The 566,803-nt window shown below is 49.0% G+C and overlaps 5 protein-coding genes and 1 long non-coding RNA gene across 11 annotated transcripts; 4 read left to right on the top strand and 2 right to left on the bottom strand.

The window, feature by feature from the left end:
- The first annotated feature begins 132,705 nt into the window (after positions 1-132,705).
- On the top strand, positions 132,706-136,851 carry LOC134933670 (E3 ubiquitin-protein ligase TRIM39-like). The gene has a single exon (XM_063929047.1). The coding sequence runs from the start codon at positions 132,730-132,732 to the stop codon at positions 134,314-134,316; it is 1,587 nt and encodes a 528-aa protein (XP_063785117.1). The 5' UTR covers positions 132,706-132,729; the 3' UTR covers positions 134,317-136,851.
- Positions 136,852-150,622: 13,771 nt separating this feature from the next.
- Positions 150,623-168,637, bottom strand: RTCB (RNA 2',3'-cyclic phosphate and 5'-OH ligase). The gene is made up of 12 exons (XM_063929041.1): positions 168,445-168,637; positions 167,323-167,401; positions 165,568-165,635; positions 164,481-164,580; positions 163,734-163,890; positions 163,466-163,622; positions 163,060-163,219; positions 162,609-162,784; positions 162,334-162,522; positions 154,475-154,585; positions 154,272-154,391; positions 150,623-151,648 (listed from the first exon to the last, which is right to left on the bottom strand). The coding sequence occupies exons 1-12, from the start codon at positions 168,535-168,537 to the stop codon at positions 151,541-151,543; spliced, it is 1,518 nt and encodes a 505-aa protein (XP_063785111.1). The 5' UTR covers positions 168,538-168,637; the 3' UTR covers positions 150,623-151,540.
- Positions 168,638-168,756: 119 nt separating this feature from the next.
- Positions 168,757-182,442, top strand: FBXO7 (F-box protein 7). 4 transcript variants are annotated; one of them, XM_063929042.1, is made up of 10 exons: positions 168,757-168,858; positions 170,547-170,752; positions 170,859-171,120; positions 172,611-172,829; positions 173,000-173,144; positions 173,518-173,592; positions 173,738-173,833; positions 173,921-174,097; positions 180,548-180,585; positions 181,518-182,442. In XM_063929042.1, the coding sequence occupies exons 2-10, from the start codon at positions 170,631-170,633 to the stop codon at positions 181,848-181,850; spliced, it is 1,467 nt and encodes a 488-aa protein (XP_063785112.1). In that variant the 5' UTR covers positions 168,757-168,858; positions 170,547-170,630; the 3' UTR covers positions 181,851-182,442. The 4 variants fall into 4 exon arrangements, with proteins under 4 accessions (XP_063785112.1, XP_063785114.1, XP_063785113.1 ...); XM_063929044.1 differs by having other exon boundaries at positions 168,782-168,886; XM_063929043.1 differs by lacking the exon at positions 168,757-168,858 and adding an exon at positions 168,893-169,008.
- A 19,701-nt stretch (positions 182,443-202,143) lies between these two features.
- SYN3 (synapsin III) lies at positions 202,144-548,539 on the bottom strand. Of its 3 annotated transcripts, none has more exons than XM_063929040.1 (14): positions 548,434-548,539; positions 497,554-497,971; positions 479,045-479,102; positions 453,311-453,402; positions 416,321-416,477; positions 410,268-410,357; positions 278,904-278,966; positions 246,940-247,082; positions 223,190-223,264; positions 222,662-222,764; positions 213,327-213,461; positions 209,331-209,439; positions 205,267-205,561; positions 202,144-204,669 (listed from the first exon to the last, which is right to left on the bottom strand). In XM_063929040.1, exons 2-14 carry the CDS (start codon positions 497,865-497,867, stop codon positions 204,537-204,539), a joined length of 1,767 nt encoding a protein of 588 aa, XP_063785110.1. In that variant the 5' UTR covers positions 497,868-497,971; positions 548,434-548,539; the 3' UTR covers positions 202,144-204,536. The 3 variants fall into 3 exon arrangements, with proteins under 3 accessions (XP_063785110.1, XP_063785108.1, XP_063785109.1); XM_063929038.1 differs by lacking the exon at positions 548,434-548,539 and adding an exon at positions 548,262-548,402; XM_063929039.1 differs by lacking the exon at positions 548,434-548,539 and adding an exon at positions 539,324-539,650.
- Positions 367,408-403,098, top strand: TIMP3 (TIMP metallopeptidase inhibitor 3). Its single transcript, XM_063929037.1, has 5 exons — positions 367,408-367,600; positions 394,180-394,262; positions 397,487-397,598; positions 398,822-398,943; positions 399,103-403,098. Exons 1-5 carry the CDS (start codon positions 367,474-367,476, stop codon positions 399,298-399,300), a joined length of 642 nt encoding a protein of 213 aa, XP_063785107.1. The 5' UTR covers positions 367,408-367,473; the 3' UTR covers positions 399,301-403,098.
- LOC134933664 (uncharacterized) lies at positions 517,650-562,688 on the top strand. Its single transcript, XR_010179752.1, has 3 exons — positions 517,650-517,735; positions 526,616-526,731; positions 561,172-562,688. It is a non-coding gene; the product is annotated as an uncharacterized LOC134933664 (long non-coding RNA).
- Positions 562,689-566,803: the final 4,115 nt, after the last annotated feature.

Here is a 566,803-nt window from a genome sequence, read left to right as displayed (position 1 = left end):
ACATCCCCTGTATTATACACGTGTCAGGATGTCACACCCAGTACTCATACTCGGCAGTCACACACCTTACACATGGAGCTATTTGCTCCAGCATAGGAAGCCTGGTAATACTAATTATATGACGGTAAGTGCAGGGCCGGCTCCAGGCCTACTAGCACCCTGAGCGAGAAGATTTAAGAGCCCCCCCCCCACACACACACATGCGCGCTCGCTCCTGGAAAAGTGGGTGTGGCTTTATAACTTCATATAATCAAACTATAAATAAATATATTTTCACACCCCCTCTATGCACACAGTTTGCAGCCTTATACATAACAGCCACAGTAGTGTTCCTTACACACAATCAGTGCCGTTTCTAGCGGCGGGCGAGCCGTGCAACCGCACGGGGCGCCCGCCGCGGCACTTTGTGACTACTCCTCTCCTCCCTCTCTCTCCCCCCGAGCGCTCCTGCTTGGGGGGCGGGGCTTCGCGGAATGACGCGTTTGCGTTGTGACGTCACGACGCAAATGCGTCATTCCGCGAAGCCCCGCCTCCCCCAGCAAGAGCGCTCGGGTGGAAGAGAGAGGGAGGAGAGGACTGGAGATAACCATCGAAGGAGGAGGCGGCCGGCGCGCGGGACCCGAAGAGCGGCAAGATGTAAGTATTCTCTCTCTCTCTCTCTCTCTCTCTCCCCCCACTTGACACCTGCCGCACTGTGTAAAATGGGGATACCTGCCGCACTGTGTAAAAATAAGAATTTACTTACCGATAATTCTATTTCTCGTAGTCCGTAGTGGATGCTGGGGACTCCGTAAGGACCATGGGGAATAGCAGCTCCGCAGGAGACTGGGCACATCTAAAGAAAGCTTTAGGACTGTCTGGTGTGCACTGGCTCCTCCCCCTATGACCCTCCTCCAAGCCTCAGTTAGGATACTGTGCCCGGACGAGCGTACACAATAAGGAAGGATTTTAAAGACTTATACCAGCCACACCGATCACAGTGTACAACTTGTGATCTGAACCCAGTTAACAGCATGATAACAGAGGAGCCTCTAGAAAAGATGGCTCACTACAGCAATAACCCGAATTTTTTTGGTAACAATAACTATGTACCAGTATTGCAGACAATCCGCACTTGGGATGGGCGCCCAGCATCCACTACGGACTACGAGAAATAGAATTATCGTTAAGTAAATTCTTATTTTCTCTAACGTCCTAAGTGGATGCTGGGGACTCCGTAAGGACCATGGGGATTATACCAAAGCTCCCAAACGGGCGGGAGAGTGCGGATGACTCTGCAGCACCAATTGAGAGAACTCCAGGTCCTCCTCAGCCAGGGTATCAATTTTGTAGAATTTTACATACGTATTTGCTCCTGACCAAGTAGCTGCTCGGCAAAGTTGTAAAGCCGAGACCCCTCGGGCAGCCGCCCAAGATGAGCCCACCTTCCTTGTGGAGTGGGCATTTACAGATTTTCGGCTGTGGCAGACCTGCCACAGAATGTGCAAGCTGAATTGTACTACAAATCCAACGAGCAATAGTTTGCTTAGAAGCAGGAGCACCCAGCTTGTTGGTTGCATACAGGATAAACAGCGAGTCAGATTTCCTGACTCCAGCCGTCCTGGAAACATATTTTTCAGGGCCCTGACAACGTCTAGCAACTTGGAGTCCTCCAAGTCCCTAGTAGCCGAAGGCACCAGAATAGGTTGGTTCAGGTGAACGCTGAAACCACCTTAGAGAGAAAATGAGGACAAGTCCTCAATTCCGCCCTGTCCGAATGGAAAATCAGGTAAGGGCTTTTATATGACAAAGCCGCCAACTCTGACACGCGCCTGGCCGAGGCCAGGGCCAACAGCATGACCACATTCCATGTGAGATATTTTAACTCCACAGATTTAAGTGGTTCAAACCAATGTGACTTTTGGAACCCAAAACTACATTGAGATCCCAAAGTGCCACTGGAGGCACAAAAGGAGGCTGTATATGCAGTACCCCTTTTACAAACGTCCGAACTTCAGGGACTGAAGCTAGTTCTTTTTGGAAGAAAGTGGACAGATCCGAAATTTGAACCTTAATGGACCCCAATTTCAGGCCCATAAACACTCCTGTTTGCAGGAAATGTAGGATTCGACCCAGTTGAATTTCCTCCGTCGGGCCTTACTGGCCTCGCACCACGCAACATATTTTCGCCAAATGCAGTGATAATGTTTTGCGGTTACATCCTTCCTGGCTTTGATCAGGATAGGGATGACTTCATCCGGAATGCCTTTTTCCTTCAGGATCCGGCGTTCAACCGCCATGCCGTCAAACGAAGCCACGGTAAGTCTTGGAACAGACAGGGTCCTTGCTGGAGCAGGTCCCTTCTTAGAGGTAGAGGCCACGGATCCTCCGTGAGCATCTCTTGAAGTTCCGGTTACCAAGTCCTTCTTGGCCAATCCGGAGCCACGAGAATAGTTCTTACTCCTCTCCGTCTTATAATTCTCAGTACCTTGGGTATGAGAGGCAGAGGAGGGAACACATATACTGACTGGTACACCCACGGTGTTACCAGAGCGTCCACAGCTATTGCCTGAGGGTCCCTTGACCTGGCGCAATACCTATCCAGTTTTTTGTTGAGGCGGGACGCCATCATGTCCACCTTTGGTTTTTCCCAACGGTTTACAATCATGTGGAAGACTTCTGGATGAAGTCCCCACTCTCCCGGGTGGAGGTCGTGCCTGCTGAGGAAGTCTGCTTCCCAGTTGTCCACTCCCGGAATGAATACTGCTGACAGTGCTATCACATGATTTTCCGCCCAGTGAAGAATCCTTGCAGCTTCTGCCATTGCCCCCCTGCTTCTTGTGCCACCCTGTCTGATTACGTGGGTGACTGCCGTGATGTTGTCCGACTGGATCAACACCGGCTGACCTTGAAGCAGAGGTCTTGCTAAGCTTAGAGCATTGTAAATGGCCCTTAGCTTCAGGATATTTATGTGAAGTGATGTCTCCAGGCTTGCCCATAAGCCCTGGAAATTCCTTCCCTGTGTGACTGCTCCCCAGCCTCGCAGGCTGGCATCCGTGGTCACCAGGACCCAGTCCTGAATGCCGAATCTGCGGCCCTCTAGAAGATGAGCACTCTGCAACCACCACAGGAGGGATACCCTTGTCCTTGGTGACAGGGTTATCCGCTGATGCATCTGAAGATGCGACCCGGACCATTTGTCCAGCAGGTCCCACTGGAAAGTTCTTGCGTGGAATCTGCCGAATGGGATTGCTTCGTAGGAAGCCACCATTTTACCCAGAACTCTTGTGCATTGATGCACTGAGACTTGGCTCGGTTTTAGGAGGTTCCTGACTAGCTCGGATAACTCCCTGGCTTTCTCCTCCGGGAGAAACACCTTTTTCTGGACTGTGTCCAGGATCATCCCTAGGAACAGAAGACGAGTCGTCGGAACCAGCTGTGATTTTGGAATATTGAGAATCCAATCGTGCTGCCGCAACACTACCTGAGATAGTGCTACACCGACCTCCAACTGTTCCCTGGATCTTACCCTTATCAGGGAATCGTCCAAGTAAGGGATAACTAAAATTCCCTTCCTTCGAAGGAATATCATCATTTCGGCCATTACCTTGGTAAAGACCCGGGGTGCCGTGGACCATACATACGGCAGCGTCTGAACTGATAGTGACAGTTCTGTACCATAAACCTGAGATACCCTTGGTGAGAAGGGTAAAATTTGACATGAAGGTAAGCATCCTTGATGTCCCGAGACATCATGTAGTCCCCTTCTTCCAGGTTCGCAATCACTGCTCTGAGTGACTCAATCTTGAATTTGAACCTCTGTATGTAAGTGTTCAAAGATTTTAGATTTAGAATCGGTCTCACCGAGCCGTCCGGCTTCGGTACCACAACAGTGTGGAATAATACCCCGTTCCCTGTTGCAGGAGGGATACCTTGATTATCACCTGCTGGGAATACAGCTTGTGAATGGCTTCCAAAACTGTCTCCGTGTCAGAAGGAGATATCGGTAAAGCCGACTTTAGGAAACGGCGAGGGGGAGACGTCTCGCATTCTAATTTGTACCCCTGAGATATCACCTGAAGGATCCAGGGGTCTACTTGCGAGTGAGCCCACTGCGCGCTGAAATTCATTGAGACGGGCCCCCCACCGTGCCTGATTCTGCTTGTAAAGCACCAGCGTCATACTGAGGGCTTGGCAGAGGCGGGAGAGGGTTTCTGTTCCTGGGAACTGGCTGATTTCTGCAGCCTTTTTCCTCTCCCTCTGTCACGGGGCAGAAATGAGGAACCTTTTGCCCCTTGTCTACGAAAAGACTGCGCCTGATAATACGGCGTCTTCTCATGTTGAGAGGCGACCTGGGGTACAAACGTGGATTTCCCAGCTGTTGCCTTGGCCACCAGGTCTGAAAGACCGACTCCAAATAACTCCTCCCCTTAATAAGGCAATACTTCCAAATGCCGTTTGGAATATGCATCATCTGACCACTGACGTGTCCATAACCCTCTACTGGTAGAAAATAAGAATTTACTCACCGGTAATTCTATTTCTCGTAGTCCGTAGTGGATGCTGGGACTCCGTCAGGACCATGGGGAATAGCGGCTCCGCAGGAGACAGGGCACAAAAGTAAAGCTTTAGGATCAGGTGGTGTGTACTGGCTCCTCCCCCTATGACCCTCCTCCAAGCCTCAGTTAGGATACTGTGCCCGGACGAGCGTACACAATAAGGAAGGATTTTGAATCCCGGGTAAGACTCATACCAGCCACACCAATCACACCATATAACCTGTGATCTGAACCCAGTTAACAGTATGATAACAGAGGAGCCTCTGAAAAGACGGCTTCCAACAATAACAACCCGATTTTGTAACAATAACTATGTACAAGCATTGCAGACAATCCGCACTTGGGATGGGCGCCCAGCATCCACTACGGACTACGAGAAATAGAATTACCGGTGAGTAAATTCTTATTTTCTCTGACGTCCTAAGTGGATGCTGGGACTCCGTCAGGACCATGGGGATTATACCAAAGCTCCCAAACGGGCGGGAGAGTGCGGATGACTCTGCAGCACCGAATGAGAGAACTCCAGGTCCTCCTTAGCCAGGGTATCAAATTTGTAGAATTTTACAAACGTGTTCTGCCCTGACCACGTAGCTGCTCGGCAAAGTTGTAATGCCGAGACCCCTCGGGCAGCCGCCCAAGATGAGCCCACCTTCCTGGTGGAGTGGGCATTTACAGATTTAGGCTGTGGCAAGCCTGCCACAGAATGTGCAAGTTGAATAGTGCTACAAATCCAACGAGCAATCGTCTGCTTAGAAGCAGGAGCACCCAGCTTGTTGGGTGCATACAGTATAAACAGCGAGTCAGATTTCCTGACTCCAGCCGTCCTAGAAATATATATTTTTAGAGCTCTGACAACGTCTAGCAACTTGGAGTCCTCCAATTCGCTAGTAGCCGCAGGCACCACAATAGGCTGGTTCAAATGAAATGCTGAAACCACCGTAGGGAGAAATTGAGGACGCGTCCGCAGTTCTGCCCTGTCCGAATGGAAGATCAGATATGGGCTTTTGTACGACAAAGCCGCCAATTCTGATACTCTCCTGGCTGAAGCCAGCGCCAGTAACATTGTTACTTTCCATGTAAGATATTTTAAATCCACTGATTTGAGCGGCTCAAACCAATGGGATTTGAGAAATTCCAAAACTACATTGAGATCCCACGGTGCCACTGGGGGCACCACCGGGGGCTGTATATGTAGTACTCCTTTGACAAACGTCTGGACTTCAGGAACTGAAGCCAATTCTTTTTGGAAGAAAATCGACAGGGCCGAAATTTGAACCTTAATGGACCCCAATTTGAGGCCCATAGACAATCCTGTTTGCAGGAAATTCAGGAAACGACCCAGTTGAAATTCCTCCGTCGGGGCCTTTCTGGCCTCACACCACGCAACATATTTTCTCCAAATGCGGTGATAATGTTGTGCGGTCACTTCCTTTCTAGCCTTAATTAGGGTAGGAATGACTTCCTCTGGAATGCCTTTTTCCCTTAGGATCCGGCGTTCAACCGCCATGCCGTCAAACGCAACCGCGGTAAGTCTTGAAATAGACAGGGTCCCTGCTGAAGCAGATCCCTTCTTAGAGGTAGAGGCCACGGATCTTCCGTGAACATCTCCTGAAGTTCCGGGTACCAAGTTCTTCTTGGCCAATCCGGAGCCACTAGTATTGTTCTTACTCCCCTTTGCCGTATAATTCTCAGTACCTTTGGTATGAGAGGCAGAGGCGGAAACACATACACTGATTGGTACACCCACGGTGTCACCAGAGCGTCCACAGCTATTGCCTGAGGGTCTCTTGACCTGGCGCAATATCTGTTCAGTTTTTTGTTGAGGCGGGACGCCATCATGTCCACCTTTGGTTTTTCCCAACGGTTCACAATCGTGTGGAAGACTTCTGGATGAAGTCCCCACTCTCCCGGGTGTAGATCGTGTCTGCTGAGGAATTCTGCTTCCCAGTTGTCCACTCCCGGAATGAACACTGCTGACAGTGCTATTACATGATCTTCCGCCCAGCGAAGAATCCTTGCAGCTTCTGCCATTGCCCTCCTGCTTCTTGTGCCGCCCTGTCTGTTTACGTGGGCGACTGCCGTGATGTTGTCCGACTGGATCAACACCGGCTGACCCTGAAACAGGGGTTTTGCCAGGCTTAGAGCATTGTAAATCGCTCTTAGCTCCAGTATATTTATGTGAAGAGACATCTCCAGGGTTGACCACACCTCCTGGAAGTTTCTTCCCTGTGTGACTGCTCCCCAGCCTCTCAGACTGGCATCCGTTGTCACCAGGACCCAATTCTGTATGCCGAATCTGCGTCCCTCTAACAGATGAGCACTCTGCAACCACCACAGAAGAGACACCCTTGTCCGTGGCGACAGGGTTATCCGCTGATGCATCTGCAGATGCGATCCGGACCATTTGTCCAGCAGATCCCACTGAAAAGTTCGTGCGTGGAATCTGCCGAATGGAATCGCTTCGTAAGAAGCCACCATCTTTCCCAGGACTCTTGTGCACTGATGCACAGACACTTTTCCTGGTTTTAGGAGGTTCCTGACAAGTTCGGATAACTCCCTGGCTTTCTCCTCCGGAAGAAACACCTTTTTCTGAACCGTGTCCAGAATCATTCCCAGGAACAGCAGACGTGTCGTCGGGGTCAATTGAGATTTTGGAAAATTCAGAATCCACCCGTGCTGTTGCAGCACTACTTGAGTTAGTGCTACTCCGTCTTCCAGCTGTTCTCTGGACCTTGCCCTTATCAGGAGATCGTCCAAGTAAGGGATAATTAATACGCCTCTTCTTCGCAGAAGAATCATCATTTCGGCCATTACCTTGGTAAAGACCCGAGGTGCCGTGGACAATCCAAACGGCAGCGTCTGAAACTGATAATGACAGTTTTGCACCACGAACCTGAGGTACCCTTGATGTGAAGGGCAAATTGGGACATGCAGGTAAGCATCCTTGATGTCCAGGGACACCATAAAGTCCCCTTCTTCCAGATTCGCTATCACTGCTCTGAGTGACTCCATCTTGAACTTGAATTTTTGTATGTACAGGTTCAAAGATTTCAGATTTAGAATAGGTCTTACCGAGCCGTCCGGCTTCGGTACCACAAATAGCGTGGAGTAATACCCCTTTCCCTGTTGTAGGAGGGGTACCTTGACTATCACCTGCTGAGAAAACAGCTTGTGAATGGCTTCCAATACCGTCGCCCTGTCTGAGGGAGACGTTGGCAAAGCAGACTTTAGGAACCGGCGAGGGGGAGACTTCTCGAATTCCAACCTGTAACCCTGAGATACTACCTGCAGGATCCAGGGGTCCACCTGTGAGCAAGCCCACTGCGCGCTGAAATTCTTGAGTCGACCCCCCACCGCTCCTGAGTCCGCTTGTAAAGCCCCAGCGTCATGCTGAGGGCTTTGCAGAACCCGGGGAGGGCTTCTGTTCCTGGGAAGGAGCTGCTTGCTGCCCTCTCTTACCCTTTCCTTTGCCTCGGGGCAGATATGACTGTCCTTTTGCCCGCTTGTTCTTATAGGACCGAAAGGACTGCGGCTGAAAAGACGGTGTCTTTTTCTGTTGGGAGGGGGCCTGAGGTAAAAAGGTGGATTTCCCGGCAGTTGCCGTGGCCACCAAATCCGATAGACCGACGCCAAATAATTCCTCCCCTTTATACGGCAATACTTCCATATGCCGTTTGGAATCCGCATCACCTGACCACTGTCGCGTCCATAAACTTCTTCTGGCAGATATGGACATCGCACTTACTCTCGATGCCAGAGTGCAAATATCCCTCTGCGCATCTCGCATATAAAGAAAAGCATCCTTTAATTGCTCTAAAGTCAATAAAATACTGTCCCTATCCAGGGTATCAATATTTTCAGTCAGGGAATCCGACCAGACCACCCCAGCACTGCACATCCAGGCTGAGGCGATGGCTGGTCGCAGTATAACACCAGTATGTGTGTATATACTTTTTAGGGTAGTTTCCAGCCTCCTATCAGCTGGATCCTTGAGGGCGGCCGTATCAGGAGACGGTAACGCCACTTGTTTTGATAAGCGTGTGAGCGCCTTATCCACCCTAGGGGGTGTTTCCCAGCGCGCCCTAACCTCTGGCGGGAAAGGGTATAATGCCAATAACTTTTTTGAAATTAGCACTTTTCTATCTGGGTTAACCCACGCTTCATCACATACATCATTCAATTCCTCTGATTCAGGAAAAACTACAGGTAGTTTTTTCACACCCCACATAATACCCCTTTTTGTGGTACTTGCAGTATCAGAGATATGTAAAGCCTCCTTCATTGCCGTGATCATATAACGTGTGGCCCTACTGGAAAATACGTTTGTTTCTTCACCGTCGACACTAGATTCAGTGTCCGTGTCTGGGTCTGTGTCGACCGACTGAGGTAGAGGGCGTTTTACAGCCCCTGACGGTGTCTGAGACGCCTGGGCAGGTACTAACTGGTTTGCCGGCCGTCTCATGTCGTCAACTGATTTTTGTAATGTGCTGACATTATCACGTAATTCCATAAACAAAGCCATCCATTCCGGTGTCGACTCCCTGGGGGGTGACATCACCATTACCGGCAATTGCTCCGCCTCCACACCAACATCGTCCTCATACATGTCGACACACACGTACCGACACACAGCAGACACACAGGGAATGCTCTATTGAAGACAGGACCCCACTAGCCCTTTGGGGAGACAGAGGGAGAGTTTGCCAGCACACACCCAAGCGCTATAATATATATGGGAACAACCCTATATAAGTGTTGTATCCTTATAGCAGCTCAAATATAGTAATATCGCCCAAAAAAAGTGCCCCCCCTCTCTGTTTTACCCTGTTTCTGTAGTGCAGTGCAGGGGAGAGTCCTGGGAGCCTTCCTCACAGCGGAGCTGAGCAGGAAAATGGCGCTGTGTGCTGAGGAGAATAAGCCCCGCCCCCTATTTCGGCGGGCTCTTCTCCCGGTGTTTGTGAGACCTGGCAGGGGTTAAATACATCCATATAGCCTCAAGGGCTATATGTGATGTATTTTTCGCCATATACAAGGTATTATACATTGCTGCCCAGGGCGCCCCCCCCAGCGCCCTGCACCCTCAGTGACCGCTGTGTGAAGTGTGCTGACAACAATGGCGCACAGCTGCAGTGCTGTGCGCTACCTCATGAAGACTGAAAAGTCTTCTGCCGCCTGTTTCTGGACCTCTTCAATCTTCAGCATCTGCAAGGGGGTCGGCGGCGCGGCTCCGGGACCGGACTCCATGGCTGGGCCTGTGTTCGATCCCTCTGGAGCTAATGGTGTCCAGTAGCCTAAGAAGCCAATCCATCCTGCACGCAGGTGAGTTCACTTCTCTCCCCTAAGTCCCTCGATGCAGTGAGCCTGTTGCCAGCAGGACTCACTGAAAATAAAAAACCTTAAAACTTTTTCTAAGCAGCTCTTTAGGAGAGCCACCTAGATTGCACCCTGCTCGGACGGGCACAAAAACCTAACTGAGGCTTGGAGGAGGGTCATAGGGGGAGGAGCCAGTACACACCACCTTATCCTAAAGCTTTACTTTTGTGCCCTGTCTCCTGCGGAGCCGCTATTCCCCATGGTCCTGACGGAGTCCCAGCATCCACTTAGGACGTCAGAGAAATGGACAACGCACTTAGACTTGATGCCAGTCGGCAAATATTCCGCTGTGCATCACGCATATATAGAAATGCATCTTTTAAATGCTCTATAGGCAAAAATATACTGTCCCTATCTAGGGTATCAATATTTTCAGTCAGGGAATCCGACCATGCCAACCCAGCAGTGCACATCCAGGCTGAGGCTATTGCTGGTCGCAGTATAACACCAGTATGTGTGTAAATACATTTTAGGATACCCTCCTGCTTTCTATCAACAGGATCCTTAAGGGCGGCCATCTCAGGAGAGGGTAGAGCCCTTACAAGCGTGTGAGCGCTTTATCCCCCCTAGGGGGTGTTTCCCAACGCACCCTAACCTCTGGCGGGAAAGGATACAATGCCAATAACATTTTAGAAATTATCAGTTGTTATCGGGGGAAAACCACACATCATCAAACACCTCATTTAATTTCTCAGATTCAGGAAAACTGCAGGTAGTTTTTCCTCACCGAACATAATACCCCTTTTTGGTGGTACTCGTATTATCAGAAATGTGTAAAACATTTTTCATTGCCTCAATCATGTAACGTGTGGCCCTACTGGAAGTCACATTTGTCTCTTCACCGTCGACACTGGAGTCAGTATCCGTGTCGGCGTCTATATCTGCCATCTGAGATAACGGGCGCTTTAGAGCCCCTGACGGCCTATGAGACGTCTGGACAGGCACAAGCTGAGTTGCCGGCTGTCTCATGTCAACCACTGTCTTTTATACAGAGCTGACACTGTCACGTAATTCCTTCCAACAGTTCATCCACTCAGGTGTCGACCCCCTAGGGGGTGACATCACTATTCCAGGCAATCTGCTCCGTCTCCACATCATTTTTCTCCTCATACATGTCGATACAAACGTACCGACATACAGCACACACACAGGGAATGCTCTGATAGAGGACAGGACCCCACTAGCCCTTTGGGGAGACAGAGGGAGAGTTTGCCAGCACACACCAGAGCGCTATATATATACAGGGATAACCTTATATAAGTGTTTTTCCCCTTATTGCTGCTGTATCATTAATACTGCGCTTAATTAGTGCCCCCCCTCTCTTTTTTAACCCTTTCTGTAGTGTAGTGACTGCAGGGGAGAGACAGGGAGCTTCCCTCCAACTGAGCTGTGAGGGAAAATGGCGCCAGTGTGCTGAGGAGATAGGCTCCGTCCCTTTTTCGCTGACTTTTCTCCTGCTTTTTTATGGATTCTGGCAGGGGTTAAAATTCATCCATATAGCCCTGGGGGCTATATGTGATGTATTTTCGCCAGCCAAGGTGTTTTTATTGCTGCTCAGGGCGCCCCCCCCCTAGCGCCCTGCACCCTCAGTGACCGAAGTGTGAAGTGTGCTGAGGAGCAATGGCGCACAGCTGCAGTGCTGTGCGCTACCTTGTTGAAGACAGGACGTCTTCTGCCGCCGATTTTCCGGACCTCTTCTGCCTTCTGGCTCTGTAAGGGGGCCGGCGGCGCGGCTCTGGGACCCATCCAGGCTGGGCCTGTGATCGTCCCTCTGGAGCTAATGTCCAGTAGCCAAGAAGCCCAATCCACTCTGCACGCAGGTGAGTTCGCTTCTTCTCCCCTTAGTCCCTCGATGCAGTGAGCCTGTTGCCAGCAGGTCTCACTGAAAATAACAAACCTAAACTAAAACTTTCACTAAGAAGCTCAGGAGAGCCCCTAGTGTGCACCCTTCTCGTTCGGGCACAGAGATCTAACTGAGGCTTGGAGGAGGGTCATAGGGGGAGGAGCCAGTGCACACCAGATAGTCCTAAAGCTTTCTTTAGATGTGCCCAGTCTCCTGCGGAGCCGCTATTCCCCATGGTCCTTACGGAGTCCCCAGCATCCACTTAGGACGTTAGAGAAATGGGGATACCTGCCGCACTGTGTAAAATGGGGATACCTGCCGCATTGTGTAAAATGGGGATACCTGCCGCACTGTGTAAAATGGGGATACCTGCCGCACTGTGTAAAATGGGGATACCTGCCGCACTGTGTAAAATGGGGGCACCTGCCGCACTGTGTAAAATGGGGGCACCTGCTGCACTGTGTAAAATGGGGGCACCTGCCGCACTGTATAAAATGGGGACACCTTCCGCACTGTATAAAATGGGGATACCTGCCGCACTGTGTAAAATGGGGATACCTGCCGCACTGTGTAAAATGGGGGCACCTGCCGCACTGTATAAAATGGGGATACCCGCCGCACTGTGTAAAATGGGGATACCTCCCGCACTGTGTAAAATGGGGATACCTGCCGCACTGTGTAAAATGGGGGCACCTGCCGCACTGTATAAAATGGGGATACCTGCCGCACTGTGTAAAATGGGGATACCTACCGCACTGTGTAAAATGGGGATACCTGCCTGCGTACTGTGTAAAATGGGGGCACGTGCCTGCGTACTGTGTAAAATGGGGATATCTGCTTACCGTACTGTGTAAAATGGGGACACCTGCCTGCCGCACTTTGTTAAACAGGGACACCTGCCTGCCGCACTTTGTTAAACAGGGACACCTGCCTGCCGCACTTTGTAAAATGGGGACACCTGCCTGCCGCACTTTGTAAAATGGGGACACCTGCCGGCCGCACTTTGTAAGTGGGGACACCTGCTTGCCGCGCTGTGTAATATGGGGATACTTGCCTGGTGTAATGTGTAAAAAGGGGACTTTTTTATTTTTATTTTTTCCCCCTGTGGTGGGTGTGATATCAGACGAGGCCACGCCCACTGTAATGAGACCACGCCCATTTTAATCAGGCCACACAGCCTTGTCGGGAGCGCGCGCACCTTCGGTGCGCGCATGCTTTTTTTCTGGCTATATGGGGGGGCACGCAATTTTTTTTTATAGCAATGGGGGGGTGGCGCATTTTTAAATCTCGCACTGGGAGCCAAATTGTTTAGAAACGGCCCTGCACACAATGTCTCCAGTATAGTGCCGGCTACAAATGACATGCCCCCCAGCAGTGCCAGCTACACATGACATGCCCCACAACAGTGCCAGCTACACATGACATGCCCCCCAGCAGTGCCAGCTACACATGATAGTGTTCACTTTTTAGGGCAGGGTGCTGATCACAGGGAGGACACATTTTTAAGTTAGGATGGCAAAATGATGTACAGTTCATACTGTAATGCTTGGTGCTCACCTACCTACATGCCAAAGCATGGACAGTGCGCACCGAAGGCGCGCAGCAAAAATGTAGGGGCGTTGCTTTGTAGAGAAGGGGTGTGGCCACATAATAGTGGCAATTCGCATTACACCACACAGTAGTGCAGCTAATACACATTGCACCAGGCAGAACCTCCTAGACACTTTGCGCCAGGCAGAGCACGTTAGACACTTTGCGCCAGGCAGAACACGTTAGACACTTTGCGCCAGGCAGAGCACTGAGACACATTGCCTAGCCACAGACGCCTAGCGGGAACACCACATGATATGCTGCCCAGCCGTGCCAGCTACACATGACATGGCCCCCAGCAGTGCCAGCAACATGTGACATGCCCCCCAGCAGTGCCAGATACATAAATGGTCACAGTGCCAGATATGTCCCCACAGTTCCAGATACATAAATGCCCCTACAGTGCCAGATACATAAATGCCCCCACAGTGCAGATATGCCCCCACAGTGCCAGATACATAAATGCCCCCACAGTGCCTGATACATAAATGCCCCCACAGTGCAGATATGCTCCCACAGTTCCAGATACATTAATGCCCTCACAGTACAGATATACCCCCACAGTGCCAGATACATAAATGCCCCCACAGTGCCTGATACATAAATGCCCCCACAGTGCCTGATACATAAATGCCCCCACAGTGCAGATATGCTCCCACAGTGCCAGATACATAAACGCCCCCACAGTGAAAGATATACCCCCACAATGCAGACATGCCCCCACATTTCCAGATACATAATTGCCCCCACAGTGAAAGATATGCCCCCACAGTGCCCCCACACAGAGCCTGATCCATATACTGCTTCACGATACCTGCGGTGGTGGCGGGAGGGGGAGTGCCGGTAAGGATGCGGGCGGCTCTTCTAAAACTCTTGTGTGCGCGGCTGCCTGATGCCGGTATCTAACGTCAGACGCCGGCGCCGCACAGCCGCATGCACAACAATTTAAGTTTAGGCCAAGGAGCACTGCAGGCTGGCTCCAAGCACAAAGATGGCGGCACCAGCGCGCGGCGCCCATTAAGGGTGGCGCCCCGCGCGGCCGCTCTAGTCGAACGTGCCTGGAGCCGGCCCTGGGTAAGTGTAACGTGTCAGTTTATAACCATTGCAGCTCAGCAGAATATGATGTAACCTGACCTTTACACTTTGGGGGTCATTCCGAGTTGATCGCTCGCTAGCAGTTTTTAGCAGCCGTGCAAACGCTAAGCCGCCAAAAAAATTGTGTCGTTTCAGAGTAGCTCCAGACCTATTCTGCGCTTGCGATCACTTCAGACTGTTTAGTCCCGGATTTGACATCACAAACACGCCCTGCGTTCGGCCAGCCATGCCTGCGTTTTTCCAGGCACTCCCTGAATACGGTCAGTTGACACCCAGAAACGCCCACTTCCTGTCAATCACTCTGCGGCCAGCACTGCGACTGAAAAGCTTCGCTAGACCTTGTGTGAAACTACTTCGGCCGTAGTGAAAGCACGTTGTGCGTGCACATTGCGCCGCATACGCATGCGTAGAAGTGCCGTTTTTGTGCATCATCGCTGGGCAGCGAACATTTTCAGCTAGCGATCAACTTGGAATAACCCCCTTAGCTTCATATAGTACTAGCTGGAGTACACAGCGATGCGCGGGATTTTAAGAATGTCTGTTTACAAAAATAGATGTAAATATTAAACACACAATAGAAATAACATTGTAGATAGCGGAATACCCGTGCTCCACTACGGGATGAGGATGGTAAATTAGAATGATAGTTGTTCGTTAATTTACGTTGGTTGGAGATGTAGTCTATAGGCATGTCTTGCTTCCCTGATACACTGTGTAGTGGCCGGACCCCTTTTTGGTCTCCCAAGTGACCCTGCTCTTCCCACTATACATTTCTCAGTCTGTGGCTTATTGCTGCCTCCATTCCCCTCCTTACATCATGTCACTGCCCCTGTGAAATGATCAATTTATTTACAGTTTCTTATATAGCGCAGCACATTATGTATCTCCTGATATACTCTGTGCTGCTGGGGGACCATGCTACTTCCACTATATAACTCTCAGTGTGTGTATATGTGCTACCTGCATTCCCCTTCTCACATCATGTCACTGGCCCTGTCACTTGCAGCCCTGTCCTCACTGACACTTTACTCATCTCCTGACATACTCTGTGCTGCTGGGGACCCTGCTCCTCCCACTGCATACCTCTCAGTCTGTGACTTCCTGCTGCCTCCATTCCCCTCCTCACATCATGTCACTGCCCCTGTCACATGCAGCCCTGTCCTCACTGACACATCACTCATCTCCTGATATACTCTGTGCTGCTGGGGACCCTGCTCCTCCCACTATATAACTCTCAGTCTGTGGCTTCCTGCTGCCTCCATTCCCCTCCTCACATCATGTCACTGCCCTGTCACATGCAGTCCTGTCCTCACTGACACATCACTCGTCTCCTGATATACTCTGTGCTGCTGGGGACCCTGCTCCTCCCACTATATAAATCTCAGTCTGTGGCTTCCTACTGCCTCCATTCCCCTCCTCACATCATGTCACTGCCCCTGTCACATGCAGACCTGTCCTCACTGACACATCACTCATCTCCTGATATACTCTGTGCTGCTGGGGACCCTGCTCCTCCCACTATATAACTCTCAGTCTGTGGCTTCCTGCTGCCTCCATTCCCCTCCTCACATCATGTCACTGCCCCTGTCACATGCAGCCCTGTCCTTACTGACACATCACTCATCTCCTGATATACTCTGTGCTGCTGGGGAACCTGCTCCTCCCACTATATAACTCTCTGTCTGTAGCTTCCTGCTGCCTCCATTCCTCTCCTCACATCATGTCACTGCCTCTGTCACATGCAGCCCTGTCCTCACTGACACATCACTCATCTCCTGATATACTCTGTGCTGCTGGGGACCCTGCTCCTCCCACTATATAACTCTCAGTCTGTGGCTTCCTGCTGCCTCCATTCCCCTCCTCACATCATGTCACTGCCCCTGTCACATGCAGCCCTGTCCTCACTGACACATCACTCATCTCCTGATATACTCTGTGCTGCTGGAGACCCTGCTCCTCCCACTATATAACTCTCAGTCTGTGGCTTCCTGATGCCTCCATTCCCCTCCTCACATCATGTCACTGCCCTGTCACACGCAGCAGCCCTGTCCTCACTGACACATCACTCCTCTCCTGATATACTCTGTGCTGCTGGGGGACCCTGCTCCTCCCACTATATAATGCTCAGCCTGTGGCTTCCTGCTGCCTCCATTCCCCTCCTCACATCATGTCACTGCCCCTGTCACATGCAGCCCTCTCCTCACTGACACATCACTCCTCTCCTGATATACTCTGTGCTGCTGGGGGACCCTGCTCCTCCCCCTATATAATGCTCAGCCTGTGGCTTCCTGCTGCCTCCATTCCCCTCCTCACATCATGTCACTGCCCCTGTCACATGCAGCCCTGTCCTCACTGACACATCACTCCTCTCCTGATACACTCTGTGCTGCTGGGGACCCTGCTCCTCCCACTATATAACTTTCAGTCTGTGGCTTCCTGCTGCCTCCATTCCCCTCCTTATATCATGTCACTGCCCCTGTCACATGCAGCCCTGTCCTCACTGACACATCGCTCATCTCCTGATATACTCTGTGCTGCTGGGGACCCTGCTCCTCCCACTATATAACTCTCAGTCTGTGGCTTCCTGCTGCCTCCATTCCCCTCCTCACATCATGTCACTGACCCTGTCACATGCAGCCCTGTCCTCACTGACACATCACTCATCTCCTGATACACTCTGTGCTGCTGGGGACCCTGCTCCTCCCACTATATAACTCTGTCTGTGACTTCCTGCTGCCTCCATTCCCCTCCTCACATCATGTCACTGCCCCTGTCACATGCAGCCCTGTCCTCACTGACACATCACTCATCTCCTGATATACTCTGTGCTGCTGGGGACCCTGCTCCTCCCACTATATAACTCTCAGTCTGTGGCTTCCTGCTGCCTCCATTCCCCTCCTCACATCATGTCACTGCCCCTGTCACATGCAGCCCTGTCCTCACTGACACATCACTCCTCTCCTGTCTATCCAGCGACCCGTACCCCTGTGTCCAAAGTGACCACTTTCGGCAGATTAGTAGCCATGAGATAACATTGATATCTTCTGCATTCCATGATTAATGAATGAATGGCTCCGTTACTTGTAAATCATAAAAGTAACATGAAAACATTGTTAAAAAATGATATAAGCAGAGGTGTAGCTAGGTGCCATAGTGCCCAGAGCAAGGGTATGTTTCGGTGCCCCCTCCCCTGTACTGAATTGGGGGCCTGGCCAATGTGTGGAGGCATGTTATAGTTGAAAATAAAAAATATTTAAAAATTCTAAATTGGTGACAGGGCCAGTTCTAGAACTTGTGAACTCAGGGCGAAAGTTCCCCGCCCCCCAAGTTTAAAACAGGGTTGTGGTTTCAAATTGCACTGCACAGTAGTTTCCTTTAATCACGTTACACCACACAGTAGAGTCGCTTATACACGTTACACCACAGAAGAGCGGTTTATAAATGTTATGTTGCAGAGTGAGGTGCTGCAGCAGCAGCTGGGGCATAGAGAGGTGCTGAAGCATCAATGTAGAGAAAGGATCTGTACCAGCAAAGGGGTGCTGCAACAGCTGGGGCAGAGAGAGAGGTGTTGCAGCAGCTTGGGAAGAGAGAGGGGTGTTGCAGCAGCCGGGGCAGAGAGAGGTCTTCAGCAGCCGGGGCAGAGAGAGGTCTTCAGCAGCCAGGGCAGAGAGTGGTGCTGCAGCAGTGAGGGCAGAGATTGGTGTAGCAGGAGAAAAGTAATGAGGCTGAATAGCTACTAGCAGACAGTGAGACATATAAAGAGGGTGGGCAGAACTCTGGCATGTGCTGGATGTCAGTGTCTCTTGCTGTCACCACTGGCCTGCCCTGTTCACCACCTAGTCTCTGAGTCTGAGTCAGTGTGTGCCCCTTCTGCGCCCTCTAACTTTTTTGGCACCAGGAGCTCGCTCTCCACAGGAGCCACCCTCGCTACACCCCTGAATATAAGTAAGTAATGATAAACTAGGTGCTTCATCGCGCCCTACCGGCGCTCTTCACACCGTCGCAAGGGGCTACGCCCCCTTAACCCTTGCATGCCTTTCTGGGGACAGAAATGACAGGGACAGGATAGGGGTGACAGGGCCAGGGAAGGGGCGGCAGGACCTGGACAGTGGTGACAGGGCCAGTATAGGGTTGACAGGGCAAGCACAGGGGTGACAGGGCCAGGATAGGGGTAACAGGGCCAGCATAAGGGTGACAGGGCCAGGATAAGGGTGAAAGGGCCAGGATAAGGGTGAAAGGGCCAGGATAAGGGTGACAGGGCAAGGCCAGGGGTGACAGGGCCAGGATAGGGGTAACAGGGCCAGGATAAGGGTGAAAGGGCCAGGATAAGGGTGAAAGGGCCAGGATAAGGGTGACAGGGCAAGCCCAGGGGTGACAGGGACATGACAGAACACAGGGCACGGGAGAGATTGGTATTAGGGACTGAACAGTGGTGACAGACAGATGTGTCTTACCGGAGTCACTGCTGCTGGCTGCTACTGTTCCACTCCAACCTGTTTGGATCTGCTGCTGGTGGAGACTTGTCATGGCTGACTCTCTCATGCTGGAGTCCTGCTTCCTCTGCCCGTCCGCATCCCTCCCCCCTCCTCAGTCACACACCACAGACCTTGCACAGCTGCTGGGCAACGTGGTAAGGGGAGACTGGGAGTGACTGGTTAGCCCCCAGGTAACGCTGCGGCTGGAGGGAGAAGGGGGTCATAGCATGCACGCGGCCTGGACCTCGCGGCTGCTGGGCACTGTGGTAAGGGGAGACTGGGAGTGACTGGTTAGCTCCCAGGAGACACTGCGGCTGGAGGGAGGAGGGGGTCGGAGCCTGCAAGCAGCTCGGACTTCTGCAGTACTACCCGCCGGCTAAAGTGTGTGAAGGAGCTGGGCGCACCTCACTGCGGGCGGCAGTGCTGCAGCTAGCGGTGGGGTTGCCGGGGCTGGAGGGAGATAACAGAGGCAGTACGGAACCTGCACAGCGGCAGGTGCCCCACAAAACTGCAGCTAAGAAGCGTGGAGTGTGCCAGAAAGTGACGCTCCTCTGCGCCAGAGAGACCCTGAGTATGCTGATGTGGGGGGTCAAGCACACAGTGAGCCGGTGCCCATCTGTCTGTACGGCATACCCCCTCACACACCCCCATATCTCCCAACCGTCCCGATTTTCGCGGGACAGTCCCATTTTTTGGGGTCTGTCCCGCTGTCCCACCCGTGGGTCGCAGTGTCCCGCGGTGGTGGTGTTGGGGGGGGGGGGCAGTTGGAAAGCTCCTGTACTCGCTGTTCTGCTTAGCAGAACAGCGTTGAATAGTGGAGACAGAGGAAGAGGGGGCATCAGGGAGTACGGATTAAGGGGGGGTTCCAGCAGCAGAGCCAAATTAAGGGGGGGGGGGGCAGGGGGTACGTACCATTTGCCCCACAGTTTTAGGGGGCCCCCCGGCTCAAGTAGCTCTGTCCTAGCTCAGAAGCTCCCCCGTCCTGCCAGCAACAGCGGCAGCATTGTCCTACAGTCAGCACACGCTGCTGCGTGTTGGGAGGTCTGTGATGTTGCAGGGAGGCAGCAGTCTCCCTGCTTTCTTCTGCCTGTGCGGGTGTGTAGGGGGGAGCGACCACCCCCTCTGGATTTACCCCTAGCTGAGGGGCCAAAATTCCATAACAAAAAACAAACAAAAAAAATATGGGATTTGCATAAGGGGGCGTGGCCTCGCAGGGCCCGATTAGGCCACGCCCCCAACCCCACAGCAGGCACAGCAATGAGATAGGGCTCCACTGTATCAAGTGCCACGGGCCCCCCAGACTCGTAATCAGCCCCTGGGGGCATGCCAGCAGCTCACAGAGCGCTGGGCATGACCCCTCACTGACGAAAACGGGGGCCCTCCCGTGAAGCCACGCCCCCTTTTCTCCGCATGTGTGTCATACTTGCCTACCTGACCCTCTCCATGAGGGAGAAAATGCTCTGTTCCTGGACTTTCCTAGTAATGTATGATTGCAGTCACCTGTGGTGAGCTAGGTAATTGATAAGAAAGGTGTTTCACCACAGGTGATGCAATCATACATTACCAGGAAAGTCCAAGAACAGAGCATTTTCTCCCTCATGGAGAGGGTCAGGTAGGCAAGTATGATGTGTGTCCCTCCTTCTGCCTGAAGAAAGCTCCTGAAGAAAGCTGGGAGGTATGCACCCCGGGTATCGGTGAAAGCCGGACCGGACCAAATTCCGGAACGCCGGACGAGACCCGCTCCCTGCAGCGACCCCTGCCGCTGAGGAGTTTTGTGTGCGCGCGTCCGTCCGGGGGGCGTGACTGACAGGCTGTCAGCGGGGAGACGGGGAGCGAGAGCTTAGAGCCGGCTCCTTTCAAGAAGCTGCGGCTGCTGCTCTCCTGGGTGACTTTGCCCTGTGCACACAGAGGACGGGTGAACGGGTCCGTGCGCTGCTGTGTGCGGGGAGAGATTACAGTCTCCAGACCCCGCTGCTGCTGCTGCTCTGCCCGGACATAGGGAGGGAGGGGGGAGCAGCAGATACTTGTGCTGTTCTGCATACAGATCATTACTTATATATATATATATATATATATATACACACATATATATATATACACATATATATACACACACACACACACATATATATATATATATATATATATATATATATACACCCACACACATATATATATATATATATATATATATATACTAGGTGCTTCATCGCGCCCTACGGGCGCTCTTCACACCGTCGCAAGGGGCTACGCCCCCTTAACCCTTGCATGCCTTTCTGGGGTTCAATATTTGTATTATATAGAGTATTACCTGCATTCCTTTGTTAGTGGTTAAATATTGCACAATGAAAGGGCGTGTAATGGTGAAGGAGGCGCAGCCCCTTGCGACGGCGTGAACAGCACCTGCAGGGCACAATGTACAGAATGTAGCAGGTGCGGGGGGGGGGGGGGCTGTGGATGGGGGAGGGTGTCTGTAGATGCTGCGGGTAGAGGAGGGGTGGAAGCGGGGGGGCCCGGATGGGGAAGGGTCGGGAGATGCTGCGGGTGGGGGAGGGGCAGAGGAGTGGGGGCTGCAGATGGGGGATGGGGTCCGGAGACACTGCCGGTGGGGGAAGGGCAGGGGTGCCAAGGGTGGGAGAGGAGCAGGTGCGGGGATGTTGCGGATGGGTGAAGGGTTCCGGAGGTGCTGTGGGATGGGAAGGGGCGGGGGTGGGGTAGGGGGTCCGGAGGCGCCGTGAGTAGGGGAGGGGCAGGTACAGGTGGTGCGGCGGATGGGGAAGGGGGTCCGGAGGTGCTGCAGGTGGTGAAGGGGTGGATGAGGGGGGCACCGCGGATGGAGGAGGGTGTCTGCAGATGCTGATGGTGGAGTGGGGGCAGGTGTGGGGGGAGACATATATGGGGGGTGGATGGTGGAGGGGGTCTGGAGGTGAGGTGGGTGGTGGAGGGGCGGAGGATTGGAAGCCGTGGGTGGTGTAGGGGGTCTGGAGGCACAGCGTGTGGGGGAGGGGTGGGGTGCCGCATGTGGTAGAGGGGAAGGTGCGGAGGTGTGGTGCATTGGGGAGGGGTCTGGAGGCGCTACGGGTACTGTACCTGCCAAAAAGGTAGTTGGAGGGTATGCAGTAACAGGGCCAGGACAGGGGTGACAGGGTCAGGACAGGGGTGACGGGGCCAGGACAGGGGTGACAGGGTCAGAATATGGGTGACAGGGCCAGGACAGGGGTGACAGGGCCAGGACAGGGGTGACAGGGCCAGGACAGGGGCGACAGGGCCAGGACAGAAATGACAGGGACAGAATAGGGGTGACATGGCCATGGTAGGGGCGGCAGGACCAGGACAGGGGTGACAGGGCCAGTATAGGGTTGACAGGGCAAGCACAGGGGTGACAGGGCCTGGATAGGGGTGACAGGGCCAGGATAAGGGTGACAGGGCCAGGATAACGGTGACAGGGACATGACAGAACACAGGGCACGAGAGAGATTGGTATTAGGGACAGGACAGTGGTGACAGACAGATGTGTGTTACCGGAGTCACTGCTGCTGGCTGCTGCTGTTCCACTCCAACCTGTTGGGATCTGCTGCTGGTGGAGACTTGGCATGGCTGGCTCTCTCAGGCTGGAGTCCTGCTTCCTCTGCCTGTCCGCATCCCTCCCCCCCTCCTCAGTCACACACCGCAGACCTTGAGCAGCTGCCGGGCACTGTGGTAAGGGGAGACTGGGAGTGACTGGTTAGCCCCCAGGAGACGCTGTGGCTGGAGGGAGGAGGGGGTCGGAGCCTGCAAGCAGCGCGGACTTCTGCAGCGCTGCCCGCCAGCTAAAGTGTGTGAAGGAGCTGGGTGCACCTCACTGCGGGCGGCAGCACTGCAGCTAGCAGTGGGGTTGCCGGGGCTGGAGATAACAGAGGCAATACGGAACCTGCACAGCGGCAGGTGCCCCACAAAACTGCAGCTAAGAAGTGTGGAGTGTGCCAGAAAGTGACGCTCCTCTGCGCCAGAGAAACCCTGCTGAGTATGCTGATGTATGGGGTCAAGCACACAGTGAGCCGGTGCCTGTCTGTCTGTACGGCATACCCCCTCACACACCCCCATACCTCCCAACCGTCCCGATTTTCACGGGACAGTCCCATTTTTTAGGGTCTGTCCCGCTGTCCCACCCGTGGTCCACAGTGTCCCGCGGTGGTGTTGGGGGGGGGGGGGCAGTTGTACTCTCTGTTTTGCTAAGAGCAGCGGTGAATTTAGTGGAGACAGAGGGAGAGGGGGCATCAGGGGGTACGGATTAAGGAGGGGTTCCAGCAGCAGAGCCGGATTAAAGGGGGCAGGGGGTACGTACCATGGGCCCCACAGTTTTATGGGGCCCCCCGGCTGGAGTAGCTCTGTCCCAGCTCAGAAGCTCCCCCGTCCTGCCAGCAACAGTGGCAGCATTGTGCTACAGTCAGCACACGCTGCTGCGTGTTGGCAGGTCTGTGGTGTTGCAGGGTGGCAGCAGTCTCCCTGCTTTCTTCTGCCTGTGCGGGTGTGTAGGGGAAGCGACCACCCCCTCTGGATTTACCTCTAGCTGAGGGGCCAAATTTCCATTAAAAAAAAAATCCTGTAATTTGCATAAGGGGGCGTGGCTTCATGGACGCGATTAGGCCACACCCCCAATCCCACAGCAGGCACAGCAATGAGATAGGGCCCCTTGTCTTAAGTGCCCTGGGCCCCCCAGACTCATAATCTGCCCCTGGGGGCATGCCAGCAGCTCACAGAGCGCTGAGCATGCCCCCTCACTGACGGAAACGGGTGCCCTCCCGTGAAACCACGCCCCTTTCGTTGACCACGCCCCCTTTTCGGTGTGGGGGGTGTGTGTGTGTGTGTGTGTGTGTGTGTGTGTGTGTGTGTGTGTGTGTGTGTGTGTGTGTGTGTGTGTGTGTGTGTGTGTGTGTGTGTGTGTGTGTGTGTGTGTGTGTGTGTGTGTGTGTGTGTGTGTGTGTGTGTGTGTGTGTGTGTGTGTGTGTGTGTGTGTGTGTGTGTGTGTCCCTCCTTCTGTCTGAAGAAAGCTGGGAGGTGTGCACCCCTGCCTGTGACATGCCCATACTATCTGCTTCTGCTGCTGGCTCCTATAGATTTGCCCAGTTCTGTGACTCATTTGAATAACTCCACCCACCACTGTAACTCCGCCCAGCGTTACAGCACAGAGTCACAGATTAAGGCAAATATATAGGAGATATATAGCCACTTGCTGCATATGGAGGGGGGGGGGGGGGGGGGCATGTACAGTCTGAAATACTGTATCATATATGCTAAGTTATGAATTACCCCTTACCCATTGAAGGGGGCAGAGGCGGAACTTGCGGCAGTGCAAGGGGTGCAGTGCACTGGGGCCCAGCGCTGTGAAGGGGCCCATAGCCGGCAGCAGTATAATGAGTCAGACTGACTCATTACACGCTGCTACCGCTGAGCTGCTGCTGAGGAAGCCTGATTGCGGTCTCCGGCACCAGTGATGTGAGAAGGGTGATCACATCACCCTTCATCTCGGCTGCAGCTCTCAGCTTCCTGGACTGAGTCACTGCATACTGGACAGGGGGGGAGAGGGAGGGGGAGGGGGAGGGAGAGGGGAGTCACGGCAGCAGGAAGAGTGAGGACTGAGGAGACGTCACGTCAGTGCACTCAGCCCCTGCACAGTGCGGAGCCTTGCCGGAGCCAGAGCTAGCCTAGGAGGTGGAAAGTGTGCAACTTGTGGAAAATGAAAACATATGTAAAGTAAAGAGTTTGTGTTTTGCTGGCAATGTGTGTGTTTAGCTATGGGGGTGTGTGTGTTTCAGTGTATACTCTATATGTATTTTCCTATGTCTGTTTTGCTGTGTGCGTGTGTGTTTCTGTATGTACTGTATATGTATTTTGCTATGTGTGTGTAGCTATATGTGTGTGTGTGTTTAGCTATGGGTGTGTGTTTTTCTGTGTATATACTGTATAAGTATTTTGCTATGTGTTTAGCTGTATTTGTGTGTGTGTGTGTGTGTGTGTGTTTTCTGTGGCTGTGTCTGTGTATTTGTGTCTTGCTTTGCGTATGTTTTACTATGTGTGTGTGTGTGTGTGCGTCATGGCATGGATGGCGCAACTAGTGTGCCCATGTCTATGAAGCGCATGTGTATGTACGCATGCAAGCCATAGACTTCTATGGAGTAAACGGAGGCAGCGACTAGCCACAGCACGGCTTTCACTGCAGCTTGCTGTGATGCGTACGCCAGTTCCAGCACATCGCGGCAACGATAAGGCTGTCTTCATCTGTATCTGTCTCACATTCCTGGTAGTAAATGTTTACGTGTGCGTTGGTCTACTGTGTGGCGTACCGTGTATGAGCCTCTCTACTGTGTGGCGTACCATGTATAAGCCTCTCTACTGTGTGGCGTACCATGTATAAGCCTCTCTACTGTGTGGCGTACCATGTATAAGCCTCTCTACTGTGTGGCGTACCATGTATAAGCCTCTCTACTGTGTGGCGTACCATGTATAAGCCTCTCTACTGTGTGACGTACCATGTATAAGCCTCTCTACTGTGTGACGTACCATGTATAAGCCTCTCTACTGTGTGACGTACCGTGTATAAGTCTCTCTACTGTGTGGCGTACCATGTATAAGCCTCTCTACTGTGTGGCGTACCATATATAAGCCTCTCTACTGTGTGGCGTACCATGTATAAGCCTCTCTACTGTGTGGTGTACCATGTATAAGCCTCTCTACTGTGTGGCGTACCGTGTATGAGCCTCTCTACTGTGTGGCGTACCATGTATAAGCCTCTCTACTGTGTGGCGTACCATGTATAAGCTTCTCTACTGTGTGGCGTACCATGTATAAGCCTCTCTACTGTGTGGTGTACCGTGTATAAGTCTCTCTACTGTGTGGCGTACCATATATAAGCCTCTCTACTGTGTGGCGTACCATGTATAAGCCTCTCTACTGTGTGACGTACCGTGTATAAGTCTCTCTACTGTGTGGCGTACCGTGTATAAGCCTCTCTACTGTGTGGCGTACCATATATAAGCCTCTCTACTGTGTGGCGTACCATGTATAAGCCTCTCTACTGTGTGGTGTACCATGTATAAGCCTCTCTACTGTGTGGCGTACCATGTATAAGGCTCTCTACTGTGTGGCGTACCATGTATAAGCCTCTCTACTGTGTGACGTACCATGTATAAGCCTCTCTACTGTGTGGCGTACCATGTATAAGCCTCTCTACTGTGTAGCGCAACGTGTATAAGCCTCTACTGTGTGGCGTAACGTGTATAAACCTCTCTACTGTGTGGCGTAAAAGTGTATAAACCTCTCTACTGTGTGGCGTAATGTGTATAAGCCTCTGTACTGTGTGGCGTAACGTGTATAAGCTTCTCTATTATGTGGGGTATTCAATTTCGGCTAGCGAAAAAATTGTATAATTCGACCATGGGTATTTAATTGCGGGTTTTTCGCCCATTTTTTAATCCCTTTTCGCCCACGACTTTTCACTTTTTTTGTCGAATAGGCATGGGAGAAAACAGACTCAAAAAAATAAGAATTTACTTACCGATAATTCTATTTCTCGTAGTCCGTAGTGGATGCTGGGAACTCCGTAAGGACCATGGGGAATAGCGGCTCCGCAGGAGACTGGGCACATCTAAAGAAAGCTTTAGGATCACCTGGTGTGCACTGGCTCCTCCCCCTATGACCCTCCTCCAAGCCTCAGTTAGGATACTGTGCCCGGACGAGCGTACACAATAAGGAAGGATTTTGAATCCCGGGTAAGACTCATACCAGCCACACCAATCACACTGTACAACTTGTGATCTGAACCCAGTTAACAGCATGATAATAGAGGAGCCTCTAGAAAAGATGGCTCACTACAACAATAACCCGAATTTTTTGGTAACAACAATTATGTACCAGTATTGCAGACAATCCGCACTTGGGATGGGCGCCCAGCATCCACTACGGACTACGAGAAATAGAATTATCGGTAAGTAAATTCTTATTTTCTCTGACGTCCTAGTGGATGCTGGGAACTCCGTAAGGACCATGGGGATTATACCAAAGCTCCCAAACGGGCGGGAGAGTGCGGATGACTCTGCAGCACCGAATGAGAGAACTCCAGGTCCTCCTCAGCCAGGGTATCAAATTTGTAGAATTTTACAAACGTATTTGCTCCTGACCAAGTAACTGCTCGGCAAAGTTGTAAAGCCGAGACCCCTCGGGCAGCTGCCCAAGATGATCCCACCTTCCTTGTGGAGTGGGCATTTACAGATTTTTTTTTTTTTTTTTTGGCTGTGGCAGGCCTGCCACAGAATGTGCAAGCTGAATTGTACTACAAATCCAACGAGCAATCGTCTGCTTAGAAGCAGGAGCACCCAGCTTGTTGGGTGCATACAGGATAAACAGCGAGTCAGATTTTCTGACTCCAGCCGTCCTGGAAACATATATTTTCAGGGCCCTGACCACGTCAAGCAACTTGGAATCCTCCAAGTCCTTAGTAGCCGCAGGTACCACAATAGGTTGTTCCTGTGAAATGCAGAAAACACCTTAGGTAGAAATTGAGGACAAGTCCTCAATTCTGCCCTGTCAGAATGAAATATTAAGTAAGGGCTTTTATATGATAAAGCCGCCAATTCTGACACACGCCTGGCTGAAGCCAGGGCTAACTCGTCACTTTCATGTGAGATATTTTAAGTCCACAGTGGTGAGTGGTTCAAACCAATGTGACTTTAGGAAACTCAACACAACATTGAGATCCCAAGGTGCCACTGGGGGCACAAAAGGAGGCTGTATATGCCGTACCCCTTTTACAAATGTCTGAACTTCAGGCACTGAAGCCAGTTCTTTTTTGGAAGAAAATCGACAGGGCCGAAATTTGAACCTTAATGGACCCCAATTTTTGGCCCATAGACAGTCCTGTTTGCAGGAAATGGAGGAAACGACCCAGTTGAAATTCCTCTGTAGGGGCCTTCTTGGCCTCACCCCACGCAACAAATTTTCGCCAAATGCGGTGATAATGTTTTGCGGTTACGTCCTTCCTGGCCTTGACCAGGGTAGGGATGACTTCATCCGGAATGCCTTTTTCCTTCAGGATCCGGCGTTCAACCGCCATGCCGTCCAACGCAGCCGCGGTAAGTCTTGGAACAGACAAGGCCCCTGCTGGAGCAGGTCCTTTCTTAGAGATAGAGGCCACGGTTCGTCCGTGAGCATCTCTTGAAATTCCAGATACCAAGTCCTTCTTGGTCAATCCGGAACCACGAGTATAGTTCTTACTCCTCTCCTTCTTATGATTCTCAGTACTTTTGGTATGAGAGGCAGAGGAGGGAACACATACACTGACTGGTACACCCACGGCGTTACCAGAGCGTCCACCGCTATTGCCTGAGGGTCCCTTGACCTGGCGCAATATCTGTCTAGTTTTTTGTTTAGACGGGACGCCATTATGTCCACCTTTGGTTTTTCCCAACGGTTTACAATCAGGTGGAAGACTTCTGAGTGAAGTCTCCACTCTCCCGAGTGAAGGTCGTGTCTGCTGAGGAAGTCTGCTTCCCAGTTGTCCACTCCCGGAATGAACACTGCTGACAGTGCTATCACATGATTTCCCCCCCAGCGAAAATCCTTGCAGCCTCTGCCATTGCCCTCCTGCTTCTCGTGCCGCCCTGTCTGTTTACGTGGGCGACTGACGTGATGTTGTCCGATTGGATCAATACCGCCTGACCCTGAAGCAGGGGTTTCGCTTGACTTAGGGCATTGTAAATGGCCCTTAGTTCCAGAATGTTTATAAGAAGAGATGTCTCCAGGCTTGACCATAAGCCCTGGAAATTCCTTCCCTGTGTGACTGCTCCCCAGCCTCGCAGGCTGGCATCCGTGGCCACCAGGACCCAGTCCCGAAAGCCGAATCTGCGGCCCTCTAGAAGATGAGCACTCTGCAACCACCACAGGAGGGATACCCTTGTCCCTGGTGACAGGGTTATCCGCTGAAGCATCTGAAGATGCGACCCGGACCATTTGTCCAGTAGGTTCCACTGTGCGTGGAATCTGCCGAATGGGATTGCTTCGTAGGAAGCCACCATTTTTACCCAGAACCCTTGTGCATTGATGCACTGGGACTTGGTTCGGTTTTAGGAGGTTCCTGACTAGCTCGGATAACTCCCTGGCTTTCTCCTCCGGGAGAAGCACCTTCTTTCTGGACTATGTCCAGAATCATCCCTAGGAACAGAAGACAAGTCGTCGGAACCAGCTGCGAATTTGGAATATTGAAAATCCAATCGTGCTGCCACAACACTACCTGATATAGTGCTACACCGATCTCCAACTGTTCCCTGGATCTTACCCTTATCAGGGAATCGTCCAAGTAAAGGATAACTAAAATTCCCTTCCTTCGAAGGAATATCATCATTTCGGTCATTACTTCAGTAAAGACCCGGGGTGCCGTGGACCATCCCTACGGCAGCGTCCGAACTGATACAGTTCTGTACCATAACCTGAAATACCCTTGGTGAGAAGGGTAAATTTTGACATGAAGGTAAGCATCCTTGATGTCCCGAGACATCATGTAGTCCCCTTCTTCCAGGTTTGCAATCACTGCTCTGAGTGACTCAATTTTTAATTTGAACCTTTGTATGCAAGTGTTCAAAGATTTTAGATTTTAGAGTTTAAAATCGGTCTCACCGAGCCATCTGGCTTCGGTACCACAATAGTGTGGAATAATACCCCGTTCCCTGTTGCAGGAGGGGTACCTTGATTATCACCTGCTGGGAATACAGCTTGTGAATGGCTTCCAAAACTGCCTCCCTGTCAGCGGGAGACGTCGGTAAAACAGACTTTTTGGAAACGGCGAGGGGAATACGTCTCGAATTCCAATTTGTACCCCTGAATTATTATCTGAAGGATCCAGGGGTCTACTTGCGAGTGAGCCCACTGCGCACTGAAATTCATTGAGAACGGGACCCCACCGTGCCTGAACTTGTAAAGCCCTAGCGTCATACTGAGGGCTTGGCATAGGCGGAAAAGGGTTTCTGTTCCTTGGAACTGGCTGATCTCTGCAGCCATTTTCCTCTCCCTCTGTCACGAGCAGAAAAGAGGAACCCTTTTGCCCGCCTGCCAACCAGGACTGCGCCTGATAATACGGCGTCTTATTTTGAGAGGCGACCTGGGGTACAGCCCCTCTTTTAAGGCAATACTTCCAAATGCCGTTTGGAATCCGCATCACCTGACCACTTTACTGGAATAATTGGACAACGCACTTATACTTGATGCCAGTCGGCAAATATTCCGCTGTGCATCATGCATATATAGAAATGCATCTTTTAATTGCTCTATAGGCAATAATATACTGTCCTTATCTAGGATATCATATTTCCAGTCAGGGAATCCGACCACGCCAACCCAGCACTGCACATCCAGGCTGAGGCGATTGCTGGTCGCAGTATAACACCAGTATGTGTGTAAATACATTTTAGGATACGCTCCTGCTTTCTATCAGCAGGATCCTTAAGGGCGGCCATCTCAGGAGAGGGTAGAGCCCTTGTTTTTACAAGCGTGTGAGCGCTTTATCCACCCTAGGGGGTGTTTCCCAACGCACCCTAACCTCTGGCGGGAAAGGGTATACTGCCCATAACTTTTTTGAAATTATCAATTGTTATCGGGGGGAAACCCACGCATCATCACACACCTAATTTTATTTCTCAGATTCAGGAAAACTACAGGAAGTTTTTCCTCACCAAACATAATACCCCTTTTTTTTTACCCCTTTTTTTTTTTTTTTTTGGTGGTATTCATATTATCAGAAAAGTGTAAACTTTTCCCATTGCCTCAATCATGCAATGTGTGGCCCTATTGGAAATCACGGTTGTCTCTTCACCGTCGACACAGGAGTCAGTACCCTTGTCGGCGTCTGTATCTGAGGTAACGGGCGCTTTAGGGCCCCTGTATGAGACGTCTGGACATGCACAAGCTGAGTAGCCGGCTGTCTCATGTCAACCACTGTCTTTTCTACAAAGCTGACACTGTCACGCAATTTCAACAGTACATCCACTCAGGTGTCGACCCCCTAGGGGGTGACAACACTATTTCAGACACTCTACTCCGTCTCCTCATCATTTTTCTCCTCATACATGTCGACACCAATGTACCGACACACAGCACACACACAGGGAATGCTCTGATAGAGGACAGGACCCCACTAGCCCTTTGGGGAGACAGAGGGAGAGTTTGCCAGCACACACCAGAGCGCTATATATATATAGGGATAACCTTATATAAGTGTTTTTCCCCTTATAGCTGCTGTATTGTTATATACTGCGCCTAATTTGTGCCCCCCTCTCTTTTTTTTAACCCTTTTCTGTAGTGTAGTGACTGCAGGGGAGAGCCAGGGAGCTTCCCTCCAACTGAGCTGTGAGGGAAAATGGCGCCAGTGTGCTGAGGAGATAGGCTCCGCCCCTTTCTCGGCGTCCTTATCATCCTTTTTCTGTATGTTTTGGCAGGGGTTAAATGCATCCATATAGCCCAGGAGTTATATGTGATGCATTTATTTTAGCCATATAAGGTTTTTATATCGATTTATTGCGTCTCAGGGCGCTGCCCCCCCCAGCGCCCTGCACCCTCAGTGACCGGAGTGTGAAGTGTGCTGAGAGCAATGGCGCACAGCTGCGGTGCTGTGCGCTACCTTATCTGAAGACAGGATCGTCTTCTGCCGCCGATTTTTCCGGACCTCTTCGCTCTTCTGGCTCTGTAAGGGGGACGGCGGCGCGGCTCCGGTGACCCATCCAGGCTGAACCTGTGATCGTCCCTCTGGAGCTAATGTCCAGTAGCCTAAGAAGCCCAATCCACTCTGCACGCAGGTGAGTTCGCTTCTTCTCCCCTTAGTCCCTCGATGCAGTGAGCCTGTTGCCAGCAGGAGAGCCCCTAGTGTGCACCCTTCTCGTCGGGCACAGAAATCTAACTGAGGCTTGGAGGAGGGTCATAGGGGGAGGAGCCAGTGCACACCAGGTGATCCTAAAGCTTTCTTTAGATGTGCCCAGTCTCCTGCGGAGCCGGTATTCCCCATGGTCCTTACGGAGTTCCCAGCATCCACTAGGACGTCAGAGAAATGGGCAAAAATGCCTGCAAATTCGTCAAAACACATGGCTCACCAGAAAATTCACAGATCCACGTGATTTTCGTTAGTGCTGGATTTTTTGACCAGTTGAAAAATCCTGCACATGCATTGAATAGGGGGAATGTCATTCGCCCTAAAAATGACCAATAATTGACGATTTTTAGACTGGATGAAAAATCCGTCAATAATTGAATACCCCCCTATGTGTTGTAACATGTATAAGCCTCTCTACTGTGTGGCGCACCCTGTATAAGGATCTCTACTGTGTGGCGCACCCTGTATAAGGATCTCTACTGTGTGGCGCACCCTGTGTAAGGATCTCTACTGTGTGGCGTACCATGTATAAGGCTCCCTACTGTGTGGCGTACCCTGTGTAATGCTCTCTAGTGTGTTGCGTACCCTGTATAAGGCTCTCTACTGTGTGGTGCACCCTGTGTAAGGCTCCCTACTGTGTGGCGTACCCTGTGTAACGCTCTCTAGTGTGTTGCGTACCCTGTATAAGGCTCTCTACTGTGTGGTGTACCCTGTATAAGGCTCTCTACTGTGTGGTGTACCCTGTATAAGGCTCTCTACTGTGTGGCGTACCCTGTATAAGGCTCTCTACTGTGTGGCGTACCCTGTATAACGCTCTCTAGTGTGTTGCGCACCCTGTATAAGGCTCTCTACTGTGTGGTGTACCCTGTATAAGGCTCTCTACTGTGTTGCGCACCCTGTATAAGGCTCTCTACTGTGTGGCGCACCCTGTGTAAGGCTCTCTACTGTGTGGTGTACCCTGTATAAGGCTCTCTAGTGTGTTGCGTACCCTGTATAAGGCTCTCTACTGTGTGGTGTACCCTGTATAAGGCTCTCTAGTGTGTGGCGTACCCTGTATAAGGCTCTCTACTGTGTGGCGCACCCTGTATAAGGCTCTCTACTGTGTGGCGCACCCTGTGTAAGGATCTCTACTGTGTGGCACACCCTGTATAAGGCTCTCTACTGTGTTGCGCACCCTGTATAAGGCTCTCTACTGTGTGGCGCACCCTGTGTAATGCTCTTTACTGTGTGGTGTACCCTGTATAAGGCTCTCTAGTGTGTTGCGTACCCTGTATAAGGCTCTCTGCTGTGTGGTGTACCCTGTATAAGGCTCTCTACTGTGTGGCGCACCCTGTGTAAGGCTCTCTAGTGTGTTGCGTACCCTGTATAAGGCTCTGTGCTGTGTGGTGTACCCTGTATAAGGCTCTCTACTGTGTGGCGCACCCTGTATAAGGATCTCTACTGTGTGGCGCACCCTGTATAAGGATCTCTACTGTGTGGCGCACCCTGTGTTAGGATCTCTACTGTGTGGCGTACCCTGTGTAACGCTCTCTAGTGTGTTGCGCACCCTGTATAAGGCTCTCTACTGTGTGGCGCACCCTGTGTAAGGCTCTCTACTGTGTGGTGTACCCTGTATAAGGCTCTCTAGTGTGTTGCGTACCCTGTATAAGGCTCTCTACTGTGTGGTGTACCCTGTATAAGGCTCTCTAGTGTGTGGCGTACCCTGTATAAGGCTCTCTACTGTGTGGCGCACCCTGTATAAGGCTCTCTACTGTGTGGCGCACCCTGTGTAAGGCTCTCTACTGTGTGGTGTACCCTGTATAAGGCTCTCTAGTGTGTTGCGTACCCTGTATAAGGCTCTCTACTGTGTGGTGTACCCTGTTTAAGGCTCTTTACTGTGTGGTGTACCCTGTATAAGGCTCTCTACTGTGTGGTGTACCCTGTATAAGGCTCTTTACTGTGTGTCGCAACGTGTATAAGGCGCTCTACTGTGTGGTGCAACGTGTATAAGGCGCTCTACTGTGTGGTGTACTGTGTATAAGCTTCTCTACTGTGTGGCGCACTGTGTGTAAAGCTCTCTACTGTGATTTGGGAGTACTACTGTGTGGCGACACCCCTTGTTAGTGAGATAAAACACTGTATTTTGGGCGACGCCATTTCCCTGTTTTTAATATGGGAGGGGGCCCAATGCATATTGTTGCACCTGGGCCCACCATTCTCTAGTTCCGCCACTGGAAGGGGGGGAGGGCGCATTGGTACATGTCGCCCCCCCCCCCCCCCTCCATTTAGTTTAGAAAAGAAAAATAGTTTTGTTAGTTGCTTCCATTATAGCACGGGGGTCGCCAGAATGTGGTTCCTGCTGTGCCCCATCTCCCCCCCTCCCGGGCCGCTATGACTGATCACTGGGCCACGTCTATAGGGTCTGCGCATGCACAACAGACATAATGCGCGTGCGCGACCCTTCTCTCAGAAGAACGCGATCGTTAGGTGATTGGTGGCGACGCGGCATTGCGGGAGACGACATCGGGAAACGCAGACGTGTCATGGACATTTTGGGGGCAGGTCTATGATGTCTCCTGCATTTCCTGCTTATGGAAAAATGGTTGCGGTGCCCCTGTCTGCACAGCCAGGCTCCACAAGCAGGGGTCGGCCTCTAATCGATGCGTTCACAATTAAATTGTGAGCACATCGCAGTTTGGCGCCACTCATGCTGGGCGGCCTTGCCCTATCCTGGGCGGCCCCCAGCATGTAAGTCTATGGTCGCAGATTTTGCTGTGTGTGAAAAAATTCTGCGACCAACTCTGAATAGCTCCCACAGCCTTCAACAATTAGGGGCGTAATAAGGGTGGGGCAAGCGGGGTATGTGTTGGAGGAGTCAGTTGGCGGGCTTGCTTACATGGTCGGAGCTGAGCACCGGCCACATTGTCCCCTCGTATGTCCCACATAGTAGCCAGTGGTGTATTGCCATTGCCCCTGCAGAAATAAGCACTGATATAGCAGCGCCAATTCCTGGCTCCTGGCAGCATCGTGTATCTGCTATAATGAAGACACAATGCTGCCTGACAAAAGAGACGGGAGAAGACAGAAGGCTGCAAGATTCTGAGAGATAGAGGCAAGTGGTCCGTGGCAGAGGTACAGGGGTTGGCACTGTAACCAAAAAAAGGACCGGAGATGAGGGGACTATTAAAAAATCCAGAAAAGTGGGAGCACTTTCCGGTTGCCAGAATAGGGCAGACAGACCACCTTAGATACCCGTACCAGGTGCCGGAATGGGCAGCAGGCCACTTTAGATAGCAGTTCCGTGTGCAGGAAGGAGGTGCAGAAAACCCAGACCACATTACACAGCCATTCCGGGTGCCGGACCAGGCAGCAGATCACCGTAGATAGCATTCCGGGTGCCGGAACGGGGCACAGTCCACCTTAGATAGCCGTTTCAGGTGCCGGAACGGAACGCCAACCACATTAGATAGGTATTTTGTGTACCGGAACGGGGTGTAGGACATCCAGACCACATTACACAGCCATTCCGGGTGCCGGACCAGGCAGCAGATCACCGTAGATCGCATTCCGGGTGCCGGAACGGGGCACAGTCCACCTTAGATAGCCGTTCCGGGTGCCGGAACAGTAGGCGGACCATTTTAGATAGCTGTTTCATGTGCCGGAATGGTGTGCAGGACACCCAGACAACCTTAGATAGCTGTTCCGGTTGCCGGAATAGGGCGCAGACCACCTTAGATACCTGTTCTGGGTGCCGGAACAGGGCTCAAACCATCTTAGACAACCGGCCCGGGTGCCGGAACAGGATGCAGACCATCTTAGATAGCGGTTTCATGTGCCGGAATGGTGTACAGAACACCCAGACAACCTTAGATAGCTGTTCAGGGTGCCTTAAATGGCCGCAGACCACCTTAGATACCTGTTCCGGGTGCCGGAACAGGGCTCAAACCATCTTAGACAACCGGTCCGGGTGCCGGAACAGGATGCAGACCATCTTAGATAGCGGTTTCATGTGCCGGAATGGTGTACAGAATACCCAGACAACCTTATATAGCTGTTCAAAGTGCCTTAGAAGGCCGCAGACCACCTTAGATACCTGTTCCGGGTGCCGGAAAAGGGCTCAAACCATCTTAGACAACCGGTCCGGGTGCCGGAACAGGATGCAGACCATCTTAGATAGCAGATTCAGGTGCCGGAATGGTGTACAGAACACCCAGACAACCTTAGATAGCTGTTCAGGGTGCCGGAATAGGGCGCAGAACACCTTAGATACCTGTTCCGGGTGCCGGAACAGGGCTCAAACCATCTTAGACAACCGGTCCGGGTGCCGGAACAGGAGGCAGACCATTTTAGATAGCTGTTTCATGTGCCGGAATGGTGTGCAGGACACCCAGACAACCTTAGATAGCTGTTCCGGTTGCCGGAATAGGGCGCAGACCACCTTAGATACCTGTTCCGGGTGCCGTAACAGGGCTCAAACCATCTTAGACAACCGGTCCGGGTGCCGGAACAGTAGGCGGACCATTTTAGATAGCTGTTTCATGTGCCGGAATGGTGTGCAGGACACCCAGACAACCTTAGATAGCTGTTCCGGTTGCCGGAATAGGGCGCAGACCACCTTAGATACCTGTTCTGGGTGCCGGAACAGGGCTCAAACCATCTTAGACAACCGGTCCGGGTGCCGGAACAGGATGCAGACCATCTTAGATAGCGGTTTCATGTGCCGGAATGGTGTACAGAACACCCAGACAACCTTAGATAGCTGTTCAGGGTGCCGGAATATGGCGCAGAACACCTTGGATACCTGTTCCGGGTGCCGGAACAGGGCTCAAACCATCTTAGACAACCGGTCCGGGTGCCTGAACAGGATGCAGACCATCTTAGATAGCGGTTTCAGGTGCCGGAATGGTGTTCAGGACACCCAGACAACCTTAGATAGCTGTTCAGGGTGCCTTAGAAGGCCGCAGACCACCTTAGATACCTGTTCCGGGTGCCGGAACAGGGCTCAAACCATCTTAGACAACCGGTCCGGGTGCCGGAACAGGATGCAGACCATCTTAGATAGCGGTTTCATGTGCCGGAATGGTGTACAGAACACCCAGACAACCTTAGATAGCTGTTCAGGGTGCCGGAATAGGGCGCAGAACACCTTAGATACCTGTTCCGGGTGCCGGAACAGGGCTCAAACCATCTTAGACAACCGGTCCGGGTGCCGGAACAGGATGCAGACCATCTTAAATAGCGGTTTCATGTGCCGGAATGGTGTACAGAACACCCAGACAACCTTAGATACCTGTTCCGGGTGCCGGAAAAGGGCGCAGACCACCTTAGATACCTGTTCCGGGTGCCGGAACAGGGCTCAAACCATCTTAGACAACCGGTCCGGGTGCCGGAACAGGATGCAGACCATCTTAAATAGCGGTTTCATGTGCCGGAATGGTGTACAGAACACCCAACAAACCTTAGATACCTGTTCCGGGTGCCGGAAAAGGGCGCAGACCACCTTAGATACCTGTTCCGGGTGCCGGAACAGGATGCAGACCATCTTAAATAGCGGTATCATGTCCGGAATGGTGTACAGAACACCCAGACAACCTTAGATACCTGTTCCGAGTGGCGGAAAAGGGCGCAGACCACCTTAGATACCTGTTCCGGGTGCCGAAACAGGGCTCAAACCATCTTAGACAACCGGTCCGGGTGCCGGAACAGGATGCAGACCATCTTAGATAGCGGTTTCATGTGCCGGAATGGTGTACAGAACACCCAGACAACCTTAGATAGCTGTTCAGGGTGCCGGAATATGGCGCAGAACACCTTAGATACCTGTTCCGGGTGCCGGAACAGGGCTCAAACCATCTTAGACAACCGGTTCGGGTGCCGGAACAGGATGCAGACCATCTTAGATAGCGGTTTCATGTGCCGGAATGGTGTACAGAACACCCAGACAACCTTAGACAGCTGTTCAGGGTGCCTTGAAAGGCCGCAGACCACCTTAGATACCTGTTCAGGGTGCCGGAACAGGGCTCAAACCATCTTAGACAACCGGTCCGGGTGCCGGAACAGGATGCAGACCATCTTAAATAGCGGTTTCATGTGCCGGAATGGTGTGCAGGACACCCAGACAACCTTAGATAGCTGTTCCGGTTGCCGGAATAGGGTGCAGACCACCTTAGATACCTGTTCTGGGTGCCGGAACAGGGCTCAAACCATCTTAGACAACCGGTCCGGGTGCCGGAACAGGATGCAGACCATCTTAGATAGCGGTTTCATGTGCCGGAATGGTGTACAGAACACCCAGACAACCTTAGATAGCTGTTCAGGGTGCCGGAATATGGCGCAGAACACCTTAGATACCTGTTCCGGGTGCCGGAACAGGGCTCAAACCATCTTAGACAACCGGTCCGGGTGCCGGAACAGGATGCAGACCATCTTAGATAGCGGTTTCAGGTGCCGGAATGGTGTTCAGGACACCCAGACAACCTTAGATAGCTGTTCAGGGTGCCTTAGAAGGCCGCAGACCACCTTAGATACCTGTTCCGGGTGCCGGAACAGGGCTCAAACCATCTTAGACAACCGGTCCGGGTGCCGGAACAGGATGCAGACCATCTTAGATAGCGGTTTCATGTGCATGAATGGTGTACAGAACACCCAGACAACCTTAGATAGCTGTTCAGGGTGCCGGAATAGGGCGCAGAACACCTTAGATACCTGTTCCGGGTGCCGGAACAGGGCTCAAACCATCTTAGACAACCGGTCCGGGTGCCGGAACAGGATGCAGACCATCTTAAATAGCGGTTTCATGTGCCGGAATGGTGTACAGAACACCCAGACAACCTTAGATACCTGTTCCGGGTGCCGGAAAAGGGCACAGACCACCTTAGATACCTGTTCCGGGTGCCGGAACAGAGCTCAAACCATCTTAGACAACCGGTCCGGGTGCCGGAACAGGACGCAGACCATCTTAAATAGGGGTTTATGTGCCGGAATGGTGTACAGAACACCCAGACAACCTTAGATACCTGTTCCGGGTGCTGGAAAAGGGCGCAGACCACCTTAGATACCTGTTCCGGGTGCCGAAACAGGGCTCAAACCATCTTAGACAACCGGTCCGGGTGCCGGAACAGGATGCAGACCATCTTAGATAGCGGTTTCAGGTGCCGGAATGGTGTACAGAACACCCAGACAACCTTAGACAGCTGTTCAGGGTGCCTTGAAAGGCCGCAGACCACCTTAGATACCTGTTCCGGGTGCCGGAACAGGGCTCAAACCATCTTAGACAACCGTTGCGGGTGCCGGAACAGTAGGCGGACCATTTTAGATAGCTGTTTCATGTGCCGGAATGGTGTGCAGGACACCAAGACAACCTTAGATAGCTATTCCGGTTGCCGGAATAGGGCGCAGACCACCTTAGATACCTGTTCTGGGTGCCGGAACAGGGCTCAAACCATCTTAGACAACCGGTCCGGGTGCCGGAACAGTAGGCGGACCATTTTAGATAGCTGTTTCATGTGCCGGAATGGTGTGCAGGACACCAAGACAACCTTAGATAGCTGTTCCGGTTGCCGGAATAGGGCGCAGACCACCTTAGATACCTGTTTCGGGTGCCGGAACAGGGCTCAAACCATCTTAGACATCCGGTCCGGGTGCCGGAACAGGATGCAGACCATCTTAGATAGCGGTTTCATGTGCCGGAATGGTGTACAGAACACCCAGACAACCTTAGATACCTGTTCCGGGTGCCAGAAAAGGGCGCAGACCACCTTAGATACCTGTTCCGGGTGCCGGAACAGGGCTCAAACCATCTTAGACAACCGGTCCGGGTGCCGGAACAGTATGCAGACCATCTTAGATAGCGGTTTCATGTGCCGTAATGGTGTACAGAACACCAAGACAACCTTAGATAGCTGTTCAGGGTGCCGGAATAGGCCGCAGACCACCTTAGATACCTGTTCCGGGTGCCGGAACAGGGCTCAAACCATCTTAGACAACCGGTCCGGGTGCCGGAACAGTAGGCGGACCATTTTAGATAGCTGTTTCATGTGCCGGAATGGTGTGCAGGACACCAAGACAACCTTAGATAGCTGTTCCGGTTGCCAGAATAGGGCGCAGACCACCTTAGATACCTGTTCTGGGTGCCGGAACAGGGCTCAAACCATCTTAGACAACCGGTCCGGGTGCCGGAACAGTAGGCGGTCCATTTTAGATAGCTGTTTCATGTGCCGGAATGGTGTGCAGGACACCAAGACAACCTTAGATAGCTGTTCCGGTTGCCAGAATAGGGCGCAGACCACCTTAGATACCTGTTCTGGGTGCCGGAACAGGGCTCAAACCATCTTAGACAACCGGTCCGGGTGCCGGAACAGTAGGCGGACCATTTTAGATAGCTGTTTCATGTGCCGGAATGGTGTGCAGGACACCCAGACAACCTTAGATAGCTGTTCCGGTTGCCGGAATAGGGCGCAGACCACCTTAGATACCTGTTCCGGGTGCCGTAACAGGGCTCAAACCATCTTAGACAACCGGTCCGGGTGCCGGAACAGTAGGCGGACCATTTTAGATAGCTGTTTCATGTGCCGGAATGGTGTGCAGGACACCCAGACAACCTTAGATAGCTGTTCCGGTTGCCGGAATAGGGCGCAGACCACCTTAGATACCTGTTCTGGGTGCCGGAACAGGGCTCAAACCATCTTAGACAACCGGTCCGGGTGCCGGAACAGGATGCAGACCATCTTAGATAGCGGTTTCATGTGCCGGAATGGTGTACAGAACACCCAGACAACCTTAGATAGCTGTTCAGGGTGCCGGAATATGGCGCAGAACACCTTGGATACCTGTTCCGGGTGCCGGAACAGGGCTCAAACCATCTTAGACAACCGGTCCGGGTGCCTGAACAGGATGCAGACCATCTTAGATAGCGGTTTCAGGTGCCGGAATGGTGTTCAGGACACCCAGACAACCTTAGATAGCTGTTCAGGGTGCCTTAGAAGGCCGCAGACCACCTTAGATACCTGTTCCGGGTGCCGGAACAGGGCTCAAACCATCTTAGACAACCGGTCCGGGTGCCGGAACAGGATGCAGACCATCTTAGATAGCGGTTTCATGTGCATGAATGGTGTACAGAACACCCAGACAACCTTAGATAGCTGTTCAGGGTGCCGGAATAGGGCGCAGAACACCTTAGATACCTGTTCCGGGTGCCGGAACAGGGCTCAAACCATCTTAGACAACCGGTCCGGGTGCCGGAACAGGATGCAGACCATCTTAAATAGCGGTTTCATGTGCCGGAATGGTGTACAGAACACCCAGACAACCTTAGATACCTGTTCCGGGTGCCGGAAAAGGGCACAGACCACCTTAGATACCTGTTCCGGGTGCCGGAACAGAGCTCAAACCATCTTAGACAACCGGTCCGGGTGCCGGAACAGGACGCAGACCATCTTAAATAGGGGTTTATGTGCCGGAATGGTGTACAGAACACCCAGACAACCTTAGATACCTGTTCCGGGTGCTGGAAAAGGGCGCAGACCACCTTAGATACCTGTTCCGGGTGCCGAAACAGGGCTCAAACCATCTTAGACAACCGGTCCGGGTGCCGGAACAGGATGCAGACCATCTTAGATAGCGGTTTCAGGTGCCGGAATGGTGTACAGAACACCCAGACAACCTTAGACAGCTGTTCAGGGTGCCTTGAAAGGCCGCAGACCACCTTAGATACCTGTTCCGGGTGCCGGAACAGGGCTCAAACCATCTTAGACAACCGTTGCGGGTGCCGGAACAGTAGGCGGACCATTTTAGATAGCTGTTTCATGTGCCGGAATGGTGTGCAGGACACCAAGACAACCTTAGATAGCTATTCCGGTTGCCGGAATAGGGCGCAGACCACCTTAGATACCTGTTCTGGGTGCCGGAACAGGGCTCAAACCATCTTAGACAACCGGTCCGGGTGCCGGAACAGTAGGCGGACCATTTTAGATAGCTGTTTCATGTGCCGGAATGGTGTGCAGGACACCAAGACAACCTTAGATAGCTGTTCCGGTTGCCGGAATAGGGCGCAGACCACCTTAGATACCTGTTTCGGGTGCCGGAACAGGGCTCAAACCATCTTAGACATCCGGTCCGGGTGCCGGAACAGGATGCAGACCATCTTAGATAGCGGTTTCATGTGCCGGAATGGTGTACAGAACACCCAGACAACCTTAGATACCTGTTCCGGGTGCCATAAAAGGGCGCAGACCACCTTAGATACCTGTTCCGGGTGCCGGAACAGGGCTCAAACCATCTTAGACAACCGGTCCGGGTGCCGGAACAGTATGCAGACCATCTTAGATAGCGGTTTCATGTGCCGGAATGGTGTACAGAACACCAAGACAACCTTAGATAGCTGTTCAGGGTGCCGGAATAGGCCGCAGACCACCTTAGATACCTGTTCCGGGTGCCGGAACAGGGCTCAAACCATCTTAGACAACCGGTCCGGGTGCCGGAACAGTAGGCGGTCCATTTTAGATAGCGGTTTCATGTGCCGGAATGGTGTGCAGGACACCCAGACAACCTTAGATACCTGTTCCGGGTGCCGGAAAAGGGCGCAGACCACCTTAGATACCTGTTTCGGGTGCCGGAACAGGGCTCAAACCATCTTAGACGACCGGTCCGGGTGCCGGAACAGGATGCAGACCATCTTAGATAGCGGTTTCATGTGCGGAATGGTGTACAGAACACCCAGACAACCTTAGATAGCTGTTCCGGTTGCCGGAATAGGGCGCAGACCACCTTAGACACCTGTTCCGGGTGCCGGAATAGGGCTCATAGATGGAATAGGATGCAAACCACCTTAGATACCCATTTCTGGTTCCTGGAACGGGGCACAGTCCACCTTAGATAGCAGTTCTGGTTGCCGGAATGGGCTGCAGACCACCTTACATAGTCGTTCTGGGTGCTGGAAGGAGGTGCATAACACCAGGACTACCTTACACAGCCAGAACGGGTGCTGGAACGGGCTGCAGACCACCTTTGATAGCCACTCCGGGTGCCTGAACAGGCAGCAGACCACCATAGATTGTCGTCCTGGAAGGGGATGAAGAACACAGTCAGAAGGGGTGTTGGAATGGTCAGGAGATTACTGTAGATAGCCAATCCAGGTGCTGGAATGGGCCGCATACTACCATAGATAGGCATTCCTGGTGACAGAGCAGGCACAGACCACCATAGACAGCCATTCCGGGTGCCGGAATGGGGTGCAGACCACATTATATAGCCGTGTCGGTTACCGGAATGGGGTGCAGAACACCTAGACCACATTACGCAAAAAATCTGGGTGCCGGAACCAGCAGCAGATCACTCTAGATAGCCATTCCGGGTGCCGAAACAGGGTGCAGTCCACCTTAGATAGCCGTACCGGGTACCACAACAGGGTGCAGAACACCCAGACCACATTACGCAACCATTCCATGTGCCGTAATGGGCAGCAGATCAACGTAGATAGCCATTCCGTGTGCCGGAATTTGTCGCAGGCCCCCTTAGATGGTCATTCCGGGTGCAGGAAAGAGGTGTTGAAAACCCAGACCACATTACACAGCCATTGTGGTTGACAGACCAGGCAGCAGATCACCGTAGATAGCATTCCGGGTGCCGGAATGGGGCACAGTCCACCTTAGATAGCCGTTCCGAGTGCCAAAATGGGGCGCAGTCCACCTTAGATAGCCGTACCGGGCACCAGAATGGGGTGCAGAACACCCAGACCACATTAAACAGCCATTCCCGGTGCGGGATCAGGCAGCAGATCACCGTCGATAGCCATTCCGGCTGCCGGACCAGGCAGCAGATCACCGTAGATAGCCATTCCGGGTGCCAGAACGGGGCGCAGTCCACCTTAGATAGCTGTTCCGGGTTCCGGAAAAGGGCTCAAACCATCATAGACAACCGTTCCGGGTGCCGGAATGGGGTGTAGAATATCCAGACCACATTACACAGCCATTCCGGGTGCCAGAACAGGAAGCAGATCACTGTAGATAGCCATTCCGTGTGTCAGAATAGGGCGCAGGCCACCTTAGATAGCCGTTCCAGGTGCCGGAATGGTCCACAGGCCACCTTACATAGCCGTTCCGGGTGCTGGAAGGAGGTGCAAAACACAGAGACCACATTACACAGCCATTCCGGGTGCCGGTTCAGGCAGCAGATCACCATAGCTAGCCATTCCAGGTACCGGAATAGGGCGCAGGCCACCTTAGATAGCTGTGCCGGGTGCCAGAATAGGATGTAGATCCCCTTAGATACCCATTCTGGGTTCCGAAACGGGCAGCAGACCACCTTAGATACCCATTCTGGGTACCATGCTGGTGTGCAAAACACAGAGACATCTTTAGATAGCCGTGCTGGGTTTCAGAATTGAATGCAGACCACCTTAGATAATCATTCTGTGTGTCGGAATGGGGTGCAGAAACACACATACATCCTTAGATAGTCAGCACCCCCACAGCCGCGTTCCCGCCGCCGCCAGGCAACCAGGCATTGGCATGCTGCAGTGACTGCATCATTCTGTACAACCTACGCTCTGCCCCTCCCCGAATCCCAATGTCCGCAGTAGGAGAAGAACACAGCGTGGGTGACAGGCCCATAGCCAGGTGGAAGCAGCTGCTCTGGAGGCTGAAGTAAGGATAACACACACACACACACACACACACACACACACACACACACACACACACACACACAAACCAGGGCTGTCTTAACAGCAGTGTAGGCCTCTGAGCACAGCAGTGCACTGGGGCCCCTATCCATCCTGCAGCAGTAGGGGTCGGGGATTGCTATCAGCAGGTGCTTTGATGTCCCATGGGCGGTAGGGGGTGTTCTATGGGCCCGATTCAGGTTGGATCGCAATATGCGATCCAACAGCAAAAATTACTAAAAAGATTTGGGCGCATGCGCAGGGCACGTCCTGTGCATGCGCTCGAATTTTCTGTGGGTGCCCGCAGAAAATGAGACCGCCTCTGCCTGTCAATCAGGCAGAGGTGTTTGCAGGGCAGGGGGGGGCAACGCTCCTTTTCCAAAGCAGGGATGGAGCATTGCGGGGGCGTGGCTTAGAAATGGGAGCGTGCCAGCGTGAACCGGTGGGGCGTGATCGGGGCTGCTGCGTTACAAGAGCCTGCCCTAACCAATATGATGCCCTAGGCAAGATTTTGGCTGGTGCACCCTAGCACCACCGCTGGTTCCGCCTCTGATCCTGCAACCCTTTCCCAGCACCATCACCCCTTACCCATAGCTGTCCTCATTTTGGTGCTCCTACCCACTATATTTTAAATAGGAACACTGCACATTCGGTGCACAAACCAAAGAGGGGTGTGTTCTTTCTGGGAAGGGGCATGACCACACAATAGTCCTCCCAATTCAAATTATGTCACACAGTACTGCAACTTCATTCACATTATATCATGCGATAGAGGGCCTAATTTAGATATGTTCGCTCGCAGGCTATTTTTTGCAGTGCTGCGAACAGATAGACTCTGTGTATTTTAGCTTTGCAAGTGTGCAAACGCGTGTGCAGACGCCCTGTACCAAAACAGCTTGTGCAGTTTCTGAGTAGCTCTGACCTTACTCAGCCGCTGCGATCACTTCAGCCTATTCAAGCCCGGAATGGATGTCAGACACCCGCCCTGCAAACGCTTTGACACGCCTGCATTTTTCCAAACACTCCCAGAAAACGGTCAGTTGACACCCAGAAACGCCTCCTTCCTGTCAGTCTCCTTGCGAACGCCCGTGCAAATGGAATCGACACTAGAACCTGTGCAAAACATCGATGATGTTTGTACCCGTACGGCGCACCTGTGCATTGCTGTGCATACGCATGCACAGTAGTTACCTGTTCGCAGCGCAGCGAAAATTGCTAGACAGCGAAGAGATCTGAATTAGGCCCATTGTCTCTAATTCACGATATATCACACAGTAGTACCACTTACATTACTCCTCACAGTAGTGCCCCTTATTCACATTACACCACACCATATTGCTCTTTATTCACATTAGACCACACAGTAGTGTCGCTTTATATACGTTACTCCTTACAGTAGTGCCCCTTATCCACATTACACCACACTGAATTGCTCCTTATTTTCATTATACCACACCATATTGCTCTTTTTTCACATTAGACCATATGCCGCTTTCTACATGTTATGCCACACAATAGAGCACCTTATACACATATTGCCACACATTAGTAATGCCTTTATACACATTATATAACACAGTAATACCCCTTACACATAATGTGCCTAACATATTATGCCAAACTTTATTAATGCCCTTATACACATAATGTCCCTTAAACATTTGCCTCACATTATTAATGCCCTTATACACATAAGTACACACATTGGGGGCTATTCAATTGTTTGAAAAGTCATTTGGGTGTCTGTTTTTTCCTATCTAATAGACAGGAAAAAACAGACAACCAACTGACTTTTCAAACATTTGAATTCCCCCATAATGTCCCTTACACTTATGCCACACATTATTAGTACCCTTATACACATAATGACAAACATAATGTCCCTTACACATATGCCACACATTATTAATGCCTTTATACACATATAATTAAACACATAACATTCCTTACACTTATACCGCACATTTTTAATGCATTTATACACATGACACACATAATGTCCCTTACACATATGCTGAACACTACTGCACAACCGACCCACCTGCACACAGCACTCACAAGGTTGCTAACACTGTGACCTCTGCCTCTGCTTGGATACAGGTGTGTCCTCCTATATCTTGCCTCAGTACGCGATGCAGCAGGAGATGCCTGGTGTGAGTCAGCTGGCAACTCAGGGCCAGCTCTGCTAACGTCGGATGCCTTGTTTTGATGAAAATGCATATTATTTGCATTACTATGTGGCTAGGATGCACAAGCAGCTTCTGCTGATTAAAATGATATGCTGCATGCCTATAGTCTGTGTGCGACTGTGGCTGTATCTGCATATGAAATGCTACGTTACACTGATTTCCAGGAATACACTGTAATGTAGCATATTGTATGCAGATACAGCCGCAGTCACACACAGAATATAGGCATGATGCATATCATTTTAATCAGCAGAAGCTGCTTTTGCCCCTAGGCATACCAAATTCCCTATGCATTTGTCTAGTTTGCCTATACCTATGGCCGGCTCTGTGCCTTACGTCACACGCAGCCGCCATGATCAAAGAGACGGAGGCTGGACCGCTGCAGGCTGCACCGGCAGGAGTCTTCCTTAATTTTAGCGATCAAGCAGAAATTGTGGTGCGATCGCAATTTTTGCTTGATAAAGGGGTGGGGGGTGGAACCTGAACCAGGCCCTATGTTCTGCTCAGCATGCAGGACCTGGAGCAATGATTTCTGCTAATTACTCTTCTACTGCACAGAAGGGGCGGGGACATTGTGCTGAATGAAGGGGCCCTGGTACATGATTTCCAGGGTGGTAGGGTGTGTTTAATATGTAGCGGATGGGTGGATAGTGGAGTGGGCATAACATTCATCATTTTCTGGTGGGAGGGCAGCTTGCTTAACTGCAGATATCTCAAGTTCCTGGAAATAGAATTCTTAGCTTTGAATGGGATAAAAAAAACTAGAGATTCTCCCCCTTCAGGAGGTGCTGGGTACCTGGGCATCAGAGTTCAGGAGCCAGAGCAATCCACCAATGAATATATACAAATATATTATAATATATATTAGGCGTGTGGAGCTGGAGCCAGCTGTTAGAAGGCTGATATCTCTTGGTCTGGGCATAGTAGAGACAAGCTGCCAGTGTCCACCACATGGGGGGAAAGCCACAGCTTTTCAGGTACACCGTCAGAAAAACTCAAAGTCAGACAGAACCCGAGATATCTGGCTGGGAAAAGCAATGAATAAGCTTGGATGGGGACCACAGCTTTGAAGTCAGATCTCTCTGTTTCCCTAGGGCAGATTCTAAAAAATCTGGTACCCCTGGAAAGAGGGGACCATCAGCTATCAGACTAGGGCCCTTATACACCTGGTGCAATTTGTAAAAGGAAAGTGGGCTCTATCTGGTGCAATGTGTAAAAGGGGGCTCTAACTGGTGCAATGTGTAAAAAGAATGGGGGCTCTTCCTGGTGCAGTGTGTAAAAGGGAGCTCTACTTGGTACAGTGTGTAAGAGGGCTCTACCTGTCATTGTATAAGGGAACTGTACCTGGCATAATGTGTAAAAGGGGCTCTACCTGGTGTAGAGTATATGAAGGCTCTCCCTGGTACAATGTGTATAAGTGGGACGACTGTGTGGCGTAATTTGAATAATGGAGACTACTGTGCGGCATTATATGAATTTGTATTATTTTGAGACCATGCCACTTCCCCCTGAAGCCATGCCCCTATATTTTTACAGCGCACCTTTGTGGGGGGCACCAATTTTATTTCTGGCACCAAAATGTATAGTTGTGAGTCTGGGATCCAGTATGATATGCCAGCGTTCAGAATACCCATGCTGGCATCCCGATTTCTCTTACGTCCTAGAGGATGCTGGGGTCCAATTTAGTTCCATGGGGTATAGATGGGTCCACTAGGAGCCACTGGCACTTTAAGAGTTTAATAGTGTGGGCTGGCCCCTCCCTCTATGCCCTTCATACCAGACGCAGTTTAGAAAATGTGCCTGGAGGAGTCGGTCACAGCTAGGGTAGCTCCTAGGAGATTTCTTAGTTTGTGGGACTTAGTTTCTGCTTCGTGGGACTTAAGGGGGGAGTAGGAACCAACTTAATAGAGAGTTAATGGTTCTCTATCTGCGCTGACAGGACACTGAGCTCCTGAAGGTGATGATCACAAGCCCATGAGGCAACTACTCACTCCCACAGCACGGCCGCCACCCCCTAACAAAGCCAGAAGATAGAAGAGTGGTGAGTATGGTGCCAGCATCACGGTTAGTGGGTCGCCGGCGGGTATGGTGGCACAAGGGTTGGAGCACAGCTCTGAGGGGCTGTGCTCCGGTATGGCTCAGCAACATCTCTGCATGTAGATGCTGGAGGGGAGTCCCCAGTCAGCAGGTTAACCCTACACTGGTCATAGCATTTACAGGGGCTAATCCCACTGTTAACATATAAAATCCTGAAGCCAGTTTAAATAATAAGTGCGGGAAGCCACGCACCAGGTCAGGGCGCGGGGCTTCCCCTCAGAGTGGATCCAGCATTCAACAGCGCCATTTTCTCCCTGCAGATTACACAGAACGCTGACAGGGAGCGCTGCCCTCCACATAACTCCAATGCCTCACGGTACCAGGGTGGAGTGTGATAACAGTACTAACTGTTCTATTAACTAACTGTTCTGTTCTGTGTGCCAAGTGGGCTTGGCACACAGCGCAGTTGCCCTGAGGGCGCATGGCCAGCGGCATGTAATGAGTCAAATTGACTCATTACATGCCTCTGAAGTCTGCGCCGTGGCCGCGCTGTGGAGGACAGCTACAGCACCGGGCAGCAGAGAAGGAGGAGGAGGGAGGGGGAGCAGGGAGCCGCAGCAGCGCTATTTCATTGGTAGTAAGCGCCGCTGCAGCACCCCACTCTCCTTCCGTATTGGCTGCCCGGCGTTGCTGTGGATGCTGGGATGCGGTTCCTCCATCCCAGCATCCACAGCAGCGCCGGGCAGCCAATACGGAAGGAGAGGGGGATGCTGCAGTGGCGCTTACTACCAATGAAATAGCACTGCTGCGGCTCCCTGCTCCCCCTCCTTCCTTCTCCTTCTCACCTGCCTGCACCGAGGAAGCTGCACGAGGAGCCTGTCAGCGGGGAGATGGTAAGTATCTCTCTCTCTCTCTCTCTCTCTTTTAGGAGGACACCGTCTGCCATAATGTGTAAAAAGGGGACTGGCTGCCGCAATGTGTAAAAAGGGGGACTGGCTGCCGCAATGTGTATAAAGGGGGACACCGTCTGCCGTAATGTGTAAAAACGGGGACGCTGTCTGCTGTAATGTGTAAAAAGGGGACGCTGTCTACCGTAATGTTAAAAAAGGGGACGCTGTGTGCTGTAATGTGTAAAAAAGGGGACGCTGTCTGCCGCAATGTGTAAAAAGGAGGACTGGCTGCCGCAATGTGTTAAAAGGGAGACTGTATGCTGTAATGTGTAAAAAGGGGGACGCTGTCTGCTGTAATGTATAAAAGGGGCTCTACCAGGTGTAGTGGCGCTACTGTGCAGCGTAATTTGAATAATGTAGACTACTGTGCACCGTAGTATGAATTGCTATTATTTTGTGGCCACGCCCCTTCCCCATGAAGCTATGCCCCTATAAATTTTTCGCGCGCATACAACGCGCACTGCCCCTATCTTACATGGGGGGGGCGCCACTGTTGTTTCTTGCACACACCGCTAAAATGCCTAGTTACGGCACTGCCAGATGGTTTGGTAAGGCCAATGTTGAACCTAAAGTCATTGAACCCATACTTACAAGTGATCAAGTTCAAGATGGAGTCTCTGAGAGTGGTGGTCTCAGGTCTGGAGGAGGGGGAATTCCTGGTATCCCTGGATATCAAGGATGCGAACCTTCACATTCCGATCTGGCCGCCTCACCAGGACTATCTAAGGTTTGCGATACAGGACTGTCACTACCAGTTCCAGGCCCTGCCATTCGTCCTCTCCACAGCACCGAGGGTGTTCACAAAGGTCATTGCAGAGGTGATGCTCCTCCTCCTCCGCAAGCAGGGAGTAAACATTATTCCATACCTGGACGATCTACTGATAAAGGCATCTTCCAGGGAAAGGCTGTTGCAGAGTATTGTTCTCTCAATTCAACTACTCCTGGATCATGGGTGGATCCTAAATCTTCCAAAGTCACATTTAGAACCAACAAGGAGACTACCCTTCCTGGGGATGATCCTTGACACGGAGGTGCAGAGGGTGTTTCTACCAGTAGAGAAAGCGTTGGTGATCCAATCAATGGTCTGGGATGTTTTGAAGCCAGCCTGGGTGTCGGTTAATCAGTGCATTCACCTTCTGTGAAAGGTGGTAGCCTCCTACGAGGCTCTACAGTATGGCAGATTCAATGCACAGTCCTTCCAGCTGGATCTCCTGGACAAGTGGTTGGGATCGCATCTTCACATGCACCAGCGGATACGCCTATAGCCGAAAGCCAGAATTTCACTCCTCTGGTGGCTCCAAACTTCTCACCTGCTCGAGGGCCGCAGATTCGGGATTCAGAACTGGATCCTTCTAACCACGGATGCAAGTCTCAGAGGTTGGGGAGCAGTCACTCAGGTGGAAAACTTCAAAGGAAAGTGGTCCAGTCAGGAATCTCTCCTTCCAATAAATGTTCTGGAACTGAGGGCCATTTACAATGGCCTTCTACAAGTGGCATATCTTCTGCAAGCTCAAGCCATTCAGGTTCAGTCGGACAATGTCACAGCGGTGTCCTACATAAACAGGCAGGGCGGATCGAAGAGCAGAGCTGCAATGTTAGAGATAACAAAAAAAAAACTCATCTGGGCAGAAAGACACACAGTGGCGTTGTCGGCGATCTTCATTCCAGGAGTGGACAACTGGGAGGCAGACTTCCTCAGCAGACGCGATCTCCATTCAGGAGAATGGGGAATCCACCCAGAGGTGTTCACAGAGGTAACAAGCCAATGGGGCGTACCTCAAGTATACATGATGGCCTCTCGCCTCAACAAGAAGCTTTGGAGGTACTGTTACAGATCACGCGACCCACAAGCAGTGGCGGTGGATGTTCTGGTAACTCTGTGGGTGTTCCAGTTGGTGTATGTGTTCCCTCCACTTCCACTCATCCCAAGGATTCTCAAACTAATAAAAAGAACAAGAGTTCAGGTGATCCTCATTGCTCTGGACTGGCTAAGAAGGGCTTGGTACGCGGATCTTCTGGAATTACTACTGGAAGATCCGAGACGTCTTCCTCTTCACGAGGACCTTCTTCAACAGGGGACGTTCGCTTATCAACACTTACAACGACTATGTTTGATGGCATGGAGGGGTATTCCGAACAATGTTATTCCTACCCTGATACAGGCTAGGAATGGAGTAACGTCTAAACATTACCATCGACTTTGGAAAAAGTATGTGTCTTGGTGTGAATTCAAGAAGTTTCCTATGGTGGAGTTTCAACTTGGACAGTTTCTCCTCTTCCTGCAAGCAGGTGTGGATATGGGTCTGCGTTTGGGATCCATAAAAGTCCAGATTTCGGCCTTATCCGTTTTCTTCCAGAAACAACTGGCTTCCCTCCCTGAGATTCAGACATTCTTGAAAGGGGTTCTGCACATCCAGCCTCCCTTTGTGCCTCCTACGGCACCCTGGGATCTTAACGTGGTGTTGCAGTTCCTGGATTGGTTCAAACCTTTAAAGGAGGTTGAGGTCAAGTTGCTCACATGGAAGGTTGTCACCCTGTTGGCCTTAATTTCAGCTAGGCGTGTGTCGGAATTGGGGGCTTTGTCTTGTAAAAGACCCTACTTAATCTTCCATGAATATAGAGCTGAACTCATGACACATCAGTTCCTTCCAAAAGTTGTGTCAGATTTTCATATCAACCAACCTATTGTGGTGCCAGTTGCTACTGGCTCCTCAAATCCATCAAAGTCATTAGATGTTGTAAGGGCTCTGAAGATCTATGTGAAGAGGACTGCTCGTCACAGAAAGTCGGACTCTCGGTTTGTCCTGTATGATCCCAAGAAAATTGTGTGTTCTGCTTCTAAGCAGACGATCTCTCGCTGGATCAGGTTCACTATCCAGCATGCGTATTCTACGGCAGGATTGCAGTATCCAAAATCCTTTCAGGCACACTCTACTCGTAAGGTGGGTTCTCCCTGGGTGGCTGCCTGGGGTGTCTTGGCTTTTCAACTTTGCCAAGTGGCTACTTGGTCATGGTCGAACACGTTTGCTAAGTTCTACAAGTTCGATACTTTGGCATCTGAGGACCTACAGTTTGGTCAATCTGTTCTGCAGGAGCCTCCGCGCTCTCCCTCCCATTCTGGGAGCTTTGGTACATCCCCATGGTACTAATGTGGACCCCAGCATCCTCTAGGACGTAAAAGAAAATAGGATTTTAATCGCCTACTGGTAAATCCTTTTCTCGTAGTCCGTAGAGGATGCTGGGCGCCCGCCCAGTGCTTCGTTATCCTGCAGTAGCTATTTGTTTCAGTACTGTTTTGTTCTTGGTTAAGTACTGTGTTGTTACTTGGTTAAGTAATGTTGTTCAGATGTTGCTGAGTTTTCAAGCTCCAATATAGACAGTGGGCGCTAGTATACTGACTGTTAGACACCTATAAAAACACTTTAATAGTGACTGCAGATTCACAATTTGGGGTGCTGAACCTCAAATAAAAATGGATATCCAAACAAAAAAACAATAGGAAGCGCTGTCACCAAAAGTATCAAATTTAATAAAAGTTGTTTTTACATTATTCATAATAACTCACACAATATTATAAAACCAACTCTCCTGGTAGTTTTAAACCATTCTACTGACTCAATGCTACAGATACAATGTTACTTTAGATTTTATACAGTAACTTTTTAGTGTCCACGCTAGGAGGCTCTCTTTGATACACTGTATCAATATTGAATTGATCTTTAGTAAGATCCTCAGAGAAGTCTCTAAAATATGCAGGCTCCACGCGTGGGCTAATTAAATGAATGAGCTCACTAATGCCCTTGATTTTATAACAATTGTAGGATGCACATTTTAGATGATTTGTGATCAATTATGCCACAGTGTTCTGTTCAGTTATACAATGAATTAAAGCATACTACTCTTGTCACAGCTCGCCTGACTGTGTGGCCCGGAATTTAAGAGACTTTGCTAGGGTGATATTGATACAGTGTATCAAAGAGAGCCTCCTAGCGTGGACACTAAAAAGTTACTGTATAAAATCTAAAGTAACATTGTATCTGTAGCACTGAGTCAGCAGAATGGTTTAAAACTCCCAGGAGAGTTGGTTTTATAATATTGCGTGTGTTATTGTGAATAATGTAAAAACAACTTTTATTAAATTTGATACTTTTGGTGACAGCGCTTCCTATTGTTTTTTTTTTTTTTTTTGAGTTTTCAAGTTGGTTAGCTTGGTTTGCCTTGTATGTGTGAGCTGCTGTGAATCTCGCCACTATCTGTGTAATTCCTTCTCTCGAAGTTGTCCGTCTCCTCGGGCACAGTTTCTATACGGAGTCTGGTAGGAGGGGCATAGAGGGAGGGGCCAGCCCACACTATTAAACTCTTAAAGTGCCAGTGGCTCCCAAATGACCCGTCTATACCCCATGGTACTAAATGGAACCCCAGCATCCTCTAGGACAGGCCTGGCCAACCTGTGGCTCTCCAGCTGTTGTAAAATTACAAGTCCCATCATGCCTTGCCAAAGTTTTGCTATTAGGGAATGCTAAAACTGTGGCAGGTTATGCTGGGATGTTTAGTTTCAAAACATCTGGAGAGCCACATGTTAGCCAGGCCTGCTCTAGGACGTAAGAGAAATAGGCTTAATAACCGTATACAATGTCAAAGTGCAGCAAAGAAGGCAAGTAAGGTGCTAGCGTGCATAAAACGGGGCATTGAGACAAGGGACGAGGATGTAATCCTGCCGCTGTACAAATCATTGGTACGTCCGCACCTGGAATATTGTGTTCAGTTTTGGGCACCACATTATAAAAAAGATATCTGTGAACTCGAAAGGGTTTAAAGGCGTGCTACTAAATTGATTAAAAGGCTAGAGGGACTGGATTACGAGGAAAGGCTTACTAGGTTGAATATGTATACACTGGAAAAGAGGCATCTAAGAGGAGACATTATTAATATCTTCAAATATGTAAAGGGAAATTACAAAGAGTTATCAGAGGAATTGCTTATTAAAAAAAAACTTTGTATAGGACACGAGGTCACTCGCTGAGGATAGAGGAGAGAAAATTCCGTACGCAGCGGAGGAAAGGGTTCTTCACTGTTAGGGCAATAAGGATTTGGAATTCCCTGCCAGGGAAGGTGGTAATGGCGGAATCTGTAAATGCAGTTAAAAATGGATTGGATAAATTTCTGACTGAAAAAGATATCCAAGGTTATAGAATTTAAAATATCAACTTTGATAATCTGGGATTAACATGATTTATAGTTGTTAACTAGACATAAAACATTACTTCAGCAGGGACATTATAATGAACTCGGCTTAATACAGAATACAGGTTGAAGCCGATGGGCATCTCTTCAACCTCATTAACTATGTTACTATGTTACAGTCCCCTTATACATTGCCAGGTAGAGCCCCTCTTACACACTGCACCAAGTAGAGCTCCCTTTTACACACTGCGCCAGGAAGAGCCCCCATTACTGTTACACATTGCACCAGGTAGAGCCCCCTTTTACACATTGCACCAGATAGAGCGCCCTTTCCTTTTGCACATTGCACCAGGTGTATAAGGGAGCTAGGCTGATAGCTGATGGTCCCCTCTTTCCAGGGGGTAACAGATTTTTAAAATTGGCCCTGGGGAAACTGAGATATCTGACTTCAAAGCAGTGGTCTCCATCCAAGCTTATTAATTGATTCTCCTAGCCAGATATCTCAGGTTCTGTTTGACTTTGAGTTTTTCTGACAGTGTACCCCAAAAGATGGGATTCTCCCCTTTTGGTTGACTCTGGCAGCTTGTCTCTACCATACCCAGATCCAGAGATATCAGCCTTCCAGCAGCAGGCTCCAGCTCCACAAGCCTAATATATATTATAATGTATTTGTATATTTTCGTTGGTGGATTGCTCTGGCTCCTGAACTCTGATCCCCAGGTCCCCAGCACCTCCTGAAGGAGGAAGGGGGGGGGGGGGGGGGGGAATAGCTACTTTTTAAAATCTCATTCAAAGCTAAAAAAAAATCTATTTCCAGGAACTTGAGATATCTGCAGTCAAGCAAGCTGCCCTCCCAGCAGAAATTACTGCTCCAGGTCCTACATGCAGAGTGGAATATAGGGCCTGGTTCAGGTTCCACCACCCCCCTTTTCCAAGCAGAAATTGCGATCACACCGCAGGGGGCCTGCCTCCATCTTTTTGATTGCGGTGGCTGGGTGTGACGTCACGCAGCCGCCCCGATCATGCCCCTGTCATGTCCACCCCATTCATGCTGGCATGCCCCCCAATTCCAAGCCACGCCCCCGCAAAGCTAAGTCTCTGCCTTGGAAAAGGAGCGTTGCCGCACCCTGCCCCACGAACACCTCATTTGCATTTTCTGCGGGCGCACACAGAAAATGCGGGCGCAGGACAGGCCCTGTGCATGCACCGCATCCTTTTAGTAATTTTTGCGTTTGGATTGCGTATTGCGATCCGTCCTGAAACACCCCATACCACCCACGGGACACCAAAGCTGCCGCTGATAGCACCCCTTCCACTAGAGGATGGGTAGGGGCCCCAGTGCATTGCTGTGCCCAGGGGCCTACACTGCTGTTAAGACAGCCCTGGTTTGTGTGTGTGTGTGTGTGTGTGTCTGTGTGTGTGTGTGTGTGTGTGTGTGTGTGTGTGTGTGTCTGTGTGTGTTATACTTACTTCAGCCTCCAGAGCAGCTGCTTCCACCTGGCTGCCAATTTGTCAACCGCGCTATGTTCTTCTCCTACTGCGGACATTGGGAATTGGGAGGGGCCTACGCTCCGTAGGTGGTACAGGATGCTGCAGTCACTGCAGCGTGCCAATGCAGGCTGCCTGTCACTGTGTGAGCAGTAGCCGGTATAGTACAGCACTGGCGGGGCAGCGACGGAAGCACAGCTGTGGGGGTGCTGACTATCTAAGGATGTATGGGTGTTTTTGCACCCCGTTTCAACACCCAGAACGATTATCTAAGGTGGTCTGCGTCCAATTCTGGCACCCAACAAGGATATCTAAAGATGTCTCTGTGTTCTGCACACTAGCACGGTACCCAGAATGGGTATCCAAGGTGGTCTGCTACCCGTTTCGGAACCCAGAATGGGTATCTAAGGTGGTCTACATCCTATTCCGGCACCCGGAACAGCTATCTAAGGTGGCCTGCACCCTATTCCGGTACCCGGAATGGCTATCTAAGGGTGTCTGGGTGTTCTGCACACCATTTCGGCACATGAAACAGCAATCTAATGTGGTCTGCATCCTGTTCTGGCACCCGACACACTTGTCTATGATGGTTTGAGCCCTGTTCTGGCACCCGGAACAGGTATCTATGGTGGTCTGCCCCCTATTCTGGCACCCTGAACAGCTATCTAAGGTTGTCTGGGTGCCCTGCACACCATTCCGGCACATGATACAGCAATCTAATGTGGTCTGCATCCTGTTCCGGCACCCGGACCGGTTGTATAAGCTGGTCGGCACCCTGTTCCGGCACCTGGAACAGGAATCTATGGTGGTCTGCCCCCTATTCTGGCACCCTGAACAGCTATCTAAGGTTGTGTGGGTGCCCTGCACACCATTCCGGCACATGAAACAGCAATCTAATGTGGTCTGCATCCTATTCCGGCACCCGGACCGGTTGTCTAAGATGGTTTGAGCCCTGTTCCGGCACCCGGAACAGGTATCTACGGTGTTCTGTGCCCTATTCCGGCACCCTGAACAGCTATCTAAGGTTGTCTGGGTGTACTGCACACCATTCCGGCACATGAAACCGCTATCTAAGATGGTCTGCATCCTGTTCCGGCACCCGGACCGGGTGTCTAAGATGGTTTGAGCCCTGTTCCGGCACCCGGAACAGGTATCTAAGGTGGTCTGCGGCCTTCTAAGGCACCCTGAACAGCTATCTAAGGTTGTCTGGGTGTCCTGAACACCATTCCGGCACCTGAAACCGCTATCTAAGATGGTCTGCATCCTGTTCCGGCACCCGGACCGGTTGTCTAAGATGGTTTGAGCCCTGTTCCGGCACCCGAAACAGGTATCTAAGGTGTTCTGCGCCATATTCCGGCACCCTGAACAGCTATCTAAGGTTGTCTGGGTGTCCTGTACACCATTCCGGCACATGAAACCGCTATCTAAGATGGTCTGCATCCTGTTCCGGCACCCGGACCGGTTGTCTAAGATGGTTTGAGCCCTGTTCCGGCACCCAGAACAGGTATCTAAGGTGGTCTGCGCCCTATTCTGGCAACCGGAACAGCTATCTAAGGTTGTCTTGGTGTACTGCACACCATTCCAGCACATGAAACAGCTATCTAAAATGGTCCGCCTACTGTTCCGGCACCCGGACCGGTTGTCTAAGATGGTTTGAGCCCTGTCCCGGCACCCGGAAGAGGTATCTAAGGTGGTCTGCAGACTTTTAAGGCACCCTGTACAGCTATCTAAGGTTGTCTGGGTGTCCTGCACACCATTCCGGCACATGAAACAGCTATCTAAAATGGTCTGCCTCCTGTTCCGGCACCCGGACCGGTTGTCTAAGATGGTTTGAGCCCTGTTCCGGCACCCAGAACAGGTATCTAAGGTGGTCTGCGCCCTATTCCGGCAACCGGAACAGCTATCTAAGGTTGTCTTGGTGTCCTGCACACCATTCCGGCACATGAAACAGCTATCTAAAATGGTCCGCCTACTGTTCCGGCACCCGGACCGGTTGTCTAAGATGGTTTGAGCCCTGTCCCGGCACCCGGAAGAGGTATCTAAGGTGGTCTGCAGAGTTTTAAGGCACCCTGTACAGCTATCTAAGGTTTTCTGGGTGTCCTGCACACCATTCCGGCACATGAAACAGCTATCTAAAATGGTCTGCCTCCTGTTCCGGCACCCGGACCGGTTGTCTAAGATGGTTTGAGCCCTGTTCCGGCACCCAGAACAGGTATCTAAGGTGGTCTGCGCCCTATTCCGGCAACCGGAACAGCTATCTAAGGTTGTCTGGGTGTCCTGCACACCATTCCGGCACATGAAACAGCTATCTAAAATGGTCCGCCTACTGTTCCGGCACCCGGACCGGTTGTCTAAGATGGTTTGAGCCCTGTTCCGGCACCCGGAACAGGTATCTAAGGTGTTCTGCGCCCTATTCCGGCACCCTGAACAGCTATCTAAGGTTGTCTGGGTGTTCTGTACACCATTCCGGCACCTGAAACTGCTATCTAAGATGGTCTGCATCCTGTTCCGGGACCCGGACCGGTTGTCTAAGATGGTTTGAGCCCTGTTCCGGCACCCGGAACAGGTATCTAAGGTGGTCTGCGGCCTTTTAAGGCACCCTGTACAGCTATCTAAGGTTGTCTGTGTGTTCTGTACACCATTCCGGCACATGAAACCGCTATCTAAGATGGTCTGCATCCTGTTCCGGCACCTGGACCGGTTGTCTAAGATGGTTTGAGCCCTGTTCCGGCACCCAGAACAGGTATCTAAGGTGGTCTGCGCCCTATTCCGGCAACCGGAACAGCTATCTAAGGTTGATTTGGTGTACTGCACACCATTCCGGCACATGAAACAGCTATCTAAAATGGTCCGCCTACTGTTCCGGCACCCGGACCGGTTGTCTAAGATGGTTTGAGCCCTGTACCGGCACCCAGAACAGGTATCTAAGGTGTTCTGCGGCCTTTTAAGGCACCCTGTACAGCTATCTAAGGTTGTCTTGGTGTTCTGTACACCATTCCGGCACATGAAACCGCTATCTAAGATGGTCTGCATCCTGTTCCGGCACCCGGACCGGTTGTCTAAGATGGTTTGAGCCCTGTTCCGGCACCCAGAACAGGTATCTAAGGTGGTCTGCGCCCTATTCCGGCAACCGATACAGCTATCTAAGGTTGTCTTGGCGTCCTCATGTAAAACATAAAAACAGCGCTAATAAAGAAACTAAAAAAACAGGTGTTTCCTTAAAAAAATTATATACGTTTAATAATACATGTAAATAAAAGAGAAACTCTCATGAATATACACCATAGGATAATGGAGCCTCTAAAACCAGTCTCTGACCCTCGACATTTGGATGTAAATGTACACACCTCTTGGTATTGACAATGTCCCTGTGACCGGTCACAATATCCACAGGATCCTCAATTTAGATATGCAGATGAGTCCAATCTTGTAATATATTTACCAGGATTATAGTGGAATGGCCGGGTATCCCACCTAGCGAAGATTCAGAGGCTGTCTCAGATCCAACGCCGATGTTTATGGTGGTTTTCCCTCTATTAATTTTCCACGTCCATGGATTAGAAATGTCCAAGATGGTGGTAACTGCAATGGTGTCCTGGAGGTGATTTTGAGGTGTCTGGGTCAGGGCTGGTATCCTTACGCGTTTCGCTGGCGTTTGGCAGCTTTAACAAAGGTGCTCTTACTGGGCTCATATGGCTCTTATATAAGACAAACAATTAGCAACCTGGAAACACCTGTTCCTATTTAATTAAATTTATATACACAAAATCATACTAATTATACATATATAGCAGCAGAAAGACAGACATATACTAATGTGAGTGGTTGGATCAAAAAACGAGATGTATAAATACATTAAAACATTGTTTTGGTTCAATATCAGGATAAATGCGGTCACATGACCTCTATCATGTGATGTGGGGTTTGTCCTTATCGTATACCCCTATTGGTCAGCAGTATAAACAACTATGTATCCATAGTAACCGCCCCCTGCTGTTCTCCGGTCACATGGTTACATCTCTCAATCATTGTATTCAAGTGGGCGGTTCTCAGCACTCATCTGGTATTATTTCCTTGAAAGGACTTCCGGAGCGGCACGTCATGTCACCATGTGATCTTAGCTTAGCCGCCCGTCATGGTGACGTAATCTCAGGTCCGTTCACGTGATCATCGGATTACCCAGATGATATATCGGTACCCTATACTGCGGCGGTACAAAACATAAGGTCACATGATAGCATCACGTGATCGCCGCTCGGTATTACACAGTATAGGGGTTCCTTACCGCGTAATCGCGCGGACTTATGATCAGTATTTGATGACATAATGTTGTTTACCTTTTCTAAAAGGAACAGGGACATTTTTCCAAAGAGATAGGAAGTATAGAGAAAACTTTATTTTCTCTATTCTTAAACAATTCTACATATCCCTTTTCATTCCGGATATCCATACAGAAATGGATATCTCTCATGAGCTGAACAATTTACATATAATGAGTGCCCATATATATATATATATAGACATATCAAGCATAGAAATGAATAACGTGACCATTATAGGCAATTAATATAAAAAGATGGGAAGAATAGTACGTAAAGAGCCGCATTAATATATATTTCCCAAATCGTATTTATTTTAATATTTATATATTATTAAGGAAATGGGACGAGAAGAAAGGAGAAACAGAATATTACGGAAAAAGGGGGGGGAGGAAAGGAAGGGTATGGCGGGGGGGGGGGAGTTTGGGGTGGGGGGGAGGGGGGGTTGGGAGAGGGGGGGGCGGGCGGGCGAAGGGTAAGAAAAAGGTGGGGGAAACCAAATCGTAGCATTTTGTTCTTAGATTATAATACTGAATTTAGCTCTAAAGCCTCATTTAGACCTTGGGGATGGAGTGAATTTAGTTTAAAGGTCCAAAAAATTTCCTGTTTACATAACTTACTATATCTATCCCCACCTCTTTCCGTCTGTGTAATATGTTCTAGACCGAGTAGTTTTAACGTACTCGGATCTCCCTGGTGACAGTCCAGGAAATGTCTAGAAACGCTATGATCTATTTTCTTGTTAATGATATTGCGACGATGTTCCATGAATCTAGTCTTCAAATTGCGTGTGGTCCTACCTATGTATCTTAGGTTACATCCACATTGCAGCAAATAAATGACCCAGCTGGTGTCACAATTAATGAAGCTTTTTATGTCAGATGTATTCCCATCACTATCTATAATCACAGTTTTTGTTCGATTCATTACATATTTACATGTTGTACATCGAGATTTGCCACATTTGAAAAATCCATTTGGCTTCGTGGACAGCCAATCCCCCTCTAACGTTTTCTCTGCCGATTTTCGTTCGCTTTTCAGCATACTGGGTGCTAACATTGTTTTAAGTGATTTATTTTTTTTGAAAATAACTCTTGGTTGAGCAGGAAGTTCATTTTTTAACAAAGGGTCTTGTTTAAGAATACTGTAATTATGGTTAAATGCCCGTTTGATTTCTCCTGATTTATTGTTGAACTTGGAAATAAATGCCAAATCGCTCGAAAACGTAGTGGACTTCTTTTCCCTCCCATTAATTAGAGAATCTCTATCTACCCTTGTGACTTCATCAAGGGCTTTAGATAACAATTTCTTAGGGTAGCCTCGGGATTGAAATGATTCTATCATGGATTGTGCTTGATCAAGAAACAATTCTTCCTTAGAACAGTTGCGCTTAATACGCAACAACTGTCCCTTAGGGATGTTCTCCTTCCAGGGAACATGATGTGCACTACTAAAGTGCAGATAGGCATTACTGCTTGTTTCTTTTGTGTAATTAGTTGTTTGAATCTTATTGTCAACAATCTCTAATGTGAGATCCAAATAGTTAATTTTCAATTTATCAAAAGTGTGAGTAAAAGATAAATTAAAAGTGTTTGCATTAAGTGAAGTGACAAATTGTGAAGCTGAGTGAAAATCCCCATCCCAAATGAAGAATAAATCATCAATATAACGACCATAGAAGACCAGGTGCGCGCCGAGGCCCCCCCCCCAAATGAGCTGGTCCTCGACCTGGCCCATGTAGAGGTTGGCATAACTCGGCGCGAACCTGGTCCCCATGGCCGTTCCCATCACCTGTAAATGATAATTGCCCAGAAACAAAAAATAATTATGCTTGAGGATGAAAGTGATGGAATCAATTATGAAATTCCTGTGTGCCTCTGTTAGGTCCCCATCTATTGTTAATTGTTGGCGAATTGCCTCTATTCCCATTGTATGTGGGATATTCGTATATAAGCTCTGGACATCCAGAGTAAGAAATGCAAATGTAGGTTTCCAAACTATTGACTGAATGAGTTTCAGAAAATGAGTGGTATCTCTGATGTGGGACCTCAACAGAGGCACACGTGGTTGTAAGTGACTGTCAACAAAAAAAGATAAATTAGATGTGAGGGAGTCTATACCTGAAATGATGGGACGACCTGGGGGTGCTGTGAGGGATTTGTGAATTTTTGGCAGGTGATAATAAACCGGTGTGGTCGGGTGATGAGAAAATAAAAACAAAAATTCCTCCTTGGAGATGATATCTTCTGATTGTGCCCTCTCTAATAGTGATTGTAGCTCCAATTTGAAACTATTCGTTGGATCTCTGGACAACTTTTCATAGAATTTTGTATCTTCTAGTTGACGTAGAGCCTCTTTTATATAATCATCCCGGTCTTGTATGACTAGGCTACCGCCTTTGTCGGCTTGTTTTATTACAAGGGATGTATCTTTTAACAAATTGTTTAGGGCCTTTTTCTCCCATTTGTTCAGATTTTGATTCTTCTTTATGTTTTTCTCTTTCTTACTGCAAATAGTTTTAAAATCCTCCAGGGTGGTTTTATAGAAACTTTCTATACAACTACTTTTATGATTTATTGGAAAAAATTCAGACCTACGTTTGAATGAGGATTTATCCACATCAAATATCTTTTTGGTTATTGACTCTGGGGGATCAATACTCTCCTTTTGTAACTCTAGTAACATTTGTATAGCTGGGTCATCAGTGGAATCTAGGAGGATGGGTGTTGCGGGGTCATCATTCCTGTTTAATATTTTTTTAGCGAAGTATCGTTTTCTATGCAGAAAACGATACTTCGCTAAAAAAATATTAAACAGGAATGATGACCCCGCAACACCCATCCTCCTAGATTCCACTGATGACCCAGCTATACAAATGTTACTAGAGTTACAAAAGGAGAGTATTGATCCCCCAGAGTCAATAACCAAAAAGATATTTGATGTGGATAAATCCTCATTCAAACGTAGGTCTGAATTTTTTCCAATAAATCATAAAAGTAGTTGTATAGAAAGTTTCTATAAAACCACCCTGGAGGATTTTAAAACTATTTGCAGTAAGAAAGAGAAAAACATAAAGAAGAATCAAAATCTGAACAAATGGGAGAAAAAGGCCCTAAACAATTTGTTAAAAGATACATCCCTTGTAATAAAACAAGCCGACAAAGGCGGTAGCCTAGTCATACAAGACCGGGATGATTATATAAAAGAGGCTCTACGTCAACTAGAAGATACAAAATTCTATGAAAAGTTGTCCAGAGATCCAACGAATAGTTTCAAATTGGAGCTACAATCACTATTAGAGAGGGCACAATCAGAAGATATCATCTCCAAGGAGGAATTTTTGTTTTTATTTTCTCATCACCCGACCACACCGGTTTATTATCACCTGCCAAAAATTCACAAATCCCTCACAGCACCCCCAGGTCGTCCCATCATTTCAGGTATAGACTCCCTCACATCTAATTTATCTTTTTTTGTTGACAGTCACTTACAACCACGTGTGCCTCTGTTGAGGTCCCACATCAGAGATACCACTCATTTTCTGAAACTCATTCAGTCAATAGTTTGGAAACCTACATTTGCATTTCTTACTCTGGATGTCCAGAGCTTATATACGAATATCCCACATACAATGGGAATAGAGGCAATTCGCCAACAATTAACAATAGATGGGGACCTAACAGAGGCACACAGGAATTTCATAATTGATTCCATCACTTTCATCCTCAAGCATAATTATTTTTTGTTTCTGGGCAATTATTATTTACAGGTGATGGGAACGGCCATGGGGACCAGGTTCGCGCCGAGTTATGCCAACCTCTACATGGGCCAGGTCGAGGACCAGCTCATTTGGGGGGGGGGCCTCGGCGCGCACCTGGTCTTCTATGGTCGTTATATTGATGATTTATTCTTCATTTGGGATGGGGATTTTCACTCAGCTTCACAATTTGTCACTTCACTTAATGCAAACACTTTTAATTTATCTTTTACTCACACTTTTGATAAGTTGAAAATTAACTATTTGGATCTCACATTAGAGATTGTTGACAATAAGATTCAAACAACTAATTACACAAAAGAAACAAGCAGTAATGCCTATCTGCACTTTAGTAGTGCACATCATGTTCCCTGGAAGGAGAACATCCCTAAGGGACAGTTGTTGCGTATTAAGCGCAACTGTTCTAAGGAAGAATTGTTTCTTGATCAAGCACAATCCATGATAGAATCATTTCAATCCCGAGGCTACCCTAAGAAATTGTTATCTAAAGCCCTTGATGAAGTCACAAGGGTAGATAGAGATTCTCTAATTAATGGGAGGGAAAAGAAGTCCACTACGTTTTCGAGCGATTTGGCATTTATTTCCAAGTTCAACAATAAATCAGGAGAAATCAAACGGGCATTTAACCATAATTACAGTATTCTTAAACAAGACCCTTTGTTAAAAAATGAACTTCCTGCTCAACCAAGAGTTATTTTCAAAAAAAATAAATCACTTAAAACAATGTTAGCACCCAGTATGCTGAAAAGCGAACGAAAATCGGCAGAGAAAACGTTAGAGGGGGATTGGCTGTCCACGAAGCCAAATGGATTTTTCAAATGTGGCAAATCTCGATGTACAACATGTAAATATGTAATGAATCGAACAAAAACTGTGATTATAGATAGTGATGGGAATACATCTGACATAAAAAGCTTCATTAATTGTGACACCAGCTGGGTCATTTATTTGCTGCAATGTGGATGTAACCTAAGATACATAGGTAGGACCACACGCAATTTGAAGACTAGATTCATGGAACATCGTCGCAATATCATTAACAAGAAAATAGATCATAGCGTTTCTAGACATTTCCTGGACTGTCACCAGGGAGATCCGAGTACGTTAAAACTACTCGGTCTAGAACATATTACACAGACGGAAAGAGGTGGGGATAGATATAGTAAGTTATGTAAACAGGAAATTTTTTGGACCTTTAAACTAAATTCACTCCATCCCCAAGGTCTAAATGAGGCTTTAGAGCTAAATTCAGTATTATAATCTAAGAACAAAATGCTACGATTTGGTTTCCCCCACCTTTTTCTTACCCTTCGCCCGCCCGCCCTCCCCCCAGACACCTCAAAATCACCTCCAGGACACCATTGCAGTTACCACCATCTTGGACATTTCTAATCCATGGACGTGGAAAATTAATAGAGGGAAAACCACCATAAACATCGGCGTTGGACCTGAGACAGCCTCTGAATCCTCGCTAGGTGGGATACCCGGCCATTCCACTATAATCCTGGTAAATATATTACAAGATTGGACTCATCTGCATATCTAAATTGAGGATCCTGTGGATATTGTGACCGGTCACAGGGACATTGTCAATACCAAGAGGTGTGTACATTTACATCCAAATGTCGAGGGTCAGAGACTGGTTTTAGAGGCTCCATTATCCTATGGTGTATATTCATGAGAGTTTCTCTTTTATTTACATGTATTATTAAACGTATATAATTTTTTTAAGGAAACACCTGTTTTTTTAGTTTCTTTATTAGCGCTGTTTTTATGTTTTACATGTTGTTGCAGTATATGAGAGATTGACTATCCCTCACTTTAACAGCAGCTTAGAGAACCAGCACAATCATAGCGCCAGAACGTGTATCAAGTAATTGATACAAATTTAACCCTTTTTTTGTCTTGGCGTCCTGCACACCATTCCGGCACATGAAACAGCTATCTAAAATGGTCCGCCTACTGTTCCGGCACCCGGACCGGTTGTCTAAGATGGTTTGAGCCCTGTTCCGGCACCCGGAACAGGTATCTAAGGTGGTCTGCGGCCTTTTAAGGCACCCTGTACAGCTATCTAAGGTTGTCTGGGTGTCCTGCACACCATTCCGGCACATGAAACAGCTATCTAAAATGGTCTGCCTCCTGTTCCGGCACCCGGACCGGTTGTCTAAGATGGTTTGAGCCCTGTTCCGGCACCCAGAACAGGTATCTAAGGTGGTCTGCGCCCTATTCCGGCAACCGGAACAGCTATCTAAGGTTGTCTAGGTGTCCTGCACACCATTCCGGCACATGAAACCGCTATCTAAGATGGTCTGCAACATGTTCCGGCACCCGGACCGGTTGTCTAAGATGGTTTGAGCCCTGTTCCGGCACCCAGAACAGGTATCTAAGGTGGTCTGCGCCCTATTCCGGCAACCGGAACAGCTATCTAAGGTTGTCTGGGTGTCCTGCACACCATTCCGGCACATGAAACCGCTATCTAAGATGGTCTGCAACATGTTCCGGCACCCGGACCGGTTGTCTAAGATGGTTTGAGCCCTGTTCCGGCACCCAGAACAGGTATCTAAGGTGGTCTGCGCCCTATTCCGGCAACCGGAACAGCTATCTAAGGTTGTCTTGGTGTCCTGCACACCATTCCGGCACATGAAACAGCTATCTAAAATGGTCCGCCTACTGTTCCGGCACCCGGACCGGTTGTCTAAGATGGTTTGAGCCCTGTTCCGGCACCCGGAACAGGTATCTAAGGTGGTCTGCGCCCTATTCCGGCAACCGGAACAGCTATCTAAGGTTGTCTTGGTGTCCTGCACACCATTCCGGCACATGAAACAGCTATCTAAAATGGTCTGCCTCCTGTTCCGGCACCCGGACCGGTTGTCTAAGATGGTTTGAGCCCTGTTCCGGCACCTAGAACAGGTATCTAAGGTGGTCTGCTCCCTATTCCGGCAACCGGAACAGCTATCTAAGGTTGTCTTGGTGTCCTGCACACCATTCCGGCACATGAAACAGCTATCTAAAATGGTCCGCCTACTGTTCCGGCACCCGGACCGGTTGTCTAAGATGGTTTGAGCCCTGTTCCGGCACCCAGAACAGGTATCTAAGGTGTTCTGCGCCCTATTCCGGCACCCTGAACAGCTATCTAAGGTTGTCTGGGTGTTCTGTACACCATTCCGGCACCTGAAACTGCTATCTAAGATGGTCTGCATCCTGTTCCGGCACCCGGACCGGGTGTCTAAGATGGTTTGAGCCCTGTTCCGGCACCCGGAACAGGTATCTAAGGTGGTCTGCGGCCTTCTAAGGCACCCTGAACAGCTATCTAAGGTTGTCTGGGTGTCCTGAACACCATTCCGGCACCTGAAACCGCTATCTAAGATGGTCTGCATCCTGTTCCGGCACCCGGACCGGTTGTCTAAGATGGTTTGAGCCCTGTTCCGGCACCCGGAACAGGTATCTAAGGTGTTCTGCGCCATATTCCGGCACCCTGAACAGCTATCTAAGGTTGTCTGGGTGTCCTGTACACCATTCCGGCACATGAAACCGCTATCTAAGATGGTCTGCATCCTGTTCCGGCACCCGGACCGGTTGTCTAAGATGGTTTGAGCCCTGTTCCGGCACCCAGAACAGGTATCTAAGGTGGTCTGCGCCCTATTCTGGCAACCGGAACAGCTATCTAAGGTTGTCTTGGTGTACTGCACACCATTCCAGCACATGAAACAGCTATCTAAAATGGTCCGCCTACTGTTCCGGCACCCGGACCGGTTGTCTAAGATGGTTTGAGCCCTGTCCCGGCACCCGGAAGAGGTATCTAAGGTGGTCTGCAGACTTTTAAGGCACCCTGTACAGCTATCTAAGGTTGTCTGGGTGTCCTGCACACCATTCCGGCACATGAAACAGCTATCTAAAATGGTCTGCCTCCTGTTCCGGCACCCGGACCGGTTGTCTAAGATGGTTTGAGCCCTGTTCCAGCACCCAGAACAGGTATCTACGGTGGTCTGCGCCCTATTCCGGCAACCGGAACAGCTATCTAAGGTTGTCTTGGTGTCCTGCACACCATTCCGGCACATGAAACAGCTATTTAAAATGGTCCGCCTACTGTTCCGGCACCCGGACCGGTTGTCTAAGATGGTTTGAGCCCTGTTCCGGCACCCGGAACAGGTATCTAAGGTAGTCTGCGGCCTTTTAAGGCACCCTGTACAGCTATCTAAGGTTGTCTGGGTGTCCTGCACACCATTCCGGCACATGAAACAGCTATCTAAAATGGTCTGCCTCCTGTTCCGGCACCCGGACCGGTTGTCTAAGATGGTTTGAGCCCTGTTCCGGCACCCAGAATAGGTATCTAAGGTGGTCTGCGCCCTATTCCGGCAACCGGAACAGCTATCTAAGGTTGTCTAGGTGTCCTGCACACCATTCCGGCACATGAAACCGCTATCTAAGATGGTCTGCAACATGTTCCGGCACCCGGACCGGTTGTCTAAGATGGTTTGAGCCCTGTTCCGGCACCCAGAACAGGTATCTAAGGTGGTCTGCGCCCTATTCCGGCAACCGGAACAGCTATCTAAGGTTGTCTGGGTGTCCTGCACACCATTCCGGCACATGAAACCGCTATCTAAGATGGTCTGCAACATGTTCCGGCACCCGGACCGGTTGTCTAAGATGGTTTGAGCCCTGTTCCGGCACCCAGAACAGGTATCTAAGGTGGTCTGCGCCCTATTCCGGCAACCGGAACAGCTATCTAAGGTTGTCTTGGTGTACTGCACACCATTCCGGCACATGAAACAGCTATCTAAAATGGTCCGCCTACTGTTCCGGCACCCGGACCGGTTGTCTAAGATGGTTTGAGCCCTGTTCCGGCACCCAGAACAGGTATCTAAGGTGGTCTGCGCCCTATTCCGGCAACCGGAACAGCTATCTAAGGTTGTCTTGGTGTCCTGCACACCATTCCGGCACATGAAACAGCTATCTAAAATGGTCCGCCTACTGTTCCGGCACCCGGACCGGTTGTCTAAGATGGTTTGAGCCCTGTTCCGGCACCCAGAACAGGTATCTAAGGTGTTCTGCGCCCTATTCCGGCACCCTGAACAGCTGTCTAAGGTTGTCTGGGTGTTCTGTACACCATTCCGGCACCTGAAACTGCTATCTAAGATGGTCTGCATCCTGTTCCGGCACCCGGACCGGTTATCTAAGATGGTTTGAGCCCTGTTCCGGCACCCAGAACAGGTATCTAAGGTGGTCTGCGGCCTTTTAAGGCACCCTGAACAGCTATCTAAGGTTGTCTGGGTGTTCTGTACACCATTCCGGCACATGAAACCGCTATCTAAGATGGTCTGCATCCTGTTCCGGCACCCGGACCGGTTGTCTAAGATGGTTTGAGCCCTGTTCCGGCACCCGGAACAGGTATCTAAGGTGGTCTGCGGCCTTTCAAGGCACCCTGAACAGCTGTCTAAGGTTGTCTGGGTGTTCTGTACACCATTCCGGCACATGAAACCGCTATCTAAGATGGTCTGCATCCTGTTCCGGCACCCGGACCGGTTGTCTAAGATGGTTTGAGCCCTGTTTCGGCACCCGGAACAGGTATCTAAGGTGGTCTGTGCCCTTTTCCGGCACTCGGAACAGGTATCTAAGGTTGTCTGGGTGTTCTGTACACCATTCCGGCACATGAAACCGCTATCTAAGATGGTCTGCATCCTGTTCCGGCACCCGGACCGGTTGTCTAAGATGGTTTGAGCCCTGTTTCGGCACCCGGAACAGGTATCTAAGGTGGTCTGCGCCCTTTTCCGGCACTCGGAACAGGTATCTAAGGTTGTCTGGGTGTTCTGTACACCATTCCGGCACATGAAACCGCTATCTAAGATGGTCTGCATCCTGTTCCGGCACCCGGACCGGTTGTCTAAGATGGTTTGAGCCCTGTTCCGGCACCCTGAACAGGTATCTAAGGTGGTCTGCGGCCTTTCAAGGCACCCTGAACAGCTGTCTAAGGTTGTCTGGGTGTTCTGTACACCATTCCGGCACATGAAACCGCTATCTAAGATGGTCTGCATACTGTTCCGGCACCCGAACCGGTTGTCTAAGATGGTTTGAGCCCTGTTTCGGCACCCGGAACAGGTATCTAAGGTGGTCTGCGCCCTTTTCCGGCACCCGGAACAGGTATCTAAGGTTGTCTGGGTGTTCTGTACACCATTCCGGCACATGAAACCGCTATTTAAGATGGTCTGCATCCTGTTCCGGCACCCGGACCGGTTGTTTAAGATGGTTTTAGCCCTGTTCCGGCACCCGGAACAGGTATCTAAGGTGTTCTGCGCCCTATTCCGGCACCCTGAACAGCTATCTAAGGTTGTCTGGGTGTTTTGTACACCATTCCAGCACATGAAACCGCTATCTAAGATGGTCTGCATCCTGTTCCGGCTCCCGGACCGGTTGTCTAAGATGGTTTGAGCCCTGTTTTGGCACCCGGAACAGGTACCTAAGGTGGTCTGCGCCCTATTCCGGCACCCTGAACAGGTATCTAAGGTTGTCTGGGTGTTCTGTACACCATTCCGGCACATGAAACCGCTATCTAAGATGGTCTGCATCCTGTTCCGGCACCCGGACCGGTTGTCTAAGATGGTTTGAGCCCTGTTCCGGCACCCGGAACAGGTATCTAAGGTGGTCTGCGGCCTTTCAAGGCACCCTGAACAGCTGTCTAAGGTTGTCTGGGTGTTCTGTACACCATTCCGGCACATGAAACCGCTATCTAAGATGGTCTGCATACTGTTCCGGCACCCGAACCGGTTGTCTAAGATGGTTTGAGCCCTGTTTCGGCACCCGGAACAGGTATCTAAGGTGGTCTGCGCCCTTTTCCGGCACCCGGAACAGGTATCTAAGGTTGTCTGGGTGTTCTGTACACCATTCTGGCACATGAAACCGCTATTTAAGATGGTCTGCATCTTGTTCCGGCACCCGAACCGGTTGTCTAAGATGGTTTGAGCCCTGTTCCGGCACCCGGAACAGGTATCTAAGGTGTTCTGCGCCCTATTCCGGCACCCTGAACAGCTATCTAAGGTTGTCTGGGTGTTCTGTACACCATTCCGGCACATGAAACCGCTATCTAAGATGGTCTGCATCCTGTTCCGGCACCCTGACCGGTTGTCTAAGATGGTTTGAGCCCTGTTTTGGCACCCGGAACAGGTACCTAAGGTGGTCTGCGCCCTATTCCGGCACCCTGAACAGGTATCTAAGGTTGTCTGGGTGTTCTGTACACCATTCCGGCACATGAAACCGCTATCTAAGATGGTCTGCATCCTGTTCCGGCACCCGGACCGGTTGTCTAAGATGGTTTGAGCCCTGTTCCGGCACCCAGAACAGGTATCTAAGGTGGTCTGCGCCCTTTTCCGGCACCCGGAACAGCTATCTAAGGTTGTCTGGGTGTCCGGCACACCATTCCGGCACCTGAAACCGCTATCTAAGGTGGTCTGCCTCCTGTTCCGGCATCCGGACCGGTTGTCTAAGATGGTTTGAGCCCTGTTCCGGCACCCGGAACAGGTATCTAAGGTGGTCTGCGCCCTATTCTGGCTCCCTGAAAGGCTATCTAAGGTTGTCTGGGTGTCCTGCACACAATTCCGGCACATGAAACAGCTATTTAAGGTGGTATGCATCCTGTTCCGGAACCCGGAACAGGTATCTAAGATGGTCTGCCCCCCATTCCGGGACCTGGTACTGATATCTAAGGATGTCCTATTTCGGCACCAATAGCATATAAGTTTGTCTGGGTGTTCTGCACCCAATTCTACCAACTGGAATGGATATAACGGCGCCCCACCCCACAGGGGCGTGGAAAGCCATGCTGGGCCCCAGTAATGTAATGCGGTGGGGCCTAAATTGGGTGCGTATCTACACCTCTGAAAGATATGATTAATTAAAGTATTAATTGTGTGCAATTTATGCAAAGGGGCCAGGTTGCTTAATCGGAAGCAGGTCCCTCCTCTTCGGCCGACGGCGCCATCTGCCCAGTGACATCTGGGAACATGACGCATGTGCACTACAGGACGCTGCACAGTACCGCCAAGCGTAAGTATATTTGGGAAGGGGGATGTGGACTCCCCTGTTGGGCCCCTCCAGCAGCCTGGGACAGGGTAATTAATACCTGATTACCCGCCTCTTGGCACCACTGTATGTGGCGCTGCTCATAAATATTAGTTTTAGAATCCACTGTCGGGCCCCTCCAGCAGCCTGGGACAGGGTAATTAATACCTGATTACCCGCCTCTTGGCGGCACCACTGCATGTGGCGCTGCTCATAAATATTAGTTTTAATTATGTGGTCACACCCCCTACCCTCCCAACAATAACAATGGGCAAGTGGTCATTTATTATTATTTATTTATTTATTTATATATTTATACTGCTCTAAAAAAGAAAGAAAAAAACCCTCCCTATGCAGCCAGTGTGTGAAATAGATGAGCTGCAGCACCAGCAGCTATGTCCGTTCTCCCCCGTCCATCCCTCTGCCCGAGTGTAGTACCAGCGGGAGGCTGTCAGCCCTGCACAGCGGATCCCCTGTGTGACAGCAGCGCACAGACAGCGCCACTGTGCCGGGCTGACAGCCTCCTAGCAGTGCAGCAGCTTCGTGCGGGAGCCGGCAGGGATTTCTCCCTCCCCACTGACAGCCCGTCCGCGGACCCGCCCCCCGGACGGGGACGCGCTTTCACAGCTCCCCAGCGGCAGAGGTCGCTGCAGGGAGCTGATCCGGTCCGGCATTCCGGAATTTGGTCCGGTCCGGTTTTCACCTAATCCCATGCACCCCTGCCTGTGCCATGCCCATACTATCTGCTTCTGCTCCTAGTCTCCTATAGATTTGGCCAGATCTGTGACTCATTTGACTAACTCCGCCCAGTGTTGTGACTCCGCCCAGCATTAGCAAATGAATCACATAGTCACAGATCTGGGCTATTATATAGGAGATAGGCTCCAAACCATTGTTAGGAAATGTCAGCTAAAGCCCAGAGTACGGCAGCAGCTCAGTTCCTGCATGTACTCTGCTGCCCCCTAGTGGCCACTGCTACCAAACCCAGCAACACCTCATACTCTCACACACGGGGCCTCAGCCATGTTTGTACACTAATGCTCTAGCACAGTGGTTCTCAAACTCGGTCCTCAGGACCCCACACAGTGCATGTTTTGCAGGTAACCCAGCAGGTGCACAGGTGTATTAATTACTCACTGACACATTTTAAAAGGTCCACAGGTGGAGTTAATTATGTCACTTGTAATTCTGTGAGGAGACCTGGAAAACATGCACTGTGTGGGGTCCTGAGGACCGAGTTTGAGAACCTGTGATCTAGCATGAGCATACTTGCCTACCTGCCCCTCTCCATGAGGGAGAAAATGCTCTGTTCCTGGACTTTCCTGGTAATGTATGATTGCCATCACCTGTGGTGAAACACCTTTCTTATCCATTAACCAGCTCACCACAGGTGATGGCAATCATACATTACCAGGAAAGTCCAGGAACAGAGCATGTTCTCCCTCATGGAGAGGGTCAGGTAGACAAGTATGAGCATGAGCGATTATCTCGGCTTCGTAACTGCTGATATGAGCAAGCGACGCTGCCGCCCAGACACTAAAAGAGACGTCCACTGGAGCTACTGCAAACTCATTCACAATTGCATACACATTCACAGCCCATATGCAACAACAATGAACTAAGGGTTGGCCTATGGGCTACGCAGCCTGGACAGGGCAATAGCAACACAGGCGCCATGTTTTATATGTACAAGCTCGCAGCTGGTGGCAGATACGCACCTCAACAATAGTATCGGCACGTCTGTGTTTTTGCAACCACTCCCCGTTACCCCCTCCAAGGGGTCACTTCCTGTCAATCACTTTCCCATAAAATCCTCCCTGCGAGCGGGACGGCAGCGGCACCTTCAAGCATGCGCGGTGTGATCTCAGCACATGCACGGTCTGGTAATAATCACTTGCATGAGCAGCGGCCATTGCGCACACACATGAATTATAGCTCGGGTGACTGACGTCAATCCCGGGACCGGACAGGCTGAAGTGATCGTAGCGGCTGAGTAAGTTCAGATCTACTCTGAGCACAAAACTTTTTGGCACAGTTCCCCTGCACATGCGATCGCACACTTGCTAAGCTACAATACACTCCCCCATAGGCGGTGACTATCTGATCACACGGGCTGCAAAAAGTTGCAGTGTGCGATCAACTCGGAATGAGGACCAATGTCGGATTCCTTATGTCACTGAAATAACCTGGAAGTGATAATAGTAATTAGCACCCAGCAGTGTTTATTCCACAGTTATTAGAAATCAGATTTGCATTAGATTTTTGTATCAACAAAATAGGTTAATTCATTAAACAAATGAACATGGCAGAGACAACGCTGATAGGACCCATAATATAATATAATGTAATAATAAGATTTTAAACCTACCGGTAAATCTTTTTCTCTTACATCCTAGTGGATGCTGGGGACTCCGTAAGGACCATGGGGATTATACCAAAGCTCCCAAGCGGGCGGGAGAGTGCGGATGACTCTGCAGCACCGATTGAGCAAACAGGAGGTCCCCGTCAGCCAGGGTATCACACTTATAGAACTTTGCAAAGGAGTTTGAACCCGACCAAGTAGTTGCTCGGCACAGCTGTAGCGCCAAGACCCCTCGGGCAGCCGCCCAAGAAGAGCCCACCTTCCTAGTGGAATGGGCCTTGACCGATTTAGGTAACGACAATCCAGCCGTAGAATGCGCCTGCTGAATCGTGTTACAGATCCAGCGAGCAATAGTCTGCTTTGAAGCAGGGGCACCAATCTTGTTGGTAGCATACATGACAAACAGTGCTTCTGTTTTTCTGACTGTAGCCGATCTGGCCACGTAAATTTTCAAAGCCCTGACCACATCAAAGGACTCGGGATCCTCCAAGTCACGCGTAGCCACAGGCACCACAATAGGTTGGTTCATATGAAAGGATGAAACCACTTTTGGCAGGAATTGAGGACGGTTCCACAATTCCGCTCTATCCATATGTAAAACCAGATAGGGGCTTTTATGTGATAAAGCCGCTAATTCCGACACTCGCCTAGCTGAAGCCAAGGCTAAAAACATGACCACCTTCCAAGTGAGATATTTCAACTCCACCGTTTTAAGTGGTTCAAACCAGTGTGACTTAATGAAACTTAACACCACGTTAAGGTCCCAAGGCGCCACCGGAGGTACAAAAGGAGGCTGAATATGCAGTACTCTCTTCACAAAGGTTTGTACTTCAGGGAGAGAGAGGCCAATCCCTTTTGAAAGAAAATGGATAAGGCCGAAATCTGAACCTTAATAGATCCTAATTTTAGGCCCAAATTCACTCCAGTTTTCAGGAAGTGAAGGAAGCGGCCCAGATGGAATTCTTCCATAGGAGCATTCCTGGCCTCACACCAAGAAACATATTTTCGCCATATACGGTGATAACGTTTAGATGTCACGTCCTTCCTAGCCTTTATTAGCGTAGGAATGACCTCATCCGGAATACCCTTATCCGCTAGGATCCGGCGTTCAACCGCCATGCCGCCCAACGCAGCCGCGGTAAGACTTGGAACAGACAGGGCCCCTGTTGCAACAGGTTCTGTCTTAGAGGAAGAGGCCACAGATCTTCTGTGAGCATTTCCTGCAGAGACGAATACCAGGTCCTTCGTGGCCAATTTGGAACAATGAGGATTGTTCTCACTCCTCTTTTTCTTACTATTCTCAGCACCTTGGGTATGAGAGGAAGAGGAGGAAATACATAGACCGACTGGAACACCCACGGAGTTACTAGGGCGTCTACAGCTACTGCCTGAGGGTCTCTTGACCTGGCGCAATATCTCTTTAGCTTTTTGTTGAGGCGGGGCGCCATCATGTCTATCTGTGGCAGTCCCCACTGACTTGCAATCTGTGCTAAGGCTTCCTAAAGAAGTCCCCTCTTGGATGCAGGTCGTGTTTGCTGAGGAAGTCTGCTTCTCAGTTGTCCACTCCCGGAATGAACTGCTGAAAATGCGTTTACATGATTCCTGGTGGCTTCTGCCATTTCCACTCTGCTCTTTGTGCCGCCTTGCGGGTTTACATGAGCCACTGCGGTGATGTTGTCTGACTGGATCAGAACAGGTAGGTTGCGAAGCAATGTATCCACTTGGTGAAGGGCGTTGTATATGGCCCTCAGCACCAGGATGTTGATTTGAATACAAGTTTTTTGACTTGAGCCAAAGACCTTGGACGTTTCTTCCCTGTGTGACTGCTCCCCAACCTGGGAGGCTCGCGTCCGTGGCTACCAGAACCCAGTCCTGGATGGCGAACCTGCGACCCTGCAGAAGGTGAGCACTCTGCAGCCACCATAGGAGAGACACCCTGGCCCTAGGGGACAGAGTGACTAACTGATGCATCTGTAGATGTGATCCGGAATGGCCCCGTCCATCTTTCCCAGGACCTGAGTGCAGTGATGCACTGACACCTGTTTTGGCTTAATAGTTTTGTTTTTTTCTTTTACCAGAGTCATTAGTTCCTGGGCCTTCTCTATCGGAAGATAAACCCCTTTCTGGTCCGTATCCAGAATCATACCCAAGAAGGGCAGACGAGTCATAGGAACCAACTGTGACTTCGGGATATTGAGAATCCAGCCGAGTTGCTGTAACACCTTCAGCGAAAGTGACACGCTGTTCAACAACTGCTCTTTTGATCTTGCCCTTATTAGGAGATCGTCCTGATAAAGCTGAATATTTATCTTACTTAAATCCCTCAAAAAGGTTAAAGAACACAGTACGCTATTGGCGTATGGAATACCGTAAGGGTACGCACGTTGCGTAACAAACACTTAGCCGTGGTCGAGACGCACGAGCGGCACGGTCGCTCACGGCTAAAGACGTACAGGCTAGCACACTATAGGCTGCCGACTAACGTAATGGTACGCTATCAGCGTAGCGGACGCTTGAGACCACGAGGAGATCACCAGCGGCGCAGACGCTAACAGAGTTAAACCTTAACAACTATACCATAAACAATGTATTTATACTGTAAACCCTTGTGTAGTGATAAGGTGTAAATGCACCTTATATGTAACGATTGTAACAAAATATGTAACGAATGAGTCGCACGCTAGACGGGCATAAACTCTACCGTAAATGCGCACACCGTGCGCCTGCGGGTGCCCGCCAAGGCGAGTATGCGCACGCACAGAAGGGCTCATGCACGTGCAGCAGGCACTCGCATGAGGTGCAAATATGGCAACGTGTGGAGTGATATTTTTCTGACTTTAACAGTCCAAGTATGGGATAATTGTGACTCCTTGCTTGCGTAGGAGCACCATCATTTCCGCCAATTACAATTAAATTGGTAATGACAATACTGTACCGCAATTGTCAGGTACGCCTGATGGGGTGGATAAATGGGAACATGAAGGTATGTAGCCTTTATGTCTAGATACACCATAAAATCCCCCCTTTCCAGGCCGGCGATGATCGCTCTGAGCGATTCCACCTTGAATTTGAACCTTTTCAAGTATAGGTTCAGAGATTTTAATTTTAAAATAGGTCTGACCGAACCGTCTGGTTTCGGGACTACAGCCAAGGTTGAGTAATATCCCCTTCCTTGTTGAAGGAGGGGAACCTTGAGCACCACCTGTTGGAGATACAATGTGTGAATTGTATTTAATATTATCTCCCTTTCTGGGGGAGAAGCCGGTAGGGCCGATAAGGAAAACCGTCGAGGAAACACCTCTTCGACTTCCAGCTTGTAGCCCTGAGAAACAATTTCTATTGCCCAGGGATCCACCTGTGAGTGAACTCAGATGTGGCTGAAGAGTCGAAGACGTGCCTCCACTGGGACGGACTCCCTTAGCGGAGCCCCAGCGTCATGTGGTGGATTTAGTAGAGGCCGGTGAGGACTTCTGTTCCTGGGAACTAGCTGTGCCCTGCGCCCTTACCTCTGATAAGAAAGGACACTCTTCGTACTTTCTTGTTTTTCTGCGACCGAAAGGACTGCATTTGATAATGTCGTGCTTTCTTAGGCTGTGAGGGAATATAAGGCAAAAGATCAGATTTACCAGCTATAGCTGTGGAGACCAGGTCCGAGAGCTCTTCACCACACAATTCCTCACCCTTGTAAGGTAAAACCTCCATATGCCTCTTTAAGTCGGCATCACCTGTCCATTGCATGTTCTACAGGACACGTCTAGCAGAAATCGACATAGCGTTGACTCTAGAACCCAGTCGACCAATGTCTTTTTGGGCATGTCTTATATATAAGACAGCATCTTTTATATATCCTAGGGTCAATAACATGGTATCCTTATCTAGGGTTTCAATCTCCGCTGATAAGGTATCTGTCCACGCTGCTACAGTGCTATAAACACATGCCGACACAATCGCCGGTCTGAGTAGTGTACCAGAATGTCTGTAAATGGACTTCAAAGTACTTTTCTGCATGCTATCTGCAGGATCCCTGAGGGTAGCTGTATCTTGGTATGTCAGCGCTACCTTTTTTGGTAAACATGTCAACGCCTTGTCCACCCTAGAGGAGGATTCCCATCGTATCCTGGCCCTAGCAGGGAAAGGATACGACATGAGAATTCTTTTTTGGGAAACTGCAGTTTCTTGTCTGGAGATTCCCACTCTTTTTCACACAATTCCTTTGGTTCATGAGAGGGGGGAAATGTTACCTCAGCTTTCTTCCCCTTAAACATGTGTACCCTCGTGTCAAGGACAGATGAGTCATCAGTGATATGCAAAACATCTTTTATTACAATAATCATATATTGAATACTTTTCTGCCAGTTTTGGCTGTAACTTTGCATCATCTTAGTCGATACTGGAGTCAGACTCCATGTCGGTATTAGTGTCTATTGTTTTGGATAGTGGGCGTTTTGATACTTTGAAGGTCCCTGCGACATAGGGACAGGCATGGGTAGATTCCCTGTCTGTTCTCTAGTCTTTTGTGCAATAATTTTACCTCAGCACTTAATTCCACATATCCAGTCAGGTGTCGGCGTTGTCGACGGAGACACCACGCACACACATTTGCTCCATCTCCTCCTTAGGAGAGCCTTTTACCTCAGACATGTCGACACACACGTACCGACACACCACACACTCAGGGAATCCTCTTATCTGAAGACAGTTCCCCCACAAGGCCCTTTGGAGAGACAGAGAGAGAGTATGCCAGCACACACCCAGCGCTAATACCCCTGGAAAAAACACACAATGTGTTTACCCAGTAGCGCTGTAATACTATTATTTGCTGCCAATTATGTGCCCCCCCCCCCTCTCTCTGAAACCCCCTTTCACAGTGGATAAACAGGGGAGAGTCCGGGGAGCTTCCCCTCAGCTGTGCTGTGGAGAAAATGGCGCTGGTAAGTGCTGAAGGAGAAGCCCCGCCCCCTCGGCAGCTGGCTTCTGTCCCGCTTAAATATAATAAAACCTGGCGGGGGCTCTTTGTATATACAGTGCCTAGCTGTATATATATCTATTTTGCCAGAAATTAGGTTTATATTGCTGCCCATGGCGCCTCCCCCCCCCCCCCCCCCTGCGCCCTGCACCCTGCACCCTTACAGTGACTACCGTGTGTGAGGTGTATGGGAGCAATGGCGCACAGCTTCACCGCTGTGCGTTACCTCAGTGAAGATCATAAAGTCTTCTGCCGCCTCTGAAATCTTCTTTTCTTCTCATACTCACCCGGCTTCTATCTTCCGGCTCTGTGAGGAGGATGGCGGCGCGGCTCCGGGACGAACTCCAGGGTGAGACCTGTGTTCTGACTCCCTCTGGAGCTAATGGTATCCAGTAGCCTAAGAAGCAGAGCCTTGAAACTCACAGAAGTAGGTCTGCTTCTCTCCCCTCAGTCCCTCGATGCAGGGAGCCTGTAGCCAGCAGCCTCCCTGAACATAAAAAACCTAACAAATATACTTTCTGACAGGAAACTCAGGAGACCTCCCTGAAAAGCACCCAGTCTCCTCTGGGCACAGTAGTAAACTGGAGGAGGGGCATAGAGGGAGGAGCCAGTGCACACCAGATCTAAAGTCTTTCTTAAAGTGCCCATGTCTCCTGCGGAGCCCGTCTATCCCCATGGTCCTTACGGAGTCCCCAGCATCCGCTAGGACGTAAGAGAAATGTTGTTGCATGATCTTTAGGGGCTATCACTGCAATCATGTGACTTCTGTAGCTCTCAGTGACACTTCTGCACCTGTCAGCAGGTAGTTTGGGCCACTCCTCCTGCGCAAACTGCCCCAGCGGTCTCAGGTGTGATGGCGCCTTCTCCAGACTGCATGTCTCAGCTCGTTCTATAGATGTTCCATAGGAGTCAGATCAGGGCTCATAGAGGCCACCTCAGAACCGTCCAATGTTCTTATCCATTCATGGGTGATTTTCTAGCTGTGTGGTTTTGGGTCATTATCCTGTTGGGGGACCCAGGACCTGCGACTGAGATGGAGATTTCTGACACTGGCCAGTATGTTTCCTCCAGAATGTCCTGATAGTCCGGAGATATCATTGTGTCCTGCACAGATTCAGGGCCCCCCATGCCAGACGCAGCAACACAGCCCCTACACATACCCAAGCAGCATGTGTCACTGTGGGTACAGGGGTCTTTTCTTATACAGCTTCATGTCTCTGTCTGTGACCATACTGCAGAGTTTAGGAGACTTATCACAGAGCTCCAATTCTCATCTGTCCACAGGACGTTCTCCCAGGAGCATTGCACAATATACATCCAATTCTCATCTGTCCACAGGACGTTCTCCCAGGAGCATTGCACAATATACATCCAATTCTCATCTGTCCACAGGACGTTCTCCCAGGAGCATTGCACAATATACATCCAATTCTAATCTGTCCACAGGACGTTCTCCCGGGAGCATTGCACAATATACATCCAATTCTCATCTGTCCACAGGACGTTCTCCCGGGAGCATTGCACAATATATTTGCCTTAATCTGTGACTCTGTGCTGTAACGCTGGGCGGAGTTACAGTGGTGGGTGGAGTTATTCAAATGAGTCACAGAACTGGGCAAATCTATAGGAGCCAGCAGCAGAAGCAGATAGTATGGGCATGTCACAGGCAGGGGTGCACACCTCCCAGCTTTCTTCAGACAGAAGGAGGGACACACACACACACACACACACACACACACACACACACACACACACACACAGCGAAAAGGGGGCGTGGTCAAAGAAAGGGGCGTGGCTTCACGGGAGGGCACCCGTTTTCGTCAGTGAGGGGGCATGCTCAGCGCTCTGTGAGCTGCTGGCATGCCCCCAGGGGCAGATTATGAGTCTGGGGGGCCCAGGGCACTTAAGACAAGGGGCCCTATCTCATTGCTGTGCCTGCTGTGGGATTGGGGGCGTGGCTTAATCGCGCCCATGAAGCCACGCCCCCTTATGCAAATTCCAGGCAATTTTTTTTTTTTTATGGCATTTTGGCCCCTCAGCTAGAGGTAAATCCAGAGGGGGTGGTCGCTTCCCCTACACACCCGCACAGGCAGAAGAAAGCAGGGAGACTGCTACCTCCCTGCAACACCACAGACCTGCCAACACGTAGCAGCGTGTGCTGACTGTAGCACAATGCTGCCGCTGTTACTGGCAGGACGGGGGAACTTCTGAGCTGGGACAGAGCTACTCCAGCCAGGGGGCCCCATAAAACTGTAGGGCCCATGGTACGTACCCCCTGCCCCCTTTAATCCGGCTCTGCTGCTGGAACCCCCCCTTAATCCGTACCCCCTGATGCCCCCTCTCCCTCTGTCTCCACTAAATTCACCGCTGCTCTAAGCAAAACAGAGAGTACAGGAGCTTCCCAACTGCCCCCCCCCCCCCCAACACCACCACCACCGCGGGACACTGTGGCCCACGGGTGGGACAGCGGGACAGACCCTAAAAAATGGGACTGTCCCGCGAAAATCGAGACGGTTGGGAGATATGGGGGTGTGTGAGGGGGTATGCCGTACAGACAGACGGGCACCAGCTCACTGTGTGCTTGACCCCTCACATCAGCATACTCAGCAGGGTCTCTCTGGCGCCGAGGAGCGTCACTTTCTGGCACACTCCACGCTTCTTAGCTGCAGTTTTGTGGGGCACCTGCCGCTGTGCAGGTTCTGTACTGCCTCTGTTATCTCCAGCCCCGGCAACCCCACCGCTAGCTGCAGTGCTGCCGCCCGAAGTGAGGGGCGCCCAGCTCCTTCACACACTTTAGCTGGCGGGCAGCGCTGCAGAAGTCCGCACTGCTTGCAGGCTCCGACCCCCTCCTCCCTCCAGCCACAGCGTCTCCTGGGGGCTAACCAGTCACTCCCAGTCTCCCCTTACCACAGTGCCCGGCAGCTGCTCAAGGTCTGCGGTGTGTGACTGAGGAGGGGGGGAGGGATGCGGACGGGCAGAGGAAGCAGGACTCCAGCCTGAGAGAGTCAGCCATGCCAAGTCTCCACCAGCAGCAGATCCCAACAGGTTGGAGTGGAACAGCAGCAGCCAGCAGCAGTGACTCCGGTAAGACACATCTGTCTGTCACCACTGTTCTGTCCCTAATACCAATCTCTCCCGTGCCCTGTGTTCGGTTATGTCCCTGTCACCGTTATCCTGGCCCTGTCACCCTTATCCTGGCCCTGTCACCCCTATCCAGGCCCTGTCACCCCTGTGCTTGCCCTGTCAACCCTATACTGGCCCTGTCACCCCTGTCCTGGTCCTGCCGCCCCTACCATGGCCATGTCACCCCTATCCTGTCCCTGTAATTTCTATCCTGGCCCCGTTGCCCCTGTTCTGGCCACATCACCCCTGTCGTGGCCCTGTCACACCTGTTCTGACCCTGTCACCCATATTCTGACCCTGTCACCCCTGTCCTGGCCCCGTCACCCCTGTCCTGACCCTGTCACCCCTGTCCTGGCCCTGTTACTGCATACCCTCCAACTACCTTTTTGGCAGGTACAGTACCCGTAGCGCCTCCAGACCCCTCCCCAATGCACCACACCTCCGCACCTTCCCCTCTACCACATGCGGCACCCCACCCCTCCCCCACACGCTGTGCCTCCAGACCCCCTACACCACCCGCGGCTTCCACTCCTCCGCCCCTCCACCACCCACAGCACCTCCAGACCCCCTCCACCATCCACCCCCCATATATGTCTCCCCCCACACCTGCCCCCCCTCCACCCGCAGCATCTGCAGACACCCTCCTCCATCCACGGTGCCCCCCTCATCCACCCCTGCCCCACATGCCCCTCCACCACCTGCAGCACCTCCGGACCCCTTCCCCATCCGCCGCACCACCTGTACCTGCCCCTCCCTTACTCACGGCACCTCCGGACCCCCTACCCCACCCCTGCCCCTTCCCATCCCACAGCACCTCCGGAACCCTTCACCCATCCGCAACATCCCCGCACCTGCCCCTCTCCCACCCTTGGCACCCCTGGCCTTCCCCCACCGGCAGTGCCTCCGGACCCCATCCCCCATCTCCAGCCCCCACTCCTCTGCCCCTCCCCCACCCGCAGCATCTCCCGACCCTTCCCCATCTGGGCCCCCCCGCTTCCACCCCCCCTCTACTCGCAGCATCTACAGACACCCTCCCCCATCCACAGCCCCCCCCCCCCCCCCACACCTGCTACATTCTGTACATTGTGCCCTGCAGGTGCTGTTCACGCCGTCACAAGGTCTGCGCCTCCTTCACCATTACACGCCCTTTCATTGTGCAATATTTAACCACTAACAAAGGAATGCAGGTAATACTCTATACAATACAAATATTGAACCCCAGAAAGGCATGCAAAGGTTAAGGGGGCGTAGCCCCTTGCGACGGTGTGAAGAGCGCCCGTAGGGCGCGATGAAGCACCTAGTTGCACAATATACATCCAATTCTCATCTGTCCACAGGACGTTCTCCCGGTAGCATTGCACAATATACATCCAATTCTCATCTGTCCACAGGACGTTCTCCCAGGAGAATTGCACAATATACATCCAATTCTCATCTGTCCACAGGACGTTCTCCCGGGAGCATTGCACAATATACATCCAATTCTCATCTGTCCACAGGACGTTCTCTCAGGAGCATTGCACAATATACATCCAATTCTCATCTGTCCACAGGACGTTCTCCCAGGAGCATCTCCTATATATTTGCCTTAATCTGTGACTCTGTGCTGTAACGCTGGGCGGAGTTACAGTGGTGGGTGGAGTTATTCAAATGAGTCACAGAACTGGGCAAATCTATAGGAGCCAGCAGCAGAAGCAGATAGTATGGGCATGTCACAGGCAGGGGTGCACACCTCCCAGCTTTCTTCAGACAGAAGGAGGGACACACACACACACACACACACACACACAGAGCGAAAAGGGGGCGTGGTCAACGAAAGGGGCGTGGCTTCACGGGAGGGCACCCGTTTTCGTCAGTGAGGGGGCATGCTCAGCGCTCTGTGAGCTGCTGGCATGCCCCCAGGGGCAGATTATGAGTCTGGGGACCCAGGGCACTTAAGACAAGGGGCCCTATCTCATTGCTGTGCCTGCTGTGGGATTGGGGGCGTGGCTTAATCGCGCCCATGAAGCCACGCCCCCTTGTGCAAATTCCAGGCATTTTTTTTTTTTTAAATGGAATTTTGGCCCCTCAGCTAGAGGTAAATCCAGAGGGGGTGGTCGCTTCCCCTACACACCCGCACAGGCAGAAGAAAGCAGGGAGACTGCTACCTCCCTGCAACACCACAGACCTGCCAATACGCAGCAGCGTGTGCTGACTGTAGCACAATGCTGCCGCTGTTACTGGCAGGACGGGGGAACTTCTGAGCTGGGACAGAGCTACTCCAGCCGGGGGGCCCCATAAAACTGTGGGGCCCATGGTACGTACCCCCTGCCCCCTTTAATCCGGCTCTGCTGCTGGAACCCCTCCTTAATCCGTACCCCCTGATGCCCCCTCTCCCTCTGTCTCCACTAAATTCACTGCTGCTCTAAGCAAAACAGAGAGTACAGGAGCTTCCCAACGGCCCCCCCCCCAACACCACCACCACCGCGGGACACTGTGGCCCACGGGTGGGACAGCGGGACAGACCCTAAAAAATGGGACTGTCCCGCGAAAATCGGGACGGTTGGGAGATATGGGGGTGTGTGAGGGGGTATGCCGTACAGACAGACGGGCACCGGCTCACTGTGTGCTTGACCCCCCACATCAGCATACTCAGCAGGGTCTCTCTGGCGCCGAGGAGCGTCACTTTCTGGCACACTCCACGCTTCTTAGCTGCAGTTTTGTGGGGCACCTGCCGCTGTGCAGGTTCCGTACTGCCTCTGTTATCTCCAGCCCCGGCAACCCCACCGCTAGCTGCAGTGCTGCCGCCCGCAGTGAGGTGCGCCCAGCTCCTTCACACACTTTAGCTGGCGGGCAGCGCTGCAGAAGTCCGCACTGCTTGCAGGCTCCGACCCCCTCCTCCCTCCAGCCACAGCGTCTCCTGGGGGCTAACCAGTCACTCCCAGTCTCCCCTTACCACAGTGCCCGGCAGCTGCTCAAGGTCTGCGGTGTGTGACTGAGGAGGGGGGGAGGGATGCGGACGGGCAGAGGAAGCAGGACTCCAGCCTGAGAGAGTCAGCCATGCCAAGTCTCCACCAGCAGCAGATCCCAACAGGTTGGAGTGGAACAGCAGCAGCCAGCAGCAGTGACTCCGGTAAGTCACATCTGTCTGTCACCACTGTTCTGTCCCTAATACCAATCTCTCCCGTGCCCTGTGTTCGGTCATGTCCCTGTCACCGTTATCCTGGCCCTGTCACCCTTATCCTGGCCCTGTCACCCCTATCCAGGCCCTGTCACCCCTGTGCTTGCCCTGTCAACCCTATACTGGCCCTGTCACCCCTGTCCTGGTCCTGCCGCCCCTACCATGGCCATGTCACCCCTATCCTGTCCCTGTAATTTCTATCCTGGCCCCGTTGCCCCTGTTCTGGCCCCATCACCCCTGTCGTGGCCCTGTCACACCTGTTCTGACCCTGTCACCCATATTCTGACCCTGTCACCCCTGTCCTGGCCCCGTCACCTCTGTCCTGACCCTGTCACCCCTGTCCTGGCCCTGTTACTGCATACCCTCCAACTACCTTTTTGGCAGGTACAGTACCCGTAGCGCCTCCAGACCCCTCCCCAATGCACCACACCTCCGCACCTTCCCCTCTACCACATGCGGCACCCCACCCCTCCCCCACACGCTGTGCCTCCAGACCCCCTACACCACCCGCGGCTTCCACTCCTCCGCCCCTCCACCACCCACAGCACCTCCAGACCCCCTCCACCATCCACCCCCCATATATGTCTCCCCCCACACCTGCCCCCCCTCCACCTGCAGCATCTGCAGACACCCTCCTCCATCCACGGTGCCCCCCTCATCCACCCCTGCCCCACATGCCCCTCCACCACCTGCAGCACCTCCGGACCCCCTTCCCCATCCGCCGCACCACCTGTACCTGCCCCTCCCTTACTCACGGCACCTCCGGACCCCCTACCCCACCCCTGCCCCTTCCCATCCCACAGCACCTCCGGAACCCTTCACCCATCCGCAACATCCCCGCACCTGCCCCTCTCCCACCCTTGGCACCCCTGCCCTTCCCCACCGGCAGTGCCTCCGGACCCCATCCCCCATCTGCAGCCCCCACTCCTCTGCCCCTCCCCCACCCGCAGCATCTCCCGACCCTTCCCCACCCGGGCCCCCCCGCTTCCACCCACCCTCTACCCGCAGCATCTACAGACACCCTCCCCCATCCACAGCCCCCCCCCCCCCCCACACACACCTGCTACATTCTGTACATTGTGCCCTGCAGGTGCTGTTCACGCCGTCACAAGGGTCTGCGCCTCCTTCACCATTACACGCCCTTTCATTGTGCAATATTTAACCACTAACAAAGGAATGCAGGTAATACTCTATACAATACAAATATTGAATCCCAGAAAGGCATGCAAGGGTTAAGGGGGCGTAGCCCCTTGCGACGGTGTGAAGAGCGCCCGTAGGGCGCGATGAAGCACCTAGTTGCACAATATACATCCAATTCTCATCTGTCCACAGGACGTTCTCCCAGGAGCATTGCACAATATACATCTGTCAAAGTCAGAAAAATATCACTATGCACACTGCCATATTTGCACCTCATATGTGTCCCCGCTGCGCATGCGTGCGCTCTCCCGTGCGTACGCATACCCGCTGTTATGTGCACCCGCAGGCGCACGGTATGCGCATTTACGGTAGAGTTTATGTGCGCCTAGCGTGCGACTCAATCGTTACATATTTTTACCATATAATGTATTTTGTAGATTATGGTCCCTTTGATAGAATCTGAAAGTTTAGTTAAGGTAGCATGTTCATAGACAAAGAGATCCCTCTTTGTTTGATACGAAGGGTCAGACAAGGGTTATACAGTGGTGTTTAGTATCCATCGGAAGAGTATTTAATTAGCAATATTCCGGTGTTGGTTTGAAGCGGATTAATCGCTCGTGCGAATAGTTATGGACATAAGAAGTTTATGTACTTTTACTATTATTTGCACTCACTTATCCATGCGGCGGGAAACCTAGTTTCCCACCCACCTGAGCAGTTGGAAATAGTCACAGCCCACCTGTATGAATTAACCTATGACCTTTTGTTATAATGCGAAGACGAATTCCTGTGTCCAATGAACAATGAGATTGTAGGGACCATTGTATTGTATTGTGTGTGGGGCATAAATAGACAAGCCGATCTGATCCAGCTCACTCACTCTCTTCAACGGTTCTCATCACTGATAATCGAGAGCTGGATATCCAGAGGCGCATGCGATTGTTTCCTTTGTGCGTAAGTCTTCTCCGCAATCATATTGTCTTAATTGTTATTGTGAGCCATATCTCTCTCTCTCTCTCTCTCTTCTCCCCTTTTCTCTCTCTTTTCCTCTTAAAGTGTTATTGTACTGTTATTGTATTTCATGTGTAGTTATCTGGTTAGTTAGTCTATGTTATATTGGTAGTGTATGACTTGTATTGTATTATTCTTTTGCAAATAAGAACATTCATATAAGGCGTTAGACCCTAAGATCGGTATCTGTGTATTTCTTATATTTCTAAGTATTCCCAGAGCGTCGGAGACGCTCGTACAGCTTTTAAGTTAATAAGGTTACACTGTGTTGCATTTACACTCTATCACTATCAGCAAAGGGCGGGAGGTCATATTCCTCGTAGTGCTGTCTGTATAAGCGTCTGCTTCGCTTAGTAAAGGGTGCTGAAGGAATCCAGAACCAGAGGTAAGAACAAAACGCTAGTTTCTTTTAAAAACCGGTTATTTCTGTCTTGCGCACGCACGCACGCATATATCTGCATTTCTTTTCATTCATATACTTTCATATCATTCTCCTGTTTGCCATTTCACAATTGATAACGTGCTGAGAATGATTTGTTGCTATTAGTAGTAAAAGAGTAAAAATAATACATTAAGGGGTAATTTGTAAAACACACACACAGCTTTGCTTGAGATACAAGGAGAGACCTGTGTGGTGCTCGGTAGATGATTACAGTTAAAAATCATCTACATTGATAAACGTGCTAATTGTATTTTTGTGGCCAGCGTACACGTGTCTCTAACAAAAGGCTGAGACTCGCGTACGCAACACAAAGACCGACGCACGGAGCGTATATTACGCAACGGAGCATCTGGGTACGCCCACCGAAACTCAAATCGCACAATAGCATTGTTTTAGTGGGGGCGGTATAGTATAGCCACGGGATAATAGCACAAATTGATTTCAGTTTCCAAAACTTAGTTTAAATACCTTACTTTACTGTAACGCCTCTGGGGAGAGCTATCAGATTACGGGAAATGATTTTTCTGATCAGAAAACTATAGAACGATAGTGGGTTGAAAACGGTATGAGTGTATTGAAGGGATCGGTATGATATCCCGCCAATCATAATACCGACGGACTATATACCGACACCCATTGACCGATGGTCGATATCCCGACAAGGTCTAAATACCGACACAGACTAAATACCGACATGTGAAATACCGACAAGGTCTAAATACCGACATGTAAAATGCCGACAGGTCGAAATACCGACACAAGTTTTTCATGATTTTTTTGTTTTTTTGTGTGTATGTCGACATAAATCAACATGGACACCATATAAAGTGTACCGCGTCCCCTCGCATGGCTCGCTGCGCTCGCCATGCTTCGGGCACGGTGCCTCGCTGCGCTCGGCACACTATTATATTCCCCCTCCAGGTCCACTGGGACGGTAAAGTATGAACAAGTCGGTTTTAATGAAAAAAATCATGAAAAACTTGTGTCGGTATTTCGACCTGTCGGCATTTTACATGTCGGTATTTAGACCTTGTCGGTATTTCACATGTCGGTATTTAGTCCGTGTCGGTATTTAGACCTTGTCGGGATATCGACCATCGGTCAATGGGTGTCGGTATATAGTCCGTCGGTATTATGATTGGAGGTAAAGTGACTGCATCCCGTATTGAACTCCTCTTGGTGAAGTCTTGGTGAAATCTTGGTGCTAGGTGAATACGTGATGAGCACGGTCTAAGGTGAAAACGTGCGACAGAGTGTGATAAAGTTTTCGTTGTATTACGCTCTGGCTGTTTTGGAGCACAGTAGGGAGACTCCAATGATCCTACCATTTATGGGCAACAAGTGTCTATAAGTGGTACGATTGGACCGCACGGTTGTAGGTGTGACCAATAACGCAACGTGAGGTAAATTGCCCTCATACGTGTTGTGGGAAGCACATGCAAGCGTGATTTGTGTAAAGAAGAGAATTTTCGCTGGCTCAGGAAAATCTCTAGAGGTAGGGCCTGCAACGGCTACACGTGTCTGCTAGAAGGCGGAACGGGGATACCCGGAGCAGAAGAAGCTGGTGGAAGAGCTTGGGTAACTTCCACCGTAGACTACTGTGTTTGGTGCATTTTAGGAAGTTTTTCTGTGTTTAAAGAGGTCCACAATGGCAGCCAAGTGCACAACACAGGGACGTTTAGCAGTCAGAGGTCAGGCTGCAGAGGCTTGCAGACCCCGAGGGTCTACTCGGTTAGTAATGCGGGGGAGGTATGGTCCCCACACTGAGACCTTTTGTGACGAATGGACACGAATGACTGTGGGGGATAAAGCACCATTTCCTGGGATAGGTAGTTTTGACTCAGAGGTATTCCATAATTTAAGGCGAAGGATCTGTCTCATAAAATCCTGGAAACAACGAGTTAAACATGATGATTGTTTGCAGTTATGGCAACAGGAAAGTGAAATGCAAAGAAATTTAACTTACATACCTGACTTTCATCTTGAGAGGAGAGACATGGCAATGGAGAGGATTATGGTTGCGGAGAAAGGCACAATGTTGTAAGATAAAAATGCACTTAGTAACTGTATTAAGGATGAAAGTAACAAACGTAATAAGGTTTATAAAAATGAAAGTGTTAAATGTACAACTATTAACCCATGCAAGTCGCACCCCATGGTAAACTCTCCTCAGGACCACCAACAAGAAAGTGAGCCCAGCACGATGTTGGCGCCTTTTCCAGCAGCCATCATACAAGACATCCAGGTGGACGCGACCAAATCGGTAAAGACTGTAATCAAACCCCCTAACGGAGGGTCAGGTGAGGTTGTGTCCACAGGTACGTATGGTGTTATACATCACGCACAAACAAATGTACCTCATATCGTAGAATCAATTCAGAATGACATTACGGGACTTAATCCTGTCAGAGTAATTGCAGTACCAAATGGGAAAACTGACACCTCAGGAATCACTCCTGTCAGGAACATCGCCATGTACTGCCCCTTTTCCCGAACAGAATTTAGAACAATTTTGTCTGAATTCCCTGATCCCAGGGAAGACTTAGTTGCTTGTCAAAAGTATATTAGAGAGCTAGGAAATACTGCAGAGCCAAATAACAAAGATTGGAGGACAGTTTTGAGGGCATGCTTACCCCCCCGATGTTGATTCGTTAAAGTTTATCGCTGATTGCAAGTTAGATGAGGAAGTACCACTAACAGACAAGTATAACCAAGATAATGTAAAAAGAATCAATCTACAGTTAGGAGTATATTTTCCTGCAGTAGTAAAGTGGAATAAAATCTTTACAAAAAGAAAGTGAATACACACCAGAGTATTTTCTCCGGGCTCTGCAGGATATGGCTAGGTACACTGGTGTAGATGACATTGAAACTAATGTACACCACAGAGAGGTAGCTGTGTCTGTATTAATGGACGGCTTAAAAGACACACTAAAAATCAGGGTACAAACCTCTCTACCTCACTGGAGAGGTATCTCGGTGGCTGCATTAAGAGAGTCCGCTATCGAGCATGGCCGCAATATCCAAAGAACCAGGGAAGCACAGGGAGAGCGGTTGATGGTAATGAGCATCCAAGCACTAGAGGAGGCATCAAGTCGACCGAAACCCCAGGCCGCTAGCACATGGAGGAAGCCAAGGATTTGTTACCTTTGTAAAAGAGAAGGGCATTATGCCAGCAACTGTAACAGCACACATAAAGTTAGACCCCCTAGACAAAGAAATGAGCAAAATTATGACACCCCAAATTATAACTAGGGATCATATAGGAAGAATTTTGGGCCACACCCATAATATATAGTCAGGAAAGGTGATCATTAGGACTGATGGTAAGCCTGAGGTAACGGTTAATAAATTGGGAGGTCATTCCCTGAAGACACAGGAATGACCGGGCGAAACGTTGTAAATGTATCTGTGAAATGTTTCTTTTTCTCTCCCCATCTCTGACGATTATTGGTAGGACTCAACATTACATAGCTACTTGGTCTTTGCAGAAGTCTACCAAACCCCAGCATGACCTATCCGCATCAATGTATCCTGGCCAGATATAGAGGGTGGAGTATGGAGGTGCTGGTGGGAGGGACTGCGCAAGGAAACCATTGGACATGTAGATATGACAGCCTGATGACCTGACAATGTTTTAAAGTGTTTGAAAAATGTTTTTTCCCTATTGTTGTTTATTGTTGATTTATGTGATATATATATATATATATATATATATATATATATATATATATGAATTGTTCTCTCTCTCTTTTGTTTTTTTGTTTTCTCTCTTCTCACTCATGTTTTCATGTGTTAAAGATGGTATGTCACACATCAGTTAGACAAATGGTAATGCAAGATTTTTGCTCCTTACAGAAAGATCGCTGGTTGGGAAGGAATATTGCATCACCGGAGTGATCGTTTAGAAGACTGAGAGACAGCACCTTTGAGATGACAGCAGAACAAGAAGAACAACAAGACTAGAGAACTAATTATCGTAACAAGTTTCTCTCCCCCTCAAACTGTTTTTCTGTACCCCCATTACAAATTTCTTCTTTTCTCCTCCTGTAAGATGGACTTGCCCCAAGAGACTGTGATCCGGATTTTTCTGTTGACCATGATGTTGACCAGAGCAGTCTGTTCCGGCGAGAGTACCATGGAGGTCGAGAAAGGATCCAGAAAGGTTCCGATGACTGAGACGGAGGTGTAAATTTCCAATAGCAACACAACCACCAAGCAAAGGCAAGTACCGGAAACGATCTAGCTGCCATGTTATTTGTAAACATTGTTAGCTGAAAAGAGAACTGTATCTGTAGACTCTGTGACAGTGTAGTAGAGGATGGGTGCATCAAGAAATGTCAGTCCAGTTTTAACATTAACATGAACCGGCATCCATTGAGTGACTATCACTCCTTAGTGGCTAATGTGTTAAATCAGACAGATTGTTGGGTATGCTCTCAAGTACCTCAAGGCCATAGCAAATCAGGATTAGTACCATTCCCTTTAACGGTAGGGGAGGTACTTGAGCTAAAGGGTGGGAGACCGGTGGACAGGAGGTTTAATATCTCCAGTCCTCCTAGTTTGAAGCTCCACCAATACCATGTGGATAGATCCCTAATATGTTTCAACATTTCCAATCCCCGAAAGCCGGGAAATTGGGAAGTGTCATGGAGTAACCAAACCATGACCTTTTCATATAGAGCAGATAGAATGCCCAAAGATACAGAGCTTATACGCCACATAGCCAGTAGAGAAAAATCTTTCCGATACAGGTATACCCTAGGAAATAGGATCATGAGAGTTGGAGAAGTATCACCAGGATACTGTGCACATATCATACAAACAGATACGTGTACTAGACAGATGGGAGAATTAGGGTTAGGAGATTTCACATGGAAGATGTGTAAAATGGTCATGTCCTACTCCGTCCCATATGTTCTCCCCGATGATGCATATTTCATATGCGGGAGGAAGGCGTATAAGTGGCTTGCCCCAAACTCTGAAGGATTGTGTTATATTGGAAAAGTACTGCCTGAGGTAATGACTGTATCACATGCCAAAATGAAAGATATACACCGTGGTGCCCAAGCTCCTTATACTCACACCCATTACGAGCACGTCGTTAAAAGGCAACTGACAGAAAGGACAGAGCATCCGGCCTCTGATCTGATCCATGAATCCACTGGGATCCAGGTTCTACTTGCGTTAGATTTCACTCGCACCGCTAGAGGAGTGCTGAACTATAGATATATATCTGCGCTTGCAAATTTATTAGACAATATCACAGAAATGTATGATGACACTTTTAGATACACCGGAAGGGAGCTTCAAGCTTATAAAACAGAACTGGTTCAGCATAGAATGGTTCTCAATTATCTCACAGCAGTGACAGGTGGATATTGTGTCACACTGGCAACGCAGTACGGCGTGAAATGCTGCACATATATCACAAATAGTACCGAGGATCCGGTCGAGGTCATAGACCAAAAGATGGACGACATTCTCCAATTAAAGTGGGAATTTCGCAGGAGACACAATCTCACCCTTGCTGCTGTGGGTAATGAGCTGACCGGTTGGGTGTCATGGTTGAACCCGCAAAATTGGTTCTCTGGTTTAGGAGAATGGGCTCAAGGAGTCATAATGGATGTAGGGAAGTTTCTTCTATGTATCTTGGGTGTTGTCATAACGATTGGCTTGATATTTAGATGCGGTCAGGCTTTAACGAAGTGCAAACGTAGTACCAGGGTAATGAGTCTAAGGAGTGAGGAAATTGTAATTCCAATGGATTTGATTTATGACCCAAAGATAGAGACAATGATGTGATGAAAATGCGATTCTACGGTCCGTTTCTTTCACCCGTTTCTCCTTTGTTTTTCTCCAAGGTAAAAAGACCCTCTTGGAAGAGGAATTTGACGACCCGGTATACAGACAACAGATGGACTAAAGAAGAAGTTTTGACAACCTTGTACACAGATAACTGATGAACTATGCCATAGACCCCCAGTTTCCCTAGAAATTTTAAATTTACGCTAGCCCAACACTTTTGTAAGTCTATGGACATTGACAAAGCTTTTGCTCGCACCTTTTGGCAAAAGCCCAAAGAAGACTGCATTCAACAGACACCAGACAAGACTTCAACCGACAAATGTTCATTAACCTGACATAGAATACCACTGCATTTACCATAATTGTGTCTTATTTTCATCTCTACAACCTTCAGGTAATGACACACATAGTCGATAGGGAATACAGGCACAAATATCAGCAATCACATATCCCCCCATTCATGTATCATCAACTAAAATGTGCTCCCCCATTTTGTTGCAACCAAAAAGCCAAAACGAGCTCGGTAAAGTTTGACAGCCCATCCACAGACCCTTAATACGGGATAAGAAGGAATTCAAATGTATACTCCGCAATACCTCGAAGCTTGATTTAAAACACGTACGGCACGATGATACATGACCCCCCAAACACGGATTCATACACACATGCTTTTGCTATCTCACTAGGTCATACCCTTTTCACACCTTCTTCTCTCCTCCCTTACCCAACCATGGAAATGTATTTACTCTTGACATATATTTTTCTCTTTTTGAAATGTTTTAGGAAGTGGCAGTTATTGTTGACTGCCAAAGGGTGGACTGTCAAAGTCAGAAAAATATCACTATGCACACTGCCATATTTGCACCTCATATGTGTCCCCGCTGCGCATGCGTGCGCTCTCCCGTGCGTACGCATACCCGCTGTTATGTGCACCCGCAGGCGCACGGTATGCGCATTTACGGTAGAGTTTATGTGCGCCTAGCGTGCGACTCAATCGTTACATATTTTTACCATATAATGTATTTTGTAGATTATGGTCCCTTTGATAGAATCTGAAAGTTTAGTTAAGGTAGCATGTTCATAGACAAAGAGATCCCTCTTTGTTTGATACGAAGGGTCAGACAAGGGTTATTCAGTGGTGTTTAGTATCCATCGGAAGAGTATTTAATTAGCAATATTCCGGTGTTGGTTTGAAGCGGATTAATCGCTCGTGCGAATAGTTATGGACATAAGAAGTTTATGTACTTTTACTATTATTTGCACTCACTTATCCATGCGGCGGGAAACCTAGTTTCCCACCCACCTGAGCAGTTGGAAATAGTCACAGCCCACCTGTATGAATCAACCTATGACCTTTTGTTATAATGCGAAGACGAATTCCTGTGTCCAATGAACAATGAGATTGTAGGGACCATTGTATTGTATTGTGTGTGGGGCATAAATAGACAAGCCGATCTGATCCAGCTCACTCACTCTCTTCAACGGTCTCATCACTGATAATCAGGAGCTGGATATCCAGAGGCGCATGCGATTGTTTCCTTTGTGCGTAAGTCTTCTCCGCAATCATATTGTCTTAATTGTTATTGTGAGCCATATCTCTCTCTCTCTCTCTCTCTCTTCTCCCCTTTTCTCTCTCTTTTCCTCTTAAAGTGTTATTGTACTGTTATTGTATTTCATGTGTAGTTATCTGGTTAGTTAGTCTATGTTATATTGGTAGTGTATGACTTGTATTGTATTATTCTTTTGCAAATAAGAACATTCATATAAGGCGTTAGACCCTAAGATCGGTATCTGTGTATTTCTTATATTTCTAAGTATTCCCAGAGCGTCGGAGACGCTCGTACAGCTTTTAAGTTAATAAGGTTACACTGTGTTGCATTTACACTCTATCACTACACCAAGGTTTACTGCACAATACATTGTTTTATGGTATAGTTATAAAGGTTTAATACTGTGAGCGTCTGCGCCGCTGGTGATCTCCTCGTGGTCCCGAGCGTCCGCTACGCTAATAGCGTATCATTACGTTAGTCGGCAGCCAATAGCGTGCCTGCCTGTGATCTCTTGGCCGTAAGCGAACGTGACGCTTGAGCGTCTCGAGTACGGCTAAGCGATCGTTACGCAACGTGCGTACCCTTACGGTATTCCATACGCCAATAGCGTACTGTGTTCTTTGACCTCTTAAAAGGTTTTAAGTAAGATAAATATTTAGCTTTATCACATCCAATTCTCATCTGTCCACAGGACGTTCTCCCGGGAGCATTGCACAATATACATCCAATTCTCATCTGTCCACAGGACGTTCTCCCGGGAGCATTGCACAATATACATCCAATTCTCATCTGTCCACAGGACGTTCTCCCGGGAGCATTGCACAATATACATCCAATTCTCATCTGTCCACAGGACGTTCTCCCGGGAGCATTGCACAATATACATCCAATTCTCATCTGTCCACAGGACGTTCTCCCAGGAGCATTGCACAATATACATCCAATTCTCATCTGTCCACAGGACGTTCTCCCGGGAGCATTGCACAATATACATCCAATTCTCATCTGTCCACAGGACGTTCTCCCGGGAGCATCTCCTATATATTTGCCTTAATCTGTGACTCTGTGCTGTAACGCTGGGCGGAGTTACAGTGGTGGGTGGAGTTATTCAAATGAGTCACAGAACTGGGCAAATCTATAGGAGACCAGCAACAGAAGCAGATGGTATGGCCATGGCACAGGCAGTAGTGCATACCTCCCAGCTTTCTTCAGACAGAAGGAGGGACACACACACACACACACACACACACAAAACACCACACGGTGAAAAGGGGGCGTGGTCAACGAAAGGGGCGTGGCTTCACGGGAGGGCACCCGTTTTCATCAGTGAGGGGGCATGCTCAGCGCTCTGTGAGCTGCTGGCATGCCCCCAGGGGCAGATTATGAGTCTGGGGGGCCCAGGGCACTTAAGACAAGGGGCCCTATCTCATTGCTGTGCCTGCTGTGGGATTGGGGGCATGGCCTAATCGCGCCCGCGAAGCCACGCCCCCTTATGCAAATTCCAGGCATTTTTTTTTTATGGAATTTTGGCCCCTCAGCTAGAGGTAAATCCAGAGGGGGTGGTCGCTCCCCCCTACACACCCGCACAGGCAGAAGAAAGCAGGGAGACTGCTGCCTCCCTGTAACACCACAGACCTGCCAATACGCAGCAGCGTGTGCTGACTGTAGCACAATGCTGCCGCTGTTACTGGCAGGACGGGGGAACTTCTGAGCTGGGACAGAGCTACTCCAGCCGGGGGGGCCCCTAAAACTGTGGGGCCCATGGTACGTACCCCCTGCCCCCCCTTCATCCGGCTCTGCTGCTGGAACCCCCTTAATCCGTACCCCCTGATGCCCCCTCTCCCTCTGTCTCCACTAAATTCACCGCTGCTCTAAGCAAAACAGAGAGTACAGGAGCTTCCCAACTGCCCCCCCCCAACACCACCACCACCGCGGGACACTGTGGCCCACGGGTGGGACAGCGGGACAGACCCTAAACAATGGGACGGTTGGGAGGTGTGGGGGTGTGTGAGGGGGTATGCCGTACAGACAAACGGGCACCGGCTCACTGTGTGCTTGACCCCCCACATCAGCATACTCAGCAGGGTCTCTCTGGCGCAGAGGAGCGTCACTTTCTAGCACACTCCACGCTTCTTAGCTGCAGTTTTGTGGGGCACCTGCCGCTGTGCAGGTTCCGTACTGCCTCTGTTATCTCCAGCCCCGGCAACCCCACCGCTAGCTGCAGTGCTGCCGCCCGCAGTGAGGGGCGCCCAGCTCCTTCACACACTTTAGCTGGCACCAGCAGCAGATCCCAACAGGTTGGAGTGGAACAGCAGCAGCCAGCAGCAGTGACTCCGGTAAGACACATCTGTCTGTCACCACTGTTCTGTCCCTAATACCAATCTCTCCCGTGCCCTGTGTTCTGTCATGTCTCTGTCACCGTTATCCTGGCCCTGTCACCCTTATCCTGGCCCTGTCACCCCTATCCAGGCCCTGTCACCCCTGTGCTTGCCCTATCAACCCTATACTGGCCCTGTCACCCCTGTCCTGGTCCTGTCGCCCCTACCATGGCCATGTCATCCCTATCCTGTCCCTGTAATTTCTATCCTGGCCCCGTCGCCCCTGTTCTGGCCCCGTCACCCCTGTCCTGGCCCTGTCACCCCTGTTCTGACCCTGTCACCCATATTCTGACCCTGTCACCCCTGTCCTGGCCCCGTCACCCCTGTCCTGACCCTGTCACCCCTGTCCTGGCCCTGTTACTGCATACCCTCCAACTACCTTTTTGGCAGGTACAGTACCCGTAGCGCCTCCAGACCCCTCCCCAATGCACCACACCTCCGCACCTTCCCCTCTACCACATGTGGCACCCCACCCCTCCCCCACACGCTGTGCCTCCAAACCCCCTACACCACCCGCGGCTTCCACTCCTCCGCCCCTCCACCACCCACAGCACCTCCAGACCCCCTCCACCATCCACCCCCCATATATGTCTCCCCCCACACCTGCCCCCCCTCCACCCGCAGCATCTGCAGACACCCTCCTCCATCCGCGGTGCCCCCCTCATCCACCCCTCCCCCACCTGCCCCTCCACCACCTGCAGCACCTCCGGACCCCCTTCCCCATCCGCCGCACCACCTGTACCTGCCCCTCCCTTACTCACGGCACCTCCGGACCCCCTACCCCACCCCCGCCCCTTCCCATCCCACAGCACCTCCGGAACCCTTCACCCATCCGCAACATCCCCGCACCTGCCCCTCTCCCACCCTTGGCACCCCTGCCCTTCCCCCACCGGCAGTGCCTCCGGACCCCATCCCCCATCTGCAGCACCCACTCCTCTGCCCCTCCCCCACCCGCAGCATCTCCCGACCCTTCCCCATCCGGGCCCCCCCACTTCCACCCCCCCTCTACCCGCAGCATCTACAGACACCCTCCCCCATCCACAGCCCCCCCCCCGCACCTGATACATTCTGTACATTGTGCCCTGCAGGTGCTGTTCACGCCGTCGCAAGGGGCTGCGCCTCCTTCACCATCGCACGCCCTTTCATTGTGCAATATTTAACCACTAACAAAGGAATGCAGGTAATACTCTATATAATACAAATATTGAACCCCAGAAAGGCATGCAAGGGTTAAGGGGGCGTAGCCCCTTGCGACGGTGTGAAGAGCGCCCGTAGGGCGCGATGAAGCACCTAGTTGCACAATATACATCCAATTCTCATCTGTCCACAGGACGTTCTCCCAGGAGCATTGCACAATATACATCCAATTCTCATCTGTCCACAGGACGTTCTCCCGGGAGCATTGCACAATATACATCCAATTCTCATCTGTCCACAGGACGTTCTCCCAGGAGCATTGCACAATATACATCCAATTCTCATCTGTCCACAGGACGTCCTCCCAGGAGCATTGCACAATATACATCCAATTCTCATCTGTCCACAGGACGTTCTCCCAGGAGCATTGCACAATATACATCCAATTCTCATCTGTCCACAGGACGTTCTCCCAGGAGCACTGCACAATATACATCCAATTCTCATCTGTCCACAGGAAGTTCTCCCAGGAGCATTGCACAATATACATCCAATTCTCATCTGTCCACAGGACGTTCTCCCAGGAGCATTGCACAATATACATCCAATTCTCATCTGTCCACAGGACGTTCTCCCAGGAGCATTGCACAATATACATCCAATTCTCATCTGTCCACAGGACGTTCTCTCAGGAGCATTGCACAATATACATCCAATTCTCATCTGTCCACAGGACGTTCTCTCAGGAGCATTGCACAATATACATCCAATTCTCATCTGTCCACAGGACGTTCTCCCAGGAGCATTGCACAATATACATCCAATTCTCATCTGTCCACAGGAAGTTTTCCCAAGAGCATTGCACTATATACATCCAATTCTCATCTGTCCACAGGACGTTCTCCCAGGAGTATTGCACAATATACATCCAATTCTCATCTGTCCACAGGACGTTCTCTCAGGAGCATTGCTCAATATACATCCAATCTCATCTGTCCACAGGACGTTCTCCCAGGAGCATTGCACAATATACATCCAATTCTCATCTGTCCACAGGACGTTCTCCCAGGAGCATTGCACAATATACATCCAATTCTCAACTGTCCACAGGACGTTCTCCCAGGAGCATTGCACAATATACATCCAATTCTCATCTGTCCACAGGACGTTCTCCCAGGAGCATTGCACAATATACATCCAATTCTCATCTGTCCACAGGACGTTCTCCCAGGAGCACTGCACAATATACATCCAATTCTCATCTGTCCACAGGACGTTCTCCCAGGAGCATTGCACAATATACATCCAATTCTCATCTGTCCACAGGAAGTTCTCCCAGGAGCATTGCAGAATATACATCCAATTCTCATCTGTCCACAGGACGTTCTCCCAGGAGCATTGCACAATATACATCCAATTCTCATCTGTCCACAGGACGTTCTCCCAGGAGCATTGCACAATATACATCCAATTCTCATCTGTCCACAGGACGTTCTCTCAGGAGCATTGCACAATATACATCCAATTCTCATCTGTCCACAGGACGTTCTCTCAGGAGCATTGCACAATATACATCCAATTCTCATCTGTCCACAGGACGTTCTCCCAGGAGCATTGCACAATATACATCCAATTCTCATCTGTCCACAGGAAGTTTTCCCAGGAGCATTGCACTATATACATCCAATTCTCATCTGTCCACAGGACGTTCTCCCAGGAGCATTGCACAATATACATCCAATTCTCATCTGTCCACAGGACGTTCTCTCAGGAGCATTGCTCAATATACATCCAATCTCATCTGTCCACAGGACGTTCTCCCAGGAGCATTGCACAATACACATCCAATTCTCATCTGTCCACAGGAAGTTCTCCCAGGAGCATTGCACAATACACATCCAATTCTCATCTGTCCACAGGAAGTTCTCCCAGGAGCATTGCACAGTATACATCCAATTCTCATCTGTCCACAGGACGTTCTCCCAGGAGCATTGCACAATATACATCCAATTCTCATCTGTCCACAGGACGTTCTCCCAGGAGCATTGCACAATATACATCCAATTCTCATCTGTCCACAGGACGTTCTCCCAGGAGCATTGCACAATATACATCCAATTCTCATCTGTCCACAGGACGTTCTCCCAGGAGCATTGCACAATATACATCCAATTCTCATCTGTCCACAGGACGTTCTCCCAGGAGCATTGCACAATATACATCCAATTCTCATCTGTCCACAGGAAGTTCTCCCAGGAGCATTGCACAATATACATCCAATTCTCATCTGTCCACAGGACGTTCTCCCAGGAGCATTGCACAATATACATCCAATTCTCATCTGTCCACAGGACGTTCTCCCAGGAGCATTGCACAATATACATCCAATTCTCATCTGTCCACAGGACGTTCTCTCAGGAGCATTGCACAATATACATCCAATTCTCATCTGTCCACAGGACGTTCTCTCAGGAGCATTGCACAATATACATCCAATTCTCATCTGTCCACAGGACGTTCTCCCAGGAGCATTGCACAATATACATCCAATTCTCATCTGTCCACAGGACGTTCTCCCAGGAGCATTGCACAATATACATCCAATTCTCATCTGTCCACAGGACGTTCTCCCGGGAGCATTGCACAATATACATCCAATTCTCATCTGTCCACAGGACGTTCTCTCAGGAGCATTGCACAATATACATCCAATTCTCATCTGTCAACAGGACGTTCTCTCAGGAGCATTGCACAATATACATCCAATTCTCATCTGTCCACAGGACGTTCTCCCAGGAGCATTGCACAATATACATCCAATTCTCATCTGTCCACAGGAAGTTTTCCCAAGAGCATTGCACTATATACATCCAATTCTCATCTGTCCACAGGACGTTCTCCCAGGAGTATTGCACAATATACATCCAATTCTCATCTGTCCACAGGACGTTCTCTCAGGAGCATTGCTCAATATACATCCAATCTCATCTGTCCACAGGACGTTCTCCCAGGAGCATTGCACAATATACATCCAATTCTCATCTGTCCACAGGACGTTCTCCCAGGAGCATTGCACAATATACATCCAATTCTCAACTGTCCACAGGACGTTCTCCCAGGAGCATTGCACAATATACATCCAATTCTCATCTGTCCACAGGACGTTCTCCCAGGAGCATTGCACAATATACATCCAATTCTCATCTGTCCACAGGACGTTCTCCCAGGAGCACTGCACAATATACATCCAATTCTCATCTGTCCACAGGACGTTCTCCCAGGAGCATTGCACAATATACATCCAATTCTCATCTGTCCACAGGAAGTTCTCCCAGGAGCATTGCAGAATATACATCCAATTCTCATCTGTCCACAGGACGTTCTCCCAGGAGCATTGCACAATATACATCCAATTCTCATCTGTCCACAGGACGTTCTCCCAGGAGCATTGCACAATATACATCCAATTCTCATCTGTCCACAGGACGTTCTCTCAGGAGCATTGCACAATATACATCCAATTCTCATCTGTCCACAGGACGTTCTCTCAGGAGCATTGCACAATATACATCCAATTCTCATCTGTCCACAGGACGTTCTCCCAGGAGCATTGCACAATATACATCCAATTCTCATCTGTCCACAGGAAGTTTTCCCAGGAGCATTGCACTATATACATCCAATTCTCATCTGTCCACAGGACGTTCTCCCAGGAGCATTGCACAATATACATCCAATTCTCATCTGTCCACAGGACGTTCTCTCAGGAGCATTGCTCAATATACATCCAATCTCATCTGTCCACAGGACGTTCTCCCAGGAGCATTGCACAATACACATCCAATTCTCATCTGTCCACAGGAAGTTCTCCCAGGAGCATTGCACAATACACATCCAATTCTCATCTGTCCACAGGAAGTTCTCCCAGGAGCATTGCACAGTATACATCCAATTCTCATCTGTCCACAGGACGTTCTCCCAGGAGCATTGCACAATATACATCCAATTCTCATCTGTCCACAGGACGTTCTCCCAGGAGCATTGCACAATATACATCCAATTCTCATCTGTCCACAGGACGTTCTCCCAGGAGCATTGCACAATATACATCCAATTCTCATCTGTCCACAGGACGTTCTCCCAGGAGCATTGCACAATATACATCCAATTCTCATCTGTCCACAGGACGTTCTCCCAGGAGCATTGCACAATATACATCCAATTCTCATCTGTCCACAGGAAGTTCTCCCAGGAGCATTGCACAATATACATCCAATTCTCATCTGTCCACAGGACGTTCTCCCAGGAGCATTGCACAATATACATCCAATTCTCATCTGTCCACAGGACGTTCTCCCAGGAGCATTGCACAATATACATCCAATTCTCATCTGTCCACAGGACGTTCTCTCAGGAGCATTGCACAATATACATCCAATTCTCATCTGTCCACAGGACGTTCTCTCAGGAGCATTGCACAATATACATCCAATTCTCATCTGTCCACAGGACGTTCTCCCAGGAGCATTGCACAATATACATCCAATTCTCATCTGTCCACAGGACGTTCTCCCAGGAGCATTGCACAATATACATCCAATTCTCATCTGTCCACAGGACGTTCTCTCAGGAGCATTGCACAATATACATCCAATCTCATCTGTCCACAGGACGTTCTCTCAGGAGCATTGCACAATATACATCCAATCTCATCTGTCCACAGGACGTTCTCCCAGGAGCATTGCACAATATACATCCAATTCTCATCTGTCCACAGGACGTTCTCCCAGGAGCATTGCACAATGTACATCCAATTCTCATCTGTCCACATGACGTTCTCCCAGGAGCATTGCACAATATACATCCAATTCTCATCTGTCCACAGGACGTTCTCCCAGGAGCATTGCACAATATACATCCAATTCTCATCTGTCCACAGGAAGTTCTCCCAGGAGCATTGCACAATATACATCCAATTCTCATCTGTCCACAGGACGTTCTCCCAGGAGCATTGCACAATATACATCCAATTCTCATCTGTCCACAGGACGTTCTCTCAGGAGCATTGCACAATATACATCCAATCTCATCTGTCCACAGGACGTTCTCTCAGGAGCATTGCACAATATACATCCAATCTCATCTGTCCACAGGACGTTCTCCCAGGAGCATTGCACAATATACATCCAATTCTCATCTGTCCACAGGAAGTTCTCCCAGGAGCATTGCACAATATACATCCAATTCTCATCTGTCCACAGGACGTTCTCCCAGGAGCATTGCACAATATACATCCAATTCTCATCTGTCCACAGGACGTTCTCCCGGGAGCATTGCACAATATACATCCAATTCTCATCTGTCCACAGGACGTTCTCCCGGGAGCATTGCACAATATACATCCAATTCTCATCTGTCCACAGGACGTTCTCCCGGGAGCATTGCACAATATACATCCAATTCTCATCTGTCCACAGGACGTTCTCCCGGGAGCATTGCACAATATACATCCAATTCTCATCTGTCCACAGGACGTTCTCCCGGGAGCATTGCACAATATACATCCAATTCTCATCTGTCCACAGGACGTTCTCCCGGGAGCATTGCACAATATACATCCAATACTCATCTGTCCACAGGACGTTCTCCCAGGAGCATTGCACAATATACATCCAATTCTCATCTGTCCACAGGACGTTCTCCCGGGAGCATTGCACAATATACATCCAATTCTCATCTGTCCACAGGACGTTCTCCCGGGAGCATTGCACAATATACATCCAATTCTAATCTGTCCACAGGACGTTCTCCCGGGAGCATTGCACAATATACATCCAATTCTAATCTGTCCACAGGACGTTCTCCCGGGAGCATTGCACAATATACATCCAATTCTCATCTGTCCACAGGACGTTCTCCCGGGAGCATTGCACAATATACATCCAATTCTCATCTGTCCACAGGACGTTCTCCCGGGAGCATTGCACAATATACATCCAATTCTCATCTGTCCACAGGACGTTCTCCCGGGAGCATTGCACAATATACATCCAATTCTCATCTGTCCACAGGACGTTCTCCCAGGAGCATTGCACAATATACATCCAATTCTCATCTGTCCACAGGAAGTTCTCCCAGGAGCACTGCACAATATACATCCAATTCTCATCTGTCCACAGGACGTTCTCCCAGGAGCATTGCACAATATACATCCAATTCTCATCTGTCCACAGGACGTTCTCTCAGGAGCATTGCACAATATACATCCAATTCTCATCTGTCCACAGGAAGTTCTCCCAGGAGCATTGCACAATATACATCCAATTCTCATCTGTCCACAGGACGTTCTCCCGGGAGCATTGCACAATATACATCCAATTCTCATCTGTCCACAGGACGTTCTCCCGGGAGCATTGCACAATATACATCCAATTCTCATCTGTCCACAGGACGTTCTCCCGGGAGCATTGCACAATATACATCCAATTCTCATCTGTCCACAGGACGTTCTCCCGGGAGCATTGCACAATATACATCCAATTCTCATCTGTCCACAGGACGTTCTCCCGGGAGCATTGCACAATATACATCCAATTCTCATCTGTCCACAGGACGTTCTCCCGGGAGCATTGCACAATATACATCCAATTCTAATCTGTCCACAGGACGTTCTCCCGGGAGCATTGCACAATATACATCCAATTCTCATCTGTCCACAGGACGTTCTCTCAGGAGCATTGCACAATATACATCCAATTCTCATCTGTCCACAGGACGTTCTCCCAGGAGCATTGCACAATATACATCCAATTCTCATCTGTCCACAGGACGTTCTCCCAGGAGCATTGCACAATATACATCCAATTCTCATCTGTCCACAGGAAGTTCTCCCAGGAGCATTGCACAATATACATCCAATTCTCATCTGTCCACAGGACGTTCTCCCGGGAGCATTGCACAATATACATCCAATTCTCATCTGTCCACAGGACGTTCTCCCGGGAGCATTGCACAATATACATCCAATTCTCATCTGTCCACAGGACGTTCTCCCAGGAGCATTGCACAATATACATCCAATTCTAATCTGTCCACAGGACGTTCTCCCGGGAGCATTGCACAATATACATCCAATTCTCATCTGTCCACAGGACGTTCTCCCGGGAGCATTGCACAATATACATCCAATTCTCATCTGTCCACAGGACGTTCTCCCAGGAGCATTGCACAATATACATCCAATTCTCATCTGTCCACAGGACGTTCTCCCAGGAGCATTGCACAATATACATCCAATTCTCATCTGTCCACAGGACGTTCTCCCGGGAGCATTGCACAATATACATCCAATTCTCATCTGTCCACAGGACGTTCTCCCGGGAGCATTGCACAATATACATCCAATTCTCATCTGTCCACAGGACGTTCTCCCGGGAGCATTGCACAATATACATCCAATTCTCATCTGTCCACAGGACGTTCTCCCGGGAGCATTGCACAATATACATCCAATTCTCATCTGTCCACAGGACGTTCTCCCGGGAGCATTGCACAATATACATCCAATTCTCATCTGTCCACAGGACGTTCTCCCAGGAGCATTGCACAATATACATCCAATTCTCATCTGTCCACAGGACGTTCTCCCAGGAGCATTGCACAATATACATCCAATCTCATCTGTCCACAGGACGTTCTCCCAGGAGCATTGCACAATATACATCCAATCTCATCTGTCCACAGGACGTTCTCCCAGGAGCATTGCACAATATACATCCAATTCTCATCTGTCCACAGGAAGTTCTCCCAGGAGCATTGCACAATATACATCCAATTCTCATCTGTCCACAGGAAGTTCTCCCAGGAGCATTGCACAATATACATCCAATTCTCATCTGTCCACAGGAAGTTCTCCCAGGAGCATTGCACAATATACATCCAATTCTCATCTGTCCACAGGACGTTCTCCCAGGAGCATTGCACAATATACATCCAATTCTCATCTGTCCACAGGACGTTCTCCCAGGAGCATTGCACAATATACATCCAATTCTCATCTGTCCACAGGACGTTCTCCCAGGAGCATTGCACAATATACATCCAATTCTAATCTGTCCACAGGACGTTCTCCCGGGAGCATTGCACAATATACATCCAATTCTCATCTGTCCACAGGACGTTCTCCCGGGAGCATTGCACAATATACATCCAATTCTCATCTGTCCACAGGACGTTCTCCCGGGAGCATTGCACAATATACATCCAATTCTCATCTGTCCACAGGACGTTCTCCCAGGAGCATTGCACAATATACATCCAATTCTCATCTGTCCACAGGACGTTCTCCCAGGAGCATTGCACAATATACATCCAATTCTCATCTGTCCACAGGACGTTCTCCCAGGAGCATTGCACAATATACATCCAATTCTCATCTGTCCACAGGACGTTCTCCCGGGAGCATTGCACAATATACATCCAATTCTCATCTGTCCACAGGACGTTCTCCCAGGAGCATTGCACAATATACATCCAATTCTAATCTGTCCACAGGACGTTCTCCCAGGAGCATTGCACAATATACATCCAATTCTCATCTGTCCACAGGACGTTCTCTCAGGAGCATTGCACAATATACATCCAATTCTCATCTGTCCACAGGAAGTTCTCCCAGGAGCATTGCACAATATACATCCAATTCTCATTTGTCCACAGGACGTTCTCCCGGGAGCATTGCACAATATACATCCAATTCTCATCTGTCCACAGGACGTTCTCCCGGGAGCATTGCACAATTTACATCCAATTCTCATCTGTCCACAGGACGTTCTCCCGGGAGCATTGCACAATATACATCCAATTCTCATCTGTCCACAGGACGTTCTCCCGGGAGCATTGCACAATATACATCCAATTCTCATCTGTCCACAGGACGTTCTCCCGGGAGCATTGCACAATATACATCCAATTCTCATCTGTCCACAGGACGTTCTCCCGGGAGCATTGCACAATATACATCCAATTCTCATCTGTCCACAGGACGTTCTCCCAGGAGCATTGCACAATATACATCCAATTCTCATCTGTCCACAGGACGTTCTCCCAGGAGCATTGCACAATATACATCCAATTCTCATCTGTCCACAGGAAGTTCTCCCAGGAGCATTGCACAATATACATCCAATTCTCATCTGTCCACAGGACGTTCTCCCGGGAGCATTGCACAATATACATCCAATTCTCATCTGTCCACAGGACGTTCTCCCGGGAGCATTGCACAATATACATCCAATTCTCATCTGTCCACAGGACGTTCTCCCGGGAGCATTGCACAATATACATCCAATTCTCATCTGTCCACAGGACGTTCTCCCGGGAGCATTGCACAATATACATCCAATTCTCATCTGTCCACAGGACGTTCTCCCGGGAGCATTGCACAATATACATCCAATTCTCATCTGTCCACAGGACGTTCTCCCGGGAGCATTGCACAATATACATCCAATTCTCATCTGTCCACAGGACGTTCTCCCGGGAGCATTGCACAATATACATCCAATTCTCATCTGTCCACAGGACGTTCTCCCGGGAGCATTGCACAATATACATCCAATTCTCATCTGTCCACAGGACGTTCTCCCGGGAGCATTGCACAATATACATCCAATTCTCATCTGTCCACAGGACGTTCTCCCGGGAGCATTGCACAATATACATCCAATTCTCATCTGTCCACAGGACGTTCTCCCAGGAGCATTGCACAATATACATCCAATTCTCATCTGTCCACAGGACGTTCTCCCAGGAGCATTGCACAATATACATCCAATTCTCATCTGTCCACAGGACGTTCTCCCAGGAGCATTGCACAATATACATTATAGCAGATTCCAGTCTGGCCTTTTATGTGGTAGTTTTACCATCCTTCTGTTTAATCTGGGGGTCACTTTCCTCTTGCGGCCACATCCTGATACACGGGGTAATTCAGACCTGATCTCTGGGCAGCTAACTTTGCTGTCCTGCGATCAGATAGTCGCAGCCCCAGGGGGAGTGTATATTCGCCGTGCAAGTGTGCGATCACATGTGTACTCCAAGGTGCAAATATCCACTGTGTGCAGTGTGTGCGCAGCCCAGGACTTACTCCTCCAGTGCGATGAGAACCGGCTGATCGGGGCCGGAGCTGACGTTAGACACCCTCCTTTCCCTACCAATGCTTGGGCATGCCTGTTTTTTTCAGGACACTCCCAGTAAACGCTCAGTTACCACCCACAAATGGCCTCTTACTGGCAATCAGCTTACAAATACCCATGCAATCGGATTTTTCGCACCATCCCGTCGCTGACCGCCGATGCCCGTTGTTATTGTCCGACCCACGTGCGCAATGCGGTGCATACGCATGCGCAGTTATGACCTGATCGCCCGCTGTGCTAAAACGCACAGCAGCGATCAGGTCTGATCACCCCCACAGTCTCATGGACTTTACACTTCTTAATAATATTTGTAACTGTAGTCACAGGAACATGAAGCGGCTTGGACATGGTGAGGGTTGGCGACAGCTTTGCCGGGCCCCGGTACAGGGAGGGGGCATGGCCAATGGGCAGAAGGTGTGGCCAGATGCCCTCCTTAGAAAATTAGAAAAACGATCTTCTGCTATGCCGTGTGTGCCACACAGGGGTACCGGGGTGTGTGGGTGCCATCTCTCCCCTATGCAGGGAGAGACAGGGCTGACTGCTGCTGCCTGTCTACCCAACCACTGGAGTATCTATAATGGGTGCAGTCAGTGTTTGCAGTGCACACGGGCCCCTGGGTCCAGAGGGGGCCCACACCACGCACACTGCACCCATTTCTCCTATACTTACCTTTCTGGCGACCACCGGCGACTGTGTGTGGGCCCCCTCCTCTCCCGTAGCCGTCACCGCCGCTGCTAGCGCACTGAGAGCTAGAGACTCTGCGCATGTGTTGTAGACTCTGGCACTGTGCCAGAGTCTCAGCCCTGAGAGCGCTAGCAGCGGTGGTGACGGTTACAGGAGAGGAGGGGCCGACACACGGAGTCTGCACACGGGTCCCCTCCTCTCTAGAAACGCCGCTGTACCCAGCCCAGCATGCTCGGGAGAGAGGCTTCTGCAGCAGTCGGTTCTCTTTCTCTCTCTGCCCAGAGTGTAGCACACTGCAATGGGGAAAGGTGAGGGGGGCAGCGGGACTCAGGCCCCCGCAACAGGCCTGGGTAAAGAATACACACTCCGCCATCTTGTTGCCAATGGACATGGTCTTGTAGCCTTTACCTTTAATATGCAGGTGTACACTTTTCTTTCTCATCTCAGACTGAATCCTATCCTTTGCTTTCACTGGACCATGCTCAGTGTGGTGCACACAATGATACCAAACAGCAGAGCAACTACATATCTCCATTTATTTCAGCTGAATCACTGATTAGAAGAATGGAGATGGGTGATGCTAATTCAAGAAAGCAAACAGTACAAAATATCAATATAATCCGCAGATGGGTCCCGGAGGTACTGTGAGTTGGGGAGGGGCGGATAATGCTTCTCCTGATTCTCCTCCTGGAAGCTGTCCTCCCTTTGGCAGTGGCTCTCCCGGAGACTCGCACAGCAGCCAGTCACTATTGTTAGCGCCGGTGTCCAAACACACCGTATTACAGGGAAGAAGATGCACTCAATAAACTACAGCTCCCAGCAGCCCTAAGGGGCGGAATGCTTTGGCGCTAAGGGCTGTTGGGAGCTGTAGTTTATTTAGTGCATCTGCTTCCCTGTAATGCGGCGCGTTGGGACACCGGCGCTAACAATAGTGACTGGCTGACAGAACTGACTGACTCGCTGAATCAATGTAAAAGGTGAGAGTGCTGTGCAGAGTCAGTGACACTGCACACCCACTGCACTGCACTGCACAGCACTGTCACCTTTTACATTGATTCAGCATCCAGACATTACCCTCCGCGATATCACCAACTATATCCGTTACATTAACCATCTCCGGGCTTCCAGGCCGCCCAGGTGCTGTGATGGTGAGTCAGGGCCTCTGGGGATCTGGGCGCGGCTGTGGTGGGGAGGTACTTCTGTGACATCACGCGCAGAGGAGGCTCCGGGGCTCAGAGAGTATGCAGCGCAGGGAGGCCTATGAAAGCCTTCCGCTGCGTCACTTTCATACACATCTATTCCGGTGGCTGCAGCAGCTTTTGTTCCGCCTGCGCCGCGGCTAGGGATTGGGGATTGTTGATGCCGGAGGGGGCAGATGGACTGGCAGCAGGACATAGGACGCTGCAGTAAATAAGAATTTACTTACCGATAATTCTATTTCTCGTAGTCCGTAGTGGATGCTGGGGACTCCGTAAGGACCATGGGGAATAGCGGCTCCGCAGGAGACTGGGCACATCTAAAGAAAGCTTTAGGACTTCCCCCTATGACCCTCCTCCAAGCCTCAGTTAGGATACTGTGCCCGGACGAGCGTACACAATAAGGAAGGATTTTGAATCCCGGGTAAGACTCATACCAGCCACACCAATCACACCGTATAACTTGTGATCTGAACCCAGTTAACAGCATGATAACAGAGGAGCCTCTAGAAAAGATGGCTCACTACAGCAATAACCCGATTATTTTACAATAACTATGTACAAGTATTGCAGACAATCCGCACTTGGGATGGGCGCCCAGCATCCACTACGGACTACGAGAAATAGAATTATCGGTAAGTAAATTCTTATTTTCTCTAACGTCCTAAGTGGATGCTGGGGACTCCGTAAGGACCATGGGGATTATACCAAAGCTCCCAAACGGGCGGGAGAGTGCGGATGACTCTGCAGCACCAATTGAGAGAACTCCAGGTCCTCCTCAGCCAGGGTATCAATTTTGTAGAATTTTACAAACGTATTTGCTCCTGACCAAGTAGCTGCTCGGCAAAGTTGTAAAGCCGAGACCCCTCGGGCAGCCGCCCAAGATGAGCCCACCTTCCTTGTGGAGTGGGCATTTACAGATTTTCGGCTGTGGCAGGCCTGCCGCAGAATGTGCAAGCTGAATTGTACTACAAATCCAACGAGCAATAGTCTGCTTAGAAGCAGGAGCACCCAGCTTGTTGGGTGCATACAGGATAAACAGCGAGTCAGATTTCCTGACTCCAGCCGTCCTGGAAACATATTTTTCAGGGCCCTGACAACGTCTAGCAACTTGGAGTCCTCCAAGTCCCTAGTAGCCGCAGGCACCAGAATAGGTTGGTTCAGGTGAACGCTGAAACCACCTTAGAGAGAAAATGAGGACAAGTCCTCAATTCCGCCCTGTCCGAATGGAAAATCAGGTAAGGGCTTTTATAGGACAAAGCCGCCAACTCTGACACGCGCCTGGCCGAGGCCAGGGCCAATAGCATGACCACATTCCATGTGAGATATTTTAACTCCACAGATTTAAGTGGTTCAAACCAATGTGACTTTTGGAACCCAAAACTACATTGAGATCCCAAAGTGCCACTGGAGGCACAAAAGGAGGCTGTATATGCAGTACCCCTTTTAGAAACGTCTGAACTTCAGGGACTGAAGCTAGTTCTTTTTGGAAGAAAATGGACAGATCCGAAATTTGAACATTAATGGACCCCAATTTCAGGCCCATAAACACTCCTGTTTGCAGGAAATGTAGGAATCGACCCAGTTGAATTTCCTCCGTCGGGCCTTACTGGCCTCGCCCCACGCAACATATTTTCGCCAAATGCGGTGATAATGTTTTGCGGTTACATCCTTCCTGGCTTTGATCAGGATAGGGATGACTTCATCCGGAATGCCTTTTTCCTTCAGGATCCGGCGTTCAACCGCCATGCCGTCAAACGAAGCCGCGGTAAGTCTTGGAATAGACAGGGTCCTTGCTGGAGCAGGTCCCTTCTTAGAGGTCGAGGCCACGGATCCTCCGTGAGCATCTCTTGAAGTTCCGGTTACCAAGTCCTTCTTGGCCAATCCGGAGCCACGAGAATAGTTCTTACTCCTCTCCGTCTTATAATTCTCAGTACCTTGGGTATGAGAGGCAGAGGAGGGAACACATACACTGACTGGTACACCCACGGTGTTACCAGAGCGTCCACAGCTATTGCCTGAGGGTCCCTTGACCTGGCGCAATACCTATCCAGTTTTTTGTTGAGGCGGGACGCCATCATGTCCACCTTTGGTTTTTCCCAACGGTTTACAATCATGTGGAAGACTTCTGGGTGAAGTCCCCACTCTCCCGGGTGGAGGTCGTGCCTGCTGAGGAATTCTGCTTCCCAGTTGTCCACTCCCGGAATGAATACTGCTGACAGTGCTATCACATGATTTTCCGCCCAGCGAAGAATCCTTGCAGCTTCTGCCATTGCCCCCCTGCTTCTTGTGCCACCCTGTCTGATTACGTGGGTGACTGCCGTGATGTTGTCCGACTGGATCAACACCGGCTGACCTTGAAGCAGAGGTCTTGCTAAGCTTAGAGCATTGTAAATGGCCCTTAGCTTCAGGATATTTATGTGAAGTGATGTCTCCAGGCTTGCCCATAAGCCCTGGAAATTCCTTCCCTGTGTGACTGCTCCCCAGCCTCGCAGGCTGGCATCCGTGGTCACCAGGACCCAGTCCTGAATGCCGAATCTGCGGCCCTCTAGAAGATGAGCACTCTGCAACCACCACAGGAGGGATACCCTTGTCCTTGGTGACAGGGTTATCCGTTGATGCATCTGAAGATGCGACCCGGACCATTTGTCCAGCAGGTCCCACTGGAAAGTTCTTGCGTGGAATCTGCCGAATGGGATTGCTTCGTAGGAAGCCACCATTTTACCCAGAACCCTTGTGCATTGATGCACTGAGACTTGGCTCGGTTTTAGGAGGTTCCTGACTAGCTCGGATAACTCCCTGGCTTTCTCCTCCGGGAGAAACACCTTTTTCTGGACTGTGTCCAGGATCATCCCTAGGAACAGAAGACGAGTCGTCGGAACCAGCTGCGATTTTGGAATATTGAGAATCCAATCGTGCTGCCGCAACACTACCTGAGATAGTGCTACACCGACCTCCAACTGTTCCCTGGATCTTACCCTTAACTAAAATTCCCTTCCTTCGAAGGAATATCATAATTTCGGCCATTACCTTGGTAAAGACCCGGGGTGCCGTTGACCATACATACGGCAGCGTCTGAACTGATAGTGACAGTTCTGTACCATAAACCTGATGTACCCTTGGTGAGAAGGGTAAAATTTGACATGAAGGTAAGCATCCTTGATGTCCCGAGACATCATGTAGTCCCCTTCTTCCAGGTTCGCAATCACTGCTCTGAGTGACTCAATCTTGAATTTGAACCTCTGTATGTAAGTGTTCAAAGATTTTAGATTTAGAATCGGTCTCACCGAGCCGTCCGGCTTCGGTACCACAACAGTGTGGAATAATACCCCGTTCCCTGTTGCAGGAGGGATACCTTTATTATCACCTGCTGGGAATACAGCTTGTGAATGGCTTCCAAAACTGTCTCCGTGTCAGAAGGAGACATCGGTAAAGCCGACTTTAGGAAACGGCGAGGGGGAGACGTCTCGCATTCTATTTTGTACCCCTGAGATATCACCTGAAGGATCCAGGGGTCTACTTGCGAGTGAGCCCACTGCGCGCTGAAATTAATTGAGACGGGCCCCCCACCGTGCCTGATTCTGCTTGTAAAGCCCCAGCGTCATACTGAGGGCTTGGCAGAGGCGGGAGAGGGTTTCTGTTCCTGGGAACTGGCTGATTTCTGCAGCCTTTTTCCTCTCCCTCTGTCACGGGGCAGAAATGAGGAACCTTTTGCCCCTTGTCTACGAAAAGACTGCGCCTGATAATACGGCGTCTTCCCATGTTGAGAGGCGACCTGGGGTACAAACGTGGATTTGCCAGCTGTTGCCGTGGCCACCAGGTCTGAAAGACCGACCCCAAATAACTCCTCCCCTTAATAAGGCAATACTTCCAAATGCCGTTTGGAATATGCATCACCTGACCACTGACGTGTCCATAACCCTCTACTGGTAGAAATGGACAACGCACTTAGACTTGATGCCAGTCGGCAAATATTCCGCTGTGCATCACGCATATATAGAAATGCATCTTTTAAATGCTCTATAGGCAAAAATATACTGTCCCTATCTAGGGTATCAATATTTTCAGTCAGGGAATCCGACCATGCCAACCCAGCACTGCACATCCAGGTTGAGGCTATTGCTGGTCGCAGTATAACACCAGTATGTGTGTAAATACATTTTAGGATACCCTCCTGCTTTCTATCAGCAGGATCCTTAAGGGCGGCCATCTCAGGAGAGGGTAAAGCCCTTACAAGCGTGTGAGCGCTTTATCCCCCCTAGGGGGTGTTTCCGAACGCACCCTAACCTCTGGCGGGAAAGGATATAATGCCAATAACATTTTAGAAATTATCAGTTGTTATCGGGGGAAAACCACGCATCATCACACACCTCATTTAATTTCTCAGATTCAGGAAAACTACAGGTAGTTTTTCCTCACCGAACATAATACCCCTTTTTGGTGGTACTCGTATTATCAGAAATGTGTAAAACATTTTTCATTGCCTCAATCATGTAACGTGTGGCCCTACTGGAAGTCACATTTGTCTCTTCACCGTCGACACTGGAGTCAGTATCCGTGTCGGCGTCTATATCTGCCATCTGAGGTAACGGGCGCTTTAGAGCCCCTGACGGCCTATGAGACGTCTGGACAGGCACAAGCTGAGTAGCCGGCTGTCTCATGTCAACCACTGTCTTTTATACAGAGCTGACACTGTCACGTAATTCCTTCCAACAGTTCATCCACTTAGGTGTCGACCCCCTAGGGGGTGACATCACTATTACAGGCAATCTGCTCCGTCTCCACATCATTTTTCTCCTCATACATGTCGACACAAACGTACCGACATACAGCACACACACAGGGAATGCTCTGATAGAGGACAGGAACCCACTAGCCCTTTGGGGAGACAGAGGGAGAGTTTGCCAGCACACACCAGAGCGCTATATATATACAGGGATAACCTTATATAAGTGTTTTTCCCCTTATAGCTGCTGTATCATTAATACTGCGCTTAATTAGTGCCCCCCCTCTCTTTTTTAACCCTTTCTGTAGTGTAGTGACTGCAGGGGAGAGCCAGGGGAGCTTCCCTCCAACTGAGCTGTGAGGGAAAATGGCGCCAGTGTGCTGAGGAGATAGGCTCCGCCCCTTTTTCGCTGACTTTTCTCCTGCTTTTTTATGGATTCTGGCAGGGGTTAAAATTCATCCATATAGCCCTGGGGGCTATATGTGATGTATTTTCGCGAGCCAAGGTGTTTTTATTGCTGCTCAGGGCGCCCCCCCTAGCGCCCTGCACCCTCAGTGACCGAAGTGTGAAGTGTGCTGAGGAGCAATGGCGCACAGCTGCAGTGCTGTGCGCTACCTTGTTGAAGACAGGACGTCTTCTGCCGCCGATTTTCCGGACCTCTTCTGCCTTCTGGCTCTGTAAGGGGGCCGGCGGCGCGGCTCTGGGACCCATCCAGGCTGGGCCTGTGATCGTCCCTCTGGAGCTAATGTCCAGTAGCCAAGAAGCCCAATCCACTCTGCACGCAGGTGAGTTCGCTTCTTCTCCCCTTAGTCCCTCGATGCAGTGAGCCTGTTGCCAGCAGGTCTCACTGAAAATAAAAAACCTAAACTAAAACTTTCACTAAGAAGCTCAGGAGAGCCCCTAGTGTGCACCCTTCTCGTTCGGGCACAGAGATCTAACTGAGGCTTTGAGGAGGGTCATAGGGGGAGGAGCCAGTGCACACCAGCTAGTCCTAAAGCTTTCTTTAGATGTGCCCAGTCTCCTGCGGAGCCGCTATTCCCCATGGTCCTTACGGAGTCCCCAGCATCCACTTAGGACGTTAGAGAAAAAGGATTTTCCCCTATCTACAGCGCAGAGACTTGCTGCAGATACAGTGGCATACCCTCCAGCTGCACCTTTTTGGCAGGTACAGTCCCTTTTTTATGGTCTGTACCAATCTTTGGCTCTCCAAACTTCCATTGAAAGTATAGGAAAGGGGGCGTGGCCATGTCGCTTTACCCGTGGCCACGCCCCCTTTTCGAATTTGTATCGGTTTTTATGTGTAAATTGTTGGAGGGTGTGTTGCTGCAGATGTAAAAGGAATGGTTGCCCAAGGGTACTCAGGCGCTAGGGTATGAGATGCTATGTCAAGCAGCGGCCTCAAATAAATACAGGAAGTCACTCCCACAAAGATAAACAAATACAAAACGAAATAGAGGCTGCGCTAGAATTATTATATAGGACAACAGTATTGATGTATCTAGTAATTCAAAATTTAATAATATAAATTAATACACTAAAATATAGGGGTAAATACACCCTAAATGCATGCACCAATAATAAATGTTAAAAAGTACAAATAGTACAGTAGATAAAACAAGGGTTACCCAAACCGCCAGGAATATGGAGAAAGCTTTCAATACAGGAAGTCCGTTCCAAAGTATTTTCCCCAATAATTAGGTCCAGTGTACGCAGTTTAAATGGAGGAATGCAATTGTCCAATGTTGAAACTTTACTGCTAGAGGGTATGTTGCTCCAGAATTTTTGAATAGTGAGCTCCTCATGCAGTGCGGTGAGCAAAGTTCATCGGTTCAGCTAAATGCAAAGTCCTCCAAATGTAGATGGTATTCTGGATTGCCGTAGGGGATGGTTCGGTCTTCAATTAAATTCCTGGCGTGGGTCCCTGTACAACTGACGCGTTTCGCTGCAGTCAGAGAGCAGCTTTTTCAAAGGTAGCATTGGTTTAAGTGTGTGGGGTTTATATACCAATTTCAATATGGTGGCTAATTAGCACCTGAAACTGGTGTTGCATAATTATTTAATAATAAACATATAAATACAACAGAATTGTATAGAAGACAGACCTACTTCTCATATGATGGGAAAAATGTAAACATAATTCAGTTTTGATCATGAAAAATATAAATAAACAAAATGTATTTAATTTTAGCAGATGAAGAAACCAGGAAGTATGAATGTAATTCACAACCAATCAGTGTATTTGTTGTAACTCGTGTCGCTATGGAGGCACTTATAATACACCACTATTGGAAGGGGATAGAGTTGTAGGTAACACAGGGTTATTCCCTGTGAGTATCACATGTTCGAAGACCCGGTCACGTGACCGCCATTGCATCACGTGACCGGTGCTCCGGCCGCACTCACCAATAATAAGATAGTATGTCGGGTACCCGGTCACGCGACCGCTGCGCTCATCGGTATGTGAGGATTCGCACAGGGCAGCCGCCGGGGTAGTCGCTTCCGCCCTCAGTGCGGTGTCACTTCCGTCCTCGGCGGGTATCTGTGTATAGAAAGACAACCAAGGGCGGTGTCAATAAAGTACTTTGGAACGGACTTCCTGTATTGAAAGCTTTCTCCATATTCCTGGCGGTTTGGGTAACCCTTGTTTTATCTACTGTACTATTTGTACTTTTTAACATTTATTATTGGTGCATGCATTTAGGGTGTATTTACCCCTATATTTTAGTGTATTAATTTATATTATTACATTTTGAATTACTAGATACATCAATACTGTTGTCCTATATAATAATTCTGGCGCAGCCTCTATTTCGTGTTGCTGCAGATGCAGTGGGCCTATTTTGGGGTGTGGACCTGGAGCTGCAGCTCCATCAGCCCCATTGTTAATCCTGCTCTGGGAACACACACCAGCCAAAGGGCAGACCCTCCCATTGGATGTAACCTGTGTGGTAGGGCGTGTCTCACCCAATCAGCTGTGGACTGGGTGTGATAGACCTGCTGCTAGCCAATGAGAGCTCCTAGCCACGCCCAGCGTTATACACACAGGCACAGAGTCACAGATCTGGGCTATTATCTCCTATATATTTGCCTTAATCTGTGACTCTGTGCTGTAATGCTGGGCGGAGTTACAGTGGTGGGTGGAGTTATTCAAATGAGTCACAGAACTGGGCAAATCTATAGGAGCCAGCAGCAGAAGCAGATAGTATGGGCATGTCACAGGCAGGGGTGCACACCTCCCAGCTTTCTTCAGACAGAAGGAGGGACACACACACACACACACACACACAGTGAAAAGGGGGCGTGGTCAACGAAAGGGCGTGGCTTCACGGGAGGGCACCCGTTTTCGACAGTGAGGGGGCATGCTCAGCGCTCTGTGAGCTGCTGGCATGCCCCCAGGGGCAGATTATGAGTCTGGGGGGCCCAGGGCACTTAAGACAAGGGGCCCTATCTCATTGCTGTGCCTGCTGTGGGATTGGGGGCGTGGCTTAATCGCGCCCATGAAGCCACGCCCCCTTATGAAAATTCCAGGCATTTTTTTTTTTTAATGGAATTTTGGCCCCTCAGCTAGAGGTAAATCCAGAGGGGGTGGTCGCTTCCCCTACACACCCGCACAGGCAGAAGAAAGCAGGGAGACTGCTGCCTCCCTGCAACACCACAGACCTGCCAATACGCAGCAGCGTGTGCTGACTGTAGCACAATGCTGCCGCTGTTACTGGCAGGACGGGGGAACTTCTGAGCTGGGACAGAGCTACTCCAGCCGGGGGGCCCCATAAAACTGTGGGGCCCATGGTACGTACCCCCTGCCCCCTTTAATCCGGCTCTGCTGCTGGAACCCCCCCTTAATCCGTACCCCCTGATGCCCCCTCTCCCTCTGTCTCCACTAAATTCACCGCTGCTCTAAGCAAAACAGAGAGTACAGGAGCTTCCCAACTGCCCCCCCCAACACCACCACCACCGCGGGACACTGTGGCCCACGGGTGGGACAGCGGGACAGACCCTAAAAAATGGGACTGTCCCGCGAAAATCGGGACGGTTGGGAGATATGGGGGTGTGTGAGGGGGTATGCCGTACAGACAGACGGGCACCGGCTCACTGTGTGCTTGACCCCCCACATCAGCATACTCAGCAGGGTCTCTCTGGCGCCGAGGAGCGTCACTTTCTGGCACACTCCACGCTTCTTAGCTGCAGTTTTGTGGGGCACCTGCCGCTGTGCAGGTTCCGTACTGCCTCTGTTATCTCCAGCCCCGGCAACCCCACCGCTAGCTGCAGTGCTGCCGCCCGCAGTGAGGTGCGCCCAGCTCCTTCACACACTTTAGCTGGCGGGCAGCGCTGCAGAAGTCCGCACTGCTTGCAGGCTCCGACCCCCTCCTCCCTCCAGCCACAGCGTCTCCTGGGGGCTAACCAGTCACTCCCAGTCTCCCCTTACCACAGTGCCCGGCAGCTGCTCAAGGTCTGCGGTGTGTGACTGAGGAGGGGGGGAGGGATGCGGACGGGCAGAGGAAGCAGGACTCCAGCCTGAGAGAGTCAGCCATGCCAAGTCTCCACCAGCAGCAGATCCCAACAGGTTGGAGTGGAACAGCAGCAGCCAGCAGCAGTGACTCCGGTAAGACACATCTGTCTGTCACCACTGTTCTGTCCCTAATACCAATCTCTCCCGTGCCCTGTGTTCGGTCATGTCCCTGTCACCGTTATCCTGGCCCTGTCACCCTTATCCTGGCCCTGTCACCCCTATGCAGGCCCTGTCACCCCTGTGCTTGCCCTGTCAACCCTATACTGGCCCTGTCACCCCTGTCCTGGTCCTGCCGCCCCTACCATGGCCATGTCACCCCTATCCTGTCCCTGTAATTTCTATCCTGGCCCCGTTGCCCCTGTTCTGGCCCCATCACCCCTGTCGTGGCCCTGTCACACCTGTTCTGACCCTGTCACCCATATTCTGACCCTGTCACCCCTGTCCTGGCCCCGTCACCCCTGTCCTGACCCTGTCACCCCTGTCCTGGCCCTGTTACTGCATACCCTCCAACTACCTTTTTGGCAGGTACAGTACCCGTAGCGCCTCCAGACCCCTCCCCAATGCACCACACCTCCGCACCTTCCCCTCTACCACATGCGGCACCCCACCCCTCCCCCACACGCTGTGCCTCCAGACCCCCTACACCACCCGCGGCTTCCACTCCTCCGCCCCTCCACCACCCACAGCACCTCCAGACCCCCTCCACCATCCACCCCCCATATATGTCTCCCCCCACACCTGCCCCCACTCCACCCGCAGCATCTGCAGACACCCTCCTCCATCCACGGTGCCCCCCTCATCCACCCCTGCCCACATGCCCCTCCACCACCTGCAGCACCTCCGGACCCCCTTCCCCATCCGCCGCACCACCTGTACCTGCCCCTCCCTTACTCACGGCACCTCCGGACCCCTACCCCACCCCCGCCCCTTCCCATCCCACAGCACCTCCGGAACCCTTCACCCATCCGCAACATCCCCGCACCTGCCCCTCTCCCACCCTTGGCACCCCTGCCCTTCCCCCACCGGCAGTGCCTCCGGACCCCATCCCCCATCTGCAGCCCCCACTCCTCTGCCCCTCCCGCACCCGCAGCATCTCCCGACCCTTCCCCATCCGGGCCCCCCCGCTTCCACCCCCCCCTCTACCCGCAGCATCTACAGACACCCTCCCCCATCCACAGCCCCCCCCCCCACACCTGCTACATTCTGTACATTGTGCCCTGCAGGTGCTGTTCACGCCGTCACAAGGGTCTGCGCCTCCTTCACCATTACACGCCCTTTCATTGTGCAATATTTAACCACTAACAAAGGAATGCAGGTAATACTCTATACAATACAAATATTGAACCCCAGAAAGGCATGCAAGGGTTAAGGGGGCGTAGCCCCTTGCGACGGTGTGAAGAGCGCCCGTAGGGCGCGATGAAGCACCTAGTTGCACAATATACATCCAATTCTCATCTGTCCACAGGACGTTCTCCCGGGAGCATTGCACAATATACATCCAATTCTCATCTGTCCACAGGACGTTCTCCCGGGAGCATTGCACAATATACATCCAATTCTCATCTGTCCACAGGACGTTCTTCCGGGAGCATTGCACAATATACATCCAATTCTCATCTGTCCACAGGACGTTCTCCCGGGAGCATTGCACAATATACATCCAATTCTCATCTGTCCACAGGACGTTCTCCCGGGAGCATTGCACAATATACATCCAATTCTCATCTGTCCACAGGACGTTCTCCCGGGAGCATTGCACAATATACATCCAATTCTCATCTGTCCACAGGACGTTCTCCCAGGAGCACTGCACAATATACATCCAATTCTCATCTGTCCACAGGACGTTCTCCCAGGAGCATCTCCTATATATTTGCCTTAATCTGTGACTCTGTGCTGTAACGCTGGGCGGAGTTACAGTGGTGGGTGGAGTTATTCAAATGAGTCACAGAACTGGGCAAATCTATAGGAGCCAGCAGCAGAAGCAGATAGTATGGGCATGTCACAGGCAGGGGTGCACACCTCCCAGCTTTCTTCAGACAGAAGGAGGGACACACACACACACACACACACACAGCGAAAAGGGGGCGTGGTCAACTAAAGGGGCGTGGCTTCACGGGAGGGCACCCGTTTTCGACAGTGAGGGGGCATGCTCAGCGCTGTGAGCTGCTGGCATGCCCCCAGGGGCAGATTATGAGTCTGGGGGGCCCAGGGCACTTAAGACAAGGGGCCCTATCTCATTGCTGTGCCTGCTGTGGGATTGGGGGCGTGGCTTAATCGCGCCCATGAAGCCACGCCCCCGTATGCAAATTCCAGGCATTTTTTTTTTAATGGAATTTTGGCCCCTCAGCTAGAGGTAAATCCAGAGGGGGTGGTCGCTTCCCCTACACACCCGCACAGGCAGAAGAAAGCAGGGAGACTGCTACCTCCCTGCAACACCACAGACCTGCCAATACGCAGCAGCGTGTGCTGACTGTAGCACAATGCTGCCGCTGTTACTGGCAGGACGGGGGAACTTCTGAGCTGGGACAGAGCTACTCCAGCCGGGGGGGCCCCATAAAACTGTGGGGCCCATGGTACGTACCCCCTGCCCACTTTAATCCGGCTCTGCTGCTGGAACCCCCCCTTAATCCGTACCCCCTGATGCCCCCTCTCCCTCTGTCTCCACTAAATTCACCGCTGCTCTAAGCAAAACAGAGAGTACAGGAGCTTCCCAACTGCCCCCCCCAACACCACCACCACCGCGGGACACTGTGGCCCACGGGTGGGACAGCGGGACAGACCCTAAAAAATGGGACTGTCCCGCGAAAATCGGGACGGTTGGGAGATATGGGGGTGTGTGAGGGGGTATGCCGTACAGACAGACGGGCACCGGCTCACTGTGTGCTTGACCCCCCACATCAGCATACTCAGCAGGGTCTCTCTGGCGCCGAGGAGCGTCACTTTCTGGCACACTCCACGCTTCTTAGCTGCAGTTTTGTGGGGCACCTGCCGCTGTGCAGGTTCCGTACTGCCTCTGTTATCTCCAGCCCCGGCAACCCCACCGCTAGCTGCAGTGCTGCCGCCCGCAGTGAGGTGCGCCCAGCTCCTTCACACACTTTAGCTGGCGGGCAGCGCTGCAGAAGTCCGCACTGCTTGCAGGCTCCGACCCCCTCCTCCCTCCAGCCACAGCGTCTCCTGGGGGCTAACCAGTCACTCCCAGTCTCCCCTTACCACAGTGCCCGGCAGCTGCTCAAGGTCTGCGGTGTGTGACTGAGGAGGGGGGGAGGGATGCGGACGGGCAGAGGAAGCAGGACTCCAGCCTGAGAGAGTCAGCCATGCCAAGTCTCCACCAGCAGCAGATCCCAACAGGTTGGAGTGGAACAGCAGCAGCCAGCAGCAGTGACTCCGGTAAGACACATCTGTCTGTCACCACTGTTCTGTCCCTAATACCAATCTCTCCCGTGCCCTGTGTTCGGTCATGTCCCTGTCACCGTTATCCTGGCCCTGTCACCCTTATCCTGGCCCTGTCACCCCTATGCAGGCCCTGTCACCCCTGTGCTTGCCCTGTCAACCCTATACTGGCCCTGTCACCCCTGTCCTGGTCCTGCCGCCCCTACCATGGCCATGTCACCCCTATCCTGTCCCTGTAATTTCTATCCTGGCCCCGTTGCCCCTGTTCTGGCCCCATCACCCCTGTCGTGGCCCTGTCACACCTGTTCTGACCCTGTCACCCATATTCTGACCCTGTCACCCCTGTCCTGGCCCCGTCACCCCTGTCCTGACCCTGTCACCCCTGTCCTGGCCCTGTTACTGCATACCCTCCAACTACCTTTTTGGCAGGTACAGTACCCGTAGCGCCTCCAGACCCCTCCCCAATGCACCACACCTCCGCACCTTCCCCTCTACCACATGCGGCACCCCACCCCTCCCCCACACGCTGTGCCTCCAGACCCCCTACACCACCCGCGGCTTCCACTCCTCCGCCCCTCCACCACCCACAGCACCTCCAGACCCCCTCCACCATCCACCCCCCATATATGTCTCCCCCCACACCTGCCCCCACTCCACCCGCAGCATCTGCAGACACCCTCCTCCATCCACGGTGCCCCCCTCATCCACCCCTGCCCACATGCCCCTCCACCACCTGCAGCACCTCCGGACCCCCTTCCCCATCCGCCGCACCACCTGTACCTGCCCCTCCCTTACTCACGGCACCTCCGGACCCCTACCCCACCCCCGCCCCTTCCCATCCCACAGCACCTCCGGAACCCTTCACCCATCCGCAACATCCCCGCACCTGCCCCTCTCCCACCCTTGGCACCCCTGCCCTTCCCCCACCGGCAGTGCCTCCGGACCCCATCCCCCATCTGCAGCCCCCACTCCTCTGCCCCTCCCGCACCCGCAGCATCTCCCGACCCTTCCCCATCCGGGCCCCCCCGCTTCCACCCCCCCCTCTACCCGCAGCATCTACAGACACCCTCCCCCATCCACAGCCCCCCCCCCCCACACCTGCTACATTCTGTACATTGTGCCCTGCAGGTGCTGTTCACGCCGTCACAAGGGTCTGCGCCTCCTTCACCATTACACGCCCTTTCATTGTGCAATATTTAACCACTAACAAAGGAATGCAGGTAATACTCTATACAATACAAATATTGAACCCCAGAAAGGCATGCAAGGGTTAAGGGGGCGTAGCCCCTTGCGACGGTGTGAAGAGCGCCCGTAGGGCGCGATGAAGCACCTAGTTGCACAATATACATCCAATTCTCATCTGTCCACAGGACGTTCTCCCGGGAGCATTGCACAATATACATCCAATTCTCATCTGTCCACAGGACGTTCTCCCGGGAGCATTGCACAATATACATCCAATTCTCATCTGTCCACAGGACGTTCTTCCGGGAGCATTGCACAATATACATCCAATTCTCATCTGTCCACAGGACGTTCTCCCGGGAGCATTGCACAATATACATCCAATTCTCATCTGTCCACAGGACGTTCTCCCGGGAGCATTGCACAATATACATCCAATTCTCATCTGTCCACAGGACGTTCTCCCGGGAGCATTGCACAATATACATCCAATTCTCATCTGTCCACAGGACGTTCTCCCAGGAGCACTGCACAATATACATCCAATTCTCATCTGTCCACAGGACGTTCTCCCAGGAGCATCTCCTATATATTTGCCTTAATCTGTGACTCTGTGCTGTAACGCTGGGCGGAGTTACAGTGGTGGGTGGAGTTATTCAAATGAGTCACAGAACTGGGCAAATCTATAGGAGCCAGCAGCAGAAGCAGATAGTATGGGCATGTCACAGGCAGGGGTGCACACCTCCCAGCTTTCTTCAGACAGAAGGAGGGACACACACACACACACACACACACACAGCGAAAAGGGGGCGTGGTCAACTAAAGGGGCGTGGCTTCACGGGAGGGCACCCGTTTTCGACAGTGAGGGGGCATGCTCAGCGCTGTGAGCTGCTGGCATGCCCCCAGGGGCAGATTATGAGTCTGGGGGGCCCAGGGCACTTAAGACAAGGGGCCCTATCTCATTGCTGTGCCTGCTGTGGGATTGGGGGCGTGGCTTAATCGCGCCCATGAAGCCACGCCCCCGTATGCAAATTCCAGGCATTTTTTTTTTAATGGAATTTTGGCCCCTCAGCTAGAGGTAAATCCAGAGGGGGTGGTCGCTTCCCCTACACACCCGCACAGGCAGAAGAAAGCAGGGAGACTGCTACCTCCCTGCAACACCACAGACCTGCCAATACGCAGCAGCGTGTGCTGACTGTAGCACAATGCTGCCGCTGTTACTGGCAGGACGGGGGAACTTCTGAGCTGGGACAGAGCTACTCCAGCCGGGGGGCCCCATAAAACTGTGGGGCCCATGGTACGTACCCCCTGCCCACTTTAATCCGGCTCTGCTGCTGGAACCCCCCCTTAATCCGTACCCCCTGATGCCCCCTCTCCCTCTGTCTCCACTAAATTCACCGCTGCTCTAAGCAAAACAGAGAGTACAGGAGCTTCCCAACGGCCCCCCCCCCAACACCACCACCACCGCGGGACACTGTGGCCCACGGGTGGGACAGCGGGACAGACCCTAAAAAATGGGACTGTCCCGCGAAAATCGGGACGGTTGGGAGATATGGGGGTGTGTGAGGGGGTATGCCGTACAGACAGACGGGCACCGGCTCACTGTGTGCTTGACCCCCCACATCAGCATACTCAGCAGGGTCTCTCTGGTGCAGAGGAGCGTCACTTTCTGGCACACTCCACGCTTCTTAGCTGCAGTTTTGTAGGCCACCTGCCGCTGTGCAGGTTCCGTACTGCCTCTGTTATCTCCAGCCCCGGCAACCCCACCGCTAGCTGCAGTGCTGCCGCCCGCAGTGAGGTGCGCCCAGCTCCTTCACACACTTTAGCTGGCGGGCAGCGCTGCAGAAGTCCGCACTGCTTGCAGGCTCCGACCCCCTCCTCCCTCCAGCCACAGCATCTCCTGGGGGCTAACCAGTCACTCCCAGTCTCCCCTTACCACAGTGCCCGGCAGCTGCTCAAGGTCTGCGGTGTGTGACTGAGGAGGGGGGGAGGGATGCGGACGGGCAGAGGAAGCAGGACTCCAGCCTGAGAGAGTCAGCCATGCCAAGTCTCCACCAGCAGCAGATCCCAACAGGTTGGAGTGGAACAGCAGCAGCCAGCAGCAGTGACTCCGGTAAGACACATCTGTCTGTCACCACTGTTCTGTCCCTAATACCAATCTCTCCCGTGCCCTGTGTTCGGTCATGTCCCTGTCACCGTTATCCTGGCCCTGTCACCCTTATCCTGGCCCTGTCACCCCTATCCAGGCCCTGTCACCCCTGTGCTTGCCCTTGCAACCCTATACTGGCCCTGTCACCCCTGTCCTGGTCCTGCCGCCCCTACCATGGCCATGTCACCCCTATCCTGTCCCTGTAATTTCTATCCTGGCCCCGTTGCCCCTGTTCTGGCCCCATCACCCCTGTCGTGGCCCTGTCACACCTGTTCTGACCCTGTCACCCATATTCTGACCCTGTCACCCCTGTCCTGGCCCCGTCACCCCTGTCCTGACCCTGTCACCCCTGTCCTGGCCCTGTTACTGCATACCCTCCAACTACCTTTTTGGCAGGTACAGTACCCGTAGCGCCTCCAGACCCCTCCCCAATGCACCACACCTCCGCACCTTCCCCTCTACCACATGCGGCACCCCACCCCTCCCCCACACGCTGTGCCTCCAGACCCCCTACACCACCCGCGGCTTCCACTCCTCCGCCCCTCCACCACCCACAGCACCTCCAGACCCCCTCCACCATCCACCCCCCATATATGTCTCCCCCCACACCTGCCCCCCCTCCACCCGCAGCATCTGCAGACACCCTCCTCCATCCACGGTGCCCCCCTCATCCACCCCTGCCCCACATGCCCCTCCACCACCTGCAGCACCTCTGGACCCCCTTCCCCATCCGCCGCACCACCTGTACCTGCCCCTCCCTTACTCACGGCACCTCCGGACCCCCTACCCCACCCCTGCCCCTTCCCATCCCACAGCACCTCCGGAACCCTTCACCCATCCGCAACATCCCCGCACCTGCCCCTCTCCCACCCTTGGCACCCCTGCCCTTCCCCCACCGGCAGTGCCTCCGGACCCCATCCCCCATCTGCAGCCCCCACTCCTCTGCCCCTCCCCCACCATCTCCCGACCCTTCTCCATCCGGGCCCCCCCGCTTCCACCCCCCCCTCTACCCGCAGCATCTACAGACACCCTCCCCCATCCACAGCCCCCCCCCCCACACCTGCTACATTCTGTACATTGTGCCCTGCAGGTGCTGTTCACGCCGTCACAAGGGTCTGCGCCTCCTTCACCATTACACGCCCTTTCATTGTGCAATATTTAACCACTAACAAAGGAATGCAGGTAATACTCTATACAATACAAATATTGAACCCCAGAAAGGCATGCAAGGGTTAAGGGGGCGTAGCCCCTTGCGACGGTGTGAAGAGCGCCCGTAGGGCGCGATGAAGCACCTAGTATAGAAGATACTTACCTACTTTTTCTGTCTACTCGCTGCTGGCCACTAGGCCCCACCATGGGAAAAATGCTGCAATTTGTAGGTCCAAGGACAGGGACGGGGTATAATTATGCAAATAGCATCATTAAATCCCACCCGCTCTGCCCGGCGCCACGATTCTGGTGATTTTCTCCACATCCTGCGGGTAGGATGCAGGGGGTGTAGTAGGGTATGCCAGCGGCTGGGCTCCCGGCGACCAGCATACCGTCGCCGGAATCCCGACCGTCGGCATACCGACAGCTGGGCGAGCGCTATCTATTCTCCCACCAGGGGGGTCGTGGACCCCCAAGAGGGAGAAAAGGTGTCGGTATGCCGGCTGTTGGGATTCCGGCACCAGTATACTGTGCGCCTGGATCCCGACAGCTGGCAAACTGAAGACCACCCGGATGCAGGAGAGACGCTTACTCTTCTGGGGGTGCAGGGGCTACCCGAAAAATTGTGAGTATCCTGCAACTTCTGAGAGTAGGCGAGTATGAGAGTAGGCGAGTATGATATATATATAGTTTATGCACATTATCAAGTAGCAGTAATATGAGAATTCCATTAGCACAGAGGGACATGTGACCAGGAACTGGGGAGAGGAGAACAGCAATGACGCATACTTACCGACTTCATCATTCTCCTCTCCGGGAGAAGCCAGGATAGGAGTCATTCCAGTCATTTAGTCCTGCCCCCTTCTTGCGGCTCCGCGATTGCCGGTGATTTTTACACCATCCTGACCGCTTCACTGGGAAATATCGGGAGCCTCCCACAGCTTCCGGGAGGGTAGACAAGTATGCAATGAGGAGATGATGCATACCCTCCAACTGTACCTTTTTGGCAGGTACACTACCTTTTTTTTATGGTCTGTAACCGCGATTTTTGACTCTCTAAATTTACATTAAAAGGAAAGGAAAGGGGGCGTGGTCATGCCCCCCCCCCATTACCCGTGGCCACGCCCCCTTTCCAAATTTTTACCGTTTTTTATGTGTAAAATGTTGGAGGGTATGGATAATATCTGTGTCCAGGGTTGGACTGACCCACAGGGGTACGGGGAAACCGCCAGTCTGGGGGCTCCTCCTCTTGGGATCATATTCGAGACACATGACTTATACATTATACTGCACAGGACTATAGCCCTCATTCCGAGTTGTTCGCTCGTAAGCTGCTTTTAGCAGCATTGCACACGCTAAGCCGCCGCCCGCTGGGAGTGAATCTTAGCTTATCAAAATTGCAAACGAAAGATTCTCTAAATTGCGAATAGAAATTTCTTAGCAGTTTCTGAGTAGCTCAACACTTACTCAGCAACTGCGTTCCTGGTTTGACGTCACAAACACACCCAGCGTTCGCCCAGACACTCCTCCGTTTCTCCAGCCACTCCCGCGTTTTTCCCAGAAACGGTAGTGTTTTTTCGCACACACCCATAAAACGGCCTGTTTCCGCCCAGAAACACCCACTTCCTGTCAATCACACTCCGATCACCAGAACAAAGAAAAAAACCTTGTAATGCCGTGAGTAAAATACCAAACTTCTTAGCAAATTTACTTGGCGCAGTCGCAGTGCGAACATTGCGCATGCGCAATTAGCGGAAAATCGCTGCGATGCGAAAAAAAATAACGAGCGAACAACTCGGAATGAGGGCCTATGGTGTATTCTCTACAGTGCATTGCTGTTATTACTCTGGTACATTATCATGCATGCACTAGCTGTATATACGGTATATATTTATCAAGGGGCCCAGACCATGCACTCTCTAATGCAGGCCCGGCGCTACCCGCTCAGCAAAGGGATGCAGTGCAGGGAGGCGCTGGGACGGATAGGCGCTTCCACTGCTCTGCATCCCTTCCCTGCTGCGCCGTCCTGTCCCCCCTGCTGCTGCTGCTGCTGCCACTGCTGTGTCTGTCACTGTATGACAGGCACTGGCAGCGGGCACCTGTAGCATGATACGCCTCCTCCCTTCCCTCACCTCATCTCATCTGTGTGACTGTGAGAGCGCCGAGTACGGGACAGAAGGGGGCGGAGCTACACGGGACGGTAGGGGGCGTGGCTAAACGGCCCATAAGGGGGCGGAGCTACACGGACCTGGCTGCTGTACAGAGAGAGACTGGATTAGGTAAGTGGAGGGTGAGAGAGAAGTGTGTGTGTATATATGTGTGAATTGTGTGTGTGTGTGAGGTATGTCTGTGCGCGCTCTATGGACGCCACTACTGGGGGGGGCATTACGTATAAGGACGCTATTACTACAGGGGGGCATTACGTGTAACAACGCTACTACTGGGGGGGCCATTACGTGTAAGGACGCTAATACTACTGGGGGTGCACTACGTATAAGGACGCTACTACTATTGGGGGGTATTACGTATAAGGACGCGTCTACTACTGGGGGTGCACTACGTATAAGGACACTACTACTACTGGGGGTGCACTACTACTACTGTGGGTGCATTATGTATAAGGATGCTACTACCACTGGAGGGGAATTATGTATAAGGATGCTACTACTACTGAGGTGCATTACATATAAGGACGCTACTACTACGGGTGGGGCATTACGTATAAGGACGCTACTACTACGGGAGGGGCATTACGTATAAGATTAATAAGATTGTGCTACATTGTGGCGTAATTTTAAATGGGGGTACTACTGTGTGGCCATGCCCCTTACTTGTGAGACCACACCCCTTTTCCCGGCGCGCGCCAAAGGAATATGGGAGGGCGCAAATTTATAGTTTGCAGGGGGGCGCCGAACACCCTAGCACCGGCCCTGCTCTAATGGTTACGCAAACCAATGTTGTGGCTGGCCACACCCCCTCTGGAGACTGGCCACACCCCCTCTGGAGACTGGCTACACCCCTAAACATGGACTCCTACCATAGCATTACCCTGGTGGACCCTTCATGCCCCAGTCCGATACTGTCTGTGTCTCCCTGTAATAAATCAGGTATTACCAACAACAAATAAAAGACATAATCAGCATACATTATTATTCAATGCTATAAGGTGACATCAGAGCAGAACACGCCCACTCATGCCAGGAAGAAAATACATATTGTGATTACATTTATCTCCAACTCTGTATAAGGCCCAATGTGTATCTTTATCAGTCATACATATTATCTGTGTCCCTTAAGGGCTGTACACACGGGTAGATGTGGGGGAGATGTGTGCTGAGCGATGGGGGGACGCTCATTTCACCCAGGGGGTGAAATGAGCAATGTGCTAGATTGAGTCTGCATGCAGGCCAATCTAGCACCGGCGATAATGATGCGCGTGGTCGTGCATCGCTATCGCTGGGGGGCACACACACGAGAGATCAGTGCTTAACTTCTAAGTAATCTAGTCAGATTGCTTAGATTTTAAGCATGGATCTTTAGTGTAAAGGGGGGTACTCACGGAGCGATATTCTAAGCAATCTGACTTGCTTAGAATTTAAGCATTATCGCTCCGTGTGTACCCCCTGCATGCAGGCCAATCTAGCGGGACGCTCACTTCACCCGCTGGGTGAAATGAGCGGCCCCCTGTCTCCCCCCGCACGCCCAGCACACACCTCTCCCACATCGGCCCGTCTACATACCCACCAACTGTACCTTTTTTTTATGGTCTGTACCTATTTTCGGCTCTCCAAACGTCCATTGAAAGTATAGGAAAAGGGGCGTGACCACGTCCCCTGTACCCGTGGCCCTTTTTCTAATTTGTACCGATTTTTGTGTGTAAAATGTTGGAGCGTATGCGTCTATATGGGCCTTGACTGAATCTGTAGCTATAATCTGAGTGACAGCTCCCCCTCCCCCTGTGTGCAGAATGTGACCTCACTGGTATCTGAGTGTCAGATTTCACTTTCACTTCCCTCTTCTGCTTCCAGCGATGGCGTCTGCTGATCTGAGACAGGAGCTGGACTGTTCCATCTGCCTGAGCATTTATACAGATCCTGTAACCATGAGATGTGGCCACAACTTCTGCAGGGTCTGTATTGATCATATGCTGGATACACAGGAGGAATGGAAAGAAGCGTATACTTGTCCTGAATGCAGAGCAACGTCCCGAAGACGTCCTGTACTGCAGAGGAACATAACGCTGTGTAACATAGTGGGGAGTTTCCAGTCTACTTGGCCAGATCAGGAGGAGACTGGGATCTTCTGCACTTACTGTATTCACTCTCCTGTACCTGCTGCTAAATCCTGTCTGCTGTGTGAGGCTTCTCTGTGTGATAAACACCTGAGAGTACACAGCAAGTCATCAGAGCACGTCTTATGTGATCCCACCACTGCCCTGGGGAACAGGAAATGCTCCGTCCATAAGAAGATCCTGGAGTATTACTGCACTGAGGATGCTGCCTGTATCTGTGTGTCCTGCAGGCTGGATGGAGAACATCTGGGACACAATGTGGAGTCTCTGGATGAGGCCTCTGAGAAGAAGAAGGAGAAGCTGAGAAATGTTCTTCAGAAACTGACCACAAAGAGAGCAGAGACTGAGAAAAGAGTGCAGAGTCTGCAGGAGTGCAGGAGAGAAGATCAGGGAAAAGCAGCTGGTGTAACAGAGACAGTCACTGCCCTGTTTAGAGACATCAGGAGACAGCTGGAAGACCTGGAGAAGAGAGTCCTGAGTGAGATCTCCAGGCAGGAACAGCGCGTTTCACTCTCAGTCTCTGATCTGATCCAGCAGCTGGAAATAAAGAAGGACGAGCTGTCCGGGAAGATGCGTCACATTGAGGAGCTGTGTAACATGTCTGATCCAGTGACTGTCTTACAGGAACCAGACACCGGGGACTTGTGTGATACTGAGGACACAGGGGGATATGATACCCAGGTCCGTGGTGCAGGACATCTGGATGTGGGTCTCATCTCAGGGTCATTACACACATTATCTGATATAATAACAGGTATAAATACAGGGATATATGTGCAGCAACCTACAGACCTATTACTGGATGTGACCACAGCTGGTAATAATATACAGATATCAGGTGACCAGAAATCTGCATCCTGGTCACATAGAAACCTGAATCACCCAGTAACACCAGAGAGATTTGAGGATGATCAGGTAATAAGCACCAGGGGATTCTCCTCAGGGCGACATTACTGGGAGGTGGATGTCAGTAAGTCAGTGATGTGGAGGGTGGGGATGTGTTATCCCAGTATAGACAGGAGAGAATGGCAGTCAGACATTGGATATAATAACAAGTCCTGGTGTCTGTGTAGGTATAATAATCAGTACTCAGTGATACATGACAGTACAGTGATCCAGTTACCTGAAGATATCCCCTGTGACAGAGTGAGGGTATATCTGGATTATGAGGCAGGACAGATGTCCTTTTATTCTCTGTGTGACCCCATCAGACACTTACACACCTACACTGCCACCCTTACTGAGCCCCTCCATGCTGCATTATGGGTAGGGAGAGGTTCTATAACTATATGTGGGGGAGTCAGGAGCTGGGAGACATTACCATAGGAAATCCTCCCAAAGACTGGTGACATCACAGGGAGGGGAATATGATTAATGGAGCACTCAGCCAATAGAATGCAGCAGTAGGTGGAGCTATAGCTGAGCCCCTCCCCCTCTGTGACCAGTGGGTATGGAGCTGTTCCCTTATTGGTGAGTTGCTGTCATTATAACTATATAAATACACATCTCTGCCTCTGACACCTGTGATTGGCTGGAATATCTGTCAGTGTGCTGATGTCAGTATAGTGTGATGGTGACATTAAGAGTGACATCATTGTGACTACATCCCCGGCCCATCACCACACACCTGTCCATAGGGAGGACAGTCCAGCACTATTTTATCTATGTAATATTTGCTGAATTCCTTAATATAAAACATTTGGCCTCGGAGTCCTGTGAGTAAAATGCTGATACTCTAGGGCGCTGCGATTCAGTAACACTGAGACCACTGGTGCCCCCTATTACTGTAGTCAGAGCTACACTCGCTCGCACTGGGTGTTATGTGTGTAGGGGGAGAATGGGGCGGTGACTGTGTAAAGCTCCGCCTACTGGGAACTGTAACAAAAGCCGATGTTTCTTACATAACACATGATTGGCTGGACAGCTCCTAACTGCATGATGCCTCATTGCTTATCTGTATTATCTTATGCAGGAATCACAATGTATAATGACTGTTTATGTGCTCACCATTATACAAGTATAGTACAAATTATACAGCGCTCTCTCTTTACATCGCGCCCTTTATACTGCCGCCATCACTTACCGCCATGTACACTGTCACCATAATAGCCTTAAAACATACTAATGACATTATACATGTAATAAACAATGTTATAGCGTCACAGTCGGAGACTTTGGGAGACATTGGCCCTCATTCCGAGTTGTTCGCTCGCAGGCTGCTTTTAGCAGCTTTGCACACGCTAAGCCGCCACCTACTGGGAGTGACTCTTAGCATAGTAAAATTGCGAACGAAAGATTAGCAGAATTGCGATTACACACCTCTTAGCAGTTTCTGAGTAGCTCCACACTTACTCAGCATCTGCGATCAGTTCAGTGCTTGTCGTTCCTGGTTTGACATCACAAACACACCCAGCGTTCGCCCAGACACTCCCCCGTTTCTTCAGCCACTCCCGCGTTTTTCCCAGAAACGGTAGCGTTTTTTCGCACACACCCATAAAACGGCCAGTTTCCGCCTAGAACCACCCACTTCCTGTCAATCACATTACGATCACCAGAACGAAGAAAAACCTCGTAATGCAGTGAGTAAAATACCTAACTGCATAGCAAATTTACTTGGCGCAGTCGCACTGCGGACATTGTGCATGCGCATTAGCGACTAATCGCTCCGTTGCGACAAAAAAATACACAGCGAACAACTCGGAATGACCACCATTGATCATAGCTTTCTAACCAACGTCTCTTCGAAATATTTGTTTTTACCGATGTATTGGGGGCGGGATCAGCCAGGCAGGCTTGTGTGATTGGCTTCCACAGCTAAGCCTGTACATATAGGAGATATGTGCTCCTTCCGTTACATCCCCTGTATTATACACATCTCAGGATGTCACACCCGGTACTCATACTCTGCAGTCACACACCTTACACATGGAGCTATTTGCTCCAGCATAGGAAGCCTGGTAATACTAATTATATGACGGTAAGTGTAATGTGTCAGTTTATAACCATTGCAGCGCAGCAGAATATGATGTAACCTGACCATTACACTTAGCGTCATATAGTATTACCAGGCTTCCTATGCCGGAGCATATAGCTCCATGTGTCAGGTGTCTGACTGCGGAGTATGTGGCTGACACAGGGTGTAAGTAGGGTGTGCGGGAGATGCCGGGTGCTGGTGGTGACATCATCTCTGCCCCACAGCACCTGGAACGCCCCCCTGCAGCCAGTAGTGCTAATGCGTAATCGCTTCCGGTTCCAGCTAGACAGAAACCGGAAGTAGCAGAGACTAACCCTGTATAACAGAAGCCAGCAATCTGACTCTATACCTTGACACAGAGATCAGTGCATCTTGAAACGCGTAGGTACGAGAAGCTTGCAGCACCTTTACTCATCCAGTGCCGGAGCGCTATCTAGAGATTTCCGGTGTCTCATTTTCTCACCACCCGGCTCACCCAGTCTGGTGTCTGGTAACAGCGGCCACTTCGGCCCACATGTCATTTTACTTGTACTTACCTGTGAATGTTTTTACTTAGCCAGTTTGATCTGAACAAGTTGATATCATTTGGATGCCACATGTTTCTGAGACCAGTGACAAAGTAGCTGTTGCTAATTGAGCCATAACTATTACACCTGCTGCAGGATCAGTCACTTTGCTTATTATTGACAAACATAGGGAATCATTTGTTTCTAAACTTATTTTTATTGTGTGTATGTAAAGCGGCCGGTGGTTGTTCTTACCAATCAGTGGTTGTGCAATGTAACAATTCCTTTTCTCTTTGTTGCCGGTACGTTGCAAGGGCTGAGTAACCCTTCAGTTACTGGCTGCAGCAGGAATTATTTAGATAAAGTGCCTTGTCAATTGTGTGTTTGACTTTATTTATGACACGTATTTATTAACCAGCGAGTCACACGTGTGATGTCACAAGTCTTATTTGCCTTCAGAGGTCATTTTATCCACCATTGCCGGTAACAATCAGACATGAATAATGCACAGTAATGGCTGATTGCTCACATGCAGGTGGTAATGCGGCTTATGACGGGTCACTGGACTGAGCATCCATTGCATTGTGCATAACCATATTATCCCTTCAGAGGCAGAGATCCTGCATCTCCGCCTACACTAGGGCTTCGCGTTCTACAGCTGGAGAGTAACAGCATACTTACCTACTTACTGGCTGCTCTCTCCGGGAGAGAGCAACCAAGTCGGCTCAGCAGGGGGGCAGGGCAGGACAATGACGAGCAGAGGGGGCAGGATGGAGGTGGAACGGGGCGGGGCGAAGGCGGTACGTGGGGGTTGCAGCGGCCCAACGTTTTAGCCACGCCCCCACTCTGTAATGCCAATATTCTTGCCATTATACTGCAGGGGCGTGGCTATGATGGCGCGATTCAACAAGATTCGCATCACCGACTGCCGGGCCGCCCACTTTACTCTCAAAGTAAATATAACAGTAGTGTAAATATAACAATCTGTGTTATAAATTATACACACCTGCTTTACTCCATTAAAGTATGACAGGGAGAGGGGCTGTGAGGCAGCGATGGATATGCCTCCCCTCTCGGTCAGAAACTACCTGGAGCTGCTGGGGGCGGGGCCATGCCGCAGTTAATAATACTGTATTGAGGACAGCAGAGTTTGAGGCATGCCTCAATGTGGGGGCTGTGCCTACAGACTCACATGACCAGGAAGGTAGCAAATAAGGCAGCGGCGGCAGGTGACTGGCAGTTCCCCAGCCAGACTCGGAAGCTGCACCTGATTTAGCGCTGCAGCGCGTCTCCCGTCCCTGCCTCATACAGCCGAGCCTCTGCATGTCGTGTCCATCCGTTGAGGTAAGCAGCCCCATCGTTCAGACCGCCCCCCCCCCCCCCCATATACACACAGGCGACTGCTGACAGCTGGAGAGCGGGGGGCGCAGGAGGGGGGGAGGGAGCCGGCAAGTGACTGCCTTTGCATCTAGCCGGGAGGCCGGCTACAGTACCGGTAACCCTGTCAGCAGTGAGTGCGGCTCTCCCCTCTCCTTCCTCCTCCGCCGGCTCCGTCCTCCCAGCCAGCAGCAGCAGCCGCATCATAATAATAAGCAGGTATCTCTCTCCTTTTCCCGCTTCTGTGGATGACTTCAGGAACGAAGTTTGTAAGTATAATTTTCATTTTTACAGGTACCCTTATTGGATTCTACATGGACAAGTGGACGTGATCGGCGTGGGATGTAGGCAAGTATGTCTGAGTGTGTTTTAATTAGTGATGAGCGGGTTCGGTTCTCAAAACAGAACCTTATGGGCAATCCAAAACACGTGACATCCGTGAGCCATTAAGATGCCGTTTTGAGAACCGAGTAAAACCGAAACCGCTCATCGCTAGTTTTAATACATTTTTACTTTCACGGTGTGTGTGTTGTGTTTTTATTTGGGTATTTTTTGTTGTAGAACTACAGGTAGCAGCAGGCCCGTTATTTCCACACATGCTGGTACTTGAGGTTCTCCAAGTACTAGCAAGCGGAGAGGCTTGCTGGGCCTTGTAGTTCCACAACAACAAAAAATAAGATTTTAAACCTACCGGTAAATCTTTTTCTCGTAGTCCGTAGTGGATGCTGGGGACTCCGTAAGGACCATGGGGATAGACGGGCTCCGCAGGAGACATGGGCACTTTAAGAAAGAATTTAGGTTCTGGTGTGCTCTGGCTCCTCCCTTTATGCCCCTCCTCCAGCACTCAGTTAGAGAAACTATGCCCAGAGGAGACGGACAGTACAAGGAAAGGATTTTTGTTAAACCAAGGGCAAGATCCATACCAGCCACACCATATAACTTGTGATATACTAGCCAGTTAACAGTATGAAATTCAACCTAGCTTCAGTCGGAAACTGAAAACAACCATAACATAACCCTTATGTAAGCAAAACTATATACAAGTCTTGCAGAAGTAGTCCGCACTTGGGACGGTCACCCAGCATCCTCTACGGACTACGAGAAAAAGATTTACCGGTAGGTTTAAAATCTTATTTTCTCTTACGTCCTAGAGGATGCTGGGGACTCCGTAAGGACGATGGGGATTATACCAAAGCTCCCAAACGGGCGGGAGAGTGCGGATGACTCTGCAGCATCGATTGAGCAAACAGGAGGTCCTCCTCAGCCAGGGTATCAAATTTGTAGAATTTCGCAAACGTGTTTGCCCCTGATCAAGTAGCCGCTCGGCACAGCTGTAGTGCCGAGACCCCTCGGGCAGCCGCCCAAGAAGAGCCCACTTTCCTAGTGGAATGGGCCTTGACTGATTTAGGTAACGGCAATCCAACTGTAGTATGCGCCTGCTGAATCGTGGTACAGATCCAGCGAGCAATAGTCTGCTTTGAAGCAGGAGCGCCAACCTTGTTGGCTGCATACAGGATAAACAGCGCTTCAGTTTTTCTGACTTTGGCCATCCTGGCCACGTAAATTTTAAAAGCCCTGACTACATCCAGATACTCGAAATCCTCCAAGTCTCGTGTAGCCACCAGCACCATAGGTTGGTTCATATGAAAGGATGACACCACCTTAGGCAAGAATTGAGGACGGGTCCGCAATTCCGCCCTACCCATATGGAAAACTAGATAGGGGCTTTTTTGAGACAAAGCCGACAATTCTGACACTCGCCTAGCCGAAGCTAAGGCCAACAACATGACCACCTTCCAAGTGAGATATTTTAACTCTACGGTCTGAAGTGGCTCAAACCAGTGCGACTTAAGGAAACTCAAAACCACGTTAAGATCCCAAGGCGCCACTGGAGGTACAAAAGGAGGCTGAATATGAAGCACTCCCTTTACAAAAGTTTGTATTTCTGGAAGCGAAGCCAATTCTTTTTGAAAGAAAATGGATAATGCCGAAATCTGAACCTTAATGGAGCCTAATTTTAGGCCCAAATTCACTCCCGTTTTGGAAAATGAAGGAAACGGCCCAGATGGAATTCTTCCGTAGGAGCATTCTTGGCCTCACACCAAGCAACATATTTACACCATATACGGTGATAATGTTTAGCTGTCACATCCTTCCTAGCCTTTATCAGAGTAGGAATGACCTCAACCGGAATGCCCTTTTCCGCTATGATCCGGCGTTCAACCGCCATGCCGTCAAACGCAGCCGCGGTAAGTCTTGGAACAGACAGGCACCCTGTTGCAACAGGTCCTGTCTTAGAGGAAGAGGCCACGGATCTTCTGTGAGCATCTCCTGCAATTCCAGGTACCAGGCCCTTCGTGGCCAATCTGGAACAATGAGAATTGTCCGAACTCCTCCTTTTCTTATTATTCTCAACACCTTTGGGATGAGAGGAAGAGGAGGAAACACATACTGAGTGGAACACCCACGGTGTCACTAGGGTGTCCACAGCTACCACCTGAGGGTCTCTTGACCTGGTGCAATACCTTTGCAGTTTTTTGTTTAGGCGGGACGCCATCATGTCTATCTGGGGCAGGCCCCACTGGTTTGCAATCTGTGTGAAGACTTCCTGATGAAGTCCCCACTCTCCCGGATGCAGGTCGTGCCTGCTGAGGAAGTCTGCTTCCCAGTTGTCCACTCCCGGAATGAACACTGCTGATAGGGCGCTTACATGGTTTTCCGCCCAGCGCAGAATCCTTGTGGCTTCCGCCATTGCCACTCTGCTCCTTGGGCCGCCCTGGCGGTTTACATGAGCTACTGCGGCGATGTTGTCTGACTGGATCAGAACTGGTAAGTCACGAAGCAAAGTCTCCGCTTGACGAAGGGCGTTAAATATGGCCCTTAGCTACAGGACGTTGATGTGAAGACAAGTCTCCTGACTTGACCAAAGACCCTGGAAGTTCCTTCCTTGTGTGACTGTACCCCAACCTCGGAGGCTCGCGTCCGTGGTCACCAGGACCCAGTCCTGAATGCCGAATCTGCGGGCCTCTAGAAGGTGAGCACTCTGCAGCCACCACAGGAGAGACACCCTGGCCCTGGGGGACAGGGTGATCAGCAGATGCATTTGTAGATGCGACCCGGACCATTTGGCCAGTAGGTCCCATTGGAAAGTCCGTGCATGGAACCTGCCGAATGGAATGGCCTCGTAAGATGCCACCATCTTTCCCAGGACTCGCGTGCAGTGATGCACTGACACCTGTTTTGGTTTCAATAGGTTCCTGACCAAAGTCACGAGTTCTTGAGCCTATTCTATCGGCAGATACACCCTATTCTGGTCCATATCCAGAATCATGCCCAAGAAGGGTAGACGAGTCGTAGGAACCAGCTGCGACTTCCGGGATATTGAGAATCCAGCCGTGTTGCTGTAACACCTTCAGTGAAAGTGATACGCTGTTCAGAAATTGTTCTCTTGATTTCGCTTTTATGAGGAGATCGTCCAAGTACGGGATAACTGTGACACCCTGCTTGCGCAGGAGCACCATCATTTCCGCCATTACCTTTGTGAAAATTCTCGGGCCGTGGAAAGCCCAAGCGGCAACGTCTGAAATTGGTAATGACAATCCTGTACCGCAAATCTGAGGTAAGCCTGATGAGGTGGATATATGGGAACATGACGGTATGCATCGTTTATGTCCAGAGATACCATAAAATCTTCCCCTTCCTGGCTGGCGATGACCGCCCTGAGCAATTCCATCTTGAATTTGAACCTTTTCAAGCATAGGCTCAGGGATTTTAAATTTAAAATGGGTCTGACCGAACCGTCCGGTTTTGGGACCACAAACAGGGTTGAGTAATATCCCCTGCCCTGTTGAAGCAGGGGAACCTTGACCACCACCTGTTGAAGATACAATTTGTCGATTGCATTTAACACTATCTCCCGTTCTTGGGGAGACGTTGGCAGAGCAGATTTGAAAAACTGGCGAGGAGGCACCTCTTCGAATTCCAGTTTGTAACCTAGGGAAACAATTTCTATTGCACAGGGATCCACCTGTGAGTGGGCCCAGATGTGGCTGAAAATTCGAAGACGTGCCCCCAGTGGGGCGGACTCCCTTAGCGGAGCCCCAGCGTCATGCGGTGGATTTTGCAGAGGCCGGGGAGGACTTCTGTTCCTGGGAACTAGATGTGTTGTGCAGTTTTTTCCCTCTGCCCTTACCTCTGGCAAGAAAGGATGATCCACGGGCTTTCTTGTTTCTATTTGATTGAAAGGACTGCATTTGATAATACGGTGCTTTTTTAGGTTGTGAGGGAATATAAGGTAAAAAATTAGATTTGCCTGCCGTAGCAGTGGAGACCAGGTCCGAGAGACCCTCCCCAAACATTTCCTCACCCTTGTAAGGTAAAACCTCCATATGCCTTTTTGAGTCGGCATCACCTGTCCATTGTCGGGTCCAAAGGACTCTTCTAGCCGAGATCGACATAGCGTTGATTCTCGAACCCAATAGACCAATGTCTCTTTGTGCATCTCTCATTATTAAGACAGCATCTTTTATATGTCCTAGGGTCAATAGGATGGTATCCTTATCCAGGGTATCAATTTCCGCTGATAAGGTATCTGTCCATGCTGCTACAGCACTACACACACACATGCCGACGCAATAGCTGGTCTGAGTAAGGTACCTGAATGTGTATAAATGGACTTCAGGGTAACCTCCTGCTTGCGATCCGCAGGATCCCTGAGGGTAGCCGTATCTTGGCAAGGCAGCGCTACCTTTTTGGATAAGCGTGTCAAGGCTTTGTCCACCCCCTAGGGGATGATTCCCACCGTATCCTGTCCGTTGGCGGGAAAGGATACGCCATAAGAATCCTTTTGGGAATCTGCAGTTTCTTGTCTAGAGATTCCAAAGCTTTCTCACATAACTCATTCAGCTCATGTGAGGGGGGAAAAGTTCTCAGTTTTCTTTCCCTTATACATGTGTACCCTCGTGTCAGGGACAGAGGGGTCATCTGTGATGTGCAATAATCATATATCGAATACATTTAGCCACCTTTGGCTGTAATTTTGCATCATCATATTCGACACTGGAGTCAGAATCCGTGTCAGTATCCGTGTCAACTATTTGGGATAGTGAGCGCTTTTGGGACCCGGAAGGTCCCTGCGACATAGGTACAGGCATGGGTTGACTCCCCGACTGTTCCCTAGCTTCAGCTTTATCCAATCTTTTGTGCAATAAATTTACATTGGTACTTAAAACATTCCACATATCCATCCAGTCAGGTGTCGGCGCCGTCGACACCACATTCATTTGCTCCTCCTCCTCAGTCGAAAAGCCTTCTACCTCAGACATGTCGACACACACGTACCGACACATCACACACTCAGGGAACCCTCTTTTCTCTGACGTCCTAAGTGGATGCTGGGACTCCGTAAGGACCATGGGGAATAGCGGCTCCGCAGGAGACAGGGCACAAAAGTAAAGCTTTAGGATCAGGTGGTGTGCACTGGCTCCTCCCCCTATGACCCTCCTCCAAGCCTCATTTAGATTTTTGTGCCCGAACGAGAAGGGTGCAGGCTAGGTGGCTCTCCTGAGCTGCTTAGAAGTAAAGTTTAAATAGGTTTTTTATTTTCAGTGAGACCTGCTGGCAACAGGCTCACTGCATCGAGGGACTAAGGGGAGAAGAAGCGAACTCACCTGCGTGCAGAGTGGATTGGGCTTCTTGGCTACTGGACATTAGCTCCAGAGGGACGATCACAGGTACAGCCTGGATGGGTCCCGGAGCCGCGCCGCCGGCCCCCTTACAGATGCTGAAGAGTGAAGAGGTCCAGAAATCGGCGGCAGAAGACGTTCCTGTCTTCATTAAGGTAGCGCACAGCACTGCAGCTGTGCGCCATTGCTCCCAGCACACTTCACACTGCGGTCACTGAGGGTGCAGGGCGCTGGGGGGGGCGCCCTGGGCAGCAATGTAAATACCTCCTATGGCAAAAAATACATCACATATAGCCCCTGGGCTATATGGATGTATTTAACCCCTGCCAGTTTTCCAGATAAAAGCGGGAGAAGAGCCCGCCGAGAAGGGGGCGGGGCCTATCTCCTCAGCACACGGCGCCATTTTCCCACACAGCTCCGCTGGTAGGAAGGCTCCCAGACTCTCCCCTGCACTGCACTACAGAAACAGGGTACAACAGAGAGGGGGGGCACTTATTTGGCAAAAAATATATATAAGCAGCTATAAGGGATAGACACTTATTATAAGGTTGTCCCTATACAGTTTATAGCGCTTTGGTGTGTGCTGGCAAACTCTCCCTCTGTCTCCCCAAAGGGCTAGTGGGGTCCTGTCCTCTATCAGAGCATTCCCTGTGTGTGTGCTGTGTGTCGGTACGTTTATGTCGACATGTATGAGGAGAAAAATGATGTGGAGACGGAGCAGATTGTCTGTAATAGTGATGTCACCCCCTAGGGGGTCGACACCTGAGTGGATGGACTGTTGAAAATTACGTGACAGTGTCAGCTCTGTATAAAAGACAGTGGTTGACATGAGACAGCCGGCTACTCAGCTTGTGCCTGTCCAGACGTCTCATAGGCCGTCAGGAGCTCTAAAGCGCCCGTTACCTCAGATGGCAGATACAGACGCCGACACGGATACTGACTCCTGTGTCGACGGTGAAGAGACAACCGTGATTTCCAATAGGGCCACACGTTACATGATTGAGGCAAGGGAAAATGTTTACACATTTCTGATAATATGAGTACCACCAAAAAAGGGGTATTATGTTTGGTGAGGAAAAACTACCTGTAGTTTTCCTGAATCTGAGAAATAAAATGAGGTGTGTGATGATGCGTGGGTTTCCCCCCGATAACAATTGATAATTTCTAAAAAGTTATTGGCAGTATACCTTTTCCCGCCAGAGGTTAGGGTGCGTTGGGAAACACCCCCTAGGGGTAGAAGGCGCTCACACGCTTGTAAGAACAAGGGCTCTACCCTCTCCTGAGATGGCCGCCCTTAAGGATCCTGCTGATAAAAAGCAGGAGGGTATCCTAAAATGTATTTACACACATACTGGTGTTATACTGCGACCAGCAATCGCCTCAGCCTGGATGTGCAGTGCTGGGTTGGCGTGGTCGGATTCCCTGACTGGAAATATTGATATCCTAGATAAGGACAGTATATTATTGCCTATAGAGCATTTAAAAGATGCATTTCTATATGCGTGATGCACAGCGGAATATTTGCCGACTGGCATCAAGTATAAGTGCGTTGTCCAATTCTAACAAACGGCATTTGGAAGTATTGCCTTAAAAAAGGGGACATTTGGGGTCGGTCTTTCAGACCTGGTGGCCACGGCAACAGCTGGGATATCCACGTTTGTACCCCAGGTCGCCTCTCAAATTATCAGGCGCAGTCCTTTGTTGGCAAGCGGACAAAAGGTTCCTCTTTTCTGCTCGTGACAGAGGGAGAGGAAAAAGGCTACAGAGATTAGCCAGTTCCCAGGAACAGAAACCCTTTCCCGCCTCTGCCAAGCCCTTAGTATGACGCTAGGGCTTTACAAGCTCAGGCACGGTGGGGGCCCGTTCTCAATGAATTTCAGAGCACAGTGGGCTCACTCGCAAGTAGACACCTGGATCCTTCAGGTAATATTTCAGGGGTACAAATTGGAATTCAAGACGTCTCCCCCTCGCCGTTTCCAAAAGTCGGTTTTACCGACGTCTCCCTCTGACAGGGAGGCAGTTTTGGAAGCCATTCACAAGCTGTATTCCCAGCAGGTGATAATCAAGGTACCCCTCCTGCAAAAGGGAACGGGGTATTATTCCACACTATTGTGGTACCGAAGCCAGACGGCTCGGTGAGACCGATTCTAAATCTAAAATCTTTGAACACTTACATACAGAGGTTCAAATTCAAGATTGAGTCACTCAGAGCAGTGATTGCGAACCTGGAAGAAGGGGACTACATGTTGTCTCGGGACATCAAGGATGCTTACCTTCATGTCAAAAAATTTACCCTTCTCACCAAGGGTACCTCAGGTTATGGTACAGAACTGTCACTATCAGTTCAGACGCTGCCGTAGGGATGGTCCACGGCACCCCGGGTCTTTACTAAAGTAATGACCGAAATGATGATATTCCTTCGAAGGAAGGGAATTTTAGTTATTCTTTACTTGGACGATTCCCTGATAAGGGTAAGATCCAGGGAACAGTTGGAGGTCAGTGTAGCACTATCTCAGGTAGTGTTGCGGCAGCACGATTGGATTCTCAATATTCCAAAATCGCAGCTGGTTCCGACGACTTGTCTTCTGTTCCTAGGGATGATCCTGGACACAGTCCAGAAGGAAGGTGTTTCTCCCGGAGGAGAAAGCCAGGGAGTTATCCGAGCTAGTCAGGAACCTCCTAAAACCGAGCCAAGTCTCAGTGCATCAATGCACAAGGGTTCTGTGTAAAAATGGTGGCTTCCTAGGAAGCAATCCCATTCGGCAGATTCCACGCAAGAACTTTCCAGTGGGACCTACTGGAAAAATGGTCCGGGTCGCATCTTCAGATGCATCAGCGGATAACCCTGTCACCAAGGACAGGGGTATCCCTCCTGTGGTGGTTGCAGAGTGCTCATCTTCTAGAGGGCCGCAGATTCGGCATTCAGGACTGGGTCCTGGTGACCACGGATGCCAGCCTGCGAGGCTGGGGAACAGTCACACAGGGAAGGAATATCCAGGGCTTATGGTCAAGCCTGGAGACATCACTTCACATAAATATCTGAAGCTAAGGGCCATTTACAATGCTCTAAGCTTAGCAAGACCTCTGCTTCAAGGTCAGCCGGTGTTGATCCAGTCGGACAACATTACGGCAGTCACCCACATAAACAGACAGGGTGCCACAAGAAGCAAGAGGGCAATGGCAGAAGCTGCAAGGATTCTTCGCTGGGCGGAAAACCATGTGATAGCACTGTCAGCAGTATTCATTCCGGGAGTGGACAACTGGGAAGCAGATTTCCTCAGCACGACCTCCACCCGGGAGAGTGGGAACTTCACCCAGAAGTCTTCCACATGATTATAAACCGTTGGGAAAAACTCAACAGGTATTGCGCCAGGTCAAGGGACCCTCAGGCAATAGCTGTAAAGGCTCTGGTAACACCGTGAGTGTACCAATCAGTGTATGGGTTCCCTCCTCTGCCTCTCATACCCAAGGTACTGAGATTGATAAGATGGATAGGAGTAAGCACTATATTCGTGGCTCCGGATTGGCCAATAAGGACTTGGTAACCGGAACTTCAAGAGATGCTCACGGAGGATCCGTAGCCTCTACCTCTAAGAAGGGACCTGCTCCAGCAAGGACCCTGTCTGTTCCAAGACTTACCGCGGCTGCGTTTGACGGCATGGCGGTTGAACGCCGGATCCTGAAGGAAAAAGGCATTCCGGATGAAGTCATCCCTATCCTGATCAAAGCCAGGAAGGATGTAACCGCAAAACATTATCACCGCATTTGGCGAAAATATGTTGCGTGGTGCGAGGCCAGTAAGGCCCGACGGAGGAAATTCAACGATTCCTACATTTCCTGCAAACAGGAGTGTCTATGGGCCTGAAATTGGGGTCCATTAAGGTTCAAATTTCGGCTCTGTCAATTTTCTTCCAAAAAAGAACTAGCTTCAGTCCCTGAAGTTCAGACGTTTGTAAAAGGGGTACTGCATATACAGTTTCCTTTGGCGCCTTCAGTGGCACCTTGGGATCTCAATGTAGTTTTTGGGTCCCAAAAGTCACATTGGTTTGACCCACTTAAATCTATGGAGTTAAAATATCTCACAGGAAAAGTGGTCATGCTGTTGGCTCTGGCCTGGGCCAGGCGCGTGTCAGAATTGGCGGCTTTATCCTGTAAAAGCCCTTATCTGATTTTCCATTCGGACAGGGAGGAATTGAGGACTCGTCCTCAGTTTCTCCCTAAGGTGGTTTCAGCGTCCACCTGAACCAACCTATTGTGGTGCCTGCGGCTACTAGGGACTTGGAGGACTCCAAGTTGCTAGACGTTGTCAAGGCCGGAAAATATATGTTTCCAGGACGGCTGGAGTCAGAAAATCTGACTCGCTGTTTATCCTGTATGCACCCAACAAGCTGGGTGCTCCTGCTTCTAAGCAGACGATTGCTCGTTGGATTTGTAGTACAATTCAGCTTGCACATTCTGTGGCAGGCCTGCCACAGCCAAAATCTGTTTAAGCCCATTCCACAAGGAAAGTGGGCTCATCTTGGGCGGCTGCCCGAGGGGTCTCGGCTTTACAACTTTGCCGAGCAGCTACTTGGTCAGGGGCAAACACGTTTGCTAAATTCTACAAATTTGATACCCTGGCTGAGGAGGACCTGGAGTTCTCTCATTCGGTGCTGCAGAGTCATCCGCACTCTCCCGCCCGTTTGGGAGCTTTGGTATAATCCCCATGGTCCTTACGGAGTCCCAGCATCCACTTAGGACGTCAGAGAAAATAAGAATTTACTTACCGATAATTCTATTTCTCGTAGTCCGTAGTGGATGCTGGGCGCCCATCCCAAGTGCGGATTGTCTGCAATACTTGTATATAGTTATTGTTACAATAACATCGGGTTGTTTATTGTTGTGAGCCATCTTTCAGAGGCTCCTACGTTTTATCATACTGTTAACTGGGTTCAGATCACAAGTTGTATGGTGTGATTGGTGTGGCTGGTATGAGTCTTACCCGGGATTCAAAATCCTTCCTTATTATGTACGCTCGTCCGGGCACAGTATCCTAACTGAGGCTTGGAGGAGGGTCATAGGGGGAGGAGCCAGTGCACACCACCTGATCCTAGAGCTTAACTTTTGTGCCCTGTCTCCTGCGGAGCCGCTATTCCCCATGGTCCTTACGGAGTCCCAGCATCCACTACGGACTACGAGAAATAGAATTATCGGTAAGTAAATTCTTATTATCTGAGGACAGTTCCCCCACAAGGCCTTTAGGAGAGACAGAGAGAGAGTATGCCAGCACACACCCAGCGCTATAATAACCCAGGACAAAAACACAATATTTATGTTTACCCAGATAGCGCTTTTATACTCAATGCGCCAATTATGTGTCCCCCCCTCTACTTTAAAACCCTCTTGTCACCGTGATCTAAGCAGGGGAGAGTAAAATACAAAACTTTGGCGGGGGCTCGTAGGTATATACAGTGGCCAGCTGTATATACCCATCTTTTGCCAGGAGAGGTTTATTTGCTGCCCAGGGCGCCGCCACCCCCCACCCCCCCGCGCCCTTACAGTGACACAGTATGTGAGGTGAATGGGAGCAATGGCGCACAGCTGCAGTGCTGTGCGTTACCTCAGTGAAGAACAGTGAAGTCTTCTAACTTCTCATACTCACGTGGCTTCTACCTTCAGGCTCTGTGAGGAGGACGGCGGCGCGGCTCCGGGACGGACGGCGAGGCTGATACCTCTGGAGCTAATGGTGTCCAGTAGCCTAAAAAGCAGGGCCTTTCAACTCACAGAAGTAGGTCTGCTTCTCTCCCCTCAGTCCCACGATGCAGGGAGTCTGTTGCCAGCAGGCTCCCTGAAAATAAAAAACCTAACAAAATACTTTCTGTCAGAAACTCAGGAGAGCTCTGAAAAGCACCCAGTCTCCTCTGGGCACAGTAATCAACTGAGGTCTGGAGGAGGGGCATAGAGGGAGGAGCCAGTGCACACCCAAAATCCTAAAGTCTTTCTTAAAGTGCCCATGTCTCCTGCAGAGCCCGTCTATCCCCATGGTCCTTACGAAGTCCCCAGCATCCTCTAGGACGTAAGGGAAACTTTTTTTTTTAACACACTTATGGCTATCAGCTCAGCACCCACCGCCCAGGGGTGCTGGGGACAGCCTCGGTGCTGGGTTTAAAAATATGAGGGGACCCCTACAGCTTTTGTTCCCCGTATTTTTGGAACCAGTACCGGACTAAGAGCCCAGTGCTGGTTGTCTAAATACTGGGGGGGGGGGGGGGGAAGGGAATTGGACAGGTGTTTCCCGTATTTAAACAACCAGGACCGGCTCAAAGAGCCCGAGGCTGGTTATACTTAGGAGGGGGCACCTCACTCATTTTTTTAAATTTTTTTTAACCCATTCAGACCCTTCTCCATTAAGTTAATGGAAGCCCTGGACAACAAAATTTCATTCATGTCCTCCTCCCACTCCCTTCCCAATCACTAATTTTTTATTTATTTTTTCTATAAAAATGTACAATATATCACAAGTATGATGAGCGGGCATTGGCGGCAGCGGACTGGGATGCAAATTAGTGGCGGAGGGCTGGGTCAGTTGATGGTGGGCGAGTTTGTAAGCCATTGGCGGTGGCAGCGGGCATCGGCTCAGAGGCAGTAGCGGGCATTGGCTCGGCTGCGGTACAGGTCATCGCCAGGATTCGACGGACATAATGGCTGTAGTGCCTCACCAACCACTGACCTCCACAACATTACTATAAGCTATTTACTAAGAGCCAGCCCTATTCCATAGTGTGACTGTGACACAGGAGCAATAATTTTATAATTAAGACAGCTTGTGAATTATGTTCAATTAACTTTTTTGTTGCCTTTTATGGCAAAAAGCCTATAATAATGTGTCTCTAACCCATCTACTTGGGAGTTGGAAATTTCAGCCAGTCTGAGCTCTACCTCCCTCCCTTCCCTATTTACTGGCACTGGCTGACCCTCCTACCTAAAATCACCCAGCCAGTGACACGGCTTATGTGCTAGGATTCGGGACGACTATTATAGGCAGAGTGCAAAACAAGACACTAAAGAACAAACCCCAACACACAGAAAAAGAAAATACCCTGAAACACCAGCGCATGTAGTGCTTTTAATTTCAGCGTGAGACACAAACAATCTCCAAAAGTTGTCACTGGTGCCCCCAGACACCCCATACAGAGGTCTGTATCTGCTGCAGCACATCGCGTCCTGATTGCAGTTGCTCTCTGATTTGACAAGCTTTGATAAGAGACCGCTGCCAGATAACAGATTATAGTCACCCGGCATCGCAGGGAATAGAACACTCAGGGAACGAAGCAGAAAAAGAGACAGTTCTGAGAACTGGTGCAGAGAAACAAAGGTGCTGGAACGGACAGGAATCGGGAGTCTTTCATGACCAACACCGCACTAGACAAGTGACAGGTGTGGGGAGGTGTCTGCCAACTCCTGATGTGCAGAGCTTTCCAATCATGCATGACGCACAGAATGGAAGTACAGTATCAGGGTTGTATCTGCTGGAACTTCACACTCCCATTAATTCTAATTCATCGGAGAATGACCAATGTGTCCGTCCCGGTACATAATCTACAGAGTGAGCAACATCTGCATCGCAGGTTGTCTGAATATCTCTTAATCAGCAAAGTTGAATGACCCAGGCACTGAGTAAGTCACTGTTTTTATTTTAGGAGATCCTGACAACCTGACCTGTTCTCACAACTTTTCTACTGTCTATATAAGGAAAACTAACAGAATTTTTTTTCAAACGCAAACATAGCGACGGGAGAGCTTGCGGATCTGACCCCAGAGATGCGGAGGTGATATCCAGCACTTCATGGCCAATTCATTGCCAGAGGAAGCAGCCATATGACCCTCATGGATAAATGAAAAAAACAACAAAATATAATGAAAACATGGTCAGGTTGAGGATAAGTGATGATGCGTAAATCAGTCATGTGACCCTGTTCTAAGTGTTGATGTCAGTTCTTTCCGCAGTCCAGAACCCCTGCTGGCTGCGCTCAGCCCTTAATTACAGCAATAGGGCGCAGTTTGATGGCTTTCTTGCTGATGCCGGCATCATGGCACGTGTTCACCACGTCTGTGACGTTCTTGTACGACTCGGGAGCCTGAGAACAGAAAAAGTACTCAGAACAAATCCCTACACACACACAAAGTATATATTTATACAGCGGATATCATTATGTAATTGTAGCAGCAGGAGGGAGGGTGAAAACAATGAGCTCTACAGCAGCCGGTGCTCCATTAATATTACCCCAGAGCTCAGTCTTAGCAGGATATATTATGTGTAGAATGTTGGCTTTTTAATGTTTCTGCTTCTGTTATTGACAGATGATTATGGATTCAAGGGAAGGGGAAAAGGTGTAGAACCTCTGCACTGGATTTATGTCAGATTAATAACACTAATAATAAACTAACAAGTTACCCCAGTTTTCATATTGTGAGCCAATTCATGGTGTTGTGTGGGGGTGCCGCCATAGACAATAAATTGGAAGAGAAGTACTAGAAAGAAAAGGATTGTCTCTTTGTTGGCACACTTACAAGAAAAAGGTAAATATATTTAAAATGTAACTTTTAATTTCATATGATTAAAATGCCTGAGAACGTGAAAAATCATGAGACAACAATTACGAACATTACATATAATTAAATAAAAAATAACAACAGATCCTCCTATGTGTCTTTATTAGATTTATATGGTTTTATAATTCCTAGGTGTGTGCAGTAATGGCTTAAAAATAACCGCAAATTATTGACTACTCAAATTGGACCCTTATTAATTGGGATACCTTTATCAATTCAAATTATGAAGGGGTATAGTGTTATATCCAATGATCTTTAAGAATTTGCGGCTAAGTCTTTATTCCATATCCATAGTTATGCACGCATACATGGAACTGAACTCCATCTATTCTAGACACAGCGACAGTGAACAATTATTACAGCATATGATTTAGCAATTGTAACTCATCTATGGCTCTTCTGTTTCGCTCTCAAGGGTTATTGCAATCTGTGACTAGTATAACACAATCCCAAAAGTTATTTATAACTGTTAGCACTGAGGCTGTAGATTGCTCGTCTGCCCTCGGTTGACCAGTCACATATATGCTACTGTATTTATTGGTTATACAGAATATCTTGCAGAGGGCATATGCGTATCAGAGATACAACTCCACCATATAAATTGTATGAGCTGTCTGCAGTGTGTGTTTATTACACAGAATGTCCTCAGCCTCAGTGTTATACTGGTTAAATTTGACAAAAATGGCTCATTTGTCCCTCATGTGGCTGTTCTGTTGCTGTCCTAAAAATTGCAATAACTTCTATGATGTTATTATGAATACTGCAAGTTATAATTGGTGCTGGAGGTTTCTATTTCCTTTAACAGAGATGAACTGCTATGTCCCTCTCTTGCATAATATATCATGCGGGAGACATTGATATTGGCTTTTACAGGATACACCTCCACCCCATGAGCCTCTGTTGACCAATCATATGTTCACTCCTATATTTATTTATTATACAGAATAACCTGCAGAGGGCATGTGCGTATAAAAAATACAGCTATATCACATAGATTTATGTTGAATAAATATAAGCTGTCTGCAGTGTGCGTTTATTACACAAAGTATCCACAGCCTAAATATTATGCTGGCTCAGTTCAACAGAATGCCTCATTTATATCTCTCTCGTATAACTAATCTGTTGCTGTCTTGAAGATTGCAACAATCCATAACTCTTACGGTGTTGTTCTGAACATTGCAACATTTACAACTGAAGCTGCAGGATTGTACTTTATTTATTGCTAGAGCTGCAGGTTTATACTTCCTTTATTAAAGATGAACTGTGTGTCCGTTTCTAGCATATACTATCCTGCAGGAGATATTTGTATACACTTTAAAAGGATACAGCTCCACCACATGAGCTTTTTGCTGTTTGGATGGAAATAAACTGTGTTTCTATGCGTGTTTGCTGCACAGAATTGCCATGACCTACATTGGGGTATACCGATATAATTTGCTGAGTTAAATTAACAGCATATATTCATATATATGCTATCACTGTGTGTGTCTATTGCACTGATTTCCCATACCAACATTGAGCTATATCTGCATAATGGGCTGGTTTAGGTTAGTCAGGTGTGCTTATACTGGTATGTTAAGATTCTGGTTCTACCTCATATTAAGCATTAGGTCCCGCTGCTGAGCAAATTTTGATTAATAAATTCTATTATAAGCAACGGTCCCATCCCCATCCCTGACTACAAACATGTTCCATGCATTGTACATAATATTAAAGACTACATGAATAGACTAAGCATTGCACATATAATTATTTCTTAATGCAGACACATTAGCAGGTGAGCTGGCGTGCTAGCGCCGCTCTGAAACGCCCACGTGCACGTTTCACTTTAGCTTCGTCAGGGCAGAGTAATAATGGAGGCCTGATCTCTATAGTGAGATGCAGGACACGCACGTACGTTTCACCAAGCTAACCAGGGACACTAGAGCTTATCCCAATTCCCCATCCCTGGACCTTCTCACAATTAGATAAAGCCGCCATATTCACTGATGTATAAACAGACGTCTCTCCGCCGTATCGGTGCTTGGTGACCCATAGCTGTTACCAAAAGCGCGTGTTACCAAAAGCTGGGGCGGGCGACTGCCATCTAGTAACTTCTTGTCAATTAATTACAGTTCTTATAATTCACGTCCTGAACAGAAAACTCACCTCTTCCATGACTAGTTTTGGGGAGGCCACCCGGATGGCTATGCCCATGTCCGCCAGCTTGTCTAGAACATCCTGAAAGTCCAGGTTCCGTCTAGATTTAGCTCTGGAAAGTGCCCGTCCCTTCAGGATAGAAGACAGGTATTAGTAATAAAGACATGAGGGGCTTTGTAAAATAACATACATCATATTATCTTTGTACTTACAGCTCCATGGCAGGTGGTGCCGAAAGTCTCTGTCATGCCTTGCTCTGTGCCAGTCAGTACGTAGCTACAGGTTCCCATAGTGCCACCGATCAGCACTGGCTGCCCGGTCAGCTGCAGTGAGGAGACACAGGCTTATTCTCAGTCACATAAGTGCTCTATGCATCACTACACTCTCACAGGCCAGACATAACTATGCGGGCTCTCTGCCTGAGGAAGGACCATTACACTCACACAGGCCAGGCACAGCTATGGGGGCACTCTGCCTGAGGAAGGACCATTACACTCACACAGGCCAGGCATAAATATGGGGGCTCTCTGCCTGAGGAAGAACCATTACACTCACACAGGCCAGGCATAACTATGGGGGCACTCTGCCTGAGGAAGGACCATTACACACACAGGCCAGGCATAGCTATGGGGGCCCTCTGCCTGAGGAAGAACCATTACACTCGCACAGGCCAGGGACAGCTATGCAGGCTCTCTGCCTGAGGAATGACCATAATACTCCCACAGGCCAGGGACAGCTATGCGGGCTCTCTGCCTGAGGAATGACCATAATATTCACACAGGCCAGGCATAGCTATAGGGGCTCTCTGCCCGAGGAAGGACCATTACATTCACACAGGCTAGGCATAGCTATGGAAGCTCTCTGCCTGAGGAAGGATACATCACAGTCACTACAAGGACCTAATTAGCTTTATCTGGTGGTGTTGTGCTAACCCATACCTCCTATCTTTCATGTATGCCTATAATCACATTGTAAGTAATGATGATGCCTGGTTAGTGCCGACTGCTGCAATATACAATCATCAATAGTCAGCTCTCAATAGTCCCGGATTAAAAAAAGGAAAAAGTAATGAGAGCCCAAAAGGTTTTGGAATAACACTTCCTTACTATTAACTTTTGTTTAAAGACACTTATTTTAGCATTTCATTTGTATTGGTCTAATAAATATCAAGACATGGAAGCATGATAATAAATTAGGGCATCATTTCATTTTGGATGAACCGGGGGGTCTGAGGTTCAGACAAGCCATAGGGTCCCCCATCTTCCATGTGCCCATCACTGCTCCACTTGCTCCCCCTAGATATTATTGGCAGAAAACATGCTCCCTATCCGAAAGAAGCAAGGACTCAGCTGGACTCTTTTCTCCTGACAACCCAATCTCGTCATACAGGCAGCATGTTCAACAAGAGAAGTTGGGGAACCAAAACAGTCATCTCAAATAAGTAACCTTTGGCACCAGGTTGTACGTGAAACATTCCATATAAATCTGAATTTTAAGTCATTTTTATTGACCTCTCAACTGCTCTCCTCACTCGTGTATCCAACTGTCACTCTGCTAACTCTTCTTGGATGTCCCAGCTCTTTCTTAAACTTAACATGTCTAAAACTGAGCTAATCATCTTCCTAGCCTCCCACACACCCTCACTCCCCACAATTTAATTATCTATTGATGGCGCTACTATCTCCTCTAGCGCCCAAGTGCGCTGTCTTGGCATAATCATTGACTCCTCCCTCTCCTTCAAGTCACACATTCAGCACCTCTCACAAATCTGCTGTTTCCACCTCAAATATATTTCCAAGATCAGACCCTTTCTCACCCAAGATGCCACTAAGACCTTTATTCACTCACTGGTCATCTCCCGACTGGACTACTGTAATCTCCTCCTGACTGGCATTCCTGACAAGTACCTCTCTCCACTCCAATCTATCCTCAATGCTGCTGCCCGGATCATCTTCCTCATAAAACGCACTACGTCCACCTCTCCTCTCTTACTAGCCCTTCACTGGTTCCCCTTCCCTTTCAGAATCCATTTCAAGCTTCTCACACTCACTTACAAATGTTACCTCTCCTGCCTACAGATAACCTCCTCCCACTCCTATGTCCAAGATTTTGCACGTGCTGCTCCCTTTCTCTGGTATTCTCTTCCTCTCCCCCTCAGACTCTCCACCTCTCTACAAAACTTCAAATTCTTTATGTGGGAGCTGTGGATCCCTTGTGGCACCATATAAATATAAGATAATAATAAGTTCTTGATGAACAGGACCCAGTGGGTCAAAGAAAATAAGATTTTACTTACCGATAAATCTATTTCTCGTAGTCCGTAGTGGATGCTGGGGACTCCGTCAGGACCATGGGGAATAGCGGCTCCGCAGGAGACAGGGCACAAAAGCAAGCTTTTAGGATCACATGGTGTGTACTGGCTCCTCCCCCTATGACCCTCCTCCAAGCCTCAGTTAGGTACTGTGCCCGGACGAGCGTACACAATAAGGAAGGATCTTGAATCCCGGGTAAGACCCAAACCAGCCACACCAATCACACCGTACAACTTGTGATCTGAACCCAGTTAACAGTATGATAACAATGAAGTAGCCTCTAAAAAAGATGGCTCACAACAATAATAACCCGATTTTTGTAACAATAACTATGTACAAGTAATGCAGACAATCCGCACTTGGGATGGGCGCCCAGCATCCACTACGGACTACGAGAAATAGATTTATCGGTAAGTAAAATCTTATTTTCTCTAACGTCCTAGTGGATGCTGGGGACTCCGTCAGGACCATGGGGATTATACCAAAGCTCCCAAACGGGCGGGAGAGTGCGGATGACTCTGCAGCACCGAATGAGAGAACTCCAGGTCCTCCTCAGCCAGGGTATCAAATTTGTAGAATTTTACAAACGTGTTCCCCCCTGACCACGTAGCTGCTCGGCAAAATTTTAAAGCCGAGACCCCCTCGGGCATCCGCCCAAGATGAGCCCACCTTCCTTGTGGAATGGGCATTGACAGATTTTGGCTGTGGCAGGCCTGCCACAGACTGTGCAAGCTGAATTGTACTACAAATCCAACGAGCAATAGTCTGCTTAGAAGCAGGAGCACCCATCTTTTGGGGTGCATACAATATAAACAGCAAGTCAGACTTTCTGACTCCAGCCGTCCTGGAAATTATATATATATATATATATATATATATATTTTTAGGGCCCCGACAACGTCTAGCAACTTGGAGTCCTCCAAGTCCCTAGTAGCCGCAGGCACCACAATATGTTGTTTCAGGCGAAACGCTGACACCACCTTAGGAAGAAACTGGGGACGAGTCCGCAGTTCTGCCCTGTCCGAATGGAAAAACAAATGAGCTTTTTTTAAGACAAAGCCCCCAATTCTGACAATCGCCTGGCCGAGGCCAGGGCCACAACATGGTCCCTTTCCATGTGAGATATTTCAAATCCACAGATTTGATCGGTTCAAACCAATATGATTTGAGGAATCCCAACACTACGTTGAGATCCCACGGTGCCACTGGAGGCACACAAGGGGCTGTATATGCAATACTCCCTTGACAAACGTCTGGACTTCAGGAATTGAAGCCAATTTTTTCTGGAAGAAAATCTACAGGGCCGAAACTTGAACCTTAATGGACCCCAATTTGAGGCTCATAGACACTCCTGTTTTCAGGAAGTGCAGAAATCGACCTAGTTGAATTTTTTTTTTTTTTTTTCGTGGGGCCTTCCTGGCCTCACCCACGCAACATATTTTCACCACATGTGGTGATAACGTTGTGCGGTCACCTCCTTCCTGGCTTTGACCAGGGTAGGTATGACCTCTTCCGGAATGCCTTTTCCCTTAGGATCCGGCGTTCAACCGCCATGCCGTCAAACGCAGTCGCGGTAAGTCTTGGAACAGACAAGGTCCCTGCTGGAGCAGGTCCTTTCTTAGAGGCAGATGCCACGGTTCCTCTTGGAACAGACATGGTTCTTGCTGAAAGCAAATCCCATCTTAGCTCCCGAGGCCATTAGTCCTCTGTGAGCATCTCTTGAAGTTCCGGGTACCAAGTCCCTCTTGGCCAATCCGGAGCCACGAGTATAGTTCTTACTCCTCTACGTCTTATAATTCTCAATACCTTGGTTATGAGAAGCAGAAGAGGGAACACATACACCGACTGTTACACCCACGGTGTTACCAGAACGTCCACAGCTATCGCCTGAAGGTCTCGTGACCTGGCGCAATACCTGTCCCGTTTTTTGTTCGGGCGGGACGCCATCATTTCCACCTTTGGTCTTTCCCAACGGTTCACAATCATGCGGAAAACTTCCCGATGAAGTTCCCACTCTCCCGGGTGAAGGTCGTGCCTGCTGAGGAAGTCTGCTTCCCAGTCGTCCACTCCCGGAATGAACACTGCTGACAGTGCTATCACATGATTTTCCGTCTAGCGAAAAATCCTTGCAGTTTTGACCACTGCCCTCCTGCTTCTTGTGCCGCCCTATCTGTTTACGTGGGCGACTGCCGTGATGTTATCCCACTGGATCAATACCGGCTGACCTTGAAGCAGAGGCCTTGCTAAGCTTATAGCATTACAAATTTGCTCTTAGCTCCAGTATATTTATGTGGAGAGAATTCTCCAGACTTGATCACACTCCCTGGAAATTTTTTCCCTGTGTGACTGCTCCCCAGCCTCTCAGGCTGGCCTCCGTGGTTACCAGCATCCAATCCTGAATGCCGAATCTGCGGCCCTCTAGAAGATGAGCACTCTGTAATCACCACAGGAGAGACACCCTTGTCCTTGGATATAGGGTTATCCGCTGATGCATCTGAAGATGCGATCCGGACCATTTGTCCAGCAGATCCCACTGAAGAGTTCTTGCGTGAAATCTGCCGAATGGAAGCGCTTCGTAATAAGCCACCATTTTTACCAGGACTCTTGTGCAATGATGCACTGACACTTTTCCTGGTTTTAGGAGGATCCCGATTAGCTCGGATAACTCCCTGGCTTTCTCCTCTGGGAGAAACACCCTTTTCCTGGACTGTGTCCAGAATCATCCCTAGGACCAGCAGACGTGTCGTCGGAACAACTGCGGTTTTGGAATATTTAGAATCCACCCGTGCTGTCGTAGAACTACTTGAGATAGTGCTACTCCGACCTCCAACTGTTCTCTGGACCTTGTTCTTATCAGGAGGTCGTCCATTTTCTTTGAAGACGAATCCTCATTTCGGTCATTACCTTGGTAAAGACCCGGGGTGCCTTGGACACTCCAACGGCATCGTCTGAAACTGATAGTGACAGTTCTGTACCACGAACCTGAGGTACCCTTGGTGAGAAAAGCAAATTTTGGGACATGGAGGTAAGCATCCCTGATGTCCCGGGACACCATATAGTCCCCTTGTTCCCAGTTCGCTATCACTGCTCTGAGTGACTCCATCTGGATTTGAACCCTTGTAAGTGTTCAAATTTTTCAGATTTAGAATCGGTCTCACCTAGCCTTCTGGCTTCAGTACCACCCTATAGTGTGGAACAATACCCCTTTCCTTGTTGTAGGAGGGGTAATTTTATTATCACCTGCTGGGAATACAGCTTGTGAATTGTTTTCAATACTGCCTCCCTGTCGGAGGGAGACATTGGTACAGCAGACTACAGGAACCTGCGAGGGGGGAAACGCCTCGACATTCCAATCTGTGCCCCTTTGATACTACTTGTAGGATCCAGGGGTCCTGTACGGTCCCAGCGTCATGCTGAGAACTTAGTAGAAGCGGTGGAGGGCTTCTGTTACTGGGAATGGGCTGCCTGCTGCAGTCTTCTTCCCTTTCCTCTATCCCTGGGCAGATATCTTATAGGGACGAAAAGACTGAGGCTGAAAAGACGGTGTCTTTTTCTGCAGAGATGTGACTTAGGGTAAAAAACGGTGGATCTTCCAGCAGTTGCCGTGGCCACCAGGTCCCATGGGCCGACCCCAAATAACTCCTCCCCTTTTATACGGCAATACATCTTTGTGCCGTTTGGAATCTGCATCCCCTGACCACTGTCGTGTCCATAAACATCTTCTTGCAGATATGGACATCGCATTTACTCTTGATGCCAGAGTGCAAATATCCCTCTGCGCATCTCGCATATATAGAAATGCATCCTTTAAATGCTCTATAGTCAATAAAATACTGTCCCTGTCAAGGGTATCAATATTTTTAGTCAGGGAATCCGACCAAGCCACCTCAGTTCTGCACATCCAGGCTGAGGCGATCGCTGGTCACAGTATAACACCAGCATGTGTGTGTATACTTTTTAGGATATTTTTCAGCCTCTTATCAGCTGGCTCCTTAAGTACGGCCCTATCTGTAGATGGTACCGCCACTTGTTCTGATAAGCATGTGAGCGCCTTATCCACCCTGAGGGGTGTTTCCCAACGCGCCTTAACTTCTGGCGGGAAAGGGTATACCGCCAATAATTTTCTATCGGGGGAAACCCACGCATCATCACACACTTCATTTAATTTATCTGATTCAGGAAAAACTACAGGTAGTTTTTTCACCTCACACATAATACCCTTCTTTGTGGTACTTGGAGTATCAGAAATATGTAACACCTCCTTCATTGCCCTTAACGTGTGGCCCTAAAGGAAAATACGTTTGTTTCTTCACCGTCGACACTGAAATCAGTGTCTGTGTCTGGGTCTATGTCGACCGACTGAGGTAAATGGGCGTTTTTACAAGCCCCTGACGGTGTCTGAGACGCCTGGACCGGTACTAATTTGTTCGCCGGCCGTCTCATGTCGTCAACCCACTTGCAGCGTGTTGACATTATCACGTAATTCCATAAGTAAGCCATCCATTCCGGTGTCGACTCCCTAGAGAGTGACATCACCATTACAGGCAAATTGCTCCGCCTCCTCACCAACATTTTCCTCATACATGTCGACACACACGTACCGACATACAGCACACACATAGGGAATGCTCTGATAGAGGACAGGACCCACTAGCCCTTTGGGGAGACAGAGGGAGAGTTTGCCAGCACACACCAAAATGCTATAATTATACAGGGACAACCCTTATATAAGTGTTCCTCCCATATAGCATTTAATATATATGTATATCGCCAAATCAGTGCCCCCCCTCTCTGTTTTAACCCTGTTTCTGTAGTGCAGTGCAGGGGAGAGCCTGGGAGCCTTCCCCTCAGCCTTTCTGTGAGGGAAAATGGCGCTGTGTGCTGAGGAGAATAGGCCCCGCCCCCTTTTCGGCGGGCTTCTTCTCCGGAGATTGTGAAGTCTGGCAGGGGTTAAATACATCCATATAGCCTCAAGGGCTATATGTGATGTATTTTTCGCCATACAGGTATTCTACATTGCTGCCAGGGCGCCCCCCCCCCCCGCGCCCTGCACCCTCCGTGATCGCTGTGTGAAGTGTGCTGACAGACAATGGCGCACAGCTGCAGTGCTGTGCGCTACCTGAGGAAGACTGAAAAGTCTTCTGCCGCCTGGTTCCGGACCTCTTCAATCTTCAGCATCTGCAAGGGGGTCGGCGGCGCGGCTCCGGGACGAACCCCAGGGCGAGACCTGTGTTCCGACTCCCTCTGAAGCTAATGGTGTCCAGTAGCCTAAGAATCCAATCCATCCTGCACGCAGGTGAGTTGAAATTCTCTCCCCTAAGTCCCTCGATGCAGTGAGCCTGTTGCCAGCAGGACTCACTGAAAATAAAGAACCTAAAAACTTTTTCTAAGCAACTCTTTAAGAGAGCCACCTAGATTGCACCCTTCTCGGACGGGCACAAAAACCTAACTGAGGCTTGGAGGAGGGTCATAGGGGGAGGAGCCAGTACACACCATGTGATCCTAAAAGCTTGCTTTTGTGCCCTGTCTCCTGCGGAGCCGCTATTCCCCATGGTCCTGACGGAGTCCCCAGCATCCACTAGGACGTTAGAGAAATAAAATATACAAGAAGAGGGAACTTATCTGTAAGATTAGAGTGGGCATTAAATATGGGGCACTGAAGTGGAGTTTGGTGAAAGATACAATTAGAAGGATGACCATACTAAACCATTATCTATTTTCCCTATTTCTTGCTAACATTAATTGTTAAGACTTTTCACCTGGAAATCCACAGCGATAAGCGGGTGGTGTGGTGGGAACGCTCGCGTGGACCCCTTCCTGTGTACCAACAGAGTCCTCTCCTTCCCCTCCACCACGTGTTGCTCCACCTTGGCAATATTATGCGAGACGTCGTAGATCACGTGCATGTCCAGGTCATCCGGCGTCGTGTTGAACACTTTGGCAAATGCCTGAGACAGTACAGAGCAGCGTCAGATAAATCGGTCAATCGTCCGTCTCTCCATTCCCTATCAGCCCCAGGCTCTGCGCCTCATACCTGTCGTGTGAGGAACGTCATGGATGAGCGGTTTACCCAAGCGTAGTTTCCTGCGGCGGCCATGCCTTTCAGGTAGTCCTGCCCTTCATTAGAGGAGATTCTGGCACACGCCAGCTGTCGGTCGTTCACAATGATCTTATCTCTCTTCATGGCTTTCTCCATAGCGACCAGAGCATCTGCAAGAAGACCATCGCAGTCATCATGTAGAAGAGCCAGAGGACAACTTAGCAAAGAACATGGAACCAATATGGTCTCTACCAAAACTACTTGGAAATGAAGCCATGATGAATGTGGGCCCTAAACCCACTTTCTATGCTCATGTGGACATCTCTGAGGAACAATCTATGGGTGACCCATATGTACTGATATAATATCTTTTCACGTACGCTGTATAAATATAATGGGCAGGTTGTGACATAAGCAATGTACACCAGAGGGCATCTACACAAACCTGTTGCCACCTGATGCCCGAGTCCTCGACTGCCGCTGTGGATCATCACACACACCTGACCCTTGTGGTCAATGCCCATTTTCTTGGCAGCGTACTCATCAAAGATCTCATCCACCACCTGGATCTCTGCATAGTGGTTTCCGGCCCCGAGGGTTCCCAGCTGCGGAGAAAGTATGGATAACGAAACTATCCGCCTGATAACCCGGTGGTACACTGACCCAGGGGCAACGGGTACAAGATTAGCAAACATAAAGTTTTACTATATTCTTAGAACAGTATTTTACCCAACTAGAAATGATCCTGGGAGGAGGCAGCCACTCCCTGGGGATAACTAACAGTAGACCGAGTACGACCCTTATGAGCAGGGATCAGAAACGTGACTCGGGAAAACGGAATTAGTAGGCACCTGGGGGAGGCCTCGCTTCTTGGCCTTGGAGGAAACCTTGCTAGGGTCCGCCTGCAACATCCGGCCGTATTCCTCACAGTGTTCCTTGTCCTCAGCCCACGCGTAGCCCTCCCTCAGGGACCAGTCCACACCCATCTCCAGGGCCTCCTCTAGGTCCCTAGAACAACAGAACAGAAAGGTTGGTACACCATACCAGTTACAAGGCTTCATCAGGAACAGCACTTTAAGCTAAACTTCACGTATGAGAATAACTTGTGCCGCTACATACTTGGCGCTCATCGGGATTACTCCCTTTGATCCCACGCCGACGGGAATGTGGTCAAACATGGACTGAGCAAGCTGTTCCTTTACTGGCTGCACATCGCCCTCGTCAAGATTTGTGCGCAGCAAACGGACCCCGCAGTTAATGTCAAATCCGACACCCCCTGCAGGAAATAGAAGGGTCATCGTCAGGTACCGAGTAAGATTTGTCTATTGTTCCAAGTGAAGTGAAAGAATCCTTTAGACATCAAATAAACATTATATTTTAGTAAAAGAGATATCGCCCAAACCATCCCGACAGTCACAATAGGCCGCCACAAAGGGGTGGTCTTTCATCCACTAGTGGACATTTGTGGGCAGGCAGGGGCGGGGCTTAGGCAGATTGGAGATGGGGCTCATTGTGTATGAATGCTGGGAGTTATAGATCATATGTCCTAGAACTGCCTGGTGTATAATGGGGCAGATGTATTAAGCCTGGAGATGGCATAAAGCAGTGATAAACCAGTGATACTGTAAGTGCAAGGTGATACATGCACCAGCCAATCAGCTCCTGTTAATTTACATATTGGAGCTGATTGGCTGGTGCGTTTATCACCTTGCACACATCACTTCCTTATGCCGTCTCCAGGTTAATACATCTGCCCCAGGGTTTGTTACACTATGCAGTGTGCAGGACTGATGACAACACTAGTTAATTATAACTATTGTACAATGTAATGTAAACAGTAAAGAGAATGACAGAATTATAATGTACCTGGGGAGACAACAGCCTCTGGGTTAGTCATGTCAAAAGCCGCCATGTTTCCAATGGCAAATCCATAGCCAGAGTGGACATCAGGGAGCCCAATGGACCTCTATGGGGGAAGAAAACACATTCACGTAATCAGTGCAGAAACGGAACAACCACAGGAGCAGATGTGCGACACTGCAGGATCGCCGTGACCCATGTGACGTCACGGCTGCATATACTCAGCCACCAGGATGGATGGATACGGAGAGGGCAGGTAAACATAACAGCAAACTGTTCGTAATCTTAAGATACTGGCACTAAACCATACGTATTATACATAAATCACATCTATACGTGGGAGCCACAACAATCAGCAGCTATTTCCCTGCACGCTGACATATTACTGCACCTGCTCACAATACACTTCCCCAGCGCTGTCTAATAGAGGTGAACGTTCAGCACAGAGTGATAACTGCTGATCTCTATGGGACACGTCTGTGCTCTCAGGTATTGGGCAGTAGGGGAAGTGCAGGGCCCTCAACCCTCGTGCTCATCCTTCACTTACCTAAACCATCCTCCACGGCACCTAATCCCGCGGTTTTCTGCCACCCCGATACCTACGTCAGTGTTATTTACCCTGCACCTGTCTTATATGGTATTAACTGTAAGTCACTATTGTTCTGTTTTGATTTTACATTTATGTACTGTGTAATGAGGCGCTGCGGATCCCTTGTGGCGCCATTTAAATAAAGGATAATAATAATAATAATAATAAAGAGCGGCATGCCCCAGACAGTGATCCTAAACTCTCCTGACAGTTTCTTTCGTCTGCCCTGAAATGAATGGGAAATTGGATTATAGTCACAGTACAAAGTGACTTCTACATTTCTTGGGTGAAATCTGTGAGACTTGACACGATGCATCACTGATTATACTACTGTATTACGCTGACCGCATACATCAGCTCCAGCGCAGCGTCACATCCAAAATTTTGGCCATTTGAAGTCAAAACCTCCAAGACCCCCCCTCCCCTCCTTCTCCCTTCCTCCCGGAGACAATCCCCGAGTGTAGACTATAAACAGCAGCAAACGGTATGCAATAATATTCTTACATGGATGATTCCTGGTAGCGCTGCCACATTGCCAATCTGCTTCATTGCCGGAAGAAACCCACCGGCCGCTGGAAGGGAAAATACAAATTTACTGCGGAGCTAAATTAAAATAAAATAATAATATATTATAAAAATCTAAATGCTGCAGATAAGGGTCAGGTGTAATAATTTATTATGGGCAGGCAAAGGGATGGCGCAGTAACGGTTCCCTGTTACAAGCAATGTACGTCACACTCCCCCTCTATACCCGCTACATGCGTAACACAGGACGCTACAGCAACACATTCCCAACATGAAAGTAACACAATATAAACCCACTCAAGGGGAGATGTATCAAGAGAGAGATAAAGTGAAGTTGCCCATAGCAACCAATCAGCTTATAACTATCATTTATCTAGCACAGTCTGTAAAGTGACAGCTGCTAAGGGAAACTTCTCCACTTTCAATTTCTCTCTGAGGTTTGATACACCTCCCCCTATAGGACAAATCCTAATGTCAGCTACTATTATCCTAAGCAGAGGAAACGGACATTATGTAAGTCCCAGTAACAGGGGCAAGTACAACAACTGATGTACAGGTGAGGGTAGTGAGGCGATGTTCCACATAGAAACCAATCAGACGCCTGCTGTCATCTGCTAAACTGCGAAGGAAACAGAACCCAATAGGATGCTACTAGTGACACGGACGATTGCACACGGGGAGCGGTTTGCACAAACGCCCTCTGTGTGGCTACAGCAGCATCTCAGGGGAGTAGCAGAGGCTCATATAAGGCTCAGTGAGTCCGGCTGGGCCGCAGCACAATACAGTCACAGTCAGTAACATTCCCAGTACAATAATACAAGTATGAAGTAAGGAGAAAGGAAAGAGCAGGTGATACTACTCACTACTGTGTGGTAATGCAGGTATCAGCTTATCTATGTGAGCGTCCGTGCCTCTAGAGGAGTACGAGTCGCTCCGCTCACTGTTCTTCTGTAGCTGCCATGATCAGTGTCTGGTACAGAGTGCAAAGGCTGTGTCCACAGAGATCCGGGTCCCTCACACACGCACGCAAATTGCGCTACAGGCCCATAAGATGCATCTGTTCCGTTTGTCCGCCACTCATTACACATTAGACTCCGTCCATTCCAGATGCGGCTTGCACAAAGCTACTTACCAATGCAGACGCAACGTCTGAGACCATTTTCGGTTTTCCAAGCATGCGCAAATTGTAAATTGCGCAAGATTTTGCAGATGCTGCGGCTCTGTCTTATGCCAATAATGAACCCACAGTGCCACAAGTTTCCACTATATCAATTGAGAATTTACCACATTTGATATCAACTTATTCCCAGCTGAGTAATTGCTGTTTGGTTTGACGCTGTGACTAACACTGGGAAGGACTTGTTCATTTGTTACTCCATCCTAATAAATCAGGGGGCAATACATTCTCCACAACGTGCTACCGCAATGTCTGGCTGCGCACATCACTGCTTATTATGCTAAGCAATCTTCACTTGTTTTCCTGTGTAACTATGGGACGCCGTGGAAAAATAAGTGAAGATTCATTGACACAGACGGCCTCCACGACCCTTCCGGCCACACAGAGCAGAGAATTCAATCGCCCCCATGTAGGGTACTTTTGATGATATCCATCAGCTAGGGAAACCATACTGTTACCGTACCTCTATGACCAAGTCGGCATGGTAACGCCAGGTGTGACCGGTCTAAACATCATTCTGCGTTAATGCAATATGATAGAATTAGGTGCGGACTTACCTCCTCCTCTGCAGGCGTTTCTCAGCTCCTCAAACATCAACTTTTCCAGAGGGTCATTCACGTAGAACACACCTTCCACCTAAACGCGGCCGCCAGAGAGAGATGTATGTCACATATGAACGCGCTTATCACTTTATTCTTTTGTAAGGTTTCATATGGGGGAATCAATGGTCATATTATATGTACGTACGTGTGTGTGTGTCTGTTTTCCCCTTTAGGTGTTTGAGTGTGAGTTTATCCTTCAATACACTGATTAAGCAGCTCAGTCAGGAAAACAACACACATACCACCAGACAGACTACTGAAGGGTATTTACTAATCCAGGAATCCCATGACAGATTAGCAGCACTAGTTTTTCTTTTTGGTATGAGGAATATAACATACATACTTTTAACCTCCTAAATGTTACACCATTAGGCGCACGTCCTCTCTCTACTATACGTCTTTTTTTGTTTGGAACTGTAATTCACCCGGTCACTAGTCGTCTCTCGTCATTGTGCATAACTCCCGGCCACAACATTGAGAACACCCGCTGCTTGATGCTGCCCATTACCAGTGCCCCAGGGGGATGTAGGGGTGTACAACAGTCGTGTACCCCGGCACCCACTGCGCATAACAGAGACAGGACAGCCATTCTTGATTATACTGTGTGTGTATATACTTCCACAACTGAGGTGGCACTCATGGGACTGTCAACACAATGTATATATATATATAATCTTTGGTGGAAGCTGTCACTGGCAGGGCCCTCTGTCCTTTCGCTCTCCTTAGCACCACCCATGCCACCTCTTCTCCCATCTTTTGGATCTCAGCAACTCGGGACACAGTGCGCTCACCCTAACGTTGGGCACAGGCTCATCGCCCCCTCCTCTGCGACTCACCACAGCATGCCCTAGGCCTACAAGAAGCCGAGAGTTCCCCTACCCTCACCATGTGCTCTCGCCCACCCTAGCCTGCATGTTGCTGTCACTCTACCCGGTGCTGACCCTGCAATGCGCTCTGTGACACGTGGGAGAGAAAAAAAAACAGAAGCAGCTGGTGGTGGGGAACTACAGGTCGCAGCATGCCCTACCAGCAGCTGGATGGTGGGGAGGGGGGTAATCTGGGGCCATGGGACAGCACCTGCATGTTGGGGACGAAGCCCTTGCGGATCCTCCAGCAGTTCTTGTGGATCTTGTCCAGGTACTGCAACTCATCGTTGTAGCTACGGCTCATGGCGGCGGCCCCGCACACACACAGTCAGTGACAGTCACACACACACAGCACAGCCGGCACCGGATCGCACGTCGCAGATTTTCCCCTCACTTCCGCCCACTTGGCTGATCCACTTCCGCCACCCTCTCTAACATGGCCGCCTGGTCCGACGGCGTGCGTCACGTGAGCGCCTGGCGTCACAGCGGCCCGGGTGGATAGAGAGGGATCACTTCCGCCACACTCTCACTCTCGTCGGACCGGGAGATGTTGCCGGCAGTCAGTTGGTGACGTCACCACGCTCTGGCTGCGTCACGCTGAGTTTGCTGCTGCGGCTGCTGCTGGGTGAGTGAGGGCGGCAGCAGGTCCTCCTGTGAGTGCAGACGGTGACGTAGTGACTGAGCAGAGAGGCCTTGGGATGCCCCTCTGAGCTCTGCTCTCACTGTGGCTTGTGTAGGGACTGGACTGAAGAGCTTGCACTCTTACTTGTGTACTGTAGGTATATTATACGATAGACCCTACTGTTTCCCCACCAGGATGCTGCTGCTCCCTCCTTTTCCTTTGTGTCATGTCCTGTATTAGCTGTTTCACTACATCGCATCCACTCCAGTATAAGGCCCTTCCCCCGGCAGCGAAACGCGTCATGGCACACACTAGTCTTGTGAGGCTCTTCTAAAAAAAACTAGGGAAGTATGAGCTCCCTGTTCCCTGCCGAGGTCCACTGATTGCCACTGTTCATCCACAGTCAGGACAGCAGCGACGTATGCTTTTGTCCATACTTGCCTACTCTCTTGGAATGTCCAGCAGACGCCCTATGTTTTTAGGGAGCCGCCCTTGCAGAGAGTAGGCACCCTCCCGGATCAGACTGCACTTTTATTCTTTGTGGGGTTACAAATCTCACCGTTGTGCAGCGTGTAATAGTGTAAAATGCGTCGGTCACTCCCTACTGCCTCTTAGACCTCTTCTCCAAAAGCTAGGCAAGTGTGAGCTCCCTGCGCCCCTCCCGGTGCTGCGGCTGATTCAGGTAGTGGTTCGTCCTGGATGATGGTTTTATATTCTGCTAATTTTCCCAACTCTGCAGATTCTAACAGTCCCCCACCCTCTTGCATCCTTTATCCAGTGTTACTGACATTGGGCCCGATTCTGAGATAGGAACACATTAAAATAAGAAGTAGCCACTTGCTACTGGAACAAACCATGATGTAACGCAAGGGCGGTGGGTGGCGGGGGTAATACATTTATTATTTTGCATGCAGAGTAAATATTGGCTGCTTTCCATGATTAGCCCATAAATGCTGGACAGCTTTTAAATCTTCCCCCACCTGCAGTGCAACATGGTTTTACCAAGGTGCAAATGTGTCCATTTTTGGCTTTGTTCCTAACTGAATCGGACACAGTGCTGTTTTTCAGCAGGAAGTCTCTTCCCGAACCTCTCATTATATGACATAATCAGGAACTCGATTCCTGAATCTGTCCTGGGCCAATATGTATTTTCCATAAGATAAGTTATACACGTATTGGAAATAAAGGGATCATCTCCGTCCCATAACCGCTCCGTCTACCCTGAGTTTTCTGTTCCCAAATCACTATGGGGTCGATTCTATTCGGCAACTGATGAATAGCGCTGGGAATTAGCTCCCGACGCTATTCAATTCAGCAACTAGTTACGTCGGCGATGGCCCATTCTCGCCGACAAAACAGGTTGAATTGTCGGGAGAACGGGCATTCTCCGACTTAACTCCCCGGCGCGAGGCTGATTCCCGACAGAATAAGCCTCGCGCCGGCCGCGAGGCAGCACCTTTGTCGGATTTCTTCTCTCATCCCCCGGGGGTGAGAGAAGAATTCCCGACAATTGTAGGTAATTAGTTGCTGAATTGAATAGCGTCGGGAGCTAATTCCCAGCGCTATTCATCAGTTGCCGAATAGAATCGACCCCTATATATCCAAAAATGAAAGTGAAAGCTGGCTCTGCAGCAGGAGAGTGGTATATACAGAGATGTGTCTGTGACTCAGCAGCTCTTTCCTTTATACAGCTCTGCACCACACTGGCCGGTACTGGGGACCCCCTCCTACGATAGGACAGCGCCGCTCCCTCCAGGAACCCACCGTGTGTGAGGATGAAGCTTAGGGTGAGAGCGGGGAAACAGACCCACCATCTGCTGCTGGAGGAGGAGAAGCCGCTGCTGGGAGACCTGCGTAGGAAGCTGTCGGAGTCTCTGCTCCCCTCGCTGGGGTACAGGTAGGTGTATAGTGCTGGACCCAAGGTGCGGTGTACGGGAAATCACAGTACACGCATTGGATCAGAAACAGTTCTGCCCCTTTGAAGCTCTGAGTTTTCCTTCCAGCTCAGATGCAGCTTTCGCCATCACGCTGAACGGCAGAGACGCCCTCACCGAGGATGACAGTCACCTGGAGTCCTGCGGCATCATATCCGGGGACCTCATTGTCCTTCTCATAGCTTCTGCACCAACCTCACCCCCAGAGCCACCGCCCACCCAGGCCCTGCGCCCATCTGCCAGCTCTTCTGAGGCTTCTGCCGAACCCATCGGGACACCCTCCAAAAGGCAGAGAGACAGTGCAGGTCCGGGGATGGAGAACGTAGCAGAGGTGGGTAATGTGATGGATACACTAGAACCTGTTATATATCCGATCCGCACCTGCACATTATACATCCTTCCCGCAGGATCTGTAGGCGGAATACTAATTGTTAAACAGACCACAGAGAGACGTTCATCTGCGTGACCAATGTGGTTGTCTCAGATCAAATTGTCCTACGGGTGCTGCCACATGTGATCTGGTTGCGTGGCTTCAGCGCTCATCATTAGATCCATGCACATCGGGCACAGATCCGGTTGGTCACGCTTGGGCCTAGGCAATGGCACTGTTCATGTTTGAGAAACCGTATACCAGTTACTGATATTTCCTCGGGACACGAGTGCTGGGCCCACAATACGGCAGCAGCTCTGGGCTGCAAGTTTATGGAGGCAGCGAAATGTGGGAGTCTTGGGCGAATTGAGGTGTTGTAAAAACGTAAATGAGAGGTTTATACATGTATTTGAAGGTGTAATAATGGTGACACTATAGTTTCCACATGTGTACACTGACCTCTGTAAGGTATAAGCTATAACAGGCGCCACGTCATATAGCTGAGTAGTTAGACACACCCTGATGATGTCATATAGTCCGTGACCTCATGTACTTACATGGCAATGTCTGTGTGACTAATAGGAGCCCATTTCTCCCTGTGATAGGGAACGGGAGGAGGGAGGGAGTAGGGATTTTCTCCGATTGCATGTCCATATAGCCAGCATTATGCAACACGTAGGGCGGTATTCAATTCTTTTCACCCCCTTCCACAACTGTTCTGTTTCTGCTAACGGGCGTGGTATAATCCTATCAGTTCGCTACCCCCGTAGTAGCGAGGGCGTCCAACACTTTGCGCAGCTAAACCTGATTGCTATGGGCGCAATATGCGCTATAATGGGGAATACTTTAGAAAGGAGTGATATATCCTTTTAATACCGCCCATAGGGGGTCATTCCGAGTTGATCACTCGCTACGGATTTTCAGAGCGCAGCGATCATGTCAAAACGGGGCTGATCTGTGCATGCGTATGCGCCGCAATGCGCACGCGCGTCGTACAGGTACAACGGCCAATGTGCTTTTGCACAGGATCTAGCGACGCTCTGAGTCGCACTGGCGGTCGCAAGAAGATTGACAGGAAGTGGGCGTTTCTGGGTGGCAACTGACCGCTTTCTGGGAGTGTTTGGAAGACGCAGGCGTGGTCAGGCGTTTGCAGAGCGGGTATCTGACGTCATTACCGTGTCACTCGTCGCAGCCATCATCGCACAGAATAAGTAACTACAGGGCTGGTCTTGTTTTGCACAAAATGTGTTTGCAGGCGCTCTGCTGCACAGGCGTTCGCACTCCTACTATGGTAAAATACACTCTCCCGTGGGCGGCGACTATGCGTTTGCACGGCTGCTAAAAACTGCTAGCGAGCGATCAACTCGGAATGACCCCCATAGTCTCTTTTTGGCAGATGTTTGTGTTTCCTAAATATGAAATCACTTCTCATCTCTTATGTAAATGTAAAGGTTCCTGAGCTGAGTTCTTCTCGAGCTGGCCCGGGGGCTGCCCTGCCGGAAGAGGCCCTGGGCTGTACTCTGGAGCCCATGCTGTGCAGTGAGTCCGTAGATGGGAAGATTCCACACTCCCTGGAGTCTCTGTACTCCTCCGCAGCCTGCGCAAGCGCCAACGACGCACTTATGGTCGTCATCCATCTGCTTATGCTGGAGACCGGCTACGTAGAGCAGGTACTTGTTGGAAGATGAAATGACAAATGACTGATTATATGTATGCCCTGTGGTTTATCTTCAGCAGTTTCATAAATGCAGTACCGTTAGTCTGTCACAAGGGGGCAGGGCAGCTCCTTATCATTGTTATTCTCCCTACATGTGCCTCATGGATATCTCTTGTCTTGCAGAATGTGAGAAGCAAAGTTGCGTCCATGCCGGAGGGTTGGCGCCGCGGCGATGGAGTCTACAAGCTTCATTACTCTCACCCTCTGTGCGGTGACAGTTCCACTGCCCTGTCCTGCGTGCCAATGTGCGGAAAGCTCATTGTCAATGGTGAGCAGTACATATGACCCCATCCGTTTACAAATAGGGCTGCAGTTGGGGAGGATTCTCTTTACCCCTGCTCCGCACTAACTTTCATATCGGATCAGTCTACATGTATTCACACTTTTACACAACCCTTAAAAGTGTCAGTTTAAATTGTGGAGGGAGAGATCTAGCACATTACAGCGATGTCACACAAAGGGGGAGACGTTTCCAGTCTTGGAGAGAGAGAAAGTGGAGAAGTTGCACAAAGCAACCAATCTGCTTCCAACTGTCATTTTATAAACTGTGCTAGATAAATGACAATTATATATTTTTTTTATTATTGATTACAAATCGTGTATTGTGTAATGACAGTTTGTTAATATCTATTTGTTTGCAGCGACCTTAAACATTAACAACTGCATGAAGAGGCTGGTACTTTCCACCAATTCCTACATCTCGTACCCAGAACAAGGTGAGAGCGAGTGTAGCTTCCGGGTCCGGAGCAGTAATATGCTGGGAGCACAAAGCGCCTGTCTGAATACACTGTAAATAAAAGAGCGGACGTGTCTCTATAGTTAGTGAATGGATGGTAATATAGCTACTTGTTTCTTCTGCAGATAATAACGTGGCCTCGGTGTACAGAAACCTGCAGACGTTATCACGCCTCTTTAAAGACCAGATCGTCTACCCGCTACTCGCTGCCACCCGGCAAGGTATTACAGCGTATATATGAACAACCCGCGTACGTGCTTTGTGCGGTTAGTCGTGTAGCTCACTGTGTGCTCTGTTCCCGTCCCCAGCGCTCGAGCTACCGGATGTCTTTGGGCTGGTGGTTTTGCCGCTGGAGCTGAAGCTGCGTATCTTTCGTCTCCTGGATGTTCGCTCCATTCTGTCACTCTCTGCCACCTGCAAAGATCTGCAGGGGGACATCCAAGACCCCTCTCTCTGGAGGTTCCTCTGCCTGCGAGATTTCCGAGGTGGGTACCGCAGCGGTCTTGTAAGAAAATCCAGAATGGCTGTAATAGGCCGAGAGTAATGTATTTTATTATTGGTCTATTTGCGCCACTTGTTCCTCCACTCACTGGTTCAATGTATTTCTGCATTAATTGATTGCAGTGACGCACCTTGGTCCAGTAACACCTGTATGACAAAGCTCTCCTTGCCCTATAACCCCCATCATCTATCACACCAATAGCTGCCCCCTCTCCACCTGTCACTGGAACCAGCCGTCTGATCTGCCTCGTATCTCAGGTCCTGGGCTGTGCAGTGGTTGTGGCTCATCTCGGCCTCATAGGGATTACATAGAAATATCTATATAGAGGTTGTGGAGCCGCCTAGTAGATTATCCAGCTGCTGTACGCCGCCATATATGTGCCACACTGCTGATGAACTGTGTATTAATGAGGCTTTTACGGAATTTTCTCTAACGTCCTAGTGGATGCTGGGGACTCCGTAAGGACCATGGGGAATAGACGGGCTCCGCAGGAGACAGGGCACTTTAAGAAAGAATTTGGATACTGGTGTGCACTGGCTCCTCCCTCTATGCCCCTCCTTCAGACCTCAGTTTGAATCTGTGCCCAGACGAGCTGGGTGCTACTTAGTGTGCTCTCCTGAGCTTGCTATAAGAAAGTATTTTGTTAGGTTTTTTTATTTTCAGGGAGCTCTGCTGGCAACAGACTCTCTGCAGCGTGGGACAGAGGGGAGAGAAGCAGCCCTACTCACTGAAGATAGGTCCTGCTTCTTAGGCTACTGGACACCATTAGCTCTAGAGGGATCGTACACAGGATCTCACCCTTTGTCGTCCGATCCCGGAGCCGCGCCGCCGTCCCCCTCGCAGAGCCGGAAGACAGAAGCCGGTGACAGAAGCAAGAAGACTTCAAAATCGGCGGCAGAAGACTCCAGTCTTCAAACTGAGGTAGCGCACAGCACTGCAGCTGTGCGCCATTGCTCCCACATTAAACCCACATACTCCGGTCACTGTAGGGTGCAGGGCGCAGGGGGGGGCGCCCTGGGCAGCAATTAGGAACCTCTTGGCAAAAAGTGAGCATATATACAGTTGGGCACTGTATATATGCATGAGCCCCCGCCATTATTTTACACAGAAACGCGGGACAGAAGCCCGCCACTGAGGGGGCGGGTCTTCTTGCTCAGCACTCACCAGCGCCATTTTCTCTCCACAGCTCCGCTGAGAGGAAGCTCCCCAGGCTCTCCCCTGCAGAAACACGGTAGAAGAGGGTAAAAAGAGAGGGGGGGGCACATAAATTAGGCGCAAAAGCTTTATATACAGCAGCTACTGGGTTAACACTAAGTTACTGTGTGATTCCTGGGACATATAGCGCTGGGGTGTGTGCTGGCATACTCTCTCTCTGTCTCTCCAAAGGGCCTTGTGGGGGAACTGTCTTCAAAAAGAGCATCCCCTGTATGTGTGTGGTGTGTCGGTACACTTGTGTCGACATGTTTGACGAGGAAGGCTATGTGGAAGCAGAGCGGGAGCAAATGAATGTGGGGTCGCCGCCGACGGCGCCGACACCTGATTGGATGGATATGTGGAAGGTTTTAAATGATAATGTTAATTCCTTGCATAAAAGGTTGGATAAAGTTGAAACCTTAGGACAGTCGGCGTCGCAGACCATGCCTGATCCTATGTCGCAGAGGCCGTCAGGGTCTCAGAAGCGCCCACTATCCCAAGTTGTTGACACAGACACCGACACGGAGTCTGACTCCAGTGTCGGCTATGATGATGCAAAGTTACAGCCTAAATTGGCTAAAGCTATACATTATATGATTATAGCAATGAAGGAGGTGTTGCACATCACAGAGGAAACCCCAGTCTCTGACAAGAGGGTTCATATGTATGGGGGAAAAAGGCAGGAGGTGACCTTTCCCCCTTCACATGAGCTAAATGAGTTATGTGAAAAGGCTTGGGAATCTCCAGATAAAAAACTGCAGATTTCCAAACGGATGCTTATGGCGTATCCTTTCCCGCCAATGGACAGGTTACGCTGGGAATCCTCCCCTAGGGTGGACAAAGCTCTAACACGCTTATCCAAGAGGGTAGCCCTGCCGTCACAGGATACGGCCACCCTAAAAGATGCTGCGGATAGAAAGCAAGAGGGTACCCTGAAGTTCATTTACACACATTCAGGTTTCTTACTAAGGCCGGCAATTGCGTCGGCCTGGGTGTGTAGTGCTGTAGCAGCATGGACGGATACCTTATCTGAGGATCTGGATACCTTAGACAAGGATACTATATTAATGACCCTGGGGCATATAAAAGACGCTGTCCTGTATATGAGAGATGCTCAAAAAGACATTAGCCTACTGGGCTCTAGAATAAATGCAATGTCGATTTCTGCCAGAAGGGTCCTGTGGACTCGGCAATGGACAGGCGATGCCGACTCAAAAAGGCACATGGAGGTTTTACCTTACAAGGGTGAGGAATTGTTTGGGGAGGGTCTCTCGGACCTGGTCTCCACAGCTACTGCTGGAAAGTCAAATTTTTTGCCATATGTTCCCTCACAACATAAGAAAGCACCGTATTACCAAATGCAGTCCTTTCGTTCACAAAAAGGCAAGAAAGTCCGAGGTGCGTCCTTTCTTGCCAGAGGCAATGGTAGAGGAAAGAAGCTGCACAACACAGCTAGTTCCCAGGAACAGAAGTCCTCCCCGGCTTCTACTAAATCCACCGCATGACGCTGGGGCTCCACAGGCGGAGCTAGGCCCGGTGGGGGCGCGTCTCCGAAATTTCAGCCACAAGTGGGTTCACTCCCAGGTGGATGCCTGGGTAATAGAGATTGTGTCTCAGGGATACAAGCTGGAATTCGAAGAGATGCCCCCTCACCGATATCGGCCCTGCCAGCTTCCCCCTTAGAAAGGGAAATTTTGTTAGCTGCAATTCACAAATTGTATCTTCAGCAGGTGGTGGTCAAGGTTCCCCTCCTTCAACAAGGAAAGGGTTATTATTCGACCATGTTTGTGGTTCCGAAACCGGACGGTTCGGTCAGACCCATATTGAATTTAAAATCCCTGAACATATACCTGAAAAGGTTCAAGTTCAAGATGGAATCGCTCAGAGCGGTCATCGCAAGCCTGGAAGGGGGGGATTTTATGGTGTCTCTGGACATAAAGGATGCATACCTTCATGTCCCCATTTATCCACCTCATCAGGCGTACCTCAGATTTGTGGTACAGGATTGTCATTACCAATTCCAGACGTTTCCGTTTGGTCTCTCCACGGCACCGAGAATTTTTACCAAGGTAATGGCGGAAATGATGGTGCTCCTGCGAAAGCAAAGGGTCACAATTATCCCATACTTGGACGATCTCCTCATAAAAGCGAGGTCCAGAGAGCAGTTGCTGATCAGCGTAGCACGCTCTCGGGAAGTGTTACAACAGCACGGCTGGATTCTAAATATTCCAAAGTCGCAGCTGATTCCTACGACGCGTCTGCCCTTCCTGGGCATGATTCTGGACACAGACCAGAAGAAGGTTTTTCTCCCGACGGAGAAGGCTCAGGAACTCATGACACTGGTCAGAGACCTCTTAAAACCAAAACAGGTGTCGGTGCATCACTGCACGCGAGTCCTGGGAAAGATGGTGGCATCATACGAGGCCATTCCCTTTGGCAGGTTCCATGCGAGGACCTTTCAATGGGATCTGTTGGACAAGTGGTCCGGATCACATCTACAGATGCATCGGCTGATCACCCTATCCCCCAGGGCCAGGGTGTCTCTCCTGTGGTGGCTGCAGAGTGCTCACCTTCTCGAGGGCCGCAGATTCGGCATTCAGGACTGGGTCCTGGTGACCACGGATGCAAGCCTCCGAGGGTGGGGGGCAGTCACACAGGGAAGAAATTTCCAAGGTCTGTGGTCAAGTCAGGAGACTTGCCTTCACATCAATATCCTGGAACTAAGGGCCATATACAACGCCCTAAGTCAAGCGGAGACCCTGCTTCGCGACCAATCGGTGCTGATTCAGTCAGACAACATCACCGCAGTGGCTCATGTAAACCGCCAAGGCGGCACAAGGAGCAGGGTGGTGATGGCGGAAGCCACCAGAATTCTTCGCTGGGCGGAGAATCACGTAAGAGCACTGTCAGCAGTGTTCATTCCGGGAGTGGACAACTGGGAAGCAGACTTCCTCAGCAGGCACGACCTCTACCCGGGAGAGTGGGGACTTCATCAAGAAGTCTTTGCGCAGATTGCAAGTCGGTGGGAACTGCCACAGGTGGACATGATGGCATCCCGCCTCAACAAAAAGCTACAGAGGTATTGCGCCAGATCAAGAGACCCTCAGGCGATAGCTGTAGACGCACTAGTGACACCATGGGTGTTCCAGTCGGTTTATGAATTTGCTCCTCTTCCTCTCATACCCAAGGTGCTGAGAATCATAAGAAAAAGAGGAGTGAGAACAATACTCATTGTTCCGGATTGGCCAAGAAGGACTTGGTATCCAGAGCTGCAAGAAATGCTCACAGAGACCCATGGCCTCTGCCTCTAAGACAGGACCTGTTGCAACAGGGGCCCTGTCTGTTCGAAGACTTACCGCGGCTGCATTTGACGGCATGGCGGTTGAACTCCGGATCCTAGCAGAAAAAGGCATTCCGGATGAGGTTATTCCTACGCTGATAAGGGCTAGGAAGGACGTGACGGCTAAACATTATCACCGTATATGGCGAAAATATGTTGCTTGGTGTGAGGCCAGGAATGCCCCCACGGAGGAATTCCAGCTGGGCCGGTTCCTTCACTTCCTACAGTCGGGAGTGACTTTGGGCCTAAAATTGGGTTCCATTAAGGTCCAGATTTCGGCCCTATCCATTTTCTTTCAAAAAGAACTGGCGTCTCTTCCTGAAGTCTAGACGTTTGTAAAAGGAGTGCTGCATATTCAGCCTCCTTTTGTGCCTCCAGTGGCACCTTGGGATCTTACCGTGGTGTTGAGTTTCCTGAAGTCACACTGGTTTGAGCCACTCAAAACCGTGGAGTTAAAATTTCTCACGTGGAAGGTGGTCATGCTATTAGCCTTGGCTTCAGCTAGGCGTGTGTCAGAATTAGCGGCTTTGTCACATAAAAGCCCATATCTGGTTTTTCATATGTACAGGGCAGAATTGCGGACCCGTCCATAATTTCTGCCAAAAGTAATGTCATCCTTTCATATGAACCAACCTATTGTGGTGCCTGTGGCTACTCGTGACTTGGAGGATTCCGAGTTACTAGATGTGGTCAGGGCTTTGAAGGTTTATGTAGCCAGAACGGCTGGAGTTAGGAAAACTGAGTCGCTGTTTATCCTGTAGGCACCCAACAAGCTGGGTGCTCCTGCTTCAAAGCAAATTATTGCTCGCTGGATCTGTAACACGATTCAGCAGGCTCATTCTGCGGCTGGATTGCCGCTTCCAAAATCAGTAAAAGCCCACTCCACAAGGAAGGTGGGTTCTTCTTGGGCGGCTGCCTGAGGGGTCTCGGCATTACAGCTTTGCCGAGCAGCTACTTGGTCAGGTTCGAACACTTTTGCAAAGTTTTACAAGTTTGATACCCTGGCTGAGGAGGACCTTGTGTTTGCTCATTCGGTGCTGCAGAGTCATCCGCACTCTCCCGCCCATTTGGGAGCTTTGGTATAATCCCCATGGTCCTTACGGAGTCCCCAGCATCCACTAGGACGTTAGAGAAAATAAGATTTTACTTACCGGTAAATCTATTTCTCGTAGTCCGTAGTGGATGCTGGGCGCCCGTCCCAAGTGCGGACTTCTTCTGCAATACTTGTATATAGTTATTGCTTAAATAAGGGTTATGTTTGGTTGCATCAGGGTTGATCTGATGCTCCGTTGTTGTTCATACTGTTAACTGGGTAAGTTTATCACAAGTTATACGGTGTGATTGGTGTGGCTGGTATGAGTCTTGCCATGGATTCTAAAATCCTTTCCTTGTACTGTCAGCTCTTCCGGGCACAGTTTCCTTAACTGAGGTCTGGAGGAGGGACATAGAGGGAGGAGCCAGAGCACACTAGTATCCAAATTCTTTCTTAAAGTGCCCTGTCTCCTGCGGAGCCAGTCTATTCCCCATGGTCCTTACGGAGTCCCCAGCATCCACTACGGACTACGAGAAATAGATTTACCGGTAAGTAAAATCTTATTATTATTATTATTATTATTATTATCCTTTATTGATAAAGCACCAGCATACTGCGCAGTGCTGTACACTGAGGGGATTGTAGCGCAGAGAAACGTCATACAGTGGCATGATAGAGAAAGTTAGAATGGGCCAGCCCAGTGAGCTTACAGTCTAATAGGTATGAAGAAGATTTGAATGTAAGATAGTGGAATACAATGGTGGCTAGCGGTGGGGAAGATGTGTGCACTAACTGTACGCGATGGCGGCATCACTATGCTTATATATCATTACTAGGATATAACTGTTCTTGTCTTATGTTACCAGAGAGTATTCCACAGAGCCTGCCGACGGACTGGAAAGAGGTATATTCAACAATCTGTCACCAATATACCAATATCTGTAATGTATGTATGTATGTATGTGTATATATATATATATATATATATATATATATATATATATATATATAGGGGGTCATTCTGAGTTGATCGCTAGCTGCAATTGTTCACAGCGCAGCGATGAGGCTAAAAAACGTCAGTTCTGCGCATGCGTTTGCGGCGCAATGCACACGCACGATGTATGGGTACAACAAACAATGCATTTTCACACAGGGTCTAGCGAAGCATTTCAGTCGCACTGGTAGCCGCAGAGTGATTGACATGAAGTGGGCGTTTCTGGGTGTCAACTGACCGTTTTCAGGGAGTGTTCGAAAAAACGCAGGCGTGCCAGGGAAAACGCAGGCGTGGCTGGCCGAACGCAGGGCGGGTTTGTGACGTCAAATCCAGAACTGATTAGTCTGAAGTGATCGCAAGCGCTGAGTAGGTTTTGAGCTACTCTGAAACTGCATCAAAATTATTTTGTAGCCGCTCTGCGATACAACCGTTCGCACTTCTGCTAAGCTAAAATACACTCCCAGTGGGAGGCGGCATAGCGTTTGCACGGCTGCTAAAAACTGCTAGCGAGCAATCAACTCGGAATGACCACCATAGTACAGTAGATCCTACACTCATCAAAATCTCACATAATTCGGGAATACTCCCCCCATAGAGAGGTAGCACTCAAGGCGATAATGGTGTGTCTCTAGTTTATAATTTAACTCTCAAATTCTAAAAAAAACCTGAAAAACATAATTTTGTTCTGTCTTAAGAAAACAAAGTGCAACGCTGATTGATTCAGAAACACGTATATAATTACCACACTATAGCGTACATGATACTGTAAGAAGAGGCCCATTCACCACCCCATTGTGTCCTCTTGCCTGAGTCCCTCACGTGTCTTTGTTTGCGTTCCACAGCTGTACAAGAAGAACAAGAAGTATAGCGTTCCGCGCTGGAGATTCGATCCCTACCCGCCGGACTTCCCCATGCCTTACCGCCCCGCACCATACTCCCCTGACCTTTACCCACCCAACTTTCCCTACCCACCTGGCATTATTGGGGGCGAATATGACCAGCGGCCCATTCTGCCACTTGCCAGAGATCCCCTCTCTCTTTTGGTCCCGGGCAGAGACCCAGCCACAGGACAATTCCACCCCATCAGGCCTCGCTTTGATCCCCTGTCCCCAGGCCGCATTCACTGCCCCCCCAGGTCCGAGTGGGGGCCGTTCAGCCAAGGGGGATTTTTTTGAACTGTTTGTGATTGAAATGGAGCTTAATGAGGCCAGACAGGTGAACAGCGCATTTGTGGATCTGTTTGACATCTCCGCCCTGTCAAGGTCATGGGTTATAGTATCAGCGACTAACTCTGTTGTGTCTTATCTGCAGATAATAAACATAGTCCTACTGCTTACATCTGGACCCCGGTGCATTATCTAATCCCCTGGGGATGATGAGGGTCATAGCTCCTCTAGTGCTTGTAATAAAAACGCCTCCTAAAATCCTTCTGCCGGTGGTCCTGGGCAATGTACCCACCACTAAATTCAGGATTACGCTTCAAGGATTATAAAGTGGTGACATTTTACCCTCGTTCTACTGGTGAACTAATTCCTCTGCTTTGATGGGCCATTCCCATCGAGCCCCGGATCAGGACATCACACAGGTGTCAGAGTGATAGATATCACTCCGCCACGCCAACCAGTGACTCGCTTCATAAACAGAGGCGGGAGTGTGCGGGGGGCTTTCTAGTGACACGTGCTGTGGAAATTGTATCGATCTCTGCAGCAAACTAGATTGTAAGCTTTTTGGGTGCAACATTTTTCATGCATTAAATTATAAATTGTATCAGTTGTCTCCTAAATTTAATTGTGGGCGTGCTGTCACCAAAAAAGTATCAAGTCAGTGTGAGTGTCTACATATATTTCTCTGACGTCCTAAGTGGATGCTGGGACTCCGTAAGGACCATGGGGAATAGCGGCTCCGCAGGAGACTGGGCACAACTAAAGAAAGCTTTAGGACTACCTGGTGTGCACTGGCTCCTCCCACTATGACCCTCCTCCAGACCTCAGTTAGAATCTTGTGCCCGGCTGAGCTGGATGCACACTAGGGGCTCTCCTGAGCTCCTAGAAAAGAAAGTATACTTTTAGGTTTTTTATTTTCAGTGAGATCTGCTGGCAACAGACTCACTGCTACGAGGGACTAAGGGGAGAAGAAGCGAACCTACCTGCTTGCAGCTAGCTTGGGCTTCTTAGGCTACTGGACACCATTAGCTCCAGAGGGATCGAACACAGGGCCCGACCTCGATCGTCCGGAGCCGCGCCGCCGTCCCCCTTACAGAGCCAGAAGCAAGAAGATGGTCCTGAAAATCGGCGGCAGAAGACTTCGGTCTTCAACAAGGTAGCGCACAGCACTGCAGCTGTGTGCCATTGCTCCTCATGCACACCTCACACTCCGGTCACTGATGGGTGCAGGGCGCTGGGGGGGGCGCCCTGAGCAGCAATATTAACACCTTGGCTGCCAAAAAAAATCACAATATATAGTCCTAGAGGCTATATATGTGAAAAATACCCCTGCCAGATATCTATAAAAAAGCGGGAGAAAGTCAGCCGAAAAAGGGGCGGGGCTATCTCCCTCAGCACACTGGCGCCATTTTCTCTTCACAGTGCAGCTGGAAGACAGCTCCCCAGGCTCTCCCCTGTAGTTTTCAGGCTCAAAGGGTTAAAAAGAGAGGGGGGGCACTAAATTTAGGCGCAGAATTGTGTATTATAGCAGCTATAAGGGAAAAATCACTGTGGGTAGTGTGAATCCCTGTATTATATAGCGCTTTGGTGTGTGCTGGCATACTCTCTCTCTGTCTCCCCAAAGGACTTTGTGGGGTCCTGTCCTCAGTCAGAGCATTCCCTGTGTGTGTGTGCGGTGTGTCGATACGGCTGTGTCGACATGTTTGATGAGGAAGGTTACGTGGAAGGCGGAGCAGATGCCGATAAATGTGATGTCGCCCCCTGTGGGGCCGACACCAGAGTGGATGGATAGGTGGAAGGTATTAACCGACAGTGTCAACTCCTTACATAAAAGGCTGGATGACGTAACAGCTGTGGGACAGCAGACTTCTCAGCCCGCACCTGCCCAGGCGTCTCAAAGGCCATCAGGGGCTCAAAAAAAACGCCCGCTACCTCAGATGGCAGACACAGATGTCGACACGGAGTCTGACTCCAGTGTCGACGAGGTTGAGACATATACACAATCCACTAGGAACATCCGTTGCATGATCTCTGCAATGAAAAATGTGTTACACATTTCTGACATTAACCCAAGTACCACAAAAAAGGGGTTTTATGTTTGGGGAGAAAAAGCAGCCAGTGTTTTGTTCCCCCATCAGATGAGTGAATGAAGTGTGTGAAGAAGCGTGGGTTCCCCCGATAAGAAACTGGTAATTTCTAAAAAAGTTACTGATGGCGTACCCTTTCCCGCCAGAGGATAGGTCACGTTGGGAGATATCCCCTAAGGTGGATAAGGCGTTCACACGTTTGTTAAAAAAAAAAAAAAAGGTGGCACTGCCGTCTTAGGATACGGCCACTTTGAAGGAGCCTGCTGATAAAAAGCAGGAGGCTATCCTGAAGTCTGTATATACACACTCAGGTACTATACTGATACCTGCAATTGCCTCAGCATGGATAGTGCTGCTGCACTGTTACCCTGTCAGGACAGGGATACTATTTTGCTAACCATAGAGCATATTAAAGACGTAGTCTTATATATGAGGGATGCACAGAGGGATATTTGCCGGCTGGCATCCAGAATTAATGCAATGTCCATTCTGCCAGGAGGGTATTAGGGACCCGGCAGTGGACAGGTGATGCTGACTTTAAAAGGCACATCTGCCTTCTAAGGGTGAGGAATTGTTGGGGATGGTCTCTGGGACCTCATATCCACAGCAACAGCTGGGAAGAAAATTTTTTACCTCAGGTTTCCTCACAGCCTAAGAAAGCACGGTATTATCAGGTACAGTCCTTTCGGCTTCAGAAAAGCAAGCGGGTCAAAGGCGCTTCCTTTCTGCACAGAGACAAGGGAAGAGGGAAAAAGCTGCACCAGACAGCCAGTTCCCAGGATCAAAAATCTTCCCCCGCTTCCTCTGAGTCCACCGCATGACGCTGGGGCTCCACAGGTGGAGCCAGGTGCGGTGGGGGCGCGTCTCGGGAACTTCAGCGACCAGTGGGCTCGCTCACAGGTGGATCCCTGGGTTCTGCAAGTAGTATCACAGGGATACAAGCTGAAGTTCGAGGCGACTCCCCCTCGCCGTTACCTCAAATCAGCCTTGCCTGCTGCCCTCGGAGAAAAGGGAGGTAGTACTGGCGGCAATTCACAAGCTGTACTTCCAGCAGGTGATAATCGGGGTACCCCTCCTTCAACAAGGCCGGGGTTACTATTCCACAATGTTTGTGGTACCGAAACCAGACGGTTCGGTGAGACCCATTCTAAAAGTGAAATCCTTGAACACTTATATACGAAGGTTCAAGTTCAAAATGGAATCGCTCAGGGCGGTTATTGCAAGCCTGGACGAAGGGTATTACATGGTATCACTGGACATCAAGTCCCCATTTACCCTCCTCACCAGGAGTACCTCAAAATTGTGGTACAGGACTGTCATTACCAATTCCAGACGTTGCCGTTGGTCTGTCCCCGGCACCGAGGGTATTTACCAAGGTAATAGCCGAAATGATGATACTCCTTCAAAAAAAAAAAGGGAGTTATAATTATCCCTACTTGGACGATCTCCTTATAAAGGCGAGGTCCAGGGAGCAGTTGTTGGTCGGAGTAGCACTATCTCGGGAAGTGCTACAACAGCACGGCTGGATTCTGAATATTCCAAAGTCGCAGCTGGTTCCTACGACGCGTCTACTGTTCCTGGGTATGGGTCTGGACACAGAACAGGAAAAAGTGTTTCTCCCGGAGAAGGCCAAGGAGTTGTCATCTCTAGTCAGAGACCTCCTAAAACAAATACAGGTGTCGGTGCATCAATGCACGCGAGTCCTGGGAAAGATGGTAGCTTCTTACGAAGAAATTCCATTCGGCAGGTTCCATGCAAGGATCTTCCAGGGGGATCTGTTGGACAAGTGGTCCGGGTCGCATCTTCAGATGCATCGGCTGATAACCCTGTCTCCAAGGGCCAGGGTGTCGCTGTTGTGGTGGCTGCAGAGTGCTCATCTTCTAGAGGGCCGCAGATTCGGCATACGGGACTGGGTCCTGGTGACCTTGGATGCCAGCCTTCGAGGCTGGGGGGCAGTCACACAGGGAAGAAACTTCCAAGGACTATGGTCGAGTCAGGAGACTTCCCTACACATAAATATTCTGGAACTAAGGGCCATTTACAATGCCCTAAGTTAGGCTAGACCCCTGCTTCAACACCAGCCGGTGCTGATCCAGTCAGACAACATCACGGCGGTCGCCCATGTATACCAACAGGGCGGCACAAGAAGCAGGATGGCGATAGCAGAAGCCACAAGGATGTTCCGATGGGCGGAAAATCATGTGTTAGCACTGTCAGCAGTGTTCATTTCCGGAGTGGACAACTGGGAAGCAGACTTTCTCAGCTGGCACGACTTCCACCCGGGAGAGTGGGGATTTCATCCAGAAGTCTTCCAAATGATTGTACACCATTGGGAGAGGCCACAGGTGGACATGATGGCGTCCCGCCTCAACAAAAAGCTAAAAAGATATTGCGCCAGGTCAAGGGACCCTCAGGCTATTGGGGACGCTCTGGTGACACCGTGGGTGTACCAGTCGGTTTATGTGTTCCCTCCTCTTCCTCTCATACCCAAGGTACTGAGGATAATAAGAAAAAGAGGAGTAAGAACTATACTCATTGTTCCGGATTGGCCAAGAAGAGCTTGGTACCCGGAACTTCAAGAACTGATCTCAGAGGACCCATGGCCTCTGCCGCTCAGACAGGACCTGCTGCAGCAGGGGCCCTGTCTGTTCCAAGACTTACCGCGGCTGCGTTTGACGGCATGGCGGTTGAACGCCGGATCCTGAAGGAAAAGGGCATTCCGGAGGAAGTCATCCCTACGCTGATTAAAGCTAGGAAAGAAGTTACCGCAAACCATTATCACCGCATATGGCGAAAATATGTTGCATGGTGTGAGGCCAGGAAGGCCCCAACGGAGGAATTTCAGCTGGGCCGTTTTCTGCACTTCCTACAGTCAGGGGTGACTATGGGCCTAAAATTGGGTTCCATTAAGGTCCAGATTTCGGCTCTGTCGATTTTCTTCCAGAAAGAACTGGCTTCACTGCCTGAAGTTCAGACATTTGTTAAGGGAGTGCTGCATATTCAGCCCCCTTTTGTGCCTCCAGTGGCACCTTGGGATCTCAACGTGGTGTTGGATTTCCTAAAGTCGCATTGGTTTGAGCCACTTAAAACCGTGGATTTGAAATATCTCACGTGGAAAGTGGTCATGCTGTTGGCCTTGGCTTCGGCCAGGCGTGTGTCAGAATTGGCGGCTTTGTCATGTAAAAGCCCTTATCTGATTTTCCATATGGATAGGGCGGAATTGAGGACTCGTTCCCAGTTTCTCCCTAAGGTGGTATCAGCTTTTCATTTGAACCAACCTATTGTAGTGCCTGCGGCTACTAAAGACTTGGAGGATTCCAAGTTGTTGGACGTAGTCAGGGCCCTGAAAAATTATGTTCCAGGACAGCTAGTGTCAGGAAAACTGACTCGCTATTTATCCTGTATGCACCCAACAAGCTGGGTGCTCCTGCTTCAAAGCAGACTATTGCTCGCTGGATCTGTAGTACGATTCAGCTTGCACATTCTGCGGCTGGACTGCCGCATCCTAGATCAGTGAAAACCCATTCCACGAGGAAGGTGGGCTCTTCTTGGGCGGCTGCCCGAGGGGTCTCGGCTTTACAACTTTGCCGAGCAGCTACTTGGTCGGGGTCAAACACATTTGCAAAATTCTACAAGTTTGATACCCTGGCTGAGGAGGACCTAGAGTTTGCTCATTCGGTGCTGCAGAGTCATCCGCACTCTCCCGCCCGTTTGGAAGCTTTGGTATAATCCCCATGGTCCTTACGGAGTCCCAGCATCCACTTAGGACGTCAGAGAAAATAAGATTTTACTCACCGGTAAATCTATTTCTCTAACGTCCTAAGTGGATGCTGGGGACTCCGTAAGGACCATGGGGAATAGCGGCTCCGCAGGAGACTGGGCACATCTAAAGAAAGCTTTAGGACTATCTGGTGTGCACTGGCTCCTCCCCCTATGACCCTCCTCCAAGCCTCAGTTAGATCTTTGTGCCCGAACGAGAAGGGTGCACACTAGGGGCTCTCCTGAGCTTCTTAGTGAAAGTTTTAGTTTAGGTTTTTTATTTTCAGTGAGACCTGCTGGCAACAGGCTCACTGCATCGAGGGACTAAGGGGAGAAGAAGCGAACTCACCTGCGTGCAGAGTGGATTGGGCTTCTTAGGCTACTGGACATTAGCTCCAGAGGGACGATCACAGGCCCAGCCATGGATGGGTCCCAGAGCCGCGCCGCCGGCCCCCTTACAGAGACAGAAGAGGTACGGAAAATCGGCGGCAGAAGACATCCTGTCTTCACCAAGGTAGCGCACAGCACTGCAGCTGTGCGCCATTGCTCCTCAGCACACTTCACACTTCGGTCACTGAGGGTGCAGGGCGCTAGGGGGGGGCGCCCTGAGCAGCAATAAAAACACCTTGGCTGGCGAAAATACATCACATATAGCCCCCAGGGCTATATGGATGAATTTTAACCCCTGCCAGAATCCATAAAAAAGCAGGAGAAAAGTCCGCGAAAAAGGGGCGGAGCCTATCTCCTCAGCACACTGGCGACATTTTCCCTCACAGCTCCGTTGGAGGGAAGCTCCCCTGGCTCTCCCCTGCAGTCACTACACTACAGAAAGGGTTAAAAAAGAGAGGGGGGCACTAATTAGGCGCAGTATTAACAATACAGCAGCTATAAGGGGAAAAACACTTATATAAGGTTATCCCTGTATATATATAGCGCTTTGGTGTGTGCTGGCAAACTCTCCCTCTGTCTCCCCAAAGGGCTAGTGGGGTCCTGTCCTCTATCAGAGCATTCCCTGTGTGTGTGCTGTATGTCGGTACGTTTGTGTCGACATGTATGAGGAGAAAAATGATGTGGAGACGGAGCAGATTGCCTGTAATAGTGATGTCACCCCCTAGGGGGTCGACACCTGAGTGGATGAACTGTTGGAAGGAATTACGTGACAGTGTCAGCTCTGTATAAAAGACAGTGGTTGACAGGAGACAGCCGGCTACTCAGCTTGTGCCTGTCCAGACGTCTCATAGGCCGTCAGGGGCTCTAAAGCGCCCGTTACCTCAGATGGCAGATATAGACGCCGACACGGATACTGACTCCAGTGTCGACGGTGAAGAGACAAATGTGACTTCCAGTAGGGCCACATGTTACATGATTGAGGCAATGAAAAATGTTTTACACATTTCTGATAATACGAGTACCACCAAAAAGGGGTATTATGTTCGGTGAGGAAAAACTACCTGTAGTTTTCCTGAATCTGAGAAATTAAATGAGGTGTGTGATGATGCGTGGTTTTCCCCGATAACAACTGATAATTTCTAAAATGTTATTGGCATTATATCCTTTCCCGCCAGAGGTTAGGGTGCGTTGGGAAACACCCCCTAGGGTGGATAAAGCGCTCACACGCTTGTAAGGGCTCTACCCTCTCCTGAGATGGCCGCCCTTAAGGATCCTGCTGATAGAAAGCAGGAGGGTATCCTAAAATGTATTTACACACATACTGGTGTTATACTGCGACCAGCAATCGCCTCAGCCTGGATGTGCAGTGCTGGGTTGGCGTGGTCGGATTCCCTGACTGAAAATATTGATACCCTAGATAGGGACAGTATATTTTTGCCTATAGAGCATTTAAAAGATGCATTTCTATATATGCGTGATGCACAGCGGAATATTTGCCGACTGGCATCAAGTCTAAGTGCGTTGTCCATTTCTACCAGTAGAGGGTTATGGACACGTCAGTGGTCAGGTGATGCGTATTCCAAACGGCATTTGGAAGTATTGCCTTAATAAGGGGAGGAGTTATTTGGGGTCGGTCTTTCAGACCTGGTGGCCACGGCAACAGCTGGGAAATCCACGTTTGTACCCCAGGTCGCCTCTCAACATGAGAAGACGCCGTATTATCAGGCGCAGTCTTTTCGTGGACAAGCGGGCAAAATATTCCTCATTTCTGCCCCGTGACAGAGGGAGAGGAAAAAGGCTGCAGAAATCAGCCAGTTCCCAGGAACAGAAACCCTCTCCCGCCTCTGCCAAGCCCTCAGTATGACGCTGGGGCTTTACAAGCAGAATCAGGCACGGTGGGGGGCCCGTCTCAATGAATTTCAGCGCGCAGTGGGCTCACTCGCAAGTAGACCCCTGGATCCTTCAGGTGATATCTCAGGGGTACAAATTAGAATTCGAGACGTCTCCCCCTCGCCGTTTTCCTAAAGTCGGCTTTACCGATGTCTCCTTCTGACAGGGAGACAGTTTTGGAAGCCATTCACAAGCTGTATTCCCAGCAGGTGATAATCAAGGTACCCCTCCTGCAACAGGGAACGGGGTATTATTCCACACTGTTGTGGTACCGAAGCCGGACGGCTCGGTGAGACCGATTCTAAATCTAAAATCTTTGAACACTACATACAGAGGTTCAAATTCAAGATTGAGTCACTCAGAGCAGTGATTGCGAACCTGGAAGAAGGGGACTACATGATGTCTCGGGACATCAAGGATGCTTACCTTCATGTCAAAATGTACCCTTCTCACCAAGGGTACCTCAGGTTTATGGTACAGAACTGTCACTATCAGTTCAGACGCTGCCGTATGGATGGTCCACGGCACCCCGGGTCTTTACCAAGGTAATGGCCGAAATGTTGATATTCCTTCGAAGGAAGGGAATTTTAGTTATCCCTTACTTGGACGATTCCCTGATAAGGGTAAGATCCAGGGAACAGTTGGAGGTCGGTGTAGCACTATCTCAGGTAGTGTTGCGGCAGCACGATTGGATTCTCAATATTCCAAAATCGCAGCTGGTTCCGACGACTTGTCTTCTATTCCTAGGGATGATCCTGGACACAGTCCAGAAAAAGGTGTTTCTCCCGGAGGGGAAAGCCAGGGAGTTATCCCAGCTAGTCAGGAACCTCCTAAAACCGAGCCAAGTCTCAGTGCATCAATGCACAAGGGTTCTGGGTAAAATGGTGGCTTCCTACGAAGCAATCCCATTCGGCAGATTCCACGCAAGAACTTTCCAGTGGGACCTGCTGGACAAATTGTCCGGGTCGCATCTTCAGATGCATCAGCGGATAACCCTGTCACCAAGGACAAGGGTGTCCCTCCTGTGATGGTTGCAGAGTGCTCATCTTCTAGAGGGCCGCAGATTCGGCATTCAGGACTGGGTCCTGGTGACCACTGATGCCAGCCTGCGAGGCTGGGGAGCAGTCACACAGGGAAGTAATATCCAGGGCTTATGGTCAAGCCTGGAGACATCACTTCACATAAATATCCTGAAGCTAAGGGCCATTTACAATGCTCTAAGCTTAGCAAGACCTCTGCTTCAAGGTCAGCCGGTGTTGATCCAGTCGGACAACATCACGGCAGTCACCCACGTAAACAGACAGGGTGGCACAAGAAGCAGGAGGGCAATGGCAGAAGCTGCAAGGATTCTTCGCTGGGCGGAAAATCATGTGATAGCACTGTCAGCAGTATTCATTCCGGGAGTGGACAACTGGGAAGCAGACTTCCTCAGCACGACCTCCACCCGGGAGAGTGGGGACTTCACCCAGAAGTCTTCCACATGATTATAAACCGTTGGGAAAAACTCGACAGGTATTGCGCCAGGTCAAGGGACCCTCAGGCAATAGCTGTAGACGCTCTGGTAACACCGTGGGTGTACCAGTCAGTGTATGTGTTCCCTCCTCTGCCTCTCATACCCAAGGTACTGAGATTGATAAGATGGAGAGGAGTAAGCACTATATTCGTGGCTCCGGATTGGCCAAGAAGGACTTGGTAACCGGAACTTCAAGAGATGCTCACGGAGGATCCGTGGCCTCTACCTCTAAGAAGGGACCTGCTCCAACAAGGACCCTGTCTGTTCCAAGACTTACCGCGGCTGCGTTTGACGGCATGGCGGTTGAACGCCGGATCCTGAAGGAAAAAAGGCATTCCGGATGAAGTCATCCCTATCCTGATCAAAGCCAGGAAGGATGTAACCGCAAAACATTATCACCGCATTTGGCGAAAATATGTTGCGTGGTGCGAGGCCAGTAAGGCCCGACGGAGGAAATTCAACTGGGTCGATTCCTACATTTCCTGCAAACAGGAGTGTCTATGGGCCTGAAATTGGGGTCCATTAAGGTTCAAATTTCGGCCCTGTCAATTTTCTTCCAAAAAGAACTAGCTTCAGTCCCTGAAGTTCAGACGTTTGTAAAAGGGGTACTGCATATACAGCCTCCTTTTGTGCCTCCAGTGGCACTTTGGGATCTCAATGTAGTTTTTTGGGTTCCAAAAGTCACATTGGTTTGAACCACTTAAATCTGTGGAGTTAAAATATCTCACATGGAAAGTGGTCATGCTGTTGGCCCTGGCCTGGGCCAGGCGCGTGTCAGAATTGGCGGCTTTATCCTGTAAAAGCCCTTATCTGATTTTCCATTCGGACAGGGCGGAATTGAGGACTCGTCCTCAGTTTCTCCCTAAGGTGGTTTCAGCGTTTCACCTGAACCAACCTATTGTGGTGCCTGCGGCTACTAGGGACTTGGAGGACTCCAAGTTGCTAGACGTTGTCAGGGCCCTGAAAATATATGTTTCCAGGACGGCTGGAGTCAGAAAGTCTGACTCGCTGTTTATCCTGTATGCACCCAACAAGCTGGGTGCTCCTGCTTCTAAGCAGACTATTGCTCGTTGGATTTGTAGTACAATTCAGCTTGCACATTCTGTGGCAGGCCTGCCACAGCCAAAAATCTGTAAATGCCCACTCCACAAGGAAGGTGGGCTCATCTTGGGCGGCTGCCCGAGGGGTCTCGGCTTTACAACTTTGCAGAGCAGCTACTTGGTCAGGAGCAAATACGTTTGTAAAATTCTACAAAATTGATACCCTGGCTGAGGAGGACCTGGAGTTCTCTCAATTGGTGCTGCAGAGTCATCCGCACTCTCCCGCCCGTTTGGGAGCTTTGGTATAATCCCCATGGTCCTTACGGAGTCCCCAGCATCCACTTAGGACGTTAGAGAAAATAAGAATTTACTTACCGATAATTCTATTTCTCGTAGTCCGTAGTGGATGCTGGGCGCCCATACCAAGTGCGGTTTGTCTGCAATACTGGTACATAGTTATTGTTACCAAAAAATCGGGTTATTGCTGTAGTGAGCCATCTTTTCTAGAGGCTCCTCTGTTATCATGCTGTTAACTGGGTTCAGATCACAAGTTGTACGGTGTGATTGGTGTGGCTGGTATGAGTCTTACCCGGGATTCAAAATCCTTCCTTATTGTGTACGCTCGTCCGGCACAGTATCCTAACTGAGGCTTGGAGGAGGGTCATAGGGGGAGGAGCCAGTGCACACCAGATAGTCCTAAAGCTTTCTTTAGATGTGCCCAGTCTCCTGCGGAGCCGCTATTCCCCATTGTCCTTACGGAGTCCCCAGCATCCACTACGGACTACGAGAAATAGAATTATCGGTAAGTAAATTCTTATTTTCTCGTAGTCCGTAGTGGATGCTGGGCGCCCATCCCAAGTGCGGATTGTCTGCAATACTTGTATATAGTTATTGTTTAACTAAAGGGTTATTGTTGAGCCATCTGTTGAGAGGCTCAGTTATATTTCATACTGTTAACTGGGTATAGTATCACGAGTTATACGGTGTGGCTGGTATGAGTCTTACCCGGGATTCAAAATCCTTCCTTATTGTGTCAGCTCTTCCGGGCACGGTATCCTAACTGAGGTCTGGAGGAGGGTCATAGTGGGAGGAGCCAGTGCACACCAGGTAGTTCTAAAGCTTTCTTTAGTTGTGCCCAGTCTCCTGCGGAGCCGCTATTCCCCATGGTCCTTACGGAGTCCCAGCATCCACTACGGACTACGAGAAATAGATTTACCGGTGAGTAAAATCTTATTTTATACTAATATTAGGAATGTTGTTTCTGTCTGTTCCAAGTTAGTGCAAAAACCACTGACCCGATTTTCATGAACGCTGCATCGTTGTGTAGTAGAAGCGCCTAGAAATAACCTGCACTTTGTTTCATCTCGATCTGTTACGTTAAAGCTGAGCAAAACAACATTTATGGGCATCATCAATTCAAGAGATAGGTGTGGCACCTTGCGCGTGGCCGGTAGGGGGTGAGGAGACAGGTGTGGCACAATGCACGTGGCCGGTAGGGGGTGAGGAGACAGATGTGGCACAATGCGCGTGGCCGGTAAGGGGTGGAAGAGATAGGTGTGGCACAATGCGCGTGGCCGGTAAGGGGTGGAAGAGATAGGTGTGGCACCTTGCGCGTGGCCGGTAAGGGGTGGATGAGACAGGTGTGGCACAATGCGCGTGGCTGGTAAGGGGTGGAAGAGATAGGTGTGGCACCTTGCACGTGGCTGGTAAGGGGTGTTGAGATGTGTGTGGCACCATGCGCGTGGCCGGTAAGGGGTGGAAGAGATAGGTGTGGCACCTTGCACGTGGCTGGTAAGGGGTGTGGAGATATGTGTGGCACCATGCGCGTGGCCGGTAAGGGGTGGAAGAGATAGGTGTGGCACCTTGTGCGTGGCCGGTAAGGGATGGAAGAGATAGGTGTGGCACCTTGCGCGTGGCCGGTAAGGGGTGGAAATGATAGGTGTGGCAACTTGCGCGTGGCCGGTAAGGGTTGGAAGAGATAGGTGTGGCACCTTGCGCGTGGCCGGTAAGGGGTGGAAGAGATAGGTGTGGCACCTTGCATGTGGCCGGTAAGGGGTGGAAGAGATAGGTGTGGCACCTTGCACGTGGCTGGTAAGGGGTGTGGAGATATGTGTGGCACCATGCGCGTGGCCGGTAAGGGGTGGAAGAGATAGGTGTGGCACCTTGTGCGTGGCCGGTAAGGGATGGAAGAGATAGGTGTGGCACCTTGCGCGTGGCCGGCTAGGGGTGGAAATGATAGGTGTGGCAACTTGCGCGTGGCCGGTAAGGGTTGGAAGAGATAGGTGTGGCACCTTGCGCGTGGCCGGTAAGGGGTGGAAGAGATAGGTGTGGCACCTTGCGCGTGGCCGGTAAGGGGTGGAAGAGATAGGTGTGGCACCTTGCATGTGGCCGGTAAGGGGTGGAAGAGATAGGTGTGGCACCTTGCACGTGGCCGGTAAGGGGTGGAAGAGATAAATGTTTTGCCGCGTGCGCGTGGCCGGTAAGGGATGGAAGAGATAGGTGTGGCACCTTGCGCGTGGTCGGTAAGTGGTGGAAGAGATAGGTGTGGCACCTTGCGCGTGGCCGGTAAGGGGTGGAAGAGATAGGTGTGGCACCTTGCGCGTGGCCGGTAAGGGGCGGAAGAGATAGGTGTGGCACCTTGCGCGTGGCCAGTAAGGGGTGGAAGAGATGGGTGTGGCACCTTGCGCGTGGCCGGTAAGGGGTGGAAGAGATAGGTGTGGCACCTTGTGCGTGGCCGGCAAGGGGTGGGGAGACGGGCCTTGAATAGGATAGGCTACATAGCAGTCTGGGCACGAGACACACAGTGACAGCGGTGTGAGTGATAAGAGAAGGCGCTGCTGCCACCAATCTGTATAGCGCTACTGGTCACATGGTCCACTCCCGCCATAGGGTCCCTGTGCAAAGCAATACATCTATAACTACTGAAATATATGTAATTTGTATGGCAATGTACGGTAAGGGCTGTATCCCCTTCAGTGGATTTTTATGTGTATTATAATATAAGGAGAGTAAAGGGCTTACTGTAAGGATGACTGATCCCTGCTGCAGTTTTGACCCCGGTGTTGATGGGGTTTTGCCCACAATTAGTCACCAGGCCCTGTGTACGCTCTCAACCGAGTGTTATCATTTATTTCTCTTACGTCCTAGAGGATGCTTGGGGTCCATTTTAGTACCATGGGGTATAGACGGGTCCCTTGGGAGCCACTGGCACTTTAAGAGTTTAATAGTGTGGGCTGGCTCCTCCCTCTATGCCCCACCTACCAGACTCAGTTCAGAAAATGTGCCCAGAGGAGCCGGTCACAGATAGGGGAGCTCTTAGGAGTTTTTCTAGTTTTATTATTTTCTGAGTTAGTTAGGTACAGGGAGGCTGCTGGCAACAGCCTCCCTGCTTCATGGGACTTAGGGGGGGAGTAGGAACCAACTCTAGAAGTTAATGGTTCTCTATCTCCGCTGACAGGACACTGAGCTCCTGAGGGTGCTGATCGCAAGCCCACGAAGCAACCTCTCACTCCCGCAGCACGGCTGCCACCCCCTAACAAATCCGGAAGAAAGAAGAGTGGTGAGTACAGCGCCGTCGGCCCGTGTAGCGGGTCGCCGGCGGGAATGGCGGCACAAGGGTAGGAGCGCAGCTCTGACAGGCTGCGCTCCAGAAGGCTCAGCAGCACTATGTGTACGGCGCTTTGAGGGGCGTCCTGGGCCAGCGTGAGCACCCTACACTGGTCAAAGCAGCTAATGGGCTAATCCCGCTGTTAGCGACAAAATTCTCAGGCGTGTATAAACAACTTAGTGGGGGAAGACGCGCGCCATTACAGGGGGCGGGACTTCTCAGAGCGGATCCAGCATTCACCAGCGCCATTTTCTCCCTGCAGATCATAGGAATGAGACGCTGACAGGGAGCGCTGCCCTCCACATAACTCCAGCTATCCTCTACGGTACCAGGGTGTTATAGACAGGGGGGGGGGGGGGGGGGGAGTGTGATTATAGTACTGGTTACCCTATTAAGGTTAATTAGTCAGCGCCGGGCTTTTATCATAATAACTGCTTACTGGGGCGCTATGTGGCTGGCTCCTTATACTCTGTGACTTGGGAAACTGTTGACATTTTCGTGTGTGTGTGTGTGTGTGTGTGTGTGTGTGTGTGTGAGAGTCTGTATATCTCACATTACCATGTCTAAGGACTCTGTGTCCTGTGCTGCAGAGTGTGTATCTTCTCCTGAGGAGTCTATTCCAATATACTCAGGACTGCAATGTACTTTCTCAGCCTTCTGTGTCCGAACCCCCATGGGTGGATTCTATAAGGGGAATGATATCCCAGATTTCATCTAGGATGTCACATACTGAGAAAGAAACACAGGTTTTAAGGAAATCTGTAGAGGGTTTGAAGTATTCAGCTCCCATTACCTCTTCAAAGACCCCAACTAGATACCCGAAAAAGCGTGCTCTTGCCCAGATAATGCAAGCTGACACGGATACCGACTCTGTTACAGGGGACGGTGATGGGGATATGCAGGGAGGTGATGCATCCCTTGATAAGGGGGTGCAACTAATGATTGAAGCCATTAGGGACATTTTACACATTACTGAGAAAGTACCTGAGCAGGTGAAGGAGGCTTACTTTACAGAAAATAAGAAATCCTCGCTTACCTTCCCTGCTTCTAGGGAGTTAAACTCTTTATTTGAAAAATCCTATGAAAACCCAGAGAAAAAATTCCAGATCCCAAAAAGGGTTCTCATTGCTTTCCCTTTCCCTGAAGAGGATAGAAAGAAGTGGGAAAACCCACCTATAGTAGACGCTTCTGTATCTAGGTTGTCTAAAAAGGTGTTTTTACCTGTCTCTGGTTCAACTGCTTTGAAAGAGCCGGCTGACCGCAATATTGAGACTACGCTCAAATCACTATACACTGCTACAGGCGTAGCTTTAAGGCCCACTATTGCTTGTGCGTGGATTTCTAAAGCCATAGTAAAGTGGTCAGGCACATTACTAGATGAATTAGATACTATGGATAGAAGTGACATTGAATTGTTTTTACATCACATGCAGGATTCTGCAGGTTTCATGGTGGAGGCCATGAAAGATCTTGGCCTTCTTAATGCAAGGGCTTCTTCCATGACTGTCTCGGCACGCAGGGGACTCTGGCTGCGCCAATGTTCTGCGGATGCAGAATCCTAGAAAAGTGTGGAGAACCTACCCTTCACAGGTCAGACTCTGTTTGGGGACGCATTGGATGCGTGGATCTCCACGGCACCTGGGGGTAACTCAACCTTTCTCCCCTCAGCAACACCACCGACTAGGAAATCTTATCTACACTGCAGTCCTTTCGGACCGCGAAAGATAAAAAGTCCAAGCCCCCTCCCACCTTCTTTAGAAGAGGTCGTGGGGAAATCCAAAGGAACAGAAACCAGGTTTTGCTTCCTCAAAATCTTCAGTATGACAGTGGACCTCCCAGCCTGGAAATCGGGCAGGTGGGAGCGAGACTGAAAGTTTTCAGTCACATCTGGCGTCATCATGCCTAGACCCCTGGTAAAAAAGATATTGTTGCCCAGGGGTACAGACTGGAGTTTCAGGTACTCCCACCTCACAGATTCTTCAAATCAGACTTACCAGCTTCGCTGACAGAAAATGCTATTTTACAGGAAGCCATTCAAAAATTGGTAGAAACAAATGTCATTGTTCCAGTTCCACCTCACCTAACAAACAAGGGTTATTACTCAAACCTGTTTGTGGTACCGAAACCGGATGGTTTGGTAAGGCCGATATTAAACCTAAAGTCATTGAACCCCTACTTGAGGGAATTCACATTTAAGATGGAGTCTCTGAGAGCAGTGATCTCAGGTCTGGAGGAGGGGGAATCCTGGTATCCATGGATATCAAGGATGCATACCATCACGTTCCGATCTGGCCACCTCACCAGCTTTATCTAAGATTTGCGCTGCTGGACTGTCACTATCAGTTCCAGGCACTGCCATTTCGCCTCTCCACAGCACAGAGGGTGTTCACCAAGGTCATGGCAGAGATGATGCTACTCCTCCGCAAGCAGGGAGTAAACATAATTTCATATCTGGATGATCTGCTGATAAAAGCATCTTCCAGGGAGAAGCTGTTACAGAGCATTGCTCTCTCAACTCGACTACTCCAGGATCATGGGTGTATCCTGAACCTTCTAAAGTCACATTTGGAACCGACAAGGAGACTGTCCTTCCTTGGGATGATTCTCGACACGGAAGTGCAGGGGGTGTTTCTACCGGTGGAGAAAGCGTTGGTGATCCAATCAATGGTCCGGGATGTACTGAAGCCTGCCCGGGTATCGGTTCATCAGTGCATTCGCCTTCTGGGGAAGATGGTAGCCTCCTACGAGGCTCTACAGTACGGAATATTTCATGCACGGTCCTTCCAACTGGATCTCCTGGACAAATGGTCGGGATCTCATCTTCACATGCACCAGCAGATACGCCTGTCGCCGAAAGACAGAATTTCCCTCCTCTGGTGGCTGCAAACTTCTCACCTTCTCGAGGGCCGCATGTTCAGGATTCAGAATTGGATCCTTCTAACCACGGATGCAAGTCGCAGAGGTTGGGGAGCAGTCAACCAAGGAGAAAATTTCCAAGGAAAGTGGTCAAGTCTGGAATCCATCCTTCCGATAAACATTCTGGAACTAAGGGCTGTGTACAACGGCCTTCTACAAGCGTCACATCTTCTACAAGATCAGGCCATTCAGGTTTATTCGGACAATGTAACGGCGGTGTCCTACATAAACCGACAGGGCGGAACGAAGAGTAGGGCGGCAATGTCAGAGGTGACAGGAATCCTCCTCTGGGCAGAAAAGTACGCGGTGGCGCTGTCAGCAATCTTCATTCTGGGAGTGGACAACTGGGAAACGGACTTCCTCAGCAGACACGATCTCCATCCAGGAGAATGGGGCTTCCACCCGGAGGTGTTCGCAGAGATAACAAGTCGTTGGGGTGTACCTCAAATAGACATGATGGACTCCCGCCTCAACAAGAAGCTTCAGAGGTACTGTTCCAGGTCGAGAGACCCACGGGCAGTGGCGGTGGACGCCCTGGTAACTCCGTGGGTGTTCAAGTCAGTGTATGTGTTCCCCCCACTTCCACTCATACCAAGGATTCTCAAACGAATAAAACAAACAAGAGTTCAGACGATCCTCATTGCTCCGGATTGGCCAAGAAGGGCTTGGTACGCGGATCTTCTGGAATTACTGCTGGAGGATCCGAGGCCTCTTCCTCTTCACGAGGATCTTCTGCAACAGGGGCCGTTCGCCTATCAAGACTTACCATGGCTACGTTTGACGGCATGGAGGTTGAACACCAGATCTTAGCTCGGAAGGGCATTCCTACAAGCTAGGAATGGAGTAACGTCTAAGCATTAACATCGGGTTTGGGAAAAGTATGTGTCTTGGTGTGAATCCAAGAAGTTTCCTATGGTGGAGTTTCAACTGGGACAGTTTCTCCTCTTTCTGCAAGCAGGTGTGGATGTGAACCTACACTTGGGCTCCATTAAAGTCCAGATTTCGGCCTTGTCCATTTTCTTCCAGCAACAATTGGCTGCTCTCCCGGAGGTTCAGACGTTCTTGAAAGGGGTTCTGCACATCCAACCACCCTTTGTGCCTCCTACAGCACCGTGGGATCTTAATGTGGTGCTGCAGTTCCTGCAATCGGATTGGTTTGAGTCTTTACAGGAGGTAGATGTCAAGTTTCTTACTTGGAAGGCGGTCACACTGTTGGCATTGGCATCTGCTAGACGTGTGTCAGAATTGGGGGCATTGTCCTGCAAGAGCCCCTACTTGATTTTCCATGAAGATAGGGCTGAGCTCACAACGCGTCGGCTATTTCTTCCAAAGGTTGTGTCAGCTTTTCATATCAACCAACCTATTGTGGTGCCAGTGGCTACTGACTCCTCAATTACCTCAAAGTCCTTGGATCTTGTGAGGGCTTTGAAGATTTATGTGAAGAGAACTTCTCGTCACAGGAAGTCGGACACTCTGTTTGTCCTTTATGATCGCAACATGGTTGGGTGTCCTGCTTCTAAGCAGACAATTTCTCACTGGATCAGGCTTACTATCCAGCATGCTTATTCTACGGCATGCTTGCGGTGTCCAAGATCTGTTAAGGCCCACTCTATTCGTAAAGTGGTTCTTCCTGGGTGGCTGCCCGGGGTGTCTCGGCTTTACAGCTTTACCGCACAGCTACTTGGTCAGGGTCGAACACGTTTGCTAAGTTCTTCAAGTTCGATACTTTGGCCTCTGAGGACCTAAAGTTTGGTCAGTCTGTTCTGCAGAAACCTCAGCACTCTTCCTCCCGTACTGGGAGCTTTGGTACATCCCTGTGATACTAATGTGGACCCCAGCATCCTCTAGGACATAAGAGAAAATAGGATTTTAATTACCTACCAGTAAATCCTTTTCTCGTAGTCCATAGAGGATGCTGGGCGCCCGCCCAATGCTTCGTTTTCCTGCGTTGTTACTTGATTAAGTGTTGTTGTTCAGCCGTTGCTGAATCGTTTCAAGTTGGTTAGCTTGGCTTTCCTTTTTGTTATGTGTGAGCTGGTGTGAATCTCACCACTATCTGTGTATTTCCTTCTCTCGAAGTATGTCCGTCTCCTCGGGCACAGTTTCTAAGCTGAGTCTGGTAGGAGGGGCATAGAGGGAGGAGCCAGCCCACACTATTAAACTCTTAAAGTGCCCATGGCTCCCAAGGGACCAGTCTATACCCCATGGTACTAAAATGGACCCCAGCATCCTCTATGGACTACGAGAAAAGGATTTACTGGTAGGTCATTAAAATACAATTTTTTGTTGCCTTTAAGCACTACAAACGATCTGCTGTGTCTGTACAGTTGTATCCAATGGAGACACCAGAGACTGTTGTTTCCCAGGTAAACAAAATTAGCATAAATGAAACAGATTCCTTTTGTGTTATGGAATATTCGGCTTTTGTTTGTAGGGAGAGTGAAACATAAGTTTAGTTTTTGGCAGTGATGACATGGAAGATATATGGTAGGATATAATGCCGCCTGAGTCCGGCAGCAGTGCGGGATGGCAGCCGAACGCGAACGTATTTTTTGTTTAAATGAGCAATCACAAGGCATTTTTTTTGCCTTGTAAGTGATTGCCCCTTTAAAAAAAAGTCTGAGTTCGGCCGCCATCCCGCACTGCCGCCGGGTTGTCTGTTTCATAAGATATAAATTTAGCTTTCATTTTGCTAGGCATGGAGGTGACCTACTCATTCAGTGATATTCCATTTGTAAGACACAGTGTGGGGCAGATGTATTAACCTGGAGAAAACATAAGAAAGTATAAACCAGTGATATGTGCAAGGTGATAAAGGCACCAGCCAATCAGATCCTAACTGTTAATGCACCAGCCAATCAGCTCCAATATGTAAATTAACAGTTAGGATCTGATTGGCTGGTGCCTTTATCACCTTGCACATATCACTGGTTTATCACTTCCTTATGCCTTCTCCAGGTTAATACATCTACCCCAATATCTGTGCTGACATCACAGTGTGCGGCAAACGTAGGTAAATTTATTAAAGGTGATGTTATCTCTTTACCCTTGTATTATATCTTGTGTAATGTGTGGGGGAAAAAAGGTCCGTTTGCTTTATCGCTTTTATTTATTTTTTATTCTGTCAATAAATAAACACAATTACGCAGAACATAAAGCAGGAAGATCCTGGAGAAAAGAAAGAGGAATCCAAGGCCACATCTCCTGTTCCCCCTTCTCAAAGCGTGATTATTCTTTCTGCCCATTTCCCTGCAGCGTCACACAGTCCGTAACCTCTGGACGGAAACACAAATGAAGTGACACCGTCCGGCCTTTCCTCCGCACAGCCGCGCCTAGAGACATCGCAGAGGAACTAGTAATGTAAAATGCTTGGACCAGTGCACGTTTCACTCTTAGCTCCGTACAGCCGCGCTTGGGGACATCGCAGAGGAACTAATAATGTACATTACTCGGGCCAGTGCGCATTTCATTCCTAGCTCTGGACGTCTGTGCCTGGAGATGTCATGGAGGAACTAATAATGTACAGTGCTTGGACCTCCACGCGTGTTTCACGCTTAGCTCCGTACAGCTGCGCCTGGAGACGTCATGGAGGAACTAATAATGTACATTACTCAGGCCAGTGCACGTTTTACTCTTGGCTCTGTACAGCTGTGCCTGGAGACGTCACTGAGGAACTAATAATGTACAGTGCTTGGACCTACGCGCGTTTCACTCTTAGCTCTGTACAGCTGTGCCTGGAGACGTCACGGAGGAACTAATAATGTACAGTGCTTGGACCTCCACGCGCGTTTCACTCTTAGCTCTGTACAGCTGTGCCTGGAGATGTCACGGAGGAACTAATAATGTACAGTGCTTGGACCTCCACGCGCGTTTCACGCTTAGCTCTGTACAGCTGTGCCTGGAGACATCACGGAAGAACTAATAATGTACAGTGCTTGGACCTACGCGCGTTTCACTCTTAGCTAACCTCATCTTAGTGGACTGAGCCCATAGTGAAGGGAAGGGATTCCCAGCAAAGTGTGTATTGCTATGGGGTTGTTTCATGCTGACCTTCTACCAAATCCCAGCGGTAGCCAGCATTTAGCTGACACTAGCAATATATGGCTGTGTATGTGGGTCTTCTTATTACTTAAAGACCTGCGGTGTGGGAAGTTCTGTGGATGTCACCTGATGTAGCCTTCAGGCCGCTTGGTACATTAATAAGTCTCGCAGTCTAGGACAGGGCCGTAAAAATGCGTTTCTGATACTGTTCAGACACTAGCAGACCTGATTCATATTAGTATAACCAGGCCCAATACACAGGACAACCTAAATCTGTAGCAGTGGATTTACAGCAGCAGAGCCGTTCCAACATAGGCCGGTGGCTGCGGTGTATTGGAGTCAGAAAGCACGGCTGTAGATGCCCAATTCCTCGCTATTTAAACTATTAATAGCCCTGTTCACTTTGCTATGAACCTGCCTACTTGGTGGTACTACATGTTCACGTCCCCTTCCCACGTCCCCTTCCCCCACAGACAGGTCCAAAGCTCCACAGGGCATCTTAGTGCAGGATATTGTCACATATGGCCTTCACACCTAAAAAGTCAGATCATGGTGGAGATATAACATGGTGCATTCAAGCAGGATTTGTTTCAGTTTGGATTTCACTTCACCCGGAAGACAGAATCATTTCTCCTGGAAGTAGAGGAAGCATTAAGGAACAACCAGCGGCTTATGTGGACCAGTGCGATGTGGTCTAGGTGGAGAAGACATGATCTTGCATATGACTAGGGCTGAGTAGGGAGAAGAGCCTGGACAATCGTCGCTGGAATGGCCATAAAGGTTTGCATAAGTCATATTTTTATCATAACGTCAGCCGGGCAGACATAGGGGATGTGAGGAACCAGAGCTGATTAGGTGGCTGGTGGAGAAAGGTAATCGGTGGGTGGGTTATCCCTGACAACTGGGCAACGGCAGCAATAAGCAGGATATGTTAAACTGGACAATGTCTCCACAAGTTATCAAATGTTTCCAAAGGTCTTCTATACCTTTCAGTTGTCGAGGAAGGGCGTGAGATATCGGAACACACATTCATGTTTTTTAATGAAGTACGATGGGGCCATGACAGAAGAGGAGATCCAGTAGTCTGGGTACCTGGAGGTAATACCCAAACAAGTGGACAGCAAATTTTATGCAGAATGTATTCAGGATGATATAGTTATTCTGAATCCATTGAGTCAAAAACATTCAAGAAGCCTGAGCTGATATTGGTGGCAAAGGTTCAAGAGCATTGCATGAGTTTGGACTATTGATGGGGGTGGGGGGGTGGGGGGGGGTGGGGGGGAGTCCCTTTCATGTCCAGAATCTCAGATGTTTCCTGATTGTGGTGGGACACGGTCAGATGTTCCTGTGTGATCCTGCAGCGGGAAGTATTACTCTGAGCATCACTATGTTGTATATTATTGGGTGGCAGTAGGAAGATGTGTCTTGACAAAAGTGGACCAGGTGGAAGAGATATCAGTCAGAGAAGAGACTGGCGAAGGATTTCCTCAGGTTGCGGATGGTTTCCGCCTTCGCCTCATCTTCATTTCCGGAGCCGCGCTGAGAGGGATCCGAGATATTGAAATTGTTGGTGAGCGACTGGGATTTGCTGGAAAAAAAATTACAGAGTCAACCCAATGTCTCATGGCAAAAATAAGTGGGTCATAGGCAGCCAAACTTACAGTCTAAAGTCATTTACACATTAATTCATTATGGAATTAACTGTATTGTAATAATACCTGTCACATTAGAAATGAGTTAATGAGCTTGTCAGAAGGTGTTTACATCCTATGGGCCTAATTCAAACCTGATCAGAGCAGCACATTTGATAGCAGATGGACAAAACCATGTGCACTGAAGGGGGGGCAGATGTAACATGTGCAGAGAGCGTTAGATTTGGGTGGGGTGTGTCCAATCTGAAATCTAAATTGCAGTGTAGAAATAAAGCAACCAGTATTTACACTGCACAGAAACAAAATAACCCACCCAAATCTAACTCTCTCTGCACATGTTACGTCTGCCCCACCTGCAGTGCACATGGTTTTGCCCATTAGAGAACAAATTTGCTGCTGCGATCAGGTCTGAATTAGGCCCATAATTCATTGCTCATTCTGGTGGGAAACGTAATGTGAGCCTGGCATCTGCTCTTTGTTGGCCTCTGTGGAGTTATATTTGCAGGCTGATATACCACACACACAGCACTTACTTGAGGTGGGGGTGGGGGGGTTGCTGAGACTTCGCCGTTGACCCTGGAAGGCCCTGTTGGGACTGTGCCTGCCCCTGTGCAGGAGGCCTCGGCTGCGGAGGAGAAGCAGATTTGGGTGCCTGGCCAGGAGGGGTTCCGCTTGCAGGTCGGGGGAGCTGGGGAGAATTTGGAGACCTCTGGGTCTGTGGTGAGCTGGGCTGGGATGTCTGTGGTTGCTGACCCTGTGGAGAAAGCCTCTGCTGCGCAGGGGCCGATGTCCTGGGAGGTGGGGGCCCTTGTGCTGGCCGGGCTCCTCCTTTACCAAATGAAACAGAAGGTCAGCTTTAAGGGTGATACAGTATATATAGCATTGTGCATGTTATCCCCATTATATACCGTTCTGGGGGGTCATTCCGAACCAGTCGCACGCTGCAGTTTATCGTAGCGGTGCGATTGGGTCATAAATGGGCAGTGCGCCGTGCCAGACGGCCGCTACGATCGCCTCTGCTTGATTGACAGGCAGAGGCGGTCGCTGGGCTGGGGGGGTGGAACGGTGGTGTTTGGCCACCGTTTCGTGGGCGCGGTCCGGCCAACGCAGGCGTGGCTGGACCGAATGGGGGACGGGGCGCAGCGGTTGCGTGACGTCACACGCAGCAGCTGCGGGCCTGGGAGCGATGAGTAGCTCCCGGCCAGCACGCTAAAGCTGCGCTGGCCGGGAGCTACTCTTGATATGCAAAGGCATCGCCGCTGTGCGATGCCTTTGCATCATGCGGGGTGGACTAGTCCTGTGCTGGGCGGGGCCCCGCATGTCAGTGTGAATGATCATAGCTGTGCTAAATTTAGCACAGCTACGATCATCTCGGAATGACCCCCTGTATGTAGTAGAAATGTAATGAATGCTTATGGTGCATTACTAGTCACGTCCAGCAGGTGTCACCTCTGCACCATAAATTGTTCACTAACTGGAATACAAATCAACATACATTAATATTAACATTTACTTATATAGCGACAGTCCAGTCCCTGCTTTACAATTGGGATGTTTCATTTGTTTGATTAATATAAAGAAAAACTTATTTTTGTTTATATGTATGTCCAAATCAGCTGCCTGTCTGTCCCCTCTCCTCTTCTCTTTTCCCCCAGTCCTTAGTAATCATCCCACTTATATACTGTATCTAAGTATGTTTTGATATTTCTGTTACCAAAAGCCTGTGTTCTATGGCCCTCATTCCGAGTTGTTCGCTCGCTAGCTGCTTTTAGCAGCATTGCACACGCTAGGCCGCCGCCCTCTGGGAGTGTATCTTAGCTTTGCAGAATTGCTACTAAATATTTCCCTGCAGTTTCTGAGTAGCTCCAGACCTACTCCTAGATTGCGATCAGCTCGGTCCGTTTAGTTCCTGCTTTGACGTCACAAACACGCCCTGCGTTCGGCCAACCACTCCCCCGTTTCTCCAGACACTCCTGCGTTTTTCCCTGGCACGCCTGCGATTTTGAGCACACTCCCTGAAAACGCTCAGTTACCTCCCAGAAACGCCCCTTTCCTGTCAATCACTCACCGATCAGCAGAGCGACTGAAAAGCGCCGCACGAACACCAGCAAATCTACTAAGTTTTGTGTTAAATAACTTAGCGCATGCGCATTTTCCACCTAATCGCTGCGTTGCGAAAAACGGCAACGAGCGAACAACTCGGAATGACCACCTATGTCGGGTATTTTTTAGATATGGTTTGCTATATTTTAAATATGATTTTAAATCTCCTTTATTGCCCTTTGAAAGTGTGAGAGAAACCCACAAGTGAAATGTTTCCATTAATTTAACATGAACCATTTTTTTCCAATAAATTCACTTTCTAGAATGAGGATATATTTCTGACTTATATAGATGTTGTTGTTGTTTTTCTTTACTACATTATGCCACTAGGTGGCGCCTGTCACCAGAAATCACTACTGTCAGTAAGGTTATACGCGTGCTGACATCATGGCTAGTCTCAAACCACACACGCGTTCATCTCAGAGCATCCGATGCAGTGTGATAGGTCGGACAGTAGTAAATCCACCATAAGCGCAAAACATGAGTCCTGTAAAAGTTTAGGGGATAAATGCAACTTTTTGATAAACTTCCTACACTTATCGCTGTCACCGAAAGTTTCCCAGGAGCTCAGTAAGCGTACTACTTATGTTCACACTGTCATTAATATGATTGTCCATATGATGGATGGCTTCATGCAGACACAAAACTGGGTCACATTATAAGAAATCCTACGCCTGTAATAAACATGAGATGCAATTATGTTTTCGATGGTACATTTAGGGTTGGGGGTTTCCAGTTGCCCAGAAACCCCCTATGCTCCAATTACATGATTCAGGATCTAGGACGTACTCAGATAGTGCAGGCTTCACACGTAGCTGACACTAGTGCACAACACGTGGTTGATTGGGGCAACCAAGAGGAATATATGGGGCCAGTAGCTGGCAGGTAGAGCTGGTCTTTGTAGTGCCATATTGGAGGCCTGTGGGATAACACCTAGTGAGGCCAAAAGCAAAAAAATGTCGCACAATATATATATATATATATATATATATATATATATTCTTTCTCTATCCTTTCATTTGTGTGTCTTTGTTTTAATGTTTCGCAAGTTCTTTTTATTATTACTATTAAAAGTTAAATTTTACTTATAAAATATTGTGCACCATTTCAAGGCAACTTTTCTCTTTCTTTGTGCTTTTATAGCACCTAGTGAGTTAGCTCTCCATTTAAAAGCACATGGATGTACTGTATGACACAATGGTGGTCATTCCGAGTTGTTCGCTCGCAAGCTGCTTTTAGCAGCTTTGCGCACGCTAAGCCGCCGCCTACTGGGAGTGAATCTTAGCTTAGCAAAATTGCGAACGAAAGATTAGCAAAATTGCGAATAGACACTTCTTAGCAGTTTCTGAGTAGCTCCAAACTTACTCAGCATCTGCGATCAGTTCAGTGCTTGTCGTTCCTGGTTTGACGTCATAAACACACCCAGCGTTCGGCCAGACACTCCTCCGTTTCTCCAGCCACTCCCGCGTTTTTCCCACAAACTGTAGCGTTTTTTCACACACTCCCATAAAACGGCCTGTTTCCGCCCAGAAACACCCACTTCCTGTCAATCACACTCCGATCACCAGAACGAAGAAAAAACCTCGTAATGCCGTGAGTAAAATACCTAACTGCATAGCAAATTTACTTGGCGCAGTCGCATTGCGAACATTGCGCATGCGCAGTTAGCGGGAAATCGCTGCGATGCGAAGAAAAATACCGAACGAACAACTCGGAATGACCCCCAATATAAGGACTGTCGTTGTTTCGTTAGGCCGCTCCTAGCAGAAGGGGCTAATTTGCAAATGTATGTAACTAAGACCTCTGCATTCTTTTTACCGCTGATATGCGTGGACAAGAGCACTTCCATTACACCCCTGAAAATAGATCTGAGGGGGCTGTAGGGCTAATTATTACCATATGTGTTTCTACTACGCACAATGAGGTACCACTGCTCGTCTCATGCTCTGACACCGTTACCCAGCTGCCAGTGGCCAATCACACGGACCCGTCTCACGCCGGTGGAGCTAGAGATGAGAGGAGCCACGGGCCGGGACCAGATAGTACTAGGTACACTGCAAACATTTTACTTACAATAAAACTAACAACAATAAAAAGTGGTGTCGGCGTATTGCGGCAGGTGTTTGGTTATTTTCGCCCCCTCTATGGGAATCCTGCATATGACCCTGATGCGTATTTCCATGCTGTGTGTTCAGGCAGCTGCTGAATGAGCTGGTGACAGCTTCTCTTTAATCAGACCCTGAGGGTCACTCGTCCCTTCTCTGATGACCACTGGCTGGCCCATCTGTGCGGTGATACAGGGCAGACCACTCTCTGCAGCACCCTGTGCTCATCTCTGCCTCAGAGCTGGACATTCCCCGTGTCACCTGCAGCAGCCGTCATGGCAGCCCCCACACAGCCAAGCCTGGATAGTGGAACAGGCGCCCGTTGCATGTTTTATAGAAACGTTTCCATGCTTTGTACGTCTCATCTCAGTCCTCCTAGCAGTAAGTACCTTGTGGGGGAGGCCGAGGTTGAGCTGCAGCAGTGGGGCCCCCAGCTGCTTGGGGCCCCGGTTGGGGCTGCATCTGTGGTTTCACCGCCTGTGGCTGCATCTGTTGGGGCTGGAGGGGAAACGACAGAGAACAATACACTGAAATCTGAGTCAGTATCACAGTATGGTTATCACAGTCACACCTAGAGAGCGCGGCGCTGCCCAGCACACAACAGGTTAATCACGCACATTCCTCCTCTCCATGTATTAGGATATACCTGTGGACACTAGGACGTGTGATTGCCGCCTGTTGCCGGCTGTAGTTTGGTGACATAACTGTACAGTAAAACTAAGGGCTGCTCGGGGAATACTCTATACCTTTATGTGATAAGAAACCAGTTGCCAACCCCTGTAACAAGGTGCAGGGCGTAGAGTGCGCTGACTGTAACACTCAGGGAAGAGAGTGCGCTGACTGTAACACTCAGGGAAGAGAGTGCGCTGATTGTAACACTCAGGGAAGAGAGTGCGCTGACTGTAACACTCAGGGAAGAGAGTGCGCTGACTGTAACACTCAGGGAAGAGAGTGCGCTGACTGTAACACTCAAGGAAGAGAGTGCGCTGACTGTAACACTCAGGGAAGAGAGTGCGCTGACTGTAACACTCAGGGAAGAGAGTGCGCTGACTGTAACACTCAGGGCATAGAGCGCGCTAACTGTAACACTCAGGGAAGAGAGTGCGCTGACTGTAACACTCAAGGAAGAGAGTGCGCTGACTGTAACACTCAGGGAAGAGAGTGCGCTGACTGTAACACTCAGGGAAGAGAGTGCGCTGACTGTAACACTCAGGGAAGAGAGTGCGCAGACTGTAACAAGGTGCAGGGCATAGAGTGCGCTGACTGTAACACTCAGGGAAGAGAGTGCGCTGACTGTAACACTCAGGGAAGAGAGTGCGCTGACTGTAACACTCAGGGAAGAGAGTGCGCAGACTGTAACAAGGTGCAGGGCATAGAGTGCGCTGACTGTAACACTCAGGGAAGAGAGTGCGCTGACTGTAACACTCAGGGAAGAGAGTGCGCTGACTGTAACACTCGGAAGAGAGTGCGCTGACTGTAACACTCAGGGAAGAGAGTGCGCAGACTGTAACACTCAGGGAAGAGAGTGCGCTGACTGTAACACTCAGGGAAGAGAGTGCGCTGACTGTAACACTCGGAAGAGAGTGCGCTGACTGTAACACTCAGGGAAGAGAGTGCGCAGACTGTAACACTCAGGGAAGAGAGTGCGCTGACTGTAACAAGGTGCAGGGCATAGAGTGCGAAGACTGTAACACTCAGGGAAGAGAGTGCGCTGACTGTAACACTCAGGGAAGAGAGTGTGCTGACTGTAACACTCAGGGAAGAGAGTGCGCTGACTGTAACACTCAGGGAAGAGAGTGCGCTGACTGTAACACTCAGGGAAGAGAGTGCGCTGACTGTAACACTCAGGGAAGAGAGTGTGCGCTGACTGTAACACTCAGGGAAGAGAGTACGCTGACTGTAACACTCAGGGACAGAGTGCGCTGACTGTAACACTCAGGGAAGAGTGCGCTGACTGTAACACTCAGGGAAGAGAGTGTGCGCTGACTGTAACACTCAGGGAAGAGAGTGCGCAGACTGTAACACTCAGGGACAGAGTGCGCTGACTGTAACACTCAGGGAAGAGAGTGCGCTGACTGTAACACTCAGGGAAGAGAGTGCGCAGACTGTAACACTCAGGGAAGAGAGTGCGCAGACTGTAACACTCAGGGAAGAGAGTGCGCTGACTGTAACACTCAGGGAAGAGAGTGCGCTGACTGTAACACTCAGGGAAGAGAGTGCGCTGACTGTAACACTCAGGGACAGAGTGCGCTGACTGTAACACTCAGGGAAGAGAGTGCGCTGACTGTAACACTCAGGGACAGAGTGCGCTGACTGTAACACTCAGGGAAGAGAGTGCGCTGACTGTAACACTCAGGGAAGAGAGTGTGCTGACTGTAACACTCAGGGAAGAGAGTGCGCTGACTGTAACACTCAGGGAAGAGAGTGCGCTGACTGTAACACTCAGGGAAGAGAGTGCGCTGACTGTAACACTCAGGGAAGAGAGTGCGCTGACTGTAACACTCAGGGAAGAGAGTGCGCTGACTGTAACACTCAGGGAAGAGAGTGCGCTGACTGTAACACTCAGGGAAGAGAGTGCGCTGACTGTAACACTCAGGGACAGAGTGCGCTGACTGTAACACTCAGGGAAGAGAGTGCGCTGACTGTAACACTCAGGGAAGAGAGTGCGCTGACTGTAACACTCAGGGAAGAGAGTGCGCTGACTGTAACACTCAGGGATAGAGTGCGCTGACTGTAACACTCAGGGAAGAGACCTTTCATCAAGTGCTACAGTAAATAACGGGGGATCCTGGAGGAGAATGAGTCTCTGGAATAAGAATCTGTCACTACAGTTTCCCCTTCCTGTGTGTACCCGGGGTCACCCTAGGGAGATGTATGTGTGTCCACCCCCTTCCTGTGTGTACGCTGGGGTCACCCTAGGGAGATGTATGTGTGTCCACCCCCTTCCTGTGTGTACCCGGGGTTAACCTAGGGTGATGTATGTGAGCCCGCCCTCTTCCTGTGTGTAGGTGCGGTTACCCTAGGGAGATGTATGTGTGTCCACCCCCTTCCTGTGTGTACCCGGGGTTATCCTAGGGTGATGTATGTGAGCCCGCCCTCTTCCTGTGTGTACCCGGGGTTACCCTAGGGAGATGTATGTGTGTCCACCCCCTTCCTGTGTGTACCCGGGGTCACCCTAGGGAGATGTATGTGTGTCCACCCTCTTCCTGTGTGTACCCGGGGTCACCCTAGGGAGATGTATGTGTGTCCACCCCCTTCCTGTGTGTACCCGGGGTTATCCTAGGGTGATGTATGTGAGCCCGCCCTCTTCCTGTGTGTAGGTGGGGTTACCCTAGGGAGATGTATGTGTGTCCACCCTCTTCCTGTGTGTACCCGGGGTTACCCTAGGGTGATGTATGTGAGCCCGCCCTCTTCCTGTGTGTAGGTGGGGTTACCCTAGAGCAGGGGTGGCCTACCAGTCAGAGACAAAGAGCCCAAAAATCTTGTTAGGTACGTCAAAGAGCCAAAATCGAGCCGAAGGCGCGTGTGCAAAATGAAGGTGTGGCCTTGTGCCTACTAGGCAACGGTCATGCTATAAAATACATTTCAAAGCCAGATCCACATAAAATTATTCAAAAAGCCATATACACATAATACACTTTAGCTCCCCCATGTGTCACTCCAGCCAGCTCCCCCATGTGTCACTCCAGCCAGCTCCCCCATGTGTCACTCCATCCAGCTCCCCCATGTGTCACTCCAGCCAGCTCCCCCATGTGTCACTCCAGCCAGCTCTCCCATGTGTCACTCCAGCCAGCACCCTCCTGTATCAGTCCATTCAGCTCCCCCATGTGTCAGCGTGTCACTCCTGCCAGCACCCTTCTGTATCACTCCATTCAGCTCCCCCATTGTGTCTCTCCTGCCAGCACCCTCCTGTGTAACTCCAGCCAGCTCTCCCTTGTGTCACTCCAGCCCACCCTCATATGTAACTACAGCTGCCCCCCAACTCATGCCATTGCAGCAGCAGCCCCTTATATGTCCTCTGTTTGCCAGTGGCTCCCTCAGTTCTTAGTACCCGTAGTGCTGCTGCGTGTCTGGCTGGAGTGCAGCAGTCATCTGTTGTGGTCATGTGACTTTGAGTGTCAGGAGCCACATCTGAATAAAGAAAGAGACGCATTTGGCTCAAGAGCCACGGGTTGGCCACTGCGGCCCTAGGGCAATGTACAGTATGTGTGTCCATCTTCTCCCTGTGTGTTCCCGGGTTTACTCTAGGGTGATGTATGTGTGTACGCCCTCTCACTGTGTGTACCCAGGGTTGCTATAGGACGATGTATGTGTGTCCGCCCTCTCACTGTGTGTACCCGGGGATGCTATAGGGCGATGTATGTGTGCCCGCCCTCTTCCTGTACCTGCGGTCTGCCGAGAGGAACTGCTGAAGGTGTCATCTGGGCGTGCTGGGTCATTTTAGCGACCACTAGATCGGCCACGAGCTGACGATCCTCCTCCACGTGCTCGCCAATCAGAGGCATTGAGCTGTCCATTACCTGGGGCAGAAAACAGACATCACTGTAATAATGCGACCTCACAGGATCCCTGCATTTCCCAGCGCCCACCTCGCAGCACACCCGCCGTATGCGCAATAACCAATCACTAACATGGTGCTATTGGGCGGGTATCCCTGCGCTGTCAGCACCTAGTCTGCTCCATCTGTTCTATACAGGGACGGGTATGATAAACCATCAGCCAATCAGAGCATTAGATCATTCTCAGGATCAGATCAATCATTAGCCAATAAAGACGTCATAAACGTTGCGCAAACCCCCTGCAGTATAAACAGCAATGTAACATTTGTATAAGATAGGAGTGTGGAGACGGGATGCGGTCAAGATCCCGCCGGACGGAATCCCGGCGGTCGAAATACCGACACCGGAATCCCGACCGGCACAATCCCGACATATTCTTCCTCCGTGGGTGTCCACGACACCCATAGAGGGAGACTAAATTAGCTCCGCTCGCCACCCCTGACGTGGTTTTTGCTGGTCGGGATTCTGGTGTCGGTATTTCGACCGCCGGGATCCTGTCCAGCGGGATTTCGTACTGATCCCGTGTAAACACAAAGAGCCGCATTTAGGACTGGACCTTTCTGTGTGTAAGAGACGCTTCTATATTGTACAGGTCACCAAACAAGTGCACACATAGGTCCGTGTATACAATATCGCATGTTGTTCTCTTGCGCCCCTTTTTACCCCTACATGGGGGGAAGGGGGCAGGGGCAGGGTACAGTAAGGACACGGGGCCTGACTCGACATGGAACGCTGTTCCGGCAGCGTTCGCGTGCTGAAGCCCGCTGCAGTGTGTGCACGTGTAGAAGCCCCACTGCACGTGCGCACACAGTGAGATGCGACGGCATCTCGCATGTGCCATTGCCTGATTGACAGGCAGAGGTGTTCACAGGGCAGGAGGGGGCATTTTGGCTGTGTTTTTGGGGCGCGGTCCGGACCGCTTGTGGGACGGGCTGCGGCGGCTGTGTGACGTCACACGCAGCCGATGCGAGCCAAAACATGGCGGGTAGCCGTCGCCCTTCACAGCTAGGCTGCTTAGGCTGAGGGCAACCCTAAGCATGCAAAAAAAAAGTAGCATCCTGGGCGAGAAAGGGTCTGAGCCCGGAAATATTTTTGAGATGAAAGTGACAGGTTTGTTGCTCTATCCCATTTATTTGTCACCGTCGGGATAATTCTCCTTCCGCGTTATTTTATTTTATTCTGTTGTTACACCAAGGCTGGCGCTGACTGCAGCGATTCACGGCTGACGCATTACACGTGCGTTATGGAAAGTGTACGATAGAGTCGCCATAGTAATATGACAATCAGCAAAGCTTTGGAAAGACTTCCAGCTAGGACTGTGGAAACACAGGGAAGCCGTCTGTGACCGTGCAGCACAGTGACACCGTGACCCGCGGCCTGTGGGCAGCGTATGGTGAAGTCATCAGCATTCCTGCCGAGGGGGTGTCATAGAGGGACCGAAAATATTTACCCATCACAATAACGGGGAGGGGGGACGGGGTCAGCATTAGGGATCTATTGCTACACCAGCTCTTCCCGGATTCTCCCATTTTTTTCCTCCCAAATTGTTTAACTCCAAATACCATCCCATACATAAAAGGATCTCATGTTACACGGGTGAGCGGAAGCAGGTTCCTGTTACACAGCCCGGACACTGTGTCGTTTTCATTTCAAATAAAGGGAGGCGTATGATACGGGTACACTTGCATTCAGTACAATGCAGTTACTTATCACCTTGACGCTCTAGTCATGATGGTAAAAAGTTTTTTGAGTTAAAAGCTTTTTAGTATAAAACTAGCGTTTGCCCGAAGCTTCACTCGCGTGGATGTCTGTTATTGCTCAGCGGAAATAATGTTACAAAGGCAGTAGTGCCATCTAATATTGTGACGTATATATTATATTGTACATATTGATCACAAAATATCTTTGTAAACAATATTTGCAGTTTTTTCCTTCAGGGAATAACACAAAACGATGGTTGGGGCGACTAACTGGTGAGCAAGCCACGTAAAGCTGCCCATGGGAGAAGCAGCTGGTCCTGAGATCTACGCCTGCAGCCCTGAGCGTTTGCCCCTGCGACTTGTTGATCGTCATAGCGAATCAGACTCTTACAGGAAACTGCAGGCACTTGGATTGAAAAGGAAAATTGTTGGGGATAAGGGGTATAAGTGCTATAATCATAGACTTACTAACGCCACATCCCGTTAGACTCTCTGCCTCAATTAGGTTCCTCTGCAGAGCAGTTACTATAAGTCGGGTTCTGTTGCATAACTTGGGCGGAGTCAAGTTCCGCAGAAGCATGATCGGAACGCCAACTTCCAGTGTCAAGTGTTTTTGCTCCTCTCCCTGATGTCACAGCGAGATTATACATACCTCAGTTTCTTTCTAGGTCACTAAGCTATACAACAGTGAAAACGTGATCCAAATTCATCCAGTCGTTTTTGCGTGATGCCGAAACAAGCAGACAGACAAAAATTCTGATATTTTTTTTTTTTTGTCTCCATAGTTCAAAAACAGCCCCTAGAAGTAAATTTCTCCAAAACCGTCTATGTACCGACACAGCCCTTACAGTTTTATTATATGTATAGCATCATTTCGGTGATTATATATGATCCAATTAATAGTAAATCATCTTTATCAAGCTGTCCACATATTATACGCTCGCACAGCTATACCTATATTTAATTCATTCACACAAGGGGGGAACAAAATCGCCCTGTTCATCTGGTTTATTACCTGGGCCCGGGATTTGCAGTGTGACACAGCTTCCCAGCACCCAGCAAAATATTTAGCATTTTTTCCTGGAGGGGTGTGGCCAGGCCTTCCAGATTTGGCCACACCCCCTTCAGTACACAGGCCCCATGGCTGCCTCAGTGACCCTGCATATACCCACTGTAGGTATGCCAGTACGTGATGTATCTTCTAACCGTTCATATCCAGGAAACAGGACTGGAGGAGTGGCTGCATCCTAATGGAGCTGTGGTTGCTTCCCAATCGGAGTGTAGCCACTTCCCTGGGTGCCTGGATCACTAAAAGGCACTTTTAGCCACCTCCGCTTCACATGTGTGCACCTGTTCACTGTGCCGCAAATATTTAATGATAAATAGGGCCCAGAGTACCCGCTAACATTACTGTTAGATCTAGGGCAGGGGTGGGCAATTATCATCCCTCCAGATGTTGTGGGACTACACACCTCAGTATACCCTTCCACAATTTTGCTATCAGGGCATGCTAAAACTGTGGCAGGGCATGCTGGGATGTGTAGTTCAACAGCAGTTGGAGGGCCAGTTGATACCCACCCCTGATCTAGGGTGGCAGCCTCAGGTTTAGGAGCGGGGTAACACTAGGGGTACTGTATGTAAGAGATGAGATGAAACTATAACAGTGACGGTTCCTTTATTGTGACTGAGGAGGGACAGGAGAGTCGTCGGGTTACCTGACTGGGAATTTGACGCTCGGCTCTTTGAAATCAGATCTTCCTTGTGTTCCTAGGACACCAGGCGCCTGGGGCAGGAGGAAGCGGCATCTCCCCCGTGCAGGCTCCATAGCTAGACAGTCTAATGGTGTGGCCTATGTCCTAACGGGGCAATGCGTGTTGTATGCGACATGTGACTTAGGGGTCTATTTAGTATTTACTAAGCCTTGGATGGAGATAAAATCGCTGGAGATAAAGGGGGTGATGTATGAAAAACGTCCTAACGGACGTAATGTGCCTGGGGGCGTATCACCACATTATCGTGGTGATACGCCCCCACCCGCCGCCACAATGTATTATTTGCATGCCTGCCGATGTGGGAGGGCGTTATGTCACCTGTAGTGTGATATGCCTTCTTCCACATCGGCGAGACTGTTATCGGCGCTGCAGTCTGTGCGCATGCGCCCTTCTCCCCTCCTTCCAGCAGGCACTGCTAGCGGCCTCCAGCTCATGCGCCGCCGGAGGTTTGAGGAAGTGTTTGTCCCGGAACAATAAAGTTTTTTCATCTCAATTTCATTAACAAAAAAAACGACAACACATCCACGATTGAGGGTAACACACAGCGCCTGGCCGGGGGAGGCGTTCCGGCCCGGCGGACTTAAGAGTCGAAAATACCAGTCAGCCTCCCTGGAAATGGCGTTCTGGGTTTTGCGGCAATCACCTCTCCCACAGACAGCAAGATGTCACCTCTAACTGCCCCAACGCGTTTCAGGCCTTTCTAGGCCCTTTTTCAAGGCAGATGTGCTCACTCCTAACAGTTTCCCCCTTTTATTTCCTGGAGTCAGGAAATAAAAGGGGTAAACTGTTAGGAGTGAGCACATCTGCCTTGAAAAAGGGCCTAGAAAGGCCTGAAACGCGTTGGCGCAGTTAGAGGTGACATCTTGCTGTCTGTGGGAGAGGTGATTGCCGCAAAACCCAGAACGCCATTTCCCGGGAGGCTGACTGGTATTTAAGACCTTTGCTGTATTGAGGACTTTGTTTCCTCTGACCATCTGGTAATTATCCATTCTTACACTCAGTTTAGCTGTGCACCGGCTGCATGTGCTCTGGTTTTATTGGATAAGGAGACATGTTTTAGATGTTTTTTATGAAAAATTTTGTTAAAAGAATAAAACGGTGTTACACGAGATGCTCTCCACCTCTTGTTTTTTTATGACATTGGACGACTGAAAATCGTGATAACAAGTGTCCGCTGATCCAAGAGGAAAGCAGAGGTCTCTCTACATGCTTGAACTCAAGTACTATTAAGGAATGTACCCCACTATTTGATTTATGGGTGTTGCGTGATTGTGACCTTACACATTTGTTCATTGCATAATTTGTCATTTGGGTTTGGCGCCCAATACTGTTACCACCCAATTTTACATAGAAGTCTGTTATTTTGGGGAGTGGGAGACATCCCTTCTTGGTGGATACAGTTTAGGCAGCCATCTTTGCGCATTTGTCAGGTGCTCCATTTCTTCATCTCTGTATTTAAGAGTCGAAAAGTCACAGCAGAGGCAATCATACATTGCCTCTGCCCTGCGTTTGACAGTCACCACTGCGGGAAAGCGGTAAGCGGTGGGGGCGCGCGGCGGACAATGCACACGGCGTTAACACTCCGTTCATACATTAGGGGGAAGCGCAACATACAGGCTTAAGGTGCGCTGTGGTCAGCAGAAACCACAGCGCACTTTCATACATCTGGCCCAAAGTAGCAGCCAATTGGCTCCGAACTGCCATGCCACAGGCTGTGTTTGAAAAATTACAGAATCCGATTGGCTGGTACTTTATCTCCAGCGGCAATATCTCCATTGAAGGCTTAGTAAATAAACCCCTCAATGTCGAAGCAATCTGCCATTCGTCCTTTGCATGTGGTATGCAGCACGTGACGTTGGTGCTCTCAGTTAACGCAGCGAAGGTTACTGCAGACAGCAATAGCAGGAAGCTATAATGTGCTGTACGGGCAGTCACAGCGCTCTTTATAATGTGCTGTACGAGCAGTCACAGCGCTCTCTATAATGTGCTGTACGGGCAGTTACAGCGCTCTCTATAATGTGCTGCACGGGCAGTCACATCGCTCTTTATAATGTGCTGTACGAGCAGTCACAGCGCTCTCTATAATGTCACAGCGCTCTCTATAATGTGCTGCACGGGCAGTCACAGCGCTCTCTATAATGTGCTGTACGGGCAGTCACAGCGCTCTCTATAATGTGCTGTACGGGCAGTCACAGCTCTCTCTATAATGTGCTGTACGGGCAGTCACAGCGCTCTCTATAATGTGCTGTACGGGCAGTCACAGCGCTCTCTATAATGTGATGTACGGGCAGTCACAGCGCTCTCTATAATGTGCTGTAAGGGCAGTCACAGCGCTCTCTATAATGTGCTGTACAGGCAGTCACAGCGCTCTCTATAATGTGCTGTACGGGCAGTCACAGCGCTCTCTATAATGTGCTGTACAGGCAGTCACAGTGCTCTCTATAATGTGCTGTACAGGCAGTCACAGCGCTCTCTATAATGTGCTGTACAGGCAGTCACAGCGCCCTCTATAATGTGCTGTACGGGCAGTCACAGCGCCCTCTATAATGTGCTGTACGGGCAGTCACAGCGCTCTCTATAATATGCTGTACGGGCAGTCACAGCGCTCTCTATAATGTGCTGTACGGGAAGTCACAGCACTCTCTATAATGTGCTGTACGGGCAGTCACAGCGCTCTCTATAATGTGCTGTACGGGCAGTCACAGAGCTCTCTATAATGTGCTTTACGGATACTCACAGCGCTCTCTATAATGTGCTGTACGGGCAGTCACAGCGCTCTCTATAATGTGCTGTACGGGCAGTCACAGCGCTCTCTATAATGTGCTGCACGGGCAGCCACAGCGCTCTCTATAATGTGCTGTACGGGCAGCCACAGCGCTTTCTATAATGTGCTGTACGGGCAGTCACAGCGCTCTCTATAATGTGCTGTACGGGCAGTCACAGCGCTCTCTATAATGTGCTGTACGGGCAGCGCTCTCTATAATGTGCTGTACGGGCAGTCACAGCGCTCTCTATAATGTGCTGTACGGGCAGTCACAGCGCTCTCTATAATGTGCTTTACGGATACTCACAGCGCTCTCTATAATGTGCTGTACGAGCAGTCACAGCGCTCTCTATAATGTGCTGTACGGGCAGTCACAGCGCTCTCTATAATGTGCTGTACGGGCAGTCACAGCGCTCTCTATAATGTGCTGTACGGGCAGCCACAGCGCTCTCTATAATGTGCTGTACGGGCAGCCACAGCGCTCTCTATAATGTGCTGTACGGGCAGCCACAGCGCTCTCTATAATGTGCTGTACGGGCAGCCACAGCGCTCTCTATAATGTGCTGTACGGGCAGCCACAGCACTCTCTATAATGTGCTGTACGGGCAGTCACAGCGCTCTCTATAATGTGCTGTACGGGCAGCCACAGCGCTCTCTATGATGTGCTGTACGGGCAGCCACAGCGCTCTCTATAATGTGCTGTACGGGCAGCGCTCTCTATAATGTGCTGTAAGGGCAGTCATAGCGCTCTCTATAATGTGCTGTACGGGCAGCCACAGCGCTCTCTATAATGTGCTGTACGGGCAGTCACAGCGCTCTCTATAATGTGCTGTACGGGCAGTCACAGCGCTCTCTATAATGTGCTGTAAGGGCAGTCACAGCGCTCTCTATAATGTGCTGTACGGGCAGTCACAGCGCTCTCTATAATGTGCTGTAAGGGCAGTCACAGCGCTCTCTATAATGTGCTGTAAGGGCAGTCACAGCGCTCTCTATAATGTGCTGTAAGGGCAGTCACAGCGCTCTCTATAATGTGCTGTACGGGCAGTCACAGCGCTCTCTATAATGTGCTGTACAAGCAGTCACAGCGCCCTCTATAATGTGCTGTACGGACAGTCACAGCGCTCTCTATAATGTGCTGTACGGGAAGTCACAGCGCTCTCTATAATGTGCTGTACGGGCAGTCACAGCGCTCTCTATAATGTGCCGGGGTAGTGAAGGCGCCCAACCCTATATGCAACTAAACCTGATTACTATGGGCGCAATATGCGCGATAACGGGGATCACTTTAGAAAGGGGATTGGGTGTGATATATCATTTGAATACCGTCCTAAATGTCATCCTTAGGGTCAGTTATGTGGTGAGGGACAGGATTTGCTTCTGTTTGTCCACATAGTTTATGACTGTCAGCCACCAGCACTGGTTTTGCCTTTTATATTGACCATGAATAATTTGAATTGGTCCTGGACCACCAACCCAGGGCACCCCTGCAAGTGTCCTGAGGCACCCCAGGGGACCACGGCACACAGTTTGAGAACCACAGATGTAGGACATCAATTGTTATAACGCCTAGCAACGGAAATTCTCTATTGGTTGACACTAGAATCTCTTGCAGGAATTTTTTTTATGTATAAATGTATATTACCTAAGGTTCTTAGCTTTTTGAGAGGGTATGTATCATAGCACCCAACGCGTTTCGTCCTATCTGGACTTCATCAAGGGGTCTCTTGATGAAGTCCAGATAGGACGAAACGCGTTGGGTGCTATGATACATACCCTCTCAAAAAGCTAAGAACCTTATTTATACACTTTTTTTATGCCGATCTTATTTCCAATTTTTTACTGTTAGGACATTTTTTCCTCCTGTCTTATCTAAGTTTGTACTATTAATTTTATACTAACTTATGTTTTATATGCAGTTCTAGTGATTTCTAACTAATATTTTGGCTCCTTGTAAAGGGCTATTATTTTACTTACTTTTGTGTTGGTGCCAATTACATTTTCTTAAAATATTTTTTACTTTTAAATTGAGTCTCCTCCTAGTTTAAGACACCACTGGTCGCTTAAATCACCTTATCCTCTTTTTCTTTTACACTGTACATGAAGCACCTTACCAATGCTTCTTTCTTTAAGGTGTAGCTGACGCCCGAATATTTTAAACGGAGTGTCTAGAAAAAGGAGACCTTTTAATTGCTCATTCATAAACATCCTGGTCTGCATCCTAGTACAAATTGGTATCGCGGTTAAGCGCCGATAAGCTTTCCCCCATCACTACAAATGTATATTACCTGTACATAATAACTGAATGTATAGTAACTGAGGGGCAGATGTATTAACCCGGAGAAAGCATAAGGAAGTGATAAACCAGTGATATGTGCAAGGTAATAAATGCACCAGCCAATCAGCTCCTAACTGTTAATTTACATATTGGAGCTGATTGGCTGGTTTGTTTATCACCCTGCACATATCACTTGTTTTGTTGTTTATCACTTCCTTATGCCTTCTCCAGGTTAATACATCTGCCCCTGAATCACATAACTCCTAGACTGTGCTTTCCAAATAGTGATTTGAGGCTTCGACACAGTATGGATCCACTGGGGTACAGTGGGCTCCGCCGTGCCCGTCCTTCGCTATTTCTGCTACTACTGGCTACTGCCGACGCTGCGTACACCTTGTGGCGCCTTATGAATAAAAGTAAATAGCAATAATACTGTCATCTCCCAGAATCCCCCTGGGGCCACACTTCCCTGCCGTCCCCTAGACAGATGCCTGTCTCTCATTTTACGATGTTAGGCTCTTATTCATCCACCTGTTCTAGCTATTGGCTCTTCTTAATAGGACTGAAGAATCCTCTCCTTTCATATTGCATTTGGCAGATGCTGCTGTTTTTTCGCTCAGCGACCATGGAAAACGACTTCAGTAACTGACCTCGATGATGTAATCCTTTCCGTCCTTGCTGTGTACGGCTTTCACCGCGCAGATGTCCAGACCACCGAATATTTCAGCGCAGGAGTCTGCCCACAGCCGGTATCTGCGATAGGAGAGAAACAAACACATATACTCTTATAATTCCTCATAGACTGCGTAATGGAAAACCAGTAGAGAACTTGTCGGCCCATTATTACCACTATGGGGTCTATTTATCATGAATCCCATACTCAATGCTATCTGGGCGTGATGTGTATTGGGTTTGCTGCTGCGGCCGGGAATCGAGGGATATCCCCAATACGCAGTCCCTCGGTCATACATTTGGGGGATACTAATTATTTCCGGTTACCTCATGGAAATGGGTGTTTTCGGGAATAAGCCGCAAACATTTAATGATAAATGGGCCTCTCGTGGGTCTCTTCATATTGTCAGATACATTCTCTGGGAGAGTGTATCTAATGGCTAATAAGCTTTGTACATTTTTGAGCTGTTTACATAATAATTGTTGTAGAGGTGTGTGTGACTAACCTGTCCGTCATGGCAATCTGCTCCAGCATGGCGGAGCCGGTGTTTGCCTTCCAGTTCCCGGAAATTGATGTCCGCCTGTAACGATAGCCAGTAAATCTTCCAGTCAGCTACCTGACGTTACAGGTTATATACAAATACCATAAGCCTATCTGGCTGTGCAAACTGTTACACGTATGTTTGGGAATGTTACCAAATGTCATTTATATGACCTATCAATATTTAATAAGCAAATCTGTAACTCGTGCCTCCTAATGTCACATGATCAATGAGGGGCGCCTAGAGAAGCACTGCATCAATGGGGGGCACCTAGAGGAGCTCTGAAGCTATGAGGGACACTTAGAGGAGCACTACATCAATGAGGGACACCTAGAGGAGCACTGCGTCAATGAGGGGCACCTAGAGGAGCACTGCATCAATGAGGGACACCTAGAGAAGCACTGCATCAATGGGGGCACCTAGAGGAGCTCTGAAGCAATGAGGGACACCTAGAGGAGCACTGCATCAATGAGGGACACCTAGAGGAGCACTGCATCAATGAGGGACACCTAGAGGAGCACTGCATCAATGAGGGACACCTAGAGGAGCACTGCATCAATGAGGGACACCTAGAAGAGCACCACATCAATGAGGGGCGCCTAGAGGAGCACTGCATCAAAGAGGAGCACTGCATCAATGAGGGTTGCCTAGAGGAGCACTGCATCAATGAGGGGCACCTAGAGGAACATTGCATCAATGAGGGGCACCTAGAGGAGCACTGCATCAATGAGAGGCACCTAGAGGAGCACTGCATGAATGAGGGGCACCTAGAAGAGAACTGCATTAATGAGGGGCACCTAGAGGAGCACTGCATGAATGAGGAGCACCTAGAGGAGGACTCAATCAATGAGGGGTACCTAGAGGAGCACTGCATGAATGAGGGGTACCTAGAGGAGCACTGCATGAATGAGGGGCACCTAGAGGAGCACTGCATGAATGAGGAGCACCTAGAGGAGCACGGCATTAATTATTTTGTTTATGTGTATTAACCCCTACCTCGTGCCACAGTAGACACTGCCCATTCAGTGATATAGATACACTGCAATGAGTTGTGTATTCATTTAAACTTCTCCAGGGTGTTTAGTTAATTACCAGAGCAAGAGGGAATGGGAAACTGGGGTATTGTGGGGGTTCCAGGGTGCTGCATCTTGGGAGGAGGAAGGTTAAGCTCCAAACACGCTTTAGCTGGAGGTGAGAGGCAACATGTGACTGTACAGCTGTTATGGAACTACAAGTCCCAGCACACCATGCCAGTCTGAGGTTGATGCTAGCTGGGACCAAAATCTAGAAGCCTACATGTTGCCTACCCCCCACTGCGCACATTAGAAAGCTGTAAAGCCCCATATAATATGCAGGGTGGAATTATTACGATTTTTGGAACTAAACAGTGGCTGGGCCTCATTTGCATAGTGCACCATGAGACCAGTGCCAGATTAAGGTCCTGATGGGCCTGGAGCTGAAATTTATAAAGGGCCTACTGTGCGCCGCCACAGGGAGTGTGACCAGTATGGTGGGGGTGTGACTACTGATATGGGGGGGGGGGGGGGTCTGTGCCGTGGGGCACAAAAAAAATTAACTATGGATTATTAATAAAATAACATTTATGTTATTGAGGTTAGTAATACTCTGGGAACAAAAAAAAGTCCAAATTGCGTGATTTTAGCAGATAAGAACCACTTGGCCCATCGCATCTGCCCACTGCACTACCATCATATGCTAAACATCTTTGGCGGCATTAGATCCACTGGCCAGGGGCAAATTCAGGATTTGTAAGAAAACGTTTCTGTGTTTATATTTTATATAAAATATATATATATATATATACTGTATATATATATATATATATATATACAAAACAATGAGCGGCACTCACGGCGTCTTGTTAAATGATGCAGTCAGAGACAGTCAGTCCTTAGCTTGAGAAAAATGCATAAAGCATTGAAACGTTGCTAAGGACTGACTGTCTCTGACTGCATCATTTAACAAGACGCCGTGAGTGCCGCTCATTGTTTTGTACATACTGCTGTTTATATGCGGACACCCGGTGCATGATTGCACAGCTGATGGGAGAGCCGGCACCATTTGTTTTTCTATATATATATATATATATATATATATATGGAAAAAAAGGGGGGATAGGGGTATCAGCGACTTACAGTGTCTAATATATTGATATAAATATGAAGAATATTCCAGGATACGGTTTAGAAAAAAAGGTAACAAAATATTTATTTATACAATTTAAAACATAATGATGGGATAAGAATATAGAATATAAAAGCTTGATAATACCAAAAGAATAGATAAAAAATATATAATTTAGCTAGAACCCTGAATCACATAAAATCAGTAAAAACAATATTGTACTGATAAAAGATATTTTAGGATAAGAGAATGATGCTTATCTTTAAAAACGGAGAGTCAGTAGAGGTACATCCAACGCGTTTCGTCCATCAGACTTCATCTATTTTTTTATCCCATCATTATGTTTTAAATTGTATAAATAAATATTTTGTTACCTTTTTTTCTAAACCGTATCCTGGAATATTCTTCATATTTATATCAATATATTAGACACTGTAAGTCGCTGATACCCCTACCCCCCCTTTTTTTCCACATTTTAACTCTAAAGGCAGCTTATCCCTGCCGAGTATTTAGGGGTTAGCTGACACCTTATATTATTAAAAGGAGTGTCTTGAACCAAAGTATTATACTATAATAAGCTATCTGCTCACATACACCTGTGGCGCCATACTCCCACTACCCAATCCATATATATATATATATATATATATATATATCCAATACGGCAGGCAGCACTCAGTCTTGTACTTAGCTGTAAGTATGCATAAATACCCTGTGGGGTGTGCTTTATTGTGACGTTTCGGGGACTTCTCCCTTTCTTCAGACAAAACAATGTGTCAAACAGTGACCTTAAATAGGCAGTCACAATAAAGAACACCCTACGTGGTATTAATGCATACTTACAGCTAAGTACAAGTCTCTGAGTGCCGCCTGCCGTATTGGATATTCATATTATCGGGGACTGCACCCCAGAGGAGGGCACCGGAGCCGGTTATTGCATGACTGGAGTGCCGGAAAAATAAGATTTTACTTACCGATAAATCTATTTCTCGTAGTCCGTAGTGGATGCTGGGGACTCCGTCAGGACCACGGGGAATAGCGGCTCCGCAGGAGACAGGGCACAAAAGCAAGCTTTTAGGATCACATGGTGTGTACTGGCTCCTCCCCCTATGACCCTCCTCCAAGCCTCAGTTAGGTACTGTGCCCGGACGAGCGTACACAATAAGGAAGGATCTTGAATCCCGGGTAAGACCCAAACCAGCCACACCAATCACACCGTACAACTTGTGATCTGAACCCAGTTAACAGTATGATAACAATGAAGTAGCCTCTAAAAAAGATGGCTCACAACAATAATAACCCGATTTTTGTAACAATAACTATGTACAAGTAATGCAGACAATCCGCACTTGGGATGGGCGCCCAGCATCCACTACGGACTACGAGAAATAGATTTATCGGTAAGTAAAATCTTATTTTCTCTAACGTCCTAGTGGATGCTGGGGACTCCGTCAGGACCATGGGGATTATACCAAAGCTCCCAAACGGGCGGGAGAGTGCGGGTGACTCTGCAGCACCGAATGAGAGAACTCCAGGTCCTCCTCAGCCAGGGTATCAAATTTGTAGAATTTTACAAACGTGTTCCCCCCTGACCACGTAGCTGCTCGGCAAAATTTTAAAGCCGAGACCCCCTCGGGCATCCGCCCAAGATGAGCCCACCTTCCTTGTGGAATGGGCATTGACAGATTTTGGCTGTGGCAGGCCTGCCACAGACTGTGCAAGCTGAATTGTACTACAAATCCAACGAGCAATAGTCTGCTTAGAAGCAGGAGCACCCATCTTTTGGGGTGCATACAATATAAACAGCAAGTCAGACTTTCTGACTCCAGCCGTCCTGGAAATATATATATATATATATATATATATATATATATATTTTTAGGGCCCCGACAACGTCTAGCAACTTGGAGTCCTCCAAGTCCCTAGTAGCCGCAGGCACCACAATATGTTGTTTCAGGCGAAACGCTGACACCACCTTAGGAAGAAACTGGGGACGAGTCCGCAGTTCTGCCCTGTCCGAATGGAAAAACAAATATGAGCTTTTTTTAAGACAAAGCCCCCAATTCTGACAATCGCCTGGCCGAGGCCAGGGCCACAACATGGTCCCTTTCCATGTGAGATATTTCAAATCCACAGATTTGATCGGTTCAAACCAATATGATTTGAGGAATCCCAACACTACGTTGAGATCCCACGGTGCCACAGGAGGCACACAAGGGGCTGTATATGCAATACTCCCTCGACAAACGTCTGGACTTCAGGAATTGAAGCCAATTTTTTTTCTGGAAGAAAATCTACAGGGCCGAAACTTGAACCTTAATGGACCCCAATTTGAGGCTCATAGACACTCCTGTTTTCAGGAAGTGCAGAAATCGACCTAGTTGAAATTTTTTCGTGGGGCCTTCCTGGCCTCACCCACGCAACATATTTTCACCACATGTGGTGATAACGTTGTGCGGTCACCTCCTTCCTGGCTTTGACCAGGGTAGGTATGACCTCTTCCGGAATGCCTTTTCCCTTAGGATCCGGCGTTCAACCGCCATGCCGTCAAACGCAGTCGCGGTAAGTCTTGGAACAGACAAGGTCCCTGCTGGAGCAGGTCCTTTCTTAGAGGCAGATGCCACGGTTCCTCTTGGAACAGACATGGTTCTTGCTGAAAGCAAATCCCATCTTAGCTCCCGAGGCCATTAGTCCTCTGTGAGCATCTCTTGAAGTTCCGGGTACCAAGTCCCTCTTGGCCAATCCGGAGCCACGAGTATAGTTCTTACTCCTCTACGTCTTATAATTCTCAATACCTTGGTTATGAGAAGCAGAAGAGGGAACACATACACCGACTGTTACACCCACGGTGTTACCAGGACGTCCACAGCTATCGCCTGAAGGTCTCGTGACCTGGCGCAATACCTGTCCCGTTTTTTGTTCGGGCGGGACGCCATCATTTCCACCTTTGGTCTTTCCCAACGGTTCACAAACATGCGGAAAACTTCCCGATGAAGTTCCCACTCTCCCGGGTGGAGGTCGTGCCTGCTGAGGAAGTCTGCTTCCCAGTCGTCCACTCCCGGAATGAACACTGCTGACAGTGCTATCACATGATTTTCCGTCTAGCGAAAAATCCTTGCAGTTTTGACCACTGCCCTCCTGCTTCTTGTGCCGCCCTATCTGTTTACGTGGGCGACTGCCGTGATGTTATCCCACTGGATCAATACCGGCTGACCTTGAAGCAGAGGCCTTGCTAAGCTTATAGCATTACAAATTTGCTCTTAGCTCCAGTATATTTATGTGGAGAGAATTCTCCAGACTTGATCACACTCCCTGGAAATTTTTTCCCTGTGTGACTGCTCCCCAGCCTCTCAGGCTGGCCTCCGTGGATACCAGCATCCAATCCTGAATGCCGAATCTGCGGCCCTCTAGAAGATGAGCACTCTGTAATCACCACAGGAGAGACACCCTTGTCCTTGGATATAGGGTTATCCGCTGAAGCATCTGAAGATGCGATCCGGACCATTTGTCCAGCAGATCCCACTGAAGAGTTCTTGCGTGAAATCTGCCGAATGGAAGCGCTTCGTAATAAGCCACCATTTTTTACCAGGACTCTTGTGCAATGATGCACTGACACTTTTCCTGGTTTTAGGAGGATCCCGATTAGCTCGGATAACTCCCTGGCTTTCTCCTCTGGGAGAAACACCCTTTTCCTGGACTGTGTCCAGAATCATCCCTAGGACCAGCAGACGTGTCGTCGGAACAACTGCGGTTTTGGAATATTTAGAATCCACCCGTGCTGTCGTAGAACTACTTGAGATAGTGCTACTCCGACCTCCAACTGTTCTCTGGACCTTGTTCTTATCAGGAGGTCGTCCATTTTCTTTGAAGACGAATCCTCATTTCGGTCATTACCTTGGTAAAGACCCGGGGTGCCTTGGACACTCCAACGGCATCGTCTGAAACTGATAGTGACAGTTCTGTACCACGAACCTGAGGTACCCTTGGTGAGAAAAGCAAATTTTGGGACATGGAGGTAAGCATCCCTGATGTCCCGGGACACCATATAGTCCCCTTGTTCCCAGTTCGCTATCACTGCTCTGAGTGACTCCATCTGGATTTGAACCCTTGTAAGTGTTCAAATTTTTCAGATTTAGAATCGGTCTCACCTAGCCTTCTGGCTTCAGTACCACCCTATAGTGTGGAACAATACCCCTTTCCTTGTTGTAGGAGGGGTAATTTTATTATCACCTGCTGGGAATACAGCTTGTGAATTGTTTTCAATACTGCCTCCCTGTCGGAGGGGGACATTGGTACAGCAGACTACAGGAACCTGCGAGGGGGGAAACGCCTCGACATTCCAATCTGTGCCCCTTTGATACTACTTGTAGGATCCAGGGGTCCTGTACGGTCCCAGCGTCATGCTGAGAACTTAGTAGAAGCGGTGGAGGGCTTCTGTTACTGGGAATGGGCTGCCTGCTGCAGTCTTCTTCCCTTTCCTCTATCCCTGGGCAGATATCTTATAGGGACGAAAAGACTGAGGCTGAAAAGACGGTGTCTTTTTCTGCAGAGATGTGACTTAGGGTAAAAAACGGTGGATCTTCCAGCAGTTGCCGTGGCCACCAGGTCCCATGGACCGACCCCAAATAACTCCTCCCCTTTTATACGGCAATACATCTTTGTGCCGTTTGGAATCTGCATCCCCTGACCACTGTCGTGTCCATAAACATCTTCTTGCAGATATGGACATCGCATTTACTCTTGATGCCAGAGTGCAAATATCCCTCTGCGCATCTCGTATATATAGAAATGCATCCTTTAAATGCTCTATAGTCAATAAAATACTGTCCCTGTCAAGGGTATCAATATTTTTAGTCAGGGAATCCGACCAAGCCACCTCAGCTCTGCACATCCAGGCTGAGGCGATCGCTGGTCACAGTATAACACCAGCATGTGTGTGTATACTTTTTAGGATATTTTTCTGATAAGCATGTGAGCGCCTTATCCACCCTGAGGGGTGTTTCCCAATGCGCCTTAACTTCTGGCGGGAAAGGGTATACCGCCAATAATTTTCTATCGGGGGAAAACCCACGCATCATCACACACTTCATTTAATTTATCTGATTCAGGAAAAACTACAGGTAGTTTTTTCACCTCACACATAATACCCTTCTTTGTGGTACTTGGAGTATCAGAAATATGTAACACCTCCTTCATTGCCCTTAACGTGTGGCCCTAAAGGAAAATACGTTTGTTTCTTCACCGTCGACACTGAAATCAGTGTCCGTGTCTGGGTCTATGTCGACCGACTGAGGTAAATGGGCGTTTTTACAAGCCCCTGACGGTGTCTGAGACGCCTGGACCGGTACTAATTTGTTCGCCGGCCGTCTCATGTCGTCAACCCACTTGCAGCGTGTTGACATTACCACGTAATTCCATAAGTAAGCCATCCATTCCGGTGTCGACTCCCTAGAGAGTGACATCACCATTACAGGCAATTTGCTCCGCCTCCTCACCAACATTTTCCTCATACATGTCGACACACACGTACCGACATACAGCACACACATAGGGAATGCTCTGATAGAGGACAGGACCCACTAGCCCTTTGGGGAGACAGAGGGAGAGTTTGCCAGCACACACCAAAATGCTATAATTATACAGGGACAACCCTTATATAAGTGTTCCTCCCATATAGCATTTAATATATATGTATATCGCCAAATCAGTGCCCCCCCTCTCTGTTTTAACCCTGTTTCTGTAGTGCAGTGCAGGGGAGAGCCTGGGAGCCTTCCCCTCAGCCTTTCTGTGAGGGAAAATGGCGCTGTGTGCTGAGGAGAATAGGCCCCGCCCCCTTTTCGGTGGGCTTCTTCTCCGGAGATTGTGAAGTCTGGCAGGGGTTAAATACATCCATATAGCCTCAAGGGCTATATGTGATGTATTTTTCGCCATACAGGTATTCTACATTGCTGCCAGGGCGCCCCCCCCCCCGCGCCCTGCACCCTCCGTGATCGCTGTGGGAAGTGTGCTGACAGACAATGGCGCACAGCTGCAGTGCTGTGCGCTACCTGAGGAAGACTGAAAAGTCTTCTGCCGCCTGGTTCCGGACCTCTTCAATCTTCAGCATCTGCAAGGGGGGCGGCGGCGCGGCTCCGGGACGAACCCCAGGGCGAGACCTGTGTTCCGACTCCCTCTGAAGCTAATGGTGTCCAGTAGCCTAAGAATCCAATCCATCCTGCACGCAGGTGAGTTGAAATTCTCTCCCCTAAGTCCCTCGATGCAGTGAGCCTGTTGCCAGCAGGACTCACTGAAAATAAAGAACCTAAAAACTTTTTCTAAGCAACTCTTTAAGAGAGCCACCTAGATTGCACCCTTCTCGGACGGGCACAAAAACCTAACTGAGGCTTGGAGGAGGGTCATAGGGGGAGGAGCCAGTACACACCATGTGATCCTAAAAGCTTGCTTTTGTGCCCTGTCTCCTGCGGAGCCGCTATTCCCCGTGGTCCTGACGGAGTCCCCAGCATCCACTAGGACGTTAGAGAAAATAGCTTATTATATATATATATATATATATATATATATACACACACACACATGGGTAATCCGCAGCACACGGTCAGGAATACAAGCAAAGATAGCAGAAGTACTGCAACGTTTCAACATTTATTATATCGTCATCAGGCACATTAACAAACAAACATACAACTGACCTTATATCCCATTTCACCCACATGGCGAGGACCGCGTCCGGAAACAGAGGGACGGCGCCAATGTATGACTTCATCACCACCCATCCATTGCTAGGACCACAAGCCAAACAAAACAATTAAAAGCATGAATAAAAACACAGCTAGGGGGTATATGCAGAAGCAATCTACTGTACATAACATATTATAATATAGATAACATTATACTACAAAGTAGCACCTCAAAGAGTAACATAATAAGATATACAATTCATACATGCAGATATGCCAGAATATTCATTCAAACCCCTCGGTGACAGGGTTTGTAGGCGGTAAATCCACGGAGCCTCACATTTCAATAGTTTAGAAGCACGGTCACCCCTCCTTAAATTAACCGGTATATGATCAATGATCATATACCGTAACGTAGCCAAACTGTGACCCGCCTGCATATAATGACGGGCCATCGGTTGGTCGCTATGATTGGTGGAAATAGCTTGTCGTATTGCATATCTGTGTGTGGCCATACGTTCTCGCAGGGTGCGTTCAGTTTTCCCTACATAACTGAGTACGCAAGGACAAGTAATAAGATACACAATGTAGCATGTAGTACATGACACGCGATGTTTAATATAAAACTTCTTACCACTATATGGATGGCAAAAACTGTCGCCCACAACAACAGAGCGACAGGTAGCGCAATCCAGACAGCGGTAGCAGCCATTTTTACAGTTAAGAAAACTTTTAGCAGTCTGCGGCTGCTGAATGCCTGTGACGTCTGTACGCATAACAATATCTCTGATGTTACAGCCACGAGAATAACAATTCATAACTCTAGTCTCGGAAAGGTTTAAAGCTCCATCAGACTGGACTATGGGCCACAATTTCTTGCTAATGTTCGCTATTGCTAACATTGATAAACAGATTGTTAATTTCTTACAAAGAGGCTATGAATTGTGTCATTTAAATAAAGCTAAAGAGAGGGCATTGCGTATTCCACGTTCTAAATTATTGCAACCTAAAAAGAAGGGGCACGTGGATTCTGTCATGCCCTGGGTTAATCATTTTAACCCTTTTAGTGGTACCATCAGTCAGATTAGCAAGAAATTGTGGCCCATAGGGGGTAATTCCAAGTTGATCGCAGCAGGAACTTTGGCCCTCATTCCGAGTTGATCGCTCGCAAGGCGAATTTAGCAGAGTTGCTCACGCTAAGCCTCCGCCTACTGGGAGTGTATCTTAGCTTCTTAAAATTGCGAACGAAGTATTCGCAATTTTGCGATTAGCACACGTCTTAGCAGTTTCAGAGTAGCTTCATACTTACTCGGCATCTGCGATCAGTTCTGTGCTTGTCGTTCCTGGTTTGACGTCACAAACACACCCAGCGTTCGCCCAGACACTCCTCCGTTTCTCCAGCCACTCCTGCGTTTTTTCCGGAAACGGCAGCGTTTTCATCCACACGCCCATAAAACGCCGTGTTTCCGCCCAGTAACACCCATTTCCTGTCAATCACACTACGATCGCCGGAGCGAAGAAAAAGCCGTGAGTAAAAATACTATCTTCATAGCAAATTTACTTGGCGCAGTCGCAGTGCGAACATTGCGCATGCGTACTAAGCAGAAAAACGCTGCGATGCGAAGAAATTTACCGAGCGAACAACTCGGAATGAGGGCCTTTGTTAGCAAATGGGCAAAACCATGTGCACTGCAGGGGAGGCAGATTTAACATGTGCAGAGAGAGTTAGATTTGGGTGTGGTGTGTTCAATCTGCAATCTAATTTGCAGTGTAAAAATAAAGCAGCCAGTATTTACCCTGCACAGAAACAAAATAACCCTCCCAAATCTAACTCTTTCTGCACATGTTATATCTGCCTTCCCTGCAGTGCATATGGGCCCTCATTCCGAGTCGTTCGCTCGGTATTTTTCATCGCATCGCAGTGAAATTCCGCTTAGTGCGCATGCGCAATATTCGCACTGCGACTGCGCCAAGTATCTTTGCTATGAAGATAGTATTTTTACTCACGGCTTTTTCATCGCTCCGGCGATCGTAATGTGATTGACAGGAAATGGGTGTTACTGGGCGGAAACAGGCCGTTTTATGGGAGTGTGGCTGAAAACGCTACCGTTTCCGGAAAAAACGCAGGAGTGGCCGGAGAAACGGGGGAGTGGTTGGGCGAACGCTGGGTGTGTTTGTGACGTCAAACCAGGAACGACAAGCACTGAACTGATCGCACAGGCAGAGTAAGTCTGGAGCTACTCTAAAACTGCTAAGTAGTTTGTGAGCGCAATATTGCGAATACATCGGTCGCAATTTTAAGATGCTAAGATACACTCCCAGTAGGCGGCGGCTTAGCGTGTGTAACTCTGCTAAATTCGCCTTGCGACCGATCAACTCGGAATGAGGGCCATGGTTTTGCCCATTTGCTAACAAAAATCCTGCTGCGATCAATTTGGAATTACCCCCATAGTCCAGTCTGATGGAGTTTTAAACCTTTCCGAGACTAGAGTTATGAATTGTTATTCTCGTGGCTGTAACATCAGAGATATTGTTATGCGTACAGACGTCACCGGCATTCAGCAGCCGCAGACTGCTAAAAGTTTTCTTAACCGTAAAAATGGCTGCTACCGCTGTCTGGATTGCGCTACCTGTCGCTCTGTTGTTGTGGGCGACAGTTTTTGCCATCCATATAGTGGTAAGAAGTTTTATATTAAACATCGCGTGTCATGTACTACACGCTACATTGTGTATCTTATTACTTGTTCCTGCGTACTCAGTTATGTAGGGAAAACTGAACGCACCCTGCGAGAACGTATGGCCACACACAGGTATGCAATACGACAAGCTATTTCCACCAATCATAGAGACCAACCGGTGGCCTGTCATTATATGCAGGCGGGTCACAGTTTGGCTACGTTATGGTATATGATCATTGATCATATACCGGTTAATTTAAGGAGGGGTGACCGTGCTTCTAAACTATTGAAATGTGAGGCTCCGTGGATTTACTGCCTACAAACCCTGTCACCGAGGGGTTTGAATGAATATTCTGGCATATCTGCATATATTTGAATTGTATATCTTATTATGTTACTCTTTGAGGTGCTACTTTGTAGTATAATGTTATCTATATTATAATATGTTATGTACAGTAGATTGCTTCTGCATATACCCTCTAGCTGTGTTTTTATTCATGCTTTTAATTGTTTTGTTTGGCTTCTGGTCCTAGCAACGGACGGGTGGTGATGACGTCATACATTGGCGCCGTCCCTCTGTTTCCGGACACGGTCCTCGCCATGTGGGTGAAATGGGATATAAGGTTTGTTAATGTGCCCGATGACGATATAATAAATATCGAAACGTTGCAGTACTTCTGATATCTTTGCTTGTATTACTGACCGTGTGCTGCGGATTACCCATGTGTATATACTGGATTTCGGCTTGAAATACCTACTGCGGGCACCGGGACTATAATTTATTTCACTGGGAGTGCTTTCCTTCTGTATGCTTTCATATATATATATATATATATATATATATATATATATATATCGATCCCAACCCGATTACAGTATGTGTATAGCTACAGTGTGGGTGCACACACCTCCTACCTAGTTACTGAAGTTCTGTCTTGCCAACAGTAGATGTGGAGGATGAAAGTACAGAGCCGTAGTTACTTTGCAGTGCTGCTGGATGGATTTCCTGTTCTGCAGTCAGGGCTCTTGCAAGGAAACCTGGTGATGAGCGCCTTCTCCTTTCCAGCCATTGGGGTTTTCTGCAGGCAGGACTCCTCTCACGACAGGCTAGTAAATCGCGGGCATAATGCCGCGGAGGGGGCGTGGCCTAATACCGCGAGTGGGCGGGGCTTCAATGTTTACAAATATATAAAAAAACTAATTGCTCCGTTGGGTACCCTGCCTGTGCCACGGACCGGCGCTGCAGCATGGGGTTCAAGGGTAGAGGGGAGGGGGGGTGTTATTGATGCCGGAGTGGGCGTTCCCTAGGTTACAGCAGGCTGTAGTAGCAGGAATTTATTTTTTCCTGTTTACTTCAGCAAAAACATCTACAGAATCTGTGGGCCTATTTTGGATGGTGGGCCTGGAGCTGCAGCTCCATTAGCCCCATTGTTAATCCGGCCCTGCATGAGACGCATGGGTTTTGTATCAGCGCGCATGTATGGCCTGCCCAGCGCTCATCAAGGTCTGCTCTCCGCTCTCAGAAGATGCCTCTGCAACCTAGACATGCACCTCTGTCTGCAGATGAACAGAAGAAGCAAAAGACTTAGGGGTCTATTCATAAAGCAGTGAAAAGAGTGGAGAAGTGAGCCAGTGGAGAAGTTCCCCAGGGCAACCAATCAGCTGCTTTGTATCATTTTATAGTATGCAAATTATAAATGTTACGTCAATGCTGATTGGTCAACTTCTCCACTGGCTCACTTCTCCACATTTTTCACTGCTACATGAATAGACCCCTTACACTGTTCACAAGTGTAGACAGCATATCAGATCCCACCCTCCTACCGCTATAACAAAGCCACGAGCGCTGAGATAGCGCGGGGGGGGGGGGTTGCGAGTGCTAATTACCTTGATGGAGGGGCCCACCCCGGGTCCCACTGTACAGCCGCTGGCAATGGGAAAACTATTTTTCCTTATTTGTAGGGGGCGTGTCTACAGCTCCCAGATTTAGCCACGCCCCTTCAGTACCTGGGCCCATTGCCGCTCTCAGCGGCTCCGGACATAAAAATGTTTTTTATAAAACACTGCTTAGTTTAACCTTATTTATAACATCAATAGCACAAGGGAAGACACAGGGACTGCGGGGGTCATTCCGAGTTGATCGCGCGCTAGCTATTTTTTTAACGCCGCGAGCAGATAGTCGCCGCCTATAGGGGAGTGTATTTTCGCTTTGCAAGTGTGCGATCGCATGTGCAGCCGAGCACTACAAAAACAGTTTGTGCAGTTTCTGAGTAGGTGTGAACTTACTCAGCCGCTGCGATCACTTAAGCCTGTCCGGTCCCGGAATTGACGTCAGACACCCGCCCTGCAAACGTTTGGACATGCCTGCGTTTTTCCACAGCACTCCTAGAAAACGGTCAGTTGCCACCCACAAACGCCTTCTTCCTGTCAAGCTCCTTGCGATCAGCTGTGCGAATGGATTCTTCGTTAAATCCATCGCTCAGCAACGATCCGCTTTGTACCCGTACGACGCGCCTGCGCATTGCGGTGCATACGCATGCGCAGATTTGCCGAGGTTTGACCTGATCGCAGCAAAGCAAAAAATAGCTAGCGTGCGATCAGGTCGGAATGACCCCGTGTCTCTTTCCTTGTGTACAATGCCTTCTACTTCAGTGCGCCTAGCAAAGCGAGATGAAGCAGCAAATACGCCCCATTAAAGACAAGACCTGAAGACGCCCAGTCGTGCGCTGGCGTCACAAATCAAGTCTTGCAAACGCCCGTGCCCCCCTCTGCACATTCATCTCGTTTCAATGATCTAGCTCCCCAAGTGCCGCCATCTTCTTCCGCAAACCTGCGCGCTACAGAGGAGACTTGGGCGCACTTTGGCATACTGAGGGGCCGCCGGGAACCACAGTTGAGCCTGCGCTGCTCCTCGGCCATTTTCAGACTCGTAAATGGACTTTTGGGAATAAGCGGAGAGGTTTATTCTGCACCAGAGACGCTTTGTTAGGAAGTGGGGCATTTGGAGAGAAGGATTCATGGTCCAAAATGAAAAAAAAAAAAACAACCGTGGAAATAAACGAGCGCTGTATAGAGACGGCTGCACCTGCAGCTAGCACAGTGTATAACCCTCCGTGTGTCTCAGCTAATTGCTATTCCGCACACACTCGCCCGCTCTGGCAGGGGACGATCCCAGCGAGCCTCGGCGTGCTCTGGAGGAAGCTGCGACTTGCAGCTGACATTTCCATCGCTGCTCACATAAGCGTCTCCTATATTGCGCTGTAGGCAATTGGCTCCGGCTTCAGCCCACGTCCACGTTCCGCAGACAGCGCTGCATTGTTCCATGTTACGGTGGAGCCAAAAAGAACACACTGAGACCCCCGGGGTGTGTGCTGTGTATTTCCTGAACCGCGCTGAGGATCTCCCAGAATGCCATTCTCAGTGCCCTGTGCCTCTGATGGCTCCATTGTCCGTTCTGAGCACCGACACAATGCGGGGGTCACCCAGCCGCACACATTAATCATACAAGTCACACCAAGGACCACAGCCAGCTAATGACCGTGACAGTAGGAATAACACTGTACACACTCACTGGCCTCACACACAAGTGTGATTTATGTCAGCGCAGGAAAATACAGTGTGTCACCGAGCCCCCGGTATAGCATGACCGCAGCAAGGAGGAGTACTGAGTACTACGCTGAGACACAAGTATAAACACACAGGCCCAGATTTATCAATCCTTGGAGAGTGATAAACTGCACGGTGCTAAAGTACCAACCAATCAGCTCCTAACTGCCATGTTACAGGATGTGTTTGAAAAATGACAGTTAGGAGCTGATTGCTTGCTACTTTATCACCGTGCAGTTTATCACTCTCCAAGGCTTGATAAATCTGGGCCACAGTCTGATGATTCATTGAAGGTTCTGCTCAAAAAGACCTGAGATGTTAACGACACAACATAGTGATTTGTTACGGCGAAGTGTCAGTTCTACGTCCAGGCTGAGCGGTGATGTGTGTTGGATGCGGCCTAGACGTTATATGAGGGCAATTGATCTCTATGCAGAAGTGTACGCAGAACTTGGGAAACAATAGTAAACCCAAGAGAATAAGCCCCTGCGCATTTTGTTGCATAATGTGGACTCTGATGCGTAGGCCTCATTGCGGGGAGTTTGTTGCGTCTTTTTATACTACGTGCGCTCTGAAGCTGAGCATGAGCAGGTACGGGTGATACAGGGTCATACGCATTTCAGTCGCCTCCTCACTTGCGACTGACGGGGTGTGACCGGCCTGCACCGGGGCGTCCTCACGCCGGCACAGCTCAGGGAGGGCCGGGAGCAATTGCGGCTTATGCAGGGCTGGCCAGGAGCGCAAATCTTTTGCACCTGGTATCGGGCTGACGCAGTTGCGCACTAATGATGATGATGAAACTATGCTCCAGATAGGGGCAGTCTACCAGCACAGATGCACACACATGCAATATACACATTGTATGCTGCGCCTGCAACGCGGAAGCATCAGGCGCCGCATTTCGTTCTAATCTGCATTGTGCCATCATTTCCATTCCCATACAGATCAGTTGACCTTATTCCATGTGATGTCCGGGTTCTGCTCAGCACGTGTCGGAAAGCAGCTCCACTCGTAGGTGGTTACCAGTGGCGTTAACAAAAACCGGCACAAGTTGCTGTGGGGTTATCGGAACCAATGTGTTCTATCTCAGTAGCCGCATTCTGGAGGTTATTCAGAGTTGTCAGCAAACCAAAAAAAGCACACTAATTAGCAAAACCATGTGCACTGCAGGTGGGGCGGATGCAACATGTGCAAAGAGAGTTAGATTTGGGTGGGTTATTTTGTTTCTGTGCAGGGTAAATACGGGCTGCTTTATTTTTACACTGCAAATTAGATTGCAGATTGAACACACCGCACCCAAATCTAACTCTCTCTGCTCATGTTACATCTGCTCCACCTGCAGTGCAGCTTGGTGTTGCCCATTAGTGTGTTTTTATGGTTTGCTAACATCTCTGAATAACCTTCCTCTGTACATGATTTTACCGGTGTTAGAAAATGCATTACTCCCCTTATTTAGAGGAATAACGGAACCCGATTGTAGTACTTTATTGAACTATGGGCTTAATTCAGACCTGATTGCCAATAAGGTCTGAACTGTGCATGCGCCGGCGCATGCCAGAGATGCGATTGGCATCTCTACCCACCGATCGCCTCTGCCGTATTGACAGGCAGAGGAGGTCACTGAGTGGGAGAGGGCTGGCCGGCGGCGTTGGCCCGCCGTTTTGGGGGTGCGGACCGGGCAACGCAGTCCATGCGGGGGGCGGGCGGCGGCCAGACATTCGGGGCGGACTAGCCCTGTCCTGGCCGTACCCCTCCCCACCTGTCTCTGAACCTGATCGTAGATGTGCTAAATTTAGCCATCTACGATCAGGTCTGAATTAGGCCCTCTGAGGAGACGTATCCATACTGGTGTTCTGCCTTGTAAATCTATATTATTATTAATTTTATATTTTGCCTTTATTGCTGTACACTGAGAGAATACTGATATACTGTACATAACGACCAGCAACATGAAACAGAAGGTAAAAATGTCTCTGCCCAAAAGAGCTTACAATCTATACATGTCAGGTGTGCTTTGTGTGTTATAGAGCCTGCAGTTTGCTAGCGACATCATTTCCTTTGGTGATGCCATTGGTCAGAATGACGTCCATTCAGTATTCAGCTAACACAAACACGGCCCATCCTGGGAAACTGGGGAACGCGAGGCAGATTTTCCTAACATACACGATTAGACCCGACGGTGAGCAGCTGATTCAGCAGTGGGCGAGCAGGTGGAGGCTAACACCTCATACTGTCCTCTACTGACACTTCTGTGTGTTACCCTCAAGGAAACTTCATCCGTGTGAGTCACTGGGGAGTTCTCCTATAGCATCCTGGGGTTCTCCCATCATCTGCTGCTTTCTCTAATAGACTTGCGGTAATGTGGCTATCAGTAATTCCATCTGTGCAGACAGCGGCCGGCCCTCGTTGCCTGGATGTGCTTGCAGGACAGTCGTCAGCAAATGCTTAACTAAACATATGTAACCAAGAGCCTGCAACAGACCCACAGTGACCTCAAACAGCAGCAGATTCAGGGGGAGGTGTATCAAATCTTGGAGAGAGATGAAGTACCAACCAGTCAGCTCCTAACTGCCATTTTTTCAAATACAGCCTGTAACACGGCAGTTAGGAGCGGATTGGTTAGTACTTTATCTCTCCAAGGATTGATACATCTCCCCCTCAACCATGTATTTATTACCAGTTATTTATAGAGCGTACACATATTTGCAGACCTTTGGGATGCTATCTCCAGGGGAGAACAGACAGGTTGGCACCACGTGAGCAAAATGAGAACATACAAACTCAACACGTATAGGGTCAGGAACTGTGAAGCAATGCTAACCACTACACCAACCGTGCTGTGCGTGCTAACCATCCACTCGCACCAGAAATAGCCTTGCTTTGATCGGGAGTCTGCAAAAATATAATCAACTTATTCCAGGTAATCCTGTGACGGTGTGATGAAAGGTTACGGCGCTGTTTATGGCTTGTCTCCAGGTCGCTTGCCGAAATATCTGATTATAACACCTCCGGCCGAATCCACAAATGTGTTGTTTCTCTTGCCAAGAAAAGGTCTCAGTAATGATCTGTCACAGACAGTACACAAACCAGCCGGAAGACAAACAACCGTTGTTGAACTTTGCATTTGGAAAGTTGCGATGTTGACTTCCATTAAATGTATTATATCAGCAATTATTTTTTTCTTTAAAAAAAAAACATTTACACAGATTGACAATAAATTTCTTAGTCGCTTCCAGTCGCTGACAACTTCTAAAACTGTGATTTCTGTATTTTTTACAAAAATTGTTTGGAATAACTAGAATATACTGTATGTCAGATATGGCGCCACTCCTGGACACAAACACAGAGAACTGCGGCTCTTAATAGTTATTAGTTAGTCCACAGGGCCGTAAGTAGGTTTGTGGGCTGTGGGGAGGGGGCACCACACATAGCGCTGCAAGGTAGGGTGCACTGTTGGCGGCACTTGTCGGTTATCTGTTTTAATTACTTTCAATTTTAGCTTTCCACCTTTTTGAAGCCCAGCTTCCCCTGACTCCTACCCTGACCCCTTGTGTGGCTAATACCTATACAACATTCATGAACTCAACTTTCTTTGTTATTCAGTCACACTGTCCTTTATTACATTTCAAGATGCTGACATACCCAGGATTCAAACCAATTTCCTGTAGTTCTGCAGTCAGACAATTTATTCATTGAGCTATCTGCCCTAACATAGAAAGGTAGAGAATTCCAAGCTAGAGAATCCTATTTGAAGCTTTGTGAAAAAATGATCAGCATTGCGGCTGAGCAGATCTATGTAGTGTGTGGCTGCAAGAGATTGGATGTGTGGCTGCACACTACATAGATCTGCTCAATTACAATGCTAATTATGTTTTTTACAAAGTACCAGTAGCTTCATATGTTAGAAATCTCACAGTTTTTATGCAGGATCAAATAGCCGTGTGTGTATATATATATATACTAGGTGCTTCATCGCGCCCTACGGGTGCTCTTCACACCGTCGGAAGGGGCTACGCCCCCTTAACCCCTGCACGCCTTTCTGGGGTACAATATATGGAGTATTACCTGCATTCCTAATTTTGTTAGTGTTTGAATATTGCACAATGATAGGGCGTCCGATGGTGAAGGGGGCATAGTCCCTTGCAACAGGAAGGGGTTTGGGGAGTGGGGACCGCGGATGGGGGAGGGGGTATGAAGGCGCTGTGGGTGGGGTAGGAGCAGGGGTGTCGCAGGTGGGGGATGGCAGCTGCAGGACTGTTGCGGATGGAGGAGGGGTTCCGAAGGCGCTGCAGATGGGGAAGGGGTGGGTGCGGGTGTGCAGTGGATGGGGGAGGTGTCCAGGGGGCGCGGTGGGTGGGGGAGGGGTGGATGCGGGGGTAACGTGGGTGGGGGAGTGGCGGGTGCGGTGCTGTTGCGAATGGTGTAGGCGATGCGGATTGGGAAGGGCCTGCTGCGTGGGTGGGGTAGGGGATCCAAAGGTGCAGCGGGCGGGGGAGAGCCAGATGCGGGGTGTGGTGGATGGGGGAGGGGCTGCTGCAGATGGGGGAGGGGTTTGGAACACACTGCGGGTGGGGTAAGGGGTCCGAAGGCGCAGTGGGTGGGGGTGCCACGGGTGGTGGAGGGGCAGGTGCGGGGGTTTGCGGGGGATGGGGAGGGGTCCAGGGGCGCTGCAGGTGGTGGAGGGGCAGATATCAGTGCACATAGTCTCTGTGGTAGTTAGTGAGGGTTGGTGATGGTGTGAGAGGGGTGAAGGCCAGTACACAGACAGGCAGTTAGAGAGCAGGATGAGGGTGACAGGGCATAGTGAAGGGGAGTACTTAACAGATATAGGGGTGGGCTACAGGTGTGATGTCACAGTGTGTGTACCTTTGCTCTCATGTGTGAGGTATGTGAGGTATATGTGAGGTATATGTGAGGTATGTGTGAGGTATATGTGAGGTATGTGAGGTATATGTGAGGTATGTGTGAGGTATGTGTGAGGTAAGGATGTGCGGGTCGTGGTGGCCACTAACCTCCAGGCTGCTGCTGTGAGATGGTGACTGCAGAGGGAGGGAGCTCAGACCCAGCAGCAATGGGTCGTGGTCAGCATTCCTTCCTGGCCCCGTTCCGCCGCACACTGTCCGCCCCGTCTGACGGGCGTCATTCCTCCATCCTGCCTGGCAGCGTCAGCTGCTGTGATCGCGGAGCATAGGTAAGCGTCCGGAGCCCTGTGGGCGGGCAGGCATGGTGTTTCCCTGGAGAGGTGCGGCGTGCGTCCTTAGGCTGCAGACGGAGGGAGCTCTGGCCCAGCAGCAATGTTGATTAGTGCGTGTCCCGTCCTGGCGCTGTCCCGCTGCACATGCTCCGCACCGCTTGCCGCTGAGCATGGCAGCCCTTGTCTGTATGCTGCAGATGCTGATCTAGCGGTGCCTGAGCTACCGCCCTCTTCCTGGGGTGTGGGTGTCAGGCGGCAGGTATGGTGTGTAGGTGAAAGAGGAGCTGCGGGCGGCGACTGGCTGCCTGCAAGTACCCTCCATATCAGCGCTGTTCCCCTCCCTGCAGATAGTGTCAGTGGCCGTGGTGTACTTTTGCTACTGGTGACCAGGGCCGGTGCTAGGGTGTTCGGTGCCCCCCTGCAAACTATGAATTTTGCGCCCTCCCATATTTCTTTGTTGTGCATCGGGAAAAGCGGTGTGGTCTCACAACTAAGGGGCATGGCCACACAATAGTACCCCTATTTAAAATTACGCCACAATGTAGCACAATCTTATTCATCTTATACGTAATGCCCCACCCGTAGTAGTAGCGTCCTTATACGTAATGCCCCACCCGTAGGAGTAGCGTCCATATACGTAATGCCCCCCCAATAGTAGTAGTGTCCTTATACATAATGCCCCCCCAGTAGTAGTAGCAGTTATATGTAATGCTCCCCAACATTAATAGTAGCGTCCTTATACATAATGCCCCCCCAGTAGTAATAGCATCCTTATACATAATGCCCCCCCAGTAGTAGTAGCATCCTTATACATAATGCCCCCCCAGTAGTAGTAGCGTCCTAATACATAATGCCCCCCCAATAGTAGTAGTGTCCTTATACATAATGCCCCCCCAGTAGTAGTAGCAGTTATATGTAATGCCCCACAACAGTAATAGTAGCATCCTTATACGTAATGTCCCACCCGTAGTAGTAGCGTCCTTATACGTAATGCCCCCCAGTAGTAGTAGCAGTTATATGTAATGCCCCCCAACAGTAATAGTAGCGTCCTTATACGTAATGCCACCCCTGTAGTAGTAGCATCCTTATACATAATGTGCCCCCAGTAGTAGTACCGTCCTTATACATAATGCCCCCCCAGTAGTAGTAGCATCCTTACATGTAATGCCCTCCCAGTAGTAGTAGCACCGTCCTTATACATAATGCCCCCCAGAAGTCTTAGAGTCCTTATACATAATGCCCCCCCCCAGTAGTAGCGTCCTTATATGTAATGCCCCCCAGTATTAGTAGCCTCCTTATACGTAATGTCCCCCTATAGTAGTAGCGTCCTTATACGTAATGCCCCCCTATAGTAGTAGCGTCCTTATACGTAATGCCCCCCCTATAGTAGTAGCGTCCTTATACGTAATGCCCCCCTATAGTAGTAGCGTCCTTATACGTAATGCCCCCCCTATAGTAGTAGCGTCCTTATACGTAATGCCCCCCCTATAGTAGTAGCGTCCTTATACGTAATGCCCCCCCTATATTAGTAGCGTCCTTGCATGTAATGCCCCCCCCAGCAGTGGCGTCCATAAAGTGCGCACACACAGACATACCTCACACACACACACAATTCACACATATATACAAACACACACACCCCACCATATATACACACACACACACACACACACTATATACACACACACACACCCCCCCACTATATATACACACACATACACACACACACACACACACACACACACACACACACACCACTATATACACACACACACACCACTATATACACACACACACACACACACACACACATTTCTCTCTCACCCTCCACTTACCAAGTCTGGCTGGCCGTCACTGCAATGCTGATTCCACCACTGTTCAGCTGTCTGGTCCCGTGTAGCTCCGCCCCTCTATTCCGTGTAACTCCGCCCCTCGTTGCGCCGTAGCTCCGCCCCCTTTTCGTGACCCGCACTGCACAGCACACAGCCCGCTGTCACAGGTGATTGGGGGGGGGGGGAGGACAGGCACAGCAGCCGGCAGCTAGTGGCCATCCTCACCTCCTATACTGTAAGGTAGGGTCTTGCACCTGACTGCTGCTGGCGCTGGGTATGGGGTAGCTCCCTGCAGCAGATGCAGTTGACTCCGCCCAGCTCTGTGACTCCGCCCAGCGTTACGGGCACAAAGTCACAGATTAAGGCAAATATATAGGAGATATATATATATATATATATATCATGGGCTTTCTATGGGATAAATCTTGTCATGGCCCTTCCCCATGAGGCATGCGCCTTATGTCCCTATTGGAAAAATGGGGGAGGGGCGCCAATTCGCTCTCTGGCACAGGATACCAAAAAGTCTAATTACCGCTCTGTTAGTGCACATAGGGGGAGATTTATCGCTTCTTGGAGAGAGATATAGTGCCAATCGATCCGCTTCTATCTGTCATTTTACAGTCTGCGCTACACAAATGACAGAAGCTGATTGGGTGTATGAGCAACTTCTCCACTCTATCTCTCTCCAAGATTTGATAAATCTCCCCCAAAACCTTTTTTTTTTTTTATCTGTTGATTTTGTGAATGGGACAATTCTTTTCCTCTGCCCAACTTTTTTTTTTTTTTGGGGGGGGGGCCTGTTTGGAGTGTGCCAGTACACATTTTGTATTATTGAAGTGTATAATGTATAATTAAAACATAATGGGGGTAATTCCAAGTTGATCGCAGCAGGATTTTTGTTAGCAATTGAGCAAAACCATGTGCATTGCAGGGGAGGCAGATATAACATGTGCAGAGAGAGTTAGATTTGGGTGTGGTGTGTTCAATCTGCAATCTAATTTGCAGTGTAAAAAAAAGCAGCCAGTATTTACTCCGCACAGAAATAAAATAACCCACCCAAATCTAACTCTCTCTGCACATGTTATATCTGCCTCCCCTGCAGTGCACATGGTTTTGCCCAATTGCTATCAAAAATCCTGCTGCGTTCAACTTGGAATTACCCCCATGGTAAGGATTAAGAAACCTATTTACCAATATGACCAAATATGAAAGATTTTCAGTTGCAGTTGCTTCAGGGCAGCTCAGCCATGCTCAGCTCCTCGGTGATACTGTCTGGCAGCAGTGAGAAGAAACTTACTGCTTGGCAGTTACATATTAACAGTGTGCAGTGCAAGCAGACGCCCGTTTCGCACTACTGGACTTTGCACAAGTAGCAGGTTCACCAGTGCGAACAGCACGCACTCACAAGGGACCACTTACCTGCCATGTGAGCACAGATTCACTATACAAACATATAAACATAGAGCCAAGGTTAGAACCAGAACGAAAGACCCTGCCTGGCTGTAGCCACTGTACCTCCCGTTAGTTATGGCATATGGCGGCTTCTGGGGAATCGTATAATGCAGATTCCTCCCATACTCACATGTACGCTTTGTAATTATTTCCGATTTTCTGGATGCGGATGTCGTACTTGGAGTCTACGAACGATTCGGTGGTCACGTAGGTTTTCGTCATGGCCACAATGCTGGCAATGTCCTGGAAGTCGTACTGATTATCTACCTTTACCTGTAAGAAAGGAGGAAAAGGATGACAGACAGATAAACCCTAATAGGCTGATACAAGTCTAGAGACTTCTGTATCCGCATGTGAGCCCGTAATGCTACGTTCTTTCTGGAACTGTACTTAGATGTTTCCATCTTTTCCTGGACCAATGGTCTATCTAACCATGAGTAGCAGTGGAGTTACACCGGTGTTTCCCAAATCCGGTCCTCGCGCACTTATAACAGATCGTATTTTCAGGATTTCTACTGCGGATAATTTCTGACCCTGCCAGACAGCCGACGGCCATCTCAGCCCTGCGATCGCCTCAGACTGATTGACAGGCAGAGGTAGTCGCTGGGCGGGAGGGGGAGGCCCGGCGGCGTTGGGCCGCCGTTTAGGGGGCGTGGTCTGGGCAACACAGGCGTGCCTGGACCATGCAAGGGAGGGGCCGCGGCGGCTGCGTGACATCACACGCAGCAGCTGCGACCCAGACAGCGACGAGTAGCTCCCTGCCATCGTGCAGGAGCTGTACTGGTAGGGAGGTACTCATCAAGTACAAAAGCCGCTGTGCGATGCTTTTGTACTTGTGCGGCGGGGCAGAGCCAGACATGCGGGCGGACTAGCCCCGCGCTGGGTGTCACCCCGCATGTCTGAGTAACTGATCGTATCCGTGTAAAATTTTGCACGGCTACGATCAAGTCTGAATAAGGCCCTAAATCACCTATGGACGATAAGGGAATCCTGAAAACATGCAAATGAGGACAAGATTGGAGAAACACTGTCTTACACCTGCTAAGGTGATGTTGTTTTTTATTGCTCAACCATTTAATTCAGTCCAAATTACTGCATATAGAAAATTATGAGAAACTTCAAAGGGTAAATTTACCAAGGTGGCAGTTTTTTTAGAACTGGTGATGTTGCTCTTAGTAACCAATCAGATTCTATCTATTATCTTCTAGAACAGTGTTTCCCAACCTTGGCTCCCAAGGCACACTTACAGTCCTGGTTTTAGTGATATCCAGGCTTGAACACAGGTGACTTAATTAGTACATAATTGTGTGCTAAGAACTTCAATTATACTCCATGTTAATTGTGAGGGTTTATTTAAATTATTTTTATTATCAGTGTTCTTAGTGCTAAGAGTGTGCATCTGCATCTCTCTTCCCCCCGCGACTTAATTAGTACCTCAGTTATTTTGATTTAACCATCTGTGCGGAAGCCTGGATATCACTAAAACCTGCACTGTTGGTGTGCCTCGAGGACCGTGGTTGGGAATGCCTGCTCTAGAAGCAGCTAGATAAATTTGAAGTAGAATCTGATTAGTTGCTATGAGAAACATCATCAGTTCTAAAAAAAAAACCTGCCACCTTAGTAAATTTATCTCTGGTGTGTAGTGTGCTCTGCCATCATACTTGCCTACCTGACCCTCTCCATGAGGGAGAAAATGCTCTGTTCCTGGACTTTCCTGGTAATGTATGATTGCCATCACCAGGGGTTAAAGTGGGGGGGGAACGAGGTGGAACTGAGTTCCACCACCTGTAATGGTAGGGGGAACTAGTTCCACCTCCTCCATTGCCCTGCACAGTAATTCCAACTGAAAAGCCCACACCATCATCTGCGTCAATCGATGATACAGATGGCACTAGTGTTGCTGATGAGCTGCAGCCACCTACTCCTTCCTTAGGTCCTGGTGCCTCCATGGTCTTCCTCCATGAGTTCCACCACCTCACCAGGACCACTTTAAGCCCTGGCCATCACCTGTGGTGAAACACCTTTCTTATCAATTACCTAGCTCACCACAGGTGATGGCAATCATACCTTACCAGGAAAGTCCAGGAACAGAGCATTTTCTCCCTCATGGAGAGGGTCAGGTAGGCAAGTATGTCTGCCATGCATTGACTGAAATGAGCTATACGGAAGGGTACGTGGGTTGTATTTGAGAGCACCAATGTCAGTGAACACACCGGGCTTCAGTGCTTTGTGAGTCTGTCATCACCACCGTAACATTTCATGCTGTCCAGTATTTCAATTAAAGCCATAACAAACATATACAGAAAATACACTGATGTGCACAAGAGGAGATCTGGAAAACATGCACTGTTGTGAAAGAAGAAACATTTATCAGGATACTCTAGGACAGGGGTTCTCAAACTCGGTCCTCAGGACCCCACACAGTGCATGTTTTGCAGGTAACCCAGCAAGTGCACAGGTGTATTAATTACTCACTGACACATTTTAAAAGGTCCACAGGTGGAGCTAATTATGTCACTTGTGATTCTGTGAGGAGACCTGCAAAACATGCACTGTGTGGGGTCCTGAGGACCGAGTTTGAGAACCTGTGCTCTAGAATGTCAATGGGTGACCTATTTAGATTGCTATTATAGGAAATTCAGAAACCATGCTCTGTTCATTATTAACAGAAACAAAAACATATTTGCCGCACAGAGGAAATAATGTGACTGGTGTACAACTTCCCAGCCGCAGACACAGACACAAAGGGCATTCACTGTATCAGATGAAATAATGTCACCGGATACATCGGGAATGAATTTCCCTGGTAAATATTCCTTTATTCCTCACACACGTTCCCACAGAGTTTAGCAGCCGTAAGGAATAACTACAACGGGTCCATTCACTGACCATGTGTAACATAAATGCCCGCCCCGTCTTCTGTCATCTAGATGGGTCAGGGCCCACACTGTGAGCTGTACAGCAGAAGTGACGTATTTTACCTCACAGATTACTGACAGTGGTGACTCCCATAGCTGGATGGGTCACATCATGTGGAATACAGACGGCTAATATCACCCGGCAATATCAGTTATGGGTAACAGCCAGGAATAAAGCAGGGTGGGGTTCTAAAATGTCAGCGCAAACGTCAGCAAACATTGCATCATGAATGATGTGCTTACATGCATATGTGTCCAGGAGAATGACCTCAATCAATTCACTAAATGCCAGTGACATCACATATTTACACTGTGTCTCGCTGATGTCACTGATCCTCTGGTAAGTGAATAGGCTTACATATTATTTACCGGCGGGCGGGATGCCAGCTGTCAAGATCCCGACAGCAGCATTCCTCCCGCCAGAATGACGGCAGCAGAGCGAGCGCTAAGAGTCCCCTTGCGTGCTCACTGCGCTCGCCGCACTGCGGGCTTGGTGGCTTGCTGCACTTGCCACAGGTTCTATTCTCACTCTGTGGGTGTCGTGGACACCCACGAGTGAGAATAGCCCCTGTGTGCCGGGATTCCGGCTGTCGGCTTTGTTAGCTGTCGGGATTCCGGCGACGGTATCCTGACCGCCGGGACCCCGACAGCTGGCAAATTGATTGCATCCCAGTGAATAGACTGCATTCAATTTCTCAGGGATGTCACTGGTTCCTGGTGACTGGATAGGCTGCATTCACAGTGATGTCACTGACTCCTAGTGACTGGATAGGCTGCATTCACAGTGATGTTACTGGTTCCTAGTGACTGGATAGGTTACAGTCTCAGTGATGTCACTGGCTCCTAGTGACTGGATAGGTTGCACTCTCAGTGATGTCACTGGCTCCTAGTGACTGGATAGGCTGCATTCACAGTGATGTCACTGGCTCCTAGTGACTGGATAGGCTGCACTCTCAGTGATGTCACTGGCTCCTAGTGACTGGATAGGCTGCACTCTTAGTGATGTCACTGGCTCCTAGTGACTGGATAGGCTGCACTCTCAGTGATGTCACTGGCTCCTAGTGACTGGATAGGCTGCACTCTCAGTGATGTCACTGGCTCCTAGTGACTGGATAGATTGCGCTCTCAGTGATTACCATGTTAATTAATCTGTTATTGCTGTGAATAGCCACAATAACAGATGCTAATTAATGTGGCAAAATAAATAGGCCTTTAAGTCTGTGTTCCAGCGGCAGAGCTATACCACCAGCACCTGGAGTCAAGGTTACTTCTGTGGTGCCTCCATCCAGAAGTAGAGTGCTGCACACTGATGTGCGGATCAAAGGCAGCACGTGGCCCAGATTACAAAATACCAGATGTCCTAGGCCGAGGGCCGCAGTATTGAGATGTAGCGCTGAGTGGGCCCCGGGTGGGATGAGGCCTACTGGCCAACATGATGACATATATATCTGTGATCGCGCTGGATCACACACACCCTAACAATCCGCGGCAGTCATACAGCATTACAGGGGAATAGGGATGACACACGGTATCTGGTGACCGTGAAACAGACAAAAAACAAACCCGCGCTGTTAGTTATTATACCGCTATCTGTGAGACTCATTATCTAAGCAGCTGCACAGCTGGGAAAACAACTGTATGGTAGCACTGGACTTGTTTTCTTACATGTAGGAGTTGTGCTCGATGACATCACTTGGCAGGACGGACAGGGGGGCTTGGTATTCAGAGGGTGACGAGGGAAGCTGGGGTTAGGACATTAAAGTCATTATCCTGCTTCTGTTCCCGTAATGAAAATATTTATCAAGCCGCTGATCTCCCCCGTATAACCGCAGGGCAAGAGAAGCTGAGCAGAAGGCAAGTGGAAATAAATACTTCACTTTATTAGAAATTAGGAGTACTCAGTGTGTAAGAGATGAGAAGGCGATTGTGACCTATGTCTGTAGATAACACTGATTGTGCGTCACTGAGCGTCAGGCAGGAGAGACCTCCCTTCTGTCATGTCCCAATTCACTTCTCAAGGTCCTCTTGTCTCTGCTTTGATTTATCCAGCCTTTAGATTATTCTCTGTTATTCCCCTTTTCATCGTATAATGGGCCTAATTCAGAGTTGATCGCAGCTGCAAATTTGTTAGCAGTTGGGTAAAACCATGGAGGTCATTCCGAGTTGATCGCTCGCTGCAATTTTTCGCAGCGCAGCGATCAGGTCACTACTGCGCATGCGTATGCACCGAAATGCGCAGGCACGTCGTACGGGTACAAAGCGGATCGTTGCTGGGCGATGGATTTAATGAAGAATCCATTCACACAGCCGATCACAAGGAGATTGACAGGAAGAGGGCGTTTGTGGGTGGTAACTGACCGTTTTCTGGGAGTGGTTAAGCATTTGCAGGGCGGGTGTCTGATGTCAATTCCGGAACCGGACAGTCTGAAGTGATCGCAACAGCTGAGTAAGTCCAGAGCTACTCAGAAACTGCACAAAACTTTTTCGTCCCGCTCGGCTGCACAAGCGTTCGCACACTTACAAAGCAAAAATACACTCCCCCGTGGGCGGCGACTATCTGATCGCTGTGCTGCAAAAAATAGCTAGCGAGCGATCAACTCGGAATGAGGGCCGATGTGCACTGCAGGAGGGGGGCAGATGTAACATATGCAGGGAGAGTGTACTTCAAACTGAAATCTAACTTGCAGTGTAAAAATAAAGTAGCCAGTATTTACCCTGCACAGAAACAATATAACCTGCCCCCCCCCCCTGCAGTGCACATGGTTTTGCCCAACTGCTAACAAATTTGCTGCTACGATCAACTCTGAATTACCCCCATTACCACTTAAGCCCAATGATCACTCTTCTCATCCATTTTTGGGGAATACCCACAAATATTATGTCTCACCCGATGTATGAAGGAGGGATTACAGCCGTTATCTCCATACCTACAGGTGGTCTTTCCATTTCCCACAGCATCCGCAGCCACACAGTTTCTATGTTGTCAGATTTACCAAGCTGCAGAGTGTGAAGCATTCTGGAGTGTGGCCACCATCTGAAGATGGTGTTACATCATAGTAGGGGTTGCGTCTGAAAAGCCGGCGCTCAGGATGCTGGCGGTCAAAAAACAGGACGCGGCATCCCGATTGTTAGAATCCTGACAGGGGTGGGGAGACATTTCTAACTAAGCCCCCCCCCCCCAACCCTCTATTCCTAAGCTGCCACATCCTGCAGCTTAACACTTCTGGGGGATCTGGTCTCTAGTTCGATAGTAACTAGGTCGATATGTTCTAGGTCAACAGGTCAAAAGGTCGACATGAGTTTTTCACAATTTATTTTTATTTTTTTTAAACTTTTTCATACTTAACAATCCACGCGGGACACGGTGCACTAATTGGAGTTCCCGGTCACTATACGGAGAACCTAGAGACCCTGTCGACCTAGTTACTGTTGACCAATAGTGGTCGACCTAGTTACTGTCTACCTTCCATACCACAACCCACTTCTGGAGCCCCTGTCCCTTAATGTGATGTTTGATACATTCCTGCAAATGTTAATTTCTCATTGCTGCAAATTGCAGCGGAAAGAAATGCCGCTATCAGGCTTAAAAACCCACTAATTGATCAAATCGCCCCATTGTCTCCCTTTATCTCCGTTACTCAGCACGGCCGGGACCATCGGACCATTTTCAGTTCCTTCTTCGTTGCCCACATGTGCAACAATTAAACTAATTAATTTAATCAAAAGATCTTTCCAATAAAATGTAATGTAACTATTTGTACTCAGAGGGCCGACAGTCACTAAGTCGACCCCAAAAGGTCGACATGGAAACGGTCTACACAAAAATGGTCTACACATGGGTTTGTTTTTTTGTGGGGCATCAATTTGTATGTTGAACCATGTAAAAGCCAATTTAGTGGAAACGTGTACGCTCGCCAGGCTTCGGGCAAGGTGGCGCGCTCCGCTACCGCTGCACTTGGCACAGGTTACAATTCCCAATCGTAGTCCGTGCAGATGGTAAATGATGAAAAAAATGTGTCAACCATATGTGTGTCGACCATTGTCATGTCAATTATCTGAACCTGTCAACTTTTTGAACCTATTGACCTTAAGCACTGTCGACCTTTTTAACCATATCAACCTTTTGTACCTGATGACCTAATGCATGTCGGCCATATTGGGTCGACCTACTGACTGTCGAGCTATCATCGTTACCTCAGCAAACTAATCATCTGCAAACAATAAATAATACATAGGCCCGCCCACTGTTTTTCCATCCGCAGCTGTCATTATTAGCTTCTGCACTGACAACAGCCCCATTTTGTGAGCAAGACACCCGTCAGAAGCAGGCGTCTCATCCCCATCCACACGCCGGAAAACAAGAACGGAAGTCGGCCTATGACACTCCCACTAGATATTTTCTTGAAATGACAGCTGATTGGTTGCTTTGGACAGCTTCCCCACTTTATCTCTCTCCAGCGCTTGATACATCTCCACTCAAGAGATAGCCGCCCATGTGCGTAGGCATGGTACATCACAGGAAATCTGCGATTGCTCTCGACAGCACATGTGGAGTTTGCAGATATCCACAAACTGACAGTCGCGGAGTCCCGGCGTTCTCATTATTCATTAGGCAATAGGAACCAGACCGAGAAGTAGATTTTAATGAAACGAGTTGTTTTATAGTAGTCAGAGTTTGGCCATTCGGGTGAGATTTACACTTTAGCACTTTTCCACGAACCACAATTCCTGAAAAGATGAGTTTTGAGGAAACCTTTAAAAGCTTGGAGACGACGATTGACGCGTGAGGAAGGGAGTTCCAGAGAAACTTGCAGCACGAGAGAAATCCTGCAGTCAGTTGAAAGATCAGCAAGGAAGAGAGGAGGGGGCCATGTGTTAAGGTGAGGTTCTGTGTATTAGTACATGAAGGATATTTCGGACCTATTTGAGACCTGATGGCTGCTGTGCATTTTTTTGCAGAGGTCTGCGATCAGATAGCTGCCGCCCATAGAGAGTGAAAACCCGCCCTATGCAAGTGTGCAAATGCATGCGTATGCCGTGCAAAAACTTCGCCAGACAGTGGACATCTGCAAATCCGTTCACAACTCACCATCTAATGATTTTTCCAGTCTGTGCAGTCTGTGCGTAGCCCAGGACTTACTCCTACAGTGCGATACACACAGGCTGATCGGGCCGGAGCTGACGTCACACCCGCTCTGAAAACACTTGGACACGCCTGTGTTTTTCCAGACACTCATAGAAAATGGCCAGTTACCACCCCCAAACGGGTTGGGCATGCGTGATCACAATACCAACGGCGGAATCCCAACTGTTGGATGGCTGGCAGGGGGACGAGCAGAATGAAGCTCCTTGCGGGCTCGCTGCGCTCACCTAAGGTACTATTCCCACACTATGGGTGGACACCCATGAGTGGGAATAGTCCCTGTTGGTTGGCATGCCGACCTGTGGGATTTTCATATGCAGGGATCCTTGCGTCGGTATTGCGACCAACAGTCTCCTGACCGCCGTTCACATAAACGCAACCCCCCAAATGCCCGCTTTCTGTCAGTCAGCCTGTGTTCACCCAACAAAAAAAGTATTTTTCGCTGTTTGGTGTTTTGGGCAACGATTCCACTTGTCCGCTTTTCCACTCTTGATATAGAGGCTGGATACATCTCCCCCAGTGATGTCAGGCACAGAAGCTAATTTAGAAAGAGGACAACTGCCAGCATTAGTTTTCCGTGGTCAGAAGACATGAAGGAGGTGACAGCTGCAAGGCGCAGGGATGGTGGGAAGGGATTTGACCGCTGAAAACCTGTTTGGCAATTTATGGCAACCAATCAGGGCCTTGCTTTCTATTATCTAACTTGGACTAGACAAATAATGACTGTTTATTACGTCAGATTTTGTTTCTATAGCAAGAAAAACATGGTCAGCCAATAATGTGTGGTTAAATTGGAGACAGATACAACTAACTGAAGGTGGTGTCAATTTGTTGGGTCTGTAAGTAGCACAAATTTATGGTGTAATTTAAGAAGATTTGTCAAAAAATGTTTCCAATGGCTGTAACGCTTAAGCACCTCCATGTAAATGGCGACCTCTGAGGTAGCAAGTCCTGTAAAAGACATCCATGTTTCCTTTCATGTAATGAATGCATATATGCTGTGTGATGAAGTCCTGTCTCCGGACTCATGAGGAATAGCAGTTTATTTTGTGACTGGAAAACATTTTACAGGTAGGGAAATGTTATTTTGGGGGCAGTCGACCACAAAGCGTCCGGGAATCTGTCTGAGAAGCTGGAACAAAATAAAGATTAATAGTACAAAAGCCCCTGTGTACATGAGGGTGGTCTGGTGTATACACAAGCGCTGGCCCCCACCAGTGTGTTAGTGTGGATTTCCACAGAATCACCGTTGTCTGATCTCTAGATCTCCATGGGAAAAATAAGAATTTACTTACCGATAATTCTATTTCTCGTAGTCCGTAGTGGATGCTGGGGACTCCGTAAGGACCATGGGGAATAGCGGCTCCGCAGGAGACTGGGCACATCTAAAGAAAGCTTTAGGATTATCTGGTGTGCACTGGCTCCTCCCCCTATGACCCTCCTCCAGACCTCAGTTAGGATACTGTGCCCGGACGAGCGTACACAATAAGGAAGGATCTTGAATCCCGGGTAAGACTCATACCAGCCACACCAATCACACCATACAACTTGTGATCTGAACCCAGTTAACAGCATGATAACAGAGGAGCCTCTAGAAAAGATGGCTCACTACAGCAATAACCCGAATTTTTGGTAACAATAACTATGTACCAGTATTGCAGACAATCCGCACTTGGGATGGGCGCCCAGCATCCACTACGGACTACGAGAAATAGAATTATCGGTAAGTAAATTCTTATTTTCTCTAACGTCCTAAGTGGATGCTGGGGACTCCGTAAGGACCATGGGGATTATACCAAAGCTCCCAAACGGGCGGGAGAGTGCGGATGACTCTGCAGCACCAAATGAGAGAACTCCAGGTCCTCCTCAGCCAGGGTATCAATTTTGTAGAATTTTACAAACGTATTTGCTCCAGACCAAGTAGCTGCTCGGCAAAGTTGTAAAGCCGAGACCCCTCGGGCAGCCGCCCAAGATGAGCCCACCTTCCTTGTGGAGTGGGCATTTACAGATTTTTGGCTGTGGCAGGCCTGCCACCGAATGTGCAAGCTGAATTGTACTACAAATCCAACGAGCGGAGCAATAGTCTGCTTAGAAGCAGGAGCACCCAGCTTGTTGGGTGCATACAGGATAAACAGCGAGTCAGTTTTCCTGACTCCAGCCGTCCTGGAAACATATATTTTCAGGGCCCTGACAACGTCTAGCAACTTGGAGTCCTCCAAGTCCCTAGTAGCCGCAGGCACCACAATAGGTTGGTTCAGGTGAAACGCTGAAACCACCTTAGGGAGAAACTGAGGACGAGTCCTCAATTCCGCCCTGTCCGAATGGAAAATCAGATAAGGGCTTTTACAGGATAAAGCCGCCAATTCTGACACGCGCCTGGCCCAGGCCAGGGCCAACAGCATGACCACTTTCCATGTGAGATATTTTAACTCCACAGATTTAAGTGGTTCAAACCAATGTGACTTTTGGAACCCAAAAACTACATTGAGATCCCAAAGTGCCACTGAAGGCACAAAAGGAGGCTGTATATGCAGTACCCCTTTTACAAACGTCTGAACTTCAGGGACTGAAGCTAGTTCTTTTTGGAAGAAAATTGACAGGGCCGAAATTTTAACCTTAATGGACCCCAATTTCAGGCCCATAGACACTCCTGTTTGCAGGAAATGTAGGAAACGACCCAGTTATAATGCCAATAACATTTTAGAAATTATCAGTTGTTATCGGGGGAAAACCACGCATCATCACACACCTCATTTAATTTCTCAGATTCAGGAAAACTACAGGTAGTTTTTCCTCACCGAACATAATACCCCTTTTTGGTGGTACTCGTATTATCAGAAATGTGTAAAAACATTTTTCATTGCCTCAATCATGTAACGTGTGGCCCTACTGGAAGTCACATTTGTCTCTTCACCGTCGACACTGGAGTCAGTATCCGTGTCGGCGTCTATATCTGCCATCTGAGGTAACGGGCGCTTTAGAGCCCCTGACGGCCTATGAGACGTCTGGACAGGCACAAGCTGAGTAGCCGGCTGTCTCATGTCAACCACTGTCTTTTATACAGAGCTGACACTGTCACGTAATTCCTTCCAACAGTTCATCCACTCAGGTGTCGACCCCCTAGGGGGTGACATCACTATTACAGGCAATCTGCTCCGTCTCCACATCATTTTTCTCCTCATACATGTCGACACAAATGTACCGACATACAGCACACACACAGGGAATGCTCTGATAGAGGACAGGACCCCACTAGCCCTTTGGGGAGACAGAGGGAGAGTTTGCCAGCACACACCAGAGCGCTATATATATACAGGGATAACCTTATATAAGTGTTTTTCCCCTTATAGCTGCTGTATCTTTAATACTGCGCGTAATTAGTGCCCCCCCCCCCCTCTCTTTTTTAACCCTTTCTGTAGTGTAGTGACTGCAGGGGAGAGACAGGGAGCTTCCCTCCAACGGAGTTGTGAGGGAAAATGGCGCCAGTGTGCTGAGGAGATAGGCTCCGCCCCCTTATCGGCGGCCTTATCTCCCGTTTTTCTATGTATTTTGGCAGGGGTTAAATGCATCCATATAGCCCAGGAGCTATATGTGATGCATTTTTTTTGCCATCCAAGGTGTTTATTATTGCGTCTCAGGGCGCCCCCCCCCCAGCGCCCTGCACCCTCAGTGACCGGAGTGTGAAGTGTGCTGAGAGCAATGGCGCACAGCTGCAGTGCTGTGCGCTACCTTGTTGAAGACCGGACGTCTTCTGCCGCCGATTTTCCGGACCTCTTCTGCCTTCTGACTCTGTAAGGGGGCCGGCGGCGCGGCTCTGGGACCCATCCAGGCTGGGCCTGTGATCGTCCCTCTGGAGCTAATGTCCAGTAGCCTAAGAAGCCCAATCCACTCTGCACGCAGGTGAGTTCGCTTCTTCTCCCCTTAGTCCCTCATGCAGTGAGCCTGTTGCCAGCAGGTCTCACTGAAAATAAAAAACCTAAACTAAAACTTTCACTAAGAAGCTCAGGAGAGCCCCTAGTGTGCACCCTTCTCGTTCGGGCACAAAGATCTAACTGAGGCTTGGAGGAGGGTCATAGGGGGAGGACCCAGTGCACACCAGATAGTCCTAAAGCTTTCTTTAGATGTGCCCAGTCTCCTGCGGAGCCGCTATTCCCCATGGTCCTTACGGAGTCCCCAGCATCCACTTAGGACGTTAGAGAAATGGTGGCTGTCTGGACGCTTCCCACAACTGAACAGGGGTAAGTAAAGGGCACGAGGGTGAGTGAAATATATGAAGTATACCGTTTAATGACCGAAAACCTTATATTTTTGTTATCTTACTTTTCACTTCCAGTATATGGTCTATCAGTATAGTCCAAGTCAGACAGACAGTATATACAGTATTTGCCTCCAAGTCCTAGTACTGAGATAGCGGACTCTGTTTCACTGTAATACATTCTCCCAGAATCCATTACAATTAATGATAGGACCAGTGTCGGACTGAGGAATGAAGGGCCCACCGGGGGAATGCTGTTGTAGGGGCCCATGCTTAAGGGTGTGGCCAGCCACCACAGAGGTTTGGCTAACCATTACAGAGTACATGTTCTGTGACTCTTGGTAAAATAAGAATTTACTTACCGATAATTCTATTTCTCGTAGTCCGTAGTGGATGCTGGGGACTCCGTAAGGACCATGGGGAATAGCGGCTCCGCAGGAGACTGGGCACAAAAGTAAAAGCTTTAGGACTACCTGGTGTGCACTGGCTCCTCCCCCTATGACCCTCCTCCAAGCCTCAGTTAGGATACTGTGCCCGGACGAGCGTACACAATAAGGAAGGATTTTGAATCCCGGGTAAGACTCATACCAGCCACACCAATCATACCGTACAACCTGTGATCTGAACCCAGTTAACAGCATGATAACAGAGGAGCCTCTGAAAAGATGGCTCACAATAATAATAACCCGATTTTTTTGGTAACAATAACTATGTACCAGTATTGCAGACAATCCGCACTTGGGATGGGCGCCCAGCATCCACTACGGACTACGAGAAATAGAATTATCGGTAAGTAAATTCTTATTTCCTCTAACGTCCTAAGTGGATGCTGGGGACTCCGTAAGAACCATGGGGATTATACCAAAGCTCCCAAACGGGCGGGAGAGTGCGGATGACTCTGCAGCACCAAATGAGAGAACTCCAGGTCCTCCTCAGCCAGGGTATCAATTTTGTAGAATTTTACAAACGTATTTGCTCCTGACCAAGTAGCTGCTCGGCAAAGTTGTAAAGCCGAGACCCCTCGGGCAGCCGCCCAAGATGAGCCCACCTTCCTTGTGGAATGGGCTTTTACAGATTTTGGCTGTGGCAGGCCTGCCACAGAATGTGCAAGCTGAATTGTACTACAAATCCAACGAGCAATAGTCTGCTTAGAAGCAGGAGCACCCAGCTTGTTGGGTGCATACAGAATAAACAACGAGTCAGATTTTCTGACTCCAGCCGTCCTGGAAACCTATATTTCCAGGGCTCTGACAACATCCAGCAACTTGGAGTCCTCCAAGTCCCTAGTAGCCGCAGGCACCACAATAGGTTGATTCAGGTGAAACGCTGAAAACCACCTTAGGGAGAAACTGAGGACAAGTCCTCAATTCCGCCCTGTCCGAATGGAAAATCAGATGAGGGCTTTTACAGGATAAAGCCGCCAATTCTGACACGCACCTGGCCCAGGCCAGGGCCAACAGCATGACCACTTTCCATGTGAGATATTTTAACTCCACATATTTAAGTGGTTCAAACCAATGTGACTTTTGGAACCCAAAAACTACATTTAGATCCCAAGGTGCCACTGGAGGCACAAAAGGAGGCTGTATATACAGTACCCCTTTCACAAACGTCTGAACTTCAGGGACTGAAGCTAGTTCTTTTTGGAAGAAAATTGACAGGGCCGAAATTTGAACCTTAATGGACCTCCATTTCAGGCCCATTGACACTCCTGTTTGCAGGAAATGTAGGAATCGACCTAGTTGAAAATTCCTCCGTCGGGGCCTTACTGGCCTCGCACCACGCAACATATTTTCGCCAAATGCGGTGATAATGTTTTGCGGTTATATCTTTCCTGGCTTTGATCAGGATAGGGATGACCTCATCCGGAATGCCTTTTTCCTTCAGGATCCGGCGTTCAACCGCCCTGCCGTTAAACGCAGCCGCGGTAAGTCTTGGAACAGACAGGGTCCTTGCTGGAGCAGGTCCCTTCTTAGAGGTAGAGGCCACGGATCCTCCGTGAGCATCTCTTGAAGTTCCGGTTACCAAGTCCTTCTTGGCCAATCCGGAGCCACGAATATAGTGCTTACTCCTCTCCATCTTATAATTCTCAGTACCTTGGTTATGAGAGGCAGAGGAGGGAACACATACACTGACTGGTACACCCACTGTGTTACCAGAGCGTCTACAGCTATTGCCTGAGGGTCCCTTGACCTGGCGCAATACTTGTCGAGTTTTATAAACATGTGGAAGACTTCTGGGTGAAGTCCCCACTCTCCCGGGTGGAGGTCGTCCACTCCCGGAATGAATACTGCTGACAGTGCTATCACATGATTTTCCGCCCAGCGAAGAATCCTTGCAGCTTCTGCCATTGCCCTTCTGCTTCTTGTGTCACCCTGTCTGTTTACGTGGGTGACTGCCGTGATGTTGTCCGAATGGATCAACTCCGGGTGAACCTTGAAGCAGAGGTCTTGCTGAGCTTAGAGCATTGTAAATGGCCCTTAGCTTCAGGATATTTATGTGAAGTGATGTCTCCATGCTTGTCCATAAGCTCTGGAAATTCCTTCCCTGTGTGACTGCTCCCCAGCCTCGCAGGCTGGCATCCGTGGTCACCAGGACCCAGTCCTGAATGTGCGGCCCTCTAGAAGATGAGCACTCTGCAACCACCACAGGAGAGACACCCTTGTGCTTGGTGACAGGGTTATCCGCTGATGCATCTGAAGATGCGACCCGGACCATTTGTCCAGCAGGTCCCACTGGAAAGTTCTTGCGTGGAATCTGCCGCATGGGATTGCTTCATAGGAAGCCACCATTTTTCCCAGAACCATCTCATTGATGTACTGAGACTTGGCTCGGTTATAGGAGGTTCCCGACTAGCTCGGATAACTCCCTGACTTTCTCCTCCGGGAGAAACACCTTTTTCTGAACTGTGTCCAGGATCATCCCTAAGAACAGAAGACGGGTCGTCGGAATCAGCTGCGATTTTGGAATATTGAGAATTCAATCGTGCTGCCGCAACACTACCTGAGATAGTGCTACACCGACCTCCAACTGTTCCCTGGATCTTACCCTTATCAGGGAATCGTCCAAGTAAGGGATAACTAAAATTCCCTTCCTTCGAAGGAGTATCATCATTTCGGCCATTACCTTGGTAAAGACCCGGGGTGCCGTGGACCATCCATACGGCAGCGTCTGAAACTGATAGTGACAGTTCTGTACCATAAACCTGAGGTACCCTTGGTGAGAAGGGTAAATTTGGACATGAAGGTAAGCATCCTTGATGTCCCGAGACATCATGTAGTCCTCTTCTTCCAGGTTCGCAATCACTGCTCTGAGTGACTCAATCTTGAATTTGAACCTCTGTATGTAAGTGTTCAAAGATTTTAGATTTAGAATCGGTCTCACCGAGCCGTCCGGCTTCGGTACCACAACAGTGTGGAATAATACCCCGTTCCCTGTTGCAGGAGGGGTACCTTGATTATCACCTGCTGGGAATACAGCTTGTGAATGGCTTCCAAAACTGTCTCCCTGTCAGAAGGAGACATCGGTAAAGCCGACTTTAGGAAACGGCGAGGGGGAGACGTCTCGAATTCCAATTTGTACCCCTAAGATATCACCTGAAGGATCCAGGGGTCTACTTGCGAGTGAGCCCACTGCGCGCTGAAATTCATTGAGACGGGCCCCCACCGTGCCTGATTCTGCTTGTAAAGCCCCAGCGTCATACTGAGGGCTTGGCAGAGGCAGGAGAGGGTTTCTGTTCCTGGGAACTGGCTGATTTCTGCAGCCTTTTTCCTCTCCCTCTGTCACGGGGCAGAAATGAGGAACCTTTTGCCCGCTTGCCCACGAAAAGACTGCGCCTGGTAATACGGCGTCTTCTCATGTTGAGAGGCGACCTGGGGTACAAACGTGGATTTCCCAGCTGTTGCCGTGGCCACCAGGTCTGAAAGACCGACCCCAAATAACTCCTCCCCTTAATAAGGCAATACTTCCAAATGCCGTTTGGAATCCGCATCACCTGACCACTGTCGTGTCCATAACCCTCTACTGGTAGAAATGGACAACGCACTTAGACTTGATGCCAGTCGGCAAATATTCCGCTGTGCATCACGCATATATAGAAATGCATCTTTTAAATGCTCTATAGGCAATAATATACTGTCCCTATCTAGGGTATCAATATTTTCAGTCAGGGAATCCGACCACGCCAACCCAGCACTGCACATCCAGGCTGAGGCGATTGCTGGTCGCAGTATAACACCAGTATGTGTGTAAATACCTTTTAGGATGCCCTCCTGCTTTCTATCAGCAGGATCCTTAAGGGCGGCCATCTCAGGAGAGGGTAGAGCCCTTGTTCTTACAAGCGTGTGAGCGCTTTATCCACCCTAGGGGGTGTTTCCCAACGCACCCTAACCTCTGGCGGGAAAGGATATAATGCCAATAACATTTTAGAAATTATCAGTTGTTATCGGGGGAAAACCACGCATCATCACATACCTCATTTAATTTCTCAGATTCAGGAAAACTACAGGTAGTTTTTCCTCACCGAACATAATACCCCTTTTTGGTGGTACTCGTATTATCAGAAATGTGTAAAACATTTTTCATTGCCTCAATCATGTAACGTGTGGCCCTACTGGAAGTCACATTTGTCTCTTCACCGTCGACACTGGAGTCAGTATCCGTGTCGGCGTTTATATCTGCCATCTGAGGTAACGGGCGCTTTAGAGCCCCTGACGGCCTATGAGACGTCTGGACAGGCACAAGCTGAGTAGCCGGCTGTCTCATGTCAACCACTGTCTTTTATACAGAGCTGACACTGTTACGTAATTCCTTCCAACAGTTCATCCACTCAGGTGTCGACCCCCTGGGGGGTGACATCACTATTACAGGCAATCTGCTCCGTCTCCACATCATTTTTCTCCTCATACATGTCGACACAAACGTACCGACATACAGCACACACACAGGGAATGCTCTGATAGAGGACAGGACCCCACTAGCCCTTTGGGGAGACAGAGGGAGAGTTTGCCAGCACACACCAGAGCGCTATATATATACAGGGATAACCTTATATAAGTGTTTTTCCCCTTATAGCTGCTGTATCTTTAATACTGCGCGTAATTAGTGCCCCCCCTCTCTTTTTTAACCCTTTCTGTAGTGTAGTGACTGCAGGGGAGAGCCAGGGAGCTTCCCTCCAACGGAGCTGTGAGGGAAAATGGCGCCAGTGTGCTGAGGAGATAGGCTCCGCCCCCTTATCGGCGGCCTTATCTCCCGTTTTTCTATGTATTTTGGCAGGGGTTAAATTCATCCATATAGCCCAGGAGCTATATGTGATGCATTTTTTGCCATCCAAGGTGTTTTATTGCGTCTCAGGGCGCCCCCCCCAGCGCCCTGCACCCTCAGTGACCGGAGTGTGAAGTGTGCTGAGAGCAATGGCGCACAGCTGCAGTGCTGTGCGCTACCTTGTTGAAGACAGGACGTCTTCTGCCGCCGATTTTCCTGACCTCTTCTGTCTTCTGGCTCTGTAAGGGGGCCGGCGGCGCGGCTCTGGGACCCATCCATGGCTGGGCCTGTGATCGTCCCTCTGGAGCTAATGTCCAGTAGCCTAAGAAGCCCAATCCACTCTGCACGCAGGTGAGTTCGCTTCTTCTCCCCTTAGTCCCTCGATGCAGTGAGCCTGTTGCCAGCAGGTCTCACTGAAAATAAAAAACCTAACACTAAACTTTTCACTAAGCAGCTCAGGAGAGCCACCTAGTGTGCACCCTTCTCGTTCGGGCACAAAAATCTAACTGAGGCTTGGAGGAGGGTCATAGGGGGAGGAGCCAGTGCACACCAGGTAGTCCTAAAGCTTTTACTTTTGTGCCCAGTCTCCTGCGGAGCCGCTATTCCCCATGGTCCTTACGGAGTCCCCAGCATCCACTTAGGACGTTAGAGAAATATATAATAAACCATGTTCTTATGAAGTATAATGTAACATATGTATAATGCATAATTCATGTGCACTAGGATAGAGTCTGGAACCTGATCCTTAGAGGAGGAGGAGGGGCCATAGGTAGTGGGGCCCACCGGTGGTTTCCCCTGTTCCCCTGTGGGCCAGTCCAACTCTGGATAGGACTTTTATGCATCTAATAAACATGGCTAAACAACAACCAATTAAATGTTGTCATTTATGTGTAGAAAATGTAACACAAGTTCTGATTGGCTGTTATGGGTTACACACCCTTTTTGCCCTCTGAAGCAGCGCAGCCATACAGACCTACCCTGCTTGGTGATCTTTTTCCTAGACAAATCCCCTGTCCTGACCTCTTACTTCATTCTGTCCCACACTACAATTTTTCCCAAATGTCCTGATTTAAGCGAATAGTCCCTATTTGAGGGGACTGCAGACGACAGTCCTTACAGACGACATGTTTGTCCTGACTTCCCGGGAGATGGGGCGGATTGTCCTCTCCTGGCTTTGCAGACTTTCCTATCACTGGTTCTGTCCCCAGTGCTACCCAGAGCAACAAGCAGTGTCATTAATAATATTATACTCTGTAATGTTGTTATTGCTGATTTCAGTATTGGGCCTATCCAGTCTTCCCACCTACAGTACATGTATACGTTCACTGCAACCGAAAATATCATCCATTTAATCATCACTGGATCCAAAAACGGGCAGAAGCTGCATCTCTTATTTACAATCTTACATGTGAAGTAAACTTATTAAAAAAATCCCTCTTAATTATAAAAAAAGACCAGTTCCATAACCACGGAACGATGACTATGCACATTATGCCATGTACTAAATATTGTTTGGGACTTTTGCGCAACTTTAAAGTCCCATTGAGCTGGAGAAAGGAAACTTTATATAATCTATTAAAGCCTGGCCCGGGAGTTATGGCTGCAGCCTGTGGTACCTTTGTGTTCAGGTGTTAGAGAAATACATAAATAAAGCCAGAGCGTCACTTCTAATTTACCAGGGGCAGAATGTACTAATTCCAAACCAGAATTGTTCCTGCAGCCAGGACAGTATAATCCCCAGGCTCAATTATCGGGGGTAGAATGTTCCTCGCTGGTAGAATAAACTGTTTTCATTTCTTCACATCATTCATATTATTGTGGAAAGAGATGATGCCGCATAGACCACAGGGGCTATCCCTGTCTATTCCGCTCACATTTCACCTCATAAATCATTGTACGTTCAGGCAAGGTACTGTCGGCCAGCAGCCATCGCTGGGGACATTGTCCCTCATTCCGAGTTGATCGCTCGCTAGCTGCTTTTAGCAGCATTGCACACGCTAGGCCGCCGCCCTCTGGGAGTGTATCTTAGCTTAGCAGAAGTGCGACCGAAAGGTTACCAGTTCTGCTACTAAAAAATTTCCTGCAGTTTCAGAGTGGCTAGATACTTACTCCTATCTTGCGATGACTGCAGTCTGTTTAGTTCCTGGTTTGACGTCACAAACACGCCCTGCGTTCGGCCAGCCACTCCCCCGTTTCTCCAGCCACTCCTGCGTTTTTACCTGGCACGCCTGCGTTTTTTTAGCACACTCCCTGAAAACGCTGAGTTGCCGCCCAGAAACACCCACTTCCTGTCAATCACACTCCGATCACTCGAGCAACTGAAAAGCGTAGCTCGAGCTTGTGTAAAACTACAAAGTTTTGTGTGAAAGTACTTAGCGCAATGCCGTTTTTTTCACCTGATCGCTGCGCTGCGAAAATCGGCAGCGAGCGATCAACTCGGAATGACCTCCTTTGTCAATATGCATTAACACGACCTGGAACCAGGTGATTGCTCTCTTATTTGCCATCTAACCCGTTAATGAGACAACACAAGAGCATGGAGAGAAAACTGTCCGTGGACCTTATGCTACAAACTAAAAAAAAATAAGAATTTACTTACCGATAATTCTATTTCTCGGAGTCCGTAGTGGATGCTGGGGTTCCTGAAAGGACCATGGGGAATAGCGGCTCCGCAGGAGACAGGGCACAAAAGTAAAGCTTTTACAGGTCAGGTGGTGTGTACTGGCTCCTCCCCCCATGACCCTCCTCCAGACTCCAGTTAGGTACTGTGCCCGGACGAGCGTACACAATAAGGGAGGATTTTGAATCCCGGGTAAGACTCATACCAGCCACACCAATCACACCGTACAACTTGTGATCTAAACCCAGTTAACAGTATGATAACAGAGGAGCCTCTGAAAGATGGCTTCCTAAACAATAACCCGAATTAGTTAACAATAACTATGTACAAGTATTGCAGATAATCCGCACTTGGGATGGGCGCCCAGCATCCACTACGGACTCCGAGAAATAGAATTATCGGTAAGTAAATTCTTATTTTCTCTATCGTCCTAAGTGGATGCTGGGGTTCCTGAAAGGACCATGGGGATTATACCAAAGCTCCCAAACGGGCGGGAGAGTGCGGATGACTCTGCAGCACCGAATGAGAGAACTCCAGGTCCTCCTTTGCCAGGGTATCAAATTTGTAAAAATTTACAAACGTGTTCTCCCCTGACCACGTAGCTGCTCGGCAGAGTTGTAATGCCGAGACCCCTCGGGCAGCCGCCCAAGATGAGCCCACCTTCCTTGCGGAATGGGCCTTAACAGATTTAGGCTGTGGCAGGCCTGCCACAGAATGTACAAGTTGAATTTTGTTACAAATCCAACGAGCAATCGACTGCTTAGAAGCAGGTGCACCCAACTTGTTGGGTGCATACAGTATAAACAGCGAGTCAGATTTTCTGACTCCAGCCGTCCTTTAAATGTATATTTTTAAGGCTCTGACAACGTCCAACAACTTGGAGTCCTTCAAGTCGTCTGTAGCCGCAGGCACTACAATAGGCTGGTTCAGGTGAAACGCTGATACCACCTTAGGGAGAAAATGCGGACGCGTCCGCAGCTCTGCCCTATGTCGAATGGAAAATTAAATAAGGGCTTTTATAAAACAAAGCCGCCAGTTCAGATACTCTCCCGGCCGAAGCCAGGGCCAGTAACATAGTCACTTTCCATGTGAGATATTTCAAATCCACATTCTTTAGTGGTTCAAACCAATTGGATTTGAGGAAATCTAAAACTACATTTAGATCCCACGGTGCCACCTTAGGCACCACAGGAGGCTGTATATGCAGTACTCCTTTGATAAAAATCTGGACCTCAGGGACTGAGGCCAATTCTTTTTGGAAGAATATTGATAGGGCCGAAATTTGAACCTTAATAGATCCCAATTTGAGACCCATAGACAATCCTGATTGCAGGAAATGTAGGAAAACGACCCAGTTGAAATTCCTCCATCGGAGCACTCCGCTGCTCGCACCACGCAACATATTTTCGCCAAATACGGCGACAATGCTTCGCGGTGACTTCCTTCCTTGCCTTTATCAAGGTAGGAATGACTTCTTCTGGAATGCCTTTTCCTTTTAGGATCTGGCATTCAAACGCCATGCCGTCAAACGCAGCCGCGGTAAGTCTTGAAAAAGACAAGGACCCTGCTGAAGCAGGTCCCTTCTCAGAAGTAGAGGCCACGGATCGTCCGTGACCATCTCTTGAAGTTCCGGGTACCAAGTCCTTCTTGGCCAATCCGGAGCCACTAGTCTTACTCCTCTTTGCCGTATAATCCTCAATACCTTTGGTATGAGAGGCAGAGGAGGAAACACATATACCGACTGGTACACCCAAGGTGTTACCAGCGCGTCCACAGCTATTGCCTGCGGATCTCTTGACCTGGCGCAATACCTGTCCAGTGTTTTGTTGAGGCGAGACGCCATCATGTCCACCATTGGTTTTACCCAACGATTTAATAGCATGTGGAAAACTTCTGGATGAAGTCCCCACTCTCCCGGGTGAAGGTCGTGTCTGCTGAGGAAGTCTGCTTCCCAGTTGTCCACGCCCGGGATGAATACTGCTGACAGTGCTATCACGTGATTCTCCGCCCAGCGAAGGATCCTGGCAGCTTCTGCCATTGCCCTCCTGCTTCTTGTGCCGCCCTGTCTGTTTACATGGGCGACTGCCGTGATGTTGTCCGACTGGATCAACACCGGTCTTCCTTGAAGCAGAGGTTCCGCCTGGCTTAGAGCATTGTAGATTGCTCTTAGTTCCAGAATGCTTATGTGAAGAGACTTTTTCAGGCTCGACCACACTCCCTGGAAATTTCTTCCCTGTGTGACTGCTCCCCAGCCTCTCAGGCTGGCATCCGTGGTCACCAGGATCCAATCCTGCATGCCGAATCTGCGGCCCTCCAATAGATGAGCCTCCTGCAACCACCACAGAAGGGATACCCTTGTCCTCGGCGACAGGGTTATCCGCAGGTGCATCTGAAGATGCGACCCTGACCATTTGTCCAACAGATCCCTTTGCATGGAATCTGCCGAAAGGGATTGCTTCGTAAGAAGCTACCATTTTTTCCCAGGACTCTTGTGCATTGATGTACAGACACCTTTCCTGGTTTTAGGAGGTTCCTGACCAGGTCAGATAACTCCTTGGCTTTTTCTTCGGGAAGAAAAACCTTTTTCTGAACTGTGTCCAGAATCATCCCCAGGAACAGCAGACGAGTTGTCGGCATTAATTGGGATTTTGGAATATTCAGAATCCATCCGTGCTGCTTTAGCACCTCTTGAGATAGTGCTAAACCCATCTCTAGCTGTTCTCTGGACCTTGCCCTTATTAGGAGATCGTCCAAGTATGGGATAATTAATACGCCTTTTCTTCGAAGAAGAAATATTATCTCGGCCATTACCTTTGTAAAGACCCGAGGTGCCGTGGACAAACCAAACGGCAGCGTCTGAAACTGATAGTGACAGTTTTGTACAACGAACCTGAGGTACCCCTGGTGTGAGGGGTAATTGGAACGTGGAGATACGCATCCTTGATGTCCAAGGATACCATAAAGTCCCCTTCTTCCAGGTTCGCTATCACTGCTCTGAGTGACTCCATCTTGAACTTGAACTTCTTTATGTACAGGTTCAAGGACTTCAGATTTAGAATAGGCCTTACCGAGCCATCCGGCTTCGGTACCACAAAAAGAGTGGAATAATACCCCTTCCCTTGTTGTAGAAGAGGTACCTTGACTATCACCTGCTGAGAATACAGCTTGTGAATGGCTTCCAAAACCGTCTCCCTTTCTGAGGGGGACGTTGGTAAAGCAGACTTCAGGAAACGGCGAGGTGGCTCTGTCTCTAATTTCAACCTGTACCCCTGAGATATTATCTGCAGGATCCAGGGATTTACCTGCGAGTGAGCCCACTGCGCGCTGTAATTCTTGAGACGACCGCCTACCGCCCCCGAGTCCGCTTGCGAAGCCCCAGCGTCATGCTGAGGCTTTTGTAGAAGCCGGGGAGGGCTTCTGTTCCTGGGAAGGAGCTGCCTGTTGCTGTCTCTTCCCTCGTCCTCTGCCTCGTGGCAGATATGAATAGCCCTTTGCTCTCTTATTTTTAAAGGAACGAAAGGGCTGCGGTTGAAAGGTCGGTGCCTTTTTCTGTTGGGGAGTGACTTGAGGTAGAAAGGTGGATTTCCCGGCCGTAGCCGTGGCCACCAAATCCGATAGACCGACCCCAAATAACTCCTCTACGCATCGCCTGTCCACTGTCGTGTCCATAAAGCTCTTCTGGCCGAAATGGACATAGCACTCACCCGTGATGCCAGTGTGCAGATATCTCTCTGTGCATCACGCATATAAAGAAATGCATCCTTTATTTGTTCTAACGACAGTAAAATATTGTCCCTGTCCAGGGTATCAATATTTTCGATCAGGGACTCTGACCAAACTACCCCAGCACTGCACATCCAGGCAGTCGCAATAGCTGGTCGTAGTATAACACCTGCATGTGTGTATATACCTTTTTGGATATTTTCCATCCTCCTATCTGATGGATCTTTAAGTGCGGCCGTCTCAGGAGAGGGTAACGCCACTTGTTTTGATAAGCGTGTTAGCGCTTTGTCCACCCTAGGAGGTGTTTCCCAGCGCTCCCTAACCTCTGGCGGGAAAGGGTATAAAGCCAATAACTTCTTTGAAATTAGCAGTTTTTTTATCGGGGCACCCCACGCTTCATCACACACGTCATTTAATTCTTCTGATTCGGTAAAAACTACTGGTAGTTTTTTCCCACCCCACATAATACCCTGTTTAGTGGTACCTGTAGTATCAGCTAAATGTAACATCTCCTTTATTGCCAAAATCATATAACGTGTGGCCCTACTGGAAAATACGGTTGATTCGTCACCTTCACCACCGGAATCAGTGCCTGTGTCTGGGTCTGTGTCGACCGACTGAGGCAAGGGGCGTTTTACAGCCCCTGACGGTGTTTGAGGCGCCTGGACAGGCACTAATTGAGTGTCCGGCCGCCTCATGTCGGCAAACGACTGCTTAAGCGAGTTGACGCTATCCCGTAATTCCACAAATAAAGGCATCCATTCTGGTGTCGACCCCCTAGGAGGTGACATCCTCATATTTGGCAATTGCTCCGCCTCCACACCAATAACGTCCTCATACATGTCGACACATACGTACCGACACACAGCAGACACACAGGGAATGCTCTATACGAAGACAGGACCCACTAGCCCTTTGGGGAGACAGAGGGAGAGTCTGCCAGCACACACCAAAAAGCGCTATATATGACAGGGATAGCCTTATGATTAAGTGCTCCCTTATAGCTGCTTTTATATTAATATATTGCCATTTATTTTGCCCCCCCTCTCTGTTATACCCTGTTTCTGTAGTGCAGTGCAGGGGAGAGACCTGGGAGCCTTCCTGACCAGCGGAGCTGTGACAGAAAATGGCGCCGTGTGCTGAGGAGATAGGCCCCGCCCCTTTTTCGGCGGGCTCGTCTCCCGCTATTTAGTACATTTAGGCAGGGGTAAATATCTCCATATAGCCTCTGGGGCTATATGTGAGGTATTTTTAGCCTTTTTAAAGGTTTTCATTTGCCTCCCAGGGCGCCCCCCCCCCAGCGCCCTGCACCCTCAGTGACTGCCGTGTGAAGTGTGCTGAGAGGAAAATGGCGCACAGCTGCAGTGCTGTGCGCTACCTTAAGAAGACTGCAGGAGTCTTCAGCCGCCGATTCTGGACCTCTTCTTGCTTCAGCATCTGTGAGGGGGCCGGCGGCGTGGCTCCGGTGACCATCCAGGCTGTACCTGTGATCGTCCCTCTGGAGCTTCATGTCCAGTAGCCAAGAAGCCAATCCATCCTGCACGCAGGTGAGTTCACTTCTTCTCCCCTCTGTCCCTCGTTGCAGTGATCCTGTTGCCAGCAGGAATCACTGTAAAATAAAAAACCTAAGCTAAACTCTCTAAGCAGCTCTTTATGAGAGCCACCTAGAATTGCACCCTTCTCGGCCGGGCACAAAAATCTAACTGGAGTCTGGAGGAGGGTCATGGGGGGAGGAGCCAGTACACACCACCTGACCTGTAAAAGCTTTACTTTTGTGCCCTGTCTCCTGCGGAGCCGCTATTCCCCATGGTCCTTTCAGGAACCCCAGCATCCACTTAGGACGATAGAGAAAAATGAAATACATTTAAGTCAGAGTTTTGCCAGGAGAAAAAAACAAAATGAGCCAGAAGTCAAGGATGACGAAGCAAACCCGTCGCTTGTCTATCCTAAGGCAGCAGGGCAGCCATTAAACCAACCTGCCAGTTCTTCCACAGAAATCAGGCCTCACTGACACATCAGCCCACTGGGAGTCTTCCCTGGGAACCGTATGGCCAATCCACCCCTGAACACCCCTTTAGAACTCACTGCAATCCCCCTACACACCCCGCAACCCGTTCATACAGCCAAATCACACCCCCATCCTACCCAGATGCCATAATATTCTGCCACAACGGTGACGCTTCCAATATTGCTAAAGCAGGGTTGCAGATTTCTGTCAGCCAAGCTTTTTTGTGGTATTTTTTCTTGTTTCAACGGCCTATATCGTGCTAACCCTTAGCTCCAGAACTCGTCACACATATACCAAAGAAAGTCCGGAGACAGATTCAACAGTTATTCAGGTTGTTTAAAAAGACAGATACAGTACAGTAGGCTCTGACCCTGCGACTAGGTTTTTAGCTGTTTATAACTTACTGTAATAAAGCATAAAAATGCCTTCCATCGTAGATGACATAAAGATACAAGGGTAGTTCTGATTTAAGAGGTCCTAGTGAAAAGGAATATAGAGCCTAATAGGGAATGCTACAGTACACATTTAATTATTCATATGCCAGAAGAAATATTGAGATGATTTACAGATTTCTAGAGGAAAAATAAGCAGATACAATTAACAATAAAGCTAGAAAGTGTAGGCAAATATTAAATTTGTACTGTATCTAACCTACCTACTTGTGAGCTAAAGACTTCAACTAATACATGTTAAGTGAGTTTGAAAAGATAGACTGAGGTTACTCATTCCCTAATGTTCAATGGGCCTAATTCAAGGTTGATCGCAAAAGCAAGCAAAATCTTCCTCTAATGGGTAAAACCATGCTGCAAGTGGGGCAAATGTAACATGTGCAGAGAGAGTTAGTTTTGAGTGCGGTGTGTTCAAACTGAAATCTAAATTGCAGTGTAAAAATAAAGCAGCCCACAGATGTTAGACAGCTATATTTTAACACTGCAGTTTAGATCTCAGTTTGAACACACCCTACCCAAATCTAAGGGGCCCTACTCACTGGCCGACCCGCCGCCGAGCTGCCCGACGGCGGATACGGCCGACGAGCGACCCGGCGGCGGGGGGGCAGTGACGGGGGGAGTGAAGTTTCTTCACTCCCCCCGTCACGCGGCTGCATTGAAGTGCAGGCAAATATGGACGAGATCGTCCATATTGGCCTGCATGCACAGCCGACGGGAGACCAGCGATGAACGAGCGCGGGGCCGCGCATCGTTCATCGCTGGAGTCTCCACACTGAAAGATATGAACGAGTTCTCGTTCATTTATGAACAAGATCGTTCATATCTTTCAAAAAATCGGCCAGTGTGTAGGGCCTATTACTCTCTCTCTGCACATGTTACATCGGCTCCACCTGCAGTGCACATGGTTTTGCCCATTAGAGGAAAATGTTGCTTTTGCCATCAGTCTTGAATTAGGCCCTATATCCACTATAAAACGACTTTCCACATACAGTACCAGGACTATTGTTAGTTTTTTGTTTTATTTACTATAGAAGCCCCTGTCCCTGGATGTGAAACTTGGCAAATTCCGGTGATCCTTAATTTCCCATTGCCGCAGTAAGCAGCGATAATAACTAATAATTACCAGGAGGCGCATGATTGAGTCTATACAACCAAATGCACCAAGTCCATCTGGCTATGTAAACTTTTGCAACCCCGCTAAGCTATGTCCTTAAGGGCCTAATTCTGAGTTGATTGCAGCATCAAATTTGTTAACAGTTGGGCAAAACCATGTGCACTGCAGGAGGGGCAGATATAACATGTGCAGAGAGAGTTAGATTTGGGTGTGGTGTGTTCAAACTGAAATATAAATTGCAGTGTAAAAATAAAGCAGCCAGTATTTACCCTGCACAGAAACAAAACCCACCCAAATCTAACTCTCTCTGCACATGTTATATCTGCCCCCCCCCCCCTGCAGTGCACATGGTTTTGCCCAATTGCTAACAAACTTGCTGCTGCGATCATAGGCGTGCGCAGAGACTGACTGGCGGGTGCCGCTCCGGACGTCCTCCCCTCCACGGCATTATAGTGTTCTCTGACCTTCCCTGTCCTGGATATAGACTGCTCACCTGGTCCGCTCACCTGGGCTGCCCAGGTGAGCAGTCTATATCCAGGACAGGGGATGTGAGAGAACACTATAATGCCGTGGAGGGGGGGAAGTCCGGAGCGGCACCCGCCAGTCAGTCTCTGCGCACACCTGTGGCTGCGATCAACACAGAATTACCCCCTTAGGCCCTGATTCTGATTTGCAAGAAAGCAAAAAAGCAAGCAGGTGGGGCAGATGTAACATGTGCAGACAGCGTTAGGTGTGGTGTGTTCAAACAGAAATCTAAGTGTAAAAATAAACATCTGTGGGCTACATGCAAAAGCAGACAGTATTGACCCTGCACAGAAACAATATAAATGTATTTGCTCCCCTTGCATTGCAACATGGTTTGTTCCAGATACAAGGTGACTTGCTTTTTTTGTTTTTGCTTTACTTACAAACATGAATGAGGCCCTTTTCTATGCAAACACATCTGCAGAAATAAACCTGCAACAGGACCACTGGCAACCTGTTCTGAGGAGATTAGAAACATTCCGGAGCTGCGCTGAATCGCTGATATAAATAAAGTTATGTTCTGCTATATGTTATGAATCATTACCAGGCAGGAAGATGCCAGCTGCATGTGATCAAATACAGAACCGGACTATTACGTTTCAGTAGTAGTTTCACACATTAATGGGGGTCATTCCGAGTTGTTCGCTCGCAAGCTGCTTTTAGCAGCTTTGCACACGCTAAGCCGCCGCCTACTGGGAGTGAATCTTAGCTTATCAAAATTGCGAACGAAAGATTAGCAGATTTGCGAATAGACACTTCTTAGCAGTTTCTGAGTAGCTCTAGACTTACTCGGCATCTGCGATCAGTTCAGTGCTTGTCGTTCCTGGTTTGACGTCACAAACACACCCAGCGTTCGCCCAGACACTCCCCCGTTTCTCCAGCCACTCCCGCGTTTTTCCCAGAAACGGTAGCGTTTTTTCACACACACCCATAAAACGGCCAGTTTCCGCCCAGAAACACCCACTTCCTGTCAATCACATTACGATCACCAGAACGAAGAAAAAACCTCGTAATGTCGTGAGTAAAATACCTAACTGCATAGCAAATTTACTTGGCGCAGTCGCACTGCGGACATTGCGCATTAGCGACTAATTGCTCTGTTGCGAGAAAAAAATAACGAGCGAACAACTCGGAATGACCCCCAATATGCATTGCAGTCTCTTTTTAACCCCCCCCAGTGTTACACCGCAGAGCCGTCCCTTCCAGTCTCTATCAGGATCCGATGTCTGTTGAATTCTACAATAATAAACTTAAGGGTCTATTTACTAAGCCTTGGGTGGAGATAAAGTAGGCAGAGATAAAGTACCAGCCAATCAGCTCCTAACTGTCATTTTTCATACACAGCATGTGATATGGCAGTTAGGAGCTGATTGGCTGGAACTTTATCTCCGTCCACTTTATCTCCATCCAGGGCTTAGTAAATAGACCCCTTAATAATCTACGGGGTCTATTCATGAAGCTGAAGCTGTGAAAAGAGTGGAGAAGTGAACCTGTGGAGAAGTTGCCCATGGCAACCAATCAGCTGCTCCGTACAATTGTATAGTATGCAAATTATAAATGCTGATTGGTTGCCATGGGAATCTTCTCCACTGGCTCACTTCTCCACACCTTAGGGTGGGATGTATTAAACGGAAAATGCGGTAAACTCCCGTTTACCGCATTTTCCTAATGTACTAACCCCCGTGTCAGCGCTGCGGAGGGGTTCACCAGCTTATGCTGGTGATACCCCATAGAAGCCTATGGGCTTCTCCCCGCAGCGCTGTGTGAGCAGAGCCGCCCATAGGCATAGGCAAACTATGAAATTGCCTAGGGCATTTGATATGCCTAGGGGCATCAGCATCTTCTGCTGATTAAAATGATATGCGGCATGCCTATATTCTGTGTGTAGCATTTCATATGCAGATACAGTCAGTCTCACACAGTATATAGGCATGCTGCATATCAGTTTAATCAGCAGAAGCTGCTTGTACATCCTAGCCACATAGCAATGCAAATAAGATGCATTTTTATAAAAAAATGTGCCCGACGTTAGCATTGAGGCAAGATTTATGAGGACACATCTGTATCCAAGCAGAGGCAGAGGTCACAGTGTTAGTGGCAGTGTGATTGCTGTGTGCATGTGAGTGGGTTGGTTGCAGGGCCGGATCTAGGGGGGGGGCGAAGGGGGCGACCGCCCCCCCTAACAGTCATAGCCACGCCCACTTTTGAGCAGAAGAGAGCTCTCCTGGGAGAGCCTGAGGCAGAATGATGTGCTGCAGCCTATACCACAGCAGCACAGAGGAGCCAGGAGAGCAAGGGTTACAGAACATTTGCCCCTCACTTGCTGGTGTGTGGGTACTAGGGTTAATAAATACAATTACCCCATAGCACAGTCACATGTACATAGAACAATCACAAAGCTCTATCTCAGTCTCACTCAGAAAGTTCAGTCAGAATTGAGAGAGGAGGAGTTAGGATTGCAGATGGGAGGAGTTGGGACTGTAGAGGGAGGAGTCAAGATTAAACAGTAAACCGCCCCCCCTAAAGAAAAATCTAGATCCGTCCCTGGTTGGTTGTGCAGTAGTGTTCAGAATATGTGTAAGGAGCATTATGTGCGTCATGTAAAAATGCATCAATAATGTGCAACATATGTGTAAGGTGCACTATGTGTGTCATTATGTGTATAAGGGCATTAATAATGTGCGGCATATGTGTAACAGGGTACTACTGTATGTGTGTCATTATATGTATAGGGGCACTAATAATGTGCAACAAATGTGTAAGGGGCACTATGTGTGTCATTATGTGTATAAGGGCATTAATAATGTGCGGCATATGTGTAACACGGTACTACTGTATGTATATCATTATGTGTATAGGGGCACTAATGATGTGCAGCAAATGTGTAGGGGACATTATGTGTAAAAGGGCATTAATAAAGGTTGTCATAATGTGTAAGGTGCATTATGTTTATCAGGACATTAATAATGTGTCTCATATGTGTAAGGGGCATTACTGTGTGGCATTATGTGTATAAGGTGCTCTACTATGTGGCATTGTGTATAGAAAGGGCACTACTGTGTCGTCTAATGTGAATAAAGAGCAATAGGGTGTGGTGTAATGTGAATAAGGAGCAATTCAGTGTGATGTATGTGAATAAGGGGCTCTACTGTGAGGAGTAACATTTATAAGGTAAAGTTATACTACTGTGGGATGTAATATGAATTATGGACACTATCGCATGATCAAATGTGAATAAAGTTGCAGTACTGTGGCATAATTGGAATTGGGGTTACTATTGTGTGGCCATGCCCCTTGCCAGTAAAAACACACACCATTTTGGGCTGTGCGCCAAATGTGCGAACTGTTCCTATTTAAAATATAGGGGGTACAAACACTTGGGAAAGAGGTGCAAGGTCAGAGGCGGAACCAGCAGTGGTGCTAGGGGGCACCAGCCAAAATCTTGCCTAGGGCATCATATTGGTTAGGGCCGGCTCTATGTGTGAGGGATCCGCTCGGATCCCTCCCAGCATGCCTTGCGCCCGCCACCGTCACCCTGCGCATGCGCAGACTGACTCCCGGGGCCGAATCCCGGAAGTCAGGCTGCCGCTGCGCATCGTGGAGGACAGCTCTTATTGGAAGAGCTGTCCTCCGCAATGCTGATCGCATATGTAAGTACAAATGCGATCAGCATCGTGGCGCTGGGCGGCGATGTACACTAGTACATCTCGCCCTGTATCCTTTACAGTGAACCGGTCGCCTAGACAGAGAGGAAGCGGCCATTTTGTCAGTGACCTATTGCACTAGAAACCAGCTACATTTTACCTCAGTGATGTCACTGGTTGCTAGGCTCCACCGCTGCCTCCGCTGAGTCTAGTCAACCGTAAAATGTCCATCATACAATGCACACTTAGGAGCAATAGTCCTGCATTTCAGCATAGAAAGGTGTGACAGCAGCACGAGGCCTGGTGTGCTGACACAACTAATAATTACGCATCTATCAGGGGCGAGGGTGCGCCGTTCCTACAGATGCGAGACCTGCGTTCTGCAAAACATCACGCCTCTGCTCTGTACTTATATAGCCCGGACATGTCTTACCTTGCCCATTCCTGCATGAGCGTGTCCCAACTTCACCACCACTGGAAAATTCGGGGTCGTCAGCTATGAGAAATAGAGAGAAAGCAAAGATTATGTTATGCGAAATGTCAGCTCACGTGGTAAATGTTACACAAAGAAACTGCAACAAATTAACTTATTTTATATATTTTTTTATTAAAAACTCACTGTCTGGTATGCATTTACTCCAGCTGGCGCATTTCGCCTATTGCTACCTATGATGGCATTAGGAGAGGAAAGTGAGAGATTCAGCAGAACATTTTAGTTGCGGAATAATTTTGATTTCTTTTAAACAGTCAGAGGAACACTTATTCGCTTCATGGAAATCCTGGAAGAATACAGAACCCCTGCCCTAGCTTGGGCTATTGTACGGCACCAACACTGATGCAGCTTACGCGTTTCAGTGTGCACCCTGAGGACCATCATTGCATAGAGATTCTATGTGACGATGTGGCTGCTTGCTGGGCACCGATAGGCCATTCAAGTAATCATGCAGGAGAATACCCCTGCAGCTTCACCATGGACTGCGATGTCTACAAAATGACTCCACTATCAGACATCTGCTGCCTCCAGGCCAAATCTGCCCGTCCTCCCTAAATCTGAGGCTTCGTGTTGGGATGACGTGTCCAGTAAGTAAACTAGTTACATAGTGGGGGAAATAATAATGAACACTTTGCTAGTACGAGCCGCATGCCCATGATGACATCATATCTCATTACTCTGTGTTATGTTACATTCCTCCATGCTGTAAGATTTACTGTCCGGAGCACCAGGAGATGTCTCCACTCTCATCCCTCAGACACGAGCCAGGACGCTGCACCAAGTCATTACTGCTTCTATCCCTTTCCCGGTCAGCTCTCAGGAAAGCTAGGATTTTAATACCATAGTCCGGGGACTGGTAATAATGATGTGTACAAAGTGGGACAGGTGCTGTGACGATAACGAGCTGTCTGCATGGTCTATGGAGGATCTGTGATGGCTTATATGGAGACATATACATGGAAGTGTAGAACTGCTGTACTGTAACCTCCCGAGGCATACACCCACACCCCACCAACCATCTGACTTTGGTCAGGACAGTCACGCTTTTTCGGGCACCCCAGCCACTGATGGCGCTATAAGTGTAATGTAGAGACTAACCTGATGGGGGGAATGTTGGTGTGCAAGGGGGCAACTTGGCGTGCAGAGGGTGCATGTTGTGCTCGTTGGCATATTGGTGTGCTACAATGGCATGCTGGTGCACAGTTGGGGCCTGTTGTTATAAAGGGTGTGCTGTGGGAGCATGTTAGTATGCTGGGAGCCATGTTAGTGTGCTGGAGTGGCATGTCAGTGTGCTTGGGGACACATTAGTGTGCTGTGGGAGCATGTTAGTGTGCTGGGGGACACGTTAGTGTTGTCAAAGTCGTAAAATATTGAAGAACACACAGCACGTATAAACTGCACACACATGCCCGCTGCGCGTGCACTTGTTCCGCCGTGCGTGCACATATCCGCAATTTGCGTATGGTCGCTCCCGCGGTCCTGCGCATGGTATGGGTATTTACGGCGGAGTTTGTGAACGCATGGAGAGCTATCAAAACATTACATATTCAATCCAAATAGTGCACATTGTACACATAGTCCCCCTGCACCACATCAGAAAGTATCAACAGTTTAAATGATTCCAGAACAAAGGGATTCGCCTTTACAGGATAAGAGGGGACAGACTAAGGTTATAAGGTGGTGTTTGGTATCCAGCTGTAGGGTATTTTAAGGGTAACATTCCGGTGTTGGTTTGCGGAAGATCGCATGTTCCTGCGGATAGTTAGGTGCAGAAGCAGAATATAGATATAAACTGTATTTACTGTATATTATGTATGCGGCGGGAATCCAGAGGAGACCACCCACAAGAGCAGTTGAGAAAGACATCGCCCACCTTTTCAAATCAACCTATGACCTCTCCTGTACTGTAAAGGTACATTCCTGTGTCCAATGGACAAAGGGATTACAGTATCCATTGTATTGCTTTTGGAAGTATTGTATAAAAAGCCTGTTGCAGCCTGGCCGGGCACAAGACTCTCAACGTTCTCAACCTGATAGCGGAGGACCGGACCAGGAGGCGCATGCGAATATTCTCACGTATGTACATTGACTGTAGCCATTTACTCTGTTGTATTGTAGTGCATAATTTGTATTGTTAACCCGCTTTCAGAAATATTACTCTGTGGTGTCGGAACCCAGTGATTAACTACAAATCGGTGTTGTGTCTTCCTTTTCCTGCTAAGGTTTAAGAGTGTATTAGTAACGCATCGCATTGCTGTATAAGGTTTAAAGTGTGTGCGCGCTGTGTGTACTTTGTACCCCCAGCGCGGCGTTTGTACGCTAAGTCTGTACAGTGATACAGGACTCCGTACGCAAACAGTGTATAAAATACAGAGCGTGTGTATTAAGTATAGCGGCCGCAGCGGCTAAAGGTTTAAAATGTATTTAAGGTGTGTTTAAGGTATAGCTTTATGTTTTAAGATAAAATCGACATTATCAGTGTGCTGGGGGACATGTTAGTGTGTTGGGGGACATGTTAGTGTGTTGGGGGACATGTTAGTGTCCTGGGGGAGTATGTTAGTGTGCTGGGGAACATGTTAGTGTGCTGGGGAACATGTTAGTGCACTGGGGAGCATGTTAGTGTGCTGGGGAGCATGTTAGTGTGCTGGGGAGCATGTTATTGTGCTGGGGGAGCATGTTAGTGTTCTTGGGTACATGTTAGTGTGCTGGGAAGCATGTTAGTGTACTTGGGACATGTTAGTGTGCTGGGGGAGCATGTTAGTGTGCTCGGGGACGTGTTAGTGTGCTGGAGTGGCATGTTAGTGTGTAGGGGGACATGTTAGTGTGCTGGGGGAGCATGTTAGTGTTGGGGGAGTATGTTAGTGTGCTGGGGGAGTATGTTAGTGTGCTGGGGAACATGTTAGTGTGCTGGGGAGCATGTTATTGTGCTGGGGGAGCATGTTAGTGTTCTTGGGTACATGTTAGTGTTCTGGGAAGCATGTTAGTGTACTTGGGATATGTTAGTGTACTGGGGGAGCATGTTAGTGTGCTCGGGGACGTGTTAGTGTGCTGGAGTGGCATGTTAGTGTGTAGGGGGACATGTTAATGTGCTGGGGGAGCATGTTAGTGTGCTGGGGGACATGTTAGTGTGCTGGAGTGGCATGTTAGTGTGCTTGGGGACATATTAGTGTGCTGTGGGAGCATGTTAGTGTGCTGGGGGAGTATGTTAGTGTGCTGTGGGAGCATGTTAGTGTGCTGGGGGAGTATGTTAGTGTGCTGGGGAACATGTTAGTGTGCTGGGGAGCATATTAGTGTGCTGGGGGACATGTTAGTGTACTGGGGGAGCATGTTAGTGTGCTCGGGGACGTGTTAGTGTGCTGGAGTGGTATGTTAGTGTGTAGGGGGACATGTTAATGTGCTGGGGGAGCATGTTAGTGTGCTGGGGGACATGTTAGTGTGCTGGAGTGGCATGTTAGTGTGCTTGGGGACATATTAGTGTGCTGTGGGAGCATGTTAGTGTGCTGGGGGAGTATGTTAGTGTGCTGTGGGAGCATGTTAGTGTGCTGGGGGAGTATGTTAGTGTGCTGGGGAACATGTTAGTGTGATGGGGAGCATATTAGTCTGCTGGGGGAGCATGTTAGTTTGCTTGGGTACATGTTAGTGTGCTGGGGAGCATGTTAGTGTGCTTGGGAACATGTTAATGTGCTGGAGCAGCATGTTAGTGTGTTTTGGGGGATATGTTAGTGTGCTGGGGGAGCATGTTAATGTGCTGGGGTACATGTTAGTTGCTGAGGGAGTATGTTAGTGTGCTGGGGGACATGTTAGTGTGCTTGGGGAGCATGTTAGTGTGCTGGGGACATGTTAGTGTGCTGAGGGAGCATGTTAGTGTGCTGGGGGACATGTTAGTGTGCAGAGGGGGAGTGTTTATGTGCTGATAGAGCATGTTGGTGTGCAGGAGGCACATTGATGAGCAGGGAGCGCATGTTGGTGTGCAGCGGGGGATTGTTGGTGGGCTGAAAGCATGTTAGTGAGTTGGTGGGGCATGTAGGTGTGGCATAGCCAGATTAAAGGGGGGATGCAGGGTATACTATACCCCAGGCCCCCCTCTGTCAGGGGGCCCCTCAGCCAGAGCACACTGACATCACTAGCTCTCCCTCTTGTGCAGCAGCAGAACCAGGCAGCCAGAATGCAAGCTGAAGAGTGTAGGCAGAGACACAGGAGTATAATGTTTCATGAGCTACTGATGGAGATTCTCGACCAGAGAAGAGATAAGAGGGGAGAGAGAGCTGTAAGTGACCCAGTTATCCTACCTTCTCCTCCTCCCCCACCTGGGTGTTTTGGTTCTGCGTAACCTATTATATAATGAGAGCATTTGGGTCTAGAGAAAGACACACAGAGTCCTCCTGAGTCCTGTCCCAGTGTGTAAGTAGTGTAGAGGCTGCTGCTATTGTATTTTTTGCAAGCTTTTCTTTTTCTATGTGTATTTTAAGGTGAAATTGTCTTTGTTCCTCTTTGTATACTGCTGTAGCTGTAGTTGTTTGCGCTGAGGAAGTAAGGGGGTGCTGATGTGTAACACATTCTCTGTTCCTCTGTACAGACCGTATGGGATACGTTACTGAAGTCTGACCCTAATTAGCGCTGGTGAGACAATGCGCCGGACCTCTAGCTATAGATCACCAGTGCTAGTGGTAACAATCCACGGGTCATTACAAGCAGTGAAATTCCACTGAGGCCAATTCATGTCCTGTTTGCAATCTAACATTTCACCCACTTAGAAGAATGATCTATCCCGGGGCCTAATGAGCCCCAGCAGTCACATGGGATTAGTTAGACACATCAGACAAAAAGGAAAATGAAACAATGCGCTGCGGTCTGTAACCGTGATACACAAGTGCACACATCCGGCGAATGTCGCAATGTAGCACAGCTGTATCACACAAGAAATAATAATCCTATAATAGGCCAGTGTATTGTGGGCTTATACGGGTCCCATTGTTTCCCTGTGTCCCCGGCTCCAAAACTCTACAATGTAAGCGAGCGCGCCTGACACGTCCTACGTGAAGGATAATAGCGCTGAGTATCAATAAGCTAGAACTACAATAACAGACTGGTCGCACAACCTACAGTATACACACAAATATAGCGGTGTGGTTTCCGTGCCCGCATGAGGGGTGGGGCTAAATGATGCAAAATCATGCTGCCTGGGCCAGTGACCCAGCGTCCGAAGATGCAGTCGCTGGTTCAGCACGCCCAGAAAATGAGGGCGACACACCCAGTTTCCTGGAGGGCTGCTTGTCACCGCTATGCTTTTGCTCCCAAATGCCAACAGCTTGCCAATCATGCATCCCCCGTCTCCCCCATGCAGCGGCAAGTGACAATGCAGGGTCCTGCAGCCTGCCGGATCAGCGGCCTACACATCGTTGTGATGTGTAGCCGGCCTTAGATTAATACATAGCTGTGAAGGGAGGGGGCGGGGCCTGCTGCTGCTGTCACTGCACAACTGCTAGACTGTCACTTTTAGCATGCCCTAATAGCAAAACTGTGGCAGGGCATGCTGGGATATGTAGTCCAACAGCAACTGGATGGCTGCACGTTGAACGGCCCTGCTGCAGGAAGTTATATAATAAATATTTAAATAAAAGCTCTAAACTGACCCTGAGTGCCTGAGGCAGTCTCCGAGGTGTTACGGACATGGCTCTACTAACTTTGGTCCCTGGAAATGTCCCTGAATCTGTCAGTACTGACCAACTGTACAATAGTTGTCCCGGATTTATCAAGCTTAGGAGAGAGATACATTTCACGGAGATAAAGTACCAGTCAATCAGCTCCTAACTGCCATGTTATAGGGATGTGTATTTAAAAATTACAGTTGGGAGCTGATTGGTTGGTACTTTATCACCGTGCAGTTAATCACTCTCCAAGGCTTGATAAATCTGGGCCATAGTTTTCTTTTTCTGCACGTCTCATATTATTCTTACAGACTCTTTGGGGGGAATTCAAATGTTTGAGAAGTCGGTTGGGTGTCTGTTTTTTCCTATTAGATAGGAAAAAAACAGACACCCAACTGACGTTTCAAACAATTGAATATCCCCCTTTTAGTCTATTGGCTCGGTAAATGAATATATCTGAACAATGGTGGTCATTCCGAGTTGTTCGCTAGCTAGCAGTTTTTAGCAGCCGTGCAAATGCTATGCCGTCTCCCACTGGGAGTGTATTTTAGCTTAGCAGAAGTGCGAACGAAAGGATCGCAGAGCGGCGGCATATTTTTTTCATGCAGTTTTAGAGTAGCTCAATACCTACTCAGCGCTTGCGATCACTTCAGACTGTTCAGTTCCTGTTTTGACGTCACAAACACGCCGTGCGTTCGGCCAGCCACGCTTGCGCTTTTCCTAGCACGCCTGCGTTTTTTCAAACACTCCCGGAAAACGGTCAGTTGACACTTCATATCAATCACTCTGCGGCCAGCAGTGCGACTGAAAAGCTTCGTTAGACCTTGTGTGAAACTACATCGTTCGTTGTAATATTACTTTGCGCATGCGCAGTGCGCCGCATACGCATGCGCAGAAGTGCCGTTTTTTTGCCTCAGCACTGCACAGCGAACGAATGCAGCTAGCGATCAACTCGGAATGACCACCAATGATGGGCATTGTAGTACCCATGGTGCGCCCAATTTTCCCCTATGCGTATGCATTTAAGAGTTGGACTTCCCCTTTGGGAACTTCCAGAGGTACTTCTAGAGGAAGGATTCCAGACATGTATTAATGGACACTAAAGACAGGAATTGGGAATTGCGGCTATTTCAGATTTCAGCTCATTTTCTACATTTACTGCTAGAGAAAACAAAATGCATTTCCCTAATAGAGTTTTCCTACGGCAACTTCTCAGAAAAAGTGGAAATGAGCATTTCTGACACTTTTCAGAAAGTTATGAAACTTTTGCACGCACGGAGCTTCCAGCGACATCTTTCAAATGTGAAACTAACCCCAACGTGTATACGGCTACATGCTACATATCCAGCAACTTTACAGCATTGCCGCCTTCAGATAGAACCAGCATGTTATGTAGAGTTTAAATAAACAGATGTAGTTTAATGTAATGTAATATCAATCTATTAATCCTCAATGCCGACCGCTGACACAAACATTAGGAGGATCTTGTTTTCATCGCGTATGGAAATCAGGAGATGGTTTTCTATGTAATTCTATAGACTCTATCCATCACAGCGTACCGGAACTGTCACTGGCGGCTGAGTAATCCCAGGAAGGCGTCCTATTTGTATAATGTGAAAGAGATGAGAGCTACTCTAATTAGGAGATCCCTCAATGCCTCTGCGCTTTCTACCTCTGTGATGAGACATTCGCAGACGCAACGTCGGAACTTGCTCAAGGAACAAAATAAAACACAACAGACGTCAACGCGTTTCATTCAAAAATGTGACCTCTCACGGGTCAGGGAGGGTCTTTTCCAATCTGAGCGTTATATTATAACATCACAAGGGGAGATGAGTCAAACATTCTGCAGAGGAGATGTTGAACATGACATCCAATCAGAATCTAGCTATCGTTTATCTAGTACATTCCATAAAATGATAGGTAGAATCTGATTGGTTGCTATAGGCAACTTCCTTACTTGTCCTATTTACAAGGTTTGACACATCTGGCCGGAAGCGAGGTCACTTACCAGTGGGATTGGCATCACCACCCCATGTCATTGCAAAAGAGGCAAAACGCAATAAGACTGGGTCTGCTAATTAATATACAGGGATGAGACTGATTTTTATATAAAAACTTAACCCAGAGCAGAATGGGTTTTCTCACTGTTTTGCCAGGACAGTCTCAGGGGATCTGCGAATGCGCAACCCGGCCCATCCTGACGACGCACGCGCAGCGGAACTTAGGAGTTCAGTTCCACTTTTCAAGATAAAATAATAAATAATACTGTCGTTAAAAATAGATTTAAAACAAAATATAATCACCATTGAAAAACGTTAAACAATAAAGTATTTCTCATCCATTTCCTCTGCTATGTAAATCCTGTGATGGCGACAGCAGATGAGGTATTGCGTGCACCGCCGGGATGCCTGTTATATAGGCTTCCACACGCCTTGCTGTCCGGTTCATCTTCATGTTGGCAATAGCCCCTAGATAGGGATTGTAGGGACACGGGCACGTGGAAGGGGCCCACGGGCAGTCTCCATGCACTGTGCCATAATGGGCAGCTATTCAGGGCTGTAACTAGGGGTGAGCGAGCTGTGCTGCCACCCTGGGTGCAGAGCCTAGGGGGTGGCACTGGCGCGCTCACGTTCCACCTATGTTTGGCATGCAGGGTGCCTGGATGGCAACCATGAAAAGTGCCCTTATGACCCTGCGGACAGTCAGTCACTTGCTTACAGAACCTTCTGGAGTGACCTGAGGACTCTACAAGCAGTCAGCTACTTCCTTGTCATGGCAGCTCTGCCCCTTGGCATCATGTCATGGCAATGTGAATCGACCTCCTAGGTACTGGGGCCATTTTCTTGGTGATTTCTGCTGCATCTGTGGAATGGTGGAAAGCAGATACTGTATGCCCTGGGTGGGTTGGTAGGTACTCTTATTCTCAGGGACGTACCTACCACCGGAGCATCCCATCCTATCACATAGGTATGCTCTGAGGCTCAGTGGGGAAAGTCTACACATGTCCTTCTGCTCCACAGGCCCCCGCTCTGCTCTTCTGATTGGTGGGTTTTCAGTTCGTCTGTAGTAATTTTGGCTGTGAGGCACAGGACACGGTCCTCCTGTGCGGTACGTAGACACGTATGACCAGGACGCCCATGGCTGCATGCTATGGCCCTGCTTACACCGATAATATGAGAATGTATATTACAGAAGCCCCCAGTCTACAGTAAGTAAGCACACTGCCAGTGGGAAGATTATCTAGCTACTAGTCATCATCATAGTCACTAACATTATAATACACCGACACAATATACAACGTATGAAGACAATCTGGGACAGTTCTATATTAACCCCTTCAGTGGTGAGTTGAGTTGAGTTTAGTTAGTGAGTTGGGGTGTGTGTTTTTAAATTGGCGTGAGAGCGGGGGGAAGGGGCAGGGTGAGGTTATTGCCTGGCGATCCCCCGCGGGCATTGCCAGCCCCAGCACTGATTTGTGGCGCCCGGGAATCAGCATAAGACATTATACAGATAAGACCACCCGGCCAATAGCATACCTCCCTACTTCTGTGCTTGAGAAAAAAGGGGCGTGGTCTATGGAAAAGGGGCCGTGGCTTTGCGGGAGTGCTCGCGATCGCGAGCCACGCCCCGTTTACATCACTGAAGGGGCATGCCCGGCGCTCTGTGAGCTGCTGGCATGCCCCCTCTCCTCTCGTCTGCACTGAATAGACACTGTGCACATGCACTGCCCCCCCCCCCCCCCCCATTGCGGGACACTGTGGCCCGTGGGTGGAACAGCAGGACAGTCCCCCAAAAATGGGACTGTCCCGCGAAAATCGGGACAGTTGGGAGGTATGCAATAGGAGTCCAGGGGACGGGCTTATCTCCATAATGGAGTATGTTGATTCCCGGGCGCCGTGCACACTGCACGGCTGTCCCCAGGGAATCAGCAGGTAGTATGCACGGAAATCTTCTGGAGTTGCCTATGCTATTGCGCTGGTTACCCCTGAAGATTTCCATACATACCACCGAAGGGGTTAATATGACACACTGTAGGTCCAGTGACGTGCGGTGGGGTGAGGCACGTGAGGCAGAGCCTTTCCTGTCATACTAACATTTCCTCCAGAGTTTTTACTGTATAAAGTATATGAAAAATACAAAGAATATATCAGAAATATCTTCTTTGCATTATTCTAATCATTTTTATAGCCAAAACTCTAGAGTAAAAAGTCTATGGCTGGAGAGCCAGTGCCTCATCTTCTCCTCTTTTCCACACATCTCTGACCAAAACTCACCAAATTCCCAGGTGTTTATACTGCTGCGCCTGTGTATAATGCCCACATGTATATACCGCTGCACCTGTGTATAATGCCCTCATGTATATACTGCTGCACCTGTGTATAATGCCCACATGTATGCACCTGTGTATAATGCCCACATGTATATACTGCTGCACCTGTGTATAATGCCCACATGTATATACCGCTGCACCTGTGTATAATGCCCTCATGTATATACTTCTGCACCTGTGTATAATGCCCAGATGTATATACTGCTGCGCCTGTGTATAATGCCCACATGTATATACCGCTGCACCTGTGTATAATGCCCTCATGTATATACTGCTGCACCTGTGTATAATGCCCACATGTATGCACCTGTGTATAATGCCCACATGTATATACTGCTGCGCCTGTGTATAATGCCCACATGTATATACCGCTGCACCTGTGTATAATGCCCTCATGTATATACTTCTGCACCTGTGTATAATGCCCACATGTATGCACCTGTGTATAATGCCCACATGTATATACTGCTGCACCTGTGTATAATGCCCACATGTATATACTGCTGCACCTGTGTATAATGCCCACATGTATATACTGCTGCACCTGTGTATAATGCCCAGATGTATATACTGCTGCACCTGTGTATAATGCCCACATGTATATACTGCTGCACCTGTGTATAATGCCCACATGTATATACTGCTGCACCTGTGTATAATGCCCACATGTACTCTATGGCTCATGTATTGTGTGTAAACCTGACTCTGGTGCTAGACAGTGCCTCCTGAGCCATTTAGCTCGATAGGTCCCAGTATGGATAAATATGTGCTCCGGATGACTGACACAATCCTTACATTAATGGTAGGTTACCTAAATACATCAAACATTCGGGGGATTTCCCTGATCATTAATGTAACGATTTCCATCCGCAGTCCCTGCAGCAGTCCCCGGGGAGCCATTTGTAGCCTGGAATGTGACTGAATAGCTCATTACATTCACTTTTTTCAGTTATCAGCTGGGATTAGCGTGTTCCCACAGAGCACTACAATGGGTTATATATATCTTCTGCTGCGACGCTGTAATATAGGGGACTTTTCATAGGAATCCCTGTTATCTCCGTGATAAAGGATCAATTGTCTCCACACAGTGACCCACTTCCCGACATTCATTTTTATTACATTACATTATGGGCAGCGCAGTTGGTGTAAGGGTTAGCATTACTGCCTCACATCACTGAGGTCTTGGGTTTGATTCACGCCCCAGCCCTATCTGTGTGGAGTTTGTACATTCTCCCAGTGCTTGTGTGAGTTTCCTCCGGGTACTCCAGTTTCCTCCCAAATATACTGGTAGGTTTTTTGGCGCTGTGTGTGTGTGTGTGTGTGTGTGTGTGTGTGTGTGTGTGTGTGTGTATATAGATTGTAAGCTCCACTGGGGCAGGAACTGATGTGAGTGGCCAAATACTCTCTGTAAAGCTCTGCGGAATGGGTGGTCTTCAGTATGCCGACTGTCGGGATCCCGGCGCACAGTATACCGGAGCCGGAATCCCAACAGCCGGCATACCGACATTTCTTCTCCCTCGTGGGGGTCCACGACCCCCTGGAGGGAGAATACGCGCGCCACTGTGCCCGCAGCATGGCGAGTGCAGCGAGCCCGCAAGGGGCTCATTTGCGCTAGCCACGCTGTCGGGATGCCAGTGGTCGGGCTCCCGGCGCCGGTATGCCGGGAGCCCGGCCGCCGGCATACCATACTACACCCCTGCGGAATATGTAAGTGCTATATAAATAACTGGTAATAAATATATTACATCTTCCTGACCTGATAACATCAATGCATGGAAAGTGTTAACATTTCATTTATTTTAATATCATCTACTGTATGTCCTGAGAGAATTAGTAAATACACAGAATCTGGGACTTGGGCTTGCAGCGCTTACAGCTGGGAGTCAAGCGCAGCACAAGCAGAGCGCATATGTTGTGACATCGCAGAACATTGTTTGCATAAATCTGCATAATGGCATCCTTGCACCGCATTGCAGGTCAGCGAGTGTATGGAGGTATCTGTCCCTCACGAGTGAGGTATATATGATGTGACTCACAAGACTGTGCACACTGGACCTTATTCACTAAAGACTGCAAAATTTGCAATTCGCAATCTGGCCGATTATCAAACGCCTGCGCGTGCATGAGTAAAAACAGCGACAGATATTACGTACAGATTGTGATCGCAATTCAGCCGCTGTTTGACTGGCAAGAAGCCGGCATTTCTGGGCGGAAACCCGCTGTTTTCTGGGTGTGTCTGAAAAAAACGCAGGCGTACCCAGGCATTTTTAAGGAGGGCCTCTGACGTCAGCGATGACCACTTCCAGCCACTCGTGTCGCAAGAATTGTGGATGACGTTGCCTGGCACAGATAGGGACAGTCTTCGATGTTCCGGTAATTGCGTATACGTTCTGTGATCAGCCTGCATGTTGCAATGCATTCGCAATTTCTGCAATGGGCGTTTTTTCTCTATTTTGGTGCGGCAAATATTTGTTCCCGGCAACTGCAATCCTTGCTGAATGAGGTCCACTGTCTGTATTTAGCAGATGTTCCTAATTTTGCAACGAAACCAAAAGGCTGTTTAGCTCTGCAAGTTATCCTGGAGCATATAGTGCCCCTGTGTTGCGGTGTGTTGCGCCGCTAAGCCTCTACCCTGAATCTGATTGGCCCTTGGCCCATCATGCAATACTGCAAAGATCGCCATCGCTGGCTCTCCGTCAATGGATTCATGCCATCGATGTTAAAGTACCGATGGTACCAGCTATTGTGTCTGTGATGATGCAGGCACACCTACATCTTTGTGTTACCAGTTTTTTAATGGTATATATTAGTGAACCAGTTATTGGCCAATGGCAGGCGTATGCCCACAGGAGACCAGCGTCATCTGCTCAGTGTCACTAGAAGGGCAGAGAAGCTGGCGGACGGTGCGGCACAGATGAGCCTCTTGCTAAGGGGCACAGAATCCACAGTTCATAGCCCCGGCTCTCATACTCTCCAGGCACCGTGCTGCAGCTGCTCTCTGACCCTCCCATCTCTCTCCTGATGTCCCAGTAACACAGCGCACGCAATGTACGGAGCAGCCTCAGCCTCTCGCCTGCATGGGGTGACTGGATATACAGAGAAGAAGTCACCGTTACAAAAGTTGCAAAAAGAAGGAATTCAGCGATGAAAGATGTAGCTTTGGCGGAATCTGCATTCTGTTCCCCAGGGCCGGATTAAGGGTCGGTGGGGGCCCTGGGCAACGTAGATTGTGGGGGCCCCCACCTATGCTTTCTTGAGAAGTCCTTGCCCCCCTCCCGGAGCCGTGCGCGCGCATGCACACTCACATGTTCATATACACACACACATACATACACTCATATATACACACGCACACACACACATGCACACCTTTACTTACATTGCAGCAGGGAGCGCAGGCTGTCCGGTGGCTAGCAGTCACCGTCTTGCGGGATTTCCTTGTCCCCCGAGACTGACTGTGCAGGAGTTCCTCGGCGGCTGCAGTTACTGAACATCTGAGCCGCCGAAGGAAGATTCCTGAAAAATGTAGGGGCCCCTAATGTGTGGGAGCCCCTGGGACAGCCGCCCCTCTCACTCCTGCCTTAATCCGGCTCTGCTGTTCCCGCTTCGATATATATACCACCGGATCTAGCATCGTAATACTACGTAGCATGGCCAAAAAGCAAAACTGTAGCAGGGCATGCTGGGATGTGTAGTTCAACAACAGCTGGAGTGCCAAAAGTTCCTCCATCACTGCACTAATATTACACGTGCCTAGTGCAAAATGCATTACTCTGTGCAAAGATGTTGGCCATCACCAGTGCATTTTTGGGCACTCCCTGCCCAGGAGACAGCCAGGGCACAGGTGATGGGGGCACCTTTAATCCACGCAGGGTACATACGGTAATCATCTACACCTACAGGCTGAGGAGTGATGAATACGGAAATAATGAATATACAGAAATGAGAGACATAAGACAACGTGTCTGATGGGACACCAGAAAATTAAATAGAGAAGAACATGGAGAGAATGAAGAAAACTATTCTGGTAACACACACACACACACACACACACACACACACACACACAGACCTTGACATCCGCTCATCCCTGCCAAACCTATGATTAATCCCAGAGCATTTAGCAGATAAGGACGGTGACGTGTCCTGTAGCAGAGAGCGGTGCTTTCCAGGTCCCCAGACCAGCTGAAAACACACAAATCACAAGTGTTTCATGTCAAAACAATCAAATCCCCCAAAATATGGAAGATAAAACAGAGAATATTCACATGCCATCAGCCTATGCCAGGCTGGATTTCCCACCCAGAGACACAGGATGCCAGGGTAATAGCCCACACTGAGGAACTGTGGGTAGACGTATGCATTTTATGCAAGTGATCACCTGTCAGCCTTGTCTTTACATTGCATCATGGTCCTGCATCTTCTGAGATTGTATATACTGTAGTATATAGTCAATCGGTATAAACTGAATCACGTAGAGAGTGAACACATGGAGGGGCCGCTACAGTATCATGTACACTGCATTTTCTGTAGTCATGTTTTATCCCCTTAAACACCCTCCAACCAATTTAAGTAGCTTGTGACGCTCGAACTGTGGTGGAACTACAAGTACCAGCATGGTGTGCTGTCATGGATCATACACTGACATTGGTGAACATTGTGTTAAATATGTTGAAAGTGGAGCACGCCACTGTACATTGGCCCTCATTCTGAGTTGATCGCTTGCTAGCTGCTTTTAGCAGCATTGCACACGCTAGGCCGCCGCCCTCTGGGAGTGTATCTTAGCTTAGCAAAATAGCGAACGAAAGATTAGCAGAATTGCTTGAAAATATTTTCCTGCAGTTTCTGAGTAGCTCCAGACCTACTCCTAGATTGCGATCACCTCAGTCCGTTTAGTTCCTGCTTTGACGTCACAAACACGCCCTGTGTTTGGCCAGCCACTCCTCCGTTTCCCCAGCCACTCCTGCGTTTTAGCCTGACACGCCTGCGTTTTTTAGCACACTCCCGGAAAACGGTCAGTTTCCGCCCAGAAACACCCACTTCCTGTCAATCACTCACCGATCAGCAGAGCAACTGAAAAGCGTTGCTCGCCCCTGTGTAAAATTGCTTAGTTTTATGTGAAATTACTTGGCGCGTGCGCCCTGCGGCCCATACGCATGCGCAGAACAGCCGGTTTTTAGCCTGATCGCTATGCTGCGAAAAAAACCTGCAGCGAGCGATCAACTCGGAATGACCCCCATACTCCATGTTGCTGCTCCTCCAAGGAAGCTTCATTCCCTGTACCAAGATGGCCACCGAAGCTGCTACTGAGCATGTGTGGAGCCATCTTGGGACTGTGTGAAAGTGCCATTGAGACCTGCTATTCCCTGCTGATTTAACCGCTGCTCCAGCATCCTGCACCACTACCTACATACACTCTCTGGCTGACCTGCATGACACCCCACTCCGCTCCATCTACCAGTGTGTATAACAGTGAGTACGGCTGTACTTGCTTTATCTTCAATAAAACCACCCCACTTGTCAAGTAATTGGGATGGTAGTAGGTGTAATCCGCTGGTGTGTACAGAGACTCTGCTACATCCTCAGTATGTATACAAATACTTCCAACTAAACAACCAATGAAAAAAATATATATATTTAGATATTTGCGGGGGGGTGATGAAGCCTTCCATGAGGCAATGAGAACAGACAGGTGCTGTCCAGCCAGCCTGTCTGTAGCACAATGATGGCCCCCAATAGACGCACAGTGTATAAGACACAACACGCACATTCATTTCCTGTCTGGTATTTTTGTTTGTACAAGTCTGATATGTTTTATTATCATAGAGCAATGAAGCTATAGCAAGGCGACATACAGAACTCTTCCTAGAGGCTACTTCCATGATAACATCAGTAATTGCAGCTGAATTGGATACTATTTATAGGCACTTATACCTATATTATATATATATTATATACACTTCCATCTCTAAGCCGACGGTTTAAGAATTGTTTTAAACTTTAATGTAAATATATTTATACATCTTTACTGAGCAGCTGTTGTATCAATGTGTTTCTCACAATCCTTGTTAGGGTCTGGCTGAGCCGGACCCACATTAAATGCCTGAGACTGTCATCCAGCCAGACAGGTAGCATTGATCACAACCATTGCAGGGAATTCAATTAGTGGCGGGCGCTGTGCCGGACCTATTCAATTAGCGGGGTTTCTTGCAGACCGATTGAACCTTGTAGCTGATGAATCTGCGGGAAAAAGTAATGGTAAAAATACCCAAAATTCTTCAGTGTGATCAGTGAGTTTCCGGGCGTGAATCCCGATTTTTCAACGTGGGAAAAGGGCTATTTCATTGAATAGCCTTTCGACGTGCCGCGGGGATTTTTGCCTGCAATTAGTCACAGCTAATTGAATACCCGCAGAGTGTCCGCATCATTCACTACTACAGCATTACGGGAGTGAAATTTGGGCTTTCGCTGTCAGAAACGTGAAAAAATTGTTTCAAAATATAGATTACATATATTTAAAAATATCTATAAATTATTAAAACAATTATTAAAAAAGCTATGCTTCCACCTGCAAGCACTCGGGTCCTCTAAAGAAAATATAATTGGGTGGATCGGTCACAACCAATGTGAATTGCGTGCGCCATCCAACCTCCCACTTTAGTTATCAATGTCTGACTTTGGAAACTGCGGGGCTGTGTGCTGGGTGTTATGCACCTGTTAGCAGTGGCTGCGGCTTGAACGGCCAAATACGCCCATAAGAAGGGGTGACCACATACCTTTGTCCATGTAGTGGATGTAGAATTAAATATCAGAATGATAAAAGACACAACACACAGGGTCAGTAGTGTTCACTACCAGCTAAACATATCTGTGTATAGCATTTCGTATGCAGATACAGTCGCACACAGTATATAGGCATGCTGCATATCATTTTAATCAGCAGAAGCTGCTTGTGCGTCCTAGCCACATAGCAACGCATATATGATGCATTTTCATCAAAAAGGCACCTGACGTTAGCAGAGCTGCCAGCTGACTCACCCCAGGCATCTCCTGCTACATGGCGTATTGAGGCAAGCTGTATGAGGACACATCTGTATCCAAGCAGAGACAAAGGTCACAGTGTAAGCGGCCGTGTGAGTGCTGTGTGTGGGTGGGTTGTGGCATTATGTGTGTCATGTGTATAAATGCATTAATAACATACCTCCCAACTTTGTCCCGTCGGCAAGAGGGACACACGCGCGCTCCCGAAAAGGGGTGTGGCCTATTAAAAGGGGCGGACCCGCTATCGCGAGCCACGCCCCGTTTTCGTTACTGAGGGGGCATGCCCAGCGCTCTGTGAGCCGCTGGCATGCCCCCTCTCCCTCTGTCTGCACTGAATAGACGCTGTGCGCATGCGCACAGCGTCTATTCACCGCTGCTCTGCCAAGCAGGGCAGCAAGAGACGGAGCCTCCCAACTGCACCCCCCCCCCCCCACCGCGGGACACTGCGGCCCACGGGTGGGACAGCGGAACAGTCCCCAAAAAACGGGACTGTCCCGCGAAAATCGGGACAGTTGGGAGGTATGTAATAATGTGCTGCATATGTGTAAGAGGCACTATGGGGTAAATTTACTAAGCTCCCGATTTTGACCGAGATGCCGTTTTTTCATCAGTGTCATCTCGGTAATTTACTAAGCAATAATCACGGCAGTGATGAGGGCATTCGTAATATTTTGAAGTCCTAGGAAAAAAATCACGAATGAATACACCATCGGTCAAAACGCGGCTGTTTAAGTATGAAACTCGGTCATTTACTAAGTAGTGCAAAGCAAAAAAAAACAAACACTGCCGTGAAAAATTACAACTCGTAAAAAAGTGCTAAAAAAAAACAGACCTTTTTTTTTAATTCGTGATTGGATAGGCATGCACGGATCCATGAGATCCGTGCATGTATATCAGTGGGAAGGGGTGGGAAAGTGCTTATTTTTTCAAAAAAAATTGCGTGGGGTCCCCCCTCCTAAGCATAACCAGCCTCGGGCTCTTTGAGCCGATCCTGGTTGCCGAAATATGGTGAAAAAATTGACAGGGGTTCCCCCATATTTAAGCAACCAGCATCGGGCTCTGCGCCTGGTCCTGGTTCCAAAAATACGGGGGACAAAAAGAGTAGGGGTCCCCCGTATTTTTAAAACCAGCACCGGGCTCCACTAGCTGGACAGATAATGCCACAGCCGGGGGTCACTTTTATATAGTGCCCTGCGGCCGTGGCATCAAAAATCCAACTAGTCACCCCTGGCCGGGGTACCCTGGGGGAGTGGGGACCCCTTCAATCAAGGGGTCCCCCCCCCAGCCACCCAAGGGCCAGGGGTGAAGCCCGAGGCTGTCCCCCCCCATCCAATGGGCTGCGGATGGGGGGGCTGATAGCCTTTGTTGTAAAAGAAAAGATATTGTTTTTAGTAGCAGTACTACAAGGCCCAGCAAGCCTCCCCCGCATGCTGGTACTTGGAGAACCACAAGTACCAGCATGCGGCGGAAAAACGGGCCCGCTGGTACCTGTAGTACTACTACTAAAAAAATACCCAAAAAAACACAAGACACACACACCGTGAAAGTATAATTTTATTACATACATACACACATACATACATACTTACCTTATGTTCCCACGCAGGTCGGTCCTCTTCTCCAGTAGAATCCAAGGGGTACCTGTTGAAGAAATTATACTCACGAGATCCAGGGGTCCAGGGTCCTCGGGGAATCCAGGTGTAATCCACGTACTTGAAAAAAATAACAAAACGGACACCCGAGCCACGCACTAAAAGGGGACCCATGTTTGCACATGGATCCCCTTTTCCCGACTGCCAGAAACCCACTCTGACTGATGTCTAAGTGGGTTTCTTCAGCCAATCAGGGAGTGCCACGTTGTAGCACTCTCCTGATCGGCTGTGTGCTCCTGTACTGAGTGACAGGCGGCACACGGCAGTGTTACAATGTTGCGCCTATGCGCTCCATTGTAACCAATGCTGGGAACTTTCTGCTCAGCGGTGACGTCACTTTAGGTCAACCGCAGGGCAGAAAGTTCCCAGCATTGGTTACAATGGAGCGCATAGGCGCTACATTGTAACACTGCCGTGTGCCGCCTGTCACTCAGTACAGGAGCACACAGCCGATCAGGAGAGTGGCACTCCCTGATTGGCTGAAGAAACCCACTTAGACATCAGTCAGAGTGGGTTTCTGGCAGTCGGGAAAAGGGGATCCATGTTGGGTCCCCTTTTAGTGCGTGGCTCGGGTGTCCGTTTTGTTATTTTTTTCAAGTACGTGGATTACACCTGGATTCCCCGAGGACCCTGGACCCCTGGATCTCGTGAGTATAATTTCTTCAACAGGTACCCCTTGGATTCTACTGGAGAAGAGGACCGACCTGCGTGGGAACATAAGGTAAGTATGTATGTATGTGTGTATGTATGTAATAAAATTATACTTTCACGGTGTGTGTGTCTTGTGTTTTTTTGGGTATTTTTTTAGTAGTAGTACTACAGGTACCAGCGGGCCCGTTTTTCCGCCGCATGCTGGTACTTGTGGTTCTCCAAGTACCAGCATGCGGGGGAGGCTTGCTGGGACTTGTAGTACTGCTACTAAAAACAATATCTTTTCTTTTACAACAAAGGCTATCAGCCCCCCCATCCGCAGCCCATTGGATGGGGGGGGGGACAGCCTCGGGCTTCACCCCTGGCCCTTGGGTGGCTGGGGGGGGGGACCCCTTGATTGAAGGGGTCCCCACTCCCCCAGGGTACCCCGGCCAGGGGTGACTAGTTGGATTTTTGATGCCACGGCCGCAGGGCACTATATAAAAGTGACCCCCGGCTGTGGCATTATCTGTCCAGCTAGTGGAGCCCGGTGCTGGTTTTAAAAATACGGGGGACCCCTACTCTTTTTGTCCCCCATATTTTTGGAACCAGGACCAGGCGCAGAGCCCGATGCTGGTTGCTTAAATATGGGGGAACCCCTGTCATTTTTTTCCCCATATTTCGGCAACCAGGATCGGCTCAAAGAGCCCGAGGCTGGTTATGCTTAGGAGGGGGGACCCCACGCAATTTTTTTTTAAATATTTGACAGTGTTTAATTTAAAAAAAACAAAAAAAATGAACCCCAGCACGGATCACACAGATCCGGCCGAGATTCATTGTAAAAAAGTCGGCAGTGTTTTGCTAATCACTGCCGTAAAAATAGAAAAAAACCCACGAATGACATCGACATCGGAACAAAAGAAAAACCCGAATACGACAGCTTAGTAAATTAGTCGTAATCAATTCAAAAAGTTGCAGTTTTACACTTTCGATGTCATTCGTGATTGAACTTTGACCTGAAACGGGAAAATACGAATCTTAGTAAATTTACCCCTATGTGTGCCATTATGTGTATAAGGGCATTAATAATGTGCGGCTTATGTGTAAGGAACATTATGTGTATAAGGGCATTAATAAAGGTTGGCATAATGTGTAATGCGCCTTATGTTTATAAGGACATTAATAATGTGTGTCATATGTGACAGGGGCATTACTGTGTGGTATTATGTATATAAAGGCATTACTAATGTGTGGCATTATGTGTATAAGGTGCTCTACTGTGTGGCGTTTTGTATAGAAATGGCACTGTTGTGTGGTGTAATGTGAATAAAGCGCACTACTGTGAGGAGTAATGTTTATAAGATAAAGTGGTCCTACTATGTGATGTAATGTGAATTAGGGACACTATCGCGTGATAAAATATGAATAAAGTTGCACTACTGTGTGGCATTATTTTAATTGGGGATACTATTGTGCGGCCATGCCCCTTCCCGAAAGAACACGCCCGTCTTTGGGCTGTGCGCCGAATGTGCGCTCTGTTCCTATTTGAAATGTAGGGGATGGGAACACCAAAATAAGAACTGCTATGGGTGAGGGGTAATGGTGCTGGGAAAGAGGTGCAGGGTCAGAGGCGGAACTAGCAGCGGTGCTAGGGGGCACCAGACAAAATCTTGCCTAGGGCATCATATTGGTTAGGGCCGGCTCTGCCAAACATACTCTCACAGAATTTCCAGGAGACTCACAAAGTTCAGGGAGCTCTCCTGGACTCCTGGAAGGAAAGGTCGGACTCCTGGCACCCATCCATTTCCCATGTAAAGTGGGCAGTCCGGGGGTGTTGATGATGTAATCTGCAGTGAAACACGTCAATGTAGCCCCGGATCAGTGGCACAATGCTATAAATCACAACATTCTTCATTAATGGGCTGTGATGATGTAAACTCTGCACTATGCCCTTCACCTGGAACCCCCCCTTTCAGCATCATGCACCTACTCAATTCACCTCCTACTCACCCTCACCACACTTCCCTCCAAACTCCTCTTCTCCCTCCAGCATCCTATGTCTCCCTGTCCCTAAAGGCCCGTACACACTGGTCGATATATCGGCCGTTCTCTTGAACGGCCGATATATTGCGGGACCGTCGGACAGTGTGTACGGCCGACCGCCCGTACACATGCTGCGGCGGCCGGCGGTGATTGACAGCTGAACTGAGCGGGCGTGTGTACACGCCCGTCCAGTTCATGACGTCAGTCCCCGACGGATCAGGCAGTGTGTATGCACAGCACACTGTCCGATCCGTCCATAGGGGTGTAGTACGGCTGACCGGCGGTCTCCTGACTGCCGGTCAGCTTACCGACGCCGGGATCCCGGCAGCATACTGACGCCGGGATCCCGGCGGGGAGGGGCGAGTGCAGCAAGCCCCTTGCGGGCTCGCTGCGCTCGCCACGCTGCGGGCTCGGTGGTGACCTGCGGTCGCCACGGGTTCTATTCCCACTCTATGGGTGTCGTGGACACCCACGAGTGAAAATAGTCCCTGTTGGTCGGCATGCAGACCATCGGGACAGTGACCCGTCGGGCTGGTGGAGGAGGACATGTGACTGTCGGTCAGCTGACCGGCGGTCACATGAATACCACCCGTCCATAGATATATCTGCAGATCAGTTGATCTGCAGATATATCTACTAGTGTGTACCCACCTTTACATTGGGGGTAATTCCAAGTTGATCGCAGAAGGAAATTTTTTTAGCAGTTGGGCAAAACCATGTGCACTGCAGGGGGGGGGGGCAGATATAACATGTGCAGAGAGAGATAGATTTGGGTGTGGTGAGTTAAATCTGCAATCTAAATTGCAGTGTAAAAATAAAGCAGCCAGTATTTACCCTGCACAGAGACAAAATAACCCACCCAAATCTAACTCTCTCTGCACGTTATATCTGCCCCCCCTGCAGTGTACATGGTTTTGCACAACTGATAAAAAATTTCCTGCTGCGATCAACTTGGAATTACCCCCATTATGAGGTTACCTAAAGGATAAAAAAGGGGCAGACTAGATGGGCCAAGTGGTTCTTATCTGCTGTCACCTTCTATGGTTCTATGTATTTCCCCTTTGCTACTTCCCTCCTCACTACTCTGCACCCATGAACTGTTTGCATTGAACAGGGGGCTTGGGATGAGTCCCAGTGATATTAAGCACAGCACCTCCCAATGTTATATGTAATCTGTATTGTTACAGTTGTAAAGTTACACCCTAAGCGGGTGTATAGTTACACCCCAGGGCAAGCATAGGTTGTGTGATGGATGATCCAGCTTTGTCAGCGACTCTTCGCCCTGGCAGGTAGCGCTGTTTTTGGCTATTTGTTATGTAGTTTGGGCGTCATTCAACCTGATTGCACGCTAGGTTTTCTCGCTGTGCTGCGATCAGGTCATAACTGCGCATGCGTATACACCGCAATGTGCAGGGGTGTCGTACGGGTACAAAGCGGATCGTTGTTGAACGATGGATTTAACGAAGAATCCATTCGCACAGCCGATCACAAGGAGATTGACAGGAAGAAGGCGTTTGTGGGTGGCAACTGACCGTTTTCTGGGAGTGTTTGGAAAAACGCAGGCGTGTCCAAGCGTTTTCACGGCGGGTGTCTGACGTCAATTCCGGACACGAACAGGCTGAAGTGATTGCAGCGGCTGAATAAGTTCCGGGCAACTCAGAAACTGCACAAAACTTATTTGCACCGCTCGGCTGCACACGCGATCGCACACTTGCAAAGCTAAAATACACTCCCCTATGGGCGGCGACTATCTGATCGCAGCGCTGCAAAAAATAGCTAGCGAGTGATCAGGTCTGAATTAGCCCCTTTGTTAGGCGCTGCAGAACCCTTGTGGCGCTATATAAATAAAGGATAATAATATGTGTATGAATTTATTATGAGCCTGTATGGTCTGACCAACAGCAATTATTAAGGGAACTCTGTTTCAGCAAATAGTTTCTAACAGGAGCCCCGAGCCACCCCTTCCTTGCACAAATTCTCTACTGACGTACACTTATATGTGAAACCTTCTGTAAATGGCCTTATTATATACTGGGGAGGGCTGTGCTGGTTACATCACCGCGGTATATATGGGGTTGTAGCCCGGCTGAGTCACTGTGATGGGAACGTGGTTGAATGCTCGTAAAAGCAGAGAAACAAAACAATCCGAGGAGCGTAGGACAGGGTCCAGAGAGAGGGCGGCTCAGCTTATGTCTGTGAGGCTGAGCTGTCGGGGGGCCTTCCTCTCAGGGCTGCCCACGTTGAGGTCCCAGCATTAGCTGAGAGGTGCAGTGCACTCTGTGTCTGATTTTGGGAAATGATTCATGGCTGGAGTAGGCCTGACTCACAATGAGAAGCAGAAGTTGGATGTGACATGGAATTCACAAGGTTCAGACCCTGGGCCGTGTCCCCCCTCTCCACATAGGTCAGCAGCGGGGAAGAAAAGCCCAGAATATATATAATAATATATTTACAGTATTTATAAACTACTCCCAAAAAATCATGAACCATAACTGGTGACTGTTACCTCAGGTACACTGCAGGCAGTTAATAGGGACACTTTTTTTTGCGCTGAGCAGGATGCAGACAGTAAATGTATTTGCCGCTTGTGCTGACTTTGGGCCTAATTCAGACCTGATCACTTTTGTACGAAATCGCAAGGCGGGTGATTATCGAACGACTGCGCATGCGTACAGATCATAATGCGCAGGCGTGAGGCCAAACTGCAAAAGAAATCAGCGTCTTTTATGATCGCTAGGTGAACACCGGCTGATTGACAGGAAGAGGACGTTTGTGGGAGGTAACTGGACGTTTTCTGGGAATGTCAGGAAAAACGCAGGTGTAACCAGGTGTTTTCAGGGAGGGTGTGTGACCTCAGCTCCGGCCCCAAACAGCCTGATTCTATCGCACTGTGGTGGTCATTCCGAGTTGATCACTAGCTGCATTCGTTCACAGCACAGCAATGAGGCAAAAAAAAGGCACTTCTGTGCATGCGTATGCGGTGCAATGCACACGTGCGATGTACTATTACAACAAACAATGTAGGTCTAGCGAAGTGTTTCAGTCGCACTGGTGCCCGCAGAGTGATTGACAGGAAGAGGGCGTTTCTGGGTGTCAACTGACCGTTTTCAAGGAGTGTAGAAAAAACGCAGGCGTGGCAGAAAAAACGCAGGCGTGGCTGGGCGAACGCAGGGCGTGTTTGTGACGTCAAAACAGGAACTGAACAGTCTGAAGTCATCGCAAGCGCTGAGTAGGTCTGGAGCTACTCTAAAACTGCACAAAATAATTTTGCCGCCGCTCTGCAATCCTTTCATTCGCACTTCTGCTAAGCTAAAACACATTCCCAGTGGGAGGCGGCATAGCGTTTGCACGGCTGCTAAAAACTGCTAGCGAGCGATCAACTTGGAATGACCACCTGTAGGAATAAGTCCTGGGCTATGCACAGACTGGAAAACCATTAGATGGTGAGTGAGTTGCAAACGGATTTGCAGCTGACCGGCGTTTGCAAAGCTTTTCGCACGGCGTACGCAGACTTGCACGGAGCGGTTTTTCACTCTGTCTGGGCGGCCACTATGTGATCACAGTCCTCTGCAATTCGCAGAGGAGTGAGCAATCAGGCCTGAATAAGGCCCATTGTTGGTACGAGTACGTTTGCGCGGTGTAAATGTGCGTCTTGCAGAAAATGTGCTGCATTGTACAGCTTTTCAGCTGCAGGTATCTGACGCGTGACCTGGAAAGGGCGCTGAAATGCTGTAAAGGTGCGGGAAATTGCAAGGTAACCATGTGTCTTATTTTGGCCTACACTTGGAGATACGTCCCTTTGCCAAGAAGAAGATTTGTGCCTACATAAGATTGGTGCAGCGTGTGAGATGACGCGTATTAGCTCCTTACTTGTCTGTATGCTACAGTTAAGGATGCATCTATCTTACGGTGCATGTGACGCATAATACAGCAGTTATCGTCCTAAGTATTAGCACTTACAGCTACAGCATGCTGGGTGCTAAAGATCCATCTGAAAAAGGCGCCCTATCAAGTCTGACTGCGCTCCCACGAAACAGATCTCTTGCGCACGTCCGCAAGGTGGCCGCCCAGGTGACACATGAAGCTTTAATTTCACAGTCACAGAGAACCGGCCGCGTACGCTTCCACTGTGAAGCTGCGTAGACATTGGCTATGTATGGTATTGCGCGTGTATGGTTTGCAGAAAATCGCCAGATGCATTCCCTTTCGCTCCAGAATCACGCCCATAAGCGATAACTGCTGGTTGGTTGCCCTGGTCCAGTTTAAATCATGCATAGCAAATGATCCGACGCCTGGGCCTGATTCAGACGTGGTTAGTATAGCGCAGCCGCAAGGAAGCGTGGGGAAGCGTCTGTGCAATACTGTACCACAGATATTCTAATGCAGCAGGTGGCGTCTACTCTGCCTGAATCTGCAATCCCACTGCTGCCTCTGAAGACTCAGCTTCGGATCACCGGTTCGACAGACGTAGCCACCGGCCAGTCTGCGTAAGCGAAGCTTAGTCTGACTGACCATCAGAACCCCTCTTAGGTCCAGGAGGACTGGGCTCGGCACGCCTACAAAATGTGGGTGACATGCCCAAGTTTTGTAGAATGGTCCCGGTCGCTGCCCCCCAAACACAGCAAAATGTCACTCATGCTACTGCTAAGAGGGGACTATGGGGGTAATTCCGAGTTGATCGCAGCATCAAATTTGTTAGCAGTTGGGTAAAACCATGTGCACTGCAGGGGGGGCAGATGTAACATGTGCAGAGAGAGTTAGATTTGGGTGGGTTATTTTGTTTCTGTGCAGGGTAAACACTGGCTGCTTTATTTTTACACTGCAATTTAGATTTCAGTTTGAACACACCCCACCCAAATCTAACTCTCTCTGCACATGTTACATCTGCCTCCCCTGCAGTGCAAATGGTTTTGCCCAACTGCTAAAAAATTTCCTGCTGCGATCAACTCAGAATTACCCCCTATAAGCGATCGCGCAGGACCCCAAACCATCAGATTTGTATGCAATCCATCAGGTTTTCTTGCAAATCTAAATCAGGCCCTCTGTGACATCAGAATTTCCGAGGAGAGGATCAGACGGAGGGGAAGTGCCATTATTAGGGCCATACATCGCCCACAGTCTGCCAGCCCCTCATCACTGACACATGTGCCCAATTTCTGCCTGTACGGGTAACATAAGAACTCCCGCCAGAGCCGAGAACGTTCTTATTTTCTCATCTGTGTGCGCAGTCACGTGAAGAGCAAGTGTATAACCAAACTACAAGTATTCCTCTCACAGCTCTGCACAAACGCCACGGGCAACCAGCTGATGACATGACGTCTAATTCATTTCTGCACTACTTTCCTCTGCTCTTCCGTGCCAAATCCTTCCTGGATGAATTCAGGCGCTGATGTGATTGATTACACTTTGATCTCCCGTCGGGATCACAAATGTGGATAGGAATAAACAGAACAGAACAATTACAAAATGTTCGCATTGGTACGGGGCCACCCTTGTGGGGAGACGGTGGAGCTGCGGTGCCTGGTGTCTGATTCATGGCTGTGTCCTGTCCAGACTTCCACCCTCTGTCTGTACAGCTGCGTGTATGTGGCTGCCCCGTGGTGGTAGGAGTACACCGCTGTCATGTCATGGTCTGTTATGGATACAGGAGTCTGGCTATAGTGGGCCTTATACACTAATGCCGCCGCAGCTGCCAATGTGTACACAGGGACTGTGTGAAAATATGCAAATGCACAAGTTGCATGTGACCAATCAGCTGTTACTACAGACGTCACGTGATCTATGGCATGGATATATAGCCAGGGTTGCGGGGGTGATAAGTCTCAGCAATCCCTGCTAGTTTCATGGGGTTAATGACAGTAAAAGGGTTATTGTTGTTTCTCTAAAATGTATTAAGACATTTTTCAGCTACGCCCTTTTGTGTCTCCTAATAACACCACCGAAACGGCGGCGAAGCCTGATGGCCACTTACTACGCCACGAAAAGCTGAGCTTGACGTTACTTGTCTAATAACACATACTGTAGCGCCATCTGGTTACATGCATGCCGTGGCACCACGTCCGGGTGTTCCCGCAAATGCCCAGTTTGCTCAAAATTGAGAACTCGCAATGCAGCCGCCCAGGAGCCATTACGCGTGGAATCAGCACTATGACTATGTGATTCAGAGACTGCCGGAGGGGTGAGTTGCCGTAACACCTATCCGGTGACTATTTAATGTATTACTGAACTAAGGGTGGCTACGCACTAGAACGACCAGCAATCGGAGCGATTTTTGGAACGATTTCCTTTTAATCCAATACAAACAATATTATGCGTACACACTGTACAATCTTGCAAACGACCGAACAATATATCATCGCGTTTGTTCGTATACGAGTTATTGTTGCTCCTGTACACAATAGAACGGTCACTGGCAAAGAGGTGACGTCTTCAGAGGCCAAATAGCACTGACATATCTTCTGGTCGTCCGGTGGGCCAAACACACTAGACGATGTGCACCGTATCGTTAACGATATCTTCTGATTGACTGTGCAGCAGGGCCAACCAGAGCATGTCGTCAACGACCCGCAGGGGCGCGCAATTGTGCATACACACTAAATCCGACATCGCTCTAGTGTGTACCCACCCTAAGGCAGCCCAGCAATCAGCAATGATGCAGAGTGTCTAAGCGGGTCATTCCGAGTTGATCGCACGCTGCTGCTTTTCACTGCGCTGCGATCAGGTTACTACTGCGCATACGTATGCACCGCAATGTGCACGCACATCGTACGGGTACAAAGCGGATCGTTGCTGAGTGATGGATTTAATGAAGATTCCATTCGCACAGCCGATCGCAAGGAGATTGACAGGAAGAAGGCGTTTGTGAGTGTTACTGACCGTTTTCTGGGAGTGGTTGGAAAAATGCAGGCGTGTCCAAGCGTTTGCAGGGCGGGTGTCTGACGTCAATTCCGGGACCAAAAAGACTGAAGTGATCGCAAGGGCTGAGTAAGTTCAGAGCTACTCAGAAACTGCAAAAAACGTTTTCGTCCCGCTCGGCTGCACACGCGTTCGTAGACTTGCAAAGTGAAAATACACTCCCCCGTGGGCGGCGACTATGCATTTGCACGGCTGCTAAAAGTAGCTAGCGAGCGATCAACTCAGAATGACCCCCATAGCGACTAGAACATCCATTCCGAAACTGTGCCGAATCTGCACATGGGCAAGACCCTCCTGGCTGCTATTGGTACTAGTAACATTTGCTGCTGCTGCTCCTTTAAAAGTGATTAAAGGGCATTTAAAAATCGTCAACAATGTGGAACACATGGTGAAATCTACGATGTTGCCACCGATGGTGCGTCTTAGTACACTCTGAGGGAATACTGCCAAAGCCAGTGGGGCGTCTCCATAGGCGGAGATTCAGCTGCTTCATTAGTATAAGGGCGCTGTTACGGGAAAAAGACGCAACCACGCCGCATCTACATGCACCTCTGAACCATGTTCTAGGCGGTAAATTTACTAAAAGTCGATGATAACTGATTTTAATCGGTGGTAAATAGTTCAAGTCGATGTAGTGTTTCAGGGGCTAAATCGCACATTTACAAATATTTAAAAATCGATACCAAAAATTGTCAGTAAATGTGCGTTATAGCCACTGAAACACAGCATCAATTTAGATCAATTTAAAAGCGGTTAAAATCAACCTTTAGTAACTTTAACCCCTAGACGTCATTTTGTAATAAATTATTATTCTCTAAGTTTTATTTGTTAGTGTTGATTATTATTATTAACAGTTTCTTATATAGCGCAGCATATTCCGTTGCACTTTACAGTTGGAACAACAATGATAAAACAAAAGTGGGTAATAACAGACAGACATAGAGGTAGGAGGGCCCTGCTCACAAGCATACACTCTATAGGGAAATAGGCATTGATATCACAAGGATCAGGGCCGGTTCCGAGGCTTCTGACGCCCCCCGGGCGGCATTAGGGGGCGTGGCTTCATACAGGGGGCGTCGTCATTTACGCCCCCTGTACAGACTGAAATGATGTGCGGTGCGCGATGACGTCATCGCGCACCGAAAAGCAAAGGTCCTCTCCACGAAGGGAAACGCGTCTAGTTTCCCTTCCCAGCGGCAGCGGGGGGGGGGGGGGGGGGCAACGGCCAGCGGCAGCAGGGGGCACACAGCAGCAGCGGATCTTGCCCTGGTGCGGCGCCCTCCGGAAAGCGGCGCCCCGGGCAAAAGTCCTGCTTGCCCGTGGCAAGATCCGCTACTGACAAGGATAGATGCTATCTATTGCATAATGGTCCACCAGATTGCTAGGTTCTTAATGGGTTGCATGATACGGCTCAGTAATGTTGGCCAAGGGTCAGGAGGGAGGGAAAGTGAAGAAAGACAAATTATGTGAGGTTATCTGTGTGTGGACTGTACATACAGGATGTAATTCCCCCAACAGAAGCACATTCAGTGTAGCTATGCCTGCACCTACCCCCCCCCCCCCACACACACACACACACACACACACACACTCCCTAGAAAATCAGCACCTTCAATGTCTCCATGCCCGCACTTATCCTTCAAATAAATTGTGAAACGTCTCCCCTTAGTACATCGGCTATGTAAACTGGAAAACCCCTACAAGCAGCACAATCAGAGCAGTATATACAGGAATCACTCCGCCCTGCTCTTTACACAGCGTTTCCCCTTATTCATTAGGATAATGGTTCTCCACCCTCAGGGCCGATGCGCTGCAGCAGCTGAGGTCATCACAGACATCATATGCTGTATGCTGCGATATTATATTGCTCTCAATGACAGCACATTACACTGATAACACGGCATTGTGGCGAGATATGACATATATACCGACAGGTGCAATTAGAACAGAATGTATGGAAGGAAGTTCACGTGGCGCCGCGGTTACACTGTATGTTTGATGGGCTTATAGTCACATTCATCTTTTTATACATTTGTTGCAGCAAGTCAAACATGGGACCTGACCGTAAACATTATTCATTTAAAAAGCAATCGGGACCGACCAGGTCTGACGAGAGCGGCCAAGGCCCAGAGTACAACTGAATATTGCATTGTAATTCTGTATATACAAATTTAGCGTTTTACATTTTATTCCTTTTCATCACAATGTATAAGAGCAGCACATTTCTTACATAACATGTGAATAGTAACATTCTGACATCTGGAGAACGTCACCACAAGACCTGCCGCTACATTACAGGCCCCACAAAGCTCGGGGTAGTGAGTCACGCTGGTGGTGTTTATTTGTTAGGCGGAGGGATAATGTGTGGAATGTGTTTGTTATTTGAATTTTCATTTCCTTAGAAAAATAATGTCTCATATTGTTGGAATATTTTACGGTGGTGGTAACCCGATTATCGATCAGATAAACCAGAGAACATTGCCATATGAGGTCTGAGTGTTACAACTGGAATATATATATTAAACTAAGTGTTGTAGGGATGTTATAATAACTTCTCAGGGGTCACATTATTAGAAAGAGGGTACTCTGAAATAAGGGGGTGCCGAGTTTATTGACTTCAGGATGGGGAGATACAGTGCCTTGCTAAAGTATTCACCCCCCTTTGCATTTTTCATGTTTTGTTGCCTCACAACCTGGAATTAAAATGGATTGTTTGAAGGTTTGCATCATTTCATTCACAGAACATGGCTACAAGTTTGAAGATGTGTTTTTTTTATTTTATTCTGAAGCAAACAACAATAGGACAAAATAACAGAAAACTTCAGCGTGCATAACTGTTCACCTCCCCTAAAGTCAGTACTTTGTAGAGCCACCTTTTGCGGCAATTACAGATGCAAGTCACTTTGGATAAGTCTCTATGAGCTTGCCACATCTTGCCACTGGGATTTTTGCCCATTCCTCAAGGCAAAACTAGGGATGGCCATCGGTGGGGTGTCCATCGATGGTTGCCATCGATTATACCCTAGATGATAACCATCGATGGTACACAAGTCATCAATGGTGTACCATCGATGGTTTGCACCACTCGATGGCCACCACTGAAAGGTGCTGGCTGGTCCCAGTCTCAAATCACAGGCAGACTGAAACAGGTTTTGCTCAAGAATATCCCTGTATTTAGCACCATCTATCTTTCCCTCAACTCGAAACAGTTTACCAGTCCCTGCTGCTGGAAAACATCTCCACAGCATGATGCTGCCACCACCATGTTTCATTGTGGGATGTTGTTCTTGGGGTGATGGGGTGTGTTGGTTTTGCGCAAGACATAGCATTTTCCTTGGTGGCCGAAAATTTACATTTTAGTCTCATCAGACCAGAGCACCTTCCTCCATACATTTGGGGAGTCATCCACATGCCTTTTGGCAAACTCAAAACGTGCCTTCTTATTTTTAACACTTAAGTAATGGCTTTTTTCTGGCCACTCTTCCATAAAGCCCAGCTCTATGGAGAGTACGGCTTATTGTGGTCACATGCGCAGATACACCAGTATCTACTGTGGAACTCTGCAGCTCCTTCAGGGTTACCTTTGGTCTCTGTGCTGCCTCTCTGATTCATGCCCTCCTTGCCCGGTCTGTGAGTTTTGGTGGCCGGCCCTCTCTTGGCAGGTTTGTTGTGGTACCATATTCTTTCCATTTGAAGATGATGGATTTGATGGTGCTCCGGGGTATCATCAAAGATTTGGATATTTTTTTTATAACCCAACCCTGACTTGTACTTTTCAGCAACTTTGTCCCTGACTTGTTTGGAGAGCTCCTTGGTCTTCATGGTGTGATGCCTCTTGCTTAGTGGTGTTGCAGCCTCTGGGGCCTTTCAGAAAAGGTGTGTTTATACTGACAGATCATGTGACACTTAGATTGCACACAGGTGGACTTCATCTCACTAATTATGTGATTTCTGAAGGTAATTGGTTGCACCAGAACTTTTGAGGGGCTTCATAGCAAAGGGGATGAATACATATGCACATGCAAATTTTCAAATTTTTATTTATAAAAAACAACAAAATTACATAAATTTTTCTCATTTCACTTCACCAACTTAGACTATTTTGTGCAGATCCATCACATAAAATTCAGATTATACAAAAAATTAACAGGTTGTAATGTAACAAAATAGGTAAAATGCCAAGGGGGTGAATACGTTAGCAAGGCACTGTACTTCCCCTGGACTTCACAATGATTTCTGCAGTCGTCAGGCAGGAGTGCTGGGTGGGGGGTAGTCACGGCATGGGGGGGTCTTCATCAGGACATCACAGTGCAGGGGCGTACTCTGGCCATCATGCGTGATCGCCAGAGAATAACTTAGCAACATAGGGGTTAAGTTTACTAAAGCTTCTATCATTATTCTATTGCATCCTAGAAAATGATTGGTTGCCAGGGGCAACATCGCCACTTTTCAATTTTAGAAGCTTTAGTACAGAGGTTCTCAAACTCCGTCCTCGGGGGCACACACAGTGCATGTTTTGCAGGTCTCCTCACAGAATCGCAAGTGAAATAATTAGCTCCACCCGTGGACCTTTTAAAATGTGTCAGTGAGTAATTAATACACCTGTGCACCTGCTGGGTTACCTGCAAAACATGCACTGTGTGTGCCCCCGAGGACCGAGTTTGAGAACCTCTGCTTTAGTAAATATACCCCAGAGAATCTGGTGGCGGATAAGGACCACTTGGCCCATCTAGTATTTCCTAAAAAACACATGTACACACACACACTAGGGTTAATTTTTTGTGGGTAGCCAAATACATTTTTGGATTGTGGGAGGAAACCGGAGAACATGGAGGGAACCCACACAAGCATGGGGAGAAAATACAAACTCCACACAGATAGGGTAGTAATGGGAATTGAACCCATACCCTCATTACACCATTTGTACTGTCCGACTTCTCAGTGGTCACATCATACGAATAAGGGAATGCACCCCTCTTTACAAATGTGGGTACCCCTGAGTATGTGGGCTCCAGATTAGGGCAGATAGACCACCTTTACTGCTTCCTGACCACGTTATGGCTATTGCAAATTTCTGTTGTGTAGTGTCTGGACTCTGGAGGGGGTGGGGCTTGTTAACTTTATCAAGGTACAATGATGTTGTGATGCCCCGCCCCCTTACAACTCCCAAATACATCAATTGTAATTTGTAATGGGGGAATTTAAGTCCTCCCTACCCCCATTTGAACGCCTGACATTCCTTCTTCTGCCTGGTGGTGGAGCTGTTGTTATTAAATAAATAGGGCTATTTAAAAGGAAGGTTTTGTTATCATTCCTCCTGACATTCAAACATCCCTGTTTTGAAGTAGTTGGGGACAGAACCAGATGAGCATTGGAAAGATCTTTGGGATGCAGTTACTTGTGTAATACCCTGACAAGTATATTATTAAGGTTTGGTGACAAGAATGTTTGTGAATCTCGGTTACCTGGATCGATGGACTAGATCTTCTAGCTTTCAGTCTTCCAAAGATAGAACTAGTAGGACTTCGGATAATTCAGAATTTCTTGACAGAATAATAACTGCTTACCACAGAATAACTAATAAACTTCAATTTATTATACTGGAACGGGTATCCTGTTTATCTTTAGAATTAGAAGTCAAGAGTAAATAATTTCATTTAACTCCAATGAATATAGCGTCTATACTAACACGTGTATACAATGGAATATTTATATATCGATATATAAGACTTTTACAACAGCATTTTTTTATAGTGCCCACCTCAATTACTTAGTATGCAAATTTAGATATTACATACATACGTTAGAGTCGTTAATACCTGACCCCTCGTTTTTCCTTATAATCCGGTATTTTAAATACTCTCCCTTGAACTCCCTTAAGATCGTTCAGCTGACTGACATACCGTTGGCGCGCTTAAGGTGAGAAATGCCCCTTCCTTTCCTTAAGGGTGAAGTCACTATCCCTGGAAATGTTGTCTTTTGATGACTTAGGTTGACAGTAGAGGTCGGAGTGGCAGAGTAGTCGAAGCTTGAATGTTGCAAACCCGGGTTTGTTAGTGATTTGTTGCGGTGATTTCGATGTATTTTCACCCTCATACACTATGGGCTCCAAGGCTAAGGAAATCAACTTTCTATCAATTTGTGTAGCTTATTAAGAACCATTTGTCGCATCTAACTGGGATTGCGGCGAGACGCTAAGACGCTGTGGAATCCTTACTTTAGCTACGTCACTAAAGTGCAGGTTATGCGGCGTATTGAGATCTTCTGCAATGAGATCCCTGTTCTTCTAGTCCTCAATAATTAATGAGACTGCCCTGCTTCCAAAGGATATGCCACCGGCTATTTAAAGACTACAGGTCTCTCCCGGTCGGGGTTAAGTTCCTATTATAAGTCTACTGTACCTTACTGTCAGTATTGACGATAAAAGGCATAATATGCAAACCGTAAAGCCGTGATGCTCCAAATATCCCAGAGTTAATTGGTGACTGTCGGTAGGGATCTTTGAATCCACATCTGCAGTGAGATTTTACTAATGTCTATCCCTATTTAATCACCAAGTGGCATATGATGGTAATATGGGTTAATACCCTGGTTAAATATGTCTGTAAACGGACAGTGACGATAATATAAATTGTGGACTAGAGCAGAATGCCCCTGATGTTTCTTTATAATTAACTGTCTATCTTGGATACAACCCCACTGCCATGTTTCACTTACTGGGGTCTATCTCTCTTGTCAGTCTGATAGACCATGCAATGCGGCTTTCCAACTCTAGGGGGCAGGGTCTTCCCTGCTGCAGCAGCTACCTTCTTTGGTGTTATCTGTGTAACCTCCCAAACTCCGCCTCCGGGCGGGTCTCTAGGGACGGAATCCACCCTTCAGGGTCGCCCACCACTGACAAACTAGACAGCTCTCGGTCCCTACCTCCGCTACTCCGTCCGCGGCCGGGGGGGAAGACACACGCGTCCTCGCCGCTGACAGCTCCCCTTGAACAGACTTACTGGAGCCGCACTGATGTTCCGTCTAGATCAGGGATCGGAGACCGCCGCCGCCTCCGTCCTTCTGCTCGCGGTATGACTTTTGTATTTCTTTCCTCTCTTTGCTGGGCATCACGGGCGGGAAATCACACGCTTGGTGCCGCGCTGGGGAGAGCAAAACCGAACGGAGCTGTGTAGTCCTGCTCCCGTCTCTCTCGGCTCCAGGGGGCAAGTGCGCAGTTTTTTAGTTTCTTAACGGCTGCCCGGGGCACGAGTTCCTCTGTGGCCGGCGCGTGGAGATAATCCACCAGTCCTTTACCACGCGCTGGTTCCCTTCCCTGGTCCCACTACTGCCCCAAATATCCACTCTATGTGTCCACGGACACCCACTTTTCTACTGTCAACAATATATTTCCCAATACTGTTTTCCCAAAAAGTCGATTATAATAAAGCAGGTACTCCACAGTTAGGTGGGAGGTAGTGGGGTGTCACATACACCTCCAGTAGAACGATGCGTGTCCTCACGCATTTGTCCATCCCGACATCCATTACAGAAACTACTCTTACAGTTGAGAAGGATTAATTACAAATATCAATACCATCGACATACAGTATATATACCAAACAATTTACTCTCGATACCTTAAGGGTAGTATACCTCGAGTACTGCGTTTTGATCTCCAATTTACTGGGTGAAGCATTTCCTTTTTTTTCGAGACGCTTGTACTACCAGCAGATTCCTTCTGTTTAGGGGACCCTGTTTCTAGGGGATTTGGGGCGATAGATTCTCCCGGACTCGGCGTAGCAGGGCCGCCCATGAACAGTAAGAGCTCCATGGGATCGTGGAATGGGATGAGCTCTGAGGATCCCTGACCATCCATGACCGGTAAGTTTCGTCCTTCCTCCTGAAAGGTTGCGGTGCAAGGTTTAATTTGTTCACGGGATACAACGTTGATTGGTCCCTCCGCACCGCGGCAGATTTTGTAAGTATAGTGTTCACCGTCCGGAACACCAAGCACGACATAGGGGAGATTTTCCCACCACGGGTCCAATTTACTACGGCGATGGTTCCGTCTTTTCCAGACTCTATCCCCGACTTTTATAGGCACGGGCCGGCTATGTGTATTATAATTTTCTTCTTGCCGCTGATGGACCACCCTTAGTCGCCTTTCTACAATTGCTTGGGCTGTTTTTATCCTACGTTGATGTTCACGTAGCCAGTCAGTTTGGGGGTTATCAGTATGACTCTCCGTAGGTAACAATTCCAAGTCCTGAGGCAATTTTCCCCGCCGGCCAAACATAAGGTAGTAGGGTGTAAATCCTGTGGAGCAATGTTCCGTATTGTTGTACAGATATGTAAGCTCCTGTAGTAGAGTTGGCCATTTGGCCCGATCCCCCGTCGGCAGACTTCTCAACATACTAATGACGGTTTGATTAGCCCGTTCGCACAGGCCATTCCCCTGTGGGTGGTAGACTGTAGTTCTCACCTTTTGACAACCATAATAAGAACAAAGTTCCCGAAAAAGTTGTGATTCAAACGCAGGACCTTGGTCCGTCAGGATACAATCAGGATACCCATATGGCCTAGCGAAATGTTGGAGGAATAATTCAGCGGTGGTCTTTGCTGTAAGATCTTTAGCTGGGACCACGATCAGGAATTTGCTATAATGGTCAGTCATGGTCAAGGCATACTGATACCCACTGGCGCTAGGTTCAAGCTTCACATGGTCCAGTGCGACAATCTGCAATGGATATCGACTTTTAATGGGGTGTAATACATCTTTCTGGCTGGCAGCGGGATGTCGCTTAAGACTACACGGCACACAGTTCCGGCACCACTTTTCAATATCCTCTCTCATGTTAGTCCAGAAGTATCTCTTCCTCAATATTGCTTCTGACTTTTGTACTCCGAAGTGCCCGGATCGATCATGATAGGCCTCTAAGAGCATGGAGACCTGTTCTCTGGGAACGACAATTTGAGTAATCCTCTGATGAGTGCCGGGATCTGTGCTGACTCGTACTAGAAGACCTTGTTTCATCTGGATACGATCCCTATGCCGCAACCATTTTACCAACTCTGGATCGGCCTCAGCTCGTTGGGTCTTATTTAACCGGCGGTTCTGTTGGATTAAGTCTAATAGTTGTCTTACCACGAGGCTTTGCCGTTGAAGACTTGACCAATCACAGGGGATCGGATCACTCGGTGATTCGCCAACCTGTAACTCAATGGAGGCAGACAAGGGATCAGAAGTGACAGTTCGACCTGTTCCACAAAATTTGAATGCTGGGGTCTCGATGTCTTCATCAAGATCTTCGACTGGTTCTGCGACATCGGTAGTTGGCAGACGTGAAAGGGCATCAGCATTTCCGTTCAACTTTCCACTTCGGTATGAGACCTTGTAATTGAAATTAGCCAGGCGGGATACCCACCTTTGTTCGAGGGCTCCCAGTCGAGCGGTAGACAAGTGAGCCAAAGGATTATTATCCGTCATGATGATAAATGGGGTGGCGGCTAAGTAATCCTTAAATTTTTCCGTGATGGCCCAGACAAGGGCTAACAATTCCAGCTTGAAGGTGCTATAATTTTCACTGTTTCGCTCAGTTTTGCGAAGTCCCCGACTAGCATAGGCATAGGACTCCGCCTCCAAACTAGCACACCTGGTCCAAGGTGTTACACTGCCGTGCAAACCCTCCTTGGTTTCCAATTTCAGCCTATTACCGGCTCGTCACCGTACAGGCTGCCGTCCATCTCACCACTGCAACTGGTGAGCATTACCGGACTTTGCTTCCATCCAGCCGCAAGCTTATACCATCTCCTCACCGCGACGAGTGACTACTGACAGGCTGTCTACTAGATATCGTCCCTCCGCTGTGCAACAATTTGGGCAAAGCAGGATTGTTTTGGCCGGGGACGCTCGGCCGAAATTTATACCAGCCCAATCGGAGAGGTACTATACACACACATCACCATCTGCCGGGTGACATATACGAGGTAACCATTTCTCTGGGACTGCACCGCATTGAGTTTCTTTTTTCTGAACTTTATATTGGACCTTTATTGCCATATACCATATACCAGTTATCACTACTCCATATACCTTTGAGACAGATACAGGTGTGCTTTTATTTTAAGTTTGTTTTATTAACCACATGTCATTTTTAATAAATTTAATACCTTTATAGTACACGTTTGCTCTTTTTATACTTAACTACTGACACACAGCGCAGCCTCTCTTGTTGTTTCAGTCTACTCTCTCCATTCTTCACATAGTGGTCAAGGCAAGCGCAGTGTCTCAGCAGTTTATTATTTTATCTATACTATCGTTAGGCGCTGCACTAAGAGTGTTTTTTTGTATAGGCAATAACTCGCTCACGTCCATCTTGCTTCTGGGATAAAACAGCCCCTAAACCATGGTGACTGGCGTCGGTGTATACCTCGAAGGGCTTATCATAGTCTGGGTAAGCGAGTAGTGGAGCTTCCGTTAATGCAACCTTCAGTTGATCAAAAGCCATTTGATGTTTTCCCCTCCAATCCACGAAAGCCGAGCCTCTTCTCTCAACACCTGCTCTACCCCTTAGAAGTTCGTGCAAGGGGGCGGCTACTCGGGCGAATTGGGCAATAAACCGCCTGTAATAACCGACGAATCCAAGGAAACTCCGGACATCCCGGACGGTTCGAGGCACCGGCCAGCCCTGCACCACATCAATTTTCTCTGGGTCAGGCATCACTCCTTCGGCACTGACAACATGACCAAGGTACCGTACTTTTGGTTTAAGGAGATGGCACTTGGCTGGTTTTAACTTTAGTCCAGCCTTAATCAGTAATCCGAATATCTCCCCCAGATGTCTAAGGTGATCCTCATAATTCTTTGAAAAGATGATGACATCATCGAGATATAACAACACGGTCTCGAAGTTGTGGTGGCCAAGGCAATGTTCCATGACTCGTTGGAATGTAGCTGGTGCATTGCAGAGCCCAAAGGGCATCCGATCAAATTCAAATAGGCCCATCGGGGTGGTGAAAGCAGTCTTTTCCCTATCTTCAGGGGCCATTTGAATCTGCCAGTATCCGCTGGTGAGATCTAGCGTAGAGAAGTAGGCGGCTGTCTTCAAGGCTGTTAAGGATTCTTCTATTCTCGGTAGTGGGTAAGCATCCTTGTGAGTGACCGCATTTAACCTGCGATAATCTACGCAGAATCGGAGGCTGCCATCTTTTTTCTTTACGATTACAATCGGAGCCGCCCAGGGACTATGGCTCTCTCTAATGACTCCAGCCTCCTTCATTTCAGTTAGCATGTTTCTCACAGGCTGATACATGGTTGGAGGTAAAGGACGATGCCTCTCTTTAATCGGAGGGGTGGTGCCCGTAGGTATATGATGAAACACTTTCTCCGCCTTACCGAAATCAGAAGGGTGTTGACTAAAGGCTTCAGCATTTTGTCGTATCACTTGTAGTACCCCTTCTCGTTGCACTTCCGATGTGTCCTCATCACCGATCTGAACTTCTGTCCACCACGGAGTTTCGATTTTGTTGACTGACTCCTCCTCTGCAGCTTCACTGGGAGTCGTAATCCCGTTTTGTCCCACTATATCCTGGAAGTCTATTAGACTTACTCTTGCTACTGGGTAGTGTTTGTAAAGTCGGACAGGATAATTATGTGGGTTAAGTACACGCACAGGTACCCTTCCATGTTCCACAATTGCCAAGGTTCTGGCTACCGCAAAAGGCTGCTGTCCGTCATAGTCGCAGGATTCGACCAGGGCTTCGTAGTTATGTCCCAGGGGACCTATCCTAGTCTTACACCACACCACCTGTTCGGATTTGGGCTCTAACAAGACTGGTTGTCGATCTGTGACTCTGGCCTTCCCTATTTCTCCCTGAGCGTTGGTAAACCTCTTCTGTTTTTCTAACAACCGTATGGTCTGCTGTAGGGCCCTCCGCTCTCTAGGGGCCGCATTCCTCATTTCACATTGCAAAGCTTCCACCATCTCTTCAGGACAGTTCTTTAAGATATTCATACCTAAAATAACCGGAGGTAAATGAGTACTAGGCGCAGTGGTAACTAGGCATCCCTGTCGATATAGCTTGGCCTTCCCTATCTCCATATCAGGTTCCCAATATCCTTGATATGGGATGGGTTGCCCGTTGCTGGCCAGTAGGTGGAGCCAGGTAGTTGGTGGAGTTATGATGGTACTTTTATCCCAATGTCGGAGGAACTCAGTGAGACGTATGGTAGATACCTGAGAACCCGTATCCAGGAGGGCTGTTACTTCCACCCCATTAATCTGGATCTTCAAATGCGGGCACTCGCCAATGTACCTGGGCCACCATTCCTGCGACGACGGACCGTTTACTGGGTCTCCTCCCGAGGGTCGGTCCCTTGCCTCGGGGTTTCCTGGTTTAAATTGATATTTGGGCAGTTTCGCTCGATATGTCCACTTTGTTGACAACCCCTGCAGATCGGCCTCCCCTGAGGGTCAAACTGATCAGTGGGCCGTCGGCCCGACTCTCTAGGTATGTCCCAACGAGGTCGATTCCGGCTACTGCGCCCTTGACGCCATTCTCTTCGCCTGTTATCACCTTGCTCTCCACTTAACTCATCTATTCGTTGATTCATCCTGGCCAAATTCAACGTAAGCTCCGTGAGCTTGCTGCCAAGTACACTGATAGGGTCTGTTCCAGATGGAGTTTGGGCCTGCTGAGAAACGGCTCCTTTTTGTGTCAATGTCTCAAACCTAGGATACGATTTGTCTTCGTGTGGACTCTCCTCCTCAAGTCTTTCAGTTGCTGGTTCTTGATCGGGATTGTCACTCTGGTTTAATCCGAGGATTTGGAGGATGGCCTCCTTAAACTCAGAAAACAAACAAGTCGGCTGTTGGCGCCTCCACATCCGTAATTGAGAACGAACCGCCTCACCTTGAGCTCCCTCTATAAATAAGTTGATTAGAGTCTCGTCAGCCTGCACGATCTCTCGAGCGTCGATGACTTTGACGGCTTTCATTGCCTCCTGTAATCCTAAAGCGAAATCCCGTAATGACTCATTGGGTCGCTGTTTCCTTGCGTAAAGGCGACTTTTGACTTCTGCTACGGTTTTGGAATCAAATCTACTCCCGAGTTTTAGGAAAATATCCTCCACTGTCTCTTTTTCCTCATCTTCCCAGGCTTTCACCTCACGTAGGGCCGAGTCTTTCAATTGTCCCATCACAATCTCCACTTGTTGTTTCGCGCTAAGTGGGTATAACCTGAATACAGTTTGTCTTTAAACTCTTTAAGTGTGCTGGAGCCAGCTGATCGTACGTTTCCTGCATATGTAGGCAACCAAGGGGCCCCAAAATAGTACGGCATAGTTATAGGTGATGTCATTGTGGTCGTGGTAGTAGCCGAATTTCCCTCCCTGGGGGACGCTGGAAGACGCCTCCTGCCTGACGTTGATGCTGGAGTCTGTGGAGTCGACATTTTGTTGATATCCTGTTCGTGGACGCCAAAATTTTATTTGTAATACCCTGACAAGTATATTATTAAGGTTTGGTGACAAGAATGTTTGTGAATCTCGGTTACCTGGATCGATGGACTAGATCTTCTAGCTTTCAGTCTTCCAAAGATAGAACTAGTAGGACTTCGGATAATTCAGAATTTCTTGACAGAATAATAACTGCTTACCACAGAATAACTAATAAACTTCAATTTATTATACTGGAACGGGTATCCTGTTTATCTTTAGAATTAGAAGTCAAGAGTAAATAATTTCATTTAACTCCAATGAATATAGCGTCTATACTAACACGTGTATACAATGGATTATTTATATATCGATATATAAGACTTTTACAACAGCATTTTTTTATAGTGCCCACCTCAATTACTTAGTATGCAAATTTAGATATTACATACATACGTTAGAGTCGTTAATACCTGACCCCTCGTTTTTCCTTATAATCCGGTATTTTAAATACTCTCCCTTGAACTCCCTTAAGATCGTTCAGCTGACTGACATACCGTTGGCGCGCTTAAGGTGAGAAATGCCCCTTCCTTTCCTTAAGGGTGAAGTCACTATCCCTGGAAATGTTGTCTTTTGATGACTTAGGTTGACAGTAGAGGTCGGAGTGGCAGAGTAGTCGAAGCTTGAATGTTGCAAACCCGGGTTTGTTAGTGATTTGTTGCGGTGATTTCGATGTATTTTTACCCTCATACACTATGGGCTCCAAGGCTAAGGAAATCAACTTTCTATCAATTTGTGTAGCTTATTAAGAACCATTTGTCGCATCTAACTGGGATTGCGGCGAGACGCTAAGACGCTGTGGAATCCTTACTTTAGCTACGTCACTAAAGTGCAGGTTATGCGGCGTATTGAGATCTTCTGCAATGAGATCCCTGTTCTTCTAGTCCTCAATAATTAATGAGACTGCCCTGCTTCCAAAGGATATGCCACCGGCTATTTAAAGACTACAGGTCTCTCCCGGTCGGGGTTAAGTTCCTATTATAAGTCTACTGTACCTTACTGTCAGTATTGACGATAAAAGGCATAATATGCAAACCGTAAAGCCGTGATGCTCCAAATATCCCAGAGTTAATTGGTGACTGTCGGTAGGGATCTTTGAATCCACATCTGCAGTGAGATTTTACTAATGTCTATCCCTATTTAATCACCAAGTGGCATATGATGGTAATATGGGTTAATACCCTGGTTAAATATGTCTGTAAACGGACAGTGACGATAATATAAATTGTGGACTAGAGCAGAATGCCCCTGATGTTTCTTTATAATTAACTGTCTATCTTGGATACAACCCCACTGCCATGTTTCACTTACTGGGGTCTATCTCTCTTGTCAGTCTGATAGACCATGCAATGCGGCTTTCCAACTCTAGGGGGCAGGGTCTTCCCTGCTGCAGCAGCTACCTTCTTTGGTGTTATCTGTGTAACCTCCCAAACTCCGCCTCCGGGCGGGTCTCTAGGGACGGAATCCACCCTTCAGGGTCGCCCACCACTGACAAACTAGACAGCTCTCGGTCCCTACCTCCGCTACTCCGTCCGCGGCCGGGGGGGAAGACACACGCGTCCTCGCCGCTGACAGCTCCCCTTGAACAGACTTACTGGAGCCGCACTGATGTTCCGTCTAGATCAGGGATCGGAGACCGCCGCCGCCTCCGTCCTTCTGCTCGCGGTATGACTTTTGTATTTCTTTTCTCTCTTTGCTGGGCATCACGGGCGGGAAATCACACGCTTGGTGCCGCGCTGGGGAGAGCAAAACCGAACGGAGCTGTGTAGTCCTGCTCCCGTCTCTCTCGGCTCCAGGGGGCAAGTGCGCAGTTTTTTAGTTTCTTAACGGCTGCCCGGGGCACGAGTTCCTCTGTGGCCGGCGCGTGGAGATAATCCACCAGTCCTTTACCACGCGCTGGTTCCCTTCCCTGGTCCCACTACTGCCCCAAATATCCACTCTATGTGTCCACGGACACCCACTTTTCTACTGTCAACAATATATTTCCCAATACTGTTTTCCCAAAAAGTCGATTATAATAAAGCAGGTACTCCACAGTTAGGTGGGAGGTAGTGGGGTGTCACACTTGTTCATGTGTATGATGGAATAGATGTGGATAAGGGCATTGACAAGAAGTGAAGAGGGGAATAGAGGCAGCGTTATATAGTGGGAGGAGCAGGGTTCTCCAGCAGCACAGAGTATATCAGGAGATGAGTGATGTGTTAGTGAGGACAGGGCTGCATGTGACAGGGGCAGTGACATGATGTGAGGAGGGGAATGGAGGCAGCAGGAAGCCACAGACTGAGAGTTATATAGTGGGAGGAGCAGGGTCCCCAGCAGCACAGAGTATATCAGGAGATGAGGGATGTGTCAGTGAGGACAGGACTGCATGTGACAGGGGCAGTGACATGATGTGTGGAGGGGAATGGAGGCAGCAGGAAGCCACAGACTGAGAGTTATATAGTGGGAGGAGCAGGGTCCCCAGCAGCACAGAGTATATCAGGAGATGAGTGATGTGTCAGTAAGGACAGGGCTGCATGTGACAGGGGCAGTGACATGATGTGAGGAGGGGAATGGAGGCAGCAGGATGCCACAGACTGAGAGTTATATAGTGGGAGGAGCAGGGTTCTCCAGCAGCACAGAGTATATCAGGAGATGAGTGATGTGTCAGTGAGGACAGGGCTGCATGTGACAGGGGCAGTGACATGATGTGAGGAGGGGATTGGAGGTAGCAGGAAGCCACAGACTGAGAGTTATATAGTGGGAGGAGCAGGGTCCCCAGCAGCACAGAGTATATCAGGAGATGAGTGATGTGCCAGTGAGGACAGGGCTGCATGTGACAGGGGCAGTGACATGATGTGAGGAAGGGAATGGAGTCAGCAGGAAGCCACAGACTGAGAGTTATATAGTGGGAGGAGCAGGGTCCCCAGCAGCACAGAGTATATCAGGAGATGAGTGATGTGTTAGTGAGGACAGGGCTGCATGTGACAGGGGCAGTGACATGATGTGAGGAGGGGAATGGAGGCAGCAGGAAGTCACAGACTGAGAGTTATATAGTGGGAGGAGCAGGGTCCCCAGCAGCACAGAGTATATCAGGAGATGAGTGATGTGTTAGTGAGGACAGGGCTGCATGTGACAGGGGCAGTGACATGATGTGAGGAGGGGAATGAAGTCAGCAGGAAGTCACAGACTGAGAGTTATATAGTGGAAGGAGCAGGGTCTTCCAGCAGCACAGAGTATATCAGGAGATGAGTGATGTGTCAGTGATGACAGGGCTGCATGTGACAGGGGCAGTGACATGATGTGAGGAGGGGAATGGAGGCAGCAGGAAGCCACAGACTGAGAGTTATATAGTGGGAGGAGTAGGGTCCCCCAGCAGCACAGAGTGTATCAGGAGATGAGTGATGTGTTAGTGAGGACAGGGCTGCATGTGACAGGGGCAGTGACATGATGTGAGGAGGGGAATGGAGTCAGCAGGAAGCCACAGACTGAGAATTATATAGTGGAATCAGCAGGGTTCCCAGCAGCGCAGAGTATATCAGGAGATGAGTGATGTGTCAGTGAGGACAGAGCTGCATGTGACAGGGGCAGTGACATGATGTGAGGAGGGGAATGGAGGCAGCAGGAAGCCGTAGACTAAGAGTTATATAGTGGTAGGAGCAGGGTTCCCAGCAGCACAGAGTATATCAGGAGGTGAGTGATGTGTTAGTGAGGTTAGTGCTGCATGTGACAGGGGCAGTGACATGATGTGAGGAGGGGAATGGAGTCAGCAGGAAGCCACAGACTGAGAGTTATATAGTGGAATTAGCAGGGTCCCCAGCAGCACAGAGTATATCAGGAGATGAGTGATGTGCCAGTGAGGACAGGGCTGCATGTGACAGGGGCAATGACATGATGTGAGGAGGGTAATGGAGGAAGCAGGAAGCCACAGACTGAGAGTTATATAGTGGGAGGAGCAGGGTCCCCAGCAGCACAGAGTATATCAGGAGATGAGTGATGTGTCAGTGAGGACAGGGCTGTATGTGACAGGGGCAGTGATATGATGTGAGGAGGGGAATGGAGGCAGCAGGAAGCCACAGACTGAGAGTTATATAGTGGTAGGAGCAGGGTTCCCAGCAGCACAGAGTATATCAGGAGGTGAGTGATGTGTTAGTGAGGTTAGGGCTGTATGTGATTCGGGCAGTGACATTAAGCAGATGTCAGAAAATCAGAGACTGGAAGTTACTGTAATGAACAGAGCAGCACATAAGGGTTAGTGTGTAGCAAATGCCTCACACCTCACCTACAGTACCAATGAGAAACAATATAGTTTTCAGGGGATTTAAAAATGGCCACTGGATTTGCGAGAACGCTGGACATAACCGATGTGATGACCCAATAAACCATTTATGAGCCCAGAGTATGGAGTCCTCATACAATTTAAGTGAACATTTGGCACAAAGAGCCTCAAATTATTCAGTGGTACGTTTATCTCCTATGAATTATTATTCTCCTTTCTCATGAATAGTCACACACAAAATGGCTGCCTTCACTGTATGCAGGTCAGCTGTAGAGCAATAAGCAGACAATACAGTCCGGAATGCCAAACACATCCCGGTATATACTGGTATGTGGGGATTACTGGGAAAGGTGGATGAGGTTTCAGACACTTCCAGAATCCTCTATACTGAGTGCCACGGGCAGGCCGTACAATCAGCGCGGCTGGAATTCCAGGGCGGTTACTCATCGCAGGGCAGATTAGTAAAAATAAATTTAAAAAAATAAATATTTCAAGAGCTGTTTTTGTAATTAGCTCCGGATGATTTGTTGGCCTCTGGCTCGGGACCAATGTCATATTGTCAGAAATTCCAGCATTTTTTACTCACAGGAAAAGGCGAGATCAAAGATTAAGGAATTGGAAATAACAGAGGGTGACAGATGCTGAAATGCTCAGTGATTGTCAGTTCCTTTGGCAGAGGTTGCTGCAAAATGGACGCCCTTCATTCTGTATTAAATGTGTCTCTGGCCATCTAGAAACAAACTACAGCACACTGTCATCCGTGTACTTCACTCTGTGCTTGGAAGTGCAAAGCGCACAGACCCCCAGATTACAGCGGAGGTGCATCTGCTTACCGTGCAAGATGGCGGCATTTGCGGTGGGCATTTCTTGGTAATACGACGCGACTTTTGTAGCAGCTCTGAGGTGGCAGAGATTTCATCTGATACAAAGGTGATGCCATTTAGGATGAAACCCACCTAGTGGGTTAGATATTTTTTTTATTAACAGTCATTTACATAGTGCACTCATAGGGGCTGATTATGAAGCAGCCACGCCCGTGTCTGCGACTACTGGGGGTCGCACGTCTGCCAAATGCCGCTACAAAGCCCTGCCCCAGAATACATCAGCGCGTACATACAGTATGTGCAAGCACTGAGATGGCCACTTTCAGCGTCCGCACACACAGTGATACTGATTGGTTCATCTGTAGGCGCCACTATCAAAAACTTACACCTGCCCTATTGCCTCCTATGTGACCCATTGAGCGTCTGTGTTTACAATCACCTTCACCGGCACATCCGCAACAAGACATAAAACGGGACCCCTCTGTGCGTGTTCTAAGGCCTCAGTCACTGGCCCAGTGGAGCTTACACTCTATATTCCCTGTCACATGGACACACACGCACACACACAGTTTCATGACTGTACCGCAAGGTCCAGGTATGACGGGAGAGTGGAGATCAGTGACAGGAGTGTCAGTAATTTTCCTCATCATATGGAGTAACAACATTGACACTGTCAAATTTTATTGCAAGAGTTTCCCTGGTCAAGGGTCTCCAAAATGTTCATGGTACAAAGGCCCTCATTCCGAGTCGTTCGCTCGGTAATTTTCATCGCATCGCAGTGAAATTCCGCTTAGTACGCATGCGCAATAATCGCACTGCGACTGCGCCAAGTAATTTTACAATGAAGATAGTAATTTTACTCACGGCTTTTTCTTCGCTCCGGCGATCGTAGTGTGATTGACAGGAAATGGGTGTTACTGGGCGGAAACACGGCGTTTTCGGGGCGTGTGGATAAAAACGCTACCGTTTCCGGAAAAAACGCAGGAGTGGCCGGAGAAACGGGGGAGTGTCTGGGCGAACGCTGGGTGTGTTTATGACGTCAAACCAGGAACGACAAGCACTGAACTGATCGCACAGGCAGAGTAAGTCTGGAGCTACTCTGAAACTGCTAAGTAGTTTGTAATCGCAATATTGCGAATACATCGGTCGCAATTTTAAGAAGCTAAGATACACTCCCAGTAGGCGTAGGCTTAGCCTGAGCAACTCTGCTAAATTCGCCTTGCGAGCGATCAACTCGGAATGAGGGCCAATATGCAATGAACGGAACTGTTACTGTACAGTAAGGTTAACATTTTGCAATTTGCGTTTGCCGTTCTCAAACAAAGGTCACTGTTTGCGTTTGATGTTTGTGCTAAAATTGGGAAAATATCTACTAAACGTTAAATGACTGAGGGCCTAATTCAGATGTGATCGCAGCAGCAAATTTGTTAGCAGTTGGGGGCAAACCATGGGTGGTCATTCCGAGTTGACCGCTCGCTAGCAACTTTTTGCAGCGCTGCGATCAGGTTAAAACTCAGCAAAACTGCGCATGCGTATGCACCGCAATGTGCAGGCGCATCATATAGGTACAAAGAGGATCGGTGCTGGGCGATGGATTTAACAAAGAATCCATTCTCACAGCCGATCGCAAGGAGATTGACAGAAAGAGGGCATTTATGGGTGTCAACTGACTGTTTTTTTGAGTGTTTGGAAACAGCAGGCGTGTCCAAGCGTTTGCAGGGCGGGTGTCTGACGTCAATTCCGGGACCAAAAAGTCTGAAGTGATCGCAGCTGCTGAGTAAGTCCAGAGCTACTCAGAAGCTGCAACAAACTTTTTGTGCCGTCGGCTGCAAAAGCATTTGCACACTTGTAAAGATAAAATACACTCCCCCATAGGTGGTGACTATCTGATCGCAGCACTGCAAAAAGTTGCTAGCGAGCGATCAACTCTGAATGACCCCCCATGTGCACTGCAGGTGGGACAGATGTAACATGTGCAGAGAGAGTTAGATTTGGGTGGGGTGTGTTCAAACTGAAATCTAAACTGTAGTTTAAAAATAAAGCAGCCAGTATTTACCCTGCACAGAAACAATATAACCCACCCAAATCTAACTCTCTCTGCACATGTTACATCTGCCCCACATGCAGTGCACATAGCGGGTCATACCGACCCGTTCGCTCGCTGCGTTTTAACGCAGCAGAGCGAACGGGTCCCTGTTGCGCGTGCGCCGGCGCCGTAGTACGCCTGCACATGACGGACGGCCGCAGCAGGACAGCGATCACCTCTGCCTGACTGACAGGCAGAGGCGATCGATGGGCGGGAGGGGGGGAAACGGCGGCGTTTGGCCGCCATTTCGTAGACGCGGTCCGGCCAACGCAGGCGTGGCCGGACCGAACAGGGGCGGGCCGCAGCGGCTGCTGTGGGCCGGGAGCTACTCCTGAAGTGCAAAGGCATCGGCGTTGTGCGATAACTTTGCACTCCTGCGGGGGGGCCGGCACTGACATGCGTGGCGTCCCCCCCCCCCCCCCCGCATGTTAGGGAACATGATCGTAGCTGTGCTAAATTTAGCACAGCTACGATCAACTTGGAATGACCCCCATAGCTTTGCCAATTAGCTAACAAATTTGCTGCTGCGATCAGATCTGAATTACCACCTGTATTTTTTACTATTTCAGAAAATAATAATTAAACAGTGAATATCATTTTACGCCTTATTCCCCCCACCCCACTCGCTCCACCCTCCCCTCATGGTGAGCCACGATGCACCAACCTATCTAGAAGCAAAGCAAGAACCGGAACTCCATTGTGCCGCAGTTTGGCCAAAGTACATTGCAAACAGTTAATACGTGAGGCTCGAGATTCGCTATTTGCTGTTCGCATTACAATCAATCCATTTAAGCTCGAACATGGTGGAAAAGATCAGCAATTTATCTGGTTTTAGTGCCAGCCTCTGAAAAATCGTAGTGAATTAATTTTCTGCTGCAGGGTCAGGGTCACATTATATTGAATAGGCCCCTAGGATATTGGAAGCTCAGCGTTACGGTTACCTTCATGGACCCTGGGTGGACCATCTAGAGTAGACGCACCAGCTCCTAACTGCCGTTTCACAGGCTGGGTTAGAAAAAATAAGAATTTACTTACCGATAATTCTATTTCTCGGAGTCCGTAGTGGATGCTGGGGTTCCTGAAAGGACCATGGGGAATAGCGGCTCCGCAGGAGACAGGGCACAAAAAAGTAAAGCTTTTACCAGATCAGGTGGTGTGCACTGGCTCCTCCCCCCATGACCCTCCTCCAGACTCCAGTTAGGTACTGTGCCCGGACGAGCGTACACAATAAGGGAGGCAATTTGAATCCCGGGTAAGACTCATACCAGCCACACCAATCACACCGTACAACTTGTGATCTAAACCCAGTTAACAGTATGATAACAGAAAGAGCCTCTTAAAGATGGCTCCTTAACAATATAACCCGAATTTGTTAACAATAACTATGTACAGTATTGCAGATAATCCGCACTTGGGATGGGCGCCCAGCATCCACTACGGACTCCGAGAAATAGAATTATCGGTAAGTAAATTCTTATTTTCTCTATCGTCCTAAGTGGATGCTGGGGTTCCTGAAAGGACCATGGGGATTATACCAAAGCTCCCAAACGGGCGGGAGAGTGCGGATGACTCTGCAGCACCGAATGAGAGAATTCCAAGTCCTCTTTTGCCAGGGTATCAAATTTGTAGAATTTTACAAACGTGTTTTCCCCCGACCACGTAGCTGCTCGGCAGAATTGTAATGCCGAGACCCCTCGGGCAGCCGCCCAAGATGAGCCCACCTTCCTTGTGGAATGGGCCTTAACAGATTTAGGCTGTGGCAGGCCTGCCACAGAATGAGCAAGTTGAATTGTGTTACAAATCCAACGAGCAATCGTCTGCTTAGAAGCAGGGGCACCCAACTTGTTGGGTGCATATAGTATCAACAGCGAGTCAGATTTTCTGACTTCAGCCGTCCTTGAAATGTATATTTTTAAGGCTCTGACAACGTCCAACAACTTGGAGTCCTCCAAGTCGCCAGTGGCCGCAGGCACCACAATAGGTTGGTTCAGGTGAAACGCTGATACCACCTTAGGGAGAAAATGCGGACGAGTCCTCAGTTCTGCCCTATCCGAATGGAAGATTAGATAAGGGCTTTTATAAGATAAAGCCGCCAATTCAGATACTCTCCTGGCGGAAGCCAGGGCCAGTAACATAGTCACTTTCCATGTGAGATATTTAAAATCCACCTTTTTCAATGGTTCAAACCAATGGGATTTGAGGAAATCTAAAACTACATTTAGATCCCAGGTGCCACCGGAGGCACCACAGGAGGCTGTATATGCAGTACTCCTTTAACAAAAGTCTGTACCTCAGGAACTGAGGCCAATTCTTTTTGGAAGAATATTGACAGGGCCGAAATTTGAACCTTAATAGATCTCAATTTGAGACCCATAGACAATCCTGATTGTAGGAAATGTAGGAAACGACCCAGTTGAAATTCCTCCGTCGGAACACTCCGATCCTCGCACCACGCGACATATTTTCGCCAAATGCGGTGATAATGTTTCGCGGTGACTTCCTTCCTTGCCTTAATCAAGGTAGGAATGACTTCTTCTGGAATGCCTTTCCCTTTCAGGATCTGGCGTTCAACCGCCATGCCGTCAAACGCAGCCGCGGTAAGTCTTGAAAGAGACAGGGACCCTGTTGTAGCAGGTCCCTTCTCAGAAGTAGAGGGCACGGGTCGTCCGTGACCAACTCTTGAAGTTCCGGGTACCAAGTCCTTCTTGGCCAATCCGGAGCCACTAGTATTGTTCTTACTCCTCCTCACCGTATAATCTTCAATACCTTTGGTATGAGAGGCAGAGGAGGAAACACATATACTGATTTGTACACCCAAGGTGTTACCAGTGCGTCCACAGCTATTGCCTGTGGATCTCTTGACCTGGCGCAATACTTGTCCAGTTTCTTGTTGAGGCGAGACGCCATCATGTCTACCATTGGTCTTTCCCAACAGTTTATTAGCATGCGGAAGACTTCTGGATGAAGACCCCCCTCTCCCGGGTGAATATCGTGTCTGCTGAGGAAGTCTGCTTCCCAGTTGTCCACGCCCGGGAAGAACACTGCTGACAGTGCTATTACGTGATTCTCCGCCCAGCGAAGAATCTTGGCAGCTTCTGCCATTGCACTCCTGCTTCTTGTGCCGCCCTGTCTGTTTACATGGGCGACCTCCGTGATGTTGTCCGACTGAATCAACACCGGTTTTCCTTGCAGGAGTGGTTCCGCCTGGCTTAGAGCATTTTAGATTGCTCTTAGTACCAGAATGTTTATGTGAAGAGACTTTTCCAGGTTCGTCCATACCCCCTGGAAGTTTCTTCCTTGTGTGACTGCTCCCCAACCTCTCAGGCTGGCGTCCGTGGTCACCAGGATCAAATCCTGTATGCCGAATCTGCGGCCCTCCAATAGATGAGCCTTTTGCAACCACCACAGAAGATATACCCTTGTCCTTGGCGACAGGGTTATTCGCAGGTGCATCTGAGGATGCGACCCTGACCATTTGTCCAACAGATCCCTTTGGAAAATTCTTGCATGGAATCTGCCGAATGGAATTGCTTCGTAAAAAGCCACCATTTTTCCCAGGACTCTTGTGCATTGATGTACAGACACCTTTCCTGGTTTTAGGAGGTTCCTGACAGGTCGGATAACTCCTTGGCTTTTTCCTCGGGAAGAAAAACCTTTTTCTGAACCGTGTCCAGAATCATCCCTAGGAACAGCAGACGTATCGTCGGAAAACAGCTGCGATTCTTGGAATATTTAGAATCCAGTCGTGCCGTCGAAGAACTACTTTAGATAGTGCTCTTCCGACCTCCAACTGTTCTCTGGAACTTGCCCTTTTTAGGTCGTGCAAGTAAGGGATAATTTAGATGCCTTTTTTCTTTGAAGAAACATCTTTTCGGCCATTACCTTGGTAAAAAGGCCCGGGGTGCCGTGGATAATTCAAACGGCATCGTCTGAAACTGATATTGACAGTTCTGTACCACGAACCAGAGGTACCCTTGATGAGAAGGACAAAATTTGGACATGGAGGTAATCCTTGATGTCCAGGGACACCATATAGTCCCCTTTTTTCCGGTTCGCTATCACTGCTCTGAGTGACTTTATCTCGATTTGAACCTTTTATGTAAGTGTTCAAAACATTTTAGATTTAGACTATGTGTCACCAAGCCGTCTGGCTTCAGTACCACAATATAGTGTGGAAAAATAATACCCTTTTCCTTGTCGTAGGAGGGGTACTTTGATTATCACCTGCTGGATATACAGCTTGTGAATTGTTTCCAATGCTGCCTCCCTGTCGGAGGGAGCCGTTGGTAAAGCAGACTTCAGGAACCTGCGAGGAGAAGATGTCTCGACTCTCCAATCTTTACCCCTGGGATAATACTCGTACGATCTAGGGGTCAACTTGCGAGTGATCCCACTGCGCCCTGAGACTCTTGAGACTACCCCCCCACCTTGAGTCCGCTTGCACGGCCCCAGCGTCATGCTGAGGACTTGGCAGACGCGGTGGAGGGCTTCTTTTCCTGGGAAAGGGCTGCCTGCTGCAGTCTACTTCCCGTACCTCTATGTCTGGGCAGATATGACTGGCCTTTTGCCTGCATGCCCTCATGGGAAAGGAAAGATTGAGGCTGAAAAGACGGTGTCTTTTTTAGCTGAGATGTAACTTGGGGTAAAAAAGGTTGGATTTCCCAGCTGTTGCTGTGGTCCCCAGGTCCGATGGACCGACCCCCAAATAACTCCTTCCCTTTATACAGCAATACTTCCATCTGCCGTATGGGATCTGTATCACCTGACCACTGTCGTGTCCCTGACATCTTCTGGGAGATATGGACAACGCACTTATCTTGATGCCAGAGAGCAAATATCCCTCTGTGCATCTCACATACATATATATAGAATGCATCCTATTAAATGCTCTACATGAATAAAATATTTTCAGTCAGGGAATCCGACCAAGCCAACCCAGCACTGCATCTCCAGGCTGATGGCGATCGCTGGTCGCAGTATAACCACCGTATGTGTGTATATACTTTTTAGGATATTTTTCCAGCTTCCTATCAGCTGGCTCCTTGAGGGCGGCCGTATCTGGAGACGGTAACGCCACTTGATAAGCGTGTGAGCGCCTTATCACCCTAAGGGGTGTTTCCCAACGTACCCTAATTTCTGGCGGGAAAGGGTATAACGCCAATATTTGCTATCGGGGTAACCCTACGCATCATCACACACTTCATTTTATTTTATCTGATTCAGGAAAAACTACAGGTAGTTTTTTCACTCCCACATAATACCCTTTCTTGTGGTACTTGTAGTATCAGAAACACGTAACACCTCCTTCATTGCCCTTAACGTGTGGCCCTAATGAGAAATACGTTTGTTTATTCACCGTCGACACTGTATTCAGTGTCCGTGTCTGTGTCTGTGTCGACCGACTGAGGTAAATGGGCGTTTTTAAAACCCCTGACGGTGTTTCTGAGACGCCTGGACCGGTCCTAATAGATTGTCGGCCGTCTCATGTCGTCAACCGACCTTGCAGCGTGTTGACATTCTCACGTAATTCTCTAAATAAGCCATCCATTCCGGTGTCGACTCCCTAGAGAGTGACATCACCATTACAGGCAATTTCTCCGCCTCCTCACCAACATCGTCCTCATACATGTCGACACACACGTACCGACACACAGCACACACACCGGGAATGCTCTGACAGAGGACAGGACCCACTAGCCCTTTGGGGAGACAGAGGGAGAGTCTGCCAGCACACACCAAAAACGCTATAATTATATAGGGACAACCTTATATAAGTGTTTCTCCCTTATAGCATCTTTTATATATATACAATATCGCCAAAATCAGTGCCCCCCCTCTCTGTTTTAACCCTGTTTCTGTAGTGCAGTGCAGGGGAGAGCCTGGGAGCCTTCTCTCCAGCTTTTCTGTGAGAGAAAATGGCGCTGTGTGCTGAGGAGATAGGCCCCGCCCCTTTTTCGGCGGGCTCGTCTCCCGCTATTTTTGAAGTTAGGCAGGGGTTAAATATCTCCATATAGCCTCTGTGGGCTATATGTGAGGTATTTTTTGCCTCTAATAAGGTTTTTATTTGCCTCTCAGAGCGCCCCCCCCAGCGCTCTGCACCCTCAGTGACTGTTGTGTGAAGTGTGCTGAGAGGAAAATGGCGCACAGCTGCAGTGCTGTGCGCTACCTTTATGAAGACTCAGGAGTCTTCAGCCGCCGATTTTGGACCTCTTCTCTCTTCAGCGTCTGCAAGGGGGCCGGCGGCGCGGCTCCGGTGACCATCCAGGCTGTACCTGTGATCGTCCCTCTGGAGCTAGTGTCCAGTAGCCAAGCAGCAAATCCACTCTGCACGCAGGTGAGTTCACTACTTCTCCCCTAAGTCCCTCGTTGCAGTGATCCTGTTGCCAGCAGGACTCACTGTAAAGTAAAAAAAACCTAAGCTAAACTTTCTCTAAGCAGCTCTTTAGGAGAGCCACCTAGATTGCACCCTTCTCGTTCGGGCACAAAATCTAACTGGAGTCTGGACTTGGAATTCTCTCATTCGGTGCTGCAGAGTCATCCGCACTCTCCCGCCCGTTTGGGAGCTTTGGTATAATCCCCATGGTCCTTTCAGGAACCCCAGCATCCACTTAGGACGATAGAGAAAATAAGAATTTACTTACCGATAATTCTATTTCTCGGAGTCCGTAGTGGATGCTGGGCGCCCATCCCAAGTGCGGATTATCTGCAATACTGTACATAGTTATTGTTAACAAATTCGGGTTATATTGTTAAGGAGCCATCTTTAAGAGGCTCTTTCTGTTATCATACTGTTAACTGGGTTTAGATCACAAGTTGTACGGTGTGATTGGTGTGGCTGGTATGAGTCTTACCCGGGATTCAAATTGCCTCCCTTATTGTGTACGCTCGTCCGGGCACAGTACCTAACTGGAGTCTGGAGGAGGGTCATGGGGGGAGGAGCCAGTGCACACCACCTGATCTGGTAAAAGCTTTACTTTTTTGTGCCCTGTCTCCTGCGGAGCCGCTATTCCCCATGGTCCTTTCAGGAACCCCAGCATCCACTTAGGACGATAGAGAAATGACAGTTAGGAGCTAATTGGCTGGTACTTTATCACTGTGAAATGTATCATTCTCCAAGGCTTGATAAATCTGGGCCTTAGTGACAGGGATGGGTCACATACTTGTGTAATGGCCCGATATTGTACTAGTCTAACCTATTCATATGACTAAGCAGGCTTTACCTTTGAAAAATACTGTAGAAGACAATCCAGATTTATTTCCCCGCTTGTGTCGATAGATAATGTTAATTGAGGGAAGATTATTTCATATTCTCCAGGCAATTCATTCCACCCACAAGAACCATTACTCAGGCTGAGATACATAGAAGACCCTGCCCCATATTAGTCACGTTTCCTATTTCTGGAACCTTCTGTGTCATGTCACTTTCTCTTTCTAAATTCATCTCACTTTGGGGAATGGTGGGAAATGAATTTTTTTTCTGTTGCACAATGAGAATAACGTGCAATTGTATCAGATGGTGGGGAGCCGCTAACGATGGAAACCCAGGCCGGGTGAGTGAGGACAGCTGACGTCTTCTCATTGTCAGGGAGGAAACAGGGGAGCGGGCCCCATGACAGGAGGGGGGAGAGGTCATTCTCCAAAAAGCTAAAATTAGCTCAAACTAGGGAAATGGACGGAGTTTCCCAGATTACATTTATAGTTCAGCTTCCCCCTCTTCCCAATGTAGGATTGTAACTCGCGTTGTATCCTCACGTTGTGTCCTCGTCACTCCATCAATACAGACTGAATACAGGCAATAACTGATAGTTATATTTATTATCACACAAGATGTTCGCGGTATCTTTGCTGATGGCGTACATCTGTCCGATATTGGGATATACGCCTTTTATAATGTTATAAGTGACGGTATTAAAGGACAGGTTGGACACAGTCACTAGGAGGTGAGGCCCAGTTGCCAACACGAAAATCGCGTGGTGCTCCCGGCTACCTGGGAGTGTGGGCAAGTCTCCCGCCGCCACCTGCCAGCAGCCGCCCACTAGCCGACTGAAAGTGGCCGGTCCTGGCGGCCAATGACGTGATTCGCCCTGAAACCGATCAACAAGCAGAGCTGTTGCCCCTAGCAACCAATCAGAATGTACTAGATAAATGATAACTAGGGGTAGATTTGCTGAAGATTCTAAAAATGAAAGGTGATGTTGCCGATAGCAACCAATCCCATTCTAGCTATCATATCTCTGTTGCATTCTAGATAATGATAGATACGATCTGATTTAGAAGCTTTACTAAATCTACCCCATAGAATTGTATTGGTTGCTATGGGAAACACAGGTATTATTACGCTATACAGGACAATTGTCCTGGACGGGTGGGCTCTGTTATTTGGAGAGTAGAACACCAATGTTTGGTTTGTGTGGCTCAATGTTTGTCATGTCTGTTCTTTTAATACCAGCACCGATTAATCTCCACAATTCACGTCATCAATTGAGCAATAAAATTACGCAGATTTTCATTAGTATATGGTATGTGGTTTATTTAGTGATGCAGGTAAACATTGGGTAAATGCACAGACTACATGGCTAGTGAGTTTATAGAAATTACTGTGTAAATATAAAGCTGTCAAAATTTGTGGGCTACATGCAAACTCAGCCAGTATTTACCCTGCATGCACAAAATATAAATGTACTTGAACCGCCGGCATTGAAGCATGGTCTGCCCAGACAGAGGCACGGTTACAGGGCATTAACAGACCACCCTGCCCCTAAATGGTCGCGCCAGGCTCCCCTATTTCTGATCTTGTGTTTATAACATCCTTTACCTGTATACTGTAAGACGCACCGCACCATAATAGCCCGCGGCAGGCTTCTCTGCTAGAGGTCAACAGAAGGGAGTAATTTACTAGTTAAAATAATATGTTGTCTCAAGGAAACGAGGGGAAGGCATTAATACAGGCAAAGAATTTAGGGGGAGCCTGTAATACATTAAGATTCAAAGGAACGCAGTGCCCCGGGCAACAAACATTACTAATTAATGAGTAGTACGGGGGAAATCATTATTTTAATCACAGGCTTTAATAGGATTGCCCTCTTGACCCCTACAATCCCGGGGGGCCACCAGCGTAATATAAAGCGAAGCTTCGCAGATGCCTGAGTCACGCTGATGTGTGACACTGCCACAAATGTGATACTTGAAGGGGGGAAAAAAATCAGAATTAACCATTTTGTTGCCAGGCTGCTCTTCTATAGGTTAACTGTTTTAAACATTTGAATTCCGTACATTTCCACACGTTCCGAGCTGTTGGCTTCATTCTTTCGGATTTAGATGGGGGGGTCTAATGTTATTTATTTATGTGTTCAAAGTTTACTACATTTCAGAAAACGTAACCAAAGCAGAGCAATGCTGAATAAAGCCTATGGGGCCTATTTATCAAATGTGGCAATGTATTAAGCTTGGAGAAGTGATAAAGCAATGATATAGCAGTGATATAGCAGTGCAAGGTGATAACGTGCCAGCAGCCAATCAGCTCCTAACTATCACCTTTCAAACCCATAATGATTGGCTGGTACGTTATCACCTTGCACTCATCACTGCTTTATCACTTCTCCAGGCTTAATACATCTGCCCCAGTGTTTGATAAATGGTCCCCTCTGTCTGCTTCGGCCAGGAGGTGTGTTGCAGATCAGCTCCAGATTGGACTTTACTACCGTCCTATCAGGAGTTGTACTCAAACACGCCTCCCATCCATCTGAGTTACCATCTCAGTAGTTAACCTAGGGATGGCCATTAGTGGGATATCCATCGATGGGAACCATCGATGGTACCATAGATTGATAACCTCGATGGTCGGAAACAATCTGTAAGGGAACCATCGATGGTTTTGACCATTGATGGTCACCATTACTTTAATATTATGTGACTTGCAGGCCAATCAGGGCCCAGGGGCGTGGCTTCATGGGTGTCGGGGGGCGGAGGTATGCTCTGTGTCCCTGACACCCTGAAAGCAAAAAATAAATTAAATATTTGATAGCTCTTTATCATCGATGGCGGGAAACCATCTGGTTCTCCGCCATCAATGGTAAAAGTAGTTACCATCGGTCATATACCATCGATGATTTTGAATCATTGATGGTCGATGGCCATCCCTAAGTTAACCAGCGGCTCTATAAAGGTAACAGTGGGGATCTGGGGGGAAGGAATAAGGACCTACACAGCCAAAGCACAACCAGGGCCCTCTAAGCTTGTGACAAAGGCCACATACCACACTAATGATCTATATGTCAGGCCATGTTTTCCCATTTTTCAGTGTGTTTGCATAGTCAATATTGCAATTGCCATCATCCTTTGTTATTCTCTGGGCTTTACAATGGAAAGGTTAATAGATTACATATCAGTTTGGTAAGCATAACATGTTGGCTTGGACTGTCTCTTGGACTTAGGCGCATCTCAGCAGCATGACAATAGCGAGAGCCGGGAACTGGGAAAAGCCGTCCACATGGGCGCCTCACTGTAACGCCATGCCTGACATCTGCCCATCTCAGTGCCCATGATGCAAAACACACACATAATTATAATTACAGTTCAGCTCTAAATTGGTAGGAGCAGGAACCTGGCGGGAACATGTCATAATGACCTACAGATGGGAGACATCTAATGTGCAGCCCGCGGCTCCGGCCTCCTGGATGGGTGAGGAGGGTATCCCTCCAGCAACACTAAACTCCAAAGGAATAGCCGCAGAACCTGGGGATACTTTGGTAATAGAGAATGTCGCTGCATGGGAAATATTCATGTTTATGTTCCAATGTCTGTAGGCACCGTGAGATAAACAGGGGATTGGCTCCAGCAGTGCAGACAACAAAGGTTCAGAGAACGGCCTCTGTATTCCCTGGGACCTGGACCTCTAAGTGTCACGGAGGATGTACCGGTCACTAAGGCTCATCCACAAACTGTATAAAATCCGGATCTGCGCTATTCTGTCTGGTAACAGCATTTCAGCGTGCACGCTCACTTCTGGTAGTAAGGGGGTAATTCAGACCTGATCGCTGTGCTGCAAATTTGCAGACGTCTGCGATCAGATAGCCACCGCCCAGGGAGAGTAAAAACCTGCCCCGTACAAGTGTGCAAATGCAAGTGTACAGCGTGCAAAAATTGCGCCAGACAGCTGCAAATCCGTTCGCAACGAACTCACCATCAAATTATTTTTCCATACTGTGCAGTCTGTGCGTAGCCCAGGACTTACTCCCTCAGTGTGATACCAACAGGGTGATAGTGCTGGAGCTGATTGTGCACCTATTGTGCTAATACGTGCACATTTGCGTGCTTACCAGGAATGTGGGGTGCCTCATTCACCAAGAAATTCCAATATCAAAGCTCAAAGTTTTGCACTCCAGCCAGCGTTGCCATTGGCGCACCCACGCACCGATTTGTAAAAACAGTTGCAATTATGAAAAATAGGACGCATGGCGTCTCAAGGCAGCATCCGCACTGCTCTTCTGCATTATAGGAGGGGGGGGGGGGATTGAAGAGAGGGGCAGCACTGCTCTTCTGCGTTATGGGGGGCGGGGAATGGGGGGGGGGAGAGGGGCAGCACTGCTCTTCCACCAGCCACTTTAGTCCATCTGTACACTCACTGCAGACTAAGGGGCCGGTGTATTAATAAGAAATCAGGAAAGTAAGTAACCATTAAAAAGTAAGATGAACAGGGGCCGATTGGTCATGGTCTATTTTTTTTTATTTTATATTCTTATCAGACACCAGAATGTAAAAGCTGCAATTATACTACTAATATTATCACATGTAAAATATTACAGTGTGGTTATTATTACATTTATATTACCTAATGGGCAGAGTCGCCGCCCTCTAGTGGCAGGTATGAGACGTTTTAATACTTTGAAGATTTGATATAAATTCCTGTCAGCTAGGACCACAGCAGTATGCAGTCTGATTGTCGACGGTGACAAATGTCAACACTAGGATGTCAACACTCATGATGAATAAATGTTGATACGTGGAAAATGACAACACCTGGATAATGTCAGTGCGCTCAAAATGGGTTAGGTTTAGCACAAATTCTCCCACCTTATGGTAAGGCACCAATCTCTTCTTCTTTGCAGCTACTCTCGGGTCCAGCACACTGAGGGTGGGATGAATATAACATACATCGCCGCCCACCGCTGCAATGCTAACCATATATGTACAAATATATGCGACTAACATCGCAATGCGGTGATGGAGGTGGTGTGCAGGGGGTCTCCGTCACATCCCTGGGGTCTCCATCTCCTCACCTGCCGGGAAGCAGGCAGCAGGCTGTCCCGGGCGCCTCCTCCTCCTCCATGTAGCCGGAAAGACCTCCAGCTGTGTTGCTAGGGGGAGGAGGAGTTTGGCTTCCAGGACCAGGGCTGCCTTAACAGAGGTATGCCCGGGGGAGGGGGGTCAGCATGAGCGGCGCGGGGTGGCGGAGACGGTGGGTTGCGGCAGCTGGCGGCAAGAAGCCCATAGGATTCTATAGGGTATAGCCATCAAAAGATGGCGATACCTTAAGGGGCGAAAACACGGCGGACATGGGGTTAGTACATATGAAAATGCTGTAAAACTGAGACTGTGGTAGCGCTGTTACTGAGACTGTGGTAGCGCTGTTACTGAGACTGTGGTAGTGCCGTTACTGAGACTGTGGTAGTGCCGTTACTGAGACTGTGGTAGCGCCGTTACTGAGACTGTGGTAGCACCGTTACTGAGACTGTGGTAGCGCCGTTACTAAGACTGTGGTAGCGACATTACTGAGACTGTGGTAGCGCCGTTACTGAGACTGTGGTAGTGCCGTTACTGAGACTGTGGTAGTGCCGTTACTGAGACTGTGGTAGCGCCGTTACTGAGACTGTGGTAGTGCCGTTACTGAGACTGTGGTAGCGCCGTTACTGAGACTGTGGTAGCGCCGTTACTGAGACTGTGGTAGTGCCGTTACTGAGACTGTGGTAGCGCCGTTACTGAGACTGTGGTAGCGCCGTTACTGAGACTGTGGTAGTGCCGTTACTGAGACTGTGGTAGCGTTGTTACTGAGACTGTGGTAGCGACGTTACTGAGACTGTGGTAGTGCTGTTACTGAGACTGTGGTAGTGCCGTTACTGAGACTGTGGTAGCGCCGTTACTGAGACTGTGGTAGCGCTGTTACTGAGACTGTGGTAGCGCTGTTACTGAGAATGTGGTAGCGCCGTTACTGAGACTGTGGTAGCGCCGTTACTGAGACTGTGGTAGTGCCGTTACTGAGACTGTGGTAGCGCCGTTACTGAGACTGTGGTAGCGCCGTTACTGAGACTGTGGTAGTGCCGTTACTGAGACTGTGGTAGCGTTGTTACTGAGACTGTGGTAGTGCCGTTACTGAGACTGTGGTAGTGCCGTTACTGAGACTGTGGTAGCGACGTTACTGAGACTGTGGTAGCGCCGTTACTGAGACTGTGGTAGCGCCGTTACTGAGACTGTGGTAGCGACGTTACTGAGAATGTGGTAGCGACGTTACTGAGACTGTGGTAGCGACATTACTGAGACTGTGGTAGCATTGTTACTGAGACTGTGGTAGTGCCGTTACTGAGACTGTGGTAGCATTGTTACTGAGACTCTGGTAGTGCCGTTACTGAGACTGTGGTAGCGACGTTACTGAGACTGTGGTAGCGACGTTACTGAGACTGTGGTAGCGACATTACTGAGACTGTGGTAGCAACGTTACTGAGACTGTGGTAGCGACGTTACTGAGACTGTGGTAGCGACATTACTGAGACTGTGGTAGCGACGTTACTGAGACTGTGGTAGCGACGTTACTGAGACTGTGGTAGCGACATTACTGAGACTGTGGTAGCGCCGTTACTGAGACTGTGGTAGCGACGTTACTGAGACTGTGGTAGCGCCGTTACTGAGACTGTGGTAGCGCCGTTACTGAGACTGTGGTAGCGCCGTTACTGAGACTGTGGTAGCGACGTTACTGAGACTGTGGTAGCGACGTTACTGAGACTGTGGTAGCGACATTACTGAGACTGTGGTAGTGCCGTTACTGAGACTGTGGTAGCGCCGTTACTGAGACTGTGGTAGCGTTGTTACTGAGACTGTGGTAGCGCCGTTACTGAGACTGTGGTAGCGTTGTTACTGAGACTGTGGTAGTGCCGTTACTGAGACTGTGGTAGCGTTGTTACTGAGACTGTGGTAGTGCCGTTACTGAGACTGTGGTAGCGACGTTACTGAGACTGTGGTAGCGACGTTACTGAGACTGTGGTAGCGACGTTACTGAGACTGTGGTAGCGACGTTACTGAGACTGTGGTAGCGACGTTACTGAGACTGTGGTAGTGCCGTTACTGAGACTGTGGTAGCGTTGTTACTGAGACTGTGGTAGTGCCGTTACTGAGACTGTGGTAGCGACGTTACTGAGACTGTGGTAGCGACGTTACTGAGACTGTGGTAGCGACGTTACTGAGACTGTGGTAGCGACATTACTGAGACTGTGGTAGCAACGTTACTGAGACTGTGGTAGTGCCGTTACTGAGACTGTGGTAGTGCTGTTACTGAGACTGTGGTAGCGTTGTTACTGAGACTGTGGTAGCATTGTTACTGAGACTGTGGTAGTGCCGTTACTGAGACTGTGGTAGCATTGTTACTGAGACTGTGGTAGTGCCGTTACTGAGACTGTGGTAGCGACGTTACTGAGACTGTGGTAGCGACATTACTGAGACTGTGGTAGCATTGTTACTGAGACTGTGGTAGTGCCGTTACTGAGACTGTGGTAGCATTGTTACTGAGACTGTGGTAGTGCCGTTACTGAGACTGTGGTAGCGACGTTACTGAGACTGTGGTAGCGACGTTACTGAGACTGTGGTAGCGACATTACTGAGACTGTGGTAGCAACGTTACTGAGACTGTGGTAGCGACGTTACTGAGACTGTGGTAGCGACATTACTGAGACTGTGGTAGCGACGTTACTGAGACTGTGGTAGCGCCGTTACTGAGACTGTGGTAGCGACGTTACTGAGACTGTGGTAGCGACATTACTGAGACTGTGGTAGCAACGTTACTGAGACTGTGGTAGCGCCGTTACTGAGACTGTGGTAGCGACGTTACTGAGACTGTGGTAGCGCCGTTACTGAGCCTGTGGTAGCGCCGTTACTGAGACTGTGGTAGCGCCGTTACTGAGACTGTGGTAGCGACGTTACTGAGACTGTGGTAGCGACGTTACTGAGACTGTGGTAGCGACATTACTGAGACTGTGGTAGTGCCGTTACTGAGACTGTGGTAGCGCCGTTACTGAGACTGTGGTAGCGTTGTTACTGAGACTGTGGTAGCGCCGTTACTGAGACTGTGGTAGCGTTGTTACTGAGACTGTGGTAGTGCCGTTACTGAGACTGTGGTAGCATTGTTACTGAGACTGTGGTAGTGCCGTTACTGAGACTGTGGTAGCGCCGTTACTGAGACTGTGGTAGCGACGTTACTGAGACTGTGGTAGCGCCGTTACTGAGACTGTGGTAGTGCCGTTACTGAGACTGTGGTAGCGCCGTTACTGAGACTGTGGTAGTGCCGTTACTGAGACTGTGGTAGCGTTGTTACTGAGACTGTGGTAGCGCCGTTACTGAGACTGTGGTAGCGCCGTTACTGAGACTGTGGTAGTGCCGTTACTGAGACTGTGGTAGCGCCGTTACTGAGACTGTGGTAGCGCCGTTACTGAGACTGTGGTAGTGCCGTTACTGAGACTGTGGTAGTGCCGTTACTGAGACTGTGGTAGCGTTGTTACTGAGACTGTGGTAGTGCCGTTACTGAGACTGTGGTAGCGCCGTTACTGAGACTGTGGTAGCGTTGTTACTGAGACTGTGGTAGCGTTGTTACTGAGACTGTGGTAGTGCCGTTACTGAGACTGTGGTAGCGACGTTACTGAGACTGTGGTAGCGACATTACTGAGACTGTGGTAGCGACGTTACTGAGACTGTGGTAGCAACGTTACTGAGACTGTGGTAGCGCTGTTACTGAGACTGTGGTAGCGACATTACTGAGACTGTGGTAGCGACGTTACTGAGACTGTGGTAGCGCTGTTACTGAGACTGTGGTAGCGCTGTTACTGAGAATGTGGTAGCGCCGTTACTGAGACTGTGGTAGCGACATTACTGAGAATGTGGTAGCGACATTACTGAGACTGTGGTAGTGCTGTTACTGAGACTGTGGTAGCGCCGTTACTGAGACTGTGGTAGCGACATTACTGAGAATGTGGTAGTGCCGTTACTGAGACTGTGGTAGCGCCGTTACTGAGACTGTGGTAGCGCCGTTACTGAGACTGTGGTAGCGACATTACTGAGAATGTGGTAGTGCCGTTACTGAGACTGTGGTAGCGACATTACTGAGAATGTGGTAGTGCCGTTACTGAGACTGTGGTAGTGCCGTTACTGAGACTGTGGTAGCGCCGTTACTGAGACTGTGGTAGCGCCGTTACTGAGACTGTGGTAGTGCCGTTACTGAGACTGTGGTAGCGCCGTTACTGAGACTGTGGTAGCGACATTACTGAGAATGTGGTAGCGCTGTTACTGAGACTGTGGTAGCGCCGTTACTGAGACTGTGGTAGCGACGTTACTGAGACTGTGGTAGCGACGTTACTGAGACTGTGGTAGCGACATTACTGAGACTGTGGTAGCAACGTTACTGAGACTGTGGTAGCGCCGTTACTGAGACTGTGGTAGCGTTGTTACTGAGACTGTGGTAGCGTTGTTACTGAGACTGTGGTAGTGCCGTTACTGAGACTGTGGTAGCGCCGTTACTGAGACTGTGGTAGCGACGTTACTGAGACTGTGGTAGCGCCGTTACTGAGACTGTGGTAGTGCCGTTACTGAGACTGTGGTAGCGCCGTTACTGAGACTGTGGTAGTGCCGTTACTGAGACTGTGGTAGCGTTGTTACTGAGACTGTGGTAGCGCCGTTACTGAGACTGTGGTAGCGCCGTTACTGAGACTGTGGTAGTGCCGTTACTGAGACTGTGGTAGCGCCGTTACTGAGACTGTGGTAGCGCCGTTACTGAGACTGTGGTAGTGCCGTTACTGAGACTGTGGTAGCGTTGTTACTGAGACTGTGGTAGCGTTGTTACTGAGACTGTGGTAGTGCCGTTACTGAGACTGTGGTAGCGACGTTACTGAGACTGTGGTAGCGACGTTACTGAGACTGTGGTAGCGACATTACTGAGACTGTGGTAGCGACGTTACTGAGACTGTGGTAGCGACGTTACTGAGACTGTGGTAGCAACGTTACTGAGACTGTGGTAGCGCTGTTACTGAGACTGTGGTAGCGCTGTTACTGAGAATGTGGTAGCGCCGTTACTGAGACTGTGGTAGCGACATTACTGAGAATGTGGTAGCGACATTACTGAGAATGTGGTAGCGCTGTTACTGAGACTGTGGTAGCGCTGTTACTGAGAATGTGGTAGCGCCGTTACTGAGACTGTGGTAGCGACATTACTGAGAATGTGGTAGCGACATTACTGAGAATGTGGTAGCGCTGTTACTGAGACTGTGGTAGTGCCGTTACTGAGACTGTGGTAGCGACATTACTGAGAATGTGGTAGTGCCGTTACTGAGACTGTGGTAGCGCCGTTACTGAGACTGTGGTAGCGCCGTTACTGAGACTGTGGTAGCGACATTACTGAGAATGTGGTAGTGCCGTTACTGAGACTGTGGTAGCGACATTACTGAGAATGTGGTAGTGCCGTTACTGAGACTGTGGTAGTGCCGTTACTGAGACTGTGGTAGCGCCGTTACTGAGACTGTGGTAGTGCCGTTACTGAGACTGTGGTAGCGCTGTTACTGAGACTGTGGTAGCGCCGTTACTGAGACTGTGGTAGCGACATTACTGAGAATGTGGTAGCGCTGTTACTGAGACTGTGGTAGCGCCGTTACTGAGACTGTGGTAGCGACATTACTGAGAATGTGGTAGCGCCGTTACTGAGACTGTGGTAGTGCCGTTACTGAGAATGTGGTAGTGCCGTTACTGAGAATGTGGTAGTGCCGTTACTGAGAATGTGGTAGTGCCGTTACTGAGAATGTGGTAGTGCCGTTACTGAGAATGTGGTAGTGCCGTTACTGAAACTGTGATAGCGCCATTACTGAGACTGTGGTAGCGCCGTTACTGAGACTGTGGTAGCTCCGTTACTGAGAATGTGGTAGCGCCGTTACTGAGACTGTGATAGCGCCGTTACTGAAACTGTGGTAGTGCCGTTACTGAAACTGTGGTAGTGCCGTTACTGAGTCTGTGGTAGCGCCATTACTGAAGAAACTGTGGTAGCGCCATTACTGAAACTGTGGTAGCGCCGTTACTGAGACTGTGGTAGCGCCGTTACTGAGACTGTGGTAGCGCCGTTACTGAGACTGTGGTAGCGCCGTTACTGAGAATGTGGTAGCGCCGTTACTGAGACTGTGATAGCGCCGTTACTGAAACTGTGGTAGTGCCGTTACTGAAACTGTGGTAGTGCCGTTACTGAGTCTGTGGTAGCGCCATTACTGAAGAAACTGTGGTAGTGCCGTTACTGAGACTGTGGTAGCGCCATTACTGAAACTGTGGTAGCGCCGTTACTGAGACTGTGGTAGCGCCGTTACTGGGAATGTGGTAGTGCCGTTACTGAGACTGTGGTAGCGCCGTTACTGGGAATGTGGTAGCGACATTACTGAGACTGTGGTAGTGCCGTTACTGAGACTGTGGTAGCGCCGTTACTGGGAATGTGGTAGCGACATTACTGAGACTGTGGTAGCGACATTACTGAGACTGTGGTAGCGCCGTTACTGAGACTGTGGTAGCGCCGTTACTGAGACTGTGGTAGCGACATTACTGAGACTGTGGTAGCGCCGTTACTGAGAATGTGGTATCGCCATTACTGAAACTGTGGTAGCGCCGTTACTGAGACTGTGGTAGCGACATTACTGAGACTGTGGTAGCGACATTACTGAGACTGTGGTAGCGACATTACTGAGACTGTGGTAGCGACATTACTGAGACTGTGGTAGCGCCGTTACTGAGACTGTGGTAGCGACATTACTGAGACTGTGGTAGTGCCGTTACTGAGACTGTGGTAGTGCCGTTACTGAGACTGTGGTAGCGACATTACTGAGACTGTGGTAGCGCCGTTACTGAGACTGTGGTAGCGCCGTTACTGAGACTGTGGTAGCGACGTTACTGAGACTGTGGTAGCGCCGTTACTGAGACTGTGGTAGCGCCGTTACTGAGACTGTGGTAGCGACATTACTGAGACTGTGGTAGCGCCGTTACTGAGTCTGTGGTAGTGCCGTTACTGAGACTGTGGTAGTGCCGTTACTGAGTCTGTGGTAGTGCCGTTACTGAGACTGTGGTGGCGCCGTTACTGAGACTGTGGTAGCGACATTACTGAGACTGTGGTAGCGCTGTTACTGAGACTGTGGTGGTGCCGTTACTGAGACTGTGGTAGCGCCATTACAGAGACTGTGGTAGCGACATTACTGAGACTGTGGTAGCGACATTACTGAGTCTGTGGTAGCGCCGTTACTGAGACTGTGGTAGCGCCGTTACTGGGAATGTGGTAGTGCCGTTACTGAGTCTGTGGTAGCGCCGTTACTGAGTCTGTGGTGGTGCCGTTACTGAGACTGTGGTAGTGCCGTTACTGAGAATGTGGTAGCGCCGTTACTGAAACTGTGGTAGCGCCGTTACAGAGACTGTGGTAGCGCCGTTACTGGGAATGTGGTAGTGCCGTTACTGAGTCTGTGGTAGCGACATTACTGAGTCTGTGGTAGCGCCGTTACTGGGAATGTGGTAGTGCCGTTACTGAGACTGTGGTAGTGCCGTTACTGAGAATGTGGTAGCGCCGTTACTGAGACTGTGGTAGCGCCGTTACTGAGACTGTGGTAGCGCCGTTACTGAGACTGTGGTAGCGCCGTTACTGAGACTGTGGTAGCGCCGTTACTGAGAATGTGGTAGCGCCGTTACTGAGACTGTGGTAGTGCCGTTACTGAGACTGTGGTAGCGCCGTTACTGAGAATGTGGTAGCGCCGTTACTGAGTCTGTGGTAGCGACATTACTGAGTCTGTGGTAGCGCCGTTACTGAGACTGTGGTAGCGCCGTTACTGAGACTGTGGTAGTGCCGTTACTGAGACTGTGGTAGTGCCGTTACTGAGACTGTGGTAGCGCCGTTACTGAGAATGTGGTAGCGCCGTTACTGAGACTGTGGTAGTGCCGTTACTGAGACTGTGGTAGCGCCGTTACTGAGAATGTGGTAGCGCCGTTACTGAGAATGTGGTATCGCCGTTACTGAGAATGTGGTAGCGCCGTTACTGAGACTGTGGTAGCGCCATTACTGAGACTGTGGTAGCGCCGTTACTGAGACTGTGGTAGCGCCGTTACTGGGAATGTGGTAGTGCCGTTACTGAGTCTGTGGTAGCGACGTTACTGAGTCTGTGGTAGCGCCGTTACTGAGACTGTGGTAGCGCCGTTTCTGAGACTGTGGTAGTGCCGTTACTGAGACTGTGGTAGCGCCGTTACTGAGAATGTGGTAGCGCCGTTACTGAGACTGTGATAGCGCCGTTACTGAAACTGTGGTAGTGCCGTTACTGAAACTGTGGTAGTGCCGTTACTGAGTCTGTGGTAGCGCCGTTACTGGGAATGTGGTAGTGCCGTTACTGAGACTGTGGTAGTGCCGTTACTGAGTCTGTGGTAGTGCCGTTACTGAGACTGTGGTAGCGCCATTACTGAAGAAACTGTGGTAGCGCCATTACTGAAACTGTGGTAGCGCCGTTACTGAGACTGTGGTAGCGCCGTTACTGGGAATGTGGTAGCGACATTACTGAGACTGTGGTAGTGCCATTACTGAGTCTGTGGTAGTGCCGTTACTGAGACTGTGGTAGCGACATTACTGAGACTGTGGTAGCGACATTACTGAGACTGTGGTAGTGCCATTACTGAGTCTGTGGTAGTGCCGTTACTGAGACTGTGGTAGCGCCGTTACTGAGACTGTGGTAGTGCCGTTACTGAGACTGTGGTAGCGACATTACTGAGACTGTGGTAGCGCCGTTACTGAGAATGTGGTATCGCCATTACTGAAACTGTGGTAGCGCCGTTACTGAGACTGTGGTAGCGACATTACTGAGACTGTGGTAGCGACATTACTGAGACTGTGGTAGCGACATTACTGAGACTGTGGTAGCGACATTACTGAGACTGTGGTAGCGCCGTTACTGAGACTGTGGTAGCGACATTACTGAGACTGTGGTAGTGCCGTTACTGAGACTGTGGTAGTGCCGTTACTGAGACTGTGGTAGCGACATTACTGAGACTGTGGTAGCGCCGTTACTGAGACTGTGGTAGCGCCGTTACTGAGACTGTGGTAGCGACATTACTGAGACTGTGGTAGCGCCGTTACTGAGTCTGTGGTAGTGCCGTTACTGAGACTGTGGTAGTGCCGTTACTGAGACTGTGGTAGCGACATTACTGAGACTGTGGTAGCGCCGTTACTGAGTCTGTGGTAGTGCCGTTACTGAGACTGTGGTAGTGCCGTTACTGAGACTGTGGTAGCGACATTACTGAGACTGTGGTAGCGCCGTTACTGAGACTGTGGTAGCGCCGTTACTGAGACTGTGGTAGCGACATTACTGAGACTGTGGTAGCGCCGTTACTGAGACTGTGGTAGCGCCGTTACTGAGACTGTGGTAGCGACATTACTGAGACTGTGGTAGCGCCGTTACTGAGTCTGTGGTAGTGCCGTTACTGAGACTGTGGTAGTGCCGTTACTGAGTCTGTGGTAGTGCCGTTACTGAGACTGTGGTGGCGCCGTTACTGAGACTGTGGTAGCGACATTACTGAGACTGTGGTAGCGCTGTTACTGAGACTGTGGTGGTGCCGTTACTGAGACTGTGGTAGCGCCATTACAGAGACTGTGGTAGCGACATTACTGAGACTGTGGTAGCGACATTACTGAGACTGTGGTAGCGCCGTTACTGAGACTGTGGTAGCGCCGTTACTGAGACTGTGGTAGCGCCGTTACTGGGAATGTGGTAGCGCCGTTACTGAGTCTGTGTTAGCGCCGTTACTGAGACTGTGGTAGCGCCGTTACTGGGAATGTGGTAGTGCCGTTACTGAGTCTGTGGTAGCGCCGTTACTGAGTCTGTGGTGGTGCCGTTACTGAGACTGTGGTAGTGCCGTTACTGAGAATGTGGTAGCGCCGTTACTGAGACTGTGGTAGCGACGTTACTGAGACTGTGGTAGCGACATTACTGAGACTGTGGTGGTGCCGTTACTGAGACTGTGGTAGCGCCGTTACTGGGAATGTGGTAGTGCCGTTACTGAGTCTGTGGTAGCGACATTACAGAGACTGTGGTAGCGACATTACAGAGACTGTGGTGGTGCCGTTACTGAGACTGTGGAAGCGCCATTACAGAGACTGTGGTAGCGACATTACAGAGACTGTGGTGGTGCCGTTACTGAGTCTGTGGTAGCGCCGTTACTGAGTCTGTGGTGGTGCCGTTACTGAGACTGTGGTAGTGCCGTTACTGAGAATGTGGTAGCGCCGTTACTGAAACTGTGGTAGCGCCGTTACAGAGACTGTGGTAGCGCCGTTACTGGGAATGTGGTAGTGCCGTTACTGAGTCTGTGGTAGCGACATTACTGAGTCTGTGGTAGCGCCGTTACTGGGAATGTGGTAGTGCCGTTACTGAGACTGTGGTAGTGCCGTTACTGAGAATGTGGTAGCGCCGTTACTGAGACTGTGGTAGCGCCGTTACTGAGACTGTGGTAGCGCCGTTACTGAGACTGTGGTAGCGCCGTTACTGAGACTGTGGTAGCGCCGTTACTGAGAATGTGGTAGCGCCGTTACTGAGACTGTGGTAGCGCCGTTACTGAGACTGTGGTAGCGCCGTTACTGAGAATGTGGTAGCGCCGTTACTGAGTCTGTGGTAGCGACATTACTGAGTCTGTGGTAGCGCCGTTACTGAGACTGTGGTAGCGCCGTTACTGAGACTGTGGTAGTGCCGTTACTGAGACTGTGGTAGTGCCGTTACTGAGACTGTGGTAGCGCCGTTACTGAGAATGTGGTAGCGCCGTAACTGAGACTGTGGTAGTGCCGTTACTGAGACTGTGGTAGCGCCATTACTGAGAATGTGGTAGCGCCGTTACTGAGAATGTGGTATCGCCCTTACTGAGAATGTGGTAGCGCCGTTACTGAGACTGTGGTAGTGCCGTTACTGAGACTGTGGTAGCGCCGTTACTGAGAATGTGGTAGCGCCGTTACTGAGAATGTGGTAGCGACATTACTGAGTCTGTGGTAGCGCCGTTACTGGGAATGTGGTAGTGCCGTTACTGAGACTGTGGTAGTGCCGTTACTGAGAATGTGGTAGCGCCGTTACTGAGACTGTGGTAGCGCCGTTACTGAGACTGTGGTAGCGCCGTTACTGAGACTGTGGTAGCGCCGTTACTGAGACTGTGGTAGCGCCGTTACTGAGAATGTGGTAGCGCCGTTACTGAGTCTGTGGTAGCGACATTACTGAGTCTGTGGTAGCGCCGTTACTGAGACTGTGGTAGCGCCGTTACTGAGACTGTGGTAGTGCCGTTACTGAGACTGTGGTAGTGCCGTTACTGAGACTGTGGTAGCGCCGTTACTGAGAATGTGGTAGCGCCGTAACTGAGACTGTGGTAGTGCCGTTACTGAGACTGTGGTAGCGCCGTTACTGAGAATGTGGTAGCGCCGTTACTGAGAATGTGGTATCGCCCTTACTGAGAATGTGGTAGCGCCGTTACTGAGACTGTGGTAGTGCCGTTACTGAGACTGTGGTAGCGCCGTTACTGAGAATGTGGTAGCGCCGTTACTGAGAATGTGGTATCGCCGTTACTGAGAATGTGGTAGCGCCGTTACTGAGACTGTGGTAGCGCCATTACTGAGACTGTGGTAGCGCCGTTACTGAGACTGTGGTAGCGCCGTTACTGAGACTGTGGTAGCGCCGTTACTGAGACTGTGGTAGCGCCGTTACTGAGACTGTGGTAGCGCCGTTATTGAGAATTGGGTGTTATAACTGCTTGATAAATATGCCTCTCGGCATCTTATGACTAATGCCTTATTCACTAATGAGCACAAAAGCTAGCACGCGCTTTAGTTGCCTTTTACCATGTATTATACCCGGAGCTTGTGTCAGTGCCTTAAAAACTGTCTATAATGCATTTCAAAATGTAAACGTAGAGTAACACTTTAGAACGCAGTGTAGGAAACGACATCACTGTCTCTTATTTGACCTTGAATGTTCTTTCTTTGACTTTACGTGTGAAAAGCGGACAGTACCGGTTATGTCTGGAAGAGCCCTTAGGGCATCTGAACTGCACAGATAACTGTACGTGCATTACATGATATACTGTACATGATATACAGAATAGGATTTACAGCACATTTAGATAAGCTGTACTGTACATTCCAAGTAAAGGGCTGGCAGTTCCTAATTACTGAACTTACTAGCAAATTTCTATTATCACATCCTCTATCTATACTACTGTTTCTGGAATCAATAAGGGGTTATATGTTTGGTGTATTATATATTGGGCATTGATAATATCTGTATTGTATGGTGGATACTGATGCTCTCTGTATTCTATGGTGGATACTGATGCTCTCTGTATTGTATGGTGGATACTGATGCTCTCTGTATTATATGGTGGATACTGATTCTATCTGTATTGTATGGTGGATACTGATGCTCTCTGTATTATATGGTGGATACTGATGCTCTCTGTATTATGTGGTGGATACTGATGCTCTCTGTATTATGTGGTGGATACTGATGCTCTCTGTATTGTATGGTGGATACTGATACTCTCTGTATTGTATGGTGGATACTGATGCTCTCTGTATTATACGGTGGATACTGATGCTCTCTGTATTATATGGTGGATACTGATGCTCTCTGTATTATATGGTGGATACTGATGCTCTCTGTATTATACGGTGGATACTGATGCTCTCTGTATTATATGGTGGATACTGATGCTCTCTGTATTATACGGTGGATACTGATGCTCTCTGTATTATACGGTGGATACTGATGCTCTCTGTATTATATGGTGGATACTGATGCTCTCTGTATTATATGGTGGATACTGATGCTCTCTGTATTATATGGTGGATACTGATGCTCTCTGTATTATATAGTGGATACTGATGCTCTCTGTATTATATGGTGGATACTGATGCTCTCTGTATTATATAGTGGATACTGATGCTCTCTGTATTATATGGTGGATACTGATGCTCTCTGTATTATACGGTGGATACTGATGCTCTCTGTATTATATGGTGGATACTGATGCTCTCTGTATTATATGGTGGATACTGATGCTCTCTGTATTATATGGTGGATACTGATGCTCTCTGTATTATATAGTGGATACTGATGCTCTCTGTATTATATGGTGGATACTGATGCTCTCTGTATTATATAGTGGATACTGATGCTCTCTGTATTATATGGTGGATACTGATGCTCTCTGTATTATACGGTGGATACTGATGCTCTCTGTATTATATGGTGGATACTGATGCTCTCTGTATTATGTGGTGGATACTGATGCTCTCTGTATTATACGGTGGATACTGATGCTCTCTGTATTATATGGTGGATACTGATGTTCTCTATATTATGTGGTGGATACTAATGCTCTCTGTATTATATGGTGGATACTGATGCTCTCTGTATTGTATGGTGGATACTGATGCTCTCTGTATTATATGGTGGATACTGATGCTCTCTGTATTATGTGGTGGATACTGATGCTCTCTGTATTGTATGGTGGATACTGATGCTCTCTGTATTATACGGTGGATACTGATGCTCTCTGTATTATATGGGGGTCACTGATGCTTTCTGTATTATATGGTGGATACTGATGCTCTCTGTATTATATGGTGGATACTGATGCTCTCTGTATTATATGGTGGATACTGATGCTCTCTGTATTATATGGTGGATACTGATGCTCTCTGTATTATATGGTGGATACTGATGCTCTCTGTATCATACGGTGGATACTGATGCTCTCTGTATTATACGGTGGATGCTGATGCTCTCTGTATTATACGGTGGATACTGATGCTCTCTGTATTATATGGGGGTCACTGATGCTCTCTGTATTATACGGTGGATTCTGATGCTCTCTGTATTATATGGTGGATACTGATGCTCTCTGTATTATATGGTGGATACTGATGCTCTCTGTATTATATGGTGGATACTGATGCTCTCTGTATTATACGGTGGATACTGATGCTCTCTGTATTATACGGTGGATACTGATGCTCTCTGTATTATACGGTGGATACTGATGCTCTCTGTATTATATGGTGGATACTGATGCTCTCTGTATTATACGGTGGATACTGATGCTCTCTGTATTATACGGTGGATACTGATGCTCTCTGTATTATATGGGGGTCACTGATGTTCTCTGTATTATACGGTGGATACTGATGCTCTCTGTATTATATGGTGGATACTGATGCTCTCTGTATTATATGGTGGATACTGATGCTCTCTGTATTATATGGTGGATACTGATGCTCTCTGTATTATATGGTGGATACTGATGCTCTTTGTATTATATGGTGGATACTGATGCTCTCTGTATTATATGGTGGATACTGATGCTCTCTGTATTATATGGTGGATACTGATGCTCTCTGTATTATATGGTGGATACTGATGCTCTCTGTATTATACGGTGGATACTGATGCTCTCTGTATTATACGGTGGATACTGATGCTCTCTGTATTATACGGTGGATACTGATGCTCTCTGTATTATATGGTGGATACTGATGCTCTCTGTATTATATGGTGGATACTGATGCTCTCTGTATTATATGGTGGATACTGATGCTCTCTGTATTATATGGTGGATACTGATGCTCTCTGTATTGTATGGTGGATACTGATGCTCTCTGTATTATACGGTGGATACTGATGCTCTCTGTATTATATGGGGGTCACTGATGCTCTCTGTATTATATGGTGGATACTGATGCTCTCTGTATTATATGGTGGATACTGATGCTCTCTGTATTATATGGTGGATACTGATGCTCTCTGTATTATATGGTGGATACTGATGCTCTCTGTATTATATGGTGGATACTGATGCTCTCTGTATTATATGGTGGATGCTGATGCTCTCTGTATCATACGGTGGATACTGATGCTCTCTGTATTATACGGTGGATGCTGATGCTCTCTGTATTATACGGTGGATACTGATGCTCTCTGTATTATATGGGGGTCACTGATGCTCTCTGTATTATACGGTGGATTCTGATGCTCTCTGTATTATATGGTGGATACTGATGCTCTCTGTATTATATGGTGGATACTGATGCTCTCTGTATTATATGGTGGATACTGATGCTCTCTGTATTATACGGTGGATACTGATGCTCTCTGTATTATACGGTGGATACTGATGCTCTCTGTATTATATGGTGGATACTGATGCTCTCTGTATTATACGGTGGATACTGATGCTCTCTGTATTATACGGTGGATACTGATGCTCTCTGTATTATATGGGGGTCACTGATGTTCTCTGTATTATACGGTGGATACTGATGCTCTCTGTATTATATGGTGGATACTGATGCTCTCTGTATTATACGGTGGATACTGATGCTCTCTGTATTATATGGTGGATACTAATGCTCTCTGTATTATATGGTGGATACTGATGTTCTCTGTATTATATGGTGGATACTGATGCTCTCTGTATTATATAGTGGATACTGATGCTCTCTGTATTGTATAGCGTTCACTGCTGCTCTCTGTCAACTCATATATTGGTCACTGTGATGCTCTCTGTTATATATACTGGTCATTTTGATGCTCTCTCTAAAATATATTGGTCACTGTGATGTTCTCTGCATTATATGGCGGTCACTGTTATGTTCTCTGTATTATATAGTAGTAACTGATGCTCTGCCCATTATATGTAAGTCACTGATGCTCTCCCCATTATATGGTAGTCACTGATGCTCTCCCCATTATATGGTGGTCACTGATGTTCTCTGTATTATATGATAGTCACTGATGCTTTCTGTATTATAATGCAGTCACTGTGATGTTCTCTGTATTATGGGGCTAATTCAGACCTGTTCGCTCCCTAGGTTTTTTTTTCAGTCTTGCGTTCGCATAGTCGCTGCCCATAGGGGAGTGTATTTTCGCTTTGCAAGTGTGCAAACGCATGTTGACATCAGGAATTCTTCCTGCAAACGCATGGACACGCGGCCTGCGTTTTTCCAAACACTCACAGAAAACGGTCAGTTGCCACCCACAAATGCCTTCTTCCTGTCAATCTCCTTGCAAACGCCCATGCGAATGGATTCTTTGCACAAACCCATTTCTGAGCGGCGATCCGCTTTGTACCCGTGCGACGCGCCTGCGCATTGCGGTGCATACGCATGCACAGTTCTGACCTGATCGCCCGCTGTACAAAAACGCAGCCTAGCGATCAGGTCTGAATTAGCCCCTATATGCCTGTCACTGTGATGTTCTCTGTATTATATGGTGGTCACTGTTATGTTCTCTGTGTTTATATAGTGGTCACTGATGCTCTCCCCATTATATGGAAGTCACTGATGCTCTCCCCATTATATGGTGGTCATTGATGCTCTCTCTATTATATGGTGGTTACTGATGATCTCTGTATTATATGGTAGTCACTGATGCTCTCTGTATTATATGCCTGTCACTGTGATGTTCTCTGTATTATATGGCGGTCACTGTTATGTTCTCTGTGTTATATAGTGGTCACTGATGCTCTCCCCATTATATGGAAGTCACTGATGCTCTCTCCATTATGTGGTGGTCACTGATGCTCTCTCTATTATATGGTGGTCACTGATGATCTCTGTATTATATGGTAGTCACTGTGATACTCTCTGTATTATATGCCTGTCACTGTGATGCTCTCTGTATTATATGCCTGTTACTGTGATGTTCTCTGTATTATATGCCTGTCACTGTGATGTTCTCTGTATTATATGGCGGTTCACTGTGATGCACTTTGAATTATATTGCGTTCATACAGGTAGAGGGTTATTACAGTCTACTGGGGAAGGGAGCTGATACTATTCCCTGGGTGACAGAATACCTAGCTTCACCCCTGCTAACAATCCAGGTTGTAAGGATATGAATGCCTGAGGTAGTAATTGTCACCTGTGCTAAAGCATTGATAGCCTTAAAACCTGGACTCATACAAGGGGTATGAGGACTGTGTTTGTGAAACACCGGGCTGGACAATGTCTCGCAGTTTAGGTGAATTTATTGTAGATTGTTACCATGTGGCCTTACAAAGACATATGGAGATCGTTTCAAATGGCTGTTTGACTAAATGACAATTACATAACCCTAGGCCGGCATACTCTCTCTCTGAGGAAAGTAAAGGGACACGCAGAGCACCTCATACTGAGAGGGGTTTTATTTCACAGCCAGTTACACTCCTCCAGGTTAATTTCTTGTGTCTGCTCAATCCGCAGACCGCTCATCTGAGGGCCGAGACTCGCTCCAGCCTAATCCTGAGGAATGGTCAATGACTGGGCCCAGGATCAGTGTTTATGTGCAGAAAGAGGCAGGGAGCCAGTATGCAGCTCCTGTCAGAGCTATTTCCCTTCTGGACTGTACACTGTGTGCCGAGCACCCGCCCTGAGTGTGACTTCCTCGCTCTGCATTCCTTCACCTCAGCTCCCATGGGGACGGACAGCGCTCATTTCCTCACACACCGCAACACTTGGGCACATGCAACGCTCTGCATGTCTTCTTAGGGGTCTATTCATGAAGCAGTGAAAAGTGTGGAGAAGTTTCCCATGGCAATCAATCAGCATTGAGGTAACATCTATCATTTGCATATTATACAGTTGTACGGAGCAGCTGATTGGTTGCCATGGGCAACTTCTCCACAGGCTCACTTCCCCACTCTTTTCACTGCTTCATGAATAGACCCCTTTGCCTGTTACTCGGATCGCGGGCGCTTCCATGCCAACATTTTATTATTATTATTACCGTATTATTATTATTACTTTATCACATTGCTGCTGACATTTTTAAAAATACTCTCCTGGAGATACTGGCGGATGGGTGTAGGGGCGGTGGGAGTAACCCCTCACCTCCCGTGATCTCCCCCTGCCTCTAAGCCGGAATTTGTGGTAGCGGTGTTGCAATTTACCACAAATCATGTCATCTATCCCCAGACCACTCACTTTGCTAAGGACGTGGCAGAATCAGGTGGTTAGCCTACTCTCTTGGAAGCCCGATACAGTAACCCAAAATTCGGGCATCTCCTAGGCATTCCATGAGATTAGGTGTATATGCTTTACCATCGCTAGACTGTAAGCTTGTGGGCAAGTCCCGCTTACCTCTTTGTCTGTCTGTTAATACCTGGGGGAATATTCAATTAGCCCCGAAGAGACATCGGGTATAAAAACCCCCAATGTTTCTTCTGGTTTTGCGGTCAGGCTATTCGATCAGCTCGTCCGTTAAAAAGTGCATTTTTCACTGAACTTGTGTGTTTTCGGGTAAAATAGCCCAATTTTTGTATTGAAAAGGGGCTGTTGTCGGGGATTTTGCTTCGCCTGCCGGAGGCAGGTGAAACAAAATCCATGATAAGCTGCGGCACGCGTCGTCTTATCGGGGCTAATTAGATGTTACCCCCCTGGCGATACTTTGCACCTGAGAGTATGTGCGGGTAATTGAATATCCTCCCCAGTCTTGTTTTATAACTGTTGCCCAGATTTACTAAGTCTTGGTGAGTGATAATTTGCACTGTGATAAAGTACCAACCAATCAGCTCCTGTCATTTTTCAAACACAGCCTGTAACAGGACAGTTAGGAGCTGATTGTCCGGTATTTTATCACCGTGCTATTTATCATTCTCCAAGGCTTGATAAATCTGGGCATATGTTTGTTCACAGTTGCAAAGTGCTACACAATGGGGGTGATTCCGAGTTGTTCGCTCGCTAGCTGCTTTTAGCAGCATTGCACACGCTAAGCCGCCGCCCTCTGGGAGTGTATCTTAGCATAGCAGAATTGCGAACGAAAGATTAGCAGAATTGCGAATAGAAATTTCTTAGCAGTTTCTGAGTAGCTCTAGACCTACTCACAAATAGCGATCAGTTCAGTCAGTTTCGTTCCTGGTTTGACGTCACACACACGCCCAGCAACTCCCCCGTTTCTCCAGGCACTGCCACGTTTTTCCCTGAAACGCCTGCGTTTTTCCGCACACTCCCAGAAAACGTCCAGTTTCCGCCCAGAAACACCCACTTCCTGTCAATCACACTACGATCAGCAGAACGATGAAAAAACTTAGTTACGCCGTGAGTAAAATACCAAACTTTTGTGCTAATTTACTTGGCGCAGGCGCGCTGCGTACATTGCGCATGCGCAGTTTGCGACTAATCGCTCCGTAGCGAAAAAAAATACAGAGCGAACAACTCGGAATGACCCCCAATATGCTGGTGCTATGTAATAGGTTATATAACTTACAATTCATGGAGAAACGTGTCATTTTCCCAGCATTCTGGTAAATGCTCACACACACACACACACACACACACACACACACACACACACACACACACACACACGCGTGTACAGGGTCAATGATACTAATACGTGACATCCCAGAACCTGACTACAAGCTCTTATAGCCAATACAATGCCCGTCACAGCCTGATATTTGATGGCGGGGGCTTAATAATGTGTTTTTCAGTAAAATCTATTTAAAGCAATACTATAGGTAATTTCACACCAGGAACCCTCCATGATTATCTTATATATCATTTACATCTAATAATATTCAGAGGGACCCCTGCTGCCTTTTGTCAGCTTGGAAATGTTGCAATGTCTTTTAATATCCATCCAATTCCTCCAGGACCGCTGTGACAGGAGGCAATCCGTGTGCTGGATGTGAGGCGCTGGAATGAAATGAGATATATACAGTATACACGCGCAGCTCCTGCTCGATAATATGCTCTGGGACACACAGAACACTTTCACTGGGCGGTTATACACTTACCTGCTAGTCATTTATTCCTACACTATGCACTATGTCATTATGCTGTACAAATTCTGCATACGGTGTGTGTGTGTGTGTGTGTGTGTGTGCATGTGTGTGTCCTGCATACGGTGTGTGTGTGTGTGTGTGTGTCCTGCATACGGTGTGTGTGTGTGTGTGTGTGTGTCCTGCATACGGTGTGTGTGTGTGTGTGTGTGTGTGTGTGTGTGTCCTGCATACGGTGTGTGTGTGTGTGTGTGTGTCCTGCATACGGTGTGTGTGTGTGTGTGTGTCCTGCATACGGTGTGTGTGTGTGTGTGTGTGTGTGTCCTGCATACGGTGTGTGTGTGTGTGTGTGTGTGTGTGTGTGTGTGTATGTGTGTGTGTGTGTGTCCTGCATACGGTGTGTGTGTGTGTGTGTGTGTGTGTCCTGCATACGGTGTGTGTGTGTGTGTGTGTGTGTGTGTGTGTGTCCTGCATACGGTGTGTGTGTGTGTGTGTGTGTCCTGCATACGGTGTGTGTGTGTGTGTGTGTCCTGCATACGGTGTGTGTGTGTGTGTGTGTGTGTGTCCTGCATACGGTGTGTGTGTGTGTGTGTGTGTGTGTGTGTGTGTGTATGTGTGTGTGTGTGTGTCCTGCATACGGTGTGTGTGTGTGTGCGCGCGTGTGTGTGTGTGTTCTGCACCAGCAAGCAAGCAGAGCAACGTGTATGATAAGATGTAGGAGTCTATGGGGGTCATTCTGACCCGATCGCACGCTGCAGTTTATCGCAGCGGTGCGATTGGGTCAGTGCTGCGCATGTGCCGGCTCCACAGTGCGCCGGAGCATGCCAGACGGCCGAAGGCCATCGTTGCCTAGCGATCGCCTCTGCCTGATTGACAGGCAGAGGTGGTCACTGGGCGGGAGGGGGCTAGGCGGTGGCGTGGCTGGACCGTTGGGGGGACGGGCCGTGGCGGCTGCGTGACATCGCACGCAGCCGTTGCAAACCGGGCAGCGAAGAGGCTACTCCTGAAATACAAAAGCAATGCTTTTGCACTTCTGCAGGGGGGGGGGAGGGGGGGGGGGATGTGACACTGACATGAGGGGCGGACTAGCCCTGTGCTGGGCGCCCCCCCTCCCCGCATGTCTGAGTGCCTGATCGTAGCTGTGCTAAATTCTGAACAGCTACGATCAACTCGGAATGACCCCCCATGTACTAAGCCTTGGAGAGAGATAAAGTGGACAGAGATAAAGAACAAGCCAATCAGCTCCTAACTGTCATGTTACAGGCTGAGTAAAAAAAAATGAGTTAGAAGCTGATTGGTTAATACTTTATCTCTCTCCAAGGCTTTTTTTTCGCACTGCGCATCTTCTGGCATAGAGTACACACAAGTACGGGCAATGCAGACACCAACGCATTTCCCTCACACCTCCGCATGTGAATGAAGAGGTGCAGGGTGCTCTCAGGAGGGCAATATTCAGTGAGGGCATGTCGGTGCAACTGCGGGCTGTGCAGAACCGGACTAAGGTAGTCATTCCGAGTTGTTCGCTCGCAGGCTGCTTTTAGCAGCTTTGCACACGCTAAGCCGCCGCCTACTGGGAGTGAATCTTAGCTTATCAAAATTGCTAACGAACGATTCTCAAAATTGCGAATAGACACTTCTTAGCAGTTTCTGAGTAGCTCCACACTTACTCGGCATCTGCGATCAGTTCAGTGCTTGTCGTTCCTGGTTTGACGTCACAAACACACCCAGCGTTCGCCCAGACACTCCTCCGTTTCTCCAGCCACTCCCGCGTTTTTCCCTGAAACGGTAGCGTTTTTTTGCACACGCCCATAAAACGACCAGTTTCCGCCCAGAAACACCCACTTCCTGTCAATCACATTACGATCGCCAGAACGAAGAAAAACCTCGTAATGCCGTGAGTAAATTACCTAACTGCATAGCAAATTTACTTGGCGCAGTCGCACTGCGGACATTGCGCATGCGCATTAGCAACTAATCGCTCCGTTGCGAGAATAAAATAACGAGCGAACAACTCGGAATGAGGGCCTAAATCGTAAACCCTGCTGATTTCCAGGCATATAATTTTAACCAATTAGAGATTAGGACAAGTGCGCACCGATGACGGAAATGATGATCATAACACCAGATAACGACAGGCGGACCACAGAGTACAACTCGGTGATTATACACGTTTATTTCCATGCACGCGATGCGAGCGCACATGCACACAATCTGACTCTGAGCTGGACGCAAAGGGTGGAATTCAATTGTTTGAACAGTCGGTTGGGTGTCTGTCTATTAGATAGGAAAAAACGGACACCCAACTGACTTTTCAAACAATTGAAAACCCCCAAAGTGTCTGTATTTGCTGGGAAGCCACGGGAGCCAGTCTTACTACCTTATGGTCATACGAGGAGCCAAAGGGCTAACGCGATGATTCATAAGGCTTCAAGTGGTAAACAGCTCCGCCCACTGCGTTTCCATCCAAAGCCGCAACTGCCATCATGAGATGCATCAGAATCACGTTCTCTCCGCTGCCCGTGCAGCTCAGACTACACGGGAAGTATAGCCACACCCATCTGACACGCCAATCCTCTTGTTCCAAATGCAGATGCACCATGACCTTATCTGACCACATATGAAGTACTACACACTGCTGATGCTCCGTCAGCTGCGGATGCTCACCCCATCAGCTTGTACGTACCAGAAACTAGATCATCATGCGTATGGGAATCCTAAGAATCTTAGGGGCCCATTTATCATTAAATATTTGCATCTTCTTTCCCCGAATTAGCCCATTGTAGCCTATGTGCTACAGATCACAAAAGTAACCTGCAAAGGGTACCTCCGGGAAACCTTTCCCAGCAATGGCTGCGTAGTCGGCGGACGGCACAAGCGCAAAAGTCCCACACTCACCCTGAATTGCAGGGAAGGGCTCATTTCAGAGAGCCTGTCCCTGCGGCTGTAGATAGTTACATGCTGGCGTAACAATGGAATACTGCAATGCCATTCTGGACGCTAACATCATGCTCAGATAGCACTGAATATGCAATTATTGATAAATAGACCCCATATTAAGATATACACATACACAACGGGGGCTAATCCAGAGCTATGTTTCAGTACATCTCCAATAGTGTGAGATCTGACACCGCACTGCGCATATGTAGATCTCATTATTATTATTATTTATTATTATTTATTATTATTATCCTTTATTTATATGGCGCCACAAGAGTTCTGCAGCGCCCAATTACAGAGTACATAAACAAATAATCAAAAACAGGAAAACAGCAACTTACAGTTGATGACAATATAGGACAAGTACAGGGTAAATACACATAGTTACATCAGCAGATGACACTGGAATAAGTATCAGGTGGCAGAAGACTGCTGGATTTGGTGCAGTTGAAGATTATTAAAGTAAGAAAAGGATAAGCACATGAGGGAAGAGGGCCCTGCTCGTGAGAGATTACAATCTAAAGGGGAGGGGTAGACAGACAGGGGTGACACAGATGGGGTACATAGAGAGCGTAGAACAGAGGGTTAGGATGAGATTTGGCTGGGTTTGGTGAAGAAGTGGGTCTTGAGAGCCCGTTTGAAGTTTTGTAGAGAGGTGGAGAGTCTGAGGGGGAGAGGTAGGGAATTCCAGAGAAGTGGTGCAGCACGTGAAAAATCTTGGAGGTAGGAGTGGGAGGAAGTAATCCATAGGCAGGAGAGTCGTCATGCATTAGCAGAGCGAAGAGGACGGGTGGGAGAGTAAAGGGAGATAAGGTCAGAGATGTAGATGGGAGAGGAGGGGGTGAGGGCTTTGTAAGCGAGTGTGAGAAGCTTGAAATGGATTCTGAAAGGGAAGGGGAGCCAGTGAAGGTCTAGTAAGAGAGGAGAGGTGGACGTAGTGCGTTTGGTGAGGAAGATGAGCCGGGCAGCAGCATTGAGGATAGATTGGAGTGGAGACAATCTCATTCTGTTACATCGCTTGCAGTGCCCTGGACTCAGCAGCCTGACTGACAGACTATGGCCGTTTTGGGGCGGGAGCGGCGACAGGGCTTGTTTATCATAATAGGGGTATGTCAGCCCCGTTTTGTAGGCATGCTGAGGCCAGGGTCTACGTTTACTGACGCAGATTTACGGGCCTCTGCAGTATGAGTACACCGGACATCCTGAGTAACCTGGAACCTGAGGATTTTACAAATGTGATTGGCTGAGATTGATCTCTCCTTTAACTTGTATGTGTCGACGCCGTCCTGGAATCAATCATGGTGCTAATACGAAGTGCCGCTTGGTTGTTCATCTGCAACTGTTACACTGATTCCTACCATTCGTCCTGTATCTTATTGTCATTTGCGTCATTTTGAAAAAGCTTTATGTGTTTGTTATTCACAAGGTTTTATATCGTTATCCTAATTAGGGGCTACTTCTGAGTCACACGGAAAGCGGCTGCAGTTGCGGATGGTGGCGGAATCGTGATTTGCTACTTTACGCTAGTATCTGTTCAGCCAGTGCGGGGTATTGTGCATGTGCAAGCGGAAACCCGTGCCGCCCGCGGATTTTATCCAGGCCGCCGCAACTGTCACCGTTAGTATCGGGAAGACAGATCCAACTCAGAATAGGACAGACATACGCAAAAATGCGTAAAGCTGGTTCTGCGCATGCACTGGCGCAAAACTCACCATGCGCGTCCGTGATGAGAGATCCGTGTGACTTAGCGTCAGCCCGTTAGTGGGCCGTGTTGTCCGCTCCCACATTCACAGTCCAGTGTAAAATGACTTCCACCAGATTTTCTTTTTTTTTTTAATTTACATTTTGGGCTTTATACTGAGGAACAATCTCCGCACCTCCTGCTACTGACATTGGGGCTAATTCAGACCTGATCGCTGGGCAGCGATTTTTGCACTGCTGCGATCAGATAGTCGCCGCTTACGGGGGGGGGGGGGGGTATTTTTGCTGTGCAAGTGTGTGAACGCATGTGTAGCTGAGCTGTACAAACTGATTTTGTGCACAGTCTCTGAGTAGCCCAGAACTTACTCAGCCGCTGCGATCACATCAGCCTGTCCGGGACCGGAACTGACGTCAGGAACCCTCCCTGCAAACGCTTGGACACGCCTGCGTTTTTCCCAACACTCCTTGAAAACGGTCAGTTGCCACAAACGCCCTCTTCCTGTCAATCACCTTGCGATCATCCATGCAAATGGATCCTTCGCACAAACCCATCACTGAGCGGCAATCCGCAATATGCCCGTGTGACGCGCCTGCGAATTGCGGTGCATACGCATGCGCAGTTTGTGTCTGATCGCCCGCTGTGTGAAAACGCAGCCTAGCAATCAGGTCTGAATCAGCCCCATTAGTCTTCAGTTTGATATATACTCAGTGCTTAACAAATTCAAGCAACACATTTAGCCATTTTTCATTACAGTTAGACCATGAGGGGGCGCTGTTTACTACATTTTTATCTTGTATATCTCCTAGCAGCAAACCAGATCCCCTATAACAGATAAAAAAACAAAATGAGATTGACAGTGCTCAGTGACCTACAGTATAACTTACAGTATGCTCATAACTTTGCTGAAGGAGAATAAAAGCCACACAGAGGCACTCATTCCGAGTTGTTCGCTTGTTATTTTTCTTCGCATCGGTGCGATAAGTCGCAAACTGTGCATGCGCAATGTTTGCAGTGCGTCTGCGCAAAGTAAATTAGCACAAAAGTTTGGTATTTTACTCACGGCTTAACGAAGATTTTTCTTCGTTCTGGTGATCGGAGTGTGATTGACAGGAAGTGGGTGTTTCTGGGCAAAAACTGACTGTTTTATGGGTGTGTGCGAAAAAACGCAGGCGTTTCTGGAAAAAACGCGGGAGTGTCTGGAGAAACGGGGGAGTGGTTGGGCGAACGCTGGGCGTGTGTGTGACGTCAAACCAGGAACGAAACTGACTGAACTGATCGCAGTGGCAGAGTAAGTCTCGAGCTACTCAGAAACTGCTAAGAAATTTCTCATCGCTATTCTATTCGCAATTCTGCGAACCTTTCGTTCGCTATTCTGCACAGCTAAGATTCACTCCCAGTAGGCGGCGGCTTAGCGTGTGCAAAGCTGCTAAAAGCAGCTAGCGAGCGAACAACTCGGAATGAGGGCCCGAGTCTTCTTATGTAGCCCATACACTTGTGAGATATGAGGTACAATCCTTCGCATCTGTGAGAGAAATCAAAGGATTGTATGCACATTTTAGGTACCGTGCGACGCGATGCACGGGCACGCCGGTCGAATCTTGCGTTTCAAGATAGTAAGTGCTGTACTTAATATTTATTATCGCATTGCCGTGCGATCGCATGTGTTTTTAAAAACACATGCAATATATCGCACTGCAATGCGCGATGGGCACCAAAGGCCGCTCCCACTCGGCGGTGACGTGCCCATCACGTGATTACCATGTGATCTATCGCATGGTAATCACTTTGGCAGTACAGGTGCGATGAACTGCCGGTGCGATGCCCCGCAATATCGCGTCGCTGGGCATCGCACAAGTGTATGGGTACCAATAGAAACAGGGTGTATGGTTCCTCTGTCTGTCTGGGAAGAGAGGATCCTGTCTGGTATATGCATTCTGCAGGTGTCTGTAGCATTACATCCCTGCAATGGGGGTTTCCCATAAAAGTGTCTGACACTTGCACAGGGGACAGAGGGGATCTGAGGGACTCTGATACCAGTGATATAATGCTGCAAGGCTTGCAGGACAGCCAGACACACCCCTGCATATACTGTAACAGACATGGGGGCTTGCACAGAGTATTGGGGGGTTACATAGTGTGTTGCACCCTTGGCTCAGGGGACAGAGGGGATCTGAGGGGACTCTGGTACCAGTGATATAATGCTGCAAGGCTTGCAGGACAGCCAGACACACCCCTGCATACACTGTAGCAGACATGGGGGCTTGCACAGAGTATTGGGGGGTTACATAGTGTGTTGCACCCTTGGCTCAGGGGACAGAGGGGATCTGAGGGGACTCTGGTACCAGTGATATAATGCTGCAAGGCTTGCAGGACAGCCAGACACACCCCTGCATACACTGTAACAGACATGGGGGCTTGCACAGAATATTGGGGGGTTACATAGTGTGTTGCACCCTTGGCTCAGGGGACAGAGGGGATCTGAGGGGACTCTGATACCAGTGATATAATGCTGCAAGTCTTGCAGGACAGCCAGGCACACCCCTGCATACACTTTAGCAGACATGGGGGCTTGCACAGAGTATTGGGGGGCTGTATAGTGTGTGCACAGGGCAGGAGGGGCAGATCCTGGCCATGGCAGGGGAACAGTTGTTTTGCACTTGAGTCTCTGGTTTAGTAATCACACATCGCCTGCAGCCCCATCCAGAGGTGCAGAACATTCTCTCTATCCCTACATGGAAACGAGCTGGTGGCAGCCTCCCCCTCCAGCCCGGGACAGCTCTCTCCCAGCCAGGGGGATGAGGTCAGTATACACGCCCATGGGGCTGGGCTGCAGCCGGCATATATAAGCTGCAGGAGCCTGGCTGGGTAGCCAGTGGCTGGAGCTTTGCTGTGATCACAGGATACTACACATCCCAGCCTGCAGCACCATGTCTGTCATTACCAATACCCTCCTCCTGGCGCTGACCCTGGCCATCGGGGACATCTTATACTCGGTGGACGGCTGCACATGTGCCCCCAGCCACCCCCAGGACGCCTTCTGCAACTCTGACATCGGTGAGTGCCAGCTGCTGCTCATGCATGTGTGTGCCCAGGTGCCAGGCAGATGCACAAGGTATATACACTGGGTATTGCTGGAGGGGAAGGGTGCCAGGCAGATGCACAAGGTGTATACACTGGGTATTGCTGGAGGGGAAGGGTGCCCAGGTGCCAGGCAGATGCACAAGGTATATACACTGGGTATTGCTGGAGGGGAAGGGTGCCCAGGTGCCAGGCAGATGCTGAGGGGAAGGGTGCCCAGGTACCAGGCAGATGCACAAGGTGTATACACTGGGTATTGCTGGAGGGGAAGGGTGCCCAGGTGCCAGGCAGATGCACAAGGTATATACACTGGGTATTGCTGGAGGGGAAGGGTGCCAGGCAGATGCACAAGGTATATACACTGGGTATTGCTGGAGGGGAAGGGTGCCAGGCAGATGCACAAGGTGTATACACTGGGTATTGCTGGAGGGGAAGGGTGCCCAGGTGCCAGGCAGATGCACAAGGTATATACACTGGGTATTGCTGGAGGGGAAGGGTGCCCAGGTGCCAGGCAGATGCACAAGTTCTAGATCCTGGGTATTGGTGGGGATTGGGAAGGGTGCCCAGGTGCCAGGTAGCTGCACAGATGTGCATGGTATAGATCCTGGGTATTGGCAGGGAAGGGTGCCCAGTTTCACAAGGTATAGATCCTAGGTATTGGTGGGGAAGGGTGCCCAGGTGCCAGGCAGCTGCACACGGTATAGATCCTGGGTATTGGTGGGGAAGGGTGCCCAGGTGCCAGGCAGTTGCACAAGGTATAGATCCTGGGTATTGGTGGGGAAGGGTGCCCTGGTGCCAGGCAGTTGCACAAGGTATAGATCCTGGGTATTGGAGGGGAAGGTCACCCAGGTGCCAGGTAGCTGCACAAGGTATAGATCCTGGGTATTGGAGGGGAAGGGTGCCCAGGTGCCAGGTAGCTGCACAAGGTATAGATCCTGGGTATTGGAGGGGAAGGGTGCCCAGGTGCCAGGTAGCTGCACAAGGTATAGATCCAGGGTATTGGTGGGGAAGGGCACCCAGGTGCCAGGCAGCTGCACAAGGTATAGATCCTGGGTATTGGTGGGGAAGGGTGCCCAGGTGCCAGGCAGCTGCACAAGGTATAGATCCTGGGTATTGGAGGGGAAGGGCACCCAGGTGCCAGGTAGCTGCACAAGGTATAGGTCCGGGGTATTGGTGGTGGGTCACTGTCCCTGTGCTGAGTTAGGGGAACTCTTGTGGCACAAGCTGCGCAGTGAGGGCGCACTGGTATATAACTCTGAGGCTGTGTATACTGATGGTACATAAGTGGCTGCAGGAGCGGGGCTCCGGGTGTGGGCAGGCTACTGCCATGCTGCGAGTAGGGAAACACTTATCACGGGATAAACCTGTCCTGGATACTGTTGTGCTGGCACTCCTGGCATGGAGTCAGTGAGTGGCAGCGATGGAGCGTACTTCTGGCAGGTGGATGAAAACAGTCTCCAAACTATTCTCTATGCCAGGGGTAGACAAAGTGTGGCACTCCAGCTGCTGTGTAACTACACATCCCAGCATGCCCTGCCACCATTGTATCATGCCGCAATAGGAAAACTGTGACAACAGGGCATGCTGGGATGTATAGTCCCACAGCAGCTGGAGCGCCACAGGTTGCCTGTCTCTGCGTTTACTATTATCTCTGTATACAGTATGTCCCATACGTCATAATGTTGTAAATATGAAGTAGAGATACATTCTACACCAGTGGCTGCGTTATTTAACCTGTTCACGAGCAATTGTACCTGATTACAAGGTGTGTCTGTGCAGAGTATACACCTGTCCCCAGGACATGTGGGGGTACCCCGACAGTGACAGGAAACAAGTCACCAACCTCCCACTGGCAGCAGAAGGGGCGCGGAATGTAAATCAGCAATTTAACTCTTTAGCAGCTGAATTGTGTGCTGGTGAGAATTTTTGCATTTAAATCCCCCCTCCTCCCATTAGCTGGCTAGTGCAAAGCTTAACTCCTTCTGTGCCAGACCTAAAGGGAAGTTATATTACAGTATTCTCTGTCTTGGCTGAATATAGTAGTGGGGGCTGTCATGTTGGAGAGATGCTTTGGATAAAGCTGAGCTAGCATTCTAAAACTATCAGTATTCCGTCCCCACGAACAATATTAGAGTGGTCTGTGGGTGTCATGTATAGAAGAACAATAATCTAAAACCATATTTAAAGGTTTGGAATATCTACCTTTTAAATTGATGCAATGAATGTAAATTTGCATAGTTCGATAGCTAACCGCAAGCTTGGGCAACCTAGGGCTCATCAGCAGCTGCAGAACTGCAAGTCCCAGCACACCCTGCCAACCGAAGGTTAGAGTTTTATACATAGATGGCTTCCAAGGTTTTTAAAATGTTATAAGTGGAACAGTTGTGTTACTTGAATTCATATCCTGCCATTTGCAACATAGAACATCAACGTTTAGGAATAGGCGGGGCGGGAGCCCCCTGGATTGGCCTAAGGGGATTTAGTTAGACCCTCCTCTTAATGACCTGTGTAATATGAAGGTGTACTTCCCACGCTCTCAGCCTTGGCCGGGCATGACGGCAAACCTCTCTAATTATTCCCTTTAACACATTTGTGTTGAAATCAAAAAGTAACCACAACAAAGTGGTTATATCAAATTTACCTCCCTTTCCGGTTCTCCTGCGTGATCACAGGCTTCCTTATGGCTTGTCTGCGGTCTCCTGAAAACGTCTACCGCCATAGGATATGGGTGTAGCAGAAGGGCCTTAATATCCACATTGGGACTCATACTGTATAGTACACTGGTAGGAAACGAGCACACACCATGTGTCGTGTCCCACGGCAACCAGACAGATTTTACTCCTTTCTCCAGTTCAGTCTATACATTGAAAAGATTTTATCTGACTAGTTTGCTATGGGTAAAAATACATATATACATATTGCACCGTTATAGTAACAGCACATGGACTGTGCATATGTTATTCCACCAAAATTAAGACATCTTTATAGTATAACGTATATAAACTCTCCTGTACCAGCTGACCTATGTGCATATGTCACTGTGCAGAGAGCAACCTGCCCGTTGCTCCACAAGTTGCTATAGATTTGTAGATATATTCAGCTTTTCAGTCATTCATCTCATATCACCCATACCCACCCATATCATGTAATGGTCAAGTTTCATTCACACATGGGGGCAGATGTACTAAGAGTGATAAATGGAGAGAGATAAAGTACCACCTAATCCGCTCCTAACACAGCCTGTAACATGGCAGCTAGGAGTTGGTTGACTGGTACTTTATCTCTCTATCTCTCCACTTTATCTCCATGCAAGGCTTAGTACATCTCCCCCTATGGTTTCTTAATACTGTTTATTCGATTGATTTAGCGTCTTTTGCTGTAGTTCCGTCTGCGACTTTATGTTAATGCTAGTAAGTCCGTCCCTGGTGTACAGCCGTGTGTCTGTCTGTGCAAGTGCTGTCACGCCCCCTTGAGTGTCTTTGGCTGTAACCATCGGTCGCAGCATCGAAACTTGCATCGGCTCTTTACTAGGTGCAGATTCTCTCCTCCAAAATGAGCAAATGTGAGTCCAAGTTCACAACCACCACATCGACACCCCCATAAGATGTACATTTATGTGACCATGCGTCTGTTGTGCATCTTTACACAACTGTGAAACTGTGCGCACAGGCTCCGGACGCAATGCGCAGTGTGACTTATGGTGGGTACACACTGATAGATATATCTGCTGATCGGCAGATATATCTATGGACGGATCGGGCAGTGTGTTGAGCATACACACTGCCCGATCTGTTGGGGACTGATGTCATGAACTGGGCGGGCGTGTGTCCAGTTCAGCTGTCAATCACCGCCGGCTGCAGCAGCATGTGTACGGGCGGTTGGCTGGTCGCCCGTACACACACAGCGATGCGCCAGTATATCAATAGATATATTGGCCGTCGGCTGTGCTGTGGGGCCGACACGATATGTCTGTGAACGACTGAGTTCACAGACATATTGCCCGTACACACTGGCCAATGGACCCGCGATATATCGACCGTTCAATAGAACGGCCGATATATCGTCCAGTGTGTACGGACCTTTACACGCGTGCGCAGAAGATAAAACCGTTCAACTGCTCCTGACAACGGCGGTGCGTCTCAGTCACATTCAATCCCCAAAATTCACCAGTTCCACCACAATGGCACCAATCATTACACTATTTATTAATTATGGGGGGCTTGGTCCGGATAAATATAATGTCTTATCGCCACTTATCGCAGTCATAAAAAAAATCGTTTGCTCGAATATATTATAATCACATCCTGGGACAGGGTCTCCGATGGCCACCCAGTCGCCAGGTATTATAGGATCTCGCGAGGCTCCCTGGAGTGTGCGGAATGGTAATACAGCCAGCAGATCGCAGTAATGGATCGCAGCAAGAGGCTGGATGTCCCTGGTGAACTTTATAGGATCATCGGGGTTAAAGGCTTCTGTGGGTTTATTAAAAATACATTGAGGGCAGCTGAGGTTTACCCTGAACAGATGGACGGGGTGACAGGTGCTGGGCGGTATCCGGGGCTGCAGGCAGCTAAGAGTTACTGTATTTATATACAGCCCATCTAGACATCTACTGTAGTGGGTGTCGCGTGGTGGGGGCTGTTGTCTGGTAGTAATCTGCCCACACCCCACTCCTGTCACTGTTCTGCAGGCTTACACAGTGCCCCCCATGGGCCATGGCATCATATGCACAGGGTACCATGGAAGGTTTGGCTGGGGGGATGTGGAAGTGACCCCTGTCGGGTACAGAAGGTGAATCCGGCGCTGCCTGGGCGATGAGGCGCATCAGCCTGACAGGCCTGCATTGTAGTAATCTGCATATGCAAATGAGCGGCATCCATCCGCTTATCTGACATGCAAATACAGGGGGAACTCACACACTGTAGGTAACACCGAGCATAACAAATATTTACTTGCCTCTGAATTTCACTGATCTGACCGGCATGTTAAACGTAACTTTTGTCATTTTTATTTTGCACTACCCCCCCCCCCCCTTCCTCCTCCTGTAAGTGCTGCTCCTTTAAGAAGCCGTGCTAGCCCCACTCACTCCCCCGACACTCCCTACATACTCCCCCCTTGGTGCTGTCACATGGAAAGTTCAGGAATATGCAAGAAGGGGAGAGAGAGGGGTGACCAGATTACTGGCTGAGAGGGGCACATCCCCCCATAAAACAGGCAGACTGGTTAACTCCGTCCCTGCCTAGGCCCAGACGGCCGTATCGGACTGCCCCATCTACATATAACAGCAGCTGAACGTTGCATATGAAGTCACTCACTTTACATACGACGGTTCCTGCTTTTATATATAGATTTCTGTGGCAAGACTCCCATCTATAGATCTGGGCGGCTGGACCCTTCCATTGTTTGTCTGACCCTAGACTGAATGTCGTTACGCTATTTTTGCAGTTTTGTTTTAGTGCTGTAAAGGGCCCCATACACTGGAACGATAATGCCCGATTTCAGCCAATTTAGGGCATTCGGCCCGATATATCGGGTGAAATCGGGCATTTTGGATTTGTTTCTCATCCGATGCGCATTCCCGTGAGGGTCGGATCGGCTCCCCTAGATCGTTAGTGCTGCACTCGTGATGTCGGTTCCCGCAGGCATGGCTGGGATCGCATACTATATATCACATGCAAAATGTACCAAATTGTATGGAACCAGTCCCGGGAGAGTTCAAGGGAAATCGCCTCCGACTTCAGACTCAGACATATCTTTGTAGTGTATGTGGCCCTTAAGGTGTTTGAAGTTGTGTATAGATCTTTGGCATTGATGTCTATTTACGGCTATAATCTGCTCTGGCAGCTACAGGTGCAAAACCAGGGCACAAGGTATTAAGGGGGACATTTACTAAGCAGTGATAAGAGCGGAGAAGTGAGCCAGTGGAGAAGTTGCCCATGGCAACCTATCAGCACTGAAGTAACATCTATAATTTAGATACTATAAAATGATACAGAGCTGCTGATTGGTTGATGGGGGAATTTCTCCACTGGCTCACTTCTCCGCTCTTATCACTGCTTAGTAAATGTTCCCCTAAATGAGTTTGAGGTGTATAGCTAGGTACATGCTTCAGTCATAGGTGGACTGTTATGGATGGGTGCAGGGCTGCAACTAGGGGTGTACGCATGGTGCCGTCGCACAAAGCAGAACACCCTGGGGAGCGGCACTGTCTGGAACGGCACCCTTCAGCCAGTATCGCTGCTGCAGTTACGCTCGGAGCGTCCAACTCTGCAGCCTGCACAGCTGCTCGGAGCGTCCTTAGGATGCTCCAGTCATTGCCTCGCTGCTCTGACCATTGGCGCTCATGCCCACCCATCCCCTGTGCTGCAGCTTTATGATGTCATACGCTCAGGGGGAAGGGCCAGTGACAGCACAGGGCGCACTGAAGCTCTCTTATGTGGCTGGCAGGTGTGCGGTGCAAGGGCAGCCCACATCAAACACCCTGTACCCTGACATCAGAAGGAAAATGGTGCAGCTGCCATTTTCCCGAAGTTCATGAGCTGCAGAGAAATCACCAGGAACATGGCGCCCGTAGTTATGTATGTTTGGTCACGGAGCATGGGCCAGTGACATCATATGCACAGGGTACCATGGAAGGTTTGGCTGGAGAGAAGTGGAAATGAGCCCTGTCAGGTACAGAAGGTGAATTGGGCGATGAGACGGATCAGCCTGACAGGGGGGGGGCCACACATCACACCCTGCACCCATAGACAATACTACCTCTCAGTCAGCGCTGTAGAAATCGCTTGGAAAATTAAGCAGGAGCCATCGTCCCGGAGTCCTGCGCATATGGAGTAGGCTGTTCCGGGGCATGCACAGTACCAAATTCGATTAACAACTTTGAGATAGTTTCATCAGATTTTAAATGAGCCTACTTCTGCGTAGCTTGTGTATGACATTACTGGTCCCTGCGTGACAGTCTGATCGCCGCAAACGCAGGGAGTGAGACCATTGTAATTCTCACCAATAAGGAAACAGCGGCTTCGGGGACTCTCGCCCCACGCACCTGTCTGCCGACGCCGCCTTAGGAAATAAGTGGGAAGATTTCTATCAGAACCAAGGAAAATAAATCCCATAGGATGCCTGTTGGAGCTTTCATCTGTGTAATTGCTCTGGCGGCTGATAATGGTATAGATACAGTGCATGTGAAGAGGTGACATATACGTTTTGTAACCTACTGTGTATATTGTCGGAGGTGCGTCATACAAGGATGGTAACATCTCGGATTTAAAGGACACAGTAAAACGTTTGGCGTGAATTCATTCTTCAACAGTGTTTGAGGTTGTAGTCAGGGAAATGCCTCGCTGTAGTAAGAGATTTAGCCTAGGAAATGCCTCGCTGTAATAAGAGGTTTTAATGGTGGGGTCTTTATGCATATTTGTCATTTAAGGTGGTCTATATAAGTCTTGGGGACGTCTCCGCTTGGTCAGGTCTAATGGATTTGGTGTGACCTAGACACAGATGAGCACTACACTGGAGAGCAGAACTTGGCCTTCACAGAGTTCAATCTGGACACTATCTGGTTGTTCAGGGACCAAATGAAATATTTCCTGGTCACCTTGTTGGACATGGTCTAAGACGGGAGGTCCACATGCCTTACTCCCAAGACAGAGCTCTATGTCAGCCATCCAGACATATAGAGCCTCCTGCAAATGTGCCTTGGAAGGGTCTCCCCCCAACTCCCACCTGTACCTGTTTCTGGGAGGAAGAGAAAAAGTGCCAAATCAGTGCGGGTAAGTCAAACCTGCCCAGGTACTTTACTAGTCACAATACGATTGTAAACAGGTGTGGCCAGAGGCTATCTCAGCACCTAGGGGCATGGGTGCTACTGACAGATGGACCTCTCCTTCAAGCCTACCATGACGGTGGTTGGGTTTTTATCATAGCTGTGGTAAGTGGCCACCCATGCGTAGGATGATGTCTGCTGAGGACCCTGGTCAGTTTCCATGGCTAGAAAAGGCAGCAGTAGTTATTTTCACAACATTCATTTTGACTTCAATAACTTCATTGTGGTCCATGGTGGCCCTTTAGCAAGGAAAGTCTGAGGAGGCTTCCCTGACTCCGTCCAGCTTGTTTATGCGAGGATTCGCCCTGGGCTGTGATTGCAGAGCATCCTGGCACTGACATCGGAATGGGGTTCCCGTAGGTTCTCCAACAAAACCCATTTACACACAGACTAAGGGAACAAAACCTCCCCTTTGTTTCAGTCGTTGCCATCCCAACAAGCACCAGAATAGGACTTACCAAAAATACACACTAAACAATGGCTCTGCATTATTCCTTTGCTGGAAGGGGATCTGTGGAACTTTAGGCAGAGGAGATACGTTAGCAGGCTGGCCATTATCTGCTATACAGCATATGTGTCAGTACGAGCGACTGTTGTAAGCCTTGGGCTAGGTAGGGGGCGTACAGTATACTGGCATATGCAAAGTTTTTGGTATCAGCCAAAAGTTACATCGGTTGAATATATTACGATGTCCCGACAGCAGTTGTGTAATAAATATCCTACTTCTATTCTTTATAGAGCGACACGTTCTCAGTATAGTGTTCTCCAGACTTTTATATCTGGGTCACTTTACACCGAGACTCCCCGCAACAAAAACTGGGGTTCCCTGGACAAATGAACCACTCCACTACTAGACTAGTCTGGAATGTGGTCTTCAGCCTTGTGTCTACTGTCTAATTACAGGGTTACTAACTACCCCACTGAAAAAAGTATAAAAAAAAAAATGTTCAGTCATTTTGCAAAATACTTTGGGCCAACCCTAATTATTTTCACGTCCGCTGAATTTTGTGACTGGTTTATACATGTCTCCGTCTATAAATCACAGATGTACATTAACAGCTTGTGCGAAGGCCCCCAGGAACAGACGTAGTCTCAGTGCATACGACGTACAGTTTTATATCCAGTTTTGCTTTGTGACCAGATACGGGGCGACGCGCAGTTTTTTGGGGGGCTTAAATGGCCCCTCATCAGATCATTCTCGGGGCGGAAAAGTTGATATTTATCTATATAAAAAAAGGAGAAAGGCCAAACACCCATATATATCCTCTGTAACAAGATAAGGGAGATATAAAACATTACAACACATCTCACTGCACATCTATAACGAGAACGGTGATTGGTGGAATTGTGCATTTCCATTTGATCTGTGTGGGTCCAAAATTCAAGTTTCCAAACAAAAGATTAGGAGCGACTCTGGTTTTTAATTGTTTGCCATTTGCAGAAAGACTGTTTAGATTATGGTACTAGTTTATATTCAGCAATTATATGAGAAACCAGATCAGATCAGACCCAAGGTACATCATGTAGTTGTAGTCGCTTGAACCACTTCTCTCCGGCGAACTCCGCTTTCATTAGTTGTTAATGGTTAATCAGCCATTATGCATCGTTCAGTAATGGTGACACAATGAACCTGGGTAATTTGTGCACTGACGTCAGCAGTGTGAACAGCTTTCAGTGATTACGGATTGTTACTCGCGGTTACACGGCCACTACATCTCCGTTCAGTCATGACAACCTTTAACCCTTTTGCTGGGGGTTTAAATGTCCCTTTGATTTGTGCTGATAAGGCATGAAATTCACATGAATGGGATGGCAGCTGCCGCGTGATTTGATCAGTCGTGTCGGCGGACCGTTCAATGGCGGGGTGAGGACACGTGCCATTGTCCGAGTTGCAAGCGCATTGCGTGTCTGGCACTCTGTACATCTTATTTTATGGCTATATAGAGGACAGGCAGGCGAATGATGATGAACGCATGAAATATATTAAACAAGAGATGTTTAGGAGAGCTGGAATACACACGCGGGGATGATGAACTGCCGACATTGAAAGACATATCTGTACAATTCAGGCTTATCCATCCTTCAGAGTCAACGTGACATTTTTTGCGGCCTTTCTTTTTTAATTTTCTTTTTAAATGTTCACGTTAGTTACCATATGACGAGCGTGAGATTTGCAAGTGACGAGATTTCTGCGATTTAGCACTAGGATTTAAAGAGGCAATTTTTTACGATGCAAAACCAGGCTGGATTTGCATTGCAAAAGAATTGCTGCTGTAAACCCTTTGCAGAATCTCCCAGTCCATGTTTTTTTTTTTTTTACCTTACATCCTTGTCCTTCACGTCCAGGTATGTGACTGTCCTGGGCTGATAAGACCGGACGGCACATCCGATCCAAAGGGGTTTTATTTATCTCCATGGTTTGTAGTGGGATTGTAAATTGTTTTATTTCTATATAAATTCCGGCGCTGCTAAAACTTGTTATTCGGGCATTAAATATGTATAAACTCCCATAAATAGGATCTGCATAAACCAGTGTGCAATAATACAACCATATCAGTAGTTATATAGGAACGCTAGTATTGTAAACAATATCGTAAGTCTTTTTAAAAGCCTTGTTCCCTGTAGAGAAACACTCTGCGGTATATTGACAAGGCAGCAGCTTTTCGCAAAGCGCAGAACACCCCGGGCGTTGCACTAATTAATAGCACTGCTTTAAATTTTGTGGCCAAATGTATCAAGAAGCCTGCAAAAGTCGCTGCTTCGTAAATGCTGTCTCTATATAGAATTCTGGGGAGACTTCTAATACCTTATAGCCTACTGAGTGTACATACAGCTAATGCTCTGTTTATTGCTTACAAACCACATAGGCATAAGTCATTAGGTAAATGAGGTGAAGTTGCAGGTCAGAAAAGGAGATATTCCAGAATGCAGATATAAATGCAGTTACGGGCGCCCGGCTAGTGCAAAATGAGTGTAGGCGCCGACACTCTTGGGTGTGTGACGCAAGGGTCAGCAGGTCAGCACATGTCAAGATACATTTGTCAGACGGTGGGAAGAACGACATACAAACAATGGAGGGTTCTGATCATGAATAGTCTGTAAAGACGCCCAATCATTGTTTAGACGTTTTACACGCAGCCCACCACATGAATATACCCCTCGCCTCCCACATTCTGGGAGCGTTGAGAATGATAGAAGTCTATTCCGGTCGGACTGCTCTTGATGTCACACAACACTTAAGGCTAGGTGTATCAAACCTTGGAGAGATAAAGTACCAATCGGCTCCTACCTGCCATGTTAGCCCCTTTTCCACCAAAATCCAGAGTCTGACCAGGCATTTGGAACATGGTTCCAATCCGGGATAGGCACCTTTCACTCTGCGGCTCCGACCCAGGTTACTCCCGAGTCGGCACCGTTTACACTGCACACGGGTGCAGATCTCCCCGGGATTGGGTCAAAACCCGAGCGGTCCAGACCCTGGACTTCACCGGCGACCTGCAGCAGGGCGGGGGAATGTCCTGTATACGGGAGGTGGTCTGTCATAGCTGTCACCGGGGAGACAGGCAAGGAGATCACAGCCTCCCCGTTCGAAGCAAGCATGGATGAGGTAAAAACCAGAATGGTCTGGATCATACAGGGAAGCCGTAATTACTCTCTCCTTGGTGACAGCTGTTATAGACACGCTTCCATGTTTTATTACCCAATCCCCTTGCTGTAAACGTCACCCAAGTGGGATGACCCGGGTTACCGTTTACACTGCCCCTTAACCTGGTTTGAACTTTGGGAGCCATATCCATGGTGACACATACCGGGTTATCACGGCAATAACCCGTGTTTTAGTGGCAGTGGAAAAGAGGGTATAAAGTGTTTGAAAAATTACAGTAGCTGATTGGTTGGTAGTTTATCTCTCTCTCTACTTTATTGCTCTCCAAGCTTTGATATATCTTGCTCCAAACTGCAATGCTCTGCAGAGCACTCCCTGAGGTAAAGAAGATTTGCACAGAATTTGGCCCCTCAGAGGAATGAGGTCATTTAAAGGAGTCTCTTTGAAGAAAAGGATAAAGGAGGTCAGCCTCCACCATTGTGTGTGCGCGTGACCTCAGGAAGTGGGTGAGAGGCAGAAGTGCAATTGTTCACCTTATCCAGTGTGCCAAATCTTTTCCCTTTGTGCGGGAGAGACGAGGCCTGCCTCTCCCGCCCTTTACTCCGCTCACTTTGCTGCCATTAATCACTTGGGGCAATGCAAGACCACCAATCCATCTGCAGGCGTGCCAGGGTCCACCCAGCCCCTGATACAAAGCCTGACCGATGTTATCAGATGCACACTTTTTACCCTTGACGATGGAGATGGAGAGAGCAGTTCCTGATAGCAGGCAGAGGGGAAATGACAAGACGCATGAATAATGTATAGGTGCTTGTGTAGGGGACATGCATGTGTATAGGTGTGTGTACATCACTGGAAGGCGTTTCAGATGTACAGTGATATTAAACATTGGGGGGGGGGGCACCTTATACCCTGTCATGTTTGCACTATATCGGTATATGCGCCCGCCAAGGCGATACAATGCATTTGTGGCGCACTATAAATAAAGGATAATGATAATAATAAAAGTACCACTAACAGGTCATGTTTTCTAGATTCCTCTGGAAATAAAATGAAAGGAAACGTAGTGAGGATTATTTACTGTAATAGCAGTGTGTGCAGTGAGGTCTGGCGGGACTTTGCAAGGAGTTGAATACGCCTCTTCCTGTCTAATTAACCTGAGGTCAGGGTACCCAGTACCGGAGCAGGTCACACTGCTGCCCTCTCCCCCTTAACATGTGACTTCACGAGAGGTGGCGGGGCTGCCACAATAAAGTGGAGATACTTTGGGCGGCTCAAGACAATGCAGGTTGCATGCCCTGAAGCAGCATTACTGGCCACTGTGCCGTTCCAGACAGCCTGCTTGCCAGATGCAGAGTCCGCGGGGCAGCGGCTTTACCATCCGAGGGCCCTGCACTCGGGCGATGGCACCGCTCACACATACACACCCCCTATGGCCCTAATGGTACCTAGTGAACTGATAGCTTGCAGTCAAATGATTGTTTCATCTCACACCGTCTGTTGTGTGTAGGTGACAGGTGCGCGCTTTAAAAGCAATTGCTCTAAAACCTAAATGGTCCCTGTTCCCATCCCCATCTATATGACCTGGATTAAGAGACCCAGGTGCAGATGTACGAAGACTTGGGGAGAGATAAAGCGGAGAGAGATAGAGTTCCAGCCAATCGGCTCCTAACTGCCATGTCTGTGCTTGAAGAATGACAGGAGCTGTTTGGTTGGTACTTTATCTCTCTCCAAGGCTTCGTCGATCTGCTCCCAGTTTCATTTGCCGCATTAATAAGAATATTTGATATACCTTTCTGAGGTATCTGCTGGTTTCCAGCAGTCGGGCTTTTATGAGTGACTGGTCTGTATTTCATATCTAGAACATAATATAATTCCTGGCCTCAGGAAGCGCTCCTGCCTTTGGCACGGATAATGAATAAAATGTTTGTTGAGCCCAGGAATGTACTGTGCTTAATGTAACATCTTACTGAGGAATGTGGAATACCAGCGTCGCCGCGCCAATCGGCTCGCAATCTACTTAGACTTAGTAGGAATTTTGTCCCCAGGGGAGCCTTAAAGAGGCTTGTCACTGGAAGCCGTGTGTTTAACCTCCCTCTAAGGGTCGCTTTAAGGCCTCCTGCATACCTAGCACCTTTTTTGTCTCTCAAGTTCAAGTGCAGCTTGTTATTAACCCTCTATCCCGCCAGGCAGCAAAGAGGCATACAGTAATGTTCAACGGATTTTGGTACTTGTCCTTGACCAGGCCAATGAAGGTGTTAAGTCGGCGTCCATTTTGAATTGCCGGACATGGTCAATAAACAAACAAAAATGGTAGTTTTATACTGAATTGAGTGAATTTGGGGTGCCTCGTACATAGTAGCTGTGAACCCATATATACGTAAAAATAATATCAGACTTTTCCATATGGAGCAACACGGTGAACCGTGCGGAAGACATTTGTGTTGTATTATCGCTACATCACTTCCGTATACATCCCAAGGGTCTTCGTTGGTGATTGACCTTTGTTCTGTGGCCTCCTTACGTTGTAGTCCACCTGTGCTAAGGGTAATCCTTTCACACAGGCCTGTCGGGCCTGGATTTCATTAGCATCAGGAAAGGATGAAGAGGTGTTAATATATTGCACTAAAACTTCATGAAAAGTCAGGCTTTTAATTGGCGTTGTTGGGTTTCCCTGAGAAATAACAAATCTGAGTGCTGCGTCTTCAGGTGCTGACTGCTACGAGTACTTCAGGCCTGTTACACAATACGTCACAGGGGAGCATGTAAGCCAGAATAATAATTATTACATACAGCTTCCTGCTGCTTTTATTGGCTATTTTTTTTATGGTGCCTGTGTAAGTTCTATACCATCTGTCCGCGCCTCGGACTCTTCCGCTTCAGCTGTACAGGGTGTGAGGTGGATTGTCTCCAAAGGAAGGCCTATATCAGCACTTGGAAGTAATTGTCTGCATAGAGGAAATGGGCGTCCATCACGTATTGTGTTCGCGGGGAGGATGTCCACGTTCCTTGTGTGCAGATGTGCTCCAGAAATACCACCATTTCAGCAGTTTGTCATCTTTGCCAAAGAAGGTGCCTCTGCCGCCTGTGGCTTTGGTTTTTATTTTGCCTAGCGCCCTCCTGTCCCTCCGTAATGAATGCTCTTCTTTTTGTGTACACAGAAGCTGAAAGCAGTTCTCCCATATATACCTAAGGGGGACATTTACTAAGCAGTGATAAGAGCGGAAAAGTGAGCCAGTGGAGAAGTTGTCCCATCAGCCAATCAGCACTGAAGTAACATCTATCATTTGCATACTATAAAATGATACAGAGCTGCTGATTGGTTGATGGGGCAACTTCTCCACTGGCTCACTTCTCTGCTCTTATCACTGCTTAGTAAATGTCCCCCTAAGACACAGGAAGAGCTGCAAGCGTGGGAGCTGTGGCTTAGTAAGTGATACTAGTCACATTGCATATGTCTGCCATAAAGACGGTTCCGGTATGAATGGTCAACCATGTTATGGTCGACAGTCATTAGGTTGACCACTATTGGTCGACATTGGCATGGTCAACACATGATGATGGTCGACACGTAAAGGTCGACATTATTATTATTTTTTTACTTTTTTTGGGTGTCTTTTTCTGCGTAAAGTGACTGGGAACCCCAATTACTGCAGTGTCCCTCGCAGGCAAGGTGCTTTGTACCGCTACCGCTTCGCTCGGCACAGGTTACCGTTCCCAATCGTAGTCCACGTGGATCGTAAAGTATGGGAAAGTTCCACAAAAGAGAAATTTGAAAAACTCATCTCGACCTTTTCATGTGTCAACCATTTTAACGTGTCGACCATGTGTCAATGTCAACCAATCGTGGTCAATCTAATGAGTGTTGACCATAACATCGCCGACCATCCAAACGGATACCCATAAAGACAACCCCGGGGCAGTAACATTGGTCCAGGTATGTTGCAACACTCAGCATGTCAACAGCAGAGTGTTGACATGGTCTGAATATCAACACGGACATCATGTCAACGTGTGACACGCTGACATGGTCATGTCGACACTGCATGACAACAGTAGGCGTACCAACATAGTGTTTTTCTATTAGATCCCTGAACCTGAACTGTTGACATTGTGACATAATTGTCGACATAATGACCGACATTGTTGACATGACCACATCAACATTCTGAATTTCGACATTCAGACCATGACGGCATTCTGAATGTCGGCATAATGACTATGTCGGCATAATGACCATGAATCTGAGACATTCCAACGAGAAGAGAGAGCCCAGCGACATACTGAGATTGGAATAGATGCCATTCTTATGTCCCATGACCCCAGTAATCAATAACTATCCGCAGACATCTGCTGAGGACGTGGCTCCTAATGATGGGAAAGAGCCAAGCACAGTGACATTCAGGATAGGAAGGCCCCTCTGCTATAGATTCCCCAGCTGGCTAACGGGGTAAGGCCTGCTAGCCATCACTCAGGATGAAGACAATGGGAGAGCGGACGGATCAATCCGGTTTAATAAGTAAACACATCTTGTGTGAGAGTCAGGACCTCACACACACGCTAGTGTCACCAGGTGGTGTGCGGTGAGAGCCGGGGAAGGAGCCATACTGTAGAACTGCATCTGTCATTGGTTAGGACGCTGCTCTTTCTTGATCACGTTTTCAGTCAGAAATAACATTTGTAAATCTCATCCAGAAAGACCACACACGTTACTGTGAGCCGCTATACCTCGTATGGGGCTTATTTCCTCACAGAGTACAAACATACGGCGCTGTGAGTGACCGTGGATAGCAGATGGGGTGACGCTAACAGCGAGGCAGAGTGTCGTCACCCCCCCCCCCCCCTCCGACTCCAGGACTGCTGTATAAGGTGCATGTAACACTACGCACACATGGGGGGGATTTACAGTAGAAGCTGCATATTTGCATGCTCACTGCACATTTACATTTCCACACCTGTAGTTTCCTCATCAAATGGACACAATCTTATGTAGTATGGGATGCAGTCACCTGAAACGAAGCTCCCTTCAAAGCGGCGTGCCTAACTGACACCAGAAAGCCCTCACTGCACTCTTACGTCAACACCCCTGGTCGGTCCTTAGAAACGACAGGGCCTACAAGTGTACATACAGATCAAAGTAAGCGTATTATGCGCACTCGCTGTGTGGCGGATGTCACACGATGCACAAAGGGACGACGTGAGGTGTTTCCGAGCAGCCACAGGGGAAATATTCACCCACAGCGTATTAACAGCTTTGTTATTTGCCATTGAGAAATGGCCGCCGCTGCTTGTGCTGTTGTGTCTGCAGGATGCCGGTGTTAGTGTGTGATAGTGTGTACACGTTATAGGGCAGGATTTACCCTCCGCCATTATTCTATTCTGTCAGGGTGTAGTACAGTATATAGTGCAATATATTGGATATTATGGGGTATATTCAATTGAAGTTGAAAGCTGCCGTCTGTCGAAAAGACGGCAGTTTTCGACTTTTTTAGGTCGAAAGGGGTTCCGACCTATTCATTATAACCGCAAATTATTAGACAAGTCGAGGAATTCGACTTGTCAAAGCACGTGAATCGGCGGAATAGCTGCCGATCCGCGTGCTTCTGTTTTTTGACCATCTCAATCCAATTTTAAAAACAGTCAGATTGAGATGAGGGAGCCGAGAGGAGGAGACGGTGGAGAGCAGCTGCTATAGCAGCGTAGACGGAGTATGTGTTACAGCCGCCGCTGACCGCAGCGACTGTGACACATCCTCCGGCTACGCTGCTATAGCGCTGCTCTCCCCCGTCTGCCTGCGGCTCTCCCTTGTCTCCGCTCCCGCATCTCAATTCAACTTTTTTTAAAGTCTAATTGAGATGGCATTGAATAGCCCTGATCGGATCCATTCCGACAAATGAATGTCGGAATGGATCCGACTTCAACTGAATATACCTGTATGAGTGTATACACATGTAATGTTAGTGTTCCATTATCACATCCTCTCAGGCACAGATCTCTAGGGCGCAATTACACCTCAGGGGTCTATGTACTAAGTCCTGGAGGGTAATTAAGGGGGACATGTACTAAGCAGTGATAAAAGTGGAGAAGTTGCCCATGGCAACCAATCAGCATTGAGGTAACATTTATCATTTGCATACTATAAAAGCAGATGATGGCTCACTTATCCACTTTTATCACTGCTTAGTACATCTCCCGCAAAGTGTAGAGAGATAAAGTACCAACCAATCACCTCCTAACTGCCATGTTACAGGCTGTGTTTGATAAATGACAGAAGATGATTGGTTAGTACTTTATCTCTATCTACTTTCTCTCTCCAAGACTTATTACATCTGCCCCTAATTCTCATAGTGATTGTTATGGCATGAAAATCTACTGGAGTTGGATTCCCGGGGGTAGATTTACTAAAGATACTAAAACAGACAAGGTGTTGCTCATAGCAACCAATCAGATTCTGTTTATCATTTTCTAGAATGCAATAGAGAAATGATAACTTTAATCTGATTGGTTGCTATGGGTTACACATACACTTTTCATTTTTAGAAGTTTTAGTAAATTTAACCTGGTGTATGATAAATGGTGCCCCAGCCAATCAGCTCCCAACTGTCATTTTTCAACCGTATGGCAGTTGGTGCTCCAGCCAATCAGCTCCTAACTGTCATGTGCTTGAAAAATTTGTTTGATGGGCAGATTCTAAGCTGGATGCATTCACAGCAGCTTTTCTGAAAATCCACAGGAACCTACTTAGAATCCGCCCGCGTATGCCGGCCATTATTTTACCATCTGCAGCCACATCCATCATATTAGTAGCTGGACGTGCCCCCTCTAATGGAAGCTGCCACGGCCGGGCGCTGAATAGACAAGGGATACGCCCAACTCAGAATCGGCCCCATATTGTCTGACAGAGCGAGATATAAATATCCGCTTACTGCCTGGCCCTGCTCCATGGGACCATTACCAGTGACCAGCTCTGTTCCTGCAGTAACACCGCCTCACGCCCCATAAAGGTGAGCAAGGGCCCCTCCGGCTCAGCGACTGGAAGAATGTCAGCAGCTCGGTTTTCACTAATATCTGACAGGACTATTGTGGGAAACTGTTACTTCCGAAAGGATCCATGTGAAAGCTTTGGACTATTTGACACCTCACTGATCCTCCTCTTGGCTGGGCTGTGGCGATGAGCTATGCTTTTGAACTGTGTTCCACATGCATTGCAGGCGGTCACCCTTTTATTTCCGGTTGCCGGTAACTTTTTATTTTTGTATGTTTGTTGGTCTGTTATGACTCTGACCCAGAGCATCCTGGGAAATCTTACCAGCTCCCGTCCAGAGATCATATATAGATAGCACTGTGCACTCTGCACTCTGTGCACTCTGCCGGGTGATATAATAGCACTTTCTCTTCTCTGTATTTCTGAGCAACCAAAGATGGGAAGACTATGGGGAAAGGGAACCTTCCCACCCAGCTGATTGTGATAGAGGTTCCAGGACGCCTCTCTTACTGGTGGGCAATCAGCGGCCCTCCAGCTGCTGTGGGACTACACATCCCAGCATGCCCTGCAATAGTGTTGCTATCAGGGAATGCTAAAACTGTGGCAGGTCATGCTGGGATGTGTAGTTCAACAGCAGCTGGAGGAACACGTATTACCCACCCCAAACCAAGGTGCAGCCATTCTACCACCCACATTCCCCAAACAAGTATAATATACAGGGCACTAATCAAAGTGTTAGAATATAGTATTACTTATGATGAGAGCAAGAAAGTATTTACTAGTATAATACAGAACAGCTAAATGTCATGTTTTGAGACGGCAGCTGGCCTATAAGTCATATAAGGTCCTATCAGCATCTCCACAGGGATCTATCCCGGGTTTACACACGGAAACTTTGTACCCAGACCTGGGGAAAGAGAATCCGACGGCTCTTGAAAGACCCAAGGCTTCCGGTGCCTGGGAAGAGGGGATGCCAGCTCTCACACCCCTGTGACTTACATATAACCTCCCAGAGACCAGAGGAGCTTCTTAGGTTTCTGGATTCCCGGGATGCCAGGTTCTGCGGAATTTCCTAGAGTACATATGAGGAGAGTCTATGGAAGAGCCGCGGCGGTGTGCGGATTAGGGGAGGCGCGCACAGCTGAGACCTTAGGAGCACAATCCCTGTGTACATCCCACAGAGATCTGTCCGGGCTCTGATTACCTCTAGCACAAAGTGTGAAACCTATACGGCTCCATGTGCGCATTCAGACCGTCCAGTGCTTTTCCATCCGCATTGCAGCCGTCATATTAGCGTTTGCACTAATTGTGCCGGTTGCAAATACTAATGGGATGCGCCTGCGATTGGAAATGCGCCCGCTCTAGAATTACGTATGTTGTGTTCAGTTGGCGCAATAGATTGTCACCTGCCGCTGTACATGGTAAGTGCAGGAAAATATTCTAGGAATGACCGACGGTGATACCAAGGATTATAGGTCCGAGCAGGATGAGAAAGTTACATTGTGCGGTTTTTGTAGCAGGAACAAAGAATAAAATAAAATATTCTTTCCGATGTGTCCATGCATGAATAACTTCTATTCTGCGATGTGACTGAGCGGTAGATGGATACACTCTGCGGAAATGAGATTAGCCAAAAATATCTTTGAGGGGGGAAAAAAAAAAAGCACAACCAGCTAAGCTGTTACTTTGCCCTACATGGTCCAGAGATAAGTAACTGTGGATAAGCCTCTGCTCTCACGCTGTAAGCCTGACGGATGCTGCGTGGAGTCCTGTACACTGGAGGCAGATCGGCAAGAAACCCCCACCCAAAATAAATGTGGGGTGCAGAAAGTGAGCGCAGACCACTCTGTCATTGGCCAGGGCTATAATAATAGTAATACAAAATATCCTGCGTACTTGGGGCCGGAGTCTGATTTGTGAATAAAGTAAGAAAGGGTAAGTAACTCTGCACTTTGGCAACACCATGCTGCACTGCAGGTGGGGCAGATGTAACACGTGCAGAGAGAGTTAGATTTGTCCAAACTTAAATCTAAACTGCAGTGTAAAAATAAAGCTGTCTATCATGTGTGGGCTACATGCAGAAGCAGCCAGTATTTACCCTGCATGCAGACATAGGCCCTCATTCCGAGTTGATCGGTCGCAAGGCGAATTTAGCAGAGTTACACACGCTAAGCCGCCGCCTACTGGGAGTGAATCTTAGCTTCTTAAAATTGCGACCGATGTATTCGCAATATTGCGATTACTAACTACTTAGCAGTTTCAGAGTAGCTCCAGACTTACTCTGCCTGTGCGATCAGTTCAGTGCTTGTCGTTCCTGGTTGACGTCACAAACACACCCAGCGTTCGCCCAGGCACTCCCACCGTTTCTCCGGCCACTCCTGCGTTTTTTCCGGAAACGGTAGCGTTTTCAGCCACACGCCCCTGAAACGCCGTGTTTCCGCCCAATAACACCCATTTCCTGTCAATCACATTACGTTCGCCGGAGCGATGAAAAAGCCGTGAGTAAAATTACTTTCTACATAGCAAAGTTACTTGGCGCAGTCGCAGTGCGAACATTGCGCATGCGTACTAAGCGGATTTTCATTGCGATGCGATGAAAAATACCGAGCGAACAACTCGGAATGAGGGCCATAGTACATGTATTTGCCCCCCTTGCATTGCAGCGTGGTTTGTCCAGGTGCAAAGTTACTTCCTCTTTCTTACTTTATTCCCAACCAGAATCAGACCCTTAATTCTGAATTTAGGGGGTCATTCCGAGTTGATTGTAGCTGTGCTAAATTTAGCACAGCTACGATCATCTTCCCTGACATGCAGGGGGACGCCCAGCACAGGGCTAGTCCGCCCCACATGTCATTGCCCCCCCCCCCCCCCCCAGCACAAACACAAAAGCATTGCACAGCGGCGATGCTTTTGTATTTCTGGAGTAACTCCCAGCCAGGGCAGCTCCTGCGGCTGGCCGGGAGTTGTTCACCGCAGCAGCTGCGTGAGACGTCACGCAGCCGCCGCGGCCCACCCCCCCCAACGGTCCGGCCACGCCTGTGTTGGTCGGACGGCGCACCCTAAACGGCTACTTAGTGCCACCGTTCAGCCCCCTCTCGCCCAGCGTCCGCCTCGGTCTCAGAGACTATCGCTAGGCAACGGCGACTGCCATGCGCCGGTGCACTGCGGCGCCGGCGCAGTTCCGACCCGATCTCTGCATTGACAGACTGCAGTGAGCGATCGGGTTGGAATGACCCCCTTAGTATACTTTCCGCATCGTAGCGGCATACAAGGCCACCTATAGTGTCCTAGGCACTTAGGATTAGTATTCTAGTCTGAAAGGATCTGGTATAAAGTCGCAGATTAAGCCCAGCGATGCGTCGCCCCATGCGTGGCTCACTCGTATCGACCTCCGTCTTCTGAAACCCAGGTTAGCGTCTGCGTCGCACACAGACGCTGCGTGTAATATCAGCGCCAGGATACGCGGGCCTGTGCTATTAACTGTTGCATTAATGATGTGCATAACTTGTGAAAAACATGCGGCAAGACAAATGGCGCAGCTTAACCACAAAGGGGTCTATTCATGAAGCAGTGAAAAGTGTGGAGAAGTTGGCCAAGGCAACCAATCGGCATTAACGTAACATTTATAATTTGCATACTATACAATTATACAGAGCAGCTGATTGGTTGCCATGGGCAACTTCTCCACTGGCTCACTTCTCCACTCTTTTCACTGCTTCATGAATAGACCCCAAAGTCCTCGGCGCGATCTGTGTAGAAAATGATTTTTGTAGCGCTCTCAGTGTCACAGATGCATGTCCATGATACTGTAATGGATGTGTAAAGCTAGGTAGGTACACGCCTCAGCAACTTACCAACGACCGTTGGACTGTTAAATTATCTGTACACAATAGTCAATGACCGTTCCATTCCTGGACGATAATAGGAATACACCTGATTTAATGATCTGGAAATCGGCTCAGTGTTTTGGAAAATGCCGTGCATGCAGCCCAGGCCAGATGAGCCGGTCTGTGCAACTATAGGCCCGCAGTGCAGTGTACGCACCCTCAGGTTCTCAGGCTGAGGGGTCAGAAATCGCCTGCTCGGCCCGCACAGTGCCCAGTGTGTACCCAGCTGTACACTGACCTCTCCCATATCACAGGATAGTCACATTCCTAACCTGCCGTCTGACTAGGCGAGGGAAGGATCCGGTCATGCTGGGATTACAGCAGGCGCATTCATGCAGGTTTAGTTTCAGGGAAATGTGTATTTGTACACGTGCTCTGCGAGGACAAAACCCAGCCGTGGTTTCCCACATCTCCCTTCATTATACTAGCAAAATAGGCAAGGCCCTCCGGGGGATGGGACAGTGCGGTCACACCTGCTCGGTGTTCCTCAGCGTCGTCTTCACAAATATTATCCTTCTCATACAGGAAACGGTCTGTGTTATTCCAGCACTTCTAATATTATCACGTTCAGCTCCGGTTCTATCACACTCCATCTGCTGTGCCCCGATATACTTCATGGGTGCTGGGCCAGGGATGGGTATCCCAATATACTTCATTGGTGCTATGTCAATGACGGACAGTCTGGTTTACTTCATGGGTTCTGGGCCAGGGATGGGTACCCGAGTATACTTCATGGGTGCTGGGCCAGGGATGGGTGCCCCTATATACTTCATGGGTGCTGGGCCAGGGTATACTTCATAGGTGCTGGGCCAGAGATGGGTGCCCCTATATACTTCATGGGTGCTGGGCCAGGGATAGGTACCCCAATATACTTCATGGGTGCTGGGCCAGGGATGGATGCCCCTATATACTTCATGGGTGCTGGGCCAGGGATAGGTACCCCAATATACTTCATGGGTGCTGGGCCAGGGATGGGTACCCCAATATACTTCATTGGTGCTATGCCTGGTATGGGTACCCCAATATACTTCATGGGTGCTGGGCCAGGGATGGGTACCCCAATATACTTCATTGGTGCTATGCCTGGTATGGGTACCCCAATATACTTCATGGGTGCTGGGCCAGTAATGGATGCACCTATATAGTTTAAGGTACACACATTGCCCTTAATTTCAGAGTGGAAAAGCTTCCAAAATGATTTTGGCCCTCATCCACATGCCCCTCACTTGCTCTAAAATGATACCACAGTCAACTCAGACCCCCACTTGCTGCAAAAACTGCTCCCACATCCCCCCCCCCCCCCCAGACCCACTTTAGCCCCTCAGATCCCACATGTACTAAACTCCTCGTGCATCTCGGAGATTAGGTGTCTATGGAGTTAAATATGACTAAGGGTGTAATGTAAGTGTCCCATAGGTAACTGCTTGCATCTTTGTGCCTCTGGACAATCTTACAAATCCTGAGAGATGACGCTTGGCAGGCTGGATGGGGTTGAGCGCCCGTCCTGTCTGCCAGCTCTGTGAGGTACGTGTAAGTCGGCATGTTACTATGTAAATAAATATTCCTCAATGTTTATGTGAGTCTCGGATGTGAGAGGCTTGTACACCCATTACAAGCACATTATACTTCATAAACCTCCCCACAGTCCTCTGCAAACTTCTGTCCGACTCCAGAACCGGACAATTGATGCCGCGAGATGACTCGTGGTTTATCACTGCTGGCAGAAATCGCCAGACGTAGAAGGAATTTGTGGAGTTTTGTATTTAATCAGAAAAGATTCCATTACTATAAGAATAATTTATCAAGAAGACGGGCTTTCCTGTATGGCGCATTTGTATCCAAATGTTATGTACACTGGTTGGCTTTCTATTAAAAATGGAACATTATGCCAATGTTTTTTTATAGGGCTGGACCGTACCAGAGTTAGGAAGCCTGGTAATTTTCTCCAGAAAAACTGGCATCCATGACTGAAGGTGGCAACTATGACAGCACACAGTGTTAGCGGCCATTTTGCAATATATTGACAGGATGCATTGTCAAAATGGCTGCCGCTGCCATTTGTAGGCGCTGGGTGTGCTTTCAAAATCAAACCTCCATGTCACAAAGTTAAATTCCTGAAAGGACCATATTCTATAGCTGCGGTGGCTGGCTTCAGCTGCCATGTGGTTTAGAGGGGGGAGAAGGTTTATAATCCCCGAAGCATCAGATGGCTGCCTTTAAATTGAAACTGATGTGGAGAAGCCAGCCAATTGCTAATGCACATGGAGGCTTGTGCCAATATGTTTCCTAAAACATAATTGCTGTAGGCCAGTGAGTATGTATCTGTACATCTGTCCATGCTTTGGACATCATACCCTCTCCTATTTTAGGGGTAGGCAACATGCAGTACTTCAGCTGGTGTGGAACAACATATCCTAAAGTTCCCCGAAAGACGTGGGGTGGGGGTGGGGGGACGTTTTGGCTGCTTAAAGCCGCAATTAGCGACATGTTAGAGGAAACTACACGTCATTGTGGCCCTTCCCTCTGCTGTTCAAACCCGTGATCCGCAGTGTATTTCACAGCAGGAGGCGGGGCTTGGATGATGCCATTCAATGCGAATCGCGTCACCCATCCTCCTGGCTGCACACTTCAGTCAGCAAATGGGCACCGAGAGACTGGGCAACTCTGTTGGAAGATCGTTAGAACCCCACCAAAGTCGAGACTCTCCCAGAGCTTCAGGGAGAGTTTGCAAGCATGATGCTAAATCTGTAATAGGGCATGCTGAGATTTGTAGTTCCACTGCAGCTGGAGTGTCCTTCCTTAAATATGTCTACATTTCAAAAGAGATTAATTGCTATCAGGACAATAATGTAGGTTATTGGACACTATTGCATTGAGAGACACTGATACGTTAATGAGGCGCCTTGCACTATAGTAATTATCCCAGTTCTGGTTTTAGTGACTTACTGTAAATCTGGACTGGAATGTATAAAATGTCATTTTCTGCATTGTTACATTCACAGCTTACTGAGTGTAGTCTTAATTCCCGCTATGGCAGGATTGGCTCATCCTGCACAGACTTGGAAGTGGTTAATTGCAAACTGCTGCTGATGATTACTTAGTGCATATTTCCACAAGGGCTGGATTAGCATTGTAATTGTAACCACATTGTTAACCCATTCCAGTGCCGTGTTCAGTGATGCATCGGTGACGGTCGTTACCCGTTTGGGATAACATTAATATAGAATAGTGATAGGCAATCTTATACACTTCAGGGGCCGCATGAGTGGCCTTCCAGCCTTCAAAGAGGTCACAGGTGGAGAATCGGAGGGCCGCAGGCAACCCTAACCGGGTAAATCAATTACAAACTGGCAGCAATGGCTCGTGACCACAGGGTGTATCTAGCAGACTGGGTCATGACCAGAGGGTGTATCAGGCAGTATTGCTCATCATACAGTAACTACAGGGTGTATCTAGTTTTATTAAGAGGACTTCATGGCTGAGGTAAATTAAACAAAACACTCAAGAGGGCTTGAGAATATGAAACCGTAAATCAGAGAACCAAGTTTCCCCAAACATCTGCTTTCATTGCTAACCGCATGAACGCATACACACAGCGGGGAAAGCCATTTTGTGGGTGAGGAAATAGTCCGCCTATCACTTCACTGGGAAATTCTAGTGGGTCATAGACTGCAATCGTCACCAATAATAGCTCACCCACAAAATGGCTGCCTCCACTCTGTATGTGTGATGGATCTATAGGGCCGACTTTAATGGCCTCCGTGTTTGCGGATTTCAGACTATTGCATTTGGTCAATAGGGGTCAAACCATCAAATGGTGAGAAACTGTTTTTTATTGATGTTTTTGACCAAAAATACTACTTTATATGTATGACAAAGCATTCTGTGGAGAGATGTGGAATTGTCTTTACTTGGGTTGAGATAAAAGACTTCTTATCACATTGACACTGATGTCTGAGTGAGTCTTGTGTATTAGTGTGAGGCGGGAATGAAGCCGGGGCAGGAGCTGTATTGTGCGGCTCCAGACTCTCCACTATATGAAAGTAAATGTGCATACTATTCGCAGTGTACTGTATGTAGGATATACGCAGGGGTATTGTGTGTGTGTGTAGGGCATCCCTGTCAGATATTACTTTAACAGCACCGGCCAGATATTGCATGGCAGGATGACACAAGCCATGCTGATTGTGTGTGTGTGTATGTAATGTGTGTATACAACCCTTCTTACTCCTGTTTGTTTTTGTTTTCTTGCAGTGATCAGAGCGAAGGTTGTCGGTAAGAAGCTGATGGACGATGGGCCCTTTGGAACTATGCGATACACAGTAAAACAGATGAAGGTAAAAGCTCTGCTCTGACTGCCAGTTACTGTATGTGCAATTTATATGTGCTCTGAAGTCACACGCAGACCAGATTAGATGGTGCTCTGCAGTCACACAGATTAGATGGTGCTCTGCAGTCACACAGATTAGATGGTGCTCTGCAGTCACACACAGATTAGATGGTGCTCTGCAGTCACACACAGATTAGATGGTGCTCTGCAGTCACACACAGATTAGATGGTGCTCTGCAGTCACACACAGATTAGATGGTGCTCTGCAGTCACACACAGATTAGATGGTGCTCTGCAGTCACACACAGATTAGATGGTGCTCTGCAGTCACACAGATTAGATGGTGCTCTGCAGTCACACAGATTAGATGGTGCTCTGCAGTCACACACAGATTAGATGGTGCTCTGCAGTCACACACAGATTAGATGGTGCTCTGCAGTCACACACAGATTAGATGGTGCTCTGCAGTCACACACATTAGATGGTGCTCTGCAGTCACACACATTAGATGGTGCTCTGCAGTCACACAGATTAGATGGTGCTCTGCAGTCACACACAGATTAGATGGTGCTCTGCAGTCACACATTAAGCAAAGATGTCCCTGATCTGATCTCAGCCGCAGTGTCGCACAGGTTGATGAAGACGTAACAGCTGCCATCTTGGCCCGTGATTATTTTCATGTTTACTAGTCTGTCAGTGTCAGTGATTCCAATTGGTCTTAGAGAACCATGTGACATAACTACAACCAATGACGTCACTGATGGCATCACTGTTGGATGTATAAGAAAGCGTACAAAGCCTAAACTGTCTTACTTTTTACCTTGCCAACGCCATAAATAAACTTCCCTCATCCAACAGAATGTAACCCTATGTAAGGACCATTTTTGCATTACAACTGTGGCGTGAAGCTGTGTTAGTAGTAAAGGCGCTGACATCGGTTAGTCATAAAACGCGCCATGTTTAGTATTTATACTAGTAAACACATGAAGTCACCAGCCTCTCCCCTCATTATCCTCTCTCCCGAGGCCTAAGTGGTTACCTTGGCCTTCTTTTCCAACCTGTGACATTCACTACTGGGTTTTTTTTTTGTTCCTGCGATGTTTGGTAAAAATGCTTCTGGGCGCGTACAATAATTTTCCAAGTTGCACAATAAAACGGGATTGATCGTTTACAGTCTACGGCCCCTGGAGTCCGTCCTGCAGACAGGAGTGGTGGCGCTTTCTCGGCCAATACCCCCCTTCCTCCTCCTCTCCGTGGACCTCTGGAATAAGAGACTGATTTTCAACCCATTCTTAGCCTTTAACGCTGAAGGGGATGATCTATGTCGGGCCCCTTCAGTCATGAAAGTGTTAGGGAATGTGTTTGGGACATTTCTCTACTATCCAACTGCACATGACGGTCTCTGGGCACAAGCTGCGTCTGTGATGCATACAGCGATTTGGGACTATGTAATATGGATGGGGTTCAAGTCTTGGCTATGACCCCCCCCCCAAGTCATGAGGCTGGCTTACTTCCTCACCAAGAAGGGAAGGAGGGGGAATTCTTTGGCACACAGTCTAGAAACCTGCAACTTATTAAGGGAATAGAGCTGTAGAAGAGAAACAAGCAGGACGTATGCCATCTGGGTAACAATGGGGTTATTTATGAACAAATGGGAGTGAGGCCAGCGCTGGGGGCCTCTGTTACGGGACTGAAATCCAGCACCCATGCCATTACTACACTGGAATAGTAACAGATCTTGCACTTGTAGATGGTAGATTTGTGGATACTGAGCTTAGTAACCGTCTGTCCTTTGTGCATTTGTTGGTTTTCAATATAAGAGTGAAGTATCAGAATAAAAAAATTATACACTACATGTGAACTCTCTGAGTAAATTGATGATACTTTTAAATCATTGCTAACTCTGTCAGGTTTGCCTAGTATTATGTGACTACCGTGGCAACCGCTTTCATATGGCACATGATGTTGTAAGCAGAGAGGCTTTGGAATGCTCCTCTGAGCTCTGTTTTCACTGTGACATCCTACCCCTCCCTCAGCCTGTAGCTAATTCACTGTGTCTGACTGGCCATATATTTTGTACCAGCTTTGTGCACTGTGACATTCCTCCCCCCCCACCCACCATCCCCACCAATCTCTCATGACACGCGGAGGGCTGTGACCCTGTATCTGTTTAGCTAATTGACTGTGTCTGTGACTGGCAGACAGGCCATGTGATTTGTGTCTGCTCTGTGCACTGCAATATCCTCCACCCCACCCCATTGCTACCATATGACATGCTGAGAAGTTGTGACCCTGTGGCTGCCCTGTTTGGTTTCCCTCCAGAGAGCTGTTCAAAAAGAGTTAGTCATTTTTCTTATCTGGCTCCATTAAATCCTTTTCAGATGCTTAAAATGTACTTAACGAGATGAGAAATTTGACATAACTTGTAAAAAAAAAAAATGCAATAATTGTTCAGGGACGTGAAAATGAGTGATATGTATCAAATCTTGGAGAGAGATAAAGTACCAATTAATCCGCTCCTAACTGTCATTGGGACGTAAGATCTTCTATGTATAGGACACTATGAACATTAAATAGCCGTTCAGCTTATCATTGTCTGGCCATGTGACGGCTAATAAGCCCCTGCTTTGAGGGTGTACTTTCCCTTATCAAATCCAGATGGCTTGTCGGGCGGACATTTTAACTCATTGACTTCAGACTAAAAATTTTCTCTTCTGCCACCTCCATGCTTCTAAGAGCCCATACACTTGTTGGCTCACAAGTGTTTGGGCGTTATACCCCCCATCCCGTGTAGCCGTGCTCTCTTCTATGCAACTTTGGGGCACTTGAAACCGTGAGTCACTCACTATGAGTCGGGTGGAGCCAAGGCAGCGGCCCCCTTGGTTATCTCACAGCTTATTCTTTTGAAGAGCGCGTCTGACACACTGTGAAAAAATGTCTATTAAAACACATTCCTTGTAGCTAAACCTTATTAAATATAGTAACATCTTGTTCTCCAGCCAGCTAGTATTTTGGTTACGTTCTCCTGCCCCAGGTCTTCCAGCCGCTCGCAATCTTATTCCCAGTAAGGGAAAAATAATATTACTAAAACACATTTTTGGAGGCGTTTAGTGCAAGGAACCTGCCAGATAGCCAGAACGCATATTTGTAACGTAATGGGTGGAAATGCTATAATTTGCTATTATCCATGTCACGTGGAAGTCACCCTGTCTGTCTCGGACTTCTCCTCAGATGTATCGTGGCTTTAAGAAGATGCCTCAAGTTCAGTATATCTACACAGAGTCCTCTGAGAGCCTCTGCGGGGTCAAGCTGGAGGTCAACAAGTATCAGTACCTTATCACAGGTGAGTTTTCATCTACAACATCCCAGGGGGGCTCTCACCCTCACCACCAGCAGAACGTAAAGGTGGCCACATTGTGGGCTGAAGCTCCAGTCATGAGAATAAAGCCTCATTGGAAAGTAGGGATGGCCATCGATCAACAATGCTTGAACACCGATGGTTGATGGTTTAGGTCCCATGGTTCTCCGCTATCGATGGTACAAAGTCAGCAGTAGTTCTCTATTTTTTTTTTTTATTTATTTTTTTTTACCGCTGTGCAGGGTGCACAGAACTTAACCCAAGCCTCCGTTGTGCCATTTTGCTCCGGCTCCCTTTCCTGATTCGCCTGCCACCCGCTGTGTCAGAAAACAGGAAGGCTATTGCTGCGTCCAATCATCATGGCTTCAGGCCATCGATGCTAAAGCACAGGTGGCACCATCAATGGAGACCATCGATGATTAACGCTTCGTTGGCCATTCCTACAATGAAGTAGGGATTACTGAGGCAGGAAGCTCGCACTGTGCAATTCGTTCCTAGTAAGCTATTGTAGTAATTGTATATTTTTATGAATGGCTGCCTCCGCCGTAATTGTCTTCAGGCTGGTAGTGCATGATCCAAACATCAGCCTATTGAAATGTTGTACAAAATACCGCAATCCGTGCTGTTTCCCCACCTGTTGTTAAATATTATTTATAAAGCACTGACATATTCTGTAGCGCTGCACATTATCTGGTGCCGCTACAGCTACTGCCGCACTGTCCGTTGCTGGGTGCTGTGGCATTACCCATCAGTCGCACACATTGCAGAATTTCCTGCGACAATCTCTATGAACCAGGCAGCCGATGGCGGACGTTAGACCAACATGGGGGCTGGTGTGAAACTTCTGTAAACTTCAGATGCCCCCGCTCCTATCAGGCCAACAAACAAAACTCGACATAATCAAATCCTTATGTCAATATTTTTGAAGTTGTTCCCAAACATTACGCAACGGCGCGTTATCGCTCAAGTACCATTAGAAACGTGAAGTTTTTAAGTCAACAATTACGCATATCGGTTCAGGGTCTGAAGCACGTTTTTAATAAAGACAGCTGCTCGTAAACAGATGTTACTCATAATCCAGTCATCCATTCGAGTGGCTGAAGTTGCAATTAATCTGTAACCGCAGCAATTAAAGACAGCATTATATTATTATGGTAATGTATTTTCAAAAGGATACGTTCTAATGTGCTGCCTCTACTCCTGTACAGGGCGTGTGTATGAGGGGAAGGTCTACACCGGCCTGTGCAACTTGATTGAGAAGTGGGATAAGCTGACACTTGCCCAGCGCAAGGGGCTCAATCACCGCTATCACCTGGGATGTAACTGCAAGGTAAGCCACAGATTTACTGCATCTCCATACAGTGTATCGCAACGTTCCCCGACCTTGGGAAATTAAATTTTTTCCACACGATTTCGTAAATATGAGTGATAAGTGTCATAATGTGATTGCCTGTGATCTAATGTAAGTCCTTGGCCTCCTTTGTTACAGATCAAGCCTTGTTATTACCTCCCGTGTTTCATCACCTCCAAGAGCGAGTGCCTTTGGACAGATCTGCTGTCTAACTTTGGCGCCCCCGGCTACCAGTCCAAGAATTACGCCTGCATCAAGCAGAAGGAGGGTTACTGCAGTTGGTACAGAGGATGGACTCCCCCTGACAAAACCGTAATCAACACCACGGACCCCTAAGCTCAGAGACTGTAATGGACAGTAAACCTTTAAAATATATGCGGCAATGAAATTAGTGCCTGATTTCTTGCTAAGTTTAGCACTTGGAACACTTAAGTCTTTGCCCTCATACTGAAAGTATATATTTTTTAAACACTTATTTTCAATCACCCATTTAAGGCAGATACACGTGTGCAGGGTTCTGTTGGAAGGTCTTGCTTCATTTGTGTTTTCCTTCTTTCTATAAAATTAACAGTCCATGTGGCCTGCTGACGTAAGCCATCTTATTTTGAATTGACAGGTTCGGCACAGTTTTTTCCCATAAAACAAGGAAAGACAGACTGATAACAGGTTAGCCCGGATACTGGCTGAAATTCTGTCATATTGAAAAGTGCTGTGCTTTATTTCTTTTTGCAGCTTGAACCTCCTGCCACAAGAGGCGCTGTGTAATGATCTTTTAGAAGCCGCTCTAGGCTGCAAAAGACCTATGGTTACTCAAATAATACCCTAAAAATAAATTAAGTTACAGGGGAATGAAGTGGGGATGCTTGGGATTATCAATGTGATATTTTTTATTTTTTTTTACGAAACATGTTGGACCTGGTCACACTCGTAGACTATTTTTTATTGCGAAGTATCGGAGACCCCAGCATCTGGTTGGGAAAACATTTTTTAACATTGCACTAATAAATGAAAACATATCTTTTGTATGTTGCTATGTACTTCTTAACAAAATGTTCATGGTTCTATAGTGCCTTGCAGGTCACAGGCAGGACTAGCCAGAGAGAATAAGCTATTACAGCCTTCAATGTAGAGGCTGGAAGTGCCCTCGTGTACACATGGATTCAGATGCAGCTCCCTCTTGTGGCCCGGAAGAGTATGCAGTACCTGGAAGCTCTGTTACGTTAAGGGCTCCACAAAATTATATTATTTTTTTATGAAGTAGCTGTGATAAAAGCTATCACCCAATCATTTTAGACTAAGGATAATCAGAGCTATTCATTTGAGGTAAGAGGTTGGGTGCAGTTATAGAGCTGAAGTGATTTACGTAATATTCTGAAGTATTCAGAATATTTCAAACAAAGCGGGAACTTGTTCCAAGCGGACTGTTTTATCTCTTGTCGATTGACTTTGTAATAACACGTATCAGTATGCAGTATACGTGCCAGTGCTTGGACAGGAGTACATGTTATATGCTGTTGCGTAATGACAAATGAGGCAAACGCAACCTCATCAAGTTGCCTGATACTGTATGTAATCTCTAAATTCTGCAGTAATTACCCTATTCAATTATTCATATGCAGTTGCACCTCCGAGCCACTAGAGGCACTAATAAAATTAACTGTTTCTGATAATGAGATTATTCCACCATGATAATCTCCGCCACTGCCTAGACTCCCGCCGTCCATCGTCCGACCACAGTAGAAGGCCACTTTTCAGGATATCAAACAAATGTGTTCAATTGAAGCAAATTAAATTCTAAATTTATTTGTATTCCTGTGTGTGTATTCTTAAAAAAAACAGAGGTCAATGGTGGTGCCTTCACGCCCACATCTGTGGGAATCCATAACGTGAATCTAAATTATGTATTGTTGTTGCTCTCGACTGGATGTTTTATAGATACATTATATGTAGAGTTCTAATATAAACGTCTTGAACTTTTTTTGTTTTTGTTTTTCGGTTCTGACAAAATGGGTGACTACGTTTTTACTGCGATTGTGTGACGTAACATATTTTCTGGTTTATATTTTCTTTTCTCTTTATTTATCAGATGTAGAGGAAAATGTTGTTTTTTGTTTTTTTTTTATATATCTTCACCCCATTCCAAGTAGAGAGTAGTTGTTGTTTTTTTTGTTTTAATTATGCTATTTTACAGGTTTGCTACATGATATCACAAATAGGAATATTTTATATGGATATGCATTTATATTTGCAGAAAGTATTCCTGACTGCTATTACTGAGAAGTGCATTGCTTTTTGTAGTCCTAAATAGGAATAAGCGTTTTCCTACAAACCACTTTCTAGCACAGGACGGAACATTGTGGATGGAACTTTTGTTTAAACTACAACTCCCAACCTCTAGAGCCAGCTTTGGGTGGCCTGAGGACAGCTGGAGCTGTACTGTGCCATATATATATATATATATATATATATATATATATATATATATATATATATATAATGTGCGCTGAAATGGAATCCTGATCGGTGTCTCTCCAGCTGCTGGAGACTGGCAATGCAACCTGGGACTTATAGTGCTCCAGCAGATGGTGTGTCAGTATCAGTTGCCTCACTGCTGGTACTGCCTTCCTTTAATTGGTTAAACCGTACAGTAGAATATCTTTTTCTTCCTAAAAATCCATTTTTAAAGCAGTGGTTTGGTGACATACCAGCATTTAATATCTATGGTCTGTTATGTGACCTTTTTAAGAGTTAATGAGTTCTTGTGGCAGCCATTTTGTGGGCCGAATCCATCTTTGTGACAACGCAGTATATCCATTCACTAGTAGCCAGCTACATCGCGGTGGCTAGTAGTCATGTGTAACGGGTTCCTAGAGCATGGACAGGCTGCATTAACAGGAAAACTGGTTCAGTTCACAAAATGGCTGCCTCCGCTGTGTATCGGCGCCTTGCCTTTTAAATAGTGTATTTGTGCTACACACGTGGAGGTCAGGTTTTTGTTGACTGACTTAAATTTGAAATTGTCTTAAGTCCCTTTGCCTTGCCCCTGTTTCTATGTTCTGTGACAATATATTTTTTTTTACCCATTAAAGCCTTTCTCCATTAGCAACTGTAGTTTATGGATGTAGCCCAGGCTAGGTTCAGACGGACACTGCTGGGACAAAGTGATAGGTTACACAGAGACAGCTGATGAGATGTGATGGAGGTTAGGCTATATCTGTCTCTTGAACAGGGATAGTGAGAATGCCTGGCCTGCATGCCTTTTACCTCAGAAGGTGACCTGTTTCTGAATGCTGGGATGTGCTCACTACAGAACACAGAACCGATTTACAGATGTAGATGCTTGTAAAAGTAAAATTTGGACGCAATTTGTGTCCTTCCCGTATGTCCTTTTTTGGGGTGGCCAAATATAATTGAAGCGTGCTATGGGACCCTACCTCCTGTCGCTCTCTATGGCGTTAGGCAGACACCTCAAAGCCTAGGGGCTGTATTAAGCAAACAGTGAGTAGGCTAGGGAAGGGGACTCACCACGTCCGCAGAAAGGGAAAAACATTTAAGAAGTAAAATAATATATTTGGGGATTGTCATTAAATAAAACCACACTGGAAACTCCTAGAAACTATAAAACTGACAAAATAAGAGATTGGGTACTAATTACTGCATTAACCAGCTCAACTAGTCAGTAACCTGTAGCAACCAATCAGCAGTTAACCTTGATTGGCCTTGTGCGGCTTAGGCGTATAGAAGCGTACGCCTGATTGGTTGCAAAGGGTGGCTGACATGAAGCTTTATTATAGTATTTGGCATGCGTTATGCAGTCCGTATGCTGTATGTAGTGACACATGACCTGAGGAGAACAGGCTTGGGCAACACCACCCTGCTGAGGAGAAATTATAAAGGGTGGCAGACAGGTGCAAGGTCACAGGATTAGGCTACACAACTCGTGTGGCAAAGATGGCAATGTCCAGGGAAGATGTGTTGTGTACCGGCCGTGTGTAGCACAAACTCCCCATTTCTCCAATGTTATTTATGAAATGTAAATTCTGTGATTGTATATTGGCTTCTGCTCTAAAATGTTTGTGTTTTGCAGTATATTTTATCCTAAACATTAAACAAATACTTTATATTTCTATAAAACACGTTTCCTGCGTCTTTTCTGTGTGGTGCTGACCGCTGTGTGTGTGTGTGTGTGTGTGTCGTACACAATAAAGGGTGTGAAGCCTGAACGGTGCTCTCATACGTTGCTGAATGGGGAACAAGACTTACTGGTCCTTACCAACATTATTACTCTCATAACAAGTGGACTAAATTGTAAGGCATATAACATATTAATCCCTGCATATTCTACACTCGGGCATTATTACCCTGTACAAAAAACACACATACAGCATACACCTAGCATCTTTTCAACATATGGCGCAAGAAGCTTGGCGTGACTTAGACACTCCACCACGGGTAGCGAAGCGTATGCATTTTCTATATGTTGCGTCTTAGGTGCCCAGTAGCGGCATACAAAGACGTCCAGAGACACACTAGGTTATTACTTTTGTCGCCAAGGATTTGGTATAACAGGGATAAAGTCGCAGATTCAGCATAACAAAACGTGGCGGGAGAATGGTCATGGCGCTTGTATAGAAACCTGCTTTACGCATATTTCCCACTTTGTCGCACACAGAAGTGCAAGTGACGCCAGCCCCGTTCCAAGTGTTGTCTGTATTCTGGACGTGTGTCAGTATTCCGGCACCAGGATTTCAACCACCGGCATCCTGACCGCATTCCGTCACATTCACGCTGATATTTTACTGGCTGAAATGGTCATCTTCATTTTTAGTGAATGCATCCATTTACCTGCCTATCATGTAGTGCTGTATGCCACACGTCTACACAGCCATTTCCCCCAATAGCTATATTACACCCACAAACTTCTACATCATGCCATCTTGTACTAAGATAACTCACTGATGTCAGAAATGGGGCCACTGTAGCAATACAGTGGAGAAAATGAGTTCTAGTTTAATGAATGTCAATTTACAGTGTCCGTTGTCTCTACACAGTGGTGGCCGCCATTTTGTAAGCAAAGTCAATAATATGAGAAACTAGTGACATCACTGAGAGTGCAGCCTATCCAGTCATTAGGAGCTAGTGACATCACTGAAAATGCAGCTTATCATTCACTAGGAGCCAATGACATCACAGAGTACAGCCAGCCATTCACTAGCAGCCAGTGACATCACTGAGAATGCAGCCTATACATTCACTAGGAGCTAGTGACATCACTGAGAGTGCAGCTTATTCACTAGGAACCAGTGACATCACTGAGTACACCCTATGCCAGGCATGTCCAAACTGTGGCTCCCCAGCTGTTGAGAAACTACACATCCCAGCATGCCCTGACACAGCTTTAGCATTCTCTGACAGCAAAACTGTGTCAGGGCATGCTGGGATATGTAGTTTCACAACAGCTGGAGGGCCGCAGTTTGGACATGCCTGCCCTATGCATTCACTGGTGACATCACTAAGAATGCAGCCTATCCATTCACTAGAAGCCAGTGACATCACTGAGAATGCAGCCTATCCATTCACTAGGAACCAGTGACATCACTAAGAATGCAGCCTATCCACTCACTATAAACCAGTGACATCACTGATAATGCAGCCTATCCACTCACTAGCATCCAGTGACATCACTAAGGATGCAGCCTATCCAGTCACTAGGAACCAGTGACATCACTAAGAATGCAGCCTATCCACTCACTAGGAACTAATGACATCACTGAGGCAAGAACAAAATAAATAAATTGTCTCTTATTTTGTTAATTGTGCAACAAAATTTGTCAGGGATCTGTATCCCTGAGAATAAAGTAAAACAAACCAAAAACAATCCTCTTTATCACTGTACAGTAAATTCCACTCGCTCAGCTATTAATCAGTCTCAATAATTACATGCATAAGTGAAGTTCACTGTTTACCAGATGTTTCCTCTTTATTCATCCATTTCTAATGGCTCTGTATGCTGGCCAGTATAATTTAGGCCTATTATTCCCAATTAATTTCTGTAATTGGGGTCAAGAGGCAAACAGAATCCATATTTTGGGGAGCTGGCGGCCAAGGACAACTAAATCTGTGTTGGCAACACAATCAGCGTAATATTCCTTATGTAATACAATACTAGAATAAAACAGAAGTTCTCATTATACAATATGTTTTATGTCGTTACCAAGGTCAAAATGATCTGTATATTGGAGTATGGTTGCAAGATCGCATTGCTGAGCATATTACACTATATTTTTGCTGTTATTGCCACATTACCAAGGAGTTATGAAGCAACTGAGGAGCTACAATAATTATATACAGAGGATCACCCATCCCGCTTCAGCATTATATTCTGCTTTTCCGCTGTAGCATTATTTGTATTACATACAGGCATATACAGTAGCTTAAGGATTCCAGAGCCCCTGTAGCTTACACTAGATGGAGGCAGCCATTTTGTGGAAGAAGCCAACCCATCCATTTCACTGGAGTCCAAAGCCACAGTGAGTGAGTTTGTCCTCTAGTGTTATACCTATGGATGAATGCTCACAGTTGTTGGTTTGGCACACAATATGGCTGCCTCTTCTGTCAGGGACCTGTGCAATGTCACCGGTGTAACCCAAGGAACATCCGTAATAAATGGGTATACCGTCACAGTCTGGTGACTGTGCATATTCTCCGCCATCCATTGCTAGGACTTTGAAGAGGGCTGACTTGCTTGGATGGAAGTGTGAGGTGTACACAAATGCGTAGACCAGTGATCTCTTACCCGTAGCTCGTCATAGTATTTTTGGTAGCTCACAGAGCGCACAGGCTTGGGCAGTCACTGGCACTCTTCCTCCCTTCATTTTTAATATGGTTCCGGCAGTCAGCCAATCAGAGCTTGTGGACCGGCAGTGGCAGCACCTGATTGGCTGCCGGACCGCAAGTTTTGATTGGCTCACTTACCAGCATCATATTTTAAATACCCGTTGCCTCTGTCACCCTCACCGCAGCTGCTCTCCGGACTTCACAGGAGAGGCGCGCGCTGCATTATTTGTGTATCTGGCACTGCTGGGAGGCATTATTTGAATATCTGGCACTGCTGAGGGGCATTATTTGTGTATCTGGCACTACGCGGGGGGGGCATTACTTGTAGTTGTGAGGCCACACCCACTTTCGCAAGAAACGCACACGCATTGGGGGGTGAGGGTAGCTCCTTCAGAGGTTTTATTTTCCGAAAGTAGCTCACACCCCAATTTAGGTTGGAGACCACTGGCGTAGACTATAGCAGGCTGGTTGTTTGGAGACAGATGAAAGGAAGTACATTGGACGGGATTCAATAGCATACTCAATACTGGCAATTATAAGACATCCATCTAATGGCTTCCATTGTCCCAGCCACTCACTCTGAGGATCGCAGCCCACGGGCGGCATTGAAAGCCTTTAGATCTTAATATAAAACACCTTTGGCTTCAAGATCAAACAAAATATTCATAGTCCAACAAATTGACTAGCTAATTACCATTTTATTTTACTTTTTAATTCGTTCCCAAAGCCTGTCTATTATATCAAGAATATTGCTCTAAAGATGGAAAGCAAATCAGTGCAAGACTCTAAACACAGTGGAACCTCAATGTTTCTAAATAAAGGTTTGTCTGATTGCTGTTTTTGTTTAATAAAATAATAATGTGAAGTCTTTATTAATAAATAGGTGAAATGCGTCACTAGTCAATAGGTGAAATGCGCCAGTGGTCTTTGACTATCCCAACTTCTTGGTGACCACACTGAGACCTCAGGTGAAAGGTCAACAGTGCTTAAGGTCATTAGGTACAAAAGGTCAACAGGTTCACAGGCACTTTCTGACATTCTGACACGCCTTCTCTCACATCGTACAGTACATAACATAACTCACCGCAGGAAGTAATATCCATGTGACAATTACTTAATAGCAATCACAAATTCAGCAGCTACCTTCACTCGTGTTCCAGAGCTTATATTAAACATGATTTGTCATTTATTGTTACTAACTTTCCCGTTGGCTTCTGATTTCTGATGTAAAAAAAAAAAAAAGGGGGGGGGGAATTGGAAATTTCTGCTCAGCTTTCACTTTGTTGAAACAATGCTGTCCGCTGTACAGGTAACCCGCAGTGCTGCTGATAAATTTGAACACTATATAAGGGGTCTATTTGCTCCCATGAGTGGGCTCGGTACACATGCGGAAATGCTACATTCCATTCATTATTAGGAGCCAGATGGGGCCACCAACAATGAACATTTTCTGAGTTTGCCTGCGGGAACTTTTACGCCGCCTTCCAACCGACCCCGTCTTCCAATTAAGGCTAACTTCGTGTGCATGTGTGAACCCGGGCCACTAGCGCTGTTAGGTCAGACCCGGCAGTGTAAAGTTCCGCTGCTACTAATTAGTGATGTAACTACAGCTGTTTCTTGGAGCAACTGTCCCAGCACTTGAGCAATTCTGAATTACCCCGACAGTTGAGTATCCATCATTGCAACTCATGGCTAGTTGGATACTTTATTATTGCGGGACTCTGGAGTGGGATCCGGTCTTTCGGTCGAAAGTAAGTAGGTCGACAATGTTTGGGTCAACCACTATTGGTTGACAGTAAGTATGTTGACAGGGCTTATAGGTCGACGGGTCAAAAGGTCAACATGAGTTTTTAAAAAATGTATTATATAGAAACACAGCGCTTGCAAACCACCAAAGATTGTTTGAATACACAAAGGGTTCCTGCGTCTCCCACCGGTGGCACTGTCCCACCAAATATAATCAATATAAAAGAGATAGTATACACTGTCAAGGGAGCGCTGGAAACCTTATTAGATTTAAATATATTCAATTTATTTATACTCCAAAATATACATAAAACATATAAAAATTTGTATGTAAAAATTACTGTGATTATTGTAAATATAAGTAGATCCACATACAATAAGAAATTGCCCTTATAGTTCATTTTTTAAATATTGTCCATATCTTATCTCTTATTTATTGAATAACAAGTGTTACTCATGGACAAAACGTCTCTTAAGAAAGCCGGGATGCAAAGTTGCAGTCGTTAATTGCAGCCACTTGGCGAGATCATTAATACTGACAGAGGGAGAACGCTGTATGTTGAGCTGTCCACAGCGGTATGTTACGACCCCAAATTGTATATTGCCGTATTATGTCTCTTTAGCCGGAATAAAGATTTATAATAGATAGTTTCTATCACTAGAAGAATTTCTGTTGCAGTCAGGGGGAGTCCGCTGTGTTAGATCTCTTTTATATTGTTTTTAAAAAATGTTTACTTGTTTTTTAACTTTTTCATACTTAACGATCGAGGCGGACTACGATTGGGAATAGTAACTTGTCCGAAGCATGACAAGCGGATCGAGCCATGCGAGGGGACACAATGCACTAATTGGGGTTCCCGGTCACTGTAAGGCAAAAACGACACCCAAAAAACATAAAAAACTCATGTCGACATTTTGACCTAAAGACCCTGTCGGCCTACTTACTGTTGACCAATAGTAGTCGACCCCAAACATTGTCGACCTACTTTCTGTCGACCTTACATACCACACCCCTCTGGAGTATAGGCCCCTAAGTCAAGGTAGAGAAATGAATAAAAGTTTGCAAATCACTGTATTGTCAATCAGAGAATATGAATGAATATATATATAAATTGATAGTGCATATCTCTGAAATTCATTATCCAAAAACCACATCTGCTGATCATAAATTTGCAACCAGACTGTCAAAAATCCATAATCCACATCTGCATATCCTAATAGTCTTCACGTTCCTGTATATTGCATTTTACCACCGCCCGGTAATGTTTAGCCCAATAGCACGTACAAGTAAGCATTACTGCACAGCACAAAGGGGGTCATTCCAAGTTGTTCGCTCGTTATTTTTTTCCGCTACGGAGCGATTAGTCGCAAACTGCGCATGTGCAATGTACGCAGCGCGCCTGCACCAAGTAAATTAGCACAAAAGTTTGGTATTTTACTCACGGCGTAACTACGTTTTTTCATCGTTCTGCTAATCGGAGTGTGATTGACAGGAAGTGGGTGTTTCTGGGCGGAAACTGGCCGTTTTCTGGGAGTGTGCGGAAAAAAGCAGGCGTTTCAGGGAAAAACGCGGGAGTGTCTGGAGAAACGGGGGAGTGGCTGGGTAAACGCTGGGCGTGTGTGTGACGTCAAACCAGGAACGAAACTGACTGAACTGATCGCTATTTGTGAGTAGGTCTGGAGCTACTCAGAAACTGCTAAGAAATTTCTATTCGCAATTCTGCTAATCTTGCGTTTGCAATTCTGCTAAGCTAAGATACACTCCCAGAGGGCGGCGGCCTAGCGTGTGCAATGCTGCTAAAAGCAGCTAGCGAGCGAACAACTCGGAATCACCCCCAAATAACACAACCGGTCCGTCACTGCACGGGAGGACAATTACCCCATGGACCCTTTACTAGTTGTCTCCAGGCACTAGGACCATGCAATGATGGAGAATGCTCCCCAGAAACGCCTTTACGTGGAGCGTACACACTCTAGAACAGGGGTGGCCAACCAGTCAGAGACAAAGAGACGAAAAAAATGTGTTAGGTACGTCAAAGAGCCGACATTGAGCCGAAGGACGCACATGCAAAAATGGGGTGTGGCCTTGTGCCTTCTAGGCCACGCCCCTGATATAAAATACATTGAAAAAGCCAGATCCAATATAAAATACAATGAAAAAGCCACTTCCACATAAAATAATTGTAAAAGCCAGATCCACATAAAATATATAGAAAATCTAAATTCACATAATACACTTCAGCTCCCCCATGTGTCACTTCAGCCAGCACCCTCCTGTCACTTCAGCCAGCACCCTCCTGTCACTTCAGCCAGCACCCTCCTGTCACTTCAGCCAGCACCCTCCTGTGTCACTTTAGCTTCTCCCAATACATGCCATTGCAGCAGCCCCTTATGTGTACTCTGTTTGCTGGTGGGTGTCTCATCTCTAATATCTGGCTCCCTCAGTTCTAAAACCCTGTAGTGCTGCTGCGTGTTTTTCTGGAGAGCAGTGGTTACCGGATCTGTTGTGGTCATGTGACTTTGTGTGTTAGGAGCCACATTTGAAGAAAGAAAGAGCCGCATGTGGCTCAAGAGCCACAGGTTGGCCACCGCTGCTCTAGAAGGAGCATTTCCAACTCATCATCAAACCCTTTTCCAGAACAATAACCAGCACCAGAGACGGAGTCCCCGGCTTCTCCGCACAGAGATCCTGCGTCTCACAGAGAGACAGTGACACTCACCATCTGCTTGTGGTTAGGGAAGAAGGACTGATCCACCAAGGGGAACTTGTCAGCGCCCAGCCTCTGGAAGATCTTTATGAGCTGCGAAAACTGGAAAGACAAAGACAGAGTTAGCGCTGCGTCTACAACTGTGTGCAGAGGCCAAGTGATTGTATCTGAGACATTCAGGTTATTAATTCTCTGCAGTCCAACTTCTCTCAGCGACAAGGCTTGTACAGACCGAGGAGTTGATGTCAGGTCACCCGCCACCAGAAGCCAGTTCTAGGCCTCTGTCGCTATGTCATATTATTATTTATTATCATACATACTACAGCTTTTTATTCTTTTGTATGGCTGAAGCTATACTGAACTTGTGTATCAGTCCACTAGGAACTAGTGACACCATGGGGCAGAATTCATTAACCGCAAGGTTCCGTCGGAACCACCTGCGCTTACAAGGCAGGTTATCGGGAAAACCTTGCTTGTTTATGAGCACGTCCCACAGAGGTGGGAGCATACTGTGAGCCGAGTATTGTTTCCAACCCCGTCATTATGCAATGATTATACATTTTATTCCAAGGCTCCCCCTGTCCTTTAGGAAATGTCTTATTTTATTAAAATGCAGCAACACAGAGTCAGGAGGGGTTGGAGGCGCAAGGGGAAGCCAGTCAGAGATATGGGGTGCAGTGTGCTGAGAGAATTTGCGGCTTCTGGCAGGCTGCTCACGGTCCTGACAGGAGGCAGATCCTGTCAGGACCCTGGGCAGCCAACCAGAAGCCGCAAGATGGCTGCCGCCAGCCAGAGTCAGCTGCACTGTAGTCAGGGACATGCAGGCGATGGCCAAACGGTATTAGTTCCCTCAGCACACTGCATCCCACGACACTGACTGGCACCTTCTTGCACCTACCCTCCCTCCACATTACCGATGTGTGACTCTGACCCTCGCATTACCTGCTCTGTGGCATTACAACAGAGACGATTCGATGCTTTGATGATTTTGTTTGCTAATTAGCCAATTAACATAACAAGATGATTCATAGCCTTTATTACTCGGAGGATCTCAAGTTACATACCAGTGAAAACTCCATCAAAGTTGGTTCAGTAGTTGTCAAGTTTATCGCGAACATACATACAAATTAACGATTCTATTAATAGTTTTCTACAGCTGGGGGGAAGGGGGGGGGCATGAAACAAGACATAACTCTGAGGGTATGGAGACAATACAGGTAGGGGTGGGATTCACACTAGAGTCCAGTGGGCCCACACTGCGCACTCTACGCCCATACATTATACATACGTCTCCAGGAATCACCAGGAAAATGGTGCTGCTGCCATTTTCCCGGAGACCTGCGCATGCACAGTGTCAGAGTCTACTCTACAACTGCACAGGGGCTGCATATTGCCCCCCTTCTATCTTAAACCACCCTTGCTACAGGACACATTGATGAGAGGACAAGACCGCAATACAGGACACAGAGACTCGGTATTTGAGTCTATGCTTTGACTCCAGATCAAATACTAGCTCCAGGAGATGGCAGCGTGGTAGGCTAATGGGGGCGTGTGGCGGTGGGGGAAATGGCCAGTCTGAGAGCGTGGCATCACAATCACGTCATCGTGGCCCCGCCACCCGCTAGACAGGGCAGAGAAAACTGGCACGGTATAGCAGGGGGCGGAGCTATGAGGTCGCGATTCAGCGCGAGACGCGTCATCATATCCCCCTAGGACCGCCCACTTGTTCTCTGCTGTGGTCCAAGGGGGAAGGGGGGGGGGTTAACAGTTTTATTGGTAGGGCCCCCAGAAATTAGTTGCCCTGGGGCCCCCTAAAACTAATCCAGCCCTGTGCATATATAAGCCTATAGCACACGCCTGATTGCGTGGCCAGTGCTGGGAACCACGTGTGATACGAGACAGAGCTGCTGTATACAGACACTGACCATACTTGTATATACTGAATACAGCTCCTTCTGTCTGTACGGCGCCCCCCTGTGCAGCGTGGTCGGGCAGATTACGGAGGGTGGGTCAGCAGCACAGAAGGAAATATATACGTGCTGGGAACCAGAGACCCCGCTCAGCATCTGCAAAATATATTTCCCTGGCACAGAAACGTATTAATTACTTAGAATTGTGGTTCCTGGGAATATTTAGGCACCGCTGGAGCGAGTGTTACAGCAGCGTTCCTCTCATTTTCATTTCACCAATCAGAATCTGGCTATCATTTCTTAATTGCATCCCAGAAAATGATAGACATAATCTGATTGGTTGCTATGGGCAACATCCCACTTTTCATTTTTAGAACCTTTAGTAAATTTACCCCACAATTACTCTGTGAGTCTAATATAATAAAATAGGGCTACAGTGGGGCAGATGTACTAAGACTTGGTTAGTGATAAAGTGGAGAGAAAGTACCAGCCAATCAGCTCCTAACTGACATGTTACAGGCTGTGTTTGAAAAATGACAGAAGCTGATTGGCTGGTACTTTATCTCTCTCCAAGGATTAGTACATCTGCCCCTGGCAGTATGTGCACAAATGCTCTACAGCCCATATTAACTAATCAGATGTTTGCTCTCATTTTCTAAACAGTACTGGGAAATAAGAGCTAGAATCTGATTGGTTGTTTGTATTTGGCATTATCTTTTCCCCAGATGGATATCATGCAGGTAAGTCTATGGATTTTAGGTACAACGGGCCTGATTATGGGGTGGTCACAATGCCCGTTGCTACTGCGTCTTTGGCCCTCATTCCGAGTTGTTCGCTCGCTAGCTGCTTTTAGCAACTTTGCACACGCTAAGCCGCCGCCTACTGGGAGTTAATCTTAGCTTTGCAGAATTGCGAACGAAAGATTAGCACAATTGCGAATAGAAATTTCTTTGCAGTTTCTGAGTAGCTGGAGACTTACTCTGCCACTGCGATCAGCTCAGTCAGTTTCGTTCCTGGTTTGACGTCACAAACACACCCAGCGTTCGCCCAGACACTCCCCCGTTTCTTCAGACACTCCCGCGTTTTTCCCAGAAACGGCAGCGTTTTTTCGCACACACCCATAAAACGGCCAGTTTCCGCCCAGAAACACCCACTTCCTGTCAATCACACTCCGATTACCAGACTGATGAAAATCTTCGTTAGGCCGTGAGTAAAATACCAAACTTTTGTGCTAATTTACTTGGCGCAGGCGCACTGCGAACATTGCACATGCGCAGTTTGCGACTAATCGCTCCGTTGCGAAAAAAAATCTAACGCGCGAACAACTCGGAATGAGGGCCTTTGTGCGAAGTGGATCGGGGATGAGATGCAAATGCCGCAGCCGCTGGGATTTGTATAGAGACACCCAACGCCGGCTTCTCAGATCCACTGTGTACAAAGATGCACCATCGAACGCATATCAGTCGCCCCATCGGATCTCTGTGCAATACTTGTGTTTGCTCAGAATGTCCGTCGCAAGTAAGCCGCCGGGGCCAGTGCAACTGCGTCCAAATCCCCTGAAATGGTCGGGACACGCCTGCATTTAAGTAGCAACCCTTCATAAATGTAATGCAGCATGCAGAGGTGACCGGAGTATGGCGACATCTATCCCTTGCTTGTTGCTAGGCTACCAATAATCACATCTGTACGAGCCAATATTTTCGTTTTTTCCTTTTAGCTATTATACTGTATAAACCCTTTTAAACTCCATAAGCATATTATTTCTTCTGCAGACAGTCTGCTGTGCCCAGGAAAATGTTTTCCCCGATGAAACGTGAACTTATCTCAAATTTAATAACTTATAACAAGTCGCCGAAACTTGATCTTACATGTTTTTCTCAGCGCTGCTGGCAAAACGTTCCAACTTCATACAACGCAAAACGTTCCAACTTCATACAACCTTTATGTAGAGCGGCTTGAAGTTTAGGTGCAGCGGTTATTTTATACAAATGTTGTTTATTTGAAATACCGAACATGGGAAGGACCTGACCTGAAGAAAGATGGCGACTGTTGGCATCTTTCAGCATCATGGGCGAACAGGGGAACCTGGGTGACCCGCAGTAAATCACCATGACTTTTCCCCCCCTCTATTATAATTTGGAAAATACTTAGTGAAAATCTGGAAACCCCTCGGAAGGTAATGAAAATAAACAAGGCTGCCTGATTATTTAAATACACTGCTGAAAGGCACAGAAGGCAACTGGAAAACTGAAAACCTACATTGAGAAAAAGTCGCAGGAGGGTGTGCACAAGGCAACAGAACTGAAATTACCCAAACGTAACCCTGTAAATGCCAGAAGGGAAAGCCCACATTGCACTAAGGCAGTGTTTCCCAACCTCGGTCCTCAAGGCACACTAACAGTCCTGGTTTTAGTGATATCCAGGCTTCAGCACAGGTGACTTAATTAGTACCTCAGTTATTCTAATTTAATCATCTGTGCTGAAGCCTGGATATCACTAAAACCTGGACTGTTGGTGTGCCTTGAGGACCGCGGTTGGGAATGCCTGCACTAAGGAGTAGGATAAATAATTTTCTCTTACGTCCTAGAGGATGCTGGGGACTCCGTAAGGACCATGGGGTATAGACGGCTCCGCAGGAGACATGGGCACTCTTAAGACTTTAGAATGGGTGTGCACTGGCTCCTCCCTCTATGTCCCTCCTCCAGACCTCAGTTAGATCCTGTGCCCAGAGGAGACTGGATGCACTGCAGGGGAGCTCTACTGAGTTTCTCTGATAAAAGAATTTTGTTAGGTTTTTTATTTTCAGGGAGCTCTGCTGGCAACAGGCTCCCTGCATCGTGGGACTGAGGGGAGAGAAGCAGACCTACTTAAATGATAGGCTCTGCTTCTTAGGCTACTGGACACCATTAGCTCCAGAGGGTCGGAACACAGGTGTACACGCCGCCGTACTCTGGAGCAGGGGCATAGAGGGAGGAGCCAGTGCACACCCATTCTAAAGTCTTAGAGTGCCCATGTCTCCTGCGGAGCCGTCTATACCCCATGGTCCATACGGAGTCCCCAGCATCCTCTATGGACTAGGAGAAAAAGATTTACCGGTAGGTTTAAAATCTTATTTTTTTTATATATATTAAACAACTACCTCAGAGTAGCCATAAATATAGTTCTTACATTCTACGTCCAGTTACAATATTATGATATATTTATATATACATGCATATATATTTCTGCAACTTCTATTTTAAGCTTAATGCCCCACTGAATACTGATATAACAGAAAGGCGTGCAGACCGTCACTAGCTGCTGTCAGACAAGCGCTATTAACCAGCGAGATGCCTTTCCTCAGCCTGTGCATGTCCACTCTAACAGGTCTCATTTTACCAGTAGCACAGAGCAAAAACCCAGCTCATTATTCTTGGCAAGCAGGCAGAGAGAAAACATGGCTTCCAGCGCCACATCGGTGCCTGGAGCGTGACAGGGGGAAGAAAAACATTGTCTTGTTTTGTCTAGTTTTCTGGATGTTTTAGGAGCTATCAACAGTCTGTATCAGGGAGCAGTTCCCTCTATCTCCTGCTTGTCCGATTTCCTCGTCCTTGTCATCCTGTCCCAAAACACTGAGTCACCCGTTCCTCTGGATTCAGTTCCTACAGATAGTGTAACTTGCGGTAAATAGGGGACATTTACGGGAACTGACACACAGGGACGGACACAGAAGGTGCTCTGGCCCACCAACACCAGCCAATCGGTATGTGTAATGTGTTTGCAAGAATTTGATTGGTCATCATAAGATATAGATAGATAGATAGATAGATAGATAGATAGATAGATAGATAGATAGATTATTCTAGCTATCATTATCTAGTACACAGGTTCTCAAACTCGGTCCTCAGAACCCCACACAGGTCATGTTTTCCAGGTCACCTGTGGATTTACAAAATGAGACAGTTGGCGATACAGTCCAGCTGCCGGGAGACCTGAAAAACATGACCTGTGTGAGGAACTGAGGACCAAGTTTGAGAACCACGGATCTAGAACATTCTATAAACTGCTAGCTAGAACCTGATTGGTTGCTATGGGCAACTCTGGAAGGTTTGATGAATCCCCCCCCCCAGCCTAAAAGTGACATTCCCATGCCATATTGTAGATATAGGCACTCACCACCCATGGCTTGCTGCAGAAGTTGTAGATGGAGTAGAGGGAGTTGACGCTCTGGACCCCTCCATACTGCAGCCCAATGATGAGGCTCCGGAAATCTTCGCCCAACGTCATACTGTACGCATGCTGCCGGATTAGCACGAAGTCTGGCTTGAAGGACCTGGTGAGAGATAAATCATCTGGGGTCAGGAACATTGAACATTGGCCTGCATTTGCCCAGTCGCAGCTGGGGTAATCCTCCCTAGTTTAGCATCTCAGTGCCTGGATTTTGTTCATAGAGATTCTCAGCCCTTGAACATTGGGACGCACGGCTGTACACCAGGGAAGGGGCATTAGATAAAATCACAGGCATCACCGCGGCAAAAGTCGCTGCAGCATTCAGCGCAGTTGTGTCCAGTTCGCTATGGACCGCTTTCTGACCGTTCATTCTCTGTCTCCTCTCATGACTCCACCTCCCCCTCACTTCCACTAACTGTAGGGGTACCCCAAGGTTCTGTCCTTGGTCCTCTTCTCTTCTCTCTCTACACGTCCTCACTAGGTAAGCTCATTAGTTCTTTTGGTTTCCAATATCATCTCTATGCTGATGACACTCAAATCTATCTTTCCTCTCCAGACCTCTCCCCTGCTCTCCTCACTCGTATCTCCAACTGTCTCTCTGCTACCTCTTCCTGGATGTCCCAGCGCTTTCTTAAACTTAACATGTCTAAGACCGAGCTGATCATCTTCCCTCCCTCCCGCATAACCTCACCTCCTACAATCTCATTATCTATTGATGGCACTACTATCTCCTCTAGCCCCCAAGTGCGCTGTCTTGGAGTAATCCTTGATTTCTCCCTCTCCTTCAAACCACACATTCAGCACCTCTCACAAACCTGCCGTTTTCATCTAAAAAATATTTCCAGGATCAGACCCTTTCTGACCCAGGATGCTACTAAGACTCTTATCCACTCACTGGTCATCTCCAGACTGGACTACTGTAATCGCCTCCTGACTGGCATTCCTGACAAATACCTCTGTCCACTCCAATCTATCCTCAATGCTGCTGCCCGGCTCATTTTCCTCAGCAAACGCACTACGTCCACCTCTCCTCTCTTACTAGACCTTCACTGGCTCCCCTTCCCTTTCAGAATCCATTTCAAGCTTCTCACACTCGCTTACAAAGCCCTCACCCACTCCTCTCCCATCTACATCTCTGATCTTATCTCGCTTTACACTCCCACCCGTCTTCTTCGCTCTGCTAATGCTCGCCGACTCTCCTGCCTACGGATTACTTCCTCCCACTCCTACCTCCAAGATTTTTCACGTGCTGCACCACTTCTCTGGAATTCCCTACCTCTCCCCTTCAGACTCTCCACCTCTCTACAAAACTTCAAACGGGCTCTCAAGACCCACTTCTTCACCAAACCCAGCCAAATCTCATCCTAAACCCCTGTTCCACGCTCTCTATGTACCCCATCTGTCTCACCCCTGTCTGTCTACCCCTCCCCTTTAGAATGTAAGCTCTCACGAGCAGGGCCCTCTTCCCTCATGTGCTTACCCTTTTCTTACTTTAATAATCTTCAGCTGCACCAAATCCAGCAGTCTCCTGCCACCTGATACTTATTCCAGTGTCATCTGCTGATGTAGCTATGTTTATTTACCCTGTACTTGTCCTATATTGTCGTCAACTGTAAGTTGCTGTTTTCCTGTTTGATTATTTGTTTATGTACTCTGTAATTGGGCGCTGCGGAACCCTTGTGGTGCTATATAAATAAAGGATAATAAGAATTTACTTACCGATAATTCTATTTCTCGGAGTCCGTAGTGGATGCTGGGGTTCCTGAAAGGACCATGGGGAATAGCGGCTCCGCAGGAGACAGGGCACAAAAGTAAAGCTTTTACAGGTCAGGTGGTGTGTACTGGCTCCTCCCCCTATGACCCTCCTCCAGACTCCAGTTAGGTACTGTGCCCGGACGAGCGTACACAATAAGGGAGGATTTTGAATCCCGGGTAAGACTCATACCAGCCACACCAATCACACCGTACAACTTGTGATCTAAACCCAGTTAACAGTATGATAACAGAGGAGCCTCTGAAAGATGGCTTCCTAAACAATAACCCGAATTAGTTAACAATAACTATGTACAAGTATTGCAGATAATCCGCACTTGGGATGGGCGCCCAGCATCCACTACGGACTCCGAGAAATAGAATTATCGGTAAGTAAATTCTTATTTTCTCTATCGTCCTAAGTGGATGCTGGGGTTCCTGAAAGGACCATGGGGATTATACCAAAGCTCCCAAACGGGCGGGAGAGTGCGGATGACTCTGCAGCACCGAATGAGAGAACTCCAGGTCCTCCTTTGCCAGGGTATCAAATTTGTAAAAATTTACAAACGTGTTCTCCCCTGACCACGTAGCTGCTCGGCAGAGTTGTAATGCCGAGACCCCTCGGGCAGCCGCCCAAGATGAGCCCACCTTCCTTGCGGAATGGGCCTTAACAGATTTAGGCTGTGGCAGGCCTGCCACAGAATGTACAAGTTGAATTTTGTTACAAATCCAACGAGCAATCGACTGCTTAGAAGCAGGTGCACCCAACTTGTTGGGTGCATACAGTATAAACAGCGAGTCAGATTTTCTGACTCCAGCCGTCCTTTAAATGTATATTTTTAAGGCTCTGACAACGTCCAACAACTTGGAGTCCTTCAAGTCGTCTGTAGCCGCAGGCACTACAATAGGCTGGTTCAGGTGAAACGCTGATACCACCTTAGGGAGAAAATGCGGACGCGTCCGCAGCTCTGCCCTATGTCGAATGGAAAATTAAATAAGGGCTTTTATAAAACAAAGCCGCCAGTTCAGATACTCTCCCGGCCGAAGCCAGGGCCAGTAACATAGTCACTTTCCATGTGAGATATTTCAAATCCACATTCTTTAGTGGTTCAAACCAATTGGATTTGAGGAAATCTAAAACTACATTTAGATCCCACGGTGCCACCTTAGGCACCACAGGAGGCTGTATATGCAGTACTCCTTTGATAAAAATCTGGACCTCAGGGACTGAGGCCAATTCTTTTTGGAAGAATATTGATAGGGCCGAAATTTGAACCTTAATAGATCCCAATTTGAGACCCATAGACAATCCTGATTGCAGGAAATGTAGGAAAACGACCCAGTTGAAATTCCTCCATCGGAGCACTCCGCTGCTCGCACCACGCAACATATTTTCGCCAAATACGGCGATAATGCTTCGCGGTGACTTCCTTCCTTGCCTTTATCAAGGTAGGAATGACTTCTTCTGGAATGCCTTTTCCTTTTAGGATCTGGCATTCAAACGCCATGCCGTCAAACGCAGCCGCGGTAAGTCTTGAAAAAGACAAGGACCCTGCTGAAGCAGGTCCCTTCTCAGAAGTAGAGGCCACGGATCGTCCGTGACCATCTCTTGAAGTTCCGGGTACCAAGTCCTTCTTGGCCAATCCGGAGCCACTAGTCTTACTCCTCTTTGCCGTATAATCCCCAATACCTTTGGTATGAGAGGCAGAGGAGGAAACACATATACCGACTGGTACACCCAAGGTGTTACCAGCGCGTCCACAGCTATTGCCTGCGGATCTCTTGACCTGGCGCAATACCTGTCCAGTGTTTTGTTGAGGCGAGACGCCATCATGTCCACCATTGGTTTTACCCAACGGTTTAATAGCATGTGGAAAACTTCTGGATGAAGTCCCCACTCTCCCGGGTGAAGGTCGTGTCTGCTGAGGAAGTCTGCTTCCCAGTTGTCCACGCCCGGGATGAATACTGCTGACAGTGCTATCACGTGATTCTCCGCCCAGCGAAGGATCCTGGCAGCTTCTGCCATTGCCCTCCTGCTTCTTGTGCCGCCCTGTCTGTTTACATGGGCGACTGCCGTGATGTTGTCCGACTGGATCAACACCGGTCTTCCTTGAAGCAGAGGTTCCGCCTGGCTTAGAGCATTGTAGATTGCTCTTAGTTCCAGAATGCTTATGTGAAGAGACTTTTTCAGGCTCGACCACACTCCCTGGAAATTTCTTCCCTGTGTGACTGCTCCCCAGCCTCTCAGGCTGGCATCCGTGGTCACCAGGATCCAATCCTGCATGCCGAATCTGCGGCCCTCCAATAGATGAGCCTCCTGCAACCACCACAGAAGGGATACCCTTGTCCTCGGCGACAGGGTTATCCGCAGGTGCATCTGAAGATGCGACCCTGACCATTTGTCCAACAGATCCCTTTGCATGGAATCTGCCGAAAGGGATTGCTTCGTAAGAAGCTACCATTTTTTCCCAGGACTCTTGTGCATTGATGTACAGACACCTTTCCTGGTTTTAGGAGGTTCCTGACCAGGTCAGATAACTCCTTGGCTTTTTCTTCGGGAAGAAAAACCTTTTTCTGAACTGTGTCCAGAATCATCCCCAGGAACAGCAGACGAGTTGTCGGCATTAATTGGGATTTTGGAATATTCAGAATCCATCCGTGCTGCTTTAGCACCTCTTGAGATAGTGCTAAACCCATCTCTAGCTGTTCTCTGGACCTTGCCCTTATTAGGAGATCGTCCAAGTATGGGATAATTAATACGCCTTTTCTTCGAAGAAGAAATATTATCTCGGCCATTACCTTTGTAAAGACCCGAGGTGCCGTGGACAAACCAAACGGCAGCGTCTGAAACTGATAGTGACAGTTTTGTACAACGAACCTGAGGTACCCCTGGTGTGAGGGGTAATTGGAACGTGGAGATACGCATCCTTGATGTCCAAGGATACCATAAAGTCCCCTTCTTCCAGGTTCGCTATCACTGCTCTGAGTGACTCCATCTTGAACTTGAACTTCTTTATGTACAGGTTCAAGGACTTCAGATTTAGAATAGGCCTTACCGAGCCATCCGGTTTCGGTACCACAAAAAGAGTGGAATAATACCCCTTCCCTTGTTGTAGAAGAGGTACCTTGACTATCACCTGCTGAGAATACAGCTTGTGAATGGCTTCCAAAACCGTCTCCCTTTCTGAGGGGGACGTTGGTAAAGCAGACTTCAGGAAACGGCGAGGTGGCTCTGTCTCTAATTTCAACCTGTACCCCTGAGATATTATCTGCCGGATCCAGGGATTTACCTGCGAGTGAGCCCACTGCGCGCTGTAATTCTTGAGACGACCGCCTACCGCCCCCGAGTCCGCTTGCGAAGCCCCAGCGTCATGCTGAGGTTTTTGTAGAAGCCGGGGAGGGCTTCTGTTCCTGGGAAGGAGCTGCCTGTTGCTGTCTCTTCCCTCGTCCTCTGCCTCGTGGCAGATATGAATAGCCCTTTGCTCTCTTATTTTTAAAGGAACGAAAGGGCTGCGGTTGAAAGGTCGGTGCCTTTTTCTGTTGGGGAGTGACTTGAGGTAGAAAGGTGGATTTCCCGGCCGTAGCCGTGGCCACCAAATCCGATAGACCGACCCCAAATAACTCCTCTACGCATCGCCTGTCCACTGTCGTGTCCATAAAGCTCTTCTGGCCGAAATGGACATAGCACTTACCCGTGATGCCAGTGTGCAGATATCTCTCTGTGCATCACGCATATAAAGAAATGCATCCTTTATTTGTTCTAACGACAGTAAAATATTGTCCCTGTCCAGGGTATCAATATTTTCGATCAGGGACTCTGACCAAACTACCCCAGCACTGCACATCCAGGCAGTCGCAATAGCTGGTCGTAGTATAACACCTGCATGTGTGTATATACCTTTTTGGATATTTTCCATCCTCCTATCTGATGGATCTTTAAGTGCGGCCGTCTCAGGAGAGGGTAACGCCACTTGTTTTGATAAGCGTGTTAGCGCTTTGTCCACCCTAGGAGGTGTTTCCCAGCGCTCCCTAACCTCTGGCGGGAAAGGGTATAAAGCCAATAACTTCTTTGAAATTAGCAGTTTTTTATCGGGGCACCCCACGCTTCATCACACACGTCATTTAATTCTTCTGATTCGGTAAAAACTACTGGTAGTTTTTTCACACCCCACATAATACCCTGTTTAGTGGTACCTGTAGTATCAGCTAAATGTAACATCTCCTTTATTGCCAAAATCATATAACGTGTGGCCCTACTGGAAAATACGGTTGATTCGTCACCTTCACCACCGGAATCAGTGCCTGTGTCTGGGTCTGTGTCGACCGACTGAGGCAAGGGGCGTTTTACAGCCCCTGACGGTGTTTGAGGCGCCTGGACAGGCACTAATTGAGTGTCCGGCCGCCTCATGTCGGCAAACGACTGCTTAAGCGAGTTGACGCTATCCCGTAATTCCACAAATAAAGGCATCCATTCTGGTGTCGACCCCCTAGGAGGTGACATCCTCATATTTGGCAATTGCTCCGCCTCCACACCAATAACGTCCTCATACATGTCGACACACACGTACCGACACACAGCAGACACACAGGGAATGCTCTATACGAAGACAGGACCCACTAGCCCTTTGGGGAGACAGAGGGAGAGTCTGCCAGCACACACCAAAAAGCGCTATATATGACAGGGATAGCCTTATGATTAAGTGCTCCCTTATAGCTGCTTTTATATTAATATATTGCCATTTATTTTGCCCCCCCTCTCTGTTATACCCTGTTTCTGTAGTGCAGTGCAGGGGAGAGACCTGGGAGCCTTCCTGACCAGCGGAGCTGTGACAGAAAATGGCGCCGTGTGCTGAGGAGATAGGCCCCGCCCCTTTTTCGGCGGGCTCGTCTCCCGCTATTTAGTACATTTAGGCAGGGGTAAATATCTCCATATAGCCTCTGGGGCTATATGTGAGGTATTTTTAGCCTTTTTAAAGGTTTTCATTTGCCTCCCAGGGCGCCCCCCCCCCCAGCGCCCTGCACCCTCAGTGACTGCCGTGTGAAGTGTGCTGAGAGGAAAATGGCGCACAGCTGCAGTGCTGTGCGCTACCTTAAGAAGACTGCAGGAGTCTTCAGCCGCCGATTCTGGACCTCTTCTTGCTTCAGCATCTGTGAGGGGGCCGGCGGCGTGGCTCCGGTGACCATCCAGGCTGTACCTGTGATCGTCCCTCTGGAGCTTCATGTCCAGTAGCCAAGAAGCCAATCCATCCTGCACGCAGGTGAGTTCACTTCTTCTCCCCTCTGTCCCTCGTTGCAGTGATCCTGTTGCCAGCAGGAATCACTGTAAAATAAAAAACCTAAGCTAAACTCTCTAAGCAGCTCTTTATGAGAGCCACCTAGAATTGCACCCTTCTCGGCCGGGCACAAAAATCTAACTGGAGTCTGGAGGAGGGTCATAGGGGGAGGAGCCAGTACACACCACCTGACCTGTAAAAGCTTTACTTTTGTGCCCTGTCTCCTGCGGAGCCGCTATTCCCCATGGTCCTTTCAGGAACCCCAGCATCCACTTAGGACGATAGAGAAAATAATAATAATAATAAATATGGAGAAATCAGTTAAGATTTCTCCACAGAGAGCAGTAGCAATAGTGACACCTACAGGTGAGGGCAGGAATGTTGCTGCATAGATGTTGCCTGTGACCAAATTCTGGAAACACCATTACACAGAATCTTCAAACTGAGAGAGCAACGAAAATAAAAGGTTTCCATGTTTACACGAACGACACATTTTTTCCAAAGAAACCGGCAGAATGTTTATAAAGAGCAGATCTAGTTTTCATTACTAATTTAAAAAAAAGTCTATTCAACGGGATAGTAACCGCTAACATTTCTCTGCTTAATCGGGCCTAACCCAATGGAAAGATGTCGTTTTAAGTTACACCTGTGATTCAGGTATGGGTGATGCTGCTGCACCTGTGTTTTTTTCCAACCCTTGGTAATAACGTTATACCCCTCACTCAGTGGTGCAAGACTGCAAGTAGGCGGTTACACTCGGGTACGGAGTACCCTTAAGAATTTGGCAGCGGGTACGCAGTACCACCAGCCACACACTTTGCCATTACCACAATTGTAATGTGCCACAAAGCAACAAGATCATGGTTCTTGGCAGCATGATGGCTCCTCCCACTTTGTCAGGGTTACTGGGAGTGTGACAGTGGCTGTATTTTCCTATTATCATGGAGGCATTATTATATATTGTTATTTTACTGGAGGTATCACTATATATTTATATTATACTGGAGGCATTACAATAATAAGATTTTAAACCTACCGGTAAATCTATTTCTCCTAGTCCGTAGGGGATGCTGGGGACTCCGTAAGGACCATGGGGTATAGACGGGCTCCGCAGGAGATAGGGCACCTAAAAAGAACTTTGACTATGGGTGTGCACTGGCTCCTCCCTCTATGCCCCTCCTCCAGACCTCAGTTAGAGAACTGTGCCCAGAGGAGATGGACAATACAAGGCAGGATTTAGCAATCCAAGGGCAAGATTCATACCAGCCCACACCAATCATACCATGTAACCTGGAACATACATAACCAGTTAACAGTATGAACAAAAACAACAGTAACGGTCCTAGACCGATGTCAACTGTAACATAACCCTTATGTAAGCAACAACTATATACAAGTCTTGCAGAGTTTCCGCACTGGGACGGGCGCCCAGCATCCTCTATGGACTAGGGGAAATAGATTTACCGGTAGGTTTAAAATCTTATTTTCTCTTACGTCCTAGAGGATGCTGGGAATTCCGGAAGGACCATGGGGTTTATACCAAAGCATCCAATCGGGCGGGAGAGTGCGTATGACTCTGCAGCACCGACTGAGCAAACGCTAGGTCCTCATCAGCCAGGGTATCAAACTTGTAGAACTTAGCAAAAGTGTTTGACCCCGACCAAGTCGCCGCTCGGCAAAGTTGTAAAGCCGAGACGCCTCGGGCAGCCGCCCAAGAAGAGCCCACCTTCCTAGTGGAATGGGCCTTAACCGAATTTGGTACCGGCAATCCAGCCATAGAGTGAGCCTGCTGAATCGTATTACAGATCCAGCGAGCAATAGTCTGCTTTGAAGCAGGAGCGCCAATCTTATTGGCCGCATACAGGACAAACAGAGCCTCTGTTTTCCTAATTCTAGCCGTCCTGGCTACATAAATCTTTAAGGCCCTGACTACGTCTAGGGATCTGGAATCCTCCAGGTCACCGGTAGCCACAGGCACCACAATAGGTTGATTCATATGGAGCGAAGAAACCACTTTAGGCAAAAATTGCGGACGTGTCCTCAATTCAGCTCGATCCACATGAAAAATCAAGTAGGGGCTCTTGTGTGAGAGAGCCGCCAATTCTGACACTCGCCTTGCTGATGCTAAGGCCAACAACATGACCACCTTCCAAGTAAGAAATTTCAACTCAACCTTGTTAAGCGGTTCAAACCAGTGTGATTTTAGGAACTGCAACACCACGTTCAGGTCCCATGGTGCCACTGGAGGCACAAAAGGGGGCTGGATGTGCAGCACTCCCTTTACAAACGTCTGGACTTCTGGAAGAGAAGCCAATTCCTTCTGAAAGAAAATCGAGAGGGCCGAAATCTGTGCCTTAACCGAGCCTAATTTCAGGCCCGTATCCACTCCTGTCTGTAGGAAGTGGAGAAAACGACCCAGATGAAAATCTTCCGTAGGTGCATTCATGGTCTCACACCAAGACACATACTTTCGCCAGATACGGTGATAATGTTTTATCGTCACCTCCTTCCTAGCCTTTATTAAAGTAGGGATGACCTCTTCCGGAATCCCCTTTTTTGCTAGGATTCGGCGTTCAACCGCCATGCCGTCAAACGTAACCGCGGTAAGTCTTGAAATACACAGGGCCCCTGCTGCAACAGGTCTTCCCTCAGAGGAAGAGGCCAGGGGTCTCCTGTGAGCATCTCTTGTAGATCCGAGTACCAGGCCCTTCGAGGCCAGTCTGGGACAACGAGTATCGTCTGTACTCTTCTTCGTCTTATGATCCTCAACACTTTCGTGATGAGAGGAAGAGGAGGAAACACGTAGACCGGTTCGAACACCCACGGTGTTACCAGTGCGTCTACTGCTACTGCCTGAGGGTCCCGAGACCTTGCGCAATACCTCCGAAGTTTTTTGTTGAGGCGTGACGCCATCATGTCTATTTGAGGGGTTCCCCAAAGACGTGTTACGTCTGCAAAGACTTCTTGATGAAGTCCCCACTCTCCTGGATGGAGATCGTGTCTGCTGAGGAAGTCTGCTTCCCAGTTGTCTACTCCCGGAATGAAGACAGCCGACAGAGCGCTTACATGATTTTCCGCCCAGCGAAGAATCCTTGTGGCTTCTGCCATCGCGACTCTGCTTCTTGTCCCGCCTTGGCGGTTCACATGAGCCACTGCTGTGACATTGTCTGATTGAATCAGAACCGGTAGGTTTCGAAGAAAACTCTCCGCTTGTCGAAGGCCGTTGTAAATGGCCCTGAGTTCCAACACATTGATGTGTAGACAGGACTCCTGGTCTGACCAAAGACCCTGAAAAGTCTTTCCCTGTGTGACCGCTCCCCATCCTCGGAGGCTCGCGTCCGTGGTAACCAGGATCCAGTCCTGAATCCCGAACCGGCGACCCTCCAGCAGGTGAGCACTTTGCAACCACCACAGGAGGGACACTCTGGTTCCTGGGGACAGAGTTATTTTCCGATGTAAGTGCAGATGGGACCCTGACCACTTGTCCAGAAGGTCCCATTGAAAAGTCCTTGCATATGAACCTTCCGAAGGGAATGGCCTCGTAGGCCGCCACCATTTTTCCCAGAACTCGAGTGCATTGGTGAACTGACACCCTTTTCGGTTTTAGCAGTTCTCTGACCATGTTCTGGATGTCTTGGGCCTTCTCTATTGGGAGAAAGACCTTCATTTGTTCCGTATCCAGTATCATACCTAGGAACGGTAGTCGAGTTGTCGGAATCAACTGTGACTTTGGTAGATTTAGAATCCAACCGTGTTGCTGGAGCACTCTCAGAGAGAGCGCCACACTGCTCAGCAATTTCTGCCTTGATCTCGCTTTTATCAGGAGATCATCCAAGTATGGGATAATTGTGACTCCATGCTTGCGCAGGACCACCATCATTTCCGACATTATTTTGGTGAAAATCCTCGGGGCCGTGGAAAGTCCAAACGGCAACGTCTGAAATTGGTAATGACAATCCTGTACAGCGAATCTCAGGTATTCCTGATGGGGGGCATATATGGGGACATGAAGGTACGCATCCTTTATGTCCAGAGACACCATAAACTCCCCCTCCTCCATGTTGGCTATTATCGCTCTGAGAGATTCCATTTTGAATTTGAATCTTTTTATGTACAGGTTTAGGGATTTTAGATTTAAAATCGGTCTGACCGTACCATCCGGTTTCGGGACCACAAATAGGGTTGAATAGTAACCTCTTCCCTGCTGGTGCAGGGAAACCTTGATTATCACTTGCTGTATACACAGCATTTGAATTGCAGCTAACACTACATCCCTTTCCGATGTGGAAGCTGGTAGGGCCGATTTGAAAAATCGGCGCGGGGGCACATCCTCGAATTCCAATTTGTAACCCTGGGAAACTATTTCCAACACCCAGGAATTCAGGTCCGAACTGACCCAGGCCTGACTGAAAAGTCGAAGACGTGCCCCCACCGGTGCGGACTCCCTCAGAGGAGTCCCAGCGTCATGCTGTGGGTTTTGGAGCAGCCGGGGAGGACTTTGGTTCCTGGGCACCTGCCGAAGCAGGTGCTCTCTTGCCTCTGCCCTTACCTCTGGCGAGGAAAGAGGATCCCCGACCTCTTTTGGACTTGTGCGACCGAAAGGACTGCATCTGATAGGGTGTTGCTTTCTTTTGCTGTTGGGGAATATATGGTAAAAAATTAGATTTACCTGCTGTAGCTGTGGAAACCAGGTCCGTCAGCCCATCCCCAAACAATACATCACCCTTATAGGGTAGTACTTCCATATGTTTTTTGGAATCCGCATCACCCGTCCATTGGCGAGTCCATAAGGATCTTCTCGCTGAGATAGACATGGCATTGGCCCTGGAAGCTAGCAATCCAATGTCCCTTTGAGCATCCCTCATAAATAAGACTGCGTCTTTTATATGGGCTAGAGTTAGGAATATAGTATCCTTATCCATATTATCAAATTGATCTGTCAGCTCATCTGTTCAAGCTGCAATTGCGCTACACACCCATGCCGACGCAATAGTCGGTCTTAGCACAGCACCCGTATGAGAATAAATACCCTTTAATGTATTTTCTTGCCTGCGATCTGCAGGGTCCTTAAGGGCCGCTGTGTCAGGAAACGGTAGCGCCACTTTCTTGGACAAGCGCGTCAGGGCCTTGTCCACAGTGGGGGGTGATTCCCAAATCCCCCTGTCCTGCTTAGGGAAAGGGTATGCCATAAAAATTATTTTGGGGATCTGCGGTCTCTTATCCGGAGTATCCCAAGCTTTTATAAAGAACTCATTTAATTCATGAGATGTGGGAAAATTAATAATCTGTTTCTTTTCCTTAAACATGTGTACCCTTGTGTCGGGGACCGAGGGTTCATCCACAATATGCAACACATCCCTTATTGCCACAATCATGCACTGAATGGTTTTAGTCACCCTAGGGTGCAATTCTACTTCGTCATAGTCGATACTGGAATCAGAATCCGTGTCGGTAGTAGTGTCTTGTGTCAAGGGACGCTTTTGAGACCCCGATGGGCCCTGTGAGTCGGTCCAATCTGAGGATTGACCGCCTGATATCCCCCCTAAACCAGCCTTATCAAACCTTTTATGTAAAGATGTCACACTTGCATGCAACGTATGCCACATATCCATCCAATCTGGAGTCGGCACAACCGACGGGGACACACCACTCATTTTCTCCACCTCCTCCTTGGAGAAGCCTTCCGCCTCAGACATGTCGACACACACGTACCGACACCCCACACACACAGGGAGTTACCTATAAGGGGACAAAACCCCAACCAGGCCCTTAGGAGAGACAGAGAGATAGAGTATGCCAGCACACACCCAGCGCTTAAAAACACTGGAATATATGACGAGATAGCGCTGTTATATGTATATAACTGTAATATCCACTCACTGCGTCGCCAAAGTGCCCCCCTCCTCTTTTTTCCAGCCTGTGAAGCTCAGCAGTGGAGAGAACAGGGAGCCAGTGTTTTTTTCTCATGCAGTCTCTGTGGAGAAAATGGCGCTGGTTAGTGCTGAGGATCAAGCCCCGCCCACCTGACGGCGGGCTTCGGTCCCATCAACTTTGTATAGAAAAAATGGCGGGGGTTCCCGGATTTACTGTGCCACAGCCTAATCCATGTTTATCCATGCCAAAATGAGGAATATTGCTGCCCAGGGCACCCCCCCCTGCGCCCTGCACCCTTCAGTGCCTGCTTGTGTGTGTGTGACTGGGAGCAATGGCGCGCAGCTTACCGCTGCGCGCTTACCTCATGAAGATCTGATGTCTTCTGCTGCCTGAAGTCTTCTTTGCCTTCTCATACTCACCCGGCTTCTATCTTCGGCATCTGTGAGGAGGACGGCGGCGCGGCTCCGGGGCGAACCCCAGGTGAAACCTGTGTTCCGACTCCCTCTGGAGCTAATGGTGTCCAGTAGCCTTAGAAGCAGTGCCCAACTTAACAAGCCAGCTCTGCTTCTCTCTCCTCGGTCCCACGATGCAGGGAGCCTGTTGCCAACAGGACTCCCTGAAAATAAAAGACCAACAAAATTATTTTTCCACAGAAAACTCTGGAGAGCTCTCTGCAGTGCACCCATTCTCCTCTGGGCAAAAGATCTAACTGAGGTCTGGAGGAGGGGCATAGAGGGAGGAGCCAGTGCACACCCATAGTCAAAGTTCTTTTTAGGTGCCCTATCTCCTGCGGAGCCCGTCTATACCCCATGGTCCTTACGGAGTCCCCAGCATCCTCTAGGACGTAAGAGAAATATTTTTAGCCTAGCCTCCAGAATCCCCCCAAAAAGGGGCTGCGTCATGTAGCCACGCCGCTAGTGTCATGTAGCCACTCCCAATAGCAGCATGTGGCCACGCCCTATCACAACACATGACCACGCCCATTTTTTGGCACTCAGTACCAATAAGAAAATATTTCTACTTGCACCACTGCCCTCACTCCTATGTGCCCCATTGTGAGAGGATTGTCAGGGGTATATTTACTACTAAGGTGAGAGTTTCTTCTAGAAGATAAATGTTAAGTGGAATCTGATTGCATGCTATGGGCAAGATCTACACTTCACAAAAACTCACATCTTAGTAAATCTACCCCTCAGACTTTAAACAGATTGGCAGGAGAGCTGCAGGAGGAGATACAGGCTTTATAGGGAGAAGGGAAGGAAATAATGGAACTGTGCCATGCCTCCAAACAGTTTATGTTCTGGAATCAGGTTTCGGTACTTTGCGCATGCGCCGGACACGTACAGTACAGCCTTAGACTGTCAGTGATGGACAGTTTGATGCCATTTGGGGCGTGGAGTGGTCAGCAGCGGGCTCCATTTCTCATGACATAACATATCGCCACAGTTGGGGGGAGGCCAGGATCTCCGTCAGAGGACGCGATTTTCTTGCTTGTAAGACCCCACGAGTGACGCAGCCCGGCCGATGGTGTTGCAGTTGATCCGATGCACGCAGCTCAGGTCAGTAACGCAGGAGGAGGCGTGACGCGCTATCGCAGAGCTTACATGTAAGCAGCAGGGATATCTCCTCCATCCACATCTGAATGAGGCCATTGACCTGCTGTGCAACGTACAACGTTCAGTATAACATGTGGGAATAACGTTGATTATTTTGGAGTGACCGTCGCCCATATTCCTCACATACAGAAAGTTAGGCAAGGTGTTCCAAAACACTATGTGGATGAGACACATGCATTTGAAATAACATCCCTGTATAACTCTACAGCAGGAACGTGTTTCCTAAGCCTGCGGTTCCCCTTAGGAAAATACACTTTTTCCTAACCTTTGCTAAGCTACTTATACTGTAGACATTAGCGGACTTCCTTACTCAGCATATTGACGTTGGAAATAACCTGCGTTTACTTTGGGTGGAGAAAGGCATCCGAAGGAGAGAGAATGTTCCCTACTTTTCCGTTTGGTAAATCCGTTGATGATGTAGTCCCATCATCTAAAGGGGATTACTTGGCACGAGTATGAGACAGGTGGGATAAAAATGTTCTTGATTGAAGTTGAGCGCAAGAGGTCAACGTCTGAGTAACAATGTTATGTAGTCTGGCGCGGCTGTATGAAACCCCCTATGAGTTCCTCCGAGACCCCGCAGGTGGAGGGGACCCTCAGGAAGAGGTACAGTCAGGAATCTGGCATTTCCTGGAGGAAATACCGGGGCTCAGCTGACATAAGGTGGAGTTTTAAGCAAGCAGCGGAGAGACGAGACTTAATGGCTCTTCGAATCCACCGACGCATCAGGCTACCTCAGGCTACCATACTCAAGCTAGTGATATATATATACACACGCAGGGCATACAAAACCCTCACCGCCACTTTCACAAATGTAAAAATAAAAAATCTGACTTGTAAGAGTTAACTCACTGCTTCACCAGGCCAGTCTCCAGGGATATGCACACTTGTGACACCAGCAGGGCCAGACAGGCCCACCGGAGGGCAGGGGAAATGCCTGGTGGGCCCCACTTCCTGAGAGCCCCAATTACCTTGCCTTACAAATTAGCATAGGTGAAACCTTGCTGGCTGTGAAGAAGAGATGCTGTCTGGATTATCTTGATGGCCCTTTGCACCCCCTGGCATTACAACAAGCTGTACAGCCCACCTACATTTGATGGTCACCTACCAGATCTCATTATTATTATTATATTAATATTATAATAACTACTCTAATAAATTAGATAGTGGCTTTGGATACAATAAAAGCTATGACCCATTGTTGACTAACTAAAAAGAGGGTTCCATCCCTTTAAATAATAGGTTTCGGCAAGTCTAAGAACACAAAGAGGTTAATTACAGAAGAAAGCTCATCTGCTTGATACTATGGTCACCAAATGACTATGTTTAGGTCAAGGGCCACGGTAGGGCAGGCTCAAACAAAGGACACATTAGAACTTCAATGACTGTGTATCCTCCTCTACAATGAAACTCCCCTCGTTCATGAATTATGGTAAATAGACATTTCTAACCATTTGGTATCCTACGCTTCTTCTTTGGAAGTGCTGGGTTCAGGGCTGAGGAAAGACCACGGTCTGCCCATTCCGTTGATAAATCACCTTGAGGCCTGGGAGGTGGCTTTCCGAGGTTACAAGTCTGTTGGCAGCCTTTGAAAAGCCATTCAAAGAAGCAGATCTACATAATTTGTCTGAGTCCTGGGAAGTCATGTCTCCTATATACGTCAGGCAGAGAGATTCAACAGAAAACGCCAAACCTCTAACTGAGAATAACGCCTTCTAGTAAATGCTATTCTAGATCATGTGCTTGGTGCACCACTACCTGGATTTACACCAACCTGGAAGAGTTACCCTGACTGTTTAATGGATATTGATGTTTAGTTAATAAAGGCCTATAGATAGAGCCCTATATCTAGCGAAAAGAAGTTTTTTCACCGGAAATAGGGTTTTTCCTTTTTATCAAAGATAATGTAGACAGAAGTGATGGCAGGGGTGAGATCTGTACCTGCGGACAGGTAGACAAGGGAGGCTGTAGGCGCAGCTAGTCTCGGGCCGGAGACACAGAGAAGTCCAGCTGTGTAAGAGCTCCGGAGGAGCCTGTAAACTCAGAGTGGAAAGTTTGCTGCGAGCTTGTGTTTTTAGTGAGGGGTGAAGGGAGCGGCTCTCCAGCTTTTAGACAGGGGCGTCTGTTTTATTAGGGAGAGCATGACTGGCCAGGATTTATTATTCTTACTTTTATTTTTAAAACCTGGCTGCGTGTCAGGGTAAGCCTCGTGCTGCTGTGAAGCCTGTTTATCTGACATTCCTACAGACTGTTCACCACAGCAGAGGTGACTATATATACACAGAGGGTAACAGGACGTGACAGCACAGGGGGCACCAGCACAGAGGACAGCCATCTTGTGAGGAGATGATTTGGCAGCCATCTTGCATACCAACTAACTGTCTCGATTTCTGCGGGATGGTCCCGATTTGAGGGCTGTGTCCTACTGTTTTGCAGCGGTAAAAGTTGCAAGGCTGCTCTGCATAGCGCCTGCTACATGTGCGCGTGACATTTATTAGCTGTTTGGGGGAATCAAAGAAACAGCCTAGCACAACGTGGTCACATGGCCATCGCATCATGGCCAGAGACATTGCCATTGCAACATGGCCACAGACACCTCCATCACAACATGGCCACAGACACTGCTATTGCAACATGGCCACAGACACTGCTATTGCAACACGGCCACAGACACCGCCATCACAACATGGCTACAGACACCGCCATCACAACATGTCCACAGACACTGCCATCACAACATGGCTACAGACACTGCCATCACAACATGGCCACAGACACCGCCATCACAACATGGCTACAGACACTGCCATCATAACATGGCTACAGACACTGCCATCACAACATGGCTACAGACACTGCCATCACAACATGGCCACAGACACCGCCATCACAACATGTCCACAGACACTGCCATCACAACATGGCTACAGACACTGCCATCATAACATGGCTACAGACACTGCCATCACAACATGGCTACAGACACTGCCATCACAACATGGCCACAGACACTGCCATCACAACATGGCTACAGACACTGCCATCACAACATGGCCACAGACACTGCCATCACAACATGTCCACAGACACTGCCATCACAACATGGCTACAGACACTGCCATCACAACATGGCCACAGACACCGCCATCACAACATGGCTACAGACACTGCCATCATAACATGGCTACAGACACTGCCATCACAACATGGCTACAGACACTGCCATCACAACATGGCCACAGACACTGCCATCACAACATGGCTACAGACACTGCCATCACAACATGTCCACAGACACTGCCATCACAACATGGCTACAGACACTGCCATCACAACATGGCCACAGACACCGCCATCACAACATGGCTACAGACACTGCCATCATAACATGGCTACAGACACTGCCATCACAACATGGCTACAGACACTGCCATCACAACATGGCCACAGACACTGCCATCACAACATGGCTACAGACACTGCCATCACAACATGGCCACAGACACTGCCATCACAACATGGCCACAGACACTGCCATCACAACATGGCTACAGACACTGCCATCACAACATGGCTACAGACACTGCCATCACAACATGGCCACAGACACTGCCATCACAACATGGCTACAGACACTGCCATCACAACATGGCTACAGACACTGCCATCACAACATGGCCACAGACACTGCCATCACAACATGGCTACAGACACTGCCATCACAACATGGCCACAGACACTGCCATCACAACATGGCCACAGACACTGCCATCACAACATGGCTACAGACACTGCCATCACAACATGGCTACAGACACTGCCATCACAACATGGCCACAGACACTGCCATCACAACATGGCTACAGACACTGCCATCACAACATGGCTACAGACACTGCCATCACAACATGGCCACAGACACTGCCATCACAACATGGCCACAGACACCGCCATCACAACATGGCCACAGACACCGCCATTACAACATGGCCACAGACACCGCCATCACAGACACTACCATCAGTATATATAATTATACAGTGTATGTATATATAAATATATATATAGCATGATACTAATTACATTTCGTAAATAACCATTAAGTTGCATAAATAATTTGTGTGCCGATGTAAGAAAATGTCATTATACAGCTATTTCTCTCTCATGATACGTTATGAGTTATATCGCATGTACAGTATTATTAGTTTATAAAAACAAAAATTTCAGCTCACAATATAGTTTGACAAATATTTTTATAATTATTTTCCCCCAAGTAGTGCCCTTTGTCTATTATATCACTCATGTGGCTAAGGTGGTCATTCCGAGTTGTTCGCTAGCTGCATTTGTTCGCTGTGCAGCGATGAGGCAAAAAAAGGCACTTCTGCGAATGCGTATACGGCGCAATGTGCACGCGCGACGTACTATTACAACGAACGATGTAGTTTTACACAGGGTCTAGCAAAGCTTTTCAGTCGCACTGGTGGCCGCAGAGTGATTGACATGAAATGGGCGTTTCTGGGTGTCAACTGACCGTTTTCAGGGAGTGTTCGAAAAAACGCAGGCATGCCAGGAAAAACGCAGGCGTGGCTGGCCGAACGCAGGGCGTGTTTGTGACGTCAAAACAGGAACTGAACAGTCTGAAGCGATCGCAAGCGCTGAGTAGGTATTGAGCTACTCTAAAACTGCACAAACAGACTTTGTAGCCGCTCTGCGATCCTTTCGTTCACACTTCTGCTAAGCTAAAATACACTCCCAGTGGGCGGCAGCATAGCGTTTGCACGGCTGCTAAAAACTGCTAGCGAGCGATCAACTCGGAATGACCCCCATAGTGTTAAGAGTAGGGGGAGTGTTGGCGTGAGTAGCATCATCATAGCACCGCCCCTTGCGCTGCAACAGTCCACGCCATCATGCTGCATGATAAGCAGGGAACTGTGTCATTAAGCCCAGGCCTGCCCACTCCCAGGGGTCAGATTTGGGAGTCTCCCTGACAATCCAGCGCAGCAGGCAAGGCTCCATTATACACTGATTTCCTCCATAATAATGTACCTCTTGCTCTTACTTCAGATATTTTATTTATTTTAACCCCTTCAGATGTTCCCCAAAGTTAGCGCCCCAGCCCTTTAGCCGTACTGATTGACTTCTCCCTATTTAGACTACTTGATGTGCCTCAGAGGTGCCTCATGTTCTGTAAAGCGAGTGGGCGAGATAATGCCGGGATTTTCTTTTACTAGTGTAATAAAAATAATAGTTTATACAAAAAAATTCCATGAGAGTAAGGTAAGCGTCCGGGGGCCTCCTGTCAGGCAGACACCACCAGAGAACACTGTCTGTCCTAACGCAAGCACTTCAGCTCACACGGTGGAAGTCATTATAAAGTGTTTATACTGAAATGAAAAGAAAATAGTTTATTTGTACTTTGCGTTTAGACCTCAGGGCCTGATTCACTAATGCATGTGCGGCTGCGCTAACATACTGGCGATTTCATACAGTGAATGGCTGTCAAAACTATGATTGGTGAATAACTTCAGCCATCCACCAATCAGCATGTTCACTGTCTGGCTCCAGGCTAGATAATGCTGCATCGCCGCTCTGACTGTGTGACCACCACCCTGCTTGGAGGCCCCTAGAATTGTGGAGCCCTGGGCAACTGCCTAGTGTGCCTATACATTACGATGGCCCTGTGCGCGGTAGCAAATACTCACTGAATGCACAAACATCAAAATTTTGTCTATAAGCAACTCCGGCAAAAGACAGAGGGGGTTATTCCAAGTTGATCGCAGCATGAATTTTGTTAGCAGTTGGGCAAAACCATGTGCACTGCAAGGGAGGCAGATATAACATGTGCAGAGAGAGTTAGATTTGGGTGTGGTGTGTTCAATCTGCAATCTAATTTGCAGTGTAAAAATAAAGCAGCCAGTATTTACCCTGCACAGAAACAAAATAATCCACTCAAATCTAACTCTTTCTGCACATGTTATATCTGCCTCCCCTGCAGTGCACATGGTTTTGCCCAACTGCTAACAAAATTCCTGCTGCCATCAACTTGGAATTACCCCCAGAGTGCTGTGAGCTGAACATCGGTCACCGTGGCGGCCCAGGAGTTGAGCGAACTGAGCGGGACTGTACCTGCCACCAGAAATTGGGGTCTATTATTTATAGTATACACCAAAGATAGGGAACATTATTGTATAGTAGTCACCAGATCAGTCTTTCTCAGCTCCAGCCCTGAGCATGTTTTCTATATTGCTGGAGCACAGGTGGATGCATTACTGTCACATCTGCAAAGATCCACAGGGGGTACTAGGTATGTGACGTGTGATTATGTGAGAACTGGAAAACATGGCCTGTTGGGGTTCCCTGAGGAATGAAATCGGGAAACACTGCACCTGATGATGGGCTCAAATTGCTATGAAACCTGTACCCAAGCCAGCAGATATGAGCCCCGGAGTTGCAAAGTTGCATCTCAGGTAGACTGCTAGACAAGGCCAAGGCTATCCTCATGGGTTTTGGCTTGGACACGGCTCAAACACTACTCAAGTGAAACCACTGAACTTTGACCTTTGACCTCTGCCAGCAAGGATCATTTCTCTGTCTGCATGCACAAGCCTCATTAGTCTCAAATATAAATGCAGAAGTAAAGGTGGTGCCACTCGCTAATGTTCACAACAGTAGATGCATTGTTCTATCAACGTGGAGCCCCCACTAGTCATACACCATATCACTGGATGGGGTAGCACAAACACTGCAGCAGGCGTATAATAGTTATGTTCCCCCTCCTCTAGGGGCCAGTAAATTGGTGGAGCAGGATCATGGATGAACTTGTGTGCTCGCTTGGTTTCTATGGAAACTACACCAAGATTAGGACTCCTGCCACGTGGGTGGTCCTGACAGACCCCTGTCCCCTCCTTTATAAAGGGGCCCTGTTCATTGCAGGCCCTCTATAATGACTGGCCAAGTCCCTCTGTGGTGGGTGCTCACACCCCCTCTTGTGGCTGGACCCCTACCACTGCATTCCCTGGTGGGCCCTTCACGTCCCAGTCCAACACTGAGTATGGTATCTTTGAGCGCCACTCAGCGATATATAGATGAATAGCGTCCATTATCTTTATCGCCGCATATTAATAAATAAGACCCTCAGTTAGTTTTTTATTTGTTGCTACAGAGGAAGGGTCCAAAGCTGATCTTCCCCATTCGCGTCACTGCAGCCAATTACCGACTCCCCGTCTGTTCCTTTAACATCCTGATGGTCTCCTGTGAAGTGCACTACAGTCCCCCATCCTGCGCTGAACGACGGGGCCTCTCTGCTCCAGCTGTTCTCCCCGCGCGCTCCTGCCTGGCGTCTGTTTTTGTTTATGGGCAGAGCTGCACGGTGCAGACTGTCATATAACATGTTATAACGGCCTGGGGGGAGCACATTGCTGGGCTCATGTCCCAGCGGCTCACTAGCGTGTCAGACTGATGCAGACATGTAGCAGGTATGTTCTGCGACACGGCAGGGGTGACTTCATCTGTACAGGTTAGGGGAAATATCAGTATTCATGTTATATCAACAACTATATAAAGCTATGACGGGGCACGTATATTAAAGGGACACTAACCTGATTTTATCTCTGTATATTATGTCAGGGGAAAACACAGGCTATATTGAAGAGTGGGGGGGGGGGGGGGGAGTCCCAAATGTTTGATATTAGAGCAATTGTTATCAGCCTATGAAGGATGCATAATTAGCATGTTACAAGCCCCAAACACAGCGCAGTGTATGTAGCACACAGGGCCGGTTCTACACCTTGTGGTGCCCCCCAAACACAGCGCAGTGTATGTAGCACACAGGGCCGGTTCTACACCTTGTGGTGCCCAGTGCAAAAGTTTCCACTGGTGCTCCCGCCCCCCCCCCCCACCAGTGGCGAAACAGTTAGTGCGCGCTATGCCCTTAGTAGCTGAGCCCCCAGTAGATTTGCCTCAAGTAGTTGTGCCCCCAGTTGATTTGCCCTCTGTAGCTATGCACCCAGTAGCTGTGCCCCCAGTAGATTTGCCCCCAGTAGATTTGCCCCCTGTAGCTATTCCCCCAGTAGATTTGCCCCAGTAGTTGTGCCACCTATAGCTATGCAAGCAGTAGATTTGCCCCAGTAGTTGTGCCACCCATAGCTATGCAACCAGTAGATTTGCCCCAGTAGTTGTGCCCCCTGTCGCTGTGCCCCCAGTAGTTGTTCCCCCTGTCGCTGTGCCCCCAGTAGTTGTGCTCCCTGTCGCTGTGCCCCTTAGTAGCCGCTTACAACACACACAAAAACAAAACAATACTTACCACTGCCCCACTCCTGCTTCCCGACCTCTGCTGCTGCTGCTCCGTCTGGCCACCCGCGGCTCCTCTCATGACATCTCTCCCATGGCAGCGTCGCACAGGCACTAGAGGTCAATAATTACCTCTAGCGTCTGACAGGTGCGCAGGCTGCAGCGGACGCCCACACAGCCCACGGCGTCTGCTGCAGCCGGGGAGCAGGGTGCGGGTAGGCGGCGGGCACCTGCGGGGTGACTGCGGCCGCGCTCCCAGGCCGCAGCGCCCCAGGCGCAGGCACTGCTTGCCCGCACCAAGAACCGCTCCTGGTAACACATTACATCAGACATAAGCAGGCTCAATGCTCACGGTAACCACTTACCAGATTCTCTCTCTGGTGCGATAATTGAGCACTCAGATCCACAGACACACACAGCAGACGTGGTAGGAATACCTGCTGCCTCTGGGCATGTACAGCAGCTCCATTCTGCCCTTTCTACTGCATGTAGTGGCCGCGGGGAAGGGGGTTTCCGGGCAACTGGAACATCCCCCCCCCCCCCCGCTTTGCCTATGTATGTAGTGGGCTTTCAGTTATAGAAACCAGAACTGCACTGGCCCCTGTTCCTATATCTTAGTATGGAAAAGCATTGCGGAGCTCTCCTCAGCTCCTGCCCCGGCGGCAGTTCTTCTCCCGCTGGACCACCTATCGCTGTCAGGCATTCGCCTGACTCCTGTGTAAAATAGGACAGTTTTTACATAACCAAAGGCAGGATTTGGGGTAAGGACCTCCCCTCCATCCTTCTGCCATGGAAAGCAGCGTTGGGAACCATTTTTGCAACGTTTTCATTTTTCCGTCCTGTATTTTGAGCTCCGGGATCTCTGCTCCTCACTATCCTGTGTGTTCTGTTTATATACTATAAGGACCCTGCTCACAGTGGTAGCACTCCACCAGCAGGAACATGAGGGCTTATTTCACAACAAATCCCCCATATGTACATTTTCCTGGTCACATTCCTCACACACCACAGCACCTAGCGGGTCCCTCATGTACAGTCAGACGTGTGCAGATAGCTACACGTTGCAGCAGGTGAGGGCTTCATGGGAAGGCTCGTTGTTTATTGCCGGTGTTGAGGACTGAGATCTAACTCTTGGCTGTGAACATTTTGTCCTGTGTAGTGTCACATTGCTGAGCGTACGTCTAAATTTAGACTGTTTCTGTTTATAGAGTCGTTACACCGAAATAAAATGGGGCCTCATATACAGTCAGTTTTTGTGCCGTAACTCTACACATGTCCGGACTGCGCACGCATACCAAAATGCGGAGCTATCTGTATATCCGCGCATCTTAGGCTTATAGCTTCTCGCGCCTGGAGAAACGGAATGTGGGACAGATTCAAAGATGGACGCAGTAGCGCCGCCTCTGCGTCTTTCTTCTACGCAGCCCCTGGAGGTGTAATCTAATGACACTTGAAAGCGCATTTTGTTATGTATATTTTCTGCAGGCGCTGAAGGGCTGCTGTAGAGCGCAGGTGCGAGGCCAAACCACGCAAGCGAGCGCAAGCTGACTGACAGTAAGAGGACGTTTGTGGGTGGTAACTGGACGTTTTCTGGGAGTGTCAGGGAAAACGCAGGCGTTTCCAAGCGGTTTCAGGGTGGGTGTGTGACCTCAGCTCTGACCCCGATCAGCCAGTTTGTATCGCGCTGTAAGAGTAGGTCCGGGGCCACAGACTGGAAAAAATCATTCTATGGTGAGTGAGTTGTGAACAGATTTGCAGCTGACCAGCATTTGCAAAGCTTTTCGCACGGTGTACGCAGACTTGCACGGGGCAGGTTTTCACTCTGTCTGGGCGGCGACTATCTGATCGCAAACCTCGTACAACTCAGCACAATTGCCAGCAACTCTGGTTAGGCAGTATCTTAAATAAGGCCAAAAGGGCGTTACTGGGTGGCGAGTGCTTGTTTGCACATAGAATAAGTGTACTGTGGCCGTGCCGTGGGTGTGTACACTGAGCCGTGGGCTATTCACAGGTGTGTGTGCGTATACAGACATCCGTCGAAGTTCAGTCGCATCTCCTGCACCAAGGATAGTGCTGCTGGTCCTTATACTGATGGTAGTGATGACAGCCATTCTGACAAGCGGGAAAAAGTGCACCCAATGATCATCCATCAACAGATCTCTCCTTGGGGTCTGTGAACTAAAGCCTTGGAGAGAGATAAAGTAGACAGAGATAAACTGCCAGATAATCATTTTTCAAACACAGACTGTAACATGGCAGTTAGGAGCTGATTGGCTGGGACTTTATCTCTCTCCACATGCTTTGCACCCAGGATGTACAGTAAGTGCCAATGATAATGATGACATCTGAGGGTGGGAACACAGTGGGCATCAGGCCGTCCACATGCAGATGGGCAGATAATCAGCACTGAAGGGCAGATAGCCTCATTGGCATAAAGTAGTAAGTTGGCTGCCCTGGCTGGACCGAAAACCAGCCGCAGATGCCTCCAACATAGGGGGTCATTCCGAGTTGTTCGCTCGTTATATTTTTCTCGCAACGGAGCGATTAGTCGCTAATGCGCATGCGCAATGTCCGCAGTACGACTGCACCAAGTAAATTTGCTATGCAGTTAGGTATTTTACTCACGGCATTACGAGGTTTTTTCTTCGTTCTGGTGATCGTAATGTGATTGACAGGAAGTGGGTGTTTCTGGGCGGAAACTGGCCGTTTTATGGGTGTGTGTGAAAAAACGCTGCAGTTTCTGGGAAAAACGCGGGAGTGTCTGAAGAAACGGGGGAGTGTCTGGCCGAACGCTGGGAGTGTTTGTGACGTCAAACCAGGAACGAAACTGACTGAACTGATCGCAGTTGCCGAGTAAGTCTGGAGCTACTCAGAAACTGCTAAGAAGTGTCTATTCGCAATTCTGCTAATCTTTCGTTCGCAATTTTGATAAGCTAAGATTCACTCCCAGTAGGCGGCGGCTTAGCGTGTGCAAAGCTGCTAAAAGCAGCTTGCGAGTGAACAACTCGGAATGAGGGCCATAGAACCAGGCCCATAGCGCATGTCAGGCATACTAGCAATCCAGGAAAAGACAACCTGTAAAAGGGTGTGTGGCCTCATCAGAAGTGGGTGTGGTTTGGTAGGATAGGGGTGATGTAATCATCAGGTATGTTCTGGGTGAGAGTAACAGCGATGGCTGCAAAAAGATGGCAGGCGTGTGGCACTATAGCAGATTTATTTGTGCACATTTCATTTTCACCCAGGTGTTGCAGGAAGGTGAAAGCTGGATGCGGTGTTAAATTATTCCAGGGGAAAGTTTATGGCGAGTACTGTGGCGGGCAAAAAAAAAAAACTTTCCAGAAAAAAGAAAAAGAAAAACAGAAACAAATAAATTAATCTGATGTAAAACGTTTACAGTGATGACAAAGTACTCGTGTTGTCACGCTGAGCGCACCTGACAGCTGCACGGGCTCACAGCTCACATACTGTAATTAAACAAAGTCTGAACAATGCGGGAAAACAGGCGACTCCATCTTGGGAAGAGAAAAACAATCATTTAACATCTAGTAGGGGGAGATGTACCAAACCGGGATGCAGTCAATTTACCTCCAATCAAAATCCCGACAGCAATTGACCGACGGTCAAAATCCCGACAAGGTCAAAATCCCGACATGGACAAAACACCGACATTTAAAATACCTACAAGGTCAAAATACCGACATGTAAAATGCCGACAGATCAAAATACCGACATGAGTTTTTCATGATTTTTTCATTGAAACCGACTTGTTCATACTTTACTATCCCAGTGGACCTGGAGGGGGAATATAATACTGTGCCGAGCGCAGCGAGCAATGCAAGGGGACGAGGTACACTTATATGGTGTCCATGTCGACCTATGTCGACATACACACACAAAAAATTGAAAACCGCATGTCGGTATTTTGACCTGTCGGCATTTTAAATGTCGGTATTTTCTCCATGTCGGGATTTTGGACCGTCGGTCAATCGCTGTTGGGATTTCGATCGTCGGGATTTTGATTGGAGGTATTTCATACCGATCCCACCAAACCTTCAGCTTCTGTCATTTTATAGCCTGTGGTAGAAGAGTGACCGCTAGTAGCTGATTAGTTACTATGGGAAACGTTTCCACCTTATTTCTCTCGAAAATTTGAAACACCTCCCCCTAGCGCCACCACAGGAATCACAGGACAGAGCCTACCCGATGCGCCGCACCACAGAACGCAGCAGTTTTACATGGGTCCATAGCGCGCGCCTAGCTGCACGTCTACTCTCCACACTCAGAAAATGTCTCTGCAAAGTGCAAAACTCTCCAGAGCTGCATTGTGCAAAAGTGTAAATGGTGCACCAACGTCCACCTGCCTTCTACTCTAGTAACGCAGACTCCCAGCAAGACGTTCTCAGTAAATTACTTTGATATAACATTTCTTATTGCTGCAATATGAATAAGAAATTAAAGTTATTGGTGCAAATCTTTGAAGATTGGTAAATCGGTCACTATCCATAGGGGCAGATGTACTAAGCCTTGGTGAGAGATAAAGTAGAGAGAGATAAAGCACCGACCAACCAGCTCCTAACTGCCATTTTTCAAACACGGCCTGTAACGTGGCAGTTAGGAGCTGATTGGCTGATACTTTATCTCTCTCCAAGCCTTAGTACATCTGCCTCATATCTGTTACTGAGTACAGGTGCTGCTAGCACACAGCTCTTTTCAGTAAGTTGTTGGGGGAGAGGGGTGTAGAGGAGGACGCAGCCGGTACATTATGTGGCCACTTTCTGCCCCTGTCCTATTAAACATGGTCTGGGTACAGACAGGACAATGGCGGAGTGACGGGGTGAAGTGTTCAGTAATGATCTATTATACAAGCAGGAAACTTTCTAGATATGAACAATGCTAGCGGTCACTCAGCGTTATCATAAACTCTTTGTTCCTTTAGATTATTAACCCCTGGTGATAGTTCCACTCTCTACAGAAGACGTTTAAGTTCCCAATAAGATACAAAAGCCCCCAGAAAGTAGCCTAAACCTCCCCGGTGGTGCATGACCCTAACCCACCTTTCCCTGCTGCCTAAACCTAACCCTCCCCGCTTGGTGCCTAACCTTAACCTCCCCTTGTAAGTGCCTATCCTAACCCCCCCCCCCCCCCCCCCCCTCCCGGTACCTAACCTTCCCATCCCTGCACCCTAACCTCCCCTTGCAAGTGCCTACCCTAACCCCCCCCCCCCCGGTACCTAACTAACCTTCCCATCCCTGCACCCTAACCTCCCTTTATAAGTGCCTAACCCTAACCCTCACTCCCCCCCCCCCCCCCCCCCGGGTACCTAACCTTCCCATCCCTGCACCCCAACCTCCCCTTATAAGTGCCTAACCCTAACCCCCCCCCCCCCCCCTCCACTCTCTACAGAAGACGTTTAAGTTCCCAATAAGATACCAAAGCCCCCAGAAAGTAGCCTAAACCTCCCCGGTGGTGCATGACCCTAACCCACCTTTCCCTGCTGCCTAAACCTAACCCTCCCCGCTTGGTGCCTAACCTTAACCTCCCCTTATAAGTGCCCAACCCTAACCCTCACTCCCCCCCCCCGGTGCCTAACCTTCCCATCCCTGCACCCCAACCTCCCCTTATAAGTGCCTAACCCAGACCCTCACTCCCCCAGCCCCCCCCCCCCCCCCCGGTACCTAACCTTCCCGTCCCTGCACCCTAACCTCCCCTTGTAAGCGCCTAACCCTAACCCTCACTCCCCCCCCCCCCCCCCCCCGGTACCTAACCTTCCCATCCCTGCACCCCAACCTCCCCTTATAAGTGCCTAACCCTAACCCCCCCCCCCCCCCCCCCCCCCCCGGTACCTAACCTTCCCATCCCTGCACCCTAATCTCACCTTGTAAGTGCCTACCCTAACCCCCCCCCCCCCCCCCGGTACCTAACCTTCCCATCCCTGCACCCTAATCTCACCTTGTAAGTGCCTACCCTAACCCTCCCCCCCCCCCCCCCCCCCGGTACCTAACCTTCCTATTCCTATCCCTACACCCCAACCTCCCCTTGTAAGTGCCTAACCCTAACCCTCCCTCCCCAGTACCTAATCATCTCCTTCCCCGTCTCTGCACCGTAACCCTAACCCGCCCTCTAATGCCTAAACCTAACCTCTTCTCGCACGGCAGGACGCAAGTGCGTTCCGCTAAAAGAACGTCCGTGATTCTAGGCATCTGTATTTTGACGCCGGGGTCCTGAGCACCATCAGGGTCTTAATGCCGGCATTATGCCGCCGTTCGTATTTCCGGTGCTGGTAGTTCGACCGCCGGCATTTTAACTACATCCCCTTAATCTTCATGGGTGATCTCTGTGCTTTTCACCCCATCCTTTACAGTATCTACAAAGAAATAATTGTTTATTTTTGTTGCCACTGAACACGACACAAGTGCATCCCACATAGGGCTGCCATATTGGGCCTGATTCGGATTTGTATGTAAAGCCGATTTATTACACAGCCGGTCTGCGTAATCTTACTCAGATGGCAAGAGGTTGCGTCAGTTGGTACCGATGGTCAGAGACGGCATTCGGATGCTGTCACGAGGCGTCAATTTCCTACAGATGCCTCCTGCTGCAATAGTATATTAGTTGTACAGTAATGGACAGCCGCCTCCCTGTGCCTCCCTGCGACTGTACAATACCGTACGTTTCAGACTTACACAGGTTCCGTGGCTGGCTGACTTCATGTCTCCATATCACATGGATTTAATCAGCCACAGAACCTGTGTAATTCATATGTGTCCCTTATTGAGGCTATGATCTGGCACCCCCTTAACCCAGGTACTTTCGCCTCCACAGAAAATAGGCAACTCCTCTGGATGATATAAAGGCTGTGTTGAAAAACACAGAAGATAAATCAATATATTTCATAAAAGACAAACACAAACAAAATACTGTATCAAAGTGATCTGAAGGTGGAAAACCCCTAAGAAGACCACTCCCAAGACATACAGCAAATACCAGTTATGCGGCAACATTTGCCATGGTCACAGAACAAACACAGGATATGGGTGGTCGGGGATAGCACTTATAGTATATTACATAATGTTATTTTACAGCTATATAAAAACAGAGTGCAGGCCGGTATGTGGTTATTGTAAGATGTTGATACATTATATTATACTATTAAAATTAAAAAAAGGGAATTTTTAAAACGTGCCCCTTGCCCCCTGCAAATCAATGTGAAAGGTCATCCTGCCTGATGGTAATAGCAGGTCTGCCAACTTCCTGTGTGTCCAGGATAATGCAGAATCCATAGGAGTCTCAGCAGTGACACATTGCAATAACTTGTGTGACACCGGCGCAGGACATATGGTGACCAAATGTGCACAGTGCAGGGACATAGAGGGACCTACCTGGTAGATACAACACACTGGCGTCTCGTAACCCTGAGTGCGCAGCTGGGAAAACAGCGAGCAGGCGTGTGGGGACAGGTTTATGGTGGAATGTGCAGGAGCTACTGGTCCCCTACTAGGAGGCATTCTTCCTACTGGTGTCTGGAGGAAGAAATGATGACAGGACGGAGGCAGGGGGTCTCTATCAATGGCCAGCTCCTTAACCCTGCGTGTGCCCCTAATAATCTGAGGCGTTTTCCCCCGCCTGCTGCTGAAACTCTTGGGGAAAAAAGACAGTCTTTAATCAAATTTATTACATGTGAACCTTATTAAATCTGGCCATCGATGGTTAACAACATCAGTGGTTTGATGGTGGCTGCAAACAGATGGGGGACCACCAGTCCCAGAGATTAAGGTCCACTGGGCCTGGGGCTGAAAATGTTCAAGGGCCTATTGTGAGAGGGGAAGGAGGGGTGACCAGTGCTGTGTGGGTGTGGCCAGTGTCATGTGGGTGTGTCCAGTGCTGAGTGGGGGTGGCCAGTGTCATGTAGGTGTGACCAGCGCTGAGTGGGTGTGGTCAGTGCCACGTGGAAGTGTGCATTCCCTATACTGGCAACGTCTCGCTGAAACCTTGTTTGCACCTCCAAGTTCCCATGAGCCAGCTCTCCATAAGCTTGTACCAGGATACGGGTTGGATGACCTAGGTCACCCGTTTACACTGGCCCGTTACTGAGTCCTTATTAGGTCCAACCCTGCTTGCTGCCCAGGTTGGCCTGGGATATTTTTCAGGGACCTCTTTACACCGACCAACGACCCAGGTCAACTTTGCAATAACCCAGGTTATTGCGGCAGTGTAAAAAGGGTACAAGGCAGCAATTCAATTGTTTAAGATAATAAGCTCCTGTCTAAATTTTAGCTGGTTGCGACGACTGCATTCCCACACCCCAATGCACAGGGTTATCTTGTTCAGCGGCTTTTCCCATGCTAAGTGCCGGACTGCAGTTAAGGTGTGCCCGGCAATAAGCCCCAAAGCCCTAATTTAAGTGCGACCATGTGGCTTTTTGCCCAAAACAATTGAATTAGCTCCTGGAGACTGGAGCTAATTCTCTCAAACAACTCAATCGCCCCCTAAATATGTAAAAGAATATAAATTGCATCATTTTGTGAGGAAAATCTAAATACAATTTTAATACCTATGATTAGAGGCTAACAGCTGGTGAGTGGTCATCATTATGCTGTCATGGTAACGGGCCTATATTTATGTGGTGGCCTGGAGTTGTAATGCCATCTGCCCAATTGGTGACCTGGCCCTGGGGGCTACTGATGGTATACATCAGGGGGATGGAGGAAGGCGGCCATGGTCTGAATATACACAGCAGTGAACCAATGATGGTCCAGTCACCCATGGGTTCCCACGATGGTTATAAACCATCCATAACAGAACGGTTGATGGAGAACTCTAACTTGTAACTATGGGCGGAATCATCTAGGACTGGTTGATGTCAGGGCAGATTGGCGTCATTGTCACTGATGCTGGCCTGGGCATGGGCCCAAATGAGCACAAAGCCCAATAACGATTCTAGGAAAATCAACAGGGTCGTTATCTGCCTTGATAATAATTATGATTGCAATATGTTACTATTTTGCTAATATTATGATTATAATGTATTGAGTGCATTTTTGTCAGATTCCAAGTTACCTACCAGGATGTTTTTGGAGCCTGGGAGGAAACTGGAGCACTTGGAGGTAAATACTATACGTACGATAAACACATACAAACTCCACACAGATTGAGCGGGATCAGTATGAATTACCGACGGTCAGGATGCCGGCCGTCAGTATACAGACAATGGCATCCCGGCCGTCAGTATGCGGCAGTGGGGTTAGCGCTAGAAAGCTCCTTTTGGGCTCGGTGGATCGTTGCGCTTGCCACAGGTTCTATACCCACCCTATGGGTGTCGTGGACGCCCACAAGTGGGAATAGCCCCTGTGAGCCGGGATTCCGCCTGGCTTCATTGTCAGCTGCCTCCCTATGGGGCTACGGTCAGGAATTGAATTCATGACCCCATTGCTGATGTGACAGTGCTAACCACTGTTCAACTATGCTGCTGCCAGCCTCTGTCCCCATTAACAGGTCCCCATGTCAACTAAACAGGATGTGGCCTTCAAGCAGCTATAGATAACTCATCCAACTTGGCCTCCCACATGTGTGGCATACATACCCACTCTCCTGAAATGTCCTATACATTTTGGGGAGTTTTCCCGCACTCCCAGGAGGGAAGTTCAACCTCCCAGTGGCGGTCCAGGGGCTCTATGGCATTCCAGGGGTGGCCCAGGGACTCTAAGGCGCAATTCATGCTAAATTGGGTCACCAAAACCTGTTGCACAATGCCACACCCCCATGCTCCACCCACCTGGACCTCCCGTCAGGGATCCCACATGACCAAGGGGTCTATTTATGAAGCAGTAAAAAGTGTGGAGAAGTGAGCCAGTGGAGAAGTTGCCCATGGCTACCAATCAGCACTGAAGTAACATTTATAATTTGCATACTATACAGTTGTACGGAGCAGCTGATTGGTTGTCAGGGGCCTCTTCTCTACAGACTCACTTCTCCACTCTTTTGACTGCTTCATGAATAGACCCCCAACTCTCCATCCCCTGAAGCCATCTTGTTAATGCTTCCTATGAATTCAATAGTAACCAGTGTCCAAACTGTGTCAGTTTCCCAGCGAAGTGAAAACGCTGTAGTCTCATATTTATTGGTCCAGTATCCAAAATATCTCCACTGCGTACAGACGAGAGGAGTAATTTAATTGCGTTCGTAGTATTGATAACGGGTGACTGGGGGCAAAGCAAGAACCAAGGAAAAATCTGACACAAAAGAGCTTTCTTGTCTGTCCAACGTATCGCCTTCTACCGACGAGAGGTTGCTGGGAAATCATTACTCCTATAAATAGCTTCCCACCAGCACAGCCCCTGAGGGCCATAACTTCATAATGTCTTAGCACGGGAGACGCGCTGAAACGGTGGAAAGTAAAGAGGCTCCAGGGTCCAAACACTTATGGTCCACAGAAGATTCCGGTGTCAATAAAAACAAATTACTTTATAAACAAAACAGCGTTCTGCTTCATTTGTGTTAGATGGAACAAAGTAAAAACACGGCACAGTATTAACCAGGAAGGATGAACATTGGTCTTGTGTGAATTCCGCACACTGGATGTAGAGAAATTTAGAACATGGGGCCTAATTCAGACCTGATCGGTGCTGTGCGAATTCGCACAGCAGCTGATCAGGTCTGAAGTGCGCCGGCGCATGGCTGACAGCCGACGGCGATCGTAGCATAACGATTGCCTCTGCCTGATTGACAGGCAGAGGCGTTCGCTGGGCGGAAGGGGGTGGGACGGCAGCGTTAAGGGAGGGGGCGTGGCCCGGCCAACGCAGGCGTGGCCGGCCCGTGGCGGCTGCGTGATATCACCCGGGCAGCTAGCCGGGAGCTACTCCTGAAATACAGAAGCATCGCCACTGTGCGATGCTTTTGTACTTCTGCGGGGAGGGAGGTCGGGACTGACATGCGGGGTGGACTAGCCTTGTGCTGGGCGTCCCCCCGCATGTCTGTGTGCCTGATCGTAGCCCTGCAAAATTTTGCAGGGCTATGATCACGTCTCAATTAGGCCCAAGGTGTATTCTGAGTTCTATTAATTGCAAATTACCAGCAACTCTCCAATTCCTTCATTAGGATCCCCTCAATGTCATTTAATTAACCTTCTCCTATTTATCCAGTCACTAGGAGCCAGTGACATCACTGAGAATGCAGTCTATCCAGTTACAAGGAGCCAGTGACATCACTGAGAGTGCAGCCAATCTAGCCACTAGGAGCCAGTGACATCACAGAGAGTGTAGCCTATCCAGTCACTAGGAACCAGTGACATCCCTGAGAGTGCAGTCTATCCAGCCACTAGGATCCAGTGACATCACTGAGAGTGCAGTCTATCCAGTCATTAGGAGCCAGTGACATCACTGAGAGTGCAGCCTATCCAATCATTAGGAGCCAGTGACATCACTGAGAGTGCAGCCAATCCAGTCACTAGGATCCAGTGACATCACTGAGAGTGCAGTCTATCCAGTCACTAGGATCCAGTGACGTCACTGAGAGTGCAGCCTATCCAGTCACTAGAATCCAGTGACATCACTGAGAGCGCAGCCTATCTAGCCACTAGGAGCCAGTGACGTCACTGATAATGCTGCCAATCCAGTCATTAGGAGCCAGTGACATCACTAAGAGTGCAGCCTATCCAGTCACTAGGACCCAGTGACATCACTGAGTGTGCAGCCAATCCAGTCACTAGGACCCAGTGACATCACTGAGAGTGCAGCCAATCCAGTCACTAGGACCCAGTGACATCACTGAGAGTGCAGCCTATCCAGTCACTAGGAACCAGTGACATCACTGAGAGTGCAGCCTATCCAGTCACTAGGACCCAGTGACATCACTGAGAGTGCAGCCTATCCAGTCACTAGGACCCAGTGACATCACTGAGAGTGCAGCCTATCCAGTCACTAGGAGCCAGTGACATCACTGAGAGTGCAGCCTATCCAGTCACTAGGAGCCAGTGACATCACTGAGTACAGCCTGTCCAATTACTAGGAACCATTGATATTACTGAGAGTGCAGCCTATCCACTCCATACTTGCCTACCCTCCCGGAATGGCCGGGAGGCTCTCGAAAAACGGGTGACCCTCCCGGCCCCCCGGAAGAGCAGGCAAGTCTCCCGATATCCGCAGGTCACCCCCTGCCCGCCTCCCACTTAACGAGTAAAGTGGGCGGTCCGGGCAGGCGATGACGCGATTCTTGTTGAATCGCGTCATCGTAACCACGCCCCCTGCTGTATAATGCCGGTAATCGCGGCATTACACAGCGGGGGGCGTGGCTTAAATGACGCGGTCCAGAAGCCACGCCCCGTTCCGCCTCTGGCCTGCCTCCGTTCCGCCTCTGAACCACTAAACAAATCCCCTCTTGCGCTATAAATAATATGGTATGGCTCAAAAGTTCAAAATAAAAACAAATTAATAATTTCATCTATATTTTTTATTATTTAGTGAAAAATAGACATATGTATCTATATATATACTCTCAAATAAACTATTAGACCGGTCAATAAAATCACTAACAATATCTTTGCATATCTAAAGGAGGTGGATCTAGGTAAACTCTGTGCACAGAGAAAAAATTTTTTTATCAAAAAATGTATAAAACTCAGTCCATATGTTGAAATAAAAAACAAATTGCCAACTGTGATTTGCACCCTTGCTGTGTATTGAATTTCCTCTATAAGCTGCCACTCGTTATAAGGAAATGTTATTGTGCAGAAATGATCACTCCACACTGGAGCCTTACGTGTAGCTCACACCGGTTGTTGTACCACGGGAGAATCCAATGACAGACGAGGCGGTCTCGGGCTACGGGAATGGCGCATTCTTTGAGGAAGCCCCTGTGAGAGGAGCGAAACGCGTCAGAAGCAGAGCATTGGACCCTTGTACCAGCCTTCATTGCACCCCCTAATTACCACATCAGCTAGCGGTAACATCTGTGGACAAACCGGAGATCAGGAGATCACAACCGCGACTGTGGTGTCTGCATACGGCACATAGAGGCGTGGACTCACAGAGCTTGGAAGTCGGGTAAAACACTCAACACAGCAGGCGCCAGTGCAGCGCCATTCCCGTAGCCCGAGACCGCCTCGTCTGTCATTGGATTCTCCCGTGGTACAACAACCGGTGTGAGCTACACGTAAGGCTCCAGTGTGGAGTGATCATTTCTGCACAATAACATTTCCTTATAACGAGTGGCAGCTTATAGAGGAAATTCAACACACAGCAAGGGTGCAAATCACAGTTGGCAATTTGTTTTTTATTTCAACATATGGACTGAGTTTTATACATTTTTTGATAAAAAATTTTTTTTCTCTGTGCACAGAGTTTACCTAGATCCACCTCCTTTAGATATGCAAAGATATTGTTAGTGATTTTATTGACCGGTCTAATAGTTTATTTGAGAGTATATATATAGATACATATGTCTATTTTTCACTAAATAATAAAAAATATAGATTATATGAAATTATTAATTTGTTTTTATTTTGAACTTTTGAGCCATACCATATTATTTATAGCGCAAGAGGGGATTTGTTTAGTGGTTTAGTGTTACCGGAGATTTCTAAGTACCGGTTCTTTTTGACTTGATTTACCCCAAGTCGAGCTCTCTCCTGCAGCTTAGGTATTTATTAATCATAGTATTATTTGTATACAAATTTTAATACTATTAATTTGATCACCAGGATGTGGTGATGATTTATTAGCGCCTGGTTATATTTTCTTATTCCGTTCCGCCTCTGGTCCGCCCCCGTCACGTCACCTCACTGCTCGCCCCCCCTGCTGAGCCGACGGGCTGCTCTCTCCCGGAAAGAGCAGCACAGAAGTCGGCAACTATGATCCACTCACTAGGAGCCAGTGACATCACTGAGAGTGCAGCCTATCCACTCGCTAGGAGCCAGTGACATCACTGAGAGTGCAGCCTATCCACTCGCTAGGAGCCAGTGACATCACTAAAAATCGGTCAGGTAGTAATTGTCATTTGCTCTATATACTTAATGCAGTTATAATACATTACAAGATAGGTTTAGAAAAACACGCTCACTATACTGGGCTTTAGTACAGGCAGTATATACTGTAGCATTAGCTTGTGATGTGACCGTCAGAGAGAACTGTGAGACATACCTGACCACCTTGGTGCCGTTCCTTATGACTTGCATATCTATCATGCAGCCTCCATTCACGTACGACGCCAGGTTCAGCTCAGAGAATTCTGCCTTAAAATAAATGAGAAAAGAAGACAAAATGCATAAGTCTATTAATTTGCTTAAACTATTTATTGATATAGGATGGTGGATAATCTCCTATATAATAGCCCTGTGATTCTGTGCCTGGGTCTCTAACGCTGGGCGTGGCTAGGAGCTCTCATTGGGTTAGTGGCAGGTTTATCACACCCAGTCCTCAGCTGATTGGGCCAGAAACGCCCTCCCGCACAGCAGTGCCAGATTAAGGTCCTGATGGGCCTGGAGCTGAAATTTATAAAGAGCCTACTGTGCAACGCCACAGGGAGTGTGACCAGTATGGTGGGGGGGGTGACTACTGATATGGGGGGGAGGGGGGGGTCTGTGCCGTGGGGCACAAAAAAAATTAACCATGGATTATTAATAAAATAACATTTATGTTATTGAGGTTAGTAATACTCTGGGAACAAAAAAAAGTCCAAATTGCGTGATTTTAGCAGATAAGAACCACTTGGCCCATCGCATCTGCCCACTGCACTACCATCATATGCTAAACATCTTTGGCGGCATTAGATCCACTGGCCAGGGGCAAATTCAGGATTTGTAAGAAAACGTTTCTGTGTTTATATTTTATATAAAATATATATATATACTGTATATATATATATATATATATATATATGGAAAAAAAGGGGGGATAGGGGTATCAGCGACTTACAGTGTCTAATATATTGATATAAATATGAAGAATATTCCAGGATACGGTTTAGAAAAAAAGGTAACAAAATATTTATTTATACAATTTAAAACATAATGATGGGATAAGAAAATAGAATATAAAAGCTTGATAATACCAAAAGAATAGATAAAAAATATATAATTTAGCTAGAACCCTGAATCACATAACATCAGTAAAAACAATATTGTACTGATAAAAGATATTTTAGGATAAGAGAATGATGCTTATCTTTAAAAACGGAGTCAGTAGAGGTACACCCAACGCGTTTCGTCCATCAGACTTCATCTATTTTTTTATCCCATCATTATGTTTTAAATTGTATAAATAAATATTTTGTTACCATTTTTTCTAAACCGTATCCTGGAATATTCTTCATAAATTTTATCAATATATTAGACACTGTAAGTCGCTGATACCCCTATCCCCCCTTTTTTTCCACATTTTAACTCTAAAGCAGGCTTTCCCAACCACGGTCCTCAAGGCACACCAACAGTGCAGGTTTTAGTGATATCCAGGCTTCAGCACAGGTGACTTAATTAGTAGCTTAGTTATTTTGATTTAACCATCTGTGTTGCAGCCTGGATATCACTAAAACCTGCACTGTTGGTGTGCCTTGAGGACCGTGGTTGGGAATGACTGCTCTAAAGGCAGCTTATTCCTGCCGAGTATTTAGGGGTTAGCGGACACCTTATATTATTAAAAGGCGTGTCTTGAACCAAAGTATTATACTATAATAAGCTATCTGCTCACATACACCTGTGGCGCCCTACTCCCACTACCCAATCCATATATATATATATATATATATATATATATATATATATCTCCAATACGGCAGGCAGCACTCAGTCTTGTACTTAGCTGTAAGTATGCATAAATACCCTGTGGGGTGTGCTTTATTGTGACGTTTCGGGGACTTCTCCCTTTCTTCAGACAAAACAATGTGTCAAACAGTGACCTTAAATAGGCAGTCACAATAAAGCACACCCTACGGGGTATTTATGCATACTTACAGCTAAGTACAAGTCTCTGAGTGCCGCCTGCCGTATTGGATATTCATATTATCGGGGACTGCACCCCAGAGGAGGGCACCGGAGCCGGTTATTGCATGACTGGAGTGCCGGAAAAAATAGCTTATTATATATATATATATATATATATATATATATATACACACACACACATGGGTAATCCGCAGCACACGGTCAGGAATACAAGCAAAGATAGCAGAAGTACTGCAACGTTTCAACATTTATTATATCGTCATCAGGCACATTAACAAACAAACATACAACTGACCTTATATCCCATTTCACCCACATGGCGAGGACCGTGTCCGGAAACAGAGGGACGGCGCCAATGTATGACTTCATCACCACCCGTCCATTGCTAGGACCACAAGCCAAACAAAACAATTAAAAGCATGAATAAAAACACAGCTAGGGGGTATATGCAGAAGCAATCTACTGTACATAACATATTATAATATAGATAACATTATACTACAAAGTAGCACCTCAAAGAGTAACATAATAAGATATACAATTCATACATGCAGATATGCCAGAATATTCATTCAAACCCCTCGGTGACAGGGTTTGTAGGCGGTAAATCCACGGAGCCTCACATTTCAATAGTTTAGAAGCACGGTCACCCCTCCTTAAATTAACCGGTATATGATCAATGATCATATACCGTAACGTAGCCAAACTGTGACCCGCCTGCATATAATGACGGGCCACCGGTTGGTCGCTATGATTGGTGGAAATAGCTTGTCGTATTGCATATCTGTGTGTGGCCATACGTTCTCGCAGGGTGCGTTCAGTTTTCCCTACATAACTGAGTACGCAGGGACAAGTAATAAGATACACAATGTAGCATGTAGTACATGACACGCGATGTTTAATATAAAACTTCTTACCACTATATGGATGGCAAAAACTGTCGCCCACAACAACAGAGCGACAGGTAGCGCAATCCAGACAGCGGTAGCAGCCATTTTTACAGTTAAGAAAACTTTTAGCAGTCTGCGGCTGCTGAATGCCGGTGACGTCTGTACGCATAACAATATCTCTGATGTTACAGCCACGAGAATAACAATTCATAACTCTAGTCTCGGAAAGGTTTAAAGCTCCATCAGACTGGACTATGGGCCACAATTTCTTGCTAATGTTCGCCATTGCTAACATTGATAAACAGATTGTTAATTTCTTACAAAGAGGCTATGAATTGTGTCATTTAAATAAAGCTAAAGAGAGGGCATTGCGTATTCCACGTTCTAAATTATTGCAACCTAAAAAGAAGGGACACGTGGATTCTGTCATGCCCTGGGTTAATCATTTTAACCCTTTTAGTGGTACCATCAGTCAGATTAGCAAGAAATTGTGGCCCATAGGGGGTAATTCCAAGTTGATCGCAGCAGGAACTTTGTTAGCAAATGGGCAAAACCATGTGCACTGCAGGGGAGGCAGATGTAACATGTGCAGAGAGAGTTAGATTTGGGTGTGGTGTTTTCAATCTGCAATCTAATTTGCAGTGTAAAAATAAAGCAGCCAGTATTTACCCTGCACAGAAACAAAATAACCCTCCCAAATCTAACTCTTTCTGCACATGTTATATCTGCCTTCCCTGCAGTGCACATGGTTTTGCCCATTTGCTAACAAAAATCCTGCTGCGATCAACTTGGAATTACCCCCATAGTCCAGTCTGATGGAGTTTTAAACCTTTCCGAGACTAGAGTTATGAATTGTTATTCTCGTGGCTGTAACATCAGAGATATTGTTATCCGTACAGACGTCACCGGCATTCAGCAGCCGCAGACTGCTAAAGGTTTTCTTAACCGTAAAAATGGCTGCTACCGCTGTCTGGATTGCGCTACCTGTCGCTCTGTTGTTGTGGGCGACAGTTTTTGCCATCCATATAGTGGTAAGAAGTTTTATATTAAACATCGCGTGTCATGTACTACACGCTACATTGTGTATCTTATTACTTGTTCCTGCGTACTCAGTTATGTAGGGAAAACTGAACGCACCCTGCGAGAACGTATGGCCACACACAGGTATGCAATACGATAAGCTATTTCCACCAATCATAGCGACCAACCGGTGGCCCGTCATTATATGCAGGCGGGTCACAGTTTGGCTACGTTATGGTATATGATCATTGATCATATACCGGTTAATTTAAGGAGGGGTGACCTTGCTTCTAAACTATTGAAATGTGAGGCTCCGTGGATTTACCGCCTACAAACCCTGTCACCGAGGGGTTTGAATGAATATTCTGGCATATCTGCATATATTTGAATTGTATATCTTATTATGTTACTCTTTGAGGTGCTACTTTGTAGTATAATGTTATCTATATTATAATATGTTATGTACAGTAGATTGCTTCTGCATATACCCCCTAGCTGTGTTTTTATTCATGCTTTTAATTGTTTTGTTTGGCTTCTGGTCCTAGCAACGGACGGGTGGTGATGACGTCATACATTGGCGCCGTCCCTCTGTTTCCGGACACGGTCCTCGCCATGTGGGTGAAATGGGATATAAGGTTTGTTAATGTGCCCGATGACGATATAATAAATATCGAAACGTTGCAGTACTTCTGCTATCTTTGCTTGTATTCCTGACCGTGTGCTGCGGATTACCCATGTGTATATACTGGATTTCGGCTTGAAATACCTACTGCGGGCACCGGGACTATCATTTATTTCACTGGGAGTGCTTTCCTTCTGTATGCTTCCATATATTTATATATATATATATATATCTATCGATCCCAACCCGATTACAGTATGTGTATAGCTACAGTGTGGGTGCACACACCTCCTACCTAGTTACTGAAGTTCTGTCTTGCCAACAGTAGATGTGGAGGATGAAAGTACAGAGCCGTAGTTACTTTGCAGTGCTGCTGGATGGATTTCCTGTTCTGCAGTCAGGGCTCTTGCAAGGAAACCTGGTGATGAGCGCCTTCTCCTTTCCAGCCATTGGGGTTTTCTGCAGGCAGGACTCCTCTCCCGACAGGCTAGTAAATCGCGGGCATAATGCCGCGGAGGGGGCGTGGCCTAATACTGCGAGTGGGCGGGGCTTCAATGTTTACAAATATATAAAAAAAACTAATTGCTCCGTTGGGTACCCTGCGTGTGCCACGGACCGGCGCTGCAGCATGGGGTTCAAGGGTAGAGGGGAGGGGGGGGGGGTTATTGATGCCGGAGTGGGCGGTCCCTAGGTTACAGCAGGCTGTAGTAGCAGGAATTTATTTTTTCCTGTTTACTTCAGCAAAAACATCTACAGAATCTGTGGGCCTATTTTGGATGGTGGGCCTGGAGCTGCAGCTCCATTAGCCCCATTGTTAATCCGGCCCTGCCGCACAGGTTACATCCAATGGGAGGCTCTGCCCTTTGCCTGCTGTGTTTTCACAGAGCAGGATTAGCAATGGGACTGATGGAGCTGCAGCTCCAGCCCCACATCCCAAAATAGTCCCCCTGCATCTGCAGCAACACACCCTCCAACAATTTACACATAAACATTGATACAAATTCGAAAAGGGGGCGTGGCCACGGGTACAGCCACGCGGCCACGCCCCTTTTCCTATACTTTCAATGGAAGCTTGGAGAGTCAAAAAACGGTACAGACCATAAAAAAAAGGGACTGTACCTGCCAAAAAGGTGCAGCTGGAGGGTATGCCACTGCATCTGCAGCAAGTCTCTGCGCTGTAGATAGGGAAAAAACAATCCTTTTACTGCAGCGTCCTATGGGGGTCATTCCAAGTTGATCGCTAGCTGCATTCATTCGCTGTGCAGCGATCAGGCAAAAACTCAGCACTTCTGCGCATGCGTATGCAGCGCAATGCACACGTGCGGCGTACTATTACAACGAACGATGTAGTTTTACACAGGGTCTAGCGATGATGCTTTTCAGTCGCACAGGCAGCCGTACAGTGATTGACAGGAAGAGGGCGTTTCTGGGTGTCAACTGACCGTTTTCAGGGGGTGTTCGGAAAAACGCAGGCGTGGCTGGCCGAACGCAGGGCGTGTTCATGACGTCAAATCAGGAACTGAATGGTCTGAAGTGATCGCAAGCGCCGAGTAGGTCTGAAGCTACTCTGCAACTGCACAACATATTTTTGTACCCGCTCTCCTATCCCTTGTTCGCACTTCTGCTAAGCTAAAATATACTCCCAGTGGGCGGCGGCATAGCGTTTGCACGGCTGCTAAAAACTTCTAGCGAGTCATCTACTCGGAATGACCACCAATGTCCTGCTGCCAGTCCACCTGCCCCCTCCGGCATCAACAATCCCCACTCCCTAGCTGCGCCGCAGGTGGAACAAAAGATGGTGCGGCCACCGGCATAGATGTGTATGAAAGCAACGCAGCGGAAGGCTTTCATAGGCCTCCCTGCGCCGCATACTCTCTGAGCCCCGGAGCCTGCTCTGTGTGTGATGTCACAGAAGTGCCTCCCCGCCACAGCCGCACCCAGATCCCCAGAGGCCCTGACTCCGCAACACAGCACCTGGCCTGCCGCCCTGGAAGCCTCGACATGGTTAATGTAGCGGATAGAGTGGCTGATATCGCGGAGGGTGATGTCTGGACGCTGAATCAATGTAAAAGGTGACAGTGCTGTGCAGTGCAGTGGGTGTGCAGTCAGGGCCGGTGCTAGAGTGTTCGGCGTCCCCCTGCAAACTATAAATCTGCTCCCTTGCATACTTTACAAAGGCACAGCGCACATATTACCCCCCCTGTAGTAGAGACGCTTAGACACGTAACGCCCCCCTGTACCAGTGCCGCTTACACACGTAACACCCCCTGTACCGGTGCCGCTTACACACGTAACGACCCCTGTACCAGTGACGCTTACACACGTAACACCCCCTGTACCAGTGACGCTTACACACGTAATGCCCCCTGTACCAGTGACGCTTACACACGTAACGCCCCCTGTACCAGTGACGCTTACACACGTAACGCCCCCTGTACCAGTGACGCTTACACACATCATGCAGCAGTCACACATACACACACACACACACACACACACACACACACACAACAGACACATATATACAAACACACATACATACTGTACATACATTGCACACATACACAGTCACACATATATACAGTATACACAGACACTGTATATACACACACACACTCACTCTCTTTCCAGACACTTACCTAATGAAGTCTGGCTGGCCGAAGCTGTAGCAGCTCATCCTCCTGCTGCAGCATGGTCCCGTGTAGCTCCGCCCCTTATTCCCATCTAGCTCCGGCCACTTTGGCTCCCTCCCGGCCACTGAATGTCACATAGGGGAGGGGAGGGGGGACAGGAGGTTTTGTCCTGACGGTGCTGAGGGGGAGAGGAGATTTGTGCTGCCGGCGCCGAGGGGGAGAAAAGGCTTTGTGCTTCCGGCGCCGCTGCATGTGTGACAGCAGCCGGCAGCAGCAGGGATAGCAGCAGAAGCTCAGCACAGGGATGCAGAGCAGGGAGAACGTCTCTCCTTCCTGGTGCCTCCCTGCACTGTATCCCTTTGCTGAGCGGCTAGCGCCGACCCTGTGTGCAGTGTCACTGACACTGCACAGCACTCTCACCTTTTATACTGATTCAGCTAGTCACACAGTTCTGCCAGCCAGTCACTATTGTTAGCACCAGTGTCCCAACGCGCCGCATTACAGGGAAGTAGACGCACTAAATAAACTACAGCTCCCAGCAGCCCTTAGCGCAGAAGCATTCTGGCCCTTAGGGCTGCTGGGAGCTGTAGTTTATTGAGTGCATCTTCTTCCCTGTAATGCGGCGCATTGGGACACCGGCGCAAACAATAGTGACTGGCTGCTGTGTGAGTCTCCGGGAGAGCCACTGCCAAAGGGAGGACAGCAGCTTAGCTGCTGACAGGAGGAGAAGCAGGATAAGCATTACCCGCCCCTTCCCCACTCACAGTACCTCCGGGCCCCGTCCACGGCAACCCCACACACCCCATCCAACACCGCGGTAGCTCCGGGCCCCCTCCCCCACCTGCAGCAACACTGCACCCGCCCCTCCCGCCGCACCACCGCATCCGACCCTCCCCCACCCGGGGCACCCCCGCAACTGCTCCTCCACCACCCGCAGTGGCTCTGGACCACCACCCGTGGCACCCACGCACCCTACCCCACCTGTGGCACCACCGCACCAGCCCCTCACCCACCTACAGCACCACCGCAACCGCCGCTCCCGCTGCATCCCAGGGTCCCATCCGCATCTTCCCCGCACCCGCCACTCCCCCAACCAAAGCACCTACTAGGTGATTCATCAGGCTCTGCGTGCACTGTTCACACCGTTGCAAGGGGCTTCGACCCCTTAACCATTGCACGCCCTTTGTCCGTGCAATATTTAACCACTCACACAATTATGATTGGATGTAATACTCCATATAATAAAAATATTGCACTCCACAAGGGTGTGCAAGGGTTAAGGGGGCGTAGCCCCTTATGACGGTGTGAAGACCGCCCGTAGGGCGCGATGAATCACCTAGTATTATGTATTTAATATTCAGTCCGAAATGGCGAGTCTCAAAAGCCGCGGTGCTTAACCAAAATGGTTGGAGTTTCTTTAAAAAATATCGGAAGGAACTAAGGAGGAGTTTGGGTGGCTTGGAGGCGGGGCTTATTTCATCCTGATTCTGCATGTCTAAATGTTGGGAGATATTGTTTAAGGGCTTATGGGGGTCATTCTGACCCGTTCGCCTGCTGCTTTTTGTTGCAGCCGAGCGAACGGGTCCCTACTGCACATGCGCCGGCGTCATAGTGCACCGGCGCATGCCAGACGGCCAAAGGCCAAAGCAGGGATGCGATCGCCTCTGCCTGATTGACAGGCAGAGGCGATCGCTGGGTGGGAGAGGGCGGAACGGCGGCATTTGGCCGCCGTTTCATGGGAGCGGTCCGGCCAATGCGGGCGTGGCCGGACCGAACGGGAGGGCGGGCCGCAGCGGCTGCGTGACATCACACGCAGCCGCTGCGGGCCGGGGAGCGATGAGTAGCTCCTGGCCAGCACGCTAAAGCTGCGCTGGTCGGGAGCTACTCTTGAAGTGCAAAGGCATCGCCGCTGTGCAATGCCTTTGCACTTCTGCGGGGCGGAGGCCGGCACTAACAAGCGGGGCGGACTAGCCCTGTGCTGGGCGTCCCCCCGCATGTCAGTGTGAATGATCGTAGCTGTGCTAAATTTAGCACAGCTACGATCAACTCGGAATGACCCCCAATGTTCACAAAGAACATTTTAGTCTGTTAATAATAGGATGTTGCGGATGTACGTAGAACGCAGTTCTTATCAGTTGTTTTTTTTGGTGTTTTTTTACAATTCGTAGATATGAACTAATTGTGTTGACCTTTGCACAACACATTTATGTTTAGAAAGTAGCACAAAATAGTGCAAACAGCTTACACACAAACAAGCCCATTAATATGAGAGAGATATTCCACATATCACTGAAGTAAAACTAATATATCATCGTAAGCTGCAACGGGACAGCTGCACCCAATAGTTGCGTGAAATTTGATAGAACAAACTTGGGGTTATCAGTATATATTACACCAAGCATTCGCCAGCCCTGGTACAGACCCAGATTTACTCAGCAGGAAATCCCATCCGTCCATCCGTAATGTTTTAATGTGCTAAATTATTATTTAATACAAAGTTAATGTTTGATTGTTATTTCACCTTAATACTCATTGTTACACTGCAGGGACTACAAGTCCCAGAATGGCTCTGCTGTGGCTTGCAGTCCCACAAGGCGAGCATCAGGTTCCTCGAGCCTGAATTAGACCGCATCGTTTTGCTAACGAATTGCAAATTCAACGTTAGGCTGTGTCAGGAAAATTGGATCCAGGGCTGAATAATAAGTTATCTGTCTTTGACCTGTTACAGCTGAGCAGCGGCCACAGGAAAGGCGCAGGATTAGCCAGGTAGGAGCGCTTCCTGTTGGCCGCTAAATTTAGCAAACTATTTTTTTATTCTTTTCCTGTTCCAGCAGTTTCTGCTGAGACTCATCTGTATTTATAAACGGTGCCGCAGCCGCCATTCCTGTGGCTGGAAAATCGTCCTAAACTACACAACCTGATCAAAGGACACGAACGCACTGAAGGTGTCTCAAGAGTTTTCCACTTTGGCTTCTCGGGTTACAAGTGTTGCAGCGTCACCGGCTGATTACGCCGTCTGGTCCAGGTTAGGGAAACATATAACATATCAGCTCAAAGTCACAGACGTTGCATTTTATAACCAAAACAGAATGGTCTTATTGCAGAGCCTGATTCTGCAGGGAATTCCGGACGTGGACGGATTGAGCAATATTTAGCAAACTGCCCATGCCTTGCGGTCTAATTGATGAGCATTGGGGGTCATTCCGAGTTGATCGCTCGCTAGCTATTTTTTGCAGCCAAGCGAACAGATAGTCGCCGCCTATAGGGTAGTGTATGGGTGTCATTCCTACCTGATCGTATGCTAGGTTTTTCCGCTGCGCTGCGATCAGGTCAGAACTGCGCATGCGTATGCACCGCAATATGCAGGTGCGTTGCACGGGCACAAAGCGGATCGCCGCTCAGTGATGCATTTGTATGAAGAATCCATTCGCACAGCCGATCGCAAGGAGATTGACAGGAAGAAGGCATTTGTGGGTGGCAACTGATCGTTTTCTGGGAGTGGTTGGAAAAACGCAGGCGTGTCCAAGAGTTTGCAGGGCGGGTGTCTGACGTCAATTCCGGGCAAGAACAGGCTGAAGTGATCGCGGCGGCTGAGTAAGTTCTGAGCTACTCAGAAACTGCACAAAACTTTTTTGGACTGCTCGGCTGCACATGCGTGCGCACACTTGCAAAGCGAACATACGATCCCCTATAGGCGGCGACTATCTGATCGCAGCGCTGCAAAAAATAGCTAGCGAGCGATCAACTCGGAATGACCCCCTATGTTTGGTTTGCAAGTGTGCAAACGCAAGTGCAGCCGAGCGGCTGTGCGAATGGATTCTTCGTAAAATCCATCGCTCAGCAACGATCCGCTTTGCACCCGTACGACGCGCCTGCGCATTGCGGTGCATACGCACGTGCAATTCAGACCTGATCGTAGCGCAGCGAAAAAACCTAGCATGCGATCAGGTCGGAATGACCCCCATTGGGTGCTGTATAAACAGGGGATGTTAGTTTCAATTGTTGCAACATTCATTAATTTGACCGACTACGCCAAAGTTCCAATTTGTCACTGACAATTATGGAGGTCATTCCGAGTTGATCGCTAGCTGAATTTGTTTGTAGCGCTGCGATCAGGCTTAAAAACGTCAGTTATGCGCATTCGTATGCGGCGCAATGCGCAAGCGTGACGTAAGGGCACAACGAACGATGTCGTTTCGTCCAGGATCTAGCGATGCATTTCAGTCGCACTGTTTGCCGCAGAGTGATTGACATGAAGTGGGCGTTTCTGGGTGGCAACTGACCGTTTTCAGGGAGTGTGCGGAAAAATGCAGGCGTGCCAGAGAAAAACGCAGGCGTGCCAGAGAAAAACGCAGGCGTGGCTGGGGAAACGCAGGCGTGGATGGCCGAACGCTGGGCGGGTTTGTGACGTCAAATCCGGAACTGAATAGTCTGAAGTGATCGCAAGCGCTGAGTAGGTTTTGAGCTACTCTGAAACTACACCAAAAAAAATTGTAGCCGCTCTGTGATACACTCCCAGTGGGCGGCGGCATAGCGTTTGCACGGCTGCTAAAAACTGCTAGCGAGCGATCAACTCGGAATGACCCCCTATAAACATTGCAATTGCTATCACATTAGTGTTAAACATAAGACGTGCTTCCTGCATTGAGGCGCACCTGCACACTGACCTTTAAAGGGAAGACCCCACCAGCCTATCATATCAGCTATACACTGTGCATCACGAAAACATTTTGATAAATGATAAAACTCTTGTTCAGCAAATTTGCACCGAGATTCTCTCACGCTGCAGAGACCCGCGTATTTACTTAGCAGAAACGTACTGTAGCTGCAGAATGTTGTTTTGTTCAGCTACAGGAATCCATCGCTATGAAAACAATTTAGATGAATCTAATCTAGTTCCCGCTGTGATCTTCCCTTGTATAAATTGGCCTCGCTGTCCCTCCAAGGACTTTGCCGGTGACCCAAAGCTAAAGTCTAAACATCGTGGTGAATACGCCCACAGATAACAGGGTCTGAGAGCGATTCACCAAGAGGCCATCAAACCAATTACAAGGCAACAGCGTTTAGATCGTTTCCGTGGCTGTTGTAATGAAACCCCTTGCAGTCCAGTTGCAAGATTACAGCTCGTGGGGGTCGTTCCGAGTTGATCGTAGCTGTGCCCCCCCCCACTGTGGCGCCGGCGCATGCGCAGTTCCGACCCGATCGCTGCGACAAACTGCAGCGAGTGATCGGGTCGGAATGACCCCCCGTGTCCAGAAGAGGTAACAGGTCATAGGTAAAACTGCCCTGACCAATGGGGCTTGTGACATTTGTATGCCTGAATTTTTGTCGGTGGCGCAGTTGTAAGTAATCGCTCAACTATGTGAACATCGTTATGAGGTTTCCGTCTGCTTCTGAATCAGACCATTAGCCTACTTGTGAATGCAGATCCGTCTGCTGAATGGGCTTTTATGCACAGAGACGGAAGCTATGCCAGCAGTTCATTTTATTTTAGATATTCTGGAACGATGATTCCGCCACTGTCCTCCGTAGTTTATTTTGAGCTCACGTTTTGGAATAACAGTCTGGTAGCATAGAGGTAATGGGGCCCATACATCAGTGCAGTATCGGGGTGATCCCCCGTTCTCCCCATGCCCGGTACGGGAAAGGGGGGGGGGGGGCGCGGAAATCCAACATGCTGGAAATCATCGATTTGGCGATTCTGACCAAAAAATTATTGGTATGGGCGAGTCGGGGATTTTTAACATGCAGTTCCTGATTCCCCAACAGATCTCCAATCATCAATGTCCGCCATTTTTGATCCCCGATCAGCGGATTGGATCGGCGTCGGGTAATCTCCTGTCTGATGTATGGCTTGCATAATACATTCCCAGCTAGTGTATATATCATTAGCCAATGAGCAGTCTTTAGATTTTAGCAAGATATGAGGTGAATAGGTCAGTCATATTTTCTTAACGATTACATGTTTCGTGGCAGATAAATACTTGATCACTCGAAAGGACCCTACGTTCCCTGACTAATGATATTTGTTGTCATCAAGCCCCAGCTCCAGTCATTTGGAATATTATATTTATCATTTGCTCACTAAGAAGCTATCTCCTTCATGACTCTTGTAGACTGCGGCCGGGTAGCAGGGCTGTCCGTTGGCTGAAGCTACATCAATGGCCTAACAGCTGATACAGAAAATGCACTTGAAATTCGCCCCAGGCCGTAGCTGCCGACAGAAGTTAGGTCTGGTCAGATGCGTCTAATAAAGATTCCTGTCACTTTTCAATTGCGCTTCTGCCCATATTGTCCAATGTAATATAAAGCGTCAAATGCCACTTGTGATAAAAACAGAATCTGATGTTGCATAATTGCTAAACTGAGCAGTATTTTAGGAGGATTTTTTTTATATTTTATGAATTCTGAGGTAATAACGTGCTATGCGATTGGAGGTTACATTTTTGTGAACTTTCCTCCTCTTCACAAACCCAGACAACCTAAGTTTACGGAGGTGCCTAAAAAAAATGGAGAGTGGGCATGCTACGTGAGGTTCACTTGGCGAGGTCCATGAGGTAAATTCTGCTGGTGAGACTCACAAATGCCAGGGAGCTCTCCCAGACTCCCCGGAGATATAGGCCAAACTCCAGAATTTTGCCTTCCTCCAGTGACGTGATGATGCCATTCTCTGTGAAACGCGTCATCATAGCCCTGCCTCTCTTGCCGACATCTCATAAAGTTCTACAAGTTGTGATATGACGCTGGCCGGTTGCTGCAAATGGAGCTGGGGTTGTGAACGTTTTAGATATTGCTCTGTATTTATTTAGCAATAAAGTTTAGCAAAGTCCAGCTGCCTTCTAGGTGAGTTCCAATGTGACGCAACAGCAAGACAATGGGGACACAACGCACTCTTGTGAATAAATTGTAATAAATCTCCATAGTGTTGTGGCCTTTCCCACACCCTAATGTCCTCATTGTATTGTTATAGACAGCTCGGGCTTCGCACTAGGATATCCTCTTGACGTCCTACGCTCAGCTGAGAGGCAAATTTACCACAGATCTGTTTGTGGCAGACCCTACGGCGAACGGATCCTACAGGCCGACCGCATCCAGACACACGGAGGGCAAGCAGAGTTTAGAGATGACATACTCCTCTGGATGTGCACCGTGTTTACAGTGCTAATTATATCTCCCGCTCAGTTCCCACGGTCTAGAATCACCAGCATTGCTTCAGGCTGGTTACAGTGAGGCCTTCCTGTCACATCAACAGCCAAAGTCACCATTGCTCTTCCAAGGAGAAGTGGGGTGGGGGGCAGTAATTTTTGTGGTAGTTTGGATATAAAACTATAAAACAAAGACGCAAAAAGAGTCTATTGCAATAGAAGCAACACAGCGTCATTCATTTTACTATAATTGTATCTGATCCCCTGTGTCCGTGCGTATGTGTCAAGTCAGGTCACGCCTGCACACTGGGCAGGATGGCAAGTGGTGAGTGTCGCTGCTGCCTGGTAATAGTGTTAGGGATCGCGGGGAACTGTTCCCGCAACAAAGCAATGCTGACTTACGTATCCACCGCCGCTACTTGCAGCGAATTGGTCAGCTGATTGCCAGAGACCAGTAGGCTAATGTTTCAAGCCCATTTTTAGTACTTAAATCATGCTGAGACTGCACTTTTCCCATGATTTTAAGTATCAGGGTTATGAGACGGGTTCAGTATGTTTGACCGCCGTTCGGGATACCGGTGGTCACAATACCGATGCCGGGATCGATGTTTGAATTCTCGACAGGGGTGAGGTAAGTATGTTATCCCCTCTCTCCTACCCCCTAACCCTTCCCTTCCGCAGCCTAACCCTAACCTCCCCCCTTAGTGCTTAACCCTACCATCCCACATGTGTCGCTTCACCCTAACCCCCAATTCCCTGCAGCCTAACCGCAACCCTCCCCCCCTTGGTGTCTAAAATGTACCTCCCACTGGTGCTGCCTAACCCCCTCTCCCCGCGGCCCAACTCTGAAATAACCCCACCCCACCACAGCCTAACCCATTCCAGCCCCCCCTCCCCCCCCTCCAATGGCCTAACCCTAACCTGCCCGCTATACTTCCGCTCAGGATGCTAGCTGTCGAGGTTCTGGCGTCGGTCTCCTGACTCTGTTGAGACTCCACGTTGACATTCTGACGGAAGCTGTGTTTGCAGGACAGCATTACTGAACATGGGCCAATTTTGTATCCCTACTGTACAATAAGACTTTAAGAACATCGATGGTTAAACCATCGACTACTTTTCTTGAAATGGATATGTGCTTAGCTCTGCCCCTGCTAAGTGCTGCTCTCTTCCCTGATTGGCTCGTTAGTTCCCTACAGCAGCGACATCCATCACTGAGTGGAAACCATTAATGATTCCCCGTCGGCTAACGCTTCCGTTGCCTCCGGGAGTAACACCACTGGTGTGCGCTGCAGGATTGCGCATGTGGGGCATATTAGCTCCCAATAGCTGTTGCTGCGCCATCTTCATATCATATTTGGCTATTTTATGGCCCTGTCCTCTGTGAAGTCCAAGTGGCAAGTGACGCAACTTGCATCATGGCTGTACAGGCTTCTGCTGGCCAGTGTTGCGATTTGCAGCATTGCGATTGCAGCATTACGATGACAAACCGCCCCGCCAAGTCCCGTTCCACTTCCCTAGGGGCGTTCTCACCCCTGGACCCCGTAGCAGCCTCTCCCGTTACACCAATATACTGTACACAGCATATACTACATTGGTGGCAGAGGAGAATATAAAACGAGCCGCACAAAAAGTTGTTGTTTGCAACTAATCACAATGTGACATCTCTGGTTCTAAAATAGATCAAACAAAGACAAACTGAGAGGCTCTTATCTCCCCCCCCTCTGTTCCTTCCTATGTACTGCATCTCCGCAGACTTTATTACTGGACTTTATGCCAAGTTTCCAAGACAAAATTAGGGAGACAATTTCCTTAAGGGAAGAGAAACTAGACAGGTCTGCGTGAAATTAGACAGGCGCGGGGTGGAAGCGGACTATGCTCCGTCCATATCTAGATGAGCTTCCATCTCTGTTGTGTCTCAGGCAGAGAGAGGGGAAGGTGCCAGTCACACGTACATTCTGCCAATCACTGTGATATGTATAATGATTTTATTACACTTTTGTTTGAGTATATTAAATACATGTTTGACCATTTTCTATAAATTGTGCTTACATTTTTGCCAAATGCAAAAAACAAAACAAAAACAAAACAAAATACATTTAAAAAATATATTTATTGAAAAAAGTGATGTGTTGTTTTAACATAATAATGACGTCCCTCTTTTACAATAATGGGCCAGATGTATTGACCTGGAGAAGGCATAAAGCAGTGATAAGCGCAAGGTGATAACGCACCAGCCAGTCAGCTCCTAACTTTAAATTTGCATATTGGAGCTGATTGGCTGGTGCATTTATCACCTTGCGCTTATCACTGCTTTGTCACTTCCTTATGCCTTCTCCAGGTTAATACATCTGGCCCAAAATGTGAAGCTAAACCTATAAATCATCCCATGAGTGCATGCAGGATTCTAAAATAAGAAGGCAGGGGCAGACTGGCCCACTGGTGTACAGGGGAAAACCTCAGTGGGCCAGATTGTCCGAGGGCTCCATCACCCCTCCAGCCAATCAAAATGAGTGAGCCTGACACACCTCCTTTATAAAGGTGCCCTGTCCTTTGCATGTCCTCTCTAATGATTGGACACCCCCCCTCTGTGGCGGCTGGACACCCCCACTCTCTGGTGGCTGGCCACACCCCCTCTGTGGTGGCTGGCCACACTCTTTAAGCTTGGGCCCCTACCGCTGCATTCCCTGGTGAGCCCTTCATGCCCCAGGCCTACACTGCAAGAGGTATACACAAAGGGCCTAATTCAGAACTGATCGGTGCCGTGCAAATTCGCACAGCAGCCAATCAGGTCTGAAGTGCGCATGCGCCGGCGCTGCAGTGCGCCGGCACATGGCTGACAGCCGACGGCTGTCGCAGCCTAGCGATCGCATCTGCCTGATTGACAGGCAGAGGTATTCGCTGGGCGGGAGGGGGCGGGATGGCGGCATTTAGGGGGCATGGTCCGGCCAACGCAATCGTGGTTGGACCGTGCCGGGGGTGGCCCACGGCGGCTGCGTGATGTCACGCCCAGCTGCTGCGACCCGGACAGCTGAGCGATGCTTTTGTATTTCTGCGGGGGGGGGCCTGACATGCGGGGCGGATTAGCCCTGTGCTGGGCGTCTCCCCGCATGTCTGTGTGCCTTTTTTTTTGCAGGGCTGCGATCAGGTCTGAATTAGGCCCAATGTGCAGATATTTAGGAGCACTCTGCAGACAGCATAGGTGCCACTACTCGCCCAAAACTGCGTGGACACCCGAACATCACACCCACCTGCGCCTGTGGAATGTCTCATTACAAAACAATGCTCCGTAATGTGGAATTGGGCTCTCCATTGTGGCTATAACAGCCTCCGTTCTTCTGGGAAGAATTTCCAATACATTTTGGAACATGACTGGGTTTTTTGAATAATTTTATGCACCCTCAACTTGCACAATCGCAGCTGTAGCCGCCGTATGGAATTTTATCCCTGAAACACCCTGTCGATGTTAACTGATTATTTTCTTTTTGATCGATTTTAAATCGATCTAAAATCAATCTTTTAGTGAATTTCCCCCTTGGAGCAAACCTCTAAACACTTTCTTATAACCGGGAGGCATCACTGTTACCTTTGTGCAGACTGAAATTCCTCCGTGTTATGATTAATAAAGAGCTAAACCAAGAAAATGGCATCACTGCAAAATCTTAGCTGTGAATAAAACTGTTATTATGTTATTACAAGCATTGTCAGATATTACGTTCTGGATAACAGATTTTCCTGTAAAAGGCAGTGTGCGTGGCGTGTTTGTTTTGAAGGCTTTACAGTGATTTACGAGCGCTTAAGATTGAATGTGAAGAATCTATAGAATGTGCACCATAATATAGACACAAATATGTAGCCTATTATGATATATTAAAGCCAAAGGATCAAGGGGAGGGATACAGTAATATGCTAGATATGTGTCACAGGTTGACTTGGTGCGAGCAGAACCAGCCTGCCCTATTGGCGCGCAAATGCGACTCAAGTTGCCGGTGGCAGCTCAAGTGTATCTGAATTTGCCCCTTGGAGCATGTTGGTGGTTTGAACTATTATTAAGCCCCCTAATGCTTCAGATATTAACCATGAAGGAAAATACATTGTTATGTTTGTCCCTAACATTCCTGTTAAAATTTTTAATGCTACCGCCCCCCCCCCCCCTCCCCAATGCCGCATCGCCACCCCTGAAAACGCCCGCCGCTGTTAAGCAGGGATGCGACCGCAACGTGTATGCCCGCGCAGCCGCAATGTGGCCACTGCGCATGCGCAATTTGCAGATTTCATCAAACTGCGATGCGGACCGCAATAGCGGCCGGGTCTGAAATGACTTCCCCCCCAAGTGAGCAAGCTGGAGGTGTCCTGTCAGAAGCTGGGGCACTCTCCTACATGGATGAAGGTTCTAACTCAGAATCCTTTGTGTGTTATTAAGGGACTGTATTATATATAACATTCGCCCGCGTGTTCTTTGTGACCAAACACACTAACAATTTCAAAAAAATAATCTAAATGGCAAAGTCACAATTTTGGGGCAGATTGTAGAAATCACGTTGACTCAAACTCAACCCATACTCAATATCTGTCTCCTTTATCACTTTCTCTCTGTTTTCTGCACAGCGTCTTCCTTTATAAGTGTAACTGGTCTTCGTCGTCTTTCCCCAAATCGTCCTTTCTCTCCCACTCTCTTCCCTCCGTCCCCGTCTATCTTTATTCTGTCTGCATTAGAGTGCCATGAATAGAGGGTTTGTTCTGAAATCAGATGTGGAGAATATTAATCTGATCAGGACGGAGGGGCAGCGGGGTGGAAGTGGGGGGTAGGGGGGTATAGCGGTGAGAGATGGGAAGATGGCATAGAGAAGATAGCGAGGGGGCTACAGACCCTAATCATTTCTCCAGCAAACAAGCTGAAAACTGTGCTGGGATCAGGGTGCCAAGACCAGCCTCTGTACCCCGAGCACGTTGCTGGCATGCAGCATATCCTAAGCGAGTCTAGAATTGGCAGGGGACATTGGCACAGCATTGCGAGTTCGCCCGGAGCAGTGACGATTGTTGGCGCTAGGACACAAAGGTTAAAAATAAGATTTTACTTACCGATAAATCTATTTCTCGGAGTCCGTAGTGGATGCTGGGGTTCCTGAAAGGACCATGGGGAATAGCGGCTCCGCAGGAGACAGGGCACAAAAAGTAAAGCTTTTCCAGATCAGGTGGTGTGCACTGGCTCCTCCCCCCATGACCCTCCTCCAGACTCCAGTTAGGTACTGTGCCCGGACGAGCGTACACAATAAGGGAGGATTTTGAATCCCGGGTAAGACTCATACCAGCCACACCAATCACACCGTACAACCTGTGATCTAAACCCAGTTAACAGTATGATAACAGCGGAGCCTCTGAAAGATGGCTTCCTTCAACAATAACCCGAATTAGTTAACAATAACTATGTACAATTTTTGCAGAAAATCCGCACTTGGGATGGGCGCCCAGCATCCACTACGGACTCCGAGAAATAGATTTATCGGTAAGTAAAATCTTATTTTCTCTATCGTCCTAGTGGATGCTGGGGTTCCTGAAAGGACCATGGGGATTATACCAAAGCTCCCAAACGGGCGGGAGAGTGCGGATGACTCTGCAGCACCGAATGAGAGAACTCCAGGTCCTCCTTAGCCAGAGTATCAAATTTGTAAAATTTTACAAACGTGTTCTCCCCTGACCACGTAGCTGCTCGGCAAAGTTGTAATGCCGAGACCCCTCGGGCAGCCGCCCAAGATGAGCCCACCTTCCTTGTGGAGCGGGCCTTTACAGATTTAGGCTGTGGCAGGCCTGCCACAGAATGTGCAAGTTGGATTGTGCTACAGATCCAACGAGCAATCGTCTGCTTAGACGCAGGAGCACCCATCTTGTTGGGTGCATACAATATAAACAACGAGTCATATTTTCTGACTCCAGCTGTCCTTGCAATATATATTTTTAATGCTCTGACAACGTCCAGTAACTTGGAGTCCTCCAAGTCACTTGTAGCCGCAGGCACTACAATAGGCTGGTTCAGATGAAATGCTGACACCACCTTAGGGAGAAAATGCGGACGAGTCCGCAGTTCTGCCCTGTCCGAATGGAAAATCAGATATGGGCTTTTGTAAGATAAAGCTGCCAATTCTGATACTCTCCTGGCAGAAGCCAGGGCTAGAAGCATGGTCACTTTCCAAGTGAGATATTTCAAATCCACCTTTTTTAGTGGTTCAAACCAATGAGATTTTAGAAAGTCCAAAACCACATTGAGATCCCACGGTGCCACTGGAGGCACCACAGGAGGCTGTATATGCAGCACTCCCTTAACAAAGGTCTGGACTTCAGGGACTGAAGCCAATTCTTTTTGAAAGAAAATCGACAGGGCCGAAATTTGAACCTTAATAGATCCCAATTTGAGACCCATAGACAATCCTGATTGCAGGAAATGTAGGAATCGACCCAGTTGAAATTCCTCCGTCGGAGCACTCCGATCTTCGCACCACGCAACATATTTTCGCCAAATTCGGTGATAATGTTGCACGGTTACTTCCTTCCTTGCTTTAATCAAAGTAGGAATGACTTCTTCCGGCATGCCTTTTTCCTTTAGGATCCGGCGTTCAACCGCCATGCCGTCAAACGCAGCCGCGGTAAGTCTTGAAACAGACAGGGACCCTGCTGAAGCAAGTCCCTCCTTAGAGGTAGAGGCCACGGATCTTCCGTGATCATCTCTTGAAGTTCCGGGTACCAAGTCCTTCTTGGCCAATCCGGAACCACTAGTATCGTTCTTACGCCTCTTTGCCGTATAATTCTCAATACTTTTGGTATGAGAGGCAGAGGAGGAAACACATACACCGACTGGTACACCCAAGGCGTTACCAGCGCGTCCACAGCTATTGCCTGCGGATCTCTTGACCTGGCGCAATACCTGTCCAGTTTTTTGTTGAGGCGAGACGCCATCATGTCCACCATTGGTCTTTCCCAACGGGTTACCAGCATGTGGAAGACTTCTGGATGAAGTCCCCACTCTCCCGGGTGAAGATCGTGTCTGCTGAGGAAGTCTGCTTCCCAGTTGTCCACTCCCGGGATGAACACTGCTGACAGTGCTATCACATGATTCTCTGCCCAGCGAAGAATCCTTGCAGCTTCTGCCATTGCACTCCTGCTTCTTGTGCCGCCCTGTCTGTTCACATGGGCGACTGCCGTGATGTTGTCCGACTGGATCAACACCGGTTTTCCCTGAAGCAGAGGTTCTGCCTGGCTTAGAGCATTGTATATTGCTCTTAGTTCCAGAATGTTTATGTGAAGAGACGTTTCCAGACTCGTCCATACTCCCTGGAAGTTTCTTCCTTGTGTGACTGCTCCCCAGCCTCTCAGGCTGGCGTCCGTGGTCACCAGGATCCAATCCTGTATGCCGAATCTGCGGCCCTCCAATAGATGAGGACTCTGCAACCACCACAGAAGAGACACCCTTGTCCTTGGAGACAGGGTTATCCGTAGGTGCATCTGAAGATGCGACCCTGACCATTTGTCCAACAGATCCCTTTGGAAAATTCTTGCGTGGAATCTGCCGAATGGAATTGCTTCGTAAGAAGCCACCATTTTTCCCAGGACTCTTGTGCATTGATGTACAGACACCTTTCCTGGTTTTAGGAGGTTCCTGACAAGCTCGGATAACTCCTTGGCTTTTTCCTCCGGGAGAAAAACCTTTTTCTGAACCGTGTCCAGAATCATCCCTAGGAACAGCAGCCGAGTTGTCGGCATTAACTGGGATTTTGGAATATTCAGAATCCACCCGTGCTGTTTTAGCACTTCTTGAGACAGTGCTAATCCCATCTCTAGCTGTTCTCTGGACCTTGCCCTTATTAGGAGATCGTCCAAGTATGGGATAATTAATATGCCTTTTCTTCGAAGAAGAATCATCATCTCGGCCATTACCTTTGTAAAGATCCAAGGTGCCGTGGACAATCCGAACGGCAGCGTCTGAAACTGATAGTGACAGTTTTGTACAACGAACCTGAGGTACCCCTGGTGTGAGGGGTAAATTGGAACGTGGAGATACGCATCCTTGATGTCCAAGGATACCATAAAGTCCCCCTCTTCCAGGTTCGCTATCACTGCTCTGAGTGACTCCATCTTGAACTTGAACTTCTTTATGTACAGGTTCAAGGACTTCAGATTTAGAATAGGCCTTACCGAGCCATCCGGCTTCGGTACCACAAAAAGAGTGGAATAATACCCCTTCCCTTGTTGTAGAAGAGGTACCTTGACTATCACCTGCTGAGAGTACAGCTTGTGAATGGCTTCCAAAACCGTCTCCCTTTCGGAGGGGGACGTTGGTAAAGCAGACTTCAGGAAACGGCGAGGTGGATCTGTCTCTAATTCCAACCTGTACCCCTGAGATATTATCTGCAGGATCCAGGGATCTACCTGCGAGTGAGCCCACTGCGCGCTGTAATTTTTGAGACGACCACCCACCGTCCCCGAGTCCGCTTGAGAAGCCCCAGCGTCATGCTGAGGCTTTTGTAGAAGCCGGGGAAGGCTTCTGTTCCTGGGAAGGAGCTGCGTGTTGCTGTCTCTTCCCTCGACCTCTGCCTCGTGGCAGATATGAATAGCCCTTTGCTCTCTTATTTTTAAAGGAACGAAAGGGCTGCGGTTGAAAAGTCGGTGCCTTTTTATGTTGGGGAGTGACTTGAGGTAGAAAGGTGGATTTCCCGGCTGTAGCCGTGGCCACCAAATCTGATAGACCGACTCCAAATAACTCCTCCCCTTTATACGGCAAAACTTCCATATGCCGTTTTGAATCCGCATCGCCTGTCCACTGTCGCGTCCATAAAGCTCTTCTGGCCGAAATGGACATAGCACTTACCCGTGATGCCAGTGTGCAGATATCCCTCTGTGCATCACGCATATAAAGAAATGCATCCTTTATTTGTTCTAACGACAGTAAAATATTGTCCCTGTCCAGGGTATCAATATTTTCAATCAGGGACTCTGACCAAACTACCCCAGCACTGCACATCCAGGCAGTCGCTACAGCTGGTCGTAGTATAACACCTGCATGTGTGTATATACTTTTTTGGATATTTTCCATCCTCCTATCTGATGGATCTTTAAGTGCGGCCGTCTCAGGAGAGGGTAACGCCACTTGTTTAGATAAGCGTGTTAGCGCCTTGTCCACCCTAGGAGGTGTTTCCCAGCGCTCCCTAACCTCTGGCGGGAAAGGGTATAATGCCAATAATTTCTTTGAAATTATCAGCTTTTTATCAGGGGCAACCCACGCTTCATTACACACGTCATTTAATTCTTCTGATTCAGGAAAAACTATAGGTAGTTTTTTCACACCCCACATAATACCCTGTTTAGTGGTACCTGTAGTATCAGCTAAATGTAACGCCTCCTTCATTGCCAAAATCATATAACGTGTGGCCCTACTGGAAAATACGGTTGATTCGTCACCGTCACCACTGGAGTCAGTGCCTGTGTCTGGGTCTGTGTCGACCGACTGAGGCAAAGGGCGTTTCACAGCCCCTGACGGTGTTTGAGTCGCCTGGACAGGCACTAATTGATTGTCCGGCCGCCTCATGTCGTCAAACGACTGCTTTAGCGTGTTGACACTATCCCGTAGTTCCATAAATAAAGGCATCCATTCTGGTGTCGACTCCCTAGGGGGTGACATCCTCATATTTGGCAATTGCTCCGCCTCCACACCAATATCGTCCTCATACATGTCGACACACACGTACCGACACACAGCAGACACACAGGGAATGCTCCTAACGAAGACAGGACCCACTAGCCCTTTGGGGAGACAGAGGGAGAGTTTGCCAGCACACACCAAAAGCGCTATATATATATCAGGGATAGCCTTATAATAAGTGCTCCCTTATAGCTGCTTTGTTATATCAAAATATCGCCATAAATTTGCCCCCCCCTCTCTGTTTTACCCTGTTTCTGTAGTGCAGTGCAGGGGAGAGACTTGGGAGCCGTCCTGACCAGCGGAGCTGTGAGAGGAAATGGCGCCGTGTGCTGAGGAGATAGGCCCCGCCCCTTTTCTGGCGGGCTCGTCTCCCGCTATTTAGAGAAATCAGGCAGGGGTTAAATATCTCCATATAGCCTCTAGGGGCTATATGTGAGGTATTTTTAGCCTTTATATAGGTTACATTTGCCTCCCAGGGCGCCCCCCCCCAGCGCCCTGCACCCTCAGTGACCGCGTGTGAAGTGTGCTGAGAGGAAAATGGCGCACAGCTGCAGTGCTGTGCGCTACCTTTAGAAGACTGCAGGAGTCTTCAGCCGCCGATTCTGGACCTCTTCTGACTTCAGCATCTGCAAGGGGGCCGGCGGCGCGGCTCCGGTGACCATCCAGGCTGTACCTGTGATCGTCCCTCTGGAGCTTGATGTCCAGTAGCCAAGAAGCCAATCCATCCTGCACGCAGGTGAGTTGACTCCTTCTCCCCTCAGTCCCTCGCTGCAGTGATCCTGTTGCCAGCAGGAATCACTGTAAAATAAAAAACCTAGCTAAACTTTTTCTAAGCAGCTCTTTAGGAGAGCCACCTAGATTGCACCCTTCTCGGCCGGGCACAAAAATCTAACTGGAGTCTGGAGGAGGGTCATGGGGGGAGGAGCCAGTGCACACCACCTGATCTGGAAAAGCTTTACTTTTTGTGCCCTGTCTCCTGCGGAGCCGCTATTCCCCATGGTCCTTTCAGGAACCCCAGCATCCACTAGGACGATAGAGAAAAGCATTTTATTTATTGTTTTCAGACTGCTGTGAGAAGCGGCTCTGCGAGCAGACAGAATAACGTTAGATGAGTGATCGGAGCGCTTTTGCTTGCAAGGAAGGTTTGTCATGCTTTGCTGCTCTCCCCTAATGCCCGGGAGACTATTGGGGAGGGGGGGGGGGGGGACTTCACTCCTACATGACCTGCCCTACAGACTCTGCTGCACGCTGCCATAAAGTGCATAGATGGGTGTTGTGGTGGCATAGAATATGATTGCAGATAAGAACCACTTGGCCCATTTAGTCTGCATCTACCAACTTCCTACCATCCGTAGACGATGGGCGCAGCTTGGCATCATACGGTCAGCGATTGACAGTCTGAAGCTGTTTGGGGGCAGGGAGGGGGCGGCGACGGCCTCTGTTTCTCCAAATGGAAGTGCGTCACAGGAGGACGGAGATTTCCTGGTCTCTTGGTACCTCCTACAGCTGCCGGCTTACACGACCCCAGGGGTCACGCAGCCGGGCGATGGTGTCGGAGATGATTCTATGTCCTAGGACGCAGTTCGGATCAGTAATTCAGCAGGAGGCGCGACGCCCCCTGCTGCACCGCCATTTTAGTGTAAACAGCTGCCATAGCTCCTCCAACCACTTGTGAATGAGGGACAATGTGTGGCATGCTTGGAATAGACTGTCCTCATCTGCTGCTGGTGCCAAACTGCATGCATCCTGCAATGTGCACGCCTCAGCATATGAGTGTAAATACATTTTTATTTTATATGCAATTTATTATAGATTACATTATGCCCAGTTTGCGACCAGCTCTTCACCGGGGCGCGGGCCCTTTGCTCTTTGTGCCCCTCCCCAGGCCTCACTACGGTCCCTGTGCTGTTCTGTTCTGTTATTTTAGTGACACTTACTTGCTCCACCCGAATCTCATAGTCCTTGTTCACCTTCTTCCCTCTGAAATACTTGGCCCTGTGAAGGAAGGAAATGACAGATAAACATTAGAATGATTTCCTTGTGCCTCTGAAGTCATGGTACTTGGCAGTGATAGATTGCAGAGGAGCATAGTGTAATCACACAGGTCTCATACACAAACATCTATGTATAAGCCAGACAGCAAGGTGACGGCACGGCCATGATGAGAAGCCAGACGCTTCCTCCTGCTCCCCTCACTCAGGTACAATGTGCTGCAGGTGAGGAGTTGGCTGTAATCCATATTTACACAGTCGCTTCATTTACAGGGAAACGCCAAGCGCACTCTTTCCCTCTTTCCCATCAAGAAGAAATACAGGTGTCCTTTCTACAGTAGATTCTGGTCTCTTCCCTGACCAATATTACACCACATGGCATCTGCACTAATACCCATACCTCCCAACACCCATAACTCCAAACAGCATACCTCCCAACACCCATACCTCCCAATACCCATACCTCCAAACAGCATACCTCCCAACACCCATAACTCCAAACAGCATACCTCCCAACACCCATACCTCCCAACACCCATAACTCCAAACAGCATACCTCCAAACACCCATACCTCCCAATACCCATACCTCCAAACAGCATACAGTACCTCCCAACACCTATAACTACAAACAGCATACCTCCCAACACCCATACCTCCCAATACCCATACCTCCAAACAGCATACAGTACCTCCCAACACCCATAACTCCAAACAGCATACCTCCCAACACCCATACCTCCCAATACCCATACCTCCAAATAGCATACAGTACCTCAAAACACCCATACCTCCAAACAACATACTTCCAAACACCCATACCTCCCAATACCCATACCTCCAAACAGCATACAGTACCTCCAAACACCCATACCTCCCAATACCCATACCTCCACACAGCATACCACACAACACCCATACCTCCCAATACCCATACCTCCAAACAGCATACAGTACCTCCAAACACCCATACCTCCAAACAGCACACCTCCAAACACCCATACCTCCCAAAACCCATACCCCCAAACAGCATACAGTACCTCCAAACACCCATACCTCCCAACACCCATACCTCCAAACAGCACACCTCCAAACACCCATACCTCCCAAAACCCATACCCCCAAACAGCATACAGTACCTCCAAACACCCATACCTCCCAAGACCCATACCTCCAAACAGCATAAAGTACCTCCAAACACCCATACCTCCAAACAACATACTTCCAAACACCCATACATCCTAATACCCATACCTCCAAACACCCATACCTCCAAATAGCATACAGTACCTCCAAACACCCATACCTCCAATACCCATACCTCCAAACAGCATACAGCACCTCCCAACACCCATACCTCAAAATAGCATACAATACCTCCCAATACCCATACCTCCAAACAGCATACAGTACATCCCAATACCCATACCTCCAAACAGCACACCTCCCAACACCCATACCTCCAAACAGCACACCTCCCAACACCCATACCTCCAAACAGCATACAGTACCTCCCAACACCCATATCTCCAAACAGCACACCTCTCAACACCCATACCTCCAAACAGCACACCTCCCAATAGAGATACCGCCAAACAGCACACCACCCATACCTCCATACAGCACACTACCAAACACCCTTACCTCCAAACAGCACACCACCCATACCTCCAAATAGCACACCTCTCAACATCCATACCTCCAAACAGCACACCTCCCAACAGATATAAAGCCAAACAGCACACCACCCATACCTCCAAACAGCAGACTTCCCAACACCCTTACCTCCAAATAGCACACCACCCATACATCCACACAGCACACCTCTCAACACCCATACCTCCAAACAGCACACCTCCCAACACCCATACCTCCAAACAGCACACCTCCCAACACTCATACATCCAAACAGCACACCACCCATACCTCCAAACAGCACACTTCCCAACACCCTTACCGCCACACAGCACATCTCTCAACACCCATACCTCCAAACAGCACACCTCCCATACCTCCAAACAGCATACCTCCCAACACCCATACCTCCAAACAGCACACCTCCCATACCTCCAAACAGCACATCTCCCAACACCCATACCCCCAAACAGCACCCCCCCCCCAACACCCATACCTCCAAACAGCACACCTCCCAACACCCATACCTCCAAACAGCACACCTCCCAACACCCATACCTCCAAACAGCATACCTACCAACACCCGTACCTCCCAACACCCATAACGCACCGGCACCCATACCTCCCTCCAAACAGCACACCTCCCAACGACCATACCTCCCAACACCCATACCACCAAATAGCACACCTCCTAACACCCATACCTCCCAACACCCATACCTCCAAACAGCACACCTCCCAACACCCATACCTACAAACAGCATACCTACCAATACCCATACCTACAAACAACATACCAACCAACACCCATACCTCCCAACATCCATACCTCCCAACGACCATACCTCCAAACAGCACACCTCCCAACACCCATACCGACAAACAGCATACAGTACCTCCCAACACCCATATCTCCAAACAGCACAACTCTCAACACCCATACCTCCAAACAGCACACCTCCCAACAGAGATACCGCCAAACAGCACACCACCCATACCTCCAAACAGCACACTTCCAAACACCCTTCTCTCCAAATAGCACACCACCCATACCTCCAAACAGCACACCTCTCAACACCCATACCTCCAAACAGCACACCTCCCAACAGAGATACCGCCAAACAGCACACCACCCATACCTCCAGACAGCACACTTCTCAACACCCTTACCTCCCAGCACCCATACCTACCAACACCCGTACCTCCCAACACCCATAACTCCAAACAACATACTTTCCAGCACCCATACCTCCAAACAGCACACCTCCCAACGACCATACCTCCAAACAGCACACCTCCCAACAGCCATACCTCCTAACAGCACACCTCCTAACACCCATACCTCCCAACACCGATACCTCCAAACAGCACACCTACCAACACCCATACCTACAAACAGCATACCTACCAATACTCATACCAACAAACAGCATACCAACCAACACCCATACCTCCCAACATCCATACCTCCCAACGACCATACCTCCAAACAGCACACTTCCCAACACCCATACCTCCAAACAGCATACAGTACCTCCCAACACCCAAACGTCCAAACAGCACACCTCCCAACAGAGATACCGCCAAACAGCACACCACCCATACCTCCAAACAGCACACTTCCAAACACCCTTACCTCCAAATAGCACCCCACCCATACGTCCAAACAGCACACCTCTCAACACCCATACCTCCAAATAGCACACCTCCCAACACCCATACCTCCAAACAGCACACCTCCCAACACCCATACCGCCAAACAGCACACAACCCATACCTCCAAACAGCACACCTCCCAACACCCATACCTCCAAACAGCACACCTCCCAACACCCATGCCTCCAAACAGCACAACCACCAACACCCATAACTGCAAACAGCACACTTCCCAACACCCATACCGCCAAACAGCACACCACGCAACCTCCAAACAGCACACTTCCCAACACCCATACCTCCAAACAGCACACCTCCCAACACCCATACCTCCAAACAGCATACCTACCAACACCCATACCTCCCAACACCCATAACGCCAAACAACATACTTTCCAGCACCCATACCTCCAAACAGTACACCTCCCAACAACCATACCTCCACACAGCACACCTCCCAACACCCATACCTACAAACAGCATACCTACCAATACTCATACCTACAAACAGCATACCAACCAACACCTATACCTCCCAACATCCATACCTACCAATGACCATACCTCCAAACAGCACTTCCCAACACCCATACCTCCAAACAGCACACTTCTCAAAACCCATACCTCCAAACAGCACTTCCCAACACCCATACCTCCAAACAGCACACTTCTCAAAACCCATACCTCCAAACAGCACAGGTCCGAACACCCATACCTCCAAACAGCACACCCCAACACCCATACCTCCAAACAGCACACCTCCCAACACCCATACTTCCCAACACCCATACCTCCAGACAACACACCTCCCAACACCCATACCTCCAAACAGCACCCCCCCAACACCCATACGTCCAAACAGCACACCTTCCAACACCCATCCCTCCCAACACCCATACCTCTCAACGACTATACCTCCAGACAGCACACCTCCCAACACCCATACCTTCAAACAGCATACCTACCAATACCCATACCTCCAAACAGCAAACCTCCCAACACCCATACATCCAAACAGCATACCTATCAACATCTGTACCTCCCAACACCCATAACGCCAAACATACTTTCCAGCACCCATACCTCCAAACAGCACACCTCCCAACGACCATACCTCCAAACAGCACACCTCCCAACACCCATACCTCCCAACATCCATACCTCCAAACAGCACACCTCCCAACACCCATAACTCCAAACAGCACACCTCCTAACACCCATACCTCCAAATAGCACACCTCCCAACACCCATACCTCCAAACAGCACACCTTCCAACACCCATACCTCCCAACGACTATACCTCCAGACAGCACACCTCCCAACACCCATACCACCAAACAGCACACCTCCCAACACCCATACGTCCAAACAGCGTACAGTACCTCCCAACACCCATATCTCCAAACAGCACACCTCTCAACACCCATACCTCCAAACAGCACACCCCCCAACAGAGATAAAGCCAAACAGCACACCACCCATACCTCCAAACAGCACACTTCCAAACACCCTTACCTCCAAACAGCACACCACCAATACCGCCAAACAGCACACCTCTCAACACCCATACCTCCAAACAGAACACCTCCCAACAGAGATACCGCCAAACAGAACACCACCCATACCTCCAAACAAAACACTTCCCAACTCCCTTACCTCCAAATAGCACACCACCCATACGTCCAAACAGCACACCTCTCAAAACCCATACCTCCAAACAGCACACCTCCCAACAACCATACCTCCAAACAGCACACCTCCCAACACCCATACCTCCAAACAGCACACCTCCCAACACCCATACCTCAAAACAGCACACCTCCCAACACCCATACCGCCAAACAGCACACCACACATACCTCCAAACAGCACACTTCCCAACACCCTTATCTCCAAACAGCACACCTCTCAACACCCATACCTCCAAACAGCACACCTCCCATACCTCCAAACAGCACACCTCCTATACCTCCAAACAGCACACCTCCCAACACCCATACCTCCAAACAGCACACCTCCCAACACCCATACCTGCACATAGCACCCCCCCCAACACCCATACCGCCAAACAGCACACCACCCATACCTCCAAACAGCACACTTCCCAACACCCATACCTCCAAACAGCACACCTCCCAACACCCATACCTCCAAACAGCATACCTACCAACATCCGTACCTCCCAACACCCATAACGCCAAACAACATACTTTCCAGCACCCATACCTCCAAACAGCACACTTCCCAACACCCATACCTCCAAATAGCACACCTCCTATCACCCATACCTCCCAACACCCATACCTCCAAACAGCACACCTCCCAACACCCATACCTCCAAACAGCACACCTCCCAACACCCATACCTCCAAACAGCACAGCTTCCAACACCCATACCTCCAAACAGCACACCCCAACACCCATACCTCCAAACAGCACACCAGGGACGTGCAGTCAGGGGAGGCAGTGCCTCCCCTGTCATAATCTCCTATATAATAGCCCTCTGATTCTGTGCCTGGGTCTCTAATGCTGGGCGTGGCTAGGAGCTCTCATTGGGTTAGTGGCAGGTCTATCACACCCAGTCCACAGCTGATTGGGCGAGAAACGCCCTCCCACACAGGTTACATCCAATGGGAGGCTCTGCCCTTTGGCTGCTGTGTTTTCACAGAGCAGGATTAGCAATGGGACTGATGGAGCTGCAGCTCCAGGTCCACACCCCAAAATAGTCCCCCTGCATCTGCAGCAACACACCCTCCAACAATTTACACATAAACATTGATGCAAATTCGAACAGGGGGCGTGGCCACGGGTACAGCCGCGTGGCCACGCCCCCTTTCCTATACTTTCAATGGAAGCTTGGAGAGTCAAAAAACGGTACAGACCATAAAAAAAGGGACTGTACCTGCCAAAAAGGTGCAGCTGGAGGGTATGCCACTGCATCTGCAGCAAGTCTCTGCGCTGTAGATAGGGGGAAAAACAATCCTTTACCATACCTCCCAACTTTCTTCCTCGGGGAAGCGGGACACTCCCGAAAAGGGGGCGTGGCCTGCAAAAAGGGGGCGTGGTTTCGCGGGAGGACCCGCGATCGCGAGTCACGCCCCCGTTTTCATCACTGAGGGGGCATGCCCAGCGCTCTGTGAGCCGCTGGCATGCCTCCTCTCCCTCTGTCTGCACTGAATAGACGCTGTGCGCATGCGCACAGCGTCTATTCACCGCTGCTCTGCTAAGCAGGGCAGCGGGTGACAGAGACTCCCAACTGCCCCCCCCCCCCCCCCCCCACCGCGGGACACTGCGGCCCGCGGGTGGGACAGCGGGACAGTCCCCAAAAAACGGGACTGTCCCGCGAAAATCGGGACAGTTGGGAGGTATGCTTTACTGCAGCGTCCTATGGGGGTCATTCCAAGTTGATCACTAGCTGCATTCGTTCACTGTGCAGCTAGGCACTTCTGCGCATGCGTATGCAGCGCAATGTGCACGTGCGGCGTACTATTACAACGAACGATGTCGTTTTACACAGGGTCTAGCGATGCTTTTCAGTCGCACAGGCAGCCGTACAGTGATTGACAGGAAAAGGGCGTTTCTGGGTGTCAACTGACCATTTTCAGGGAGTGTTCGGAAAAACGCAGGCGTGGCTGGCCGAACGCAGGGCGTGTTCATGACGTCAAATCAGGAACTGAATGGTCTGAAGTGATCGCAAGTGCCGAGTAGGGCTGAAGCTACTCTGCAACTGCACAACATATTTTTGTACCCGCTCTCCAATTCCTTCGTTTGCACTTCTGCTAAGCTAAAATACACTCCCAGTGGACGGCGGCATAGCTTTTGAATGGCTGCTAAAAACTGCTAGCGAGCGATCAATTCGGAATGACCACCAATGTCTTGCTGCCAGTCCACTTGCCCCCTCCGACATCAACAATCCCCACTCCCTAGCCGCGCCGCAGGTGGAACAAAAGCTGCTGCGGCCACCGGCATACATGTGTATGAAAGCGGCGCAGCGGAAGCCTTTCATAGGCCTCCCTGCGCCACATACTCTCTGAGCGACGGAGCCTGCTCTGCGCGTGATGTCACAGAAGTGCCTCCCCACCACAGCCGCGCCCAGATCCCCAGAGGCCCTGACTCAGCAACACAGCACCTGGCCTGCCGGCCTGGAAGCCCCGAGATGGTTAATGTAGCGGATAGAGAGGCTGATATCGCGGAGGGTAATGTATAGACGCTGAATCAATGTAAAAGGTGACAGTGCTGTGCAGTGCAGTGGGTGTGCAGTCAGGGCCGGTGCTAGGGTGTTCGGCGCCCCCCTGCAAACTATAAATTTGCACCCTCGCATACTTTACAAAGGCACAGCGCACATAATACCCCCTGTACCAGAGACGCTTACACATGTAACGCCCCCTGAACCAGTGACGCTTACACATGTAACACCCCCTGAACCAGTGACGCTTACACAAGTAACACCCCCTGTAGCATTGACGCTTAGACACGTAACGCCCTCTGTACCAGTGCCGCTTAGACACGTAACGCCTCCTGTACCAGTGACGCTTACACACGTAACGCCTCCTCTACCAGTACCGCTTACACACGTAACGCCCCCCTGTACCAGTGTCGCTTACACACGTAATGCCCCCCTGTACCAGTGCCACTTACACACGTAACGCCCCCTGTACCAGTGACGCTTACACACGTAACGCCCCCCCTGTACCAGTACCACTTACACACATTATGCAGCAGTCACACATACACACACACACACACACACAACAGACACATATATACAAACGCACACACATACATACTGTACATACATTGCACACATACACAGTCACACATATATACAGTATACACAGACACTGTATATACACACACACACACACACACACACACACACACACACACACACTCTCTTTCCAGACACTTACCTAATGAAGTCTGGCTGGCCGAAGCTGTAGCAGCTCATCCTCCTGCTGCAGCACGGTCCCGTCTAGCCCCGCCCCTTACTACCATCTAGCTCCGCCCACTTTGTCTCCCTCCCGGCCACTGAATGTCACACAGGGGAGGGGTGGGGAGAGAGGAGGTTTTGTGCTGCCGACACTGAGGGGGAGAGGAGGTTTTGTGCTGCCGGCGCCGCTGCATGTGTGACAGCAGCCAGCAGCAGCAGGGATAGCAGCAGAAGCTCAGCACAGGGATGCAGAGCAGGGAGAACGTCTCTCCTTCCTGGTGCCTCCCTGCACTGCATCCCTTTACTGAGCGGCTAGCGCCGGCCCTGTGTGTAGTGTCACTGACACTGCACAGCACTCTCACCTTTTACATTGATTCAGCCAGTCACACAGTTCTGCCAGCCAGTCACTATTGTTAGCACCAGTGTCCCAACGCGCCGCATTACAGGGAAGTAGACGCACTCAATAAACTACAGCTCCCAGCAGCCCTTAGCGCTGAAGCATTCCGGCCCTTAGGGCTGCTGGGAGCTGTAGTTTATTGAGTGCATCTTCTTCCCTATAATGCGGCGCGTTGGGACACCGGCGCTAACAATAGTGACTGGCTGCTGTGCGAGTCTCCTGGAGAGCCACTGCCAAAGGGAGGACAGCAGCTTAGCTGCTTCCAGGAGGACAAGCAGGAGAAACATTACCCGCCCCTCCCCCACTCACAGTACCTGCGGGCCCCGTCCACGGCACCCCCACACACCCCCTCCAGCACCCGCGGTAGCTCCGGGCCCCCTCCTCCACCTGCAGCAACAACGCACCCGCCCCTCCCGCCGCACCACCGCATCCGCCCCTCCCCCACCCGGGACACCCCCGCAACTGCTCCTCCACCACCCACAGTGGCTCCGGACCACCACCCGTGGCACCCACGCACCCTCCCCCACCTGTGGCACCACCGCACCAGCCCCTCCCCCACCTGCGGCACCACCGCAACCGTCCCTCCCGCTGCACCCCAGGGTCCCATCCGCATCTTCCCCGCACCCGCCACTCCCCCATACCTCCCAACATCCATACCTCCAAACAGCACACCTCTCAACACCTATACCTCCAAACAGCACACTTCCTAACACCCATACCTCCAAATAGCACACCTCCCAACACCCATACCTCCAAACAGCACACCTCCCAACACCCATACCTCCCAACGACTATACCTCCAGACAGCACACCTCCCAACACCCATACCTCCAAACAGCACGCCTCCCAACACCCATACCTCCAAACAGCACACCTCCCAACACCCATAACGCCAAACAACATACTTTCCAGCACCCATACCTCGAAACAGCACAACTCCCAACACCCATACCTCCCAACATCCATACCTCCAAACAGCACACCTCCCAATACCCATACCTCCAAACAGCATACCTACCAACACCCATACCTCCAAACAGCATACCTACCAACACCCATACCTCCAAACACCCATACCTCCCAACGACCATGCCTCCAAACAGCACACCTCCCAACACCCATACCTCCCAACATCCATACCTCCAAACAGCACACCTCCCAACATCCATACCTCCAAACAGCACACCTACAACACCCATACCTCCAAATAGCACACCTCCCAACACCCATACCTCCAAACAGCACACCACCAAACACCCATTCCTCCCAACACCCATACCTCCCAACGACTATACCTCCAGACAGCACACCTCCCAACACCTATACCTCCAAACAGCACACTTCCCAACACCCATACCTCCAAACAGCATACCTACCAACACCCGTACCTCCCAACACCCATAACTCCAAACAACATACTTCCCAGCACCCATACCTCCAAATAGCACACCTCCCAATGACCATACCTCCACACAACACACCTCCCAACACCCATACCTCCAAACAGCACACCTTCCAACACCCATACCTCCAAACAGCACACCTCCCAACACCCATACCTCCAAACAGCACGCCTCCCAACACCCATACCTCCAAACAGCACAGCTCCCAACACCCATACCTCCAAACAGCATACCTCCCAAGTCCCAACACCCATACCTCCCAACACCCATACCTCCAAACAGCACACCTCCCAACACCCATACCTCCAAACAGCATACCTACCAACACCCATACCTCCAAATACCCATACCTCCCAACGACCATACCTCCAAACAGCACACCTCCCAACACCCATACTTCCAAACAGCACACCTCCTAACACCCATACCTCCAAATAGCACACCTCCCAACACCCATACCTCCCAACGACTATACCTCCAGACAGCACACCTCCCAACACCCATACCTCCAAACAGCACACCTCCCAACACCCATACGTCCAAATAGCACACCTCCCAACACCCATACCTCCCAACGACTATACCTCCAGACAGCACACCTCCCAACACCCATACCTCCAAACAGCACACCTCCCAACACCCATACCTCCAAACAGCATACCTACCAACACCCGTACCTCTCAACACCCATAATTCCAAACAACATACTTCCCAGCACCTATACCTCCAAATAGCACACCTCCCAATGACCATACCTCCAAACAACACACCTCCCAACACCCATACCTCCCAACACCCATACCTCCAAACAGCACACTTCCCAACACCCATACCTCCAAACAGCACACCTCTCAACACCCATACCTCCAAACAGCACACTTCCCAACACCCATACCTCCAAACAGCATACCTCCCAAGTCCCAACACCCATACCTCCAAACACCCATACTTCCCAGCACCCATACCTCCCAACACCCATACCTCCAAACAGCACACTTCTCAACACCCATACCTCCAAACAGCACACCTCTCAACACCCATACCTCCAAACAGCATACCTCCCAAGTCCCAACACCCATACCTCCCAACACCCATACCTCCTAGCACCCATACCTCCCAACACCCATACCTCCCAGCACCCATACCTCCTAACACCCATACCTCCCGATATTAATGAGAGTGCAGGCAGGATCATGCTCAGTGGCCCCATTCAGATGTGGGTGGAGAAGCTATCGCTGACATGGAAGCATCAGCGATAGCACTAATATGGTAATGCAGCAGGAGGCGTCCTAGAACGCAGCATCGGATCATCTGCAACAACATCGGCCGGCTGCGTCACCCATGGCGTCGCACAAGCTGGTCGACGCAGGAGCTACCAAGACGCCAGGAAATCTTGTCCCTTTGATGGAAATCCTGGCCTCGTCCCTCTCCTGCAACGGCGGCGACATGCCTCGGTTTGGAGAAACGGAGGCAGACTCAGCCGCCTCCTGATTGACAGTCCGATGCCAATCTGCACCCGTCGTCACAAGCAACATTCGCGTATGCGTAGAACAGGTCCCACAAATGCACAGAGTACAGACAGTCGGCACTTTGCAGCGGACGCAGCACCTCTAGACACATGTGACTGAGGCCCTGTGTGCACCTAACAAGCTTTTTTTTATGACATCACATGTGCAGTAATTACTGCTGATTATTCTAAACCAATCATATAAGGTTACACTGAATCTACTGCAGCCAAGACTGTGTTACCTGGCAGTGCCACTAGGGGGCCTCACACCCAGCACCTGAGCCGCAGACAATGGCCACTCTGTTACTGGAGTGAGTAATAGATTGGACGTATATGAAACAAGTGAAACATGGAAAAGAATTACGCACAAAGACTGACGTCACATACAACCTTATACACCAACGCAACAGCGCCACCTAGCAGCAATATAATCATGAAATAATAGGCAACAACTATTATGGCATTACAAAATATATTACTTATAAACAGGATCGGGCAATCGCAGAGGATCTTACAAATCCAAACATAACTGGCATGCTGGCAATTGTAGTTCCACCGCTGCTGCCAAGGCATAGAATTGGAATACCTTTAGTCAGTAGCAATTATATGAACAGCACTTTTAAAAGTTATGTGTTTTTCTGTGTTACAATGTTTCTTAAATTAATAAGTCTTATTCCGAGTCACCATCAGTTGTGCCGGCTATTCCGCGCCGAGGTGGCAGCCCGCTGATTACCTTATGCTATGCCAAATGCCCACTCAAGTAATGCGGAAGACCGGGCCACCCACTGTTTTCTAAGGATGGCCATCGACTATTGATGATTCCAAATCATCAATGGTTTATGGCCAATGTTAAATACTTCTGCAATCGATGGGGGAGAACCAGATGGTTTCCCACCATCGATGGTACAGAACCATCCGATGGTTTGTTTGTTTTTCCTCCTACAAGGTGCCGGGACATAGGGGAACATTTACTAAGCAGTGATAAGAACGGAGAAGTGAGCCAGTGGAGAAATTTCCTCATCAACCAATCAGCAGCTCTGTATGATTTTATAGTATGCAAATTATAGATGTTACTTCAGTGCTGATTGGTTGCCATGGGCAACTTCTCCACTGGCTCACTTCTCGGCTCTTATCACCGCTTAGTAAATGTACCCCATAGAGCATAGCTCCGCCCCTGACACCCACGAAGCCCCACCCCCATGGGCCAGTCAGTGAAAGAACAGAGATGAACATCTATTGGTGAAACCATCGTTGGTCATCCATTGCATACTTTACAACCATCGATGGTTATATTTAATGTCACTATCGATGGTAGCCACACCCATGGCCGTCCCTACTGTTTTCCCGCCTGTAACTGTCATCATTAGTATTGGGTAGGACCGTAGGGCGGGGTGTGCCAGCGGTACCGTAGCCTAGCACCCTGGAGGTTGCACCGTCACTGCCCCACGTCCCTTGCACCTAGCTAGCAGAGTTCATGGCCAGTAGCGCTGCTGCAGTGCTGTACACCCCGTTTTGCAAAGTCACGGGTACAGGGGCCGGCACAGGGCGGCAGGGAACACAGCTGTGGGGTCACCGGCACACGGATCTCTCCCTGTAGGGCAAACTGAGACTCTCCCATGGAAATAAGTGGGATTCCTCTCTCCTTCTGAGCCCGGATTAATTTTATCTCAGGATTCCAACCCTTGTTGTTCTCAGCGTAGGCCCTACTGTGTATGTAGCTCACGTGCCGTCCAATCCCCAGCCCCATTTGTGGGATTAATCCAGAGATACAGCACGTCCGGCCGGGGGCCTGCAGCACAATAGCGACTGGGAACTGTGAAAACTGTCACCGGCTGCAAGCGTCCCCAGGATCGCAGCCCGGAGGATCCGGGGGGACAAGGCTGTACTGTATGAGGGTATTGTGTGGGCACAAAGGGGGTGAGATAGCAGACAAGGGGCAGACTGCCTTGGAGATGTGGAGTAAAGATGGAAGAATGTTCAGCAGCGAGCACCACAATTCCACAGCGACGGCTTTCACCGCTGACGGGGGCCTCATTCTCATATACGACTGCTGCAGGTTTCTAGGTGGAATTGTTTACTTGCTCTGATTGTGTGACGGAGATTTCCTGGCCTCTGCAACGGGCGGCTTTCACAGCACCATGGCTACCACAAGACGCCGACGGTGGGTGAGAAAGGCGATGTTGCGCCCTAGGACGCAGGTGGGACCACTGCTGCAGCAGGAGGTGTCGGCTTGTAACAGACGCCTCCTGCTGCGTCACCATGCAGCGCAGTCAGTGCTGCTTCCAAAGAAGTGATCGCAACTCCGGCCACATCTGAATCTTGACTTGTGCCTTATAACCAATGCATGGAAATGATCCCATATGAATTTATATATATCTCAGATTTCTCCAATAACAGCTACATAATGGGGGTAAGGTGCAATCAGGGAGATTTCTAGGCTCTGCAGGGAGGCAGGGAGATCGCTGCTACGTCAGGGAGTCTCCTGTATGCTGGCGTGTGGTAGGGAATTAGACTGTAAGCTGTAACGGGGCAGCGACGGATGTGAATGATGACATATTCCCTATACAGTCCAATCGTACGAATGGCGCTATATAAATAAATGATAATAACACGGGGAATCTCTTGGCGTTATAATAAATGACTGCACATAAGAGTAATCAATGGTTGTACGGCGCTGGTTTCCCTGAGGCTGCGTTATGACAAAAGATCTGTTGTATTTTTTCAATGAAATTGCTTTTGTCTCCATCGCTCTTATAAGCGGTGGCCCTGATGCAGGAGACATACGTAGTGTCGCAGTATGTAATGAGATACTGTACAGGTGAGGTAGCCCCATCCTCTATGGTATATAGCTATATACTGTATACTGTGTGTGTTGCTGCATTTAGCTGCTCTGTAACTAGAATTGTTTTTGTTGTTTTTTACATTTTTATTTTTAGCTTTCAAACTTTATTAATTAAGGAGTCAAATCAGGTTCTCTGACTCCCAGCGAAACGTCCTACACTGAGACGCACATTCCATGTGACTATGCCCCTGCACTTCACTTATCCTACACTTACCTGTAAATGGATCCTATAAAATGTATTGCATTGTAATAAACACACTATTAACCCCCAGCAATCTCGTTATTATCCTACGTCCTTTTTCAACTTGCATCCCGTAGTCATCCTCAGTGGCACCGAGATGGAGGGGTACTAATTACCAGGGCCCAGGTCTGATTGAAGGGCCCACGGCTACCCCCACCCCCCCCCCCCCATAACTGGCAGAAGCACCTGCTGCTCTTCTCCTCAGCCCAGCACGTGCTGCTGTGTAGGGATGGCCATCGACCACCGATTATTCTAATCACCGATGGTTTAAGGCCGATGTCGAATGGTTTTGTCATCGATGGGAGAGAACCAGATGGGTTTCCCCCAATCGATGGCACAGCATAAACAAATATTTTTTTGCAAGGTGACCGGACACGGAGCTTAGCTCCGCCCCTGACACCCACAAAGCCTTTCCCCCAGAGTGTGATTGTCCCGTGGGTCATTCACTGTAGTACATACTTGCCTACTCTCCCGGAATGGCCGGGAGGCTCCCGAAAATCGGGTGACCCTCCCAACCCCCCGGAAGAGCAGACAAGTCTCCCGATTCGCGGGGTCCCCCCTGCCCGTCCGCCCACTTAGTGTGTAAAGTGGGCGGTCCGGGCGGTCGATGACGCGATTCTTGCTGAATCGCGTCATCATAGCCACGCCCCCTGCAGTGTAATGCCGGTGATCACGGCATTACAGAGCGGGGGCGTGGCTTAAAGGAGGCGTCATCGTGACCCCACCCTTGCTCCGCCCCCATCCCGCCTACGGTCCACCCCCTCCCCTACGTCACAGCCTCCCCTGCCCGCCCTCTGAGCCGACCTGGCTGCTCTCTCCCGCAGAGAGCAGCCAGAATGTCGGTAACTATGCTGTAGTAACAGGGATGACCATCAATGGGTGAAACCATAGATGGTCACTCATAGCATAGTTGGTGACTATTGATGGTCTCTCACAGTTTCGCCATCGATGGCGAACACACCGATGACCATCCCTGCGCTGGTCATCCTAACTAGTGATTTACTGTATACAGTGGTGATACTATACTATGATCACAGGTGGGTTTATTGTTCCTTTTTGTGCATCTCAGGGATTTATGTACCTTTGCCGCCACTGAGACAAACTGATGGGAAAACGTCTTTTGTCAAGAGTTGACGATTTGCGAAACGGTGCTAAAGCGACACTTTGTGAACATGCGAATTAGCATTCTGAGAAAGCACTTGATGCGAAGAGCAATTCGTATATAAGCAATGACAACAACTTAATGGAGACGGCAAATGACAGTAGATGTTATTCACGACAGGATGTCAGAGCTGAGGATAGTCCGTAGATTTATGTAGCTCCTAAGTCGGGTGTTGCTGATGTGTGCCAGCTGCCAGGAGAAAAGATTCATGTGTTTGCACTTAGGGGGTCATTCCGAGTTGTTCGCTAGCTGCCATTGTTCGCAGCGCAGAGATCAGGCTAAAAATCGGCATTTCTGCGTATGCACCGCAATGCGCAGGCACGTCGTACGGGTACAATGAGCATCGTGGGTTTGCACAGAGTCTAACGAAGATTCCAGTCGCACGGCCGAACGCAGGAAGATTGACATGGAAGTGGACGTTTCTGGGTGTCAAATGGCCGTTTTTTGCAGGGAGTGCTTAGAAAAACGCAGGCGTGTCTGGAAAAACGCAGGCGTGGCTGGAAAAATGCAGGCGTGGCTGGTAAAAAGCAGGCGTGGCTGGGCAAACACTGGGCGGGTGTGTGACGTCAAAAGCCGTCCCTCCATCGTTAGATTCAACGCACACAAAGAGCAGGGCCGTTTTAACAGCAGTGTAGGCCCCTGGGCACAGCAATGCACTGGGCCCCTACCCATCCTCCAGCGGTAGGGGTGGGGGTGCTATCAGTGGCTGCTTTGATGTCCCGTGGGATGTTCTATCTTCCGCTCAGCATGTAGGACCTGGAGCAGTAATTTCTGCTAATTACTCCTTTACTGCACAGATGGGGCTAAACTGTAGAAGGAGGCATTGGCCTGAATGAAGAAGCCCTGGTACATGACTTCCAGGGTGGTAGGGGGTGTTTAATACATAGGGGAGGGGCATACTTACCTACTCTCCCGGATTCTGCGGGAGACACCCGGTTTTCGGGTAGTCCCCCGCAGCCCCCGGAAGAGTGGGCACCCCTCCCGCATTCTGCCCACTTCCTAGTGAAGTGGGCAGAATAGGAAGAATAACACAGTAAAATCACGGACCCGGCGGGGGGGGGAGCCTAATGACGCGATCAGATGCTAATCGCGTCATTTTAGCCCCGCCCCTAACCATATTTCATCCAATTACAGTCGTTTACCGGGGAGTGGGCGGAGCCTACTGATGTAATCAGCTTGGCTCCTCCCTCATCACCGCCCACCTGCTTCTCCTCTCCGGTCATCTCCTGGAGAGGAGATTTAAAATATCGGTAAGTATGGGGAGGGGTGGATAGTGGAGTGGGCTTAATATTTATCATTTTCCAGTGGGAGGGCAGATTGCTTGACTGCAGATATCTCAAGTTTCTGAAAATATATTTCTTAGCTTTGAATGGGATAAAAAAACTAGAGAGTCCCTCCTTTCAGGAGGTTCTGGGGACTTAGGAATCAGAGCTCAGGAGCCAGAGCAATTCACCAACGAAAATCTAAAACTGCATATTAGGCGTATGGAGCTGGAGCAGGGAGCAGCTGCTGGAATGCTGATATCTCTGGTTCTGGGCTTAGTAGAGACAAGCTGCCAGTGTCCACCAAAAGGGGAGAGTCTCAGCTTTTGGATTATAGCCTCAGAAAAACTCAAAGTCAGACAGAACCCAAGATACATGACTGGGAAGAGTAATTAACAGGCTTGGATGGGGACCACTGCTTTCAAGTCGGATATCTCTGGTTCCCCAGGGCCGATTTTCAAAAATCTGGTACCCCTTGAAAGAGGGGACCCTCAGCTATCAGCCTAGTGCCCTTATACTCCTGGGGCCCTCGGGCAAGAGCCCATTGAGCCCATACGAAAAGACGGCCCTGACAAAGAGTAACTACAGGGCTGGTCTTGTTTTGCACAAAAAGATTTTGCAGGCGCTCTGCTGCACAGGCGTTCGCACTTCTGCAAAGCGACAATACACTCCCCGGTGGGCGGTGACAATGCGTTTGCACGGCTGCTAAACACAGCTAGCGAGCGATCAACTCGGAATGACCCCCTTAGTTATGAAATAAGCCTCTATGTAACCAGATATGATATAGTACAACAGTGACATCTAGTGGGGGAGTTTAAGTACTGCATGTCTTACATGCTTCTGGGTTCTGCTGAAAATCAATTTCTGATAAGAAGACGTGGCGTCTATGGGGACTATAATATTTATCACAAGAAATTTGCAGTATATCCCCAGGAAAGGCACGTTTTTAGGTGGTATGTGAAAGTTTCTATTATCCCCAGAATGTATCCAGGAGTACGCCGCTGCAGATGTTGGAGGTATATGCAGCAGTACACCGTTTTCGCTTGCACCATTAGGCCTCATAGGTTTCAATGGGCGGTGCAATATTGTGAGATATACCAAGAGCATTTCCGGAGCTTGGGTTCATTAGCTAACTCTAGGGCCTATGTACTAACTAAACCTTGGAGAGAGATAAAGTGGAAGGAGATAAAGTACCGGCCAATCAGCTCCTCCCTACCATATTACAGGCTGTGTTTGAAAAATGTTAGGAGCTGGCCGGTTGGTACTTTATCTCTCTTCCCTAATTCTCTACAAGGCTTAGTACATAGGGCCCCTCTATCGTCACAGACTATGGTCTAATCTTAAGCAGTTTGAGTGATTGACTCTCACAACAATATCTGAACACACGTGGGGTCTCCCCCTGCTCGCCGAGCTTCCTTACCAATCTGTGTGTGCGTCATCAATCACCAACAGGATCTTGGGCTTCAGAACCACAGGGGGTGCGGGGGGTCCCGTCTGCTCTACGAGTCCGGCGGCCGCCTGAGTGGTCTGTTTTACTGCATGGGAGATAGAACTGAAGAGGCTGGAGCCTGGCGCCGAGGTGGAGGTTGTGACTTGCTGAGGCTGTTTCCTCTCCAAGGCCGGGGATACCGGGGAGCTGGTGGAATTGTCCGGCCGTTGAAGGTCCATCATGTAGCCATTGGGCAGGTTGGCCACAAAGCTGCTATCGGACAGGCGCCGGCGGAGGAAATTCATGGCTGTGGCTCAGTTCAACAAGTCGGTGGCTTTCGGATGGTGTCCTGTGCAGCAGTCAGTAATCGGCTGGGACTTTCCCTGTGGGGTCTGTCTGCGTTTCCAGTCTGAAAAAACAAAGAGATTATGTTAGTCCCAAAAATATATAGAATAGATAAAGGAAAGGGCTAAATGAGTAGTTACTGACTATTTCCTCTTACGTATGCTAATCAGAGGATGCTGACATCTCTCTTACCCTACACACCGACATGTCATTACCGTGTCACTAACGTTACTCTGCATTTTAACCGTTGAGTCTAAACCGACATGTCATAACTGTGTCACTAACGTTACTCTGCATTTTAGCCGTTGGCTGTAAACCGATATGTCATAACTGTGTCACTAACGTTACTCTGCATTTTAGCCGCTGAGTCTAAACCGACATGTCATAACTGTGTCACTAACGTTACTCTGCATTTTAGCCATTGAGTCTAAACCGACATGTCATAACTGTGTCACTAACGTTACTCTGCATTTTAGCCGTTGAGTCTAAACCGACATGTCATAACTGTGTCACTAACGTTACTCTGCATTTTAGCAGTTGAGTCTAAACCGACATGTCATAACTGTGTCACTAACGTTACTCTACATTTTAACCGTTGAGTCTAAACCGACATGTCATAACTGTGTCACTAACGTTACTCTGCATTTTAGCCGTTGGCTGTAAACCGATATGTCATAACTGTGTCACTAACGTTACTCTGCATTTTAGCCGCTGAGTCTAAACCGACATGTCATAACTGTGTCACTAACGTTACTCTGCATTTTAGCCGTTGAGTCTAAACCGACATGTCATAACTGTGTCACTAACGTTACTCTGCATTTTAGCCGTTGAGTCTAAACCGACATGTCATAACTGTGTCACTAACGTTACTCTGCATTTTAGCCGTTGAGTCTAAACCGACATGTCATAACTGTGTCACTAACGTTACTCTACATTTTAGCCGTTGAGTCTAAACCAATCTCAAACGCTAGAGTATTTGTCAGTTGTCAGGCAACCGTGGCCAAGTTTTGCCCTCAGTTCAATGCATAGCATTTAGTGGTGGCACCCCCACTGGTCACTTCATCATTACTATAAATGACAGTCCTGTGGATCCCTTTATTGGATTTACTGCCACCTTGGCCACTAGAACTTTAAAACTCTCCATCTATGGACCTACTAAACCTTAAACAACTTACACTGCCTGACATTATGAATAATATGTAGTAGATTATATATGACTGTATTCAGGTATGTAGCTCTAGGCATGACCGTCACGACCTCTGCAATTGCCCATGTTATGTGCCTGGCACAGCGTGCCGTCTGGTACAGGGTTTGGTTTGACAGTTTCTGAGAAGATCATTCCGCTAAGATTGGGGGAAAGTCCTTTTTGTTGGCCACATGGCAGAACTGGAGAACGGGCCGACTTATTTTCTGCTGTCAAATTCTAAGTTTTTGTGCTGTAAAATAAGGTCGTCCCAGCAATACAGGCTACAATAGGAGATTTTTCATTTATAGTGAAGCAAACGTACGATGCTCATAGGGCTTAATTCAGACCTGATCGCAGCAGCAAATTTGATAGCTAAGGGCAAAACCATGTGCAGTGCAGTTGGGGCAGATGTAACATGTGCAGAGAGAGTTAGATTTGGGTGCGGTGTGTTCAAACTGAAATCTAAATTGCAGTGCAAAAATAAAGCAGCCAGTATTTACCCTGCACAGAAACAAAATAACCCACCCAAATCTAACTCTCTCTGCAAATGTTATATCTGCCCCACCTGCAGTACACATGGGGCCTAATTCAGACCTGATTGTAGATGTGCTAAATTTAGCACATCTACAATCAACTTCCCTGACATGCGGGCGTACAACCAACAATGTCAGGCCCTACATCGCCGCACAAGTACAAAAGCATCGCACAGCGGCGCTGATTTTGAACTTGAAGAGTAGCTCCCTACCAGCGCAGCTCCTGTGCGCCGGCAGGGAGCTACTCATCGCTGTCCGGGTTGCAGCGGCTGCGCGTGATGTCACGCAGCCGCCGTGGCACGCCCTCCGCACAGTCTGGGCACGCCTGCGTTGCCCAGACTGCACCCCTAAAACGGCGGCCAAATGCCGCCGGCACTGCGGCGCCGGGAAAATGTGAAAATGCACAGCAGCGATTAGGTCTGAATTAGGCCCTTAGTACGGTAAATAAATCATATTAGTCCATTTACAATGAATCCTTTCATTTCTATTGGACAGGGACCTACACCGCCCGCCGTACCTTTTCACGCATCAGAACAAATTATGTTTACTCAGAAAAACAGTAACAAGTTGCACTGCGGACACTGCCATATTTTTTTTTAAATACAAATTAGCCTCACATGGTGAGTCCCTCCCTGAGATAAATAAATTACCATACAGCAGACCTTTTTCCCTAATCTCACATACCTTTCTATATTTTATATTCTCGTTGTATATAGCATAGTACTACGCAGTTTCAGAAAGACCATTATGGCTACCCAAGTCGGAAATCACTGAGGTTTCAGAATCAATGTAAACTGTGTATTGAATATTTAACACTCTCAGCAATCTCCTATATAATAGCCCTATTCTGTGACCTTGTGATTCATTTGCTAACGCTGGGCGGAGTCACAACACTGGGCGGAGTTAGTCAAATGAGTCACAGAGATCTGGCCAAATCTACAGGAGACTAGGAGCAGAAGCAGATAGCATGGGCATTGGGCATGGCACAGGCAGGGGTGCAGACCTCCCAGCTTTCTGCAGGAGCTTTATCTAGGCAGAAGGAGGGACACACACTCGGCGAAAAGGGGGCGTGGCTTCACGGGAGGGTCCCCGTTTTCGTCAGTGAGGGGGCATGCCCAGTGCTCTGTGAGCTGCTGGCATGCCGCCAGGGGCTGATTATGAGTCCGGGGGGCCCAGGGCACTTGTGACAGGGGAGCCCTATCTCATTGCTGTGCCTGCTGTGGGGTTGGGGGCGTGGCCTAATCGCACCCGCGTGACCACGCCCCCTTATGCAAATTCCGATTTTTATTTTTTTCATGGGATTTTGGCCCCTCAGCTAGGGCTAAATCCAGAGGAGGTGGTCGCTCCCACCTACACACCCACACAGCCAGAAGAAAGCAGGGAGACTGCTGCCTCCCTGTAACACCACAGACCTGCCAATATGCAGCAGCGTGTGCTGACTGTAGCACAATGCTGCCGCTGTTGCTGGCAGGACGGGGGGGGGGGAGCTTCTGAGCTGGGACAGAGCTACTCCAGCCGGGGGGCCCCCTAAAACTGTGGGGCCAATGGTACGTACCCCCTGCCCCCCCCCCCCCTTAATCCGGCTCTGCTGCTGGAACCCCCCCATTAATCCGTACCCCCTGATGCCTCCTTTCCCTCTGTCTCCACTATTCACCGCTGCTCTGATAAGCAGAACAGCGAGTACAGGAGCTTTCCAACTGCCCAACCCGCCCCCCCCCCCCCCTCCACCGCCGGACACTGCGACCCGCGGGTGGGACAGCGGGACAGACCCCAAAAAATGGGACTGTCCCGCGCAAATCGGGACATTTGGGAGGTATGGGTGTGTGTGAGGGGTATGTCATACAGACAGACGGGCACCGGCTCACTGTGTGCTTGACCCCCCACATCGGCATACTCAGCAGGGTCTCTCTGGTGCGGAGGAGCGTCACTTCTGGCACACTCCACGCTTCTTAGCTGCAGTTTTGTGGGTCACCAGCCGCTGTGCAGGTTCCATACTGCCTCTGTTATCTCCAGCCCCGGCAACCCCACCGCTAGCTGCAGCGCTGCCACCCGCAGTGGAGTGCGCCCAGCTCATTCACACACTTTAGCTGGCGGGTAGCGCTGCAGAAATCCAAGCTGCTTGCAGGCTCTGACCCACTCCTCCCTCCAGCCGCAGCGTCTCCTGGGACCTAACCAGTCACTCCCAGTCTCCCCTTACCACTTTGCCCGGAAGCCGTGAGGTCCGCGCCACGTGCATGCTATGACCCCCTCCTCCCTCCAGCCACAGCATCTCCTGGGGGCTAACCAGTCATTTCCAGTCTCACCTTACCACAGTGCCCGGCAGCTGCGCGAGGTCTGCAGGGTGTGACTGAGGAGGGGGGGAGGGATGCGGACGGGCAGAGGAAGCAGGACTCCAGCCTGAGAGAGTCAGCCATGCCAAGTCTCCAGCAGCAGCAGATCCCAACAGGTTGGAGTGGAACAGCAGCAGCCAGCAGCAGTGACTCCGGTAAGACACATCTGTCTGTCACCACTGTTTTGTCCCTAATACCAATCTCTCCCGTGCCCTGTATTCTGTCATGTCCCTGTCACCCCTGGCCTTGCCCTGCCACCCTTATCCTGGCCCTTTCACCCTTATCCTGGCCCTTTCACCCTTATCCTGGCCCTGTCACCCTTATGCTGGCCCTGTTACCCCTATCCTGGCCCTGTCACCCCTGTGCTTGCCCTGTCAACCCTATACTGGCCCCGTCACCCCTGTCCTGGTCCTGCCGCCCCTACCCTGGCCCTGTCACCCCTATCCTGTCCCTATCATTTCTGTCCTGGCCCTGTCACCCCTGTCCTGGCCCCGTCACCCCTGTCCTGGCCCCGTCACCCCTGTCCTGGCCCCGTCACCCCTGTTCTGACCCTGTCACCCCTGTCCTGGCCCCGTCAACCCTGTACTGACCCTGTCACCCCTGTCCTGGCCCTGTTACTGCATACCCTCCAACTACCTTTTATGGCATGTACAGTACCCGCAGCGCCTCCAGACCTCTCCCCAATGCACCACACCTCTGCACCTTCCCCTCCACCACATGCGGCACTCCACCCCTCCCCCACATGCTGTGCCTCCAGACCCCCTACACCACCCGTGGCTCCCACTCCTCCACCCCTTCACCACCCACAGCACCTCCAGGCCCCTTCCACCATTCACCCCCCTTATATGTCTCCCCCCACACCTGCCCCCCTCCACCCGCAGCATCTGCAGACACCCTCCTCCATCAGCGGTCCCCCCCTCCCCCACCCCTCCCCCACCCCTCCCCCACCAATGGCACCCCCGCACCTGCCCCTCCACCACCTGCAGCACCTCCGGACCTCCTTTCCCATCCGCTGCAACACCCGTACCTGCCCCTTCCCTACCCATGGTGCCTGCGGTCCCCTACCCAACCCCCGGCACTCCCGTCCCTTCCCATCCCACAGCACCTCCGGAACCCTTCACCCATCCACAACATCCCCACACCTGCCCCTCTCCCACCCGTGGCACCCCTGCCCCTCCCCCACCTGCAGTGCCTCCGGACCCCTCCCCCATCTGCATCCCCCACTCCTCTGCCCCTCCCCCACGCGCAGCACCTCCCGAACCTTCCCCATCCGGGCCCCACCCCCACTTCTGCCTCCCCTCCACCCGCAGCATCTATAGACACCATCCGCAGTCCCCCCCGCACCCGCTACATTCTGTACATTGTGCCCTGCAGGTGCTGTTCACGCCGTCGCAAGGGGCTGCGCCTCCTTCACCATCGCACGCCCTTTCATTGTGCAATATTTAACCACTAACAAAGGAATGCAGGTAATACTCCATATAATACAAATATTAAACCCCAGAAAGGCATGCAAGGGTTAAGGGGGCGTAGCCCCTTGCGACGGTGTGAAGAGCGCCCGTAGGGCGCGATGAAGCACCTAGTCCTATATAATAGCCCAGATCTGTGATTCTGTGCCTGGGTTTCTAACGCTGGGCGTGGCTAGGAGCTATCATTGGGTTAGCAGCAGGTCTATCACACCCAGTCCACAGCTGATTGGGCGAGAAACGCCCTCCCACACAGGTTACATCCAATGGGAGGCTCTGCCCTTTGCCTGCTGTGTTTTCACAGAGCAGGATTAGCAATGGGGCTGATGGAGCTGCAGCTCCAGCCCCACACCCCAAAATAGCCCACTGCATCTGCAGCAACACATCCTCCAACACTTTACACATAAACATTGATACAAAATCGAGAAGGGGGCGTGGCCACGGGTACAGCTGTGTGACCACGCCCCTTTTCCTATACTTTCAATGGAAGTTTGGAGAGTCAAAAATCGGTACAGACCATAAAAAAAAGGGACTGTACCTGCCAAAAAGGTCCAGCTGGAGGGTCTGCCACTGCATCTGCAGCAAGTCTCTGTGCTGTAGATAGGGGAAAAAACAATCCTTTTACTGCAGCGTCCTATGTCCTGCTGCCAGTCCGCCTGCCCCCTCCGGCATCAACAATCCCCACTCCCTAGCCGCGGCGCAGGTGGAACAAAAGCTGCTGCGGCCACCGGCATAGATGTGTATGAAAGCGGAGCAGCGGAAGGTTTTCATAGTCCTCCCAGCGCCGCATACTCTCTGATCCCCGAGGCCTCCTCTGTGCGTGATGTCACAGAAGTGCCTCCCCGCCACAGCCGCGCCCAGATCCCCAGAGGCCCTGACTCCGCAACACAGCGCCTGGCCTGCCAGCCATGGTTAATGTAGCGGATAGAGTGGGTGATATCGTGGACGGTAATGTGTGGACGCTGAATCAATGTAAAAGGTGACAGTGCTGTGCAGTGCAGTGGGTGTGCAGTCAGGGCCGGTGCTAGGGTGTTCGGCGCCCCCTGCAAACTATAAATTTGCCCCCTCGCATACTTTACAATGGGACAGCGCACATAATACCCCATGTAGTAGAGACACTTACACATGTAACGCCCCCCTGTACCAGAGACGATTACACATGTAATGCCCCCTGAACCAGTGACACTTACACATGTCACCCCCCCCCTGTACCAGTGACGCTTATACAATTAACACCCCCTGTAGCAGTGACGCTTACACACGTAACGCCCCCTGTACCAGTGACACTTACACACGTAACGCCCCCCTGTACCAGTGATGCTTACACACGTAATGGTCCCCTGTACCAGTGACGCTTACACACGTAATGGTCCCCTGTACCAGTGACGCTTACACACGTAACGCCCCCTGTACCAGTGACGCTTACACACGTAACGTCCCCCTGTACCAGTGACGCTTACACGCGTAACGTCCCCCTGTACCAGTGACGCTTACACACGTAACGCCCCCGTGTATCAGTGATGCTTACACACGTAACGCCCCCCTGTACCAGTGACACTTACACACGTAACGCCCCCCTGTATCAGTGATGCTTACACACGTAATGGTCCCCTGTACCAGTGACGCTTACACACGTAACGCCCCCTGTACCAGTGACGCTTACACACGTAACGTCCCCCTGTACCAGTGACGCTTACAAACGTAACGTCCCCCTGTACCAATGACGCTTACACACGTAACGCCCCCTGTACCAGTGCCGCTTAGACACGTAACGCTCCCTGTACCAGTGACGCTTACACACGTAACGCCCCCTGTACCAGTGACACTTACACACGTAACGCCCCCTGTACCAGTGACACTTACACACGTAACGCCCCCCTGTACCAGTGATTCTTACACACATAATGGTCCCATGTACCAGTGATGCTTACACACGTAACGCCCCCCTGTACCAGTGATGCTTACACACGTAATGGTCCCCTGTACCAGTGACGCTTACACACGTAACGCCCCCTGTACCAGTGACGCTTACACACGTAACGTCCCCCTGTACCTGTGACGCTTACACACGTAACGCCCCCTGTACCAGTGACACTTACACACGTAACGCCCCCCTGTACCAGTGATTCTTACACACATAATGGTCCCATGTACCAGTGATGCTTACACACGTAACGCCCCCCTGTACCAGTGATGCTTACACACGTAATGGTCCCCTGTACCAGTGATGCTTACACACGTAACGCCCCCTGTACCAGTGACGCTTACACACGTAACGTCCCCCTGTACCTGTGACGCTTACACACGTAACGTCCCCCTGTACCAGTGACGCTTACACACGTAACGCCCCCTGTACCAGTGCCGCTTAGACAGGTAACGCTCCCTGTACCAGTGCCACTTACACACATAACGCCCCCATGTACCAGTGACGCTTACACACGTATCGCCCCCTGTACCAGTGCCGCTTAGACACGTAACGCTCCCTGTACCAGTGACGTTTACACACATAACGCCCCCTGTACCAGTGACGCTTACACACTTAACGCCCCCTGTACCAGTGACGCTTACACACTTAACGCCCCCTGTACCAGTGCCGCTTACACACGTAACGCCTCCTGTACCAGTGCCGCTTACACACGTAATGCCCCTCCTGTACCAGTGACGATTACACACGTAACGCCTCCTGTACCAGTGACGCTTACACACGTAACGCCCCCTGTACCAGTGCCGCTTACACACGTAACGCCTCCTGTACCAGTGACGCTTACACACGTAATGCCCCCTGTACCAGTGACGCTTACACACGTAATGCCCCCTGTAGCAGTGACGCTTACACACGTAACGCCTCCTGTAATAGTGACGCTTACACACGTAATGCCCCCTGAAGCAGTGACGCTTACACACGTAATGCCCCCTGTACCAGTGCCGCTTACACACATAACGCCCCCTGTACCAGTGACGCTTACACGCGTAACGCCCCCTGTACCAGTGACGCTTACACACATTATGCTGCAGTCACACATACACACAAATACACACACAACATACACATATATATATATATATATATATATATATATACAAACACATACATAGTGTACATACATTACACACATACACAGTCACACATATATACAGCATACACAGACACTGTATATACACACACACACACACTCTCTTTCCAGACACTTACCTAATGAAGTCTGGCTGGCCGAAGCTGTAGCAGCTCATCCTCCTGCTGCAGCATGGTCCCGTCTAGCTCCGCCCCTTATTCCCATCTAGCTCCGCCCTTTTGGCTCCCGCCCGCCCACTGAATGTCACGCAGGGGAGGGGAGGGGGAGAGGAGGTTTTGTGCTGCCGGCGCTGAGGGGGAGAAAAGGTTTAGTGCTTCCGGCGCCGCTGCATGTGTGACAGTAGCCGGCAGCAGCAGCAGGGATAGCAGCAGCAGCTCAGCACAGGGATGCAGAGCAGGGAGAACGTCTCTCCTTCCTGGTGCCTCCCTGCACTGCTTCCCTTTGCTGAGCGGCTAGCGCCGCGCCTGTGTGCAGTGTCACTGACGGGATCCGGTCTGAAGATCGACACTGTTTAGGTCGACAATGTTTAGGTCGACCACTATAGGTCGACAGTCACTAGGTCGACATGGATGGAAGGTCGACAGGGTTTCTAGGTCGACACGTGCTAGGTCGACAGGTCTAAAGGTCGACATGAGTTTTTTTTTAAAAAAATCTTTTTTTGAATTTTTTCATACTTAACGATCCACGTGGACTACGATTGGAACGGTAATCTGTGCCGAGCGAATCGGTAGCGGAGCGAAGGCACCATGCCCGAAGCATGGCGAGAGAAGCGAGCCATGCAAGGGGACGCGGTGCACTAATTTGGGATCCCAGTCACTCGACGAAGAAAACGACACCAAAAAAAAAAAATCCTCATGTCGGCCTTTAGACCTGTCGACCTAGCACATGTCGACCTAGAAACTCTGTCGACCTTCCATCCATGTCGACCTAGTGACTGTCGACCTATAGTGGTCGACCTAAACATTGTCGACCTAGATACTGTCGATTTGATGAACCACACCTGTCACTGACACTGACACTGCACAGCACTCTCACCTTCTACAATGATTCAGCGAGTCAGTCAGTTCTGCCAGCCAGTCCCAACGCGCCGCATTACAGGGAACTAGACGCACTAAATAAACTACAGCTCCCAGCAGCCCTTAGCACCGAAGCATTCCGGCCCTTAGGGCTGCTGGGAGCAGTAGTTTATTGAGTGCATCTTCTTCCCTGTAATGCAGCGCGTTGGGACACCGGCGCTAACAATAGTGACTGGCTGCTGTGCGAGTCTCTGGGAGAACCACTGCCAAAGGGAGGACAGCAGCTTAGCTGCTGACAGGAGGAGAAGCAGGAGAAGCATTACCCGCCCCTTCCCCACTCACAGTACCTCCGGGCCCCATCCGCGGCACCCCCACACACCCCCTCCAGCACCCACGGTAGCTCCAGAACCCCTCCCCCTCCAGCAGCACCCCCATAACTGCTCCTCCCCCTCCCGCGGTGGCTCCGGACTCCCACCCCCGGCACCTACGCACCCTCCCCCACCCACGCACCAGCCCCTCCCCCTCCTGCGGAACCCCTGGATCCCATCCGTATCTTCCCCGCACCCGCCACTCCCCCAACTAAAGCACCTACTGGTTGATTCATCAGGCCCTGCGTGCACTGTTCCCACCGTTGCAAGGGGCTTCGACCCCTTAACCATTGCACGCCCTTTGTCCGTGCAATATTTAACCACTCACACAATTATGATTGGAGGTAATACTCCATATAATAAAAATATTGCACGCCACAAGGGTGTGCAAGGGTTAAGGGGGCATAGCCCCTTACGACGGTGTGAATAGCGCCCGTAGGGCGCCATGAATCACCTAGTATAAAATAAGCCTCCACCGTATTAGCCTTACGCACATTGGTCTTCATTCTGAGTTGATCGCTAGCTGCCGTTGTTCGCTGCATAGCGATCTTTTTTTAAAAATGACAAAACTGCGCATGCGCGGCGTGCGGGTACAAAGAGCATCATGGTTTTGCACAGGTTCTAGCAACACTTTCAGTCGCCCTGGCGAACGCGAGGTCTTGTTCTGCACAAAATGTGTTTGCTGCCGTGCGGCTGCACAGGCGTTCGCACTCCTGCAAAGCGAAAATACACTCCCCCGTGGGCGGCGACTATGCGTTTGCACGGCTGCTAAAAGTAGCTAGCGAGCGATCAACTCGGAATGGGGGCCATTGGTCCATCTTCCCTTTAATCATTACAGTATAAGAGGCCTGAACAGATAATTAAGGCAGACGAAAGACTATTTCACTACGAATGAGCATTTTCCCTTCAATCAGGCTCCTGACAAATGCGTCTTTAATACAAACTGATTCTATAATTCCCAGAAACGGGGACATTTCCTGAGCTGGGAATTAGCTGTAGAATAACTACCCACCCACGCTGACCTACCATAACAGCCAATTAAAAAGTGGGTTACATAAAGCATCTGCATTTATGTTCCATCCTGATAGCGGATTTAACGTTTGTGTATTCTTAGATGCCACATTCCCCGCTGACACAGTGACTCACTGAGTGCCGTCTATTTGTGGCCACGGATCTCTCTGGATTGTTTAAATCCTTAAGAACATTAACAGCTGAAAAAAAACCATCCTCATATTATCAACCGCAAGCTCTGCGATGTGCTGGGCTAGGGAATGACAAGAGGGAAACACGTACAGAACTACGGCGCTGATAGAAAGGTTCAAACTGTTGGTATAAATGTGACTTATATTGTGTCATATACACGGTGACGGGTAACGTGAGCTCCGTAAATCAGAAAACGTGCAAAAGTATATGTTTCATTCATTTGTTGGTAATACTGATCCACTATTTCTTTGTTGTGACCCACGCAATTTGTGAACATTGCAAATCAGAGCCACGCGTTTTGCTTTTAAAAAAAATTAACTTCAATGCTGCCGGCAGTACACTGGTATTGAATAAACTGAAACCCAACATCAACGCTCTGCAGAATATATAGAGCAGTTCTGCAGATTTGTTCCATGGGCTACACTGCGGGTGGGGCAGATGAAACATGTGCAGAGAGAGTTAGATTTGGGCGGGGTGTTTTCAAACGGACATCTAAATCGCAGTGTAAAAACAAAGCTGTCTAACATGTGTGGGCTGCATGCAAAAGCAGCCAGTATTTACCCTGCACAGTAATTATGTAAATGTATTTGCTCCTCTAGCATTGAAACATGGGTTACGTGATATTTTTGCTTTGCTTACAAACATGAAAAAGACCCAATATACGTTGATACACTATGCTGCATCCAGGCTTTGAAAACGCCCTTCTGCTTTTCGCAGGTTTTATCTATTGTGTGAACTAGCGTTGCTCTTCAGAACTGAAGTTTACAGTTACGGTACGGATACATTCTTGTGGTGGAATCAAAATAGAATTACTGTACATACTGTAAGAACTAAAAAAAAAACCATTATATTCAAGCAATTCTTACCTAATTATCCATATCTTCTTCAGCCCACAGGTGGCGCTATTGTAGCAATAATATAATCTAATTTCAGCAGCAGCTTAGCTATAATTATCCTTACTGTACCTTCCCCAGTTACTTTGTGATGGGATTTATAAATATGCAATGTGGGGCTTGCAAGTAAAGTATGAAAGTAACGTCCTGAATACTGATCCCATTTCTCTGTGACCCACATTTATAAAACTGTTAAATCCAAGTGCAGATTTCATTGGCGCGTGCCTGAAGGCGTTGCAGCGTCAAGTGACACCTGTTACTAATTCAGCTGCTGGCACATATATTACATATGTAAAAGGATCATACAGTATATGGGATAAGGGTTGTTTCCAATGGTTTCAAAATGTAAAGCTCTAATGTGAGGATACATTACAGTGGATGAATCAATTCACATCCAAGCGCTGACAGTAAAATCTGTGCTGTATGTTCTATTCTCAAAATCCCCTTTTTTCTTCTTGGGGAAGGGGTTCCAAGTCCTCAATCAATCTCTCTGTGTGGGGTCCAGTATGAATGTAAGTTTCAGAGCAGAGACTGCAAGCTTGTCCTGCGGTGCCAGAGGGGGGAACTGTAGGGGGAGGAGGTTACAGTTCACAGAGCAGACAGAGCTCAGATGGGCAGGACAAAGATCCTCTGCTCACTACAACATCTGCCATGGGACTGTGGTTGCCATAGTAATCACTCCAGAATCATTAAACGCAGCCTGACTCAAATAAAGGAAAATGGTAATAACCAAGCTTCGTATAGTATGACTTATATTTCTAAAAAAAAAAACCCCAGTATATTTACTAAAGGACAATTTTCATCTATTTTACTGAGTTTCAGGATCTATAACACACATGTACTAATAGTTGATTGTTTTTTAATATTAAGTTTTCAATGTTTACACGTGTGTTCTTTAGCCCCAGAAACACAACATTAATTTTCATTGATTTCATCGATTTTAAATCAATGAAAATTTACCTTTGTAAATAAACCCCCCAAGGCTGGTTCTTCAGTTCCACTGCTCTTGCGGGAACGGCTAGCTGGATCTCACATGCGCATAATCCGGGCAAAGTGGTACGTTAACCCCTCCCACTGCAGCCCAGTATCGCCAAGCTGAGTGTTGTGAGGAACCAAGCACATGGCATGAATTAGCGGACGTTGGGGGTTGGAGGGACAGAGATGTACATTGGTGGTCATTCCGAGTTGTTCGCTCGTTATTTTTTTGTCGCAACGGAGCGATTAGTCGCTAATGCGCATGCACAATGTTCGCAGTGCGACTGCGCCAAGTAAATTTGCTATGCAGTTAGGTATTTTACTCTCGGCATTACGAGGTTTTTTCTTCGTTCTGGTGATCGTAATGTGATTGACAGGAAGTGGGTGTTTCTGGGCAGAAACTGGCCGTTTTATGGGTGTGTGCGAAAAAACGCTACCGTTTCTGGGAAAAACGCGGGAGTGGCTGGAGAAACGGAGGAGTGTCTGGGCGAACGCTGGGTGTGTTTGTGACGTCAAACCAGGAACGAAACTGACTGAACTGATCGCAGTTGCCGAGTAAGTCTGGAGCTACTCAGAAACTGCTAAGAAGTGTCTATTCGCAATTCTGCTAATCTTTCGTTCGCAATTTTACTATGCTAAGATTCACTCCCAGTAGGCGGCGGCTTAGCGTGTGCAAAGCTGCTAAAAGCAGCTTGCGAGCGAACAACTCGGAATGAGGGCCATTGTACACACAAACACAGGATTCCACAATAACATGCAGTTAATTGGCCAAGACATTACAGAAGTTGATTTTCATCTACTGATATAACCCCACTAAGAGCATTCCCATTTTTTTTTTTCTGAATAATCCTCGTATTTATGTTCTAAATGCCCCAAGTGGGGCCAAACTGTAAGGTACAGACTGACATAAATCTACGCTGTTGTCACGTTCCTATTCCGAGGGCACGTGGAGGCGCTGTAAGTGTTGCAGCGGCTGTGTGGGTGCCCTGTCAGCTCATGTCAGCCACCCCCTTTCCTCACAGCGTTCAGCCGAAGGGAGGAATCTGATGACTGGTGTTCATGTCAGCGTCGCAAACACCGCCAGATTCATAGGATAAATTACACCCAACTATTATTGCTGTGCCCCATATTAATATACTCAGTGACACAGCATGCATGGATGGGCATTTGCTGGCCATATTCACATCGTCCATGTACTGGGGCCTGTTAGGCTAATCTTAATCTAGGGGTGGCCGCTGGACAGTCTACCTCAGTGGTGCAATCAGTGCTTTACTTTGATGGCCAGAAACATTCAATATAAAACCAGTGATCGATTGAGCCACTGAAGGGCATCACTGCTGCGGGACACCGCAGATGGCAGAGCAATCAGGAAAGAGGGCGGGGCTGGGTGGCATGTTGCGGGCAGAGCTTGAATGGTCCGTACCTCACAACCCCTAGGTAGAACGAGACAATACAGTCCCTACTGTGACATCGGGAGTGAGATCTCAAATAAGGACTGTCCCACTGAAATAAGGACGTTTGGGAGAATACAAAATGGCCGCCTCTACTGTGTCTTAACAGCAGGTAAGCTTTGGAAGTGACATTTACAGCTGTCTGCATCCTGGGTGTTTGTATATAGAACAAGTCAATAATATTATTATCCGTTACATCTGATATCGGCCCTGATATTCCATGCGCAGATGTCCTGCTAGAAGAGGGTACAGGGTATAGTAGGCACAGATTGGTCAGATGGCGTTTGGCCTTTAAGATGGGCATACACTGTACAAATATCTGGCAGATCTCGCTGGTTGGAGTGAAAATCTGGTACTGGATGAGAGCAATTGACAATCGATCATTTGCCCCCAAACACCGGAAAACTGGGGGGAGGGTGTATCAAACCATTTACAATAAAAAGATAGAGGTGTTGCCCACAGCAACCAATCAGATTCTACTAGCTACCATTTTCTAGAATGTATAAGATAAATCATAGCTAGAACATCATTGGTTGCCATGGACAACACCTCCACTTTACTTTTTCAGACGTTTTGATATGTAAATCTCCCCCCAATATGGGCTGATGCACAGAGATTTATCAATGCTTGGAGAGAGATAAAGTACCAGTCAACCACTTCATAACTGTCATTTTTTTAGAGAGAGAGAGTGGTGCTGCAACAGCCGGGGCAGAGAGAGGTGCTGCAACAGCCGGGGCAGAGAGAGGTGCTGCAACAGCCAGGGCAGAGAGAGGTACTGCAACAGCCGGGGCAGAGAGAGGTGCTGCAACAGCCGGGGCAGAGAGAGGTGCTGCAACAGCCGGGGCAGAGAGAGGTGCTGCAACAGCCGGGGCAGAGAGAGGTGCTGCAACAGCCGGGCAGAGAGAGGTGCTGCAACAGCCGGGGCAGAGAGAGGTGCTGCAACAGCCGGGGCAGAGAGAGGTGCTGCAACAGCCGAGGCAAAGAGAGGTGCTACAGCAGCCAGGGCAGAGAGAGGTGCTGCAGCAGCCGGGGCAGGGAGAGGTGCTGCAGCAGCCGAGGCAGGGAGAGGTGCTGCAGCAGCCGGGGCAGAGAAAGGTGCTGCAGCAACCGAGGCAGAGAGAGGTGCTGCTGCAGCAACCGAGGCAGAGAAAGGTGCTGCAGCAGCTGAGGCAGAGAGAGGTGCTGCAGCAGCCGAGGCAGAGAGAGGTGCTGCAGCAGCCGGGGCAGGGAGAGGTGCTGCAGCAGCCGGGGCAGGGAAAGGTGCTGCAGCAGCCGGGGCAGAGAAAGGTGCTGCAGCAGCCGAGGCAAAGAAAGGTGCTGCAGCAGCCGAGGCAGAGAGAGGTGCTGCTGCAGCAGCCGAGGCAGAGAAAGGTGCTGCTGTAGCAGCCGAGGCAGAGAGATGTGCTGCTGTAGCAGCCGAGGCAGAGAAAGGTGCTGCAGCAGCCGAGGCAGAGAGAGGTGCTGCAGCAGCCGAGGCAGAGAGAGGTGCTGTAGCAGCTGGGACAGAAAGAGGTGCTGCAGCAGCGGGGAGAGAGAGTCATGTAGCAGGACAGCAGGAATCCTGCTGTACAGCTACAAGCAGACAGTGAGATATATAAAGGGGACGGCAGAGCTCCGGCATGTGCCGGCTGTCAGTGTCTCCTGCTGTTGCCTCTGGCCTGCCCTGTTCCCTACCTAGTCTCAGAGTCAGTGTGCATCCCACTGCTTCTCCTCCTGCTCTGCGGCTGCCTGTACAGCGGACCGCGGTATAGCAGGCAGAGGAAGAGTGGGGCAGCGCATCCTCTGAGTTTTTTGGCGCCAGGAGCTCGCGCTCCACCGGAGCCACCCTCAGTATGCCCCTGGTCACGGCCAGGGTGTATTGGTACATAAGCACTAAAAATTATTTCTAATCACCATGGTATGCAGCCATAAGAAATTATAGTTTACAGGCAGGGCCGCTGAAAGCACCGCAGTGCTGAGGGGGGCGTGGCCAAATCCAGGGAGGGATGGCCACAGGTACTGGGGTAGGGGGGGTGGACAAATCCAGGGAGGGGGGGCCAAAGGTACTGAGGGGGGTGTGGACAAATCCAGGGAGGTGTGGCCACATGTACTGAGGGGGCGTGAACAAATCCAGGGAGGGGTGGCCACAGGTACTGAGGGGGGCGTGGACAAATCCAGTGAGAGATGGCCAAGGAGGTGGCCTCTCCACAGGCAGAGATTCCCTCCCTTTCAGCAGCGCTGTAAAAGAGGATAATGTCCCTCTTAGCAGCCGAAGTGGCACTGGAGCGGGCCCCTCCAACCAGGGCTGTCTTGAAGGACCTGGGTAAAGCAGTTAACTGAGGCCCTTATTCCCCCATTTACAGGGGACAATAGTAATAAAAAAAATCATATTATCCCGCTCCCGTGGTCCTGTACCATCTCTCCACAAGGTGCCATACAGTGAATGGCTGTGAGCACTCTGATTGGTGATAGCTTCAGCAATCCACCAATCAGCATGCTGACAGCCATTCAGTGTCTTGCTGCAGCCTGGGAGGCAGGTAGAGGATGCTGCACTCTGATTGGTGGATAGCTCCAGACATCTACCAATCAGCATGCTGATAGCCATTCACTGTCAGGCTGCAGGTTGGGATGCAGGTAGAGAATACTGCCTGGCCGCTCTGATTGGGTGTAAGCCCACCCCTCCTACTATAATGGTGGGGCCCCGGGCATCTGCCCCGTGTGCCTCTACGTTAAGATGTCCCTGCCTATATGTAGCGCTATGGTCAGACAAGTGACGTTATAGCTGCACTGAGTTAGCTGCTCTGTATATGTCCGCTCTATAGAATATACCAGCCAGCAAGTGACATCACGGGAGGGGGTTTGGAATCTATTTTTAAAAGCTCATAACATTTTAATGAAGTTACTATCAGTAATTAGATGACAGCGCAGTGGGCGGCAGCCTGTACTGTAACACATCATTTCAACTACATGAATTACCCTGTTTCGTTTCCTTAATCACATAAAACAGATTCTAGCCGTGGAACGTTATTTGTTTGCGCACTGATAAAACCAACGCGACTGATTTCTCTGGCGCTGCTGTATATACCAAGGAACTATATACTGACATTACACTGTCAAAAAAAAGATACATTCTATTTAAAGGACCATTGAACCCCCAAAGCTGAAGTTTTCAGATGTTGAAGGGCCTAAGGGGGTAATTCAGACCTGATCGCAGCAGCAAAATCTTTCTCTAAAGGGCAAAGGCATGTGCACTGCAGGTGGGGCAGATGTAACATGTGCAGAGAGTGTTAGATTTGGGTGGGTTATTTTGTTTCTGTGCAGGGTAAATACTGGCTGCTTTATTTTTACACTGCAAATTAGATTTCAGTTTGAACACACCCCACCCAAATCTAACTCTCTCTGCACATGTTACATATGCTTCCTCTGCAGTGCACATGGGGGGTCATTCCGACCCGATCGGTCGCTGCAGTTTGCGATGCTTTTGCATTTCTGCGGGGGGGGGGGGGCACTGACATGCGGGGCGGACTAGCCCTGTGCTGGGCATCCCCCCGCATGTCTGAGTGCCTGATTGTAGGTGTGCTAAATGTAGCACAGCTACGATCAACTCGGAATGACCCACCATGGTTTTGCCCATTAGCTAACAAATTTGCTGCTGCTATCAGGTCTGAATTAGGCCCTAAGATCAATGCAATTTGAACAAGGAATAAAAACAGGAGACGCAGGCCTCAGCCGCTGGGCAGTGCACCCCGTCCCCTGCGCATATCCTACCCGCGTCACTGGGGAATCTCCGAGCGGGATGCCAGCTTGACACGTAATTGGAGCTGACAGCGGCGGGAGCCTGGGCCGCTGTCTGCTCGTGTAGATACGTTTGCAGGAGAGCACAGTCAATAGCAAACTAATTGGCTGGACTTCTGGTATGCGGCAGGATATGGGCAGCACTTAATAGATAGGATTATTGGCGTAACATGGAGGCAGAGGGAGGGGGAGGGGGAGGGGGGGGGGGGGGGCTCTGACAGGCCATGTCCCTGACTAAAACTAAAACGAGAATTGCTGCAGATATTAATTTGTAAATGTGTTTCAACCAGAGCCTGTCCCAAATGCAGCAAAAAATAGGTATTTACTGATGTATCGCCTTCCACCTGTTTCCCCCATTTTAATTGTGTCCTGGCAAAGGGAGGATTCATTTAATGTGCTCATCCACTATCTGAGTCCCGGTTTGGTCCCCTCTGTCATGGGAGTGTCTGTCTGGCTGCTCCAACTTCCGCATTGAGGGGGAGATGTACTTGGAGAGAGAGAAAATGGAGAGAGATAAAGTACCAACACACTGACTCCTAACTGCCATTTTTCAAACTTATGTTTGAAAAATGGCAGTTAGGAGTTGATAGGTTGGTACTTAGCGGTCTAGGGGGTCATTCCGAGTTGATCGCTCGCTAGCAGTTTTTAGCAGCCGTGCAAACGCATTGTCGCCGCCCACCGGGGAGTGTATTTTCGCTTTGCAGAAGTGCGAACGCTTGTGCAGCAGAGCGCCTGCAAAATAATTTTGTGCAAAACAAGACCAGCCCTGGACTTACTCTTCGTGTGCGTTGATTCTAACGACGGAGGGACGGCTTTTGACATCACACACCCGCCCAGCGAACGCCCAGCCACGCCTGCGTTTTTTCTGCCATGCCTGCGTTTTTCTGAGCACTCCCTGAAAACGGTCAGTTGACACCCAGAAACGCCCACTTCATGTCAATCTCCTTGCGGCCGGCTGTGCGATTGGAATCGTCGCTAGAACCAGTGCAAAACCACAATGGACTTTGTACCCGTATGGCGCACGTACGCATTGCGGAACGTACGACGCACGTGCGCTTTGCGGAGCATACGCATGCGCAGATTAGCTGTTTTTTTTCCACTGATCGCTACGCAGCGAACAACAGCAGCTAGCGATCAACTCGGAATGACCCACTATGTACTAAGCTTTGTAGAGAGATAAAGTGGAGAGAGATAAAGTACCAGCCAATCAGCTCCTAACTGCCATGTCGCAGTCTGTGTTTGAAAAATGAAAGGAGCTGATTGGCTGGTATTTTATCTCTGTCCACGTTATCACTCTACAAGTCTTAGTACATAGACCCCTTTTTTATATCTTGTTCTACTTTATCACTCTCCAAAGCTTAGTACATAGACCCCTTATAGACTGTAACAGGGGAATGGTTACTGTATGGTAAGTAATTGATAATGCATAATGCTATTTATGTCTTGCAGTTCATTAATATTTCATATTTTATTACAGTAGACGTAAGCTTTTAGGGCTCACTGCCATTACCGCTAGAACAAAGCACATACACATCCGTTGTCATTTCTCCACCTTCCTGCAGGTTGGTAAATGTGTACTGCATCAAGTTATCCAAAGCATGTAAATATGTTCCGAATGGGATCCGGTCTGAAGATCGACAGTGTCTAGGTCGACAATGTTTAGGTCGACCACTATAGGTCGACAGTCACTAGGTCGACATGGATGGAAGGTCGACAGGGTTTCTAGGTCGACATGTGCTAGGTCGACAGGTCTAAAGGTCAACATGAGTTTTTCACATTTTTTTTCTTTTTTTGAATTTTTTCATACTTAACGATCCACGTGGACTACGATTGGAACGGTAAAGTGTGCCGAGCGAAGGCACCATGCGAGGGGACGCGGTGCACTAATTTGGGATCCCGGTCACTCTACGAAGAAGACGACACCAAAAAAAATCAAAAAATCCTCATGTCGACCTTTAGACCTGTCGACCTAGCACATGTCGACCTAGAAACCCTGTCGACTTTCCATCCATGTCGACCTAGTGACTGTCGACCTATAGTGGTCGACCTAAACATTGTCGACCTAGACACTGTCGATTTGATGAACCACACCCGTTCCGAATGCCCCAAATGTGGATACATGTAACCTTTTATGTTTTTTCAATGTTTCAAAGTATTTCTAGTTTGTTTTAAATATGTTATATGCATATAAGCATTGCTTATACTGAGCAGTGGTGTATCTATAATGTTAGGGGGAAGGGGCATATTTCGGAAGTAATCACCATATACCATACTTGCCTACTTTTGAAAAAGCATTTCAGGGAGATGTGAAAGTGACACCTATCAGTGCGGGCGTGTACTGCTACATCTAAGAGGCGTGTCATGAAAATGACTTATATCCAAATGTAAATGAGCCCCAAAGTTAGTAAGATCTACTTGTTGAAGAAAAGACTCTTATACTTTGCATAATTTGTTTGTGTATTGTGCTTTACAAGAGGTTCTATATACTGTAAGTGGCCACGAGAAACCTTATTTATAATGCAGGTAGCCATAGGGATCATTGGGGGTCATTCCAAGTTGTTCGCTCGCTAGCAGTTTTTAGCAGTCGTGCAAACGCTATGCCGCCGCCCTCTGGGAGTGTATTTTAGCTTAGCAGAAGTGCGAATGAAAGGATCGCAGAGCGGCTACAAAGTTTTTTTGTGCAATTTTAGAGTAGCTCAATACCTACTCAGCGCTTGCGATGACTTCAGACTGTTCAGTGTTTTGACGTCACAAACACGCCCTGCGTTCGCCCAGCACGCCTACATTTTCCTGGCACGCCTGCGTTTTTCCGAACACTCCCTGAAAACGGTCAGTTGTCACCCAGAAACGCCCTCATCATGTCAATCACTCTGCGGCCAGCAGTGCGACTGAAAAGCTTCGCTAGACCCTGTGTGAAACTACATCGTTCGTTGTAATAGTACGTTGCGCGTGCGCATTATGCTGCATACGCATGCGCAGAAGTGCCGTTTTTTTTCCTCATCGCTGCACAGCGAACTAATGCAACTAGCGATCAACTTGGAATGACCACCATTGTATTTTATAACCAATGCAGGGAAATGGCACTGATGATCCCATTTGAATGTATCTGTGATTCCCCCCCCCCCCCCCCCCAGGGAGATTGCAGGACTATTCAGGGAGTTAGGGAGATTGCTTCTATTTCAGGGAGTCTGAGGGAGTGTAGGCAAGTATGCCATTTACATGTATTTCCAGGGATAGTGGAGGAAACATGGAGCATGCGTGCGCAGAATACTGCGGCCCAGTGTCAGAGCCTTTGTGATATTTCTATGCGTGTAGCAGACGCCCGCCCAGTTCATGACGTCAGTCCCCGACGGATGGGGCAGTGTGTATGCACAGCACACTGCCCGATCCGTCCATAGATATATCTGCAGATCAGTTGATCTGCAGATATATCTATTAGTGTGTACCCACCTTTACACTTACAACACACACCTACAGAGGAGAGATGCAATGCAACAGCTCTGGTGGGGGCGGGGCTAGGAAAATTGTGCCATTAAGCCTCGTGGGTGTATGGCAGGGGGTGGAGCCAAAATGCGAATCACAACATTACAATATGAGGGTGCGGGCCCCTGATGGTGCATCTGTAGGTACTCAGAAACCCCCCTGCATGCACCACTGACAGCAGCCAATCATTTATATAGTACCTCTGTAAAATGATAGGTACTGTAGAATCTGACCTACGAATACTTTATTTTTAAAATTAATTTGCTCAACTAATTCTCAGCTCACCCCAGTAGTTGAGCTTCCTATTTACCAGGGGGAGTTGCATCAAGCTTTTGTGGGAGATCAAGTGGAGAAGTTTCCCATAGCAACCAATCACTTTATCTCTCACCAAGGCTTACTACATTGCTGTTTGTCTCCCGGCGCTGGACGACGCTCTCGGCTCCCTGACAATATGAGACGTACAACTGTTCATTAACTAAAACCAAATCCATCAAGGCAGAGTGTAGAGAACACTTAGCTCCGGCTGTCCGAGTCCCCTAGGTAATGATAAATCACTATATAGTGCCAGAGAGGGAGGGGCTGTCCTAGGGGAGCTGGGCAAAGCGCAGGGCTTCTAATTAAATCAATCTAGGTAAGAAAACAACAACAACATCATGACGTCATAATCACAACCAGAATGCCTCATAGCATCAGGGTCATATGGGTTTAAACGGGGAAATTAAATTGTGCAATAAAATTAAATGTAACAAAATATAAACAATTCTAATAACATTTCATAAAAAAAGTCTATATTTCCATTTCAATGTACTACCTTACATGAATGCGTTTAAAAATCATTGTTTTCATGCATCAGTATATATAGGACATGATATCACCACACATTGGTGGTCATTCCGAGTTGATCGCAGCCGGCAACTTTTAGCTGCTGCTGCGATCAACAGTCCAAGCCTATGGGGGAGTGTATTTTAGCTTAGCAGGGCTGCGATCGCTTGTGCAGTTCTGCTAAGCTAAAAAAATTTCAAGCAAAACTAGACTAGCCCTGGACATACTTACCCTGTGCGATGGATCCAGCGATGATGGACTCGGCTTTGACGTCACACCTCCGCCCTCCGTTGTCCTGGACACGCCTGCGTTTTACTCACCACTCCCTGAAAACGGCACCAAACGGTCTGGATCCGCCCATCCACGCCTCCTTCCTGTCAATCTTCTTAGCGGTCGCCGCTGCGACCGCTTCCGTCGGTAGCCGCGACGAAACCCGGCAACTCCTGTCGCCGGGCAACGTCGTGAATGCGCACTGCGCCCGCCGCGCATGCGCATTCCGCATCCGTTCGCACAGCAGCGAAATACTCCTGCGTGCGAACGGGTCGGAATGACCCCCATTATTCATTGTTGACCTCTGTTTATGTGTCTCCATTCCCCTCCTCACATCATGTATTAGCCCCTGTCACACGCAGCCCTGTCCTCACTGACACATCACTCATCTCCTGATATACTCTGTGCTGCTGGGGGACCCTGCTCCTTCCACTATATAACTCTCAGTCTGTGGCTTCCTGCTGCCTCCATTCCCCTCCTCACATCATGTCACTGCCCCTGTCACATGCAGCCCTGTCCTCACTGACACATCACTCATCTCCTGATATACTCTGTGCTGCTGGGGGACCCTGCTCCTCCCACTATATAACTCTCAGTCTGTGGCTTCCTGCTGCCTCCATTCCCCTCCTCACATCATGTCACTGGCCCTGTCACATGTAGCACTGTCCTCACTGACACATCACTCATCTCCTGATACACTCTGTGCTGCTGGGGACCCTGCTCCTCCCCCTATATAACTCTCAGTCTGTGGCTTCCTGCTGCCTCCATTCCCCTCCTCACATCATGTCACTGCCCCTGTCACATGCAGCCCTGTCCTCACTGACACATCCCTCATCTCCTGATACACTCTGTGCTGCTGGGGACCCTGCTCCTCCCACTATATAACTCTCAGTCTGTGGCTTCCTGCTGTATCCATTCCTCTCCTCACATCATGTCACTATCCCTATCACATGCAGCCCTGTCCTCACTTACACATCACTCATCTCCTGATATACTCTGTTCTGCTGGGGACCCTACTCCTCCCACTATATAACTCTCAGTCTGTGGCTTCCTGCTGCCTCCATTCCCCTCCTCACATCATGTCACTGCCCCTGTCACATGCAGCCCTGTCCTCACTGACACATCCCTCATCTCCTGATACACTCTGTGCTGCTGGGGACCCTGCTCCTCCCACTATATAACTCTCAGTCTGTGGCTTCCTGCTGTATCCATTCCTCTCCTCACATCATGTCACTATCCCTATCACATGCAGCCCTGTCCTCACTTACACATCACTCATCTCCTGATATACTCTGTGCTGCTGGGGACCCTACTCCTCCCACTATATAACTCTCAGTCTGTGGCTTACTGCTGCCTCCATTCCCCTCCTCACATCATGTCACTGCCCCTGTCACATGCAGCCCTGTCCTGACACATCACTCATCTCCTGATATACTCTGTGCTACTGGGGGACCCTGCTCCTCCCACTATATAACTCTCAGTCTGTGGCTTCCTGCTGCCTCCATTCCCCTCCTCACATCATGTCACTGCCCCTGTCACATGCAGCCCTGTCCTCACTTACACATCACTCATCTCCTGATATACTCTGTGCTGCTGGGGACCCTACTCCTCCCACTATATAACTCTCAGTCTGTGGCTTCCTGCTGTATCCATTCCTCTCCTCACATCATGTCACTATCCCTATCACATGCAGCCCTGTCCTCACTGACACATCATTCATCTCCTGACATACTCTGTGCTGCTGGTAGACCATGCTCCTCCCACTATATAACTCTCAGTCTGTGGCTTCCTGCTGCCTCCAATCTTCAGTCACACAGACACACATGGGGTCAGACAGGGTCAGACACAGACAGCGATACACATACAGGATAAGACAGACACACGGGGTCTGCAGACACATACAGGGTATGTATGGCCATCGATCATCGAGGATTTGAAATATTTGATGGTCTATGACCGATGTTAACTACTTTTACTATTGATAGGGGAGAACCAGATGGTTTCTCACCACTGATGTTACAGAGCAACTGAATATATATATATATATATATATATATATTTATTTTTTTCCAAGGTGTCAGGACACAAAGCCTAGCTCTGCCCCCAGCTCTGTTTGGCCCTCAGCTCGTGGTACACTAAAGCAGGTGTGACCATCGATGGGTGAAACCATTGATGGTTCCCTTCCAGATGGTTTCACACCATCCATGTTATCCATCAATGGTTAACTCACCTATGGCCATCCCTAATACAGGGTCACACAGAGACACAGACTGAGGCACACAATATTGTGTCCCCTGACCAAAGCCAGTGCAAGAGTGTTTGATTGCAAACAATAACCTTGTGCCCTCCCAAAAGTTAAAAAAAGGGACAGCATAAAGGGGTGTGGTCTCACAAGGGAGGCGGGTGGCCACACAATAGTACTCCCAATTGAAATTACGCCACACAGTAGCACAATCGTATTCATATTATACCACACGCAGTGCCTCTGATTCATTTTGCACCGTATAGTAGTGCTCCTTAATCACATTACATCACACAGTAGTGCTCCTTAATCACATTACGTCACACAGTAGTACTGCTTAATCATGTTACGTCACACAGTAGTACTGCTTAATCACATTACGTCACACAGTAGTGCTGCTTAATCATGTTACATCACACAGTAGTACTGCTTAATCATGTTACGTCACACAGTAGTACTGCTTAATCATGTTACGTCACACAGTAGTACTGCTTAATCATGTTACATCACACAGTAGTACTGCTTAATCATGTTACGTCACACAGTAGTACTCCTTAATCACGTTACATCACACAGTAGTAAACCTTATACAAGTTATGCTACACAGTACTACCCCTTATACACAATGCCCACAGTAGTGCCCCTTACGCATAATGCCCACAGTAGTAGTGCTACACATAATGCCCACAGTGTAGCACATAACGCCCACAGTAGTACACATAACGTCCACAGTAATAGTGCCACATATAATGCCCAAACTAGTAGTGCCTTTTACACATAACACTCACAGTAGTAGTGCCACATGTAATGCCCACAAACTAGCAGTGACTTTTACACATAACACTCACAGTAATAGTGCCACATATAATGCCCACAAACTAGTAGTACCTTTTTACATATAACACTCACAGTAGTAGTGTTTTTTTACACATAATGCTCACAGTAGTAGTGCCCCTTACATATAACGCCCACAGTAGTAGTGCCATATACAATGCCCACAAACTTGTAGTGCCTTTTACACATAACACTCACAGTAGTAGTGCCACATACAATGCCCACAGACTAGTAGTGCCTTTTACACATAACACTCACAGTAGTAGTGCTTTTTACACATAATGCCCACAGTAGTAGTGCCATTCATAATGCCCACAGTAGTAGTGCCCCTTATATATAATGCCCACAGTAGTAGTGCCACACATAACACCCGAAGTAGTAGTGCCCCTTACACATAACGCCCACAGTAGTGATGCCACATACAGGGCTGGATTAAACCTTGGGGGATGCCTGGGGCACTTTAGACAGGGGGGCCCCGGTGGAAGGGGGGGGGGGCTGTGTATAAGATTGTGCATACCTCCCAACATGACCCATTCCAGGAGGGACAAAATTCTTTCTACCTGGCCTTCCCTCTTAATATATGATTGGTGTTACCTGTGTTGGTCTATTTAATTGATAAGAAAGGTGTTTCAACACAGGTGATTCCAATCATAAATTAAGAAGGAAGTCCAGGTAGAGAGGATTTGGCCCTCCTGGACGGGTCATGTTTGGATGTATGGATTGTATATATTAATTTTAGCCCAATGGTGTATATTAGATTTAAACTAAACACCTAATTGAAAGACAACTATTTTATAAAATGCTCTTGTAGTGGAACAAAGATAACTTAAACAACCTTAAAAATACACATAGAAAAATTAAATCTCTAATTTATCTTGTCACATGCAAAAATAGCAGCAGCCTCTGTACTACTTACACACTGGGACAGGGCTCAGGAGGACTGTGTGTGTGTGTGTGTGTGTGTGTGTGTGTGTGTGTGTGTGTGTGTGTGTGTGTGTGTGTGTGTGTGTGTGTGTGTGTCTCTCTCTCTCTAGACCCTCATTAGATAACAAGTTACAAATTACACAGGACTCAGACACCCAGGTGAGGAGAGGGCTGTAAGTGACGCAGGGATCCTACCCTGTGTCACTAACAGCTCTATCCACCCTCCTATTTCAACAGCTCTATCCACCCTCCTATTTCTTCTCTGGTTGGGAAGCTCCACTGATAGTTCATGAAATCTGATACTGCTGTGTCTCTGCCTGCACTGCATACTGCCCTGATCACATTCTGGCTCCTGATTCTGCTGCTGCATAAGAGGGAAAGCTAGTGAGCTATGGCTGGGGGGCCCCCTGACAGAGGGAGGCCCGGAGTACAGTATGCCCTACATCACCCCTTAATCTAGCTATGGCCACACATAATGCTCACAGTTAGTAGTAGTGCCCCTTACACATAATGCCCACAGCAGTAGTGCTACACATAATGTCCACAGTAGTAGCACCCTTTAACACATAACATGCCCACAGGAGGGAAGGGGAGAGATGGGGGAGTGCGGTACTTAAACAGGAAGAGCTGCCTCTTCAAGAGAGCTGACACAGGAAGCCACACTAATGCACTACATGCTGCCGGAGCTGCTGCGTGTCATCCAGTTTGACAGGCGCAGCGGCAGCCAGCAGCAGAGCAGGAAGAGCGCCTTTTCAGCCCGTCGCCTCCCTACTTTGCATACCCTTGCCGACCGTGTAGCGACGACTCTGCCCCTGACCCCCTGTAGCCATACACCCCCCTCTCTCACCTTGCCTATATGATATATTGTGTGATATTGGTACTTTCAACCAAGCTGCATAATCATCGTATTGAATCGTCCCAGCCGACGCAGTGTTGTTACATGCAGCACCATCTAGTGCATATAACGGTGCAATGTATCGTTACATCCCCGCGTTGCACCATCCAAAGGTGTGTACGCAGCTTAATTCTCACTCTGGAGTCTGCTCCAACCCCTCCTATCTCCTATAGAGCCATGCAGCCCCATCCCCCCGCTCTAGCCCCTCCATCTCCTGTTTACAGCTGTGAATAGCAGTACGGGGTCCCCTGAGAAAGGGGGGGGCTTGGGACCAGTGCCCCCTCTGCTTCCCCTTATCTGGCTGGCTGTGTTGTGCTCCTATTATCTACCCTACAGTAGTTACTGTAGATCCTCTCTCGAGTTTACGAGAGGTCAGACTGGGCTGCGGCTGATAGATGTCACTTTGCGACTGCATTTAGGGGCCTATTTATCAATAATCACATACCCAGTTCCATCTAGATGCGATATTAGCTCCCAGAATTGCACTGCAGTATGTGTTTATTCCACCCGGATATATTATTCTACACCTGCAGGGACAGGAGCTCTGATAGTAGCCCGTCCCTGCGATGTGTTTGGTGTGATAGTGAGACTCCTGCACATTTTCGGTCTGCTGACCATGCTTGCTCGGCGTCCATTGCTGGGGAGGGGTATTTTGCCGGCTAAATCTGCAAAGTGTTGCTCATAGGCTACAACGGGCTAGCGCCTTCTTCAGGAACCTACGGGGGCTGCAGCTGCAGGCGGGTATGGAGGCATGGCAGCAGATAGCTCCGATATCTGTTGCAGCCGCCCTGTCATGCATTTGGGTGATACTAAATATTTGTGTCTATCCGTTTTCGGGGAATTTGCTGCAAATGTTTATTGATAAATAGCAACCTACCAGGTAATCATCCAGTCAGTTTAGATTGTATTATGCGGCTCATTTTCAGGCCACACACACTGCGATATTCAGCCAATTACCTGATCTCTCCGCAGATATCACAACGCCACAGACCTGTGTGCCATGCGGGCTTTGTACATATCACCTGATTCTGGTCTCCGCTATCCCGCTGTAACACTGCAGTCAGTAAAATTGGAGTTGGCAGACCATGGTAAGTAAAAACAGACCCCAAGGAGGTGATTTACAAACCCCATCTCCACATTTCCTACCGCCATAAATAGGCGCTTACTGTTACAAATAAAAGGATGAAAACTCCCCATTGGAGACAACACAAGTGTATTGTAAGGAAGGCATTCAATCACATCTGCAGTGAAGCGAGAAGTTTGGATATCAGCCCAGGTGCATTGTGGGAAGCGCTCTGCATTATCGCCCAGATGCCCCCCCCCCCCGGTCAGAACAGCTATTAGCTCTCTGTCTGTCACTGATCTCTGTCATAGGATGGGAGGTAAATCACGTACCGGACAGTCACCAGATAAGTACCAGAGGGTGCACATTGCATTGTCATCCCCTCAATTCCCATCAATGGCTCTTAGCCTGGAATTATATCACCGTCGCGATGTCATCAGGCAGATTGCTAATAGTGGCTTCCTTTTATGCTTTTCAGCCATGTCTTACAGCTATTTTTTATTTAGTTGGCTTCGGATACGACACAGTGCAGCGAGCACAAAAAGCTTAGTCATAACCCAAGACACAAATCATATGCAACTGGACCTGATAATGTAAAGACATTGCTGAAGGGCACATTAATAAGAATGACAATGTCAACATTAGCCAGTCTACCCAAGCTCATAGTTTCGCAGGGCACAGGATTCTCCTTTATTTCACAGAAAGCTGCAAGTATTCAGAAAATGACACTCGGTGACTTCACATTTGTGAATAACACGCACGCAGCCCGTGTGTCTGACGCAACGTGTCTCATTAACACTATCCGAGCCCACTAGGTGCAGGTGACCGTCTCACAGACATTTTTCGTTTTGAATACTGACTTCCAATTCATTTTTAAACAGCGTTACTAGAAAAAGGCCTCCGTTCCTGGAAACGGGGGGGGGGGGGGGGGTGTTGCCCCTGTTTTTTCCGGGAGGGGAGAGCCAGGGGTCTGCATGTCACCACGCAGACCTCCTGGTCCCGCAAGCCCCCATTCTGTTGGCCAGCTGCGCAAGCTAAGGTTTATTTAGCTGGTCATCTGTGTGATGGTTGCGATGTTAAATCCCAGCTTGCAACGTCGGTTGCAGTCCCTGGATCGCAGCTAAATGCAGCAGGCGTCTCTACAGGGATATCTCCTGTATATTCCTCCTTCAAATCGGATGGAAATTCAAAGCGGCTTACAAGCGGCATTGAACTTCCGTCCATCTCTGAACCAGGCCTATAAGTCAGACTTGCAGTCCTAATTTCAGACAACACAAGTGTAGTGAAAATGTAGCGTGCTTCATTTACACATACAGCTAAATGGCGATTTCCCTTCTCCCAGCGCAGTGGGCCCTAATCCGTCGCAGTATGCTAATACTACAACCACGCAGAGTAAGATGTAAATGTAGAACTACATTCTCTTTGCTGTCTATAATTAGGAGGTAATTTCTCCGACACCGTGTGGCGCAGCAGCCAAAGGTCAGAGCTGCGAAATGTCACTGAAGACGGGAGAAGTTCCAGGTTTAATTATACACAGCGAGAGCCTCCATTATCCAACGTTACCGGCAGATTAGGGCTCATTGTTTGGTGGAAATTGAAACCAGCATTGAGAAACAATAGGGGATTAAAGGTCACGGGAATAACAGAGGACTGTTCTGTGTGACAACTACAGAACCAGATATAAGCGCACGTCGTGTACGAGTATTGACGCTTCCTGCGCTGCTGTGTGTCATGCAGGAACAGGAAACGCTGCAACGAGCTAACGAACCAAATGATCCGCAAATTAGTGCGAGGGAGCTTAATGCGAATAATGAAAACATCACCTGCTCGTAATTGCGTTTATTATATTGCAGCGGTCATTAAAAGAATATTGATTTTTTTGTTTCTGCTCATCACGAAGATAATTACCCCTGTTTACAAAATAATAATTTTATTGCCATTTTTTAAAGGCGCTGCGTTGACTTATCTCAGGTCCGCGTCCATAGGGTTGATCATTCGCTAGCTATTTTTAGCAGCCGTGCACACGCTATGCCGCCTCCCACTGGGAGTGTATTTTAGCTTAGCAGAAGTGCGAACGAAAGGATCGCAGAGCGGCTACAAAGTTTTTTTGTGCAGTTTTAGAGTAGCTCAATACCTACTCAGCGCTTGCGATAACTTCAGACTGTTCAGTTCCTGTTTTGAAGTCGCAAACGCGCCCTGCGTTCGCCCAGCCACGCCTGCGTTTTTCCTGGCACGCCTGCGTTTTTTCGAACACTCCCTGAAAACGGTCAGTTGACACCCAGAAACGCCCACTTCATGTCAATCACTCTGCGGCTGCCAGTGCGCCTGAAAAGCTTCGCTAGACCCTGTGTGAAGCTACATCGTTCGTTGTAAAAGTACGTCGCGCGTGCGCATTGCGCCGCATACGCATGCGCAGAAGTGCCGTTTTTTTGCCTGATCGCTGCACAGCGAACAAATGCAGCTAGCGATAAACTCGGAATGACCACCATACTGCGGTGCGGCATGTTGCCTCACACATGGCAAGGCATAAGAGGTGGTACGGGGGCATGGTGGCTGTGATCGCACACGGGCCCCATGGTCCAGGGGGTTCACAAACCGCACAACCTGCACCCATTTAATTATACTTATTGCAGAGCTGCAAATATCACAGGGAAAATGGCCGCTGTGGCCATATTCCGGTGATTTGCGCATGCACGATAGGGATGTTTCAGGAACGCGGCGTGGACGCCCTGTTCCCAGAGACCTGCGATCGGAACATGCACACAGGCCCCCTCCTCTCTTAAAGCGCCTCTGCCCGCTGATACTAACCTAGAGAGGTAAGCCATAGTTTACCACTGAGCTGGGCCTGTCTCTGCAGATGGGCACATGCGTAGGCCAACTTGGGAACAGTGAAACTAATAGTTCCGATATGGGGGGATAATAGCCTGCGAGATGCCGGCACGGACGCCATTCCAGCAAGCCTGCCTGCAATTGTAAAGCAGCGATCATTGCCGGGTTTTGCATTTTAAATTGATTTGCGGCTTTAAAAATTCAGGCAGACTTTCCGGAATTTTCAGCTCCACTTACCGCAGGGAACAAGAAATGTAAAACAATAAAAGAAAGTTTAAAACAAGATTATTTTAAAGCATGGAAATGTTTTTGAAGCATGGAGGCATCAAAGGAAATGCTCTTTTTAATGAATAACGCATTTTTGGGGGGTCCGTTATTGCCTAATGAACTTCTCACACATGGGGTAGCTTTAATCGGTCAAGTGCGTATTCCCATAGGCAATTATGTTATCGCTGGCATTAACCCCCTTTGATGGATTGGGGAGAATTAAAGAAAAAATAAGCCCTACCGGCCGCCATATTTGGCTGCCCTCCCGGAAGTTGCGGGAGACTTCTGATATTTTGGGTAGTCTCCCGCACTCCCGGAAGAGTAGGTGGCTCTCCCGCATCCCCACTGCTTTCTAGTGAGGTGGGCTGGATCAGGAGAACACCGGAATTGCTGAGATTATTTAGAGGGTGCGGGGCTAATTGTCCCAAATCACGTTATTTTAGGGTCCTGATAACATAACAGCCTGGACTGCCCCGGACAAGCCAGGGGAGCAAACATACTGTATTTATTATTTTTGCATGCAGGGTAAATACTGGCTGTTTTTGTATGTGGACCACAAATACCGGGAAGCTTTGTTTTTACTCTGCAATCTATGATTTCACCTAGGACTCACCCCTCACAAATCTACATCTCTCTGCACACAGTACACCTGCCCCAGCTGCAGTGCGACACGCTCTTACCAAGGTACAAAGGTACTTGCAGTTTTTTGCTCTTCTCCCAACAGAATCAGACCCCATGGGGCTTAGGGGTCTATTTACTAAGCTTTGAATGGAGATAAAGTGGACGGAGATAAAGTACCAGTTAATCAGCTCCTAACTGCCATGTCCCAGGCTGGGTTTGAAAAATGACAGTTAGGAGCTGATTGGCTGGTACTTTATCTCCACCTGAGGCTTAGTAAATAGACCCCTTAGTTATCCAGAGTTTGGTTGTCAAAGCCGTCATTTCAGGTCATGTTTCTGCCCAATATTTAAAAGGGCAATGCTTCTCTACTAGCAAGACATATATCTCTTAAATAGGGCGCTGGTTACCCACTAATTCTCCGCCTAGACGGTAACAAACTCCAACAATCCTCTCCATCGCAGCGTCTCTGGAACTCACAGGTCCCCTGAATGTTACCAGTTAGATCTTTTTATAGAAGGTGATAATTGCAGAAGTGTGAAATGACAGTATGTAACCGTCTGCAACGTGAAATCGTAAAAACACACACCCAGGTGGTGTAAAAATATAATTAAAGCGAAAAGGCCAAAGTGCCAATCTGTGCCAATACGTATTATCTGTATTAGTTCTGCCTTATGTAAGTTTAAGCTCTATTTTTTATTTATTTTTATTTAATCCTTCAGGTAGCTGCTCACAACACAAGGCCATGTCTACGCCGCAGCGATGAGATTTGCGGCGTACGGTCTTGCCCCCTATCTATCCTGCATTTATCATCCAGCATTCAGCGGCGATGGGGCCTTCCGTCATTACCAGGACTCAGTGCTTCTTCCCCTGTGGACTGATGAAGGGCTCCCAAACAGGGCTGACAAAATACCTCAGAAATCTGGAGCCCAGTAGGATCTTTTAAGGAGCCATGTCATCTCCTATATAATAGCCCAGATCTGTGACTTTGTGCTTCATTTGCTAACGCTGGGCGGAGTCAAAACACTGGGCGGAGTTAGTCAAATGAGTCACAGATCTGGGCAAATCTATAGGAGACTTGGAGCAGATGGTATGGGCATGGCACAGACAGGGGTGTATACCTCCCAGCTTTCTTCAGGCAGGAGGGACACACGCACAGCAAAAACGGGGGCATGGCCAACGGGAAAGGGGCGTGGCTTCGCGGGTGGACCCGCGATCGCGAGCCACGCCCCTGTTTTCGTCAGTGAGGGGGCATGCCCAGCGCTCTGTGAGCTGCTGGCATGCCCCCAGCGGCAGATTATGAGTCCGGGGGGCCCAGGGCACTTGAGACAGGAGGCCCTATCACATTGCTATGTCTGCTGTGGGTTGGGGGCGTGGCCTAATTGCGCCCTCGTGGCCACGCCCCTTATGCAAATTCCGGATTTTTTTTTTTTTTTAAATGGGATTTTGGCCCCTCAGCTAGGGGTAAATCCAGAGGGGTGGTTGCTTCCCCCTACACACCCGCACAGGCAGAAGACAGCAGGGAGGCTGCTGCCTCCCTGCTACACCACAGACCTGCCAACACGCAGCAGTGTGTGATGACTATAGCACAAAGGCCCTCATTCCGAGTTGTTCGCTCGCTAGCTGCTTTTAGCAGCTTTGCACATGCTAAGCCGCCGCCTACTGGGAGTGAATCTTAGCTTATCAAAATTGCGAACGAAAGATTAGCAGAATTGCGAATAGACACTTCTTAGCAGTTTCTGAGTAGCTCAAGACTTACTCTGCCACTGCGATCAGTTCAGTCAGTTTCGTTCCTGGTTTGACGTCACAAACACACCCAGCGTTCACCCAGACACTCCCCCGTTTCTTCAGACACTCCCGCGTTTTTCCCAGAAACGGCAGCGTTTTTTCGCACACACCCATAAAACGGCCAGTTTCCGCCCAGAAACACCCTCTTCCTGTCAATCACACTCAAATCACCAGAACGAAGAAAAAACCTCGTAGTGCCGTGAGTAAAATACCTAACTTAATAGCAAATTTACTTGGCGCAGTTGCACTGCGGACATTGCGCATGCGCATTAGCGACTAATCGCTCCGTTGCGAAAAAAAATTAACGAGCAAACAACTCGGAATGACCACCAATGCTGCTGCTGTTGCTGGCAGGACGGGGGAGCTTCAAAGCTGGGACAGAGCTACTCCAGCTGGGGGCCCCCCTAAAACTGTGAGGCCCGGGGTACGTAACCCCTGGGCCCACCCTTAATCCGTACCCCCTGATGCCCCCTCTCACTCTGTCTCCACTAAATAGACGCTGTGTGCATGCTAAGCAGAACAGCGAGTACAGGAGCCTCCCAACTGCCCCCACCGCGGGACACTGCGGCCCGTGGATGGGACAGTGGGACAGACCCGAAAAAATGGGACTGTCCCGCGAAAATCGGGACAGTTGGGAGGTATGGGTGTGTGTGAGGGGGTACGCCGTACAGACAGACGGGCACCGGCTCACTGTGTGCTTGACCACCCACATCAGCATACTCAGCAGGGTCTCTCTGACGCAGGTTCCGAACAGCCTCTGTTATCTCCAGCCCCGGCAACCCCACCGCTAGCTGCAGCGCTGCCGCCCGCAGTGAGGTGCGCCCAGCTCCTTCACACACTTTAGCCGGCGGGCAGCGCTGCAGAATTCCGCGCTGCTTGCAGGCTCCGACCCCCTCCTCCCTCCAGCCGCAGCGTCTCCTGGGGGCTAACCAGTCACTCCCAGTCTCCCCTTACCACAGTGCCCGGCAGCCGCGAGGTCCGCGCCGTGTGCATGCTATGACCCCCTCCTCCCTCCAGCCGCAGCGTCTCCTGGGGGCTAACCAGTCACTCCCAGTCTCCCCTTACCACAGTGCCCGGCAGCTGCGCCAGGTCCGCGGTGTGTGACTGAGGAGTGGGGGGAGGGATGCGGGAAGGCAGAGGAAGCAGGACTCCAGCCTGAGAGAGTCAGCCATGCCAAGTCTCCACCAGCAGCAGATCCCAACAGGTTGGAGTGGAACAGCAGCAGCCAGCAGCAGTGACTCCGGTAAGACACATCTGTCTGTCACCACTGTTTTGTCCCTAATACCAATCTCTCCCGTGCCCTGTGTTCTGTCATGTCCCTGTCACCCCTGGCCTTGCCCTGTTACCCCTGGCCTTGCCCTGTCACCCTTATCCTGGCCCTTTCACCCTTATCCTGGCCCTTTCACCCTTATCCTGGCCCTGTCACCCCTGTCCTGGCCCTGTCACCCTTATCCTGGCCCTGTCACCCCTATCTTGGCCCTGTCACCCCTATCCTGGTCCTGCCGCCCCTACCCTGGCCCTGTCACCCCTATCCTGTCCCTGTCATTTCTGTCCTGGCCCCGTCACCCCTGTTCTGACCCTGTCACCCCTGTCCTGGCCCTGTTACTGCATACCCTCCAACTACCTTTTTGGCAGGTACAGTACCCGCAGCGCCTCCAGACCCCTCCCCAATGCACCACATCTCCGCACCTTCCCCTCCACCACATGCGACACTCCACCCCTCCCCCACACTCTGGGCCTCCAGACCCCCTACACCACCAGCGGCTCCCACTCCCCCACCCCTCCACCACCCACAGCACCTCCAGAACCCCTCCACCATCCACCCCCCATATATGTCTCCCCCCACACCTGCCCCCCTCCACCCACAGCATCTGCAGACACCCTCCTCCATTTGCGGTCCCCCCCTCACCCACCCATGGCACCTCCGCACCTGCCCCTCCACCACCTGCAGCGCCTCCGGACCCCCTTCCCCGTCCGCTGCACCACCCGCACCTGCCTCTCACCCACCGCGGTACCTCTGGACCCCCTACCCCACCCCCAACACCCCAGCCCCTTCCCATCCCACAGCACCTCTGGAACCCTTCACCCATCCGCAACATCCCTGCACCTGCCACTCCCCCACCTGCAGTGCCTCCGGACCCCTCCTCCATCTACAGCCCCCACTCTTCTGTCTCTCCCCCACCCGCAGCACCTCCCCCTCCCCGCATCTGCCCCCCGTCCACCTGCAGCATCTACAGACACCCTTCCCCATCCGCAGTCCCCCCCGCACCCTCTCATTCTGTACATCGTGCCCTACAGGTGCTGTTCACGCCATCGCAAGGGGCTGCGCCTCCTTCACCATCGCACGCCCTTTCATTGTGCAATATTTAACCACTAACAAAGGAATGCAGGTAATACTCCATATAATACAAATATTGAACCCCATATAGGCATGCAAGGGTTAAAGGGGCATAGCCCCTTGCGACGGTGTGAAGAGCGCCCGTAGGGCGCGATGAAGCACCTAGTACAGTATATGCATACAATTACTACACAGGAATGTCTAGATGCCAACTGCCCCTAATTCCCAGGTAGGCTTTGAAGGCTTCTCCGTGGACTTCTCTAGTGGACATACAGTAACTACAGCAGACGCCATTACTTCAACATCATCTTCCTGCACCAGTGTGACAGAGGCCTTGCGTCGCTAAACAGAACGCCTCAGCTCCAGGCCACAGCACACTCTACAGACATCGGAACAGACATCACGTAGCTGAACATATGCTACATGTACTGCGGGCTACAGCTGTCAAATTTCTTCTGCTTACACGTCTGCATGGAGCTACCTATCTGCTGGGCAGGTATATATATTCATGGGTAGCCGAGAATGAGATAAGGTACTGGCTGGAGCATGCCCAGAGCGCTCCGAAGGGTCATCCTGTGACATCCTCAAACTGCCAGCCCTCAGGACATCGGAGGCATAGCCCTCCCACTTTATTTGTGCCTAAGCATGCAAATGACTTTGTGCTGCTGTCGACGCCACAATGCTCTGATTGGCTCAAGGCCATAACTGCTTTGTGAGATGGGGGGGGGGGGGGGGAAATGCCTATGCGCAAATCAGGGGACTTTATATTGAATCAACTTGCGGGCCAAGGGGCACTTTTTAATTTTACGCTAGGCGGTAACATTTCTAGTTAGGGCGTTGGACTGGCTGCAGGTTGGGCCATACTAAGGGATCTATTTACTAAGCCTTGGATGGAGATAAAGTTGCTGGAGAAAAAAGGGGTACATTTACTAAGCAGTGATAAGAGCGGAGAAGTGAGCCAGTGGAGAAGTTGCCCCATCAACCAATCAGCAGCTCTGTATCATTTTATAGTATGCAAATTCTAGATGTTACTTCAGTGCTGATTGGTTGCCATGGGCAACTTCACCACTGGCTCACTTCTCCGCTCTTTTCACTGCTTAGTAAATGTCCCCCAAAGTACCAGCCAATCGGCTCCTAACTGTCATTTTTCAAACCCAGCCTGTGACATGGCAATTAGTAGCTGATTGGCTGGGATTTTATCTCCAGCGACTTTATCTCCATCCAAGGCTTAGTAAATAGACCCCTCAGTTCCATGCTTTGGCAGTCTGAAGTACCTTTGCTGTACCTTTAACCAGGTGAATGTGACGCGTGTATTCTCATGAGTATTGGCTCAGCAGCCAACCACAGGGCTGACTGCGCTGTATGTAGGTTTCTGGTTTACTCTAACAAGCGTAAATATAGTGATTATCGGCCGCTGCAGGAAAAGGCACAAGGGACCAATGCTAAACGTCTGTGACTACGCACCCTAAAGTTTGCTTTCTTCTTCTGCAAATAAGGCTTTGTATGCACATCCTTTGTTCCATATGGCTGCTCCTCTCTATAGAAAAGAGCAAACATCTCGTATTGACACTGAGAGGAAAGCTAATTATACGATGGTGTCTATATATTACTGCGTACTCATTACTGTGCAGTGCATGGAACATGTGTGAATGGTAATATTGCTCCCGAACTCTGATACTCTGAGGTAATTAATTACCCTCTGCCTAATACTAACGTCTTGGGTGGCCTGCTCACACCGTCAGGAGGGTCTGATGACATTTTAAGGATGAACAAGAGCGAGGCCATCTTGTTGATCCCTGCAGGGCCCTTTAGGGCCCTTTAGGGCTCTGAAATCCCCGATAAATTGCCTGTTGTCTGAGAAGCTCACAATTCGGGGGGATATTTTATTTCATTGTCTTGTTTTTAGTATTGCCCATATTCTATAATGTTGTGCCTCCATTTTGTCCACCATTTACACCTCTTCTCATTGAGTAAACAATGGTTTTGGTCGGACCACAAGAAAACACCCCATCCACACAATCTACTTACAAAGCTGCATTTTATTTGTTTCGGCAGATTCAGCGCTCGACAATAAATAAATAAAAAGTGAATAAAGGCCCTAAATTAGCAAAACTGCCACTGCTTGCAATCGCATACTGGCGGCTAGCAATTCAATTGTGATCACATCACTGTTTAAGGGAAGCCCCACTGCCCGCGCATTTTTCCTCATCGCAGCGTCCGCGTGTGACTTCACGCGCCTGCCCCAAACCCGCCCCTGTTTCCGACATCACGCCCTGTATATTTGTTTTCATTTTTGTGGGCAAAACTTTTATTCTCAGTTTTAACAGTAAACTATTGAATTTGCTGTTTAAAACCGACCCATTAAATCGTGAACATATTCGGTAGCTGGCCCTCCTATTGTCCTGGAACTACAAAGCGATGCAACCAAACAGAAATAAAATGAATTCCTTAATGCCGTTTAATGTATTTATGCCTCAGAACCCTATCTATTTAAGCTGTTGCCACTCTTACTGTAATGTTCTGCCAACACCACGCTTCTTGGCAGCGAAATACACATTTATTTAATGAATCAGTGCCAAACTGACATTGCTTATTCAGGATGAGGTCACACTAAATAACTTACCAAGCAGTAAAATGATTTCTTCTTCTTGGTCTATAAGTTCTGCGGGTATCAGGGACGGATCTAGACTTTTCTTTAGGGGGGGTGGTTTACTGTTTAATCTTGACTCCTCCCTCTACAGGCCCAACTCCTCCCATCTGCAATCCTAACTCCTCCTCCTCTCAATTCTGACTGAACTTTTTGAGTGAGACTGAGATGGAGCTTTGTGATTGTTCTATGTACATGTGACTGTGCTATGGTGTAATTGTATTTATTAGCCCTAGTACCCACACACCAGCAAGTGAGGGGCAAATGCTCTGTAACCCTTGCTCTCCTGGCTCCTCTGTGCTGCTGTGGTATAAGCTGCAGCACATCGTTCTGCCTCAGGCTATCCCCGGAGAGCTCTCTTCTGCTCAAAAGTGGGCATGGCTATGACTGTGTTAGGGGGGGGGGGTCGCCCCCTTCGCCCCCCCCCTAGATCCGGCCCTGGCGGGCATAATGATATCGCAGTGACCTTTGTCTCTGCAGACTGACATTGTGCCTACTGAAATAGAAGCAGCTTCAACAAATTCCTTTCCAAACCTTCAACTACGAAAACAAAGTTTGTCTTCATTTTTCTCTTCCCGGTCCTTTGCTTGCAATGAAGGTGCGAGGACCCGAACTTAAAAGAAAATACTGCGGATATTAAATGAGTAAAGTTTGTCAGGCGCGGGCATACTGGGCTCCCAAAGCCTATATACACATCCCGCCCTAGTACAGCCTCAGGCATGCAAAAACATGCATCTTGCCCAATAATGAACATATGAATCACACATGCATAGCACCGTATGGGCCCTAGGTGGTCATTCCGAGTTGATCGCTAGCTGCATTCGTTCGCTGTGCAGTGATGATGCAAAAAAAAACGGCACTTCTGCGCATGTGTATGCGGCGCAATGCGCACGCGCATCGTACAATTGCAACGAACGATGTAGTTTCACACAGGGTCTAGCGAAGCTTTTCAGTCCCACTGCTGGCCGCAGAGTGATTGACAGGAAGAGGGCGTTTCTGGGTGTCAACTGACCGTTTTCAGGGAGTGTTCGGAAAAACGCAGGCGTGGCTGGGCGAACACAGGGCGTGTTCGTGACGTCAAAACAGGAACTGAACAGTCTAAAGTGAGCGCAAGCGCTGAGTAGGTTTTGAGCTACTCTGAAACTGCACAAAAAAAGTTTGCCGCTGCTCTGCAATCCTTTCGTTCGCACTTCTGCTAAGCTAAAATACACGCCCAGTGGGCGGCGGCATAGCGTTTGCACGGCTGCTAAAAACTGCTAGCGAGCGAACAACTCGGAATGACCACCCTAGGCAGCAGCCTAGTTTGCCTAATGCATGGTAAGGGTACTTATATTTCTTAAGGGATGATTTTCACAGTACTTATTTATATATATTCAGTTTTCAGAAACTGCTTTTCCTCGACCCCCATCTATCGCATGCAGCTGCATAATCCTCACTCTCTCCCTCAGTTTGGGGGCGATGTATCAACGCTTGGAAAGTGATAAAGTGGAGAAAGATAAAGTACCAGCCAATCAGACACTAACTGCCACGTTGCAGGCTGGGCTTGATAAATTACAAATAGGAGATGATTGGTTGTACTTTATCTCTCTCCAAACTTTGCTATATCTCCCCCTTTGACTAAAACATTATACACAGGCGCCTAGTACAAGTACAATTACAAAGAATTAAGGTTCAAAAAGGGTTGAGATTGCCTAAAGGATAAAAAAAAAGGGGCAGACTAGATGGGCCAAGTGGTTCTTATCTGCCATCAAATTCTATGTTTCTATGTTTCTAAGTAATTGCCGACTTCACCTTTAGAAAAAAGCAAAAAAAATATTAAAAATCAGAATCAGGTCAATGTAATTTCCCAGGGAATGGATTATTGAATACTTCCAAGTTGTCATGTTTGATATACTCATAGAAAAGAACATTCTCAACACAGATATTTCTGCACGCCGACACTAATTGCAATATGTTCTACAGATCCGTTATGTCAGGTCTTATCCCAGTTCAAGTAAAACTTTGCCATCTGTGAACGGAACGTAATGCTGCCGCTACCTGTCTGTGAACGGAACGTAATGCTGCAACCACCTGTTTTTATATATTTTATTTTCTAGTAAACAAAATAATTCCAGTATTAATCTTTCTTACCGTCACTTGTTATTCTGCAAACGGGGAATGTACCTTGAAGCGATGGCTTTGAGCACTAGCAAAAACTGCGGAAGAAATGAGTCAAATTCTATCCTTTTTAATGAAAGCCACCTTGTGTCCACCAGCGGAGCGTTGCTACTCCAATAGACGGTAATCTCACTGCAAATGTCAGGGACGGATTCCTGCAAAAAGCCGCTTTTTCCTGTTCCCGGAGGCAGCCTGGATTGTTATAGTACAAAGTGCTCTGCATTATGTAATTACACTGATTATACCGTGTCTTCCTTCTTCAAGCCCTGTCTCTTGTTCATTACCGCTTTCTGTATCTTCCATACAGGCTCTAGAATCTCTTCTCATCAGACCAACCACACCCCTAGCTGACTGTAGCCTCCGCATAGAAATAAATTGGACAGATGGTGGGTTTGTATGGAATACAAACGGCCGACACTCAATATGTCGACCGTCAATATGCGACAGGACAATGCAAGTGGCATAATACTGATGGGGTTGTAATGTTACTTAAAGCATTTTAACTGTGTCGGCATTATAAATGTAAACATGATCGTAAAGCAATGGAGGTTGGGGGGGGGGGTGTGATAGGACGAAGGAGCAGGGCCGTAGGGAGGGGTGGGCGAGCCGTGCCATCGTGGGGGTGGTACTATCGCTGCCCACGTCCCCCCACATCTGGCTTGAAGGGTGCCCTGAATGCCTGGAACAGCAGCACCCTGTGGGGAGTAGCGATGCTTTAGTGCTGCCTGGAGGAGGCAAAAGGCGCCTTTGATGTCACAGGTTCAGGGGCGAGAGCCCCGCTCCGCCACTAGCGAGCGAAAGTGTACCATAGGTTAGGGGCAGCAGGGGAAAGTCTTGGAGGCGGTAGTGAGATGTGGTGGTCAGTGGGGAGTAGAGGTGGCAGTTACCAGGATGGGGGGGGGGGGGTGCAGGAGGGGGGGTGGGAGGAAATGAGGTGGGAGATGTAGCAGGGAGAGGGGAGTGTAAGAACTTCGGGGGTTTGGGTGAGTAGTCAAAACTGGATAATGTGGGGGATAAGGAGCAAGTGGGGGGGGATTGGCAGCGACAGATTGGGGTGATACAGCATAAAAACCAGGTTACGGAGAGATTGGACCGAATGTGGCCTCATTTCGTAGCTGTTTAGCACACCGGGCATGCGTTGACCCGACAAGCGCATCTCCGGCCAGCTACAAGTGATCCTGAGCCATACGTATCTCATTCATTTCTCTGCGGCGGCTGAATGCGCATTACTGGGTAGCAATGGGGTGTGAGAGAAACATCCCCTGGAGTTGCACAGTGCACATCTTCTGCACCTAGCATATGTAGGTAGTGCGGTTACTCGTGGTGATGGCAACTCCCGTGGCCGGAGGGCCGGGGAGCTTTGCGAGTCAATAGACGCGCACAGATTAGAGTACACTTTAGGCATCTGGAATTGCCACCAGAAACACAGCCTGTAACATGGCAGTTAGGAGCTGATTGGCTGGTACTTTATCTCCGTACACTTTATCTCTCTACAAGGCTTAGTACATAGTCCCCATCTACTCTGAGCTGATGTATTGAGGAATATTCTCCAAGCAGTGAGGATGTCAGGGGAGAGGAGGACAAGCGGAGGTGTCGCCCATATTCACCAATCTAGCTTCTAGCTCTCATTTTATACACAGTTCTGGATAAATGAAAGCTAGAAGCTGATTGGTTGGGATGAACAGCTTCTCCACCTGTGCTCCTTAGAAGGTTTTATACATCTGCCAGTCATCTTCAGGATTATACGTCATCCTGTAACTTTTACATGGTATAGTTGCCTTGTTTTGTGCTCTTCACTCTGTCTTTCTGTTATCAGGCAGGGCTGATGATATAAATGCGTGACTGACATTTGAGAAAGACGGAAGGTAGATTGCCAAGTCAGTACACGGAGTACAAGTCTGTGACCTGTAATGAGCAGTTTGTAGTCACACAGTGACAGAGCCGTAACTAGAATTTTTTGGTGCCCCTTGCGAGAAAGAGAATTGCCCCCCCCCCCCCCCCCCCCACTCCATTTTTTTCCAATAGGAACATAAGGCACATGCCTTGCGGGGAGGAGGCATGACAAGATTTATCCCAGAGAAAGCCCATGCTGTGATGCCCCTTCACACACACACACACACACACACACACACACACACACACTCACAAATCCTCTTTATACCACATTCATTTGCTCAACCTGAGAGCTTGCCACCATTCAGCCATTATACCCCACACATTTCAATATACTGCCACACCAAGGACTCAAACCCACAACCTGCTGCATTCCAGCCAAACACCCCACCCACCGAGCCACTTGTTCCTGTCTAAAAACTATGAGATTTCTAACTATATGGAGCTGCCTGTACCCCGTAAAAAAATAACCAGCACCAATATTGAGCAGATCCATGTAGTGTGCAGCCACACATCCAATCCCTGGCAGCCACACACTACATAGATCTGCCCAGCCGTAACGCTGATCACCCCTTCACAGAGTACAAGGTAAGCTTCAAACAGTTAGAGCTCTCCAGCCCGGAATTATCTAGCATTCTATGCAAGGGAAGATAGCTCAATGAATAGAGTGTCCGACTGCAATGTCACAGGCAGCAGGTTCGAATCCCGGGCACCCGAAATGTAAAAAAGGACAGTGCGACTGAAAAACAAAGAGCTATCAAGTCAAGTCCATGAATCTTGTATAGGTATTAGTGACAAAAGGGGTAGGAGACCGGGGCGGTCAGGAGATGCTGGGCATCAAAAAGGGGAAAGCTGCCCGTGAAAGTCATTAGAGAATTCATAATTGACAAGTGCTGCCAACAGCGCCCCCTACCCTGCAGCGCTAAGTGCGGAGCACACTCCACACACACCTAGTTTCGGCCCTGCACAGTGACATCTATACACCTATGTACAATATACATCTATCAGTGCATGCACACACCTATATACCATATACATCTATCTACACACCTATATACATCTGTTAATAGCATCTACACACCTATATACCATATATATATATTTCTAGACACCTATATACATCTGTTAATAGCATCACAACACCTATATACCATATATATCTTTCTACACACCGATATACAAGATACATCTATCAGTGTAATCTGCACACATATACATTTATTTACACACCTACCTACCTACCTACCTAACGTACACATCCATCAGTGCCATCTAACACCTATATACAATACAATACCATACATATGTATGACCACTAATATCAGCTCCATGTCCCTGTACTGCCATATCTGCCCCATACACTAATATTAGTTCCCTGACCCTGTACCGGCAAATCTGACCCCATATACTAATATCAGCTCCCTGTCCCTGTACTGCCATATCTGCCCCATACACTAATATCAGCTCCCTGTCCCTGTACGAGCATATCTGCCCCATACACTAATATCAGTAATATCAGCTCCCTGTTCCTGTACCGCCATATCTGCCCCATACACTAATATCAGCTCCCTGTACCGCCATATCTGCCCCATACATTAATATCAGCTCCCTGACCCTGTACTGCCATATCTGCCCCATACACCAATATCAGCTCCCTGTCCCGCCATATCTGCCCCATACACTAATATCAGCTCCCTGTCCCTGTACCGCCATATCTGACCCCATACACTAATATCAGCTCCCTCTCCCTGTAGCAGAATATCTGCCCCATACACTAATATCAGTTCCCTCTCCCTGTAGCAGAATATCTGCCCCATACACTAATATCAGCTCCCTGTCCCTGTACCGGCATATCTGCCCCATACACTAATATCAGTTCCCTGTACCTGCATATCTGCCCCATACACTAATATCAGTTCCCTGTACCGGCATATCTGCCCAATACACTAATATCAGCTCCCTGTCCCTGTACCGGCATATCGGCCGCATACACTAATATCAGCTCCCTGTACCAGCATATTTGCCCCATATACTAATATGAGCTCCCTGTTCCTGTACCAGCATATCTGCCCCATACACTAATATCAGCTCCCTGTCGCTGTACCGGCATATCTGCCCCATACACTAATATCAGTTCCCTGTACCTGCATATCTGCCCCATACACTAATATCAGTTCCCTGTACCGGCATATCTGCCCAATACACTAATATCAGCTCCCTGTCCCTGTACCGGCATATCGGCCGCATACACTAATATCAGCTCCCTGTACCAGCATATTTGCCCCATATACTAATATGAGCTCCCTGTTCCTGTACCAGCATATCTGCCCCATACACTAATATCAGCTCCCTGTCGCTGTACTGCCATATCTGCCCCATACACTAATATCAGTTCCCTGTACCGGCATATCTGCCCCATACACTAATATCAGTTCCCTGTACCGGCATATCTGCCCCATACACTAATATCAGATCCCTGTCCCTGTACCGGCATATCTGCCCCATACAGTAATATCAGCTCCCTGTCCCTGTACCGGCATATCTGCCCCATACACTAATATCAGCTCCCTGTCCCTGTACGAACATATCTGCCCCATACACTAATATCAGCTCCCTGTCCCTGTACCGGCACATATGCCCCATACACTAATATCAGCTCCCTGTCTCTGTACCAGCATATCTGCCCCATACACTAATATCAGCTCCCTGTCCCTGTACCAGCATATCTGCCCCATACACTAATATCAGCTCCCTGTCCCTGTACCGGCATATCTGCCCCATACACTAATATCAGCTCCCTCTCCCTGTACCGACATATCTGCCCCATACACTAATATCAGCTCCCTCTCCCTGTACCGGCATATCTGCCCCATACACTAATATCAGCTCACTGTCTCTGTACCAGCATATCTGCCCCATACACTAATATCAGCTCCCTGTCCCTGTACCGGCATATCTGCCCCATACACTAATATCAGCTCCCTGTCCCTGTACCAGCATATCTGCCCCATACACTAATATCAGCTCCCTCTCCCTGTACTGGCATATCTGCCCCATACACTAATATCAGCTCCCTGTCCCTGTATGAACATATCTGCCCCATACACTAATATCAGCTCCCTGTCCCTGTACCGGCATATCTGCCCCATACACTAATATCGGCTCCCTGTCTCTGTACCAGCATATCTGCCCCATACACTAATATCAGCTCCCTCTCCCTGTACCGGCATATCTGCCCCATACACTAATATCAGCTCCCTGTCCCTGTACCGGCATATCTGCCCCATACACAATATCAGCTCCCTGTCCCTGTACCGGCATATCTGCCCCATACACTAATATCAGCTCCCTGTCCCTGTACCGGCATATCTGCCCCATACACCAATATCAGCTCCCTGTCCCTGTACCAGCGTATATGCCCCATACACTTATATCAGCTCCCTCTCCCTGTACCGGCATATCTGCCCCATACACTAATATCAGCTCCCTGTCCCTGTAGGAACATATCTGCCCCATACACTAATATCAGCTCCCTGTCCCTGTACCGGCATATCTGCCCCATACACTAATATCAGCTCCCTCTTCCTTTACCGGCATATCTGCCCCATACACTAATATCAGCTCCCTGTCCCTGTACCGGCATATCTGCCCCATACACTAATATCAGCTCCCTGTCCCTGTACCGGCACATATGCCCCATACACTAATATCAGCTCCCTGTCCCTCTACCGGCATATCTGCCTCAAACACTAATATCAGCTCCCTCTCCCTGTACCGACATATCTGCCCCATACACTAATATCTGCTCCCTATCCCTGTACCGGCATATCTGCCCCATACACTAATATCAGCTCCCTGTCTCTGTACCGGCATATCTGCCCCATAAAACTGATATCAGCTCCCTGTCCCTGTACCGGCATATCTGCCCCATACACTAATATCAGCTCCCTGTCCCTGTACCGGCATATCTGCCCCATACACTAATATCAGCTCCCTGTACCGGCATATCTGCCCCATACACTAATTTCAGCTCCCTGTACTGGCATATCTGCCCCCATACACTAATATCAGCTCCCTGTACCAGCATATCTGCCCCATACACTAATATCAGTTCCCTGTACCGGCATATCTGCCCCCATACACTAATATCAGCTCCCTGTACCGGCATATCTGCCCCCATACACTAATATCAGCTTCCTGTACCAGTATATCTGCCCCATACACTAATATCAGCTCCCTGTCCCTGTATGAACATATCTGCCCCATACACTAATATCAGCTCCCTGTCCCTGTACCGGCATATCTGCCCCATACACTAATATCAGCTCCCTCTCCCTGTACCGACATATCTGCCCCATACACTAATATCAGCACCCTCTCCATGTACTGGCATATCTGCCCCATACACTAATATCAGCTCCCTGTCTCTGTACCAGCATATCTGCCCCATACACTAATATCAGCTCTCTGTACCGGCATATCTGCCCCATACACTAATATCAGCTCCCTGTCCCTGTACCGGCATATCTGCCCCATACACTAATATCAGCTCCCTGTACCGGCATATCTGCCCCATACACTAATATCAGCTCCCTGTACCGGCATATCTGCCCCATACACTAATATCAGCTCACTAATTGCAGTAATCTTCTTTCCATTCGCAATATTGTTCCTGGACTGTGGCAAACAAGCTTTTGGGATGTACTGTTTCATTTGAGTACCAGCTAATTATATACACCATATACAGCATATGGGACTTTCTAAAAATCTTGCAGTGCTATATTAGGCCCTATTTTTTAATTGATTCTAATGAATTTTTTACCTATCTGTTGCAACAGTAATTCTTATTCTATATTAAAATTGTCAGAAATTTCTCATCCAGTTTCCTAGCGCTTTTTCTTGTTTATTGTTTCACTAATATCAGCTCCCTGTACCGGCATATCTTCCCCGATACACTAATATCAGCTCCCTGTACCAGCATATATGCCCCATACACTAATATTAGCTCCCTGTCCCTGTACCGGCATATCTGCCCCATACACTAATATCAGCTCCCTGTACCAGCATATCTGCCCCATACACTAATATCAGCTCCCTGTCCCTGTACCGGCATATCTGCCCCATACACTAATATCAGCTCCCTGTACCGGCATATCTGCCCCATACACTAATATCAGCTCCCTGTACCAGCATATCTGCCCCATACACTAATATCAGCTCCCTGTCCCTGTACCGGCATATCTGCCCCATACACTAATATCAGCTCCCTGTACCGGCATATCTGCCCCATACACTAATATCAGCTCCCTGTACCAGCATATCTGCCCCATACACTAATATCAGCTCCCTGTCCCTGTACCAGCATATCTGCCCCATACACTAATATCAGCTCCCTGTCCCTGTACCGGCATATCTGCCCCATACACTAATATCAGCTCCCTGTCCCTGTACCAGCATATCTGCCCCATATACTAATATCAGCTCCCTGTCCCTGTACCGGCATATCTGCCCCATACACTAATATCAGCTCCCTGTCTCTGTACCAGCATATCTGCCCCATACACTAATATCAGCTCCCTGTCCCTGTACCAGCATATCTGCCCCATACACCAATATCAGCTCCCTGTCCCTGTACCAGCATATCTGCCCCATACACTAATATCAGCTCCCTGTCCCTGTACCAGCATATCTGCCCCATACACTAATATCAGCTCCCTGTCCCTGTACCGACATATCTGCCCCATACGCTAATATCAGCTCCCTGTACCAGCATATCTGCCCCATACACTAATATCAGCTCCCTGTCCCTGTACCAGCATATCTGCCCCATACACTAATATCAGCTCCCTGTCCCTGTACCGACATATCTGCCCCATACGCTAATATCAGCTCCCTGTACCAGCATATCTGCCCCATACGCTAATATCAGCTCCCTGTCCCTGTACCAGCATATCTGCCCCATACACTAATATCAGCTCCCTGTCCCTGTACCAGCATATCTGCCCCATACACTAATATCAGATCCCTGTACCGGCATATCTGCCCCATACACTAATATCAGATCCCTGTACCGGCATATCTGCCCCCATACACTAATATCAGCTCCCTGTACCAGCATATCTGCCCCATACACTAATATCAGATCCCTGTACCAGCATATCTGCCCCATACACTAATATCAGCTCCCTCTCCCTGTACTGGCATATCTGCCCCATATACTAATATCAGCTCCCTGTCCCTGTACCAGCATATAACATATATAAGCACAGAATATATCTATGTCAGTATATAGTATGTGTCTATACGTACATCACCATCATACAGTATATACCATTACATCTACCCGTGCACATTTACCAATAAGACAACAATTCACTCATCCGGCATCAATTGTTCCGTCATTTCAGGCACAGACGGTAAGCTCTTCAGCCAAGTGACGGATCATTGTCATGCTATGACTACACGTTTCTGCAAAACCCTCTGTACACTCCACAGTTAAATATCAATCAACAAACCCACACCCCACGGGGGCATCTCTGCACAGAGAACAGCTTGGGTGTAGACAATACTGGGCTGCACTGTGGTTGCAATCATGTGCCCCCTGAGGGGCAATACTGGGGGGGGTAACACCAGGGACAATAGCTGATGCTCCTGTGTAACCCCAGCCCATATGACAGTGTTTCCCAACCTCGGTCCTCAAGGCACACTAACAGTCCTGGTTTTAGTGATATCCAGGCTTCAGCACAGGTGACTTAATTAGTACCTCAGTTTTTTTGATTTAACCATCTGTACTGAAGCCTGGATATCACTAAAACCTGCACTGTTGGTGTGCCTTGAGGACCGCGGTTGGGAATGCCTGCCATATGACCAGGCTATGAGGCAGGAGAGGACTCAGGTACACAGAGCATATAAACATGTCTGCCTGCCCTTCCCATCATGCAGACACCACGTATACGGCAGAGCCAGCAGCGGCTGCACCTCACAGGGGTGCCCAGGGGCAGTGTGTGTGCCCCCTTACCTTATTATTGATGCTTCCTGGACCATCAGACAGTGCCGGCTGTCTCCCTGTAGCCACAGTGCATCCTCACCGCCTGCATCATAGCTCAGGCAGGCCCCTGCCTCTCCCAGCTCTCCCCAGATCCCATTGGATGCTGTCAGGCTGTGCATCCTCCCTCCCTGATGCTCCTTACCTCCAGGTCAGGATGCATAATTTAGTGCAACAACTGGTGGGCAGGTTTGATCAGCTATCATGTGACTAGGCCACAAAGCTGCCTCTCCCCGGGGTAGCTGGGCACTGGTGCCCTTTATCCTGCACTCTATGACTCTCTGTGCCACTCCAGCAGCTAGAGGGTTCATTTAAAGGGACCAACGCGGACGTGGAAATAAATCAACCCCAAACAAAGGCGCGCTTCCGCCTCTCGCCAGTCGCTTTTATGTGCCTGGCGTAAATGTGGCACTTATTACTATTAGAGATAGCACCGAACACAGAGCCCGGGCAGTACAATGGGTACAAGCATATTAAATAGTCAAAGTGACACTATTTACTAAAGTGCGGGTTTAAGTGGAGCTGTTGCCGTTAGCAACCAGTCAGATTTTAGCTATTATCTTCTAGAAGATGCTAGATAAATGATAAGTAGAATCTGATTTGGTTGCTATGGGCAATATCTCCACTTCTATAAACCTGCACTTTAATAAATGAGGGGGACATTTACTAAGCAGTGATAAGAGCGGAGAAGTGAGCCAGTGGAGAAATTGCCCCATCAACCAATCAGCAGCTCTGTATGATTTTATAGTATGCAAATTATAGATGTTACTTCAGTGCTGATTGGTTGCCATGGGCAACTTCTGCACTGGCTCACTTCTCCGCCCTTATCACTGCTTAGTAAATGTACCCCCTAAATCCCCTAGAGAGAGAGATAAAGTGGACAGAGATAAAGTGGTCTATTCATGTAGTAATGAAAAGCATGGAGAAGTGAGCCTGTGGAGGAGTTGCCCATGGCAACCAATCAGCTTATCCATACAATTTTATAGTATGCAAATTATAAAGGTTACGTCAATGCTGATTGGGTGCCATGGACAACTTCTCCACTGGATCATTTCTCCACTCTTATCACTGCTTCATGAATAGACCCCAAAGTACCAACCAACCAGCTCCTACCTGTCATTTTTTCAAACCTAGCCTGTGACATGGCAGTTAGGAGCTGATTGGCTGGTATTTTATCTCCATCCTCTTGATACACTGACCCCTACATTTTTAGTTACTTCAATATACTGCCATTTGGAAACCCCGCCCTGCGCCTAATCCAGTCTGTCTCGGTCGGTCAGAGAGCGATGTCCCTTTGTGTTGCCGCTAAAGGCCAAATGAACTTTGCTAGGAAACCTGTTGCTGAAACAGAAGGGATCATCGAGGAACCTTATAAAAGACAGGTGGAGTGTTCCTTAGTGCATACTCTGATGGATGCTGGTTCAAGGTACAAAAAAAGGAATAATAATGCCAAAATGGTGGTAGTCATCGGTGAGCAAGGAGTGCTAAGTGCCGCACCAGACCCCACTCCAGCTGCATACTAAGGGGGTAATTCTGAGGTGATCGCAGCAGTAAGTTTGTTAGCAATTGGGCAAAACCATGGGGGTCATTCCGAGTTGTTCGCTCGTAAGCTGCTTTTAGCAGCTTTGCACACGCTAAGCCGCCGCCTACTGGGAGTGAATCTTAGCTTCTTAAAATTGCGAACGAAAGATTCGCAATTTTGCGATAAGACATCTCTGTGCAGTTTCTGAGTAACTCGAGACTTACTCGGCATCTGCGATCAGTTCAGTGCTTGTCGTTCCTGGTTTGACGTCACAAACACACCCAGCGTTCGCCCAGACACTCCTCCGTTTCTCCAGCCACTCCCACATTTCCCCCAGAAACGGTAGCGTTTTATTCACACACACCCATAAAACGTCCAGTTTCCGCCCAGAAACACCCACTTCCTGTCAATCACATTACGATCACCAGAATGAGGAAAAAACCGTGAGTAAAATTCCTAACTGCATAGCAAATTTACTTGGCGCAGTCGCAGTGCGGACATTGCGCATGCGCACTAAGCGGAAAATCGCTGCGATGCGAAGAAATTTACCGAGCGAACAACTCGGAATGACCCCCCATGTGCATTGCAGGGGTGGCAGATGTAACATGTGCAGAGACAGATAGATTTGGGTGGGGTGAGTTAAATCTGCAATCTAAATTGCAGTGTAAAAATAAAGCAGCCATTATATACCCTGCACAGAAACAAAATAACCCACCCAAATCTAACTCTCTCTGCAAATGTTATATCTGCCCCCCTGCAGTGCACATGGTTTTGTCCAACTGCTAAAAAATGTCCTGCTGCGATCAACTTGGAATTACCCCCTAAAACCTGCTCCATCTGTACAGTTGCTTCTCTGGCGTCAGTGCCAGTAGTTTCTTGCAATGCGTCAAACAAACCTGTAGGATTTAAAACATGGAAAACCTGTGTCTAATATACAGTAGCTGCACACATACTACGGAGACTTGGGGGGAGATTTATTAAGCCTGATAACGTGATAAAGGGGAAGGCATACCTCCCAACTTTGTTTGTTTGTGAAGCGGGACACTCGCGCGCGTTCCCAAAAAGGGGACGTGACCTAAGAAAAGGGGGCGTGGCTTCGCGGAGGACCCGCAATCGCGAGCCACGCCCCGTTTTCTTCACTGAGGGGGCATGCCCAGCGCTCTGTGAGCCGCTGGCATGCCCCCTCTCCCTCTGACTCAAGTGAATAGACGCTGTGCGCATGCGCACAGCGTCTATTCACCGCTGCTCTGCTAAGCAGGGCAGCGAGTCAGAGACTCCCAACTACCCCCCCACCGCGGGACACTGCGGCCCGGGGGGCGGGACAGTTCCCAAAAACGGGACTGTCCCGCGAAAATCGGGACAGTTGGGAGGTATGGGGGAAGGTGATAACGCACCAGCCAATCAGCTCATAACTTCCATGTTGCAGGCTGGGTTTGAAAATTGACAGTTATGATCTGATTGGCTGGTGCGTTATTACCTTCCACTTTATCACTTCACCCGGCTTAATAAATCTGCCCCCTGGTTCGCAATGTGGCGTGGGTATGTGTACCTGTGGGGTCTATTTTACTAGGCCTTGGAGAGAGATAAAGTATCAGCCATTCAGCTCATGTCATGTTGCAGGCTGTGTTTGAAAAAAATGACACTTAGGAGCTGGTTGGCTGGTCCGTCCACTTTATCTCTCTCCAAGGCTTAGTAAATAGACCCCGTATCTATTATTCTCATTGGCACCCTGTGAGGAGGAAGGGGTTACTGCTGTTATGCCTCAGAACATATGCAACATGCTCAGCTTGTTCGTGCATCATTAATGGGTTTATAAGACAAGCCAGGGAACGCGGGGAGAGGGTTACCATAGCAACCCATCGATTCCGGTCCAAATTCCCCAAACTGCGCTGACTCCCATTATCCAGTGCGGTGCTGGGGGAGGAAGGCAGGTTCAGTACAAAGGGTTCATCCCTCCGGTGTCACAGTGCACTGAGAGCCGCCGCATCATTCATTTCCCTCTGAGTCACTGGGTTATTAACCGCTTCCTCGCTGGCACGAACGCAGCAGCATTTCATTTCTATTTTATAATGCCTGTATACTATTTACGTCCTTAAAATAAATGATACGTTATTTTCTCTTATGTTTACCGGTGAATGAATACAGCGTAATAACAGGTTATTTCAAGTTAATTAATTGTTGTTGATTTATTAGTGATTCTAAAATGTTTTTTTAAGACAATCACAAAAATTGCAGTCATATTATTTATTTTGAAAGTGTTGAAAAGCGCAGACTTCAGTCATAAATGGGTTTTACTATTTACTCATTCTGCTGGTGAAAGCGTATATTCCACCGTGTCTGAAGCATCAAAAGATATAGGGATTGGGTGGAAGCCGGAACAGAGTGAATTCAGGAACGTCGCACCGGACCGGCTCCCTCCAGCGACCTCTGGCGCTGTGTAGCTCTCTGCGCATGTCGTCCCCGTATATATATGTGACAGCTGTCACACAGCAAATGGTGCAGGGAGATGTTACGGCCTCCAGCTGACTCCCAGATGCTGAGGACTGGAAGCAGCACAGCCGGAACGGTCCGGACTCCGGACTGGACCAGTTCCCTGCAGCCACCTCTGGCCCTGTGTAACTGTGTGTATATGTGACAGCTGTGACACAGCAAACGGTTCAGGGAGACTGCAGACACAGTGGGCTCCACAGCGGAAGCGGTCGCTGCAGGGAGCCGGTACGGCCTAGCGATCCGGAGCCTGGACTGTTCCGGCTCTTCACCCAAACTCCAATATACAGTATGCTCCAAAAACAGGCTGTTGTGAAGTATACTGAATCCCAAAACATAATAATAATAACTATATATATATATATATATATATATATATAGTATATGAACATTATCTCCTATATATTAGCCCAGATCTGTGACTTTGTGCTTCATTTGCTAACGCTGGGCGGAGTCACATAACTGGGCGGAGTCACATAGTTGAGCGGACTGGCCTAATCTGGATCTGGGCTAATATATAGGAGATTAGGAGATAGCCATAGGAGATCCCTAATCTATATGTGAACAATACCTCACACTGTATTCTGGCCGCGATTGTGCAGACACAACTGCACCACATTAAGCCTCAGTCGCGGCTCCGCCTCCCCTTGCCAGCCATTGGTGCCCACTCCTATGCAGGCCGCCCCCCCTCGCCAGCCATTGGTAACTACAAACTCCACTCCACACCCATGCAGCCCGCCCCCCCTCCCCAGCCATTGGTGCCCACTCCTATGCAGCCCGCACCCCCTCGCCAGCCATTGGTGCCCACTCCTATGCAGCCCGCCCCCCCTCGCCAGCCATTGGTAACTACAAGCTCCAGTACATCCCCATGCAGCCCGCCCCCCCCCCCCACTCACCAGCCTTTGGTACAAACTCCGCTCCGGCACCCCCCCTCCTCCCCTCCGCAATCCCTAACCTATATGTGACCAACACCTCACACTGTATTCTGGCCGCGATTGTGCACACAACTGCAGCACATTAAGCCTCCCTCGCGGCTCCGCCCCCCCTCGCCAGCCATTGGTGCCCACTCCCATGCAGCCCGCCCCCCCTCGCCAGCCAATGTTAAAAGCTCCGCTCCGGCACCCCCCCCCACTTCGCAATCCCTAACCTATATGTGACCAACACCTCACACTGTATTCTGGCCGCGATTGTGCAGACACAACTGCACCACATTAAGCCTCCGTCGCGGCTCCGCCCCCCCTCGCCAGCCATTGGTGCCCACTGCTATGCAGCCCGCCCCCCCTCGTCAGCCATTGGTGCCCACTGCTATGCAGCCCGCCCCCCCTCGCCAGCCATAGCTGCACGCTCTGATGCGACCCCCCCCCTCGCCAGCCAATGCTGCACACTCCTCTCTGCCCCCCCCCCCCCTATTCTGCCCACGATTGTGCAGACAACTGCAGCACATTAAGCCTCCCTCGCGGCTCCGCCCACCCCTCGCCAGCCATTGGTGCCCACTGCTATGCAGGCCGCCCCCCGTCGCCAGCCATTGGTGCATACTGCTATGCAGCCCGCCCCCCCTCGCCAGCCATTGGTGCCCACTGTAATGCATCCCGCCCCCCTCGACAGCCATTGGTGCCCGCTCCGCTCCGCCCCCCCCCCCTCCTCAAATAACTAAGACTGTCACAGTGGCTGCGATTGTGCACAGACAGCTGCACCAGCTTCAGCCTCCGTCGAGGCTCCGCACCACCTCACCAGCCATTGGTCCCCACTCCTATGCAGCCCGCACCCCCCCCCCTCGCCAGCCATTGGATCAAACTCCGCACCGGCCCCCCCTCCTTTGCTAACGCTGGGCGGAGTCACAGGCACAGATCTGGGTGGCTGGATGCAGGCCAGGAACAGTCCCCCTCCCTCGGTCCCCCCATCCCCGCCCAGTCCCCTCCCCATCTTTGCCCACTCCCCTCTCTCCCCACTTCCTGCACCCTGGTGACACTGCAGCCGCTGACTGCTCACCTGCCGCACAGTCCGGAGGAGAATGCCGTGGACGAACACTGACTGCCGCACCATCCCACCCGCGGCACCCACAGACTTCACATCATCCGCCACCCACCCGCGGCACACACCCCACACCCTTCCACCCGCAGCACCCACACCTGCGGCACCCCCCACCCGCGGCACTCCCGCCCCTCCCCCACCCGCGGCACTCCCGCCCCTCCCCCACCCATGGCAGCAACATCTGCAGCACCCCCGCGCCCCTCCCCCACCCGCGGCACTACCGCCCCCTCCCCCACCCATAGCAGCCACATCTGCAGCACCCCCCACCCCTCCGCCACCCGCGGCATTCTCGCCCCTCCCCCACCCGCGGCCCTCACACCCCCTCCCCCACCCATAGTACCCACAAACCGCGCCGCCCCCCTCCTCTCCCACCCGTGGCACCCCCGCCCCTCCCCCACCCCCGTACCCACCTCTCCCCCCCCTACACCCCCGCACCTCCCCCACCCCATACCCACCTCTCCCCCCCTACCCCCCCCGCACCTTCCCCACCCGCGGCACCCACAGCATCCACCACATCTGCCCCCCACTTGCGGCACACGCCCCTCCCCCACCCGCTGCACTCCCTCCCCCACCCATAGCACCCCCATACCCACCCGCAGCACCCCCGCACCTCCCCCATCCCACCCCCATACCCACCTCTCCCCCCCGCACCCTCCACCCCACCTGCTGCACCCACAGCATCCACCACATCCCCCCCCACCCGTAGCTAACACCACCCCCCCCCACCCGCGGCACCCCCATACCCACCTCTCCCCCCATACACCACCGCTCCCTCCACCCTTCCTGCCCCACCCCTCCCCCACCCGCGGCACCCACAGCATCCACCACATACGCCCCCCACCCGCGATACTCCTGCCCCCTTCCCCCACCCGTAGCACCCACAATCCGCGGCACCCCCTGCCCCTCCCCCACCCGCGGCACTCCCACCACTACACCCCGGACATAAAACCCGCCCGCCCCCCACCCGCCTCGCACCCCCTACCCCACCCGTAGCACCCGCAGCACCCCCACCCCTCCCACACCCACGGCACTCCCGCCCCCACCCGCAACACCCCCCGCCCCTCCTCCACCCATGGCACCCACCACATACCCCTCCCCCACCCCCACCCCGCCCCTCCCCCCCCACCCCCGCACCTCCCCCACCTCTCCCCCCGCTACACCCCCGCACCCTCCCCCAACCCACCCCCATACCCACCTCTCCCCCCCCGCACCTCCCCCCCCACGGCACACACAGCATCCACCACATCCGCCCCCACCCGCGGCACATGCCCCTCCCCCACCCCTAGCACCCACACCCGCAGCACCCACCACCCCTCCCCCACCCGCCGCACCCCCATACCCACCTCTCCCCCGCGCTACACCCCCGCATCCTCCACTCCGCCCGCCGCACAATAGCATCCACCACATCTGCCCCCCAACCGCTGCACATGCCCCCCCTCCCACCCACAGCATCCACCACATCCCCCTCCCACCCGCGGCACTCCCGCTTCCTCCCCTACCCACAGTGCATCCGGACCCCCACCACACCCCCGCAGCCGCCACTCCCCCAACCACAGCACCTCCGGCCCTCTCCCCCACCCACATCATCTATAGACACCTTCCCCCATTCGTGGACCTACCACACCTCCCCCACCCGCAGCACCTCCGGACCCCATCCACGGCTCCCCTGCAGCCACCCCTCCACCCGCAGCACTTCTAGAACCTATCACCCAACCTCACCCCCCCTGCAACCCCACCTCCCCAAACCCCCCCCCACTACATCGCCCCTCCCCCATGCACACCACCTCCAGACCCCCTCCTTCATCCACAGCCCCCCGCACCAACCCCTCCCCACCAACAGCATCTACACTACCCTTCCGCACCCGCACCTCCTCCACCCGCAGAACCTCTAGACCCCCTCCCCCATCCGCGCCCCCTCCACACCTACGCCTCCCCCACCGACAGCACCTCTGCACCCTTTCCGCCATCCGTGCCACTGCACCCACCCCTCCACCACCCGCAACACCTCTGGACCCCCTCCCGCACCCACCCCTCCACCACACGTAGCACCTCGGACACCATCCGCAGCCGCTACAAGTGATTCCCTGAATCGGGGTGATCAGCGGCATGGATAGGCACCTCCACCTCACTGAACCCACCCCCTTTCCAAACCCCCACACACACACTGAACTTCTGTGAGTATAGTTGCTACCAATGGACATTGGATTAATAAAAAAAAAGTAATACTGTGGCTATTATGTGTCTAAGCGACACTGCTACCTGTGGCCATTGTGTATAAGTGGCACAGTTCCCTGTGGCCACTGTGTGTATACGCAGCTCTGGTACCAGTGGCCATTGTGTGTATAAGTGACACTGCTACCTGTGGCCATTGTGTCTATAAGCGCCACTGCTACCTGTGGCCATTGTGTGTATAAGTGGTGCTGCTACCTGTGGCCATTGTGTGTATAAGTGACACTGCTACCAGTGGCCATTGTGTGTATAAGCGGTGCTGCTAAAAGTGGCCATTGTGTGTATAAGTGGTGCTGCTACCTGTGGCAATTGTGTGTATAAGCGGCTCAGCTACCTGTGGCCACTGTGTGTATAAGTGCCTCTGTTACCTATGGGAATTGTGTGTAGAAGTGGCACTGCTACCGGGGTCCATTGTGTGTATAAGCAACACTGCTACCTGTGCTCATTGTGTGTATAAACTGCTTTGTTACCTGTGGGCACGTTGTGTATCAACGTCTCTGCTACCTGTGGCCACTGTGTGTATCAGCGGCTCTGCTACCTGTGGGCACTGTGTGTATAAGCGGCTCTGCTACCTGTGGGCACTGTGTGTATAAGCGGCTCTGCTATCTGTGGGTATTGTGTGTATAAGCTGCCCTGCTACCTCTGGCCACTGTGTGGATACGTGGCTCTGATACCTGTGTCCACTGTGTGGATACGTGGCTCCGTTACCTGTGGCCATTGTGTGTATAAGCAGCTCAGCTACCTGTGTCCATTGTGTGTATATGCGGCTCTGATACCTGTGGCCACTGTGTGTATAAGCTGCGCTGCATACACTAGCAGTATATACTACACTATGTTATTCATTGTGCCCTGCGGCCACTCTTTACGCCCTCACAAAGGGCTATGCCCCCTTGACAATCGCACGCCCTTCCCCCTTGCAATATTTACCCACTAGCATAAACTTTTTTGCAGGTAATACTCCATATAATAACAATTATAGCACAGCTGAAGCCCGTGCAGGGGTTAACGGGTCGTAGCCTCTTGCAACGGTATTTTCTGTCTAACACCTTGCCTCTCTTTATCCTCTCCCTACCACCCTGACTCTCCCTATCCTTTACCGATCGCACCGCGTTTCTGTACATTCCCTTTCTCCCCCCCTACGCCTCTCTATCTTTTCTCAACTGGACACCATTTCTGTATGTCCTCTATACTGCCCTGTGTTTCTGATTCTGTTATCTACCGGCCTGCGTATGTCCAAAGGTGTGCAGGGGTTAACGGTGCGTAGCCCCAAACGACGGTGTGAAGAGCGCCTGTAGGGCACGATGAATCACCTAGTGAGTAATATATGAACATATGGCAGCAGTGTCTGTATAATATTATATCACTTGGTGATATAATCCGCTTATACTGGGATCAGACCAGTAAGAGCCCACACTGTTTATGGTGATAGTGGAAGAATATAGTCATTTAACAGGCCACCACTATCGGCGGGCAGGAGATAATAGAGAATGCTAATAATCCACAAATGCATCAATATGACAAGAAATCGAAGGCTGTGACCTTAATAAGATATTTCTCCGCAGCCCAGATATCTGTCAGCGTTACTCCTGCGGAGGGTGGTCATACGGTGATAGTGCAGCTTGTGTAAGAGCCTAATTGGAATGTATAGTTATTGGCAGACATAGCTGTGCGAAGACAAATTCTACTAATACGGTATCCCTCCCTGGGGCCGGATTTGTCCTATCGGACACAGGTCATGCCCCAGCGGCTTGAGCTAGCCTGGAGAAACCTAAGCAAGAGATTGGGAATTTATATTTGAAATTATTGATAAATTCAAGTATTCTGCTAGTCGACACGGCAATTATATTTAATGTCAACAGGGAGCGCTCCTTTTTAACCCTATGGATGTTCTAATAAGAATGCCCCGTTCACTGCCTCACTGTGTAATTAATACATGAGTATGTTAGCTGCTGTTGTGTGGCTGTGCAGGACTTCCAGTGACACTGAGCTCATGTGACCATCCAGAGCCAATGAGCTGAAAGCTGGCAGTGTGATGATGTCACGGGATGTTTCTCAGAGGTACACTGCCCCATCCATTACATATTGAAGTCCACATTCTGAGAAATGCCAACTGAAAGTGAGACTGAGAGCCGCCGACAGTGTATCAGCACTGGGAGCCGCAGCTGAGACCCTTGTAGGCTGTGATTAGATTGTGTTCAACCTCCACAGCTTCGTGCATATGGGAAATGCAGTCAAACCTCCGAAAAGTGCATTTTCTGAAGTATGGCCGCATTTTTGACATTGATGCTTCCAGCCCACTATGGGGGTCATTCCGAGTTGATCGCTATCTGCCTTTGGTCGCAGCGCAGCGATCAGGCAAAAAAAAATCAGCATTTCTGCGCATGCGTATGGGCCGCAGTGCGCACGCGCGACGTACTTTCACAAAAAACTATGCAGTTTCACACAAGGTCGAGCAACGCTTTTCAGTCGCTCTGCTGATCGGTGAGTGATTGACAGGAATGGGGCGTTTCTGGGAGGTAACTGACCGTTTTCCGGGAGTGTGCTAAAAAAACACAGGCGTGTCAGGTAAAAACGCAGGCGTGCCTGGGGAAACGGGGAAGTGGCTGGCCAAATGCAGGGCATGCTTGTGACGTCAAAACAGGAACTAAACAGACTGAAGTGATCCCAAGGAAGGAGTAGGTCTGCAGCTACTCTGAAACTGCTTGAAAAAAAAATAACAACCCCGTTCTGCGATCCTTTTGGTCGCACTTCTGCTAACCTAACATACACTCCCAGAAGGCGGCGGCTTAGCGTTTGCACTGCTGCTAAAAGCAGCTAGCGAGCGATCAACTCGGAATGAGTGACATTGAGAGATACTGAGAGATATCGACAGATACTGAGAATTCTTGAGAGATACTGAGATCTGTTATATTTCAAGTACTGTGGATTCCTGACTTGTGCAAGTGCCTGAATTTGTGCAAACAGTGTGACTGGGGGCTCTGCAAACCTTGGCAAACATTTGTGGCTTGATGCAGGGTAAATAGCAATAGCATAGGGTGTAAATTACTTAGAATACATGTGAAAATTAATGTATTTGCGGCTGCGCGCACATCTCACGACATCTCTCCGGTCTTACTGTTTCATAGCTGCAAGCGGTTTGTAGTAGCACACGTAAGGGTCTGAGGCAGCCGCAGCAGGCTACTCCCTGCCTTACGCTGATGCCAGAATAAGCCAAAGGTCCACGCGTCTGCATGTGGAAGCCATTTTACCCGGATTCCCGAACCTACAGGAAGGGTGCAGCTGCTGCCCCAGTACTGAAAGGGTTAAATTGCCTTCCAGTCTAAATATTAGCTGACTCCCGTACAGCACACGCTGTATCTTTCCTCCAACAGCGCCTACTGACGCACCCACACCCTGGCAACCGGACAGGACCCCGCGTCGGAGGGTGAGGTGGGCGAGGCTGGCTGAGACTTCATCACATTGTCTGATGGCTGGATCTATACTGCACTTATACATGAACAGTTTTCCAGGTGTATTATATAGAACTATTCAGTATGGAATATAACTTATTTACAAGCAAATAAGTTGACAGAATTCAGGGGTCTATGTACTAAGCAGTGATAAAAGTGGAGAAGTGAGCCAACACTGACGTAACATTTATAATTTACATACTATAAAAGTATACAGAGCGGCTGATTGGTTGCCATGGGCAACTTCTCCACTGGCTCACTTCTCCACTTTTATCACTGCTTAGTACATGCCCCCTAAGCCTTGGAGAGTGATAAAGTGCAGAGAGATAAAGTACCAGCCAATCAGCTCCTAACTGTCATTTTTCAAACACAGCCTGTAACATGGCAGGTAGGAGCTGATTGGCTGGCATTTTATCAGTGATCCTTACTGAATTAGCCCCTGAGTCCCCTAATTTCAATCCTTGGAACCCCTTTTCCTCTAAGGGGGAGAAGTATCAAACCTTGGAGAGTGAGATGTGGAGAAGTTGCCCATAGCAACCGATTAGTCATTTTATAGCCTGTGATAGATAAATGACAGCTAGAAGCTGATGAGTTGCCACGGGCAACTACACCACTTTATCTCCCTTGACAGTTCAATCCACCCTTAATCCTACTACTTCCACTTTCTGATGACAAACTGTGTCAGTAAATAACTGATAGCTGTCAGTTAAACTGTTTTTAGAAAGTAAGAAGTAAAAGTCTTTCCCATTGGGGCTGCATAGCGCTGGTGTTGGTTATGGATCTTCGGGGGAGGCAAAGCTTCATCATTATTTTATATTACTGTTGTTTATCCACTAGTGTAGTCTCTCCCATTCTTTGCAATAGTCCATTAAATGTAATGAGGTTAATGAGGTTTTTACACAGTGGGAATGGACGGGAAAAACTCTGAGTGGGTGCATGCGAGCTCGTCCTGTGTATATAAACCAGGGGTATACGGCAAGTGCAGTGCGGAGCCTTTATATACTGTATATCGTCACATGCAGCCTACAGCAGCAGCACCACTGGGTAGCCGGCCCTATGGGTGTGGTTGCTCTGAATGATTCATTCATTGTCTAATGTTACCGTGTTGTTCTGCTACAATCAATCAATACATTCTCATTCACTCTAACTCCCTTCCAATCCACAGGGGACTCTCCGCAGTAATCCATCACCCGGACCTGTGTGCGAGGATTACCTGAGCTACTTCTGGATCCTCTGTGTGTATTTTATTGAACCACCAAGACAATGGTCTTGTTTTTAAGTCGTTTAGGGACCTATATATCAAAGCATATTTGTGGGATATCCCACAGAAAACACCCTATCGGAGCCCTGCGTGTGCTTTTAGTTATATTCCAGGCAAAACTTAATTTCTTGTTGCCGCTATAAGCCATTTCCCTGCCAGGCCTGGTAATCAGAGACTCATGGTGACAAGATGGCGTCACACGGTTGCTGCAGAGTTGTCAGCTGCACATTCATGCTGTAAATCTCCCGTCCTATCACATCCCATTGGTGCAGTATTGCACTGAGGTCAGGAGACTGTGTCGGCCTTTGGGGTAGACGGACCGCATTGTCCTCTTCATGGAACCAGTGTGAGATGCGATCTGGCGTGTTATCCTGCTGGGGCAGCCATTAGAGGATGGGTAGGCTGTGGCCTAGAGGGAGGCACGTGGTCAGCAGCTGTACCCAGGTAGGCTGTGGCATTTATACAATGCTCAGTTGGTGTTATGGGGCCTAATGTGTGCTAAAAAAACATTCTCCTCACCATTACACCCCCTCCGGCCTAGTACATTGACACAAAGATGGATCCAGATAATCATGTTGTTTATGCCACATTCTAACCCCACCATCTGGAAGTCACAGCAGACATTGAGATTGGTCAGACCAGGCAATGTCTACCCATCTTCCACTGCCCAGTGTTGGTAGCCTGTGCCCAGTGTAGCCTCAGTTTCCTGCCCTTAGCTGACAGCAGCAAACTTCCCAACATTCTCATACCCCATAGTGGGTGAAAGGGGTGCGCCCTCTTACCTGCAAAGCCACGCCCCCTGGTGCATGGCTTTGTGGGGGCATGACACCCAGCCTCTCCCAGCACTAACTGGATGGTGTGCAGTGTGTACATGCATGCAGAGCAGCAACCAAGTGCCCCCCACCAACCCCCCTCACAGGGGACACTGCGGCCCGCGGGCAGAACAATGGGACAGTACTTGAAAAGTGTGACTCTCCCGCCAAAATCAGGACAGTTGGTGTACACGCAGGGGTGGAACACAGTGTGGTCTCTTGCTGCTGTAGCCCATCTACTTCAAGGTTCCACATGCTGTGGGCTCAGAGACGTTTTTCTGCCTATCACTGGTGTAAAACAGGGTTATTTGAGTTGCCATCACCTCCCTCTCAACTTGGACTAATCTGCCCATTCTTCTGTGACCTCTCTCATTGACAAGACTGTAGTGCATGAAGATAAGCGGTTTCTAAGACAGTCATACCAGCCCATCTGGCATCAGCAATCGTTCCACACCAATCACATCTCTTCCCCATTTTGGTGTTTGGTCTGAACAACAACTGAACCTCTTGACCATGTTTGCCTCCCTCAGGCTAAGACTCCATGCGACCATAGCCTATACTTTATTCGCTGTTAGGTTGAATATTGGTACAGCCCACAAAATGGCTGCCTCCACCTCACTAAATCGTGTTTTGTTTTCTGTCAATAAAAATGACACCGCAATTAAAAGTAGAACTTTGTTTTGATTTCCTTCCCATATTGAGCCCCTGACAGATCCCATTACACTCTGAAGCTTTTAGCGCGGTACATTTCTCAGCACCGAATGAATCTCGCCTTCGAGTCCCTGGAAAATTCACAAGTGCCCTGCTGATTTGATAAGCTGATTAATTGTAATGAAGTGTTTGTGCTACGGCTCAGCAATCATCTCAAGCACCTGTTTAGTTCTGCAAACACATAGATGGGATAATTCAGGTGCTCCGGCCGCCTCTGACAGAATAACACGCAGATCTGAGGAGAGCAGATCTAAGATAACACAGACATGTTCCTGTTGGTGATTAAAGTGTAGCCTGGTGTTAAATGGCGGATGGTGAAATCAGAGGAGCCTATGCGGCTGACAGGGGTAGCGGGGCCCTGTAACAGTGTAACCGCATCAGTGACTAACGTCAGGTAGTCGTAGTGTAATAGGATATTACGCTATAAGATGTGACGACATATGATTGACAGGAGGCTCCGACAGTGATTACAGCCAAAACTGCCTTCAGAATAATCTGGTTAATTATTAATGTTCCTCATTAAGTGATGCCACTGTAGACTAATCCATTATTTAACTCAGGGCAGAGTCGTATGTCTGACTGGAGAGTTATGTGCAGTTTCAGACTGGCGATTGAAGAATGACGGACAAACCTTAGTGACTTTCCTGCCAATAAAAACAAGGCAGTATAATAAACACACCTCGGCATTGTGTAGTATAATGGTAATTTAATTAACCTATAAAAAAAATACTCCTACATAAAACTGAATTCTCGTGAGTATATAGCAGGCATTCCTAACTGGGGTGCGAGCTCTTAGTGAATGTGCTAGTTGTGGTGGTAGTACAGCCAGTAAATTCCACCCTTATCACCCAACGCGTTTTACTGCAAAGGACTTTTTTATACACTTTGCCTTGTACACGACCTAGGTGGTCATTTCGAGTTGTTCGCTCGCTAGCTGCTTTTAGCAGCCGTGCAAACGCTGAGCCGCCGCCCTCTGGGAGTGTATTTTAGCTTTGCAGAAGTGCGAATGAAAGGATCGCAGAGCGGCTACAAAATAATTTTGTGCAGTTTCAGAGTAGCTCCAGACCTACTCAGCATTTGCGATCACTTCAGTTCCTGTTTTGACGTCACGAACACGCCCTGCGTTCGGCCAGCCACGCCTGCGTTTTTATCTGGCACGCCTGCGTTTTTCCGCACACTCCCTGAAAACAGTCAGTTGACACCCAGAAACGCCCTCTTCCTGTCAATCACTCTGCGGCCAGCAGTGCGACTGAAAAGCTTCGCTAGACCTTGTGTTAAACAACATCTTTCGTTGTAATAGTATGACGCGCGTGCGCATTGCGCCGCATATGCATGCGCAGAAGTGCTGATTTTTTGCCTGATCGCTGCGCTGCGACCGAAATCTGCTAGCAAACAACTCGGATTGACCCCCTTATACACGTTGCAATGTATAAGGAAAAGCATACAAATAGGTTAGGGATACCGACGCCTGTTCCAATTTTAACGGATTCCTCTCTATGAAACAGGGTTTATCATTGGATAACATGGAGAGGGGTTATCTTGTATTTCCAACTGGATTACAACTTTACAGGGACGTCACAAATCCTATAACTTTAACTTATTTTCAGCATCGACTGACTGCGCAATAAAATTGTGAGATACGCGTCTTACTGTCAACTATCTTCTCAAAATGTGCAGCTCACAAGTAGATAGGTTAGAACTGACATTACTGTTTGTAGTGCACTATAGTGTACATTTCAGGAAGGCCCTGCCTTTAAACATAACCTATAATGATTACCTCATAATAGCCTGCGGCAGAGTTACCTCAGAGAAGTGTTCCTGGGGATGAGACCTTAAATTTGCTGTATTATGTAAACGTCTCCCCTCCCCCTGACAGAACAGGTAACAGAATCTGCAGCTGAGGTTGTAGTCTTTGATTTTTCACAGCATGACCTGGAACTTCAATCACAGAACGCCGCCTTTTATAGCTGCTGAGAAAATCAGGACAAGATGCGTAATTATGATTGCATAACTGAACTTATAATTGCCACAACTTGTTTTATAGAAGGAATGGTGCAAGTTCTAGAGGTGACGCAGGATCTACAGTGATTTTCTCAGAGTAAAAGCTTGACGCTAACTTCATATGGTAAAAATAAATAAGGCCCCGGCCTTGCTTCGCCCCCTCTTACATTTATCTTGAAATACTCGCATGGGGCTCTGTTTATCGATGTTACTGTTGACATAATTAGCGCACATCGATGGAGCGTCACTGAGCAGCTGCATAATCAGATCATTAAACATCTTATCTTCAGCCACGGAGGTTTCATTTGGAAAGCACCAACGGCTTCTGGAATGTTGCAATAAAAATAAAAGAATTGTAAAATCAAATATTGTTTTACAACATCTATAGCAGAGCAGAGTGCTATTGTGCTCAGCTGTCAGTGGAATGTGCAGAGCAGAGTGCTATTGTGCGCAGCTGTCAGTGGAATGTGCAGAGCAGAGTGCTATTGTGCGCAGCTGTCAGTGGAATGTGCAGAGCAGAGTACTATTGTGCGCAGCTGTCAGTGGAATGTGTAGAGCAGAGTGCTATTGTGAGCAGCTGTCAGTGGAATGTGCAGAGCAGAGTGCTATTGTGCGCAGCTGTCAGTGGAATGTGCAGAGCAGAGTGCCATTGTGCACAGCTGTCAGTGGAATGTGCAGAGCAGAGTACTATTGTGCGCAGCTGCTAGTGGAATGTGCAGAGCAGAGTGCTATTGTGCGCAGCTGTCAGTGGAATGTGCAGAGCAGAGTGCTATTGTGCGCAGCTATCAGTGGAATGTGCAGAGCAGCGTGCTATTGTGCGCAGCTGCTAGTGGAATGTGCAGAGCAGAGTGCTATTGTGCGCAGCTGCCAGTGGAATGTGCAGAGCAGAGTGCTATTGTGCGCAGCTATCAGTGGAATGTGCAGAGCAGAGTGCTATTGTGCGCAGCTGTCAGTGGAATGTGCAGAGCAGAGTGCCATTGTGCGCAGCTGTCAGTGGAATGTGCAGAGCAGAGTACTATTGTGCGCAGCTGCCAGTGGAATGTGCAGAGCATAGTGCTATTGTGCGCAGCTGTCAGTGGAATGTGCAGAGCAGAGTGCTATTGTGCGCAGCTGTCAGTGGAATGTGCAGAGCAGCGTGCTATTGTGCGCAGCTGCTAGTGGAATGTGCAGAGCAGAGTGCTATTGTGCGCAGCTGCCAGTGGAATGTGCAGAGCAGAGTGCTATTGTGCGCAGCTGTCAGTGGAACGTGCAGAGCAGAATGCTATTGTGCGCAGCTGTCAGTGGAATGTGCAGAGCAGAGTGCTGTTGTGCGCAGCTATCAGTGGATAAAATGTGCAGAGCAGAGTGCTATTGTGCGCAGCTATCAGTGGAATGTGCAGAGCAGAGTACTATTGTGCGCAGCTGCTAGTGGAATGTGCAGAGCAGAGTGCTATTGTGCGCAGCTGTCAGTGGAATGTGCAGAGCAGAGTGCTATTGTGCGCAGCTGTCAGTGGAATGTGCAGAGCAGCGTGCTATTGTGCGCAGCTGCTAGTGGAATGTGCAGAGCAGAGTGCTATTGTGCGCAGCTGCCAGTGGAATGTGCAGAGCAGAGTGCTATTGTGCGCAGCTGCTAGTGGAATGTGCAGAGCAGAGTGCTATTGTGCGCAGCTGTCAGTGGAATGTGCAGAGCAGAGTGCTATTGTGCGCAGCTGTCAGTGGAATGTGCAGAGCAGAGTGCTATTGTGCGCAGCTGCCAGTGGAATGTGCAGAGCAGAGTGCTATTGTGCGCAGCTGTCAGTGGAACGTGCAGAGCAGAGTGCTATTGTGCGCAGCTGTCAGTGGAATGTGCAGAGCAGAGTGCTGTTGTGCGCAGCTATCAGTGGATAAAATGTGCAGAGCAGAGTGCTATTGTGCGCAGCTATCAGTGGAATATGCAGAGCAGAGTGCTATTGTGAGCAGCTGCCAGTGGAATATGCAGAGCAGAGTGCTATTGTGCGCAGCTGTCAGTGGAATGTGCAGAGCAGAGTGCTATT

Source organism: Pseudophryne corroboree, chromosome 6 (assembly GCF_028390025.1).
Source record: "Pseudophryne corroboree isolate aPseCor3 chromosome 6, aPseCor3.hap2, whole genome shotgun sequence".
In the NCBI taxonomy this organism is placed as follows: domain Eukaryota; kingdom Metazoa; phylum Chordata; class Amphibia; order Anura; family Myobatrachidae; genus Pseudophryne; species Pseudophryne corroboree.
The sequence above is the reverse complement of the archived record's forward strand: the minus strand, read 5'-3'. Positions and strand labels throughout refer to the sequence as shown.

Excerpts from the sequence above, each read along its gene's own strand:
- FBXO7 (XM_063929042.1), top strand. The coding sequence starts at position 170,631 with ATGAAGCTTAGGGTGAGAGCGGGGAAACAGACCCACCATCTGCTGCTG. Across the intron at positions 172,830-172,999 it reads AGACCGGCTACGTAGAGCAG|AATGTGAGAAGCAAAGTTGC; the intron begins GTACTTGTTGGA and ends CTTGTCTTGCAG. Across the intron at positions 174,098-180,547 it reads CTGCCTGCGAGATTTCCGAG|AGAGTATTCCACAGAGCCTG; the intron begins GTGGGTACCGCA and ends TTATGTTACCAG.
- TIMP3 (XM_063929037.1), top strand. The coding sequence starts at position 367,474 with ATGTCTGTCATTACCAATACCCTCCTCCTGGCGCTGACCCTGGCCATC. Across the intron at positions 397,599-398,821 it reads GTATCAGTACCTTATCACAG|GGCGTGTGTATGAGGGGAAG; the intron begins GTGAGTTTTCAT and ends ACTCCTGTACAG. Across the intron at positions 398,944-399,102 it reads ACCTGGGATGTAACTGCAAG|ATCAAGCCTTGTTATTACCT; the intron begins GTAAGCCACAGA and ends CCTTTGTTACAG.
- SYN3 (XM_063929040.1), bottom strand. The coding sequence starts at position 497,867 with ATGAATTTCCTCCGCCGGCGCCTGTCCGATAGCAGCTTTGTGGCCAAC. Across the intron at positions 247,083-278,903 it reads CTCATGCAGGAATGGGCAAG|GTAAAGGTAGATAATCAGTA; the intron begins GTAAGACATGTC and ends CCTTTCTTACAG. Across the intron at positions 209,440-213,326 it reads TTCCTCTCGGCAGACCGCAG|CCCCAACAGATGCAGCCACA; the intron begins GTACAGGAAGAG and ends TTTCCCCTCCAG.
- LOC134933670 (XM_063929047.1), top strand. The coding sequence starts at position 132,730 with ATGGCGTCTGCTGATCTGAGACAGGAGCTGGACTGTTCCATCTGCCTG.
- RTCB (XM_063929041.1), bottom strand. The coding sequence starts at position 168,537 with ATGAGCCGTAGCTACAACGATGAGTTGCAGTACCTGGACAAGATCCAC. Across the intron at positions 163,220-163,465 it reads AGAAGCGAGGCCTCCCCCAG|CTGGGAACCCTCGGGGCCGG; the intron begins GTGCCTACTAAT and ends CTTTCTCCGCAG. Across the intron at positions 154,586-162,333 it reads TTATCGCTGTGGATTTCCAG|CTGACCGGGCAGCCAGTGCT; the intron begins GTGAAAAGTCTT and ends TCCTCACTGCAG.